The 547,500-nt window shown below is 41.6% G+C and overlaps 3 protein-coding genes across 3 annotated transcripts in view; 1 reads left to right on the top strand and 2 right to left on the bottom strand.

Annotated features, from left to right (window-relative positions):
* LOC149463864 (embryonic polyadenylate-binding protein-like) overlaps positions 1-16,313 on the bottom strand; it is a 100,979-nt gene extending 84,666 nt beyond the window's left edge. The window contains exons 1-2 of the mRNA XM_089674713.1: positions 16,121-16,313; positions 5,747-5,940 (exon numbers count right to left, since the gene is read on the bottom strand). Of these exons, the coding sequence (XP_089530839.1) occupies positions 5,747-5,940; positions 16,121-16,313 (387 nt within the window). The remainder of the gene's footprint in view (positions 1-5,746; positions 5,941-16,120) is intronic.
* A 27,946-nt stretch (positions 16,314-44,259) lies between these two features.
* Positions 44,260-88,970, bottom strand: LOC149463863 (14-3-3 protein beta/alpha). The gene is made up of 6 exons (XM_089674369.1): positions 88,815-88,970; positions 65,582-65,883; positions 58,470-58,593; positions 56,577-56,740; positions 54,552-54,647; positions 44,260-48,260 (listed from the first exon to the last, which is right to left on the bottom strand). Exons 2-6 carry the CDS (start codon positions 65,873-65,875, stop codon positions 48,204-48,206), a joined length of 735 nt encoding a protein of 244 aa, XP_089530495.1. The 5' UTR covers positions 65,876-65,883; positions 88,815-88,970; the 3' UTR covers positions 44,260-48,203.
* Positions 88,971-220,419: 131,449 nt separating this feature from the next.
* RIMS4 (regulating synaptic membrane exocytosis 4) lies at positions 220,420-486,422 on the top strand. Its single transcript, XM_089674368.1, has 6 exons — positions 220,420-220,864; positions 374,081-374,219; positions 447,206-447,318; positions 448,737-448,838; positions 465,975-466,114; positions 469,296-486,422. Exons 1-6 carry the CDS (start codon positions 220,762-220,764, stop codon positions 469,512-469,514), a joined length of 816 nt encoding a protein of 271 aa, XP_089530494.1. The 5' UTR covers positions 220,420-220,761; the 3' UTR covers positions 469,515-486,422.
* Positions 486,423-547,500: the final 61,078 nt, after the last annotated feature.

Genomic DNA, 547,500 nt, shown 5'->3' with positions numbered 1-547,500 from the left:
AAAATTATAATTTTTGGTTATAAACCAATTTGGGTTTTTGTTTTTTTTACTAAAAATATAGCTAAAATACATTTTGGCCAAAATTTATGAAGAACAATTATTTATTTGCAAAATTTTATAAGAAAAACACTTTTTTTTTCAAAATTTTAATATAAAAAAATAAAAATGTTATTTTTTTTTCCTACTAAAAGATAGATGAATACATTTTGGGCAAGATTTATGAAGAAAGGTTATTTGCAAAATTTTATAAGAAAAACACTTTTTTTTTCAAAATTTTTGGACTTTTTCATTTATATAGTAAAGTTTTATCTTTCTCAAAGAAATGCTAAAAAAATTCATTTCATATGAGTACAGTGTTGCATGACCGTGCAATTGTCATTCAAAGTGTGATAGAGCTGAAAGCTGAAAATTGGCCTGGACTGGAAGGGGGTGAAAGTGTCCGGACTGGAAGTGGTTAAAGATCACCAGTCCTTAGATGCGGCGGTTGCTTTAGTATTCACTTTACAGGCTAAGAACATTTTGAGGAACAACAGTAGGTCTGGCCAGAAATGCAATGCCCTTGTTACGGTCTGTGTAGCGGAAAACTATTAGTCCATCTAGTACCATCAGCTACCATATAAAGAAGATGGGGCAGCACAGGGGCTAAATGCTTAGCACTTCCTCCTGGCAGTACTAGGGTTGGTTCGAATCCTAACCACAGCACCACCTGCCTGGAGTTTGCATGTTCTCCCTGTGCCTACGTGGGTTTCCTCCGTGTACTCTGGTTTCCTCTCACACTCCAAAGACATACTGATAGGTGAATTGGCTCCTGTTTAAATGGGCCCTAGTATGTGTATGTATGAATGTGAATTAGGGACCTTAGATTGTACACCCCTTGAGGGTTAGGGACCAATGTGAATGTACAATATATATGTAAAGCACTGCGTAAATCAATGGCGCTATATAAGTACATATAATAAATAAAATGAACAAAAAAGGTAAGCATGTTTGATGTCCAACCTTTGTGGCTACCCCCATAGATGCAGTGGAGAACGAAGTGTAGCCATAAAGGGATAGGAAGTGTGTTATACACAGGATCACCAGGGGAAATTAAAGGGAAGGTGAATAATGCAGCCACTGCATCTAAGGACTGATAGGCACCGTCGCTGGGGGCTGTGGAAGCAATCGGAGGTGGTGGAGCCGCCTGACTGCTTCCACCTGACCGGCAATCTGCCTGTAAAATTTATACACAATCCTGGTGGAGCAGCCACTGGATTGTGTATAAAACCCCCTGCTGTCAAGTACGGACCTGGCAGCAAAATGGTTAAAGAGCGAGGGCCACAATGAAATGAAACCATTCAGAATTTTTTTCTTTTTTTGAATAGCACAAGGAACATTTTCCTCCTGCAGCCACAAAATGCAGGCAGGAGGAAGAGAAGAAGCTGGCTTTCAGTGGTTGCAGGAGGAAAATGGAGAGGATTGGTTTCTGTATATGCCGTCCCGCCTGTCCAAGTGTAACACAGAATGCGACGGGGAGGTTGCATAGGATTGGGGGGGTTCAGAATGCACAACAGACCTGCAGGATATAGCAGTACGCTTCCCTGGTTTGAGGTCAAGAGCCACATTAGAGGACTCCCAGGTCCCAACACAAGTCTCCAAAAGGCCCACCCTAGAGGGCTCCAAAAGGCCCACCCTAGAGGGCTCCAAAAGGCCCACCCTAGAGGGCTCCAAAAGGCCCACCCTAGAGGGCTCCAAGGGCCACACTAGAGGGCTCCAAGGGCCACACTAGAGGGCTCCAAGAGCCACACTAGAGGGCTCCAAGAGCCACACTAGAGGGCTCCAAGGGCCACACTAGAGGGCTCCAAGGGCCACATCAGAGGGCTCCAAGGGCCACATCAGAGGGCTCCAAGGGCCACATCAGAGGGCTCCAAGGGCCACTGGTTGAGCACTCCCAGCATAGAGATTCACTTCTAATCGCCTTAGAACAACCAAAGGCTGCCAGGTTGGGAGAGGTCATTTGCCAATTGATAAATAGGGAGAAGAAACTACAACCCATGCTGAATAATAAAGTTGAAAAGCAATGGCACAGGAGGAGTACTGACCACTAGGAACAGGAGGCTGCCATTACTGACCTCTTGCTGGAAATGCTTTCTATCAATGCCTGAATACTTGTTGGTTAGTAACTCAGAAAATTCTGAAGTCCTTGGATCAGCAAGACAGCTAGAATTTTCACAAAGGCAGCCTTCATATTTATTTCCCTTACAGTTTCCTTTAAGAAATGTTTCACCACTTGCCCTCCAGAGGATTCCCCCCCCCCCTCCTTCCTGATTAGGCCATTTTTTGTGTTACGGCACTGCGTTATTTTAACTGACAATTGCACGGTCATGCAACGCTACACCCAAATTACATTTATGTCCTTTTTTCCCCCACTAATTTAGCTTTCTTTCGGTGGTATTTGATCACCCGTGCGGTTTTGATTTTTTTTTGCACTAGAAAAAAAAAAAAAACCAACAATTTAAAATTTTTAAAACAATATTTTTTACTTTTTGTCCAGTAAAAAAAAATATGTAAAAATCAAATTTCATCATAAATTTATGCCAAAATGTTTTTTGCTAAAAAAAAATCAAAAGACATGTAAATTATTTGGTATAGATACTGGAATTGTTTTTACATTTTTTAATTTTTACTAGTAATGGTGGCGATCAGCGACTTACAGTGGGCATTCTGACACTGGGGGGGGGGGGGACTGACTTGGTGTCACTGACATCCCCAATGACACCAATACAGTGATCAGTGCTAATAAAAAGCACCGACACTGTACTAATGGCACTGGGCAGAAAGGGGTTAACATGAGGGGCGATCAAAGGGTTAACTGTGTGCTGGGAGTGTTTTACATAGGGGTGTCAATGTGCTTCACTGTAAGCACACAGCTTTTCATGGCTGTGCCGTGCAAACAAAACCCCGTTGGAGATCGTCGGAAATCACCGGGCGCTGGCGAGTAATCACTGGCCAGGACCCAGTGATTGACAGCCGCGAATGGCAGCGCGGGTAGGGCGCCCCCTACCTGGAAATGCAAATTCACGTATATATACACACGTGATTTTGCGCACCCATGCCGCCCTGTAGCAGTATTTCTGCTATAGGGCGGGGCGGAAGCGGTTAAAGGTCAACTTCACTCAAGGTTGATATTTTAATATAGAATGGTTGCTGTGAAGGTCAACCCCATGTTGGCTTCCAAGAGCTCTCAAGGACTACTGCATGAATTTCCAGCTCTATTCAATTGAAGCAGTAATCTCCTGGTCATATCCAGTAGGTATAGAAAAAAATCGCTCTCTAATATAATCACATTTTGTTGCTTTGAAGCCTGAAATGAAGACAGACACAGTGTTTGTTTTATCCAACTGTATTTACCCAGTGCAACTTATAACACAAAGCAAAAATGACCACACGGTGGTTGAAGGCAAATAAAAAGGTGAATGTCCTTGCATGGTCTAGTCAGAGGCCAGACTTAAACCCCATTGAAAATCTGTGGAATGACACTGCAGTCCACAAACGGTCACCATCAAATTGAACGGAATATGAGCAGTTCTGCAAAGAAGAGCGAGCAAATATTGCAAAGTCTAGATGGGACATATCCCAACAGACCAAAGGTTGGAATTAAAGCAAAAGGTGGTTCAACAAAATACTGACACAAGGGGGTGATCCTCTTTCCAACTTGGTGATTCAGCAATTGGATTTTTTTTTCTGACATGATGGTGTTATATCTTTCATTTGGATGTTGTAAGTTGGATAAACCAAAAACTGTGTCTGTCTTCATTTCAGGCTACAAAGTAATAAAATGTGATTATTTTAAAAGGGGGTGATTCTTTCCTATACCTACTGTATGTAGTGTCAGATTATCCCATAGGACTTCCAATAATACATACTAAACTATTGGGTCCAATAATAGAAGAGTGATATAAAAGAGCGTTTGATACTAAAGCGGTTGCAAAGACTCAAGGTGGTTTACCTTCATGCATTCTATGCATGAAGGTAAAAAAAAAAAAAAAAACAAACAACTTTTCTGTGCAGCATCCCCCCTAATACTCACCTAAGCCCTCTCTCGATTCAGCGATGTGCGCTGAAGTCTTGGCTATCCCGGGACTACCTCTTCTCATTGGCTGAGACAGAAGCAGGAGCTATTGGCTCCCAATGCTGTCAATCACAACTAGTGAGCCAATAAAAAGAGGGGGGGCGGGGGTGTTCCGCAGCTCTGTGTGTGAATGGACACACAGAGCAGAGGGAGCCCCCATAGCAAGCTGCTTGCTGTGGGGGCACCCGACAGGAGGAAGGGGACAGGAGAGCCAGCAGGGGACCCGAGAAGAGGAGGATCCGTGCTGCTTTGTGCAAAACCACTGCACACAGCAGGTAAGTATAGACATGTTTGTTATTACAAAAAAAAAAAAGGCTTTAGAATCACTTTAACAAGCTCTCAAGCGATTTAACTTGCACATAAAAAAGAATGTACAGGCGTACCTCGATTTAATGCATTCTGCGAGACTTTTCGTATTGCAAAAAATTTGTAAACTGAAACATGGTTTCCCATAGGAATGCATTGAAAACCAAATCTGTTCCGGAGGTCAGAAAAAAGTTTTAAAATAGTCTTTTATCTGTTGAAAACGCTTTATAAAGTGCACTTTAAAAAGGCATAAATACTGTACAGGGACATGATTTAAAAAAAAAATTGTAAATGTACTGAAAACCAATGAATCCATTCTGGAGGTTAGAAATTTTTTTTAAAAAGTCTTTTATCTGTTGAAAACTCTTTATAAAGTGCACTTTAAAAGGCATAAATACTATACAGGGACATGATTAAAAAACAATTCGTAAATGCATTAAAAACCAATTAGTCCATTCCGGAGGTCAGAAAAAAGCAAAAAAAAAAAAAAAAAGTCTTTTATCTGTTAAAACCCTTTATAAAATAAAAGTGCACTTTAAAAAGGCATAAATACTGTACAGGGACATGATTAAAAAACAAAATTTGTAAAATTGTAAATGCACTGAAAACCAATTAATCGGTTTGTATTGCGAAAAAAAATCGTAAAATGCACTGAAAACCAATTAATCCGTTCTGGAGGTCAGAAAACAGTAAAAGAAAAAAAAAAAAAAGTTTTATCTGTTCAAAACTCTTTGTAAAGTGCACTTTAAAGGCATAGTACTGTACAGGGACATGATTAAAAAAAAAAATTTGTAAAATGCATTGAACTCCAATTAATCTGTTCAGGTGGTCAGAAAAAAGTAAAAAAAAAAAGTCTTATCTGTTCAAAACGCTTTATAAAGTCCACTTTAAAAAGGCATAAATACTTTACAAGGACATGATTAAAAATTGTATTCGTAAATGCATTGAAAACCAATTCATCCGTTCGTATTGCGAAAAAAAATCCATAAATGCATTGAAAACCAATTAATCCATTCCGGAGGTCAAAAAAAAAAAAAAAAAAAAAAAGTCTTTTATCTGTTCAAAACTCTTTATAAAGTGCACTTTAAAAAGGCATAAATACTGTACAGGGACATGATTAAAAAAAATTTGTAAATGCATTGAAAACCAATTAATCCGTTCGTATTGCAAAAAAAAAAAAATGTGTAAACCGGGGCATTATTTTCAATAGATTTTCATTCGTAAGCCGACAAAATGACATTGACTGAGGCGTTCGTAAACCGAGGTACGCCTGTAAATTGCAGCACTATAGGAAACACTGAAACGTATGAAATGAAATAAGTCACTTACTTTACAAGACAAAATGTTTCCAAATGCTGAAAACGTGTCATACAATGCTTTGTTATCAATGGAGTCGTCGAGGTTTTTGATGAAGACATTTCCTACTCCAGATCTCCGAAGGCCAGGATCTCTCTGAGACCACATGATACGGATTGGTCTACCTTTAATCACTTCAAAGTTCATTGTATCTAAAGCCCGTTCAGCTGTGGAGGGTTTTTAAAAGAAAGGAGAAACGTTCAATGGAAGATTGTCTCTTTTAATCTGTCAGCATAATGGAACTGGGTATTTTCATAACCATGCTCGATTTGCATCACTTATTGATCAATGTTCTTACTCATTTAAATAATGAATTGATCACTCAGATATATTTATTTATTATAGGTACTTGTATAGCACCATTCATTTACGCAGTTCTTTACATATATATTGTACATTCATGTCAGTCCCTAACCCTCAAGGGGTGTACAATCTAAGGTCCCTAACTTACATTCATACATACACATACTAGGGCCAATTTTTACAGGAGCCAATTCACCTATCAGCATGTCTTTGGGGTGGCCGGAGTACCCGGAGGAAACCCACACAGGCACAGGGAGAGCATGCAAGCTCCAGGCAGGTGGTGCCATGGGTGGGAATCGAACTGCCAACCCTAGCGCTGCCAGGCAGAACTGCTAAGCATTTAGCCACTATGCTGCCCACACAGTTTACCACACACAACTTCTTTTATCCATTTTTCAAGGTATTCTGTATATGAAAATCAGTTCACCGTGCCAACTCTGGTAGCAAGGTAAGGAGTTTGTCCCATCTCAGGTCTTGGTCTAGAATAGTCGCTGTCCGAGACCTCAACTGTTAGCTAGACTCGCTTAGAGCTTCATCTGCTGATTGCAATTGGTAAATAAGATTTTGTAGATATGGTCAAATCTTTTTCTTGAGGTCCAAAAGGAGGAACCAAGGAAGATGCACCAGTAAAAAAAAAAAAAAAAAAAAGAAGGTTGATTTGGCCCCCTGTATACCCCCTGCCTCCAATTATGCTTGTGAGCAAGCAGTAGAACACTGAGGAGTGGGACCTTTAGGCCCCTTTCACATATTCAGGAGCCTAAAGGTCCCCGAGGGCACTATTTAGCAAAACGCATTGGGGCAGAGCCTAGACAGTGACGTCATCACGCACAGCCTCGGTGGCATGCAGGTTCATGTTTGATGTTTAATGCCAATTACAAGTTGTGTAAGTTCATAATCTTCTAATAAACCTCAGTAAATTGGATTAGGCACTATAGAGCTCTTTGTATGCCCATGCAGGCCTGCGTGTAACAGTTGAGGATCTGCTGGAGTATGATTAACCAGAGCAGACCTTGAGATTTCCACTCGCCTGCTCGCATTTGGTGAGTGGAAATAATGTGGGGGCGAGTGTGTGCTGACACCCACCCTGAGGAGAGCTCGGTGCGTGAATTCAGGTGAACAGCTCCCCTTCTCCCATTATCTCCCACCACCACCTCCCCTGCCCGCAGCCTGACGAGAGTCACGTGTGCCGAGTGGGCGGGGCCTGCTCTCCAAGCTTCATTCATGTATCCTGAGGCCGGTGACTGAGCCGCAGCTCGGAGTGGGAGGTGACGAATCAAGCGCAGGAAGGCCACGCCAGGCAGGAGGGCATCACAGGTAGCCGTCACAGGGTGTGCACAGGATTCGGTAGGTTCAAGGTGGCCATCCTTGTGTTGGGGATGGGGAACACTGGCTGCTAAAAGCACACACACAGTTAACCCTTTGATTGCCCCAGATGTTAACCTCTTCCTGCCCAATGCCATTAGTACAGTGTCAGTGCTTTTTAGTAGCACTGATCACTGTATTGGTGTCACTGGGGCTGTCAGTGGCAGCAAGTCCGTTCCCTCCCAGTGTCAGAATGCCCGCCGCAGTCTAGCCGTAGGTCGCTGATCGCCACCAATACTAGTAAAAATAAAATTAAAAGAAAAAAATTCCAGTATCTATACCGCCATTTGCAAACGCTATAACTTACACGTAAACCAATTACACGTATTGGGACATGTAGCAGAATACAATTTGGTGTAAATTTATTTGATTTTTTAAATTTTTTTTACTGGACAGGTTTCATAGCAAAAATTCAAAAATAGTTTTTTTTTTTACAAAATTGTCTTTTTTTGTTTTTGAATTGACATAATATAGCTATGTTTTAATTGCAGTTTTTTATATTTTGGACTCTTTATTCTAAAGAAAAATTTAATTTTATAAGCTTTAAGGGGGCGTGGTTGGGGGCAGGGCTGGGGGACAGGCCGGGGGTGGGGTTGGAGGCGGACCTGGGCAAGGTTGGGTGGGGCAACTGGTGGAGAGTAAGGTTTGTGCCTGGCTAGTAGGTCTAGACTAGAAATTTTAAGCCCTGAACTAGAAGTCTGATGGTATTCAGATTGGCTGTTAAATAGGATCGTGTGGCCAAAACTTCTGGTAAGCAGACTGAGTGCTCACATTTTGGGTGATGGTGCACGGAAGTAGCTGCCAATAGCTTGCAGAAGATTCACTCCACTCACAAATACCTTTTGATGAAATCTGCTGATGTGAAATTTAGCACACGTCAGTTTGCAGAATATAGTGCTTCTTTTGTACCATTTTTATTATCACATGAAATATGTAAACTTCAATAAATATCTTTACTATATATATATATATATATGTTTTTGTACATTTTGCACAGTTTTGGAATCACATATTTATAGTTTTGCATATTTAACCCCTTGCCCTCCAGAGGATATACCCCCTTCCTGACCAGGCCATTTTTTGCGCTACGGCGCTGCGTTACTTTAACAATTGCACGGTCACGCAACGCTGCACTCAAATGAAATTTACGTCCTTTTTCCCCCGCCAATTAACCACTTCAAGACCGGACACTTTTACCCCCTTCCTGACCAGGGCAATTTTCAGCTTTCAGCGCTATCATGCTTTGAATGACAATTATGCGGTCATGCAACGCTGTACCCAAATTAATTTTTTACCATTTTTTTGAAACAGATAAAGCTTTATTTTGGTGGTATTTATTCGCCGCTGGGATTTTTATTTTTTTTGCTATGTAAATGAAAAAGTCCAAAAATTTTGAAAAAAAAAGTGTTTTTTTAATAAAATTTTGCAAATAAATAATATTTCATCATAAATCTTTGCCAAAATTTATTCCGTTATCTTTTTAGTAAAAAAAAAAAAACCCAAATTAGTCACCCTAGCAGTACAGTGTCACCATGGTGACACTGTACTACTTGTGGGGGGTGATGAAGATTTTTTTTTTTTTTTTTTTACACATTGCTTTTACACCCATATAGGATGTAAAAGCAATCATTGCTCTTTCTCTCTGTGTGCATTCATGCACTCATTGAGAAGTACTGACTGAGCTGTGATTGGTCACAGCCTGTCACATGGTACATGCCTGTTGTGAATAGGCTTGTACCACGTGACCTCTGTGATCATTCACAGATTTCACACGTAGTAAGCAATGATGTCACAAGTGACATCTTGCTTACTACTTTGCATGTGATCACTGATTGGCCAATCAGTGATCACATGATCGGGACCTCGTACAGAGGTCCCGTCCGACGATCGGTGTTTCACTGTGTCCGGAGGACACAGCGGGCACCGGATCGCGGTGCTGCGCGCTCCCAGGGAGCGCGCACAAGCAGGGTGTGGGGAGGCCGTTTATAGACGGCCACCCGACCCTGCACTGCCACCGTCCGGCCGTTTATATGCAACGGCCGGTCGGGAAGTGGTTAAGCTTTGTTTCGGTGGTATTTGATCCCTATAAACAAAAAAAGACCAACAATTTTGTAAAAAAAAAAAAACAAAAAAAAAACAGTATTTTTGACTTTTTGCTATTAAACATGTCCAGTAAAAAACAAAAAAAAAAATCATCAAATTTCGTCATACATTTAGGCCAAATTTATTCTGCAACATGTCTTTGCTAAAAAAAAATCCCAATATGTGTAAATTAATTGGTTCACGTGAAAGTTATAGCATCTATAAATATATACGTATACTGGAATTTTCTTTTTTATACTAGTAATGGTGGCGAACAGCGACTTATAGCGGGGCTGCGTCTGGCATTCTGACACTGGGGGGGGACCGACTTGGTGTCACTGACATCCACAGTGGCAACAATACAGTGATCAGTGTTAATAAAAAGCACTGACACTGTACTAATGGCACTGGGCAGGTAGGGGTTAACATCTGGAATGATCAAAGGGTTAACTGTGTGCTGTTTTACTGTGTGCGTGTGTTTTATGGTGTCAGCACATTGCTTTGTATTGCTCTGCTATGCAGAGCAATACAAAGCAGTGTGCTGGAGCTGACAAGGGAGAGATCTGTATTGTTTACATACAGACCTCTCCTCCCTCAGTGATACTCGACAATTCCCGAGGTGCTGGCAGGGAATCACCCATAAAGGCTGTAAAGGCAATCATTTCTCCTTCTCCATTCCTGCAGCCATTGAGAAATACTGTGAGAGCTGTGATTGGTCACAGCTTGTCACATGGTACAAGGCTGTTGTGAATGGCCTTGTACCGTGTGACCTCTGTGATCATTAACAGATTTCACAAGTAGTAAGCAATGATGTCAGACGTGACATCTTGTTTACTACTGTTCATGTGATCACTGATTGGCCAATCAGTGATCACATGAATCAGGACTTCAGACAGAGGTCCCGTACAGCGATCGGTTTTCTTCAGACACAGCGGGCACCGGATCGCAGTGCCTCACGCTCCCAGGGAACGTGCACAGGCAGGGAAGCAGGAGGACTTTTATAAATGGCCATCCACTACTTTACTTCTCCCGTCCAGCCGTTTATGTACATGGGCCAGACGGGAAGTGGTTAAAAAGTGGTTTTTTTATTATTTCTTTTATCTTTTTTTGTTTTTGCACTGTCATTTTTTTTTGTGATCACTTTTATTGCTGTCACAAGGAATGTAAAACACCCCTTGGGACAGCAATAGGCAGTGGCAGGTCCTCTTTATGGAGGGATCTGGGGTCAACAAGACCCCAGATCCCGCCTCTGCCCTTAAAAGCAGTTGATCACACCAAGATCGGTGCAATGAAATGCTTTCCGTTTGAGTGATGAATGCTCACCTCTTTCTGTGTCCTATATCAGACGGACATCGTGTTTCTGGTCTTTCTCCGCCTCTATCATTAGCCAGCAGGATCGCTGGCTGGTTGCTCCGGTGTAGGGAAGTCGGCGGGAGGGTGGGGGAGTCCCCTCCCGCTTCTTGTAAAAGTGAACCAGATCTAAATTGCTTTAATTCCTCATACATACTGGACATTTTTACAGCGGCTGTTTTTGGCTGACATTTTTTTTCTACAGCCAGTAAACCCCCCCAGCATGTTATCCTATGTGTCCATGCACACAGACTGTAATCAAAGTTTTTTGGCTGGGACATTTTTTGGCTGAAAAAGAAAAAAAAAACCCCAGGACTATGGGTTTCTAGAGGTTTTTTTAGCAGTAAAAACGCTCTAACACTGAAAAACGCAGCAAACCGGTGTTTTTGGACTTTTTTTGACCCAAAAAAAAATAAAACGCTAAAAAACTGCAAAACGCAAACGTGAGTAAACGCCGTTAAACGTGGCAAAACGCCAATGCAAAAATGCTAAAAGAAAGCTGAAAAACTCACGTTTACGTGACTTTATACAGCTAACGTTACCAGCGTTATCAAAACGTCCCGTGTGCATGAGGACTTACTGTCGGATCTGAACCCTGCTACCAGGGGCGGACTATTTGGAAACTCAGGCACTGCCCAAGGGCCCGGGGTCAGTAGGGGGCCCCATGAGATGCCCCTGGTACCTTTTTCATAGGCTTTTTTGAGTTTGGGCAAGGACACAGGGGCCCCATGATCCCCTATTGCCCGGGGGCCCCATGAGTTGTCAGTCTGCCCCTGCATTCTGCTTACCTAAAGCAGGGCTAAATGAAGAAAAAAGAAAAAGGAAAAAAAAAAAAGACCTCTTGCCAGGCACCCAAAACTGCATGCCCTGGGCGTCAGGCGAAAGGAATTGCACATCCCTGTAATGGTAGCTGAGCGAAGGAGAAGAGGAACGTTCGAATACTAATCAGTACCAATGTGCAAAATGTGTGCTAGCTTTGTAATAAATCCCCTCCAATGTTCGGGATCCTACATGTGTGGATGTTGCTGCTTTATAGAAAACCATTTGTTTAGCTTTTTACACTTTAGAATGGGGTGCGGAATTTTAAAGGGTGACATGACAATCCTGACGTTTCATCTCTATTGTAGGTGAACAACCAGATGTATAAGTCTCCATGCACACGGGGTCATTTTAATAATGCTGGTAACATTAGCTGTGTAAAGTCACGTTAAAAATGTGAGTTTTTCAGCAGTTTTTAGCGTTTTTGCATATTTGTTTTTTTTTTACTAAAAAAAAAAAAAAATTTTTTTTTAACCAAAACAAATAATTTTTTTACCAAAATAAAAAAAAATATATTTTTATTTTTACCAAAAAAAAAAAAAAAAAAAGTCCAAAAACAGTCGGAAAACGCTGTTTTTTTTACTGTTAGAGCATTTTTACAGCGCTGAGCAAACCCTTTGGCGCTATATAAACTCAATGTAATAATAATAATAATTTTTACAGCTAAAAAACTCCTCTAGAAACCCATTAGTTCTGAGTTTTTTCTCCAGCCGAAAAATATGTGCAGCTGAAAAAAACATCATGAGGACAAAAGGATTTTACACCTCCTAGGCACTTGATACAAAATTTTGATCCATATTTGTTACATTGTATACATAGATCTTTGTTGAAGATAGTCATGAAGAGCCTGCCTGATCACACTTTGTTTTTTTCATTCATTTTTTTTTGCCCGTGCAGAGGGGTTGTCCTCACACTGCACAGGTTACCTGCTCATTTTGTTCTGGGGAGAGGATAGCAGAGATATTTTGTAAAACAATGCGCAAACTGTTGGCGATATATAAATCCTGAATAATATTAACCACTTGCCCTCCAGAGGATTTACCCCCCCCCCCCCCCCCCCCGTTCAAGGCCATTTTTCTTTCGGTGGTATTTGATTACCTGTGCGCTTTTTATTTTTTATAAACAAAAAAAAGACTAAAAGTGTTGAAAAATAAAAACAATATTTTGGACTTATTCCTATAAAAAACATGTCCAGTAAAAAATATTTAAGAAAAGAAAAAATCAAAATTTCGTCATAAATTTAGGCCAAAATGTATTCTGCGAAAAAAAAAGGTTTACGTGAAAGTCATAGCATATACAAATGGCGGTATATATACTGGGATTTTATTTTCCTTTATACTAGTAATGGCAGCAATCAGCAACTTCTAGTGGGACTGCGGCAGGCATTCTGACACTGGGGGGGAACTGACTAACTGCCACTGACATCCCCAGTGACACCAATACAGTGATCAGTGCTAATAAAAAGCACTGACACTGTTCTAATGGCACTGGGCAGGAAGAGGTTAACATCTGGGGCGATCAAAGGGTTAACTGTGTGCGTTTTACTGTGTAAGCACATTGCTTTGTATTGTTCTGCTATGCAGAGCAATACAAAGCAGCATGCTGGTGCTTGCATGGGAGAGATCTGTATTGTTTACATACAGACCTCTCCCCTGTCAGTGTTCCTCGGCGATCGGCAGGTGCCAGCGGAGAATCTCCAGTCGGGACCCAGTGATCAACAGCTGAAGCTGCCAATGGTGGCAAGGGGTAGGGTGGCATGCGCGCCCCCTATCCAGAAATACAAAAAATAGATCTTGCGCAGCCCTGCCACCCTGTAGCAGTAGTTCTGCTATAGGACGGTCAGGAAGCGGTTCATAATAATAAACTTGACCCGCTGATCCTCCCCACACAAGATCGGTCCCTTTGGCTCCTGGTCCCCCAGTCTTGTAAATGGGCTGTTCCTGACCTCAGCACGCTCCATAAACAGGAACAGTCCACCACTGGACCAAGGGGGGAGCGTGGTTTTCCGGCAGTTTGGTGGTTCAGTTGAGTACAAGCTTTGTGCTAGAAAAAAATGAGCAGTTGACCCATGAAGTTGGGACACAGCCTCCCTGCCTGGTGAAATTAAAATTTTGCCCAGAGTTCTTACTTAACCACTTCCAGTCCAGACACTTTTACCCCCTTCCTGCCCAGGCCAATTTTCAGCTTTCAGTGCTATCACACTTTGAATGACAATTGCGCGGTCATGCAACACTGTACCCATATGAATTTTTTAGCTTTTTTTGAGACAGATAAAGCTCTATTTTGGTGGAATTTATTCACCACTAAGATTTTTATTTTTTTTGCTATGTAAATTAAAAAAAGTCCAAAAATTTTGAAAAAAAAAGTGTTTTTCTTATAAAATGTTGCAAATAAATAGTATTTCATCATAAATCCTGGCCAAAATTTATTCCGTTATATTTTTAGTAAAAAAAATAAATAAATAACCCAAAGTAGTTTATAACCAAAAATGATAATTTTTAAACATTTTTTTATATTATTTATTTATTTTTTTACATACTGTCACCCTAGCAGTACAGTGTCACCATGACACTGTACTACTTGTGGGGGGTGATGAAGATTTTTATTTTTTTTTTACACTGATTGCTTTTACACCCATATAGGATGTAAAAGCAATAATTTCTCTTTCTCTCTAGCTGCATTCTTGCAGCCATGGAGAACTACTGAGTGAGCTGTGATTGGTCACAGCTTGTCACATGGTACAAGGCTGTTGAATAGCCTTGTACCATGTGACCTCTGTGATCATTCACAGATTTCACACGTAGTAAGCAGTGATTTGAGGTGGATTGCTTTTCAGAGAGCCACATAGCTGCAGTTAACAGATGTTCAAGCAATGATCCGGCCACCTAGTGAATGTATGTTTTTTTTTTTTTTTAATCCCAAAGGGGATTTTTTAGAAAAAAATAATAATAATAATAACACCACAACCGTGAGCCAAGTGTTTGTTGCAGTGTGCACACATTGAGCTCAATGGGTGAATCTGACAGGCAGTACCATGAAACACAGCATCTTAGCATGTCACGCTGTAATGTTTTAACATTTGGGGGCGTGGCCAGGGGCGACTCAGTCACCAGCTTTTACTGCACCCCACTAGCCTGTGTGAAAGAACCCTAAAAAAGTGGAGGAAATAAATAGAGACGCACAAATGACTTTCTCTGGACAACAGGAGAGACTTCCAATTTTTTAAAATAAAACTGAGAAAATTTAAATGAATTTCCTTTGCTCCCCCAGGAAAAATTTTTCTGATTACACCAAATACAGTGACCTTGATTTTGGCGACAAGGTGCAGCCATTCACCATCTTTGGGATAGAATGTGAAAAAACTAAAAACAAAAACACAAAATAATGGGGAATGTCCAGAGGCTATGTTTTGTAAGCCTTTTCCTTTAATAAAATAAATAAATAAATAATAATAATTAAAAATAAATACATAAAATTAAATAAAATTAAAAAAAAAAAATCATAAGATAATGAGGAATGTCCAGAGGCTATGTTTTCTAAGCCTTTTCCTTTGATAAAATAAATAGAATTTATTTAATTAGGGAAAAAAAAAACAATAATAAAAAAAATAAATTTAATTAAATGTGAAAAAAAAAAGAATCACAAGATAATGGGGAATGTCCAGAGGCTATGTTTTTTTAAGCCTTTTCCTTTAATAAAATAAATAAATAATAATAATAATTAAAAATAAATACATAAAACACAAAAAAAAATTACAAGATAATGAGGAATGTCCAGAGGCTATTTTTTGTAAGCCTTTTCCTTTTATAAAATAAATAATAATAATTAAAAATAAATAAACTAAATTAAAAAAAAAAAAATCACAAGATAATGGGGAATGTCCAGAAGCTATGTTTTCTAAGCCTTTTCCTTTTATAAAATAAATAGAATTTATTTAATTAGGAAAAAAAAAAAACAATAATAAAAAAAATAAATTTAATTAAATGTGAAAAAAAAAAGAATCACAAGATAATGGGGAATGTCCAGAGGCTATGTTTTTTTAAGCCTTTTCCTTTAATAAAATAAATAAATAATAATAATAATTAAAAATAAATACATAAAACACAAAAAAAAATTACAAGATAATGAGGAATGTCCAGAGGCTATGTTTTGTAAGCCTTTTCCTTTTATAAAATAAATAGAATTTATTTAATTAGGAAAAAAAAAATAATAATAAAAATAAATTAAATTAAATTTAAAAAAAAATATATATATATATCACAAGATAATGGGGAATGTCAGGAGGCTATGTTTTCTAAGCCTTTTCCTTTTATAAAATAAATAGAATTTATTTAAGAAAAAATAATAATAATTATTATTATTATTAAAAATACATAAATAAAAAATATAAAAAATAAAATATTGCAAAATAATAAATGCTGCAAAGCTTACCATCAGCAGGCTGCTGGAAATTGATATAAGCATAGCCAAGGGACCGGCGAGTGTTAACATCACGACAAACTCTGATGGACAATATTGGGCCTGCTGGCAAAAACTTTTCATAGAGCATTGCTTCTGTGACATCTGAATGCAGGTCCCCAATGTACAGGGAGGCTAGAGGGTATGATGGCCCGGCTGCATTCATGGCAATCTGAAAAGGGTAAGAGAGCCAACAATTTTACAAAAATTAAATTAAAATGACATCAACTTGAATTATCGAATGCAAAAACAAATGTGAATGCAAGACAGGATGATAGAAGCACTCCCCTTGACCCAGGGACAACACTGGCAATGCAACCTAATGAATACGCCCTTTGGGCCAGTTCACACCACAACGTCTATGTGCGGTTTGGATGCGTTTCAGTGCATTTTGAGATATCCGACCTCTTCAGGACACTACACGCAAACTAAAGCTGATGGCCTGCTTGTCCCACCCCAATGAGTGCGAAGGCTCCATTCACACTAGGGCGTTTCAAATCACGGGCGGAATCGCCGCAATTCTCCCCGAGATTTGAAAAGGAGCTGTGGCCGTGTGAAAACGGCGATTGCGTGTCAAGGTGCCATTCATTTCAATAGCACCTGAAAACGCGGAATGTTTTTGCCACAATTGCGGCACAGCTTCCGTATGACAAACGTGCCGCGATCTCACAAACAAAATCGTGGGATGCGCAACGCCCAAAGATGGTTCCGAAACACTGCAGAAATGGATCAAATGCAAACTGCATTTGCACTAAGAGAATGATGTGACTTTGCAATTCTGCACTGCAGTCCCGGGGACGCGATTTTCCATTGAAGTCACCGGGACGAGATTCTGCACTGCAGTCCCGGGGACGCGATTTTCCATTGAAGTCACCGGGACGAGATTCTGCACTGCAGTCCCGGGGACGCGATTTTCCATTGAAGTCACCGGGACGAGATTCTGCACTGCAGTCCCGGGGACGCGATTTTCCATTGAAGTCACCGGGAGGAGATTCTGCACTGTCGTTCCCAGGGACGCGATTTTCCATTGAAGTCACCGGGAGGAGATTCTGCACTGTCGTTCCCAGGGACGCGATTTTCCATTGAAGTCACCGGGACGAGATTCTGCACTGCAGTCCCGGGGACGCGATTTTCCATTGAAGTCACCGGGAGGAGATTCTGCACTGTCGTTCCCAGGGACGCGATTTTCCATTGAAGTCACCGGGACGAGATTCTGCACTGTAGTCCCGGGGACGCGATTTTCCATTGAAGTCACCGGGAGGAGATTCTGCACTGCAGTCCCGGGGACGCGATTTTCCATTGAAGTCACCGGGACGAGATTCTGCACTGCAGTCCCGGGGACGCGATTTTCCATTGAAGTCACCGGGACGAGATTCTGCACTGCAGTCCCGGGGACGCGATTTTCCATTGAAGTCACCGGGAGGAGATTCTGCACTGTGGTTCCCAGGGATGCGATTTTCCATTGAAGTCACCGGGAAGAGATTCTGCACTGCAGTCCCGGGGACGCGATTTTACACTGCAGTCCCCGGGGACGCGATTTTACACTGCAGTCCCCGGGGACGCGATTTTACACTGCAGTCCCCGGGGACGCGATTTTACACTGCAGTCCCCGGGGACGCGATTTTACACTGCAGTCCCCGGGGACGCGATTTTACACTGCAGTCCCCGGGGACGCGATTTACACTGCAGTCCCCGGGGACGCGATTTACACTGCAGTCCCCGGGGACGCGATTTTACACTGACGTCACCGGGACGCAATTTTCCATTGACATCACCGGGACGCAGTGGGCGGAGGGAGGCCGCCACGCTCTGCCGTTGTCTATTGATCTGGGTTTACACTGTTGTGTTCAGTTCATATGGAACTAAACCCCCTCTCCCATGGAAGCCGCCATCTTAGCCTCTGATCTGCATCTAGCATGTAATCAGCGATGACACCATGTGATCAGCAATGGCACCAGCCATGATGACACCATGGGATCAGCAATGATGACACCAGCCATGATGACACCATGTGATCAGCCATGATGACACCATGTGATCAGCCATGATGACACCATGTGATCAGCCATGATGACACCATGTGATCAGCCATGTTGACACCATGTGATCAGCAATGATGACACCATGTGATCAGCAATGATGACACCATGTGATCAGCAATGATGACACCATGTGATCAGCAATGATGACACCATGTGATCAGCAATGACGCCAGCCATGTTGACACCATGTGATCAGCAATGACACCAGCCATGTTGACACCATGTGATCAGCAATGACACCAGCCATGTTGACACCATGTGATCAGCAATGACACCAGCCATGTTGACACCATGTGATCAGCAATGACACCAGCCATGTTGACACCATGTGATCAGCAATGACACCAGCCATGTTGACACCACGTGATCAGCAATGATGACACCATGTGATCAGCAATGACACCAGCCACTTTGATAGTCCAGTTGAGAACACGAGCAACTGTGACAGTTACCATTCACATGTATCTTTTTTGGGAACCGGTTACATGAATGGGTTTATTTCCACTTCTCATTTAAACCGGCTGCAGTGATCGACCGCAAAGTGCAATTCAATCGTATAGAATGGCTGATGGAACATCGTAGCGCCACACCAGAACCATTCACAGCGCCCAACCAAGCGTCTCGCCGCATCAAACAACGGACCTCCTTCTAAAAGCTTGCCAACAAGAGGCGAATATTTTTGCTTGCAAAGTAACTTACCGCGTGTGTAAATCCTACGCTGAAGTCGCGAAAAGTACACAGCTGCTATGCCGTATGAAATGGATGGGGACCGTTTCGGCGACATTTGACACGCACATGTCGGGAAGTCGCATTGCAAGGGCGGGACTCTCATCTGTGGAGAAACTACAAATCCCAGCATGTCCTACAACCTGGCATGGACCTGTACGTCATGGACAGCTACAAAGCTGCAGCGAGCGTCCATTAAAGAGGACATGACGCTGTCGATCTCCTTCTGAAAATGCTAGTTGCCTGGCTCCCTCTGACCACACAGCCCAGGAAAGTCACCCAGGGGAAGCCAGGCAACTAGCATTTCACAGCAGCAGCTTCTGATGACAGCTTTCCTCTCCAGCTCCCCAGCAACACACCTGAAGTCAGCCGTCTCCACTACACCTGGTGCAGGGAATGACAACCCCACCCCCCTCTGCCGGCTAGGGGCCACCCAATACACATCCCTACCTAGTAGCCTCTCACTGATGGTGGAGGAAGCCGAAGACGATGGACACGTCCGATCACAGCTCACATCAAGCCGATCACACCTCTGCTGCCTACGCCACTCCTCCTTGGGTCGCTACGCAGGAGCGGGACCGTTATAAGGGGGCGGAGCTTTCCCGTAGCTAGGACTTCAGGTGGGGCGGAGCTCTCCGCTGCTAAGTCTTCAGGTGGGGCGGAGCTCTCCGCTGCTAGGTCTTCAGGTGGGGGCGGAGCTCTCCGCTGCCAGGACTTCAGGTGGGGCGGAACTTTCTGCTGCTATGTCTTCAGGTAAGGGCGGAGCTCTCCACTGCTAGGACTTCAGGTGGGGCGGAGCTTTCTGCTGCTAGGACTTCAGGTGGGGCGGAGCTTTCTGCTGCTAGGACTTCAGGTGGGGCAGGGCTTTCTGCGCCTTAGACTTCAGGTGGGGGCGGAGCTTTCTGCAGCTTGGACTCCAGGTGAGGGTGGAGCTTTCTGCGATTTAGACTCCAGGTGAGGGTGGAGCTTTCTGCGATTTAGACTCCAGGTGAGGGTGGAGCTTTCTGCGATTTAGACTCCAGGTGAGGGCGGAGCTTTCTGCGGGTAAGGCTTCAGGTAGAGGCAGAGCTTTCTGCGGCTTGAACTCCAGGTGAGGGTGGAGCTTACTGCGACTAAGGCTTCAGGTGGGGGTGGAGCTTTCTGCGATTTAGACTCCAGGTGAGGGTGGAGCTTTCTGCGATATAGACTCCAGGTGAGGGTGGAGCTTTCTGCGATATAGACTCCAGGTGAGGGTGGAGCTTTCTGCGATTTAGACTCCAGGTGAGGGCGGAGCTTTCTGCGGGTAAGGCTTCAGGTAGAGGCAGAGCTTTCTGCGGCTTGAACTCCAGGTGAGGGTGGAGCTTACTGCGACTAAGGCTTCAGGTGGGGGTGGAGCTTTCTGTGGCTAAGACTTCAGGTGGGGGGTGGAGCTTTCTGCGGCTAAGGCTTCAGGTAGGGGGTGGACGTTTTTGCTGCTTGGGCTTCATGGGGGCGGAGTTTTCCTTTACTAGGGATTCAGATGGGGTGGTGCCTTCCACTACTAGGAATCCAGGTGGGGGTGGAGCTTTAACTTAACGAGAGTTTAAGATGGGGGCGGAGCTTTTCACGCCTAGAACTTCAGGTGTGGGTGTGGCTTACTTGCATAAGGTGCACTGGCAGTTTTGTTTTACTTCCTGCCCTCACATAGGAGTCCAGTCACAAGCCTATTTGAATTTTAGATGACAGCTATATTCATACTATTCTATTCTATTGTGTTCTAACCTATTCTTTTCTATTCTATTCCTTTATACTATTTTATTTTATTCTGTTATTTTATTTTATTTTCTATCCTTTTCCATTTTATTCTGTTCTAATCTTTTCTTTTCTCTTATTTTCTAATCTATTTTATATTCTTTTCTATTCTATTCTTTGTTTTCTATTCTATTTGTGGGTGTAGGATTGTAATTTTTTTTTTCTATGGTTGAACTGGATGGACCTTTGTCTTTTTTCAGGCAAACTATGTAACTATTTCATTCTATTATTTTATTTTGTTTTTATTTGTTTTAGTCTTTTCTATTCTATTCTGTTTATTCTATTCTTTTCGAAATTCAAATTTCGGAAGATAGCTATATTCTAACATTTATACACACAGGGGTGGATTTACTAAATCTGGTGCAGCTGTGCATGGCAGCCAATCAGCTTCTAACCTCAGCTTGTTCATTTGATCTTCGACAGTAACACCTGGCAGCTGATTGGTCTCTAGGCGGAGCTGCACCAGATTTTGCACTGTGCAGTTTTAGTAAATCGATCGCTGTGTCTTTGAACGAAATCAGCAATATGTTTATATTTCAAATTTGGTTTTGAATTCGATTTGAATTTCGGATAGAATTCCGTTTCGCTTTTTCAGATCTGTTTAAATTGGTTACTGTAGTAATTCGAAAATTCGGATCCGAATCTCTTTCATAACTAAAATCGCAATCGAATTTCAATTCAGAAGGAAACGCAGCGCACATGTCCAGCAACGAGGAGGCAATACATTCCGTGTTCACTCTGTACATGCCGCACCTCCATGCTGAAGCCATGTGCTTTGCAGGTGGTTGCCGGATGGGGGGTGCAGCCTACCGAATGTGACACCGGGATCATTTGTCTGTGTGTACACCCCATATAGCTGGGATGACGTACTTCCTGCACATGCTCACATGAGGTAATCATTACTCAAAGGAGTGCCAAGAATGTTGCATCCAAGTCATATGAAAGTCACACCCATCCAAAGTCGCATCCAAGTCATATGAAAGTCACACCCATCCAAAGTCGCATCCAAGTCATATGAAAGTCACACCCATCCAAAGTCGCATCCAAGTCATATGAAAGTCGCACCCATCCAAAGTCGCATCCAAGTCATATCAAAGTCGCACTCATCCAAAGTCGCATCCAAGTCGCACCCATCCAAAGTCACATCAAATTTGCACAAATGTCTCACTCATCCACACTCACATTAAGCGCCAGTTCACACTCCATGCGTTTTAGTTGCTTTTTTTTCTGCATCAAAAAGCACAGAAAGTAGGTTATATGGTTGTCAATGTCATAGTTCACACCAGTGCTTGCAGTTCCAGTGCGTTCCGGTTGCAGAAATAAAAAGTAGAACATTCTGCATTTTTTCCTGTACTGGAACGTGGTAAAACACATCAAAATTACACCAGAATGCCCTGGAATGCACCAAAAACGCACTGGAATGCACATTCGCCTATTTAGATTGAAGAAAAAGAGAGGAGACAAAATGAACTGGAATGCATCAAAATGCACCGGAATGTGTCAAAAACGCATCAAACACACCAGAGTGCACCAAAAATGTGAACCGGCCCTTAGGTGCACACCTATGCAGTTTGCGTTTGATCCGTTTCTGCAGTGCGTTTTTGCACATGCATTTTTGCCACATTTTTCTTTTCAACTTGTTGCTGGGCAGATTAAAACGCACCGGGTGAAATTCGGAGATGTGAACCTGTCCCATAGGAAACCATGTTAAATGGGCTGCTGTGCATTTCTGCTAAACGCAACAGAAAACGCATAGGTGTGAACAGGGGCGGACTGACAACTCATGGGGCCCCTGGACAATAGGGGATCATGGGGCCTCTGTGTCCTTGCCCAAACTCAAAAAAGCCTATGAAAAAGGTACCAGGGGCATCTCATGGGGCCCCCTACTGACCCCGGGCCCTCGGGCAGTGCCAGAGTTTCCAAATGGTCAGTCCGCCCCTGGTACAATCTAAGGTCCCTAACTGACTTTCACACATACACATACTAGGGCCAATTTAGACAGGAACCAATTAACCTACCAGCATGTCTTTGGAGTGTGGGAGGAAACCCACGCTGGCACAGGGAGAACATGCAAACTCCAGGCAGGTGGTGACAGGTGGGATTCAAACCAACAACCTTAGTATTGCCAAGCAGAAGGGCTAGCCATTTAGCCATGGTGTTTGGTGGCGTTTGGTGTTTGTTTGATGGTGTTTTGTGTTTGTTTGGTGGTGTTTGATGTTTGTTTGGTGGCGTTTGATGTTTGTTTGGTGGCGTTTGGTGGTGTTTATTAGGTGTTTGTTTGGTGGTGTTTGAAGTTTGGTGGTGATTTGTGTTTGTTTGGTGTGTGTATGATGTTTGTTTGTTGGTGATTTGTGTTTGTTTGGTGTGTGATTGGTAGTGTTTGATGTTTGTTTGGTGTTTTGTGTTTGTTTGGTAGTGTTTGGTGATGATTTGTGTTTGTTTGGTGTTTCATTAGATTCAGATTGTATAAAAATAAAATAATTTTTTTAAGACAATTGTACAAATAAATGTCCTAAAGAAAACATGTATGTATCACTTCAGTAGAAAAAAAACATTGTTAAATCAGTAGTACTATCGCTGAATAAAGATACAAATTACTTTGGTTGAAGTCCTCCGGGACGTTTTTACAGTGGCTGTTTTTGTCTTTTGTCGTTTTTTTCTACAGCCAGTAAACTCCCCAGCATGTTATCCTATGTGTCCATACATACATAGACTGTAATCAGCATTTTTTGGCAGGGATGTATTTTGGCTGAAAAAAAAACAGAACCAGTGGGTTTCTAGAGGAGGTTTTTAGCTGTAAAAATGCTCTAAACGCTGAATAATGCGGTAAAACGCTGCAAACTGTAGTTTTTTTTACCCCCCCCAATTTTTTTTTCTTGCTAAAAACCGTAAACAATGAAAAACGCGGGAAAACACCACTAAACGCTAATGCAAAAATGCTAAAAAAAAGCTGAAAACCTCACATTTTTAACATGACTTTACACAGCTAACGATACCAGTGTTCTCAAAACGTCCCGTGTGCATGAGGACTAAAGCAGAACTATACTACATCTGAGCACCACAAAGCAAAACTACTATGTAATTCATTTTTAATATTCAAAGCAAACACCCCCATCCATCCCTCCATGCTTTATTATGCTGAGAATCCACTTTGAAAAACTCCCCCTAGCATTTCTGGCAGTGGCCATCTTGAGTAAGGGCAGGTAATTCATGTAGCATTGACTTCCTGGAATCCATCTGCCTTAGTTCAGGCATACAAGCAGGAGGGTGTGCTTAGCTGAGAAAACTCCTGCCCTTCAGAAGACTCCTGGGATGTGTGATTTAATTTGCCTAGGCAAGAAACCAGGAAGTAACTGAAGAAATGAAACAGAAATTGCTTAAAACAAGTAAATATGGTATACTTTCCTATCTACAGTGCTCAGCATAAATGAGTACATCTCAACAGATTTGTCAGAAAACGTTTACTTTCCTTTCAGAATCAACATTTCCTATGGGACACTCTAGTACAAAATACTCCCACAAATGCGGGCCATTGATTGCAAACAAGATTTGTTAATTTGAACACACAAAAAAAGTATTTTTCTGAACAAATTCATACAAGACCATGCCGCATAAATGATTACACCCCATTGAAAGTCTTACGCAGGCCATAGACGGGGAGAAAACCGGCCGATTTTTCTTTAAAAAAAACAAAAATCGGTCGTTCAATCAGCCGACGTTACCAGGAACGGTAAAAAAAATTGGCCGATTTTCATCCCGTCTGTAGCCGGCAAAAAGTGTCCCTGCAGAGAGCTCTGCTATTTCTTTGACAGTTCTTTGACATTTATAGCGGCTGCAACAATGTATCTATTTGTATCCATTTCGGATACAGATGTTTTTATTCGGAAACAAATAGATAGATTGTTACAGCCGCTATAAATGTCAAAGAACTGTCAAAGAAATAGGGGAGCTCTCTGCAGGGACACTTTTTGCCAGACTGGAATTCTTCTTCTTCTTCATCCTCTTCTTCTTCTTCCTCTTCATCCTCTTCTTCTTCATCTTCTTCTGCCTTTTCTTCTTCTTCTTCTTCTTCTTCTTCTTCCTCTTCTTCTTCTTCTTCATCCTCTTCTTCTTCATCCTCTTCTTCTTCTTCTTCCTTTTCTTCTACTTCATCCTCTTCTTCTTCCTCCTCCTTCTTCTTCCTCTTCTTCCTTTTCTTCCTCATCCTCTTCTTCCTCCACCTCTTCTTCTTCATCCTCTTCTTCTTCTTCATCCTCTTCTTCTTCTTTCTTCTTTTTGTCTTCCTCTTGCAGGTCACTGCTCATGCGCAGATTTTTTATCGGTAAAAAGATCGTCTGATTTGCCCATAATTGCCGCGAAAATCGGCCGATCTTTTTCCAACTTTACCGATAAAAAAAATCTGCCAAAATACCGAAAAACAGCCGACCTATTAACCCACTAACGATTCGAAAATCGGCCGATTTTATTTTCGGCCGAAAAATCGGCCGATTTTCGACCCATCTATGGCCTGCATTAGGAGCAAAGCTAAACTTTAGACAACAAAATCATAATTAACAAGAATTCAGCTCCAGGTGAGTTTAATTATTCATTAAACAGGTGTCCAGCAGACAGTTGATTATAAAAGGGTGTTACCTAACAAAGAAAACCCCTCCCATTTCATGCTGTCAGAAATGGCACCACATGGAAGAGAAATGTCACAAGGCCTGAGAAAGAAAATAATTTTTTACACAAGAAAGGTGAAAGCTGCAAGAAGATCAGCAAAGCTTTACTTATCAGTCAGAATACTGTAGCAAAAGTGATACAAAAATTTAACAAAGATGAAACTGCAACCATTTCACAGAAATGTCCAGGCCGTCCATGGAAGTTAACACTTTAAGTGTCTTCTGATGAGAAGGGTTGAGGAAAATCGCCATGCAAGTTCACTGCAGTGAGCTAAAGGACTAGGAAGCCAAACTAGGATGATTATTTCCCATGACACAATATGGCGTACACTGCAGAGGGATGGCATGCATGGGTGTCATCCACAAAGGAAGCCTCTCCTAAACCCCATGCACAAAAAAAGCCTGCCTAGAATTTGCCAGGGCCCATGCTGAAAAATAAGATGACTACTGGGACTCTGTACTCTGGAGTGATCAGACCAAGGTAAATGTTTTTGGAACCGATGGCTTCAAAACTGTATGGCGTCACAAAGGTGAGGAGTACAAAGAAGAATGCATGGTGCCTACAGTGAACCATGATGGTGGCAGGGTCTTTCTGTGGGGCTGCATGAGTGCTGCTGGTGTCGGGGAGCTGCATTTCATTGATGGGATCATGAATTCACAGATGTACTGCTCTATATTGAAAGAGAAGATGCTACCATCACTCTGTGTCCTTGGTCATCGTGCACTTTTCCAGCATGACAATGATCCAAAACACACAGCTAAGGCCACTGTTGCATTTCCAAAGAACAGGATGAAAGTGATTCAGTGGCCAAGTATGTCTCCTGATCGAACACCTCTGGGGAATTCTGAAGAGACAAGTTGAGCATCACTCTCCATCCAGTATCCAGGCTCTAAAAGAGGTCGTTTTTGAAGAATGGACATTGATCGATGTTGCAATATGTCACTAACTTGTTCATTCCATGTCTAGAAGACTTGGTGTTGTCGTTACAAATCATGGAGGTCATACAAAATAATAGATAGAGTTTTTAAAAGATTATTTCATTTATTAGGGGAAAAAAGCTGTCCAAAGCTGCCTGGCCTTGTGTGAAAAAGTATTTGCCCTCCTCCTTGCTAAATCATAAATGAACTGTGATTAACTACATTTTTTGGAAAGCTGAGTTAAATTTCACTTGCCGCACCCAGGCCTGATTACTACCAGACCTGTTTAATCAAGAAAATCACTTAAATAGAAGCTGTCTGACAAAGTGAAGCATGCTAAAAGATCTCAACATCAACATGTCATATCACTATCTATAGGAATTCAAGAACAATTAAAAGAAAATAATTGGCATGTATCAGTCTGGAAAGGATTACAAAGCCATTCCAAGGCAATGGGACGCCAGGGAACCATGTGAGAGCCATTATCCATAAATAGAGAAAACCTAGGACAGTGGCGAACCTTCCCAGGAGTGGCCAGCCTACCAAAACTACTTCAAGAGCTCAAGGACTCATCCAGGTAAAAGGATCCAGAACAACATCTAAAGAACTGCAGGCCTCACTTGCCTCAGTTATGGTCAGTGTTCATGATTCAACAATAAGAAAGAGACTGGGCAAAAATAGCATCCATGGGAGAGCTCCAAGGCCAAAGCCACTGGTGACCAAAAAGAACACAAAGGCTCGTCTTATATTTGCCAAAAACCACCTTGATTATCCCCAAGACTTTTGGGCAAATATTCTGTGGACTGAGAAGACAAAAGTTGAACTTTTTGGAAGATGTGCATCTCATTACATCTGGAGTAAAACTAGCACAGGATTTCATAAAAAGAACATCACTACCAAGATTCAAACATGGTGGTAGTGTCCTGGTATGGGGCTGCCTTGCAGCTTCGGGACCTGGAAACTTGCCATAACTGTTGGAACCATGAATTCTGCACTCTACCAGAAAATCCTGAAGGAGAATGTCCAGCAATCAGCTTGTGACCTCAAGCTCAAGCACACTTGGGTAATGCAGCAGGACAATGATCCAACACACACCAGCAAGTCCACCTCTGAATGGCTCAAAAAATCAAATTTAAGGTTTTGGAGTGACGTAAGCAAAGTCCGGAATTAAATCAGATAGAGATGCTGTGGCATGACCTTACACAGATGGTTCATGTTCAAAAATCCTCCAAGATGGCTGAATGAAAACAATTCTGCAAAGAAGAGTTGGCCAAAATTCCACAGCGATGTGAAAGACTTATTGCCATTTATCGCAAACGCTCGATTGCAGTTGTTGCCTCAAAGGGTGGCACAACTAGGTATTAGGTTTAGGGGGCAATTACTTTTTCACATAGGTCCAGGAAGGTCTGAACAGCTTTTTTCCCTTAATAAATTAAATCATTGTTTAAAAACGGCATTTTGTACTTTTACAAAGCCTTTTCTGCCAATCCTCCCATAGCCCCCCAAACTGGCATGGGGAAGTCGGTGGAATTATTTCATCACAGCATGAGAACTTTTCTTCATGAGGGTCATCTTGGTCATGTGAAAGAATTCTTCAGTTCAGATGTTGAGGATGAAGAATAATGTGCCAGGTCCATAGAGGTAGGAGACACCAGTCATGGAGCACCAAGAGGCATTGATGTTCCTGCAACTCGCTGCCAAGTAGGCTCCAACCATGTGGAGTATGTCTGTATTTGTGTAGATGAAACCAAGAGTAGGAAACTTTAAAGCTGAACTCCAGGAATGATCTTCAGTTCATATGGATGGCTTTGCATGGAGTATAAGAATCCATATAAAATACAGCCATGGCCAAAACTTTTCAGAATGCTATGAAGAGTGATCAGATGAATTGCAACTAATTGCAAAGTCCCTCTGTACCATGAAAATTAACTTAATCCCTACATTTCTACTGCATTTCAGCCCTGCCATTAAAGGACCAGCTGACATCATGTCACAGGTGTCAGTGTTGACGAGGACAAGGCTAGAGATCACTCTGTCATGCTGATTGAGTTAGAGTAACAGACTGGAAGCTTTAAAAGGGGATCATCAAGAACTTCAAGGAGAGAGGTTCAATTGTTGTGAAGAAGGGTTCAGGGTGCCCAAGAAAGCTCAGCAAGCGCCAGGATGGTCACCTAAAGTTGATTCAGCTGTGGGATCAGGGCACCACCAGTGCAGAGCTTGCTCAGGAATGGCAGCAGGCAGGGGTGAGTACATCTGCATGCACAGTGAGGTGAAGACCTTGGAGGATGGCCTGGTGTCAAGAAGGGCAGGAAAGAAGCCACTTCTGTCCAGGAAAAACATCAGGGACAGACTGATATTCTGCAAAAAGTCCAGGGATTGGACTGCTGAGGACTGGGGTCATTTTCTCTGATGAATCCCCTTTCTGATTCATCCAGAGAAAACCTCTTCCGGAGAAGAAAAGGTGAGAGCTACCATCAGTCCTGTGTCATGCCAACAGTAAAGCATCCTCAGACCATTCATGTGCAGGGTTGCTTCACAGCCACTCACAATTTTGCCTAAGAACACAGCCATGGATAAAGAATGGCATAAAAAACATCTTCCGAGAGAAACTTCTCCCAACCATCCAAGAACAGTATGGTGGCGAACAATGCCTTTTCCAGCATGATGGAGCACCTTGCCATAAGACAAAAATGGTAACTAAGTGGCTTGGGGAACAAAACATCGAAACTATGGGTCCATGGCCAGGAAACTCCCCAGACCTTAATCCCATTGAGAAATTGTGGTCAATCCTCAAGAGGCAGGTGAACAAAAAAAAAACCTCCACAAATTCTGACAAACTCCAAGCATTGATTATGCAAGCAAGGATGTGGCCCAGAAGTTGCCAGGGCGAATTGCAGAAGTTATGAAAAAGTAGGGTCAACAATGCAAATATTGACTCTTTGCATAAACTTAATGTAATTGTCAGTAAAAGCCTTTGACATTTATGAAATGCTTGTAATTATACTTCATTACACCGTAGTAACATCTGACAAAAAGATCTATAAAACACTGAGGCAGCAGACTTTGTGAAAATTAATATTTGTGTCATTCTCAAAACTTTTGGCCATGGCTGTATGGACTTTCTGGAAATATTCATCCTTAAAATTCATACTTACATTGAAGCCGATTGGACCACAGCAAGTATGCATATCTCATACCTGAGGGGCAGCTGGGGAAGCGAACTATCACTGTAACAGTCGGTGTTACTACAGTGAAAGCTGTGATCTTTCGGGTTCTGTGCTCAGCTGGTTCCCCTCTGCACACCGACCACAAGGAGACACTTACTCAACACTACTCAGGGTGTCTTGGATTACATCTGTCTAGATAAAGACTTATGACTTTTCTGACCCACATACTTGTTCCAGGTCAGTGACCTGCTGATGTTTAACTTGGAGAAGTCGTTATGTGCATCAAGCATTTCTCATTTTTCAGACTAGAAATATGAGAGCTGCCATCACTGACTCATCTTTGAAAGATGCAATTCATGAAGAATTTGGTGCCATTTTTTCTTCACCTCCTATTTTATTGAACACATCCTATTCTATTTACCCCGATGACACTGCAAAATAGGAGTTGATACATGGGTTTTGGGAGGAATTTTTTGAAATAATGGCAACTGATACAGGGCTTTATGGTTGGTGAAGGAGAAAAGATTTGTTGCCAGCTTAGGGATGATATCAGGCTGGAAATTGGTGGCATTTTGGACTTCAGGGAGGTCAGCCAACCCCTTCAGTAGCTATTGACTTTAGAAATAGTCTATGCCTGTAAACAGCCAAGGGATTTCACAAATAGTGGTTATCCCTTTATAGCCCTTTTTATGAGGTGAAGTCTACTCACCATTTATGGGGCCATTCTTACATCTAATGATATAACTGTTTCCTAAGTATTGTAGCATATCCCTAAAAACAGTGTATGTGAAATACTAGACCATTACTCTATAGGACTGTCTCTTAAGATATACACTATATTGCCAAAAGTATTGGGACACCTGCCTTTACACGCACATGAACTTTAATGGCATCCCAGTCTTAGTCTATAGAGTTCAATATTGAGTTGGCCCCGCCCTTTGCAGCTATAACAGATTCAACTCTTCTGGGAAGGCCGTCCACAAGGTTTAGGAGGGTGTCTATGGGAATGTTTGACCATTCTTCCAGAAGCACATTTGTGAGGTCAGGCACAGATGTCAGAAGAGAAGGCCTGGCTTGCAGTCTCCACTCTAATTCATCCCAAGGGTGTTCTATCTGGTTGAGGTCAGGACTCTGCAGGCCAGTCAAGTTCCTCCACCCCAAACTCACTCATCCATTTCTTTATGGACCTTGCTTTGTGCACTGGTGTGCAGTCATGTTGGAACAGGGAGGGGCCATCCCCAAACTGTTCCCACAAAGTTGGGAGCATGAAATTGTCCAAAATGTCTTGGTATGCTGATGCCTTAAGAGTTCCCTTCACTGGAACTAAGGGGCCAAGCCAACCCCTGAAAAACAGCCCCACACCGTATTCCCCACTAAAGTTTAGACTTGGCACAGTGCAGACAGGCATCGTTCAGTACCGTTCTCCTGGCAACCGCCAAACCCAGACACGCCCATCGGATTGCCATACAGAGAAGCATAATTCATCACTCCAGAGAACACATCTCCACTGCTCTAGAGTCCAGTGGTGGCATGCTTTACACCACTGCATCACTACATTGCATGTGGTGATGTAAACCTTGGATGCAGCTGCTCGGCCATGAAAACCAATTCCATGAAGCTCTCTACACACTGTTGTTGTGCTAATTTGAAGGACACACAAAGTTTGGAGGTCTTTAGCTATTGACTCTGCAGACAGTTGGTGACTTCTGCGCACTTCACCATGCGCTGACCCCGCTCTGTCCTTTTACGTGGCCTACCACTTTGTGGCTGAATTTCTGTTGTTCCCAGATGCTTCCACTTTGTTATAATACCACTAACAGTTGACCGTGGAATATTTAGTAGCAAGGAAATGTCACAAATGAACCTATTGCACAGGTATCACAGTACCACGCTTGAATTCACTGAGAGCGACCCATTCTTTCACAAATGTTTGTAGAAGCAATCTGCATGCCTAAGTGCTTGATTTTATACACCTGTGGGCATGGAGGTGATTGTAACACCTGAATCCAATGATTTGCAGAGGTGTCCCAATACTTTTGGCAATATAGTGTACATTTGACTGCTTGAACTAGCTGATCTCTTTGTTAAGACAAGATACAGCTGCGTTCATGATGTCAGCCAGATGGGGATGCCTTGTCTGTGCATTCAAGCACAGCATAGCACTAGGAAGTTTGGGTTCTTGAGAAAATATCTGCATGCCCTGCCTTCAGCCCCAGATCCCAGGCTCCCAGACACAGAAGGGGAGGCTGAAAAGGACTTAATGTTAAGGAGAAAAGGGGGTCTACAACAGGAGAGTATTCCTTCAAAGAAGGAGGCATGTTTTGCCTTACAGATTAGGAAAAGATCAATATCCCAAAGGGAATGGACTTCTTAAGCAAGGATTTAAGCTAAAAAACTCACTCAATGGTGAGCCACAGCTACCAATGCTAACTACCTGAAGAAGCCTTACCCAGTTGAAGCTTGGGTTCCGGCTGTAAGAGTCCAAAGAATTGACCCTCGTCACATAAAGCTGTTTGAGAGTTCCGCAATAGGGATACCATAAAAGGGTACAAGAATAGATATATGGTCCAGTATTTCAGGCATAAACAGAAGCCTCTGGAGAACACTACAAAATCAGATCCACATTAGGGGAGGGAACAGCAGAAAATGATCCCTGATGAATTTAAAAGAGCAAGGGATGCCTCAAGAGAGGGACAAATGTGGGGCGTACCAAATACTACAAGAGATTTAACAGAATCCAATAATGAACTCTTCCCTAAAGGAGAACTGTAATTTCATGCAGGGTATCACTCTTGAAGGCATGTTTCTGCTAGGGTAAGAACAAAGAGACCCAGGACCCCAGGGTGTGATGAACCCAGATAGACATGGAGAATACACTGCTGAAGGCAGTAACACCAGAAAAATCATGAGCGGCAGCTGAGGACCTAACTGAATATGCTCAGAACACTTGCCCCCTCCACAGGCCTGCACGGAGGCAGGAGCACACTCTGGTCACCCATTGTGTTGCCATGGATGGTGTCAAAATCATGTTGGAAGAGATTCTCCACAAGGGAACGTGATAAGATACTCCTTGGGCTCGTCAATATTCCAAGTACACAGCCAAAGTGCCCTATGCATTTGCACAGACCTTAGTTCCATGTGAAACACTAGTTAGATGCATAACAAGCCATCACCACTAAAGCACAAGGCTCCAAACATTTGCTCCAACCAACCTCCAACCGACAGAGAGCCATGCCAGTTAGATCAAACTGGTATTTTAGAAGGGAGTTTAACCTTCTGCCAGTGGTATCCTAAAGGTGATTATTCACTAGCTTGGTGGTCCGCCTGTTAAGGGGGTGCACTGGTGTATCCAAGGGGGGGGTGGAAGTTCCACAGAATTATAAATCCCCTCTCAAGGGAAACATTCCAACACACTCTCAAGTGGGACCCAGGAACCTTAAAAGGTGTTTCAAGTTCTTGTAGAGGAAAAACCCAAAGTGAATATAGTTGGAAGATCTTTGTAACCATAGGGTCTCGAAAAGGTCCAACCCCTGGAACACTAGACTGATCCTCCCAAGTTCTGGGTAACTTGCACTGCATTTATAAGGTTTGAAACAACCTGTAAATTTATGTCAGCTGCATGAAACTGTGATGACCTAAAAACAGTCCCAGAGATAGACTATTGGGATTCTGAATTCACAGTTTCAGATTCACAGAGCCAACTTGCACTAGGGTCATCAGGATGTGTAGAGCCACATACTATAGGGGATGGTGTCAAAGCATGCTTAGAACCTCTTCAGGCAGAATGCCTCCGTTTTGGAGCACAAGATAGGAAATATAAATGTCCCACAGAGGTCCCTGTGGACATAGGGTAGGTATCAGCCAGACCCCTCCAGGGCTGAATCGATCCCAATGAGGATAATCCTATGAAAATATGGGTTCCCAATTCCAGATTATGGGAATACCTGGTAAATACCACCAGAATCACTATGGGGGTATGTGCTGACATAATCCATAACAACAGCACTGTCGTTTATGTTTTAGCAAAGACGTTTGTTTTTTTTTACTAAAACTGGAGGGTGCAAAATCTTGTGCAGCTGTGAATGGTATCCGATCAGCTTCCAAGTTCAGCTTGCTCAATTAAAGGATAAGTTCACCTTTTCAAAAAAATAATAAATGCACATCTTTTTGCAGGTAAAAAAAGATGTGCAGTTACTATTTTTGACCAAAGGAGCCTGGAAAGCATTGCACCAGCGATTAGTATATCATTGATGCCATGCAGGTCTCCTGCAGACCTGTCAGAATATCTTCTAACTGTACGGGATGTATGGCCAAGCAGATATACTGACAGGAAGCTTCAATGAACTACCACGCCGCTCCACAGTGCCATGGTAATTCATTGAAAACTACAAGCCCACAGTCGCTAAGGCTGCCAACACTTGTAGGCACATTCAGGAACTCTGTAAATGAATAACGCAGCCCTGTGGGCCGAGCCCCGCTGGTTTCAAATCTGACAGATAGTATGGGGAGAAGTCTTTTGCAGCTATGGAAGCATGTTTCATGTTCCACCCTAAAACCGGGTGTAACATGTTCCAAAAGGTGGCAGCTGACTGGTTTCTATGTAGAGCTGCACCAGATTTTGCACTCTCCAGTTTTAGTAAATCTACCCCATTGTGTCCACATAGCAGGCATTACAAATAGGTACAGTGTAAGACAAGACTTCTCACTAACCTGAGCAGCTGAAAGTGACCAAGTCATTGTAGGAGGTCAGTGGAAACAGAATGAAAACCTGAGATCCATATGGTTCTTCAAGAGCAGTGGGATGATGCTTTCTAAGGTCTGAAAAGCACAATATTGCAAGTCCTCATGCCTGAAGGTCACATTTCAGGCTAGCTCTGCACATCCAGTTCAGTGGGGTCCAGTATGACCTCTAAAGCTAGTGCTTTAGATGCTGCTGATCCAGATAGCAGCCATGTAGAGACCAACTGAAACAGTGTTGTAGTAAGAGGTTTTAACTGAAGTGACTATGGAACAAGTTTTTCCATTTTTTTCATAGACTTTTATTGCCAACACAAAAGGAGCCAAGCCCCATATGCGATAGGAAAAAAAAAAAAAAAAAGGATCGATAGTTAGGCGTTGTGTGAGCAAAGCACTCATCTCCTAATTTCCTATTGTGAGCCAACACTTAGAATGTCGGGGGCTCAATGGTGTCAGCCCCTGCCCAGTTGTCTCTTGCTAATTCTTGAATCTCTTCCCCTGTCCTCAGCTCCGCAACATAGGGAACATTGTTCAGTAATATAAGGCAAGATCTGGGAGGGCTAATCAGACTCTGTGAGATAATACAGGAAGAGGGGGAGGAGGAAAAAAAAAAAAAAAAGAAGGCGCACTGCTCCCTGCACCTTTGCCAACCTACCACCACCAAGTAGCAAAGTGTCAGTGTTATCCCAATCTTGGGTTTATTATGACACGAGGAACAGGATGACCAGTGCAGGGACTGTCTGATTCATTAAGCAACCAGAACAGCCTTTCTCAACCTGGGTGCCTTCAGACTTCTTCAGGGGTGCCTTGGCAAAATGCCCAAAAATTATATACAAGGTGAATCAATCCTGCCTTTTTAGTACACAAAGTTACAGGTTTTCATGGTGCACTTATGTCTTTCTAGCTGCCTGTATCCTAACAACCAATGACATCATCAGTTGATAAGGAGGACATGGGGTGCATGGACATCATCCTTGTTTGCCCGTCAGCACTGGAGTCACATTAGAAGACTTAGGGAGAGCCACACTGGAATACTAGTCAGTACCAGTCTGCAAAGGTGTATTTGCTTCAGAGGAATAAATCACCTCTAACGTTGGGTGTACAGGATGGGTGTAGAATAGTTGTTTACATTTTAGAATGGGGTGCTTTGACTGAAAAAAGGTTGAGAAACACTGAACCAGAAGGGTATCAACAGATGGTAATAATGCAGGATCTAGGGGTCCACTAGGAGACAAACTAAGCCAGGCCTTGAAATTTCCACTCGCCTGCTTGCCAATGGCAAGTGGAAATCATGGTGGGGGCGAGTATATGCCCCAGGGCCGTCTTACTGAGCAGGTTTGGAGCTCAGGCCAGATCTGTCATTGCCACCGGGAGCCGTCAGACTGCTCAATAGCTGAGCGCAGTGAAAGCAAAGGAAGGCGTGTGTGCTGTGCTCTCTGCCTCCCCCTAGAGTGCAGTACCCAGCTCTGTGAGTGAACAACGACGTACTGCAACTTTTTATAGGGGGGGGAGGGGTGTATGTATGTCGGTACATGTGTCTGTGTATGTACATGCATCTGTGTGTATGCATGTCTGTACGTGCCTCTGTGTGTATGTGTGTACATGTTTGTTTGTTGGTGGTAACTCTTAAGGCCTGGCTAGTAGCTCAGGACTTGAAATTTTAAGCCCTGAACTAAGCAACTGTTAGATGAAGAATTTTCAGTAACAAGGTATAGATCCAGCAAAGTTGGAGAGATACATCCTACTTTCTAAGGACACAAAATTAAATTGGGCTGGTAAATTGTGTTTAGGAACTACCAGGTAGAGTTGTGCCTCTGATTTCGACTAGTGTCCAACTTCCAAGAGACAGGGCATATATCTAGAGGTCAGATGATATGTAACACCAAACTTGTAGTCCAGCTCAGAAATGTAAAGGAAACTGGTAACAGGCATATGTAAGCATTGCCACCTCAAGAAAAGTGTCTGTGGATACACTTCTTGATATAGCTAAAAGCAGCACATACAGTTGTATTCAAAATAATAGCAGTCAGACATCTCTAACCTGATCAATCACTGTTTTTCGTAGAAATGATAATTCTACATGGCAAATAATTTACTAGCAGGTGTAGTAGAGTAATAGAAATCCAACAGACCCAACAGTCATGACATGCATGCTGCTGATTCTGTGTAATTGAATCACTCATTGAAAGGGGCATGTTCAAAATAATAGCAGTGTGGAGTTCTATTAGTGAGGTCATTCATTCTTTGAAAAACAGGTGGCAATTATTGCCCTTATTTAAGGAAGGAAGGCAGCAAATGTACATGCTGGTTACAGTGCATTTCTCTCTGAAATTGAGGAAAATGGGTCCTTCCAGACATTGTTCAGAAGAACAGCATACCTTGATTAAAAAGTTGATTGGAGAGGGGAAAACATAAAGAAGTGCAGAAAATGATAGGCTGCTCAGCTAAAATGATCGCAAAAGCTTTAAAATGGCAACCAAAACCTGAAAGACGTGGAAGAAAGCGAAAAACTACCATTCAAATGGATAGAAGTATAGCCAAAATGGCAAGGACTCAGCCAACAATCAGCTCCAGGAAGATCAAAGAAGGTGTAAAGTTACCTGTGAGTACTGTTACAATTAGAAGACGCCTATGTGAAGCCAAGCTATCTGCAAGAAGCCCCCGCAAAGTCCCACTGTTGAAAAAAAGACGTGTGCTGAAGAGGTTACAATTTGCCAAAGAGCACATTGACTGGCCTAAAGAGCAATGGCGCAACATTTTGTGGACTGATGAAAGTAAGATTGTTCTTTTTGGGTCTAGTGGCCGGAGACAGTTTGTCAGACGACCCCCAAACACTGAATTCAAGCCACAGTACACTGTGAAGACAGTGAAGCATGGTTGCGCAAGCATCATGATATGGGGATGTTTCTCATACTACGGTGTTGGGCCTATTTATCGCATACCAGGGATCATGGATCAGTTTGAATACATCAGAATACTTGAAGAGGTCATGCTGCCTTATGCTGAAGAGGAAATACCCTTGAAATGGGTGTTCCAACAAGACAACGACCCCAAACACACCAGTAAACATGCAACATCTTGGTTCCAGACCAACAAGATTGACATTATGGAGTGGCCAGCCCAATCCCCGGATCTTAATCCAGTAGAAAACTTGTGGGGTGACATCAAAAATGCAGTTTCTGAGGCAAAACCAAGAAATAGAGAAGAACTGTGGAATGTAGTCCAATCATCCTGGGCTGGAATACCTGTTCACAGGTGCCAGAAGTTGGTTGTCTCCATGCAACACAGATGTACAGCAGTTCTCAGACACAGTGCTTATACAACTAAATATTCATTGTGATTCAAAGGAAAGCAAAATCTTCAAACATTTTTCAGTTTATATAGTGAATGTTTGAGTTTGTAAAGAAGAATACAAACACTGCTATTTTTTTTGAACAGTCTAATATTCACTTTTCTTCAATTTTTTTTTTAGAGGAACACAAATTTGATATATTTTTCTTCATGTTTTGATTTGGAATAGAATGTGTAGGGTTCCCAATGCATTTGTGTGGATGGAAATAAAAGCTATTAGAAGGATTTTGAGCTCCGAACATGGCGGCCGAGGAGAGCGTGAGGCACTAGCACTCTGCTAGGCTCCGCTTTCCATCCTTCCCAGGGACCCTCGGAAATAAAAAAAATGAAGGGGCAGACTCACCGGAGTTAGGTGGGCCGAGCAGGAGAGGCCGGAGAGCAGGGGAGCTGAGTGGCCCGTGAAGAAAGGCAGGAGCCGGGTCAGCCGGGAGACGAGGAGACGCGGCGGGATCATGTGACAAGCCGCGGAGGATCTCTGGGAGGAGGTGAGACCGGCCGGCATCCCGAGCAGAGAGGGAAGTGCCGGCTCACTCCTGGCCTTGTTCCCCGGCATGCAGACTGGCCCTGGACCCTGGAAAACTGTGAGAAGCAGCCTGTAACCTTGTGATGACCTCCAGGTGACCAAGAGACCAAAAGGAGACCGGAGGAATCCCCCTGGGACTGAGAAAGGCCCTCTACCCGACGACCAGAGCCTCTTACAAGTAAAGAGACGGGTGAGTGTGAGCGGCTGGGGCTTTTTACATACTGGAACATTGTGTGTGTACTATAATCTCCTGTGGCAGAGGGGAGAAAAAAAAGGTGAAAGAGAGGAGGGGGGATTCCCAAGGGTCAAGAAGAGGTGGAGAAGAGAAGAGGAAGAAGGAGACACAGAAAAGTAAAATAAAAGGAAAAATAGCAAGGCAAGGCTGGGTTAACAAGCCATAGACATTTGACTTACATTTGTATAAGGGGTCATAGAAGAAAACAAGACCCATAGAGGACATGAAGAATAAAGGAATTAAAGGAGCAGGACTCAAAGGGTCTCAAACGGGAACGATTAAGAAATATACTACTCAAGGAAATAGTACTCCAGAAAGGCCCCAAGATACTAGTGAAAAGGGTGAAATGGAAATCAGTCTGGGAAGTAACCCTAGATTATCACTGGACATGAATAGCAGCTGTAGTCAACAAACGGTGGAAAGGCTGGAGAAAAACGAACCTGAGGGTGAACTACATGTACCAAATAAAAAAAAGATGACAGAAATGTTTCAAAGTCTGGAGAAAATGATAAAGCACGAAATGACATCTATTCGGAATGATTTGGGGCACCTGTTGCTGAGAGTGGAGGAAACAGAGGAGAAAGTTAAATATCAGGCCCAAACCATTGTTAAACTAGAAAGGAAGATAATAAATATGGACTTTATTCAGAAAAAACTTCTTTATAGGATGGAGGTTCAAGAGAATAAAGAAAGAAGGAGTAATCTTAGGGTACGAGGAATCCCAGAGTCTGTAAAAGAGGAATCACTGTATGAACTAGTTAGTAAAATTCTAAACTCCATAATGGATAGAGCGGAATCAGAAGTGATTAATCTGGATGGAGTGTTCAGAACAGGAAAGTTCAAACAGATCATGGGGAAGGAGAGACCGAGGGATACAGTTGTTCAATTTCAAAAATCTGGGGACAAAGATAAGATTTGGAGGAAGAGTAAAGGAAGATCAATAATTAAATATAGAGATTTAGATATCCAAATCTATGCGGACTTAACATCAGAGACCCTATGGAGAAGAAGATCCTTGAGACCTTTATTGGAACAAATGAGAAAGCAGAAGGTGCAGTATAGATGGGGAACCCCAGAATGCCTAATTGGATGGAGAAACGGAGTCACAGCCTATCTGAGATTTCCAGAGGAACTGAGAGTCTTTTGTGAGAGATTGGACTTGCAAAGAATAGAAATAGAAGGATGGGAAGAAGAAAAAGGAGAATTAGAAGATATAAGAAAAGAGGACTGGCTGCGGGTTAGGGGAAGAAGAGGGGGCGGTTTGGGGCGGGGGAGAGAGGGAGGGGAGAAATAGAGACTCGATTTTTTTTTTTTCTCTCCCTTCCACGCTCCTCATTTCCCACCCACCCCCTTCTGAAAATAGGGTATTTCTCCTGGACCGATTTCATCTTTTTTTTTCTTTCGGAGTCAAATTTTTAGAGAGAGGTAAACTGGGGAGGATGGAGGATAGGTGAGCCGCCCATGGGCGGAGGTCAACCCCAAAGTCTTAAATCAAGGGTGGGAATGATCCCACAAATGATTAGTAGGCACTTTACAAGCCTAAAAACGGATGGGGGGGAAGGGGGGGAGGGAGGGGACGAGAGTTGGGTGGGAGGGAGGGAGGGGAGGAGGTATTGGGTCAATACTCTGCATGACAGAAGGGATAAAGAGGAAGAGGCAATCTGGAAGAGAGATGGAGTTAATTGGGAATGATGGAAGAAATACAGTTTATAACCTATAATGTGAACGGGTTGAGTTGTCCAGGGAAGAGATTTAGGTTGTTTAATGAGTTACATCATAGGGCTACGTCAGTGGTATTTTTACAGGAGACGCATTTTGAGATAGAGGCAAACGTGAAATTGAAATCCAAACACTACCCAACATGGTACTATGCAGATTCTCCAATTAAAAGAGCAAAAGGGGTTGCAATAGGTTTTGCAAAGAATATGAGATTTGAGCTGGAGGATAGAAGAACCGACCCGGAGGGGAGGTTTTTATTCTTAAAAGGTAGACTCCAGGGGATTGAGTGTACTTTAGCCAATATATACTGCCCTAATAAAAACCCGGAGATGTATATGAAGGGTCTGCTGAAAAAATTAATGGAATTTAAAAAAGGGCGCCTGATAGTAGCTGGAGACCTAAATTTCTGTATGGACCCACAAAAGGATAATACCTCTTCCGTGCAAAGAGAGGGGAGTAGGTCTCTGAGAGCTCTGAAAAAAGTGATGCATGAATATCAACTAGTGGACACTTGGAGAATAAAGCATATGAAAGACAGAGACTATACCTTCTTCTCTAATGCACATGAGATATACTCGAGATTAGATTACATCTTAATAGACCATCAACTTATAAATCATCTGGTTAAAATTGATATAGAGACAAGGACGTTCTCGGACCATGCTCCGGTTGTAATGAAAATGGGATGGGGAAGAAGGTGGACGGGAGGATTAGGGTGGAGGTTAAATGAGGGTCTTCTTCTGGATGAGGATGTAGTTCAGAAAATCAAGAAAGAGATTAAAGTATACTTTAAGGAGAATGAAACATAGGACGTATCGATAGCTACAGTCTGGGAAAGTCATAAGGTATTCATAAGAGGAATCTTGATTGCGGCGGGAGCAAAGAAGAAAAAGGAAAGAAGAGAGAGGGTCAGTGGGCTCTTAAAAGAAATATTGGACTTGGAGCAGATCCATAAGAAGAAAATAACAAAAGATACGAGACAGAGGTTATCGGATAAAAAAAGATGAGCTAGAGAGGTTGATGGATGAGGAGAAGAGAAGAGTATACAACAGGGTTTTGAACGAGAGATATAGATGGGGGGACAGACCAGGAAGATATCTAATGAGAGCTTTGAATAAAAAGAAAAATAGGAACTATATAGAAAAGATAAAAAGTTCAAAGGGGGAGTTGGTCCACTCAAATAAAGAGATTATTAAAGTGTTTACGGAGTATTACAAAAAGTTATATAATATTAGCCCCCAAGGCCCCCTAAAAGAAGCCCAAGAGGGAATTAATGAAAAAAAGATGACATACTTAAAAAATGCGGGATTACCAAAACTAAGTGAAGCACAGTTGAACTCCCTAGACGCAGAAATCTCCCAGGAAGAAATTAAAATAGCATTAAGAAGCACAGGGGGGGGGGGGGGGGAAGCCCAGGCCCAGATGGATATAAAATTAAGTACTATAAGAAATTTAGTGAAGTACTGCTACCCAAGTTGGAGAAATATATGAATGCTCTGGGAGGTGGGATGGAAGTGAGGAGAGAATCCCTACAGGCCCATGTAGTACTCATTCACAAGGAGGGAAAAGATCCATCTCAGTGCTCCAGCTATAGACCTATCTCATTATTGAACACAGACACTAAACTGTATGCAAAGGTGTTAGCAAACAGGTTGAGGGATCTGATGCCTGAATGGATTCATGGAGACCAGGTGGGCTTTGTACCGGGGAGAGAAGGTAGAGATAACGGCTTGAGAACCCTGATGCTTATTCAGAAAAGTAGAAAGGGGAAAGCCCCGGTGGTGCTCTTGTCAATTGATGCAGAAAAGGCATTTGATAGAGTGGACTGGGGCTTTATGATGGACAACTTAAAAGTGCTGGGGATAGGTGAGAGAATGCGAGAGTGGATAAGTAAATTATATAGGGAGCCTACTGCAATCATCACGGTAAATGGGGAGAGATCAGAACCCATCGGAATGTCTAATGGTACAAGACAGGGCTGTCCACTGTCCCCTCTGCTATATGTATTGTCACTTGAACCTCTGTTGTCAATAATAAGAAATAGTGGATCGGTAAAGGGAATTCAGATAGAATCCATAGAACATAGAGTAGCGGCCTTTGCGGACAACTTATTGTTCTATGTGGGGAATCCCCGAATAACTCTCCCAAATATAATGAAGATTCTGAAGGAGTATGATGAACTATCAAATTTAAAAATTAATCCAACGAAAACAGAGATCCTGAATATTAATATACCAAAGAATGAAAAAGAAAAACTACAAAAAGAATTCCCCTTTATATGGAGAGAAAAAGAGATAAAATACCTAGGAATAAAACTCACTGCCTCATCTAAGCATTTGTATAGATTAAATTATATCTCTTTAATAAATGAGATCAGGGAAGACTTAAAAAGACTAGAAGGAGGAAATCCATCCTGGATAGGACGTATAAACCTAGTCAAAATGGTAATTATGCCTAAAATACTGTATAGATTTCAAATGGTACCAATTAAAATTCCAGAAGCCTTCTTTAAGATAATGAAAAAAATGTTAACAAGATATATTTGGAAGAATAAAAAAACCTAGAATAGCATACGAAACATTGAGTAGGACTAAAGAGAAAGGGGGATTGGGCCTACCAGATGTCAAGAGATACTATAAAGCAGTGGTTTTAGCAAGAATATATGACTGGACATTTAACCATAAGGGGAAAAGCTGGGTAACAATTGAAAATGATCTTAGTGGCAATAGATTGAGTCAGATAATATGGGTTCCACCACAGTTCAGGGGAATTAAAGAAAGCACAAGTATCTACACTTTAAATGTCTTTAGGGTATGGGACAATTTACACAAAAACATGAAATGGGAATTTAACTCTATATTAATGCCTCTCACAAATACTGAGTACTTCCCCCCCGGGACAGGATAAGATATCAGGGAGATGGTTTAGAAAGGAGGATACCCAATTGAGAGATGTTTTGGTGGAGGGAGAATTGAGATCACTTAAAGAGTTAATAGAGAAGGGAGATATTTTTATTAGAATAGATGAGTGGAAATATCATCAATTGAAAAGTTTTATTGGAAACCTACCGAAACCCCTGAGAATAAAACGGGAGTGGAATATGTTTGAAAGGTTGTTAGAGACACGAAGGGATGGGAAGCACGGTATCTCAAAAGTGTATAGAATACTCACAGAATTAGACACAAACACAAAGTTAATTTTTATGACAAAATGGGAAAGGGATATGGGAGTTGGGTTTGATGAAGATAGACAGAGAAAGATGTTTAGATTGATACACGATAATGTTAGTATGAGAGAGGTTGAGGTTAATTATAAGTGTGTGACACGATGGCATATTACACCGAGTGTAGAGCACAAGATGAATGGGGAAAACTCAAATATGTGTTGGAGAGAATGTGGAGAGATAGGCACGGTGTTTCACATATGGTGGGAATGTCCGAAAATCCAGGCTTTTTGGAAGATAATAGTTAAATTAATTGAAGAAATAACTGGAATTGACATAGGGTTAGACCCAACAGCGTGCCTCCTACACAATGTGGAGACATCTGTAAATAAATATAAAGATTCAGGTATTTGGTACTTCTTGAATGCGGCGAAAGGGTTGATACCCAAGTTTTGGCGGAAAGCTGAGGTACCGAAGGAGGTAGACTGGATTAATAGAGTAAACCAGATAGGTAGAATGGAAAGATCATACCATATGCAAGAAGATAGGATGAGAGTTTATTCCAAGAGATGGGAAAAGTGGGAAAGAGCAGGATTGAAAGAGAAATATAGGAAGATATGAACTAGGATGTTAGCAAAAAAATTAATAAGCCTCAAGAGATTAGAAAGGGCTAGAGTCTGCAGAGGGGGAGGAGGGGCAGGAGGGGGGGGTAGTGGGACGGGAGGGAAAAGAGTTTTTAGTAAGGGAAAGGTAGAAAGGTTATATAATTGTCTATTTGTATGAGAATTATTTCCCTTTTTGGGTTTTTGTATTAATATGAAAAATTTAATAAATATTTAAATTAAAAAAAAAAAGAAAAAAAAAAAAAAAGAAGGATTTTGAGCTTTATTCACTTTTTTCAACACGCTGCTATTATTTTGAACACAACTGTATATTGAAAAAAAAAATTTAACGTTTTTGAATTTTTTGACATCACAACCATACACGCAAGAACATATTTGGTCTAAAAGATTCTTTTATTTAAAGCACGACTGGATCTTTTATATCTCATTGGAGCTTAGCAAGACCAAGTTGTTAAATGAAGAAGACAAAAACGCAAGCCTGATAACATGGATTATTTATTTTGCTTTTGAATTGTTACATGTTTCTGATTATCCTGTGTAGGGTGAAACTAGAACTGTTGAAAATACATACACAAATTTGAGTACATCAATAACCATTTTTTTTTTTTGTTTTTTTTTTCATTTTTGAGCTAGACTAAATTTTCACAACCACGTGTGCGCTAGGTAATCAAACCAACACAGAAGCAAACTTTTAGGCAGAATACTGGTCAGTAAAAACAAAAGCAAAAAAAAAAAAAAATATATATATATAAAGAGCTACCAGATATACAGACAGGCTCAGTTCCACATTCACTACTGCATTTATAAAGCGCAAGTATTAACGTTTTGTTCGGAGATTTCAAGATCAGTGCATGGATTTTTGCTTTCAAGCGGACAGACGAACAGACATCAAGAAAAAGATACACTCGAGTGGAATGTAAAAAGGTTGGGGAAAAAAAAAAGCTGTGAGAGCCTGAACAGTGACTAACTGAATACAGTACTATGCGCATTAATACAATTTACCAGTTAAATATTGTTTTACTGAAAAATGTATCTTGAATGTGTGTTCATAACGTAAGGAGAGGAAAAACAGCTGACAGTGCACCAACAAAGAAAGGTTTGGAAATGGTCTCAACCATGGGTAAATAATGGATAATGAACCCGACCTTGCCCCAAAAACAGTCTCAGAAAATATACTTGTGAAGTGCAGCATCTTGTGGTGCCTGGAAGTACAATGTGTTTGTCTTTAAACTGACCTCCAAGTGGAGTTTAAAGAAAACATGTCATCATGGAGATAGATATAGGAACTGCCACTGCCGACTTCCTTCTAAAATAGTTCCTGGCTGCAGCAACCAGAACTAAAAATTAGTATTTGTATCTGAAGCATGTTTTTAGGCCAAAGTCAAGTTCACTATAAATGGACTTATGCCCTTTATGGCTGAGACGAGGCTAATGATCTCCACTCGAAGCAACTGGGATCATGTCCACAAAAAAAGCACCTTTCTCCAAGTAAAACTGATCACATGCACAACCCAGGCATTGAAGAATGGTCACACCTATAGAAAATTGCCAATTCTGTCATAGACAAGTAAAGAGGGAGATTACTGAGCAAGAATGAGCTTGTTGGCTCTAGGGAAGTTTCCTAAGCTCAGACATTTTGCATGCCAGTTACATTAAATAGGTCTAGATGGATCCCTGGTGCCTTTGGGACCATTAATGTGTTTACATACGACAGAGGTGCTCAACCTTTAGAAGAGCGAGGGCCATTTAAGTGATTTAGTACCTAGTTGCGGGCCACGATAAAATGGTGTCAAATTTTTTGTTTCGAATAATGAACAATTTTCAAAAAGCGCAAACCCACAGGATATCATAGGAGTCTATGGCTAACCTGCAGGAAACCCGCAGGTGCACTGTGCAGCACCTGTGGATCAGTGTCAAAGCAGCCTAATAGCTGTTAACCTTTTTATAGGTGCTAATATGCCCAATGCAAAAGTGCCACAGTATGTGATGTTTAACACACTGACCTTTCCCTCTTCCAGCTTCTGCTGGCATCACTCTCCAGGTTTCTAAAAAGGTCCCAGGTGAAGTACACTTGGTATAACTCCCCCTGGCACAGGAGCCGGCACTACAGAGGAAGCATCAGCTTATGCGGCTCTTGCTCCCTCCACTGCCGACGCTGGCTCGATCCACTCTGGTGCTTTGGGATGGTGGGTCTGCAAGCTCAAAATCACGATCAATGGGTTGCTAGCCCCAAGCATGCGCCTCCCAGGTTTGAGGTCGAGGGCCACCTCAGAGGCCTCTGAGGGCCACAGGTTGAGCACCCCTAACATAAGTCAACACTTTAAAAGGGATCACCAGTCAGAAGGGCCTCCAACTACACTAACCCCCTCTGGATCTTGAGCTGAATAAATGTGAGGGAAGTCATCTCAATCAGTGAAACTGAACCAGGTACCTCACTGGCCCACAACTTGTAATGTTGCAAGATCAAGAGAATGGTCTCTTCTATGGCCAATTCTTTTAAGATTGAAGTCACACCCTGAAAACAAACTTTTGTCACCCATTCATACTGCAGCATGCGCAGTTTTCCGTTTAGCACTACCCCAAATAGGTATAGTGTGCAGCAGTTTTGGTGTGTTGCTCATAACAAAAAGGTTCCTTAGATAGATGATCACAAGGTGGAAACTGTCACATCGGATCTGAGGTTTACTGGCATAAAACTATAAATAAAGCCTAGCAAAATAGAGATTGGTAAAACATCCAGGTAGGGGAAGCAGAACAATATGTGATGGCTGGAAGTTAAAAAAAAACAAAACAAAAAAAATGTAAACAGTTAAAATTTTGTGGCTAAACGTAGCGGATTTCAAAGTTTACTCCACAAACAGGATACTTGCATGATTACCTTGCAGCATCGTTCTATTATAGATCATCCTATTATTGACAAGTACTTTACAGTATGTATTCGAGCCCCTGATACATGTAGTAAAACTTGTATTTTCATCTACCTTACACATATATAGACTTAGCCAATTAGAAGGCAAAAGGTAAGCGGTGTACCATAATCTAATCTAATGCAAAAAAAAAAAATTACATAGTCAGCTTCATTTACATGCCCATTCTAAGCTGCTGAAAATGGATACCAATTGGATGCTAGTGATTAGTACATACCATTGATCTCTGCATTATGACATTAAAAGGCACCCACCCTTTTCTAAAAATGAGGTCCCAGGAAGGAAAAAATTAAATTAGAAACCATGACCTCTAACCCAGGAGAGCTGCAATTTCAGGTTCGCTAGACCTGATCACAAAGTACACATAGGCCAGGTAGCCATAAATCCTTCCAGAAAGTAAGGTTGCAGCCAGGACCTCTAATGAGGGCCAATGTCTATTGAGTGCCCAGGAGCTTTTAATATGGTGCACTGTTAAGGTCTTTATTCTTCCTTTAAAAGAGGTGCTGTTATTAACAGACACTAGATCAGCAAGATCTCTGAAACCTGAGCCCTTAGATAAAAACCAACATCAATGAGAAATAGGTTAAGGAAGGTGCTGCCAGAAAAAAAATTCTCTTTAGTTCCAAGATGACCTATGGCAATGTTGTCCTGAACAAATCAGTCCGACCTAGTAAAGCCAAACTCCGATAAGGGCCTCAACCCTACATATTCCTCAGTGGAAGTTGAGCTGAGGGCTATTACTAATCCCCTATAATGGAATAAAAGTTAAACTTTCCTGGAAATGTTTTAAGAAAGCCTACATACAGGTGAGTGAATCTACTGGCAACCATTCAAAAATGACATAACATCTTTGGGTGAAGTTCCTCAAAGCTGAAGATCTAAAAAAGTGCACACAATATCAATCCAAAGATGCAACATGATGCCAAAAGACTGTATTCAGGCTTACAAAATGAGGCTTCCGGATGTAGCATTTAGATCAGACAAATGCATCATCATTACAAAGAGCAAACCCCCCAATCAGCATAGTAGAAGTCAACTCATCCCAAGGGTTACAGTATGTTAACATCTGTTACATATACAACAGAATTGTACTTCGACTTTTTTTTTGTCCTAAAACATGTCATATGAATTGAGGGAAAAAATCCGAATCTAGAGTGATTTTAGCAACAAAGTCCCATAATCACAGTGTTCAGTTTAAAAAAGAAAACTTAATCACACAAGATTACATATTGAAACCTTATATATATGATATACAGATAGAATATACCATATATACATAAAAAGTTACAATGTTTGTCTCCTGTAAAACGCCTGTTTTACTTCTTAATCCACAAAATGTTCTGCTACACGGAAGTTGTGAAAGTCGATGTACTATTCTCTTTACTGGTCGCACAAAGGGGATATACAATACAGAGTGATGGTGAACAAAAGAAAGAAAAACAAAAAAAACAAACAAAAAAAATAACAAAAATAATAATTGTTGCGTGGCAGTTGTTAGTTGTCTCCCTCTACATTTTCAGCCTCATCGTTCTGTTGTTCTGAGGTCCATAGCTGGAAAAACACACAAAAAAAAAAATGTACTTTAGTTCATGCATCACAAAAAACATGCCAATGGGCTCAAATCAATGAATTCGTTTCACAATGTTGTATTGCTTTAAATTTGTTAAACCCAACAGGTACCAGCTGGATATTACCCTCACACCCACAAGGCATGCAAGGTTTCATTCGAGGTGATAAGACTTGCATTGAGGAAAGGAAAAGTAAATTGGAACAATAGAGCAGCACTGCAAATCCAGAATCGGGTATTAAAACGAACACAAGCTGCTTCAAGTATATATATATTGCACAATCACATATTAACTTTCCTGCTGGTCCAATTCTGACATTTCTCTCCTACAATTAAAAAATACATTCTTTTGCTGGAAAAGTACTCAGGACACCAGAACACACACAAAAGAGAGAGAGAGAGAGAGAGAGAGAGAGAGTGTGTGTGTGTGTCAAATGGTGGTTATTGCAATTGTTTATATCACACAGTATTGGCGCAGCAATTTGTTTTTTAAATGCAATTTTTTGGGGGAAAACAGGATTTGAATCACAATTTATATCACTAGTGAAAAGGCTCGATTTAAATCATAATTTTAAAGAGCAGCTGTCATCTCTGTCCCGCAGTGGCTCCTCCTCTGATTCACTATTGTCACACAGACAGTCCCATTCACTTTAGTGGAACGGCTGATGAGGCAGTGACACAACAAGGTGAGTGACGTGGCGGCAGCAGGTGAGTGGATGCCCGCTAACAGGCGCTGCCATGATGGATCTAAAATTATTATTATACAGGATTTATATAGCGCCAACAGTTTGCTCAGCGCTTTACAATATAAAGGGAGACAATACAGCAACAATACAAGAGGGTTTGGAGGGCCCCGCTCCTTGGAGCTAAAATGACAGGTGCTCTTTAAATGTAAGGAATCCGACTCATTCTTGCTGGTAGTTAGAATCTTGAATAATTGCAAACCAAATGAAGGTTTCCTTTTTAGAATAATAAGCTGTCAGGTTAGTAAAACAGCGATATCAGAACCAAATTTAGATTAATAGGTTAATCACACATAGCTGGAGAACTAGTCAAATTCTTTTATTTCCTGTTTTATCTCATGGTTACTGTGAAATTGTGTGAATGCATCAATGCAGTGCATGTTATGTCAGCTTGCATAGCTTGGATTCATTGAATGAGTTTACCAAAAATGTACGTATTGCAGAATATACAGCCTCGTGCTACATAACTAAGCTCCATTTCATGCTGAATAAACTAAATTATTATTGTATCTTAACTAGAAAACTATCTTTAGATAGATTTTTACTACAAAAGCATGTTATTAAAATAAATTTGATAAAAACACAAAAAAATCCGATCTAAATAAAAATAAGCAGATTTATTTTTATTTCTTTTTAAATAATCGATTTTTATCCACCCTGGGGAAAAATACACTTTAATGAATTCTAATGCAAAAAAAAAAAAAATTTATATATCTATCTCCCAATTTTTTGGTAAAATATAAAAGATGTTACGCCAAGTAAATAGATACCAAACAAGTCAAGCTTTAAAAATGCACATGCTTGTGGAATGGCATCATACTATACTTAAAAATTCTAGTCAACGATTTCAATTCTTAAAGGTTACCAGTTTAGAATTACATAGGAGGTCCAACGCTAGAAATATTGCTCTCGCTAGAACATTCGTAGTGATAATTCACATTTGCGGTGCGAACAGCATTTACATATACTGGCACAACCTACAAACACATGTGACACTGCGCTTGAGCATGTGGGGACGGGGAGATTTATTTCTATTTTTACACTATCCCTTTAATTTTTTTATTTTTTTTTTAATCACTTTTATTCCTACCACAAGAAATGTAAACAAGAATTAAGGCATGACAGGTCCTCTTTATGGAGACATCTGGGGTCAGGAAGAGCCCAAATATTCCCTCTACCCTGGAAAGCATGTGATAAAAAAAATTAACCACTTACCCTCCTGAGGATTTCCCCCCCTTCCTAAACCAGGCCATTTTTTGCGATACGGCGCTGTTACGTTAACTGACAATTGCGCGGTCATGCAACGCTGCACCCAAATTAGATTTAAGTCCCTTTTTCCCCGCAAATAGAGCTTTCTTTTGGTGGTATTTGATCGCCTGTGCGGGTTTTTATTTTTTGTGCTATAAACAAAAAAAGACCGACAATTTTGAGGAAAAACTATTTTTGACTTTTTGCTATTAAATATGTCCAGTAAAAATTAAAAAAAATAATGGTCATAAATTTAGGCCAAAATGTATTCTGCGACATGTCTTTGCTAAAAAAAAAAAAAATCCCAATACGTGTAAATTAATTGGTTTACATGAAAGTTATAGCGTCTACAAATGGCGGTATATATACTGGAATTTTATTTATGCATTTATTTTTATACTAGTGGTACTGCGATGGGCATTCTGACACTGCGGGAAACCGACTTGGGGAAACTGTTAATAAAAAGCACTGACTGTACTAATGGCACTGGGCAGGAAGGGGTTAACATGTGAGGCAATCAAAGTATTAACTGTGTGCTGTTTCACAGTGTGCTGTGTAAGTGCTTTCCACTGTAAGCACACTGCTTTGTATGGCTGTGCTATGCAGGGCCATACAAAGCAGTGTGCAGGAGCTGACAGGGGAGAGATCTGTGCTTATACACAGGTCTCTCCCCCCGTCACAGATACTCAGTGATCACCGGGTGCCAGCGAGAAATCACTGGCTGGGGAAAAAAAAAAAAAAAAAGCGCCTGCGCCCCCTACCCGAAACTGCAAAATACACGTGATTTTGCGCACCCGTGCCGCCCTGTAGCAGTGTAGGGTGGCACAGAAGCAGTTAAACACAACACCTCTTCCCAGAAGTAAAAAAAAAATAAATAAAAATGGCAGTGTTTACATCTGCCAGAACTGGAACTCATGACGTCACTTCTGGCCTCCCAGGACTCAGCATCCCAATAGCTCGGGAGCTAATTAGCCGCTAGGTGCTATTCCCGCTGGCTGAACCGAAAGATACTGGGGTGATGCCTGTAGCTGCAGGCAGCATCCCGGTATAATCCCCGAAAGCCATGGATCTCATATGACACCCTATGGGCGGGCAAGTGGTTAAACACACACAAAAAAAAAATTTTCTTCATCAAAAACACAAGAAAACATCACTAGTAGTAGTTTATCCCATTTAGCTTCTCTTGTGCTATATTGTTGAAGATGTTTCTCAGTTTATCCAAGCTACTTTCGTTCAAATGATGTGTTTCAGACAAACGCCAGCATTTTTTTTTTTAACCTACAGTCAAATTAAGCCAATCACCATGAAATGTGTCATGACAGACATTTCAAAGTGTTGGAACCCCCCTCTTCTACTTACATGATTCCACCCTGTGATGTCACAATGTATGTTAGATGCCAAGTGTTTCATTTACATGGCTTAACATGTAGCGGAAATACATTCAACATTTCAATATTATTTAAAAAAAAAAAAAAAAAACAATACCTACAATAAATCCATACATTATGGATCAAGAATTAATGATGTAGGTACTTTTGGTTTTATAATATTGAAACGTTATGCATTTCTTCTATGGGTATTTCCTTTTATAGGTTTATTTTAGTGATTGGTACATGTGGGGAGGATAATTTATGTACTTTATTTCTATATAAACACTTTAGACCCTGTTCACATCGATGCAACTTGTCATGCGTTTTCATGGTTCAAATCTCATGACAAGTCACACTCAATGATCGGTAATGGAACCGTTCTAAATTGGTGCAACTGACTTTGTTGGAGTCGCACCAATTTGAAAAGGTAGTTCCTGCACTACTTTTGGTGATCTCAGATGCGTCTTGCAGAAAGGTCTTACAAGTTGCACTGACATCAGACTTTGAAATTATGCGATTTCACTTGTGGATGTCAGTGTGAACCCAGGCTTAGTCTGATGACCAGTTTTAGTTTCTATAGTGTCTTACTGCTTATGTGCTTCAACACCGTCCCGCCTGGCCTATAGAAGGTTGACAGCCGGGCGGGACACTCGCCGTTGTGACTGGGCGTCATATGACGTCCTGTCGAAATGAGCAGCTCTCGCGGCCGCTGCACGATCTGTCACCGGCTGTGTCCACGAGACACAGCCGATGACACATCACTACAACGGCCCGTTGCCAGTGTCATGTGATCGCTGTGACCAATCACAGCAGATCACATGTCAATTGTGTACAATGGATGGCTTCCTGTCAAGCCATCCATTGTATACAATTATGTTGTAAGCTGTGACTGGTCAAGGCAGTCACATGATACAGACAGGGCCAATCACAATTCATCTGTAGCACGTGATCAGCTTTACCCAATCACAGCTAATCCCAACAAAAGACTGAATGAATCAGTTTCATTCAGTAACAATAATTGCAAATATCAATGAAATACATTGGTATTAGCAATCATAATGTTTTAAAAAAAAAAAAAAATCCTGATCACTTGCCCAGAGTAGTTCAATGTTACTATGGTAACATTGTATTGCTTTGGTAACAGTGTGCTGAAAAATAAAATAGTAAAAAAAAACCAAAAAAAATTTGAAAAAAAAAATACGAATTTAATTATTATTTTAACCAAAGAAATGTAGCAGAATACATTCCAACCTAAATTTATGAAGAAATGTTATGGGGTGGCACAGTGGCTTAGTGGTTAGCACGTTTGCCTTGCAGTAAATGGGTCATGGGTTCAATTGCCTACCATGGCGCCTCCTGCATGGAGTTTGCATTCATCATGGGCAGCACAGTGGCTAAATGGTTAGCACTTCTGCTTGGCAGTACTAGGGTCGTCGGTTCCAAATCCCAGCTACAGGATCACCTGCCTGGAGTTTGCATGTTCTCCCTGTGCTTGTGTGGGTTTCCTCCGGGTACTCCGGTTTCCTCCCACGCTCCAAAGACATGCTGGTAGGTTACTTGGCTCCTGTCTAAATTGGCCCTAATATGTGTATGTATGAATGTAAGTTAGGGACCTTAGATTGTACGCTCCTTGAGGGTTAGGGACTGATGTGAATGTACAATATATATGTGTAAAGTGCTGTGTAAATTGACAGCACTATATAAGTACCTGAAATAAATATGCTAAATTTTATAACGAAAAAAAGCGCGTTTATTTTCAAAAGTTTCAGGCGTTTTTTGTTTTATTGAGCAAAAAAAACAAACAAACAAAAAAAAAAAAACTCAGTGGTGATTAAATACCACCAACAGAAAGCTCTGTTTTTGAAAAAAATTATAAAAATTTCATATGGGTACAGTGTTGCATGACCGCACAATTGTCAAAATGCGACAGCGCTGAAAGCTGAAAATTGGCTTGGGCAGGAAGGGGGTATAAGTGCCCGGTATTGAAGTGGTTAAAAAAAAGCTAAAGCTACAATGCTAACCTGACAAATTTATAAATTGTAATTAAATATCAGTGCAGACCTTTGAAAGCTTGTTGGTTGTTGTGAGACCGCATCTCATCTGACTGCATACAAGGCTATGTAACAGCATTTCTGCAGAAGAAAGCCTTTTGGCAACCCCAAGGTGAGCAAACCTATTATGTATGTGCTGCTGCATGTTCCTTATGCAATGAGCCAGGATTACATGTATACATTGGTATAAAACCAAAGAACAAACATTTAATAAAATTTGTTATATTTTTGCTATTGAGCAAGGCAGACTAGACACATTCCACAAGATGTGGGCCCCAGAATGAGCTAACCAATAGAAAACCTCTAAGTCCTCCTGGTATGTACCTCCTGGAACCCACAAGTAGAACAATCTGTGAATGTAAATCAAGTCATGTACTTTTGTAAAATCATTACTATTTCACACCATGCGTTGCTAGAGCACTGGGGTGATACAAACGCACATTACCACATCATGCCAGAATGCCGAGGTGTAAAGGGGGACTAATAAATAAATGTAGTTGTAAATTTTAAATCAACTAAAAATATACCATCAAGTCCAATGTGTTGTTGACTTTAGAAAAGCAGGGAAGGTGTGGGGTGATTTTAATCAAACAAGATACAAAAAGGATTCTTGTACCCATCCTAAAATCCTTTTCTCAAAGTCCATTGAGGGTCACAGCTTCATGGTAATAAACATCCAAGGGTTGGCATACAGGAGAAGACTAGGCACATAGAAAGTGAAGGGCAGCCCACTAGAGGCTCTAACCTCTTCTACCTCAAATTTCTGAGTGAAGGGAATGGAAAGTGAAAAACCATCCAGTGTCTGGGAAGGAACCAGCTCTCAGAGCTCAAGGAGTCATGTTTTATAACGACGCTGTACTTACTGTAAGATTGTCCCTTAATAGCTGCATGATAAGAGTGCTGTCTTTGTAAGACTCCTCATTCAATGTGTCCAGTTCAGCTATTGCCTCATCAAATGCCTAGAAAAGGAAAAACACGATATTGACACTGAAAACTGGGTCAACATATTGGTAAAGGAACCTGAATATACAAGCGATGATGTGTGTTCCTTGGTCAAGAAATTGGTATACAACTGAGTGTTATCATGTGACTTATGTTCCAAGTCTCCGTAAGGACTTTTCTAAAAACATTGTAGGATAGAGCCTAGAACAGGGGTCAGCAGCCAGTAGATCGCGGCCAGGTGACTGGTAGACCACGGTCTGGGCTTGTTGATCCGCCATCCAAAGAGCATCCGAGTGCAATGCAGAGGGACTACTTGTAAAGTTGGAGCTGTAGTAGAGCAAGAACCACATAGGCCGATGTCTCCTCTGTAAAGCTGGCTCTTGTTCCATGCGGAGTGACAGCAACAGCACTCCACCATTTATCCCGGCTAGCAGCCTTCAGAGTGGTGCCAGCAGCAGTAAAGAAGAGATCTTCACGTCAGTGTGAAGCAATACCTTAGATTGGACGCCCCTTGAGGGTCAGTGACAGATGTGACTGTACAGTATATATACGAAAAGCGCTACGTAAAATGACCCCTACGTCAAATAGCGCTACGTAAATCAACCCTTACTGTTCTCAGCCCCCTACGAGGCTGCTTTGATCCTGATGTGCTGCGGTTTACCTGCATCGTGGGTACAGCGCAGTGCATCAGACTCCTGGGTTTGCTGTGCTTAGCCATAGGCTTCTATTATATTCTGCAAGTTCGGTGCACCAAAACTCCTGAATACAGGAATACTTTCAGAAAGTGCTCCAAACCTGCAGGACATAATAGAAGTCTATGGCAAAGCACAGCAAACCCAGAAAAGCCGCAGGCACACTGTGCTGCATCCAGGCTGCAGTCAAACCACAGCACACCAGTGTGAATGGAGCCTTTATAGGGGGCTGAGAACAGTAAGGGTTGGTTTACAGAGCATCCGTGTGAAAGCAGCCCTATACTATTATTCCCAGTGTATTGCTTTACACGGACGTCAAGATCTCTTCTTTACTGCTGCTGGCACCACTCTGGAGACTGCTAGCCAGGATAAGAGCTAAGGATTAGCTAACATTTGCAGTCTGAGGGGTGGTAAAAGCCCATAGTTAGGACGTGCTTTGTACCAGCCCCGCCCAAACCCTCTTTAGCTACAGTGGCCAGGGGTGTACACATGTCATGATTGGTGGGTGGATTGGTGGGTAGGAATGAGGCCACTATGCAAGTGCCCTGCAACCTACTGCAGTACAGCAAACAAGAGGTTAAAGCAGGCAGCATTGTGTCACTTTCTTACCACCTGCTTTAACACCTTGGACCCTGTAGAAGCATGCACTTGCAAAGTAGCCCCATTAATTTGAATGGGTCAACATTGGAAGGCAGTAGCATCCACCAAAAGCAACAGGGGAGTTTAATGCCTGCTGCAGGGGTTGGGATTGGGGGCTGTAAAACTGTGACTCAACCTTGGGGTTTTACCACCCCCCAACTTTGTGTGTTAATGAGACCTAATGATGCCACTGCAGAATGCAATGAAGGGCTCAATCACAAGTGTAGCAGGCACTGTTGCTGCTCTGAAAAGCCATCTAAGCGTGTTTGACAGGTAGTGAGGAGGCGATGTGTTGCCTCCTCAACCACCTGACATAAACCCGTGATTGCCGTGCAATGTGCACGATTGCGACACGGCAATTAGAGGTTTAGATGAGAGGAGGCGACATGGCAACACTGTGCCCGGTGATCTTTGACGTCCTCCATGTTGTTCAGGTAGATCCCCACCTCTTTCAGAATTCCTACCCCGTGGCCTAGAAAGAGGCTTACGACACAGATGCAACCCAGAGGTGTCATATAATGTGGGCTAGATTATTTTTTTTAAAAGGAACCACTGCCATCTAATGTCTATGATCAGCACAGCAACCAAGAGGACAAGGAAACCATAAGATCCTACCGTTTTTGCTAGGCTGCAGGCTTTTTCTTGAGAGTTAAGAATTTCATAGTAAAACACGGAGAAGTTGAGAGCCAGTCCAAGTCGAATGGGGTGTGTTGGCTGCATCTCACGCTTGCTAATTTCAAACGCTTCCTGATAAGCTTTCTGAGAATTATCTACAGTAACTGTGAAAGAAAAAAAAAAAAGAAAAAGCCATTAAATTACATTGCAACCCCCCCAGAAGGCACTAGAAAGCAAAATCCTGAATAAAGGTAACCACAGTCATGAAATGACAGTAACCTTTCTGGCTGTTAGATGGATTAGGCGATCTCGTGATTACGGAAGACTTGACCCCACATTTAGCGAAGGGTTTCAGAGAGACCACCTTTAGCCTCTTCCTGACCGCCTAATAGCAGAAATACGGGTGCGCAAAATCATGTATATATACATGATTTTGCATTTCCAGGTAGGAGGTGCACACCCTATCCGCGCCGCCATTCGTGGCTGCGGCTGTCAATCACCAGGTCCCGGCCAGTAATTACTCACCTGCGCCCGGTGATCTCCGAACACCTCGGACAGGGAGAACTGTTTTCTTTACTAACAGTTCTCCTCCCTGTCAGCTCTGGTACACTGCACAGCACAGCCATCCAGGGCAGTGTGATTACACGGCCCCCTAGTAAACCACTCCCTGCACAGTTAACCGTTTGTTCGCCCCACGTTAACCCCTTCTTGCCGAGTGCCATTGCTTTTTTTTTTTTCTAACACTGATCACTGTATTGGTGTCACTGGGGATGCTCGCCTCAGTGTCAGAATGTCTCGTTATAAGTCGCTGATCGCTGCCATTACTAATAAAAAGAAAAAATCCCAGTGTATATATACTCCGCTATATGTAAACGCTATAACTTTCAGGTAAACCTCAAAAATATTTTCTCACAATTGTCGGTCTTTTTTTTTTTTGTATAGTGCAATTCTTCAATCTTGGCCAAAATGTATTCAGCAATCTTTTTAGTAAATAAACTCAAATTCGTTTATAACCAAAAATTATAATTTTCCAAAATTTTTTATTTACATTTTCATTTTTTTTTATATTAATTTTTTTTTATTTAAACATACCATCACACTAGCAGTACAGTGTCACCATAGTAACACTGTACTACTTGTGGGGGGGGGGGGGGGTGAAGATTTTTTTTTTTTTTCACACATTGCTTTTACACCCATAAAGTCTATAAAAGCAATCATTTCTCCTTCTCTCCAGCTGCATTCTTGCAGCCATTGAGAAATACTGTGAGAGCTGTGATTGGTCACAGCCTGTCATATGGTACAAGGCTGTTATGAATAACCTTGTACCATGTGATCATTTACAGATTTCACTAGTAGTAAGCAATGATGTCAGGAAGTGACATCTTGTTTACTACTGTTCCTGTGATCACTAACTGGCCAATCAGTGATCACATGAATCGGGACTTCACACAGAGGTCCCGTACAGCGATCAGTGTTCCACTGCATCCTCTGGACACAGCGGGCACTGGATCGCGGTGCTGAGCGCTCACAGGCAGTGAATGAGGAGGCCATTTATAAAGGGCCACCTGCTCCTGTCCAGCCGTTTATGTACAAGGGCCGGATGGGAAATGGTTAACAGAGGGATATGGAATTTAAAGGTAAGTTAAATTTTAAGTTTCGTTTTCCATTATATGGATAATGCCATTAGAAGGAAGGGGAACATCCAAAGCCAGGAACACTGGCAGAGGGATGTTGGGGTCCCCATATAGACAAAGAACTATAGAATAACTGCCCAGATTCTTCCTATAGCAAAAACAACACTTTGGATGGACTGACCCTCTAATCACAAAAAGATTAGAAAACCTCAAAAACGACTCAGCACTAGGTAATTATTAATATTGATAAAAACTCCACCTTGTTTCTTATCTCCAGTTGCTACTTCAGAAAGGTACCGATAATAATCTCCCTTCATTTTCAAGTAGAAGACCTTACTTTCTGGTGGTGTAGCGTTAGCGATCAAATACTTTTCCAGAAGTTCCTGCAGAAGAAAAAGTGTGTTACGTCACAAAGGTGTCAAAAGCTTTTTCGGCCAATGGGTAAAATCAGTCAATGAATTGCTAAAGCCATTTAGAAACTGTGCAATTGAAAAGCATTTTCCTCTATTCCAGCCAGCTTGATACATTGGATACATTTGCACAATGCTTTACATATAACTAATCACCTTCAACCTTCCAAGGCAAGTTGGAATGATTCTGATTGGCGGCTGTAAGAAAAACATCTTACCAATGACTATTTGATACATTAGGGTTCTGTACAGGGGCAGACTGACAATTCATGGGGCCCCTGGGCAATAGGGGATCATGGGATCCTGTGTCCTTGCCCAAACTCAAAAAAGCCTATGAAAAAGGTACCAGGGCATCTCATAGGGCCCCCTACTGACCCCGGGCCCTCGGGCAGTGCCAGAGTTTCCAAATGGTCAGTCCGCCCCTGGCTCTGTATGTAGAAGGGAGCAAGGTGCCTTCAGTGGGTGCATTTGACAACACATCTACTGCAACAGGAACCAAGAGAGGTTCTCAGGACAACAGATTAGCGAAAAGAGAGTGAAGGAGAAGCCCTGAGCATGGAAATGTGTGATCTCTACATGGATTTCAAAGTTTAAGAATTCATTTTGACAGAAGATCTCTTTGAATACCCACTGGTGGCTTAAAACAAGAGCAAAAAATACTGAACTTCATACACAGTGGAAAAAAAAAACAAAACAAACACAATTGAAAGCCCATTTGAAGTCTCGCCCATTTCCTCTAGATCACAGGTGTCAAACACAAGGCCTGCCAGCCGAATCCAGCCCTCCAGGCCATTTCATGTGGCCCTTGCACCTTGTCTCCACTGCCACCTGATCTCAGCAATCGGCAGCAGAGAGGAGAACAGAACTCCTCTGCCAAATCCGTGCAGCTGCAGCATTCCCTCATCTCTGCCTGGACTCCGGAAACTGACTCCACTCCTTGTCTGGTCCTCCTCCAGACCCTGCACTTTCTGCTTTCCAGCTCTGCCCCCAAAGGGGGTGAACGGTGATGTTATGGAGGATGTGGGATTCTTTGCATCTGATGTAATGGGGAAGGGGGGGTGGGTGGTCTAGTCTTACACATACAACCGGCCCACCATAATGCTGATACAGCTCATGATGAAATGGAGTTATACACCAGTATAGGAATATCTAGAGCAGGGGTGTCAATTAGGATCTTTAAAAAAGGGATTCTAAAGCTTGTAATAGAGGGACAAAAAAAAAAAAAACCTAAATGTCATACTTACCTGCTCTGTGTAATGGTTTTGCAGAGCAGTTCCAATCCTCTTCTTTTTTGGTCCCCTGCTGGCAGTCCTGGCTCCTCCCCCCACTGAGTGCCGGCAATAGCAAGCCTCTTGCTATGGGGGCACTCAAGCAGGCTCACTCCCGAGTTGCACTTCTGTGAATGAACATTCATACAGAGAATGTGGCTGAGCCTTGCCTCCGCTCTCTCCTCACTGGTGCACTAGTTGCAATTGACAGCAGTGGGAGCCAATGACTTTAGAACCACTTTAAGTCCTCATGCACACTGGATGATTTTACAACTGACGGTTTTTTTTCTACAGCCAGTAAACTCCCCAGCATGTTCTCCTATGTGTCCATGCACACATAGGATTTAATCAACATTTTTTGGTAGGGGAGTTTTAAGCTGGAAAAAAACAAAAAACAAAAAAAAAAACCAGGACTAGTGGGTCTTTAGAGGAGCTTTTTAGTTGTAAAAACAATCTAAAGCTGAAAACCGCGGTAAACTGCAGTTTTAAATTATTCAGAACTATTCTCGCCTCCGATGCGCTGCCCCGGAGCTCCCCACCTGGCCGCTGACATCTTCCAGGTTCTGAACACCAGCTGCTGTCATTGGAAGGGCAGAAAAGACGTCAATCCCGCGCACACATTGGAGAATTTGTACACGGAGCTGCGTCTGCGTGGCTCACTTTACAGGGGTGTCATAGGCAGGGGCGGACTGACAACTCATGGGTCCCCCGGGCAATAGGGGATCATGGGGCCCCCGTGTCCTTGCCCAAACTCAAAAAAGCCTATGAAAAAAGGTACCAGGGGCATCTCATGGGGCCCCCTACTGACCCCGGGCCCTCGGGCAATGCCCGAGTTTCCAAATGGTCAGTCCGCCCCTGGTCATAGGATTGTCATAGGATTCCAGCCTCCATCAGAGGCTCATTGGACAAATACTGAGCATCTTTCCAGAGACCCCAAAATGAAATCTTTGCAGCTTCACCATTTTCTCAATATCATTAGCAATTCTTTTGAGATCAATGTGCCTGATGCCTACAGCTGCACTCGTATGTTGCTTGTTTGTGGACAAACTACCACCCAAAATAACAAATGTCTTCGGATCCCCAGCGTGATATTACAGATTCTAAATAAAGAGCGGCTGAAGAATGGGATATATAGATTCCACACTTGTAATTTCATTGAGGAGGAGAGATTCACATCACTGAGGATTAACACTAGTTTTATCATATGTTAAGCACAACCAATAGCAGATAAAAATCTATTAAAAGATTCAGGGCACAAGTATATCCATGGCAACCACAAATATGCACAGATTAACCTCTTCCGTGCCAAACTGTATGCTGACAACTAAGAGGCATGTGTGTTTTAACCTAAATACGAACGCTTCTATACTTAAATATATGTTTTACGTCGGTCATTTCCTGGAATTCCTCCACCATCCCTCCATCCACAGACCTTTATTACCATCCGACATTTGATCTTGCTAAGCTTTCCCATCTGTTTTCAGTGGTCATTTAGCCCTTTCCTGTATGCTGCATTGCAGCTCTCCTGCAACCTAATCTCTGCTTCCCCCTCCGCTTTGCCATTTCAGTACCATCAGCACCCCAGACAGCTATCTGGGGGAAGGGGGACCTCTTTGGGATTGGATGGGGGCATGATGCTTTTGCCTCCTCAAACTGGGGACAAGGAACCCTGCAAGAGAGGGAGGCTTGACAGGTGTCATAACCAAAGGTGAACTTATCCCTTAAATACTATATGTTCCACCTGTTTTTAGGAAGAAACATTGACCCTAGGATCACATATGTATGGGTGGTGCCGCTGCGGATCAGCACGAAAATCCATGCAGCCGCACCACCCGCACAGAAGAATGTGGACCCGCGGGCGGGTGCCATTAGTTCTAATGGCACGCCGCCCGCACTGGAAAACGCAACCGTACTGGGAACCGAGGTTCTTGTGTGGGCTGCATTTTCCAAAGAAGTGCAGGGACTTCTTCCCTGTGTGTCACAGGCATGGGAGTCCATTCAAATGAATGGGCTCTCGTGCCCGCGTAAAACGCGGCCCGCACGCCCGCATATATGTGAACCGGGGGTCAAGACATTCCTGCTCCTGCAGCTCTAATGCATGCCATAGACGGGTCGAAAATCGGCCGATTTTTCTTTTAAAAAAAGAAAAATCGGTCGTTCAAACGGCCGACGTTACCAGCAACGGTAAAAAAAAAATTGTCCGATTTTCATCCCGTCTACAGCCAGCAAAAAGTGTCCCTGCAGAGAGCTACGCTATTTCTTTGACAGTTCCTTGACATTTATAGCGGTTGCAACAATGTATCTGTTTGTATCCATTTAGGATACAGATGTTTTTATTCGGATACAAATAGATACAATGTTGCAACCGATATAAATGTCAAGGAACTGTCAAAGAAATAGCGTAGCTCTCTGCAGGGACACTTTTTGCCAGACTGGAATTCCTCTTCTTCATCATCCTCCTCCTCTTCCTCTTGCAGGTCACTGCTCATGCGCAGATTTTTTTTTATCGGTAAAAGATCGGCCGATTTGCCCATCATTGCCGCGAAAATTGGCCGATCGGCAAAATCGGCCGATTTTTTTCCAACTTTACCGATAAAAAAAATCTGCCAAAATACCGAAAAACGGCCGAACATTTAGCCCACTAACGATCCGAAAATCGCCCGATTTTATTTTTGGACGAAAAATCGGCCGATTTTCAACCCATCTATGGCCTGCATAAGTCCCCTTCACCCCCGGGACAGCAGGCCGGAGAGATCTTCTCCCCCCCCCCACTGTCACAATGTGAAAAGAATGGGCTCTGCCCACAAGGCCATGTCATTCATTTACAGAGTTCTGGCAGGGAGCTGGTGAGCATTCCTTGCAGTTCACCGATTTTTCCTGGACTGAAGTCACTGCCTGTCTGTATCGGAAGTATACTGTCAATCTGTAGTAGCAGGACATTGCACTCGCAATCTGATTGCAGATGCAATGCTTTCCAGGCACATTTTTTTTACCTGCAAAGAAATGTTAATTTATTTTTTTTTTTTAAAGTGAACTTATCCCTTAATCTCTGTGTACATTCACTGTACTGACCTGTAATAAGAACTCTAAATTGAGCATTAAAAAAGTACCACATGAAAACTGTATATGTAACAACCACAAATATTTTGGTGGAAAAATGTTCGTTATAGTCAAGGTCATCAAATAATTCTGCTGCTGCTAAATTTGATCTAGACAGCACTGCATCGAAAGACTTGACCACAAAAGGGATCTGTTCACGAACCTTGCTGGACCGAACTTGATTTGGCAGACAAGCTATTATGGAGAACCCATGCAGGGCTGCAAAAAATATATTTTGGTGGAAAAATGTCAGTTATAGTCAAGAACATAAACATTGCATGGCTCACACACCCACTAAGTCTAGGTTCACACCTATGCAGGCTGCGTTTGAGCCATTTCTGCATTGCGTTTTTGATGCATTTTGCATTATTTTTTTCTTGTTGCTAGGCAGATTAAAAAAAAAAAAAAAAAAAAAAAAACACGTGTCTGTTGGGTTTGGTTCAGGCCATGGCTCTCTCTCGTGCCATGAGAACCTTGATTGGTTTCTTGCTTTTTTATGCTCGTAAAGCGATACTCTTAAAGTGGAAATCCCCTCATGCCCCCACATCCAGTTTCTGGAAACATTTGGTTAATATGGTCCTCCCTCTATATAAATATACTACTTATGAATCTAGGGGGTGTCCCACTAAATTTACTAAGGTGTGGCATTTCTGGATTGATTCTTCCGAATCAGTCCCTTCCAGCTCTGATCAGGATTGAGATCCGGTTTTTCTATCCTTTGTTGCAGGTTTTTTGCTCGGTGTGAGTCGCCAGTGATCTTCCTTCTGTGGGAATTGTTTTCTGCCATATCTAAGCCCTGTGTTATCATTAGGTGTGGTTGTCATCTGTTTGTTGTTGTTAACCTTATCTGTGTGTTAGGTTTCTCTTTTTGTTTGTTTTTTTGCTATTTGTGACTTGATCAAGCCTGGGTATGCCCAATAGGCTTTGTTTTGTATTCTCCACTTTATAAGTCAATAAAGTAAACTCTTAGATTGTAAGCTCTCAGGATCAGGGCCCTCCTATCCCTCTTGTATTGAACTGTATCATTGCTCTACTGTCTCCTGTTATATTGTAAAGCGCTAAGCAAACTGTTGGCTCTATATAATCCTGTATAATAATAATAATAATAATAATAATAATAGAGAATTAAAAAAAAAAAACCACCACAAAAATGCACTATATGCTTTTCTGCATGGTTTCCATTGAAGCCTATAAAACCATAACGCAACTTTTTGCATTCAAAAAAAGTCCCTGACCCTTTCCAAAAAACACACCGGGTGAAAATGTGGAGATGTGAACCTGCCAAATAGGAAATCTTGTTAAATGGACTGTAGTGCTTTTCTGGAAAACGCTGCAGAAAATGCTTAGGTGTCACCCTAGGGTATATGTATCATGGGCGGCACAGTGGCTAAGTGGTTAGCACTTCTGCCTGGCAGTTACTAGGGTCGCCGGTTCAAATCCCCACCACGGCACCACCTGCCTGGAGTTTGCATGTTCTCCCTGTGCCTGCGTGGGTTTCCTCCGGGTACTCCGGTTTCCTCCCACACTCCAAAGACATGCTGGTAGGTTTATTGGCCCTAGTATGTGTATGTATGAATGTGAGTTAGGGACCTTAGATTGTACACCCCTTGAGGGTTAGGGACTGATGTGAATGTAGAGTATATATATATGTAAAGTGCTGCGTAAATTGACGGCGCTATATAAGTACCTGAAATAAATAAATATGTAGAAGCACATGGAGAATGTAATAGGAAATATCTGAACTCAGCTGTCATGAGTGTAGTGGGTATGGGAAGAGCTCTCCTACCTGGGTTGAGCTCCTGAAATATCACTTTAAGGTCTCATGTACACGAGCAGCTGCTAACCTCCGGTTTAGGAGCTTTTGGCTTTTTTTTTTTGCCAAAGAGCTCCTATTATTATTATACAGTATTTATAAAGCGCCGATAGTTTGCTCAGCTCCTAAACTCAACTCCATAAAATTCTATGTGTCCATGTACACAAGACTTTCAGCAGAGTTTAGCAGCTTCCACATTTAGGTGTGGCTGAACGTTCCTCTCCTGAATGCACAAGAATCGCATTCAGGATAGGAACGTTTTGACCGCCAGAAAAACGCAATTTGCGTTTTCCCAAAGCCGGCGGTAAAGGTAGGCTTGTGTACATGGAGTTTACATTTTTAAAAATCTTAGTTTAAAGTGGAAGTAAACTTGCCTCTTTTATAACAGTCTTGGTTCCTTGCTGGTGTTGGCATCTTCTCCCCAGGTGCCGGTCTTCGGGCATCTCGATTGGCCAGTGCAGGATGATGCAACGCCTGCGCAGTCATCCTGCTGCACAGGGACCCATACTGGCAATGTAAGCTGAGCTCAACATGTGCAGCGCAGTTTAGATGCCGCTGAAGATTGGTGTATGTGATCACAGAACACACATTGCATGTCTCTTCTGTGATAGTACCCTGCCTGCTCAACATCTTTCCCAAATAAACCTTCAGCTTCGCTTTAAGGTTCTGTTCCCAACAAGCAATTACAGTCTGCTCATTATTTTCGTACATTGTCAGGACAATCCCAGACCCCCGAAAAGTAAAACATCTGAACCCGACAACCCCATGAGCTCTAACTTACAAGAACATCGGTACAGATTTCAGTGAGCTCCGCTTCGATCTTTTCCCTGTATTCTCTAGCCATCTGTTGTTTCTTCTCATTGCCTTCAGTCTTCTGTTCGATGCTGGAGATCACACGCCAGGAGGAGCGGCGGGCGCCTACAACGTTTTTGTAGGCAACAGACAGCAGGTTCCTCTCTTCGTTGGAGAGCTCACTGCCCTGCTCAGTCACGGCTTTCATGGCAGCAGCCATGTCATCGTAGCGCTCGGCCTGTTCAGCAAGCTTGGCCTTTTGTACCAGGTCACACTTGTCCATGTTGATTTCTGTCAAGAAAAACATTTTTTTTTAGATGGTTAGTGTAGATTAAGAAGGAAAGCCCTTTCCCCGTTTCATACACAATATGAAAAACTGTAAAAACATTGAAAGAAGAAAAAAAAAAAAAAAGTATCAAATTATCCATGCCCTATTGGTTCTAAGGTCAATTTTTTGGGCAGCTTTCATATCTAGTGTAACAAAAGAAAACCTCTCTAATCTTGAATAGCCAATAAATTCAAATGCTCCAAGCGGCATAGACTAAGGCTCAAAGCATGCATTTTTTGCATGGAAATATGTTTTTGTTTTTTTTTTTTATTGTAGGCCTGTAATTTTTAGGAATAACGCACTGAAATCTGTCCGAACAAGTCTAGTAAACATAAATTCAAATGCTACAAGCGGCATAGCCTAAGGCTAGGTTCACAACTGGGTGGGTGGTGCTGCTGTGAATCAGCACGAAAATCCGCGCTGCCGCATAGAGGAATGCGGACCCGCGGACAGGTACCATTAATTCTAATGGCACGCCTCCCGCACTGGAAAACGCAGCCATACTTGAAACCGAGGTTCCTGTGCGGGCTGCATTTTCAGAAGTGCAGGGAATTCTTCTCTGCGTGTCACAGGGCACGGGTGTCCATTCAAATGAATGGGCTCTCATGCCCGTGCAAAACGCGACCCGCACGGCCGCATAGATGTGAACCAGGGCTAAACGTTTGTGAGCCTTGAGTGCACTCAGTGGAAGCTGCTTGGCTGATTAAAATGGTCAGCACACTCAAAACTGCTAAATGGTCGTTTGGTGGATGCTTAATCGTTAGGCTCCATGTACACTGCAGCTGATAAACTCACGTTTAGGAGCTTTTCTGCGTTTTTTTCAGCAGCCCCTGAACTCTCCCCAATATCTTCCTGTGTCCATGTACACATCGTCGTTTACAGGCAGTTAAGTTTGCAGTCTTTGAATGCAAACGTGCGTTCAGGAGTAGATTTTAACAGCATTTCAAATGCCAAACGCTTGTAAACGTTGCTAACCGCGTTTATAAGCGTTTGCTAAATTTTTTTTTAACTCTTCCATTTCCAGATGCTGTCCAGAGCCTTTTTTCATCATGAGAAATGCTGCAAAGGGTTTTCCCAGTACTTAAATAGACCCGGTACACCATACTTTGAGGTTTCGCATGAAAGAAAAATACTGTTAGACACTGCTGCAATACTTTCTGCACAGAAATGAGCTGGAACACATCCAAACACCACAAAAAAAAAAAAAAAAAAAAAAAAAAAAAATCTCAACAAATATTGCTCTCTCTGCTTCTCTCAAAATGTCTGAAATAGTTAATTTTTTTACTGTTTTTCAGTGCATTCCGGAAGGTCTCCTGAGGTTATCTTTAAAAAAACACTTCTAAACGCAAATGCCCATAAACGCGGTATGCAAACGTGGCTAAACAGACGTTTTCTAACCTACGTTTTCCAGCAGTCAGTTTCCATCGTTCAGAAGTGTCCTGTGTACATGGGGCCTTAAGCTCCCTGACTTGTATGCATATTACATGGAGTTAACCCATTTAACCTTGGGCACTGAACACACACCCATAGATGAAGAAAGCACTAGCTTTTTTTCAACATTGCACTGCATGTGTTTTCCAACGATTGCATTGCAGGGAGGGTGAGGTGAGGTTGCTTTGTCTGTGGGCGCCTTATAGGGTGTAACTGAAAACATATGTATAAAGGAAATGGTGCTGTGCTACTTAATCATAAAAGTGAGTGGTCAGCATAAAAAAACAAACAAAAAAAAAACAAATAATGTGCAAAGAAAACAACCCATATAAAATCAATATACCAGTAAGTGTGAAAGCAACAATACGTGTAACAACAAGAATAAAATGTGACCAAAAAATGGTAAATGATGCACTAAAATCTGCAGGTGAAAAAAAGTGATCAGTGGATGTTGTTGGGGGTCACTGATGTTTCACTGTTTTGTGTTTTTTGGGACGATTTGTTCCACATTTTTTGCCATTCGACATTATAGGTTTTTCATATTTTTCATGCATTTATTCATCCACGGATCACTTTTTTCACCTGAAGATTTTAGTGCATCTTTTCATATTTACCATTTTGTGGTCACATTTTATCCTTATTGCTGCTTTCACACTTGCTGGTATATCGATTTTATATGGGTTGTTCCTTTTGCACATTATTTGTGTTTTTTATGCTGATTGTTCACTCACTTTATGATTAACCCCTTGGCGCCTACTGGCCCTTTAAGGGTTCCAGAAGCCGGGGCAGGGTTTTAGGGTCATGTGACCGCCGTGATTCACTGTCACAGCGGTCACATGATCGGGAAAGGTCCCGATCGAAAGACGAGATCAGGACCTTTCTGTGAGTACCGGACGTGTGCTGGGAGCAAGCAGGGCGCACACTCTCAGCACGTTTTTTTTTTTAAAAATAGAACGGAAATGTGCGGCCGCTCGACATCAATCCGCCACCCCTCTCTGCCAATCCCTCCACTGGCTTCCAACTGCCCAACGGATAAAATTCAAAATGCTAACATGGACGTATAAAGCTGTTCATAATACTGCCCCAAACTACATCACCGATCTGGTATCCAAATACCACCAAAAACGTACTCTCCACTCCTCACAAGACCTCCTACTCTCTAGTTCCCTGGTCTCCTCCTCCCATGCCTGTCTCCAGGACTTCTCCAGGGCTTCCCCCATCCTCTGGAACTCCCTACCCCAATCCATCAGACTCACCTTCCCTCCTCACCTTTAGGCGCACTCTGAAAACCTCTCTCTTCAGAGAAGCCTACCCCGCCCTCAGCTAATTACTGAACTCCTCCACTCTTCCTACCACTCCATCCCCCATAGCTATTTCCTCCTGTACCACTATCCCCTCCCTCCTAGATTGTAAGCTCCAAGGAGCAGGACCCTCAATCCCCTCATGTATTGAATCGTATTGTTACTGTACTGTTTCCCATTATAATGTACAGCGCTGAGCAAACTGTTGGCGCTATATAAATCCTGTATAATAATAATTAGTAGCACAGCACCATTTCCTTTATACATTTTTTTTTCAGTAATGGACTATAGTTAGGTGTTTGCAGCCACTTAGTTGGGATTTTGGTGCATTTGGCAGCGCAGGAGGCTTCTCTCTTCCCTTACTGAAAATATATGGCAAAGCAATCATAGCATGCATACACCACGCATTGGCTTACTACTTGTAAACAGGCACATGCGGCCAAAGGTTTCTTATATATAAAAGGACCAGCTTACATGGGGGGGGGGGGGGGGGGACGTATTGCTTGGGAATACACAGAATATCCATTGTTTCCCTTACTATCTCATCCATTGTTTTTGAATCTAGCATCCTTTTCCCCAGAAACAAAAATGCACCATTGGATCTTACTAGTCCTCAGATGTGGTGTCCGCATTGGGTTTCTTTTTCTCCCTTCATATTCCCATGGTAATTCTGCAAATCACACACTGTTTCGTCAAATCTTTTTTTTTTTTTTTTTCTTCACTGCATCTTTTGGGGCAGCCATGGCTGTCACTGAGGCTAGGAAGCAAACATCTGCCTTTGTTTATCTCCATTACATAATGGATTAATGGGATTAGAAGTAAACACAATAAAAAGAGAAGGTTCTTTGTGATTTCTTTTCAGCTCACACAAAGTGACATGGACACTGTATTAAGCTGGACTTATATTAATCTTTTTTTTTTGTTTAACCAGCAACAAAACAAAAAAAAAAAAAAAAAAAAGAAACGACCAGATTTCCCCGTCCACACTCACAATGTTGATGGGGGAAACACTACCGCCATGGTACTGTGTTCTGATGGTGGGGAGCCTTCCCAATGTTGCAGGCGGCACGGATCGTTTGGGAAAAACCCAAAAGGCTGATTGTACAGAAGTCGACTGGAAAGTGAACTTCTGTACGACCAGCCTGCCCATGGATAGAAATTTGGCCGGTCTGTGCAGATTTAGCAGAATTTTGATCCTTGTATGGCCTTTAGGCATATTCTGTAATTGATTAGAATGTTCTTAGCCTAAATTGGGAAACATAATGAAGCCAACTAATCTTTACTGCTGTCCAATACCCCAGTGGGAGGTCCATTGAGAGGTTTTGTTGGACAGAGCTGAGCTCATCAGCCATCCTACAATGGAGAACCCATGCAGGGCATGCAACATTGCATCAATTACACCCACTAAACACAGAAGCACATGAATCCTACTGATGGCACTGCGGCACCATGCAGTTTTGAATGCATGAAAACCATGAAGAATACAGATCTTTCTAACACAGGCTAGTCAGGGGGGTGAGCTGGGGGAAAAGGAGCATTTTTAACATTAGAGTGGCTTAGCATGGAAGTCTGGGCTAAACGAAACGTAAATCTGCTCCCAGCCCTCTTCTTTTTTCTACAGCCTAGTTCCATGTATATAGCTTTTTTTAGGGTGCTTCAGTGGCCAGCTAAAAGTGATTCTAAAGGTTGTATTGTTTTAAATAAGAAAACAACATGCTATACTTACCGGCTGTGTAATAGTTTTGCACAGAGCAGTCTCGATCCTCCTTTTAAGGCTGGAGCTCCTGGCTCCTCCCCCTGCTGAGTGCACCCAATAGCAAGACTCTTGCTTTGAGGGCACTCGATCAGGCTCACTACAGAGCTGCGCTCCTGTGAACGGATATTGTCCATTCGCACACAGAGCATGACTCAACCACACTTGACAAAGCGCAACTGTGCGAAACAGGTCATCTTGGTAATCCTACATACGTTCCCAGCTGACGCCGGACACTGCCTTCCGCCCTTCGCTTGGCGTGATAACGCCACCCGGGACGCAGGTACGCTGACACCACGTGATTCGTAGCCGACAGGAGCGTTCTCCGATCCCAGCTCCCTTCAGAGTGGACGGGCCTTCCATTGGAGTCACACTGTTCACTTCAGGCTGGTCAAATTTTATATTTGCTACTTTGTATCACTGAATAAAGATGCACCTTCATTAAGGTGCTTGACTGAGAGCATTTTCCACAGCGCCTATTCTTTTCAGTTCTCAACCACACACCTCCGCCATCTCCTCATTGGCTCACTAGCAGTGACAGACAGCAGCAAGAGGAGGGGCCAATGAGGAGATGGAGACCCGGGAGAGCTGCTGCTCTCATGCACATTGCTGGATCAAGATGGGGCTCAGGTAATTATGGGCAGGGGAGGAGGAGGGGGGGGGGTCAATGCACCCAGAAGGTATTTTACCTTAAATAGAAGTACTGGCAAAGCTCTTTAGGCTGTACTCCTCCTGTGGTCACAGGAGTGCAGTTTGTTCTGAACTCCTGTAACCCATTTTCAGCTGACAGTGGGCTGAAGCCACTCAGCCAGTCCCAACTGGGAAAAGATCCCAACTTTAAAGTCGGGATCATGGGCGGAATGACAATTCATGGGGCCCCCAGGCAATAGGGGATCATGGGGCCCGTGTCCTTGCCTAAACTCAAAAAAGCCTATGAAAAAAAAGGTACCAGGGGCATCTCATGGGGCCCCCTACTGACCCCGGGCCCTCGGGCAGTGCCCGAGTTTCCAAATGGTCAGTCCGCCCCTGGTCGGGATCCATCCCAGAGTCTGGAGCAGCAACCTGGCTCAGCAATCCGTTGAGAGCCTGAGCCAGCCGCACCCCTCCCTCTTCACAGCCCAGCGCTGTAGTGAGCGCCTGGGTGGCAGAACAGACAGCGGTGACTGACAGTCGTCGCTCTCTGCTCAGCGATCATGTGATCGAGTTCTCACCCTGAGAGTGTGTGGGGGACAGATGCTGCATCCACCTATTAGTATAACTGGGGAAAAAAAAAACCAATCTTATGCATTATCCACTTTAAGGGGAAAAGGAGAGCAGTAACATCACCCATAGATTTACTATGGGGAATCCATTCACATGACCAGACTGGAGTGCCCTGAGAAAAGGTGAATATCCACAGCTTTCCTCTACAGGACAGTTAGAATGGAGGTGGCAGCAGCAGACTTACATTTTTTAATATTATGAAAGATGTCAAGCCTTACAATAGTGTGCATCCCTGAAGAAACTAAAACTGAGTTTTTAAAAACCTTTAGGAGATAATGGAAAATAATGCCACCAGAAGTATTCCTCTGTGCAGCAATACCCAATATGTTTCTTAACCACTTGCCGTCCGCCTGCTGTTTATAAACGGCCGGAGGCACTCCAGGGGCGGGTTGCCGTTCATACACAGCACCCGCATTTTCTAGATGTGCACTCTCCCTGGGATCGCGCAGCACCGCGATCCGGTGCCTGCTGTGTCCTTCGGACACAGTGAAACACCGATCGTCGGAAGGGACCTCTGCGCGAGGTCTCGATCATGTGATCACTCGTTGGCCAATCAGTGATCACATGCAGAGTAGTAAGCAAGATGTCACTTGACATGATTGTTTACTCTGTGTGAAATCTGTGAATGATCACAGAGGTCACATGGTATAAGGCTATTCACAACAGCCTTGTACCATGTGACAAGCTGTGACCAATCACAGCTCACTCAGTTTTGTCAATGGCTGCAAGAATGCAGCCAGAGAGAAGGAGAAATGGTTGCTTTTACAGCCTTTATTGGCGTAAAAGCAATAAAAAAAAGAAAAGAAAACATATCGTCATCACCCCCCACAAGTAGTAGTGTCACTATGGTGACACTGTACTGCTAGGGTGACGGTATGTAAAAAAAAAAAAAAAAAAAAAATTATATATCTATAAAAAAACCTTTACACTTTTATGGGTGTAAAAGCAATCAGTGTAAAAAAAAAAAAAAAATCTTCACCACCTCCCACAAGTAGTATGGTGACAGTGTACTGTTAGGGTGACAGTATGTAAAAAAATATATAAAAAAAGTAACACATTTAAAAATTATAATTTTTGGTTATAAACTAATTTGGCTTTTTTTTTTTACCAAAAAGATAACTGAATAAACTTTGGCCAAGATTTATGATGAAGTACTATTTATTTGCAAAATTGTATAAGAAAAACACTTTTTCAAAATTTTTGGACTTTCATTTACATAGTAAAAAAATTAAAAATCCCAATGGTGAATAAATACCACGAAAATAAAGCTTTATCAGTCTCAAAAAAATGCTAAAAGATTCATATGGGTACAGCGTTGCATGACCGCGCAATTGTCATTCAAAGTGTGATAGCGCTGAAAGCTGAAAATTGGCCTGGACAGGAAGGGGGTGAAAGTGTCCGGACTGGAAGTGGTTAATTTATTATTTTTAATTGTGCAATAACTAATACTGTACATGAGCAGCGCAGATTGAAGATGGCAGTGCTCATCTGCAGGCATTCATTTTTGTCAAAGGAACCTCAAGCTTGCATGCAAGATCTATGTCAGCGAACAGCTTTCATCTCATTTACAATCTAATTGCTAATTTTCACTAAATGAATACAGATTTTTTTTATTTTGTATTTATTTATATATTTGTGAAAAAGGGATGGATAAAGATAGACCTTTATGGACTAAGGAAAAAAGGGTTAAATTCCACAATGTATTAAAAAGAAAAAAAAATTATGTAGTAGACTATGGCTAATAGAAGCTGCAAACTTTACCAGTTTCCTTCCCGCTATAGAAAAAAAAAAAAAAAAAAAAAATTAAAAACAGATCAAAGGCTGAAGTGAGAAAAAAAAAATCATTTTGTGAACAAGGAGCAGCAATACAAGATTTCTGTCTGCCTGCTGAGACTCCTCATAATGGATCTGCTGGAGCAAGCGCTTCACTTTCATACAATCTCCTATGAAATCACTATCCTCCCAGATGAGTAGACTAGGATCAGTTTAATAGAGGATAACACATGCGGTCATTTTTAATAATAAAATGAATTTGTCGAAATCACAAAGGATTTATCGCACACACACATTTTAACAGTGGTACGTTGCATGTAAAAGTCAATTTACAAAATGTATCCCTGACTTATTTAAAAGCCACTGTAAAGTCAAAGGGATTTTTTTTTTTTTTTACACTAAAATAAAAAAAATGAGGTTATATTGTGCCAAGCATGTAGCATCATACTCAAAACGGCTTGAGGCTGTAATTGGTACTAAAGGTGCTTCAACAAAGTATTGAGCAAAAGCTGGGAATACTTATGTACATGGGGGGGGGGGGGGGGGGCGGTTCTTTTTTCTTTTTAATAAAATTGCAAAGATTTCAAAACGCACTTCTTTCATGTTGTCATTATGGGGTATGGTTTGTAGAATGTTACGGAAAAAAATAAATTTAATTTATTTTGGAATAAGGCTGTAACAAAGAAATGTGGCAAAAGTTAACCACTTCATGTCCGGTCACTTTCACCCCCTTCCAGTCCAGGTCAATTTTCAGCGCTATCACACTTTGAAAGACAATTGCGCGGTCATGCAACGCTGTACCCATATGAATTTGTTAGCATTTTTTTTTAGACAGATAAAACTATATTTTGGTAGAATTTATTCACCACTGGGATTTTTATTTTTTTGCTATACAAATGAAAAAGTTAAAAATTTTGAAAAAAAAAAAAAAAAGTGTTTTTCTTATACAATTTTGCAAATATTTCTTCATAAATCTTGGCCAAAATGTATTCAGTTATCTTTTTAGTAAAAAAAATAACCCAAATTAGTTTATAACCAAAAATAATAATTTTTTTAAACATTTTTATATGATTTTTTTTAACATACTGTCACCCTAGCAGTACAGCAGTACAGTGTAACCATAGTGACTGTACTACTTGTGGGGGTGATGATTTTTTTTTTTTTACACTGATTGCTTTACAGCCTTTTATGTGTAAAAGCATTAATTTCTCCTCCTCTCTGGCTGCATTCTTGCAGCCATTGAGAAATACTGTGTGAGCTGTGATTGGTCACAGCTTGTCACATGGTACAAAGCTGTTGTGAATAGCCTTGTACCATGTGACCTCTGTGATCATTCACAGATTTCACACATAGTAAGCAATGATGTCAGAAGTGACATCTTGCTCAGGGGTGTAATTACCACAAGGCAAACAAGGCATTTGCCTAGGGTGGCATTTTTCAGGGGGGCAGCACTGCCCCTAAAAGAAGGAAAGGAAGAAGGGACACATGCAGCACGGGGACGAGGTGGGATATGATAGAGCCTGCGGGCTGCTTGATGGTGTACGCAGAGCCTGACTCTTATTCCCAGGGATATGCGGAGCTGTGAAGGTGAGTGTCTTATCTCTTGTCGGGGTGGGGGGGGGTTGCCACTGTATGTGGGGCGGTGGTAGTGGAAGGCTCTCTTGGCTGGGGTGTTGTTGGTCAATGGGGGGAGCCAGTTTTTGTGTTGCCTAGGGCAGTACGAAATCTAAATGCACCACTGATCTTGCTTACACCAATTCAACTGATCACTGATTGGCCAATCAGTGGTCACATGATCGGGACCTCACACAGAGGTCCCATACAGCTCCCAGGGAGCGCACACATTCCAAAATGGCGGGCACCATTTATGAACGGCAACCCGCCCCTGTACTGCCACCGTCCGGCTGTTTATATACAACAGCCAGACGGGAAGTGGTTAAGCGCTGTGAATACTTTCTGGATGCACTGAATGCTGAGCTTTCCACATGCTTCTCCAGAATAGATCCGACTTCACATGCCATAGTGACATGCTGTCTCGACTCGTCTCCACTGAAGCAATCTGTTTTACAAGCTACACTGCAAACCAAGATATAAAACAACATGCCCACTTTATTTAAATATCCAGCATGAACAAGATAATATTTGAGGAAGAGCTGGGCCTAGCACGAAACGCGTAAGGGAATTTGATGCTGCTATTTAAAGAGAAAGTTACGGAAATTGATGCCTTTATATTCTCCACACATCATACCCACCAGATACCAAAACTTCACTTTTACCATACAACCTGTCCATTCACTATACCAGGGCTTGACATCTAGGAGGCAGCTAAAAATATTAGAAGCCAGGTTTTTTCTGGGTTATCAGAGCCCGGGGCAAACGCAAATTTGGGTGACGAGCTTCATGTGATGCAATTTGCCATGGAACAATCACAGCAAAACCGCACCACCTTTTAGGTGCCAATCCCAAAATGCCCAGGAGTGAATGGAGCTGCCCTAGTTCACACGTGTGATTTTGGATGTGTTTTCAAACTCACAGATTTGCATGACAGGCCAGTTATTATGTGTTCCTATTGAGGTGGTTCACACAGATGCGATCCAAAAGCATTGTGTTGAGTGCCATTACGAAAAGGGTTCTGTGCAAGTTTGCAGCGGTGCATTCCAGACACGCAAGTGATAGAGTAGAGTGGCGTGCGGAGATCAGTGTTCACATAGGATTGCTATTGACAGGAGTTTTTGCACTAAAGTCAATGGGACGCGTTTTTTTTGCACTGAAGTCAATGGGAGGCAGTGTGTGAACCCAGGTGCCTGGATGCAATTTCTAGTTGCCATGGCGACCTGGGATTTTCCAAGCCATGCACTATACACTCCCTCTGCATTTCTCTTACTATTTACCTGTATATTTATTAACTGTCAATATCACTTGCTATTCTTTCTGTAGATTGTCTATCAATTTCCTTCTCTCCCCCAGATCAGCATATTCCTGTGACGAGTATAGCCAGGTGTTTGACTCGTTGTGACCATTCAGACTGAACAAATCAAATGAACGGCTAAGTCTTAAGCTGGCCATACACATCGATTTTCGGCCGAGAATATTCGTAAGAAAAAAGTCGCACAAAAATTCATGTTCATAGGATGAATGTCGTTCGAAAATTGTCTTCTGCTTTTAACATTCGACTTTAAAATGAATGTAATTTCTGAACGATAACCACATACACCGGCCGAAAATTCATTTGATCGAGAAAAGTTTTCCTTCCTGCCCCTTCGAATTTTCCCATCACTGCTGTCGAAAATGAACATCGATTTGACTGCACTAACAAATAGAAAATCAAACGAATATTCTTCAAACTAAAATTCTTGGTAGGAAAATGTATACGTGTATAGCCAGCTTAAGTATATACTAGCAGCAGTGCTTGCCACCCTTGTGAAAAGCAATCAAACAGCTGATCACTTTTCAGAGGAGTGCAACAGGTGGTAAGGAGGCGATATGTCAGAGACAGCAATAAAACACAGCTGAACATCCGGTGTTTAAAACAGCCAAGTACACACATTTTGTTTTAAATGCAGTTTGAGCAAGATAGGTAGGAGGAGGGGGGAGGGCACAGTTTTAAAGGACAGACTTTTGCTTTTCTTCCAGTTTAACCCAGGCTCCTTTATGGCACACAACCCCCGTTATTGGTAATGCTTGTTTTTGAGGTGGCATTTATGGGGATACAATACAGGTTTACTTTTGCATAGAATGGCTTAGACCAGGGGTGGGAAAACTTTTTGACTTGAGGGCCGCAATGGGTTCATATACTGGACCCGGGGGCCGGACCAAGAGTAGATGAATGATGTGTATGTGTCATCCATAGTAAGTATAGTAATATTCCCCCATAGTAAGCATAGTAATTCATCCCCCATATAGTAATTCATCCCCCTATAGTAATTCATCCCCCATATAGTAATTCATCCCCCCTATAGTAATTCATCCCCCATATAGTAATTCATCCCCCCTATAGTAATTCATCCCCCATATAGTAATTCATTCCCCATATTAATTCATCCCCCCTATAGTAATTCATCCCCCATAGTAATTCATCCCCCATATAGTAATTCATCCCCCATATAGTAATTCATCCCCCCTATAGTAATTCATCCCCCATAGTACTATTCCCCCCCCAAGTAGTAAGCCAAGTCCCCGTGTCAATTTACTTACCTTTGCTCCGCGCGTTCCTCTCGCTGTGTTCCCGCGCCGTTCCGGTCTTCAGGGCGGACTGTGAGAGGAGCCTAGCTCCCCTCACGTTCGTCACGCTGCCCCGCCTACACACATCCTGACAGCCAATGTATCACACTCCGCAGGCCGGATTAAAAGGTCCGCCGGGCCGTATACAGCCCGCGGGCCGTAGTTTGCCCATTGCTGGCTTAGACCAATAAAAGTATACAAATTCTATACCTGTGGGGCTGCTGCAGATACTGAGAATCACTGTAGTAGTAGCCGCTACTACACTTATTTCCACCGTCTTCCAGGTCCTGTGGTGGGCAGCTGCCAAAAGCACAATACAGGGGTGCCATTCACAGAACAATTTGTAATCTTCTCAATTCATACAAAGAATTCTCTGACTGGATGAGGAGATTGTGTCACCATTCCACCTCAACAAAATCAGAGAATGTTTTGCCTTAACCACTTTATCTCTGCCCTATAGCAGTTTTACTGCTACAGGGCAGCATTACTGTGCAAAATCACGTGTGTGTACATATATACATGATTTTGCACTTCTGCCACACGGGGGCTTGCATGCACCTCTGGGAGGATCATTGTGCGGTGACATTTCACAGCAGAAAACAGACCTACAAGTCCCGATGAGCTGTTGCCCACCAGCACCTGCAGATCGTCAGTCATTGAGGAAGAATAGAGCTGTGTATGTTTACATAGTCACAGCCCTGTTGTGATGGGGGAGTCATGGATCATGTGTCTCTGCAGAGCTGAGAACACGATCTATCACTTCCCCTACTAAAAGCGCCACCTAGTGAACACCAAGCACACAGCTAGGCACACACTTAACCCTTTGATCAACCTAGATGTTAACCCCTTCCCAACCAGTGTCATTAGTACAGTGATTAGTGTATATTTTTAGCACTGGTTCTCACAAAGTGTCAGTTTAAAAATGCCCACTGCAATATCGCAGCCCCACTATAAGTTGCTGATCGCCGCTATTACTAATCTAAAAGAAGAAAAAATTCCAGTATATGTACCATAGTTTGTAGATGCTGTAACTTTTGCAAAAACTAATATACACTTATTGGGATTTTTTTAACCAAAAATATGTAGAATACATTTTGGCCTATATTTATGAAGAAATATGATTTTAAAATTTTATTTTATTGGATATGTTTTATAGCAGAAAATAAAAAATATTGTTTTTTCTTTAAACTGTCAGTCGTTTTTTGTTTATAGCATGAAAAGTGATCAAATGCCACCAAAGGAAAGCTCTATTTGTAAGAAAAAAAAAAAAAAGACATTCCATTTGTGTACAGCATTGCATGACTGCGCAATTGTCAGTTAAAGTAACGCAGAGCCACATCGCAAAGAATGGCCTGGTCAGGAAGGGGTAAAAATCTTCCGGAGGGCAAGTGAAGAAAAATACAAAGGGGTTTGCTTTATGGCATTCATGCTGAGCGAGCAACCTCGCATTTTATTATTATTATACAGGATTTATATAGCGCCAACAGTTTGCTCAGCGCTTTACAATATAAAGGAGACAATACAGCAACAATACAGTTCAATACAAGAGGGTTAGGAGGGCCCTGATCCTGGGAGCTTACAATCTAGGAGATTGGGTCTCTTCACCTACACCACATTGGGAAGCTTATAAAATAGTGGCAAGAGGTCATCTCACTGATAGCCTCTCCATGACGTTGCCTAAGAGATCAACGCCAACTACAACTGGAACAGGAACTTGAGCGCCACTGCCTATGATCTCAATCCTACTTCTGCTGCTAAACTCCGCCAAGATAAAGCTTGCATGGAATTGAACCTTTGATTCACTGATAACTCCATAAGCAGTTGCGTTTGGCACATCAGAAATGCTATGCTCAAAGCAATACAACGGGGCACCATGTTGGTGAAATGTTTTCCCTGTCTCTCATCGCAATACAAACCCATTGCTCTTCCTACACGCCTCCACACTCTAACCAGCAACCCTCAGGATATCCTGGCAGAATTCTGTCGTCATATACATCCACCTCTGAACTGCTTTCTATCACCCGGGCTCAGGCCTTTCTTGATACACTTGCTCTCCCTTTGATTTCGACATGACGCCAGAAATTCAAGGAGGCTGATGTCACCACGTTAGAGATCACAACTGCGATTCGCAGCCTTAAGATCTGTAAATAACCAGGGACCCCACAGTTATATGGCTCTTTAATAAAAAAAAATCTGATGTTCTTACTCCCCACCTACAGGTAGTTTTCAGCCATTTATAAACTGCCTACCCTTTCCCACCAGAATCTCTTAAGGCCAATGTGTTCATGATCCTGAAACCAGACACGAACCCCCATACCTGCTCTAATTTCCTTCCTATATCGACATTTATGTGAAAAATTTAGCAAAATGTTTGGCCACCAGACTTGACACTGGGAAGCTGATCCCCAAAGATCAGGTGAGGTTCCTCACTTTGCCTGGCGCTGGGGACAATATCCTTAGAACTATACACCTCATACATCTTGCCAAATTTCGCTCCAGCCCAGTATGATGCCATCCCTTGATGTTCTTAGGGCCTTCTATACCATCTTATGGGCTTTTATGTGCTACACCCTGAGACAATAGGGTTTCAGTGATGGTTTACTCTCTTGGATATCAGCTCTTTACACTCAACACACTGCTGTACTGAAGTATACTGGTAGGAGACAGGGTTTTCCCATCCTCTTCATCCTTGCCCTGGATCCCCTGGCTGTGGCTATCAAAGCCCAACTGGATGTCCAGGGGATGGAATTGGTGGGTGAACACCATAAACTGATGCTTTTTGACAACATATTACTTGTTCATCTCCTCTCCTCATACCTCTCTACCCAACTTGTTCAAGGTCCTCTCTGAATTTAGGCAGCTATTGCACTTAAAACTCAACAAGGCCAAATCCAAGGCTCTGAAGCTTACCCCTGACCAACTATAGATTTTCTTAGCCAGCCTCTCTCCCATACCTTGGGACATGCTTCACTTCGTCCTTTGACTCCCTGTACCAAGCAAACTAACCTCCTCCCTTTAAAGATCGGAAGATACTATTTGCATCCTGGGCTTCTTTGCAGATATCTTGGTTTGGCAGGAAACATGCCCTCCATATGGCTTTTATGCCAAATCGCCTTTATTATTGCCGGGTACTAACAGTTCTTATTCTGAGACACATTCTGAGGATCGAAGAACGCAAACTTGTCCACTTTATCTGAAAAGGACGCAGACCAAGTATAGTAGCCCCAGTACTGTACTGGCTATAAGGATCATAAAACGTTGTCCCCCCCCCGTCTCTCTGCATGCCACCTCTGAGATGCCAATATGGGTTCATTTCGTGATTGCGGAATGTTCCCCTTTCCAGGTGTAAAATCTTCTTTGGACCTCCTCCCACATCACAGGCCCTTTTTTGTCGCACTACCTAAATCAATGAAATAATCCAGTAGGCTGCTTTCTCCCCATTTACCTCTTTCCAGTATTCTAGATAACCTTCAGTTCAAACCTGCATACGATAATTTGTTGGCTTTTGGGTGGTGGCGTAGGAGGGAGTTAAATATGTTTATGAGCTCCTCGCTCTGAATGGTGTTACATCTTTTCAATATCTAGAAGAACATTGGCAATTACCAGCAGTTCTTCTGGTACATCCCAGATAAAAACCATGCTTGCAGCCTGCTCTGATGCTAGGCCGTCTGCCTAAACGTTTAACCCCATTCAAAAAACGTTGCCGGAAAGACCACTATCTGAAAGGCCTAGTCTCAGACTTATACTCCTCTATAACCGACTTGATAGGCTCTGGCTGAGTGGTAGAGGCCCTGACCAACTTACATGGACTACGAATTGGCTAGCCTCTTCCAAATGTTCTCTGAACTTCTTCACATAAGAATATGTCTATAAACTACTTTCATGGTGGTACATGACCCCTGATTGAGTGTCTAATATCACCGCTTCAGCATTTCCCATGTGCTGTCCTGGCTGTAGGAAGCAAGGCTCTCCATTTCATATTTGGTGGTCCTGCCCTCAAGCAACCTAGTTGTGAACATGAGTTTACATTATGATCTGGTCAGTCCTTAATGTCTCTTTGGTCTGCAACCCCTTGGAGGCCATTCTGCATGAATTGATCTTGTCCCCAACTAAGAATCAGAAAAAGCTGGTAGGATTTGTGTTTCTGGCTGCCCGGCACTCTTTGGCGTGGAGACAACCACTTTTCAATTTTCTGAGGTACGGCACACACTCATAGGAACCAATGCCGAATCCCTCAAGTTTGGGACCCCTGAATCACATACAACGCACAGGTGAACATAGCCCAAACCTTGCTTTCTGTGTGACTGTACCTAGCCACACGCTGACAGCCCCGCCCGCCCCTCCACCTTCCAAAATCCAGGCAGGCTCTGTTTACCATTTCCCCACCTCTTGCTCACTCCACCTACTCCTTCATTCTTTTCTTCCTTTTTTCTTACTTTGGCGCTTTTACAATTGTTAACGGATTCCCCTTTCTTTTCTATAATTCATACCACCCTTAAGGATTGGTGTACTGTATTGCATCCCTTTGCTACAGCCTACATACATACTGTTTGGTGACACCTCACAACTTGCTTTTGCTTGTGTATTATGCCGTATCACAGAATTCTTTTTAGGTTATAGGTTTCCCTTTGCCGCTCTATTTGCACTGCGCCTTTATTCTCTGTTTACGTTTTCTATTGTAAAACGTGAAAAACCCAATAAAACCCTTTGGATACCAGCTGCATGGACACTGACTGCTCAGCATCCACAGAGATAAGTTCAGTGGGAAACTGGGGAGGGGGGTGTACAGTGTTACTTCTAGTAATTTTTACTGAAAAGGTGAACTAATCCTTTAAAGTGGTACTTCAATCTCTTAACCACTTGCCCTGCAGATGATTTACCCCCCTTCCTGACCAGGCCATTTTCTGCGTTAACTGACAATTGCGTGGTCATACAACGCTGCACCCAAATGAAATTTACGGCCTTTTTTCGCCACAAATAGAGCTTTCTTTCGGTGGTATTTGATCACCTGTGCGTTTATTTTTTGCACTTAAAAAAAAAAAAAAAGACTAACAGTTTTGAGAAAAACAATATTTTTGACTTTTTGCTATTACACATGTCCAGCAAAAAATTATAAAAAAAAATCAAATCCCATCATAAATTTAGGCCAAAATGTATTCTCCTGTCTTTGCTAAAAAAAAAATCCCAATATGTGTAAATTAATTGGTTTATTTGAAAGTTATAGTGTTTACAAAATGGCGGTATAGATACTGGGATTTTGTTTTGTGTTTTAATACTAGTAATGGCGGCGATCAGCAACTTATAGCGGGACTTCGGTGGACATACGTGTAAATTAATTGGTTTATGTGAAATTATAGCGTCTACAAATGGTGGTATATATACTGGGCTTTTTTTTTTCTACACTAGTAATGGCGGCGATCAGCGACTTATAGCAGGACTGCAGTGGACATTCTGACATGGGGGGGGGAACTGACTTGGTGCCACAGACATCCCCAGTGACACCAATACAATGATCAGTGCTAATAAACAGCACCGACACTGTACTAATGGCACTGGGCAGGAAGGGGTTCACATGTGGGGCGATCAAAGGGTTAACAGTGTACTGTTTTACTAGGGGCTGTGTGTGTGCTTCACAAAGCAGTGTGCAGGAGCTGACAGGGGAGAGAACTGTTTACCACCCCAGCCCCCCAGACCCAGTGATTGACAGCCACGGCTGGTGGCACACCCCCTACCAGGAAACGCAAAGTCACGTATATACATGATTTTGCACACTGCTGTCACCCTGCAGCAGTATTTCTGCTATGGGGCGGCACTAAAGCAGTTAATCAATATGGACCATTTTCAATCCTTATGCTGGTAACATTAGTAAATGGATAGGAAAGTATATCATATTTACTTGTTTTAAACCGTTTTTTTTTTTTTTTAATATTTACTTAGTTACTTCCTAGTTTTCATGCCTAGGCAAACGAGGTCATACAACCCAGGAGTCTTCAGGAGGGTTTTTTCAGCTAAGCACACCCTCCTGTCGTCATGCCTGAGCTAAGGGCAGATGGATTCCAGGAAGTCATTGCTACGTGAATCATCTGCCCTTACTTAAAATGGAAACAGCCAGAAATGCTAAGGGCTGTTTAAATGAAGCAAGGAGGCATGGAAGGATGGCTGAATTGGCTTTGAATAACAAAAATGAATGAAAACGTGTTTTTGGTGCTCAGACACAGTGCAGTTCCGCTTTAACAGTAGGATTAAGCACCGACATCACCAGGATCCTGCCCCTTTGTGTTCAGCACAGGGGACGGTGGGGGCGAACTGGCCCTGCAGTGCCCATGTAGCAGTCTGGGGAGTTGAAATTCCTGCACTTCTTCCTCTTCTCTTTGCTGTGCTTCTGGGACAGATCAGAGAGATAATCTGTGTTGGTGATGACCAATCAGAATTGCTCTGATCCGTCCTGGAAGCACTGCAGGAATTTAAAATCCTGGCCGGCTGTATAGGCACTGACAGCTCACCGTTCACGGAGATATGTAGAGCAGGGGCCATTAGGTGGGGGAGGGTGTAAGGCCCTGACACCCAATCTGTGACCCTCAGCAGTCTTTTGAGGGAACACCGATTAATGCAGGGTTTATCAACCTTTTTCCAGTCAAGGCGCCCTTTAAAATTCTGCACAAATCTTGAGTCACTCATACCAAACGTATAAAATGAAATAATAGTTTTACAGAATGCAGCACATGTGGGACACCCAATGTTAGAGATTTATTCTTCCAAAGCAAATACACATTTGCACACTGGTACTGACTAGTATTCCAATGTTTCTCTTCTCCCTCAGCTAATGTGACTCCAATGCTGACAAAAAGAGTGGCGGGGGAGGGGCAAGCAAAGATGCTATGCAGGTGACGGATGTCCTTCTGACCAACTGATGACATCATTGTTTTTTTTTTTGTTGTAAGCTAGAAGATTGTAATGGTGCAAAATGAAAGCCTGTAGCTTTTTGTAACTAAAACGCACACTTGATCCTCCTGCTGGCTTGTATACAATTTTGGGGAATTTTGAAAAGGCACCCCTAAGGAAACCAGAAGGCCCCCCAGGGTGTCTGGGCAACCTGATTGAAAAAGGCTGGATTAGGGCAAGCACCGATCTCTACTAGCCTCATGTGACATGTTCCCAGCTTCACATCTTCTGCAGCCATCCCCAGCCAAAAATGTAGCATGTCCACACTCTCTGACCCTCATTTTATTTATTAGGTCTCATGAAGGGTTCCACTGATATTTTTTTTATTGGCGAGTACTATTGATACTTCCAGTCAAGTACTCGCCGATAACTTTGTAATGCGATTTGAGCCAATACAAAATGAATGGTGCAATCTGAGCCCATAAACAACAAATGTGCTGAAATCGCACTGCAAAGAATTGCATTCAATTTGAACAGGAATGCGGTGCGATTCCTGTCCAAATCATGTGGTTTCCCTACAGTTGCAGTGCAATTTTGGCCATTTTGCATGGCTCAAATCTCACCACATCCATGGGGAAACTACATGATTCAGACAGGAATCGCACCACATTCCTGTTCAAATCGCATGCAATTCTTTGCAGGGCAATGTCAGCACATTCATTGTTTATGGGCTCAAATTGCACCAGAAAGGCAATGGTTTCAGGTATCAGAGCATTTACACGAGTACAAGTAATACTAAGTAAAGGTTTAGTAACAGCACTGATACCAATATCGGTGAAACCCTCGTCTGCAATTTCTGACAGTCCTCTCACGCATTACATGTAGTGAATATTGTGTGTGGCCCTTGGATAATGTCCGGGGCCGTATTTGAGGCCGTCTTCAGTTCAGAAGTTGATAACCACTGGTCGAAGTTGTTGGGTAGCCAGGTTCATGTCAGCGAGCTGTGGTGCGGTTTGGTGCAGCACAATTCTATCCACAGCAGTTTTAGGTGCTACTCCCCTTATGAATAGTAGTCAATTTATACAGCGCTTTACATATATATTGTACATTCACAGTCCCTAACCCTCAAGGGGCGTACAATCTAAGGGCCCTAACTCACAGTCATTCATATACCAACTGTTTGGAGTGTGGGAGGCAATTTGAGTAGCCGGAGGTAATCCACACAGATACAGGGAGAACATGCAAACTCCATGCAGGTATAAAATAACATAAAAATAGTGCAGCGCTTAATAGAAATTCTATTCCCAATGAAGGAATAAATAGTCCCAATATTCCAGACCGGTGAACGTTCTTTAGGCTAAATAGAAGTGCCCACTCACCGGAAGTGCACTTGATATAGTGCAGTATATTAATGTTCCCTGGTGTCTCCGGGTATACACATCTGGGTCAGCAGGTAGAAGGGCTTCCCTCTCAGGGTGAGATAGGTCCGGGATCACAGGTATTAACCACTTTCAGACCAGACACTTTTACCCCCTTCCTGACCAGGGCAATTTTCAGCTTTCAGTGCTATCACACTTTGAATGACAATTGCGCGGTCATGCAACACTGTACCCAAATGAATTTTTACCATTTTTTTGAGACAGATAAAGCTTTATTTTGGTGGTATTTATTCACCACTGGGATTTTTATTTTTTTTACTATGTAAATGAAAATGTCCAAAAATTTTGAAAAGTGTTTTTTTATAACATTTTGCAAATAAATAATATTTCATCATAAATATTTGCCAAAATTTATTGCATTATCTTTTTAGTAAAAAAAAAAAATCCAAATTAGTTTATAACCAAAAATTATCATTTTTAAACTTTTTTTTTACATTTTTATATTATTTTTTATTTTTACATACTGTCACCCTAGCAGTACAGTGTCACCATGGTGACACTGTACTACTTGTGGGGGGTGATGAAGATTTTTTTTTTTTCCACCGATTGCTTTTACGCCCATATAGGATGTAAAAGCAATCATTTCTCCTTCTCTCTGTCTGCATTCTTGCACTCATTGAGAAGTACTGAGTGAGCTGTGATTGGTCACAGCTTGTCACATGGTACAAGGCTGTAGTGAATAGCCTTGTACCATGTGACCTCTGTGATCATTCACAGATTTCACACGTAGTAAGCAATGATGTCAGAAGTGACATCTTGCTTACTACTTTGCATGTGATCACTGATTGGCCAATCAGTGATCACATGATCGGGACCTCGTACAGAGGTCCCGTCCGACGATCTGTGTTTCACTGTGTCCGGAGGACACAGCGGGCACCATTTCGCGGTGCTGCGCCCTCCCAGGGAGCGCACACAAGCAACGGCCACCCGACCCTGCAGTGCCACCGTCTGGCCGTTTATATGCAACGGCCGGTCGGGAAGTGGTTAAAGCTCCAACTCAGAGTTCCCCTTAAGAGATGTATGGGTGTTGCTCTTACAGTGGTAGGAACCTCCCTCTCTGGATAGATTCAGAGCAGCACAGTATCTGGAAAAAAATAATCCCCGCACGGGGTCAAAACAAAGAGGTGCCCATCGTGTAGTATGATTTAATTAAGGCAGACGTTTATTTAAAAGCATAGGATGCATCCGACATACAGTGGGAACGGTAAAGCAAAGCGAACACTAACCGTCCCAAGAGTGAAATGGCCGCCGGAGCTCCACGATGCTCCGACGGCGTGACGTCAACGGCGCGAGCAGGCTCCTCCTTACGCGTTACGTGCCACGCACATCATCAGAGGGTGAGCCGATAAGGGAATAATTTCTATTAAGCGCTGCACTATTTTTATGTTATTTTGTACTGAGGTTTTGTTGGTTACCTTGAGTGTACAGCTGCTGGACTGAATAGCGCTCACTTTTTTATTTTTTGTTTGCCAATCCATGCAGGTATAATTGTGGTTGGGAATCCAACTGACGACTGCAGTGACCCCCATAGCCACGGTGCTGCCCCAACTGCCTAATCTTAGACCGTTCATTTCACGAAAGCGCATCAAAGCCTTGCATACTGCACCTTTGATGCGTTTCCAAAAAACACAGTCTGATAAAAAAAAATGAATGGGATTGCACCCAAGGTCCCTTTCACACAAGGCGGACTCCATCCAGAAGTTCTGCCTGCTCAGCGGGGGATCTGTCTGCTGATCCCTGTGGGATCCCCTTGGGCAGAGTGGACACAGCCCACTTGCTCTCTATGTTACGGTTGGATGTAAACAGACCACCTGTCCGTTTACATCTGTCATCTGATACAATCTTTGGATGGGGATCAGATCCCTGTCCGTCTGCTTTTCGCAGATCCAAGGCAGGTGGGGTGTAAATGGACACATGTTCATTTACATCAGACTGTCATCTGATCCGCGGGCCCGGCCCCCGTCCGGATGCCTTCCCCCGGGCCCGGCCCCCGTCCGGATGCCAGCCCCCGTCCGGATGCCTTCCGCGGATTGGATGCAGGCTGGGTGTAAATGTACATGTCTGTATACATATGTCTTCCCATAGAGAACAGTGGATGGACTGATCGGGTCCACTTGAACATATGGACCCTATTGGCCTGCCTGTGTGAAAGGGCCCTAAAATGTGTATACAATCACTCTGCACTGGTGTGATCCCGGCCTTAGTTCACCTTTCATTTGTTCCTGAACAGGTGAACTAACCCTTTAAATACAAGCATGTGCACTGACACGGCCAGCATCCCGCCCCTGTGTGAGCCGTGGTCAGGTGATCACCCAGCCTGCAGCTGATTGGGCAAAAAATAAATGTGAAGCCAAAGCTTGGATAAGGAGGAGCTTGGAAAAAGCCTGAGCTCATCACCAATCCAGGGGGCGGAGCCAATCTAGACTTCTGCAGGAAAAGTCAAGATTTGCATAGAAGTCCAGCATCCCCTCCCTGTAGATGCCCGGATGTATGTGTCATGCAGATGGAATGTTGCTGTCTTGGATGCCAGCTGTATATGGAGCTGTAGAAAGCACAGGCACTGCAGAGAATACACAGAATGGGGGGTACACGGTGAGCTGGGTACAGAATGGAGCTCCCATGTGTGGGAGGTAGACGGAGGAATGGCGGATCCATGCTGATGACACAAGGACACGATGAGAGGCACGCAGAGGGCAGCCAGGCCCGGGCACAAGTGCTATCAGCATTAGGCCGTGTCATTGCAGGATGACGGAGCGATGTGTCCGGGAACACAGCAGGCCGCGCTCACCCCGGCCCGACATTCCCTCCCCTCCTCGCCCCAGCTCCCGCACCTGAGAATAGAGATCCGTTGACACGGCTTCCACACGCTCACACACGCCCGGCTGTTCAGCTTCCTCCCCGTCCCCTCTCCTGCGGATTCAATGCCGTTCTACTTCCGTTCCAGCCGCCACTTCCGCTTCACTATGGCCCCGCCTCCCCCTCAGAGCGGGACTGGCTGCCTCCCCGGGGTGTAGAGCGGGGAGTGACTTCCATGTCACCATGGCGACCGGGGTGACGTCAGTGGCTTGTGGAGAGGAGCGGCGCTAAGGGCGGGAGGGGGAGAGAGTGTGTCTGGGCTGCCTGGTTACCTCATAGGGTGACATTATGGAGGTCTGATTGGCTGGCCGACTGTAGAATATAAAACTAGAACGGCTTTGTGAGAAATTAAATTCGAATTGACTAAACAGGTGAATGTGTGCTTAAAGAGACCGTGTCGGTATCAAAAGAGTCGCACCTGAGGTCCCTCATAAGGCCTCGTGCTCACAGGGCACTTGAACAGCTCTGTGTTCTCTGCTGCTGACAAGAGTAAGGCCCTGGTCACATTGGGTGCAACTTGGCATGCGATTTGCCGATACGACTTGCAAGTCGCACCCAATTATCTGCAATTAAAGCGGTCATATCAGTGCCGGTCCCACTTGGAGCTGCACCCATTTCCAAAGTAATGCATAGACCTCTGTGTCAGATGTCTTGCAAATTGCACCTCAAATCGACGTAATCCGACTGAAATCGTGCAACTTCACTGTAAGTCGCACGATTTCAGTCAGGATCGGTGTGGCCGGGGTGTTAAACAGGATTAAAAACGCCGTGCTGAAACACTTTCAGGTGCGTCAAGTGTTTGTGAATTCACTGTCTAAAGAGCAAGTTTGGACTTTGGAGCCTCACTATCGAAGGGAAGACACTGGTACTCTGCAGCGAGATTCTCCTTGTGTTGCAATACCTCGCCCAGGCCTGGCTCCCACGGGTCAACACCTGCAGGGCCATCACCAGGACGGTGTTTTACATCATCCGGGGCTCCAAGATGGACAGAGTGAAGCGGGTAGTCATGTTCAAGGAGCCCCTCAAGGGCATGCCTGACATCGCCACTCAACTGAGGGTGTTCTTTGCTTGCAACTGCATCCACAGGACTTTGCTGAACTGGACAATGGATTCTGGCGGAAACTCCATGTCACATTTTTTTCCTCTTGCCCCTCTGGAGGTCCCTCGGATGGGACAAATGGGGACAGTTCCATCTCCTACAACTGGGACACTCCTTGGTATTACTTGGACACTTTTAACCCCTTTGGGACGGCGCCTCCCGCCCCTTTTAGGGTTTCAGAAGCCAGGGGGCAGAGTTTAGGGTCATGTGAGCGCCGCAACGTGCAGTCACATGATCAGGAAAGGTTCCGATCAAAAGAGGAGATCGGGACCCTTCCGTGAGTACCAGACATTTGCTGGGAGTGTGCAGGGCACGCGCTCTCAGCACATACGTTCTTTTTTAATAGAACGCAAATGTGCGGCTGCTTGACATCTAGGCCCAGACGCCGGGAGGCCACACATTTGCTATCAGCCGGCGTGAAGAGATTAAGTTTATCGAGGAGCAGGGGCTGCATGGAGTCAAGGCCAACTTTTGGAAGCCAAAGACTATCTACAAGCTGATCAGAGCCAAGGACATTGTGGAGTTGGTTCCAGGCCAGCTCTCAGCCACTTGTAAAGTGGTCTGAACGATAGTTTCTTGAAAGAGACTGACCAACAGGCACAAGGACCTGGCATGGATGGCGATCCAAGGGTGGTGCCACTCCGAGCATTTATGCATGCCAGGAACCTGAGCAGATACAGGCACTGCCCTTTTTGCACCATCCAGAAGGAAACTGCTCTGCCCATTCTCTGGGAGTGCCCCTTTGCTCAGGTCGTGTTGAGGGCCTTGGAAGCAGAACTCAAGGACTTTGTGCCACAGGCAGCCATCACACACTTTGGTGTGCTGAATGGACTTTTCTGTGGAACCTTTACTCAAGGAGGACATTGGTGGCTTTTGTGTTGTATCAAGGATGTTTTATGGTGCTCCAGGAAGCACCTCATCCACCAGCAGGAAAGGATGTCCATTGAGACCTGTTGCAGACTGGTATACAGTCTGCTCAGAGACTATAACTTGATGAATTTAAAGGAGGAAGAGAATGTCTGAAGATTTCCTCTGCCTTACGTATCTTTGTCCTTTCAATAAAGCTTTTGAAATCTTTTTTTCCTCCCTCAGCCCTCTTTCCTACCTCCCATCACATCCGTTGCTTATTGAATTGTTTTTGTACATTTGGTAATGTTTTTGCATGCTATGGTTTATGCTGAAGTGCCGCATAGGACGGGTCTAACCCAGGCACTGCACGTCTGATACTGCAACACAAGGAGAATCTCGCTGCAGAGTACCAGTGCTTCCCTTCGAGAGTGAGGCTCCAAAGTCCAAACTTGCTTTTTAGACAGTGAATTCAAAAAAACACTTGATGCACCTGAAAGTGTCTAAGCACGGCTTTAGGTGCGCTTTTAACCCCCCGGTCCCACCGATCCTGACTTTGAAATCGTGCGACTTACAGTGAAGGCACACAATTTCAGTCGGATGACATGTCCATTTGAGGTGCGATTCGCAAGACATCTGAAACAGATGTCTATGCAATTCGCACCAGAAGAAGTGCATGGACTTCTTTAGAAATCGGTGTGGTAAACTGGTGGAACCTTAGGGGACCACAAAATGGTTTTGGGGCAAGCGGCGTCATGCATGATGTGATGCTTCGGGGAACTTTTCCTCCGCACATCACGTTAGGCATCATACCGCTGAGTGAATGTATTTATTGTATGATTGGGACTGTATTGTTATGTGGTGTATTTATGCGCTGCATTGCTGTTCAGGGTGGAATGTACTCTGATTATCTTGCTTTTTATATACTTCTATAACAATAAAGTATATTTCTCAACAAAAAAAGTGGAAATTCATTGGCCAGAATATAAATATATTGTGGTCGTTGAAATGGACGTTCAAGCTAGTGGCTTAACTTAAACTTTCAGGACCCCAGTGCAAGAAACCATGATGGGCCCCCCTGACACTCGGATAAAATAAAAAAGGGATAACAGGCGCATGGTGTGGCAGTCCATGTATGTTTGATGAGTTCCAAATGGGCAGGGGTGAAGGTAGTCCAGTAGGCACTAAGGGCAAGCTGCGTAGGAGTGAAGCATAACTCCGCAGAAGGGAAACAAAGAAACACAGCGCCTCTAAGTGTGTACTGTGAAGGTATTTAATACGCCCCCCCCCGACTTCTCCATCAAGACCAACAACACCACCATCAGTCCCACCCCTCAAGCCAGAGTACTAGGTGTCATCCTAGACTCCAATCTGTCCTTCCAGCCCCAGGTCCAATCGCTGACAAACTCATGTAGACTTCACCTCCGCAACATCTCCAATATACGCTGCTTCCTAACCCCGGAAACCACTAAGCAACTCATTCACTCCCTTATTATATCACGACTTGACTATTGTAACTCCCTCCTCATCGGCTTACCCCACCGCAGGCTATCCCCACTTCAGTCTATCTTGAATGCTGCGGCCAGACTCATCTACCTTACTAACCGCTCCGTATCCGCCACCCCTCTCTGCCAATCCCTCCACTGGCTTCCAATTGCCCAACGGATAAAATTCAAAATGCTAACATTGACGTATAAAGCTGTTCATAATACTGCCCCAAACTAAATCACCGATCTGGTATCCAAATACCACCCAAAATGTACTCTCCGCTCCTCACAAGACCTCCTACTCTCTAGTTCCCTGGTCTCCTCCTCCCATGCTCGTCTCCAGGACTTCTCCAGGGCTTCCCCCATCCTCTGGAACTCCCTACCCCAATCCATCAGACTATCACCGACTCTGCTCACCTTTAGGCGCACTCTGAAAACCTATCTCTTCAGGGAAGCCTACCCCACCCTCAGCTAATTTGCTGAACTCTTCCACTCTTCCTACCACTCCATCCCCCACAGCTATTTCCTCCTGTACCACTATCCCCTCCCTCCTAGATTGTAAGCTCCAAGGAGCAGGGCTCTCGAACCCCTCGTGTATTGAATCGTTATTGTTACTGTATTGTTGCTGTTTTGTCTCCCATTATAATGTACAGCGCTGACCAAACTGTTGGCGCTATATAAATCCTATATAATAATAATAATAGAATGATAAGTAGTAACTCACATCTTAGAATTTAAAAACAGGCTCATGGGTAAGAGGGTGATATGTCTATAGCCAGAAGTTGTGTGTCTGATCCAGAGAGGAGATCGATTGAGTCCGTCAGCAGGTGGTGCTGTGCATGTGGAAAGACAAAACTTTCCTCATTCAGTATATTTGGATTTCCCCGGTCCATTTGAGGGCAGCAAGGTGTGCATGTTCCAGGACATTCTTAATGTGGTTGTAGCCTGCATCGAGTCCATCCCCAAGCGCAGGAGCATTTGTGTTTGCTGGTTCTTGGTGCTGTGCATGTGCAACATGGATGGTAAACCTAGTGTCAGTAGTTGTTTTTTTAATTTTTTCCAATGTTTTAGGAGCCCCATTGTAGGGCTTTAGTGAGATATCAGGGGTCTAAACAGATCTCTTATCTTCCACCTTTGAGACAGAGGAGATAGAGGACACAGCCCTCACTCTCCATGTCTGCAGCCTCAGCTGCACTGATTGAATAGACAGGAATAGCTCTGTACAGAAGTTCCCATTCATTCACAAACTGAAGCATAGTAAACACAGTTTGCTATACTTCAGTTATGAATGGACAGAGTCAGTGATTGGTACCAGGGGCAGAGTGACAACTCATGGGGCCCCCGGGCAATAGGGGATCATGGGACCCCTTTGTCCTTGCCCAAACTCACAAAAACCTATAAAAAAGGTACCAGGGGCATCTCATGGGGCCCCCTACTGACCCCCGGCCCTCGCGCAGTGCCCGAGTTTCCACATGGTCAGTCCGCCCCTGATTGGTACGGATTCTCCATTTAGAAAAGGAAGGGGCTGGTAAATTACACATTTACTGAACCCTCTCCCGCTCTCTATCCTGGCAGATCCACCGCAGCAGCCAGCAAGAGGGAGGAACCTGGCAGAGGTGTGAGGGGGGCCGGAGAGTACTGGGAGGACAGCAGAAAGAAGCTGGATAGGAGGACAGCTGTACATATAGGAATCAATCTCTCTATGTTCCTCCTACAGTCGCTGAATGCCCTCTGTTCCCTCTTGCAGGCACTCAGAGGCTGCAGAAGGAGCATGGAGAGACTGATTCCTATATATGCACCCACCCCCACGGCTTCTCCTATCCAGGCATACAGTTGGGCCGCAAGGGCCCCCAGTATCATGGGGCTGTGTCTCAATTGCGACCCCTGTAGGTACGCCCCTGGCTCAAGCTCTAAACACACTTAGCATTTAGGTGTGTTGGGCATTTTTTCTGCCCCAACGCCATTTTGCTGCGTTCAGATTTCTGCTTCTAAACGCCTGTGTGCATGGACACATCAGCTAACACAGAGGGGTGTTTAGAGGCACAAAAAACGTTAAATGTCTGTAAAATGGGTAATTTTTAGTGGCAGTGAGCAACAGTGTGACCAGGCCCTTATACTCACCTCTTCAGCACCCTGTTGTCTCCTACCTCTCCTCTGAGCTCAGACATCCAAACCCGAATCAGCCAAGCAAAATCCAGGATGGTTGGTAGGCATGGAATAAAGCCATGGCACACAGCGAGGGATATAAGCATCCAACAATGTCTTGAGGATTGAATGCCACAGATGGGCAGAGGCTGTAGAGTGAGCAGCAATGAGCACAGGCACGTTCAGACTCAAGTCCAAACCGCCTGAGCTATCCCGCTGGGGAGCTGTGAAAGCCAGCAACCAATCATAGACAGCAGAGGGATTCCCTGCTGCCACTCATATACATGTCCCTTACATATGTGCAGCTGCGGGGTCTCCACCTCCTATGATTGGCTGTAAGCTTTCACAGCGGGACAGCTCAGGTGGGTTCCGGCTCGTGTTCGAAGGCCCCTGAACAAGGCACGGAGGTAACCAGTGTAACCAGTGCTGAGTACATTAATAACACTCAGGCAGGGGCGGACTGACAACTCATGGGGCCCCCGGGCAATAGGGGATCATGGGGCCCCTGTGTCCTTGCCCAAACTCAAAAAAGCCTATGAAAAAGCTACCAGGGGCATCTCATGGGGCCCCCTACTGACCCCGGACCCTCGGGCAGTGACGAGTTTCCAAATGGTCAGTCCGTCCCTGCACTCAGGGTTACAGGGCACTAGCACCCTATAATCAGCTGCACAGAGTAACTGGTGCTGGGCAATAGCAGCACACCAGGCACTGCACCCAACAATGCAGGGTAAACATTGCTTATGTCCTTTAATTTGCCGCCCAGCCTATAGCCGTTTGACGGCCGCAAAAATGCATTACCTTTCCGGGGTGTATGCCATTTGACGTCCTCCCGCACATGCGCAGTTCGCGCGGTTGCAGAGCTGCGCATCGGCGCGATCTGTCACCGGCCGTGTACCTCGGACACTGCCGATGACAGATCTGAGTCCCGGCCCCTGTTGCAGGTACCATGTGACCTGCTGTGACTAATCACAGCAGGTCACATGACAGTAATATACAATGGATGGCTTCATTCATGCCATCCATTGTATACTAGTGTCTAGCTGTGAATGGTCACAGCTAATCACATGCACATGTCATGTGATTAGCTGTGGCCAAATCACAGCTAAGCACAAAAAAAAAAAAAAAACCTGAATGAATCGATTTCATTCAGGTAAATGCAAATTGTGTAAATAAAAAATACTGATCACTTCCCCAAAGTAGTACAATGTTACTATGGTAACATTGTACTACTTTGGTCATAGTAAAATATAAAAAAAATCTTAAGAAAATAAAAAAAAGTAATAAAAAATAATAAAAAAAAATAAAAAATAATTTTTTTTTTTTTTTCATACTGTCACCAGTGTCCCTGATCACCGCCATGCCAGTTATATGATGATGCTGTACTACACTGGTGACAGTATGTAAAAAAACAAATAGTGACAATAATTTTTTTTATTTTTTCATTTTCCGAAAAATTATAACAAAAAAATACAACTTCAAAAAACTCGCCATTCCTCTTATGAAGTACATCGGACTGTCTACTCTGCAAAAAGGGGTCATTTGGGGGATATCTGTACTATTCTGACATTCTTGGACCTCAAGAAATTAGATTGGCTGTCAGTACTTCAGGATTGATCAATATTCAGATCTATCCCATAGATTGTGAACTCTATAACTTTCCTACAAACTAAATAATACATCCTAATTTGGGTTATTTTCACCAAAGACATGTAGCAGAATACATCTTGGCCTAAATTTATGAAGAACAATTATTTATTTGTAAACTTTTATAACAGAAACAAAGAAAAACGTGTTTTTTTTCAAAATTTTTGGTCTTTTTTTGTTAATTTAGCAAAAAATAAAAACCTCAGTGGTGATTAAATACCACCAAAAGAAAGCTCTAGATGTGTGAAGAAAATGATAAAATTTAAGTTTGGGTACAATGTTGTATGACCGCGCAATTGTCATTCAAAGTGTGAGAGTGCTGAAACCTGAAAAATGACCTGGGCAGGAAGGTGTAAAACTGCCCGGTATTGAATTGGTTAAAGTGCCTTGCTATTTGTTGTCACTAGAAAACCATGCCTGTCCACACCAGAATGCAACTAAAATCACACAAAAAACAACAGTGTATTTATCTGCATTTGTGTGCATTTTATATAGTGTTCGGTTTTTGCATGCCTTGCAGTATTCCTCTGCACACTTCACATGATACCGGATGTACAGACTACAGGTCCTCGTAGCAGTCAAACTTCAAGAAAGAATCAGATTTTTAGTAAAAAGTAGCACGCATCACACACATTAACATTTGTTAGGCACACACTTAACCCCTTGATTACCCCAAGATGTTAACCCCTTCTCAGCCAGTTTCAGTAGTACAGTGACAGTGTTATTATCATCACTGATCACTGTATTAGTGTCACTGATGATATCAGTGTCAGTTGGTCAGTTCCCACCCAGTGTCAGTTAGTGTCAGATTGCCCGCCATCACAGTCCCACTATAAGTCGCTGAACACTGCCATTACTAGTATAAAAAGATAAATAAATAAAAATTCCAGTATATATACCATAGTTTGTAGATGCCATAACTTTCACTCAAATCCATTAATATACACTTGTTGGGATTTGTTTTACCAAATGTAGCAGTATACATTTTGGCCTAAATTTATGCAAAAATTAGATTTTTGAAATTTTTTGTATTGGATATATCTTATAGCAGAAATTAAATTATACTGTATTCTTCCAAAATTTTAGGTCTTTTTTCGCTTATATAAAAAAAATAAAATACCCAGTGATGATCAAATACCACCAAAAGAAGGTTCTGTGTATGTGAAAAAATGACATTAATTTTATTTGGGTATAGCGTTGCATGAGCACACAACTGTCAGTTAAAGCAGCGCAGTGCTAAATAGACAAAAAATGGCCTGGCCATGAAGGGGGTAGAACCTTTTCGGAGCTGAAGTACTTAACCACTTGAGCCCCAGAGGATTTACCCCCCTTAATGACCAGGCCTTTTTTTGCTGTTTGGCGCTGCACTAATTCAAATGATAATTGCGCGGTCATGCAATGCTGTACCCAAACAAAATTTACGTCCTTTTCTTCACACAAATGGAGCTTTCTTTTGGTGGTATTTGATCACCTGTGCGCTTTTTATTTTCTGCGCTATAAACAAAAAAAACACGAAAATTTTGAAAAAAAACCAATTTTTTCTACTTTCAGCTATAAAAAATATATCGTAAACTCAAAGTTAGTCATAAATTTAAGCCAAAATGTATTCTGCTACATGTTTTTGGTAAAAAAAATCCCAATAAGTGTATATTGATTGCTTTGTGTGAACGTTATAGCGTCTACAAACTATGGTATAGATACTGTAATTTATGCCTTTTTTTGCTATACAGCGCTGCACTAATTCAAATGATAATTGCGCGGTCATGCAATGCTGTACCCAAACAAAATGTACGTCCTTTTTTTCACACAAATAGAGCTTTCTTTTGGTGGTATTTGATCACCTGTGCGCTTTTTATTTTCGGCGCTATAAACAAAAAAACACGAAAATCTTGAAAAAAAACCAATTTTTTCTACTTTCAGCTATAAAAAATATATCGTAAACTCAAAGTTAGTCATAAATTTCAGCCAAAATGTATTCTGCTACATGTTTTTGGTAAAAAAAATCCCAATAAGTGTATATTGATTGCTTTGTGTGAACGTTATAGCGTCTACAAACTATGGTATAGATACTGTAATTTATGCCTTTTTTTGCTATACAGCGCTGCACTAATTCAAATGATAATTGCGCGGTCATGCAATGCTGTACCCAATCGAAATTTACGTCCTTTTTTTCACACAAATAGAGCTTTCTTTTGGTGGTATTTGATCACCTGTGCGCTTTTTATTTTTGGCGCTATAAACAAAAAAACACGAAAATCTTGAAAAAAAACCAATTTTTTCTACTTTCAGCTATAAAAAATATATCGTAAACGCAAAGTTAGTCATAAATTTCAGCCAAAATGTATTCTGCTACATGTTTTTGGTAAAAAAAATCCCAATAAGTGTATATTGATTGCTTTGTGTGAACGTTATAGCGTCTACAAACTATGGTATAGATACTGTAATTTATGCCTTTTTTTGCTATACAGCGCTGCACTAATTCAAATGATAATTGCGCGGTCATGCAATGCTGTACCCAATCGAAATTTACGTCCTTTTTTTCACACAAATAGAGCTTTCTTTTGGTGGTATTTGATCACCTGTGCGCTTTTTATTTTCGGCGCTATAAACAAAAAAAACACGAAAATCTTGAAAAAAAAACAATTTTTTCTACTTTCAGCTATAAAAAATATATCGTAAACTCAAAGTTAGTCATAAATTTCAGCCAAAATGTATTCTGCTACATGTTTTTGGTAAAAAAAATCCCAATAAGTGTATATTGATTGCTTTGTGTGAACGTTATAGCGTCTACAAACTATGGTATAGATACTGTAATTTATGCCTTTTTTTGCTATACAGAGCTGCACTAATTCAAATGATAATTGCGCGGTCATGCAATGCTGTACCCAATCGAAATTTACGTCCTTTTTTTCACACAAATAGAGCTTTCTTTTGGTGGTATTTGATCACCTGTGCGCTTTTTATTTTTGGCGCTATAAACAAAAAAACACGAAAATCTTGAAAAAAAACCAATTTTTTCTACTTTCAGCTATAAAAAATATATCGTAAACGCAAAGTTAGTCATAAATTTCAGCCAAAATGTATTCTGCTACATGTTTTTGGTAAAAAAAATCCCAATAAGTGTATATTGATTGCTTTGTGTGAACGTTATAGCGTCTACAAACTATGGTATAGATACTGTAATTTATGCCTTTTTTTGCTATACAGCGCTGCACTAATTCAAATGATAATTGCGCGGTCATGCAATGCTGTACCCAATGGAAATTTACGTCCTTTTTTTCACACAAATAGAGCTTTCTTTTGGTGGTATTTGATCACCTGTGCGCTTTTTATTTTTGGCGCTATAAACAAAAAAACACGAAAATCTTGAAAAAAAAACAATTTTTTCTACTTTCAGCTATAAAAAATATATCGTAAACTCAAAGTTAGTCATAAATTTCAGCCAAAATGTATTCTGCTACATGTTTTTGGTAAAAAAAATCCCAATAAGTGTATATTGATTGCTTTGTGTGAACGTTATAGCGTCTACAAACTATGGTATAGATACTGTAATTTATGCCTTTTTTTGCTATACAGCGCTGCACTAATTCAAATGATAATTGCGCGGTCATGCAATGCTGTACCCAATCGAAATTTACGTCCTTTTTTTCACACAAATAGAGCTTTCTTTTGGTGGTATTTGATCACCTGTGCGCTTTTTATTTTTGGCGCTATAAACAAAAAAACACGAAAATCTTGAAAAAAAAAAAATTTTTTCTACTTTCAGCTATAAAAAATATATCGTAAACTCAAAGTTAGTCATAAATTTCAGCCAAAATGTATTCTGCTACATGTTTTTGGTAAAAAAAATCCCAATAAGTGTATATTGATTGCTTTGTGTGAACGTTATAGCGTCTACAAACTATGGTATAGATAATTTGAAATTTACACAGCTTTTACTTTCTGACCGCCCATCACATCTCTTGAGGTGCTAAAATACCAGGATAGAACAAACACCCCCAAATGACCCCTTTTTGGAAAGCAGACACCCTAAGCTATCTGCTGAGAGACATATTGTGTCCATGGAAGATTTATTTTTTTTCCACAAGTTTCTGGAAAATGACAAAAACTTTTTTTTTTTTTTTTTTTTTACACAAAATTGTCATTTAAATGATTTATTTCTTGCACAAGCCATGGGTATATGTGGAATTATACCCCAAAATACATTCTGCTACTTCTACCGAGTATGAGGATACCACACATGTGACACTTTTTGGGAGCCTAGCCACATACAGGAGCCTGAAATCCAATGAGCACTTTGAAAGCCTGAAAGTGCGTAACTTCTTCATTTCACTTCCCCACTACCTATCACAGTTTTGGAGGCCCTGACATGCCAGGATAGCACCAAACCCCCCCAAATGACCCCTTTTTGGAAAGTAGACACTCCAAGGAATTTAAAAAGAGGCATGGTAAGTATTTTGCAGATCTAATTTTTTCTCACAAGGTTTTGAAATATAAAAAAGAAAAGAAAAAATATATTTTTATTTTCTTTCTTCATTTTCCAAAAACTTGTGGTAAAAAAATAAATTCTTCTATTGATTCAACATGCCTCTCAGCAAATAGTTTGGGGTGTCTACTTTCCAAAAAGGGGTCATTTTGAGGGGTGGGGGCATTTTATGCCCAGCATTAGAGGTTTATGCCACACATCACTCACTCTTCTAACCACCTGAAGACCAAGCCTTTTCTGACACTTTTTGTTCACATTAAAAAAATCTGTATTTTTGCTAGGAAATTAAAGTGAACCCCCAAACATTATATATTTTCTTAGAGCAGACACCCTAGTAAATAAAATGGTGGGTGGTGCAATTTTTTATCTCACATATTACTTACACAGCGATTTTTCAAACGCAATTTTTTTGAAAAATATACACTTTTTTAATTTTAATGCACAAAATTACAATATATTGGCCAATTATTTGGTATGATATAAAAGATGATGCTATGCTGAGTAAATAGATACCAAACATGACATGCTTTAAAATTACGCATGCCCTGTGCAATGGCGACAAACTGCATACATTTTTAATATCTATAGGCAACGCTTTAAAAGCCTTTACAAGCTACCATTTTAGATTTACAGAGGAGGTCTAGAGCTATAATTACTGCCCTTGTTCTGACGTTCGTGGCGATACCTCACATGCATGGTGCAATCGCTGTTTCCATACTGGGAAAGGGTCAACGCTCACGGACGCAGGTGTGCGCGTGCGCGGATGGGCGAGGGTCCTTTTTTTTTTCTTTTTTTTTTTTTTCTTTTTTTCTGATTTATTTAATTATTTTTACACTGTCCCTTTAATTTATTTATTTTTTAATCACTTTTAATGCTATCTCAGGGAGGGGGAGGGGGGGCCATTTTCTCCCGCTGCTTGTAAAGGCAATTCTGCAGCTAATTAACCACTAGGAATGCTTTTACATGAAAGCCCATTGCCGGCTGAAAAAAATAAAACCAGGATGATGCCTGCAGCTGCAGGCATCACCCTGGTATAACCATTCAAAGTCCAGTGATGTACCAATACGTCACTGGTCCTTGTTGGGTGTATATGCTATGTTCTTTTTTTCTTTATGCAGCCTGTGGGCTGAATGAAAAAAAAGAGAAGAAATCTCTGCCAGAAAAAGTGTGTGGTATGCCCACCATTAGAAACCTCCCTCAATCCACCCACTTCTAATGGTGGGCACATATGAAATGTGCCAACAAATATAAAATATATATGCCGAAGCATGGGGGCCATCCACCCACTGGCCACCCCAGGCCCCCATGCTTTGGCATACATTCTCTTTTTTTTAACTGCGGATGAAAAATCTCATCCGACAGCACTGCACACACCTACTTATGTCTATTCTGAAAGCAAGACCCTGTTGCTGTCATAATAAACAGGTCAGTGCTGCAGTTTGACGTTCCTGCAAAGAAATCAACAATGGTTAACAATAAAACATAAACTCAATAAAACAACTTTATAAGGAAAACTGTGTGGTGGTATGCCCACCATTAGAAACCTCCCTCAATCCACCCACTTCTAATGGTGGGCACACATGAAATGTGCCAACAAATATAAAATATATATGCCGAAGCATAGGGGCCATCCACCCACTGGCCACCCCAGGCCCCCATGCTTTGGCATATATTCTCTTTTTTTTAACTGCGGATGAAAAATCTCATCCAACAGCACTGCACACACCTACTTATGTCTATTCTGAAAGCAAGACCCTGTTGCTGTCAGAATAAACAGGTCAGTGCTGCAGTTTGACGTTCCTGCAAAGAAATCAACAATGGTTAACAATAAAACATAAACTCAATAAAACAACTTTATAAGGAAAAGTGTGTGGTGGTATGCCCACCATTAGAAACCTCCCTCAATCCACCCACTTCTAATGGTGGGCACATATGAAATGTGCCAACAAATATAAAATATATATGCCGAAGCATAGGGGCCATCCACCCACTGGCCACCCCAGGCCCCCATGCTTTGGCATATATTCTGTTTTTTATAACTGCGGATGAAAAATCTCATCCAACAGCGCTGCCCACGCTGACTTATGTCTATTCTGAGAGCAAGTTCCTGTTGCTGTCAGAATAAACAGGTCAACGCTGCAGCTGAAAGCATTCCTGCAAACAGAAATGGTTAACAATAAAACAACAATAAACCAGTGAAAGTCGAACAATCACAAAAATGACAACAACAAAAAAAACTATAACTATTTTTGGTTTTTATATTTTTTTATTTTTTTGGGGGGTATTTGTACTTTTATTTTTTTTTTTTTTTTTTTTAACTTTTTTTTTCCAAACTTCAAACATTTAAACAGCTGGTAGGGTCTCTCCAAATGCGATAGCCAGTTTCCTGACTACCTAACATCTTTTGAGACCCTGTGTAAATGTGCCCTGATCTGTGCCGTGCTGTACCCTATACTAATAGTTCACTAGTGTATGGTAGAGGCGGAAGCAGGGCTTGATGCAGAGGCCAGGTTGGCCAGGACAGGAGGGACAACAATAGCGGCTGTCACGCCTAATTCCACGTTTGCTGCAGACACGACATCTTTTTTGGGGTCTTCTTTGGGTTGGGGTACCAGGAATGGTATCGAGAAAATGTCTCTCATGCAGACGGCTAACTGCATCTGGGAGAGGGATTTGGGGCGCAGCACCTTCTGGATACAAAAGGGCCCTGATGTTCTCTAACTGGAAATTTAGGTATGATCCACTATGTCCAGTTGCTTTATAGAGAACAAAAGCATTATATAGAGCCAATTGAAATAAATAAACTGACACTTTTATGTACCAGCGTTTGGATTTTCGGGAAACTAAATACGGCTGCATCATCTGGTCATTGAAGTCCACCCCTCCCATGTTAAGGTTATAATCGTGGACACAGAGGGGCTTCTCAACAACACCAGCTGCCGTGGTAATTTGGACGGTCGTATCTGCGTGAATGGAAGACAGGAGGTAAACATCCCATTTGTCCTTCCACTTCACTGCGAGCAATTCTTCATTTCTCAAGCAGGCTTTTTCCCCCTTTTTAAGACGGGTATTTACAAGCCGTTGGGGGAAGCCTCGGCGATTAGATCGCACAGTGCCACATGTGCAAATTCCCAAATTGAACAAATGTCTAAATAGTGGCACGCTTGAATAAAAATTGTCCACGTATAAGTGGTACCCCATATGGAAATAGGATGACGCCAAGTCCCAAACTATCTTGCCACTGCTCCCCATGTAGTCTGGGCATCCGGGGGGCTCCAAGTAACTATCTTTTCCCTCGTAAATCCGAAACTTACATGTATAGCCTGTTGCCCTCTCACAGGTCTTATACATCTTGATCCCATATCTGGCACGCTTGCTGGGGAGATATTGTTTGATTACAAGGCGGCCAGAATATTGAATGAGGGACTCATCGATGCAGATGTTTTTCTGGGGAGTATACACATCTGCAAATTTTTGGTTAAAGTGATTTACGAGGGGCCGAATTTTGTGGAGCCGGTCAAATTCAGGGTCACCCTGAGGACGACTGAGTGAGTTGTCGTAGAAGTGCATAAAACGCCTTATCGTCTCATATCTATGCCTGGCCATGGCAGCAGAGAACACGGACATGTGAACAAGAGGGTCGGTGGACCAATACAACCGCAATTGATTTTTATCATTAATGCCCATGTTGAGGGTTAGGCCCAAAAAAACTTTAAATTCGGAAACCGTAATGGGTTTCCATGCGAATGGTCTGGCAAGGTTTGAATTTGGGTTGGCGGCGATAAATTGGCGTGCATATAAATTGCTTTGATCCACAATCAATGCATAAAGATCTTCTGTGAAAAACAGCTCAAAAAAATTAAGGGGAGTATTTAAATTTGCTGTTTCCACCTGAATTCCGGGTTGGGCAGTGAATGGGGGAAGTACGGGTGCTGCAGAATTTGTGGGCTGCCAATCGGGATTTGCAAGCACATCCGGAAGGACACTAGGGGCTCTACGGGCCTGTCTGCGAATTCTTGGTGGCCGCGGGACACTACTTGTGCTCGCCACCGCACCAGCTTGTACTGCACTTATGGGACTCGCCACGTCACCAAGTGATACTGCAGTGCTGGTATGCCTACGACCAGGACGTACTAGGCCGCTGGTGCTCGCCAGTTCACCAAAAGATACTGCGGCACTAGTACTGGCACTCTGCTGCATATGAGAGTCATCATGCATTTGTACCACCTCAGCAACCTGTGAATGGGATCGGGTACGCCTGACCTTAGCAGGGACCACTTCCTCGTCGTCTGAGCTAGCTGTCAGGGTGCCGCTGCTGTCTATAGGTTCGTATTCTGAGCCTGGTTCTGCCAGTGAGTTTTCCCCTTCGCTCTCACTTGACATGCTCAGAATCCTATAGGCCTCTTCACTAGTGTACCTTTGCTTAGACATTTTGGCCACTAAATTTACAGGTACCTAGTGCGACTCACGGGAAAAAGAGCACCTGGCTGTCAGGGACTGCTTGAACCGCTACAAAAAATTTACCGACAAGTGCTAACAGATATCAGGCCTGATTTTGTGGTTTTGTGTGTAATATGTATCAAGTGACAGTTATCTACTGACACTGCACTTGCCGGGGGAGAAGGGGGGGCGTAGGGGCTAAACGCAGGTGCTGGCAGGTGTTGGGGCTGATCCCGCTAACACTGCGTTTTTGGGGATACTAAAGTAATGTGAATGCTGGTATAGCGCTGATCTGATCAAAGATATTGATCCAATCAGACACTATACTAGCAATGAAGGTTTAGCGTGCAAGTAAGCGTGTTCCTGGCAATCAAGGGGTCAAATGTGATTATTTGTGTACTAGCGGGCAAACTGGTGCTATCTGGGAGGGGCGCTAAAACTATCGGAAGTCACCAGTACCAAGTCACCAGTACCAATACAGTGATCAGTAAAAATCTGTTCACTGTAATCAATGACACTGGTGACAGGGCAGTGAAGGGGTTAACTGGGGGGGGGGGGGCGATCAAGGGGTTAAATGGGATTACTGATGTACTGGCGGGTAAACTGGCGCTATCTGGGAGGGGCGCTAACACTATTGGAAGTCGCCAGCGACACTGATACAGTGATCAGTAAAAATTGGTTCACTGATCAGTGACACTGGTGACAGGGCAGTGAAGGGGTCAACTCAGGGGGGGGGGGGCGCGATCAAGGGGTTAGACGGGACTACTGGTGTATTAGCGGGCAATCTGGCGCTATCTGGGAGGGGCGCTAACACTAACGGAAGTCGCCTGCGACACTGATACAGTGATCAGTAAAAATTGGTTCACTGATCAGTGACACTGGTGACAGGGCAGTGAAGGGGTCAACTCAGGGAGGGGGGGGGGCGATCAAGGGGTTAGACGGGACTACTGGTGTATTAGCGGGCAATCTGGCGCTATCTGGGAGGGGCGCTAACACTAACGGAAGTCGCCAGCGACACTGATACAGTGATCAGTAAAAATTGGTTCACTGATCAGTGACACTGGTGAGAGGGCAGTGAAGGGGTCAACTCGGGGGGGGGGCGATCAAGGGGTTAGACGGGACTACTGGTGTATTAGTGGGCAATCTGGCGCTATATGGGAGGGGCGCTAACACTATCGGAAGTCGCCAGCGACACTGATACAGTGATCAGTAAAAATCGCTTCACTGATCAGTGACACTGGTGACAGGGCAGTTAAGGGGTTAACTGGGGGGGTGGGGGGGGAATTAAGGGGTTAAATGGCTTTATTGGTGTACTGGGGGGCAAACTGGCGCTATCTGGGAGGGGCGCTAGCACTATTGGAAGTCGCCAGCGACACTGATACAGTGATCAATAAAAATCGCTTCACTGATCAGTGACACTGGTGACAGGGCAGTGAAGGGTTAACTGGGGGGGGGCAATCAGGGGGTTAAATGTGTCCTAGACTGTGTTCTAACTGTCAGTGTGCTGTTTTACTCACGTTTAAATGTCTCTTCTTCTCTGTCTGGAACGGAATGTGTCCAGGCAGAGAAGAATGACATCATATCCTGCCCTGTGTAAATATCAACACAGGACAGGATAGGACAGGGACCGATCATCCGATTTCAGCCAGAAATCACTGGCTGAAATCTAATGATTGATCCCTCCTGGATCGAATCGGATCACCCGCGGGTCGGCGGGAGCGCGCGCGCGCGCCCCCTGCCGGCGAAAGTGTCGGGAGCGCGGAACCCGTTTTTAAACGTGGTTTTGCGCTCCACTGCCGCCCTGCACACGTATATACACAGTGGCAGGGCGGCAAGCGGTTAAAGTTCTGTCATTTTTCAACAGGCCAAAAATTTTTAACAGGCCAAACTGTCCAACTAAAGAGACAGAAGGCTAGGACAAACCATTTAACACTGACAGGGTGCTTACAATGGTCAGCTTTCATTCATTTAGGTAAAACTTTTATCCCAAATGGGAAAAAACTGTTTGCTGTAACTGCTTAAAAAAGTTTTAATTGGAGTCCAGCTTTAATTTCTTAGTAAATCTGCTAGTCTAACACTGCTCTCTCACCAGATGGACAATTTTCTATCCAAACGTGACTCTGTTGCTCTCCTATCCAGAGTGGAGACACCCTAAGACAGGTGAAAATAATAGAAAAAAAGAAAACTAATGCAGCCAACACATTTAAGACTAAGTAAGCTGCAATTTTTTTTGTTTTTGGGTTTAATACCGCTTTAACTTCATTTTTGAGGACTCGTGAGGAAGGGACAGTCAGATCAAACATGTATGTGGAACTAGTCTCTAATATACGTATATGGTCATCTTAGCAGCAAAGCTTGTGTCTGATAGTTGCAGAGAAGTATTGTCAGTTTTGTAAGAGATAGCCAAGCAAATGCTCTTTGTGCAGTTACTCTTATCACTGCCTTCTGTTTGCTCAGGAATACCAGGGTGTGCACAGTTGTAAATAGTAGGTTCATAATTAACATAGTAAGGGCTTGTGTACATGTGCATTGTTATCAACTGCTGCCATTTGCATTCAAGGGCAGTACTGGTGAAATTATGTTAATGCAGAACCCCTACAGTTGCTTGTGTAGGTAAGATTAGTTTGGCTGTGCTTCAAAGGCAGTGGCTCTGTTACCTACGCCTGCCTTTTGGAACTCACTGAATGTATCCAGAACATAGTGGGTGGAGGGACAAAGCTTTTAACCACTTGAGTTCCTGAGGATTTACCTCCCTTAATGACCAGGCCTCTTTTTGCTACTCAGCGCTGCAGTAATTCAACTGATAATTGCACGGTCATGCAATGCTGCACCAAAACGAAATTTACGTCCTTTTTTGCACACAAAGCTTTCTTTCGGTGGTATTTGATCACCTGTGCGCTTTTTATTTTTCACGCTATAAACAAAAAAAGGCCAAAAATTTTGAAGAAAAACAATATTTTTTACTTTCAGCTATAAAAAATATATAGTAAACTCAAAGTTGGTTATAAATTTAGGCCAAAATGTATTCTGCTACATGTTTTTGGTAAAAAAAATCCAATAAGTGTATATTGATTGCTTTGTGTGAAAGTTATAGCATCTACAAACTATGGTATAGATCAGTGGTGGGCAACCTTTTTTTTCAACTGAGCCAAATCTCGCCAAAGCCACGATTGAAATTTATTTTGAGAGCCACATTTTTAAAACTGAAAATACATCTCCCATATAGTAATTCATCCCCCATAGTAATTCATCCCCCATATAGTAATTCATCCCCCATAGAGTAATTCATCCCCCATAGAGTAATTCATCCCCCATATAGTAATTCATCCCCCATAGTAATTCATCCCCCATATAGCAATTCATCCCCCATATAGCAATTCATCCCCCATATAGCAATTCATCCCCCATATAGCAATTCATCCCCCATATAGTAATTCATCCCCCATAGTAATTCATCCCCCATAGTAATTCATCCCCCATATAGTAATTCATCCCCCATATAGTAATTCATCCCCCATATAGTAATTCATCCCCCATATTAATTCATCCCCCATAGTAATTCATCCCCCATAGTAATTCATCCCCCATATAGTAATTCATCCCCCATAGTAATTCATCCCCCATAGTAATTCATCCCCCATAGAGTAATTCATCCCCCATATAGTAATTCATCCCCCATAGTAATTCATCCCCCATAGTAATTCATCCCCCATAGTAATTCATCCCCCATACAGTAATTCATCCCCCATAGTAATTCATCCCCCATATAGTAATTCATCCCCCATATAGTAATTCATCCCCCATAGTAATTCATCCCCCATATAGTAATTCATCCCCCATATAGTAATTCATCCCCCATAGTAATTCATCCCCCATAGTAATTCATCCCCCATATAGTAATTCATCTCCCATATAGTAATTCATCCCCCATATAGTAAGTCCCCCATATAGTAAGTCCCCCATATAGTAAGTCCCCCCCATATAGTAAGTCCCCCACCATATAGTAAGTCCCCCCCATATAGTAAGTCCCCCCCCATATAGCAATTCATCCCCCATATAGTAAGTCCCCCCCATATAGTAAGTCCCCCCCATATAGTAAGTCCCCCCCATATAGTAAGTCCCCCATATAGTAATTCATCCCCCATATAGTAAGTCCCCCCTGTGTCAATTCACTTACCTTTGCTCCGCGCGTTCCTCTCGTCGTGCTTCCCGCGCCGTTCTGGTCTTCAGGGCGGACTGTGAGAGGAGAGGAGTTCGTCACGCTGCCCCGCCTACATCCTGGCTGCCCCGCCTACATCCTGACAGCTGAAGAGTCCTGACTTTTGGGGCGGCCGCCCGAGAGGAGGGAGGGGAGCGGGCGGCCGTCCGAGAGGAGGGAGGGGAGGGGAGGTGAGGGGGCGGCCGCCCGGCACACGCCCGTCCGAGAGGAGGGAGAGGAGGGAGGGGAGCGAGGGGAGCGGGCGCCCGGCACACAGAAGAGCCGCATTTAAGCTTGTAAAGAGCCGCATGTGGCTCGCGAGCCGCGGCTTGCCGACCACTGGTATAGATAATGGAATTTACGCCATTTTTTTGCTATACTGCGCTAGTTTAAGGGACAATTGCGTGGTCATGCAATACGGTACATCCTTTTTTTTTCCACAAATTGAGCTTTCTTTCGGTGGTATTTGATCGCCTGTGCGGTTTTATAAAAAAAAAGCTGACAATTTTGAGGAAAAAAAACAATATATTGCTATAAAACATGTCCAGTAAAAAAAAATTAAAAATCAAATTTAGTCATAAATTTCTGCCAAAATGCAATCTGCGACATGTATTTGCTAAAAAAAAACCCAATACGTGTAAATTAATTGGTTTACGTGAAAGTTATAGTGTTTACAAATGGCGGGAAAGATACTGGGATTTTTAGGTTTTTTTTTATACTAATAATGGCGGCGATCAGCGACTTTTGGCGGCAATCAGTGACTTATGGCGGCGATCAGCGACTTATGGCGGGACTGCGGGACTGCGGTGGACATTCTGACATTGGTGGGTACTGACTTGGGGTCACTGACATCCCCAGTGACACCAATACAGTGATCAGTGCAAAAAAAAAAACACTGACACTGTACTAATGGCACTGGGGAGGAAGGGGTTAAGTTTATTTTTTAGGGAAAGGGTTAACTGTGTGAGGGGGAGTGTTTTACTAGGGGGCGGGGGTGTGTACTGCAGGGAACACTGCTGATCGGGAGAGAGAAACTCTTCTGTCCCGATCAGCGTGTCCTGGAGCTGTCAGGGAACTGACAGAAAGCACAGCTACTGCAGCTGTGCTCTCTGTCAGTGATTGCCGCCGATCGCCGGGACATAGCTGGTAACGACTGGCTGTGACCCAGCGACTGACATCCGCGGCTGTGATCGGCGGGACAGTTAGGGCGGCGGAGCGCCTCGCGCGCACCCCCTACCTGTTTACAAAACACACATTTTAAACCGTGGTTTTGCCCAGCCATGCCGCCCTGCCGCCGTATTTATACAGTGGCTGGGCGGCATGTGGTTAACAAAGCCTGGGTGGCCAAGCCTAGAAGGTGGAGAAGCAGCCCATAAATGTTCAGAAGCCTGGCAGTCTAGTTGCAAAGTCTAGGGTCCCGCCGTCTTGAGGTGACCCCTGTGCTGGGGGCTCTGCCCCCTGGGGCAGAAGAGAAAAAGTAAGAGCAGAGAAGAGAGAGAGAGAGGAATTGAGCTCTAGTATATCACTCAGCTACAGTCTCAGCTAAGCCTATCTGCAGACTTCAAATCAAGCTAGAAGCAGCCTGTTCAGCAAAAGGCAAGTACAACGGCCTTTGGGAGTCTTGGAGCAACTTCAGGAGACTGAGTGAGTACTGGCCACCAATACACCCAAAGGAATGAGAGGACAGTAAAGTGCAATACCTCACGTGTGTGACCAGGGGAAGCTTAAGTACAGTGCAAGACAGCCAGAAGAACCCCAAGACCTCCCACTTTGGACCTAGAGCAGCCAGGTCCATTATTCCCATGTTGTGCAGCACACTTCAGTTTGAATTATAGCAGCCAGAGACTTTAGTAGGTCCTCAATCGTTTGTTTGGAGCTTGCAATATTCTACAGTTCGAGCATCCCATGTACCCCTAATTCCCAACCACATTCTGTGTTCCCAAAATAAACTCTATAGACAAAAACCTCAAGACTGTTTCTTGAGCCATCAGAAAGATTGTGGAAAATTCATTTTGCCTGGCTGTGGGTGCTGTGAGGGGTAAATAGGCCCAAAGTACAGTGGCTCCTTTGAGGGTAGCACTACATTAAGTTTGGTTAGATTAAGGAATTAGAACCACTGTCAGGTTTTTGTGTCTACCTGTGTCTCCCATAGATAAATTCACCCTGTCTATTTGTAAGCAGGTCCCTGGTGGCAACAAGCAATGGCCATGCTGGCCCATGGAACCCCGTACTTCTTCCTGGGACAGGAACAAGATGGGGTATCAATCACCTGTATTATAGAGGAACACCGCCATCTTGGCTACTCACATACCCACTTTCCATTGGTGTTCTCCCATTACACATGTGGGGGGATGAAGTGTGGTGCAGTAAACACACAGAATCCGGGTACAATAAAACTTGTACTGAGCAGAATGCCAACGGTACAAAGATCTTAAGAAGAAAGCTCCACTTATGGAAATAACTCACAGATCAATGCAGTCAAGGATGTGGCTGAGGAGAGGTGCGAACAGTGGCTGTTTCAGAGGTAGAAGAGCAGCCTGGCTGGTCCGGTCCCAAGTGGGAAGGCTCCTTTCCATGTTAGCAAGTCCCTATCCTGTCCCTTCTCGTAAGGAACCTTTTCCTAGTGCTAGTTACTTTCCCTAACAAGCAAAGTCTCTCTTCCTACACTAGCCACCAGCAAAATGTGTGCCAAAACCCAGGGGCATGGACCTATATAGATTATGCTGACCAAAGATGGCCGCCAAGGGTCACATGGTTGTTGTGTAGCCAACAGGAACACTGCTCCATTGACCCAGGAAACCATAGAGAAACTATGTTTCCCCTTGACTTCCTCTCCAGGCCATGGCCAGATCTAAGGGGTGCTGGGGTGGGCAATGCCCCCCCAGATTTTAGTATTTCCCCCAAAGCCAACCCTAACCTGCCACTATACTACCCTAACCTGCCACTTTGCTGCCCTAAATTGACACAATACCACCCTAATCTGATACTTTACTGCCCTAATTTGACATTATACTGCCCTAGCCTGACACTATACTGTCCTTGACTGACTATACTGATCTCAGTTATGTATTGTGTGGGAAGGAGGAGCTCTGCTGTCTGTGCCCAAGTTGTGTGCTGTGTAGGGATGGGAGAAGGAGCTGTGCCCCTGTCCTCTGCTTTGCGAGCAGTGATCCCTGTCTTCTGCCCTTCCAGCACTGACCCCTGTCCTCTGCCCTACTGACATCCAACCTCTGCCCCCTGACATTTTTTATTGCACCCCCACTTTGGATAGGCTAGATCCCGCGCTTCTCAAGGCTATGATACCACTCAGGTTGAGCACCACCAACAGTGGAGAAAATAGACTGCATCAGCCCACTTACATAGCCTCCTTCTTCCCATCAAATAATCATACCACTCCTATATCAACTCAGCATGAGGGTGCTCCTCCATCTTCACTCCTTTGTAAGATTCTCCCTAATATGGGCTCTCTTCCTGTTCCTACTCTGGGCTTACCCCAGAGCCGCTCTCAACAAAGTTTTGTAGCTCACTTGGCAGCTCACAGCAGATTCCAACCTCCCATCAACTTGCTTCCTACCCCACCTCCTACCAAAGTAGGTCCTAAAGCTTATATAGGAAAGAGAAAGCCCACCCCTCATTACCCACCCAGGTGTGGAGTTTTACTTAACTTTCTTTACTTACTCCCACTTACATATTTGTCCTGGTGGCCATTAACACAGAGACTGAAAGTTATGTGATATCTAATACCTTTAATGGGGACACTGTTCCAATGTCAACTATCTAAGAGGGGAACTCTCCCACTTTGTAGACAATTCATCTCTGGTGAAGGAAATGAAGAGAATTCTCCGCACTGGGACACAGAAAGAAAAAATACTGACAGGAAGTTTACCCTTCCCTATTCCATAAATAAAAAATAAAAAGATTTGGCTATACATGCACTTTAATCTAGTCACCATGGCAGATGGAAAGTAGATGTTGATTGTCCAAAAATAAGATAGGAGGTATGAAAGCTTGTGAAACCATCCTGTATTATTTCCAAAATCCAATCACAACAGTGCTTGTCTGGGACACGTGTTAATTGTTCAAGTTGTACAGCTAAAGGTGTGAATGGGTCTGAACAAACAGGTGGCCCAAATAAGGAGGACGAACTCTACAAGTCAGGGCTCAGCTATCTTTCTACATCCAAGGAACAAGGAAATTCTTTTGAGGACATTGAGGTGCACATTTTGTACAAATGGGATCTGTTTCATACTTGAACAACCATATCTAGACAGTGGTGGAGGCCTTTAACACCATCTGTTACCTGATATAATGCCATTTAAACATGCCCACCTCAGCGATTTGACAGCAATCCCTAGCTACACCACTGGAAAAATATCTTAAACATGAACAGGTGATAACCTTAAACAGACATACAGTTGCTATTCTATTTTCTGATTAGTAATCTTGCCTCTACCAGTTTTTCCTTACTTTTGATTGTGATGTTGAATTATAGAAACAAGTCAAGAATAGCATTTGTTTGGTGTATATTTGGATGAATAGATGAATTGTTTTGTTGCATCTGATAGACTACACTCTACAAAAGTGTTGAAGAAAAGAAAGTCACAGTAAGAGATATACGTAGGCTGCCATTACTCACCTTCTGCTAGCTGCCTTTGAGAATGGCTGGCCCAAAACAAACGGGTCAGAATGCCTGTTCCATCTGCTTCTTCCTGGTTAGTCTGAAAGTCAGTGTGACAGCCAAGCTACTAGCTTTTTCAGTGGACGTCAGCAATTGCAGCACTGTGTCCCCCTTAGTGCAGCCTTCCTTTCATTGAAAAGTGAAAACGTTCTGGTTGGAGTTGAAATGTAAGAATTATTTGTAACTAAACTGGCCACATTACATGACCCCAGCATAGTTTCCAAAAACTGTCCTGTGAGATGGCCTTGGTGTACCGCTCTGCCTCTTCCATTGTCTTCACCTCCTCTACAAGCCATCTCTTCTGCACAGATGTTGCCTTGTGCAACTGAAGAGCTTTTGGGGCAAGCCCAAGACCAGTTCTTTAAAGTTTAAAGTGGCTGACTATTTCCCTGAAATGAAGAGCAGACTCAGCACAGCTTTAAATGGACTCTTCTTCCTACTGTTGCCACACAAGAGCGCTTCTGTTCGAAAACCAGTATCTTTAGTTTCAGTGAGGGGCATGAATCATGACCATCCTTGCTCTGGTGCATTTGATTTCTTCCACAAGAATTTTCCATTCCCATACAGTCCCATTGGGCTTAAGCATTGTGGAAGTCCAAGCCATGGTTTCACATATGTGTTTATTAGTCTTTCCAACTTTTTCACTTGGAGGTTGATTTTGTAATCCGTGACCACATTTTAATCATTCTTCTCCCATCATTTAGAGGATCTAATAATTAACTCTACTGCCATATTGAAAGCCAATGGAAAGATGGTGCAACCTGCCATTTTGCCCTCTTCCAGTTGCTGCCAAACTGTGGTAAAGTCTGAGGTTATGAGTCCCAAAAGTAATGCTTTACCAGATAAGAAAACTACAAGCACTTGAAAGAATTCAAAGACAGTCCACAGTAGGGAATGTGGAACTGACCCATAAGCATTGACCAGGTTGAGGAACAAGATATGTAAATCTTTTTCCCCTTTCTTAGGCAGGCCATAGATGGGGTAGAAATCGGGTGTTTTTTCGGCTGACATTAAAATCGTCAGATATTCGTGGCGTGTATGGGTCATTTTGTTGTCCGTTTTTCGTGTTTTTTACTCGTTTGGATTATCGGTCATGCTGGAACATTTTTTTAAAACGACCGATTTTCATCTCATTGATGGTACAACCTAACAAATTTCCAAACAACAAATATATGCGCATGTGCGGTGACCTGGAAAAGAAATGAAATTTGTCACGAACAAAATTTATTTTCCCGAAGAGAGGTCAAACGTTCTAGCATGTAAACCAAACATCATTTCAAATAATAATTTGTTATTAACTTTGTGTGTGATGTACATAAGAATATGAAGCCTCTCCATTTGCTGCACTGTGCTGTAGTACCCCACAAATGAACAATTTTATTATTTCGTCATTTCCTGTTTGAAATTACAACTTTCAAGACTTTATCCTCCGATTTTCAGAATTAATTGGTGGTCACGTTATCTATTGACATTGATATTTCATTTATCGGACGAAAAATCTGTAGATTTTAAACCCATCTATGGCCTGCATAAATTGTCTGGATTTGATGTCCTATCATGCACCTTAGGAAGCCTGCTATGCCAGCCTTTTGAATTAACATGTCAACAAAATGATTTTGTTTCGGATATTTTGTAAGTGTTTGCACCAACCCATTGAAAAAGATCTTGCCCTCTATATTTAAAAGGTTTACTTGGTGACCATTGTTTTTTCCTTAGGGATTAGTTGCTTTTGCCACATAACCCCTATGTTTCAGAGGAATTTAGGGACATCAGGCGTGTTCTTTAACCACTTGACCTCCAGAGGATTTACCCCCTTAATGACCAGGCCTCTTTTTGCTGCTCGGCGCTGCACTAATTCAACTGATAATTGCGCGGTTATGCAATGCTGCACCCAAACGAAATTTGCGTCCTTTTTTCACACAAATAGAGCTTTCTTTCGGTGGTATTTGATCACCTGTGCGCTTTTTATTTTTCACGCTATAAACAAAAAAAGGCCAATAATTTTGAAGAAAAACAATATTTTTTACTTTCAGCTATAAAAAATATATAGTAAACTCAAAGTTGGTTATAAATTTAGGCCAAAATGTATTCTGCTACATGTTTTTGGTAAAAAATCCCAATAAGTGTATATTGATTGCTTTGTGTGAAAGTTATAGAGTCTACAAACTATGGTATAAATACTGCAATGTACGCCATTTTTTTGCTATACAGCGCTGCGCTAGTTTAACGGACAATTGCGCGGTCATGCAATACGGTACAAAAATGAAATTTACATCCTTTTTTCCCACAAATTGAGCTTTCTTTCAGTGGTATTTGATCGCCTGTGCGGTTTTTATTTTTTGCGCTATAAAAAAAAAGTCTGACAATTTTGAGGAAAAAAAACAATATTTTGGACTTTTTGCTATAAAACATGTCCAGTAAAAAAAAATTTAAAGATCAAATTTAGTCATAAATTTCTGCCAAAATGCATTCAGCGACATGTCTTTGCTAAAAAAAAACCCAATACGTGTAAATTAATTGGTTTACGTGAAAGTTATAGTGTTTACAAATGGCGGGAAAGATACTGGGATTTTTAGTTTTTTTTTATACTAATAATGGGGACGATCAGCGACTTATGGCGGCGATCAGCGAATTATTATGGCGGGACTGCTGTGGACATTCTGACATTGGGGGGTACTGACTTGGGGTCACTGACATCCCCAGTGACACCAATAGACTGATCAGTGCAAAAAAAAAAACACTGACACTGTACTAATGGCACTGGGTAGGAAGGGGTTAAGTTTATTTTTCAGGGAAAGGGTTAACTGTGTGAGGGGAGTGTTTTACTAGGGGGCAGGGGTGTGTACTGCAGGGAACAACGCTGATCTTGAGAAACTCTTCTTCCCCAATCAGCGTGTCCTGGAGCTGTCAGGGAACTGACAGAAAGCACAGCTACTGCAGCTTTGCTCTCTGTCAGCGACCGGCTGTGATCGGCGAGACAGGTAGGGCGGCGGAGCGCCTCGCGCGTGCCCCCTACCTGTTTACAAAACACACGTTTTAAAACGTGCTTTTGCCCAGCTGTGCCGCCCTGCCGCCGTATTTATACAGTGGCTGGGCGGCATGTGGTTAAGACCTGGTTCACACCTATGCAGTTTGCATTTGATCCGTTTGTGCAGTTCATTTATCAAATGGCTTCAGCTTAATCTCCACCCACAGGAGAACACCCCACTATTGCATTTCAATCCTCTATATAGGCTAAATCATAGAGCCTCTACAATTGAGCCCTTACAAGTATGAATCACATTAGAGGGGTGTTCTCCCTTGGTTGGAGATCGAGATGAAGCCATTTGACAGATTCTAATGACCATAGGGTACATTAACAGTGTGCAGACTTGTGCCATTTTGTTATGGACTTCTGAATGAGCTTGACGAGTTGTCACTAGCAACACCAGCATCTGGCAGAAGGGATCTGAACCGACGGAGGGACACATGAAGGTATCTGAGCAGTACTTTTTTAGGATTACATCATTTCAGGTCACGTGTTCCAGGCCCTTTTTCTAAGGATAATGGCAATTGAAATTATTTAAGTTTCTTCACTCTAGACAGTATATACAGTATGATGGGTTGGTGAGCTGCTGACCAATCAGATGCTGTCTTGCCCCAACTGTCATTGCAGCAAGGAGAGGAAAGAAACCAACAGGGATTTCAAATCCCTGCCGCTTTCTCTTCTATCCTACCACTGACCCTCAGCATGGGATGCCTGCAGGGAGCTTTCCCGCACTGCTCCTGTGTGAATTGGGGCTATGACAAGCTTGGGTTTACATAGGATAAATGGGGAAACCACATGCGATTTAGACAGGAATCACATTCCTGTTCAAATCGCATGCTAATCTTTGTGGTTCGATTTGCATCTATCAACGCAAATCGCACTGCAAAGTATCCTCCCTAGCGGTCTGATTATGTCCATATTTCTGTGCTCAAAGCGGTAAATTTTTTTGCATGGAAATATGTTGTTTTTTTATTGTAGGCCTGTAATTCTTAGGAATAACTCACTGAAATCTGTCCGAACAAGAGTCTAGTAAACATCCCGGATAGGATAAAATTTGAAACACAAAATAATAAATTATAATATAATAAATAATCATAAAAAAAATTAATATAATAATAAATTTAATTTGATAATATAATCAAACCAAAAACGCTGAAATTTGAAATATAGCTCCAAGTTCGCACATCACTGAGCTTAGTCGCAAAATAATTTTCAGTGTCTGATGAGGAATTTCCCCACGAATCATTATCACTCAATTCTGCAAGTGGTTCTGATTTACTATCGCTGTTCTCTAGCTGGTCTAAAACCGCTTTTGACCTAAAGGGACGCTTTTTGGCTCCATGGACATTTCTCAGTTTCCAGGCAGCAAGAACAGTAAAAATGCAGGCAGGGCACAGGACAGAGCACTCGGGACAAAATGTATGTGAAATGCATTGAAACAGTAATGTAATACTATGTGATTTTAGCATATTTAGTGAATGTCACTTTTTTAAATTTTTAAATTTTTGAAATTTCCCGCTGGTTCCGGCCCCCGTACGTCCCGTACATCCCGGAAGACGGATGCTGGCATCGGCCAGAGGAGATGGCTGGGGACGCTGAAGGGGACACATCGCGGGATCGAAGAACAAGGTAAGTGATTGAGGGAATCCCAGAGCAACACTGCAGGGTAATCCCGAGTGTAGCTCGGGGTTACCGCTTTTGGCTTTGATAATTAACCCCGAGCTACACTCGGGAATACTGCCAGGGGGGTTAAGGTACCGGGAGTATTTTCACAAGTTCTCATGAAAATATTCAGTATTGACACCAATACCAATACCAGTATTGGTGCTTCCCTATTAAATACTACACTAGATACTATTCTCTGGGCTCCATGTGGTCCGTGTTTTCCTTTAGGCTTCTGGTCGTATCTTCAGGGATCTACTGTTGAGAGAGGGCTCTATTGTCTATTGTTGCTGGCTGCTGGAGAGTCTATTGATGCTGGCTTCTGGGAGATCTGTTGTAGATTCCTCCAGCAACAATGGACCCCTAAAGCAAAATTCCACCCCAGCAACAATAGACCCCCAGTCTATTGTTGCTGGGGTGGAATTTTGCTTTAGGGGTCCATTGTTGCTGGAGGAATCTATTGTTGCTGGGGATCTAATGCTGCTGGTTGCAGGGGAAATATTTTTCTGCTTTTCTTGTTATCATTAATAAATTCCATACAAAATATTTAGCACCACAAAACGATACTTGGCTCTATATTCTTTAAAAGAAATTGTACTGGGAGGTGGGTAGGGGGTGGAACCAGGGGATGGTGCTCAGAGGTGGGTAGGGGGTGAAACCAGTAGATAATGCTCAGAGGTGGGTAGGGGGTGGAACCAGGAGACGGTGCTCAAAGGTGGGTAGGGGGTGGAACCAGGGGACGGTGCTCAGAGGTGGGCAGGGGGTGGAACCAGGGGACGGTGCTCAGAGGTGGGTAGGGGGTGGAACCAGGGGACGGTGCTCAGAGGTGGGTAGGGGGTGAAACCAGGAGACGGTGCTCAGAGGTGGGTAGGGGGTGGAACCAGGGGACGGTGCTCAGAGGTGCGTAGGGGGTGGAACCAGGGGACGGTGCTCAGAGGTTGGTAGGGGGTGGAACCAGGGGACGGTGCTCAGAGGTGGGTAGGGGGTGGAACCAGCGGACGACGCTCGGAGGTGGGTAGGGGGTGGAACCAGGGGACGGTGCTCAGAGGTGGGTAGGGGGTGGAACCAGGGGACGGTGCTCGGAGGTGGGTAGGGGGTGGAACCAGGGATTGGTGCTCAGAGGTGGGTAGGGGGTGGAACCAGGGGATGGTGCTCAGAGGTGGGTAGGGGGTGGAACCAGGGGACAGTGCTCAGAGGTGGGTAGGGGGCAGAGACAAGAAATGACTCAGAAGGGCAGAGTTTCTGCACCTATTTGTTTTTTTAGAAAAAGCCCTGCTTTAAGTACCTTCACAACCCACCTTTCCTGGTGTTGTTGCTGCTTGTCTTTTAGGTTCAGTTATGCTGAGATTGGTTGTCATGGCAACTTAGAGACAGCTGAGCCAGACCCTGGTGAAAAGAAAGGAGGACCAACTTTTCCCGGATGTAGGAACCCCCTTTCTCAAGAACCTCCTACGTCAGACTGATATACTTACTAAAGCCAGTACATGGGGGGGTTCTGCTCTCTGGGTTGGATTTTTATTTTTAATGGGTAATATTTACATTATTTCATATGAAAATGCCATAGAAGTGGGTAGCAACATCCATGACTCCAAGGTGGCCTATAAAAGGGTCCGTAACTGCTCCGGAGACAACAGAGGTTTCAAGGAGACAGAAGGTAATTCAGCCCACCTAAAACTGAAATATTATTTTGGATGACCTGACACTTTAAAGCAGTGTTAAACCCAAAAGCAAACATTTATTATATTGCAGCTTACCAATTCCTAAATGTGATGGCTGCATTAATTTTCTTTTTTTTCAGGATTTCTTTCCTTTATTTCTAACTGATGATCTAGACAGTACGTCTGTTGTTTTTCAACAGAACAAGCTGTCCTGCAGATCTAGCAGTTAGGGGGTTGGCACAAAACGTGCTTACAACAACCGGCTTTTATTTATTTATGTAAAACCTTTAGCCCAAAAAGAAAAAAAAACTGTTTGCTTTAAGTGATTAAAAAGTCTTAGCTAGAGTTTGGCTTCAATTTATTAGGGTATTTAAATCTGCTATCACCCCCTCCACCCAGATTCACAATGCTGCTGGCCAAAGGTGTCTCTGTTGCTCCTTCATCTAGAGTGAAAGCATACTAATATAAGAGGTACGTTGCTGGGAAGATCATTAGGTCAAAATAGAGAGAAACAAACTAAAAAAAAAAGAAAACTAATGCAGCCATCACATCTAATGACGGGTAAGCTGCAGTAGCTGGAGGAAAAAAGGGAAAGGGGAGATATGAATGAAACCTTATTTTTTACTATTAAACATGTCCAGTAAAAATTTTTAAAAAATCTAATTTCCTCATAAATTTAGGCCAAAATGTATTCTGCGACATGTCTTTGCTAAAAAAAAATACCAATACATGTAAATTCATTGGTTTACGTGAAAGTTATAGCATTTACAAATGGCGGTATATATACTGGGATTTTTTATTTTTAGTAGTAATGGTGGTGATCAGCCACTTATAACGGGACTACCACGGGCATTCTGACACTGAGGACAACTGACTTGGTGTCACTGACATCCCCAGTGACACCAATACAGTGATCAGTGCTAAAAAAAAAAGCACTGACACTTTACTAATGGCACTGGGCAGGAAGGGGTTAACATGCAGGGGGATCAAAGGGTTAACTGTGTGCTGTTTTACTGTGTGCTGTGTCCGTGTGCTTCACTGTAAGCACATTACTTTGGATGGCTGTGGCTGTGCACAGCCATCCAAAGCAGTGTGTACGAACTGACAGGGAGGAGAACTGTTTTGTTTACTAACAGTTCTCTTCCCCGTTGGAGATGGTTGGCAATCACCAGGTGCCGGCGAATAATCACCGGCCGGGACCCAATGACTTGACAGACGCTCCCGCAAATGGCAGCGCAGGTAGGGCGCACGCCTCGTACGCACCCCCACCCGAAAGTGCAAAATCACATATATATATGATTTTGCGCACCCGTGCCGCCCTGTAGCAGTATTTCTCCTATAGGGCAGTTGGGAAGCGGTTAAAAAATGTTTACATGTTATGTGCAATTAAACCATGGCAACATCTAATGTTTGTGTAGTATTATGTTCAGCAGACTGTGTTCTTCTATTGTTGTGACTTAGATGACAATCAGAGCACATTTTATGCCCAATTCATGCAAAACTCCACGTAATCCCAAGGGGTTCACATACTTTTTCTTGCAACTGTATATACATGTTATAAAGTGACATGCTTTATATCTAGTGCTGACACTCTGAGCCCCATATATGTATGAACCCGTCATTTGTAATATTTTAGATAGGCTGTAAACATGTCTGTTGAGTCTATTGTTACAAGCTATCAAATAAAAAGCTCTAAAATTACCTTAAAAGGAAAGATATATTCAGGCCCAAAAAATAGGTCCAGGCATTTTAGATGCATTTTGGAGCCCAGTGCGACCTTTGTGACCCAGGTAGTTCCGCCACAGGTGTCAGTTTTTTATTTTTTTTTATTTTCTTTTTATTTTTGTACTATTTTATCTATTTGTTTTCGTAAATTTTATTTTTTTTTATTATTTTTAACATTTTTCTTTTTGGAGCCCCGTTGGGGGGTTTTGGGGAGATATCAGGGGTCTAAACAGACCCCTGATATCTCACCTTGGAGACAGAAAAAGGAGATTGAGGACACAGCCTCCAATCTCCATGTCTGCAGCCTCAGCTGCACAGAATGAATGGACAGGAATACAGGTCTGTACAGATCTTCCCATTCATTCACAATTTGAAGTATACAATACAATACAGTTTATTATGCCTCAGCTATGAATGGACAAAGTCAGTGATCAGTACCGATCACTGACTGTCCATTCAGACAAGAAAGGGGTGGGTAAATGACATCCTACCTGATCCCCTGCAGCAGCTGGTGGGAAGGGAGTTGGGTCTAGGAGAGGGTACACGGGGGCCCCGGAGAGAGCACAGGGGAACCAGGAGAGAGGACAGGGACCTGGGGGCAGCAGAAAGAAGATGGATATGAGGGGCAGCAGGCAGTATATAGAGGAACCGATCCATCCATTCCTCTCCTGCAGCCACTGAATGCCTGCAGGAGGTAGAGGAGGAGAAGCAAGCATTCAGCAGTGGCAGGAGGGAAATGGACGGAAAAGCTCCTCTATATGTTGCCCCCTCAATCCCTCCTATCCAGGCAGCCCTGGCCACCGTGCAAATGCCTGGTGTGCACTATGGCCAGTCTGGGCTGGATATGTGTTTATGCCATGCTATTTAAAATGATATGAAACCCTCAGTTTTTTAAACACCTGATTTAATCACTTACTGAGTATGCAGATTTTTTAAATTTTAATCCTCGTCTATGTATAGATTTAGGTTTCCTGGTTCAGGGTGGCTCCTGTATCCTGCAGTGTCCTATGGAGCCACCCTTGCATGCAGAGACTAGAGTTGTGTCTCCTTACACTGTGTGCATCAATAGAAACACCCAACCCTATATCCAAAGATCGCAAGGCACTCCCCTGCTTCTCCCTCTAACAGACTGCTTAGAGACAAAACTGTATTTCCTGTGAAGAACAGAAATTCAGGGAAGCAGCTCCGGGAGAGCAGGAGCCAGCAGCATTAAAAGTTGTAAAGTGCTAAGGGAAAAGAATTTTAACCAACAGTTTACTTTATTGTTTTGTGTTCAATGTGTTAATAGAAAAGAAAAACACTGAAGGTTTAATACATTGTACTACTTTAATTTGGCTAGCACTGATTTCTCAGATGTAGTTGGTTGTATGCATGTGCCAAAACTTTGATAACATACAGTATGAATAAAAAGAGGAATGCAGCAGATAGGCATAATCGATTATTTATCTGCACATAAAATGTTCAGTATGTTTCATATAATAGGAGTGCAGCAATCACATACATTAGTGATAAAAGATAATATGAACTGAATATGTGGAACAAAGACAGGGAACGTGAATGGTAACAATTAGGAACACCACTAGAGGGAGACAAATACAACTACAATGCAAGCTGTAAACTGTGTACTGGCTGTCTAAATAAAAGCAACGCATATTTGATAAAAAAAAACAACTAAATCTAGACACATAAACATATAATTTGTGGTCAGTTACTAACTTTGTATGGCAAATGCATGAATTGAAAATGTATGGCCCTTATAATTTAAATATTGACTGGTATATTAACTGTTTTATAGATACAAGTTAAAGTGTTACTAAACCCAGGACCCTGCATTCACTATGTCTGGTCTCCCCGGACCCTGCATTCACTATATCTGGTCTCCCAGGACCCTGCATTCACTATATCCGGTCTCCCCGGACCCTGCAGTCACTATATCTGGTCTCCCCGGACCCCGCATTCACTATATCTGGTCTCCCCGGACCCTGCATTCACTATATCCGCTCTCCCCGGACCCTGCATTCACTATATCCAGTCTCCCCGGACCCTGCGTTCACTATATCTGGTCTCCCAGGACCCTGCATTCACTATATCCAGTCTTCCCGGACCCTGCATTCACTATATCCAGTCTCCCCGGACCCCGCATTCACTATATCTGGTCTCCCAGGACCCTGCATTCACTATATCCAGTCTTCCCGGACCCTGCATTCACTATATCCAGTCTCCCCGGACCCTGCGTTCACTATATCCGGTCTCCCCGGACCCTGCGTTCACTATATCCGGTCTCCCAGGACCCTGCGTTCACTATATCCGGTCTCCCAGGACCCTGCATTCACTATATCCGGTCTCCCCGGACCCTGCATTCACTATATCCGGTCTCCCCGGACCCTGCATTCACTATATCCGGTCCCCCCGGACCCTGCATTCACTATATCCGGTCTCCCCGGACCCTGCATTCACTATATCCGGTCTCCCCGGACCCTGCATTCACTATATCCGGTCTCCCCGGACCCCGCATTCACTATATCCGCTCTCCCCGGACCCTGCATTCACTATATCCGGTCTCCCCAGACCCCGCATTCACTATATCCGGTCTCCCCGGACCCTGCATTCACTATATCCGGTCTCCCCGGACCCTGCATTCACTATATTCGGTCTCCCCGGGCCCTGCATTCACTATATCTGGTCTCCCCGGACCCTGCATTCTCTATATCTGGTTCACCCGGACCCTGCATTCACTATATCTGATCTCCCAGCACCCCGCATTCACTATATCTGGTCTCCTCGGACCCTGCATTCACTATATGTGATCTCCCTGGACCCCGCATTCACTATATCCGGTCTCCCAGGACCCTGCATTCACTATATGTGATCTCCCCGGACCCTGCATTCACTATATCTGGTCTCCCTGCACCCTGCATTCACTATATCTGATCTCTCCGGACCCTGCATTCACTATATCTGGTCTCCCAGGACCCTGCATTCACTATATCCGCTCTCCCAGGACCCTGCATTCACTATATCCGCTCTCCCCGGACCCTGCATTCACTATATCCGGTCTCCCTGGACCCTGCATTCACTATATTCGGTCTCCCCGGGCCCTGCATTCACTATATCTGGTCTCCCCGGACCCTGCATTCTCTTTATCTGGTTCACCCGGACCCTGCATTCACTATATCTGATCTCCCAGCACCCCGCATTCACTATATCTGGTCTCCTCGGACCCTGCATTCACTATATGTGATCTCCCTGGACCCCGCATTCACTATATCCAGTCTCCCAGGACCCTGCATTCACTATATGTGATCTCCCCGGACCCTGCATTCACTATATCTGGTCTCCCTGCACCCTGCATTTACTATATCTGATCTCCCCGGACCCTGCATTCACTATATCTGATCTCCCCGGACCCTGCATTCACTATATCTGGTCTCCCTGGACCCTGCATTCACTATATCTGGTCTCCCAGGACCCTGCATTCACTATATCCGCTCTCCCCGGACCCTGCATTCACTATATCCGGTCTCCCCGGACCCTGCATTCACTATATCTGGTCTCCCAGGACCCTGCATTCACTATGTCTGGTCTCCCCAGACCCTGCATTCACTATATTTGGTCTCCCAGGACCCTGCATTCACTATATGTGATCTCCCCGGACCCTGCATTCACTATATCTGGTCTCCCTGCACCCTGCATTCACTATATCTGATCTCTCCGGACCCTGCATTCACTATATCTGGTCTCTCAGGACCCTGCATTCACTATATCCGGTCTCCCAGGACCCTGCATTCACTATATGTGATCTCCCCGGACCCTGCATTCACTATATCTGGTCTCCCTGCACCCTGCATTCACTATATCTGATCTCCCACAGTACACACATGGAAATTCAATTATTTTAGTAAATATAAACTGCTAAATCCCTTTTCTCATCAGCAGTATATAGCAGTCTTGTGACTTCTCTCAGTGTTCAGCAGAGCACTGGTTAAAGCTTGTAGGAGGAATTTTCTTTCTGTTCTAGGAGGATGCAGAACCCCTGACCTCTGTCTGGACAGTGCTGATTGGCCCTGTGCTGATCATGTGCACTTTCCCAAGAAAAAAAAAAAACTCTCTAGCAATACACACCAAACTGAGCATGTGCAGAGTGTCTCCACACGATATGTTTTATCAGGAGCCTTAGGGAGACACTGGAAGAAGGGGAGGATCAGAGAAGTCAGGATCAAACAGTATTTTTAAACAATGCAGAGGATTAACTCCTTAGGTTCCACAGTGAGTATAACAAGTATGCTTTACTGCATATACAGCCTGATTTTACTGTTGGGGGTTTAATAACACTTTAATTCTCTCAATTTTTTTATTTATTTTTTTACTTTTGGTCTGATTCACATTAGGAAAGTCTAAGTATAAATATATTTAACCTTTTTAAATGATCTCTGGATCCTTTTTTAACTATCTCCATATTGTTTTTATAAGTCGACAATTTTTATATCTTTATATACTTTTTATGTTTTTATATGATTTTTTTTAAATGAAATACTTAAGCACATGTGACTTTATACCATATTTTGTTTTGTATATTATTCACTATATATGTAATCATTAGTGAATCCGTTTACATTGTGCATCCTTTTTTTTTTTAAGATGATTTATTTATTAGTTACTTGGAGTGAAATACTATGTAGTTTCTATGTAGTAGTCATTATTGACCAAATTTTAGGTGGTGATATAGACCCTTTAATAGTAAGGCCAGCTATTAGTAAGCTTCGGGAGATAATCTCTGAAAATATGGCGGCGATATAGGACTATATTAACATGGCTGCCAGTAACCGGTAATCTTCGGGAATATGGCGGCGATATAGGTCTATATTAACATGGCTGCCTGTAACCGGTAATCTTCGGGAATATGGCGGCGATATAGGTCTATATTAACATGGCTGCCAGTAACCGGTAATCTTCGGGAATATGGCGGCGATATGGGTCTATATTAACATGGATGCCAGTAACCAGTAATCTTCGGGAATATGGCGGCGATATACAGTTGCAAGAAAAAGTATGTGAACCCCTTGGGATTACGTGGAGTTTTGCATGAATTGGGCATAAAATGTGCTCTGAACGTCATCTAAGTCACAACAATAGAAGAACACAGTCTGCTGAACATAATACTACACAAACATTAGATGTTGCCATGGTTTAATTGCACATAACATGTAAACATTCACAGTGCAGGGAGGAAAAAGTATGTGAACCCCTAGCTTAATGACTTCTCCCAGAGCTATTTAGAGCCAGGAGTGAGCCAACCTTGACTCCAATCAGTGTGATTATATTGGATGTGTTGCTGACAGCTGTCCTGCCCTTAATAAACACACACCTGCTTTGGGTTTACTGGTTTCAAGAAGTACTGTCTGATGTGAGCCATGCCTCGCAGAAAAGAGCTCTCAGAAGACCTACGATCAATAATTGTTGACTTGCATGAAGCTGGAAAGGGTTACAAAAGTATCTCCAAAAGCCTTGATGTTCATGTGTCCACAGTAAGACAGACTGTCTACAAATGGAGAAAGTTTAGCACTGTTTCTACTCTCCCTAGGTGTGGTCGTCCTGTAAAAATGACTGCAAGAGCACAGCGCAGAATGCTGCATGAGGTAAAGAAGAATCCCAGAGTGTCAGCTAAAGACCTACAGAAATCTCTGGCACATGCTAACATTTTTGTTGACACATCTACAATAAGGAAAACATTAAACAAGAATGGAGTACATGGGAGGACACCACGGAGGAAGCCATTGCTGTCCAAAAGGAATATTATAGCACGTTTTAAGTTTGCAAAAGAGCACCTGGATGTTCCACAGCACTACTGGCAAAATACACTGTGGACAGATGAAACCAAGATTGAGTTGTTTGGGAAGAACACACAACACTATGTGTGGAGAAAAAAAGGCACAGCACACCAACATCAAAACCTCATCCCCGCTGTAAAACATGGCGGAGGGAGCATCATGGTTTGGGGCTGCTTTGCTGCCTCAGGGCCTGGACAGATTGTTGTCATTGATGGGAAAATGAATTCCAGAGTTTATCAAGACATTTTGCAGGAAAACGTACGACCATCTGTCTGCCAACTGAAGCTCCGTAGAGGATGGGTGATGCAACAGGACAATGACCCAAAGCATACAAGTAATTCAACAAAACAGTGGCTGCAACAGCACAGAATACGCCTTCTGGAGTGGCCCAGTCAGAGTCCTGACCTCAACCCGATTGAAATGCTGTGGCATGACCTTAAGAGAGCGATTCACACCAGACATCCCAAGAATATTGCCACACTGAAACAGTTTTGTGAAGAGGAGTGGTCCAAAATTACTCCAGATCGTTGTGCAGGTCTGATCTGCAACTACAGGAAACGTTTGGTTGAGGTTATTGCTGCCAAAGGAGGGTCAAACTGTTATTAAGTCCAAAGGTTCACATACTTTTTCCTCCCTGCACTGTGAATGTTTACATATTATGTGCAATTAAACCATGGCAACATCTAATGTTTGTGTAGTATTATGTTCAGCAGACTGTGTTCTTCTATGGTTGTGACTTAGATGACGTTCAGAGCACATTTTATGCCCAATTCATGCAAAACTCCACGTAATCTCAAGGGGTTCACATACTTTTTCTTGCAACTGTAGGTCTATATTAACATGGCTGCCTGTAACCGGTAATCTTCGGGAATATGGCGGCGATATGGGTCTATATTAACATGGCTGCCAGTAACCGGTAATCTTCGGGAATATGGCGGCGATATAGGTCTATATTAACATGGCTGCCTGTAACCGGTAATCTTCGGGAATATGGCGGCAATATGGGTCTATATTAACATGGCTGCCAGTAACCGGTAATCTTCGGGAATATGGCGGTGATATGGGTCTATATTAACATGGCTGCCAGTAACCGGTAATCTTCGGGAATATGGCGGCGATATAGGTCTATATTAACATGGCTGCCTGTAACCGGTAAGCTTCGGGAATATGGCGGCGATATAGGACTATATTAACATGGGTGCCAGTAACCGGTAATCTTCGGGAATATGGCGGCGATATAGGTCTATATTAACATGGATGCCAGTAACCGGTAATCTTCGGGAATATGGCGGCGATATAGGTCTATATTAACATGGCTGCCAGTAACCGGTAATCTTCGGGAATATGGCGGCGATATAGGTCTATATTAACATGGCTGCCTGTAACCGGTAATCTTCGGGAATATGGCGGCGATATGGGTCTATATTAACATGGCTGCCAGTAACCAGCAATGTTCGGGAATATGGCGGCGATATGGGTGTATATTAACATGGCTGCCAGTAACCAGCAATCTTCGGGAATATGGCGGCGATATAGGTCTATATTAACATGGCTGCCAGTAACCGGTAATCTTCGGGAATATGGCGGCGATATAGGTCTATATTAACATGGCTGCCAGTAACCGGTAATCTTCGGGAATATGGCGGCGATATGGGTCTATATTAACATGGCTGCCAGTAACCGGTAATCTTCGGGAATATGGCGGCGATATGGGTCTATATTAACATGGATGCCAGTAACCGGTAATCTTCGGGAATATGGCGGCGATATAGGTCTATATTAACATGGATGCCAGTAACCGGTAATCTTCGGGAATATGGCGGCGATATAGGTCTATATTAACATGGCTGCCAGTAACCGGTAATCTTCGGGAATATGGCGGCGATATAGGTCTATATTAACATGGCTGCCAGTAACCGGTAATCTTCGGGAATATGGCGGCGATATGGGTCTATATTAACATGGCTGCCAGTAACCGGTAATCTTCGGGAATATGGCGGCGATATGGGTCTATATTAACATGGCTGCCAGTAACCAGCAATGTTCGGGAATATGGCGGCGATATGGGTGTATATTAACATGGCTGCCAGTAACCAGCAATCTTCGGGAATATGGCGGTGATATAGGTCTATATTAACATGGCTGCCAGTAACCGGTAATCTTCGGGAATATGGCGGCGATATAGGTCTATATTAACATGGCTGCCAGTAACCGGTAATCTTCGGGAATATGGCGGCGATATGGGTCTATATTAACATGGCTGCCAGTAACCGGTAATCTTCGGGAATATGGCGGCGATATGGGTCTATATTAACATGGATGCCAGTAACCGGTAATCTTCGGGAATATGGCGGCGATATGGGTCTATATTAACATGGCTGCCAGTAACCGGTAATCTTCGGGAATATGGCGGCGATATGGGTCTATATTAACATGGCTGCCAGTAACCGGTAATCTTCGGGAATATGGCGGCGATATGGGTCTATATTAACATGGCTGCCAGTAACCGGTAATCTTCGGGAATATGGCGGCGATATGGGTCTATATTAACATGGCTGCCAGTAACCAGCAATGTTCGGGAATATGGCGGCGATATGGGTGTATATTAACATGGCTGCCAGTAACCAGCAATGTTCGGGAATATGGCGGCGATATAGGTCTATATTAACATGGCCGCCAGTAACCAGCAATCTTCGGGAATATGGCGGCGATATAGGTCTATATTAACATGGCCGCCAGTAACCAGTAATCTTCGGGAATATGGCGGTGATAGAGATCTCCATTAATATGGCCACCAGTTGTTAGATGACTGTTGCTTTGTAAAGATGGTGGTCTAAACTCATAATAAACTGTGTGTACAAAAACAAAAAAACTGCGATAAATGCGTAATAAAATGTGAATCATACAAAGCTGAAATAAATGAGTAAACAAATTAGACTAAATATTGCTGCCACTTCCAATAAATCAATGTAACACATAAAAGGAACCCTCAAAGTGATTCAGTAGCAAAGGAAGGACTAATGAATGAAGGTATATATAACATCAGCAAAGTATCATTAACATCTAAAGAATTACATATCCTCAATTTAGGATTAAAATGTGCCACCATAAAAACGATAGACAAATTTAGTGTGTTTATTGACATACACAAATATATTAGACAATTGAATTAAAAAAATATATTTTCTCAACAACCCCATGACAGGTGCCAATAGGGTGACATCACTGGGAACTAGTGTCGACAGTGGCCTCCGCAGTGGATCAATCTTCAACCCCCGCAATATGGGGAATCAATGTGAGGATGTTTTTAAAAATCTAATCCTGAGAGAGTTGGAACAGATTGTCCCCAAACATCAAGTGAACCCACCCCATATTAACCACTTCAAGTCCGGACACTTTCACCCCCTTCCTGCCCAGGCCACTTTTCAGCTTTCAGCGTTATCACACTTTGAATGACAATTGCGCGGTCATGCAACAGTGTACCCATATGAATGTTTTAGCATTTCTTTGAGATAGATACAACTTTATTTTGGTGATATGTATTCACCGCTGGGATTTTTATTTTTTTTGCTATATAAATGAAAAAGTCCAAAAATTTAAAAAAAAAAGTGTTTTTCTTATAAAATTTTGCAAATAAATTTTTTTTTTCATAAATCTTGGCCAAAATGTATTCAGTTATCTTTTTAGTAAAAAAAATAAATAACCCAAATCAGTTTATAACCAAAAATTAAAATTTTTCTAATTTTTTTTTTACATTTTTATTTATTATTTATGTTTGTTTGTTTTTTACATACTGTCACCCTAGCAGTACAGTGTGACCATAGTGACACTGTACTACTTGTGGGGGGTTATGAAGATTTTTTTTTACTTACACTGATTGCTTTTATACCCATAAAGGCTGTAAAAGCAATAATTTCTCCTTCTCTCTGGCTACTTTCATGCAGCCATTGAGAAATACTGTGTGAGCTGTGATTGGTCACAGCTTGTCACATGGTACAAGGCTTTTGTAAATAGCCTTGTACCATCTGACCTCTGTGATCATTCACAGATTTCACTAGTAGTAAGCAATGTCAGAAGTGACATCTTGTTTACTACTGTTCCTGTGATCACTGATTGGCCAATCAGTGATCACATGAATTGGGACCTCACACAGAGGTCCTGTAAAACGATCGGTGTTCCACTGTGTCTAGAGGACACAGCAGGCACCGGATCGCGATGCTGTGCACTCCCAGGGAGCGTGCACAAGCAGGGAGAGGGGAGTCCGTTTATAAACGGCCACCCGCCCCTGCACTGCTCCCGTATGGCCATTTATTTACATGGGCCGGATGGGAAGTAGTTAAGGAGGGTGTTAGTAGTTTGGAGAAAAGGAAAGACATCATTGTGAGGCCAGCTGATAAGGGGGGAAGAGTTGTCATCATGAACAAAGATTTCTACATTAAACAATTAGATCTTATGTTATCTGATGACAGAACCTATTGTGAATTGAAAAAGGACCCAACCTATAAATATAAGCAGGAATTAAAGATTCTGGTTAATTTCGGACATCTAACTCATGTCCTCACCAAAAAGGAGAAAAGGTATCTTATACCAAGTGCATGTAGGATACTTGTCATTTATACACTTCCTAAAATTCACAAAGATATAGCATGCCCACCTGGCCGACCTATTGTAAATGGCATAGGATTTGTGACCGCCAGGTTGGGCGAATATTTGGATAAGTTCCTCCAGAGCAGTGTTTTACAAACTAGGGCTTCTCTGAAGGACACCAAGAACCTACTCCAATTATTGGGTGCGGTTAATTTTAAGGATCAGAAGGAAGTTTTTTACAGATGTAGCATCGCTGTACACGATAATCTATCATGATATTGCACTGCTGGCTCTGAATTGGGCCTTAAGTAGAAGAGATGACCTTCCTCATGCTCAGAAAGTTTTTATGGGGAAGGCTTTGGACTTTTGTCTTAAGCACAATTATTTTTGGTATCAGGACGAGGCTGTGTAGCGACTGGAAGTGATGTAATCGGAACCGGAAGTGACGTGGGAGCGCCATTGATGGGGATCCGGCGGTGGTGAGAGCACTGTCTTGGTTTCCATCAGTGTTTACACCTATTGCAACATCTTTGGACTTTTGACGTGCCTTGAGTTTGAATCTACCAATCTGTGAAGTGCTGTCGGCTAATCCTGGGGAATGGCGGACATGGAGATTGGAGGAGAGGAAATACATGGATACTAACTGATTCTTTTTCCCATCGGGAGATACTCATTGAGCGATTTTAGCCAACCATGAGAATGGGGGGCATGGCTATCTGGTGAGCGTATACCCGAAAGGGGGGACACTAGTTCTTTTACACGTGGTGATTTATTCTGGAGAATCGGAAGATTTATTTGGTGGATAAAGACTTTCTTGTACTTTATTTTCACCTATGTTTATTTTTCACTTTTACACTTATTCACATGTACTGAATCACTTTGAGGGTTCCTTTTATGTGTTAAACTCTTAATAACATGGCTGCTGGGAACCAGGCGATTATTCGGGATGAAGTTCAGCCTTCACCAAGATGGCGGCATGGGCTCTCCATGTGACTACAACAATAGGGCTTCAAGTCCTAGACCCTGCTTTAACCACTTAAGCTCTGGAAGGTTTTACCCCCTTCATGACTAGGCCATTTTATGCTTTAACTGGTAATTGTTCGGTCATGCAATTCTGTACATTGAAATTCATATTTTTTTTTTTCTCACAAATAGACCTTTCTTTTGATCACCACTGATATTTATTTTTTTTTTATTTATAAACAAAAAAAGACCTCAGTTTTTTAAAAAGAAAAACAATATTTTTTTATTTTCTGCTATAATACGTATCCTATAAAAAAAAGTTTAAAAAATATATAATTTCTTCATAAATTCACAGCAAAATGTATTCTGCTACATGTTTTTGGTAGAAAAAAATCCCATTAAGTGTATGTTGATTGATATCTGTGAAAGTTATAGACAAACGTCTACAAACTATGGCATACAGTCAGGTCCATAAATATTGGGACATCGACACAATTCTAACATTTTTGGCTCTATACACCACCACAATGGATTTGAAATGAAGCGAACAAGATGTGCTTTAACTGCAGACTGTCAGCTTTAATTTGACGGTATTTACATCCAAATCAGGTGAACGGTGTAGGGGTCCCTACCGCGTTGAGGTGCACACCATCGCCACAAAGGTAGCGCCACGTTTTCACCTCTAACTCTAAATGGCGAACAACCAGCCCCCCATTACGGAGGACAAACCTACCCACCTCTTTGTTCACATTAACATGGGCCTTGTTAAGCTGCGCCAGCGATCTTGCCAATCGCCAAGAAGAACGTGCGACCATGTCAGACCACACTATAACCATGTCCAGCAATTCTCTGCGCAACTGCAGAAAATCCAGCTTACCGTCCTGAACCAGCTCCCTCATAGACCTGAACTCTCACCTTAGAGCACATGGAAATGAGCTTTATAATATCAAATAGACAAAAGGATTCTTCACTTTTTTAATCCACAACCATGTGATAGTAATCAGACACATTTGAGCTTTCAATAGAATATCAAACCAGAGCCAGGGATTGGTCCCTTTAACCATTTCAATACCGGGCAATTTTACACCTTCCTGCCCTGGCCAGTTTTCAGGTTTCAGCGCTCTCACACTTTGAATGACAATTGCGCGGTCATACAACACTGTACCCAAACTAAAATTTTATCATTTTCTTCACACAACTAGAGCTTTCTTTTGGTGGTATTTAATGACCGCTGGGGTTTTTATTTTTTGCTAAATTAACAAAAAAAGACCAAAAATTTTGAAACAAAAACACGTTTTTCTTTGTTTCTGTTATAAAAGTTTGCAAATAAATAATTGTTCTTCATAAATTTAGGCCGAGATGTATTCTGCTACATGTCTTTGGTGAAAATAACCCAAATTAGGATGTATTTTTTAGTTTTTAGGAAAGTTATAGAGTTCACAAACTATGGTATAGATCTGAAAATTGATCAATCCTGAAGTACTGACGGCCAATCTAATTTCTTGAGGTCCAAGAATGTCAGAACAGTACAGATATCCCCAAATTACCCCTTTTTGTAAAGTAGACAGTCCGACGTACTTCATAAGAGGCATGGCGAGTTTTTTGAAGTTGTATTCTTTTTGTCATAATTTTTCGGAAAATGAAAAAATTAAAAAAATTATTTTCACTATTTTTTTTTTACATACTGTCACCAGTGCAGTACAGCGTCATCATATTACTGGCATGGCGGTGAACAGGGACACTGACTGGTGACAGTATAAAAAAAAAATATATATATATATTTTTATTTTGTTATTATTTTTTATTAAATTATTTTCTTTTTTTTAAGATTTTTTTTTCCTATTTCACTATGTCCAAAGTAGTACAATGTTACCATAGTAACATCGTACTACTTTGGGGAAGTGATCAGTATTTTTTTTTTTTTACACAAATTTGCTTATAGCAAAGAATTACTTTACTATAAGCAAGCATTTACCTGAATGACATCGATTCATTCAGGGTTTTTTTTTTTGTGCTTAGCTGTGATTTGGCCACAGCTAATCACATGACATGTGCATGTGATTGCTGTGACCATTCACAGCTAGACACTAGTATACAATGGATGACATGAATGAAGCCCTCCATTGTATACAACTGTCATGTGACCTGCTGTGATTGGTCACAGCAGGTCACATGGTACCGGCAACGGGGGCCGATACTCAGATCTGTCATCGGCCGTGTCCAAGGTACACAGCCAGTGACAGATTGCGCCGCTGCGCGGCTCTGCAGGAGCGCAATCTGCGCATGTGCGGGAGGACGCCATTTGGCGTCCACCCGGAACGCTGATGACATTTGCCGGCCGCCATTCGGCCATAGGGCAGGCGGCAAATGGTTGATTAGCCCATAATTAAAAGAATTTATGGCACAATTAACACCTATAACACTTTATGGATATATTTATATTATAAGGGCCAGTTTTTGTTTTTCATTTTGGGCATTTTCATAAGATAAATGAAGAAAATTCGTAGGGACGACACGTTGCTGATGTCTTGACGGCAGGTTACGAAAAGAGGGAGGGAAAAAAAGGTCACCAAATGACATCATTTCTGCCAAAAATACGACAGTATTTCCATCCAAAAAACGACATCATTTCTGCCACAAATACGACATCATTTCCGCCCAAAAACGACATCATTTCCTGCAGAGGTAACAATTACAAAGAATTTTTCCGCCGATTTTCGTTGTAATTGGTGGTCTAATTGGCTCTATGGGCAGCCGATTTTTCCTTTATCGGAAGAAATATTGCGAGATTTTTTCCAAATCTATGGCCTGCTTTAAGTAGGCCATAGACTTGGAGAAAACCAGATGTTTTTTTTTTAGAAAATCGTAAAATCGGTCGTTCAGTCGGCCAACGTTACTACCATTGGAAAAAAAAGTCGGCTGGTTTTCGTCCCGTCTGCGGCCGGCAATTAATATAATAGCGGTGTCCCTGCATAGAGCCCCACTATTATATTTGACAGAAGAAATAGATTATGCAGAAGAAGAAGAAACAACATTGTATCTATTTGTACTTGAATAAAAACATCTGTATCCGAAATGAATACAAATAGATAAAATGTTGCAACTTTTTCTTCTTCATCTTCTGCAAAATCTATTTCTTTTACTTCTGCAAAATCTATTTCTCCTTCTTCTGCAAAATCTATTTCTTCTTCTTCTGCAAAATCTTTTTCTTCTCCTTCTGCAAAATCTATTTTTTCTTCTTTTGCAAAATCTATTTCTTCATCTTCTGCAAAATCTATTTCTCCTTCTTCTGCAAAATCTATTTCTCCTTCTTCTGCAAAATCTATTTCTTCTTCTCCTGCAAAATCTGTTTCTCCTTCTTCTGCAAAATCTATTTCTTCATCTTCTGCAAAATCAATTTCTTCTTCTGCAAAATCTATTTCTCCTTCTTCTGCAAAATCTATTTCTTCTTCTCCTGCAAAATCTATTTCTCCTTCTTCTGCAAAATCTATTTCTCCTTCTTCTGCAAAATCTATTTCTTCTTCTCCTGCAAAATCTATTTCTTCATCTTCTGCAAAATCTATTTCTTCATCTTCTGCAAAATCTATTTCTCCTTCTTCTGCAAAATCTATTTCTTCTTATCCTGCAAAATCTATTTCTTCTTCTTGATATTCTATTTCTTCTTTTCTTCATATTCAATTTATTTGAAAATCTGCAAAAAGAACGTCTGATTTGACCATAATTACCGTGAAAATCGGCCGAACGACCAAATCGTCCGCTGATTTTCCAGTAGGGCCGATTTTTGAAATGTCAAGATTACGAAAAACGGCCGACCGATTTCCCCACTAACGATCCGAATATCGGCCGATTTTTTTATCGTCCGATAATTCGTCAACTTTATCAGAAGTCTATGGCCTGCTTTAGTGGGTCAATGGCACCGGCCGATTTTCGTGGTTCCTCCCCTTTTCGGTGATTGGGCATGTTGTAAAATTTGTGAAAAAAGACCGATTTTCGACTCAATGATGGTCAAATCAAAGATAATTTTTCTGAAAAGAATATGCGCATGTACCATGAACTGGAAGGAACAGAAGTTTCGCCTGTTATATGCGGTGAACTTTATGACTTGGTCGGCCGATATTTGAAATCATTGATGGCACTGTCGGATTACTGAGCGAACAACGTTTTTGATTCTCAGATGAAAAATCGTTCGGAATTCGAACCATGTATGGCCTGCATGAGACTGGGATGCCATTAAAGTTCATGTGCATGTTAAGGAAGGCGTCCCAATACTTTTGGCAATATAGCGTATGACAGAATGAAACATTCTTTTGCATGTAAATGATCTTTTTTTTTTACATACCTAGCTTACAACAAAACCTTTTTTTTGCATAGATTGCATAGAAGTAAATATATTTTTCCCAGCCATTGAGAGCATTACATCCTATGAAGTTAATGTTTTAACGCATCTCCTTTTTCAATTCTATAGCTGATTATGTAGCCGTAGTACAGATCTCTTGTGAACACCTGCATCTGGAATCATTCTGTTTCCAGACTTCATTTTATTCTAATTATATAATTTTCATGTGTGCATTGACTCAGAATGAAAAATGATTTTGCTCATCAGCAAAGTTTTCTTGCACAGTAAGCTGATGGTAAAAGTTTCAATGCAGAGATTTATTTGGAGCACAGCCTCAAGTTCCCACCTAATAAATGCATTCATAGAAAATAAAATAAAAACCGCTTTCAATTGCGGTTGCAATATTTTGCTCTTTATGTTGCTAAAAATAAGCCTGCTTTTCAAAGTTAGACTAAAAATAGTCAAAAGCCCCAAATAGTACTACAGTAACTAATTTATGAATGACAACAGTCATCTTAAAATGAATCTCCAAACATCCTAAAATCTAAAGCACTATTAAACCTAAAAGCAAATATTTATTATATTGCAGCTTTTCAATTCTTATCTGTAATGGCTACATTGGTTTTCTTTTTCTTTTTTTATCTCTGTACCTTTTTTTCACCTGGACCTTGTGATCCAGGCAGTAAGTCTGTTGTTTTTCAAAAGAACAAGCTGTCCTGTGCATGTAGCAATTACAGTCATGGCCGAAATTGTTGGCACCCTTGATATTTTTCCTGAAAATCAAGTATTTCACACAAAAAAGGTATTGCATTAACACATGTTTTGCTATACACATGTTTATTCCCTTTGTATGTATTGGAACAAATATAAAACAGAGGCAGAAAAGCAAATATGACATAATGTCACACAAAACCCCAAAAATGGGCTGGACAAAAGTATTGGCACCCTTAACTTAATATTTGGTTGCACACCCTTTGGAAAACATAACTGAAATCAGTCGCTTCCTATAACCATCAATAAGCTTCTGACACCTCTCACCCGGAATTTTGGACCACTCTTCCTTTGCAAACAGCTCCAGGTCTCTCTTATTGGAAGGACACCTTTTCCCAACAGCAATTTTAAGATCTCTCTACAGGTGTTCAATGGGATTTAGATCTGGGCTCATTGCTGGCCACTTCAGAACTCTCCAGCGCTTCTTTGCCATCCATTTCTGAGTGCTTTTTGACGTATGTTTGGGGTCATTGTCCTGCTGGAAGACCCAGGATCTTGGACGCAAACCCAGCTTTCTGACACTGGGCCCTACAGTGCGACCCAAAATCCTTTGGTAATCCTCAGATTTCATGATGCCTTGCACACAGTCAAGGCACCCAGTGCCAGAGGCAGCAAAACAACCCCAAAACATCATTGAACCTCCACCATATTTTACCGTAGGTACTGTGTTTTGTTCTTTGTAGGCCTCATTCCGTTTTCGGTAAACAGTAGAATGATGTGCTTTACCGAAAAGCTCTATCTTGGTCTCATCTGTCCACAAGACGTTTTCCCAGAAGGCTTTTGGCTTACTCAAGTACATTTTGGCAAACTGTAGTCTTGCTTTTTTATGTCTCTGTGTCAGCAGTGGGGTCCTCCTGGGTCTCCTGCCATAGCGTTTCATTTCATTTAAATGTCGACGGATAGTTCGCGCTGACACTGATGCTCCCTGAGCCTGCAGGACAGCTTGAATGTCTTTGGAACATGTTTGGGGCTGCTTATCCACCATCCGGACTATTCTGCGTTGCAATCTTTCATCAATTTTCCTCATCCGTCCACGACCAGGGAGATTAGCTACAGTGCCATGGGTTGCAAACTTCTTGATAATGTTGCGCACTGTGGACAAAGGCAAATCTAGTTCTCTGGAGATGGACTTGTAACCTTGAGATTGTTGATATTTTGCCACAATTTTGGTTCTCAGGTCCTCAGACAGTTCTCGTCTCCTCTTTCTGTTGTCCATGCTTAGTGTGGCACAGACAGACACACAATGCAAAGGTTAAGTGAACGTCTCTCCTTTTTATCTGCTTTCAGGTGTGATTTCTATATTGCCCACACCTGTTACTTGCCCCAGGTGAGTTTACAGGAGCATCACATGCTTGTAACATTCTTATTTATCCGCAGTTGTGAAAGGGTGCCAATACTTTTGTCCAGCCCATTTTTGGAGGTTTGTGTGACATTATGTCGAATTTGCTTTCTTTCCTCCCTTTTTTTGTTTTGTCCCAATACACACAAAGGGAATAAACATGTGTATAGCAAAACATGTGTTAATGCAATACGTTTCGTGAGAAATACATGATTTCCTGGAGAAATATCAAGGGTGCTAACAATTTCGGCCATGACTGTATAGCGTTGGGACAAGCCATTTACCACAGGGATGCTTACAATGGTCAGTGTCAGGGGCGGACTGACTATGCCCGAGGGCCCGGTGTCAGTAGGGGGCCCCATGAAATGCCCCTGGTACCTTTTATAGGCTTTTTTTTGGGTGTGCTTTGAGTGTGGGCAAGGACACAGAAGCCCCATGATTCCCTATTGCCCGGGGGCCCCATGAATTGTCAGTTCGCCCCTGGTCAGTGTAACAGACCCCAGACACCCATGGCTGGGTATCTCCGTCAAGAAGTTGCTTCTCAGGCTCTGGAACACGAAACCAGTGACTCTGGCTATTGTTACCCCAAGATCCAGACGACACCAGATTTGAAGTAAGCCAGAAGGTAGCCTAGTTTATTTGAACACAGATACAAGATATATACACTCAAGGGGACAATCCCCCCTCCCTGCATAATGACACAGGGCGGGGCAATCTACATTTAGTAACAGGAGAGACACACCAACAGACAGTTCCATCAGGAGGGAGGGCTGCTGGAGACACCCCCCCCCCCACCAAGCCAATACACATAAACACATACATCCAGGAGCGGGCTGACCATTTGGAAACCTGGGTACTGCCCGGGCCCGGGGTCAGTAGGGGGCCCCATGAGATGCCCCTGGTACCTTTTTCATAGGCTTTTTTGAGTTTGGGCAAGGACACAGGGGCCCCATGATCCCCTATTGCCCGGGGGCCCCATGAGTTGTCAGTCCGCCCCTGCATACATCCCATAATGGTTAGCTCCCAAGCCAAACACACAATAGAACAATGGGATGCAACCACATGGCATTAAGTAACCAACAACCCCCCACACAATATTAGGACAGATCACCCTGTACCCCTAACAGGCACAGGGTGATTTACACATAGGAGGGATATGGGGAGCTGAGACAGGGGTCTCCCCACCTCTCCAAAGTGAGCTGGGTTTCATGGGCCCCCCACCCAAAGTGACTCCCATCACAGTCAGCTTTTAATTTATGTAAAACTTTTATCACAAAAGATAAAAAAAAACTGTTTACTGTAACTGCTTATAGTGCGGGCTGAAGGTTGGCTTCATTTTGTTTAGTGTATCTAAATCTGCTAGTATATCCAACACTCTCAAAGGGGGGGGTACTCATCCCGCCTGTGCAGGATGATGTCCCTAGCACAGAGGGATTGGGCCAGCCGCTGCTCATGAGCGGCTCAGTTTTCATGCAGAGGATTGCTGTGATTAGGCAGTTAGGTGTGCGTTATTGCAGAAGAGCCATTACATGTCCGTTCTGCAATAAAGAGCCTGCCTGCCTGCTCATAGTCAGTGACAGCAGAACTTTAGTTACCCTTCAGCTCAGGTTCACATACAGTATATGCGGTGCGGGATATCATATGAGATTCAAACAGGAACAGCACCACATTCCTGTGCAAATCACATGCGATTTGTGTGCGGTGCGATTGGAGCCATACATTTTGTATGGCTCTAATTGCACCGCACCCGCACCAAAAACATGCAGGACCCTTTTTTTGGGTGCGCACTAGAATCAGATTGCATGGGTATGTCATACTCAGGAGCGGACTGACCATTTGGAAACTTGGGCACTGACCGAGGGCCCGGGGTCAGTAGGGGGCCCCATGAGATGCCCCTGGTACCTTTTTCATAGGCTTTTTTGAGTTTGGGCAAGCACACAGGGGCCTCATGATCCCCTATTGCCCGGGGGCCCCATGAGTTGTCAGTCCGCCCCTGGTCATACTTACCTGCTCTGTGCAGTAGTTTTACACAGAGCAGCCCTAATCCTCCTGTTCTCGGGTTCCCCTGCCAGTGTTCAAGGCCCTCCATCCTGTCTAGTGCCCCCATAGCAAGCAGCTTGCTATAACCCTGTTTTGCGTGAGCACGAGAGCCCATTCATTTGAATGGACTCCCGTGCCCCGTGACACTCAGGGAAGAAGTCCCTGCGCTTCTTCCGAAAACGCAGCCCACACGGGAACCTCAGTTCCCAGTACGGTTGCGTTTTCCAGTGCGGGCGGCGTGCCATTAGAACTAATGGCACCCGCCCGTGGGTCCTCATTTCTCTGTGCAGGTGGTGCGGCTGCATGGATTTTTGTGCGGGTCCACAGCGGCACCACCCGCACAGATGTGAACCTAGGGTCAGGGCTCCCGAGCCACTGCTCTGTGTTTCCAGTTACACATGGAGCACAGATCGGCTCTGCCCCTGCTCTCCCCTCATTGGCTCACTGGCTGTAATTGAGAGTTGCAGGAGCCAATGGCTGCTGCTGCTGCTGTCACAGCCAATGAGGAAGGAGAAACTCGGGAGAGCCGAGGCCCTTGAGCATATCACTGGATTTGAGAGGGATTTCAGCTGAGTATTAGCAGGGCTGGGGGGACTGTTGCACACAGTGTTTTTTACCTTCAAGTATAGAATGCATAGAATGCATGAAGGTAAAAAACCTTGAGCCTTTACAGCCACTCAGGGGCGGACTGACCATTTGGAAACTCGGGCACTGCCCGAGGGCCCGGGGTCAGTAGGGGGCCCCATGAGATGCCCCTGGTAGCTTTTTCATAGGCTTTTTTGAGTTTGGGCAAGGACACAGGGGCACCATGATCCCCTATTGCCCGGGGGCCCCATGAGTTGTCAGTCCGCCCATGCAGCCACTTTAACAATGTTGATGTTTAAATGTGCCCCCTGTGCTCCTTCATCCAGAGTGGAGGCATTCTGTTACAGGAGGTGTATTACTGATCAGATGACCAAGTGAGAAGAGGGAGTAAAAACGAATGCAGCCACCATATCTAATGATTGGTAAGAAGCAAAATATTACATTTTTGGTTGTGGGTTTAATACTGCTTTAAATGTAAATCCCATACAAATATAAACAGCTCAATTTAATACAGTAATATCTTTAAAAAAAGCACTGGATATATTTTGCATAGAACTAGCAAGTGCATTGGAATCATTGGACATACTGGAAAATCTTCGAAAATCAGCTGCAGCTACTGGTCAGTGTATTTTGTATTCCACTGTCAGAATACAATGTCCCAACATGGGAATTCCTCTATCCGCCTCGCTGGCTGAATACATGAAAAACTAAAAAAAAAGAACTTCTTGTTTATCCATAAAGCCAGACTCTGAGAAGCTTGAAGATGATCCCTTGCAGTTCCAGTATACGTCCCATACAAGGGCGGACTGACCTTTTGGAAACTTGGGCACTGCCCGAGGGCCGGGGTCAGTAGGGGGTCCCATGAGATGCCCCTGGTACCTTTTTCATAGGCTTTTCTGAGTTTGGGCAAGGACACAGGGGCCCCATTATCCCCTATTGCCCGGGGGCCCCATGAGTTGTCAGTCCGCCCCTGGTCCCATAGTTTGTAGATCATACTGATCTGATCTGCTGATCCTGCCCTATCGTGCTTGACTCGACGTGCCTAATAACCTGCCTCTGGACTCTTCATTGTCACCGTGGCCTGCCTTCTGGACTGCATACTTACTGTCTTCTGCCTTGTACTTTGTTTGCCTGACTTTTATTTACTCTGGCTTGTTTCCTGGACTGCTTTTGCATCTTGATTTGGCACTGAGCTGGTCGACTGTTCCTGACTTCAGTTTTTTCCCAACTTTGCCTCTATCTCTTGATCTGGTACCTTGCTGCCCGTCCATGTCTGCCCTTGGCACAAGCCTCAACCTTGTTCTTGTAATGTGCTCTGGTATCAATGCATTCCTGCACTTGATTATTGCTCCACGATCCTCAGTTCTCTGCAGCAACGCAGATCCAGTACAGCCTACAACTCTGACACTCATGCCACTCCTTACCTTCAAGAGTGTTGAGCAGGAGGTGCAAGAGGGGCCTCTTCATCTACTCGGTCTCTACCAGGTACGTGATAGTAGACATTTGAATGACATAAGTTCTGGACCTGTTCTGGAGTTCTGCCTAAATTCTGGATGGGGATTACAGAGAGAGTGGCAGGCACATCCAAAAGAATCCTTAAAAACTCTCTGCACATGTTCTGAATTCTGTTCCTATAAAAAGTAAAGGGTGGTGTGAAAACTAAATAGGGACTATTGATAAAAAGACATTGAGAAGAAGTGAAGACAACTGTAAAAAAGACATAAAACAGATAACACAGAAAAGGATAGGAATAATATATACCAGAAAATGTGGAAAATGTATAGAACAATGTACCAGCACTTCTGATAACAGCGGTGTACAAAATATATTATACAAAAAAATAAGGTCAACACAAATATCCCGACATTGTGAGTGGGCAGACAACAGAAGAATTTCTTGGTTCCCACAGTGCAAAAGAAGCAATATAATCATAATTTATGCTTATTCTTGTTCACCGTGGAGATCCAAATAACTATTATAACTAAAAATTCACATTTCTATTTAAGCTGAATTACCTCACTCTAAATAGAAAACTACTTAAGTCTGCATTACAACTTCAGGGTCTAAATTATCCTCAAAAAATGCTGTTGGGGTCCTTGTTTAGCTTCTCCCAGGGAGATATGTGGTGGGTGCCATTGAAGAGATAAATATGAAAGCTAGTTCTCTAAACATGGAAGTTCATATTGAGCAAACCTGCATATCTGTGTCTGTGGGGAGGGTGGGAGCACTGCAGCGCTGTTTTTTTTTTCGCAAGGAAGAATTGTAGTTGGTTGGGAAAATCCATCCCTGCTCATGAAATTTTCCCCAAGTACCTTTTCAGCCTCCTTTGTTGAACTGTATCAGCTCTCTCACAAATAATGTTTTCAATATTTACAACCTCATCACGCATTACAACAGCAATCATGATCCATACCGTTGATTTATAACCAATCCTTACAATGGTTGTGCCTCCATGTACAACCAAGAAAGGCCTGACTGGAGACCTTTACTCCACTCCCCTGGTAGCTGCAAGTTCTAAGATAAACCTGTGTTGTAGAGAGAGGTGGAAATAGAAGGGGATTTGAATGAGGACCAGTGGACGGCGACACTGGAAGTGATATTTGATGTATATTTATCTCCAGCTAACAAACTTACACAAAAATGATATGCTTAGGGCATTGTTAATTCTCCTAACTAAAAGAAAAATAAATGTGATAATATAATCGTGACAATTATCAACACCTGTTATATTGCGTTGAATGTAATCAATATGTGAAAAAGCTGCCACTATATATAAACCATAGTAAATGAATTAAAATAAACACACAACTCATATAGTGTTGTAGGGATGCTAAATAAATAATAAAATGTGAAGTGAATACCACAAAATAAATGTGACCAAAAACTAATAGACCATCCGTGATTAACGTGATAAAAAATCAATTCAAATTAAAAGTGATCCAAAGTCCATTAAAAAGTATAATAAAGTGATCCAAAGTTAATAAACTCAATTCTTCTCCTTCACCGCGTGTTATAGACTGACAACCAGAGTGCTTCACAGAAATCCCCCACATGGATGTACACTCACCGCAGATAATTGCCTTCCACTCTCGTGGTTGGCAAACAAGTTTCCAGGGATAATCTTCCCAATTATACAGTGTGGCAAAAAAGTATTTAGTCAGCCACCAATTGTGCAAGTTCTCCCACTTAAAAAGATGAGAGAGGCCTGTAATTGGCATCATAGGTAGACCTCAACTATGAGAGACAAAATGAGAAAAAAAATCCAGACAATCACATTGGCTGATTTGGAAAGAATTTATTTGCAAATTATGGTGGAAAATAAGTATTTGGTCACCTACAAACAAGCAAGATTTCTGGCTCTCACAGACCTGTACCTTCTTCTTTAAGAGGCTCCTCTGTCCTGCACTCATTACCTGTATCAATGGCACCTGTTTGAACTTGTTATCAGTATAAAAGACACCTGTCCACAACCTCAAACAGTCACACTCCAAACTCCACTATGGTGAAGACCAAAGAGCTGTCGAAGGACACCAGAAACAAAATTGTAGACCTGCACCAGGCTGGGAAGACTAAATCTGCAATAGCCAAGCGGCTTGGTGTGAACAAATCAACTGTGGGAGCAATAATTAGAAAATGGAAGACATACAAGACCACTGATAATCTCCCTCGATCTGGGGCTCCACGCAAGATCTCACCCCGTGGGGTCAAAATGATCACAAGAACGGTGAGCAAAAATTACAGGACCACATGGGGGGACCTAGTGAATGACCTGCAGAGAGCTGAGACCAACGTAACAAAGGCTACCATCAGTAACACACTACGCCGCCAGGGACTCAGATCCTGCATTGCCAGACATGTCCCCCTGGTAAAGCCAGTACATGTCCGGGCCCGTCTGAAGTTTGCTAGAGAGCATTTGGATGATCCAGAAGAGGATTGGGAGAATGTCATATGGTAAGATGAAACCAAAATAGAACTGTATGGTAGAAACACAACTCGTCGTGTTTGGAGGAGAGAGAATGCTGAGTTGCATCCAAAGAACACAATACCTACTGTGATTTTTTTATCACGTTAATCACGGATGGTCTATTAGTTTTTGGTCACATTTATTTTGTGGTATTTACTTCAAATTGTATTATTTATTTAGCTCCACTAAAACACTGTATGAGTTGTGTGTTTATTTTAATTTTCCTAACTGCCCCCTATGTTCTACACAAGCTGGTGCACTGATACAAACGTTGTGCAGATGTCCTAAGTTGTTCAGATACTGGACTTCCATTTTTCCAACTATTCAAGATATGTGCTCCATCCATCTCTCTCTGTCTTGTTCGTAAATTCAATAGACAATGCTGGTTGTCTTCAGGTACTCTACTTTACTTTCTCGCAGTAGTGTGCCTCTGTTATTGCTTCCTAGATAGAGAACAAACTTACATACCAGCATAGAGGTTGTCCAAAAAAGTTTAAAAAATTTGGTCTCCGTGGTTATCCTCTCCTACCTTAGTTTCATCCACCGCTAGTTATTTGACATAGTTTCATTGCTAAAGTCATTATGGGGTTTATTTACTAAAGCTGGAGAGTCCAAAATCAGACTCCCTTCTGCATAGAAACCAATCAGCTTCTAACCTCAGCTTGTTCAATGAAGCTTTGGCAATAAAACCTGGAAGCTGATTGGTTTCTATGCAGAAGGGAGTCTGATTTTGGACTCTCCAGCTTTAGTAAATAAACCCCTATATGTCCTGCTTTACAACCTTAGGCTCCTGCCAGATAGGGCAAATTCAGTTTGTTTGTTTTTTTTTTTTAATATTTTTATTGAAATTTTCAGTCACACAACTAATATTGTCGGGGCACTTGGTCCGCACCGGAAAAAACAACACAGTACAAGCTCACACAGACAGGAGAAATCAGCCTTAGATTGCTGCTTGCATTGGCCTACTCAAAACAGCCTAATATGATTAAGAACAAAATAAAGGTCAATAGCAAACTGGTGACAGCAAACCTGTCCGGTTCAATAAGCTAATTTCAAGGGAAACGTGGATGACAGGAATAATGCTTGACTCTAAGAAACGTGCTATTGCCTAAGTGAGGACATCAGGTAGGCAATAGTACGAAGATACCACCATCTGCTAAGTCTCCTGCAAAGAACATAGAAAAAAGAAACATAACTAAAAGGCACTCGTGGAGGGTAAGTCAGGGCTAGAAGAAAGAGATAGGGGGCTAAGTCCAGGCATTGAGTCAGATGGTGGAAGCTTAAGTTTGCTTGCCGAGTTGGTGAGATTAGCCTTTACATACCATTCAGTAAATTGAAAGGAGGACATCAGCTGAGCTATTTCTGATGTGGAGAATGAATACTCTATAAAAGATCTCCAGCATGTAAAGAAGCGTTTTGTGGGTGTATAATTTTGGACTATGGCATCCAACTTCTTGAAGTATAGTAATGATTGTAAGTCTCGTTTAACAGTGGTAATAAAGGGCACTGCTGGAGATGTCCAGGACTTAACCCTTTGAGGACCAAGGGACGTATTTGTCCCATGTTTTTAATTGCGTGTATCATCTGATTAAGAACTTAAAATTCTTTCTTTTTTTTTTCGGTTTGAGTCAAAATATTAGTTCAAATCTTACGGTCCTCAAAGGGTTAAGGAGGGTTCTTCTGGCCACCAATAAGCAAATGTGGATCCAGGAGGGTAGATAGCAGCTTCTAAAGGAGGATGACTGTTACCGATCTTATCCAAACAGGCAAAGGAGGGGTTCCTTGGGTAAGGAAATCTTAGTTACTCCATAAATGTACCGTAGTAATTGATCCCAGAAGGAGCAAATTGCTGTGCAATGGGATGGGCTTGCTTGCCCCACACCACAGACAGGTGGCTGATAGCGGATTGGAGCTGTCCATAAAGTTCAGGATAAAGGCTCTATGTACAATCCTAAAGTGAGTTTCCTGCCACTGTTCATTGATTATGATCTTACGAGTTGTTCAACATCCTGCAAGAAGTTTCGTCGTGTTCTCAGCCTCCGGAAGGGCTTTAGCCCATTTCAGGTTCACCTCATCGGACCCTTCATGTGAAAGGGGCCTTCTGGTTTCTATAAGTGCTGTACAGAAAATTGTGTAAACATGCATCTCTAGCCATCTGTACTCTGTACCTCTTGCCCTGTACACCTAGCAGTTTGATACATATATTTGTCATGTCTAGATCTGATTTATTGGGTTCCAAATGCTGTTGGTCTCTTTTTGGAACAGTCTGTACTTTATTCTTATTTTATCTTTCTATTTTATGTGCTCTGTTTTGTTTTTTATGCATACTAAAAACCCTAATAAATATTATCTGATTCAAAATAACTCCCCGGTAGGCTGAGGCAGGGAGCATCAGCCACAGTCTTGAAGGTGTGTTGCAAACTATTGAATAATTTCCAACATGACAGAATTTCTCCAATTTTGGTAAGCATCCTAATGGTTTATTTTACCTCCTTTTTCCTATTATATCTTCTGTCATCAATATTTGCATTCCTATTTCATTTGGCCTTTTTCATCTCCTTTGATATCTTCTAAGACTCTTTTTGATAATGTTCTTCAATTTTTAACTTTTGTATCTTTTATTTGTTTTGCAAACCATCAAGTGTTTCTCCTTTAAAATAGGGGTGTTTGCAGTCTAAAGCAGCCATTATCAACCTTTTTAACGCGGAGGAACCCTTGAAATAATTTTCCAGTGTCTGAGAACTCCTGCTAAAAAATGCTATTTCTACAGCTCATGGTACATTAGCATGATGGCCAGTTCGGGCCTGGATTTTAAGGGGAATCCCACGGCAAAAAAAAAAATGTTGTGGGTTCCCCCAATATCAAGCAAGAATCATACCAGGCCACATGCCCTCAACAAAAGCTGGGGTGCTTTGGGGCAGGGTGCTCCCCCCCAAAAGCACCTTTTCCCCATGTTAATGGGGGTAAGGGTCTCTTCCCCACAGCCCTTATCAGATTCTGGAAGCCTCCTTTAACAAGGGGCCCCTCCAAATAAGGGGGGCCCCCCAGATCCCACCCCCCATATAAATGAATATGGGGTACACTGTACGCCTACTCATTCAACAAAAAAAAAGTGTCAAAAATAAAGAGAGATTTTGACAGATCCTTTAGTAAAAAAAACAAAACAAAACAAAGTTCCTGAATTAAACCCAATGTCAATCATTATGACTGCCGTCACCACTGACCCAAAAAAAAAAAAACAGGTCAGCTCTTGTCTCTTGTCTCCTGGCATCTCACAACTTCACTTCCCATCAACAGTAAATAAACAAAGGGATGTGTTCACCTGATAAAGGGTGACCCTTTCCCTTTGTTTATTTTCCATCAGCACCAAGCTGTCAGCTGGTGGGTGCCTAGCAACGCTAAATTAACAAAGGGGCGGGGGCCACCTGCTGTCATCAGTGACCATGCCCCTTTCATTTACCATTGGTGGGAACCAGAGATGTCAGATGTCGGAAGGCAAGTGACAAGCGCAGACCTGTTTTTTTTTTTTTGGGTTGGCGGTGGCAGCGGTGTTCATCATGAGTGCCGTTGGATTTACTTTGGGGGAAATTTTGTTTTTGTTTTCTTTTTTTTAATATAGGACTTGTCAAAAACTCTTTGTTTTTATTTATTTTTGAGACCTTTTTGGCAAATCAGTAGAGGTACAATGTATCCTATAATCATTCACATTGGGGGGAGCGATACCATGGGGATAAGGTGCTTTTGGGGGGGAGCAGCCCTCCATGTTGAGGGCACGTTGCCTGGTATGGTTCAGGAAAGAGGGGATACTTGCTCACTCCCCCCTTTCCTGGCTCCATGCTCAGATAAGGGTCTGGTATGGGGGAGACCCCATGTCATTTTTTTTTAATTTTGACGTTGGGTTCCCCTTAAATCCATACCAGACCTAAGGGCCTGGTATGGATTTTGGGGGACCCCCATGCGTTTTTTTTTATTTTAGCATGGGGTTCCCCTCAGCATCCATACCAGACCTAAAGTCTGAAGTGCCTGGTATAGATTTGGAGGTGGGGGTCCATGCTATTTTTTTATAATTATATATTTAATACCATTCCAAACATAAAAAACAAATGCCAAAGATACGAAACAAATTGCAAAAATAGTTTTTTTATCTTCAGCATTTGTTTTGTAGATTTTTGGATTGGATTTGGAGTAGCATTAAAAAATGAAAAAAAAAACTAATGCCGAAGATACTAAACAAATTTTGGAATTTGTTTCGTGTCTTTGGCATTTGTATGTTTGTAATGGCATTACTTTTTTTTCAAAAATAGCAGAGTGGGGGTTGTTAATATTTCATTAGGATTCATTAAAATTTAGTACTGTTGTATTGGGAAATTCAGATACATCACTATTACAGCATTTAGAATTCAGCTAGAAAGCCGCTTCAGGTTTCAGCTTCAGACTAGAAGTGGCGTCACCTGGCTCCACCCGACGCGTTGCATCACATCTTAGGTGACTTCTGCCTGGCCATAGACCTAGGTCTTTAGTCTGCATTTGAGGTTTTCTCATAAGATCCAAGAACAACAGGAATATGGACCATTATGAACACAGAAATGGCTGGACACTGGAACAACTGGACACTGTAGTAGTAGCACAGTTCAGCACATGTGACCTTGCGGGTATTCTTGGCTCACTCCTCAAGCAATGAAAGCAGAAGCAGAAGCAGGAGGCCCATGTGTCTCTTTCTCTGCTCCTTTTGCAGTACTGTCCTGCTGGCTCTTCTGTCCCTAGTCCTGACCCTCTTGCTCCTCAGCACCTAATATTGCTTCTCGGGGTTCACTCTGCAAATCCCTGGGCTTCAGCTCTCCCACTTGCTATGCTAGTCCTCGCAACATACACCATTCTCCCAAACACCCATTTGCCCGTGGGTCTTGGAGCTCTGAGTTCTTCTGGACGGTGGGTGATGGTTATTCCTGTTATTGCACCAATGACAATCTTCCTGGCCCAGCTATTAATCAAATTACTCCCTGCCGTGTTGCTATTGATGGGTCCAGTTTCCTAAATGTACTGACAGCCAATCAAGGTGCAGTATCTTCTCTCTCTCTGTGTGTCCATCACAGGGGAGAGAGGAAAAAAACACAGTTTCATGGCACATCAAGGATGTTTACTGCTGCTGGGCAAATTTAAAGGGCCTAGCTGGTGCTAGACTGGCAAAACAGGAAAAATTTACTGACACAACACATTTTTTTTTACTGACAAACTAAAATATGATTAAAACTCCTATTACAAACTAAATCAATACTCCAAACGAAACCAATGCCCATACTTCAATGTACTTTCTCCACTTCTGTGTTTCGCCTTCTCCTTGGCCAATCTGGTGTCTTCAGTTTTCAGTCAAAAGTAGTGGGCTGAGGAAGGGGGCTAGGTAAAGTGCCCACTGACTGATGAGGCAGCAGAAGGTGTAGCAGTTGCAGTTCCCTTTTTTCTTCCTCTCTCTCCTACTCATTCTGGACAATATTATGGTTGATGTAAGGCTGATTCCTGCTCTTCACTGTTCATTGTCCATTCCTGCTATTCAAACTGTCCATAAATTAATGGATGATTGGAACCCCAGTTGAGGAACATTTCATTAAACAATACAAGTTCTCCTAAAACAATATGTACAGATGTTAAAGCTGAATATAAATACTAGTACTCTTTCATGTGAAAATGAAATGCACTTAGTTTGATTTTTATCTGACAGAACAATAAAGGTTTCTCTGTGATTTATGAATACAGGTGGGTGTACAGAGATATAACTAAACCAAGATCACATTGTAAAGAAAGGAAATACAGTAGTATGGATTGCCGTCGTGCTTGAAGGACTAAGGCTTTAAAAAGACTCGGTCTTAATAATAAAAAAAGAAATCTGCTGTTGGTACAAGCCTTCTATCATTCTCTCCCAGTGAAACTGACCTAGATGACAGTCTGAAGACCATCTTCTGGGATGTTTACACAGGCACATGTGAACACAAATGTTCTGGTTACTGTGAAGGACAACAGGGGAAATTGGGGTTAAAATCTGGATGCATTTCTGCAAGCAGGTCAATAAACCAGAAACAAACTCTCCTGTGCTCTGAGACCCAGGTGGGTGGCAAATAGATGGAACCAGAACTGGAAGATACGACCACCAGTGCATATAGGGTTGTGCAAGCTCTGATGAAGAAGGGATGCCCTTGGAAACGCGTCAGTTGTACTCTGAGTGTCTACCCCTATGATGGGACTCGCGCAGGCTTCCTAACTTTCAAGTTCCTTTGAGGACTTACATGCTTGAATTACTTCGCTGTTTGTGAGTATCATTTTGTATTCAATAAATTTTGGTTACTGAAGTAATGCGCAAGGTTGGTGCGCTTCTCGTTTTTGTTTCTGCAAGCAGGGCCATGGATAAGGGGGTACCACCAGTCCTCCTGTACAGGGACCAGCCAGCAGGGGTGTCCAGGCAGCTGTGTGATTCAGATGTGGGCAGGGAGGGTGGTTGGCATGATGGGGGGGGCAATTACTGGATCCAATCCCCTTCATGGCGCTCTCTGCAGAAGCTAAAACCTGGCTTCTTCTCTCCCTCATGCTGGCTTTCAGTTGCTGAAGAGAGAGCCATACAGGGGATTGGTTCTAGTAGTTGCCCCCCGACCACCCCCCCGCACCCATTACCCTCCCTGTGCACCATATTTTTCCTCCTGCTGGCTAGGCTCCCCAGTGTGCCCCCACCCCTGCAGTGCTTCCGGCTTCCCTTCTCCTTCCCTCCGGCAGCTGCAAGCACACAATATAGCCAACTACAATAAAAGTGGCAACCACCCAGGGGTGGACTGACAACTCATGGGGCCCCTGGGCAATAGGGGATCATGGGGCCCCTGTGCCCTTGCCCAAACTCAAAAAAACCTATGAAAAAGGTACCAGGGGCATCTCATGGGGCCCCCTACTGACCCCGGGCCCTCGGGCAGTGCCCGAGTTTCCAAATGGTCAGTCCACCCCTGCAACCACCCCAACCTATAACCAGCCTTAGCAGTAAGGTGCACATGGAATCGCAAAGCACATCACAAACAAATAAAAGATTTCCCAGCAACACTTACCAGCCAGCTTGCAAAACAACCAATTTGGTCGTTAAAAACAGAGGGTTTTGTTTGCACACAATTGCAAATACATGCGTAAGCCACAGTCCCACGTCAAGGGTCCTCTATAAACTGTGGACCTGACTCTAAAATTTCCAGTGGGAGCACATGTATAAATGGATAGGTTAGGGGCAGGTGTGCCTGGAGGAGCCCATCCCTCCTTAAAGGTACAGGGATGCACGTGACACAATAGGATCCTTCAGGATGGAGAGTGAGCGAAGGATCCTGTATATATGTCACATTTACCAGCCCCTTCCTTTCCTGAATGAACACAACGAGTGATTGGTACCAATCACTCACTGTGTTCATTCATAACTGAAGCATAACAAACTGGTTTTTTGGGGGAGGGCTATCAGGTTGGCTGTATGTGGCCACGTGGTTTCTAAAAGCAGCCCTGTCTGCAAGTATGGGTATGTACAACTCTGACATTGATACAAGTGGCCTATTTACCATTTTGATACCGGGCACTTTCACCCCGTTCCTGCCCTAGCCAATTTTTAGCTTTCAGGGCTGTCACACTATGAATGACAATTGCACGGGCATGCAAAACTATACTTATATGAAATTTTTATAATTTTTTTTGGAGACAGATAGAGCCTTCTTTTGGTGGTATTTATTCACTACTGGGTTTTTATTTTTTGCTAAACAAACAAAAACAGACCAAAAATGTTGAAAAAATGTTTTTTCAGAGTTTTTGTTGTAAAATGTAGCACTTAAGTAATTTTTCTTCTTCACTGATGGGCACTGATGAGGCTGCACCGGTGAGTAGTGTTAAGTTAGATGTTCGAGTGGAAGGTAAGTTCGACTCGAACATCGGCCATTCGTGTGTTCAGCGAACACACAAACGGTAAGGGCATTTGGCAGGCTATTCGCCCGCTGCGCCCCACAATGCCCTGCGACAGGTCAGGTGCAATTCTTTGCCCAATCACAGCACTTGATGACATCACAAGGGGGCGGGGTGACTATTCCCCTTGGGACATAATCATAGTATTTAGGAACTGTGTCGAGAGTGGAGCGTTTTTTTTTTCATGTCGGCAGTGGTGGTGGGCATCATGATTGATGCTGGATCTACTTTGGGCAATATTTTTTCTATTTTTGTTTTTAATAAAGGACTTGTCAAAGACTGTCTACTGTTATTTTTTACAGTTTTATTTTTTTTATTGTGAATGTACTCCATACTCATTCATATGGGGCGGGGCTGGGATCGGGGGGCCCCCTTGTTAAAAAGGGCTTCCAAATTCCGATAAGAACACCCATCTGCAGACCTCCACAACCTTGGCTGGGACAAGGTGCTTTGGGGGTAGGACCCCCCCATGCTCAGATAAGTGTCTGATATAGTTTTTTTTTTGGGGGGGGGGACCCCACACCATTTTGTTTTACATTTTGCCATGGGGATTCCCCTCAAAATCTATACCAGACCTGAAGGGCTTGGTGTGGATGGAGGAGGGGGTCCACACTTTTTTTTTTTTTTTTTCATTGCCGGGCAAAGTTGGCAGTTCATTTTGCATTCAGCTGTCAGCGGGGAACCCTGCTGACAGTTAAATAATTAAAGAATGTTTTTAGTAGCTGTGTGGTATCTTACCGCATACTCAGATGCTGTAAGATACCACTTAGTGAATTGAAGTTCGCGATCAAACTTTTGTTAGGTTTGAATGTTCGACCGCAATCCGAACAGGGGGGTGTTCGGCCCATTACTACTAATGAGGCTGCACTGATGGGCACTGGTGAGGTTGCATTGATGGGTGCTGATGAGGCAGCACTGATGTACATTGATGGGCACTAATGAGGCTGCACTGTTTGGCACTGATATGCTGTTCTTATGGGCACTGATGAGGAGGCACTGACAAGGCTGCACTGATGGGCACTGATAGACAGCACTGATAGGCAGCACTGATGAGCACTGATAAGCTGCACTAATGGGCACTAATAAGTTGCACTGATGGGTACTGATGTGGTTGCACTGATGATCAGTTCCCTGAATATCAGTGTAAATGTGTCCTGTCAGGATTGCCAGTTATCGACTCTTTTCTCTTCACACAGTGACAGCTCTTAGGAAAGGAAATGATTGGACACAGCTGATCACATGGTATAAGGCTGCTGTGATTGGCCCTTTACCTTGAACTGTGATCAGTGGTCAGAGAGCGCGCCTGATGAGTGCCCCAGGGAAGACATCAATGGATACCCTACCAGAACAAGAGAGCTGTGATGTAGCCATCTTTCAGCTATGGCACTGTAATGAGGTGGTAAAGACTCTAATTTGTTGCTTACCCAGTTTTTTTTTTTTTTTATTCTTCTGTCTTCAACCTCAGCTTGGGCATGTTACTGACTTTGGCCTGTTCTTCTCACTCTACTTGGCTCCTGTTTCTGTGTAGGATACCAGCAAATGGACCAGGAAAAGCTGTTGCCAGCAAGAAGTCACCTGCTGAGGTGGTACTGATTTACGGTCTATGGCCTAACCACTATTAATGCACTCTTGGCATGGCAATTCTCCAGTTGTACCTGCAACGTCTTACAGACACTTGTACCACGCAACTGTCCACACAGCACTTTTCTTCCTATCCATGGGTGCCTGGACTGTAAGTGAAAGAAAGGTCAGCGGTGGACTGACCATTTGGAAAATCGGGCACTGCCCAAGGGCCCGGGGTCAGTAGGGGGCCCCATGAGATGCCCCTGGTACCTTTTTCATAGGCTTTTTTGAGTTTGGGCAAGGACACAGGGGCCCCATGATCCCCTATTGCCCGGGGGCCCCATGAGTTGTCAGTCCACCTCTGAGAAAGGTCATCCTTTTCACCTCAGTCTCCAGCAAGTTCATGACACATAGATAGACTTAAGAGATATTGGGGTTGAATTACTAAAACTGGAGAGTGAAAAATCTGGTGCAGGTCTGCATAGAAACCAATCAGCTTTCAGGCTTTATTGCCAAAGCTCAATTGAACAAGCTGAAGTTAGAAGCCGATTGGCTACCATGCACAGCCACTCCAGATTTTGCACTCTCCAGTGTTAGTAAATCAACCCCATTGTCTTCTAGAATGGGTCACTATATCAAAATAAATAGGAGCTGATTTCTAGATAGAAGATAACTTTGACTACATATAAATATATAAAGTGGATCAATGGTCAGAAATTTAAATCATTATATTATTGTTCACATTTAAGTTCAATTATTTCTAGTTTACACCTATTCATCTGATTTATCTTGAAATTTAAAAACGTACTTTGTGAAGATCTCCACACATTTAGGGCTTGTTCACACTTGACTCAAAATGCTAACTCTTAACAAATGCACATACAGGGTTAATATGCGTTAATAGGTGCATTTGACTTGTGTTTAACACGTGTTATAAATGCTTCCCAAACACCCTATGTGCGTTCTTGTGAGTTTGATGCGCTTTAAAGGCGCACTAAAACAGCACCACAAATGCCTATAATAAACTGTAATGTTAATGCGCCGCAACAGCACCACAACTGCACCGTAATCACCTTGCATTAAATGCCTGCCAGTGCATTTGCAGAGCGTTACCATAGACTTGAATGGAAGGTGTTGAAAGGCTTCAAACTCCAGACTCAACATGAGGCTTCAATTTTGAAGCGAAGTGCCGCTAACGCTTCATGTTTTGATAATGTGTGATGTCCATAGTATCATTTGCATAGGTGTTTGAGGAGCATTAAAAACGCTCCTCAGACCCCTGCTTTCCATGCCAGTGTGAACTTAGCCTAACTTCCTTAAGCTTCATAGAATGGGTTTCCATGGCCGAGCAGCTGCATCCAAGCCTTACATCACCAAGTGCAATGCAAAGCGGCGGATTCAATGGTGTAAAGCACGCTGCCACTGGGCTCTAGAGCAGTGGAGACATGTTCTCTGGAGTGAGAAATCATGCTTCTCTGGCAATCCAATGGACGTGTCTGGGTTTGGCCATTGCCAGGAGAATGGTACTTTCCTGACTGCATTGTGCCAAGTGTAAAGTTTGGTGGAGGGGGATTATGTTGTGGGGTTGATTTTCAGGGGTTTGGCTTGGCCCTTCAGTTCCATTGAAGGGAACTCTTAAGGCATCAGCATACCAAGATATTTTGGACAATTTCATGCTCAAAACTTTGTGGGAACAGTTTGGGGATGGCCCCTTCCTGTTCCAACATGACTGTTCCAATCTGTGGCAGGACTTGAAAATTGCTGTTCACAGACGCTCTCCGTCCAATCTGACAGAGCTTGAGCTATTTTTGCAAAGAAGAATGGGCAAACATGTCCCTCTCTAGATGTGCAAAACTGGTAGAGACATCCCCAAAAAGACTTGCAGCTGTAATTGCAGCGAGGTGGTTCTACAAAGTATTAACTCGGGGGCTTGAATACAAATGTACGCCACACTTTTCACATATTTATTTGTAAACAATTTTGAAAACTATTTATCATTTTCCTTCCACTTTACAATTATGTGCCACTTTGTGTTGGTCTAACACATAAAATCCCAATAAAATACATTTACGTTTTTAGTTGTAACATGACAAAATGTAGAAAATTTCAAGGGGTATGAATAATTTTTCAAGGCAGTGTATATTTCAGTACCTTACAAAAATGAAAAATAAGCAAAAAAAGCACACACATCGACATTTTGAAAGAAAAACACTTTTGAAAGTGCAACACTGTAAAATTTCCAATAACATTTTATCGAATTTTGGTCTCTGGGGAACCTTATTAAACTATAGTATATTCTATTTAAACATGGCTATTGTGTATCAGGGCCTATTCCCACTATACATGGTACTGTATTCCTCTAGCGTTTTCACCTCCACTTTTACTGAAGAGCAATTCCAGGTACCTAGCGTATTGCAGCTTTCAGCCCTTGCTATCATACCACGCCGGTATTCAGGGCTATAAACACTTGTTTTTCCTCCACAGTAACTAGATAATCTGGGTCCAGCAATACATTTCTGTTTTCACCATTAAAGTGGAACTAAAGCTAAAATGTTTTTTTTTTTTCGTTTTGGATAGAGTAGACAGGGAGTAGAACACCTGTCAGTTTTTTAAATGCTGTCTGTGTCCCTTTTGGGGAATCTCACCCTCTTCATTCAAAAATTGGCCCTAAAATGATTACTGTCTCTCTGGCATGCACAGCAGTATGTAACATGTACAGCGCAATCAATTTTTTGTATGTAGGTGCCTCCGACGTGTGCATTTACATACATATGTGCATGTGTGTGGGGGTGGGGTACTTTTCTAGCGGGGTAGTTAAGTACTCGAGTGTACCTTTAATTTTTTTACACTTCTTATCTTCTACACTTAAAGTGAAACTTTATTTAAAAATGAAGTCCTGATAGATCACTTCATGCTATGTAAAGCATTAAAAATAAGTGCTGGTACTGTTTAAAATCCAGTACAGTACCCTGCTCTGCACAGCCTCAGTTGCTCTTATTCTCAGCATTGTGCCAATAATCAGTGAGCCACTAGAGACCAATTTATTGATAGCATCAAGCTTTACTGCTGCTGAGCTGGTCTAATGGTCATGCTGGAAAACCAGATTTGATCAGTACTTGCAGCCAATGGCTGTGGCACTGATCTTTGTATTCTGATGGGAGGGGCTCTGTTAGAATATAATAGAACAGCGGGAGAGATCCACATCACTTGTGTGAATGTGGGATCTGTCCGTTTTTTTTCATTCAACTTGCATAATTTTTTATCAAGTTGTTATGGGTAAAGTCAAACGTTATTGCTATCATATAGGGGACCATTAGCCCCCTATGTGATAGCATGTTTGTTTTGATAGGTTCAATTTATTGAGACATCAGGGGCCTATTAAACTCCTGATGTCTCCGCTGCAGGTTGCGCTCCATTAGCTTTTTACCTGGCCACAGCAACTAGGAAAAGTGAAAGCAGAAACTGGAAGTAATGAAACCGTCATCATTTCCAGGTTCTTACTAGTGTTTGCACGTCTCCCTCTCTTCTACCAAGTGACACTCCCCATGTAGGTGGAACAGTAGGAAACATGGCAGTGGGGTTGTGTGGGGAGGCGGGGGCATGTACTAGGGCTCCATGGAACTGATGAGGCAGCTGTACAGCCACTGGAACCTTTCCACCTGATAGTCGACACTCGGTTTGTCAAGGTTACACACACAGCCCCATTGCCACTGATGTATGACATATAGCGGTGGCAGTAAAAGGGTTAAACTTCAAGGGCATACACCTACCACACACAATAAAATGAGCATCAAAGACTGACTAGAGAATATACTTATTGCGGACAACATCCACCTGTCTCCAATCAATCAGTCTGTCTCCACCTGTCTCCAGTCAGTCAATCAGTCTCCACCTGTCTCCAGTCAGTCAATCAGTCTCCACCTGTCTCCAATCAGTCAGTCAGTCTGTCTCCAGTCAATCAGTCAGTCTCCAATCAGTATGTCTTCACCTGTCTCCAGTCAATCAGTTTGTCTCTACCTGTTTCCAATCAGTCAGTCAGTCTCCAGTCAATCAGTCAGTCAGTCAATCAGTCAGTCTCAAATCAGTATGTCTCCACCTGTCTCCAGTCAATCTGTCTGTCTCTAGTAAATCAGTCTGTCTCCAAACATTCAGTCTGTGTCCACCTGTCTCCAATCAATCAGTATGTCTCCACCTGTCTCCAATCAATCAGTATGTCTCCACCTGTCTCCAGTCAGTCTGTCTTCACTTGTCTCCAATCAGTATGTCTCCACCTGTCTCCAGTCAGTCTGTCTTCACTTGTCTCCAATCAGTATGTCTCCACCTGTCTCCAGTCAATCTGTCTGTCTCCACCTGTCTCTAGTAAATCAGTCTGTCTCCAAACAGTTAGTCTGTGTCCACCTGTCTCCAATCAATCAGTCTGTCTCCAGCTGTCACCAATCAATCAATATGTCTCTACCTGTCTCCAGTAAATCAGTCTGTCTCCAAACAGTCAGTCTGTGTCCACCTTTCTCAAGTCAATCAGTCTGTCTCCAATCAGTCAATCAGTCTGTGTCCACCTGTCTCCAATCAATCTGTCTCCAATCAATCAGTCTGTCTGCACCTCTCACCAATCAATCAGTCTGTCTCCAGCTGTCACCAATCAATCGGTCTGTCTCCAGCTGTCACCAATCAATCGGTCTGTCTCCACCTGTCTCCAATCAATCTTTCTGTCTCCACCTGTCTCCAATCAATCAGTCTGTCTCCACCTTTCTCCAATCACTCAGTCTGTATCCACCTGTCTCCAATCAGTATATCTCCACCTGTCTCCAGTTAGTCTGTCTCCACCTACTGCCAATCAATCTTTCTGTCTCCACCTGTCTCCAATCAGTCAATCGGTCTGTCTCCACCTGTCTCCAATCAGTCAATCGGTCTGTCTCCACCTGTCTCCAATCAGTCAATAGGTCTGTCTCCACCTGTCTCCAATCAGTCAATTGGTCTGTCTCCACCTGTCTCCAATCAGTCAATAGGTCTGTCTCCACCTGTCTCCAATCAGTCAATAGGTCTGTCTCCACCTGTCTCCAATCAGTCAATTGGTCTGTCTCCACCTGTCTCCAATCAGTCAATAGGTCTGTCTCCAATCAATCAGTCTGTCTCCACCTTTCTCCAATCACTCAGTCTGTGTTCACCTGTCTCCAATCAGTATATCTCCACCTGTCTCCAGTTAGTCTGTCTCCACCTATTGCCAATCAATCTTTCTGTCTCCACCTGTCTCCAATCAGTCAATCGGTCTGTCTCCACCTGTCTCCAATCAGTCAATCGGTCTGTCTCCAATCAGTCAATAGGTCTATCTCCACCTGTCTCCAATCAGTCAATTGGTCTGTCTCCACCTGTCTCCAATCAGTCAATAGGTCTGTCTCCAATCAATCAGTCTGTCTCCACCTTTCTCCAATCACTCAGTCTGTATCCACCTGTCTCCAATCAGTATATCTCCACCTGTCTCCAGTTAGTCTGTCTCCACCTATTGCCAATCAATCTTTCTGTCTCCACCTGTCTCCAATCAGTCAATCGGTCTGTCTCCACCTGTCTCCAATCAGTCAATAGGTCTGTCTCCACCTGTCTCCAATCAGTCAATTGGTCTGTCTCCACCTGTCTCCAATCAGTCAATAGGTCTGTCTCCACCTGTCTCCAATCAGTCAATAGGTCTGTCTCCACCTGTCTCCAATCAGTCAATTGGTCTGTCTCCACCTGTCTCCAATCAGTCAATAGGTCTGTCTCCAATCAATCAGTCTGTCTCCACCTTTCTCCAATCACTCAGTCTGTGTTCACCTGTCTCCAATCAGTATATCTCCACCTGTCTCCAGTCAGTCTGTCTCCACCTATAGCCAATCAATCTTTCTGTCTCCACCTGTCTCCAATCAGTCAATCGGTCTGTCTCCACCAGTCTCCAATCAGTCAATCTGTCTCCAACTGTGTCCAATCAGTCAACGTCACATCAGATGGCAGCACAGAGCCCAGGTTGTGGCACCTGAGCAGCAGCTCCTGGATTTGCTGGACAGGTGTATATATGAATTGAGGACAGCTCAGCATAACAGGAGTGGAGTGGTGTTGTCATACAAGGCCCAAAAATACTTCTCCCTTTCCCATTTCCAAAGCCTACGGGGAGATGATCTGTAGTTCATTACTTGGAATTTTACACCATTGTGGACACTAGGAGATCCCTGCATTTCTGGCAGAATCAACAGTTTTTGCACTTATCTAACAGATATAACAAAACGCTTTCATTTGTATGTAGCAAACCAAAGGGAGAATAAATCCTATGCCTACTGTATATTTAAAAAGGGGTCAAAGTCTTTACCGAATACTTACAGACAGGTTTGTTTAACATAGTTGAGAAGATACTGGGAAGTTTTATAAAAGACCATACAGAAGCGATTTTGCTATAAAACAACATTATACAGTATAGTTTATATAATTTAATATAATATAATTAATACAGTGGATATAGTATACTTGGATTGTGCAAACGTGTTTGACACAGTTTCCCACACAATGGGGAACGCATGCTAATGTGAAAGTTAATGAGCAACTCCATTTTTGTGGAAAAAATATAGCAAATAAGAAAAAAATAATATAGCATATACAATAGCTAAACAACCATGTTGTCATTTAATGTTATTAGAAATTTCCTTTCTTTTTCAATCTTCAGCTGCTGTAAATTCCTGTAAAATCCAATGCAATATGGCAACCTAGAGGCGTTCAGTACCAGTAATGTCATTTCCTGCTTGTGTGATTGGCTCACTGATTTTCCCAGAAGTCTACGCTAAGACACAAGTAAAATTGTAGGCATCCTCTATAATAGGAATTTCTGTTTTGGTGTGATACTCCCTGTTATGATTATGTGCAATAGGGACATGGAAGTTGTACGCAACAGCCATCTTGTTAAGCTCTCAGCCATTTTGTTTTCATGAGCAGTGATCTTCCTCCCCTCCCTCCTCTTGCAAATTATGGAATTTGTAACTGTAACTTTTAACAAATTGCAAAAGAGCCTCTTATCTTAACTAAAACCCATGCCAGAGTCCAGGCCTGGATGCCAGCTCTAAACAGCTAATTAGTCTTGGCAGGATGTCTGTTTCCACAACAATGGAAAACTCTTCCCTCTGCCCTATCGTAAAACCATAGTAACTCATTGAAGCCCGTCACACTTGACCTGTAAGGCCCTTAAAGCTCTAGAAATGCAGAGCATGCCATAAAACGTCTATTCCACAATTTCACAATTCCACATACAATTCATAGAATTCAACAGGAACAGAGCACATTAATATTAGGTATATATTTGAATGGGGAATATCATACCGAATAAATCAAGGTCATACATGACTACCCTAGCACATACGAAAGGAGAGAAAGCAGTCTCCTGCCTCATGGGTAACAAAGGTATGCTGTGTTTGGTATCCCTGGATATGAAATATAATTCTGAATAGTATTCTGTCAGTTTCTAGAATACCACCTGCACATATTGGAAGTTATTAATATTAGTGTAAAACTCTATTTGGGAATTGGCCATAAATGTGGTGGCCTCCCAGCACCCATTCCTTAAAACTAAAAAAATTATTGGTCAGATGGTCTCTGGGGACACCTCTTTGATATCACGGAAAAGGGGATGACAGGACATGGTAAGGAAGCTCTCATTTTAACATCAACCAAGGAACACCCAATAGTGTCACTGCATCATTTTTGCTTGGACAATTGGACTCTGCTAAAACTAAGGACTTTGCAAGTATTTTCTGTTTTTACCTCCTTTTATTTCTCTGTTGCATTGTTGTTCTCTTTATGTCTTTGTAACATCCTTTTCTGTAAATATTTTAATTGCACCATTTTGACCTTTTCATTAATAAACCCTATTTGGAAAGTGTTAAAACTGTCTCTAAGGCTTTTATTGCAAACTAAAGAATCCCTGTCTCTTGAAGAGTGCTACTGTATATAATAATCCTCTGAATATACCTGTCTGTGGTGACAGTGTGTGTTACAGACGTTTATTGTTCACATTTGTTGTTGCTGACATTGTGAAGGGTTGATAGGCCCAAAACTATCTGGTGGCAGTTTGGAGTTTAAAGAGTTAATTGCTTAATTGACCTAACTCAGTGACAATCTCTCTCAGGCTGCTGGCACCTAGATTGTGGTCCCACGAGCTGGAAAATCTCTGTGCAGGATGCAGCTGAGGGTGGCATTGTTATGCAAGTGACAGCGCGGTGTGAGATTGGCTGGTCCTTTGTCACAAGTTGGTGAGAAGGGCAGAGGTCGGGCATCGCGTGTGCCACACTCCCCAAGGGTTAACTTTTTTACAGAGATGCAGACACTGCAGCTTTTCTCATCAGAGCACAAAGGGTGCACCAGGTGATTATAATTAACAAGACCCTCCTTTTCAGAATCAGCCTGTAAAGGACATGGAAAAACAAACAGCTATTCTTTCCAGGCAACAAAGTTTGCTACAAAGTTTGTTAAAATCCTTTGATTGTACATTGATCTCCTGGAGGGGATTGTTTTTTTTCTCAGCAAAAGTGGAGTTACTCTTAAAAGTGATATTATCCCTGTCCCCCGGCCCTTAAAGAGTTTCAAACGCCGGGAGGCACGGCGTGGTTTAGGGATCATGTGACCGCCGTGACACATTGTCACAGCGGTCACATGATCGGGAAAGGTCCCGATCGAAAGAGCGGACCGGGACCTTTCCGTGAGTACCGCACATGTGTGCTGGGAGCGCTGGGAGCGCACAGGGCGCGTGCTCTCAGCACATATGTTTTTTGTTACATGAACGTAAATGTGCGGCCGCTCGGCGTCTAGGCCTCGGCGTAAAAGGGTTAAAGGGGGTTTTATTAAATAACAAATATATTATACTTACCTGCTCTGTGCAATGGTTTTGCACAGAGCAGCCCTGATCTGCTTCTTCTCGGGGTCCCCATCTGGCGCTCCTGGATCCTCCCCCTTGACCAGTGCTCCCAATAGCAAGCCGCTTGATGTTGGGACACTTGTGCGTACTTCCTCCCGAACCCCGCTCTGTGTCCATAAGACACATTGGGGTTGATTTACTAAAGGCCAATTGCTCCATAGCTTAGTAAATGAACAGAAGCTCTCCATCATCCAATCATGTGCAAGCAAAAATGCAGTTATTTTGGGGGTTTTTTTCTTTGCACATGATTGGGGATTCTCTGCAAAGTGATGCTTTACCTAATTTACTAAGCCCTGGAGCAAGTGCACATTCTTTTTGCCTTTAGTAAATCTAACCCATAAAGCGTGGCTCAGCCCTCTCTCTTCATTGGCTCACTGGCTGTGAACCACTTTAAGGTCTATAGGCTTTGAAATTCAGTTTGTAAATGGATAGAAAACTGGCTAAAAGACCATATTCAGAGAGTAGTGATTCATGATTCGAACTCTGAATGGTCTGGGGTCATCAGTGGTGTACCCCAAGGTTCAGTGTTGGGACCCTTACTTTTTAATATATTTATAAACGATATAGGGTCTGAGATTGAAAATCCCATTTCAGTCTTTGCAGATGACACCAAGCTGTGCAGTGGAATAACGTCCTTACAGGATATCTCCAACTTACAGACAGACCTTACAGTGGAATTCAAGCTCCACCATTTTTTTTATTTAACTATAATGTACTAGTAGGTATAACACATTATGGCAGACTTAGCTGGCACGCAATCCCCTCCAGTGCTGCACTGTTAGCACTACCATCAGTAATATGCACTTCCATCTTCTCCTGGACTTTCTTCCAGATTTTGACTCTTTGGCTGCTTAGTTGGCCAGGTTGAGATGACGTACCTCCCATGCATGCACAGAATGGTGCTGTAAATGTTCTCTGAGTTGTGAAAGTGGTTTAATTCTATTTTAATACATTGTTTAATTGGGCAACTATGTGGCAAATGAGGTTTAATGTTGATAAATGTAAGGTTCTGCACTTGGGGGCTAAGAATATGCATGCATCATACATACTAGGGGGGGGTACAACTGGGGGAATCAATGGTGGAGAAGGATCTAGGGGTTCTGGTAGATCACAAGCTTAATAATGGCATGCAATGCCAAGCTGCGGTTTCTAAGGTGAGCAAAATCCTCTCTTGTATTAAAAGAGGTATAGACTCCAGAGAGAGAGATATCATATTACCCCGGAACAAATCATTAGTAACGCCTCATCTGGAATATGCAGTTCAGTTTTGGGCACCAATTCACGAAAAGAACATTGGGGAACTGGAAAAAGTGCAGAGAAGGGCAACCAAACTGATAAGAGGTATGGAGGAGCTCAGCTATGAGGAAAGGTTAGAAGAACTGAATTTATTCTCTCTTGAGAAGAGGAGATTAAGGGGGGATATGATCAAAATGTATAAATACATAGGTAGTCCATATAGTGAACTCGGTGTTGAGTTATTCACTTACATGTCATTTATGTCTAGAGGAAAAGATTTAACCCCCACATATGGAAAGGTTTCTTCGCAGTAAGAGCTGTTAACATGTGGAAGACTCCCTCAGGAACTAGTTCTGGCCAGCTCAGTAAATTGTTTTAAAAAAAAAGCTAGATGTATACCCAAATGCACAAAATATAACTGGAGTTTAACATATCTGATTTCCTTCAGGGATCAGGAAGGAATTTATTTTTCCTCCACTGTAGCAAATCAGACTATGCTCTACTGGAGTTTTTTTTTTCTGCTTCCTCTAGATCAACTGTGAGTATATGGTTCTGTATATTATTTATATTTAAGATATTCTTGGTATAGCTACTGTATGTAAATGTATTGACTTCTGCTTTATACTATTAGAAACATAATTCATGCAGTAGGAAACAATGTAACAGTTTGTTACAATTTGTTCTAATAAATAAAATGTAATTATTAACTAAGACAGAAATGGAGCATGGCAATCTCCCAGAATTCCACGCTCAGACTGCTATAATGTATATCTGTGACATTAATTTATTCTGTGGCTGCAAGCTCCAGACTGTACATTAAATGTAAGTTTTGCTTCCCTTAGCTTTTAAATCTCAATAGGTTTCACTAATAAAAAAAAAAAAAAGAGATTCAAGATGCAAGATAAAGAAATGACACCCCCCCCCCTAAATAAAAATAAACTATTGTGTTTTTTTCCCCTTTTGACTTTGGGGCACATGTAGAAAAAACAATCATTTTGTGTATTTTTTAGTATAAAATTTAGATAAGGTCAAGCCTGATTGGCATGGCCACAAATTAGCATGACAATTACATTTTCACAGCGTTACTAAGATTCCAAAATAATGAACTAATTTGGGAAGGGAGTATTTCTGTATTCTTTAACATTTATTTTAAAAATTATATATATATATATTATATATATATATATATATATATATATATATATATATATATATATATATAATATATTTTTTTAAATTATTTATTTATTTAAATAAATTCAAACTGCTAACCCTGACCTACAAAGCCATTCACAACGCCGCCCCAAACTACATAACTGACCTGATACCCAAATACTACCCTACCCGTGCCCTCCGCTCCTCACAGGACCTCCTACTCTGTAGCTCCCTGGTCTCCTTCTCCCACGCCCGATTGCAGGACTTCTCTAGGACTTCCCCCATCCTCTGGAACTCCCTACCCCAATCCATCAGACTGTCACCCACCCTCCTCACCTTCAGGCACACCCTGAAAACCCTCCTCTTCAGGGAAGCCTACCCCAACCTCACCTAACACCTGACTTCACCTAACAACCTCCTCCACTCCTCCCACCACTCCATCCCCCACAGCCATCTCCTCCTGTATCACCTTCCCCTCCCTCCTAGATTGTAAGCTCGAAAGAGCAGGCCCCTCAAACCCCTCGTGTACTGTTTTGTTACCGTCTTGTCTCATGTTCTGTCCCCCCTGCTATTGTACAGCGCTGAGCATACCCTTTGGCGCTATATAAATACTGTATAATAATAATAATAATATTAAGCACTGTCATATGCAATGCTACATCACTTCCTCTGTAAACACAGTAAAGAAGTATTGTGGTTGCATTGCCCAGCAAAGCACTGCTATTTAGAACTGTGTAGCAGGATCAAAAGCCCTAGAGCTTACTAATCTTTCATCTCCTAGGTTTAGTGCTTGACTATAGTGGTCACTAACAAGTGGCATTTCCAGCACTGAACTCTGCTGGGAACCACCGAGAACCACTAAAATGGTGCAAGGGTGAATAGCTGCTGTCTCAGTGCCATTTTGAAACAATAACCGGGAGTCGACTCTAGGTAAAGAGAACCTTCTCAAAGTGGTCCTCCAATATTCTTACAGCAGACACTTCCAACATGCATTCTTAGGTCAAGAGAATGACACCTTAGATTCCCTAAACCCTAGGGAGTCAGGAACAATCGCAGCAGTAGGGACAATACTAGGGTCTTAATAGAGGTGAGACAACTTTAGGCACCTAGATTAAACTGTTGTGTGACTTGCTTTTTGTGCTCTGACCATGTGCTGACAGAACTCTCAGGATCATGGTCAGAGGTCAGGCACAGACACCTGTAGCTTTAGCAGTAGAGAGACCAGCAGGATAAGTACACTGGCCGGTCACACTTGCAGAGGTTGCGGGCTCACCCGAGGCACAAGATCTAAGCCATACAGGGGCGGACTGACAACTCATGGGGCCCCCGGGCAATAGGGGATCATGGGGTCCCTGTGTCCTTGCCCAAACTCAAAAAAGCCTATGAAAAAGGTACCAGGGGCATCTCATGGGGCCCCCTACTGACCCCGGGCCCTCGGGCAGTGCCCGAGTTTCCAAATGGTCAGTCCGCCCCTGAAACCATAATCAGTATGCAGAGCTCCTGATGGTGGAGATGGGTTTTGTTGCATGTTAGTACCAGGTTGCGGTCCTCAGGATTGCCCCACCAGGCGATGAATAAGCTGGAATTCAGTATCGGATATAACAGGTAGGGATCGTGCAGAAGCATAGTCAGAAAACAAGCCAAAGGTTGGTAACTAGTGGTTGCAGGTTGGGATCAAGTGAAAGCATAGTCAAGGAACAAGCCAAAGGTCAGTAACAAGTGGCAGCAAAGATATGGATGACAGCAGGAGAGACAAGAGCGAGATATTGGCTGGAGAGAGCACAATAATCTGGCAAACAGGAGGTGCATAGGCATGGCTTCAATCAAGAAGTTCATGGGAGGAGCAAAGAGTTCAAGGTTCACCATAAACAAGGTATAAGGCAAGATTGTCTAAATGATCAGACAGGGAGCTGTGCAGTATCTCAGGTGACTCAGCATGAAGAGTTGCTGCCAGACACAGCAGAGGTCCTAGGTTCAGATACTGGTCCTGACACCCTGTTCACAGAAGCAGGGCAGTAAAAGAGACAGATAAAAGTACTTTGCAATTACACTATTTCCACCATACCTCAGACCAGGGGTGTGCAAACTTTGAAAGGGAGAGATCTACCCGGACAACTTGGAAGAGATCAAAAATCCCCAGGGTGCGGCTCCCTTTTAAAGAAATAAAATATATCAAGCCCCTAATAAAGCGATGGCATGAAAAGCACAGTGTTTCGCAGTAGTGTCCTCTGCCCCCCTTCACATCACCCCCCAAAGTAGTGTCCTCTGTACCCCCTTCAAATCACTTTCCACAGTAGTATCCTCTGCCCCCCTTCACATCGCCCCCCAAAGTAGTGTCCTCTGTACCCCCTTTAAATCACTTTCCACAGTAGTGTCCTTTGCCCCCCTTCATATCATCCCCCCACAAATAATGTACTCTACTCCCCCCACAGTAGTGTCCTCTGCCTTCTCTCACATTACCCCACATGGTAGCATTCTGTGCCCCCCAAACCTTTGTCCTGTGCCCCCCCCAATAGTGTCCTATGCCCTCCAAAGCAGTCTCCTGTTTACTACCACTTTAACAAGCTGGTGAATGGTTGCTAAGACTGCTTTGTGTCCTAGCAACCAATCAGCTGCCAGTTAACTTGAAAAGTTAACTTGGGCAGCTCCCACTCCCGCCCTCCATCCTGAGCTGTGTTGCCTCCTGCTCTCCACTCTGACATCAGGACAACAGAGGCAGTGGAGGCTGGGGGGAGAAGGAGTGGTACCTAGTGCTGGTCAGCAAAGCAGGGACGTGGTCGTGATCTACCAGTCACCTGCCCACGATCGACAGGTTTCCGACCCCCGTCTTGGACTGTGAATCCATGATTAAGCCATATAGAAGTGAGACTAAACTTTGGAATGCCTTTCTTTGATGTTAAAAAAAGAAATTTCATAGGAGCAGACTGAGGTCTTAAAATAATATAATTTTTTTTATCTAAAAAACTTCTAATTGGTCTTAAATGGCCATAAGTATAATTTTAAATATCTCTTTACAAACCAAAGTTCAATTATATCATCTAAAAATGTGTTCTGCACTGAATGGATGAAGATACAATCTCAGAATGAAAGTTTAGCAAATATTGTATGGCTATCTACAGGATCCTATTGGGGATGATGGGAACTGAAATCCAGACTTGGGAAACTTAGAAGACAAAAAGATGTGACAGGGTTTATCAAAGCATCTGGTGAGCAGGTAACTGGTTACTGTAAGAATAAGGGGTCCTTTAGAAGGTAAGCACCCCTTATAGACTGCCTCTAGATACTACATCAGAAACAAGACACAGTTTTTGATAATGTATTGCAATAAAACAAATATTTAGTATGGTTATTATTCATATATAAAATCAGTTTATCAGAAATAGGATTTTACCTTTATGAATGGCTGCTGAAAACCCCTTTAAAGGCAATATCAAAGTCGCAAGTATACCAGTCTTGCTACTGCAGTGGCAACAATAGCCAGTTGTCAATCAGAAAGGGCCCAACACTCCTGTCTGTTCTACTGGCACAAAGGTTGAGTAGTCACTCTTATTCCTCCTATTCACAGTTCCACCTGACAAACTTTCCCTATTCTGCAGGCAATAACTCCAGCTCAGGGGCGGACTAACCATTTGGAAACTTGGGCACTGCCCGAGGGCCCAGGGTCAGTAGGGGGCCCCATGAGATGCCCTTGGTACCTTTTTCATAGGCTTTTTTGAGTTTGGGCAAGGACACAGGGACCTCATGATCCCCTATTGCCCGGGGGCCCCATGAGTTGTCAGTCCGCCCCTGCTCCAGCTCTAAGGCTAATTTTCCACTGCTCTCTTGTGGTACAGGTCACATTATTTATACAACACACCAAATATTACTAGAATGGCCACCAGCTAAGGTGATGGAGCCCAGGTTGATGAACCCTTGAGTCTGCACCTGAGCTCTAGCCAATTCCTTTTAGTGAAGCTTTCAGAGAACTATAGGAACTGGTGTAGGGATGACATTGTTAGTCAGTCTCACACCAGAGGTGATGCTGCATCATGTGACTGATGCATCCTTTGTATCCTAATAGTTCCCACCAGGAACCACTCCATATATTCGAACACGCACCACACACCATACTAGAATTTACTTTGTAGGTTCAGGGTGCTGCAGGGACTGCCATCTTGGTATCTGTATGAAACACAGAATAAATATGTTGCCAGCACACCTCAGATCTTTGTTGAAAAGTGTTCTTATATATTTGAGATCACTTCACGGTGCAAGTCAGGTTTTTAAAGCGTAACTTTACCCATAACAACTTAAAAAAATAATATTCTTTAGCAAGAAACAAACATTCCACATTAAATATTGTGCCACCAAAATGATTGTGTGCTGTAAGTTGCCTCCAGCATTGCTCGAGTTTCTTCTTGCTGGAGGCTGCCATTTTGCTGAAGCCCAGAACCCCTGAGCAGCAGTAAATCTTTAGGTTCTGCTTTTAGGCACAGTGCTGAGAATATATTACAACTGAGGCTGTGCAGAGCAGTATGAGACTGTGCATTACTGGGTTTTAACCAGTATACAAACTTGTTTTGAATTGTTTTACATAGCTATACCTGCAAAAGGGGCCAGCATGAAGTCATCTATTATGTCTTCATTTTCTGACTAAGGTTCCACTTTAAGAACCTTTCAACTATATTATTTAAACTATATAAATATGACTTTTACAACCGCTCTGGTCAGTATGTAGGTAGATACAGGTAGTCCTTCCTCCTGTAGGTGGCCTTGTGCCATCACTATATGGGAAGGGGAGTTTCATAACTGAATTGTCCCCTTATGGATTTCTCAGTTGCTTCGGGAAGAAAAGTTGCCTGAACTATTGAGAGGTGTTAGCGGCCATCATCGGGGAACCTTTTAAATAAGGGATCCTACACCATTTGGGCACACATTAAGCGAGTGGCAGGCTAAGGACAGGAACCGACCTATGAGGAACAGTGCTTCTCGCAAGGAAAGGTTCCTGGAGAGCACTTTATACACTCCGGTGTTTGGCACAGGAGAGTGGAACCAGTCCAGACTATAGAAACAACAAATCTAGCATTGTAAAAGGGACACCACTCCTGGTAACTAAAGTCGTCCTCCAGTAATGCATGTTGTCAAACATAGTGATTGCTTTATCCCTGGATCACTTTGTAATAGTAGAAAAGAGAGACAGCAGCGCCACTCTAAGTGTAGATGGTATTAAAAGCAGGCAAATTTAATACTAGGCATGTCATGAGGAATGATGGTTTGGAGGAGCAGATCATTCTTTCTGGCACTCTAGGTGTATCCCCGCCGCTCCAGTGGTGTCCAGGGCTCAGGGAGTAGCAGAGAGGTTCAGGGAGGCTCATTCAGATGGTGTCACAGCATGGACCAGGTTTCCAAGATGGCGTGCGTTCGGAGCATGAGCTCTCCTTCGTCAGGCCGATCTGGTGGCCATCTTAGTGGAGGTTAATATGGGCAATGCCGGTGGGTGGGGCAATCACACAGATCAGGCCACACTGAAGACGAGATGGGAGTGGTTCACACTAAAGGCACTCCATGTACTGCGGTGGAAAGTTTGTGACATGCGGCAGTAATAGGATATGCTGGGGATACTTACAAAGAAAGCTGAGAGCTAAGAGGCAGTGTCATAAACATGACAGACATTAAAGGTCCTGCAAGAATTAAAAAGCAATCATGGTAAGACTTAGAGAATGTGGGCAATAATATAAGTGATAAACATGGAGCTAACAAATAAAATAAATATAAAAATGAAAGAGGACGTAAAAAATGTAAAATGAAAGAAAAAATAATGATAAACAATGAAAATAATAATGAAAAATGATAATGAACAATGATGATGATAATAAGAAAAAAGAAAGAAAAAAAGAAAAAAAATTAAATTATTAAAATTAACGTAAACAATATATAATGAAAAAAATAAAAATAATGGAATATGGAGAATATGAGAATAGAGAGAAAAGAATAGAAGTAGACGTGGACTTGGGAGTGAGTTATAGCAGGTGTGGATAATGGATGGGAAGGGAATAATGACATTATTATTATGTGTATGTAGAGATGTATAATGCGTGAAAGAGTAGGTGGGTGAGTGATGGGGGGAAGACGGGGGAGAGGTATAATGATGGGTATTATAGTATTGTGGACAATTCCAGCTCTTTGTTTAAGCCTCCAGGTGCCAATATCTAATCTGGAGTAAAAAAAAAAATCAGGGCGAAAAATTTCAACACCCCCCCACAACAATTATGCTTATTGGATTGCTCCCTTACATACATTGCCCCCATTAGATTTTCCCCTTATATTAATTGTTCTCATCAGTGTCCCCTTACATCAGGGTTACCATCAGAGTGTCCCCTTACATCAGGTGTTCTTTTCACAGTGCCCCCTGTCACGATCACAGCGTCAGACCCCAGACCTTCTCACCAAACTCGTGACTGAAGGACTAGCCGATCTAAAACCGCGATGTCACGTGCATAACAATGCGACACCCAGCTGCACCCTGCACAACGATTTTCCAGCTAATTGGACCACAATCGATGTACCGGCAGCCTGAGCGATTGTTACTGGGTCAGGTTAATTACGCAATTACCCTTCACACTGCCACCACCTCCTTTTTGTACAGAGAAAGAGGAAACTCGGCGATATCAGCTAAAACGCTATAATGGTTGAGATAATCATCTGCATAATACGGTCACCACAGGCCGATTATGCAGAGGGTTAAACAAACACAGTAGCGTTCTCTTTAGAGGCAGGAATTCGTAAATTGCAATACAGAGCTATAGAAATGAATAGATATGAATTATGAAATTATACACTGAACGGTTCAGAAGATCTATTTTTCGGCTTTCCTATGTATTCGAGACAAGGCGAGTAACCTATCAAATTGTTCGTCTTCTCTTAGCCAATCTGACGATATGTCTGGTTTTTATGTAAGTCTCTCATATTCCAAGATATGAAACATAAGGGAAAAATTGATTTTTAAAAGTGTTAGTTGGTCCCGCCTTCCTTGGAATGTCTTGAACTCCAGGGAAAGCTTGCCTTATCTTATACAAGGTGTTACATTTTACAGGTTCTTCAGACAGCTAGGCCCCAGCTCACTTGGGGACTTTATAGCTCCTAGCCCCCTGCTGGGCCCTGACCTCCTGTGACCTCCTAACACACATACACACTGGCCAAATGTCCCTGTGATTCTCAGAAAGGGAGGGGGAGAATGAGGGGGAAATACGTTTGTCAGGATAGTTAACCCCTTTGCCAAGATGGAGGTTGAAGCCAAAATAGTTGAACCGCGTCCATCTCTGTGTGTACGCGGTTACACCCACCGTACATCAACTATTTTCACTAACTGTCTTCAGAGTACCCCCTTGCATCAATTGCCTCCATTCAGGTCCCCCTTTGTATAAATGGTCCCCATCAGAGCACTCCCTTACGTTAGATGTTCTTATCATAGTGCTCCCGTACATCAACTATTTTCATGAACTGTCTTCAGAGTACCCCCTTGCATCAGTTGCCTTCATCCAAGCCCCCCCATGTATAAATGGTGTCTATCCATGTCCCCCTTTACATTAATTGTCCCCATCAAAATGGCTCATGGATCAGTGGATGCACCAAAGACCTGGGGGGGGGGGCACAACTAAAATATGGGTGGAACACAGCCCACCGCAGTGCCCCCCTAGATCCGGGCTGGGTTGATGTGCACAATGCATACCACTTGGTGAGCACAGCAGAAAGACTGAAATGCATTTCAACATACTTTAAACTCAATTATATGGGAAACTTTGAAGACCATTGAAAGAGATTGAACACCTATACATGTATATCCTATAAAAAAAAAGAAAAAGTGTGGGATGTGTGAAGGAGTGCGCCACATAAGGGTAAAGAAGGACCTAGTTTCATAAATTGATGTGTACCACGCTTACCATGAGCAAGACAAAGCATGTAGGCATGGGTGAACCCTCTATGTATACAATCCTTTATTCTTCTGCCATAGTTAGTGACTCACAAGTCTCTAATCGAAATGACCTTGTATCTGTACATACGACTACAAATGAATTCATAACAGAATACAACAGATGAAAGCCCCAGTAAAATTTGGTAAATTTTTGAATAACTGATGCAATTTTGCAATTCACTTTTTCTCCAGAAATGACTTAGCGAACACAGATAATGACATTGAACTTTATTATTCATCTACTTTGATAAGTGGCAGATTTCTTTTGTTCCTGTAGCCAAGCTTGTGACTAATCTGGCCATGTACTGGCAGGAAATTCTTATAAATGAAGTACAAATGGAGAACATAACATATTGTACTATATTTCTAGGTAATGAGAATATTTTGCCTATTACATAGAATATTCTGTGTACTTTGCACAACTGAACTTTAGACATATAGAGCTATGGTTACTTTCCTTTAACCTTAATACGGACAAAATAGGTTGATAATTCATGGCACATCTGGGCTGTAAGCACAGTCTATGCCAAGCAAATAGGCTGATTCCATTTGTACTCAAATCATTACATTTGATGTAGGGGCACAGTGCCAGTTTGACGTGAGGGTTTAATTTATGTTTTTGCCGTAGAAGGTGAGTTCAAATTAAAAAGGTCCATGTTATAAGATTTTTTTTTTTATATATGAAAAGAACAAAATAATACATTTTCCTGTTGTCTTTGCAATTGGAATATAGTTATAGAATTCAGGATCGGCACAGTATGTGTGTGTACAATACGGTATATACCATGTATGGGTCACACCTTCAAGTAAATGGTGCTGATTGACTATGCAGGTTATACAAGGCAGGCAAAAAAAAGCTCCCACTGCATATTGGGAACTGTTTTGCTCTAGGGACCAATTACACTTTGTCATTAAGGTGTTATTTGGTAATGCACGAAGTAATATGAAGAGCCTGGCCAGCCATTTGTAAAAGTAACCATCTTACAAAAAACAAAACAAAAATATCTTTCTTCGGCAAAGTAATTGCAAACAGCCCATACTCCAGATAGAATTAACACAACACAGTAGCTCACCGACAGCATATCAGCCCCACACTTGGATTCAGAGTTCCCGTCTGCTTTGGGGGTCCCGAAAAGCCACAGGAGCTCAGCAAACAAATCTCTTGGTTACTAGACAGTCCACACTTGCTTCCAGCTGTGATCTGCTCCACTACACCTTGCCGGTGTACAGGTAACAATGCCTACTTGCTCTTTTCAGGCCTCCCGGGGGTCCTGCAAAAGCCACAGGAGCTTAGCAAACAAATCTCTTGGTTGCTAGACAGTCCACACTTGCTTCCAGCTGTGATCTGCTCCACTACACCTTGCCGGTGGACAGGTAACGATGCCTACTTGCTCTTTTCAGGCCTCCCGGGGGTCCTGCAAAAGCCACAGGAGCTCAGCAAACAAATCTCTTGGTTGCTAGACAGTCCACACTTGCTTCCAGCTGTGATCTGCTCAACTACACCTTGCCGTTGGACAGGTAACGATGCCTACTTGCTCTTTTCAGGCCTCCCCTGCAGTAAACCCTAAAGTTGCTGTAATCAGGGTTAGAGGCTCCTTCCCACCTAAAGACTCTCCAAGCCTCTGAATTCGAGGTCCCATATGGGGTCTTATAATCTGGAGAGCACTGTATAATTAATCTTTTCCTTTTTGACCAGACTACTCCAGAACCCCTCACCCTGAATACGTGAGAACCCCTGAGTACTCTAAACTGTATAAAAGTAATTGACCTTTAAAGGTCCATAACTCAAATAACGGAGATGTGTATCTGTTGTTTAGGACCCCACACTAGCGTCCTAGACAGGATGCCAGTGTGGTCCATAACTCAAATAACAGAGACGTGTATCTGTTGTCTAGGACCCCACACTGGCATCTTGTACAATAAAATACTAAGTGTTGGCATGTTGCAGTGCCTTTCATTCTGAATGGCTCCTCAACTCGCTAAGGCAATGCAGCTCCATTGCACATGCGTTGCAGCACACCACAATACATAGTACTGCACTACCAGGCTTTGCAGTACACCACATCAGTAAAATGCGTGAAGTCCTTTTTCTGTGCATTCGGGTTTATTCAAATAAATGAGCTCCTTTAGCACATCGCACATATACTGTATGACTCAATGTGAGTTAACACAATGCAACAGATAGGGCAAAGTGTGAATTCGCTCTTAATCAAAGGTAAAGTAGATATGGTCTAATATATGACAGTACCAGGTCTCCCAGCCCAGGCTTCCAGTAGAATCATTACAATATATTATTCTGAGCACCACTTCACAGCTTCTTTGTTGTAGAGCTAGTCCTCTGAGCACAAAGAAATATTGCCCGACATTACAATAATGTGTTGAAGTCTCAATAGTGATAAGTCCCACCTCTGTATTTCGATGTGTCATGACTAGTAATTCAAGCTTCAGCTCTGGTTCAAAGAAGTAGAGAATAGGTATGAACTGTCATTTCTTTCCAGAAGAGAGAAAAATGACAGCTCATTCAGGACCCAGAACATTTTATAGGGGATTGTGGGAGTTTGTGCTCACACAGGGCTTTTATGGTTGAACTCATGTCAGTACACATTAGAACATATTAATTACTCTAAATCCAGAATGGTAATAAATGGGATTCAGTATAAAAAATGTCATGCTTGGAGAAATAACTGACATGGCAGCCCTGTAACTGAATACTCAACCTTCTTGGTTTTCAGGTTGAACTCAAAATAAAAAAAGACATATGATGCAGACTGCCAATAGCATTAATATGATTAACATGTCAAAGATTGAGTAAAAATGAGGTGCTGGACAAGAATCTTCAGCCAGCAGAAAAAGTCATCTTTGGAGCCTGATAGCTTTGGCTCGGCAGCTCTCCACCAAAACAGAAAGTAGGGGGTCACCAACAGGGGCGGACTGACAACTCATGGGGCCCCCGGGCAATAGGGGATCATGGGGCCCCTGTGTCCTTGCCCAAACTCAAAAAAACCTATGAAAAAGGTACCAGGGGCATCTCATGGGGCCCCCTACTGACCCCAGGCTCTCAGGCAGTGCCCGAATTTCCAAATGGTCAGTCCGCCCCTGGTCACCAAATGAGCACCAAATGACTAATGCAGGCATACATTTGTCAAATTCCAAACAAAGTTTCTTTAGAAATTTGGATATTTCGTGCATTTTGTATACTGATGGTGCCACCATAGATTTCGAAATTTGACCAACCAAGCCTTAAATTTCACCTCATGTTGCTACAGAAAAGAATTTTCATGGCCAAGAATTTTCTTTTCTTTCCAGGTCACAGCTCACGCTCATTTATTTTAAGCCGGCCATACATGGGTCGAAATCAGAAAGAATTTCTTTCAAAAAACGTTTCTATGAATTTTTTTAGTGTGCCACAGAAACGCCCAGTTTTCGTGTGACCATCGAATTTGATCAGGCATGTTGGACATTTTTTGAAAACTGACCGAATTTCTAATCAATGATGGAAGAATCATGCAAGAAATATAATCAAAAAAGTAAGAGGCATGGCGAGTTTTTTGAAGTTGTAATTATTTTTACATAATTATTTTCAAAATGAAGAAATTAAATTTTTTTTTTCATATTTATTTTTACATGCATTGCAGTACAGCATCATCATGTAACTGGTGAGCAGGGGCGGACTGACAACTCATGGGACCTCCGGGCAATAAGGGATCATGGGGCCCTGTGTCCTTGCCCAAACTCAAAAAGCCTATGAAAAAGGTACCAGGAGCATCTCATCTACTGACCCCGGACCCTCGGGCAGTGCCCGAGTTTCTCAATGGTCAGTCCGCCCCTGCTGGTGAGTAATATAATGTTACCATAGTAACACTGTACTACTCTGGGAAGGTGACCAGTATTTTTATTTTATTTTTTTTACACATTATCTTTTAGCAATTAATTTCATTGCTATAAGCAAGCATTTTACTTATTTTTCACAATTTCTTTTACATACTGTTACCAGTGCAGTACAGCGTCATCATATACCTGGTGTGGTGGTGATCAGGGACATTGACTGGTGACAGTACCAAAAAAAAAATTATATCTTTAAACATTTTTTTATTTTTTAAAAGGTTTTATTACATATTTTTCCTTTTTTATTATTTTTTTTATAACACACTGTGACCAGAGTAACATAATGTTACCATAGTAACGTTATACTACTCTGGGGAAGTGATCAACAACTCTTTCTGCTATGCTCAGAAGGAAGTTTTTAGGCAGAAAGGATAACCAGATGAAGGAGAAGTGAGGGTTAAAAAAAAATGCTGATCCATCATAGATGTATAGGAATTCTTTTTATCAGTAAAGCCGTTTTAAAATTGCTTTGAAGTTGTACTATGTCACTGGGAAGTCACATAGCAAAATTGTCTGGAAGTCGCAGCAACTTTCATGCTGCTCTAGTGTGAAGCAGGGCCTAGGGATCCAAACTCTTTTATTACTTCCACAAGTAACAGCAAGTAAAGAAATGACAAACAACGCATATTAGGGGCCAAAATCCTCTTTTTGGGGGGCTTAAAATGGAATTAAACCTTCCCCCCAAAAATAAAAAATGGACCCCAGGAGCTTTTAGCTATAATGTTCTAGTAGGCACAGTGTATTAGCACATTGTGGTAGTCTTATCTGGTGAGCAATTTCCTCCAGTGTCAGCATACCTGTGGGTCATGGGCACTTCGAAGAACTATAGCTTGCTGGTGTTTTCCCTTAAGGCAAGCAAGCCTACCCATTACCCCCAGGTCTTAGAACATGATGGTATAGTTCCTTACCAGGTGGCACCAGTACTGAGTGACTGAGATAAGAAATGGTACCAGCATGCCTGAGGCTGGTCAGGCAGTAGACAGTGTCAGGTAGTAGCATCCTGGGACAGTCCGTGGTCAGGGCAGATGGCGAGCAAACAAGCATACTTCAAAAACAGTTCCAAGATCAGGGCTGGTATGGCTGGTAGCAAGCAAGCATAGAAAGGCTAAGTGCACTTATGGAGAAAAAAAATAACAAATGCATATTTTTTTTGCAGAAAAGGAGCCTGCAAAGTATTGTACTGACAATCTGTGGATCATGGGTGTAATGCCAGGCTTCTGCAGACACTTACTCCAGTTTTCTTGCCCATACCTTTGTACATGCTTTCTGTTAGACAGATGGAGGAAGTGTCCATGGACTACGAGGGTGCTCATCAGCATCCTTGTAGTTCATTGAGAGCTACAAGCTGTCTGCCATGGAGGACTTTTAGTGTCTTCATTCACTGATTGCTGGGAAGGAACCCTGGCTCGCTGTCATGAGGGGGGAAATCAGGGGGTGTGGGGCAAGGGGCTGGAGTATGTTACATGTTACTCCCCAAAAAATTTGGGTGTCAGGGGTGGACTGACCATTTGGAAACTCAGGCACTGCCCGAGGGCCCGGGGTCAGTAGGGGGCCCCATGAGATGCCCCTGGTATCTTTTTCATAGGCTTTTTTGAGTTTGGGCAAGGACACAGGGGCCCCATGATCCCCTATTGCCCGGGGGCCCCATGAGCTGTCAGTCTGCCCCTGATGGGTGTAACATGTAACATACTCCAAAAGGTGAACTTTACCTTATTTTTACTTTAACAATCCAAAGCCAAATTCAGGCAGTAATCCGAAGAGCAAACCAGGCAATAATAGCAGTAGTCAGGTGGCAGAGGCAACACCGGGATGGTACTTGGGTATGCTTTAGCACCTCTGAAAATTCCAATAGCAACCCCATCCGCAGCCACCCTGGGCACCTCAGAGAAAAGATACAGCCCGGGTCTCCTGCCTGTGATAACCACTGCAGATAAACCCAGCTTCCTGATGCGGAAAGTGCTGTGCTTCCCACTCCCACGCCTAGCCCTACAGGAGCTCACACAGTAAACAGGCACCTCATGTAGCACATGCTCAACCTACCTCTTTGCTCATCCACCAGCCTGCCCATTCATTGCCATCACTGCCAACTGCAAGTAAATTTCATTGTATCTTTGCAGCTGACTATGTGGAGGGGAAGCTAGGGTACAAGAGCATGGTGTAATGTTTGTAGTGGAGCAAACTGCCCACCAATAAAGAAGAGGGACATGCCAACTACCAATATAAGGGGGTGTAGGCACAATGACCACCTGTATAAATGAGCACACTGTGTACTCAATACCAATATAAGAGGGAGAAATGACTAGCAGGGGATGTACTAAGAAATGTTTGAACACAAGTCCTAACACACCTGAGCTTTTCAAGACTAGACTCGTTACCCTGCAGCTGATGGAAGCAGATAAGAACCTGAGAAGACTCGTCACCCCACAGCTGATGGGAGCAGCTAGGAGCCTGAGAAGACTTGTTACCCCACAGCTGATGGGAGCAGCTAGGAGCCTGAGAAGACTTGTTACCCCACAGCTGATGGGAGCAGCTAGGAGCCTGAGAAGACTTGTTACCCCACAGCTGATGGGAGCAGATAGGAGCCTGAGAAGACTCGTTACTCCGCAGATGATGGAAGCAGCTAGGAACCTGAGATGACTCGTTACCCCGCAGCTGATGGAAGCAGCTAGGAACCTGAGAAGACTCGTTACTCCGCAGATGATGGGAGCAGCTAGGAGCCTGAGAAGACTCGTTACCTTGCAGCTGATGGGAGCAGCTAGGAGCCTGAGAAGACGCGTTACCCCGCAGCTGATGGGAGCAGCTAGGAGCCTGAGAAGACTCATTACCTCGCAGCTGATGGGAGCAGCTAGGAGCCTGAGAAGAGTCGTTACCTTGCAGCTGATGGGAGCAGCTAGGAGCCTGAGAAGACTCGTTACCCCGCAACTGATGGAAGCAGCTAGGAGCCTGAGAAGACTCGTTACCCCACAGCTGATGGGAGCAGCTAGGAGCCTGAGAAGACTCGTTACCCTGCAGCTGATGGGAGCAGCTAGGAGCCTGAGAAGACTCTTTAAACCGCAGCTGATGGAAGCAGCTAGAAACTTGAGAAGACTCTTTAAACCGCAGCTGATGGAAGCAGCTAGAAACTTGAGAAGACTCCTTACCCCGCAGCAGATGGAAGCAGCTAGGAGCCTGAGAAGACTCGTTACCCCACAGCTGATTGAAGCAGCTAGGAGCCTGAGAAGACTCATTAACCCTCAGTTGATTGGAGAATCTTGAAGGCTGCCTAACAGCTTCCATTGTCCTTCTGGGTTTGGACTCTTTGGCCATTTGATTGGCATGCGCACAGGAGCAAATTAAAACACTCCCCACGCTACCACAAATGTTTTATCAAAGAAAACCAAAATAAACAAAAAAAAATTACTACTTGATTGCCGCCCATACTGACATGTGTTCCCACATCAATATAATAAATTAAACAAATAAAGTGCTGCACAATCTACAGGCCACAGTGCACAAATAAAATTACTATTACTGTATTACCTACATATCTGCACATCCACCTGTCTATAAATCTTCCATCACAGGTGCTTTCACCAAAAAAGTGTTTTTTTACTTAAATTTTCACCACCACATGCTCCATACCACCTGTTCACCTTTCAATATTGACCTATATGTATAAATAAGTCAAATTTCACCTGGTCCTTTTATTCAAGCTAACAGCACCAGAAGGTGCTCCAGATGTATCAAGCAGGACTCAAGCATGTTATTTTGAATGCTATGTATTGATATGCATAATTCTTATCTGGCATGATAATTTATCACTTGCAAGGCTCTTTAATATAGGAGGTGTGTTACTGGTCAGATCACAGATGGAAAAAAACACAGGAAACAGATGGAAAAAAGCCTACAAAAAATGAATGCATCCACTGCATCTAATGGCTGATAAGCTTCAATATATTAGATTTTTGGTTTTGGGTTTAATATCACTTTAATTGTTTCCCACTTAAAAGAGAAGTTCAGGAATAACAAAAAAAACCTCAAAAAACATATATACTAACCTAGGTGGATACATCATCGATCTGTAATTAGATTGGAATTAGATTGCAAATCTTAAGCCTCTGAAAAGGATAATTACATGTGTGTGATGTCTGTGAATGCCCTTTACCCCCTTTTTTTGCCTCTGTCGGATAGTGACCCCGAAGGCCAAGTAAATGCTACTTGTTCGATTTTTGCCAATAATTGCATTTTGAGCTAAAATCATTTTTCTATAGGTTGAACTGAATGGACTTTTTAACCTGACTATGTAACTATATACCCATGTAAAATATGTAATAAAAATGCTCTCTAATTGTCAAATGATAGTACATAGAATTTGTCATTCTCATGTGGCTGGTAATCATGTCCAGGTGATCTCTATCCTCTCACAGCCATTAGGGTTTTAAGTATTATGAAATATGCCTAAACTGAATAAATCTTGGCATTAGGTCATAATCATAATATCATAATCTACTTTGGACGGAAATCTAAACTCCACCATACCATACAGATGTAACATAATAATAGGACTAGAGTTATCCAAGATGATACTTAATCCTCTTCTGTGCCTGATTGTTCTCTAGAGCTGTTTATTTGATATGCAGTAAACACGTGTGTTGCATAATATAAAACAGAAGGATTGATGCATTAAAGTTCTTTAAATCAGAGAGTGGGTGAAAAAAAAGACTTTTTGCATTTTATGAGTAATTTAATTTTGTGCAAGCGTTTCTTTGTGAATACCAAGCTGTAAGGATGAAGAGTTGTTTTTTTAATTTCTAGCTTTTTAGGGGAAAAAATCCCCTTTTTTTTCTTTTTTTCAATGTGTACTGAGAGCACCTGGTACTAAAGTTCATCTCAATTAATGGACTTTTTTTAAACATTTAATGGTTAAGAGCATCTAATACTAATACCTCGTTGCTTTCAGTGCCATCCGGAGATGCTAGTCTTCATCAAGTCTTAACACAGATGCAGGGGTAGACTGAGAACTCATGGGGCCCCCGGGCAATAGGTGATCATGGGGCCCCTGTGTCCTTGGTCAAACTCAAAAAAGCCTATGAAAAAGGTACCAGGGGCATCTCATGGGGCCCCCTACTGACTCCGGGCCCTCGGGCAGTGCCTGAGTTTCCAAATATATAAAACGACCATGCAGCGCTAATGCATAAAGTGATGTATACACAAAACCCTTTGGTGCAGGTGATAAAGTAAAACACCACTTAATAATAGAAAGGATCTTTAAGAATTAATCTAAAAAGTCCAAAAATACTAATGATGGTGAAAATCTTATAACAAGAGTGCTCTTGCGGTGCACAACACATAAACGTTTTTAGGACAAAAGGTGACACAATATGTGACTTCTGTGACCATATTCCTCCCGCAGAAAATGAGTGTAGATTGCACTAACCAGAGAGCGCAATTTTTATGCGCCTTTGAGTGTTAACCAACTCCTGGTCATCCGGCTACTGCAAACTGGAACTGGATCACAGAGTGGTCATCAGGCCTGCAACAGCTGGGCAAACATCACAACCTCAGGGACACCAGATATCAGAAGGCGTGTAGTCGTCTCACCACCGGGGGGAGTCTAACCAATCCTGATGTGGCCACCAGATCATCCCAATAAGCCTTGAAGGAGGGGGGGGGGCTCGGAAGTAACGAGCCAAGACAATAGGAGATTCTGATAGTGTAGTACTTTATTATCCACATTAGAGCAATAAGCAAAATAGTTAAAAAGTCTTACTCACATGTGTAGTGAGCAGCTGGTAGCAGGGGATTTCCAAAATGGCCGCCGGCCGTCCACAGGGGCCATGCAGAGTGACGTCACAGGGTATGCAGCACTTTCCTAACACGTTTCGTGCGATGGCACGTTATCAAAGGGATGCATGGCCCCTGTGGACGGCCGGCGGCCATTTTGGAAATCCCCTGCTACCAGCTGCTCACTACACATGTGAGTAAGACTTTTTAACTATTTTGCTTATTGCTCTAATGTGGATAATAAAGTACTACACTATCAGAATCTCCTATTGTCTTGGCTCGTTACTTCCGAGCCCCCCCCCTCCTTCAAGGCTTATTGGGATGATCTGGTGGCCACATCAGGATTGGTTAGACTCCCCCCGGTGGTGAGACGACTACACGCCTTCTGATATCTGGTGTCCCTGAGGTTGTGATGTTTGCCCAGCTGTTGCAGGCCTGATGACCACTCTGTGATCCAGTTCCAGTTTGCAGTAGCCGGATGACCAGGAGTTGGTTAACACTCAAAGGCGCATAAAAATTGCGCTCTCTGGTTAGTGCAATCTACACTCATTTTCTGCGGGAGGAATATGGTCACAGAAGTCACATATTGTGTCACCTTTTGTCCTAAAAACGTTTATGTGTTGTGCACCGCAAGAGCACTCTTGTTATAAGATTTTCACCATCATTAGTATTTTTGGACTTTTTAGATTAATTCTTAAAGATCCTTTCTATTATTAAGTGGTGTTTTACTTTATCACCTGCACCAAAGGGTTTTGTGTATACATCACTTTATGCATTAGCGCTGCATGGTCGTTTTATATATTACTTTTGAGGCTCCTGGTATTTGCCTTTCATGCTAGCCGCTCTCTGATTGATTATCCAGCGCTCGTATTGTTTCTATTTTTATTTTGTATACATTACCTGAGTTTCCAAATGGTCAGTCCACCCCTGCACAGATGCCTTATTTGTCATTATTTTATCAACATTTACTGCTCAAGCCCTGAAAAAGGGGGAAGGATTTTTTCCCCAAAATGCGTTGGCTGTATTTGATGCTCTTAACCACCAAATGTTTAAAAAAGTCTTTCAAATGAGATGAACTTTTGTACCAGGCGCTCCTCCATACACATCCAAGAATGACTGGCGTGCTCTTCCTTAGCTGCTACCAGAGATTTAGTAGCCTAGGACCTAAGCAGGGTCCACTTACACCATATTTTAATCATGAATCTTCTTTGAAGGAAAGTGTACTTTACAGTATATTCATCAGAACCAATTTTCACTTCTATGGATCCATGGGTCCACACACATCAGGACCTGTCTTTCTCTGAGATACCAGTCTGGTACATTAGGTATATAGAATTGGGAGTCCATCAGGATTCCAAAGCCTGATGGGTGGGTATAGACTACTTGCTGTGCTACCAGACCATAAACCCTTCAGCATTGGAGCTGCTTTGTGGGAGGTTCCTAAAAAAACAGCACCCTTCTTGAAGCACTGACAACCCTTTCAAACCTTCATAAAGTGGTGTCAGTATGAGATTTATTGTGTAAAATTACTTACCCAATTAATGTTAAAGTGTTGCAATATGGTAATCTGGCATAGGAACTCTTGCCTGACCACCTATGCTGTAAGATTAGTAGGCAGACAGGCAGACTCACATATAACATTATTATAAAAAAAACTATATTCAACTCATTTGCTAATTTCTTTGTAAAATGAAAAAATAAAATAGATTCATAGCGATTGCCTTTTCTTCTAAGAGCCTTGGTAGGTTAGCCTTTTTCCATGAAACAATGTCAGAGATAAAATTTTGATGAGCAGCAGGCACTGATCTACACACTTTGACCTTTGGTATCAGAGTGACTGGATCTATACAAAATTCAAGTTATACTGTATGTGGAATAAATCAGAGATTTCAGGGCTGTCATTCCTATCCTTCCTTCATGGCTTAATGAATAAATGCAGCAAGCATATAAAGTATGCACATAAAGGACACTTGACATGGATATGCTTGTTTCAGGTCAGAGACTCAATGTAAGAATCACAAATGACTGTTAAATTTGAACAGGCTAACATCAACAAGAACCCTCAGAGCCACAAGCAGGATGGAAATAGGCTTTCTTCAAGTTGTAGACTCTGGAAATACTTAATCTTCATGAGGAGGCTGGAACATGTGTGGCGAGTACTTAAAGATCATAGGTGGGGCCTTAGGTGTCTATGCTGGTTGCAACATGCAGCTAGGCAAGTGTACATGATGTACCAGTCATTAGGAAAGTATGTGGTCTGGGTCTGGACCAGGGTTTCAAAACCAGCGTTCCTTAGAGGTTGGTAGGGGTTCCTTGAGCAATAGTCAATTTCATGCCTCACACATAAGTTCCCACTGACACCATTGATCGTTTTAGCTGTCTGTAAGGAACATTCTTCCCACTGACCATCACACTAATGTATCATTAGTAATTGTTAGCAGGGGTTCCCTGAGACTGGAAAGTTACTTTGAAAAGGTTGAGAAAGGCTGGTCTAGACAAAGGTCTTATCCATTTGGACATAGTTGATGGCAAAGAGCAAGACAGGATCTTGGTTGGAATCTGCAGACAGAGGTCCTTGCCAGGGGTAACATTAAGACCATTGTGAGGGGTAACATTATGTAAGGACAGTAGGGATTGGGGCTGGTGGCACTTAAACAAAGCATTCAATTAACCATGGATCTGAAATGCATTAAGCTCTGCATTCATGAGCTATGTAACAAGCTTTATTGTGATCAACATGAGAGTGTTGGTGTTATTAGAATGCTTGCTGCATTATGGTGACTTAAACATTTATACACCACACCAACAACCACACCCCTAAAAGTAAATGGGGCTCCTGGGTTTATTGAGAGAACACTGATTTAGAGGTGTAGATGCAGAAGAAGAAATTTAGGTGTTGAAGGACCCAGCAAGGAGGGCTAGGGAGCAGCAGGTCCCAGTGGGATCACCAGAGAAACCAAGGGCAGAGAAGTGACTGATCCACAGCAAGCTGATTGATGCCAACTGTGTCCTAGATGGCCATTGCCGACCGTTATGTGGGTGACTGTAACATGAAAATTCTAGACACTAATTAAGCCATAAAGTAAAGATAAGAATGCTAAAACCAGAGCATATACTTTGAAAAATACTGCAATAGCAGCGCCCATGAGTCCCAGATGCTATTTTAAAGCTGAACTCCAGGATAAGCAAATACTGTCTAAATTCAAGAGGCATGTGCATTTTACTTAAATCTTGGCGCTGTAATGGCAACTTTGGGAATACCAGATAAAACTCTGGACACAAACTTCAAAACAAACTTTTTATTCACCAGCTGGTTTGACCTAGCCAGACTCATGTCTGCAAAGCTAAGTACCGTGAAAAGCATCTCACAGGGTATACATATCAGCAATTAAAAAAAAAACAAAAAACTGATCACCTGCCCAGGTCTATAACTGGCTTTTTAAACAGTGAACATGGAGGGCGTCACTATGTGAAAGATTCAAAAAATAGAACTGTCCAGTTCAACTTGCCAGCCTACCCCAGTCTAATCACGGCTATTGTCGGCAAGGAACATGGATATGTATAACTTATCAACAGAGGGGGATAAGAAAAGCCAGTTCAATCTGCCAGCCAGTTGGACAACTATCAAAGACCAAATTAACCTATCTAGAAACATGCGTTTAAAAACAGGGGTTTAGTTAGCACACATTTGCAAATACATACGTAAGCCACAGAGCCACGTCACGGCACCCTGAGTATCTGTGGTCCTAACTCTATAAATCTAGAGAGTCCTCACAGTGGAGGCACATGCATTTACAGTCAGGTCCATAAATATTGGGACATCGACACAATTCTAACATTTTTGGCTCTATACACCACCACAATGGATTTGAAATGAAACGAACAAGATGTGCTTTAAGTGCAGACTGACAGCTTTAATTTGAGGGTATTTACATCCAAATCAGGTGAACGGTGTAGGAATTACAACAGTTTGCATATGTGCCTTCCACTTGTTAAGGGACCAAAAGTAATGGGACAATTGGCTTCTCAGCTGTTCCATGGCCAGGTGGGTGTTATTCCCTCATTATCCCAATTACAATGAGCAGATAAAAGGTCAGGAGTTCATTTCAAGTGTGCTATTTGCATTTGGAATCTGTTGCTGTCAACTCTCAAGATGAGATCCAAAGAGCTATCACTAGCAGTGAAGCAAGCCATCATTAGGCTGAAAAAACACAACAAACCCATCAGAGAGATAGAAAAAACATTAGGCGTGGCCAAAACAACTGTTTGGAACATTCTTAAAAAGAAGGAATGCACCGGTGAGCTCAGCAACACCAAAAGACCTGGAAGACCACGGAAAACAACTGCGGTGGATGACCGAAGAATTCTTTCCCTGGTGAAGAAAACACCCTTCACAACAGTTGGCCAGTTCAAGAACACTCTCCAGGAGGTAGGTATATGTGTGTCAAAGTCAACAATCAAGAGAAGACTTCACCAGAGTGAATACAGAGGGTTCACCACAAGATGGAAACCATTGGTGAGCCTCAAAAACAGGAAGGCCAGATTAGAGTTTGCCAAACAACATCTAAAAAAGCCTTCACAGTTCTGGAACAACATCCTATGGACAGATGAGACCAAGATCAACTTGTACCAGAGTGATGAGAAGAGTATGGAGAAGGAAAGGAACTGCTCATGATCCTAAGCATACCACCTCATCAGTGAAGCATGGTGGTGGTAGTGTCATGGCGTGGGCATGTATGGCTGCCAATGGAACTGGTTCTCTTGTATTTATTGATGATGTGACTGCTGACAAAAGCAGCAGGATGAATTCTGAAGTGTTTCGGGCAATATTATCTGCTCATATTCAGCCAAATGCTTCAGAACTCATTGGACGCCGCTTCACAGTGCAGATGGACAATGACCCAAAGCAGACTGCAAAAGCAACCAAAGAGTTTTTTAAGGGAAAGAAGTGGAATGTTCTGCAATGGCCAAGTCAATCACCTGACCTGAATCCGATTGAGTATGCATTTCACTTGCTGAAGACAAAACTAAAGGGAAAATGCCCCAAGAACAAGCAGGAACTGAAGACAGTTGCAGTAGAGGCCTGGCAGAGCATCAGCAGGGATGAAACCCAGTGTCTGGTGATGTCTACGTGTTCCAGACTTCAGGCTGTAATTGACTGCAAAGGATTTGCAACCAAGTATCAAAAAGTGAAAGTTTGATTTATGATTATTATTATGTCCCATTACTTTTGGTCCCTTAACAAGTGGGAGGCACATATGCAAACTGTTGTAATTCCTACACCGTTCACTTGATTTGGATGTAAATATCCTCAAATTAAATCTGACAGTCTGCAGTTAAAGCACATATTGTTAGTTTCATTTCAAATCCATTGTGATGGTGTATAGAGCCAAAAATGTTAGAATTGTGTCGATGTCCCAATATTTATGGACCTGACTGTAAATGGATCGAAACTAGGGCAGATAAACGTGAGGGTGCCCCACCCCTCATTAAAGGTTATGGGAGCGCACCTGACACCTGACAAACTTTTTATTCACCAGCCGGTTTAACCTAGCCAGACTCATGTCTGCAAAGCTAAGTACCTTGAAAAGCATCTCACAGGGTATACATATCAGCAATTACATCACAATGCATATATTTCCTCTTTCATTTTCTGTACATTCAAAAGACTTTCTAAACAGTGCAGAATATGACCTTGTGGTTTCACAGATAGATACACTCTCTTCAGCTGAAAATAATAGTACCAGGTGCAGACTGGAACACATTATTACACAGGAAATAAGGGAGGGGGAAGTGAGCTGATAACTTTGCTTTTCAAACAGATGGTGTTAGAAATGTTAAAACTTAAGTGGAACACTACAGTATTTGGGTGCTGCCACAGCGCCTTTTGTGTATTCATTCCTGATCTTTCCTGAATGGATGTGAAACTTTGCATCTATGCTGGAGCTTCCTGTAATAAAGACTGGACACTGCTGCTCTCTCTCCTTGGGCAGGATCACTGGTCTTGTCTCCGCCCCCTCCTGTAGTTTTTTGCAGAGAACCTCTAGTGGGTTATCCTGTTGGGTCCTCTGTACAGCTCTGCACTCTACAATGTATAGCACATTGATAAACGCACTACTTTTACAAGATAAAAAATAGATTTTCAAAAGAGTTTGGGGCGCACAGGATAGTTTGTATACTTTGTGGCTATTGAGGTATAGTTTTTGTGCCTGAAGTTCAGTATAAAATGACAGTAATTTAGAACTGTACCTGGACTCCATGGGGTTTATTTACTAAAGCTGGAGAGTCCAAAATCAGACTCCCTTCTGCATAGAAACCAATCAGCTTCTAACCTCAGCTTGTTCAATGAAGCTTTGGCAATGAAACCTGGAAGCTGATTGGTTTCTATGAAGAAGGGAGTCTGATTTTGGACTCTCCAGCTTTAGTAAATAAACCCCCATGTGTCCTGGGCAGTTTTAGTGTAAAAATTATTTTGCTTTCATAAGGTTGGTGCTAAGTTTAGGTATGTTCTTTTATCCATTTCTCTGTCCATCCATTATTTGGTCTGTATGTCTGCCTATTTAAAGCAAAATACGTTGCTATTTTTTTTCTTTGTAAAGTCATCCTGTACAGCAAGAACAGGAAAATGTGCCAGGCTGGCAGATGGTGGGTCCCACCTTCATTCTCCTGAAGAACTATGATGCTCAAGTGATCTTCTGCTTCTGGTACTATACCAGCAGTGTCAGATGCCTGGTCCCCCTCTTCACACCATAGTTGAATCTGCTGACTGCCATGTTGCTAACGTGCCATGCCAGATTTGTGGGCCTCACATTCAGCATGGACCTCACTAAAGCTTAAAAATGATTCATATTGGTCTGTTAACCCCATCTACAAAAAATTGAGTCATGCTGGTCTACTAAGCCCATTTACAAAATGGCCATCTAGAGGTTTACATCTCAGCTAGTGCAGTGTTTGACGCATCAATGACTCATTTTACTGGCAGGCTATTCCTTCATATATCTAACCCCCTTCCAAGTTTCTCTCTCCTAAATTATACATCAAGCCAAAAATCTTCTTTTCCTTATCCATCATATTTTCAATACATTGATTTTATTTTATAAATTCAAGGAGTGTAGGTACCCAAATTTAACTTGGTATCAGCCTATTGCAGTCTCAGATTTGATTTTTGAGCGATATCAAAATTTATAGGGCACACAATGAAAGCCTACATATACTTGAATTTCAAATTCTTATTATGTTGTAGACCAATGGTTCTCAGCCTGTGGAACCTCAGGACCTAGATTTGTCCTTGGTCATTAGGTCGCAACCCAAACATAATTTGATTTCTGAAACATTCTAATCTATTCCACAGAACAATTTGTGCAGTATTTTACAATGTATGTGCACTTTTTAAACAGCAAACAAATGGTTTCATTCCAAAATGGTGCTGTTGAGGTAAAAACCCAATAAAATAAATGGTAATTGAAACATATGAGATTAATTAAAAGTAATGGGAAAACTGGGGATGCTTCTTGCTCTTGATAAGTGTCTCAACGTCTGGGGTGATAGTAGGGGGATTAGAGAAGCCTGGGGGCACTTGCGCCATGGCCCAGTCTGCCTCTGATCACGACCCACTACTTGAGAAACATTGATCATGTGAAATAACCCCTACATGGTGTATTCATCAAACTGTCTGCAAAAAGAAGACTTCCTGATGTGTATAGCCTTTCATATTGGGAAATATATGCTAAATTAAATATATGCGGCTACAGTTGCTGTTTCATTGATATCTGGATGGAGGCTATATTCCATATTTGCCATGGACCCTCAGCTCTACTCATGTCATGTACCTGGATGAGGAGCCTGATGTGATGAGAACAGCCTCACACGATTGCCTGTAGATCTGGCGTCAGCAGACCCGAGCAGGGTGTTCGAGTTGGAGCCAAAGGAACCTTACAGTGGACTGACTGGGTGACAGCAGGTAAGTAGCAGTCTAGAACAGTAAGGTACTGGCTAACAGCAGACGGGTGACCTGGTACTGGCTGGTAGCAGGTAAGTGCTTGGAGTGGATTGCTAGGCAGCAGGTAGAGGAATAGCAGAGTCAGATATGCCAGGTCAGAGACTGGTAATATGATCAGGTACATAGATAAGAGTGTGGTCAGGGCGCAGGCTGAAGTCTGCATCAGATCAGCAGTATAGTGGCAACAGAAAAATGCAGAAGCAGAGGCCAGGGCAGGAAGAGTTCAAGGGATGGTCAGGACAGGCCAGGTTGGTAACTGATGAGAGTAAATGGGTCATAGATCACATGGGAAATGCTGTAGATGAGACAGCACTGAGAGTGAGCAATAGCTGTTTAAATAGTCTGTCTGGCCCGAACATTAGTGACAGATGAGCATGTGCCAGCATGTGAGTAAGCATGAGCACATGCACCTTTTCTAAGTGGATGTGTAAGACTGTATGCTGGCCTGCGACTGCGCACAGAAATCCACCTAGAGGAGACATCTTTCTTACTGGCAAGCCCTTTCTGACAACCCAGCAGTACATCACACCAGGGGCGGAGTGACAACTCATGGGGCCCCCGGGCAATAGGGGATCATGGAGCCCCTGTGTTCTTGCCCAAACTCAAAAAAAGCCTATGAAAAAGGTACCAGGGGCATCTCATGGGGCCCCCTACTGACCTCGGGCAGTGCCCGAGTTTCCAAATGGTCAGTCCACCCCTGCATCACACATAAAGCTGAAATGACTACTGTGTAAAATATGACACTATGAGAAGCAATTACAACTGTTGCACACAGTTGGTAAAATCTTGCAAAAGTAGGACCTGGGTGACATGCACAGTATACAGTATATCCAAAGCTACATGGAAAGTGTTGCTGCTGTGTGATCTCACTTGCTTTCTGACTGCCATTTAGATCTTGATTACATTCTACATTAAAAACAGATCCTCTGCTTTAAGTTTAGTACACACAATTAGAAAATTGTACAAAAATGACCACTTTCAAACCGATCAAAAGACAATCTGAATGTTAGTACACAGCTTTCATCTGAAATTATTAGAAGGGACAAGCATGAAAATGTTTCTCGTATTACATAGTTACATAGTTAATCTGGCTGAAAAAAGACAAAAGTCCATCCAGTTCATAAAAAAAAAAAAAATTATAATCTCATACCCACAGTTGATCCAGATCATAAATTTTTTGTTTAATCAGTAGTTTTCCAAAAATACAATACAATCAGGGGCGGACTGACAACTCATGGGGTCCCCGGGCAATAGGGGATCATGGGGCCCCTGTGTCCTTGCCCAAACTCAAAAAAGCCTATGAAAAAGGTACCAGGGGCATCTCATGGGGCCCCCTACTGACCCCAAATGGTTTCCAAATGGTCGGTCCACCCCTGAATACAATACATTACATCACTTCCAAATTTTTATTCTGTCCTATGAGAACTTTTTGTAACTTTGGTAACCTATTCATTTTCGATATTGAGATTAGTATCCAAACAAAAATGGAAGATCGTCGTACAATATTCTCATCGTGTGTACAGAGCTTTACCCATTGTCTTTTCACTGTAGGATAGAATGACTGTCATGTACAGTCTGATATGACCAAAGGCAACCACAACTGTTCTAAACACGTAGCAGACTCCTGATGGAGAACAAGTGACTGCTAAGTAGTTGATGTCAAAACTATTAATCATTATATCTCCCCATTTATGGAGAATTGAAGAAACCAGCTTGTTACATATGTACTGTATATTTTATCTCCATGCTCCATATAAGGTGGATGGATGGGTCAGACCATTGGTCCTCTTTTCTTAAACGAACGTTCTGCATCATAAACATTATAAAGAAATAATAGGAAGAGATATAAGCTAATGTTAGAATTTCTTTGTATTACATTTGGATTTATTGGTAGAAAACTAAAGGTGATATCCCTGCCCTCTGAATCCTCCTGTATTAAATTGTATTGTAATTGTACTGTCTGCCCTTATATTGTAAAGCGCTGCGTAAACTGTTGGCGCTATATAAATCCTGTATATTATTATTATATTCATGTATTATATGTATTTACCACAGTTCTACATCCTCTGTGTTTTTAACAGTCTTGGAAAATCCATCAGAATTTATCTGAATTGCTGAAGTTAAATAAAAAGCAACAGAGATGTAAGGCTGTGAATACACAATTCAGTGTATAGCTAGGAACGGCAAAAAAAAAAGAAGAAAAGAAATGGAAAGAAACAAGAAATCTTTTAGGAGTAGTTAAAAACCAACTAATTTGTAGCCTGCGAAAGAAAACTAAGAGGCAAAGATGAGAAAAAGCTGTTGGTCAGAGGCGAAGTCAGACAGATGGAAGAAATACACTAAGGATCTTTATACTACTAAAGAGATTCTCCAAACTTTTGAAAATCGGCATTTAGCAAGACGATGAGATTGATTTATTAATGGCAAATAGGCTATTCACTTTGCAAGGGAGTTTCAGTTTGAAAGGGAATTTTCCCTTAGGTTAGTGAATATGCTGAAAATTCACTTTACAGATTATACCCACTCACAAAATAAAGAGAATATAATATATCGTAGCTTAACCTAAAAGTCAAGGTGGTAAATGGAAAAGCTGGCCTGTAGCTAAAAATCAAGAAGAGTAAAACTATCACAACACCCTGAAGCAGGAACATTAGGATACAAATCAGCAATGAATAAATTGGATTGGTGCAGAATTTTGTTATAAAATAGACCAAACAGAAAACTCTGGACCCAAAATTAAAAAAAAAAAAGAATGTTTCTTTGGCACACCGCATTGACTAGCAGAATCATCGGTGCTGTCAATTGAAAACTGGAATACAAGGAAAGTGATTACAAAAATTGGAGTGTTTCATATTGCAGTGTTGCAGATGGCTGATTATACCATTAATAGCAAAAATAATTTCCAGAGATCTTTTTGGAGCATGTTAAGCCAGAAACATGACTGGTAGCTAAGATTACCATAGAAAACTGGTTTATTTTGTTTATGTAATTTGTTCAAACTCACAGGTCTCTCAGGTTTTCACCAGTGCAAGCAGTAAAGCCTTTCAAGAACTTAAATCAGAACCCAACTTTATATTTTTCCATTATCTCCAGCTCCAACATGCGTTGCATGCCCAATTCAGTGACTCTACTCCACGGGTGTCAAACTGGTGGCCCTCCAGCTGTTGCCAAACTACAAGTCCCATGAAGCATTGCAAGATTGACAGTTACAAGCATGGCTCCCAAAGGCAGAGGCATGAAGGGACTTGTAGTTTTGCAATAGCTGGAGGGCCTCCAGTTTGACACCCCTTCATCTACTCTGCATCTGGACTCTTTATACCTTACGGATGTGATTCTAGGTACAGAATGTAAAAAACTAACGTCCACATTCTACAATGCTCTTCTTTTATCTCCTGCATCGACCTTGGTGTATCAACTTAAATCCCGATAGGAGCCGGACGTGGGGTAGCTGGATGATGAGACGTGGGAAGAGGTGTTAAACCAAAGTAAACTGGTTTCCCCAAAACTGTCAGACTGCCTTACCCACCTGTATATACTTCACAGAACCTATTTAACGCCCATCCATTTATCCACATACCAACCACAATATAGTCCGCTTTGTCCTAGATGCTGGGTTGCCAATGGTACCTTTTATCATCTCATTTGGTCTTACTCAGTTGTTCAGGGGTACTGGGTTCAAGGGGTCCGATTCCGAGTTCACCCCTTACTTTATGCCCTAAGCAATGTTTACTGGCTTTATTCCTCAACTCGGAAACCAATACATTTCAAACTATTTTCTTACAGGAAACTGTCTTTATGGGCAGATTATTAAATGCCCAGACTTGGCTCTGAGCACTGTCACCTACCATGTCACACTGGGTACTGCGATAAATAGTATATTACCATATAAGAAGGTTATTTACATGCATAGAGGATCCCCCGCCAAATATTACAAAATATGAGATAAATGGCTTGACTCTGCTTCTACCTGTGTTGCAGAAGATGACATGTAATCATAGTTCGCTTATATCATGTCCCCTTTTTGTCATTTGTATCTATCCATATGGTATTTGTATCTAGCCAGATGGACTTTGTCATTCTTACTTTGTCTGCCCATGGCAAATATACAGTTGTGACCAAAATTATTCAACCCCCACTGAAATTGAGTGTTTTGGCCAGTTTGACATTGCTTTTGATCATTCAGTCATCTTGCTTACATTTACATTAAAGAGGCACTTGTAGGTCAGACAAATATAACATAACAGTTATAATGAAATAACCACAAATGTCTTTTCTGTGCTCACAGCATTATCAGTTTTATTCAACCCCCAAGTGACATTCAATCTTAGTACTTAGTACAGCATCCTTTTACAGTTATAACAGCTTTTAAACGTGAAGCATAGCTTGACACAAGTGTCTTGCAGCGATCTACGGGTATCTTCGCCCATTCTTCATGGGCAAAGGCCTCCAGTTCAGTCACATTCTTAGGCTTGCGCACTGCAACTGCTTTCTTTAAGTCCCACCAGAGGTTCTCAATCGGATTTAAGTCTGGTGACTGCGATGGCCACTCCAAAATGTTCCAGCCTTTCCTCTGCAACCATGCTCTAGTGGACTTGGAGGTATGCTTGGGATCATTGTCCTGTTGAAAGGTCCAACGTCTCCCAAGCCTCAGGTGTGTGACGGACTGCATCACGTTTCCATCCAATATCTCCTGGTACTGAAGAGAATTCATGGTACCTTGCACACGCTGAAGCTTCCCTGTACCTGCAGAAGCAAAACAGCCCCAAAGCATGATTGACCCTCCACCATGCTTCACAGTAGGCAAGGTGTTCTTTTCATCATAGGCCTTGTTCTTCCTCCTCCAAACATAGCGTTGATCCATGGGCCCAAACAGTTCTAATTTTGTTTCATCAGTCCACAGAACACTATCCCACAACTTTTGTGGTTTGTCCACATGGCTTTTGGCATACTGCAGTCGACTCTTCTTATTCTTTGGAGACAGCAAGGGGGTACGCCTGGGAGTTCTGGCACGGAGGCCTTCATTACGCAGTGTGCGTCTTATTGTCTGGGCTGAAACTTCTGTACCCACATCTGACAAATCTTTTCTCAGTTCCTCAGCAGTCACACGGGGACTTCTCTCCACTCTACGCTTCAGGTAGCGCACAGCAGTCGAAGTCAGCATCTTCTTTCTGCCACGACCAGGTAGCGTTTCAACAGTGCCCTTTGCCTTGAATTTGCGAATGATGCTTCCTAAGGTGTCTCTTGGTATGTTTAACATCTTTGCAATCTTCTTATAGCCATTGCCCTTCCTGTGAAGAGAAATCACCTCTTCTCTTGTCTTCCTGGACCATTCTCTTGCCTTCACCATGTTTGTAACCACACCAGTAAATGTCTAGAAGGAGCTGAGTATCACAGTCATTTTAAAGCTGCCTAATTGGTGCTTATTATGCTTGATTGCTGCTCGGTGACATCCACAGGTGTTTTCAATACCTGATGGAAAGCACCTGTATGAACCTCTGTTCTTCAGAGTGGTAGTCTTTAAGGGGTTGAATAATTGTGGCAATGAAGAAACCACATAAGAACCATTTACTACTGTATTACATAAACAATTGATGTCATTTTAGTTGCATTTGGGTAGTTACAACGTCCTTGTAGGATTTGATTCTGAATACAATTCCAAATGTACACTATAGTCCCTAAACCCCTTTACAGCATTGGGGGTTGAATAATTTTGGTCACAACTGTATTTCTTTTGATTGTGTAAATGCACTACCTGTAATTATACTGGTCTCATTTTTATTTGCTGTATAATGTGGTTTCATACCATCTTCTCTCAATAAAGTGTTGCTTGTTAAAAAAGATTATTTATTTGCAAAATTTTATAAGAAAAATTGACAGAGCCATTTTGTTACTGACACAACCCAAAATATTTACTGTCAGAGCACATTGTTTTACTGACAGTTGAAAAAGTTATCCAAAATTACTGTTTTCAGTTCAAATATCAATATTTAAGCTACAAACATATAGGCAAAAAAACATCATTCTTCTTTTACATGAAGGTTAGGTTAGTATAACCCAGCACAGAGTTTCACCTTAGATAAGAGTCTGCAGGGGGGAATTCTGCGGACTCTTATGTAAAAGGGAACACTGTGGATTCTGATGTAAAAGGAGTACTCTGAAGACTCTGATCTAAGGGGCAACGCTGCAGACTTTAGAGTCCACAGGGTTCCCCTTACATCAGACTCCAGAGTTTCCCTTTATATCATATTCCACAAAGTTCTCCCATACAATAGATTCCACAGAGTTCCCCTTTACATCAGACCCTAATTGTGGATCCTGACATAAAGGGGAATGCTGCAGACCGTGATGTAAAGGAGAACTCTGATGTAAGGAGGTCTTTGGTCACCAGAGCCCACCACACACAAATGTCCACAGAGTTCCCCTTTATATCAGAGTCTGCAGGATTCCCCCTTACAGTGCAAGGGTGATCCTGATGTAAAGGGGGACTCTGAGGACTCCTCAGACCACCTTCTGAATACACTAAGTTAAAGGGGGTTACTGGTATAAGGATGAATCTTTATATCAGTGTCCCCCCTTACCGTTGTGTATTATTAAATCTCCCCTTACAGCAGAGACCCCCCTTTCTGCAGACTATGAGTTGTGACCTGACTGGGAACTATCACTGATCTGCCTTCCTTCGCAATGTTCATCCAAGCAGCAGCTCCTCATCACCACCTTTGTCCCCTTTTCCTCCGGAGTCCACCAATTACACGGTCCTGGTGGCTGGGAGCCCCAGCTGGCTTCCCCTCCAGTCCTGCTGTAATTCATAAATGGTGCCAAGCAGTGCCATTATGTCACCTGCCCCCATCCAAGCTTGGCCGGCATAGGAGCTGCGCATGCACTGTTTCAAACCCGGCATGCGGCCATATTTTTTACCGGCAACCATTGTCTGTAATGGACATTATGGACAGTTTGTAAAATTGACCAATTTTTACAAACTGTCCGTAAATTTACAGACAGTTGACAACCCGGTCTGTGATGTCAATGCTGATATGCAGACTTAGCCTAAATATGGGAAATTACGTCACTTAAGGAACAATGTGAATATTATACAAGGTGAAAAATGGGTAAATGTTGGACAAATTTAGGACAAATCCACATTTAATAGAAATAGGATGAGCAGTACAGTAAAGCACTTTCCCACTGAAGAGAAGACGTTGGGTAAACCCTGTTTGATGACATTTTCATTGGTGTGAATCTTACTTAAAGCAAAGTTCCCTGGGCAAGCCTTGTTTGCCTGGTGAGTTTCTTATGGAATCAATGATAAATACATCTGATTACACTTATAGAAAAAACATTTATATTTCTATACACCATATGATCACATACTGATTTAATCAGATTTTAACAGAAAATTATAATATAAAATGCTCCATAATTTTTGAAACACAACTCTTTAATTGTATTTTCCTATTTCTTGTATTTAACAAACACAACTTTGTACTAATATACAGGCAGAAAATCTATCACAAATTGGACAAAAAGAAATTAAGCATAGGTTGGATACAAATGAAAATGTTCAATTTTCAATGAAAATTAATAATGTTCTGTCTGATCAACTGGGCTTGCTTGAAAACAATTACAATAAGTCTAAGCATCCATTTGTTGCATATAGCTTATGTACAATAAATGGCTTTAAAATGAATCAATGTACCATATTTGCAACACGTATGACCAACAAATGAGTTTATAAAATCTTGCGTATAATATTGGTCAACAAAATCAATGAAATGCAGTTTTATGCATCTGATAAATGTATCTAAAGGTGGCATATGTTTGAAAGCCACATTTGCCGATTGATTAATAAAGTATGGGTTAGAAGAGGTGGATTTACAGTTCATTTAAGAAAAGGACTGAGCAGCTTGAAACACAGCGGGATATTTCATTAAAAATGCCTGCATTCATAAACATTGTTGGATTTTGAACAGCTTTTGATAACAAATTGAAGCTGGGAGGCATTTCACGCAGGGTAACATTAATAGCTCGATTTAAAAATAGGGAATAGATGGAACAATAAGGAGTAGTGTACTGTGCGGCAAAAGGGATTATCATTATGACAACAACCAGAATGATACATTCTCACCTGACAAATGAATATTATTCTGTATAACAAGTATCAGTTCACAGGAACTATTTTATCATTTCAGTATAATTTAGAGGGATCATCACTTCTGGTGCATGGATAAAACAGCTTGTTGAGCATCAGTAGTGATTATTGGACCACTTCTACTGTGCTAGAGGGCTATGATGAGTGCCTTGGGCAAATAGAGTTATTATTGCACAAGGATATTTTCCAATTTTCTGTGAGTTCAGTCCAAAGTATCATTTTCTACATTGCAGTACTGCCAGTGTTGGGGACGTATCTTGGCAGGTCCTGCTGCTTGTCGGAATCTAGTGAAGTAGATACTATCTTGTTTGTCATTCTTCTAGAGCAGGGGCCTCCAAACTTTCTGAACAAAGGGCCAGTTCATGGTCCTTTAGACTTTAAAGGGGCTGGACTGTGGCCATTGGGAGTAGAAAAAGTGGGAAAACCACTGACACCAGTAAAGGGCCACTTCTGGCCCCCAGGCACCAGTTTGGAGACCACTGTTCTAGAATAATCTGCTTCTCTACGGCCAGCCTTAAGCCCCTTTCACATGGGGTGGACTCCAGTTGTTAATCAGTAGGAGTTATTTCCGCTGACCTCTGCTGATCAGAGCAGAGTGGGTGGATGATAGGTCTGTGTCCACTCAGAGTCTGTGTTTCTGCAGAGTGGACATGGACCAAGCCCGTTCTGTTCTTTAGGTGGCTGCTGTCTCTTTACACCCGAGTGCCCTCTGATCCAATCTGCCTTGATAAAAGAGGACGGATCCCCCCCCCTTTTTTTTTTTTTTTAACGGACTGGATCGGACTGGCAGTAGGCAAGTGTAAACGAACACAAGTCCGTTTACACCTGCAGGTCCATAGAGGTGAATGGACCTTCTGATCAGGTCCGCCTAAAAAACTGGCAGGTGTTCCTGATCGGACCCGCCATGTGAAAGGGGCCTAACTCTATAGAACTGTTTCTCAATCCACTCTGCATTGCCATTTGGGTTCCCCTGGAGTGCCGCAAGCACAAGATCCAGTTTGCCCTGGATCAGAGATGGATGAGAGGACTCTGTGATCCAAGAGGGTTCTCATGTTTGACTCTTAAGCCTTATCGGCTAGGAGTCCATTTAATTTGGTCAGTGTGGACCATGCTGGACGTCACGGATGGTGTGGGCACATTGGATTTCCTTTGGCATTGTTGCTTTGATCGGAGCACTTTTTCTTCACCATTGATTTGGGAAATCAATACATTTTTCACTGATGGTTTAACATTTTTATTCATTTTTTTATGGATACTATTTATTATTTATATTAATTTTTGCACTGTGTTAATATTGGTTTTAAGGTTTGATGTTTATCATCTATGAACAGCAGCACTAATTAATTATCTGGTTGGGTTCAGGCGCAGGTTTATTTCACAACAAGATCCATCAGAGATGGATGAGAGGACTTGATCCAAGAGGGTCCTCATGTGTAGAGGAGACTCTGATGTGAGGGAAGAAATTTAATATGATAGAGGGACCTCTGACATGATGGGGGCCTCTGATGTTAAGGGGGGCTCTGATTATGTGATGGAGAACTATAGGAGTGTCCATAATGTAATGGGGGGACTTCTGACATGATGGGCTCATCTGAAGTGGTTACTCTAATGGGATGTGAAGGGTGGACTTTTTCATAGGAGTACTCTGATGTGACGGGGCTCTCATATACAGGAGGGGCTCTGATGCAATAATGTATATGGGGGAAATCCTAATGTGAAGGGGGGATCTGATGTGAGAGGGGGACCACTGATGCGAGGGGGAGGGCTTCTCATGTGAAATTAATTTCATAAAGGTGGTTAAGGGCATCATCAGGTTTCCCATTGATATTTAAATTTTTTGCATTGTAGCCTGGGATGCCTTAAGCTTCTGCATATTAAAAAGGGTCCTTTAGCACTGCTGCAATGTTTGCTAGATTATAATAGCAGCTTCCTGATTTTGCTGATTGCCTGCAATTACACTGTAGTACCCACCTTAGTGCATCACAGCATTTCCAGTGTTATGATAGCCAGTTGGTGCCTTAAGCGCCCATCATTATTTATAATTTATATAAACAACTTGTAGATTGTCAAGGTCCTACCTTTTTCCTGTGGTTATGTTACTTCATGTGCTGGTGTCCATCTTGGATTCTGCTGTGCATGATGGGAGCCCTTTTATGCCTTCAGGTTTCTGTGGTCCATCCTCCAGAGGGGTGTGGCTGATGACATATAAGCCTGTGGCCCGCACATGCTCTTTGCACTTGTGTCTTGTGTCTTTGTGTTGCTGTTACTCTGTTCTGACTCTCGTGACTCTCCTGGTATCTGATTCGGCTTGTCTTGACTATTCTTTGTGTTCTCCTTTGATCTGACCCTCTGTTGCTGAACCCGGCTCGTGACCTGTGATTCTCGTCTGCTGTCCTGTACTGTTCTGTCCTGTTGTTGTTGACCCCGGCTTGTCTGACTACTCTTTTGTCTCTTCCACCAGCTACACGCCATTGGCGGCGGCCATTACCGCAGCTGAGGTGTCTCGGGGGCCGCGACCTGGTTCCTGGCTGCGTCAAGTCCATCCCCACCATCAGGGGCCCTGGTGAAGGGCAGCCTGGGACTTAGACTCCGCGCCCTGAGGGACTTTGGTCTGTGGGTGGTGGTTGTCGTCAGCCAGTGCGTTACATTGTTAGGCCTGCCTGTCCGTTCCTCAGCTCCTGCCCTGACATTACACAAGTGCCATGAACCCTGATGGTGCAGGCACGCCTTCGCTCCCAATGCTAGTCGCCAGACTCGATCAACAGGATCACCTGTTGGATCAGTTCGCTCAGGCGTTGCAAACTCTGCTTGCACGCACCGCGCACCTTACTCCTGGTGTTATTAGGCCGGTTGTCGCTCCGGTGGTCGCTTCCGATGCCGTTCCGCTTGCTGTGCCTACCGCCGTGGCTGATGCGGCACCCGCGGTGTCCAGAGGTATGACCGGTTCAGCCCCTCTTCCACAGCGCTTTGGGGGTGAGCCGAGTCAGTGTCGTGGGTTCCTCAACCAGGTGGGTATTTATTTTGAATTAATACCCCACGCCTTTCCGTTTGAGAGGTCAAAGGTGGGGTTCCTCATCTCACTACTCTCTGACAAGGCCTTGGCCTGGGCAAATCCCTTATGGGAGAGGAACGACCCGGTGATTCAAGATTTTTCTGGTTTTGTCGATGCCTTCCGTAGGGTATTCGACGTACCGGCTCGTTCCGCCTCGGCGGCCAAGCTGCTCATGACCATGCATCAGGGTTCACGGACCGTGGCCGAGTATGCTATAGAGTTTCGTACCCTGGCGGCAGAGGTCGGTTGGAACAATGAGGCTCTGGTGGCTGCGTTTTCCCATGGTCTTTCTGACTCATTGAAGGATGAGATTGCAGCTAAGGAACTGCCTGTGGTGTTGGAGGAGCTCATCTCTTTCCTGATCCTGATTGACACCAGGCTCAGGGAGAGGCCTTCACTCAAGGAACGCCTGCGGAGGCCTTCCAATCGACTGGCACCTGCGTTTTCTGTCCCACCCGTTCCTCCCTCTCCTCCCACGCCTCCTGGGGATGGCTTGTCTGGTGGGGAACCCATGCAGCTGGGGTTTGCTCGCCTTTCCGAGGGGGAGCGGGCCGCTCGGCGTCGGGAGGGTCGCTGCCTGTACTGTGGCCTCGGTGGGCACTTTCGGCAGTCTTGTCCGGTCCGTCCGGGAAACGATCGCACCTGAGATCATGTCGGGGACAGATCTTGGGTGGAGTTTCCTCGTCCCCGGCGTCCCGCAAGGATAAGCCACTGATCACCGTGGTCCTTTCTTGGACAGGGGGCTCGGTGACGGCCCAGGCGTTGGTAGACTCTGGGGCCGGTGGGTTGTTCTTGGACAGCTCGTTTGCTGCGCAGCACTCCATTCCCCTGCAGGCTCGTGCTGCCCCATTGGTTCTCGAAGCAATAGATGGCAGGCCCCTGCAGCCGCCGCAGGTTACCCACGAGACCCTGCCAATAGAGGTAGCCATTGGGGCTGTTCACAGGGAGTTGGCCTGTTTTCAGGTGATTTCTTCCCCACACTATTCGGTGGTTTTGGGGTATCCCTGGCTCCAGAGGCACAATCCAACCTTCAATTGGCAAACAGCCGAGATTCTCTCATGGTCTCCACAGTGTGGGGCCGGGTGCATCCGGGGGCCGGTTAAGGTATTGTGTGCCTCCTCGGACTCTGCGTTGCCCACCGACTATGGGGAATACCGGGACGTGTTCGATAAGGTACGCGCTGGTACCTTACCACCGCATCGTCCTTACGACTGCGCCATATCCCTGCAACCCGGGGCCACTCCTCCACGTGGCAGGGTGTACCCTCTCTCGGTTGCGGAGAATAAGGCCATGGAGGAGTACGTGGTGGATGCGCTTTCCCGGGGGCACATTCGTAAGTCTACTTCCCCAGCAGGAGCGGGGTTTTTTTTTGTAAAGAAGAAAGGTGGGGAATTGAGGCCCTGCATCGATTATAGGGGTCTCAATCGGATTACCATTAAAAATGCATATCCTATTCCTTTGATTTCTGAGTTATTCGACCGCCTTAAGGGAGCAACGGTCTTTACCAAACTCGACCTTAGGGCGGCGTACAACCTCGTACGGATCAGACAGGGGGATGAGTGGAAGACCGCGTTTAACACTAGAACTGGGCACTACGAATACCTGGTGATGCCCTTCGGATTGTGTAACGCGCCCGCGGTCTTTCAGGAATTCATAAACGATGTCCTTCGTGATTTGTTGCAGCAATGCGTAGTGGTTTACCTGGATGACATCTTGGTTTACTCTACCTCCATGGAGTCCCATGTCCAGGATGTTAAGCAGGTGCTGCAACGATTGCGTGAGAACGGACTCTTTTGTAAACTCGAGAAGTGCGAGTTCCATCGATCCCAGGTTGCCTTTTTGGGCTACATAATTTCCGCGGAGGGATTTTCCATGGACCCTCAGAAGGTTGCGGCAGTTCTGCAGTGGCCTCGTCCCAATGGTCTTCGGCCCATTCAGCGCTTTCTGGGTTTTGCCAACTACTATCGGAAGTTCGTCAGGAACTTCTCCACATTGGCAAAGCCTCTCTCTGACCTAACCAAGAAGGGGAGTAACCCTCACGAGTGGCCATCCGAGGCCATCAGAGCTTTCGAGGCTCTGAAAGCTGCCTTTGCTTCGGCTCCGATTCTTTCGCATCCCAATCCTGGGTTGCCCTTCGTCCTCGAAGTTGATGCTTCCGAGACGGGAGTAGGGGCTCTCCTGTCTCAGCGTCGGTCGCCCGATGGACCCCTACTTCCCTGCGGGTTCTACTCCAGGAAGCTTTCCTCGGCTGAGTGCAACTACCAGATTGGAGATCGGGAGTTGTTGGTCATCATTCTGGCTCTCAAGGAATGGAGGCACCTGCTCGAGGGTTCCGCGGTTCCGGTCCTCATTCTTACCGATCACAAGAACCTGACTTATCTTTCGGAGGCCAAGAGATTGACACCCCGCCAGGCCAGATGGGCTCTGTTCTTGTCACGCTTCAACTATGTGGTTTCATATTTGCCTGGTTCCAAGAATGTCAGGGCTGATGCGTTATCACGGCAATACTCTGAGTTGTCCAGGGAGGACTCTGAGCCAATCTCACTTATACCTCCAGATCAGATCCTGGCTGCCATTCGCACCAGTCTGACCTCTCCCCTTGGGGAGCAGATTTTGGCGGCTCAAACTGATGCTCCTCCCGGGAGGCCGGAGGGTAGATGTTTCGTACCCGAGGGATTGCGCACCCGCCTGCTGCGTACCTACCATAACGCCAAAACTGCCGGGCATCCAGGGAAGAACCAGCTGTGTTGGGTCGTCTCTCGCTTATTCTGGTGGCCAACCCTCCGTGCCGACATTGCCTCTTATGTAGCGGCATGTTCGATCTGTGCCCAGAATAAGTCTCCACGGCATCTCCCTTTGGGTCTTCTGCAACCCATTCCCAATGGGGAGCGTCCTTGGTCACATCTAGGGATGGACTTTATTGTAGACCTCCCGGTGTCTCGGGGTCATACGGTCATTCTCATGATCGTCGATCGGTTTTCCAAGATGTGCCATTGCATTCCACTCAGGAAATTACCCACAGCGCAGGAACTGGCCACGGTCTTTTCCAGGGAGATTTTTCGCCTACATGGGTTACCTAAGGTGATTGTCTCAGACCGCGGGAGTCAGTTCGTGTCCAGATTCTGGCGTGCCTTCTGCTCCCAGTTGGGTATTAGTCTCTCCTTTTCATCAGCCTACCACCCGCAGTCCAATGGGGCTGCGGAGCGTTCCAATCAGGCCTTAGAACAATTCCTTCGGTGTTATATTTCAGACCATCAGGATGATTGGGCCGATCTCCTGCCGTGGGCAGAGTTTGCCAGGAACTCGGCGGTCAACTCCTCCACCGGGATGTCTCCCTTCATGGCCAACTATGGGTTTCAACCCGCGGTATTACCTGAGAGGTTCTCACCACAGGACATTCCGGTTGTGGAGAACCATCTTGCTGCCCTGCGTTCTTCTTGGGGGCAGATCCAGAGGGCCTTGAGGGACTCAGCTCAGCGCCAGAAGTTCCAGGCTGATCGCAGACGGTTGCCCGCTCCTTCATACCAGGTCGGCGATCGGGTGTGGTTGTCTACTCGCAACCTCAATCTTCGGGTGCCCACACCCAAACTGGCTCCCCGTTTTGTCGGTCCTTTCCGCATTCTCCGCAAAGTGAATCCGGTGGCCTATGCACTTGCCCTTCCGTCTGGGATGCGGATCTCCAATATCTTTCATGTTTCCCTGTTGAAACCTCTGATCTGCAATCGCTTCACTACCTCTCTTCCTCGGCCCCGTCCTGTCCGGGTTGACGGTCATGAGGAGTATGAGGTGAGCCGGATCCTGGACTCTCGATTGGTGCGCGGTCAATTACAGTTCCTGGTTCATTGGCGCGGTTATGGTCCCGAGGAGCGTTCCTGGGTTCCTTCCGCGGATGTCCATGCTCCTGCCCTCCTCCGCGCTTTTCATACCCGCTTTCCTCAGAAACCTTTTGTTGAGCCGCGGAGGGGGAGGGGCCCTTGAGGGGGAGGTACTGTCAAGGTCCTACCTTTTTCCTGTGGTTATGTTACTTCATGTGCTGGTGTCCATCTTGGATTCTGCTGTGCATGATGGGAGCCCTTTTATGCCTTCAGGTTTCTGTGGTCCATCCTCCAGAGGGGTGTGGCTGATGACATATAAGCCTGTGGCCCGCACATGCTCTTTGCACTTGTGTCTTGTGTCTTTGTGTTGCTGTTACTCTGTTCTGACTCTCGTGACTCTCCTGGTATCTGATTCGGCTTGTCTTGACTATTCTTTGTGTTCTCCTTTGATCTGACCCTCTGTTGCTGAACCCGGCTCGTGACCTGTGATTCTCGTCTGCTGTCCTGTACTGTTCTGTCCTGTTGTTGTTGACCCCGGCTTGTCTGACTACTCTTTTGTCTCTTCCACCAGCTACACGCCATTGGCGGCGGCCATTACCGCAGCTGAGGTGTCTCGGGGGCCGCGACCTGGTTCCTGGCTGCGTCAAGTCCATCCCCACCATCAGGGGCCCTGGTGAAGGGCAGCCTGGGACTTAGACTCCGCGCCCTGAGGGACTTTGGTCTGTGGGTGGTGGTTGTCGTCAGCCAGTGCGTTACATTGTTAGGCCTGCCTGTCCGTTCCTCAGCTCCTGCCCTGACATAGATATAACCGATGCGTTTCGTCAGCCAAACTATCATTAAAACAGAAATAATTGATATAAATGCACAAAATATCAAAGAATACTTGTAGAGCATGTAAATCAAATATTTATGTTAATAGAATGGATTTCTATTTTATTTTTAAGGATCATGTCCTTGATCCATTTTTCCATATTTAATATGATTCTTGATGTGTCTTGTTTTAGCCATGTTGAAGGTGGATTATTTGGCCCCTGAAATGAATTGGATACCTTATATCTTCCTGTTGAACAAAAAATGATGGACTCTTAAAATCTTAAGATGACCAACTGGTGCTCTTTTTCTCTATTTCTCTTGGATTATTCATTGGAGGCCACTCCCTATTTTTTTTTTTCTCTTGGGAGGGAGGAAATTTGTGGTAGAGCTGCTGAGGTTCAGTCATCAACCATTGCTATCTGACTGAGATTTCTGATAAGAAGGAATCGAGTTCAGCACCTCCCATCCAACATTTTTAGGAGCATGGTCAGGGGCGGACTGACAACTCATGAGGCCCCCGGGCAATAGGGGATCATGGGGCCCCTGTGTCCTTGCCGAAACTCAAAAAAGCCTATGAAAAAGGTACCAGGGGCATCTCATGGGGCCCCCTACTGACCCTTTGCCCTCGGTCAGTGCCCAAGTTTCCAAATGGTCAGTCCGTCCCTGAGCATGGTGACACCCCATATTTCTGTTTGGACCATGTGACGGAAGGCAGCACTGGGCCGGAGCATACTGTAATATGTGCAAATATTCTAGAAAAAACATACAGTAGGGAATGTGCAGTGACTGTATATCTTCAGGAACTGAACTACATGGTATTGACGACAAATCTTCGGTCACTTACTCCTTTTGCTGTTTACACCGTCTGTGCAACAAAATTAACAAGATGGAAAAAATACATCAGTAAACAGCAGTCATTTCCTATATATAACAATATTGATCCTATTGTACCCTGTAATGTCTGGCAGGAATAAATCACTGTTCATAAATCCAGGAATAAACATCAGGACTTTGTTTCCTTTATCCTATTGTTACATGCCCCTAAAGTACCTTTTGTCAGAATTTGAATTATTCATCTTAGAAATTGGAGTTGTCTTTTATTGGAAACATATAGGTTACTGGTGGTGTATTTCATAAGGTTGATAAATCCTCCAAAGATGTTCGATCAATTCAAATGTTAATGCATTTAACCATGACTCAGCTTTTTTTGGGTGCATTTTGCTAACAAAAACGGATTCTTCACTGTTTTTAACATGTGTCTCTTGTACACAAAGTATGACACAGTAAGATTTCTGGATGTTTCTCCAATACGGCTGTAAGAGGAGCTTGTGATCGACTGTGTGTTGGCGCCAAGAATTCAAAACCCTGCCCCGTTTCTTTCCTGCTAGGACAGTGACCCTCCTGCTGATGCTATAACCCTCTACCGTCTTGTGCCCACTCCATGCCAAAGGCCTCTTCCCAACATTCCTGGCCCTTAACCTTTATATTCCCAAAGGAAGGAATGTCCACACATAGAGTTGCTGCTCATTACTGGTGGTACTTGGAAAATGGCAGTCACATCATGTCAACATACTATCTGGGGTCACTTCACAGTACATTGTAAATCAGATTTGGTGGACAGTCCGCTGTAGTCACATGTGAAAGCATCATGCAGCCCTCTAAATAAGCCATCTTCCCTCAAACAGTCTCTCTCCACCCAGGGTCAATAAATTCACTGGGATAGGATCTCTGCAGTCACCCTCTCAATAGATACTGCTCTCCCAGGATTCTCCAGGGGGACAGCTTCACCCAGGGAACTCTTGACCTGGCCTAATAGGCCTTTTCCAACCTGCCCTAGCCCTCACCTTCATAAGGGGCAGGAAGTACACTGCCGGCTCTTCTGGGTACAGGTCTACCTCTGCTCAGAGAGGAGCCTCCACTTGCTGGCTGCATCTTCCTAGATGTGGGGTGTTTGGCTCCCATGCCCCAAATGCACTAGGGTTCCTCCCTACCTAGCTTATAATTGAGCCCTGACTCACCCATGACATCACTACAGGAGGGCTCTAACTAAAAGGGGCCCAAACCCTGATGACACTGCTTTCTATAACCAGACACTATTCTTCAACAAGCCACCTAATGCCAGGCTAACATTGGGCTATTCAGTCCTGCCACTAACAAGGCATGTGCTATACAACTCAGTGACTCCTAAGGGGGTAATGCTACAATATTTTCTAATGTAGGTTGAACAGATGATGGGAAGACTTCTATAGGGGTTTGAGGTATATTCTGCAGAGCTTTCATCTCAGCAGTTTCAGCAGCCATCTGGTCCCTCTTGCGTTTTGATCTGGCTAGGCTTTTGGCCAAAGGTTCATTACCGAAGGTTCATTACCTCCAGGAGATCTCTGTTACTTCTTGGATAGCATTCTGCTTCTTCTCCTTCATGGAGGTTCTGGATAGGAGATTGCCGATGTTCCCTGGATCAGTGTCATGAGTTGCCAAAGTGCAGGTCATCCAGTTGCCAGCATAATAACAACCAATAAGGTTCTAAGGTCTGGACGCACAGCGTCATTTACTGCTATGGTAATGGCAGCCAGTTCATCTGCAACATAGCCATTCATGACTGGAATCCAAGGGAGGAGATATGCAGGGCCATCCCCAGCATTCAAGAGAAGATAGAACTCTGCCTCCTCCAGACCTCCTCCATCTCCCACCCAGCCCCACTGCTAGAATCAAAAGTTCGGACTCGGATGTAAAGAGGAGACCATGTGATTGGATGGCTATGTGATGGGGAGACTGCACTATCGGGGGACTTGGGGCAGTATTGAATTTTAAATAACTAGCAAAATTTTGGGTCAAAAGGTTAAAATAAACCTGTCCTCTAAACTGAACTCCGGGAAAGGCAAATATTGTTTAAATACAAGAGCTGTGTGGTCTTACTTGAATCTAGGTGTGATTTGTGTATTTCTTCTAGATTTGTGCAGCAGTCCAATGTTCATCTTTACCTCTGAGCAGGCGCTTCCTGTAATTAAGACCGTTCACTGCTGCTTTCTCTGTGTGCAGTGTGACTGGTCTTGTTTCCGCCCTCTCCTGTAGTTTTCTATTGACAGCCTGTATTGTGTGGAGCTCTCCACTCAGGTTAAATGCAGCACAGTGATGAGATCACTGCCACTTTTACAAGGTAACATCTGGGTTTGGAAAGGCATCTGGTGCACACAAAGTGGATTTATTCCATTTGCCGTTATTGAGGAAATTATATATATATGAAAGTATTTGTGCCTGGAGTTCAGCTTTAATGCAATGTCTGGGACCCTGATGTAAGGGAGAATTCTAATGGGGATCCTGATGTAAGGGAGAATTCTAATGGGGACCCTGATGTAAGAGAGAATTCTAATGGGGACCCTGATGTAAGAGAGAATTCTAATGGGGACCCTGATGTAAGAGAGAATTCTAATGGGGACCTTGATGTAAGAGAGAATTCTAATGGGGACCCTGATGTAAGGGAGAATTCTAATGGGGACCCTGATGTAAGGGAGAATTCTGATGGGGAACCTGATGTAAGGGAGAATTCTGATGGGGAACCTGATGTAAGGGAGAATTCTGATGGGGAACCTGATGTAAGGGAGAATTCTGATGGGGAACCTGATGTAAGGGAGAATTCTAATGGGGACCCTGATGTAAGGGAGAATTCTAATGGGGACCCTGATGTAAGGGAGAATTCTAATGGGACCCTGATGTAAGGGAGAATGCTGATGGAGACCCTGATGTAAGGGAGAATTCTAATGGGGAATCTGATGTAAGGGAGAATTCTAATGGGACCCTGATGTAAGGGAGAATTCTAATGGGGACCCTGATGTAAGGGAGAATTCTAATGGGGACCCTGATGTAAGGGAGAATGCTGATGGGGACCCTGATGTAAGGGAGAATTCTAATGGGAATCCTGATGTAAGGGAGAATTCTAATGGGGACCCTGATGTAAAGGAGAATTCTAATGGGGACCCTGATGTAAGGGAGAATTCTAATGGGGACCCTGATGTAAGAGAGAATTCTAATGGGGATCCTGATGTAAAGGAGAATGCTGATGGGGACCCTGATGTAAGAGAGAATTCTGATGGGGAACCTGATGTAAGGGAGAATTCTAATGGGGACCCTGATGTAAGGGAGAATTCTGATGGGGAACCTGATGTAAGTGAGAATTCTGATGGGACCCTGAAGTAAGGGAGAATTCTAATGGGGAACCTGATGTAAGGGAGAATTCTGATGGGGAACCTGATGTAAGGGAGAATTCCGATGGGGACCCTGAAGTAAGGAAGAATTCTAATGGGGAACCTGATGTAAGGGAGAATTCTGATGGGGACCCTGAAGTAATGAAGAATTCTAATGGGGAACCTGATGTAAGGGAGAATTCTGATGGGGAACCTGATGTAAGGGAGAATTCTGATGGGGAACCTGATGTAAGGGAGAATTCTAATGGGGACCCTGATGTAAGGGAGAATGCTGATGGGGACCCTGATGTAAGGGAGAATTCTAATGGGGACCCTGATGTAAGGGAGAATGCTAATGGGGAATCTGATGTAAGGGAGAATTCTAATGGGACCCTGATGTAAGGGAGAATTCTAATGGGGACCCTGATGTAAGGGAGAATGCTGATGGGGAACCTGATGTAAGGGAGAATTCTAATGGGACCCTGATGTAAAGGAGAATTCTAATGGGGACCCTGATGTAAGGGAGAATTCTAATGGGGACCCTGATGTAAAGGAGAATTCTAATGGAACCCTGATGTAAGGGAGAATTCTAATGGGGACCCTGATGTAAAGGAGAATTCTAATGGGGACCCTGATGTAAAGGAGAATTCTAATGGGGACCCTGATGTAAAGGAGAATTCTAATGGGGACCCTGATGTAAAGGAGAATTCTAATAGGGAACCTGATGTAAGGGAGAATTCTGATGGGAAACCTGATGTAAGGGAGAATTCTGATGGGGAACCTGATGTAAGGGAGAATTCTGATGGGGACCCTGAAGTAAGGAAGAATTCTAATGGGGACCCTGATGTAAGGGAGAATTCTGATGGGAAACCTGATGTAAGGGAGAATTCTGATGGGGAACCTGATGTAAGGGAGAATTCTGATGGGAAAGCTGATGTAAGGGAGAATTCTGATGGGGAACCTGATGTAAGGGAGAATTCTGATGGGGACCCTGATGTAAGGGAGAATTCTGATGGGGAACCTGATGTAAGGGAGAATTCTAATAGAGACCCTGATGTAAGGGAGAATACTAATGGAGACCCTGATGTAAGGGAGAATTCAAATGGGGTCCCTTATGTAAGGGATAATTCTGATGGGGACCTAATGTAAGGGAGAATTTCAATGGGTTCCCTTATGTAAGGGATAATTCTGAAGGGCACCCTGATGTAAGGGAAAATTCTAATGGGGTCCCTGATGTAAGGGAGAATTCTAATGGGGACCCTGATGTAAGGGAGAATTCCAATGGGGAATCTGATGTAAGGGAGAATTCTAATGGGGAACCTGATGTAAGGGAGAATTCTGATGGGGACCCTGAAGTAAGGAAGAATTCTAATGGGGAACCTGATGTAAGGGAGAATTCTAATGGGGAACCTGATGTAAGGGAGAATTCTAATAGAGACCCTGATGTAAGGGAGAATACTAATGGAGACCCTGATGTAAGGGAGAATTCTAATGGGGAACCTGATGTAAGGGAGAATTCAAATGGGGTCCCTTATGTAAGGGATAATTCTGATGGGGACCTAATGTAAGGGAGAATTTCAATGGGTTCCCTTATGTAAGGGATAATTCTGATGGGGACCCTGATGTAAGGGAAAATTCTAATGGGGTCCCTGATGTAAGGGAGAATTCTAATGGGGACCCTGATGTAAGGGAGAATTCTAATGGGGAATCTGATGTAAGGGAGAATTCTAATGGGGACCCTGATGTAAGGGAGAATTCTAATGGGGTCCCTGATGTAAGGGAGAATTCTAATGGGGTCCCTGATGTAAGGGAGAATTCTAATGGGGACCCTGATGTAAGGGAGAATTCTAATGGGGAATCTGATGTAAGGGAGAATTCTGATGGGGACCCTGACGTAAGGGAGATTTCTGATGGGGACCCCGATGTAAGGGATAATTCTAATGGGGCCCCCGATGTAAGGGATAATTCTAATGGGGCCCCATACAATATGCAATTCTATTTGCCCCATAGACCTCAATGGGTGCACTCATAAATGAGCAACACATGCGTTTTCATGAGGTTTTATACCTGAAAACTCCTCTGCTCCTCTAGAACTTCTGTTCCTGTTGCCAAGCCCAGTAAACAAAAGCCTGAAGCTGGACACACTTGCAAATACACTTACTGTACATAAATACATGACAAAATGTTTCAAAATCACCAGATGTACGTTCTGCTTACTGTTTGATCCAGTGTGAATGACCACTTAATCCTGGGGGGGGGGGGGTCATTTTTTTTGTACCTGGAGTTGGGCTTTGAATTTTAACCAGACAACCCAATAGTCAGAATTAGCCACCTGCATGGCTTGTAGGTCCTCCTGATGTTACTCTAGATGTCCTACATTCCAAAAGGACATTAGAATATAAGCTCCTTTGACAGAATAGACTAGTGAGAATCAATCAATGATCCCTATAAACTATAATAAAAAGGAATACTCATTTGATAGTAGACAACCCATTCTATCGTTATGAGAAAGTGGAATTCGATATTTGGAAGACACAGCGGTAAGTTATCGTACTTCTGTTTCCACCATAAAATCCCATAATTAGATTGATGGCAATACAATCGAAGTTGTGATCGAATCAGCTGCTGACAGATGCAAAACAATCAGGTTGGAAGATGCTATTGTGAGTTATCGATCACATCTCTGTCTTCCCCTTGCAATCTCATAATCTCATTGATTGAAATACAATTGAATTTTATCATGATTCAAAAGGGCCAAAACCACAATTGATTGACTCTGTATGATCTTTTTTTTTTTTTCTTGCTACTTAGGTCAATCAAAACTGTCTTAATCTTTTGCTCATCCAAACCATTTTGTCCCATTTGATCAATGTCCAATTCTACCATGTTTGTTGAATTGGACATTGATCGTTTAGTTTTAACGCACCCTATAGATCCATCATAAGCCTATCCAATTGATCAGAAGGAAAGCAATGCCTATTTGATGCTTCGCAGATTTGATCGTTTTGAAAATAAAATTGAAGCATGTACAGGTACCATAACAATGGCCAGACATGCTTTAATAAATGATCAATATCTTTTTCTGATTGATCTCTCTCAATAGGAATATCGATCTATAGCTGTTTGATCAATATGACAGATACGGAGAACTGGATTTTGATCAATATGACAGATACGGTGAACTGGATTTTGATCAATATGACACATACGGTGAACTGGATTTTGATCAATATGACACATACGGTGAACTGGATTTTGATTGGTAAATAGAAGATAAGCTTGCAAGTTATCGATCACATATCTGTTTTCCCCATGCAATCTCCGATTGCTTGAAATACAATCAAACAAAGCATCTTAGATGAAATATGGTGGATATTTATTTTCCCTGGCTGATCAACTCATTTGGATTGAATCCAATCCAAATCTAATGCTAGCTATACATTAATAAATGATTGATTTATTTTCTGATTGATCTCTTCTACTAGGAATAACCAATCTATAGTGTACCCATTTAACCACTGTAAGACCGCCCCATAGCAGATGTACTGCTACAGGGCGGCTGCGCTGTGCAAAATCATGTAAATATATGTGATTTTGCATTTCTAGGTAGGGAGCACGAGCGCGAGCCTTTGGCTCCTGAGGATGTCAATCACCGGGTCTGCGATTCCTGCCCAGGATTCGATGATCGACGGGGAAGCTGAGAGGGGAGAGATCTGATTTTTTTTGCAAATAAATAATCTTTCTTCATAAATCTTGGCCAAAATGTATTCATCTATCTTTTTAGTAATCTGAAGAATGTATTTAAAAATAATATATTTTTAAAAATATATTTTTTTAAATATATTCTTCAGATTTTTTTGAACATATAAAATAGTAATTTTAACATATATTTTTACATATATTTGTAACTGCATTCCAAAAATGTAGATTTGTATTTTTAAAGGCATACAGTATATTTAAAATGTATTTTTAAAAATATTTTTTCATATATTTTGTAATAAAAATGCATTTCAACATGCAGTATATATATATATATATATATATATACTGTATATATAAATTTATTTTGAAATATATTGAATATGGCCAAAATTTTAGCATTTCAAATATATCTCAATGTATTTGGGAGGAATATTTTTAAAATATATTTCAAATATATTTTTTTTCCATATGGGCCGTCAGTCAGTTTTTCCAGATGGATCCAGAATGAGCCACAATGTATGTCTATGGGAGTAGTGCGAAAAGAAGCATTCCATTTTTTTTTTTTTGGACCTGGATGGACTTGGAGCAGGGGCGGACTGACAACTCATGGGGCCCCCAGGCAATAGGGGATCATGGGGCCCCTGTGTCCTTGCCCACACTCAAAAAAAGCCTATAAAAAGGTACCAGGGGCATTTCAAGGGGTGCCTACTGACCCCGGGCCCTTGGGCAATGCCCGAGTTCCCGAATGGTCAGTCTGCCCCTGACTTGGAGGTAAGTGGATGTAAACAGAGTGAAAAACTAACATATGGACCTGATCGGAAGGTCCATGGGAAAGGAATACCTCACTGTGGGACATTTTTCTTTGACAACTAGAATTAAACATCCATTGAAACAAAAATGGTATTGGCGAATGATGAGCAACAGATAATTATGATGATGATGATTATAATTCCTAGATTGTAAGCTCGAAAGAGCAGGGCCCTCAATCCCCTCATGTTCTGCATTGTATTGGTATTGTTCTGTCACATGTTCTGTCCCCCTTTGTAATGTACAGCGCTGAGCGAACTATTGGCGCTTTATAAATACTGTATAATAATAATACAGGATTTATATGGCGCCAACAGTTTGCACAGCACTTTACAAAATGAAGGTAGATATTACACTTACAATACAATTTGGTAGAAAAGGAATCAGGGGGCTCTGCTCCTCAGAGCTTACAATCTAAGAGGGAGGGTCGAGAGATACAAAAGTTGATAACTGTGGGGGATGGGCTGATGGACAAAATACACGTACAGTTGTTAGGTGGGGGCAGGATAGGCCTCCCTGAAGAGATGAGTTTTCAGGGATCGTGGACAGAGTTGAAGATAGTCGGGGAAGAGAGTTCCAGAGGATGGGAGCTGCTCTGGAGAAATCCTAGAGGCGAGTATGGGAGAAGGTGACAAGGGAACTAGAGAGCAGGAGGTCTTGGGAGGAACGAAGAGAACGATTTGGTTGGAATTTTGAGACTGGGTTAGCGATGTAGCTGGGGGCCGTGCTGTGGATGGCTTTATAAGTTGTTGTAAGTATCTTGAATATAGATTGTAAGCTCTTGTGGCCAGATTTGATCAGATGCTTTTGATGGCAAAACAGAAATATGGGATATGAAAGACCCCAGATCTCTCCACAAAGGAGACCTGTTACTGCCCACGCTATTAAGGGTTAGTGGTTAATTTTTATTTATTTATTACTACATATTATGTATTTATGATTATTTTTATTTATTTGTGTATTTATTTTACATTCATTTACTAATTTATTATTATGATGATGATTATTATTATTAATAATAATAGTAACAACACTAATAATAGTAATAATAATAACCATCATCATCATCACCATAATAATAATTTATTATCATTTTATTACTTTTTTTAAGGGTTAGGGGCAGGGGCAGGAGCGGACTGACCATTTGTAAACTCGGGCACTGCCCAAGGGCCTGGGGTCAGTAGGGGGCCCCATGAGATACCCCTGGTACCTTTTTCATAGGCTTTTTTGAATTTGGGCAAGGACACAGGGGTCCCATGATCCTCTATTGCCCAGGGGCCCCATGAGTTGTCAGTCCTCCCCTGGTTAGGGGTTAATTGTTATTTATTTATTATTACAGAATATATATTTGTTTGTTTGTGTATTTATTTTACATTTATTTATTCATTCATTTTTTATTATTATTCTAATAAATAAATAAGAAGATAATAAATAAAATATTAACCCTAACCCCTAATCCTACCCCTAACCTAACCTTAACCCTAATCCCTCACCCTAGCAAAAACAAAATAATATTAAATGAATAATAATAAAAAGAAATTAAAGCTGATGGAAAAGCTAAAAAAGCAAAAAAAAAACCCTAGCAATAAATGACGCAACAGATGATATTTTTCTCTATTGACTAATAAAAAACGCCAAAGCCTAAAAATACCTAAAAAAGTATAAAAAAGCACAAAAATGCAATGAAGTGTGTGAAACACTGTGCGCAAATTTACTACGCTTAGGTGTGTATAGGGCATAAATGGCATAGTAAGAGCGACATGTGTTTTTTTTTTTTTTTGCATGTTCGTAGCACGCTCAGATCATGTGAATGGAGCCATACAGCAACAAGAAATATAAGTGAGAGAAGTAATTGTCCTGTGCAGAGACCGGTCATTGTCCTGTGCAGAGACCGGTCATTGTCCTGTGCAGAGACCGGTCATTGTCCTGTGCAGAGACCGGTCATTGTCCTGTGCAGAGATCGGTTATCGTGCTGTGCAGAGACCGGTTATCGTGCTGTGCAGAGACCGGTCATCGTGGTGTGCAGAGACCGGTCATCGTGGTGTGCAGAGACCGGTCATCGTGCTGTGCAGAGACCGGTCATTGTCCTGTGCAGAGACCGGTCACTATGCTGTGCAGAGACCGGTTATTGTCCTATGCAGAGACCGGTCATTGTCCTGTGCAGAGACCGGTCATTGTCCTATACAGAGACCGGTCACTATGCTGTGCAGAGACCGGTTATTGTCCTATGCAGAGACCGGTCATTGTCCTGTGCAGAGACCAGTCACTATGCTGTGCAGAGACCGGTCATTGTCCTATGCAGAGACCGGTCATTGTCCTATACAGAGACCGGTCATTGTCCTATGCAGAGACCGGTCATTGTCCTATACAGAGACCGGTCATTGTCCTATGCAGAGACCGGTCATTGTCCTATACAGAGACCGGTCATTGTCCTATGCAGAGACCGGTCATTGTCCTATGCAGAGACTGGTCATTGTGGTGTGCAGAGACCGGTCACTATGCTGTGCAGAGACCGGTCATTTTCCTATGCAGAGACCGGTCATTGTCCTGTGCAGAGACCGGTCACTATGCTGTGCAGAGACCGGCCATTGTCCTGTGCAGAGACCGGTCATTGTCCTGTGCAGAGACCGGTCATTGTCCTGTGCAGAGACTGGTCATTGTCCTGTGCAGAGACCGGTCACTATGCTGTGCAGAGACCGGTCATTGTCCTGTGCAGAGACCGGTCACTATGCTGTGCAGAGACCGGTCATTGTCCTGTGCAGAGACCGGTCACTATGCTGTGCAGAGACCGGTCATTGTCCTGTGCAGAGACCGGTCATTGTCCTGTGCAGAGACTGGTCATTGTCCTGTGCAGAGACCGGTCACTATGCTGTGCAGAGACCGGCCATTGTCCTGTGCAGAGACCGGTCATTGTCCTGTGCAGAGACCGGTCACTATGCTGAGACCGGTCAGGGCCGCTTGTATTCCCCAGTCCAGTCCTCATAGCAGACATGACTCAGATGGTACCAGCGAGCCTAGAGATGCTGTGACACTGGCCACGCCTCCCCATCCCTTCCGCCAGCTCTGATTGGCCAGGACGCATCCTAATAATGACTTCATTCAGCCCCCTCCTGTCACCTCTCTGTGAATGAAGCTCCAGCCAGCGATTTGTGTGCATGCAGCCAGCCGGAGAAAGGAGCTCCAATTGCCGGGATCGGTGACCAGGACCCCCCTCCGCCCCCCACCTTCCCCGATCAGGACCATGGACCTCGTCAGCCTCTGAATGCACCATCTACAAGGGGCGGCCAGGGGAGCGCTGTGCTGAGGGGCCACTTGTTGGGGTGCAGCAGGTGATCGGGGCTTTGTTTTCTCCTACCGGGGACCCACTACAGCAGCCAAGACGCCTCGTGCCGTGCTCCGAGTGAAAAATGGGGCGTCCAAGCTCCCCAAGCCCCCCTCCGACCCCGGGGGAGCCCCGGGCATGTTCATGGAGAGGTCACAGAGCCGGATTAGCCTGTCTGCATCGTTCGAGGCTCTGGCTATCTATTTTCCCTGCATGAACTCTTTCGATGAAGAAGATGGGGGTAAGGACTCGCATGCCATTTTGATTTTCTGTGCTTTTTGTAAAGAATGCGCTCCTAGAGGTGATGGTATGGTCCAGGCATGCGGGAGGCTGGACCATACCATTGCAGCAGCAGGTGGGATGGCCAGCTGGACTTCAATATGGCTGATCCCCTCAAACTGTGGTCCAAAAAATAAACTGACAGGATGGCATTTTATTCTATCCACCAAAGGTTTCTTAATACCAAAATAGGGTTGGTTAAGAGGTTGAGAAGATGAATACATTGGTTTCTCCACTTACAGGGGTGCTGATGGGTCTTGGCTGCTATGGACAAGATGTGTGAGCCAATTAATGGTGCATTTAATTACTCACCAAGCATGTCATTGAGACTACCCAGCCATGGTCAGATTAATATCAGGAACTTGAAGGTGTGATCATCTCTTAATAACAGATTCTTTTACCTGATAGATTAATAGACAGTTGAGTAGTACCTCAACCCTGAATATCAAAAACGTGAAGATGATATCATCTCTTAATACCAGATTTTTTAATGTAATAGATTAGTAGATAATTGACTAGGAGCTCAGACCTGAATGTCAGAAACTTGAAGGTGTGATCGTCTCTTAATACTAGATTTTTTGTCTAATAAATTAATAGAACATTGACTAGGATCTCAGCCCTGAATATCAGAAACTTGAAGGTGTGATCATCTCTTAATACCAGATTTTTGTATCTAATAGATTTGGAGATAATTGACTAGGAGCTCAGCCCTGAATATCAGAAAGTTGAAGGTGTGATCATCTCTTAATACCAGATTTTTTAATGTAATAGATTAGTAGATAATTGACTAGGATCTCAGCCCTAAATATCAGAAACTTGAAGGTGTGATCATCTCTTAATACCAGATTTTTGTATCTAATAGATTTGGAGATAATTGACTAGGATCTCAGCCCTGAATATCAGAAACTTGAAGGTGTGATCATCTCTTAATACAGATTTTTGTATCTAATAGATTTGGAGATAATTGACTAGGATCTCAGCCCTGAATATCAGAAACTTGAAGGTGTGATCATCTCTTAATACAGATTTTTGTATCTAATAGATTTGGAGATAATTGAGTAGGATCTCAGCCCTGAATATCAGAAACTTGAAGGTGTGATCATCTCTTAATTCCAGATTTTTGTATCTAATAGATTTGGAGATAATTGAGTAGGATCTCAACCCTGAATATCAGAAACTTGAAGGCGTGATCAATTCTTAATACAAGATGTTTTATCTAATAGATTAGCAGATAATTGAGAAGTACCTCAACCTGGAATATCAGAAACATTAAGGTGTGATCATCTCTTAATACCAGATTCTTTTATCTAATAGATTAGTAGACAATTGACTAGGACCTCAATCCTGAATTTTAGAAACGTTAAGGTGTGATCATCTCACAATACCAGATTTTTTAAAACCTAATAAATTAGTAGATAATTGAGTAGTACCTCAATCCTGAATATCAGAAATGTTAAAGTGTGATAATCTCTTAATACCGGATTTTTTTTAAATCTGATAGATTAGTAGATAATTGACTAGTACCTCAACCCTAAATATCAGAAACTTGGTGTGATCATCTCTTATTATCAGATTTTTTTATCTAATAGATTAGCAGATAATTGACTAGGACCTCAACCCTGATTATCAGGAACGTTAAGGTGTGATCATCTCTTAATATCAGATTTTTAAATCTAATAAATTAGTAGATAATTGACTAGGATCTCAGCCCTGAATATCAGGAACATTAAGGTGTGATCATCTCTTAATATCAGATTTTTAAATCTAATAGATTAGTAGGTAATTGACTAGGATCTCAGCCCTGCATTTTAGAAACATTAATGCGTGGTCATTTCGTAACTCCAGATTTCCAGATACCTCATGGATAGAAGACAAAATACGAATCTGATAAAGGTTATGAAAATCAATGCATTGTTTTCTCCAATTAAAGCAATGCTGTGGACAAGATATGCAAGTCATTAGCTGGTGCAATTAATTACTCACCAAGCATGGCACTGAGACTACCCAATCATGGTCAGATTAGTAGACAAGTGATTAGGACCTCAGTCCTGAATATCAAAAATGATTTTGTGATTTCCTCACGTCAGATTTTTTATTTATCTTTCTTCTATTTAATGCATTGAAGACCAAAAAACATATCTTCATAAAGGTTAGGAAGATCAATGCATTGGTTTCTTCAATTAGAGGGATTCTGTGGACAAGATATGTGAGCCCTTAACTGGTGCTATTAATTACTCACCGAGCATGTCATCTAGACTACCCAATCATGGTTAGGTTAGTTGATGATTGACTAGGAACCTCAAACCTGAATAGCAAAAAACTTTAATGTGTGAACATCCCCTAAAAACAGATTTTCCTGTCTAATTTCTTTCATCTATTTAATGCATAACAATGCATCTTCATAAATGTTAGGAAGATCGATGCTTTGGTTTGTCCAATTCTAGAAATGCTGTAGACAAAATATGAGTACTGAACTGGTACAATGAATTACTCCTTAAGCATGTGACCTGGACTACCAAATTATGGTCAAATTAGTAGATGATTGGCTACGAACCTCAATCCTGAGTTTTAATGTGTCAACATTGGCTACTGCTAGATTTTTTACACATGGTTTACCTTCATATATTTCCTCTTTCTGCTATTTACTGTATAGAAAACATATTCATCTTTATAAAGGTTAAGAACATCAAGGCATTGCTTTCTCAGTTTAGAGGGATGATGAGTCTTGGGTGCACTGGACAAGATATGTGAGCCCCCAACTGATGCAACTGATTACTCGTCAAGCCTGTCATCGAGACCACCCAATCATGGTCAGATTAGTAGATGATTGACTAGGACCTCAGTCCTGAATATCAGAAACTTTAATGCATGATCATTTCTTAACATCAGATTTCTGTATTTCTATATTTTACCTTTCCTCTATTTAATGCATAGAAGACATAAAAGGGCCTCTTGTGAAGAATGCCATATACACAAACAGCAGTAGGTAGTTGTAACAAAGAACACATTTTATGGGCTGTACTATTTGATATACAGTAGCTAGGTCTTAAGTTCCTAATAATACAATTTTTCTTCCTATCACTAGCTTTAATTTTTCCATCTATATGCAGGATAATGAGATTTGCTTTCAGAATTTCAGTAGAACAATAGATGTATAGATGGGTGTTTCAATAAACCTGGTGACTAGCAGAGGTATTAGCGACAGAAACAGCAATGGACCTTTTGTGCAAACAGGTTATGTGGCTGTCAGGTTCTGATTTTGGGCTGTGGTTATCAGACTGATAATAAAAGGAATTATTTGTCTCTCCGGCTGTTGTAGCACATGGTCATGGTTTAAAATGAATATTTATTGGGAGTATTTTTGTGTTCTATTTTAGATGATGGTCATTCAACCTCACAATAGCTACTTTCTGCTGGTGCTGGCTTATCAATCACAGCTTGTTGATACCTAATATGCAGAGGCCTTTGCTGTGCTCAGTACTGTATATATTCACATGGATAATATTGGGTGTAGAATAATTATCCTCCTACAATAATTTTCTTTTCCTGCTGTATAACCTGGTTGAAAAAAATGTATGTAAGCATTATATCTATCTATCTATCTATCTATCTATCTATCTATCTATCTATCTATCCATCCATCCATGCATCCATCCATCTATCTATCTATCTATTATCTATCCATCCATCTGTCTGTCTGTCTGTCTGTCTGTCTATCTATCTATCTATCTATCTATCTATCTATCTATCTATCTATCTATCTATCTATCTATCTATCTATCTATCTATCTATCTATCTGTCTGTCTATCTATCTACCTATATCTATCTATCTATCTATCTATCTATCTATCTATCTATCTATATCTATCTATCTATCTATCTATCTATCTATCTATCTATCTATCTATCTATCCATCCATCCATCCATCCATCCATCCATCCATCCATCCATCCATCTATCTATCTATCTATCTATCTATCTATCTATCTATCTATCTATCTATCTATCTATCTATCTATCTATCTATTATATATGTACAATAGATAGATGGACAGATATATGTGCATAGATATTATATTAATAGTATCTACTATATTACAATTTATATATATAATTTTGGGTATAGAACAACTATCCTCCCACAATAATTTTCTTTCCCTGCTGTATTACCTGGTTGAATAAATGGATGTAAGCATACTATCTATCTATTATTATTATTATTATACAGTATTTATAAAGCGCCAATAGTTTGCTCAGCGCTGTACATTACAAAGGGGGACAGAACATGTGACAGAACAATACCAATACAATGCAAAACATGAGGGGATCGAGGGCCCTGCTCTTTCGAGCTTACAATCTAGGAGGGAGGGGGTGGTGGCACAGGAGGAGATAGCTGTGGGGGATGGAGTGGTAGGAAGAGTGGAGGAGGTCGGCAAGTTAGCAGGGGGTGGGGTAGGCTTCCATGAAGAGATGGGTTTTCAGGGTGCGCCTAAAGGAGAGGAGAGTAGGTGATAATCTGATGGGTTGGGGCAGGGAGTTCCAGAGGATGGGTGACACCCTGGAGAAGTCCTGGAGGCGGGCATGGGAGGAGGAGACCAGGGAACTAGAGAGAAGGAGGTCTTGTGAGGAGCGGAGTGTGCGTGCTGGGCGGTACTTGGATATTAGGTCAGTGATGTAGTTCGGGGCAGTATGGTGGACAGCTTTGTACGTCAGCGTTAGGATTTTGAATTTGATCCATTGCGCAATCGGAAGCCAGTGGAGGGATTGGCAGAGGGGGGTGGCGGAGACAGAGCGGTTGGAAAGGTGAATGAGTCTGGCAGCCATATTCAGGATCGACTGAAGCAGGGATAGCCAGCGGCGAGGCAGGCCAGTGAGGAGGGAGTTGCAGTAGTCGAGTCGTGATATGATGAGGGAGTGGATGAGCTGTTTAGTCGTTTCTGGGGTTAGGAACGTGCGGATTTTGGCGATGTTGCGGAGGTGGAGTCTGCACGAGTTTGTTAAAGATTGGACTTGGGGCTGGAAGGATCTATCTATCTATCTATCTATCTATCTAGATATCAATCGATGGACAGATATATGTGTACATATATTATATTTATAGTATAGATACTTTATTAGGTTATATGTGATTGAGATATATATATACACACATTCTTTTCTTTGGGGACACATTTTCTTTTTGTTACTTTCAAGCTGCATTTTAGGAAAAAATCACTGATACTGATATGCCTACAGTAGTAATAATTAGTACTGTTTTAAAACCCATATGCAGGCCATCATTCTTATAATATGTTGCTAGCTTACAAAAAAAATATTTCCAGGGCTCTGTTCCGGGTTGTAGCTATTTTTTTAAGTTAATATAACCTAAACTAGCAAGTGTGCATGATATAGTCTTATTGGGGGTTATTTACTAAACCTGAAGAGTGCACAACCTGGTGCAGCTCTGCATAGAAACCAATCAGCTTCCAGGTTGTATAGCCAAAGTTTAACTGAACAAGCTGACGTTAGAAGCTGATTGGCTACCATGCGTAACTGTACCAGATTCTGAGTGCTCCAGTTTTTGTAAATCTCCCCTGGTGTGTTTCTGTTATGTTTCATGGAAGATAGTGATAATTAGTAAATACCAATAATAGAGAGAAAAAAAATGATACATTATATATTGTGTGTTTGGCCCAGAAATGTGCTACTTAGGAACACACTTTGCCAAGTGGAGCCTAGTTTTATACCACACCCTGGAATAACATATTTAAATCCATGATACTCCATAATTCATAGCAACCAGCCAATTTGCATATTATAGTTAGACTAATAAATAATCATTTGTTGTGGAAAGTACAGATTTTCCTTGTGTACAATAATCAGTGCAAAGAATTATAAATATTAAGCTGTTTACTGTGAACTTTTCAAAAAAAGGCTTATTGGCACACATTAGGCTAGAAAAAATAAATAAAAACATTTAGAAACATATTTTTTAAAGTAATCATCAAAAATTAAAAATGTATTAAAAATATATATTTTTTACATTATTATTATACAGGATTTATATAGCGCCAACAGTTTGCTCAGAGCTTTACAATATAAAAGGAGACAATACAACAACAATACAGTTCAATAAAAGGGTTAGGAGGCCCTGCTCCTTGGAGCTTACAATCTAAGAGATATATCCATTATGCTAAAAAAATATATATATGTCCGGAATGACCTTTATCCATTAAGCGTTTTTTCTAGTTCACATAATCGTTTCTAATTGGCTCCCATTAGCTTTTCCAGAGCTTTTTTTGCAGATATTTGACAAAATTTGACAAAATTGGCCTCCTTTTAATGGCCATAACTGTTCTAATGGGAAAACTCAAATGTGGCTATTCCTTTCACTACTGGCAAATTTTCAGGACCTTTATGACAACATTTTTTGGAAGAAGTTGAAAGCCAAATTTAAAGTGCAATTTAACCCATAACAACTTATAATAAAATAATAAAACAAATAAAAATAATAAAACAAAAATAATATTATTTAGCAAAAAACATAGGAGGCTACCATTTTGCTGAAGCCCAGAGCAGCAATAAATTTTTGGGCTGTGAGTAGATCATCTTATACAAATTCGGCACAGTGCCTAAAATTAGTGAGCAAATGAGCATGTGCAGAGCAGAGAGTGAGTGTATTACTGTATAGGCAGTTATTTTTAATGTTTTACATAGCTATACCCAGGGGCGTATTCACCACAAGGCAAACAAGGCATTTGCCTAGGGTGGCATTTTTTGGGGGGTGGCAAAAATAGGGACAGAAGAAGGGACACATGTGGCATGGGGAGCAGATGGGATTCGTGAGAGGCTGCGGGCTGCTTGGCTGTGTATGCAGAGCCCGCCTTGCGTTCCTGGGAATGTCCAGAGCTGTGAAGGTAAGTATCTTTCTCTCTCACGTGGGGGGGAGGTGTAATGGTGGTGGGTGTATGGGGGGCAGTGGAAGGCTTTCTTGGCTGAGGGGTTGGGGTGGCTGATTTTTGTGTTGCCTAGGGCAGCACAAAACCTAAATACACCGCTGGCTATACCTGCAAAAGGGGGCTAGTGATCTATAGCAGAACTAAAGTTCCACTTGAACAAACTTTTACAGAGGAGGAAAACTTTTTCTGGAGGAAAAGAAATGTAATCTCCAAACACAGAAAGGTTTCTTCACAGTAAGAGCTGTTAAAATGTGGAATAAACTCCCTTAAGAGTTGGTTCTGGTCAGCTCAGTGGATTGCTTCAAAAAAGGCCTGGATTATTTCTTAGATACACAGAATATAACTGGATACTAACATTTATAGGTAAAGTTGATCCAGGGAATATCCAATTGCCTCTTGGGGGATCAGGAAGGAATCGTGCTTTGCTGGGTTTTTTTTTTTTGCCTTCCTCTGGATCAACTGTGGGTGTAAAATTATACCTTTTTTTTTTAATGGTTGAACTGGATAGACTTTTGTCTTTTCTCAGCCAAACTAACTATGTAACTTCCATTATCCTGATTTTTTTGTAGCAAATCTACCTTTGTAAAGCTTGCAATGTATGTTTTTTTTGCCTTCCTCTGGATCAACTGTGGGTATAGGATTATAACTTTTTTTCAGCCAGACTAACTATGTTTACTAAATTTTTACAGAATTTTACAACCTATCTATGTTACTATATAATAATTAGGCCAGTGGGGGAATCCAGGCAGTGCAAAAGTGATGAAATTGCGACCGAACTACAGTTCAAAGTAAGATCAGTGAAAGTTCAGCTGTGGGTTACAGTTTTACATGAGTGTTTCTATGTGTTCCAACGGATACTTTGATTTCGTATTAGCAATATCTATAGAACTATGTTGGAAAAAAATAATTGGATGAAACGTTGGATAAACATTTACAGCAAGATGTCATGTATTTTACTCAAAAAGAAGCAGATACATTTTAAGTCTTCGGTGTGCAGCTGTATGTTTCCTAAATGTTATTTCTTGTCTGATTGAAATAATTATGGGTTGAAAATGAATGCAATTTTACAGATGCTCCAGAAGATGTGTAGATTTGTTGATTGATGAATCGTTTGATCACATTCAAAAATGCAAACAAATTCTAGAATATTTTTAGCAGACTTATTTTATTTGAAGTAGAAATGAAAAAAAAAATTATCTTGTAATATGAATTTGTGAAAAAGGCGCAAATTTCTGTAAGGCTTATGGGCATTGTCTAGACAAGGGAAGATAAAAAAAACTTTGAGGTTAGCTGATTGAACAGTAGCAAGGTATGAAAAGAAACCTGTATTAAACAATGTAGAGGGTGCTATTACCATCTCATCTAGTAAAACTGTTGGTTGCCTGATTGGCATGCTAAGCCAAAGACTTGGTACCAGGGGTGGACTGACAACACATGGGGCCCCTGGGCAATAGGGGATCATGGGGCCCCTGTGTCCTTGCCCAAACTCAAAAAAGCCTATGAAAAAGGTACCAAGGGCATCTCATGGGGCCCCCTACTGACCCCAGGCCCTCGGGCAGTGCCCGAGTTTCCAAATGGTCAGTCCACCCCTGCCTGGTACAAGTATGCAGACCTGACTTTGTTCTGCTGCATGCTTGTTCTTGGATGGTGATTCGGAAAGTATTGAGGTGAGTAAGAAGATGGTCAGAAATGGCTGTAATTACCCCCCTCCCCATATTTCCTATATTTTTCTTTAACCACTTGCCCTCCAGAGTATTTACCCCCCTTCCTGACCAGGCCATTTTTTGCACTGCGTTGCTTTAACTGACAATTGCACAATCATGCAATGCTACACCCAAATTAAATTTACGTCCTTTTTTTCCCCAATAATAGAGCTTTCTTTCGGTAGTATTTGATCGCCTGTGCGTTTTTTTTTTTTTGCGCTATAAAAAAAAAAGACCAACAATTTTGAGAAAAAAACAATATTTTTGACTTTTTGCTATTAAACATGTCCAGTAAAAAAATTTTAAAAATCTAATTTCATCATAAGTTTAAGCCAAAATGTATTCTGCGACATGTCTTTACTAAAATAAAATCCCAATACGTGTACATTAATTGGTTTACATGAAAGTTATAGCATTTACAAAATTGTGGTATTTATAATGGGATTTTTTTTACCAGTAATGGCGGCGATCAGTGACTTATAGCGGGACTGCGGCAGGCATTCTGACACTGGGTGGGAACTGACTTGGTGTCACTGACATCCCCAGTGACACCAATACAGTAATCAGTGCTAATAAAAAGCACTGACACTGTACTAATGACACTGGGCAGGAAGGGGTTAACATGTGGGGCATTCAAAGGGTTACCTGTGTTCTGTGTGCTATTTTATTGTGTGCTGTGTGTGTGCTTCACTGTAAGCACTCTGCTTTGCATGGCTTAGTTATGCAAAGCCATGCATAGCAGTGTTCAGGAGCTGACAGGGGAGAGAACTGTATTGTTTACTCACAGTTCTCTCCCTCTGTTGGTAATGCTCCTCAATCACCGGGTGCCATTGAGTAATCACTGTCCGGAACCCGGTGATTGACAGCCAAGGCCGCAAATAATGGCACGGGTAGGGGACGTGCCCCCTACCCAGAAATGCAAAGTCACGTATATATACGTGATTTTGCGCACCCCTGCGCCCTGTAGCAGTATATCTGGAAAGCGGTTAATCAAAGCAATTTAGTAATATGGGACCCCAGACAGGGTAAAGAAAGAACAACACATTGTGCGATACTCACCTTTAATACAGGACAATGATTGAATGATGCCCAGCTTTAATTAAATCTATTGCTCTGCCTAAACAACATAGCTTGGGTGGATTGGGTAGACTGCACCAATCGGAATGGGCAGATGCCACCTATCAGAATTTTCTTTTTAGCATTGTTGATTGGCGCACACATGTGTCTGTGCAGTGGGCATGTCAGTACTCTTGGACTGCAGATCACTGATTTCAAGCAGAGCAGAATGGTCTTCCAAATCTTCAGCGTGCTGCTGGGGATATAAAGGTTGGGAAGGCACTAGAGTGCTGGTTAAATAACACACACGAGAAAACTTTCAAATCTTTCTTTATTTGGCACCCTGACTTAAAATAATAATTAAAACATACAATTTGACTTTAACTTAATGGGCTAGTCAAGGACTCATAGTTCATAACTTGAGGATAGGAAACAGGTTATCTTATGAACCATGCCTTCGCATCCTACTCAAGAAGCTCTAATGTACTGATTGTAGATTATAGGTTGCGTTTAGTGGATAAATCGTTGTTCGAGTTTTTGTAGGCCAACCAGTATGAACAAGAGTTGTAAAATGTAGGAAGGGTAGGGCATCCATTCTTCCAACATGCTATATTAGCAGGGGCGGACTGACAACTTATGGGGCCCCCGGGCAATAGGGGATCATGGGGCCCCTGTGTCCTTGCCCAAACTCAAAAAAGCCTATGAAAAAGGTACCAGGGGCATCTCATGGGGCCCCCTACTGACCCCGGGCCCTCGGGCAGTGCCAGAGTTTCCAAATGGTCAGTCCGCCCCTGTATATTAGTGTGCTGCTGCCAGTATTTAGAAATTAGGCTTTTTACCACCTTTAATAAAAGGGCATGAGAGTCTTCTCTTAGTGGCTAATTGAGGACTGAGTGTATTGGAAAAAAAATATTCCAACAATCCAGCCAATCCACAGTGGTGGCCATGATGGTGTCAATAAAATTGTATTATTGTTTTCTAGTATCTTTGAATTAGAAGACATAACCCCAAATGAAACTAATTGAACTTGTTTGGCTGCAGCTTCTCTAGCAGTGATTTGATATTTGGGTCCATATTTGATGCAGGCATATTTGGGCTGCCAGCCATCTGGCTAACAAATCTTATATTAATGTGCTGAATGAGAAAATGTGTTAGAGCTATCAACCTGTATTTTTGTTGAGTAGATAAATGAGAGAACAATTCCCTTTTCTATCCCAGTCTTGAAAGAACTTTGGTAGAGAGAAAATGTTTAGTGATAATTTTTTAAAATGCACCAAGATACATCTTTTAGGTGCTTCTTCTTTTTATAGAGGTTCTCAATGGAGTTTAAATCCTGTCTGGAATATGAGGGTTTAGGAAAGGCATACCTCCAATAATCAAGTGACAAGGAAAATATTTCCACTAAAGAGAGGAGATGGTGAAGAAAATAGTGAAGCATCAGGCACCCTTTCGTGATCCATCCTCAGAAAGCTTAGAATCTAAACATAGTGGTGGGTGGGCATGGCAAATGAGATATCAAAGGGTAGTTATTGGCCCAGTTTTGTAAAATGCATCCTAGGCCCATAATGCCTGCCTCAACAGGAATGGTTTGGTCTTGCTTAAGTGGCAGGCCAAGCTTGGTAACCACAAGACTAAGTTGACTAAGTGACTTTTAATAAGGGTATATTCTTCAGGATCTGTCTTTTCTGAGTGGTGTGAAATTGACAATCTAATGCCTTCAAAAGGACTACAGCTTTGTAATTTTTCTCTTACTTTAGGACCAGGGGCGGACTGACAACTCATGGGGCCCCCGGGCAATAGGGGATCATGGGGCCCCTGTGTCCTCACCCACACTCAAACCACACCCAAAAAAGCCTATGAAAGGTTCTAGGGGCATCTCATGGGGCCCTTTATTGACCCCGAGCCCTCGGGCAGTGCCCGAGTTTCCGAATGGTCAGTCCGCCACTGTTTAAGACAGCGTAGTAGCGTAGAAGCTGCAAGAGTATGCCCATATAAGTGCAATATATTAACTCACCCTAACCAGGTAAAATCATAAAATGGTATTGTTCTATTTCATCTAGTAGTGGCTCACTGTGCATTGCCTTCTGTTCGGGGGATGGCTGTCTCCTCCTCTGGATACAGTCAGTTGGGTTCAGGGGCGGACTGACCATCTGGAAACTCAGGCACTGCCCGAGGGCCCGGGGTCAGTAGGGGGCCCCATGAGATGCCCCTGGTACCTTTTTCATAAGGGTTTTTTCAGTTTGGGCAAGGACACAGGGGTCCCATGATCCCCTATTGCCCAGGGGCCCCATGAGTTGTCAGTCCACCCCTGGTTGGGTTGCTTCCATGTTTGGGCTAGTGTCAGGACTTGGAGGATGCAGTTGTGGGGGTAAGGAACCCCCGAACAAGTTCCTAACACTTGTGTCATATCTAGCTTTGACTAGCTCTTCTTCTGTGCACCCAGACATACCCCCGTTGTACCTTGAATGGCTAGCTCTAAGATGACCCATTCCTGGTCTTTTCCACTGTGCTCTTGATGGCTCCTCCAGAACTCAATTCCAGCTCAGAAGATACATTGAGTGAGGAGAGATAGTTTTTATTCATTTGTAGCTGTCTAAGGAATCATTAAAATGCGGAGCTCAGCTGCTGAATGTCTACTTTCCATGCCAGTTCACCAAGCTCAGCCATGCTCCCATGTAAAGATTTTACGTAAAGTCATAAAATACATTATAGTTTCCTTTTAAACAGCATTTTTGTACCCTTATGGGCTCTGTAGCATAACAAATTATATATAGTAACTAGTTATAGATTATTGGCTCTACAAAAAAAAAAATACATATCACCAGTGGGAGCTGGAAACCCTCAGGGGTCCTGGCCTTGATTATTATAACCTCGCTGTCTTGATTATTATAACCTCGGCAGACCTAACCCTGTCACTAATTATTGGACTGCTACTGCAGATTTTAATTAGTAATAATATACGATGGCTATACAGAGGGTGTGCAGAAGTAAATAGCTAGCATGTATAAAACATTAAGGTGCTGCAAATGGCTTCGATTAAAACATTGCATTCTGGGTATTAAAGTAATATAATAAAACATCAATGTGTTCTAGGTAATGAGAGAAAATAATGAGTTTGCAGGCTTTTTAATTAAACACATACGCCAGCAAAGACTTAAGACTGCAAGCTGGTCATATCACTAGGTGAATAAGTGGAAAATACATGTCAGAATCTAACATGCAGAAATGTATGTCAATATAAAGCAAACTTTATTTAGTGCAAAGTAACAGGTTCCCTTTAAAGCAGAGATGGTACCATCTATACTTGTGTTGAAGTCATGAACTTCACTTAGTATTCTTTTATCTTTGTTTTATTACATTTATTTATCAGGCTTCTCGTGTGCATTTTTGATATGATTGTAGATACCCGTCACATGTGCCTGTGTTGTGCAACCTCTCTTCCAAATGTATGAGCAAGGCTGCCATGGTTTCAGAGAGGTGCCAGTGCTGAAGTCTGGAAACACACTGGTATACATTGTACAGACTCCAGGAATCTATCTTTATATAAAAATAAAAGCCATGCAACTATTTAGCGACTGTATCCAATGGTTCAGTTAAAAGCAGAACTATGTCCTCTTTTTAAAAAAAAATATGTGCTGCAAAACGTAGTTATAAGAGCATCTGTCAGGACCTGTATCACCTGCTGGTGGCACTGTGGTTCCTAGAGGGGAATGTTGTAGTTCCAGTGTCCACCAGTGAGTGTCTCCTAGCAGCCAGCACTTTCCAGTAATCATAAAACAAACAGAAATTGTGCGCTGCCAATGTGCTGATTAAAGTGCTAGATAATGAGCTGCTGCAGACACGTGTTATGTGTGCTGGCATTAAAAACAAAATAAATGAAATATAAGTGTTGCGCTGCTATCAACAAACAATAAATATCAAGCAGTATCCAGATAGCAGAGCAAAACACTGAAGCAAAAGGCACTAGTAGAGGAGGGAATAAATACCCGCCCAGCAGCCAGCATCAGGTGCAGACTGATTACTGGAAAGAAACAATAAATCTATAGACAAACTCAAACGTGACTAAAGTCCACAAAAAATGATGAAAAATAAATTCTTCAAAATGTCAAAAAAAGTGGAACATCTTCCTACTGGTGACTGCACCCAGATTCCCAGTGCTGTAAATCTTCAATGTACGTGAATCACCACAGTGAACATAAAAGTCCAGGTGGACCCTCACCTTCTCACATGGACCTGTATGTGAACACAGGTCAGAAAAGCATCTCCCCTATCAGTGGGGGTAACACATAACTGGCTCATCTGTGGGCAATCTTCCCCTTATGAATCACTGCTGAACCTTCCAATGGCACGTGATTTCAGTACAGTCGGCCCTGTGGGTAAAGCTCGACAACCACAAAGTAGATCATAGTGCAGTACGCGTCTTTAAAATGGCATGTAATTTATTAAGACATATACACTCACATGGTAACCAACAAAAAAACACATTAAAATAACGACTGAAGCAATCAGTGAAGAGTAAAATCCTGCCTGTCAGATTGGTGTTGGAGAGCTGACGTCACTCAACTCCTCCCCACGCGTATCGTCACGCATCACTGATGAAGTCACGTGGTGCAGCACTGGGAATCTGGGTGCAGTCACTAGTAGGAAGATGTTCCACTTTTTTTTTTTACATTTTGAAGAATTTATTTTTCATAATTTTTTGTGGACTTTAGTCACGTTTGAGTTTGTCTATAGATTTATTGTTTCTTTCCAGTAATCAGTCTGTACCTGTAGTTTCAAACATTTTTTTTCCCTCTATGCCAGGAGTTAGAGAGATACAATGTATCTCTCTCCTCCATTCATAAAGAGAGAAAAAAACAAGGGGGCCGGGCTGTACAGTGACTGATCACTGTGATAGCCAATCAGAGGCTATCACAGCGATCATGTGACCCAGAATCGGGAGTCCCAGGTCCTGATTGTTAGAACGGGACCCGGTGCTCCCAGTGACACTACAGGCTTTGTGTTGGGAGCGCGCCATGAGGCACTCTCCCAGCAGAAAGATAGGTACGCAAACAGGGGCGGACTGACTATTCATGGGGCCCCTGGGCAATAGGGGATCATGGGGCCCCTGTGTCTTTGCCCAAACTCAAAAAAGCCTATGAAAAAGGTACCAGGGGCATCTCATGGGGCCCCCTACTGACCCCAGGCCCGAGTTTCCAAATGGTCAGTCCGCACCTGTACGCAAATATGCGGTCTCATGGAAAAAAGCCAAGTTCTGTGAGGCCGCATATTTGTGTTACGTCGGCGTCAAGTAGTTAAATACATCCAATAATCTTTCAGCCCGCTGGATGTGCGGTAATACTGTATGTACGGTAGCTTCTGCTACATACAGTATATCTCGCTGAGCCAATCACGGCGAGTGATGTATTCTATTAATGAATACAAAGCCTGCTCGGATTGGCTGAGTCAGAGAGGCGGGCTGATGTCACAACCTCTGCCAATCCGAGCAGGCTTTGTATTCATTAATAGAATACATCGTTCGCTGTGATTGGCTCACCGCAGTACACTGTATGTAGCCGAAGCTACCGTACACACATTATTACCGCACATCCAGCAGGCTGACAAATTAGGGATGTTCGTTTTGAGCCAGCTGGGCCCAAACAAACTAAAGGTTCACATTGTATACCCCGCGTATAAGATTACCCCTGATTTTTGGGGTATGTTTTTAACCTCCCTAGCGGTATTCCCGAGTGTAGCTCGGGGTAAAGTTTCAGTACCAAAAGCGGTAACCCCGAGCTACACTCGGGCTTACCATGCAGCATTGCACAGGGAGTCCCTGCAGCACTTACCTTGTCCTTCGCTCCCGCGATGTGTCCCCTGCAGCGTCCCCGGCCATCTCCTCCGGCCGATGCCGGAATCCGGCTTCCGTGTTCCGGTCCCTGTGACGTTGGGAGGTACAGGTGCCGGAACCGGCGGCAAATTTGACATTTTTTTAAAAATGGCATTTTTTAAAAAATGATTATTACATAGTAAAACATTGCTGTATCAAACCATTTCACATACATTTTGTCCCTACTGCTTTGTCCTGTCCCCTGCCTGCATTTTGACTGTTCTTTCTGCCTGGAAACTGAGAAAAGTCCATGGCGTCCAAAAAGCGTCCCTTTATGTCAAAAGCGGTTTTAGACCGGCTAGAGAACAGCGATAGTAAATCAGAACCACTTGAAGAATTGAGTGATAATGATTCGTGGGGAAATTCGTCACTGAAAACAATTCTGCGACTTTGCTCAGTGATGTGCGAACTTGGCGCTATATTTCAAATTTCAGTGTTTTTGGTTTGATTATATTATTGAATTAAACGTATTATTATTGTATTATTATTTTTTATGATTATTTATTAAATTATAATTTATGATTTTGTGTTTCAAGTTTTATCATATCCGGGATGTTTACTAGACTCTTGTTCGGACAGATTTCAGTGAGTTATTCCTAAATTACAGCCCTACAATAAAAAAAACTACATACAGTCATGGCCGAAATTGTTGGCACCCTTGATATTTCTCCAGGAAATCATGTATTTCTCACGAAACGTATTGCATTAACACATGTTTTGCTATACACATGTTTATTCCCTTTGTGTGTATTGGGACAAAACAAAAAAAGGGAGGAAAGAAAGCAAATTCGACATAATGTCACACAAACCTCCAAAAATGGGCTGGACAAAAGTATTGGCACCCTTTCACAACTGCGGATAAATAAGAATGTTACAAGCATGTGATGCTCCTGTAAACTCACCTGGGGCAAGTAACAGGTGTGGGCAATATAGAAATCACACCTGAAAGCAGATAAAAAGGAGAGACGTTCACTTAACCTTTGCATTGTGTGTCTGTCTGTGCCACACTAAGCATGGACAACAGAAAGAGGAGACGAGAACTGTCTGAGGACCTGAGAACCAAAATTGTGGCAAAATATCAACAATCTCAAGGTTACAAGTCCATCTCCAGAGAACTAGATTTGCCTTTGTCCACAGTGCGCAACATTATCAAGAAGTTTGCAACCCATGGCACTGTAGCTAATCTCCCTGGTCGTGGACGGATGAGGAAAATTGATGAAAGATTGCAACGCAGAATAGTCCGGATGGTGGATAAGCAGCCCCAAACATGTTCCAAAGACATTCAAGCTGTCCTGCAGGCTCAGGGAGCATCAGTGTCAGCGCGAACTATCCGTCGACATTTAAATGAAATGAAACGCTATGGCAGGAGACCCAGGAGGACCCCACTGCTGACACAGAGACATAAAAAAGCAAGACTACAGTTTGCCAAAATGTACTTGAGTAAGCCAAAAGCCTTCTGGGAAAACGTCTTGTGGACAGATGAGACCAAGATAGAGCTTTTCGGTAAAGCACATCATTCTACTGTTTACCGAAAACGGAATGAGGCCTACAAAGAACAAAACACAGTACCTACGGTAAAATATGGTGGAGGTTCAATGATGTTTTGGGGTTGTTTTGCTGCCTCTGGCACTGGGTGCCTTGACTGTGTGCAAGGCATCATGAAATCTGAGGATTACCAAAGGATTTTGGGTCGCACTGTAGGGCCCAGTGTCAGAAAGCTGGGTTTGCGTCCAAGATCCTGGGTCTTCCAGCAGGACAATGACCCCAAACATACGTCAAAAAGCACTCAGAAATGGATGGCAAAGAAGCGCTGGAGAGTTCTGAAGTGGCCAGCAATGAGCCCAGATCTAAATCCCATTGAACACCTGTGGAGAGATCTTAAAATTGCTGTTGGGAAAAGGTGTCCTTCCAATAAGAGAGACCTGGAGCTGTTTGCAAAGGAAGAGTGGTCCAAAATTCCGGGTGAGAGGTGTCAGAAGCTTATTGATGGTTATAGGAAGCGACTGATTTCAGTTATGTTTTCCAAAGGGTGTGCAACCAAATATTAAGTTAGGGGGGCCAATACTTTTGTCCAGCCCATTTTTGGGGTTTTGTGTGACATTATGTCATATTTGCTTTTCTGCCTCTGTTTTATATTTGTTCCAATACATACAAAGGGAATAAACATGTGTATAGCAAAACATGTGTTAATGCAATACCTTTTTTGTGTGAAATACTTGATTTTCAGGAAAAATATCAAGGGTGCCAACAATTTCGGCCATGACTGTATTTCCATGCAAAAAAATGGTACCGCTTTCAGCACCAAAAATCTGAAATAATCATACCGCTAGGGAGGTTAAGTATAAGTTGTCTTTTACGCCAACAAATACGGTACACAAAGCACACCAAGATTTAAGTAAGAATACATGGGACAAATGCACTTAGACAATACTTGCTGATCCTGGAGTTCAGCTTTATTCTTTTTCTACTATCAGTACCAAACGAAATATACTTTATCTGATGTGTATGGGCAGGGCTTTTTTTCTCAGAGGAAAGGTGGTGGAACTCCCCCACCCAAACCTGGCCACGCCCCCATCAAACCCTAGGACCACCCCTTTAGAGAACAGGAATGCAAGTAAAATTTGGGAGGGGCTATAAAAGTAAATGTATGGAATTAACACCGCCCCCCCCCCCACATTAGTAAGAATAGCGAGTAACACTGCCCCCCCCCACATTAGCAAGAAAAGCGAGAAAAATTGTATCGCCGCTCCTTACCTGATGCTGACGATCCGCGCTATGGTAGGATCGACGAGCAGAGGGCGTGATGACGTCAGCGCGCACCGCCGGGTGTACTAAGATACACCTTTCCTATGGGGGTGGCCGCGCGCCCCCGATGTTTACACGCTGGCGGTAGAGGGGGGGGGGTGAAGCGTGCATGTCCCCGCTCACCGGCTGTGAGCAGCGGCAGTGACAGGTGCCGGGCACGCGCAAGCATGACATAAACAAGCCGCGTCCGGCACCTGTCACTTTCGCTGCTCTGCATAGCTTGTCAGCTCTGCAGAGGCAGTCGGTGAGCGGGGACAAGAAGAAAAAGGTGGCGGAACGCAGTACCGCCGCGTTCCGGCAGAAAGAAAGCCCTGTGTATGGGTAACACTTTCCTCTTCCATTTTATATCTCTGGCCCAGTGTTCTATGATGGCTGCAAAAATGTTTCTAAATAAGTCATGGGATTCTCAAGCATTTTGTTTAGTGCAAATAATTTTTTGTTAAATGTCAGGATATTGTGGCATACACAGGATGAGATGCCCCATACTGTCTGTGCAGTAGAATGGCTATTGGCTGCTAAATTGCAGCATCTGTAGGGTGAACATATGTCATTTACAAAGAAAGCGCTCCCCTATTGAGTACATGTAGTCTATGGAGCTGTATGGTTGGGAAATGGCAGCAAGTCGCTATTGTGTAAACCTTGTAGGCTAGCAGGCATGCCCTTTATGTTAGACTATTCAAAAGAAAATACAGAGATGTGCACAAAATGTGACAATACTCTTCAACGTTCCACATTGCTCAAGGTTTATGTTTAAAGTGAAAATAGATGTTCATGAAAAATACCATCTTGTCTTAAAGTTGATGTAATGTCTAAAAAGAAAAATTAGTTCTTACCATAATTTGCAAGTGTGCACAGCATAATTGTATATTATGGCAAACGTACATGGTGAGTGTGACCTCTTCCAGCTGTTAATGGCTTCTCCGCTCCTTGCCACTACTATCTCCTCTGCTGCTACCTCTGGGTCCCCTGCTGTCCTCTTCCATCATTTTGTTTTTAAACAGATAAGAAAAAGTGCATATTTAGCACTTACAACATACAGGTAATTAAATTACAATGTCTAATAAAATCAGTACAGATGTACACATGGGAAGGGAATGAGTCTATGAAGAATCAGTGTATAAAACAGAGAAAGCTAGTGTAGTTCTACCCCTGCAGGAGACGCTTGCTGATTTGGGTTCTCTTTTCTGTGCCTCAACTCTAAGAACAATCTCAGCCTCTCTGACACACCTGGTTGGATGAAGTACTCAGCTGTGAATTAGCAGCAGGAAATAGGTACAGGACCATTTGGTGGTAAATTAACTCAATGGGATTGACTTATTAAAACTAGAGATTAGAAAATTTGGTGCAGTTTCTATCAGCTCCTAACTTCAGCTTGTTCAAATAAGCTTTGGCAAAAAAAAAAATGGAAACTGGTTGGTTCCTGCGCTAGATTTTGCACTCCAGTTTTATTAAATCAACCCCAGTGTATTGGTGCAGATTAAAATAAACGTTGGTTTGAGCATAAATGAACACACAGAAGGTAGGTTCAGACACAGTCCGCTAGATCATATAATCTCTATGCCAAGATAACGTACAATAGAGTTCTGTATCACTAGACTGGAATCAACACATAAATCAGCAAAGTCAGCAATAAATGGCGTTAGGATAACTCAATTTCGTGCCGGTACCCTCTGTCCAATCATGACAGATACAAAGTACTTTGGGAATAATGCAATTGAGACACTGAGATGTGAAACGCAGAATTCAAAGTCTTCATTATTGTACTTGAGTCTAAATACCGAGATAACACTGAACACTTTGGGCGGTATCCATAAAGCACCAATCAAAAAACATTATAGATGTCACAATAACTCACCATTTGGTGCATATAAGGAATATAGCAAACAAAATAATAAGTTCTGCAAAACCTTAAAGGCTGGAGACACTTATAGGTAACAACATTCCAGTCCCCAGAGAACATTCTTTTTATGAAAATAAACGTTGGTTAGTAAACACAAAGCAAAGGTTAGCTAACTGGTACATATAAGCATTAACTGCAATATGTATGATTATACTATACCTAATTTAGAGTAAACTCTAGGAGAATGGCTGGGATATGGTGCAATGCTCCCTGAGATGTACCTCTTAGCATAAGCAATAGGCTATGGTCTCTGAGCAGCAGCTGTAAAGGGATAGTGTTTAGTACTAACTTTTCAGCTGGCGTTGGGACCACATTGTACCATTGGTGCGTATAAGAATAGTCCAAGTAAAGCCTTTGGGGCAGCTAGATGGCTGTATGGTCAGTTCCTAAAGGGCTCATTCTCTCTAGCAGCAGATAGTAAATCCCCACAGCAGCAGTCCACTACATATCCCAGCGATATTGCAGATCACCATCTGGTCACACACAGCAATTAATCCACTCTCAGCTCTGCACCAGGGTGACTCTGGCTGTTGGCACACCTGGACTCAGCACTCCGGATTCTGCTGTTATGCAGAAGTTATGGTGCACACTGGACAGCAGTGTGCATTCTCCGGGCTCCCTCGTGGCAAGAGGAAGCTTTGTCCTGTACAGTCGGAGAAAATGCAGCTCTTTCCCCTCCTCCTGGAAAATACAGTTCAAAAGCTCTTGGTTAAAGTAGAGTCTCTGATGTGGACTACAATTCCCACAGGGTAGTACTTCCTGACTCAGTCTATTGCATTCTTGTGGTCATCATTTTTGAAAAAAAAAAATCTGAATGAACATTGCTATACACCCTATTTACAAACTTTGCACAAAAACAGGGATTTTTAGTTAGCATACATTGCAATACATGTTTAAGTTGGCTAGTTGTGTCAAAGTAATCCCTCTCTGGCCAGTCCCCACTCTGCTCTGCAAAATGCCAATTTTCCAGTGTATATAGTGTCAATATGGAGCAGATAGACATAGATATTGTTTTGTATCATTTGTAAACAAGGTGTAAGCTGCGTTGGGATAAGATATATACTGGGATATCTCTATATTTGCAGAAATAGTGAAGGAGAGGGGGGAGAAAGGAGAGGAGGAATAGCAATGGAAGGAAGAAGAGCAGGGAAGGAAGAAAGAACAGGAATAAGAGGGTAAGGGGTGGGATAGGAGGGTTCTGGCAAAAAATAATATCCAAATTAAAATGGGACTCTACCATTCTATGCAACGTACAACTATCATGGTGCCAAAACGTTATTGGTCACACATTGTTATATTTTTGAGGGAGATCGCATGACCAGACTGGAGCGGCCCAAAAATAAGTAAATATATACATCTTTCTTACACAGGTTAGTGAGCATAGGTGATAGGAGTTTGGAGGGACAGTTTTATAGCTAGTTAGATGTTAGCTGGAAGATATCACAATCTCCCCTTCAAGCCACGCTTGATAAATAATCACTGTCCTGCATGCTACTGCAGTAGTTTCACAATAGAACTCTGGTCCTAGGTGTCTCTGGATCTCTTTTACCTGTTGGGACCACTCAATATGCAAAAAAAAAAAAACAGTATGAAGCCAAGCTCATGTGTTAAAATTTATTAAAGAGGGTAAAATTTCAACAGATTAAAATAGCGTCATTACAGCATACTCAACAAATTTAATCCAACAAGGCTGTATCGAGAATCTGGCAGGCTTGAGTTGACTAGGCTGCAATGATGCTATTTTAATGTTTTAAACATTTTCATAACTTTTAATATAAATGGAAGGCTTTGTACTGCTTTGTCTTTATTCACATGTTGAGTGGTTTAGGACAGCTGGGACTCAAGAACTATTGTGACATTACTGTGATGGAGTGCAGGAAGAAGGTTTTCTGTAGAGTCGAGTGTGGCCAGAGGAGGAGATTGCTGTAACTCCATAAAGTGATCTTAGAACAACTGCAAAGCAGTTGGTCAGGTAACTGGATTATGTTGGGGATGGAGGAAGCTGAAGTGGTCAGGGGGAGGTGCAGCTGGATGTTGACATTAAAAAAAAATTCCTACTGTTTTTTTTTTCAGTTCAGTGCAGTAATTTGAGATTACATGGCTGTTGTATTAATTCTTGTAGTGCAAGGCCCGCTTTAACAACAGTGCAATGAGCAAGAGTGTGAAGCCACTTATGGCAACCAGTCAGAAATTATCTTAGAGTTGGAAAACAAGTTGAAAAAATTTGAAATCATGAAAGAAACATGCCTGATATGTGTATGATAGCACCGAACCGATAGAAGTGGTGGCTGGCTGCCTTTAGCAGGAGACACTAGTCTTCATCAAGCCTTCTCACAGATCCCTTAGTGCATTCTGTTAAGATACTATTAACAGCGACTGCTCAAGCCCTGAAGAGGGGGAAGGCTTTTTACTCCAAAATGCGTTGGCTGTATTTGATGCTCATAACCAATAAATGTTTCAAAAAGTCTTTTCAGTTACCTGAGCTTTTGTACCAGGTGCTGCTCCATATACTGTGGAGAAAATAACTATTTGTTCCCTTGCAGATGTTGTAAGTTTGCCCACTTACAAAGAAATGGAGGGTCTATAATTTTTATCATAGGTACATTTTAAATGCTAAAGACAGAATATCAACCAAAAATCCAGAAAATAACACATGATACAAATGTTATAAATTGAGTGGCAGTTCAGTGAGTAAAATAAGTATTTGATCCCCTACCAACCAACAATAATTCTGGCTCCCACAGACTGGCTATGTGCTCATGTGGTACACAGATGAGTCCTGCCAATTTAAGAAGTTGCTCCTAAGGACAACTCATTATGTGTATAAAAGACATCTGTCCACAGAACCTCTTTCTCCTATTTATACCTCACCACGGTGGGCAAGACCAAAGAGCTGTCAAAGGAAATCAGGGACAAGATTGTAGACCTTCACAAGGCTGGAATGGGCTACAAGACCATCAGCATGAAACTTGGTTAGAAAGAGACAGCTGTTGGAGCGATTATTCGCAAATGGAAGAAATACAAAATAACCATCAACTGCCCTCGGTCTGGAGCTCAATGTAAGATTTCGCCTCATGGGATAAGGGTGATCATGAGAAAAGTGAGGGATCAGCCCAGAACTACACTGGTGAATTATCTCAAGGCAGTTGGGACCACAGTCACTAAACAAACCATTGGTAACACAATACGCCATCATGGATTGAAATCATGCAGCGCCTGCAAGGTCCCCCTCCTCAAGAAGGCACATGTACAGGCCCATCTGAAGTTTGCCATTGAACATCTAAATGATTCAGAGAAGGACTGGGAGAAAGTGCTGTGGTCAGATGAGACTGAAATTGAGTTCTTTGGCATTAACTCAACTCTGTGCTAAGAGGAAGAAAAATGCTGACTATGACACTAAGAACACCATCCCTACAGTCAAGCACGGAGGTGGAAACATTATGCTTTGGGGCTGTTTCTCTACTAAAGATACAGGCTGACTTTGCCGCATTGAGGGGCCAATGGATGGGGCCATGTATTGTAAAATCTTGGATGAGAACCTTCTTCCTTCAGCCAAAACACTAGAGAAGAGTTGTGGATGGGTCTTCCAGCATGACAATGGCCCAAAACATACCACCAAGGCAACAGAGGAGTTGTTCAGAAAGAAGCAAATTAAGGTCATGGAATGGCCTATCCAGACTCCAGACCTTAATCCTATAGATTAGTGAATTTATGGAGAGCTGAAATTTCAAATTGCCAAGCAACAACCAAGAAACCTTAAGAATTTAGAGAAGATCTGTAAAGAAGAGTGGACCAAAATCCCTCCTGAGATGTGTGCAAATCTTGTAACCAACTACAAGAAACGTCTTACCTCAAAACCAACAAGGGTTTCTCCACCAAGTAGTAAGTCATGTTTTGCTTGGGGATCAAATACTTATTTTACTCACTGAACTGCAACTCAATCTATAATATTTGTATCGTGTTTTTTTTTGGATTTTTGATATTCTTTCTCTATCATTTAAAATATACCTATGATAAAAATTATAGACCCTTCATTTGTTTGTAAGTGGGCAAACGTACAAAATTTGCAAGGGATCAAATAATAATTTTCCCCACTGTACATCCAAGAGAAGGCAAATTTAAGGACTGCCACTGAGGACCACCTTGGTGGCTGGCAGTTCCAGTGATCTACTGGCTTGGATGCAATTGTTTACTCTGCGCCTCATCTGCTTTTATCACGTTATTAAATACATCTGAATGAGTTAGGAAAAATATGAACCAAATTTGCTGTTCGGTCAGCAACAAAGCCACATTCCTTCAAGTTGTCTTCCTCTGACATCCTGCTTATGGCATATGATCAGAGAAAATTATACACCATTTAAATATATGAACAGACAATAAAATCTCATTTGAATATCATGTAATGAGATGCATGTAAAACATAAATGAATATGCAATGCCTCATTAGTAAGCATTTGCATACTTGCTGGAAAATTTTCTGATAAGTATTCATATTGTATACGAAGATGCTAAACTGTCAGGCAGAATTCTGATTTATGGTACCATACCATGGTACATATTATTGCATTCTATAGTCTTAAGCCCTATACACACGATGAGAATATCAAACAAATGATTGTCTGTTTTTTTGTATGATAGTTTCTAAATCAAAAATGTGATATATTGAAAGTTACGACGAAAAATGTAATGTAATGTATTGTATTTGTATTGTATTTTTGGACAAAAACTCTACTAATTACACGAAAATCATATGATTTGGTATCATACAAGAAACATGTTTGTGCTTGTCCTTGTCCCTTCAAAAAATTTTGGACGAAAGTTGCATACTAACAACCAGATTATCATACAAACACTTCGAAAGCATTATTTTTTTTATAATTTTCTGATCATGTGTACTAGGCTTTAACCTCCCTAGCGGTCTGATTATGTCCATATTTCTGTGCTCAAAGCGGTTTTTTGCATGGATATATGTTTTTTTTTTTTATTGTAGGCCTGTAATTTTTAGGAATAACTCACTGAAATCTGTCCGAACAAGAGTCTAGTAAACATCTGTATGTTAAAATTTGAAACACAAAATCATAAATTATAATTTAATAAATAATCATAAAAAATAATAATATAATAATAATAAATTTAATTCAATAATATAATCAAACCAAAAACACTGAAATTTGAAATATAGCTCCAAGTTCGCACATCATTGAGCAAAGTCGCAAAATCATTTTCAGTGTCTGATGACGAATTTCCCCACAAATCATTATCACTCAATTCTGCAAGTAGTTCTAATTTACTATCGCTGTTCTCTAGCTGGTCTAAAACCACTTTTGACCTAAAGGGACGCTTTTTGGACGCCATGGACTTTTCTCAGTTTCAAGGCAGAAAGAACAGTAAAAATGCAGGCAGGGCACAGGACAAAGCACTCAGGACAAAATGTATGTGAATTGGTTTGATACAGTAATGTTTTACTATGTGATTTAAGTGAATTTAGTGAATGTCACTTTTTGTTATTTTCAAATTTCCCGTCGCTCCGTCCCCCGTACGTCCCGACGTCGCAGGGAACGGAACCCAGAAGACAGATGCCGGCATCCGCCGGAGGACATTACAGGGGACACTGCAGGGGAGACATCGCGGGCGCGTAGGACAAGGTAAGAGAAGAACAGATCCCGGAGCAGCACGGAGTTACCGCTTCTGGTACTGAAACTTTACCCCGAGCTACACTCGGAAATACCACCAAGGATGCTCAGGGGCGGACTGACAACTCATGGGGCCCCCGGGCAATAGGGGATCATGGGGCCCCTGTGTCCTTGCCCAAACTCAAAAAAGCCTATGAAAAAGGTACCAGGGGCATCTCATGGGGCCCCCTACTGACCCCGGGCTTTCGGGAAGTGCGTGAGTTTCCAAATGGTAAGTCCGCCCCTGGGGATGCTACAGGGACAGCTTTTTTATTGTTTTCTTTCCATATTTATGTGTGCTTCCCAGCAAAAAAAAATTCCATTGTCCTAAAATCTCATACAAATGGGTCTTGATGGAGAGGAACCCAGTAGAAAATGTAGAATAATATTCTAAGGGCTTTTACACAGAAACCAGTAACCAAATGTGCTGCGCTGGCTGAAATTTGACAGATAAGGCTTGCGTTTGTCAGAAAACTTGTCTTGAAGTGTTAGATAACAGGCATAAAAGCTGGTCATACACTAGGAGATTTTCAACTTTTGTATAAAAATTCTCAGTACATCTAACGACTTGATGGATGATGTTGAAAACTGTTCAAATTCTATTTGCTTTAAAATTCGATTTTGCAATGAGTGGACTTTCCTGTAAAAAAAACACATACATTGTTAGGAATTTGTTAATTCATGAAGAATTTTCCATCCTGCTCCTTCAAATGTATTCATCACTGCTGTCAAAAATGAGCAACGACTTGAAATCATTAACCATTAGAAAATTAGAAACAAATGTTCTTTAAATGAAAAGTATCGAACAAAACCCTACCAGTATTATTTCTTGTAGGTTGCTCAGCTCTATTAGCATTGTCCAGTTTTTGTCCATCATATCCTTTTTAGAGTCAACAAAGGTATGGACAGGTAAACATTTTTCTTGAATTGGGCTTCACAAACACAAATATTGTAAATGTACTTTATATAATGGGGTTATTTTAATCCCAGTTCCCCACTGGTAGTGTGTAAATGCACCCACTGGAGAAACAAGTGTTATCACTAATGGATTGCAATACTCAGTGACACATTGGTGACCACTAGACCTACACCAGAGAATGCAGCATTTGTCAAGTGGTCAACATAGTGCCACTGAATCATGGCAATGTTTGTCTATATGGTGGACACATCTACAGAATATAGTTGTGAGGAACAAATGCAAGGGCATTCAAAAAAGAAGTAGGGATGGTCATGCCGTAAGGTAGATTTTGAAACCATGCAATGATTTGGGCATCACACTTGATGTCAGAATATTAAATTTCCCACATGACTGGCATGCACTGGAAATATTGTAAATTTTTCAACATAGCAAAATATGTGATTGATTGTGGATTGGCCTGTTTTCCCCATAGAAGGAAATAATCTCACCACCATGTGCACTGATTGGTTAGGTTGGTTGAGTCAAGATCTGAATAATCTCACGGGTTCCCAATGTCAAGGGGGGGAGGCAAAAGAGCATGATTCGGTCCCACTACCAATATTTCTAGTGAGAGAACTTCCTGATCACAGTGACTCTAAAGCCCCGTACACAGGATGAGAATATTGGATGAATGAGCATCCATTTTATTTTGCATGCTAGTCTCCATATCAAAAATGAAGAGGTTACTGAAGTTACGAAAATTCTCGTATGACAGAATAAAAATTCGGAAGTGATGTAATGTATTGTTATGTATTTACGGATGAAAACTGTGCAGATTGAATGAAAATCATACAATCCTGGTAACGTACGAGAAAAATTGATGTGCTTGTCCCTTTGAATAATTTTGCATGACTTGTCCTGATTGGCTCTCAAAAGCTGCGTACTAATGCTCAGATTATTGTACGATCGGTTCGGAAGCGGTATTGTTTGTACGATTTTCTTATCATGTGTACTAGGTTTAACAGAGGCCTCTGGCGATAATGATTTAGAGAAATTAAAGTTCCTGAATGCAGTTCTTTTTTCAACTTTCTTGTTCCAATTACTAATGTTCCAATGAGCAAACGCACATGTTTAGTCTTATGGATAGGAGCGGGAATGCCCTGTTGACACCTCAAGAGCTGGTTTGTCTTGGGGGAAAAACAGTAGTAATCAGCTGGGATTGATCTCAGCCAGTGGACCCCCCCCAAGAAAGCCAAAATGGATCAACTGTGACTCAGGCTTTAGACCTTAATTTCCAGTGTATTGAAGATATACCCACGGACAGTATTTGATCGCAGTGCAAGTTATTGGGTCCAGTACCAAAGTATGGATTATGGACATAAGAAATAATTAGCGGACCACTTTTACCATTTCTTTCCCACCTATCTTTGGTGCTAAAAGCCAAAGCCCCAGGAAGGACTGTCAAATGCTAGGATCTCATCTCCTAAAGCCAACAAAGTTGCTTTGACACTGGCATTTTCTTAAGGGAACAGTTGTGATAGCTTGGAAAAATTCATTTTGGATGACTGATTTTTCTTCCCACTTCTGAGGGCAGTTGCCCTGAAGGTTTCTACAGAGGTCTTCATCTGGCTTTAGGCAGTTTTTTACCTTTGCATAAAGACCATTGTTTCTGCAACTTCCCCCCACAATCAGCATATTTAAACCAGTTGCCACTATATCTGCTGTGTGATGGGTCTCAGCATCTTTGGGAATGTGGTTTAGTGAGAATATGGCATTGTTTTGCACTAATCGTACACTGATAAGGCATTCAACTGTTAAAATATATAGAAGAACTAAGTAAGAAGAGCCAGGCAAATCGCTGAATGTTAGTATAAACTGTACTAAGGGGTTGATATAAAAGTGCATGCGGTTTATTTATGAGGGGGCATTCTTCCAGGTTAAATATCTACATAGAGTATATCTGTGAATATGAGCAGACAGTGATGTGAATGTCCTATTGACACTACTATTATATACAATAATTGAAAGGGAAAGCACAAGTCGTATTTGTATTAATGGCATCTGCTTCCTGCCCATAAGGGATGCTGTTAGTTGATGATAATGAATATTGATATATAGTAAAATGTGCGTACGTGTGAACGACTTTTCACAGATCATGAGATCCATTTGTTTTTATGTATAGTATATGTAACTAATAAATGCTGTGTGGTGGGATTGACATATTTAATTAAAGCATCTAAAGAAGGTTTCTAGCGAAAACACAAAGTGCATGTATAAGTATGTAGTATATAAAGTGACTATATTGGATGCATTGGAAGGAATTATGTTCTATAAATTATGGTTCTTCAGCACTTCAGATCCAAAGGGTGTGTTGCAGCAAACTAGCCATCTAATATCTTCTAAACAGCAGAGGATACTACTGTTTCCTCTAAAGAATGGTTCCACCCTGGTTGTCACCATGGGAGTGTGGTTGTTGCCCAGCATTTCTAGATAGGACATATATAAGAAGGGTGGGAGAAGCCAGAAGGGTGTTGTGCAGCGAAGGATCATGCTAAGTAGTAACTCTTCTTGTAGAAAAGAGAGAGATGACACCACTTTTAAATGTGAGTTTTCAGGAACTTGGGCTCCTCTTTGGGTTTCCCCTAACTGGTGCAGAAGGACAAAAGCCAGCACTGTTGAAATGTTCAGACAAACACCCTTGTTATGTTGAAGAGAAGATTACAAAGCAAAGCTTTCAAATTCATAAAATGAGTTTGACTGAGTGGGGGCTGAAGATGAGATCAACACATGTGTCTTGCTGTTGTAGGTGGAACTTGCCTTCTAAGGTTTGGGTCAGGTAGAGACTCAAATGGTGACATTTCCCAGTGTCTGGTACAGCTTGCGGATTCTGGTTTACACTCTCTCTGGAAGGCTCTGGTGGTTAAGGACAATTGGTCTCTGCTTCTTAAACAAGATCCTGGAAAAAACCCTCTGTGAGACTCTTGGAGTTGGGGTTGGGTATAGGAAGGAGCCCTCTGTGCCAGTGGAGCAGTAAGTAGCAGAGATTGACCTGGGAAGACTTAGAGTCATAGTATTGGTAAAATCTGCTGGGCCCTGTGAGCTGAGAAAATTTCAGGCTGCTTTGTACTGGAAGAAGGGAAGACATGAAGTGTACAGCAGGACATTCAGTGCACATATTCAAGTCAGAAAATGGCAGCTGCTCAATGAAGTTGGGTTACAGATACTGGCATTGTATAGTGTTTATTAGATATAGATACTTGAGTGAAGTTTCTTCCATTTCAAGCCAGTGACTCTGGGTGACATCCAGGGTGACATTTCATACAAATGCCATAGTCCCACCTGCCAAGTAAGGGAGGAACATATTTGTATGAGTCAATATGTATCTAATCCATTAGAAAGGCCTTTGTCTCTCCTCCTTATTACTTTTACTTAATTACTGTGACCTTCTTTGTAACATTCCATGGAGGTACTTGTACAATTTGCTACTGTACCATGAAACACCAGGTACAGCCAATCCAATATTATAAACTGATATCTTTAAGGAATGGTATGGCCAAAGCATTTTTAGTCATACTTCTCTTCTGGATCACAGGAGTGCACTTATTTCTGCAGGTTAATCATCACAAAGCCCGCTGTCAGCTGACGTCACTCAGCCAGTGCAGGCTGGGGGAAGATCCCAACTTTAAAGTCAGGATCCACCCCAGAGTGTGGAGTGGCACCTGGCTCAGCCTGTCAATGATGAGACAGCCCCTTCCTCCCCATCCATGGCCCAGCACTCCAGTTCGCATGGGGGAGGGGGAGGCAGAGCAGACAGCAGTGACTGACAGTCACCACTCTCTGCTCACAGTGCTGATCAGAACTCAGCAATCAGCGGTCATGTGATCGCTGAATTCTCACATTTAGAACCGGCGGGGAACAGATGCAGCATTCACCTAGGTAAGTATAATTTGGGGAAAAAAAGCCTAGCCTTTTAAGTCAGAGAGGTCAGCAATGGTAGCCTTCATGTTCTTTTCTAGTTTTCCTTTAACCTTTTTTATGTTAACCCATTCCCATTCCAAATCATCATCCATTTATTCTAGCTGCATTAGTTGAGTCAAGTCAGCGATAGGATAGGCTTTCATAAAAAGCATGGCAACACCCATCAGACAGTTTTGGAATAGTGCACATTACTTTTATTTTTCTGGCATGTAAGGAGAGATGAAGATCACAGCATACTTTAATCTCCAAACACGGAAAGGTTTCTTCACAGTGAGAGCTGTGAAAATGTGGAATAGACTCCCTCAAGAGTTGGTTCTGGCCAGCTCAGTGGATTGCTTTAAGAAAGGCCTGGATTATTTCCTAGATACACAGAATATATCTGGATACTAACATTTATAGGTAACGTTATTCAGAGAATATCCAATTGCGTCTCGGGGAATCAGGAAGGAATTTTTTTCCCTGCAGGAGCAAATTGGATCGTGCTTTGCTGGGTTTTTTTTTGCCTTCCTCTGGATCAACTGTGGGTATAGGATTATAGCTTTTTTTTAATGGTTGAACTGGATGGACTTTTGTCTTTTTTTCAGCCAGACTAACTATGTAACTTCCATTATCCAGATTTTTTGTAGGAAATCTACCTTTGTAAAGCTTGCAATGTATGGAAAACTGTTTCGGCTCTGGTAGGTCTTATCTGCAGTAGATGTGCCATAGATGTTGATGGCCAACTCTTGCATGGATACCTAGCATCACCAAATACCTATATAGTGTTGAACCAATAGACAAGAAACACAACTATGTAATCTCAGCTACTTCTGCTTTTACCATCCTAGCCGTTCACTATATCAATGGATATCTGCTGGCCTCTGAATTTAAGGACAGTCATCAAAGGGGTCAGTTATTGCCAGAAATGATTTAGCTTGTTTTCTCTGCTTTGTAACTGACGTGTTTGAATACTTTTAGGAAAGACACATAGTTACTTGAAATAAGATTGGTAATCCCCTCGACAGCCAGACATTTACTTTCATTGGTTACACCATGATGAATGACTATATTATAAAATGGCTCCTTATTTCCTAATCAGAATTTAAATATTATTAGTTATTTATTTATTTCAGGTACTTATATAGCACCGTCAATTTATACATATATATTGTACATTCACATCAGTCCCTAACCCTCAAGGAGCGTACAATCTAAGGTCCCTAACTCACATTCACATACTAGGGCCAAATTAGACAGGAACCAATTCACCTACCAGCATGTCTTTGGAGTGTGGGAGGAAACCGGAGTACCTGAAGGAAACCCACACCGGCACAGGGAGAACATGCAAACTCCAGGCAGGTGGTGCCGTGGGTGGGATTTGAACCAACAACCCTAGTTCCAGGTGGAAGTGCTAACCATTTAGCCACTGCTAGCAGAGTTTTTAAAAGGAGTGACCACTCTGAAGAGCAAAAGAGGATTTCTAATGCTTACATTCCAATTTAGCAAAGGGACCCCTAAACTCACAACTTCTGCTTACAAGTTTTGGGTGACCAAATGTATCAGATTGGCAGTATCAGCATGGTAGCAGGTGTACACCAGTATAATCTTGCTATCCTGTTAATACTTAGGTGTGCACAGACTTGCGTATATGTGTAACTGAAAGCATTGGCGCTATATAAATACTGTATAATAATAAAATAATAATTGACAAATGGAGTTGGCATTGGAGGTGTTTGTGTTTGTCTTCGGGGTGGGGGTTTAATGCATGACCATTGTGTAATGTTCATAGCCAGCTTTAGACCCCAAGACAAAATTAACTAGAGATGCCTGTTGATTTACAAAGTAGCTGAAGTAGCAGCAGCATTGAAAATTAGCAGCCCATTATTTCTAAGGCTTAGTCACCTGGTGCAGTCTCAGTGTTATAATGAGAAAAACTACAGGGTCTACATCCCTTTAGAAATAGGCAACCCTTGGGGGTGCCTCACCAAAACTAGAATTTCTATTGCAGGGGGTGCCTAAAACTTGACTATTAGTGCAGACTTCTGGGAAAATCAGTGAGCCAATCACACAAGCAGGAAATGACACCAACAGTGTACAGTGTGCCTCTAGGTTGTCATACTGCATTGCCTTTAACAGAAAGCAATTACATCAGCTGTAGCAATGTTTCTCAACCTTCTTTCAGTCAAGGCACCCTTTAAAATTATGGACTGACCCAAGGCACCCTTTAAAATTATGGACTGTCCCAAGGCACCCTTTAAAATTATGGACAGTCCCAAGGCACCCTTTAAAATTATGGACAATCTTGACGCACCCAATTCTAAAATGTGAAAAACGATTCTAATAGTTTTATATACCTCAGCAACATCCATACATGTAGGACACCCAACATTAGCTTTGATTTATTCTTCTGAAGCAAATACACTTTTGCACACTGGTACTGACTAGTATTCCAATGTTTCTCTTCTCCCTCACTGAGCTAATGTGACCCCCAGGGGCAGACTGACAACTCATGGGGCCCCCGGGCAATAGGGCATCATGGGGCCCCTGTGTCCTTGCCCAAACTCAAAAAAGCCTGTGAAAAAGGTACCAGGGGCACCTCATGGGGCCCCCTACTGACCCCAGGCCCTCCGGCAGTGCCCGAGTTTCCACATGGTCAGTCCGCCCCTGGTGACCCCAACACTAATAGATAGGGGCGGGGGAGGGTCAAACTAGGATGCTGTGCAGGCAACTGACCTCCTCCTTATCAACTGATGATGTCATTGGTTGTCAGGACGCTGGCGGCTAGAAGGTCCTAATGGTGCACAATGAAAACCTGTGGCTTTGTGTAACTAAGAGGCAGGCTTGTTCCACTTGCTCTCTTGTATACAAGTTTTGGGCAATTTTTAGACATTTTGCCAAGGTACCCCTGAAGAAACCTCAAGGCACCCCAGGGTGCCTGGGCACCCTGGTTGAGAAAGGCTGAGCTGTAGGTTGAAAAGGAAAGGTCACTTTTAATAACATTAAATTACAGCATGGCTTATGTAGCAATTGCATATTCTATATTATTTGATTTTATTTGCTATATGTTTTCCATGAAAATGGAATTACCCTATACGTGTCTCTTGTTAGCTTTTTTTTAAATGGAAAGGAATATTATGGCTTCAATATCCCTTTATTTTATTGTTTGTTGTTGACCTATATGTTGAAGAGCCTTCTTCTTAAATTTACAGAATTGATCATGTCCGCGTTGCTACATTGCTTGACTACGTCAACTTGCTATTCCAGGAACTGAGGTTGTCGTGTGCTGTAGTATTATAAGCATGTGTCATGCAGTGTTTCAGAAGCCTGTCAGTTTTACCATTCATGATTTGTTGCCATGGTAACTGCAAGCACATACAATTACTTGACATAGCAACTCGCTGCATATAGTTAGAAAAAGACAGTTATAAAGGACAATGCAAGGGACCCATGGAAAAAAACACAGGTTCACTTTAATGGACATAAACACCCTAAATGAATGATATTCAATTTGCTAAAGCGTTGTCATAAACTATTTTTTTTAAATGATTTTTTTTTTAAATAAAATACTTGATTTCACCTTTTTTATTTAACTTTTATTTGATTTTCCAGTATAAAAAAGAAAACATGTTTATAAAAATAATTCAGGTATACACATTCCATAATACCCCATTATACCCCCCCCCCCCTACACCCTTCCCCCCATCCCCTTTTTTCCCCATCCACATCCTCTTCCTAACCTATATCTTCTCTCATGTTTATCTATTTATCTGCAGCACTGCTATCCATCAAAATCACAATTAAAACTCTCTCCTGGCTTCTAGATTTCTCCCCCAATTCCCACCAGTTCCATATATCTTTCAGAGGATTTAAATTTCAACCAACTACACCACGTTTCCTGAATTTTTCCATTCTATCTTTCTCCATATGACATAGCTCCTCCATCCTATAAATATTTTCAACTCTATTTATCCATTCTATTTATCAATTTTTGGTGCTTCAGGAACCTTCCAGAACTTGGGAATCAGACCCTTAGCCGCACTAATTAGATGATAAAGTACCCTGTTTTTATATGGTTTCTTTGAGGGCTCAAAGTTATAGAATAAACCAGGGGAGGACTGATAACTCATGAGGCCCCTGGGCAATAGGGGATCATGGGGCCCCTGTGTTCTTGCTCAAACTCAAAAAAGCCTATGAAAAAGGTACCAGGGGCATCTCATGGGGCCCCCTACTGACCCCGGGCCCTCCGGCAGTGCCCGAGTTTCCAATGGTCAGTCTGCCCCTGGAATAAATAACTCCAGGGATCTTTCTGTACAGTTATTCCGCATATCTCCTGAATATATTGAATTATTTCTCTCCAGTAATCCTGTATTTTTGGGCAACCCCACCATATATGTGCCATTGTACCCCTTTCTCCACATCCTCTCCAGCACAAAGGTGATGTATCTAGATTTCATCTTTTTTTACCCTTTGTTGTTGTTTAATAAGGGTCCTTTCTCATGGGTGGCATCTATTCCAATCAACAGAACAGATCCCCTGCTGAATCAGAGAAAATCAGAACCAATGTCAATTTTATGACATCCATGTCCCTTCATGTCCCTTCACAAGCCAATGTCAGGTCTATGGGCAAGCAGATGTAAATAGATGTACATCCGTTTACTTCCTTTTACCTATCATCGGTCACGTTTAGGTCTGAAAAAATTAAAAGGACACAAACCTGTTCTTTTTTTTTTTGGACCTGAATGAATGAGAGGTACATCTACCTGCCCATAGAGCTTACGTTCAGGAAAAAAATTACTGGTGGATCTGATTGGATTGCTCATCTGAAAAGGGGTCTAAGAAGTGCACCAGAGCTGATAAATACTGTGTCAGCCTTAGGCAGGTTGAGCATTCAGTTTGGCTGTTCCTTTTAAGTGGAAGTACTTATTGGTGCAGATACCTGTGGAATGTGATTCATTTTTGTTTTTTTAATTTAACCACTTGCCGACCGCGCATAGCCGAAAGACGGCTTCACCGCGGCCGGCCAGTTCTGAGTGGACGTCATATGACGTCCTCCCAGAACGCGCTCTCCTGCGCGCCCCAGGGGGCGCGCACCCGGCGATCTCCGTGATCGCTGTGTCCTACGGACACAGCTGATCACGTGATGTGGTGAAAGGCCGATCCCACCGGCCTTTTACCACGTGATCAGCGGTGTCCAATGACACGCTGATCACAGGAAAATGCAAGTGCCGGTTCTCGGCTGCACTTTCCTCACGCTGTCAGATCGTGAGGAAAGTACTGCCGAGAACCGGCAGTTGTCAGAGCGGGGATCGGCACCGATCATCAGGGCACTGATGATCAGTGCCCTGATGATCGGTGCCCAGCAGTGACCCCCGCAAGTTCCGATCAGCAGTGCGCCCACTAGCCCCGCCCACCCATTCCCAGCAGTGCCCCCACCTGTGCCCAGCAGTGCCCCCACCTGTGCCCAGCAGTGCCCCCACCTGTGCCACTCTGCAGTGCCACCTACCTGTGCCCAGAAGTGCCACCTACATGTGCCCAGCAGTGCCACCCACCTGTGCCCACCCACCTGTGCCCACCAGTGCCACCCACCTGTGCCCACCAGTGCCACCCACCTGTGCCCACCCACCAGTGCTGTCCACCAGTGCCACCCACCAGTGCCACCCACCAGTGCTGCCAGTCAGTGCCACCAGTCAGTGCCCAGGGGTTGTGCCAGTCAGTGCCGCCAGTCAGTGCCCAGAAGTGATGCCAGTCAGTGCCGTCTATCAGTACCCATCATCAGTGTCACCTATCAGTGCCGCCTATCAGTGCTGCATATCAGTGCCGCCTATCCGTGACCCCTAATTAGTGCTGTCTATCAGTGCCGCCTATCCGTGCCACCTCATTAGTACTGCCTATCAGTGCCCTTTAGTGCTGCCTATCAGTGCCCATCAGTGCCGCCTCATCAACGCAAATCAGTGAAGGAGAAAAAATACCTGTTTGAAAAATTTTATAAAAGAAACAAATAAACTTTTTTTTTTTTCAAATTTTTTGCACTTTTTTTAATTTATAGCGCAAAAAGTAAAGCGCCCAGTGGCAATTAAATACCACCAAAAGAAAGCTCTATTTGTGAGAAAAAAATGATCAAAATTTCATATGGGTACAATGTTGCATGACCGCGCAATTGTCAATCAAAGTGCGGCAGCGCTGAAAGCTGAAAATTGGCCTGGTAAGGAAGGGGGTATAAGTGCCCGGTAGGCAAGTGGTTAAAGGGTGAGAGCACTTTAGTGAACATTTAGTGGTAAAAACATATGCAGATTTGTTCAGATCTCTGATATTTCCAAGATATATTGCTTTTGGTCTTCATTTTTATTTTCTTTTTAATTTACACTAAAGTACACCTCTCTAGAAAATAATCTATGCAGTCAAGGGACCCAGGTAGATGGGAATTTTTTGGCTAGGCTTCCAAGGAGGCCCAAAAGGCCTACAGATATGACATTAAAATTAATGAACATTGTACAAAGTTGTACAGTTGTACAACTTTGTAAAATGTTAATTAATTTTCATGTCATATCTGTAGGCCTTTTGGGCCTCCTTGGAAGCCTGGCCAAAAAATTCCCAGTTAGCTATTCCCACATCCTGCCTTGTTGCTAGGACATGAAAAACGTTGGACGCTCACTTCCACCTTTTACAGAAGTTAAAATAAATGGTTTTCATGTCCCAGCAGCAATGCAGGGTGTGGGGACTGCTACATGGGAGTTTTTCAACTAGGCTTCCAGAGGGGCCCAAAGGATCTACCGTACATGTATACCTAAAAAAAATTAAGGAATGTCTACTGGGACCCCTTGGCTGCATAGGCTTTTTTCTGTAAAGGTGAACTTAGCCCTTAACTGTCCATTCTCTTTAACAGCAAATGATGAACTCTAAAGAAAAGTCCACCTGCGCTGTTTATGTATATCTAAACGTATAAGCAGCTACCATCCGAAACATCCCCTTAAGATGAACTCAGGCAATAACAAGTAATTATGATGCAGCGCTAGAACATAAGATTAATATTATAAAATACTGATGAATGATGAATACTGATCCTGATGAAGCCATGTGGGCGTGACGTAACGCGTAGAGGCGGTGTAGTGACGTATTTCCAGTTGGCGCCATCTTCGAATTCCAGGGTGTATACAGCACACGTTTTGGTGATGAAAAGCCTGTATGTTTCTGCTTTGATGTAAGTGAGCACTTGGCGTTTTTATCTATACCTATTAAACTTATGGTTTTACGCTATGGAGGCATTCTGTTTTGTGGTTCTGTATTATACATTGGCCTGAACGTATATACTATCTACTGCGGATGGAGGCATAAGAGTGAGAGAAGGAGGTGCTTATATGGAGTGCGTTACCTGACCTACCCAGTGATTACTAGCAGGATCCAGGGGATCCATAAGGCGTTGTGGCCCCCCTGGGGTCGCAGTGTGGAGATGAGCGCGCATGCCTGCCATTGTTGGATATCACTTCACCTATCACCAAACGCATGATCACGTTTGAAAATGCATGATTGATGCTATTATACAGCAATTGAATTTCTGATGGACACCAGAATGATTTGTTTGATTTATGTTTGACTTACACATATATAACTATAATTTCCCCTATTTAGGGAAACACTATGGTATAATTCCCTGAAGGGAATATAGTTCTATCATAAAAAGTGTTTAATAAAAAATAAAGTAGGTGTTGTACTCACAAACGACAATATAGTCAAGGCACATCATAAAGAACAGCTGGGTCAACACCGCGCTGAGTAACAGTCTGCAATAGGGAGTTTAGACATCCAAAAGGCTGACGCGTTTCGAGGACTTGCCTCTTCCTCAGAGCCATGGCCTCGAAACGCGTCAGCCTTTTCGATGTCTAAACTCCCTATTGCAGACTGTTACTCAACGCGGTGTTGACCCAGCTGTTCTTTATGATGTGCCTTGACTATATTGTCGTTTGTGAGTACAACACCTACTTTATTTTTTATTAAACATTTTTTATGGTAATGCACTAGGCCTGTGCGCCCTCTGTTTTGTCTTTCCTCATTCAGTATATTTGGATTTCCCCGGTCTATTTGAGGGCAGCAAGGTGTGCATGTTCCAGGACATTCTTAATGTGGTTGTAGCCTGCATCGAGTCCATCCCCAAGCGCAGGAGCATTTGTGTTTGCTAATATAGTTCTATCACCTGGTTAGGATCCATTGAGCCTTTTTGTGGTTAGTGCACGAATTGCACTAAGAGATTCACTATAACCAATTGTGTTCATTTGCTATTTCTTGACTGTATTTTATAATATTAATCTTATGTTCTAGCGCTGCATCATAAATGATAAACTCTGGTGTGGGTGTTGAGGGACACCTAGTACTAGTACCTATTTAACATCATTTAATATCAGTTTTGAAAAATGTATTGGTTAAGGGCATCAAATACAGCCACCATGTACAGCCAACTGCTGGTAGTTCATAGTGCCTTTAAGATTTGGCACGCACTAAGAAATGGCTTGATTTATCTCATATATCTCATCGTGATTCTAATAAAATCCACTGCTCTTGCCCTTAGGAGGGGGAAGGGCCTTTCTCCTGAAATGCATTTGCTGTATTTGATACTCTTAATCAATATATGTTCGAAAAAGACCTCTGAGTAATATAAATAATGTACTAGGTGCTTCTCAATATCTACCCCAGAGATAATTATCTGCTAGGCAGCAAACTAGGACCAGAACAAGTTTAACCCACATTGTACCTTTATTACGGATCAGCTCCTTTGAAGGAAAATGCTGTCTATTGTATGTCCATAACAACCAAGCCTCACTTCTATCGGTCCACCACTATCACACATATATCAGACCTCTAACAGCAAAGAGACAGTGCCCAACTGCAACAATGAATCCGCACAATGTTAGTTGAATGCCTATAATCTGTGAAAGCACAAAAGGCTATCAAACCATCCAACTCTCAGGTATAAAAGTAAAAAAGAACAAAACAAAGTGTTCAAGTGCTTTGAGCACATTTTACCATCTCTTATGTGTTTTCACCAAGATTCAAGGTTATTGGGTATAGATTGTCAAATTCCTATATCAGATAATAGGCTCTCCAGTCTCCTTAAAATGGTTGTAAACCTCTGACATGAAATATGAACAAAGCACATCTTCTATACTGTGCACTTACCTTTATACAAAGCACTGAGTGTGATTTCTCCCTTCTCTCTGCTGTCTCCTTCCTCTGTTATCTGGATGAGTCACTTCTGACAGCTTTTCCGAGCTCTGAGAAATAAAAAGGTGATGGAGGAAAGCTCCAGCACACAACCTGTGATTGACAGCCAAAGCTGTGCATGATCCTGTGTACTGTGAGGAGGGGGGGTGGTCCCTTCCTGTCAGGGAGCGAGGAGCCAGACACACAAGGAGGTGCAATTAAAGGTAGGTTTATTATACAAAAACAACACAGTCTATGCAAGTCCAACAGCAACAGCGAAATGACTTGGTAGAACAGTAGCCAGGAAGGATGGTCGCCAGATCCGGGGTCAGAAGCCAGGAAGGAGTCTTGCCAAAGCCGAGTCGGTATCCAGAAGAGCAATGAGAAACTAAACAGGAGCTTGCTGCTGTGCAACAGACAGGACACGAATGCAGTGGACAGCTACAAACAGCAGACCTATATGTGATAAGCCGCCACCTCCTGGGGGAGGAGCCGCAGAGGGCTGCAAGCATAAAGGATCCCACAATGCTTTGCAGACACCTAAGATGGATGCCAGTACATGGAGCAGCACAAGGTGTGAGGAAAGGTAGGACCTTGACACTTCCCTCCACTTAGCTTTTCAGAACTCTCCCCACTTTAAATCCCCACCCCACTGCTTTTCAGAGTGAGAAATGTTGTGAAAAATCTGTGTTTTTGAAGGCTCTACAGATAAACCAGTAGAACGGATGTCGGAGGATTTGTTTAATCTCAGTGTATCACCTGAGGCTAGTCACTTCATTTCGTATATGTAAGGGTTTACAACCACTTTAACTCCTGCAAGAAACCCTATTTATGGGTTGTAAAATGATTGCCAGCACCTGGATCCAAGCTCCTCCAACTTTGGACTCATGGTTATCCCAGGTTAATGATAATCTTCCACTCAAGAAACTCTTATACGAACATAGGGACTGTCCCACTAAGTTCCAAACAATTCAGGATGTCTAGATAACACTTTCAAGAACCTGTTCTCCATCTCCTTTATTGCCCTAATACTTTACCTATGTGAAACCTTTCACCCTTGATCTGAGTAATTTAATAACTGGAGACATTATATATATATATATATATATATATATATATATATATATACAGTATATATATGTTTTACTTAAAGAGGAAAAAAATTAAAAGCTACAGATATTATAGCTGCTGACTTTTAATAAAATTACACTTGTCCAAGGTTCCTGTGCCTTCCTCACTCAGGCTGGTTCTTCGCCAGTCTTCAGATGCCTGGATATTTAGTGTGGGAAGCCGGCTGTGATTCCTTTTTCCCATTGCACATGCACGAGCTGTGTGTGAGCCACGCTGTGCTTTGTGAATGGTTCTGCAGCCTTCTGGGACATGTGATGTTTCCCAGAAGGCTGCGGGCAAAGGGGGGAGGGACTTCTGCTCAGATCGCCTAGGCCAGGGGTCTCTAAATTATGGCCCTCCAGGTGTTGAGGAACTGCAAGTCCGATGAGGCCTTGCAAGACTCTGATAGCCACAGGCAAGACTCCCAAAGGCAGAGGCATGATGGGACTTGTGATACTTCAGCAGCTGGAGGGCCATAGTTTGGAGACCCCTCTCCTAGGTGGTCTGGGTGGAAGTGGGTACCTGTGAAAAACAGGTACCTGTTTCCCTCCTCCCCCAAAAAATTAGGTGCCAAAAGTTGAACAGGAGAGGGGAAGGAGGCAGAAAAGCGGTACTTCCCCATTTGGGTGAAGTTCCGCTTTAAGCCATTCATTTTTTGGATTCTGCAGTCTTTGGCACCAAACTTAAACGCATTTTTTTTGAAAACCATCTTGTTCCTTAAGTATGTTATCTGATGGAGCTAGAACAAATGATGATGATGATTATTGTACAAGAGCACTTTGTATCTTACAAAATTGCTATAATTCTCCATTTGTTGATAACTCAATAAACCATTGTCTTAACGTGAAAAAAAAACCAAATGGCCCTCCAGGTGTTGAGGAACTGCAAGTCCCATGAGACCTTGCAAGACTCTGACAGCCACAGACAAGACTTCCAGAGGCAGAGGCGTGATGGGACTTGTGGTACTTCAACAGCTGGAGGGCCATAGTTTGGAGACCCCTGGCCTAGGCAATCTGGGTGGAAGTGAGTACCTGTGAAAACCTAATACCTGTTTCTCCCCCTACCCAAAAAAAAAATTAAGTGCCAAAAGTTGAAGAGGAGAGGAGGCAGAAAAGCAGTACTTCCCCACTTGGGTGAAGTTCCACTTTAAGCCATTCATGTTTTGGATTCTGCAGTCTTTGGCACCAAACTTAAATGCATTTTTTTTGCAAACCATCTTGTTCATTAAACTAACAGCTTCATTGTCTAAATCTTTATGGTATATTTTTTATATCTTTTCCACCCACATCGAATTGTGAAGATTAGGGATTATATGAAGCTTTAATTGTGAAATGGTAAATGGAGGATGGTTAATGGTAAACATAGGGTGCTTTTACGAAGCAGGTAAAATTCCGATACTTGGAAATATAGGTCAGTGTGTCTTACTCATGGGATGGTGCCTGCCAGAGCTAACAGCAAGATGACTTTTTAGTCATCTGAATGGGTAGAATGTTTTCATAACCAAATCATGGTTCTATAGGATCTGTTCTGCCTACACTCTGCTTGTTCAGATAATTACTGCAATACATGAGTTTTGCAGTCCAATCCTGTTTCAGCGGAGAGATTATCTGCAGCCCACGTGTATTGTCAGAAGAAATGTCACTATCCAGAAACCCATTTTGTGATGCCGTTTGCCAGTGGCTAGAAAAGAACTTTCATAGTATTTATTGCCTGGAGCTGAGAAAAATCCATGTTAAGCTCTCCTGTTAATTTCATGGCACTTTTTGTAATTGTCCTGATTTTGCTGAGAGGTTGGTGATTGCAGTGTGCTATAAAGAGCTATTTTGGTGGCCGTTTTGGTGACGCAGTTGCTGTGATTTTGGAATAACACACTGAAAAATAATAATTGTTTATGGTGCATATATTCCCAATAATGCAAGTTTCCGGATTTCTTTTTTCTTAGTAGGTCATCATTTAATCACATAATAGAGTAAATAGAAAGTACATAGCGGCCCTGGCAGAAGCAGAAAATTGTTTTTATTGCCAAAGCAGATAATATATTCGATGAAGTTCTGAGAAGTCGCAATGGACACTAGTAGCATGTAATTTGGGGCTAGAATCCGCTCACTGCTGTCCCTATTATCTCACAGTAGGAGATGGAGATGAACTATCAGGATTTCAAGTGAACCTGTCATTTTCTTCATTTAGTGCAACATAATGTCCTGTCTTGATAGCCCACCACCCCTTTAGCTTTTACCTTCTCCTCTTTCTCCAGTTACCCTGTTTTCCTATATGAGCCCTGTTTTTCTTGTATCTTTTAGGTTACTTTTTGGTAAAGCAAGGAAACAGAAACCACTGTACTATAAGTGCTTTTACTAAACAAGAATTTTGTACATTCAAACTACTTATAATTGTAGGAAAACAATATACAACATACAGAGTATTACAAGTATGCATGCAATGCACACATACACATGCTATCTATCTTTCCTAGCAAAGAAGCATTGACAATGATCTGTATGCCTTAGGAATGCACTAAAAAGTTATTTAGCAAGGCTTAGAGTTCATGATTTCAATACAAAAGGGGACTTCATGACTGTGCTACTGTAGTGTATATTTAGGTTCATGCCCACGTGAAGTTCCTTCTTTGGCCTTATGAAGTCCCCTTTGGCACATACCTTCCTTTGTGTTGTGGAGTCCCTTCTGGCACAGACCATCTTTATTGGTATCTAGCCCTCCTCTTTCTTCCCAGGTCTTCTTCTTATGGAGTCTGTCATGTACTTGTTTTCAGTGCTTTAAATGATGGGGGTGGCCTCTTGCATAGTTTCCATCCGAGCACCCCTGGATCCTGGATATTGAGACAGGGACTACTGGGGCAAAGGAAAAGCACAAGTGCCAAGGTTTTCTGTGAGCAGGAACATGGGAGCGCTGGTATCTGATAAGCACGGGTACAGCTAGTGATGCACTGTGGAAACATTAAGTCCAGTTGATGGCAGAGTCAGGTCCAACACCTGTTAAAGCAGTAGTAAACTGCCAGAAGAAAAAAAACAATTGCCCCCTGTAGGTTTAGGTCATAATGTACTAGTATGCACTGCTTACTAGTACATTATGACATACTTACCTTTACACAGAGCTCTCCAGTGCAGAGCTGTCACGGATACCCTAATATTCTTGTATTAAAAGAGGTATAGACTCCAGAGAGAGAGATATCAAATCATCAGTAAGACCTCATCTGGAATATGCAGTTCAGTTTTGGGCACCAATTCACAAAAAGAACATTGGGGAACTGCAGAAAGTACAGAGAAGGGCAACCAAACTGATAAGAGGCATGGAGGAGATCAGCTATGAGGAAAGATTAGAGGAACTGAATTTATTCTCTCATGAGAAGAGGAGATTAAGGAGGGATATGATCAACATGTATAAATACATCAGTGGTTCATATAGTGAACTCGATGTAGAGCTATTCACCCTGAGGTCATCACAGAGGACAAGGGGACACTCTTTACGTCTGGAGGAGAAGAGATTTAATCTCCAAACACGGAAAGGTTTCTTCACAGTGAGAGCTGTGAAAATGTGGAATAGACTCCCTCAAGAGTTGGTTCTGGCAAGCTCAGTGGATTGCTTTATTAAAAGCCTGGATTCTTTCTTAGATACACAGAATATAACTGGATACTAACATTTATAGGTAAAGTTGATCAAGGGAATATCCGATTGCCTCTCGGGGGATCAGAAAGGAATTTTTTCCTCTGCAGGAGCAAATTGGATCATGCTTTACTGTTTTTTTTTTGCCTTCCTCTGGATCAACTGTGGATGTAGGATTATAACTTTTTTTTTTAATGGTTGCACTGGATGGACTTTTGCCTTTTTTCAGCCAGACTAACTATGTGACTATGTACTAATATTTTGCAACCAATAAAAAAATTGGATTTAGAAGCAACTTGAGAAAGTACAGAGAAGTGCAACCAAACTGATTAGAGGCACGGAGGAGCTCAGCTATGAGGAAAGATTAGAGGAACTGAATTTATTCTCTCTTGAGAAGAGGAGATTAAGGGGGGATATGATCAACATGTATAAATACATCAGTGGTTCATATAGTGAACTCGTTGTGGAGCTATTCACCCTGAGGTCATCACAGAGGACAAGGGGACACTCTTTACGTCTGGAGGAAAAGAAATTTAATCTCCAAACACAGAAAGGTTTCTTCACAGTAAGAGGTGTAAAAATGTGAAATAGACTCCCTCAAGAGTTGGTTCTGGCCAGCTCAGTGGATTACTTTAAAAAGGCCTGGATTCTTTCTTGGATACACAGAATATAACTGGATACTAACATTTATAGGTAAAGTTTATCCAGGGAATATTTGATCGCCTCTCGGGGGATCAGGAAGGGATTTTTTCCCCTGCAGGAGCAAATTGGATCATACTTTGCTGGGTTTTTTGCCTTCATCTGGATCAACTGTGAATATAGGATTATAACTATATTTTTTTTTTTTAATGGTTGAACTGGATGGACTTTTGTCTTTTTTCAGCCAGACTAACTATGTAACTTTGTAACCCGGCACTGCCATCTTCACTCAGTTTTCCTTCTGGGTTCATGGGCTCTGACCCTATGAATGGCCAGAGCCATGATGATGTCACTCCCACGCATGTACTCAGGAGCCCTCGGCTGCAGCACGGGCTCTGCAGGTCCATTCCTTCAGAGCACATGCGCCGGTGACATCATCGGCTGCATGCTGTGTGAATATCTCCTAAACCGTGTAAGTTTAGGAGACAATCATGGTACCTACAGGTATGCCTTATTATAGGCTGACCTGTAGGTACAACTTAAAAAAAAGACTTTACTACCACTTAAAGTGACCTTCCGAATGGAAGGACACTAAGATGTAAGCAGAATCAGAGTCAGGGGCAGGCAGAAGTTGGCAACAGTCGGGCAGTGAGGTACAGAGCCACTAGGCGGAAGTGTGGTCAATAGTCTAGACTGGGGTCGGTAGCGAAGTTTGACAGCAAACATGAAAAGTCAAGGATGATCCAAGAGATGAAGCCAGGTCAGTAACAGGATCAAGTATACACATCAAGACTGGATCACAGGAGCAAGACTGAAGACCAAACAGCAAAGAACTAGTGCAGAATTCAGGTTTAAGTAGGCCACTTGGCATCAGTGGATGTGCATGCACAAGCGCACATGCTCATACTTGTGGGCAATGTCTTCTATGCTCATAGAAATGTGCACACCTATGCCAGACAGCACGTCTTAGCCTGACAGCTGGCACCATGTTCCTAACAGAGACTTTTTCCAGTCTTTATGAACTATTTAAAACTACAGTGTAAGCTCTGTGTAAGTATGTGTTGGGACTTATACAGGGCTAATGTCTTTCCTCCTACCACTGTGTGACATCACCCAGGCCAGATGACTGCAGTTTGGGCACCAAGCACTGCAGTATGCAGGGAAGCCAAGAACGTCTTATACCAAGAGGTACTGGCTATTTCCAAGGTCTATCAGGTAAACAGAGCTCCTGAGGAACATCAGCAAAGGTAAGTATTCATGGAAGGGGGAAAGGGTAGTTTTGGAAACCTAAAAGTGCAGCGCTTAAAAAGTTACAAATACTCATAAGAAAACAGTGAAAAATGTGTAAAAAAAATAGTCCATCCAAAAATAAAAGAAAAGAAAAGTCCCAGAGGCTGTGATGAAACAGAAGAAATCTAAGGACAGTTGTCATTTCACCAACCACTAGTACCAGAAAGGCATGACCCCCTGTTAAGAGTGGTCAATTGGGCTTTGTTAAACAATCCGGAAAACCGGTTAATCGAACCCTCCTCCAGATGAGCAGATAAGGATCTTCCAAACAATGGACCTTCATTTCTTTTCCAGGAGTCTTTCAGGACTACACCTTCGAGACCTAGACTCCCCCACTCTTAACACCACCTTCATACAATTTAAAAGTAAGCTTCCCACTATTTCCTCAGTTCTCGAAGAGTACCTCTGACCATCTGGAATCCCGATAAATGTGAATGTCTCAGAGCCTTTGAACTTCCTCTATACTTGCAATGGTGTTCAACCATTAAAGATGTTCAACCTGCATGTCATTCAATAATGTTTTTTACTGTAACCATTTGCTCTGCTCTTCTGGAGTTTTTTGACACTGTACACCATTTCTTGTAGTTCCTGCTGCAGGAGTGTACATCTAATCTTTAATAGTGTGATGCAATTTAAAAAAGGGTGCCTGAAATTCTATTGTGGAATTATCGCATGTCACACATGAAGACGTGCACTGTCATATCTGCATTGATTTGAACTGAGCTAACAGCTCAGAAACACCTGCTGTTTGTTTACATTAGAAGACTTTTCATAGAAAGTAACAGTGATTTCATAGCCTCTGTTGTGAACTTTGAAGATACATTTGTCCACAATACCTATAGCTACAGAGATAAGTGCAGGTTTATTGTAAAGTGCTTTGAATTCATATTATGTGAATACTTTAATGTGGGTAGTCAGGTTGTTGTCGCTAACTTCACCTGCTGTATCTTACTGTCCTTCTGCTGCTTACACTACTTGGTGGACTGAAGTGAAATCCAATTGTTCTCATAAAGATCCATTATCCATTTTAAATTAAATAATCAATACCCATTCCGTCCATGATTTTGAAGTAGACAGCTGGTAGGGAACTATAATATTCATAGTTTAGCAGCGTCAGGTTGCAGATCTAAACAGTTGGAGTCACTTGTTATGTATTTCTTAATTTTTGAAGTATAGCTCACTGGATTGTGTTATTGCATGTTAGCACCCCCCCTTACTATTTTATAATAAATTGATTTCTGTCTGTCCCACTTTCCCACCTCTCATTTATTTCTTCTCCTTGTCCCTGGTACCTGGGCTATAGAGCAGCTCTTGAATCATCCTGCTGTTTTTTCATTAGCGCACAGTTTCCTAAGCACAGAGCTGTCTGCTGTTATAAATGTACATTGGCTGCTTCCTAGAGAAGGCAGCGCTGGCAGAGACCCACTCTTTATTCAGTGCACATGCTTTGGATTAGATTGGTGCTCTGTTTAACTTTCAGGTGACAAGAGGCTTTGTCAACCAGATGTACTAGCTAAATACCTGCTGATTTATCAATGTGCATGTAATAACAGAAAGGCTTTAAATCTGACTGAGGTAGAAGCTCAAAGTGTAATTTTTTTATTCAAGTAGGGCGTTAGCTATTACTTCAGTGGTACAAAACAAGCGGCTCACACAACTGCCATTGATATGGATCATGGATCTGAGCAAGTACTGGTGACGATAATGAGGTCACAGTATGCCACCTTCATTTGCAAGAATATAACAAAATGGGCAGATTTACCAGTTGCGGGCAGCAGTAACAGGCTAAGTGACGTTCCTATACGTCGCTTAATACATGTGTACACACGCGCCCCCATACGTCGCTTAATACATGTGTACACGCGCGCCCCCCGCGACCGCTGTGTCCCAGTTGCAGTTGCTGCTACCCGGCCACTTTGATTGATCAGGAGATCATCACATGATCACAATGTCAACAAAGCTGTTATGAATGAGTTTCATTTATAACAGCTGCGTTTCTTATAGTGAGTTGTAAATGCTCCACAGCTATCACATGGCACCTGAGCCAATCGCAGCCCCTTGTACCATGTGATAGCTGTGTGCCAATCACATTGCTATTTCAGTGACTTCACTGTAACAGAAATCAAAGTGTAAGAAAAAAAATCATTGCTCCCCCCAATAAGTACAATGTTAGTATGGTGACCTCGAACTACTTTGGTGAAAGTATGCAAACAAAGTAGTAAAAAAATGTTTAAAAAAAAGAGAAAAATGTTTAAAAATGAAATAAAAACAATATTTAACATTTTTTTTACATAGGTAAATGAGTTTCATTCATAACAGCTGTGTTTCCTATAGTGAGTTGTAATTGTTCCACAGCTATCACATGGCACCTGAGCCAATCGCAGTCCCTTGTACCATGTGATAGCTGTGTGCCAATCACAGCCGTTATGAATGTAAACATTGCTATTTCAGTGACTTCACTGTAACAGAAATCAAAGTGTAAGAAAAAAATCATTGCTCCCCCCCAATAAGTACAATGTTAGTATGGTGACCTCAAACTACTTTGGTGAAAGTATGCGAACAAAGTAGTAAAAAAATGTTTTAAAAAAGAGAAAAATGTTTAAAAATAAAATAAAAACAATATTTAACATTTTTTTGAGTTTTTTTTTTTTTTACATAGGTAAATGAGTTTCATTCATAACAGCTGTGTTTCTTATAGTGAGTTGTAATTGGTCCACAGCTATCACATGGCACCTGAGCCAATCGCAGCCCCTTGTACCATGTGATAGCTGTGTGCCAATCACATTGCTATTTCAGTGACTTCACTGTAACAGAAATCAAAGTGTAAGAAAAAAATCATTGCTCCCCCCCAATAAGTACAATGTTAGTATGGTGACCTCAAACTACTTTGGTGAAAGTATGCGAACGAAGTAGTAAAAAAATGTTTAAAAAAAGAGAAAAATGTTTAAAAATGAAATAAAAACATGTAACTTTTTTTTTTTTTTTTTTTTTTTTACATAGGTAAATGAGTTTCATTCATAACAGCTGTGTTTCCTATAGTGAGTTGTAATTGGTCCACAGCTATCACATGGCACCTGAGCCAATCGCAGCCCCTTGTACCATGTGATAGCTGTGTGCCAATCACAGCTGTTATGAATGTAAACATTGCTATTTTAGTGACTTCACTGTAACAGAAATCAAAGTGTAAGAAAAAAATCATTGCTCCCCCCCAATAAGTACAATGTTAGTATGGTGACTTCTAACTACTTTGATGAAAGTATGCGAACGAAGTAGTAAAAAAATTAAAAAAAAAAAGAAAAATGTTTAAAAATGAAATAAAAACAATATTTAACATTTTTTTTAGTTTTTTTCTTTTTTTACATAGGTTTCTGTGGTTACAAGGGTTCCTATTCCCAACTGCTATTTTGAGATTTCGCCACAGGTGCTCTATGGGATTGAGATCTGGCCAATTCAGTACTCTCCAGTGCTTTGACTGAAACCATTTCTGGGTGCTTTTTGACGTGTGCTTTGGGTCATTGTCCTGCTGACCTCTGACAGTGAACCTCCACCATGTTTGACTGTAGGGACTGTATTCTTTTCTTTAAAGGCCTCATTGCTTCTTCTGAAAACAGTAGGATGATGGGCTTTACCAAAAAGCTCTAAATTTGTTTCGTCTGTCCACAGTGCATTCTCCCAAAAGGATTTTGGTTTCCTCAGATAAGTCCCTTTTCATTCAGGCAGTGTATAGTGCGAGCTGACACAGTTGTACCTGCGCCTGAAGGTCAGCTTGAATATGTCTGGAAGTTGCTCGAGGTTCTTTATCCACCATTCGAACAATCCTTCACTGGAATCTTTGGTCAATTTTTCTCTTTTGTCCACTTCCAGGGAGATTAGCTACAATGCCATGGGCTATAAACGTCTTGACAATGTTGCGCACAGTGGACACAGGAACATTAAGATCTCTAGAGAAGGACTTGTAATTTTGAAAATGTCCATACTTTTCCACAATTTTTGTTCTCAAATCCTCAGACAATTCTTTGCTGTGGCACACAGAGACACACAACAGAAAGGTTCACCATTTTAACTGGTTGCTGGTATGATTTCTATAATGTCAACACCTGTTAAATGATATGGGTGAGGTTAATTACAAATTACAGGAGCATCACAAACTTGGAATGCAATTATGTCCTACAATTTTGAGAAGGTACCAATAATTTTGTCCAGTTCATTTTTGGGGTTTTGCATGGAATGTTGCAGATTTGGCTATTTGTTTCTCCACTTTTTTATGTCATACCAACACAAACAAAAGAAATAAACATTAAATTGCCTAAACATTTGTAACTGCAATAGGCGGCCGCCTAGGGTGCACTGCCACCTAGGGGTGCCTGGGTGCAGCACAGGCCGGCACTCTCTCTGTGTGGGATGCCGCCACGTCATGAATGATCCCTCAGCTGAGAAGAGGGGCAGCAGAGGGGAGGAAGATAGGACAGAGCAAGATGACAGGGTAGCAGCTGAGGGGCCAGGGTAGCAGCTGAGCTTCTGCTCCTTCAGGTGTTCCTCTCAGACTCAGTCCCATACTGCAAGCCAGCTGGCAGCTGCTGATCACTGTGGAGTTCCAGCCATTCTCTTTCCTTTCAACAGCGGAGGTAGAGCTGCACCTGTGGAGGAAGGTAATGTCTGACTCTGATCTCTTGTGTCTATGTGAGTGTGCCCCGGCCAGCCATTCCTCATATGTGCAATGTGTCAGTGATTGATCCCTCAGCCTGCTCTTCTAGTGCCTGCTGGGCCTGCTGATCTGTGTCATTGTTGGTGGTGGTGTGTTGTGTCGGATCTGTCACTGTGTGGGATCACTCAGTACAGGTGTTCTCTCTGTATGTGTGAGATGGGCGGCCTGCTGTCACAGTGTTTTATCTCCCCCATTGCCTGGGGAATTCCAGCCTGGGATCTGTCAGAGTGTGGATCCGTCATCCTCCACTCACTGCAACTGTCACACTGCCTCTGCCAGCCACAGATACAGTCCGTCCGTGACACTGATTTTGTCTTTAACCTCCCTAGCGGTATTCCCGAGTGTAGCTCGGGGTAAAATTTCAGTACCAAAAGCGGTAACCCCGAGCTACACTCGGGCTTACCATGCGGCGTTGCACAGGGATTCCCTGCAGCGCTTACCTTGTCCTTCGCTCCCGCGATGCGTCCCCTGCAGTGTACCCGGCCATCTCCTCCGGCCGATGCCAGCATCCGTCTTCCGGGTTCCGGTCCCTGCAAGCGTCGGGACGTACGGGGGCCGGAACCGGCGGCAAATTAAAATTTTTTAGAAACTGTCATTTTCTAATAAACGAATTTGACATAGTAAAACATTACTGTATCAAACCATTTCACATACATTTTGTCCCTACTGCTTTGTCCTGGGCCCTGCCTGCATTTTGACTGTTCTTTCTGCCTGGAAACTTAGAAAAGTCCATGGCGTCCAAAAAGCGTCCCTTTAGGTCAAAAGCGGTTTTAGACCAGCTAGAGAACAGCGATAGTAAATCAGAACCACTTGCAAAATTGAGTGATAATGATTCGTGGGGGAAATTCATCATCAAACACTGAAAACGATTCTGCAACTTTGCTCAGCGATGTGCGAACTTGGCGCTATATTTCAAATTTCAGTGTTTTTGGTTTGATTATATTATTGAATTAAATTTATTATTATTATATTATTATTCTTTATGATTATTTACTAAATTATAATTTATGATTTCGTGTTTCAAGTTTTATCATACCCGGGATGTTTACTAGACTCTTGTTCAGACTTCAGATTTCAGTGAGTTATTCCTAAAAATTACAGGCCTACAATAAAAAAAATACATATTTCCATGCAAAAAAAAGTACCGCTTTCAGCACAGAAATATGGACATAATCAGACCGCTAGGGAGGTTAATATTGGCTCTGGTGGCATCTCGTGGCATTTATTTTTGCAAATTAGAATTGTACTAGTTTCATATTTTGTTGATTTAATATTTTCTGCTGTTTTTAAAAATGTTCTTTTTTTGGGGGGGGTGGGGGTGTAAGTAGCTGCTCTTGACTAGGGTGCAAAATAATCTAGCACCAGCTCTGCCTATATGTATTCCATCTGTGTATATAGCTTGAACTCCAGCTTTAATGTTTAGTCCAGCCAGTTTTTTTTCCTCTCCTTTGCTGTAATAATCCCATTCAGTAAAAATTAGTAGGTGGCATCCTTTCAGATTGGCCATTTATGTATATTGTACACGTTTTGCATGTTAGCAAATGAGTCCTAATGACAATAGCATTTACAAGAACTATCCAAGCCACTTAACGAAGATAGGTACCTGGTCTGTGTATTGAGAGCACTTTCTGCTCAGTGACTCCGAAATCCTGCGCTCAAACACTGTAACAGCTGCCGAGGAGATAATGAAATGAAAATTACCAATGCTTGTCTGAACTTGTTGGATTCAGATGAAAACTGGGGAAGATTTAAATAGATTACTGACAAGCATAGAGTATAAATTGGGCAAATAAATGATGGATGATTAAAAATGTACCATGATACACAGGAACTAAGCCAGCTTTAGAAGTGATCTTCATCGTAATAATGTATTCCAAGTCAGGTTTATTAACCTGCTATCATGCAGATTGGGAGGAGTGGATTATGTAAGAAGATTATTTTCGCTGCAGATCACTGGAGTATAATTTACCTTTAAGCGCAATAACCATGTGAAATTAAAGTTACTTTAGTGTGCTATTGGATTAATAACTTCAGAGAACAAGTTCCGATGCCAACAGACGCTAGATGGTTACGCATGCATTATTCCGTCACTGAACAATTGCCATTATGAATGAACAAAAATCAGGTGAACTTCCATGTTGAATGTTAACCCCTTAGTGAGGGTAAATCCAATGTTAATGCCTGGACCAGGGGCGGACTGACAACTCATGGGGCCCCCGGGCAATAGAGGATCATGGGGCCCCAGTGTCCTTGCCCAAACTCAAAAAAGCCTATGAAAAAGGTACCAGGGGCATCTCATGGGGCCCCCTACTGGCCCCAGGGGATCATGGGGCTCCTGTGTCCTTGCCCAAACTCAAAAAAGCCTATGAAAAAGGTACCAGGGACATCTCATGGGCCCCCTACTGACCCTGGGCCCTCGGGCAGTGCCCGAGTTTCCAAATGGTCAGTCCGCCCCTGGCCTGGACACAATTTTGCAAATTTGACGTGTTAGTAGAACCGTACATATCATCACAACTACTTCGTGCATCCAGGTGTATTATACCGCGTTTTTTTTTCAGTACAAATTGGACTATCTGGAATGTTAACCCCTTAGTGAGAGTAAATCCAATGTTAATGCCTGGACCAGGGGCGGACTGACAACTCATGGGGCCCCCGGGCAATAGAGGATCATGGGGCCCCTGTGTCCTTGCCCAAACTCAAAAAAGCCTATGAAAAAGGTACCAGGAGCATCTCATGGGGCCCCCTACTGGCCCCAGGGGATCATGGGGCTCCTGTGTCCTTGGGCTCTTGCCCAAACTCAAACAATAGAGGATCATGGGGCCCCTGTGTCCTTGCCCAAACTCAAAAAAGCCTATGAAAAAGGTACCAGCGGCATCTCATGGGGCCCCCTACTGGCCCCAGGGGATCATGGGGCTCCTGTGTCCTTGCCCAAACTCAAAAAAGCCTATGAAAAAGGTACCAGGGGCATCTCATGGGGCCCCCTACTGACCCCCTAGTGCCCGAGTTTCCAAATGGTCATTTCGCCCCTGGCCTGGACACAATTTTGCAAATTTGACGTGTTAGTAGAACCGTACATATCATCACAACTACATCGTGCTTCCAGGTTTATTATACCTTGTTTTTTTTTCAGTACAAATTGGACTATCTTTTGGTATGTAGAGTATGTAAGGCACAAGATTTAAATTTTAATATAAATTACAAATACATACTTTATAGGTATATAATCCCTTACGGGGCGCGACACCCTATTTTAAATTGAGATATCATACCACACGTATATAGGAGAATGTAAAAGGGAGCCTGCGAACTAGCTTTTATTTAGTTTTATAATATATAGTGTATACTCCAGTGGCTCACAGGTAATTTTATATTATTTTGTATCTTTTGGTGATAAATGATAATGGATATCTTCTGATTTTTTGTTATTATCAAAGGAAAACTGGCCCAAAATAGAAACTTTTTTTTTTTTGTAAATTTAGTTGTATATTTTGTGCTACTACCCTAACCTATAAAACAAAAAAATGCAGCGCTACACATTGTAAAGTACAACTAAACACAAACAAATAATACATAAAAAAAATGATAGTGTCCAATAATGTGCAAAAATATATTTAAATTAAACATAAAGTCTTTAGTGACAAATAAATGTTCAAATATTTCAGAAAAAATAAATACTTCCCCAAAAAAATGAAAAACAATTCAAAAAAACTTCTTGGGGAACCACCATCACCAGCACCTCCAAAAATACTGCCTCTTACCAGACTTATGTGACCCCACAATTAAGTGGCGGTCAAGAAAAGCATAGTGCAGATACCAAATTAGGATGAAGAACTCTGTTATTGCTGACTTTGGGGGGATACGGTGCACTCCATACACTGGATGTAGATAGACGCCAATAGGATCCCTCTCATTAGATTCCCAAATCAAGGCATGAGCTCCCAAACTGATACTTCAGATAAATTGCCAAATACAGACCTAAAACAATGAATTATCCTCAAAGAGGACAAAATCATCCAAAAAGCAAAAGAATCCTCATGGTGTAGTATGATTAGCAGGAATTCTTGCCTTACAACGTAGTATTATACGTACATCAAAAGACACTTAAAACAGCTTGTCACCATATAACCAAATGGTAAGTTTCTAACCAACAAGATGGCTGCCGCGTTCTGATGTCATGCGTTCTGACTCCGCCCAACGCGTTTCATCTATGACATCTCCAGGGGTGTCTTCACCCTAACCTACCACCAAAGAGCAACCCAAAGTAAATTCTGCTCCTGATGATCACAGCGATACCACATATGTGTATATTATTTGTTGTTTGTACCCAAAATACAGGCATACCTCGGTTTACCAGTTTAATGTGTTCTGCGGGACTTTTCATATTGCGAAAAATTGGTAAACCGAAACGCGGTTTCCCATAGGAATGCATTGAAAACCAATTAATCCGTTCTGCAGGTCAGGAAAAAGTTAAAAAAAAGTCTTATATCTGTTCAAAACTCTTTAGAAAGTGCACTTTAAAGGATTAAATACCTTATAAATATCCGCAGTCTCTGGTCATCCCCCGTACTGTCCGCAGTCTCTGGTCATCCCCTGTACTGTGTCTGCAGTCTCTGGTCATCCCCTGTACTGTGTCCGCAGTCTCTGGTCATCCCCTGTACTGTCTGCAGTCTCCGGTCATCTCCTGTACTGTGTCTGCAGTCTCTGGTCATCCCCTGTACTGTCCGCAGTGTCTGGTCATCCCCTGTACTGTGTCTGCAGTCTCTGGTCATCCCCTGTACTGTATCCGCAGTCTCTGGTCATCCCCTGTACTGTGTCCGCAGTCTCTGGTCATCCCCTGTACTGTGTCCGCAGTCTCTGGTCATCCACTGTACTATGTCTGCAGTCTCTGGTCATCTCCTGTACTATGTCCGCAGTCTCTGGTCATCTCCTGTACTATGTCTGCAGTCTCTGGTCATCTCCTGTACTATATCTGCAGTCTCTGGTCAACCCCTGTACTATGTCCACAGTCTCTGGTTATCTCCTGTACTATGTCTGCAGTCTCTAGTCATCTCCTGTACTATGTCCGCAGTCTCTGGTCATCTCCTGTACTATGTCCGCAGTCTCTGCTCATCCCCTGTACTATGTCCGCAGTCTCTGGTCATCCCCTGTACTATGTCCGCAGTCTCTGGTCATCTCCTGTACTATGTCCGCAGTCTCTGGTCATCTCCTGCACTATGTCTACAGTCTCTGGTCATTTCCTGTACTGTTGGCAGTCTCTGGTCATTTCCTGTACTGTTGGCAGTCTCTGGTCATCTCCTGTACTGTGTCCGCAGTCTCTGGTCATCTCCTGTACTGTCCGCAGTCTCTGGTCATCTCCTGTACTGTTGGCAGTCTCTGGTCATCTCCTGTACTGTGTCCGCAGTCTCTGGTCATCTCCTGTACTATGTCCGCAGTCTCTAGTCATTTCCTGTACTATGTCTGCAGTCCATTGGTTCAGAATATTTTTTTCTTGTTTTCCTCCTCTAAAATCTAGGTGCGTCTTATGGTCAGGTGCGTCTTATGGAGTGAAAAATATGGTAATTAAGGATCTATCTGACCCCACCCTAGAGTCTATCTTTGTGCCTAACTTTCACCAATTTTAGCTATCATTAGACAAGGCTTACTGTGTTGGGACACCACATGGTTCTCCTGGTTTGGATATAACAGCATCTTAAAAATTTATGTACTTGCTCCAGACCTTGCCAATTGCGTTGCTTCCTTTGTTGGTCCGATTAGGCTATGCCGAGTTTACAAATTTTTCTGGGCAATAAATCCTATAGACTGCACTATATTTGCTTTCTAAGCCCAAATCTGTAGGAGGCGAAGGGTTTCTATTTCCCCCTTCCCCCCGTACCATCAGGTAATTCATTTGTTTAGAGCATTAGATTGGTGCAGAAATTATGAAACCAAACAATAGATCCAGCGTTGCTCTATAGAACCCCTATGTAACCTTCCCAAGTTAGGAGATGATATCTTTTATTAGAAGATTAGGTCCCCATGATTTCAACCTTTTCTATGTATATTCAAAAATCTAAATAAAGGATTTGTTAAAAAAGTCATTGTGAAATTAAAAACAACCTTTATTTTGCAAATTAGCACTCAGATACATTCAGTCAATCAATTTAAAGGTTCTAATGATCTGATGAACTATATTTCAGCCACTGAGTGTTCAGACTTTTGCAAAACTAGTTTGGTTTCTGGTCTGGTTAATGATAATGACACTGCTTATTGGAAGAAGGAGAGAGCAAGCTGAGATTATATGGAATTTGTATAATCAAAGAGTGGGTTCAAAAATATGTGTTCTTTTTAAAATAATGTATACAGTATGTATGATAAACAGTTATATGTTGTTACCTGTTTTGGGAGCTAACGAACAAAATCGTGTTTTTTAATCACTTGGAAATTTCCTTCCTTCCCAGTTTTTCCAGTATCCTCCAAAGTATCAATTTAAATGATACTGTTGCTGTGATCAGCTGCTAGTGTTTGCTGACTTTAAAATGATCGGACTGGCAAAGAATCATAAATCAGCCATACGTAATGACCCAAATTAACCTTCATGTTACAAATCAGAATACGTTAATTAGAATTTTAATTTTATGTATTAATTTTCCCAGTCACTTCAACTGTTTCATTTACTAGGTCCAAAGATTATCAGTAGAGATCAAAATAGAGCTGGCTGGCAATTCACCCAGGCGGCTTCCACAGTCGCATCCACCAGCGTTGCATGTTCCAGTATTTAATACTAACAATTTTATAACTAGATTGCAAGTCCTCATGAGCAGGGCCCTCCTAACCCTCTTGTTTTGAATTGTATTGTAACTATACTGTCTCCATTTATTATGTAAAGAGCTGTGAAAATTGTTGGCTCAATTAAATCCTGTATTATAATTATAATTAAAACCATGTGAACACTAGACATAGAGAATTTCCCATGGCACTGTAAGTGGTGCTTGCTTCTCTAAGCACTATTTCCTGGGTTGACCATTATTTGGTGTTTACTCTCTAGTTGTACCTCCAAGAAGTGTGATAAGGAATGGGGGTTGATTTGATCCTTAGTGTACAGTGGTAACCAATGCAACAGGGGATCCTACAGTGACCACCAATGTAATAGGTGCACTGCATGGGCCAGATTCAGTTCAAGCCACCAGGACACCACCTACAAGGAAAGATAAAAAAGGGAGTGTGAACTTGTCAGGAGGAATAGCATCATATAATCCTCTTGCCAGCTGTGTAATGCATATATGCAGCATCAAGAAATGTGGGCTTTAACACACAGCCTCCGCACATACACTATATTGCCAAATGTATTGGGACGCCTGCCTTTACACGCACATGAACTTTAATGGCATCCCAGTCTTTGACCGTAGGGTACAATATGGAGTTGGCCCACCCTTTGCAGCTATAACAGCTTCAACTCTTCTGGGAAGGCCGCCCACAAGGTTTAGGAGTGTGTCTATGGGAATGTTTAACCATTCTTCCAGAAGCACACCCAAAGCTCGCTCATCCATGTCTTTATGGACCTTGCTTTGTGCACTGGTGCGCAGTCATGTTGGAATAGGAAGGGGCCATCCCCAAACTGTTCCCACAAAGTTGGGAGCATGAAAGTGTCCAAAATATCTTAGTATGCTGACTCCTTAAGAGTTCCTCTCACTGGAGCTAAGGGACAAAGCCCAATCCCTGAAAAACACCCCCACACCATAATCCCCCCTCCACCAAACTTTATACTTGGCACAAGGCAGTCAGGTAAGTACCGTTCTCCTGGCAACCGCCAAACCCAGACACTTTCATTGGATTGTGATTCATCACTCCAGAGAACACGTCTCCACTGCTCTAGAGTCTAGTGGCAGTATGCTTTACACCACTGCATTCGACAATTTGCATTGTACTTGGTGATGTAAGGCTTGGATGCAGCTGCTCGGCCATGGAAACCCATTCCATGAAGCTCTCTATGCACTGTTGTTGGGCTAATCTGAAGGCCACATGAAGTTTGGAGGTCTTTAGCTATTGATTCTGCAGAAAGTTTGTGACTTCTGCGCACTGTGCGCTTCAGCATGTGCTGACCCCGCTCTGTCATTTTATGTGGCCTATCACTTCATGGCTGAGTTGATGTTTTTCCCAGTTGCTTCCACTTTGTTATAGTACCACTAACAGTTGACCGTGGAATATTTAGTAGCCAGGAAATTTAATGGATAGACTTGCACAGGTGGCAACCTATCATGGTACCACACTTGGAGTCACTGAGCTCCTGAGAGTTACCCATTCTTTCACAAATGTTTGTAGAAGCAGTCTGCATGCCTAGGTGCTTGATTTTATACACCTGTGGTCATGGAGGTGATTGGATAACCTGAATCTAATGATTTGGAGGAGTGTCCCAATATTTACACTTTTGCACCATTCACAGCTTACCTCTGCACCCCTGTCCACAGCTCAACTGTGTACTCCTGGTAGGTTAATTGGCTCCTGTCTAAATTGGCCCTAGTATATGAATGTAAGTTAGGGACTTTAGATTGTACACCCCTTGAGGGTTAGGGACTGATGTGAATGTACAATATATATGTAAAGCGCTGCGTAAATTGACGGCGCTATATAAGTACTTAAAATATATAAAATAAAATAAATACTCCTGCCCTTTTCAGCAGTGGTGTGTGGCATTAGGGTTCTCCACTTGTGCACATGCCGCTGCCTCCTGCCTGCACAGCGCAAAGAGTTGCTCAGCAGATCCGCCAGCAGTAAAATAAACATGGCCCATTGGTAAGATGGATATGGCTGCTAATTGAAATGTTTTTGGCTTCTATCTACTATGTGCTCATCACATCTTCTGTAACTTGTATGGCCGCAAATAAATGTAGAATAACAAAACAAAACAAAAAATAAGCATGGCAAGTGGCAACTGCCTGGGCATCAGGAAGAGATGCTGTTCAGATGCTCTTGGTGGGGTTTGGACCCCCTTATTTCTCTCGTATCTATGTCCCAGCTAACATGTAACTGTCTGACAAAAGACAGGCCACATACAGTCATGGCCGAAATTGTTGGCACCCTTGATATTTCTCCAGGAAATCATGTATTTCTCACGAAACGTATTGCATTAACACATGTTTTGCTATACACATGTTTATTCCCTTTGTGTGTATTGGGACAAAACAAAAAAAGGGAGGAAAGAAAGCAAATTCGACATAATGTCACACAAACCTCCAAAAATGGGCTGGACAAAAGTATTGGCACCCTTTCACAACTGCGGATAAATAAGAATGTTACAAGCATGTGATGCTCCTGTAAACTCACCTGGGGCAAGTAACAGGTGTGGGCAATATAGAAATCACACCTGAAAGCAGATAAAAAGGAGAGACGTTCACTTAACCTTTGCATTGTGTGTCTGTCTGTGCCACACTAAGCATGGACAACAGAAAGAGGAGACGAGAACTGTCTGAGGACCTGAGAACCAAAATTGTGGCAAAATATCAACAATCTCAAGGTTACAAGTCCATCTCCAGAGAACTAGATTTGCCTTTGTCCACAGTGCGCAACATTATCAAGAAGTTTGCAACCCATGGCACTGTAGCTAATCTCCCTGGTCGTGGACGGATGAGGAAAATTGATGAAAGATTGCAACGCAGAATAGTCCGGATGGTGGATAAGCAGCCCCAAACATGTTCCAAAGACATTCAAGCTGTCCTGCAGGCTCAGGGAGCATCAGTGTCAGCGCGAACTATCCGTCGACATTTAAATGAAATGAAACGCTATGGCAGGAGACCCAGGAGGACCCCACTGCTGACACAGAGACATAAAAAAGCAAGACTACAGTTTGCCAAAATGTACTTGAGTAAGCCAAAAGCCTTCTGGGAAAACGTCTTGTGGACAGATGAGACCAAGATAGAGCTTTTCGGTAAAGCACATCATTCTACTGTTTACCGAAAATGGAATGAGGCCTACAAAGAACAAAACACAGTACCTACGGTAAAATATGGTGGAGGTTCAATGATGTTTTGGGGTTGTTTTGCTGCCTCTGGCACTGGGTGCCTTGACTGTGTGCAAGGCATCATGAAATCTGAGGATTACCAAAGGATTTTGGGTCGCACTGTAGGGCCCAGTGTCAGAAAGCTGGGTTTGCGTCCAAGATCCTGGGTCTTCCAGCAGGACAATGACCCCAAACATACGTCAAAAAGCACTCAGAAATGGATGGCAAAGAAGCGCTGGAGAGTTCTGAAGTGGCCAGCAATGAGCCCAGATCTAAATCCCATTGAACACCTGTGGAGAGATCTTAAAATTGCTGTTGGGAAAAGGTGTCCTTCCAATAAGAGAGACCTGGAGCTGTTTGCAAAGGAAGAGTGGTCCAAAATTCCGGGTGAGAGGTGTCAGAAGCTTATTGATGGTTATAGGAAGCGACTGATTTCAGTTATGTTTTCCAAAGGGTGTGCAACCAAATATTAAGTTAAGGGTGCCAATACTTTTGTCCAGCCCATTTTTGGGGTTTTGTGTGACATTATGTCATATTTGCTTTTCTGCCTCTGTTTTATATTTGTTCCAATACATACAAAGGGAATAAACATGTGTATAGCAAAACATGTGTTAATGCAATACCTTTTTTGTGTGAAATACTTGATTTTCAGGAAAAATATCAAGGGTGCCAACAATTTCGGCCATGACTGTATGTGATTCATACCTCCTGGATGCATTATATGCAGTTTATATACACAGTATAATATACACTTTAAAATCTTGTCATTATCCTGTTTGAGGCCCATTTCACCCTCAATAATAGTTAACGGTAGCTGCAAGTAATGATAACTTACAGCACAAAAATGCTTTTCAATAATAAAATTAGCAGCATCATTCTGATGTCACTCAAATTGCATTCGGACCTTGCATGATGTTTTCTCCCATGGTCCTGCCCTCATGGACATTTTAATAAGTGAATAACATTTTTAATAAACAGATTGCAAAAGCTCAAACTGAAATGTTTTCCAGTAACCAATTTATACCTGTATTTGTAGTTTTTGTTGTTGCTTGAAAAATCTGCCAAGAGTGAATGGGAAGAAAATGTCAAGATGGCAGGAGTAGGCATGGAAGCTTGTTCAGTACTAAACTATGTAGTGATTGTCTACTTCATGCAAAATGCATCTTACAACTTTGTTTAATATTGTGTATAACACTGGAACCTTTGAAAGCAAATTGAAGCAACTGCTTCATTTAGTAGGCAGCTGACCTCTGAAATGTTAGAACTAAGCTTCTACCTTATTCTATAACGCTAGAGAATCAGGTAAGCCTTTACCCTATGTCACTGTATTACTATAATAAATTATACTACAGATATTTGGATTATATATGGGGCTGTGTTTTACATTTAAAGACTGTATGCATACTACCTGTTATGGTATGTACTCTAGATCATTTTGGGAAGTGAAGGGAAATCTCCCCAATGGTACACAGATGGCAAAAAAAAAACTGAGAAGGGTTATAAACCTCCCTTACTCTTTCCAGAAGGACAAAAAAATGGAAAAAAACTTTATCTTTACCTCTACTTTAAATATCATGGTAAGAATGTTCAATCATGACCATACACACTTTGATTTTATCATCTGATTGATGTACAAGTTGATTAAAACAATTGAATCAGTAAAATTGAAAAGTCATAATTTCCCTTTGAATTGATGTAGACTCAATTTAGATCAGATCAGAGTCTGAAATGGATACTATTGAGTTGTTGATCAAACTGAGCAGCTATCACCTACTTGGCGATTACAGGTTATTGTAGTGACTAGTGAACAATAAACAAAATAAGCAATTAATGCTTCATAGGTATCAGCTATGAGTCCTAACCCTGCACTGGTGCTTTCACTGATTTCTTGTGCTTGGTGGGATTGGACGGACAAGGTTTCATCCAGGGGTAGAAAGATGATGGACAGTTATGTGTGTTATTACATGGGAACAGTGACATTAACAGTGGGTTTTCTAGATTGATATCCTATCCTTTTTTTAAATTGTTTTAAATTATTATTACGTCTTCTGTTGTGTGGGAATGAGATACAGCTTAATATTACAAGGCATGTGTTCCCCTGCCAATGGGGACATCTGTTGTTTTCACAAATTGTTACAGATATGTTTCTAACCTCCTCATCCTACACCCCAATTTATGTCACTCAACTCAACTCAACTGCCCCAGCCATAGTATTAACAAAAGCTAGTGGTGAGCCAGGGACTTCTTTTTGATGTAGCAACTGTAGTCTGTGAAGGACTTCTCTTATGTGGGAAAGGTTTGCCCTCTAATTTGGCAGATTTGAAAGTTGGCCATGGTAGTTTACTTAGGGTGCTGCAATATCAGTGGCCTAAGCTGGGTGCAACTGGATTCTTCTGTACCAGTCGCAGAACTTCTCCATAAGTAGTTTGTAGGAATGTGATGCTTTAGAGTGATATGCCATGTAATTTAAAGGACTGCTGTTTTCCATATTATTGTTCTCCACAGTTTAATGGTTGTAACACCTGGATTAAGTAAGTCATTCGTTAAAAGCCTTTAGTGCCTGAGAGCTGTGCTCTTGTGATCTTTTTCTGTGATTTTCCCAGAGCAAGGGTTGTGTACCAGTAAAGATCTGCAATGTTATACCTGAGTGCCACAGCCACCACCTTCCAAGAATGGCAAGCTCTTTGTACAAGGGGGGTGCCATTCATGGAAGGTGGGGTTCAAACCTTGTTGATGGTACCAGGGATCCTGGTTATTGTGGAACACCTATCATTGTCCCCATGTAATTACTTAACTATAGCCTCTTTGATGACCAAACTTGCAATGACTCTAAACGTATAAACAGTCTCTGTAATCCCCCTCATTTTCTGGGCTGATACTCATCTTAGTAGACTCTAATCAGCACCAGCATGCGCACACATTGATATCCACCAAAGATATCTCTTTGTGCCCCCATGGACTAAAAAATATTTGCCCTGAGTTGAAACCACACAAGGATCACATGATCAAACAGCACACCCCAAGCACCCTGTTAAGTCAGGAAGGAATGACTGTACTTGTGGCAAACACAGTTTGAATAAATGTGTTCCTTTGGAGGACGGAGAAAAGCATTTTTGTAAGGACATGTTCTGACAAAGTGTCAACTGATGTGTTCCGACATAACGCAGCAAAAACAACTACTACTTGTATTGTCCGTATTATTTGCACCAATAGTTACATGTTCAGGACAAGCTTTTGAGGTGTTTCCTTCTTCTTGGTCCAAGCAATACCGATACACAAAGTTTTAGCAAATTGTTAAGTAGGAAAATTGATTTAGAAAAACACATACACACATCAATTAAAATGGAATAGTTGGTAAGATAAGGAAATGAGTAGGCTATTGCCTGGGAGGGTCATATACTGTAGGTGAGAATGGTGAAAGAACTGTTGGATAGCGATTTAGAAAACAGAGGTCCACATGTAGTCCAATGTCTGTTGTGTCAAATAGAATTATCGTGTGTAGTTCAAAGGTTTTCCTTTCCTGAGTATTTTTATGAACTATGAATGATAATTCCATTTGACACAAGAGATAATGGACTGCTTGTTGCATTTTAGGGTGCCCTTCAGCTTTCTATCATTGTTGCACTAAATAGGTGATTACCATCTATTGTGTATATATACTCTATAAATAACTAGTAATCATTCATTCATAACTTCATATAAAAGAGGCACTCTGATTGCTAAACTTTTCATCTTTAAATAAATGGTAATGCTGTGACTAACATTTCACATTGTCAACTATTTACAAGCTTGGTTCATCTCAATCATCTGTCAAGAGGGGATGAGACATAGTCATCATTTTGAATGAGTGAAGCAAAGACTTGATTAGATTGCTAAGCAATGATGAGAAAGGCTCATTGATTTTGTTCAACTAATTAGTTTATTTTACAATCAGCGATGTACAACCCAGGACTTATATGACATGCAGGCTTTTCATATTTCTACAATGTAATGTACACATCATTCAACAGGCAAATTGATGGGAATGATTTATTTATGATTCATTAGAAAGCAATGTTTAAAGTCACCTAGTAACGAGACACTCTAATTTATTATAGTTCAGGTCACACAAAAGCGAGACACCCTACCTATGCATGCCACACTAATAAGACATTGGCACACCATGGACAGAAATGTTTTTATTATTATGTTTTGCATATTATATTATGTCTTTTATGTTAAAACTTCCAGCCAAGTCCAGACTTGTGCAAAGGTAACACACACTATGTCATGGCTGGTAAACCAGTTGTTTTTTTAAAGGGTATGTAACAAACGAAATACCTTTTTTATTTTTTAATTTGTCTTCACCAAACAAATCCATCCGTCAATTTAAACTTTCAAAAGTAAAAAGCACACCAAAATGCTTTAGACAGAATAGTTTCTTCTATGTGGTTTTATTTTAATAATGGCCAGGTTTCCTCTACTTCAGGACTGCAAAGTCCATTGGTCAGTGGCTAATTGGTAGTTCACGGAAGTGGCAGTAAGCTTACCACTTACACATTTTGTGTTATTATTTTTAAACCACTTTATGTTATTTTGAAGCGTTTGCTTTTTGACTTGTCCCAAATGTCTTTTTTTTTTAATTTAAATTGTATTAACTAATGCTTTCCACTTGATCAGTTACAGTTTATGCCATCACAGTGTCTACTATGGCACTTTGACATCACAGTAACTTCTGAGGTCACAAAACTGATTATAATATTGACTGTGATATCAGAAAAATTACCATTTACACTGTTTCGTATGCTGTGCTTACCAAAATCATATTGGTAACCCCCCCCCACATGCATTGTGGGATATTTTGAGTCATCCATCTTGGACCCATATTCAGTACTACATTAGCAGTGACAAGATTGCTGTTTGCAGCCCACAGAATGGTGGGTCTTCAATGTAACTCCAAAACAAGGGGATGGGTTTATGAAGTAACAAAGCTACTTGCGTATGAGAAACACATAGGAACAGAGAGGTGTACTTCAAGAATACTTTAATACTTGGGAAAGGTGGCTTGCATGTGCTTCTCGTGTTATGGACCAAGAGGGTTACTTTTAATAGGTACATTTCTGAGTCTGTAATCCTTGTGTAGGGATTTACTAATTGGGATTTGGATGGGGAGTCAGTATTAATAATAATACGTAGATGCTTACTACTGCCTGAGAACTAGACCTTGCGATGGCTGCTTTTTCATCTTCGATGGCCTGTGTCATCCTGCTTTCAACCACTGTCTGGTGTAACTTCTTTTTGTTTTGTGTTTGTAACAACTATTTGTGTGGTTTGTTATGGCTAAATGACAGCGTCTTTGCAAATGGACCTCCTGACCTATTCCTTTACCTGTTTCCTCACCACTCCCTCCATTGCCATCATCCGTTGACATTAAAATCCCCAGTGTCCAATGGTGTTGGATGCAAGGGGGAAAAAGTGAAATCACTTCCTCTGTCAAGTGACAGCGCTCACACCTAGCAATTGGCGGCTTAACTTCAGCACTGTCACATGAGAGGAAGCCACAAGCTACACCATACATGGAAGCCCTGGCTATTATCACTGTGACAGTGGAAGGAGAAGTAGAAGAGATGTGTCAAGGTATCAATGGATTGTGAGGGGCTCCCATTAAAGTGGAAGTTCAGCCTACTGTATATTTATCTATTCAGAAGCCACTCCAGTCTGGTTACATGACCTCCAGCGACTATCTCTGTGCAGAGGAGAGATCACCGACAACATCTGCAAATGACTGGAAGGTGACATCACCCATATTCTTACTGTGGGGAATCCGTTGTCCACTGTCCTTCCTCTACATTTAAGCTGCCGTTGACAACTGATCATGGAAACACACTGGGCCGGCTTCAGAATAAGTGGGTATACAGATCTTTTCTTTGCAAGATTAGATAGAATAGGCTAATGCTGGCCATAGATGGTTCAAATCTTGGCCAGTTCAGCAGAAACCAGCCTGAGAACCATGTACAGTGGGGTAAAAAAGTATTTAGTCAGCCACCAATTGTGCAAGTTCTCCCACTTAAAAAGATGAGAGAGGCCTGTAATTGGCATCATAGGTAGACCTCAACTATGAGAGACAAAATGAGAAAAAAAATCCAGACAATCACATTGGCTGATTTGGAAAGAATTTATTTGCAAATTATGGTGGAAAATAAGTATTTGGTCAATATTAAAAGTTCATCTCAATACTTTGTTATATATCCTTTGCTGGCAATGACAGAGGTCAAAAGTTTCCTGTAAGTCTTCACAAGGTTGGCACACACTGTTGCTGGTATGTTGGCCCATTCCTCCATGCAGATCTCCTCTAGAGCAGTGATGTTTTGGAGCTGTCGCTGGGCAACACGGACTTTCAACTCCCTCCAAAGGTTTTCTATGGGGTTGGGAGCTGGAGACTGGCTAGGCCACTCCAGGACCTTGAAATGCTTCTTACGAAGCCACTTCTTCATTGCGGTATGTTTGGGATCATTGTCATGTTGGAAGACCCAGCTACGTTTCATCTTCAATGCCCTTGCTGATGGAAGGAGGTTTGCACTCAAAATGTCACGATACATGGCCCCATTCATTCTGTCCTGTACATGGATCAGTCGTCCTGGTCCCTTTGCGGAGAAACAGCCCCAAAGCATGATGTTGCCACTCCCATGCTTCACAGTAGGTATGGTGTTCTTTGGATGTAACTCAACATTCTCTCTCCTCCAAACACGACGAGTTGTGTTTCTACCAAACAGTTCTATTTTGGCTTCATCTGACCATATGACATTCTCCCAATCCTCTTCTGGATCATCCAAATGCTCTCTTGCAAACTTCAGACAGGCCAGGACATGTACTGGCTTAAGCAGGGGGACATGTCTGGCACTGCAGGATCTGAGTCCCTGGCGGCGTAGTGTGTTACTGATGGTAGCCTTTGTTACGTTGGTCCCAGCTCTCTGCAGGTCATTCACTAGGTCCCCCCGTGTGGTCCTGGGATTTTTGCTCACCGTTCTTGTGATCATTTTGACCCCACGGGGTGAGATCTTGCGCAGAGCCCCAGATCGAGGGAGATTATCAGTGGTCTTGTATGTCTTCCATTTTCTAAATATTGCTCCCACAGTTGATTTGTTCACACCAAGCTGCTTGCCTATTGCAGATTCAGTCTTCCCAGCCTGGTGCAGGTCTACAATTTTGTTTCTGGTGTCCTTTGACAGCTCTTTGGTCTTCACCATAGTGGAGTTTGGAGTGTGACTGTTTGAGGTTGTGGACAGGTGTCTTTTATACTGATAACAAGTTCAAACAGGTGCCATTGATACAGGTAATGAGTGCAGGACAGAGGAGCCTCTTAAAGAAGAAGGTACAGGTCTGTGAGAGCCAGAAATCTTGCTTGTTTGTAGGTGACCAATTACTTATTTTCCACTATAATTTGCAAATAAATTCTTTCCAAATCAGCCAATGTGATTGTCTGGAGTTTTTTTCTCATTTTGTCTCTCATAGTTGAGGTCTACCTATAATGCCAATTACAGGCCTCTCTCATCTTTTTAAGTGGGAGAACTTGCACAATTGGTGGCTGAATAAATACTTTTTTGCCCCACTGTATGAGCAGGCTGAATGTACCCAAGTTGAACAATCGATTAACTTGGGTACAGCCAACTATACAAACGGGTAATCCTGCAATTCTGACTCAGAGCTCATATTATGGAATATCAACCAAACAGCTTACCCATAACCAGGTCCACCGGTGAGAGACCTGGAACATCCTACCAGCTACCCCATACTCTATTAAACTTAGTGAAACATCTCCAGTGTTGAAAAATAACCCTTTTATATCTAAGAGTGATGCCCATATGCCCCAATAGTGGGAGGGGAAGTACTTTTCCAGTGTAACAGTATCACTTTACGGGCCTGAAACAGTGCTCTGAAGATGGCCTTCCCTGTAAACTGATCTGTCACCACGTCATCAGTAAAGCCCAGGAGACAACCTTTAGGGCAGCTTTTCTCAACCTTTTCAACACTGAGGAACCCCTGAAATAACCTTCTTGTCTCAGGGAACCCCTGCAAAAAATGACTATCCCTAAAACTCATGATACATTAGTGCAGGAGTGGCCACTGTGGCCCTCCAGCCGTTGGTGAACTGCAAGTCCCATCATGTCTCTGCCTTTGGGAGTCATGCTTGTAACTGTCAGTTTTGCAATGCCTCGTGGGACTTGTAGTTCTACAACAGCTGGAGGTCCACAGTTGCCCACCCCTGCATTAGTGTGATGGTCAGTGGGAAGAATGCTCCTTACACCGGTGTCATTGGGAAAAATTACCCCTCTTACAGATAGCTAAAAAGGTAATTGGTATCAGCAGAAATGTATATGAGAGTCAGAAATTTCTCATTACTCAAGAAACCCCTAACATCCTCTAGAGGAACCCTAGGGTTCCATGGAACCCTGGTTTAGGGTCTAGAGTAAGATTGGTTAATAGTATTAAGTACTTCCTCCCAGTACCTGTGCAGTTTAGGGCATCACCACAGCATGTGAATTAATGTGCCATGATCCTTGCTGCATTTAGGGCAAACCGGAGTGGTGAAAAAGCCCATTTTAGACCAGATTTAATCTTTAGGGCCAAGTCTGATGCTGATTTGTGGCTGAGAACTAATACGAAATCATAATAAGAACTCATTGACACACAAGGTCTACAATACATACAGCTAGACTCTCATAATGCTGCTTTCTAGCTTAGTCAGATTGGATTATTGTGACGAATAGCTCATTTCTTTTAGGTGTGTGTATAATAAGCGGCCTTGAGAGCAGCAGTCGAAAACATCCATAGCGCATTTATTCAAGTAAAATCTTTCCCTTTGTGGAAAAAAAAATTCTTTAGAACACTTTTGCCTTCAGCAGCTGTGTGTAGGAACTGTTCAATAAGCTCTTTAATGTAAATGGCTGAGATCCGTCTTTCTTCACACAAAACCAAAATGATATGGCATTAAAAGTGATTTATATTCTTCATGTACTCTCATACTCTGCCTTGCTCTCAATGGATTTTTTTATTCCGTTCTCTGCATGGAAAAAGCAAGGCACATCCTGTTCTTTATTATCATTTTTTTTTTTTTTTTTTAAATAGCCTAAAATGTTCTATAGTCCTTGGTGTGCAAATAAAGAGAATTCAACGTATTTTCTTTTATTGCATCATGTTTTATATATGGTTAGCACAAGATCGCTGAAAAAAAAAATAATAGACTTTATACTTAACCACTTGCCCTCCAGAGGATTTACCCCCCTTCCTGACCAGGCTTTTTTTTGCGATATGGCACTGCGTTACTTTAACTGACAATTGCGTGGTCATGCGACGCTATACATACAGTGAGGAACAGAAGTATTTGAACACCCTGCGATTTTGCAAGTTCTCCCACTTAGAAATCATGGAGGGGTCTGAAATTCACATTGTAGGTGCATTCCCACTCTGAGAGACAGAATTTAAAAACAAATTCAGGAAATCACATTGTATGATTTTTAAAGAATTTGTTTGTCTGCACTGCTGAACATAAGTATTTGAACACCAGAAAAAAATCAGTGTTAATATTTGGTACAGAAGCCTTTGTTTGCAATTACAGAGGTCAAACGTTTCCTGTAGTTCTTGACCAGGTTTGCACTGCAACAGGGATTTTGGCCCACTCCTCCACACAGATCTCCTCTAGATCTGTCAGGTTTCGGGGCTGTCACTGAGCAACACGGAGTTTCAGCTCCCTCCAAAGATGTTCTATTGGATTTAGGTCTGGAGACTGGCTAGGCCACTTCAGAACCTTGATATGCTTCTTACGGAGCCACTCCTTGGTTGGGACAGGTACGTGCTCCCACTTCTGGCTGTGTTTGCCACGGTAAACTGAGCCAGACGTTTGGCACCCCCTGCAGCCCTCTGGGACACTTCCAAGGTCCCAGAGGACTGCAGCCCACTCACAAAGCGGAGCACGCTTCGAGCATGCGCAATAGGAAACACTGCCTGTTTCCATTAGTCAAGATGGCGGCGCCAGCACCCGACAGCCGATTGAAGAATTGGCTTGGGGTTGGAACACCACTGGATGCATGGACAGGTAAGTGCCCTAAAATTAAAAGTCAGCCACAGTATTTTTAGCTGATGACTTTTAATTTATTTTTTTTTTGGAGGTGGCAGGGGCCAGAACTTCGCTTTAAGAGCTGTGTGCCATAAAAGTTACTCCGCTCATGGGCGCGGGGGTGAAATCATCACGACTTGGCCATTCAAGCTGCCGGAGGCTGCGAACCCGAAAGAAGTACCAAGCTTTAAAGCAGTTATAAACTCAGTATTTTTTTTAAATGGGCCCCTAGGTGGGTTATGCCATATTGTGTTGGTATGCACTCTGCTATCTGAAGGAATCACTTCTGACAGTCTTACTTGACACCAATCACTCCTGGTAGACCGTCACCGACCCTCCTCCAGCACATAGGAAGTGATTGACAACCTCAGCTGTGCATATTTTCCTGTGAGACTGTGCAAGGGGGGGTGTACCCATTCCCACCACTCAGGTCTCAGATTACACTGAGCTCTCTTCTGATGCAGTGCAGTGTGTGACTTTAGATCCCCACCCTTGTCTTCAAGAGCTAAGAAAAATCCTTTGATCTGTGTGTTTTAGAAGGCTTTAGAGAAGAGAGGGCTGTGGATAGACAGGTACAACCTATGTAGGAAGATTTGTTTATTTTTGTGTATCATCTGAGGCTAGTCACTTCACTTGGTATATGTAACAGTTTACAAGCACTTTAAGTAGTGGATGAATATGAAATGGAAGTAATCATGACGTGCTTTCTCAAATGTAATAAAATGTAAGTGCTTATAGCTGATATATCACGTTTATTTCCCTTTTTAACCACTTCAAACCCACATCAAACCCACTTTAATCAATCCTACAGGACATTTATAATATATATCTATCTATATATATTTGTATATACTGTATATATGCCACAAGTTATACTTCTGTTAACGTAAAATTGATTTGTGACACCCTGGAGAAATACATCTTCCCTGTGCTCGCTCTTCAGCTCCGATTCATCAGGTAAATATATTGGATTACAATGTTGGCTGCTGCAAAATTGCTAGAGCGGAGATAGCAAAAGACTGTAAATGATCAGGATAGACATATTAAGCCAGGACTTCGAAGAATGTTACATTATAGTAGATAATTAAGTTAGGCTGGGTTTTACTTCCTTGGGGGAGGGGGGGTGAAATGACAAATCAAAATGGATTGTGCTATAAAGCAGTTTTTTTCAGCACTGTGACCATTCTATTATTGCGAAAGGCATTGTCATTTCCAGAAAAGTGTAGATTTGTTGATGACAAGTGTGTCCTCTTCAGGGAAAAAAAAACAAGACAACTTCCCATGAAAGATGGGATCATTTTCTCTCCACTTTAGAGACCACACCAGCACATTTTTCACACTTACCACTAGGATGAACAGGTTTATCTAGTTGTTATAGTGTATAGTTTTATTGTCAAATAAATAATGTTACCAGTGAAGGAAAAAAAAAAAGGTTTACAGGGCCACAACAAATCTTTATAAATGCTCTTGACAATATCAAACAAGAAAGACAGAAATTATTCACATGTTCTTTTTTTTTTTTTTTTAATTAAATCTTTTATTACATTTTTTCCTTGCAAAAACACAGCAAAATAACATTTATATCCAAAATATAACCATTCCCCTAAAATTTTGCAATCCCCTCTCCCCACACCCAAAACCCCTAATAATTTACCCTGGTCCATGTAGCTCTTGCCTTCTCTTTCCAACTTTCCATTCTATAGCTATGATCTTTCTCCTCGATCCTCACTTCCAGCTCTTCCTTTTCCTTATTATTCTTCCTTTCCCTCCAGCTTTTCTTTTCCCTTCTCTATTCATGTTATTGCCTTACAGATCTTTCCCTTTATTCTCCTACTTCCAATCAGATTCCTGGACCTCCCATTACTTCGATATATTTTCCAGATATAAGAAGTGCAGCGCTCTGTAATAAAAACAAATATATATATATATTGGAATGGAGGTTGAGCACACAGGGGGACCCCTAGTGGAAGTGGACTACCAGCCTCATACCAAATAGAAGGAGGACCATCCATCCACCATCAGATAACATCTGGGTTTTTTATATACAAAAGCACATTAAATATGCGCGTCCGGTGAGTGCGCATTACTTTATCACTATCACACGGATACTGGACTCTCATGTCACCTGAGCACTTTACTTTTCATACTAATTTCCTGGACTATTTCTTTGCTTTTTATACATTTGTATGAGATCAACCTCCGTTCAAATATATATATATATATTTGTTTTTATTACCGAGTGCTGCACTTCTTATATACATTGTTGGTTTTAGGGTGATATTGGTACCTTTTTGTGCATAGCAGCTTGTTACTTATATATATACTTAGGCGCTTGTACTACTTTCCGCATACATATTTTCCAGATACCCTGAAGTCATACCATCTTCCCCAATCCTTTCTAAATTTGGTCATATTTCCTTCTATATTGTATAGTTCCTCCAGCCTATTTATATATTCCACCCTGTCCAACCAGTCCCTCATTGTTGGAGGCTCCTGTGACCACCAAATTTTTGGAATAAGCCCTTTAGCCGTGCTGATTAGGTGGTACACATTGTTCTTCTATTGTCTATGGAAAGGATCAGCAAAAGTAAATATATTTATTTTTTTATTTAAATGTGTTGCATGTGACTATAACCCCATATTGTCTCAGGGCAGGGAGTGGCCCTTTCCGCTAATTTTCGGCTTATAGGTGTAACTAAATATGATTGCATACTGATATCAGGGAATATTCCATACAACACAAGTATTTTTAAAAGGGAAGAAAAAAATGTTGTACTCCATAAACAACATTTTTTTTCGTCCCTTTTAAAAATACTTGAGTTGTATGGTATACTCCCTGATATCAGTATGTAATCATGACTTCAGCATTATCGAATATCAGGTAAAGCAACCTCAAGAGTAATAACCTTGAGAGTCAACAAGTAATAAAGAGCTTTTTTTAAAATAAAAATGATTCATTTTAATCCCCCTCATTATTTATTTCAGGTACTTATATAGTGCTGTCAATTTACGCAGCGCTTAACATATATATTGTAAATTCACATCAGTCCCTAGCCCTCAAGGGGTGTACAATCTAAAGTCCCTAACTTATATTCATACATAAATGTTTATACAAGAAAACGTATTCCTGCGCCAAAACTTTCCAAATAACACTCTAAAAATGCTGCTGTGCCAATCGTGAAAACACAAACAATATAAATATAAATAAACAGCGCAAATTTAGATAATTAATCAATATAATAAATCATATAAAATAGGTGCATAAATTATTCGTGTTTGCCCTTAATCTTAAACAAAAACACCCAAAAGTCCATGTGCTGAAAACATAATTAAATAGTTGAAATAAAAGTGCAAACTTCTTTTCTTCAAAAAATACTTTCACCTTCCACCCGTGCACAAACCAACATCGAATACACTCACCAGAACTTGGTGAGTAAAAGACCTTTAAGGAATTTTTAGGGATCCTAAACCCTCTTTGGTGCCACGCTAGGGAAAATCTTCACCCTCCGAATAGACTCCACCATCCAACCAAAAGAAAAAAACTCACATAGCATAATATTGTCACACAATAGTAACTTTTTCCAAATGGAGATTAAGGCCACTCACATGTTAAACACTTGCTAAAGGCATGTTTATTATGTATAAAAGGCTTCAGTTCCAGCAGATATACAAACTTTTTCCTTCCAGGACTCTCACATCCACAGTGGAACAAAGACATGACTCCTCTTAGACCAAACAGTGAACCAAGATGGCCGCTGGAACGCACCGCTCAGCGTGCGTTCCACTCACCGGAAATGAGGTCAGGCGCATGGAGTGTGGACCGGAAATGCGTCAACGCGTTTCGCCCCTCCCATAGGGCGTTATCAAGACCTATGGGTCTATTAAACATCCCGGGTATGATAAAATTTGAAACACAAAATCATAAATTATAATATAATAAATAATCATAAAAAATTATAATATAATAATAATACATTTAATTTGATAATATAATCAAACCAAAAACAATGAAATTTGAAATATAGCGCCAAGTTTGCACATCACTGAGTAAAGTCGCAGAATCATTTTCAGTGTCTGATGACGAATTTCCCCACGAATCATTATCACTCAATTCTGCAAGTGGTTCTAATTTACTATCGCTGTTCTCTAGCTGGTCTAAAACCACTTTTGACCTAAAGGGACGCTTTTTGGACGCCATGGACTTTTCTAAGTTTCCAGGCAGAAAGAACAGTCAAAATGCAGGCAGGGCACAGGACAAAGCAGTAGGGACAAAATGTATGTGAAATGGTTTGAAATAGCAATGTTTTACTATGTAAAATTTGTTTTGAAAAAAATGAAATTTTTAAAAAATTTTCAAATTTTCCGCCGGCGCCCGTACGTCCCGACGTCACAGGGACCGGAACACAGAAGCCGGATGCCGGCATCAGCCAGAGGAGATGGCCGGGGACGCTGCAGGGGACACATCGCGGGAGCGAAGGACAAGGTAAGCCCTGCAAGGACTCCCTATGCAGCGCCGCATGGTAAGCCCGAGTGTAGTTTGGGGTTACCGGTTTTGGTACTGAAACTTTACCCCGAGCTACACTCGGGAATACCGCCAGGGGGGTTAACAGTATGACTGATGTATTAGGCAGGTGGTGGAACCCAACACTTTTCGCTTGGTAGGCTTCTTTAGGCTGCATTCACACTTGAGTGTTTTGTAGCTCCAAGCTCCAAAAAAGCTCAAGCTTAAAAAATCAATTGTTCTCTATGGTGCCATATAGGTCAATGTGTATTCACCGTAGGATACCACAAATCACGCATAGCGCTGCACACTATGTGTGGTGCAATATCATAATGGAATGGGGTGAATGGAGGTCCCAGTACAGCTATAGATGGCCAGAGATGACTGAATCAAACAAACACTTATGTCTGCAGGTTTAGATGTCTATAGACAAAATGCTTTTGGTTCCTTCTCTGTATAAGGCTGCAGTCACACTTGAGCGTTTTGTAGCTCGAAGCTCCAAAAGAAAACTCAAACTTAAAAAATCAATTGTTCTCTATGGTGTCGGATCACACCTTGTCATGAACAGGCACCATAGAGAACAATTGATTTTTTAACCACTTCCAGTCCGGACACTTTCACCCCCTTCCTGTCCAGGGCAATTTTCAGCTTTCAGCGCTATCACACTTTGAATGACAATTGCGCGGTCATGCAATACTATACCCGTATGAATTTTTTACCATTTTTTTGAGACAGACAAAGCTTTATTTTGGTGGTATTTATTCACCGCTGGGATTTTTATTTTTTTTGCTATGTAAATGAAAATGTCCAAAAATTTTGAAAAAAAGTGTTTTTCTTATAAAATTTTGCAAATAATCGTTCATCATAAATCTTGGCCAAAATGTATTCCGTCATATTTTTAGTAAAAAAAAAATTAGCCAAATTAGTTTATAACCAAAAATTATAATTTTTAAACATTTTTTTTTACATTTTTATTTTATTTTTTTATATTATTATTTATGTTTTTTGTTTGTTTTTTTTTTTACATACTGTCACCCTAGCAGTACAGTGTCACCATGGTGACACTGTACTACGTATGGGGGGTGATGAAGATTTTTTTTTTTTTTTTTACAGTAATTGCTTTTACACCCATATAGGATGTAAAAGCAATCATTTCTCTTTCTCTCTGTCTGCGTTCTTGCAGCCATTGAGAAATACTGAGTGAGCTGTGATTGGTCACAGCTTGTCACATGGTACAAGGCTGTTGTGAATAGCCTTGTACCATGTGACCTCTGTGATCATTCACACGTAGTAAGCAATGATGTTAGAAGTGACATCTTGCTTACTACTTTGCATGTGATCACTGATTGGCCAATCAGTGATCACATGATCGGGACCTCATACAGAGGTCCCATCCAACGATCAGTGTTTCACTGTGTCCGGAGGACACAGCGGGCACTAGATCGCGGTGCTGCACGCTCCCAGGGAGCACGCACAGCTAGAAATGGTGGGTGCCTTTTATGAACGGCAACCTGCCCCTGGAGTGCCACCGTCCTGCCATTTATAAACAGCAGGCGGACAGCAAGTGGTTAAGTTTGAGCTTTTTTTGGAGCTTCAAGCTTTGAGCTTCAGGCTAGAATACATTCAAGTGTGAATGCCTTAGGGCACGGGTGTCAAACTGGCGGCCCTCCAGCTGTTGTGAAACTAGTCCCATCATGCCTCTGCCTTTGGGAGTCATGCTTGTAACTGTCAATCTTGCAATGCCCCATGGGATTGTAGTTATGGGAGAGCTGGAGGGCCACCAGCTTGACACTCGTGCCTTAAGGGTTCAAATCCGGGGAAAGAAAGAGCACTATGCTGGTAGCTGTCCACCTAGTATAGGTAACCCACAGGGAAAGGAAAAAGGAGAAACAAAAAAGGAGCACTGGACATTTAGTTCAGGCTACACCAGGAAGCCGAGAGATGACACAAATGGGGGGGGGGGGGGGGGCGGGTAATTCAAGCATCTGAAAATGTTTTCCTGGAAAGGGAAATAGCACTACTGAGATAGATGTGCATTAAAAAAAAAGGCCCACCCAGATGTAAGAATCAGGAGAATTCAGTCTAATTGAATGAAATTTTCAGACAACAGTATAATGATAAGCCCAAACAAGATTCACATATGGCCGCTGAAGAGGTTTAGGTGTCATTCGTCCAGGAGCCCTCCATTTGCTCCAAGTATGGCATTTTTTATTGTATTGATTTTTTTATTTTTGCTTTGATGCTCGCATGATAATGTCAAGATACATTTTTTTTTTCCCAAAAGCTTGCAAATTGGCCTTGAAAAAAAAATAGCGAGATACGGCTACCATTGACTTAGGTGGTATGTTTGGACTTCAAGCTGGGTTCGGCAAATATCCTCTGTATTGAACCCAGGCTGATTCACTCATAAACACTTCCAAAATATCTAGGTAGCTTCTTGGTCAATCGCCACAGACGATCCTGTTATTTATTCCCTTGCTATTGATTGGTTAACATAACTAACGGTGAGCCAATAAATACATTCTCAGCAACAACCTGCTGTCAAAGCCCCTAAAAAATGGCCAGTATTCATTAACAAGACAGCAATCAGAACTCTGCATACTTTGCATTTTATTAAGCTGGGGATACTAAGAAAACGTGACACTTTCTGTTTGTTAGTCAATATGTGCAGCATAGGGCTTTCTAGGCTGGATTTTTCCTTTAATTACTGTGGAAATTCCTAATTAATTTTAGCTCAATACTTTTATTCTTGTGGCTCTTATTATATATATATATATTTTTTTTTTTCCACAGCACACTGTACCATGCCGAGGACAAACTGTACAACATATTGCTCTATTATACTGCATCAGCATCCTCCTTTAACAATGGCAGAGCCGCAGTATGGGTCTCTGGCACCCACACATTGATTGGCCCAGTGCATTCTGGGAGAACTGGCTTGAGCCAAAAGTAGAACAGTATTCTTAAGCAATTTACATTTCCCAAGTACAGTTGAGATATCACAGTCCTATTTATATCATTATTTATGATGTGTCAGACCTTCAGGTGTGCAGAATATTGAGCTGGAAAAGAATGTAGGACACTTCAGGTTTATATTTAACACTGCTCCTCGTTCGCCTTCCACATTCATTTTAATTCTCTGTACTCCCATGTGAGCATCACAGGGAAAGAGAGCTGACTTTAGAAATGCAAAGGCAGCAATATATATATATATATATATATATATATATATATATATATATATAAATATATATATAAAGAGAGAGCGCAAAAAGAAGCAATAAAAAATGATAGTGGGGGCACCTGTATTATACTTATAATTTCTCCACTGGCAAATTGTGCAGAATTCAACCATGAAATAATTGCCGAACTCACACCAACTCCTGTTTTGTACCATTTTCTAGATTTGTCTTCCTTTAACATTTTTGGTTCATTTTTAATTTTAAATTCAATTTTAAGTAAATGTAAGGTTCTGCACTTGAGGGCTAAGAATATGCATGCATCACACATACTAGGGGGGGTTCAACTGGGGGAATCAATGGTGGAGAAGGATCTGGGGGTTCTGGTAGATCACAAGCTTAATAATGGCATGCAATGCCAAGCTGCGGTTTCTAAAGCGAGCAAAATCCTCTCTTGTATTAAAAGAGTATTGAGAGAGAGATATCATATTACCCCGGTACAAATCATTAGTAAGACCTCATCTGGAATATGAAGTTCAGTTTTGGGCACCAATTCACAAAAAGAACATTGGGGAACTGGAGAAAGTACAGAGAAGGGCAACCAAACTGATACGAGGCATGGAGGAGATCAGCTATGAGGAAAGATTAGAGGAACTGAATTTATTCTCTCTTGAGAAGAGATTAAGGAGGGATATTATCAACATGTATAAATACATCAGTGGTTCATATAGTGAACTCGGTGTAGAGCTATTCACCCTGAGGTCATCACAGAGGACAAGGGAACACTCTTCACGTCTGGAGGAAAAGAGATTTAATCTCCAAACACGGAAAGGTTTCGTCACAGTAAGAGCTGTGAGAATGTGGAATAGACTCCCTCAAGAGTTGGTTCTGGCCAGCTCAGTGGATTGCTTTAAAAAAAGCCTGGATTCTTTCTTAGATACACAGAATATACCTGGTTGCACTGGATGGACTTTTGTCTTTTTTCAGCCTGACTAACTACCGTGTTTCCCCGAAAATAAGACATCCTCCGAAAATAAGACCTACTTACAGGTTTCCTACTGAGTGAAATATAAGGCATCCCCCCGAAAATAAGGCCCCCCTAGGCTCTGTCTCGGAATGAAAATTAATTTACCGTAAACTGGTTGCTAGGGCCGCCCCGACTGGCGTCTAGCAACCAGTGACGTCACTGCTGTGTGGAGGCGGAGCGGAGGTCCGGGTGAGCGGGAGAGAGATGCGTGTAGAAGAACAGGAGGATCAGAGCGGACGGGACGCGGCGAAGGTGGTGAGTGCTGGTCTGTCTCTGGTGACACCGCCCTCATGATGACTGAAGGTTCTCAGTCAGTGGCAGACCCTGCTCCAGCCCAGGTCCAGGCCCCAGCCAGCCCAGTGACAGTCCCCAGGCAGGCCCCAGGAGGGAAATGTCTGATAAAGGGGTGGGGGGGATGTCTGGTGGAGGTGTTCAGTGACACATGGGTGGGGGGAGGGGGATCACTTAAAATGACACAGGAGGATCAGAGGGGGCAATCAAAATGACACAGGAGGATCAGAGGGGACAATCAAAATGACACAGGAGGATCAGAGGGGGCAATCAAAATGACACAGGAGGATCAGAGGGGGCAATCAAAATGACACAGGAGGATCAAAAGGGGTTTCATGGAAAAATAAGACATCCCCTGAAAATAAGACCTAGCGCATCTTTGGGAGCAAAAATTAATATAAGGCACTGTCTTATTTTCGGGTAAACAGGATATGTAACTATGTACTAATATTTTGCAACCAATAAAAAAATTGGATTTAGAAGCAATCGAGTTTCCGGCTAATATTTTGGAAGATATCTTGGTACAAGTGGATGTTTTTAGCCTGAGCACTGGCCTTCAGCTGTGATCAGGGGCGGACTGACCATTCAAGCACTCAGGCACTGCCCGAGGGCCCGGGGTCAGTAGGGGGCCCCATGATATGCCCCTGGTACCTTTCATTGGCTTTTTCATAGGCTGTTTTGGGTGTGGGTGAGGACACGGGGGCCCCATGATCCCCTATTGCCCGGGGGCCCCATGAGTTGTCAGTCCAGCCCTGGCTGTGATCGATTATGGAATGGTTGAGCTTGGGTGAATTTGCAATGCCCTGTATTAGAGCTTGTTCACACTAGCCCGCACAGTAAAATGCAGTTCTTTACCATGCAGGCTAGTTTTATGAGTGTGAGGACCAACGGGGTGAAGCAATGCACATTTCAGTGAGTTGCACTATATACTTTTTTTTTTTTTTTTAACCTTTACTTGAAAGCTGACATGCCAACACAACATCAATATCTCTGCAGAGCGGCATGGTGCCACACACCCTAATGTGACTTGGATTGCTTTTATGTACTTTTTGAAAGTGAACTTGTCAGAATAGAATAATGGCCTTAACTTATAAATACAATGAATAACCAGTCGCACTATTTAGAATGCCAACACTGAATTGCAGGAACACAACCTGCAAAACTATCAAAAAGGCACAAGACAAATATATCTTAGACAAAGAAGACAGAATGCATAGTAAAGCAGCAACTGAGGCCAACAGGCTACAGAAGTACATCAGAAGGACATGACTATGCTGTACAGATCCAGAAGCACACCCCTGGCTGCTAATATACCACTTACATTTAGAAGAAGATCAAATACCCGCACTACTGTGACAAATCATATACTCAGAATAGAAAATGTGAAAAATGCTGCTGCTCCTAAAGCGAAAAACACCTTAGCATGTAAATAATCAATAACAGTGCAAACAAAACTTTACATTGAAAGAAAAAATATGAAAAATATATTATAAGGGAAAAAAATGATTCCAAAAGGCGATAAAAGTCCAAACAAAATGGTGCTTGAGTGCTCCAAACTGGAAATCATGTCCAAACAAGATGTGTACTGACATTTATAGCCTCAAGTGACAAAATACTGATGATAGAAGCAGGCAGCAGAGTGGAGACAGGTGAAGACAAAGTGCTCACACTCCCCATCCCCATATATTAGCAGTGACAGCGATGGTCTCAAATTAGTTATCCGTCCCCTACAGAGAGCAGTGTGCTCAGCCAGCAGTGAAGGGGGGAAGGTGTGCTGAAAACCATGCTAGCTTTGGATTCACAGCACCTATCAAAAAGGGACAACACGTAATTTGTATCCTGGGGGACAGAATGGAGACATATGATCATAGTGAGACTTATTTAAAGTGGTTGTAAACCTCAGACATGAAATCTGAACAAAGCAGATCCCTCTATGATGTGTACTTGTCTCAATCCAGAGCACTTCTGTTTGCTGCATCCTTCCTCTGCTATCAGCATAAATCACTTCTGACAAGTTTTACTGACACCAAGAACAAAATGGTGACAGGGGAGGGACTTCCAGCTGATTGACAGCCTCAGCTCTGTTTCTGTGTGCTGTGTGCAGGGGGGTGTGTCTCTTCCCTCCAATCAGCTCTCAGAGCTCTCCTCACTGAGCTCTGCAGATTGTAATTTCAGTTCCCCGTCCTCTTTTTTTCTGAACTCCTAGACAAGCTTTATAAATTCAGCACTTTAAACATCTGTAGAGAAGATAAGACTGCTCATAAACAAGTACAACTTATGTAGGAAGATTTTTTTCATCTTTGTGTATCACCTGAGGCCAGTCACTTCACTGGGTATATGTAGGAGTTTACAACTACTTTAACCCCTTGGCACCAACAGTACACAAATATGTGGCCCCACTGGACTGGGCTTTTTTCCATGGGGCCGTATATTTGCATACTTCTCTTTGTGCTGGACACAGCCCAGCAAAAGGACTGGAGTCTCACTGGGAGCACCAGGTCCCATAGTAACGATTGACCCGATTCCGAGTCACCTGATCGCTGTGATAGCCTTTGATTTTCTCTCTCTGAATGGATGAGAGAGATACATTGTATCTCTCTCTGTCCTTGCAGAGAAAAAAAAGCAAAAACAAGTGTGTGTAAAAAAAATAAATAAATAAAAGTAACAATAATAAAATAAAAACATACCTAAATCAAGGTTTGATCTAGGTCAGTGCCAGGGTTAGTGTTTGGGTCAAGGACAGGGTCAATAGTCAAGGTTAGGGTCAGTATTTTTTTTTACAATTTTAAGAGTATCAGTGTCAATTAGTGTCAGTTAGTGTCGGTGTCTTTTAGGTAGGATACAAAAATGCAAAATGCAGACTATCGTTTCTGGGCTGTACTACAGGTACAAACAATAACTGACGTTAACATATGTGGTATCACTGCAATCGTCAGGAGCGGGAGAATTTATTTTGGGTTGTTCTTTGGTGGTAGGTTATGGTAGTAGCAAAAAATATACAGGTACGTTAAAAAAAAAGATTTTTTTACTATTTTGAGTCAGTTTTTCTTTGATAATAACAAAAATCAGGAGATATCCATTACCATTCAGAAACAAATGAAAGCCCAATTTGTCCTGAAAAAAATCAAGGTATAATCCATCTGCAAGCACAAAGTGGTTGCAGTGATATGTACGGTCAACACATGTCAAAGTTGCAAAATTGTGCTTAGGCATTAACATTTGTTTTACCTTTAGGCGCGAAGGGGTGAAGGTGATTGTTGGACTACCAGTTTGACATCCAGTTCTATTCCATTTGATCATTTGTTCATTTTATCTTTGTTATCCTCTGTGTATGAAACTTTTTTTGCTTTAGCAACTATCAAACACAGATGTTATTTGTTGTCTTTGTAATTAGGAAAGACAAAGAATTAAAAATCTAATGAGCCTTCCCAGATAATAAAGTGATAAAGAATGTGTAGACAAGTTCAGTGATTAGTTTTCATGATGGAAATAAGTATCGCAATGATAATAAGATAGCTTAGTGCTGTGAGTAAATACATTAAGTGATACATTTATTCAACTTGCTTTACAATTAAACACTAGAGCAGTGATCTCCAAATTGTGGCCTGGGGGCCATATGTGGCGCTTTGCTTGCCGTTAGCTGGCCCTTCGGGGCACTTTTCCTCCCACTAATACAAGACACTATTCCTTTCCTCCCACCAACATAATTACTGCTACTGACATCAACAATAAGGCACTGTTTCTCCCATTGACACCAACTGTGGGGCACTATTCCTCCCACTGACACCAACGATGGGGCACTATTCCTCCCACTGACACCAACTGTGGGGCACTATTCCTCCCACTGACACCAACTGTGGGGCACTATTCCTCCCACTGACACCAACGATGGGGCACTATTTCTCCCACTAATACCAATGATGGTGCACTATGCCTCCTACTGACACCAATGATGGGGCACTACTCCCCCTACTGACACCAACAATAGGACACTATTCCTGCCAATGACACCAATGATGGGACACTATTCCTGCCATCGACACCAACGATGGGGCACTATATCCCTCAATGACACCAACAATAGGACACTATTCCTCAAACTGACACCAATGATGGGGCAGTATTCCTCCCACTGATACCAACAATTGGGCACTATTCCTCCCACTGACACCAACAATTGGGCACTATTCCTCCCACTTACACCAATGATGGGGCACTATTTCTCCCCCTAATACCAAAGATGCGTTGTTTACTCCCACTGATCCCAGGACATTTTCTACTCCCAACGGCCCCCCCCGAAAGTCTGATGAACAGTAAACTGGCCCTATGTTTAGTAAGTCTGGAGACCCCTGCACTAGAGAAAACGTCATACTGCATTAAAAGTACACTCTGATCTACATTGAAGGTGCATCAGTTAGAGGCACAACTATAATTTGCAGAGTCCCGTACCAACATTTGGATGAAGCTTCTCCACTGCATGGCATCCTATTTCCTAAAATATGTTGATGGCACTTGGCATTTTTTTTTTTTACTTTTAATAAGCCACTTTATTCCTGGTGGCCAGTAGTCTATATTACACACATTTGCACATCTTACTGGTGGTGTACTTTCACTTCTTTTGACTTCTTTTGCATACCGTTCTTATGACACCCATCCTCTAAAAGCTCTATGCACCGCCAATTGGTGGTCAGTTAAAAGGACAGGATCTCCCAATATACAAGCCTGTTTACATTAGTAGTGCATTTAAATTAAATTGGTGCTCAACATAGAATCCCATGGAATGGTTGCCAGTGTAGAATCCAACTATACATTGGTGGTCAGCGTGAATACCAATTTTACATTGTTGGTCAGCGAAGAAGTACATTCTTGGTGGATAAATGACCTGTCATATTAGTGATTAGTGGAGGCAAACATTGGTAGTCAATGAATTGTATTTATTGGTGGTCAGTGGGAAAAAATGACCAGAATTCAGCATTAAGGTTTGCCGTAGGTAGGCCAACATAGACAGGCAGGTAGACTTCTTTTGGACCTTGCAACTTTTTCTCAAGCAACTTACCCAAGAGGCAGAAAAAGTAGGAAAACTTCTGTGTGTAACGAACTCTAGTTATCAATCCCTAGAGTGACCCAGTCCTTGTCCAAGCCCATTCTAAGGTACAAAATGAGCATAAACAAAGAAAGTGATGAGAACTTCAAGAACAGATCCTGTGGAATCCATCAGTGAATTACAACTGCTACCTAGGAAATAGGAAGAGAGATAAAATACCACTTTGTTTTCCTTAACTACATGCTGACCCTCCACAGTACTTTTATTGTGGCTGGGAGGCAGCTATAGGCACAGTGATGTACTGATACGTCTCTGCTTGTTTCCAGGGTTTGGGGTGCCCCTGCCTTCTCCCCTGTGATTTGACACAGCTGGAGTTCATGAACAGACCCTGGTCAATGATTCATGGCAGGGACCTGCTGATTGGCTGTGTCAGAACACAGCCTACATGCTCTGTGTTGGTAAACAACACAGAGCTCTATACAGAGGGAGAGATCATTTTGTTTCTTTTCCCTGCTAAGCAGGTAAAAGAATTAAATTGATCTATAGTACAAAGAAGCACACAGTAAACACGTTAACACTTGCTAGGCACACAACTAACCCCTTGATGTTAACCCCTTCCCAGCCAGTGTCATTAGCACAGTGACAGTGTATATTTTTAGCACTGATCACTGTATTAGTCAGTGCCCACAAAGTGTCAGTGTCAGATTGCCCGCCACACTATCACAATCCCGCTATAAGTCGCTGATAGCCACCATTACCAGAATAAAAAAAAAGAAAATCATAAAAATTCCAGTATATATCCCATAGTTTGTAGTCGCTATAATTTTCACACAAAACCATTAATACACACTTATTGGGGTTTTGCCAAAAATATGTAGCAGGATACATTTTGGCCTAAATTTATGAAGAAATTTGACTTTTTTATTGAATATGTTTTATAGCAGAAAGTAAAAAAATTGTTTTATTTAGTTCACAAGTTACAGTCTTTTTTCATTTATATAATAAAACATAAACAAAACCAAGTGGAGATCAAACACCACCGAAAGCAAGTTCTATTTGTGGGGAAAAAATTATGTAAATTTAATTTGGGTACAGCATTGCATGCCTGAGTAATTGGCAAGTAGTTCAGTGCTGAATAGCAAAACATGCCCTGGTCATGAATGGGGTAAAATCTTTCAGAGCTTAAAGTGGCAGTAAACCGCATCTAAAAAAAAAAAAAAAATCCCCTGAAAGGTAATGTCATAATGTGCCAGTATGCATCACATACTATCATATTATGAAGGACTTACCTTAAAACAAAGCCCTCCAGCGGCACGCTAACAGGGCTACCATCTTCACCTGGTCTTCCCTCTAGGTTCGCGAGCTCCAGCCGTCTGACTGGCTGAGCTGTGATGATGTCACTCCCACACATGCATGCAGGAGTCCCAGGCCATAGCTCAGTGCTCTGAAGGAACGGCACAGGTATGCCAATCCTTCAGAGCACATGCGCCAGCTCTCAAAAAGAGCGAATATCCCCTAAATGTGCAACACAGCTTTCTTATAAGCATACCTGTAGGTAAGAGCATGAAAAAGTTTACTACCACTTTAAGTGGTTAAGGGATAATGTAACAAATGTTCAGGTGAGCAAATTAGCCAGAGGTATAGTAACAGTAGTTCACGTAAATTTGACCAGGACATATAGGCATGAAGGACTTCTGGTCATGTAAGGGTTAAATCAACATATAAAATAAGTAACAGATTCTGTAACTGGATCTCTAACTATTGTTAACTCATTAAAAACCAATATGTTCAATAAGCCATTTATAGAAAGTTACTAAAATCTATTTTTTTTATTATGAGGGCCCTTTCATACTGTAGGTCTTTTATATAAATTTTCACCCCCTTATAACCTTTACTTATGTAAGAATCATATACAACCAAAAGTCCAGAATTAAAATAACATGGATCATCCAATGCAATCGGTAAACCACTTTTTCAAACAATTCTTTTACACAATCCACTTGGATACCCCTACTCAACCGACAAAAAACCCCCATAATCGTCCCCTATATTTGCCTAGATTTCTTGCCACTTGGACATCTTACCTTGTAGATGAGGTGACATCAGTCCATGAAGATTGAGACCTTCTATATTATGCGATTTTCTGACAGGCTGCCAAAAGCACGACACGATCCTTTGGAAAAACACTTGCTGGCATCCAAAGACTTGAGCTGCCAATGTTAGTGTTTTTCCCTACAACTGTACTCACTGGCAGACCATATCGTCCAGAGCTGTCCAAAGTCTTGTTTCTTTTTTGCATTTGCAAATATTGGCATGCCATTGCTGCTTAGGGCTGCCAAATGGTTTATTTGTTCCAAATGGTAGACCCCTTATTTGTAACGAACTTCTAACATGTGGAGAAATATTATTCAATGTCAGTATCCGCCATCTTTACACATATAATAATCCATTATCTCTAAATGTTAGGCAGGTCCATCACGCTGGTCCATCATGCATACAAAGAATAAACCTAGATTTCTTGCAACTTGCACATCTTACCTTGTACATGAGGTGACATCAGTCCATGAAGATTGAGACCTTCTATATTATGCGATTTTCTGACAGGCTGCCAAAAGCACGACACGATCCTTTGGGAAAACGCTTGCATCCAAAGACTTGAGCTGCCAATGTTAGTGTTTGCCCCTACAACTGTACTCACTGGCAGACCACATTGTCCAGAGCTGTCCAAAGTCCTGTTTCTTTTTTGCATTTGCAAATATTGGCATGCCATTGCTGCTTAGGGCTGCCAAATGGTTTACTTGTTCCAAATGGCAGACCCCTTATTTGTAACGAGCTTCTAACATGTGGAGAAATATTATTCAATGTCAGTATCCGCCATCTTTACAGATAAAATAATCCATTATCTCTAAATGTTTGGCAGGTCCATCATGCTGGTCCATCATGCATACGAAGAATAAACATAGATTTCTTGCCACTTGGACATTTTACCTTGTAGATGAGGTGGCATCAGTCCATGAAGATTGAGACCTTCTATTTTATGTGATTTTCTGACAGGCTGCTAAAAGCATGACACGATCCTTTGGAAAAACACTTGCTGGCATCCAAAGACGTGAGCTGCCAATGTTAGTGTTTGCCCCTACAACTGTACTCACTGGCAGACCACATTGTCCAGAGCTGTCCAAAGTCCTGTTTCTTTTTTGCATTTGCAAATATTGGCATGCCATTGCTGCTTAGGGCTGCCAAATAGTTTACTTGTTCCAAATGGCAGACCCCTTATTTGTAAAGAGCTTCCTAACGTGTGGAGAAATATTATTCAATGTCAGTATCCGCCATCTTTACAGATAAAATAATCCATTATCTCTAAATGTTAGGCAAGTCCATCATGCTGGTCCATCATGCATACAAAGAATAAACTAAAAGTGTCTTACCAAGTAGATGTCCTTTGTGGTTCCATAACTATATAGAGATTATACATTTAGGATTTACTCTACATGGATATACTGAGCTATCAGATGATGCATTTCACCATATTATAGGACTTTTTTTTAGAGGATTTTACAAGTAAAGGTTTACTTGTTGGTTTTCTTTTTACACAAAAAGAAAACTTTTACTTTGTGTAAAAAGAAAAGCTTTCTTTGGTATATTTTGATTAACTTTCAAGGGTGGAAGTATTTTACTTTTCTATATAAATTGGAAGGGTTTGAGTAAGTGTGGTGCTGTTCAATTAATATATGTTACTTGTTGGTTTGCATCTACACAAAACTAGACAATGTATATTTTCTAATGGTATAGTAAAGTTGCAAGATAGGTTTCTTTCTCTCGTGAATCTATGCCTTTTTTATTAGAAATAATATCCTGCCCTCTCTACAAGCTGAGATTGGCATTCAATACTGTTATTAAATGATCTACCAGAACATCCAGAGCCTTCTCCAACATTGACTCACCCAGTTTTACTCCCTCTAGAATGTATGATGCATGTATGTCTTTTGCCATCAATTGCATAACTTTACATTTATCAATATTAAACCTTATTCGCTAGGTAGTTGTCCAATTAGACAATGCATCCAGGTCAGCTTGTCATGGTGTAGGAATCCCATTATACTATTGGGTCGTCTGCAAGCACAAAAATTATGCCTTCCATCCAAAACTCTATATACAGTGGGGATCGAAAGTTTGGGCACCCCAGCTAAAAATTTGTATTAATGTGCATAAAGAAGCCAAGGAAAGATGGAAAAATCTCCAAAAGGCATCAAATTACAGATTAGACATTCTTATAATATGTCAACAAAAGTTAGATTTTATTTCCATCATTTACACTTTCAAAATAACAGAAAACAAAAAAATGGCGTCTGCAGACGTTTGGGCACCCTGCAGAATTTATAGCATGCACTGCCCCCTTTGCAAAGCTGAGACCTGCCAGTGTCATGGATTGTTCTCAATCATCGTCTGGAAAGACCAGGTGATGTCAATCTCAAAGGTTTTAAATGCCCAGACTCATCTGACCTTGCCCCAACAATCAGCACCATGGGTTCTTCTAAGCAGTTGTCTAGAAAACTGAAACTGAAAATAGTTGACGCTCACAAAACTGGAGAAGGCTATAAGAAGATAGCAAAGCGTTTTCAGATGTCAATATCCTCTGTTCGGAATGTAATTAAGAAATGGCAGTCATCAGGAACAGTGGAAGTTAAAGCAACATCTGGAAGACCAAGAAAAATATCAGACAGAACAGCTCGCAGGATTGTGAGAAAAACAATTCAAAACCCACGTTTGACTGCACGATCCCTCCAGAAAGATCTGGCAGACACTGGAGTTGTGGTACACTATTCCACTATAAAGAGATACTTGTACAAATATGGTCTTCATGGAAGAGTCATCAGAAGAAAACCTCTTCTACGTCCTCACCACAAAAATCATTGTTTGAACTTTGCAAATGAACATATAGACAAGCCCGGTGCATTTTGGAAACAAGTTCTGTGGACTGATGAGGTTAAAATTGAACTTTTTGGCTGGAATGAGCAAAGGTACGTTTGGACAAGAAGGGGCACAGAATTTAATGAAAAGAACCTCTGTCCAACTGTTAAGCATGGGGTTGGATCAATCATGCTTTGGGGTTGTGTTGCAGCCAGTGGCACAGGGAACATCTCACGAGTAGGAGGAAAAATGGATTCAATAACATTTCAGCAAATTTTGAATGGTAACTTGATGCCATCTGTGAAAAAGCTGAAGTTAAAGAGAGGATGGCTTCTACAAATGGATAATGATCCTAAACACACCTCGAAATCCACGGGGGATTACATCAAGAGGCGTAAACTGAAGGTTTTGCCATGGCCTTCACAATCTCCTGACCTCAACATAATTGAAAATCTATGGATAGACCTTAAAAGAGCAGTGCGTGACAGACAGCCCAGAAATCTCAAAGAACTGGAAGACTTTTGTAAGGAAGAATGGGCAAAGATACCTCAAACAAGAATTGAAAGACTCTTAGCTGGCTACAAAAAGCGTTTACAAGCTGTGATACTTGCCAAAGGGGGCAGTACAAGATATTAACTCTGCAGGGTGCCCAAACTTTTGCAGGCGCCATTTTATTGTTTTCTGTTATTTTGAAAGTGTAAATGATGGAAATAAAATCTAACTTTTGTTGACATATTATAAGAATGTCTAATCTGTAATTTGATGCCTTTTGGAGATTTTTCCATCTTTCCTTGGCTTCTTTATGCACATTACTCCAAATTTTTAGCTGGGGTGCCCAAACTTTCGATCCCCACTGTATGTACAGGTAAAAGTGACAATCCCAAAACCTTGGGGTACACCACTAACAGATTTTCCAAGTTTGAATTATTGATCACCACTCTCTAAATGCATTCTTTAAGACATTTTTCTACCCCTTGACAGCATTTTTAACCCTTCCATACTCCATTTGTGAAGTTGTGTCAATGCTTTGTGTGTATACTTCATCGGTAACAGGACAGGCTGGTTCAGCATCCAGGGCAAGGATGAGGAACTTCTGCCCCCCTCTGCCGCTCCTAATGCATGTCATAGAATGGGGTTTACCACCCTGCACCAATTCTGCCCCCATGCTCCATCTGGCATGGAGTGTGCACTGGCCAATTACTTGCTTTCTAGCAGTAGAAACTAATTGCAAATGTTCGTTGTGGGCGGTGAGTGGGCACGTTGGAGCACAATGTGGCAGCAGTAGCTGTCTGAGCAGCCTGGCGGTTACTAGCCACTGATCTGGAGCTTGTGTGTGGTGAGGGTTCACCCCCCACCACCACTCCACCCTGGGTGGCTGCCCCTCCTGCCCACCCCTTGGCGCATCTATGTACTTCATAAAGTCGATTTACTAAAACTTGGAGAGTGAAAAATCTGGTGCGGCTGTACATGGTAGTCAATCAGCTTCTAACTTCAGCTTGCTCAATTACGCTTTAAAAAAAAAAAAACAGGAAGGTGATTGGTTTCTATGCAGAGCTGCAGCAGATTTTGCACTCTCCGGTTTTAGTAAATCAACCCCAAAGTATTGGTTGAAATTAGAATAATTGGTGGTTTGAGCATAAAAGAACACACAGAAGGCAGGTTCAGACACAGTCCACTAGACCAGAGGTCGCCAAACTATGGTTCTCCAAGTGGCCCTCCCAGAGGCAGAGGCATGATGGGACTTGTAGTACTTCAACAGCTGGAGAGCCATAGTTTGGAGACCCCTGCACTAGACCACAAAATCTTTATGCCAAGGAAACTTAGAATAGAGTTCTGTACCACTAGACTAGAATCAATACATAAATCAGAAATACAATAAAAATATCTCCTCCCTTCACCTTATGTAGGCCTGTGATGTGGCAATGAAGTGACTGGCTCTTGCCGTCATTTCATTCCAGCTGCCTCTGGGTCTACTCACACAACTAATAAAAAGTGTGCATTGAGCACAGGTAAACACACGTGTGTTGGCATGCTGTTTTGTGGAACATGCAAGGGGTTGAGGTACGTTGCACTGATAAGTGTTGCCATGCATTGCATTGAACTAGAAAAAGGCTTGCTCTACTTTTTCTATTGTAATCAAACACATATCAGGGCAATGCACCATTGTGAACTGTTTCCATATGCATACTTTTTTTTTTTTTTACAGGTCCTTGCGTTGGCATGTGTTGAGAAAAAATTGTGCCAATGCACCTGGTGTGAATGGACTCTCACTGTTCCACCCAAAATTACTTTTCTAAAAAAAGATTCCTGCCATGGGGCTTATATAGATGTTTCCTATTCTCTGCAGCACTTTCTGTCCTTGCTTGGCCTTCCTCTGGACCAACTGTGGGTCGAGGATTATAACTTTTTTTTTAATGGTTGAACTGGATGGACTTTTCTCTTTTTTCAGCCAGACTAACTATGTAAATATGTAATGCCTTCCTCTTTTGGTGGTACATTCAATCTGACAAGTGGCATTAATTGTGTGGATCAGATGCAGCATGGTTTGTGATTGGTGAGGTCTGTACACCTGACATTACTGGTACCTGACAATTCTCAGAGCAGACAGATCATCAAGCATTGTGCCCACTGGGCAGGCGTAGCAGTTCCATATTGTATGCAACGCGTTTAGGAAAGCCCTCCAGCACGTCTCTTTTATTGCAGAAGACTGACCCTGTCCGACTAGGAAATGTCCACTAAAATTAAACTTTTCTTTTAAATTATTTTTGCATATTACAGCTTTTCAGATCTGAAGAAACAATAATGATAATTACAGCTTGTTCTGATCACCATTATGTAAGCCTGGAAAAGGTTCCCTTTTTGTATATTTTCAGCCCACTGGTTAGTAAATCTGATGCATCCTGTGGCTCACATTGGAAAAGTAGCATGATGCCAATTTATTTCAAGTAGCTTTGTTAATGTCACGTTGTGGGCATTCACAAGTGTCAATGTGAGCACCTAAAAATAGTCTCTAGTGGAATAAAACATGTTGGACCATTTCAATTTTTTTCCTTTCTTGTGTTTCCCAGCGATTGATCAATATGTATTTTTAGTTGTTTTAAAGTCTTGATATTGATGGTGTTCTATAGCTAAAGAAAGAGTAAAATGTAGAATTCCAGACAAAAATGATAATCTAGGGAACTCGACTATATGCCCTACCCTACTGTTACAGCTTCAAGTGTTCTTCTAGTGCACATTTCAGCATAGCAGTTTTTATGCCATCTGATTGTGACATTGGGAATAAATGCCTGCAGAAAGTCTTCTTTCCTGGTTGCCTCTTTTCTTCTTCAATTTTCTGATTGGACAGAGAAGAAGCACTGAACGCTGATAAGGTAACTCTATACCTCTTCCTTTCTGCAAACATGTCTACAGTGTTAACGTGGTTGTAAAAGCTCAAAGTGTTTTACCTTCATGCATTCTAACCACACAAAAAAACCTGTGTGCAGTAGCCCCCTCCAGCCCACCCCAATACCTACCTGAGCTCCATCTTGATCCAGCAATGTGCATGAGAGCCTCTGCTGTCCTGGGTCTCTCCCTAGAGAGCCATTGGCTACCCACTACTGTCAGTCACAACCAGCGAGCCAATGAAGAAAGAGCAGGGGGTAGGGCCTATCAGCGACTTTGTGAGAATGAACACACAAAGCAGTGACTCGGGAGCAAGTCTGCTCGGGTGCCCCCATAGCAAGATGCTTGCTGTGGAGGCACTTAGCAGGAGAGAGAGGCCAGGAGCACTTGTGGGGGATCTGAGAAAAGGAGGATCAAGGCAGCTCTGTGCAATACCACTGCACAGAGCAGGAAAGTATGACATGTTTGTTATTTTTAAACAAATCTGCCTTTACAGTCACTTTAGGCTGGCCATACACTAATCAAATTTCCTGCTAAATCCACCAAAATTAATTCCATGGGTGGCCATGTCACCTCCACCCATCTCAACGCAGCTCAGGTGAAAAAGACAAAAGATAAGTAGGAAAGATGGCAAGGAGGAAAAGGGAAGAGGAGGGAGTGGGGGTAAGCATAATGCAAATTCATGGATACCCATAAGGTACTTAGTATAAGTTTCATCAAGATAGTGATGTTTCAGGACCCAATTTTGCAAAGTTGTCTGAACGCAGTTCTGCTGTGTCTGGCAGTAGCTCTTCTTGCTGAGCCACCTGAGATGTTGGACAGTATCCTGTCTGTTTCCCTGGATAATCTTGCCTTCTACCTTGTTTCTGGTGGACCTTGAACTCCTTGCTCCTCTCATGAACTTCCTATTTAAGCCATGCCTTTTGCATTTGCTTTTTGCCATCTTTGCCAGATAATTGTGCTCTTTCTAGCTAATACCTTGCCCCTTTGCACACCTGCAGCTGTCGTTATCTCAGCTACCGCTTGTCACCAACCTTTGGCTTGTTCCTCAACTATACTTACACTTGATCCCAAACTGCAACCAATTGTTTTTTTATTTTTGGGTTGTTCCTTGACTATGCTTCTACTTGATCCCTAACTGCAACCACTTGTTACCGAACTTTGGCTGGTTCCTTGACTACGCTTCTGCTTGATCCCAACTGGCAGCGGCTTGTTACCGACCTTTGGCTTGCTCCCCAACTACGCTTCTGCTTGATCCCAAACCTGCCGCCACTTGTTACCGACCTTTGGTTTGTTCCCCAACTACATTTCTGTTCTGTTTGATCCCTAGTTTTGAAATATATTTAAAAATATTATTTCCAAATATATTGACTTATATTTGAAGTAATACAATTTTGTCCATATTCAATATATTTCAAAATATATTTCAATAAATAAATATATATATATATATATATATATATATATATATATATACTGTATGTTGAAATGCATTTTTATTACAATATATACGGAAAATATTTTTAAAAATACATTTCAAATATACTGTATGTCTTTAAAAATACAAATCTACATTTTTGGAATGCATTTACAAATATATGTAAATATATATGTTAAAATGACTTTTTTATTTGTTAAAAAAAATCTGAAGAATATATTTAAAAAATATGTTTTTTTTAAATAGAATATTTTTTAAAATAGAAGAATATTTTTAAAATATATTTCAAATATATTTTTCTTCCATGTGGGCAGGGTCAGGTTTACATCTGTCTCACGATGCATCTCCCTGCTCCTGTTTAGCATTGCTTTGCTTTACAACAGGATTGATAAATATCCACCAATGCATCGTTCAGAGTAAAGAGAGTACAGAGCTGAGTTTTACTGATTGGTCACTGTAATAGGTAGTAAAAGACTGTCATGGCAATCATGATTAGGAGCTGGTCCTCCCTGATTGTTTGTATGGGACCAGGAGCTGTTGGTGTTTGGTCACTGAGCTGGTAGCACTCTATGGAGCGCGCTTCCAGCAGAAACACAGGAGTGCATATACGAAGATGAAGGTCCACCTCCGTTATGCTGCATATAGTGTATGTGTGAGCTTGGTGTCAATGGAACATTATTTGGACCATAATGACTTGTAGAAGAACCACCCTCATAGATATGTGCTGTGGTAAGTTGCGATATTTAAACTAACTTGCATAGAAAATTTATAGAAATTTTTGAGACATGAATGCTGTCAAGAAGTCGGCTGCTTTGTATCCTCCTGTTTTGCTGTGTATACCTTCCAACTTTCTGAGATGGAAAGTTAGGAAAGTGGGACCGAGGGATTTGGTTTCAAAAGAGACACAGTCCTTCCAAATGAGGAACAGTTGAGAGGTATGGATATGGTTGCCAGTTTCTCTGAGCCACCAACTCTACCCTACAGAAACCCTACATATCTCTTTCGGTACAGATTTCCTTTAATTAAAAATTGAAGAGTTTACAGTCTGGTTTGGAATATTTGGTGCTAAACTTTTAGTGAAGTTTTTTGTTTGTTTTTTTTTGCTTTTTTTAGCATTTTGTCTTTCAGTGCACAAAGAGGCATTATCAACATGAAGTTATTAATTTTGATTTCCTATTATTGTCATGATAATAGTAGGACTAGAATTAGATTTAGGGTTGTTTTTTTCAATTAAGGTTTAGAAGTTAGGTTAATTGTTTGTTTTAGGGTAGGGATCAAGTAAGGGATCAGTAAGGGATCAAGTAAGTATATCCTCAGAAAAAAAGCCGATTGCAGTGTCATAGCACATCATTTCTTAGTTTCTCGATGACTGGTATATTTTAAAAATAATTGTTGAATGCATCTGGATTTCAAACTACGTTGCTGAAAAATGTGGCTAGTTTTGTTCCCAATTTAATTAAGATAATGTGAATTATTAAAAAAAACAAAACAGTTGATGCTGGCAGTCTTCTGGACCCATTATGGACATTGAACAGGTCAAGGAATGACAGCGCTTGGCTCAACCTATCTGACTACCACCATTCAAAAGTCCAGCAAAGTATTTGATATTTTAAGCTGATAATATACAGTGTGTAACAGTTTGGACTGTATGCTGGACAGAAAGGTACAAATATGATGAACCGGTATTGAAAAGAGGGTTTTGAAAAGAAGGTATCCAAACAGACGGAGGAATACCAGAAACCAGAATACCAGAAACAATTCTTACATAAGCCCACTGGATTGCTATAAAGCCACAAGGGAATAAGTCACTGGCAAACAAGCAAACTAATAATTTAGGCAAATACTTGTAGCACCCTGAAAGGGAAAGGAGTCTCTAAATTCATCACAGAGGACAATGGGGCACTCTTTATGTCTGGAGGAAAAGAATTTTAATCTCCAAACACGGAAAGGTTTCTTCACAGTGAGAGCTGTGACAATGTGGAATAGACTCCCTCAAGAGTTGGTTCTGGCTAGCTCCGTGGATTGCTTTAAAAAAGGCCTGGATTGTTTCTTGGAAACACAGAATATAACTGGTTACTAACATTTATAGGTAAAGTTGATGCAGAGAATATCCAATTGCCTCTCGGGGGATCAGGAAGGATTTTTTTCCCCTGCAGGAGCAAATTGGATCATGCTTTGCTGGGTTTTTTTTTGCCTTCCTCTAGATCAGTGGTTCTCAACCTTTCTAATGCCGCGACCCCTTAATACAGTTCCTCATGTTGTGGTGACCCCCAACCATAAAATTATTTTCGTTGCTACTTCATAACTGTAATTCTGCAGTGGGAGGAATAGTGCCTCATCATTGGTGTCAGTGGGAGGAATAGTGCCCCATCATTGGTATCAGTGGGAGGAATAGTGCCTCATCATTGGTGTCAGTGGGAGGAATAGTGCCCCGTCATTGGTATCAGTAGGAGGAATAGTGCCCCCTTCATTGGCGTCAGTGGCAGGAATAGTGCCCCATCGTTGGTGTCAGTGGGAGGAATAGTGCCCCATCATTGGTGTCAGTGGGAGGAATAGTGCCCCATCGTTGGCGTCAGTGGGAGGAATAGTGCCCCATCGTTGGCGTCAGTGGGAGGAATAGTGCCCCATCGTTGGCGTCAGTGGGAGGAATAGTGCCCCATCGTTGGCGTCAGTGGGAGGAATAGTGCCCCATCGTTGGTGTCAGTGGGAGGAATAGTGCCCCATCGTTGGTGTCAGTGGGAGGAATAGTGCCCCATCGTTGGTGTCAGTGGGAGGAATAGTGCCCCATCGTTGGTGTCAGTGGGAGGAATAGTGCCCCATCGTTGGTGTCAGTGGGAGGAATAGTGCCCCATCGTTGGTGTCAGTGGGAGGAATAGTGCCCCATCGTTGGTGTCAGTGGGAGGAATAGTGCCCCATCATTGGTGTCAGTGGGGGGAGGAATAGTGCCCCATCGTTGGTGTCAGTGGGGGGAGGAATAGTGCCCCATCGTTGGTGTCAGTGGGGGGAGGAATAGTGCCCCATCGTTGGTGTCAGTGGGGGGAGGAATAGTGCCCCATCGTTGGTGTCAGTGGGGTTAGGAATAGTGCCCCATCGTTGGTGTCAGTGGGGGGAGGAATAGTGCCCCATCGTTGGTGTCAGTGGGGGGAGGAATAGTGCCCCATCGTTGGTGTCAGTGGGAGGAATAGTGCCCCATCATAGGTGTCAGTGGGGGGAATAGTGCCCCATCATTGGTGTCAGTGGGGGGAATAGTGCCCCATCATTGGTGTCAGTGGGGGGAATAGTGCCCCATCACTGGTGTCAGTGGGAGGAATAGTGTCCCATCACTGGTGTCAGTGGGAGGAATAGTGCCCCATCATTGGTGTCAGTGGGGGGAATACGGCCCCATTATTGGTGTCAGTGGGAGGAATAGTGCCCCATCATTGGTGTCAGTGGGAGGAATAGTGCCCCATCATTGGTATCAGTGGGAGGAATAGTGCCCCCATCATTGGTGTCAGTGGGAGGAATAGTGCCCCATCGTTGGCATCAGGGGGAGCAATAGTGCCCCAACATTGACGTCAGTGGGAGGAATAGTGCCCCATCGTTGGCATCAGGGGGAGAAATAGTGCCCCAACATTGGTGTCAGTGGGAGGAATAGTGCCCCATCGTTGGTATCAGAGGGAAGTATAGTGCCCCATCGTTGGTGTCAGTGGGAGGAATAGTGCCCCATCGTTGGTGTCAGTGGGGGGGAGGAATAGTGCCCCATCGTTGGTGTCAGTGGGGGAAGGAATAGTGCCCCATCGTTGGCGATAGTGACACCAATGATTGGGCACTATTCCTCCCACTGACACCAATGATACTTACCTTGCTGACCCCTGCTCCAGCCTGGGCTCGCTCGCTCCCTCCCTCTCCCATGGTACAAACACTTACCGGTCAGATGGCTTCCTTCTCCGGCCTCTTTCCTCCTCTTCACTCGCTCGTGCTTCGCGGTGCCGCTCGGCTCCTCCTTTCCAAGCTCCACCTCCTCGCCGGTGATTGGCCGCCTGTGTGCCTCTCTTGAGCTACAGTTCCGGCGGCCAATCACCGACGAGGAAGGATTGATCCCGGGGGTGTGTCCAGATGACAGGGACGGCATGTCATCCCGCCCACACCTGCAGACGGATCAAGGAGCGGTGTCTCGGTTCCTAAGGCCATCGGAAATATGTGTTTTCCGATGGTCTTAGGCGACCCCTGGGAAAGTGTCGTTCGACCCCCAAAGGGGTCGCGACCCCCAGGTTGAGAACCGCTGCTCTAGATCAACTGTGGGTATAGGATTATAACTTTTTTTTTAATGGTTGAACTGGATGGACTTTTGTCTTTTTTCAGCCAGACTAGCTATGTAACATATTAGGGGACTGACCGCAGTGGATAGCCCAGGTGGTTATGGACAGGAAACTTACACGAGTCTCCAAACAGGTATGGTTGAAAAAGTCTCTGGTGGTCCAGGCACCTTTGAACAATGCCATCCTACTTGAATGACTATACTGGGGAATTTGGCTGGATAATATCCACCTATATGACTGGGACTTAGCTTAATGATGAATGCTCTTATGCCGTTCATAGCCTGTATGCTGATTCTGACATAGGGAGGCCCTGTACCTGATTGAAGCTAGCCCAGTCACAGGTGCTCCATCAAGCATTGACCCACTGAGCAAAGAAAGATGAGAGGGGCTTTACTTTATATCCTCTGGGCAGGAGAAGATGGGAACCCTCTAAGGAAGCTAATAGGGGAAATGTGCTATATTTTACAGTCTAATTTAGACACTGGCATTGGTTTCTTATGTTTGATTTGTTTTTCAAATGCACCTAAAACACAGGTTAGCAGATTCCCATTGCATTCTTTTGATTAGTATAGATTTCAGTTCAGGGGCTGTGATTGTGAAATGCTGCATTTTGCATTGAAATGTGTGCTGTACTGCAATCCAGTGGAGAGGGCTTCATTTGATATGAATGTCCATCTACATGAACCGTTAGATAGAGTCATGCCAGGGTGGTGGTTGCTGCCGGTTCAACCATTTTTGTCATCCCCTGTTCTCCACCCAAGGCAAAGATGGCCACCTTGGGTGGCAATAGCACACAGGCAGTCAGCTTAATGACACAGACTGTTAAAAATGCAGGCTGAGCATTACTGAGTAAAAGTCTGACAGGCCACCGCACAGGCAGATGCAGTGGCTGGTAGTGCTGTGCTGAGTGATGATGAACCTACCCTGTTAATAGAGTCCGTATCACTGAAGAGGCTTGGCTACTGTGCCTGTTTGCATCAAAGGCTCAGAGTTATTGAGCTGTACAAAGGACGACGTGTTCAATATAGTCACGCCGGCCACAGTGCCACCACTTCTGTGCCTCCATGGTGGCCCTGTCCTTAGGGCTTGTAAGCGCTTTGTGCACTTTGTAGAGCCCTCCTAGTTAGGCTGTTGTGTAAATTTAGTTTTGGCTTAACTGTAATCTAAGGAGTGGGGGTTGATTGTTTTGATCTGATCGAGATATCTAGGCTGAGCATTTCCCCTGCCTTTGAAAGAAAGCTTCCAGAATATAGGGAGGAAGAGTCAAATGATCAGCTGATTATTTATCATACCCTGACGAATCCCTAGAAAGGAACATCCAAAAGGTGATTGGGGAGGTGATAAATGTGCAGGAGTCCTAAGCAGACTGTTCTTTCCTCAACAGGGAGGGTTCCAGTACTCCTTGGGCTGCTGCTCTTAGAAAAGGCAACACTAAGACAAGAAACCACTCTATGGGCCTCAGCATTTGCTGCACTAAGGGTCTAAGGAGGAAAGCTAGAAAAGGGATATCTGATGAAGGACACTCTTTCAGAGTCCAGGTCTGGGGGCAGACTTTGTCCTTTCCCTCATCTACCCATGGAGACTGGGTAGCAGATGGGGTTACTGTGAATAAAGATCTTACTGGGGACTGACAGTTGCAAAAAGTGGAAGGTAAGCAGTTGCTAATGATTGCCCTATGGTCTACAGCTGTGGGACCTTAGATATACAGACATACCTAGCTACCTCCAGAAAACTGCCATTGAGAGACTAGAGAGAAGCTCTTTCTTTTGCTGTTGTTGCTGATCATTTGGAGTATCCCATGACCCTAAACACCTCTCCTTCTAAAGCCCTATGGTCTACAGCTGTGGGGCCTTAGATATACAGACATAACTAGCTACCTCCAGAAAACTGCCATTGAGAGACTAGAGAGAAGCTCTTTCTTTTGCTGTTGTTGCTGATCATTTGGAGTATCCCAGGACCCTAAACACCTCTCCTTCTAAAGTTCTTGAGCAATAAATCCTAAAAAGATATCCTCTGGACTGAGCTTTAATTGTTGGGGTGCATGGGTGACTGGTGGCCTGGTGGAGAAACCAGCCTGTTTCCAGAAACCCATTTTGGGGTGAGCACTACAACTGTAAAATGTCATATTTTGCCATAAATGGAGTGTCCATTCTGGTTGGTGCTTTTGCCGATGGTGCCTTGGCCTTATAAAGTGTAGAGAACTGTTTACCTTTTTTTTTTACTCTATTTATTGAAGTCTCAGTGTGACATTTCATTTATTTTCTAGGCACTGCAGCTCGGGCTTGTAAAATCGTATTGTTCATGTACAACCAGCGTGTTCACCTTCCCCTATATGTTAATGAGAGAGTACTCAAAGAGAACATGACGGGATGGCTACTGCCAACTTAGCCAGAGGCTTTTATCTAGCACTGAAGCTTTCCATCCTCGGAATGCTGTCAGGCAGGCACGTTGCTGTGCTTGTTGATGCACAGGTCCCCTCTGCGCTGGAGCCAGCAGGTCCTCTTTAACTTATGCCACATGACTGATGACCAGATGGCTTGTTATTTAGACAGTAAACAAATATTCAGTAAGTAGTTCCAGATTTTCATAATAAGATCTGCGAATCTTGACTAGGTGCCCAGAATGTATGCATTTATTAGTGTCTGATCTAAACTGACGTGTTGACACAAACAAATCTTCACGTAGAGTGTCCTGAACGGCGTTCTATTAATGATGAATGGCAAGTCAGGCAAAGTTGGAAAAGTGCTGCTGTATTCGTAGCTGGTATGACTGGAAAACACAATGTAGGTCCTTAGCAAATATATTAAAGTAGTGCCATAGGGCACTGCTCTTACAACAGAATCCACAAGTGAGATTATTAATAAGACTAACCATTAGCAACCCAATTACAGTCATACATCACTGGGCTGGCTGAGCTAAATGTTTAATAGGTTAGTCAGATGTGTACAATATCATTGCTTCTTGGGATTTCTGTTAACCCCTTAACATGTCATTCCATCCAAAATGACTTGATAATGAGTTAATAGAGAAGCCCAAGGAGCAGTTTTTGTAGATGTTGGAGAGTTAAGGCACCTGACAATCCCGTGAGACTCTATTTGTGAGATTTCTGTACTTGATGTCCTTGGTCTGTGCACACCTTCTGTGACCATTATGAGGGGTCCCATCCTCCCTGATGAATTTTTGGGGAACTAGAGAAAGTACAGAGAAGAACAACCAAACTGATAAGAGGCATGGAGGAGCTCAGCTATGAGGAAAGATTAGAGGAACTGAATTTATTCTCTCTTGAAAAGAGGAGATTAAGGGGGGATATGATCAACATGTATAAATACATCAGTGGTTCATATAGTGAACTTGGTGTAGAGTTATTCACCCTGAGGTCATCACAGAGGACAAGGGGGCACTCTTTACGTCTGGAGGAAAAGAGATTTAATCTCCAAACACGGAAAGGTTTCTTCACAGTAAGAGCTGTGAAAATGTGGAATAGACTCCCTCAAGAGTTGGTTCTGGTTAGCTCGGTGGATTGCTTTAAAAAAGGCCTGGATTCTTTCTTAGACACACAGAATATAACTGGATACTAACATTTACAGGTAAAGTTGATCAAGGGAATATCCGATTGCCTCTTGGGGGATCAGGAAAGAATTTTTTCCCTGCAGGAGCAAATTGGTTCATGCTTTGCAGGGGTTTTTTTTTTGCCTTCCTCTGGATCAACTGTGGGTATAGGATTATAACTTTTTTTTTTTATGGTTGAACTGGATGGACTTTTGTCTTTTTTTCAGCCAGACTAACTATGTAACTATATATAACTATGTAATTATCATTTAGAGGGAATTCAACAGCAAATTGAACAGTCGCGTTGTGAACAATATTTGTTTGGGTAAAGGAGCGGTAAACTTGGATTCCACCTTTCAGTCCAGTACAGTATCCCTCACCCTATGGTTATTGTTTTACAGGGTACAATGACAAACTGACCTGAATACGCACATAGACATGCAAGTATGTACATAAAGTCATGTGACCTTGACACTCACTAACTGTCCATAACAAGATACATTGGGGTTGATTTATTAAAGGCAAATAGACTGTGCACCATGGAAAGTGCAGTTGCATTTTGCAAGAGCCGTTGCTCCAGGGATTAGTAAATGAGCTAAAGGTTCACTTTGCAAAGAATACCCAATCACGTGCAAGGAATGATTAGATGATGAAAGTCAGCAGAGCTTCTGATCATTTATTAAGCTCTGCAGCAACTGCTCTTGCAGATTGTAACTTACGTTTGCAAAGTGCATAGCCTTTAGTAAATCAACCCCATTATTTTATGTCATACCTATGACATATTTAATACCTTACTCCAGCTATAAACATCGTTTTTATCAAGATGTATGCCATTTATTGCCTTGTGTTACACAGTTCCTTGAATAATTATTTGTACCCCTTGAAATTTTCAACCAAAAACGTAAATGTAATTAATTGAGATTTTATGTGATAGACCAACACAAAGTGGCACATATTTGTAAAGTCGAAGGAAAATGATAAATGGTTTTCAAAATTGTTTACAAATAAATATCTGAAAAGTGTGGTGGTCATTTGTATTCAGCCCCCCGGAGTCAATACTTTGTAGAACCACCTTTCTCTGCAATTCCAGCTGCAAGTCTTTTTGGGGATGTCTCTACCAGCTTTGCACATCTAGAGAGTGAAAGTTTTGCCCATTCTTCTTTGCAAAATAGCTCAAGCTCTGTCAGATTAGATGGAGAGTGTCTGTGAACAGCCATTTTCAAGTCTTGTCACAGATTATCAATTGGATTTAGGTCTGGACTTTGATTGGGCCATTCTAACACATGAATATGCTTTGATCTAAACCATTCAAGTGTAGCTCTGGCTGTATGTTTAGGGTCGTTGTCCTGATGGAAGGTGAACCTCTACCCCTGTCTCTGCTGAAGAAAAGCATCATCATAACATGATGCTGCCTCCACCATGTTTCATGATGGGGATGGTGTGTTCAGGGTGATGTGCAGTGTTAGTTTTCCGCCACACAGAGCATTTTGCTTTTAGGCCAAAAAGTTCGATTTTGCTCTCCTCAGACCAGAGCACCTTCTTCCAAATGTTTACTGTGTCCCCCACATGGCACCTCTCAAACTGCAAATGGGACTTCTTATGGCTTTCTTTCAACAATGGCTTTTTTCTTGCCACTCTCCCTTAAAGGCCAGATTTGTGGAGTGCACGACTAATAGTTGTCCTGTGGACAGATTCTCCCACCTGAGCTGTAGATCTCTGCAGCTCCTCCAGAGTTCCCATGGGCCTCTTGGCTGCTTCTCTGATTAACACTCTCCTTGCCCGGCCTGTCAGTTTAGGTGGATGGCCATGTCTTGGTAGGTTTGCAGTTGTGCCATAATCTTTCCATTTTCGGATGATGGATTGAGCAGTGCTCCATGAGATGTTCAAAGCTTGGGATATTTTTTATACACTTCTTTAAATGTTTCCACAACTTTATCTCTAACCTGTCTAGTGTGTTCCTTGGCCTTCATGATGCTGTTTGTTCACAAATGTTCTCAAACCTCTGAGGGATTTACAAAACAGTTGTATTTATACTGAGATTAAATTACACACAAGTGGACTACTAATTAGGCGACTTCTGAAGGCAATTGATTCCACTAGATTTTAGATAGGGGTATCAGAGTAAAAGGGGCTGAATACAAATGCACACCACAGTTTTCAGATATTTATTTGTGAAGAATTTTGAAAACCAACATTTCCTTCAACTTCACAATTATGTGCCACTTTGTTTTGGTCTATCACATAAGATCCCAGTAAAATACATTTACATTTTTAGTTGTAACATGACAAAAAGTGGAAAATTTCAAGGGGTATGTATACTTTTTCAAGGCGTTGTGTTGTACAGAAATTAAATCTGACAATAAGAATCTGTTCTGGTCATATACCATTTTCATTATCCCCTTTGGTTGTTTATTCCACATCTTGTAATCTTACCAGCAATTTGAAAGCTGTTTCTCTTGAAATCTGTGTAAGAATAATAGATTGTACGCTCACTTTCTCAGGTACACCTGTTCAATTGCTTGGTAAACAAATTGCTAATCAGCCAATAGCATGGCAGCAATTCAATGCAATTAGGCATGTAGATGTGGTGAAGACAACTTGCTGAAGTTCAAATTGAGCATCAGAATGGGGAAGAAAGGGGATTTAAGTGACTTTGCATGTGGCATGGTTGTTGGTGCCAGACAGGCTGGTCTGAGTATTTCAAAAACTGCTGATCTACTGTGGTTTTCATGCACAACCATGTCTAGGGTTTACAGAGAATGGTCCAAAAAAGAGAAAATATCCAGTGAATGGCTGTTGTGTGGACGAAATGCCTTGTTGATGTCTGAGGTCAGAGGAGATTGGACAGACTGGTTGCTGCAACATGGTAGGGGCAGAATTTGTCATAAACAATGTGAAAGCATGGATCCATCCTGCCTTTTATCAATGGTTCAGGCTGGTGGTGTAATGGTGTGGGACAGTGGTCTCCAAACTACGGCCCACATGCCAGATGTGGCCCTTTGCTTGCCTTTATCTGGCCCTTGAAGCACCCTTCCATCCACTGACACCAATAATGGGAGACCATTCCTCCCACAGACACCAAAGATGGGGCACCATTTCTCCCACAGGCACCAGCCATGGAACACTATTTCCCCAAGAGACACCTGTGATGGGGCACTATTCCTCCCTTGAAAGCCAACAATGGGGCATTATTCCTCCAACTAAAACCAAGAATGGGGCATTATTCCTCCCACTAAAAGCAAAGATGGGGCATTATTCCTCCCACTAAAGGCAAGGATGGGGCATTATTCCTCCCGCTAAAACCAAGGATGGAGCATTGTTTACTTCAGCTGATGCTGGGGCTTTTTTACTCCCACTAGGCACAGTCCGGCCCCCCAAAGCCTAAAGAACAGTCAACTGGCCCTTTGTTTAAAATTTTTGGAGACCCCTGGTGTGGGGGGTATTTTCTTAGCAGTAGCAAGATGTACCCATTAAAGTGCCTGGTGAGTGTATATGAACTGTATTTTATACTCCTTAATTGAGTTTTTTAATTTCAGTAAGAGTGGGATAATTATACCTTTATATACATATACTTTTATATTTATATACTTTTGCAACATTTTTTGTACGTTTTTATACTCTTTTCTTTGTTGTCCCGCCGGTGGAGAGGCAGAAAGTCCTAGGAATGTCAGGGAAGCAAAGAGATGGTAATAATGGGTCAACATTAGTTCTGAACTCAAGTCTTTCACATTTTAGAAGCTATTCTAGGCTTGATGGGTCTCAAAACCCCAGATGTTGGTCTGATGCTTCTGGTAGATGTCTTCAAATCTTTTAATAGCCAAAAAGGTTCTGTTCTTCACTAGGAAAATTCTCTTTCTGAACTGGAAAAACAGAGCGCTTCTAAACGTACTCAGCTAATGGAGATTGTTGATAGTTTTTTTATCCAAATTCAAACTAATCTATATCAACAGATCCTGTCCCCAAAATGTTTACCGAATTTGGCAAACATGGATTGATGCACTTGATGACCCGATCTGGCAAATCTATAATGGGCATGGATCATCTTTTAATTTGAGACCTACTATATAGGTGTTTATGCATTTTGTAATATAATGTAACAGTAACCCCCCAAAAAAATAAATGTGCACACACACACTGTCATGCACCCATTATGAGCCAAGAGTGAGTGGGAAACAGGAAAATGCATTCATCAACTATTAAAAAAAAATGGGCTTATAATAAAGTAAACCTGTTGCTTCTCCTTGTATAGGCAAAGCACAGGTTTAATTTAAGGTATTAGAGGTGTGGCTTGGAGCAATTTCCATGCTGTTAAGTGAATATTTTTGCTTTTTTTGAGTATAAAGGGAGTTTGGTCATAAGCATATAATTTTAAATGTAATATGTTATTAAGGAAGAACACCGTCAAAGGTCAGCAAATATTCAGATGCATATTACATTTATACAGTATAATAGCTTACATTTACTGCTGTTGTTCACGTAGGCTGTACAGAATACACAGCTCAGGTCAGAATCAAAGAACATTGTGACAGCAAGCTTGCACTGAGATGCATTAGCAACTTTCTTCACAATGTAGGTGGCTGTGGGCTGGAAAGCACAAGGCACTGCATATCTAAACAGCCTCTGTGAATGAGGTCCAGTTGACACTCGAGCAGTTTAAAGCATGCTTCCCAATGAAATTTAACGTTCAATGTCAAGATGCCCATTCACACTTGGCCCTGATAGACTTCAATGGGAGTGCCTGAAATTTTGGGCAAACTGAGGTTTTCTTGCCTCTTCTTCTAGTAACTATCTTTCACTAACTAAAACACTCAAGCCTGCATATGCATGTACAAATGAAACATGTCCCATAAATGACTGAAATGACTCAAGTTTGAACCTAGCTTAAAATAAGTACAGAACCCATTGTTGAATAACATTCTCCGAGACTTACAGTCTTGGACTAAGATTGTCTTCTCCTGTCTAGGGCATACTAAATTAATTAAGATGAATGTCCTTCCTAGGATACTCTTTTTCCTGCAGATGGTACACGTAACCCTTGCCTAGATATTTCTTTACACAGCTTACAAGTATGTTTACTGAATGTATCTGGAGTGCACGCCAGCCATGAATAGCCATGAGGGTACTGAAAACATTTTAAGCGGTCGAGTGACTTGGGAATACCTGATATTAGGCAATACTACAGAGCTATTGTCCTATAGAGAATCCTGAACTTGCGGTATCGTGCCCAAACAAAACTATGGGTTCCATTGGAGAAATTTATGGCAGAACGCAATTTATCCTATGCACCGTGGCTCTCTCGGGTTTGCAGAGGCCTGTTGAAGAAGGTATCTCTGACATTTTACACTTTGCTGGTTTGGGATCGCATTGACTGTATGTTTTCTCTGGCACCCTCTGTATCCCCTATGATGCCACTAGGGGGCTATCTTTGGTTTCCCCCAGGGGAACATTGACTTTTTTGGGCCATCGGCAATGGATTTCAAATCCCTCCAGAGACCCTTAGAGAACGCCATGGTAGAAATCCCATAGACTTTTGTCGATACAAGCAGATTTATCACTTTTTATCTGTCCAAGGCTCCATACAGGTTATGTCGGCCCTTACTCAGTATGGTCTGAGAGTTGTATAAATTGCTGAATTCAGTCTCACTTTCTGTTAAGCCTGCCTATATCCTTGAATAGCAAAGGTGATCTTGGGTTTTTTTTCTCTGAGGATTGATTGACCTATTTTTACCAGTTGATTCTAAAACCCCCCAAAAAAACTATAAACTGTTGACACTCTAGTATTCTATGCCTACTGCTTTGGTGCAAGTCTATCCCTCTGCCTCTGACCCCTGTTGGCACAGTTGTGGCCAACGCGGCACACTTCTGCACTTTAGGTACAAGCTTTTTGGGTGAATATTAAAATCCATTAAAAACCATCGATAAAATTTTAAACATGGATATTCTTGTATCTCTGGTTCACATTTGTCTCTATTTGCCCTCTCCCACTTAATCATTACACACACTGTGCTTTGGTGAATGTTTAAAATGTGGCTAAACGTTTAATACCAATATATTGGAAGCAGGCACCATTAGCTATCTGCGAGGAGTGGATCAGAAAGGTTACTGAGATCAAAGAGGCAGAGGACTGGATAACTCCATGCAGGGGTACATCATTTCCATAATATTTTGGCGGCTTAGAGGGAATATACTACTGACTCTGTTCTATCAAGTCTAGATAATGCCTTATTGGTGTTAGCAGACCGCTCGATTAAGTTACTCTGACAGAGGCCACTATGCTATTAATGTATTCATCTTTTGTCCAGCAGTGCATGCAGGCATGAGTGGTATTGGTCTTGGATATGGTATGGAATGCAGCCAATCTTGCAGGAAATTACTTAGTTGTTTACTTCTTTTTTCCTTTTGCAATTTATTGTGTTTGGGATTCTGTACTGGTTGATAGTATTTTGTAATTGCTATGATGCTGGTTTCTAGCATTAATTGGGTTGTGCAGTGGACCTTAAGTTGTGCTTTTCTCCTGTATTCATGGCCCTCAAGAAGCCAGTTACCCTGCTGACTGATATGGTTTCTTGGGCTAGACATTAGCCGCCATGTCTGCCAACAACATTTTGGATCTCTTGTCTACATTTACACCAATTTTTCTTGTTATGTATTTGTTTTTTCTTTTTGTAAAATATATTGGTGACATGAAGTTGCTTGTTTCAGCTGTTTGCCGTGTTCTACACAAATTGCTAATTGTATATTGTATAATTGTATATGGTCATTTTGGCCCTGTATGCTATTTACATGTATAAATAAAGATTATATTAAAAAAAAAATAAGTACAGAAACCCTCTATAGTACTCCCAGGAAAGATATGAATCAGTCAATTCTGGTGCCGGAAACTTTACACTGGTATCTTTTGAGGCACAAAGGATTTGTTTATGACACAGGGGCCAAGTGTATAGGTGAAGATCCAAGGCCTTTTTTCATGGGGGAACGCAGTTCCGGCACCTCCAGCACTGAATGTATGTAAAGACAAGAATGTGCTGGGGTGTGTTGGAGGATCTATTGATGCTGGCTGCTGGGGGATCTATAGTTGCTTTGGGGACTATTGTTGCTGGTGGGGGATCTATTGTTGCTATGGGTAACTTATGGTTCTGGGGAATCAGTTGTTGCTGGGAGGGATCTACTGTTGAGGGAGAGGTATATTGATGCTGTTTCTTGTGGCTGCTGGGGGGTCTATTGTTGCTGGAGTGGCATTTTGTTGTTGGGGGGTCCATTTTTTCTTGGGGCTGTAGGGGGATCTATTGTTGTGGGGGAGCGGGGTTATTTATGCTGGTGGTGGTCTATTGTTGCTGGCTGCAGGGGATCTATTTTACTGGTTTTCTTACTATCATTAACAAATTCCATACACATTACTTAGCACTACAAAATGTTACTTGGTTCTGGATTATCTAAAAGGGGTGATACTGGGAGGTGGGTAGGGGGTAGAACCAAGGGATGTTGCTCAGAGGTGGGTTGGGGGCAGAGACAAGGGTGTGACTCATAATAGGGAAGTTCGTGCACCTATTATCTGAGAAAAAAAGACCATAGCAGTTTCGGCAACAATCTGCTACAAGAAAAACACACCTACTAAATGTTTACTACAGCTAAAAGAAACACTGTCCTGTTGTAGCTTTACAATAATTGTTTGACAATTGCGCTCGTGTTAGCAGATTTTTGTCGCATGTACAGGCCTGAATTATTATTTGTATGTTGGCGGGTGGTGCTGTGTGTAGCTGCCACTGTCCCAATGAACATAACTACCACGCGAATTTGCAGCACAGCAAGGAGTGAGGTGGTTGTCCTCATATTGTTTGATTACTTCTGCAATAGTGGCCAGAAGTAATCACAGCATTCACATGATAACTGCTTAGCTCTGGCTCTAGTGGGGAACCCTGCAGAGCACTGACTTGTGATCTACACTGGGTTTCTGGTGGCCATTTTGGGAGAGTAAAGGTCTCATTGGACACCAAGCTCTCCTGAGATTTGGGCAGCCATACTGAACCCTTTGAGGATATAAAAATAGCCCCTGCTCGGTCAGTCTGGTTTCCACACAGTGTGGGGAGTAATTAGAACTTGCTCACTGACTAGGGAAAGTTGCAACAAATGCAAGGAAATATTCCTGACATGTAGAGACAGTGGAGGGATGGATCCAGAAAACTCCTAGAGAATTCTATAGGTTTGGGGGTATCCTGTTTCAGCCTGCATCTGCTTTGGTATTTACATGTGTTGTCTTTCACCAACAAAGCACCCAACAATGAGGTCCATATGTCAGCCAAACGGACCAGTTTTAGAAATATGCCTCATGCACACTGATGCCTGTAAGTTCTGCATATTTGTACTGCTTTTTTACGAACTGTAAAAGTCCCTTACTATGTGTACTCTAAGATTAACCAACCGTATTGTTGTACTGTTTTACTATTTGTTACATTACAAGAATTCCTAAAGTATCCACCTATAGGTCCTCCCCCGAGGACGTTTTGTGAGGTTTTGACAAGACTTGGCACCACCCAGAGATTAGCAACCTGCAATCCTTACTTGATGTTAAAATTATTACTATATGTTTGATTATCTCTTCACTCTTGAAGCGACTCTTGGTGGTAAAACCAAATTCAACAATTATAAAAAGCAATTTCTTTGAAGTATTTAGCAAAGCCAAACACAGTGTAATTGAAAAATAGAACCAAGCAAGCAGCAATTAGTAAGCACATCTGCTGTGTGGGAATGTTCTGTAAGAGGAAACAGGATACAATTGAGGTTAATGTCCTCAGAATCTCTTGTAGGTGGCAAGCCATCTGCAGCCTGACACAGCAGGCCCGTGCCATCAGAGTTAAGTCTATTCATGTAGAATCAGGTTTATTGATAATTTGGTTCAGCTGCGTAGGATATTTGTAAACGTTTGTGGTTTATCACACTGCTTCTAATGGTTTGTTCATGTGGACATGGGGTATCTGAGAGGTTGCCAAACGCTCAATGTCTTTATAAAGCCATAACACGTGCAAAGCAAACATTTGACAGACTTTTTTACATGTCGACCAGCGGCTAGCTATGTTGAAAAGTGCATCCAGAATCATAAAAACTAACATCAGAATCTTTTCAAACATTATCTCGGCTTTGAGAAGAGTTTGAGAATCCCACTGACTTTTATTGTAGGCATCAGCAAACTTCCATAAAGGTCAAACTTGCTTGCAAAGTCCAAAATCGAAGCACAATTATGAAAAACATTTAAATACTTTCCAAAACTTACCAAATGCCCTTGTTAAAGGGTCCTATATTTATTTACTTTGCAGAAAGTTTGCAGAGCCTCTCAAGTCTGTCCATTAAAGCCAATCTTTGGGCAAAATCTAATCTCCCTCCCTCCTCTAACCTAGTTATGTGATGTGTTATAATTACCTAAGTCTACTGTTCAGGACCCTTTGCCAGTTTCTGGGTACGGTGGACCTGTAACCCAGCACTGCAGATGTGCCCATTCCAACCAGTCTGTGAAGTTCCCTTGTACTGATGTCATCACCTCCAGACTCTCTTCTGGGTCCTGAGAGGACCTGGGTCACACCGGTCAAACTTGCTTGCAAAGTCCAAAATCGAAGCACAATTATGAAAAGCATTTAAATGCTTTCCAAACCTTACCAAATGCCCTTGTTAAAGGGTCCTATATTTATTTACTTTGCAGAAAGTTTGCAGAGCCTCTCAAGTCTGTCCATTAAAGCCAATCTTTGGGCAAAACCTAATCCCCCTCCCTCCTCTAACCCAGATTTGTGAAGTGTTATAATTACCTAAGTCTACTGTTCAGGACCCTTTGCCAGTTTCTGGGTACAGTGGACCTGTAATCCAGCACTGCAGATGTGCCCATTCCAATCAGTCTGTGAAGTTCCCTTGTACTGATGTCATCACCTCCAGACTCTCTTCTGGGTCCTGAGAGGACCTGGGTGCTGGGCAGCCAATAGGAGGTCTACATCTGCAGAAATTGCGCTGGAAGAATTCAAAACAAAGCAGCTGGCAAAACAATTATATAAATTGTATTCAGGATAGTGCAAATATATTGCCATACTAAAGAAAATCTTAATATAATGACCAAAATACAATGTGTAAAATCATCCACTAAAAAAAAAATTTAAACATGGAAGTATAAACATAGAGAAAAGACAGAAAAAGTCCCAGTGTTGCTGTGCAATATGATGTGAAGATATTTGTGTCTACACGTCTTCTGAAAACCAAAGTGCACCATCACCATAAATATAATGGACTCTTACCAGAGCTCATGAACTCTTTATAAACAAAAAAAAGAGTTGAAAAGACATGTATTTTAGTCAACTAAACTAGATCTCGCCATTCCTTCATATCTCCATATACATCATCAACAATAATGATTCAGTTTTACATTGCCTCCACAGTTATCCTCCACATTAGTATAAGACCACCTCCGATAGTATTAGATGTCATTCACATTATAAAAGAGAGGTAGGAACAATCACATATCATAAAACCATAATTGTAATTTTATTTAAAATCAACAAAATTTACTGACATGTCAAACGATACAATAGCGCTTGTAAACATATAAACCAGTCTCGGGAGCTGATCAAACTGAAAACAGTGAACGAAGCTGACATCACAAGCATAAGCTCCCTCCTACGCGTTTCATCACAAATTATATTGTCGGGAGCATGGAGATTACGCCGATCAACCATGCTGTTAAATGAATCTATTCAAGAGGAGAGGATCCTCAGATGGTAAAAAGCTATCCTATTGGAAGTCAAGATGGCTGCAAAGGTTTTTACTGTCAAAACGAGTCTTCGAAAAAAACAGACTTCGCTTCCAAAACTATCTAACCGAGAAGGAAATTCCCTAATCTTAAAGCGAGGGCTGGAAATATTCACCAGAGATTAATCTGGAAGAATAATGCTCAAGCCTCGCCACAGAATACAATCAGATCACACATCAGCCATCAAAACTGTGATCTGATCTATTAATGTATGTTGCTAAAGAGGTAATCAGATCATATATACAAAATAAAAAAAGTTTTTGTGAAAAATAACAATAATTAATCCCTTCTTTTTATATTCTTCAACATGTTTTATAACCTGTTTCATATCTATGATTTTATAAAAGTGAATATATTATATGAAAATGCTTCCCCTATTGGATAGATGCCATTGATATGTAAATATATATTACAATACCCAGAATAAAAATTACTAAATTCAATCTCTACTTCTGTCTCTAGCCTCAAACATCTGTCTGAAGTGTCCCTGCATCTTAAACGGATGTGATTGCATTTTGGACTTCATGTTGGTTTTGTAAATTTGTTGTTATATATAGTGTTGTATGGGAGGTTTTTTTTTTTTCTGCTGATCTTTGTCCTCCTGCTTATTTTTGTTGGGGTCAGGGTATATATATACAGGTCACCCTACTAAAAATGAATGCCTATGTATAAATGTATGTTATATACAGTGGGGATCGAAAGTTTGGGCACCCCAGCTAAAAATTTGTATTAATGTGCATAAAGAAGCCAAGGAAAGATGGAAAAATCTCCAAAAGGCATCAAATTACAGATTAGACATTCTTATAATATGTCAACAAAAGTTAGATTTTATTTCCATCATTTACACTTTCAAAATAACAGAAAACAAAAAAATGGCGTCTGCAAAAGTTTGGGCACCCTGCAGAATTTATAGCAAGCACTGCCCCCTTTGCAAAGCTGAGACCTGCCAGTGTCATGGATTGTTCTCAATCATCGTCTGGGAAGACCAGGTTATGTCAATTTCAAAGGTTTTAAATGCCCAGACTCATCTGACCTTGCCCCAACAATCAGCGCCATGGATTCTTCTAAGCAGTTGTCTAGAAAACTGAAACTGAAAATAGTTGATGCTCACAAAGCTGGAGAAGGCTATAAGAAGATAGCAAAGCGTTTTCAGATGTCAATATCCTCTGTTCGGAATGTAATTAAGAAATGGCAGTCATCAGGAACAGTGGAAGTTAAAGCAACATCTGGAACACCAAGAAAAATATCAGACAGAACAGCTCGCAGGATTGTGAGAAAAACAATTCAAAACCCACGTTTGACTGCACGATCCCTCCAGAAAGATCTGGCAGACACTGGAGTTGTGGTACACTATTCCACTATAAAGAGATACTTGTACAAATATGGTCTTCATGGAAGAGTCATCAGAAGAAAACCTCTTCTACGTCCTCACCACAAAAATCATCGTTTGAACTTTGCAAATGAACATATAGACAAGCCTGATGCATTTTGGAAACAAGTTCTGTGGACCGATGAGGTTAAAATTGAACTTTTTGGCCGGAATGAGCAAAGGTACGTTTGGAGAAGAAGGGGCACAGAATTTAATGAAAAGAACCTCTGTCCAACTGTTAAGCATGGGGTTGGATCAATCATGCTTTGGGGTTGTGTTGCAGCCAGTGGCACAGGGAACATCTCATGAGTAGAAGGAAAAATGGATTCAATAAAATTTTAGCAAATTTTGGATGGTAACTTGATGCCATCTGTGAAAAAGCTGCAGTTAAAGAGAGGATGGCTTCTACAAATGGATAATGATCCTAAACACACCTCGAAATCCACGGGGGATTACATCAAGAGGCGTAAACTGAAGGTTTTGCCATGGCCTTCACAATCTTCTGACCTCAACATAATTGAAAATCTATGGATAGACCTTAAAAGAGCAGTGCGTGACAGACAGCCCAGAAATCTCAAAGAACTGGAAGACTTTTTTAAGGAAGAATGGGCAAAGATACCTCAAAAAAGAATTGAAAGACTCTTGGCTGGCTATAAAAAGCATTTACAAGCTGTGATACTTGCCAAAGGGGGCAGTACAAGATATTAACTCTGCAGGGTGCCCAAACGTTTGCAGACGCCATTTTTTTGTTTTCTGTTATTTTGAAAGTGTAAATGATGGAAATAAAATCTAACTTTTGTTGACATATTATAAGAATGTCTAATCTGTAATTTGATGCCTTTTGGAGATTTTTCCATCTTTCCTTGGCTTCTTTATGCACATTAATAAAATTTTTTAGCTGGGGTGCCCAAACTTTCGATCCCCACTGTATATATATATATTTTATTTTTTTTTCTAATTACAGACAAGTAATGGATACCTGTTACATAAGAACATTGTGTTCTGAAGAAGTGGTTTTGACCGCGAAACGTGTCTTAAACTAATGCTTTATTTTACATTATGTACAGTATATCCTGCAGACAGGGCTTTTTTTTCAGCAAAGAGGTACAGGACATCCTCAGTTCAGATTCACCATTTGTCTTTGCCCCCTACTCACATCTGAGGACTGTTCCTTGGTTCCACCGCCTACCCAGCTCCCAGTACCACCCATTTTAGAGAACCAAGTATCATTTTGTGGTGCTAAGTAATTTGTATTGATTTTGTTAATGATAACAAGAAAAGCTGTAAGTAAAATTCCCTGCACCTAGGGACAATATACCCCACAGTAACAATAGATCCACCTTAGCAACAATAGACCCCTTAGCAACAATGGACCACCAGCAACAAAATACCCCCTAGCAACAATAGACCCCCCGGAAGCAACAATAGATCTCCCTGCAGCCATAATCAATAGACCCTCCAGTGGTCAGCAACAATAGCCCCCCCCCCTTCAACAGTAGATCTCTCTCAGCAACACCCCCAGCAACATAAGACCCACTCCCAACTACAATAGACAGTAGATCCCCACCAGCAACAGTAGACCTCCACAGCAGCAATAGACCCCCCCCTCCTGCTAAAATAGATGTCTTCCAGTGACAATGTATCCCCATCAGCCGGCATCAATAGACCCTGCAGCACACCTCAGTACCCCTTGCCATTCCGTACATCATTCAGTGCTGGAGGTGCATTCCTCCACGTTCCCGCTGCAAAAAAGCCCTGTCTATAGATGAGGTGTTCACAGTGAGATCTGTACTTTTAGGATTTTTACAATAAAATATTATATGTAATTTTTCATATTTGAGAGTTCTTTATTGCTACATGGATATATCGGTGGGTCACCTTTAAAAACCATTTTTCTTTTTTTGAATTTGGTTTGCATTCTTGTAACAGGTTGATGCCCCACGATCAGGGTTGCCAACAGTCAGTAAATTTATGGACAGTTTGTAAAAATCTGTGATTTTTACAACTGTCTGTAAATATCATTGTTATGTCAATGTCATGCTGTGTTGCTTTTTTAAATGTAAACCAGGCAAATTACTTGTTATGGGTATTGTCAATGTTTTCATATTGTGTTTATAATGTTTAAATATCGAATGTATTCGTTTTTAATATGAGTTGTCAGTAAAAAATGTGCTCTGTCAGTAAATTTCCCATGTTTTGTCAGTAAAAAATGTTGTGGGAGGTTGGCAACACTGCCCCAACCCCCCCCCCCCGATATAATCTATTGATACCCCACGGCTGCTTTGTCAGCCTCACCTTTACACTTCCAATGTATTTCTGGGGTCATTATGTAACCTACCTGTCTCCTCAGGGAAAATAGGTTGCTGGTGAATTGATAAAGGAGTCTTCCAAACCTTGTATTTTCCAGGGTGTGCAAGTATGAGAAGAGTTCATAGCAAAAAGGACATTGAAGCTACATTTTCATTGTATAAATTAGACAAACATGTCTCCAGTCACATGCTCTACGCTCAGGACCTGGTCTCCTTTTTAGCCATGCTGGTCAGTATGCCTGAAGGGAAGACACAGGTTTTTCGTTCCAAACTTTTCAATCAAAGAATTTTTTTTATTATTATTATGTTGGGAACTTAGGGTGTGTGTGGGCGAAGGGGGGGTAGGTGTGTTGTGCTGAATATGTCCCATGTTAGCATCCCCTCCTTGGCATTAGGGGTGCTTAATAGTGTGTTTTTATCAGTTTTGGGCATCAGTGTTTTGGAAAGAGTACCCCTTTTTTGTGAACTTTTCTGAAAACTTCCCGAAGCTTGGAAGGGCATACAAGCTAATGTGATTATGGCAGCTGCTGCAAACCCAATGCCCTTCTTAATGTGAAACCACCTTGGTAGAGATGGGTACATCCCACTCTTTTTTTCTTTATTTGCTTGTTTACTTATTTTTAGGTTTTAACTAAAGGAGGCATGCAAGTAAAACTCTCACCTTGCATCTTTTTGTTTGAGACAAAAGGCCATATTCTGATGTGCAACCATAGTTGTTGTCATTATATAATGTGTAATGCCAGGTTAAATTTACAGGTGGCTTGGATGATTGTCCTTCTGTCAGTTATACCAGGCTAGGGCCAGCATTTGAGATTTGAGAGGCACTAGTACAAAGTGAAAAGAATATTAAAATACATTCTAAACATTATCTGAAATATTAAATGGCATAAAAAATGCTCAATGCTGCATGAAGTGGAAGTCAAGCACCTTCCCAGACCCCAGCTCAGGCAGCCCACCTCAATTCCTTGCCAGAGCTGCTGTCTCATTTGGGAAGCTTAGGTTTCTATAAAGGCAATAAGTTAGGTTGTTAGATGCATTTTGGTCACAATCAAGGGAAATGCAGCTAGCAGTGCATTGCAAACCCAAAGCCCACAAATTGGGTGCATGGATACTGTTATATTGAAATAATGGTACACCATGCCAAAGAATAGACATGGAAATGGGATCTAGTGGTGTTTGTAAAGGTTCTCATTTCTCTAGATCTCTAGATGAGCCTTTCTCAAACTTTTTAATACTGAAGAACTCTTGAATAATTGTTCTGGTCCCAGGGAACCCCTGATAAAAATGACTGCATCTACAGCTCACTGTAGATTTGTGTAAGAACAGTGCTCCCTACATTTGGAGTCAGTGGGAATGATTCTCCTCTTAGAGATAGCTAAATGGATTATTGGTTTCAGTGGTAACTTATCTGAGAAAAATGTCCCCTTGCTCAAAGAACCCCTAGCAACCTCTGGAGCAGGGGTGTCAAACTGACGGCCCTACAGATGTTGCGAAACTACAAGTCCCATCATGACTCTGCCTTTGGGAGTCATGCTTGTAACTGCCAGTCTTGCAATTCCTCATGGGATAGTTTGGCAACATCTGGAGGGCCACCAGTTTGACACCCGTGCTCTGGAGGAACCCTGAAAGACTCCTCTAGATCATGGTACAGCTTGAAGTAATTAGTCTCATTCAACTGGACTTGTTCTGGTATGTTGAAGACATTTCACAGCTCATCCAAGCAGCATTTTAAACATGTCATCGTTATGATAGCAAAAGTCCAGTTTTGTATTTTGCACCGTAGCAAAGTGCTCGTGCCTAGCTCAGTGTGCAGTTGATAATAATATCGCATGGCATAGGATGTCAAGGACTATGACTCAGTTATCCTATTTTACCCTTTGTAGTGCTGCAAACATGCACTTGGTAAGATCTGATTTCATCAATTGGGTACCCTGTTTTCAGTATCCTTTAACCCAATGGTCAAGGTGGGACCCTGATGGAAGCGGCATTTCCTTTTTATTCACATCACGTTTGCAAAGACATCTTAGCTGGATGTATGTGATAGAAGATAAAAATATTTTCCAGTGACATAATCGCTGTACTTTTTCTAAATGAGTTGCCTCCTTTCATATACATACCAATTAAAATTTTACAAGCACTGATCCTAAATCAGTAGCTCTACCGTGGAGTGATTCCAAGTATGATGGATAAATTAGGCGTATTTTCCTACAGCCCATCTGTTAGTGCTTTACATGTTCACTGGAGCCAGGAGTTCATGTGCTGAGTGACTCAGTGTCATGCACAGGACCGCTGAGAATGTGGCAGACTTGATGCTTTCTCGCTCCAAGTGGTATTTCATTAATCACCTCAGTACTGTTCATATCAGCATTTGCTGTCTGTCAGGTATGTTCCTGGAGTCAGGACTAGAGTGATCGATATACTTTATGGTACATTTGTACATATTTTGATAGGCTAAAATGGATTTTTTACAGTTGTATGTATATAATGAAGTTAGAAATATTCTTGGAGGCATCAGTCGACCCAAAAGTAATATTTTAAACAAACGTTGAGCCTGTTGGGTTGAGGACCTTTTTTTATATGTATTAGATACTCCAACAGCAAGATCCACGTTGACTCTGTTCCTGTCCACCTGGGAATTTTGGGTTCTCCTCCAATAAGGTATGCTTAATCTTCCACCCACCTTTAGCTAATTACCCAATTACATTTGTTAAAGAGAACTGAACTGAGAGCCCCCAAATACTTACCATGTGAATTGCTGGGAACCAAGTCTTCTCTCTTCTTGACTGCAGAATGGAAAATCTTTTTTTTCTGGTGCCTTTGCAGCTGCCTGGTGACATTGATACTTCTCATTCCCTGTCTATGGGTGGGGAACTCCCAGGTTCTGATGACTCCAACTGATGATGGGAGCAGCAACAAGACTGGTTGGCAGTGGGCCCAGATTGGTTATGATCACTGGGCATCACTTCCAGAAGAGGTGCTGCAGTGGATCACTCAGTAGCAGGTGAATAAAAAACTGCCTTGGAGGTGTTTTGCAAAAAAAGAAAAACTTGGAAAATGGTGGGTGCAGCAACATATTTTTCCCAGAGACAGGCTTCATCTCTCCAACATTTAACAACAGTTAGGGGTGAACTGGCCTGTGCAGAAAAGCAAAATTAAAATTTTTGTAAGGGGTCAGCCATGTCCTGATTAGGGATTAGCTGAACCGTGACCCTGTGAATATAGAAATATAGATGTTGTCACTGCTAATTTGTTTTGAAAGGTGCATGTCCTCCTCAATTTGGCCACAGGTTTACAGCAAGGGATGGAAATAATGAAAATGAAGGCAGGATGAGAATGTCATCCACAGAGCCTGCAGCTTTAAAGCATATCAGAAACAAAATTTTTATATATTCAAAATTACCAGTTATTTGATGTGGTGGCTGGATTTGTCTTTTTCTGTTTGTTTTCACCTGGTAATGCTGAGAATAACACACTCCCTGCCCCTTTGTGTCTACCCTCACATCTCTACTGTATCTCGTGGGGCAGCCATGGTTGCCACATAATGTCAAAAACCATAAAGTAAATAGTGCTTAACGAGAAGTGTGGAGTTTGGTCAAATAAACCTACATACTCACCTAGGTGGATGCAGAATTGATTTGATGCAGCGTCTATCCCTCATTGCTTCCAAGACTGAGAAACGAGCAATCACATGATCTTTGATTGCTCGGTTCTCGGTCTCATGAGCAAAGAGCATTGACTGTCAGTCACTGGAGTGCTGACCTGTGGAGGGTTTGGGAGAGCACGCTGAGAGACTGAGCCAGCTGCTGGTCAGGCATCTGGGTGGATCCTGACATTAAAGTCAAGATCCCGCCAAAGTCTGGACTGGCTGTGTGATGTCAAACGACAGTAGACTTTAGCCCACTGTGAGCTGAATCAGGCTCACAGAAGTGCAGAACAAAGTGCACTCCTGTGACCTACAGAAGAAGTAGGTCCAAAAAGGCTTCACCTCTACTTTTCCTTTAAACAAGCCCCTATGCACGAAGAAATGCAAAAAAAAAATAGAACTGTGAATATTGTATACTGCATTACGAAGTCTCAATATAATACAGTCACTGTCGTGTTACATTTTTTACTGTAAGTCTTTTAATCTTTGTGAAGTCGCTTCACCAGCTTCTAAATGTGTCCTTAGTGTCTCCATATCAGTGACAGTCTTACATTTTGGTGCTCCCGCAGTGCTTTTTTTCATCCACCTTCAGAAAAACACAACTCCCCAGATATGATTGACTTCAAATGATAAAGTTCATAATGCACATAAAGGTTTTTTTTTATGACAGTCCCAAATGTCATAAGCAGGGCTTCTGCCTCTTTATAACGCCAATACCCAAGATGATCATTGGATGTTTAAGCGCATGAAACATAAGGAAGAAAGTTCATTTGTGTAGCGCTACCCCCATGGGAGCCGCTAGAAAGATGTCTCATGGCCAGTTGAAGGCAGCAAGGCCATTTAGGTCCTGGGTGATATCCCCCTGCCAGTTGAAGGCAGCAAGGGCATTCAGGTCCCTCAGGAGATATCCCTCCGCCAGTTGAAGGCAGCAAGGCCATTCAGGTCCCTTGGGAGATATCCCCCAGCCAGTTGAAGGCTGCAAGGCCATTCAAGTCCCTCGAGAGATATCCCCCAGCCAGCTGAAGGCAGCAAGGCCATTCAGGTCCTTCGGGTTGATTTGTCTGATTTTATTCATTTGACATAAACTCTCTTGGGATAATGCACTAGGCCAGTGCGCCTTCTTTTCTTGTTTTGTCTAGAAAGATGCCTAGGGTTCTTTTCCCAGCAGTTACCGTACAGCCAGGCATATGGTCATAGTCACTCTTTGGTTCAATGAACATTTCAGCGGTATTCTTTTTGGTGTTTTTATTTTTGGGTAACTTGAATGGGGATAGAGAATTGAGTGGGATACTCCAAAACCTTGTACAAATAGGAGGACACTTTCTCATCTGTAGAACTATAAGCCAAGTTCTTGCACAAGTAAAGAAATGGACTAAGTCAGGGGTCTGCAACCTTTAAGACATAAAGAGCCACTTGGACCCGTTTCCGAGAGGGAAAAAAAGACTGGGAGCCGCAAAACCATTGCAACATTTAAAACAAATCCGACACTGCATATATTGCAAAAAGCGCTCTGGTCATGAAGGGTGTTTAAGGGCCCAGTAAGCAAAGGGTTAATCAGGGCCACAGTGTATCATCATAATCACAATCATAGCCTTAGGACCTAAGTGGTGGGCAACCTTTTTTTTCAACTGAGCCAAATCTCGCCAAAACCACGATTAAAATTTATTTTGAGAGCCACATTTTTAAAACTGAAAATACATCCCCCATAGTAATTCATCCCCCCTATAGTAATTCATCCCCCCTATAGTAATTCATCCCCCCTATAGTAATTCATCCCCCATATAGTAATTCATCCCCCCTATAGTAATTCATCCCCCCTATTATTATTATTATTATTATTATTATTATTATACAGTATTTATAAAGCGCCAATAGTTCGCTCAGCGCTGTACATTATAAAGGGGGACAGAACATGTGACAGAACAATACCAATACAATGCAAAACATGAGGGGATCGAGGGCCCTGCTCTTTCAAGCTTACAATCTAGGAGGGAGGGGATGGTGGCACAGGAGGAGATAGCTGTGGGGGATGGAGTGGTAGGAAGAGTGGAGGAGGTCGGCAAGTTAGCAGGGGGCGGGGTAGGCTTCCCTGAAGAGATGGGTTTTCAGGGTGTGCCTAAAGGAGAGGAGAGTAGGTGATAATCTGATGGGTTGGGGCAGGGAGTTCCAGAGGATGGGTGACACCCTGGAGAAGTCCTGGAGGCGGGCATGGGAGGAGGAGACCAGGGAACTAGAGAGAAGGAGGTCTTGTGAGGAGCGGAGTGTGCGTGCTGGGCGGTACTTGGATATTAGGTCAGTGATGTAGTTCGGGGCAGTATGGTGGACAGCTTTGTACGTCAGCGTTAGGATTTTGAATTTGATCCGTTGCGCAATCGGAAGCCAGTGGAGGGATTGGCAGAGGGGGGTGGCGGAAACGGAGCGGTTGGAAAGGTGAATGAGTCTGGCAGCCATATTCAGGATGGACTGAAGCGGGGATAGCCAGCGGCGAGGCAGGCCAGTGATGAGGGAGTTGCAGTAGTCGAGTCGTGATATGATGAGGGAGTGGATGAGCTGTTTAGTGGTTTCTGGAGTTAGGAACGTGCGGATTTTGGCGATGTTGCGGAGGTGGAGTCTGCACGAGTTTGTTAAAGAGTGGACTTGGGGCTGGAAGGATAGGTTGGAGTCCAAAATGACACCAAGTACTCTGGCCTGCGGGGCGGGTTTGATGGTGGTGTTGTTGGACATGATGGAGAAGTCAATGGGGGGTGGTGTCCGGGCTGGAGGGAAGACAAGAAACTCGGTTTTGGAGAGGTTCAGTTTAAGGAAGTGGAGCGACATCCAGTCTGATATGTCGCTCAACAGGTGTGTGATTCGGGCGGAGAGCAAGGGGGTGAGGTGGGGGGTTGAGAGATAGATTTGTGTGTCGTCGGCATAGAGGTGGTAGTTGAAGCCGTGAGAGTGTATGAGTTGGCCAAGGGAGGAGGTGTAGATGGAGAAGAGAAGGGGCCCGAGGACAGAGCCTTGAGGGACCCCAACAGAGAGGGGGAGTGAGAGGGAGGTGGTGGCATTATAGGTAACGCTGAAAGAGCGTTGTGACAGGTAGGATGAGAGCCAGGAGAGAGCAGAATCTCTGAGGCCGAGGGAGTGTAGTTTTTTGAGGAGGAGGGGGTGGTCGACTGTGTCAAAGGCCGCAGAGAGGTCAAGGAGTAGGAGCACTGAATAGTGGCCATTAGCTTTGGGGGTTAGCAGGTCTATAGTAATTCATTCCCATATTGTGTCAATTCACTTACCTGTACTCCGCGCGTTCCTCTCGCCGTGTTCCCGCGCAGTTCTGGTCTTCAGGGCGGACTGTGAGAGGAGAGGAGTTCGTCACGCTGCCCCGCCTACATCCTGACAGCCAATGTTTGCCACGCTCCGTGGGCCGGATTATAAGGTCCGCCGGGCCGTAGTTTGCCCATTGCTAGGCTAGCTGCAGAGTCCTGACTTTTGGGGCGGCCGCCCGAGAGGAGGGAGGGGAGCGGGCGCCCGGCACACAGAAGAGCTGCATTAACCTCCCTGGCGGTATGATTCCTTCCGATTTTTTTGTGCTGAAAGCGGTACCATTTTTTCGCATGGAAATAGTTTTTTATTGTAGGCTGTAATTTTTAGGAAAATTTCCCCACAAATCATTATCACTCAATTCTGCAAGTGGTTCTGATTTACTATCGCTGTTCTCTAGCCGGTCTAAAACCGCTTTTGACCTAAAGGGACGCTTTTTGGACGCCATGGACTTTTCTAAGTTTCCAGGCAGAAAGAACAGACAAAATGCAGGCAGGGCACAGGACAAAGCACTCGGGACAATATGTATGTGAAATGGGATGAAACAGCAATGTTTTACTATTGAAAATTGAAAAAAAAAAAAAGACATTTTTTAAATTTTTTAAATTTCCCTCCGCCGGCGGCGCCCGTACGTCCCGACGTCACGGGGACTGGAACACAGAAGCCGGATGCCGGCATCGGCCGGAGGAGATGGCCGGGGACGCTGCAGGGGACACATCGCGGGAACGAAGGACAAGGTAAGTGCTGCAGGGACCCCCAGAGCAGCGCCGCATGGTAAGCCTGAGTGTAGCTCGTGGTATAGAAATTCTACCACGAGCTACACTCGGGAAAACCGCCAGGGAGGTTAAAAGAGCCGCGGCTTGCCGACCACAGAGCTACGGCAACCCTATTGCCTGTCACCTGGTGGGCAGTGTGCTCCGGAGCCGCAGCAAAGGTGAAAAAGAGCCGCATGCGGCTCTGGAGCCGCGGGTTGCCGACACCCGGACTAAGTGTTCTACAAGCAACTTGAGGAGGTTAATCTTCCTCTCTGGACAGTCCAAGGAAAGTCACTAGGAATTAAATAGACTGAGCTCTTCAGGACACTGGGCACGTTGTCCCCTTTCAAAACATGGCTGACTTTCTAACACCAAGGGGTGTAGCAACGACTTTGTACTTTTCTTTTTTTTTTATCTCTGTTTGTTCTTGACCCTGTCTGTGGTCAGATATTTCTGGTTGTATGTTTCTACTATCTGTTGTGTACGAGCCTGATGAGTCGATGCCTCATACCCAATTGTACTGATCACAATTGATCTGAAATGTGGTGTATTTGTATTATTTTTGAGTAACAGTTTTAATATAGAAAAAAAAAACAGAAAAAGAAAACTAATGCAGCCACCACTTCTAAGGTATGGTGAGCTGCAATGTTACATTTTTTTTGTTTTGTTTCGGATATACCTTAAAAGCTAATTAGCAATGATAGCTCCCATCTCTGTCCTCATAATTCCCAATTCTAATGACTGAGAGATGCGGCTCTGACCATTTCTGATAACTGTCTGGCTGTTTGCTTGTAAAGCAGATCAGATGAGGACAGGTATTATGATGTTCACTGACAAAATCTAATCATGCATTGATATGCACATTTGTAACTTTACAAAGTGAGAAATTAGAAAATAAATCATGCAGTGAGCAGTCTGTAATTGGGGCTGCTTGCCTCTACTACTGCAGTACCGTTGTGGCACCTACCCAAGCAGACAGGCTACTACTTTGGATTACAATGATTACAAGGATCATCTGTTGAACCTTACCTATACACCTGTAGAATTTCATTAGAAATTGTCATTTTCAGAATGTTTGTCTGATTGTGTAAATGTTAAAGGCAATGATTTGACAATCAGTTTTGTCCAGAGAAATCAAAAAAATCTAGAGACAAGGATGGAAAACTTTGTTGAGTCTATAGGGAATACATTTCATATGGCTAAATATGCTCCTGAGAAAAATCATAACTAATCTTATGTCCATGCACTTGTCAAAATTAATCTGGAAGTAGAATTTTTATTCTGTGAAAATCTAGACATTGATATAGTACTCGAATTAAAAGTTGTTAAAAATGAGTCAAGTCAAGGGGCAGACTGACCATTTGGAAACTCGGGCACTGCCCGAGGGCCTTGGGTCAGTAGGGGGCCCCATGAGATGCCCCTGGTACCTTTTTCATAGGCTTTTTTGAGTTTGGTCAAGGACACAGGGGCCCATGAGTTGTCAGTCTGCCCCTGGTCAAGTCCATGATGGCAACAATGAATGGTGGATGAATGTTTTTTATGCTTTCTCGTTCAAACGTTTGAACAAAATTCTACACATGTAAGGCCAGCACTGGTTTAAAGAAATAACTACAAGATACAGTCTTCTTCTAGCAATTTCTTTTAGCCGCAGTCAATGTATACTGCTTGCCCAATCCCAGCATCTGTAAGATGCACAGAATGGAGTCGGTGTCTAAAAGAATGGCCTAATCATTTACCATCCAATGGTAAAGAGGAGCAATGGGACAGGAATCCTGAAGATGACCAAAAGAAGTTGGTGGCAGGGAGTGATAAGGAACAATGGAAAATGGCCACATGAATTCGCCATTATTTGTAAATATGCCTTTCATATTTGTACATTATGGCAAGACCAGTAGATTTAAAGTGCCTCCTTAAAATTGAATTAATATTTGTTCTCTTTTTTTATGCCTCAATGTAGGAATCCATTTATGAGTTTGATTTATATTTTTATTTTATGTGTTTTATTGGTGCCAGCACCAATTGCATTTCTTATACAACTTATATTTATCGTATAAACACAATATATAACTTTTGTGTTCTTAATATTGCCAGATATCCCTTTCTAGTATATGCACTGATTGCTAAAAAGAAAAGCCGTATCACATCTAACTGGAATTATTTCCTGTTATATATGGATACATTAGGTCAGCCAACCATATGTCAAGTCTTGCTACCACGGTGCAACTAGAAATCGGTACCAGTAGATAATTGCATAGTATGGATTTCACAAACAATCAATAAGGTATACGGGCGAGACAAATGGCTACAGCTTTATTTGCAGTGATTTTCCATCACACCTCTGGGTACTTCTGGACTCCAAGATTGGACTGCATTGTTCAAATTACATTTTATTTAGATAAATATATTGTAAATTATATATTAAAATAATTTATAAAGTAAAAAAAAAAAACATTATAAATATGTTATATATTCATGTGATAGATGAACAGGTAGGGGGAAGCCACTGCTAGCCCTTTCTGAAGAAGCGGCAGTTTCTACATCACACCTAGAGCAGTCTGCAGCAGTCCATCTTTTATCATTTAGCATTATCCGCCACCTAGGGATTGCACCACTCTGCACAGGTCGACTTTTAGGCCCCATGCACGCAGGGCTTTTGAATTTCTCCTCTGAACACCTTTTACTCTTGGCAAGGAAAAAACTGCTAAAAATGTGCCTAAAGTTTCGTATTGCATATGCATTTATCTGGATTTTGGAATGAGCACTTTAGTGCCAAGCGTCTAGCATTTAAGTGTGTTAGGCACGTCTACATGCGTCAAGCATTTTTTTTGCTCTTCTGAACATGTTGGTGGCCCATTTATTAATACAGTGGGCTTCCAGATTCTGATAAGGCCATAGCCACAGACTCCCACAACCACTGGCCAGGCATGTGGGGAAGAGGCGCTTGTTGTCATCAACAGGCATAGAGTCCCCATTAAAATATATATCAGACTCTAAGGGGTTTATTTACTAAAGCTGGAGAGTCCAAAATCAGACTCCCTTCTGCATAGAAACCAATCAGCTTCTAACCTCAGCTTCTTCAATGAAGCTTTGGCAATGAAACCTGGAAGCTGATTGGTTTCTATGCAGAAGGGAGTCTGATTTTGCACTCTCCAGCTTTAGTAAATAAACCCCTAAGGGTCTGACATGGATTTCCTTCCTCACACACTTTCTTTCATTTTTTTAACATGAGGTACCCCCTTAAAATCCATACCAGACTAAAAGGGTCTACTATGCATTTTTGGGAGGACTGTAAGCAATTACTTTTTTAATCTTGCTGTAGGATGTGCTACAGCAAGATTACAAAATAATACAATTTAAAGTAGAATTCCTGGATAACTCTATCTACCCCTAAAAATAATAACTCCCCCAACTAACACCTATTCTGACCAATCTGTATACTTACCTATTTTCAGACCGCTCTGGTCTGGTCGCCTGATCTCCTCTGTGTCAGCCAGTGCCGGCTGCAGGGGAGATGTGGGAGCATCAGCAATGGCTAGTAATGTCTGGAACCGGTGACATCACCCATAGGCTCCTATGGCCAATCCATTGTCTCTTCTCCCTTGCAGCAGTGCTGGCTGACAGAGAGGAGCCAAATCATATGACTGAACCGGAGTGACCTAAAAAACAGGTAAGCATACAGATCTTTTCTACATAGGTTAGTCAGATCATTTTTAAGAGTAGTTTTGTCTTTGACATTTAATTGCTGGCTTCTTAGAAAAAAAAAAAAAAAAAAAAACAGCAAAGATCCCTCCATAGGTCTCCCAAAATACATAACATACCCTTAGGATCTCCTATGCATTTTGTGGGACCTTAGGGATTTTTATGCTGTTTTTTCTTTTGAAAAAAAAAGAAAACAGGAGGGAGATCAGATTTGCCTGCAATATAAAACTCTTTTTTTTCCATTTTAAATGTCAGTGCTCCCAACCAAATAGATTATTTGTACATGTACCCTAGGCCAATGTCCAGTCTCCATGCTATTTTTTGCACCCCCTTCTGTTGTTTATCTGTCCAGAAAATGGGCATCTTTAATTTGACAGGTTCAGCGCTCATTGATTTGAGTGGGGTTTGGGTTCATTTAAGCCTCTTTGAAGTTTGCTGAACCCTGCTCACACTGTTTGACTCATCACTAGTCTTATTTATTTATTTATTACAGGTGCTTATACAGCGCCATCAATTTACGCAGCGCTTTACATACATATATTGTACATTCACATCTTGAAATATTACCTCCTTTTCTAAAAAAAAAAAAAATGCTGTCTAAAAAAAAAAAATGCTGTCTAAAAAAAAAAAATGCTGTGTGCATCATAGAAAGACCTTAGTGCTTAAATATCTGTAAACTCCTCTAAATGTGGTTGTTAAAAAAAAAAGCACTTAGAATATGCACCAGAGAGGTATTACTCATTAGTACCATGTGACTGGTAAAATATTACTGCTTGCTAAGCAGCCCATGTAATGAGTGCACTGTGCTCCTGTTGTCCCTGCTATGTCAGCACTTAGGACGCAACATTCCATCTGTCCCCTGCAATACCTGCCAATTACCAGACACATGGCAACACGATGCCATCTCTTCCCCATACAGCACTGCTGATCACATTCCGCAGAAAAACTGTATAATAAGCTTTGTTCAAACTCCACTTTCTTTCCCTTTGCCTTGATTCATGCATATTTTAACTTCCAGTTTCAACAAAAGGATATCTTTTCTCTCCAATTTGGATATAAATTGTTGAAGGTGACATAACTAGGCCATTGTTCAGCCATTCCCAGACACAGCCATCCGTAGTGCTTTCCTCTGTATGTTCACTTTCGACCCGTGTCAGCTCATTTTAACAAAACTGTTTCATTCCTACCTCTCTTTATTGATGTTAGCACATCTGTTTGCTCTAAATTTCTAATTATGTCCACACTTTAATTAAAAACTAGTATTAATGGGGTCAAATGTTGACGGTGTTAGTAAAGGCAACGGTCTTAACTGATTTGTAGAAATTGTGAGAATGTATGTTCTCTGGCTAATGAAGATGAGCCTGCATCACTTTTTGCTTTCTATTTAGACATATTAAGATTGCCTAGATAGAAAGATTAATATCCATGAAAAATTTAATTTTCTGTTTATGTACAAGTGAACTACAGTAGAGATGTAACCAGTTGCTATTTAATTTTTAAAAATTACTAAAAGATTCAAAAGAAGAGATGAGCACAGATATAGCACAGACTAGCCATGATCGTAAAAGTACACAAAGCTACGGCAATTGGCCAGCCTGAATATTTATCATGTTCTAGACCAGTGGTTCTCAACCTGTGGGTCGCGACCCCTTTGGGGGTCAAACGACCCTTTCACAGGGGTCGCCTAAGACCATTGGAAAACACATATTTCCGATGTGTACAGAGCAGCTACTATGTAGAAAGCAGCTATTGTGTTGAAAGCAGCTACTGTGTTGAAAGCAGCTACTGTGTTGAAAGCAGCCGTATTGAAGGTAAAACGACACATGAATTATAATTACTGGGTAAAGATTTTTATGGTTGGGGGGTCACCATAACATGAGGAACTGTATTAAAGGGTTGCGGCGTTAGGAAGGTTGAGAACCACTGCTCTAGACAATCCCTGGAGGGGAGTGTCCAGAATGTGGCTGAGGAGGCGAAAAAATGAGGCCTGGATAAATTGTTCTTTCCCCAGAAGGGAGGGTTCCAAAACCTATGGGGCTGTTGCCCCCTGAGACAGTCTGTGGACTGTGTATCTGTTCTCTTAGGTCCTGGCTGTGGCAGATTTGAGGGCCTGGAGTGATCCTTTGAGGAGCTGGCTGTGGGACTTTACTATACAGAAACGGATCTAGAGAAGGTTTGCCTCCCTCACTGGACCGTGTCTGGAGGAAGATGGAAGGTGTGCAGATGTGCTGGGAACTTGTGAGAACTGACCATGAATTGTGATTCATGGTGACTGTGTGCTTTTGAGATGGATCCTCAAGTATCCTGGAGCAGGAGCCTAATGAAGAGTGTACTCTTGTTATTGTACATCATTTTAGAGTATCCCATAGCCTTCTCCTGTTTTAAGTTTTTCAGGCAATACATTTCAAAAAGACGTCCCCTAGACTGGAGTGTATGGACTGATGCTCATCTAGACAATTGTATAGACATATTATTGTCTGGACATATTAAGATTGTCTAGATAGAAAGAGTAATATCCATGAAAAATGGAATTCTCTGTTTATGTACAAGTGAACTACAGTAGAGATGTAACCAGTTGCTATTTAATTTTTAAAAATTACTGAAAGATTCTCAAGAAGAGATGAGCACAGATATAGCGCAGACTAGCCATGATCGTAAAAGTATACAAAGCTACGACAATTGGCCAGCCTGAATATTTATCATGCTCTAGTCAATCCCTGGAGGGGAGTGTTCCGAATGTGGCTGAGGAGGTGAAAAAATGGTCTGGAGCCCTGGAGAGATTGTTTTTTCCCCAGCAGGGAGGGTTCCAAAACCTCTGGGGCTGCTGCCCCCTGAGACAACCTGTGGACTGTGTATCTCTTCTCTTAGGTCTTGGCTGTGGCAGATTTGAGGGCCTGGAGTAATCCTTTGAGGAGCTGGCTGTGGGACTTTACTATAAGGCAACAGGTCTGGAGAAGGTTTGTCTCCCTCACTGGACAGTGTCTGGAGGAAGCTGGAAGGTGTGCAGCTGTCCTGGGGACTTGTGAGAACTGACCATGAATTGTGATTTCTGGTGGCTGTGTGCTTTTGAGATGGATCCTGGAGTATCCTGGAGTAAAAGCCTAGAGAAGAGTGTCCTCTTGTTATTGTACATCATTTTAGAGTATCCCATAGCCTTCTCCTGTTTAATGTTTTTCAGGCAATACATTTCAAAAAGATGTCCCCTAGACTGGAGTGTATGGACTGATGCTCATGGGCAACCTCTGTACTATTTGGAAATAATCAGTTATCACCAGTGGTCCCTACAGAGGTAGTGCTACAAGTTAATTTTATACCAGATAATCCTGCAAGTAATACACTTCCTCTATCTGGGTGGCTATATTCACTCCTCCACTGTATCAATGGAGAGAGTCATGGTTGTCACCTTCAAGCGTGTCTGCCTTTGTTTATCTCCACTACATGGGGAATGAAAACATTTCTAGTTGTACAGAAAGTCCTGTGTCCTGGTGGGAGCTATGTGTCCCTATTATTTGGGTTATGGTCCCTTTAGGAGAGCAACATAGAGCAGTTGGAGTACTCACCTGTGAGGGGTGATCTGTCACAAAGAGGGAAAATGTTTTGTTTGTTTTCATGCTGAGAGGAAGCTGATTTCTTTAACCTTTTTGAAAAGTAACTGTTTGCTTTTAATAAGGTGGCTGGCTGGTGATCTGGACTTTCCAAACATCACATAGTTTGCAGAAGGTAGTTTATTTCATTCTTTCAGTTCAGCGCACCTGACATTACAAGGGCATTGCAGTTCTAGCAAGATCAACATATATTTTCTGTATTTGCCGAAAATGTTCTTAGCCAGAAAATAAAATGAATATAGTCAGTACACTGGTAGGCTGGATTGTACACCATATTGCCAAAAGTATTGGACCAGCCCTCCAAATCTTTGGATTCTTGTGTTCCAATCACCTCCATGGCTACAGGTGTATAAAATCAAGCACCTAGACATGCAGACTGCTTCTACAAACATTTGTGAAAGAATGGGTCGCTCTCAGGAGCTCAGTGAATTCAAGCGTGGTACCATGATAGGTTGCCACCTGTGCAATAAGTCCATCCTTGAAATTTACTTGCTACTAAATATTCCACGGTCAGCTGTTAGTGGTATTATAAGAGGAAAGTGCAAAGTGGAAGCAACTGGGAACAACAGCAGTTCAGCCACCAAGTGGTAGGCAACATAAAATGACAGAGTGGGGTCAGCGCATGCTGAAGCGCAGTGTGCAGAAGTCACCAACTGTCTGCAGAGTCAATAGCTAAAGACCTCCAAACTTTGTGTGGCCTTCAGATTAGCACAACAACAGTGCATAGACAGCTTCATGGAATGGGTTTTCATGGCCGAGCAGCTGCATCCAAGCCTTACATCACCAAGTGCAATGCAAAGCGTCGAATGCAGTGGTGTAAAGCATGCCACCACTGGACTATAGAGCAGTGAGACGTGTTCTCTGGAGTGATGAATCATGCTTCTCTGTCTAGCAATCTGATGGACGTGTCTGGGTTTGGCGGTTACCAGGAGAACGGTACTTGCCTGACTGCATTGTGCCAAGTGTAAAGTTTGGTGGAGGGGGGCTTATGATGTGGAGTTGTTTTTCAGGGGTTGGGCTTGGCCCCTTAGTTCCAGTGAAGGGAAATCTTAAGGCGTCAGCATACCAAGACATTTTGGACAATTGCATGCTCCCAACTTTGTGGGAACAGTTTGGGGATGGCCCCCTCTTGTTCCAACATGACTGTGCACCAGTGCACAAATCAAGGTCCATAAAGACATGGATGAGCAAGTTTGGGGTGGAGAAACTTGACTGACCTGCACAGAGTCCTGACCTCAACCCGATAGAACACCTTTGGGTGTTGAATTAGAGTGGAGACTGCGAGCCAGGCCATCTCGGCCGATATCAGTGCCTGACCTCACAAATGCGCTTCTGGAAGAATGGTCAAACATTCCCATAGACAACCTCCTAAACCTTGTGGACGGCCTTCCCAGAAGAGTTGAAGCTGTTATAGCTGCAAAAGATGGGCCAAACCAATATTGAACCCTACGGACTAAGACTGGGATGCCATTAAAGTTCATGTGCGTGTAAAGGCAGGCGGCCCAATACTTTGGGCAATATGGTGTATTTTTGGGTTTAGTTTTCCATTATTTATTTGCAGGTGTCTTTTCTAATTTCCTGGTGCTTTCTTTTAGTGATTTTACTACAGGTCACCAATACCTTTGGGCAGCATAGTGGCTGAGCGGTTATAATGCTCATCTTGCAGAATTGTGGTTCTGGGCTTGAATTAAACCTCCAGGGAGTTCAACAATCTCCCTATATTTGTTTGGGATTCATCATGGGCTCTGGTTACGTCCTACAATCCAAAAACCTGCTAGGAGTTTAGACCTGGTATTCTTGTGAATGTGTAATGGAACAATAGACTGAGCTCCTTTAGGGAGCAAAACTGATTTATGTATTCTGTAAATTTATATTCTTTTCATTTGGATCAATCCACTACATCAAAATATTGTTCTATTAGCATTTAGTAATTATAGCTTTGAAAATTCATTGCAAGGCAATCAGCACTGTACAGCTATGGGGAATAAGTCATGAAGAGATCTTTTTTATCTGTGCTCTTGGAGAAATTTAGCTTGTTCAAACAGAGTAGAGAGTTGGAAGAAGAGAATAGTTATGGTGGGCATCCTCTCTCCTCTAGATATCTAAACATGTCAAATAAAACCACAATATACTAATACTTTGTGACACAGCTGTCTAATCAGATGGTATAGATGCAAGTCATGGGAGTCATTTTTGTCAAATATTATGAGAGAGACTGATCTATGTAAGTTCTTGTTTTTTAAAATTCACTTTATGTCTGATTATATATACATATAGACCAAAGAAATACAGTATAATTATATGGGTTTCACAAGGGGCTTAACTGCACAGTACCTGTCCATTACACCATTATTATAATATTATTATACAGTATTTATAAAGCGCCAATAGTTTGCTCAGCACTGTACATTACAATGGGAGACAGTACATGCGACAGTACAAAAACAATAAAATGCGATACACGAGGGGTTCGAGGGCCCTGCTCCTTGGAGCTTACAATCTAGGAGGGAGGGGATAGTGGTACAGGAGGAAATAGCTTTGGGTGATGGAGTGGTAGGAGGAGTGGAGGAGGTCGGCAATTAGCAGGGGTGGGGTAGGCTTCCCTAAAGGAGAGGAGAGTAGGTGATAGTCTGATAAGTTGGGGCAGGGAGTTCCAGAGGATGGGTGACACCCTGGAGAAGTCCTGGAGGCGGGCTTGGGAGGTGGAGACCAGGGAACTAGAGAGAAGGAGGTCTTGTGAGGAGCAGAGAGTGCGTGTTGGGTGGTACTTGTACCATAACTCAGCAGTGCCATAATTTACTAAGTTTAAAGTATTTACAAGACCTATGTTGAAGTTACGTTCATAGCAGAGCAACCCCAGTCTGCCTCCCCTTTTTATACTCATTCCTCTCCGATCCAGCAAGATACCTTTGAGTAGATTGTCCAGTTGCTTGCAGAATATGTTTTCGTCTGAGCCCACGCAAGCACTTGCATCACTATGACCTTCTGAGTATGTTCTCTGATATAAGTGTACTGCACCAAAGGTGTAATCACACTTTAATGGTACACTCCAGAGAAAATGGAAAAATAATCATGGAAGAATAAACATTTATTTACTTATTTCAGGTACTTATATAGCACTGTCAATTTACGCAGCACTTTACATATATATTGTACGTTCACCTCAAGGGGCGTACAATCTAAGGTCCCTAACTTACATTCATACATACACATACTAGGGCCAATTTAGACAGGAGCCAATTAACCTACCAGCATGTCTTTGGAGTGTGGGAGGAAACCAGAGTACCCAGAGGAAACCCACGCAGGCACAGGGAGAACATGCAAACTCCAGGCAGGTGGTGCCGTGGTTGGGATTTGAACCAGCGACCCTAGTACTGCCAGGCGGAAGGGCTAACCACTTAGCCACTGTGCTGCCATTTGACCCACTTTCTGTAAGTCAAGGGTGTCAAGGCATCTTCTTAGGGTCAGATTTAGACCTTATACACAGGGTTGGTTTATATTCCCAGTGACAATCAGTCATTTTTAAAACGTCATTCTAAGGTCACGCATTCACACACACAGTCATAGGCTACCTTCCTTAAGAGCATAAGCGCTCTCTGGGGTTGATTTACCAAAAGCAAATAGACTGTGCACTCTGCAAGTACAGTTGCACTCATTTTTCCCAGAGCTTAGTAAATGTGGTAAAGCTCTGCTTTTTTCAATCATCCAATCATATGCAAGCAAAAATATTTTTTTTATATTTAAATTTTCCTTGCACCTGTTGGGTGTTTTTTACAAAGTGAAGCTTTACCATATTATATATACTGAAAAAATGAGTGCAACTGCACTAGCATGGTGGACAGTCTATTTGCTTTTGGTAAATCAACTCTATAAGGAAGGTAGCCTATGAATGTGTGTGTGAATGTGTGACCTTAGAATGATGTATTAAAAATTACGGATTGTCACTGGGACCGGGGCGGACTGACAACTCATGGGGCCCCCGGGCAATAGGGGATCATGGGGCCCCTGTGTCCTTGCCCAAACTCCAAAAAGCCTATGAAAAAGGTACCAAGGGCATCTCATGGGGCCCCCTACTGAGCCTGGGCCCTCAGGTAGTGCCCGAGTTTCCAAATGGTCAGTCCGCCCCTGCACTGGGAATATAAACCAACCTAAAGCGACCTATATGTGTTGCTTGAGCTACCAAAATTAATTTTAAAAAATGATAAAACATAACAGTAAAAACCTTTACAGATGATGGCCAGCAAAATGTTACTTCCCAAAATTCATTTAATGAAAGAAAGTAATTTTTTAACATTTTATATTATTTTATCGTTAATTATTTTGTTATTATTTTGTATGTTTTTTTATCATTTTTGCATTGAGAGGGGCCTTTTCTATAAGGGGGGCCCAGGGCTGTTGCCCCTTTTGCGATCGTATAAATCCAGCACTACATCTCGCCCCTCCCTGGACTCAGGAGAATGCAGAGATCAGGGTTGCTCCAAGCACCCTAGTCAGAAAACACAATATAGTCCTGGAACAGTGCAGTAAAGCAATGCAGCTTTGTCCAGCAGCCTCCTCAAACTGTGATGAGACAATGAACGAACCCCAGAATTCTAAGATCGTCTCTCTGATTTTCCCTTCAGTAAGTATGTTCACTCACTGATCACTGGCTGTTGGACTGACAGCAGTGTGCAAAGCAATAGAGCCCTGACTGGCTGAGAGTCTTCAATCGCTTAGCCTGGATGCTCTGCCGGGGACTATTAAATGCTAATATCAGAAGAGATTCAGGTACTAGGTATAGGTTTCAAAATATATAGAATTTCAGGGAACAGTTTCTATTCCCATTCCAATTCCTATTCTTATTATGGGGAATATGATTAACCAATGGTTTCTACTGGGCTGAAACCTGTCATCCTTTGTACTGAGATCCTTGTACTCCTGATGGATTAAATGAGATTAGATTTAAGAGCACATCACATGGAGTTACCAGCCTCTTTCTTTGAAATAAGAGCACAATAACCTTTGCTAAGAGGAAGAGTGGGATTGATAATAAAGTTGGCAGTGCCTCCACCCAGGGCATGGCCTCTGAACAGAGGGTTCCTTCCCTGGGAAATTACCAGTAATCTAACCAAAGCAGGGGCAGACTGACCATTTGGAAACTCGGGCACTGCCCGAGGGCCCGTGGTCAGTAGGGGGCCCCATGAGATGCCCCTGGTACCTTTTTCATAGGCTTTTTTGAGTTTGGGCAAGGACACAGGGGCTCCATGATCCCCTATTGCCCGGGGGCCCCATGAGTTGTCAGTCCGCCCCTGAACCAAAGTATTTTGGAGCAGAAGATCTACTGCACCCAATATGTACATTAACTATAGGTATATGGCTGCACACCTGTATAGAAATAATACAAGCTTTATATAAAAATAGATGAATAACAGTGCAAACATCTAATATACAAACAGGTAATATCAGCAAAGGGCCCAAACAAAGTCCTGGTGGAATTGTGCACATATGCCTGTGTATATATAAATATTAATAGAGATACCTCCAGATGAATGCTGCAGAAGAGTCTGTTGTAGGAGCCTCTGAGGATGATGCAGGATCTGTCTGTGTTGAAGTCCTGAAGATAAGCTCTGTGGTGATGAGGAGATCCTCCAAATGTTACCCAACCAGCCTGGAATGCAGTCCTAGTTACTGTATCTGGCATCCCATAATTGTCTCTTCTGATCTGGTGGCATGGACAGGACATGTCCCTGAGACCTCCTCTCTCTCCATATCTCTCCATTTCCTCCTTTCAGAATGTTTTCCCAACAATCCCAGAGTCAGAAAGCGACATACATAATCATACATTACAGTGTGATACTAGCAGCTGACAGTAGAGGGCAGTGGATCTCTACACAAGCCATAAACAAAGTTGCTTGCAATAATATTCTAATATATTCTTCTTGTCTAGGGTACCAAATAAACAAGCATCAGGTGTACAGCTGTATGAAACATGCCTTGAGTTCATTATATTGTGTACAGTTGAGGGTAGCCATTCTTTCCATTTTGTGCAGTTAGACAGGAGATAGGTATGTTTGTTGTTTAATATAAAATTGAACTAAGCTACTATTAAAAGCTGGCGAGACCAACATGTCCAACATGAGAAGAACACATATCATCCCATCCCAAGTAGGGTTTCCATTAAGTCTTAATTGCCAGTGTGGTTTTCCCCCAAGTGGTAATACAGAGTGGATGTCAATCATTTTGGGCCTTGCAACTTTAACACTTCTATTAGTAGGTATTCAGAGATGGTCCCTCCATTGTTCCTCCAAAGCCATGGAGCAGTCATAAGTATCTATAGAAGAAACTACAGGGGAAATGTGTGTGATAGCATGAGTGACTATGTTGTTCTGTTCTGGTAAAGGTCTTCAAGACTTACAATACCATGGGATTCCCATAATGCAGTATCTGGATCACACTAAGTTGTACTAATAAAGAGGCGTCCCATAAGAATAAATTATCTGGGAGGTCCTGAAATAAAGTGAAGCATTTAACCTCAATCCATACCATTTTGGCCAGTTTCAGGATAGGTAGGTGGTGTTTGTGGGGGAATAATATATGGGCCTCGAGGAATTTCAATAACTGTTTGGTCCCAAGATGTGCCAAGTGTGCTTCTGAGTTATGGAGGACTACAAGGAGGATTCATGTGACTGGGTTTCATTGCCAAGTGCTTTAAAAATATACAGCAGGGCTATATCACCTTCCCCTTTGCAATGACACATTCTGATGTAGTCACAGTAAAACTGCTGTACAGCCCGGGGCACATGTGCACTGGAAGTACATAACAATAGTCTACAGAATGTGCACAGCACAGTGAGAGAAAACCGAGACAAAGTAGGGGAAATTATTTTTAATTTAAAAAAGAATGCAACCATATCTTATTTACAGTATTTTTTTTTACAAAGCAAAGTTCTGCTTGAACATAGTTCAATTCCTTATCTCTTAATGTTTTCCTTGGTGTTTATTCCTTTATCTAGACCCCAGTGTTTTAGTCAGACTCCTTGGATTGACATTTTTCATTGGAATAATAATAATAGTCACAAAAGGACCACAAAGTGATTGCTTCCAACGGTTTAACGACATAACGTTGTATTGAATGGTTTATGGAAAATCACTGAGAGAATGCATGGACAAAGTAAAAGGAAAAATGATTTTTTAATAAAAAAAAATGCAATCATGTTTTACTTACAGTTCCCTACAAAACTAAGAATTCTTTGGTAAAAATTTAGTTCCACTTTAACATAATTTATTTCAATATTTTTTTTTTGCTTACAAAGTATTTTTATTGAACAGTATAAAAGTAATACAAATGGCCCAAAGGGTGAACATCAGTAACTTACAAAATAACATAAGTAATATGAAGCAGGGGCGGACTGACCATTTGGAAACTCGGGCACTGCCCGAGGGCCCAGGATCAGTAGGGGGCCCCATGAGATGCCCCTGGTACCTTTTTCATAGGCTTTTTTGAGTTTGGGCAAGGATACAGGGGCCCCAGGATCCCCTATTGCCCGGGGGCCCCATGAGTTGTCAGTCCACCCCTGATATGAAACTTCCATCAAAAAAAGTGAGTCAAAATACAAAATGATAGCCAGTTAGCTATAAATTCATTACAAAATTTGGGTGTACAGATAGGGATTAATTGAGAAGAAAACGATTATAAATACAAATAATACCTGTGAGTAAGCCTTCGAACCTATAAATATAATAGCAAGATATCCACTATATTAGAAAATAGAAACACGTCCACATGGAAGAAAAATAGATTTTAAATAGATTTAAAAAATATTCTTCCCAAACATATTGACATATATTTGAAATACTACAATTTTGGTCATATTCAATATTTATATATATATATATATATATATATATATATATATACATACACACATACATACACACATACACACATATACATACACACACACACTGTATGTTCAAATGCGTTCTTTATATATTACAAAATATATGAAAAATATTATATGTGTATATATATATATATATATATATATATATATATATATATATATATATATAGTATGTTGAAAAACGTTTTTTATATATTACAAAATATATGAAAAATATTTTCTATATGTATATATATATATATATATATATCTCCTTTAGATTGTAAGCTCCACGAGCAGGGCCCTCCTATTCCTTCTGTACTGAAATGTATGTACTGTCTCCCTTATATTGTAAAGCGCTGCGCAAACTGTTGGCGCTATATAAATCCTGTATAATAATAATAATAATATATATATATATAATGTGTTTTTTATACACATTATATATATATATATATATATACACACACTGGATGTTGAAATGCGTTCTTTATATATTACAAAATATATGAAAAATATTATATATATATATATATATATATATATATATATATAGATAGAGTATGTTGAAATACGTTTTTTATATATTACAAAATATTTTATATATATATATGTATATATATATATATTGGATGTTGCAAAGCGTTCTTTATATATTACAAAATATACGAAAAATATTTTTAAAAATACATTTTCAAATATACTGTATGTCTTTAAAAATACATTTAATCTACATTTTAATCTACATTTTTAGAATGCATTTACAAATATATGTAAAAATATATGTTAAAATGACTTTTTTATATGTTAAAAAAAATTGAAGAATATATTTAAAAAATATATATTTTTCAAAATACCTTTGATATATTTTGTAATATATAAAAACGCATTTCAACATACAGTATATATATATATATAAATAAAATTATATTGAATACGGCCAAAATTGTATTTCAAATATATGTCAATATATTTGGGAACAATATTTTTAAAATACGTTTAAAATATATTTTTCTTCCATGTGAGCATATTTATTGGCTTTTATGCCTATTTTTGACCGCAGTGTTTTAGGCAGACTTTTTGGATTGACATTGTCCATGGGAAAAATGATGATCACAAACATGACCATGAAATGATTGCTTCCAAAGATTTACTGACTTGACAGGTTACATTAAATGGTTTGTGGAACATCAGTGAGAAAAAAATAGGACAAAGTAAGGAGAAAAATAGTTTTTAATTAAAAATAATGCAATCATGTATCACTTACAATGTTCTACAAACTAAGTCTTCTTTTGTGAAAGTTTAGTTCTACTTTAACATCAAGTAGATCAGGTTGGGAGATATAGAAGGTAACTATGCTAAAGAACTAAACTTCCACAAAAAAGCACTTAGTTTTGTAGAACATTATAGGTAGTACATGATTGCATTATTTTTAATGACAAAAAAAGGTTCTCTTTACATTTTCCATGCCATTTCTCACTGATGTTCTGTAGAGATAAGAACTTTACCATGGTTACATTCTGTGTCTCTTCACCTGATGCATTTGATGTGAAAGTCCTTATCTCTTAGATTGTAAGCTCCAAGGAGCAGGGCCCTCCTAACCCCTTTGTATTGAACTGTATTGTTGCTGTATTGTCTCCTGTTATATTGTAAAGTGCTGAGCAAACTGTTGGCGCTATATAAATCCTATATAATAATAATATATTATTATTATTATTATTAATAATAATAATATTTATTCACTAATCTTGACTCCAGTGTTTTAGGCAGACTCTTTGCATTGACATTGTCCATAGGAATAATAATGGTCACAAACATGACCATGAAATGATTTGTTCCAAAGATTTACTGACATGACAGGTTATAGTAAATGGTTTACGGAACAACAATGAGAAAAAAACATGGACAAAGTAAGGAAAAAAACTAATTTTGTAATTTAAAATAATGCAATTGTGTTTTATTTACAGTGGTCTACAAAGCTAATTTTTCTTTTGTGAAAGTTTAGTTATAATTTAACATAGTTAGTGTATCTCCTGATCTGACGTATTTGATGTGAAAGTCCTTATCTGTTATTCCTTTATCTTGACCCCAGTGTTTGAAGACAGTCATAGATGGATTGAATCTCCCCGCTGGCAAAGCACTGATGGAGGGATTCCCCCATCAACAGTGACTGTGTTGATAGGGGAATCAAGCGATTTTCTTTCCTTCCACCACAATATAATGAATGAATGAAAGTTTAGTTCTGCTGTAACATGGTTATATTCTATATCTCCTAGCCTGACATATTTGATGGGAAAGTCCTCTCTTATTCCTTCATCTTGACCCCGGTGTTTTAGGAAGACTCTTAGGAATGAATTTGTCCATGGGAATAAAAATGGTCACAAACATGACTAGGAAATGATTGTTTCCAGTAGTTGGTAATGACATGACAGTTATAAATGGTTTATGGAAGATCCTTGCTGACAACATTTGTTCATTAACTTTTACAGTAGACGCTCATCAGTCACTTGTTTGTTCCTTAGGGTGTTGCTTGACCACAAAATGAGGAAGCTTCAAGAATAAGTCTGCAGGGTATAGAGGCAAACATTCCCATATGGAAGAAAAATATATTTGAAATATATTTTAAAAATATTCTTCCCAAATTTATTGCCATATATTTGAAATGCTACAATTTTGGCCGTATTCAATATATTTCAAATTTATTTCAATAAATATATATATATACTGCATGTTGAAATGCGTTTTTATTACAAAATATATGAAAAATATTTTTAGAAATACATTTCAAATATACTGTATGTCAAAAAAATACAAATCTACATTTTTGGAATGCATTTTACAAATATATCTACTTTTTTTATTCTTTTCTTAAAAATAAAAATTTCCATTTCTCCTAATCTGCCAGCATACTTTTGTATTTTTGTTTCCCTGAAAAAAAGGTGCCTTGACCTCTTGCTGATACAGTGCTATCTTGAAATCAGAGTGAGCAGCCCCAGTAGATTTAGGGCTCATGTACACGGGGCGTTTGGAAAACTCTTCTGAACGATGGAAACCAGGGGCGGACTGACCATTTGGAAACTCGGGCACTGCCCGAGGGCCCGGGGTCAGTAGGGGGCCCCGTGAGATGCCCCTGGTACCTTTTTTCATAGGCTTTTTTGAGTTTGGGCAAGGACACAGGGGCCCCATGATCCCTTATTGCCCGGGGACCCCATGAGTTGTCAGTTCGCCCCTGATGGAAACTGATTGCTGGAAAACGTAGGTTAAAAAATGTCAGTTTAGCCATGTTTGTATACCGCGTTTATGCTCGTTTATATGCATTTGCGTTTAGAAGCATTTTTAAAATATAACCTCAGGAGATCTTCCCAAATACCCAGAATGCACTGATAAATAGTAACAAATTAACTATTTCAGACATTTTGAGAGGAATAGAGAGAGCAGAAGCAGAGAGAGCAGTATGTGTTGAGATGACCTGTCTTTTCTGGTTGTATTCACTATGGATCCCATCATGAGCATAATGCGGCACGTTCTACCATTTTTTCCTTCACGCGAAACCTTGAACTGACTGCACTGGTGTACCGGGTCCATTTGAATACATGGAGAACGCTTTGCATGCATTTCTGATGATGAAAAAAGCTCTGGACAGCATCTGGATATGGAACAGTTAAAAAATGCTTCTAAACACAAACGCTTATAAACACGGTTAACCGCGTTTACAAGCATTTGAACCGCAGGTAAAATCTACTACTGAATTCAAGTTTGGTGCGTTCAAATAAACAACTGTAAACTCAGCTACCTGTAAACGACGATGTGTACATGGACACATAGGAAAACATTAGGGAGAGTTCAGGGGCTGCTGAAAAAAACGCTGAACAGCTCCTGAATGTCAGTTTATCAGCTGCAGTGTACATGGAGCCTTAGAGCTGCCTTTCCTTCTTAAGGTTTTATTGGAATCCCTTGCATGTTCCTTGCAGACTGAGTGCGCATTTCCGGCACTCTCGGAGGCTTAGCCTGCAAAAGCCTGCTCTATGTACATCACTTCATCACACAGTCTGACCATAGCTGGAGGAATTGACTATGTTAAAATCTAGGGACAGTCCCATGAAATCCAGGATGGTCTGGTGGAATCCATTACATTTGGGGGATAAAATTAAAAACATTAACAATAACATGTAAAGCCATTTATAACTCTGCCCCAAATTACATCACCAATCTTGTCTCCAAATATCACCCAAACCGTTCTCTTCGCATCACCTACTCTCTAGTTCCCTTGTCTCCTCCTCCCATGCTTATCTCCAGGACTTCTCCAGAGCCTCCCCCATCCTCTGGAATTCTCTACCCCAATTTATCAGACTATAGCCTATTCTGCTCACTTTTAGGCGATCTCTGAAAACCTGTCTCTTCAGGGAAGCCTATCCCCCCTTCAGCTAAAAACGGAATCTTCTATTCCTCCTACCAGTCCATTCCCCACAGTTATTACCTTTTGTACCACTAGCCCCTCCCTCTTAGATTGTAAGCTCCCAGGATCAGGGCCCTCCTATCCCTCTTGTATTGAACTGTATTGCTGTATTGTCTCCCGTTATATTGTAAAGTGCTGAGCAAACTGTTGGCACTATATAAATCCTGTATAATAATTATACGATTATTATGGTATCTAGGGGTCCAGTGGGAGTTCTACTTGTACGTAATAGAATTGTTTTATGAGCATATATCATTTTATGAACATATGTAGTGATCATGTCACATGTGTAGGTGTCATGTCCTATGCCAGCGGACTCTAATAGAATCGTATTATGACTGTATCGATCTTTTGTCTAGTAGTTTATGTGTGGTGCTCTCTATCTGTGCTGGAATTCTAGCTACAACTGTAATGACAGATCTTAATGCGTGTTCACTGACAATGTCCTGACCATCACTGTCATCATTGTCTCATGATAGGAAATTCTAGCATGCTGAAATATTTCTGTATTATGACATTGGTCCTTACCCAAAGAATGCCGTGTGATGACTACTAAGATATCACTAAATTCCTTTATTTTTATCCAAGGCTTTTTTTTCCCAGAGAATTGACCCAGGTATTCCCCCTCCCCTAAGTCACTCTTTGTTTCCGCTCCTCCCTACCCACCTCCAAGCAATGTCCCTCATCTCCACCACCTACCCACCTCCCAGTACTGTGCCTTTTAGAGAATACAGACTCAAGCATCAGTCTGTGTTGCTAGATACGGTCTATGGAATTTGTTAATGATAACAAGAAAAGCAGTAAAATAGATCCCCTGCAGCCAGCAACAATAGACCCACAACAACAATGGATCTCCCCAGAATCAAAAGACCCAAAACAAAAGGATACTAACATTTATAGTTAACATTGATCCAGGGAATATCCGATTGCTTATTCACCCTGAGGTCATCACAGAGGACAAGGGGGCACTCTTTATGTCTGGAGGAAAAGAAATGTAATTTCCAAAAACGGAAAGGTTTCTTCACAGTGAGAGCTGTGAAAATGTGGAATAGACTCCCTCAAGAGTTGGTTCTGACCAGCTCAGTGGATTGCTTTAAGAAAGTCCTGGATTCTTTCTTGGATACACAGAAGATAACTGGATACTAACATTTATAGGTAAAGTTGATCCAGGGAATATCTGATTGCCTCTCGGGGGATCAGGAAGTTTTTTTTTTCTCTGCAGGAGCAAATTGGATCATGTTTTGCTGGGTTTTTTTGCCTTCCTCTGGATCAACTGTTGGCAGGGGCGGACTGACAACTCATGGGGCCCCTGGGCAATAGGGGATCATGGGGCCCCTGTGTCCTTGCCCAAACTCAAAAAAGCCTATGAAAAAGGTACCAGGGGCATCTCATGGGGCCCCCTACTGACCCCAGGCCCTCGGGCAGTACCTGAGTTTCCAAATGGTCAGTCCGCCCCTGACTGTTGGTGTAGGATTATAACTTTTTTTTAATGGTTGAACTGGATGGACTTTTATCAGCCAGACTAACTATGGAACTATGTAACCCCCACAGCAACAATATACTCCACCAGCAACAATAAATACTTAGCAGTCAGCAATAGACCCCCCTCAACAACATAAGACCACTTCAGAAACAATAGACCCCCAGCAGCAATAATAAACCCCCTTCAGCATAATAGACTTCATTCACCCGCAACAGAGACCCACCCATACAAATGTCCACTGCCCCAGTCTATAACTGGCTTTTACAGCAAGGAACACATGGACGGGCATCTCATGTCAAAAAAAGAAAGGTCCAAGCTCAACTTGACAGCCAGATTGCCAACAATTGAATTAACCTGTCTAACAGTATATGTTAAAAACAGGGGTTTGATTAGCACACATTTGCAAATACATACGTAAGCCACAGAGCCACATCACAGTACCCCAATATTCTGTGGTCCTAACAAATTTTGAGAGCCCCCATAGTAGAGGCGCATGTATTTAATGGATAGATCAAGGGCAGGTGAACCTGAGGGAGCCTACCCCTCCTTAAAGGCACAGGAGTGCACTGGACACCCAACATGTAGCACAATGGCAGCCACTCACCACCAACAATTCAACAGTACAAAAAATGCCCACTGCCCCAGATTATTACTGGCTTTTACAGAAAGGAACACATGGCCGGGCAACACCATGAAAGTTCCCAGCTCAACTTGCCGACAACCGAATTAACCTGTCTAACAGTATGCAGTAAACCCCCCAGCAACACTACAATCCCAGCAACAATAGATCCCCCAACAGTCAGAATCAACAGATTCTCCAGCACACCCCATCATCCCTGGGTTGTACATACAGCCAGTACATACATTCAGCACCTGAGGTGCTGAAACTGCATGCCACCACATTCCCACTAACCCTAGATTCATACCTAAGCGTTTTTTGCAGCGTTTTGCATTTTGCAGAAACATAGTACAGTCCATTTAACATGATTTCCTATGGGACATGTTCACACCTGCGCGTTTTATCCCGGTGCATTTTTTGGAAAGGGTCAGGGACTTTTCTGAACGCAAAAAGTTGTGTTTTTGTTTCTATAAACTTCAATGGAAACGCTGCAGAAAAGCAAGTGTTGCCTTTTTGCCATGTTTTTGATGTGTTTAAAATCTGCCTAGCATCAAGAAAAATAATAAAAAAAAAAACCCAGCAAAACACAAAATGCATCAAAATGCAAGTGCAAAAACATAAAACGCGACACTAAATTAAATGCAGAAACGGCTCAAACGCAACCTGCATAGGTGTGAACCTAGACAATAAGCCCTGTTTTTTTATCAGTGTAGCGGTGTAGTTGCGTGACAATATTTTTTGTTCTAATTCTTTATTTATAGGTTCTCGCCAGCACTTAGCATAGTGACAGAAATGACATAGCACTTAACATCCAGAATGGGCACAATCAGTTATGAACATGTTAACATACATGTATTGGTACATAACATATTGTAAAGGTCACCCTCCACCACAACCCATGGAAGGGGAAATAAGAGGGCAGAAGGGCAGTCCTAGAGAAAATTAAATTGTTAAATATTGCAAATGTTCAGGTGACAGTTAAAATTTGCCAAATTGATTTTTTAAGTTTTTCTCATTGGTTGTTAACCACGTGCCATCCTCCTGCTGTTTCTAAACGGCAGGACGGTGGCACTCCAGAGGCGGGTTGCCGTTCATAAACGGCATCCGCCATTTCTAGCTGTGCGCGCTCCTTGGGAGCGCACAGCACTGCGATCCGGTGCCCGCTGTGTCCTCCGGACACAGTGAAACACTGATCGTCTGTGCGAGGTCCCAGTCATGTGATCACTGATTGGCCAATCAGTGATCACATGCAAAGTAGTAAGCAAGATGTCATTTGTGACATCTTTGCTTACTACGTGTGAAATCTGTGAATGATCACAGAGGTCACATGGTACAAGGCTATTCACAACACAACCATGTGACAAGCTGTGACCAATCACAGCTCACTCAGTAGTTCTCAATGGCTGCAAGAATGCAGACAGAGAGAAAGAGAAATGATTGCTTTTACATCCTATATATCACTGTAGAAAAAAAAAAAATCTTCATCACCCCCCACAAGTAGTACAGTGTCACCATGGTGACACTGTACTGCTAGGGTGACAGTATGTAAAAAAAAAATATATATATATAAATAATAATATAAAAAAAAATAAAAATGTAAAAAAAATGTTTCAAAATTATAATTTTTGGTTATAAACAAATTTGGCTGATTTTTTTTTTTTTTACTAAAAAGATAACGGAATACATGTCGGCCAAGATTTATGATGAAAGATTATTTATTTGCAAAATTTTATAAGAAAAACACTTTTTTTCAAAATTTTCGGACTTTTTCATTTACATAGCAAAAAAAAATTAAAATCCCAGCGGTGAATAAATACCACCAAAATAAAGCTTTATCTGTCTCAAAAAAATAGTAAACAATTCATATGGGTACAGTGTTGCATGACTGCGCAATTGTCATTCAAAGTGGGATAGCGCTGAAAGCTGAAAATTGCCCTGGACAGGAAGGGGGTGAAAGTGTCCGGACTGGAAGTGGTTAAACAAATAAAAAGCACTTCCAATATGCACCAGAGAGGTATTACCCATTAGTACCATGTGACTGGTAAAATATTACTGCTTGCTAAGCAGCCCATGTAATGAGTGCACTGTGCTCCTGTTGTCCCTGCTATGTCAGCACTTCGGACGCAACATTCCATCTGTCCCCTGCAATACCTGCCAATTACCAGACACATGGCAACACAATGCCATCTCTTCCCCATACAGCATTGCTGATCACATTCCGCAGGAAGACTGTATAATAAGCTTTGTTCAAATTTTTTCCTTCCCTTTGCCTTGATTCATGCATTTTTTAACCTGCAGTTATAACAAAAGGCTCTCTTTTCTCTCCAACTTGGTTATAAATTGTTGAAGGTGACATAACTAGGCCATTGTGCAGCCATCCCCAAGACACTGCCAGTCTTAGTGCTTTCCTCTGTATGTTCACTTTCGACCCGTGTCAGCTCATTTTAACAAAACTATCATGTTTATACCTCTGTTTATTGATTTTAGCTCTTCTCTTTGCTGTAAATTCCCATGTAGCGTTCACACTTTATATTAAAAACTAGTATCATCATGGCCATCTGTTGGCGGTGTCAGTAAAGGCAATGAAAGTCGAAACAGCTCTATTTGTACAAATTGTGAGAATTTATGTTCCCTGGCTGGTGAAGATGAGTCCGCATCACTTTTTGCTTTTCAAGCTAGACATCTTAAGATGGATGAAAAATGGAAAGCTCAGTTCATGTGGAGGTGAAACTAAAGAAGAGATGTAACTCATTTCTATAAGGTGCATGAACTCTGCAATCCTATTCATCACTAGGGACTTCCGAGTTTGAGCTCTGTTATAAGTATAACTGCACCAAAGGTGTAATTACATATTAAAGGTACACTTCAGTCAAAATGGAAAAGACAACCTTGAAATTTATTTTTTCTGCAGGTTATGCTATAGTTTACCAATCAACCCCTGTGCTTATTGTTGGTAATCATTCAAACCTGTAAACCAAACACCCTGGACTCCCAGGAGAATGTTGTAGAGGTCATTGGTGATCCAAGACCCCTGTAAAAAGCACTGTAGGTTCCTGGGCCAATGCAGTAAAGCAACTGAACCTTGTCCAAGACCCTCCCAAGCCAAGGATTGGATACTCAATGAGAACCCTGGACTCCTAGGAGAATGCTTTAAAAATCAGGAATGATTAAAGTCCCCCTGTTGAAAAGCACTGTAGGGTCCTGGACCAATGCAGTAAAGCAATACAACCTTGTCCAAGACCCCCCACTTCAGGATTGGGAACTCAATGAGAACCTTGGACTCCTAGGAGAATGCTGTAAAGATCAGGGATGGTTCAAGTCCCCTTGCTGAAAAGCACTGTAGGGTCCTGGACCAATGCAGTAAAGCAATACAACCTTGTCCAAGACCCCCCACTTCAGGATTGGAAACTCAATGAGAACCTTGGACTCCTAGGAGAATGCTGTAAAGATCAGGGATGATTCAAGTCCCTGTGTCAAAGGCACTGTAGGATCCTGGATCAATGCAGTAAAACAATACAGCCCTGTCCTGCACCCTCCCCAGCCTACAATTGAGCACCCAATAAGAAACCTGGACTCCTAGCAGAATGCTTTTAAGATCAGGGATGATTCAAGTCCCCCTGTTGAAAAGCACTGTAGGGTCCTGGACCAATGCACTAAAGCAATACAACCTTGCCCAGGACCCCCCCCCCTCAAGCCCAAGCCCAGGATTGGACACTCAATGAGAACCCTGGACTCCTAGGAGAATGCTATAAAGATCAGGAATGATTCAAGTCCCCCTGTCGAAAAGCACTGTAGGGTCCTGGACAAATGCAGTAAAGCAATACAACCTTGTCCAAGACCCCCCCAGTCCAGGATTGAACACTCAATGAGAACCCTGGACACAATTTGAACGTTTGTATATAGGGGACTTGTTGTATTTCCTACCTCCCATTCCTCTCCCACTGCCATTGCTCCCCTCACCCATATTACCGACTGTCAAAATGACTGCAGGAGCAGCTGTCCAAATGCAGTTGCTGCTGTATAAAATGACACTTGCAGATAATCTGCCAGTGTCATTGAGTAATACAGTATAATAATGTATTGTTACACTGAATTTACTATTTTATTTATATATAGCTCAAACTTGTGACTCCAGTTAAGGAAAGCCTACAAATAAAGAAAAAAAATGAAACAAAATGTATTTCTTAGTTAACACTACTCAGTCCTAATTAACTCCTTCCTTTGCTTTGCTATTTTTCTGCAGATTTTTGACCTATAATTTTAACAGTTTTTTTACTTTTTCATACTTATTTTTCCTATGTTGCACTCAAAAGTGCACATTTTAAAAAGTGCCTTTTTCCCTTACAAATAAGCTTGCCATGCTATGTACTAGAAACATAATTTTAGTGTCATTTTAGACAATTCAAATTACAGACAAAAACAGTTTTACTTTTCATATATATGGTAAAAGGTTTTTTTTTTTCTTTCAATTAATAGAAAAAAGTCTACTATAGTGTTCCGGGTCCTCTGAATGAGGGTCCAATGAATACAAGGCATTCTCTGAATGAGGTGGAAAGCTTCTCTGTTCCCCCTTGCTCTCCTACTGTTTTCCTCCTCACCTTTTTCCTCCCCCCAGCCTTATTGCCTCCCCCTTGCCCTCACTCTCCCCCCCTTTTATTTTCCTCTGCATTACCCTGCCTCCCTCCTCCACCTAGGGTTGGAAAAACCCACCCTTCCAAGCTACCACACCCTGGGTCTCCATACCCAGAAACATGTTGCCTTCTCCAGCGCTGGCTGCTGGATGCTATTTTTTCTCTGTTGTATTGAATTTTTTAATATCACGATTTGTTTCTAATTAAATGTCTCTTTTGACCCTTAGTCCCTTGCATGGGACTCAGCCGTCTATTTTTGCTTTATAAACATTTCTTAATAAAAATGATTGTACCAGAATGAGGTGAAAATCATGATGTCTACCTCGTTGAGAGACTAACTTTGGTTGCTTCATATGCAAGTCACTTAAGCAGGGAAATGTACATTCATTTTTATCACTGTATGTGCAAAATTCAAGCCTTTTCCATTGCACAGGACACAATTACTGGTGCTACGACTATGGATTTAAGCGCTGACACTTATGTCACCCCCCTCCACCCCTTCAGTTGCAGGAGCATGCTTTAAACAGAGCTCAACAGCGGTATGCATGCTCTCACAAGACCTTGCTTGTCTGATGTTAGTGGAGAAGGTTAGAGACAAAAAAAACAGCAGCAGGAAAACAAAGAAAGAGAATTGACACTTCTGGAAGTGTCGGATTGGGATTAAACTGACAGCGCTAATAACTGACAAAACGTTATAGTTTGATTTATTTTTTTTAATTTAAATATTTATTAATTTTTCAAAATAATTACAAACACTTTCATCATATTCACAATAAATATACATAACTATCTTTTACTACCTTTCTTTTTCCCTCTAAAACATTTCCCTCTTCCCCCCCTACCCACCCCTCCTCTAACCCCCCCCCCAACCGCCCACTCTGCAATCTTTCCCAACCTTTCTTCTAAAGCAAGGATATCCTACCCTTCCACCCTCTCTATGTTCTTCTACATTTCACTTTTTCGTGTTTACTCCAGATTTTTCCCATCTTTCCCATTTCGCGTGGTATATCTCCATCTTATCTTCCTGCAAATAATAGAGCTTCTCCATTTTACTAATCCAGTTTATTCTTTCTATCCAATCCTCTTCTTTTGGTACTTCTGTTTTTCTCCAAAACGTTATACTTTGATTAAGCAGAGCATTTAATTGCATGATATTTACCTTTTACCACAGCGGTGGTGAAACTTAAACTTGAGAAGTCAGGACAGTGTCAAGAATAAAGGAAAACAAGGAAATAATTGGTTGCAGGGGATGGCTGCACATTCTTTGTTGTAATATAAAAACATAATTGAGTTTCTTAAAAATCTATTATCACAATATACAGTACATAATTAGGACCTAGAATCTTAAAGAGATTGTCCAGAAATGTGACTAATTGTGAAAGAATTATTGTGAATGTTAATAATTCAATTTAATCCGCTTGCAATGGAAAATATACATTCCTCCACTGCATGCATGCCAGCATTTGTCGCACTGCAGCTGAGGAGGCTGCAAGAATGATAGTATTTTTGGCAATCCAGGAATTTAACACAAGCTTGGATTTTTAAACAAACTATTATGAATATGTTTCCTGTGTTTAACATAATTTTTTTTATAAAATTTGTAAATTTTTTGTGTTTTTCAGAAGATGGACGGAAGCTTAAAGGTGCTATTCAGCGAAGTACAGAGACTGGGCTTGCTGTTGAGATGCCAAGTCGGACTGTACGTCAAGCAAGCCATGAGTCTATAGAAGATAGTATGAACAGCTATGGATCTGAAGGAAAGTAAGTTATTCTTTCAGCTATGCTTATGTTCTACCAGTTAAGTATTAATTTATGCCATTCTTGCTGCAGACCAGTGTTGTAGTACATTTTAACATATGAGATCATTTTGTAAAACGGCCTTATTTGTAATATTACTTTTTTGAAAATTCGTGTTTACTTTTACCTGTAACCTCTTGTAATATAGAGACCAACATAGATATTTAAAGTGACTCTGTCTTGGCCATTGCTGGCCTCCTTCTAAAAATGCTGTTGCTTGGCCTGGTAAAGCCCAACTCCAAGAAATGTAAAAATCATCCCTCGCAATGGAGCTGTGCCCGCACTGCAAGGGTTAGCTGCTTTTTAAGTCTAAAGGAGAGGGTTTTTTTTTTCTTAAATTCTCTTTATTAAGATTTTCACAAATATGTAAATAAAATATAATATAAAATATTATGTAATAATATAATATAAAAATAAAGACCAAAACAAAAATAAAAAAAAGGTATCTGAATACCTGAGAGAAACACAATTAAGGTATTAAACCGGGCCACAAGGACCTCTCTCTCTATTTAAACTGGTTAACGTGCACTTGTGTTCTGACTTTGGACAATTAATTTTTTACATACACTTAGCAATCAGCAAGAACGTTTTCAAACAAGCTCTTACTTACCGCTGTAGCTGCAGGTACTGTTGAGTATCATAATTTTTAAAGCTATCAACTCTTACTGTCAAACCAGCAGCCTATTGTACAACCACATTGGTGGAGTGTATGGATGAACCCAATGGCAGCCTTTAGTCTCACATAACCCTCACTGCAACTATATATATATATATATATATATATATATATATATATATATAAAACATAAAGAGAGAAGCCATATAGTGCAGTAAATTCTCTATATGTGTCTATATGTCTGTATATGCAACCATATATATCTAAAGCATACAGGGAGAAGCCTAATAGTGCAGGGCAACCATATATATATATAACATAAAGAGAGAAGCCATATAGTGCAGTAAATTCTCTATGTTTCTATATGTCTGTATATGCAGCCATATACAGTCAGGTCCATAAATATTGGGACATCGACACAATTCTAACATTTTTGGCTCTATACACCACCACAATGGATTTGAAATGAACCGAACAAGATGTGCTTTAACTGCAGACTTTCAGCTTTAATTTGAGGGTATTTACATCCAAATCAGGTGAACGGTGTAGGAATTACAACAGTTGCATATGTGCCTCCCACTTGTTAAGGGACCAAAAGTAATGGGACAATTGGCTTCTCAGCTGTTCCAAGGCCAGGTGTGTGTTATTCCCTCATTATCCCCTCATTATCCCATTTACAATGAGCAGATAAAAGGTCCAGAGTTCATTTCAAGTGTGCTATTTGCATTTGGAATCTGTTGCTGTCAACTCTAAAGATGAGATCCAAAGAGCTGTAATTATCTGTGAAGCAAGCCATCATTAGGCTGAAAAACAAAACAAACCCATCAGAGAGATAGCAAAAACATTAGGCGTGGCCAAAACAACTGTTTGGAACATTCTTAAAAAGAAGGAATGCACCGGTGAGCTCAGCAACACCAAAAGACCCGGAAGACCACGGAAAACAACTGTGGTGGATGACCGAAGAATTCTTTGCATGGTGAAGAAAACACCCTTCACAACAGTTGGCCAGATCAAGAACACTCTCCAGGAGGTAGGTGTATGTGTGTCAAAGTCACCAATCAAGAGAAGACTTCACCAGAGTGAATACACAGGGTTCACCACAAGATGTACACCATTGGTGAGCCTCAAAAACAGGAAGGCCAGATTAGAGTTTGCCAAACGACATCTAAAAAAGCCTTCACAGTTCTGGAACAACATCCTATGGACTGATGAGACCAAGATCAACTTGTACCAGAGTGATGGGAAGAGAAGAGTATGGAGAAGGAAAGGAACTGCTCATGATCCTAAGCATACCACCTCATCAGTGAAGCATGGTGGTGGTAGTGTCATGGCGTGGGCATGTATGGCTGCCAATGGAACTGGTTCTCTTGTATTTATTGATGATGTGACTGCTGACAAAAGCAGCAGGATGAATTCTGAAGTGTTTCGGGCAATATTATCTGCTCATATTCAGCCAAATGCTTCAGAACCCATTGGACGCCACTTCACAGTGCAGATGGACAATGACCCAAAGCATACTGCAAAAGCAACCAAAGAGTTTTTTAAGGGAAAGAAGTGGAATGTTATGCAATGGCCAAGTCAATCACCTGACCTGACTCCGATTGAGCATGCATTTCACTTGCTGAAGACAAAACTGAAGGGAAAATGCCCCAAGAACAAGCAGGAACTGAAGACAGTTGCAGTAGAGGCCTGACAGAGCATCACCAGGGATGAAACCCAGCGTCTGGTGATGTCTATGCGTTCCAGACTTCAGGCTGTAATTGACTGCAAAGGATTTGCAACCAAATATTAAAAAGTAAAAGTTTGATTTATGATTATTATTCTGTCCCATTACTTTTGGTCCCTTAACAAGTGGGAGGCACATATGCAAACTGTTGTAATTCCTACACCGTTCACCCGATTTGGATGTAAATACCCTCAAATTAAAGCTGACAGTCTGCAGTTAAAGCACATCTTGTTTGTTTCATTTCAAATCCATTGTGGTGGTATATAGAGCCAAAAATGTTAGAATTGTGTCGATGTCCCAATATTTATGGACCTGACTGTATATATATAAAACATAAAGAGAGAAGCCATATAGTGCAGTAAATTCTCTATATGTAACCAAATATACCGTATATATATAAAGCATAAAGGGAGAAGCCTCATAGTGCAGTAAATTCTCTATATGTCTCTATATGCAACCATATATATATATATATATATATATATATATATATATATATAAGTAAAGCATAAAGGGAGAAGCCTCAGAGAGCAGTAAAATCAAGTCTTGATTTATTAATAAAAGTATTGCAGTTTTGCACTTACATCAGGTAGGTAGACATGAGTAGTAAAGCAGAAGAACGCCTGGCTGCGGTGTCAGTCGACACACCAGTACCTGATGACGTAACACTCAGCACTCAGACTCTGCCCGATGCGTTTTCCCAAAACTGACATCCTCTCGGATTGGAGATCGATTCAAATGAATGGGCTGCCATGCCCACACTAGTATGAACCTAGCCTAAAAGTGGAACTCTACTCTTGTGCTAAGTGGCATTAGGAATGGAAGTGAAGGTAAATTCCAAATGACTACCTGAACATCAATACCAAAAAAACTGAAAGAGATTCTATCCCTACCCTATTATATACAAAAATGTAAGAAAAGTTCAGGCTGGAGTTACATGTTGAATTTTCTTCTAAACAAAAAAAGATATAGGTCCAGGAATCAAGATCATGGCCCTGGAATCACTTATGTCTTCTGCATATATATTGTAAACTCATTCAATAAAAAATTGTGTTTTCCACAAAAAGACATACAGTATCTGTTCATTAGATTAACTCCAGTTCTGCAGAATCTAGCATGAAATAGTCTTGGAGCAGAAGTAAGTCATAGCATTGTTCATTTTATATGCTCAGTGAACCGATCCTGGAACATCTTTGGGTGTTACACAGCGTAAAACTAAGATTTTCTGATTAAAGAGTATACTATGCAGCAGAGTCGTCCATTCATCCATAAGCGGCTAGTAAGACATATTTTATGGTTCATGTATTGCATTGCATATGTAACCTGCCTTATCCTACAAATCAGCAGTTTTTACTTCTATTTGTTAACGTTTTCATAGTGCTCCTTAAATACATATGGACATTTTATTGGGTTAATGTAAATGATTTGCAATTATACTTGATGATAATATCCCAGAAAATGCAGAGAAAATAAACTTTCCATGTGCTCATGCATTTATTTAAGCTCCCTAGTGACCAGCCTATGGCCCCATGGCATTTTTCTTTGTTTCCATAAATCAACATCCTGTACTTTCAACTGTATTGTTAAAAAATGAGTATTACAATACAAATCGTGGTGATAGCAAGTGTAGTTTCTCTTAAGGCTGGACCAAAACTTTCTTTCTTCATCTCAGTTCCGCAGAGGACTTTTCCTAACCCATGCTGATATGCTCTCTCTTGAGGACAAGGGCCCCTTCCCCCATATCCCAGTGAAAAAGAGGTATATTAGGGGGAGGAATTTACAGAATCTGGAAGCACCCTTTAAACTAGGGGGGGTTCCCAGTTATCTGCCACCGTCCCCTGCACATTTGACAAAGTGCTTTTGTAACCCCCTCTAAAAAAAAAACAAAAAAAAAAACTTGTTTTAAGGTGTAAATCCCTAGTGCTCAGCTTGTGGCTCCATGGCCATGGCTAGGTATTTACACCTTAGGACTTGTTTGGGTTTTTTTTTTTGGGGGGGGGGAGGGGGGTTGTTTTCAAAAATCAGAATCATGTTCTTTCAACTTTATGGTTCAAACACAAGTATTATAATACAAACAATGTTGATAGAAAGGGAGGCTGTACCTCACACAGACCAAAAATTTCCTTCTGCACCTTTCCTCAGAGGAGGCACACTCTCAAACCCTTGGGGTAAGCATAGCCGAAGGTTTCAAACTCCCCTGGGATTGGGGAATACCGACTGGCTTCTTTTCACCTTTACCAGATTCCCTGAGGAGATCAAAAGGATGACCTCCCACTCCTGAGGCACTCAGTAAACCCTAACCCATACTGGTGTACTCTCTCGAGGACAAGGGCCCCATACACATATCCCAGTGGCTATAGGGGTCTGCGAGGGGGAGGAATTTACAGAATCTGGAAACACCATTTAAAATAAGGGGATTTTCAGATATCTGCCTCCAAACATTTGACAAAGTCCTTTATTAACACCCCAAGTTGTAAATCCCTAGTCCCAAGCCTGTGGCCCCAAAGGAGGTTTTTTTTTGTTTTTGAATTAACATCATGTTCTTTCAACTTTATGGTTCAAACATTAGTATTATACCAAAACAGTGGTGATAGCAAGTGTATTTACTCTTAAGGCTGTACACAGAAGACCAAAACTTTCCTTCTAAACCTCAGTTCGCCAATGGAGGCACACTCGACAGTGCCATACTCCCCTGGGATTGGGGAACACTGACTGGCATCTTTTCATTTTTATCAGACTCCCTAGAGAGATCAAAAGGATGACCTCCCACTCCTTAGGTGCTTGCTGAACTATATTGAACTTTCCTAACCCATGCTGGTGAGTTCTCTCTTGAGGACCCCTTCTCCATATCCCAGTGGATATGGGGGTCTGCGAGGGGGAGGACTTTACAGAATCTAGAAGCACCCTTTAAAATAAGGGGGCTCCCAGATATCTGCCCCCATACTTTTGACAAAGTCCCTTATTAACACCATACCCCCCCAAAAAAACATGTCCCAAGGTGCAAATCGACCATCGATCACATTCCATCACAATGAATGTTGTCCACCAGCTTGCTGGAAAAATAAAGCAGACACTCTCCAATCCCAACAGACTTTTCACCACTAATTACATTTCCTAGCTCAACAGCTGAATGTAAACAAAGGGGTTGGATAGATGTGTCAGTATCACTTTGTGGAAGGCAGATGTGTCACTAAGCAAAGCTTCTCCAGCTCAGTTCACGAACACAGTTTTCGACTCGTATCTTCTAGGGTTATTATGTATATACACACAAGCCATAGGTCCCTGGCAGACATTCTGATTTAGAAGATCAGGTCAAATAAGTCATTGTACATTGCAAACTACACTTTTTTCCCCTTTGCCTCAAATTTTTGCTGGATGGAAAATTGGAAATTTGCAAGTGACCTTTAATATTTGTCTACAATCACAAACATTTCCTGAGTTTCCCTTTTTTGCTTCGTTGTGTGTATTTTTCCGGGTTCTATCTCTTGGTTCCTTGTGATGATAACTTTAATGTTACAACATTATAATGTCTGCTATTTTTCTGATAGGTTATTGTCCTTTCAGTGTGTTTGCTGGATAAGAGCCATTAATGCCACAAAGCAGATCCCTCTCCCTAAACACTAATTTTCAAAAGATAAGCATTTTTCTGGCCTGTCAGACATCAAGTAAAGCAATAATTTTAAGAACTACCGCAATTTACTGCTGATGGCTTAATGCCATCAGTTTTCCTGTCAAAGCTAAAGGGAAGTCATTTTTAAGCAGTACGAACAAATGTGATATTGAAGAGAAACTGCAGTGAACAGAAGAAAATTGTTCCTCTGTTTTTTCTTTTCGGCTTAAAGAGAATCTACAACTTTTTCCATTCAAGTTCCCTTAAAAGTTCAGTACCCCTTTAATACTCACCTTCCCATTGTTCCCCCTTATTTCTGTTCATTTATCGTAATCTCTGGGTAACTGTCATATTGGTCTTGGCATACACAGGATTTATTAACTGCTTCCCTCCACAATGTGACAATGTGGGCTTGGTGAGTGAACATCTCACTCTGGATCTTTGGTTTATTGTAGGGTAAAATCAAACAGTTAAGTGCCAGTCATTTTAGTCTTTTCAATCATTTAATAATTCCATAAATTCATGGAGAGAGGGTTAGAGGCATAGAATACCCCAAAATAGTAGTGAGATAATAACTCTTTAAGCCTATAGCCTTTTAATAGCACTTTTCCCTTTGATATCAGCCAAGTGAGTGGCAATGACTCTGAGAGACAGACATCACTGTCTGTATCAGCCTTTTAATAGTGACTGGCTCCTTTAAGAGCAGCCTATTTAGATTGCAGTGACCCTATATTTGAGAGCAGTAAATGTACCGTATAGGGGTTGTGAAATGAGGTCTCAATACAATTTCCATCCTATAGCAGCTTCCCCTAAACTCTCCTGGTCACTCTTCCACATAATAGATGCCTCTGAAGATGTTCCTTTCTTGTTTTTTTGGAGATGCTGCCTCTGACTAGCCATCTTCCATAGTAGACTCCTTGAGCCTTTTTTTTCTTTTAGAGATGCTGTTTATGAATAGCTATCTTCCTTTGTAGATTCCCTAGGCATCAGCACAGGCCAGCTTAGAGTCCTTGGGCCAGGTCTTAAAAGAAAATAAGAAGAAACTTACAGTGGCATCCTAACCAAACAAAAGAGATGGAAGGATAAAAACCCACCTAGAAGGTTGCCCCAAATAATTATTTCACTCCAGTTCACATGATTGGAACAAACCCCTTATTTGGGTTGTGTCACATACCTAGTTTGAGGTCGACTTGACGAGGGGGCTTCCCTTGTGGCTGAGCGCCGAGCACCCCTGGAGGTGGGAGCAGGGAGTGAAAGGCTTAAAGAAGCATGGGTGCCTTTTATGTAGCTCTTCTGGAGGTTGCTTGCAGTGGAGTCTACCAGATGGCTGGTCTTTCAGGACCGCTGTTGTCCGTGGATATACAGCAGAACCAAGGCAGCATCCACAAGGAAGATGGCATCATAAGTACAAGCCCGGTCAGACTGAAAGGGCCAGGTTGAAGCAGCATAGCCAGGATAGAAGCAGAAGTCATACATGGAAAGCCAAGCCAAAGAGAGGGCTAGAGCGTGGTCAGGAACAGTAGCCAAGTCATACCCAGGAATCAGGTGGAGCAAGCAAAAAAGTAGTCAGGAAACAGACCAGAGTCGGTAACAGGAGGTTCAAGAACAGGATACACAGGAGCAAGGAGTGCTGGTAGCTGAAGATCATCCAGCAAACTATAAATGCATTCAGTGTACTTTTATAGGGCGTTTGGTTGCAGTTCTTGCAGCGGGTGTGCGTGAATGTGTGCCCACACGCATTTCTGTGCAAACAAGCATGGCCATGTATAGTATTGGCACCTATGCCAGGTCTTTTCTGTAGCACACACACATTTTTGTCCTGCTGTCTTCTTCTCAGAAAATCCTGTTGGTTCTGAATAGCGCCCTGACAGGTTGGGTTGGGCAGACACATATTTATCCCTTGAAACAACTCAACAGCAGCAGGCAGAAATAATCAATGTTTTTAGGAGAAACCTAGGAAGCACAAACAAAAATCTAAACCAGAGGTCTCCAAACTTTTCAAACAATGGGCCAGTATATGGTCCTTCAGACTTTAGGAGGGCGGATTAGGGCCAGTGAGGTTAGAAAATGTCCTGACCCCACCATCAGTGAGAATAAACATGGCCTCAGGGTTAATGGTCAGTAGGAGGAGTAGTGCCCCATCATTGGTTTATGGCAAATTCTATCCCTACCATCTGTATGTTGCAGCAACCAGTCTGCCCATTGTCCTCTGACCTCTGACATCAACAAAGCATTTTTGCCCACACAACTTCCTCTCACTGGATATTTTCTCCTTTTTTGGATTTTGTTGCAGACTAAAATCTGTAATGGACTGTACCAGGGGCAGACTGACCATTTAGGCACTCGGGCATTGCCCAGGGTCAGTAGGGGGCCCCATGAGATGCCCCTGGTACCTCTCATAGGCTTTTTTGGGCAAGGACACGCAGGCCCCATGATTTCCTATTGCCTGGGGGCCCCATGAGTTGTCAGTCCGCCCCTGGACTATACAAATTAGTGTTGTACTCCAATCTCTTAAATTTTTTAGCAATTTCTTCTGAAGGTCCAGTAGGACACCATGGTTGTTGAAGAGCAGCCCCAGGACTGCATATTACATATACAGTCAAAACCAGGTGCGGACTGACCATTTGGAAACTCGGGCACTGCCCGAGGGCCCGGGGTCAGTAGTGGGCCCCATGAGATGCCCCTGGTACCTTTTTCATAGGCTTTATTGAGTTTGAGCAAGGACACAGGGGCCCCATGATCCCCTATTGCCCAGGGGCCCCATGAGTTGTCAGTCCACCCCTGGTCACAACAAAACATCACAAGGTTCAATGTTCTACCATAACAGAACGCAAACAGACTGGTAATGGCTTTAAATCACCCCCTTACCCAATTATTTCATGCTTGTGAGCTGCTTTGGGATCCAGCAGATTGCAGTTTTGGATTTACTGGATTGTAAGTTAAATAAATACTCTGAGACTCGATACATGTATGCAGTATTATATTTAAAACTAAAAATATTTTATAATGCATTTTTACAGGGGTCTCAAACTGATGGCCCTTCAGCCGTTGCGAAACTACAAGTCTCATCATGCCTCAGCCTTTGGGAGTCAAATTGTAACTCTCAGCCTTGCAATGCCTCATGGAACTTGTAGTTTGGCAACAGCTGGAGGGCCGCCAGTTTGACACCCTGTTAAACCCTTTTAGTTTACACTTTTTGAGATTCTTATAGATAAGCACAATCACCATTCCTATTCTTATCTATGTCAATGCAGTTTTTCTGTTTTCGTGTAATCTCGTCGCCCAGGTTAAGAAAGGACGCCAAATGTCCATAAACTGTTACAGACAATTTTATGTGTGTGTAGGATCACAACATGATAACAGTAGTTAAAAACACTAATCGATAAAAGTAGACTTTATTACAGCGCACCAAAAATCACTTGAAGGGTAGACAGTAAGTCATTTTTCACTAATAAATGTCAAAATCTGCGATGCTCCATGTAAATCCATTAGCGGCGTCTGCCCTGGGGGGGGGGGGGGGTCAGGAGATCTGAATGTAATCATAAATTTGTGTCACCATCAAATCTCATTTGTCATTTATGGGCAGCTTCTCTTGTCTGCAAGATCCATGTCCTTTTATCAACATCTGAAATCATCAAAATGGCTCTGCCTAGCCCTAAGCTATTATGTGAAAATACCAGGTCCTGAGCCTGTACTCCATTATTAACATGGTGCAAGAAGCAACAATGGTAAACTAAAGATGGCAGAAATGTTTTCATGTGAACATATTCCTCATTAGCCACAAAGGATATCATTTCACTGTGTTCACCAAATGCCTTTGCAAACACAGATGTTGCCTTGACATCATCACTGGGCAGCCTGTGCAGAGAGCAAGTGGAGGGACCCAGGAGGTCCTCCCACTACAGGCAGCCTGTAGAATATTACAGGTGGGAGAATTCAAGACCAGTCACTGTGCACAAGGCAGGGAACAGCAGAGGCTGGTCTTTAATACAGGAAGTTCCTCCACCATGGTAAAAGGAGTGCAAGGAGCAGGTGGCTGTAGACTGGACAAGTCAACGTGTGGGGGCACACACGCGTGCCCTGAACTCGGAAACAGACAATGATGTACAGGTACAAGCAGGGGCGGACTGACAACTCATGGGGCCCCCAAGCAATAGGGGATCATGGGGCCCCTGTGTCCTTGCCCAAACTCAAAAAAGCCTATGAAAAAGGTACCAGGGGCATCTCATGGGGCCCCCTACTGACCCCGGGCCCTCGGTCAGTCCGCCCCTGGGTACAAGAGGTGTAAAGAGGTTAAAAAAGACACTATCAATATGAAATGAAAATGAGAAAAAAGCCCACGAAAGAAAGGAAATCTAAAAAATATCACCGTGAAATAAAAGGCATTTTTTAAAAAAGGGAAACGTTTCAAAAACTGTTTTCTATAGGTGGGACAGCAGCAAAAAATTATCACCGACCTCAAATAAACCACAAAATAAAATGAAAGACATAAAAGCCCCCAATAATAATAATAAAAGAAAAGGCACAGAGGGATTGATTGCCTAAAAAACAAGCAATCAGAAATACTGTAAAGCACACATAGCTTCACTGAGACCACTTTAGTCACTTCTGGGTTCAAATGTCATTCCCTGGCTACTGTAGCTTGGTGAGCAGCTAATAAAGCACAATATCTGATGGTCACTCTAAATTCATAACCTGTAAACTTCCACATTGTGGCACCATCCTAGATAGAGTTTCACTCTAAAAAAAACAAAGAAAACGGGAACTCCATCGGTGAATAGACATGAGTGTCCCACTTGTATAAAGGACTCTAATTGTGCCTAACAATGAGCAACATATACACAGATCAATAAAAGTTATATATCTTTATTTAGATTATCGAAGTATAAAAATGAGAAACATATCTCATAAAAACACATAGCAGTATTCAGTTGTGTCAAGATATCAAAGACATATATAACAAGTGTGAAGGATCAACATGTTTCGCTGTAATTGCTTCCTCAGGATCCACACTTGAAAAAGATGCTTCCAATAAAAGATAACCTAAGCCCAAACTCCCCCCAAAAATTGTACTACAGCAAAGGAGTCCCCCAACATGTGATTGTCAACCCATGGGGGGACAAAATATATGGGCCACAGAATGGACCCATTAGCAGATAACCACAACAGGGTGCCAACTTACCCAGTCTCAACAAATCGACCATATACAATAATTGGCTAAGGCTTGCCAGTGTATACTCGTCAACAACATAAGTAGTCTCCTTCCACATAGGATCATCAATATATACTAAGTAATCAAGGACCCTGCAACAAGGAAACCACAGACATGAATATCAATTAAAATGAACTATTTTCACATGGACCCCATTCCAATTGTAAATACATGCCACTTCCTACCTTGTTGGACCGGCTGGAATAAAGGATAGTAAGCCCAAAAATATGGATACCTCCAAAAAGATCTCACATGACATATGTACAATCAGATTTACTGTTTGTTAGCACGCTACGTTTGGCTCCACCTTATATTGATCTCTTGCGCTGTCACCCATTGACATATGAACTGAACGTATCTCATAATTAGAAAATATATATTGTCCACCACGCATAAAACACAGTGGTAAAACAAACATAACATCAACAAAGCCCCCCAAGCTTCCATTCCCAGAAGGGAGCATTCACCAGGCCAATGTTAGTACACAGCATGGACGCCTTAACTCACCTGATGGGGGCTGGGGCGGTCCAATGTGCAGGCTGGTATATATATATATATATATATATATATATATATATATATATATATATGGAAAGATGTGTTTTTGTTACATCCAGTGGCTTAAGGTGTGTACTAACATTGGCCTGATGAGTGCTGGAAGCGTGGGGGGGCTTTGTTGATGTTATGTTTACTTTGCCTCCCTGCTTTATGTGTTTAATTTTTTTTTTTTTTTTTAAAGTTGTCTGAGGGGGTTTAAAGTAATTTTATTGCAATAAATGCAGATTTTAAAAAACTATTTGGTAGCAAAGTGGTTAAACAAAAAAAAACATAAATGTAATATATTACAGTTTACAAATTCTAAGATATGGAGGCTACATTAGTTTCCTTTTTAGTTTCTTTTTCCCTGTTATTTTTCTATGGTGGTTCAGCCATTAAGTCTGCTATTTTGCAGCACACCATTTACCACAATCTTACATTTGTCAGGTTGCGCTTGAACGTACACTACATGTTCCCAGCCACTTACCTGTACTGAATGTCCCAATGCAGTCGCATGATTCCCAGGGTCCTCTCTGGTCTGCCCATGGCAGTGGGTAGACCTTGATAACACAGTAAATGCAGGATGACATGGTGATGCTCCTCAGGAACTAAGCCCACGATGTTCTGCACTCACAGTAGGCTTTCAAGGTTGAATGATGATAGTGGTGGATTGAGGTATTGCAGGAGACAACATTCTAGAAGAGGTAAGTACTAAAACTAATGATGCTTTTCTTTTTAACCTCCACAGTTACGTAGGCTTTTTTTGCCCTCATCTTGACCAAAACTGATGAGGCATTTGGATTTCAGCACTTACTAGATGAAAGAGTTTATTGATGCAGAATGTTTTGGGGCAGATGTTTTTGATTCCGATACTTTATGATTTTAAGTGAGATTTTATTTTTGGGGTTTATTGCTTCATTGCATCAATATTTTATCACTGAGACTGTAAATGCCCGGAAGTACAAAGCCATTGTATCTGTATTGCAAATCAAAGCATTCCATTGTTCCTAATTTATTATACATTGTATATTTTTCTCTTAATTTATTATTTTTATATTCCATCTTTTGTTCTCCTTATAATCTATTCTATAAATAGTAGACCGAGACACGGATATTCTTTTACAAATCAAGTTAATATCTTTGCATTTCGTTGCTTGGGCTGAATAAATTAGACACATGAATTATTTATTAGTTGGCGCTTATCATTCAGAGTTTTGGGGCTTCTTCACATTTTGTTCATACGTTTCTGACAATTTCATTACATTTGGGAAAATTATGCCCTTTTCTTTTTTGCTAATGTGATTATTAATATTTGAATTTGCACAAAGAAGCAGCCTTTGTTTCAAACAGAGATCACAAGTGTGATTCATAGTGATGTTCTGTCATAGATTGTTGAAGACTTAAAGCCAAAGAATTTTGAGTTTTGACTGTTTAAAGCAGCCAACACAAAGAGCATGTTAACATGAGAAGAGAGAATAGAGTGGACCAGATTGCTAGATTGGAGAAACTATATTATATACAGGAAGATAGGATGGTGGCATATTATATGAAATGGGAGAAATGGGAGGAGTTTAAGATAAAGGTGAAAGAAGTTACTTTGTAATTAAGTATAAAAAAAGAAAATATATTGTAATTTGTCTTTCTTCCTTTTAAATCTTTGTATCCAGAGGATGTGAGATATAAGTCGATTAGGCAGATGTCAGGGTTTTTTTTTGAAGAGGGGTGGGGCAGAGGGTGGGTTGAAGGAAGGGGGTTATGGGGAGAAAAATGATATGAAATAAGTGGTTTTATGAGAATTTTGTTATGTTGTATTTCCATTTTGGAATTTTGTATTGTTCTACTTGAAAATGAATAAATATCTAAATAAAAAAAAAAAAACATGTGAAGAGAATACAGTGTTCATCTCATTAGTGTGGTGATGGTTTTTTATTGTCCATCCAGTAGCTAGGAATCAAGTCAGTGAACAGACTGTATTGCTTAACTGCACTGGAGAAAAGTGAGGTCATGATCTTGGGTGCGTAATTTGATAGGAATGACTGGATCACAACAGAATCAGAAAAGTTCTAAGTTTTGTCTGGCAAAAAAGTGATTCCTCAACTAGGTCTCCTCCAGGGGTTGCTAGGGGTTCTGTGAGCAATGAGAGATTCCTGCCTCCCAGATAAGTTCCCACTGACACCACTGATATCTAGAGCCATCTGTAAGGAAGGAATTCTTCCCAATGACCACAAGTGTGAGAAGCATTCTTCCCACTGACCATCACACTAATGCAGTGTTTCTCAACTCCAGTCCTCATGGACCCCCAACAGGTCATGTTTTCAGGATTTCCCTCAGATGAAACAGCTGTGGTAAATACTAAGGCAGTGAAACTGATCAAATCACCTGTGCAAAATAATGGAAATCCTGAAAACATGACCTGTTGGGGGTCCATGAGGACTGGAGTTGAGAAACACTGCACTAATGTATCATGAGTTGTAGATAGTCATTTTTAACAGGGGTTCCCTGACATCAGAAAGTTATTTCAAGGGTTCCTCTGTGTTGAAAAGGTTGAGAAAGGCTGGCTTAGCTCTTTGCCTGGTGGTTTTCTTTAGAAAAAAAAAAATTGCTAGTAAATTTGAATATTATCAGGATTACCTTTTGCCCTGGCTTCTGCCCACAGTGCCTAGATAACAGGGTGACATCATTGGGCCTTTTGACGTAATTCTGGAAAAGCTTCAGGATCCTCAGCCTTCTAAGATCTGTCCAGAAGGGCCAGTATTATCAACTTTTCCTAGTTGCCTATTGTAATGTAAGGTATATTTTCTCCTCTTAATATTTGATGATTTTTTATAGTATATTTAACCCTACATGGGGGGTCTAAATAATATACTAACCTTGCATTTTAATGCATGAACTGATTTATTTATTATTCATAGCAGAAGCACAGTCATCCCAAGTGTTTCTAAAGGTGGATGGTTCTAACTCTGTTGGACCTCAAATTTGAAATGATTGTCTCTCTGGTAGTTTTGTAACTACTGAAATCTGGTGGTTTGTGAGGACAACCCTTACGTATTTCTTTCCACCAGGTAGGTTAATCGTAATGCAGATTTGGGGAGTGTACACAATAAAAAACATGCTTTTTATTTGATAGCTTGTGATTTTGAAATTACAGATTGCTGAAATTTGTGAACATGCTATCGGCCCATACAAAGACCAAGGTTGACAATTCTGATTGTTACCAGCTGCCGTTGTTGGATACATCTAAGCATACACTGTTCCTTGTATGTTTATTTAAAAGATGAAGGAATGTTGCCTGCTGTGTACTCGTCTATGTTCTGGATAACACTTACCAATTTATAGCTGGAGTGCCTTCTCTGTTCTGTATATTTATTTTCATTTATTGCCTCTGTTGTAATTTGTGGACAGCTTGATCAATAGTGATGAAGCTGAATCTATTGCAAAGTGGGTAATAAACATTAAGTCTCATTATAACAGACAATAAAGAAAGGCTCATTTAGCACGCGGATATCCTTTACTTAGCCTGCTAGCTATACAAAGAGTTGTGCAATATTTTCTCCCCTGGATTACATTTCCAGGGTTATTTGTGTTTGAATCATATGATTATTAAAATTGCACCTGATATTCTAAATTCTAACATTTATCTTGAAGCAAAACTAAAAAAAAAAAAATGATTACTCATTGAAAAATAATGCAGTACTCACCTTCAATTCAGAGTTGTCCCCTGCCGCAAGATGTCCTAGGCCTTCAGGATTGAGATGGCTAATATCACTCAACCCACTTCCCTATGACCCCAGGCTGTCATGGACCCCAGCCTGTGACTGGACAGTAAATCAGAATCAGCACAGTGATTAGGTCATCTCTTAGGCAGGCTATAGATTATGCGTTTTTTTTTAGTTCAACCAAGGAAAAAAAAATATTTTATCCACCCATCAAAACACTCTGTGTTGTTGGGGGAATCCCTCCTGCAGAGCTATTGTATTCTGACAGTGGGAAGAGTTCCTCACTGTCAAAATACTACGATCAGTGTGGCCGGCTATAGATGGAAGCACTGAACGAGCAAAAAAAAAAACCTGTCAGGCTGGTTGTACAGAAGTCAATCGAGAGATCAACGTCTGTACAACCAGCATGCCCGTGGAACCAGCTAAATTTCAATTAATTTATGGCCGGCTATAGTCACTTTCTTTTCTTCTCTTATCATTGTGCTTCCTATCAGCACATGAACCATGTTGGCTTCTTTTGCTGCTTCTTGCTCTCTCAGACTGAGCTCTGCTGCACAGGGACAGCAAGAGGCCAGTGCTATGTCAAATTCAACTATTTACACTGCTGGCATTAAAAAAAACATGTAGCACTATATAGTGGGTATAGAAAAGAATCACCCCCTTTAAAATAATCACATTTTGTTGCTTGTAGCCTGAAATGAAGACAGACCCAGTTTTTGTTTTAACCAGCTGTGTGTGCAACTTATGACAAACCAAGTGAAAGATATAACACCCACATGTCAGAAAAATGTTTTATAAATTCAAAAACTGAATCACTGAGTTGGAAAAAGGATCACCCCCCCCCCCCCCTCCTAAAAATGACTTGTAAACTCAATCAGGTGTGGCTGATCACCTTCTCAGTGGCACACAAAACCATTTGACTTTCAACTGTGATCAGCTGTGGTCATTTTGATTAGCTCAGCATGAAAAGAGCTTTCCTGGAGCATTTCAGTTCTTGGTAGTGCAACTGAAGCAAACAATTAACTATGGGTGGCAAGGTGCTGTCAAAAGATCTTTGGGATAAAGTTGTGGACAGGCACATGTCAGGAGATGGATACAAAAAATGTCAAATGCTTTATCAATGCCTAGAAGCACAGTGAAGTCTATTATTAAGAAGTGGAAGGTATGTGGTACAACACAGACCCTCCCTGGATCAGGATGTCGCTCCAAACTGGATGAAAGAGCCTAGAGGAAACTGGTCAGAGAGGCTGCCAAGCGGCCTACAGCAACTCTGAATCCGTGTCAGAAATTGATGACAAAGAGTGGTCATTGTGTGCATGTGACAACAACATCAGAAATGTTCCACAAATGTGGCTTGTATGGGAGGATTGCAAGACAAAAAGCCGCTCCCCAAGAAAGGCCACATGCAGTCCTGACTGAGCTTTGCCAAAACGCACCTTGAAGATTCTAAGGCCACATGGAAAAAGGTGTTATGTTCAGATTATTTGGCCTCAACACTAAATTATATTTCTGGCATCCAAGACAGTTTAGCATCCAAATAACACCATTCCTACAGTAAAGCATTGAGGGGGCAATATCCTGGTATGGGGGGTTTCTCTGCAGCAGGGACTGAAGAACTTGTCAGGATAGAAAGAAACATGGATGGGGCAAAATACTGGCACATTCTGGAGGAAAATCTGCTGCCCTCTGCTAGAAAGTTGTCAATGGGAAGAAGGTTTACCTTCCAACATAACAATGACTCAAAGCACAAGGCAAGAATGAGCAGACAGTGGTTGAAGGAGAAAAAGGTGAATGTCCTTGCATGGCCTAGTGAGAGCCCCATTGAAAATCTGTGGAATGGCTTGAAGACTGCAGTCCACAAATGGTCACCATCAAATTTAACTGAACTTGAGCAGTTCTGCAAAGAAAAGTGAGCAAATATTGCAAAGTTCAGATATGCAAAATTAGTAAAGACATATCCCAACTGACTAAAGGCTGTAATTAAAAGAGAAATACAGCCAAAGCTTGTTTGTTCTGCACTCCTGTGTCCCGTTTTCAGCTAACAGCTGGCCAGAGTACGCTGTTGGCTGATGTAACTCAGAGGGTCCAGGCTGTGGAAAGATCCTGACTTTAAAGTCAGTATCCACCCAGATCCCTTGACCAGTAGCTGGCGCAGCCTGTCAGCAATCTGCTGGGAGCCAGAAATAGCCCCTCTCACCCCCTCTACAGCCCAGCACTCCAGTGAGTGCTGAGGGGGCAGAGCAGAGAGCCAGAGACTGACAGTCCCGGCTCTCTGCTCAGAGCGGAGGGAGAGAACTGAGGTATCAGCGGTGTCTGATCCCTCAGTTCTCATACTTAGAGCCGGCAGGGGACAGATGCAGCATCAGAACGATGGTGCATCCAACTACTGTAGGTAAGTACAATTTAAAAAAACATGGTTCAACAAAACACTGACATGAGGGGGTGATCATTTTTCCAACTCAGTGATTCTGTTTTTTTATTTTTTTGACATGTTGGGTTTACTTGGATGTTATACTTTATTAGACAAAACTGTTGTTCCAAAAAAGCCCAAAAATTAGCACTAAATTTTAAAAACATTAAAAAAACCCTTGACTATGGTGTATTTTGGGCAAAGGTTACTTACATCTGTACACATACGCCACTTTACGCAAGGAGCGACACATACTGGAATACAGCCGCCTATACCCATTCATGTCTATGGACAGCTATACAAAACACTAGGGGCTCCTAGACACCAAAATACGTGACCATGAATAAGCTGTAAGGAGGAATTTTGTCCCATTTCTTTCCCTGCCCAGTGTGGTGCAACTAGAACATAAATACTGTGTCCACTTACAGTAAATATCACCCAAAGGCAATAGTCAAACTGGAGGTCAGCAAGAAAGGGAAAAAAGAACATTACTTTACAATGTCCAAGCCCATCAAAAGGGACAAAATTCACATAATCTGAAATGATCCCAGACAAAGACTTCATAAGATAAATCCCACATCAAAAATCACTTGCAAACAGTCATTGGATTGAAACATACGATGTTCCTATGTATAAATCCTCAGCTGCATAAACTGTAGGGGATAAATCCTCAGTTGCACAGAGCTACAGAGTATAATAGTCGATTGCATATAGATCCCAAGGAAATGACAACTAAATCCTTCAATATCCTGGTAAGTATAAAGAATATCACATAAGCTTAAGGCATTCATGCTCTGCTTATATCTGAAATCTGGACAAATCCCGGGGAATACGTTCTTCCAAACAGGAGAATTGTCTCTTCCTCCAGGATATGAATTAGAGTCCTATATGCCACCACGATCAATTTAGTTGTACGAACCCGTCAGCATAAAGGTAGAAGAGTTCAAAGCAGAGCACTATACCACCAACATATTAAATCATTTCAGTAAAATGTGAAATTCATCACCATTTCTAGGTATGTGCATTCAGGATGTACCATTTCCACACTTCCACCACATCTATATCTGGAGATAAGAAATCTGCACATAAAAATGGACTGCCCCTATTGAAGAAGCCCTGAATGATGTGTTCCAACACTGTCAAGCTACTTTCTCAAAGCTGGCATAGAGCACTAATATTTGCTTAGAGCAGGGGTCTCGAAACTTTCTAAACAAAGGACCAGTTTACTGTATTTCAGGCGTTAGGGGGGCTTGACTGGGCCAGTGGGGGTAAACAATGTCTCAGACTTGGTGGTCCATGGCTGCAGGTAATTGGGATGGTGCTCTGCTATCAAGTCTCAGTTTCTTATGGAAACCTTAGCTCATCCCTACTAGCAATTTGTTGGCAAGGTCCTATGCAGTAGCAACTAGTCTCTAGGGTCACTACTGTGCATACACGGGATCTAGCCACCATATTGCTGGCATTATATACCAGAACTGTAGTAGATGGCCTTCACATGTGCACTTCTGAAATATCAATAGTAATACGGTATTGGTTTACTCCACATATATAGTGGCAACAGCAATCAACATCTAACTGAGCATGCTTGAGAATTCATCCCATATTGACGGCTCCACAAATAATAATGTGCTTGAGGGGGTGCAGAAGGATTCCTGAACGATGGCACCAAAAAACTGCATATGCACAGGAACATTAGAAACCTGGCAGCATATTGCTGAGAAGTTACAAATGCATGATAGCGATTGGCTACCAAAAGAGCACTGGAAGGCAAATAATGGCGTGGCAGTGGGGGTAAAGGACACTAACAGCCATGACTGCTTTCCCCCAGTAAAATACTCCCTCATTATTACTAGCACACCTGCATTCCCTTACTCCACACCATCCGCTCACTCTTACCATTCAGCCTGCACACCTACTAACCCCTTCATGGTACCCGACCCATATCAACCCCCTTCCCATTCTTACTACCACACCTGCATCACTACCATACATGTATATACCCCAAATCCAATCCCACTCATTTTTCCCCACTTTCAACATTACCCCATACACCCTTCTCTCACCTCCATGCTTCTGCCCTCCTCCCAACTCTGTAACCACACCATGGCACCTGATCTCCAGCCTCCTCCCTTGCACTCACCACAGCACTTGTGCATACCAACCCCTTTCTTTTAGTATTATGTCTGATCTCCTCTCTGCAGACCCCTCTCTAACCATCATATATTACCCTCAATACCCTCTGTGCTTGTATGCTGACTTCCTTTGTCATCACCATGCCTGATCCCCATTACCCTTTACTCTCACTATTGTACCTGCCACCGCCCTAACCCTCCTGGATGTGCCACCATTCCAAATCCCTATTTCCAACTTTTCCCATTCTAAAAAGGACACACTTTTACTAGTATATGTAAGTAAGAAAGAGCTATTTCCAACTTCCTTCTGAAAATGTTTTTGTTTCCTGAGTTGCATAATTCCGTACTTTCTGTCGCTAGAAAGTATGAAATGGCAGCCTGGGAGCTAACATTTTCAGAAGGGGATATGAGCAATGGCACCCTCCATACTTCTGCAGTACATTCTCCCTTTAAGGTGCTTGTCAGAATTTAAAGTGGTACTTCAAAGTATGGCTGCCAATACCGAACCATAAACTCATTTGTCTACAGTTCTCCCTTGAGTTTTTCTTTAAAATCTTTTGTATTTGACCACTTCAGCAAAACCTGCTAGCTAAACAGATTAAACATCTTTGTCAGCGATACACATTATGCTGATTTAGAGCTTACACCAGCATACAAAACGTTCTTCTAAAATATCATTTAAGTGTCGTTTTGTCACTCCTGACTTCCAGCGACGAGTAAATCTCAATGATCTCATCACCAACAAATGGAGGTGCTTTTCCCAGAAGTGCAAAACTGAAAAGAACGTGAAAATCTATAGCACTAGATAGATACGTGTCTATTTTAACCCATCATGATATATATATACGTTAATTGTGTCGTTCCTTTGGGATCAACACAGGCGTGTGAATTATACAAGAGTTGTGAGCTCAGCATCAGTGACAGGAGTGATATATTAGCTACTAAGTTTACTGCCTCCTACATAAACACAAAATAAATTAGTAAGTATTTGGGGACTCAACTGACAGGTCATTTATCACATTTAGTATAAGGGTTCAACATGAACTTAAAAATGGCCTAAAAACTAGGTTACGGGATATAAATCATATACAGGCTATATACTGAGGCTTCCATATTAATGCCTACATACGTACCTGCAGATACTGAAATCCTATCCTTGCAGTATTTACTATGCACCTGTGATGCACAGACATACAGGCCACAGAATACAAGGTGGTATCAAAAAGTTTCGAGACTAGTTTTGTAACAAGCCAACAAACCTTCATATGTCTGTGTGCCAAAAGACATCATCCTCTGTACATTTGGAGCTTTGCAGCTGGTCATGTGCATTACCACATCTGCTATTTCATTATGGACAGCAAGTTAGAACAAAGAGCAAACATGAAATTCTACGTGAAATTGGGCAAATCATCCACAGAGTTGTTTTACATGATTCGGCAAGTTTACAGCAATGCTGCAGTGAGTCGTTCAAGGTGTTTTGAGTGGCATGCACACTTCAAAAGTGGAAGATTAACACTGGAAGACCATCGAGAGATCAGGAAGACCTTCAACAAGCTCAGCCCCCGAAATGCCTTCTTCCCGAAGATGAAGATCCAACTTCAAAAGTTGATGTTTTGACAACATTGGGGAGATCCAGAGATGTTTTTCTTTATTTTTACACTGTACCTTTAAATTTTTGTATTACTTTTATTTGAACAACATCCCTTGTGATAGCATGGGCCATGACAAGTCCTCTTTATGGAGAGATTCGGGGTCTCCTCTGGCCTCCAAAGCAGCAGAAAAAACTGAAATCAGTTTGATCTGCTGCTACATATGCCGGCAATGGCTTGCAAACCAAGGAACCAAACTTGGAAGTGACAAAATCTTCGTCACTTCCCTTTTCTGACTTCACACAGTGGGAGGAACAAGATCAGTTACTTTCACTGTTTTTGGAGAAGCCGATGCCGCCGGTGGAATCCTTACTGGGCTCCCTGACTGCTCAGGAGAGCCTGGTAAAGGCGGTGGTGGGAGATGAGCGGTTACCCCCTTTTGCCTTCTGTAAACGTAAACCAGCAGTATCTTAGCAGCTAGGATTACTTTTCAATGGAAGGGAAAGGCCATATGAAAAAATTATATCTTGGAGATATCACCCTTCCAAATCAGCGACGTCAATGTTTATCAAGTGGTTAATGACAATTGTAAAAATCCAAATGAATGCAAACAAAATCTGCTGTACTGGGGTTTTTTTCTCTTTCCTATTTTGCACAGTATGAATTGTAGGGCTAAAATTATTTTGATTTTGAAAAAAATTTGCCTGTTTTTTTTTCATACTTTCATTATATGTTGTATTTATCAAAAAAAGAGTAATTGGTAGCTTCACAGTGCACATGTACACAATTTCTCTATAGTAGCTGCTATGAAGGCTGCTTGGAGGTTCCAATACTTTTTTTAGACTTTTTTTATTGTCAGGTACAATGTTGACTTGTGTGGGCTGTGTGGGCACATCTGTTCAGTCTGGTGCCAAAACTGTTACCATCATAATTTCTTTTTTTTTTTTAAGATAAACATTTTTATTGCGTTTCATAACAACACACAATATACTCACATCATTCAGCATACACTTAGTGCTTTCCATATGCAGTAGAATTGTAATTACATTACATTGTTCAATAAGACAGTCTTGCTTTCATACAGTGGCTGCTATGAAGGCTGCTTGGAGGTTCCAATAATTTTTTTTAGACTTTTTTTATTGTCAGGTAAAATGTTGACTTGCTTGTTTCTTGGTGTGAAGAGATAGTCTAAGAGCTAGAGTTTAGTCATAAGAGGAAGCAGAACATTTTTTAGAAACTATAGGCATAAAGGAAGGTAAGTCTGCACTGTACAAACGGAACATCAGAGTGCATAAAACAAAAAAGTAGATTGAAGATCCATAGAAAGGCCCGAGGTCTCCACTGGAAAGAAGAGAGAGGAGAAATGGGAGAGCCCAAGAAGTGTAGTTTCTGACCATCTCTTGTAATATGGCCTGTCTCTGACCATCTCTTGTAATATGGCCAGTCTCTGACCATCTCTTGTAATATGGCCAGTTTTTGACCATCATTTGTAATATGGCCAGTTTTTGACCATCTCTTGTAATATGGCTAGTCTCTGACCATTTCTTGTAATATGTCCAGTTTCTGACCAATCTCTGAATGAATGTTCAGTAAATTTAATGTGCGACCCTTTGGTGAAGTTGGGAGTTTTACTTGAGGCCCCCATATCAAGAAAGTTGAGCACCACTGTCCTAGAGGATCAAGAATTATCATCATCATTCAGCATACCCTTAGTGCTTTCCATATGCAGTAGAATTGCAATTACATTACATTGTCCGATCAGACAGTCTTGCTTTCATACAGTGGCTGCTATGAAGGCTGCTTGGAGGTTCCAATAATTTTTTTTAGACTTTTTTTACTGTCAGGTAAAATGTTGACTTGCTTGTTTCTTGGTGTGAAGAGATAGTCTAAGAGCTAGAGTTTAGTCATAAGAGGAAGCAGAACATTTTTTAGAAACTATAGGCATAAAGGAAGGTAAGGCTGCACTGTACAATTGGAACATCAGTGTGCTATTTACCAGTTAGGTTCCAGGACCATGTTTTGCTATTCTTCCGCAAATCCACAGGCTGTTTTGAGTCTGCAGTACAGGCATACCATTATTATTATTATTATACAGGATTTATATAGCGCCAATAGTTTGCTCAGCGCTTTACAATATAAAGGGAGACAATACAGCAACAATACAGTTCAATACAAGAGGGATAGGAGGGCCCTGCTCCTTGGAGCTTACAATCTAGGAGATAACAATTCATCCCTACTCTTGGGTCCAGGTGGTAGTGGTCCTCAAAATAAAACAAAAAAGTAGATTGAAGATCCATAGAAAGGCCCGAGGTTTCCACTGGAAAGAAGAGAGAGGAGAAATGGGAGAGCCCAAGAAGTGTAGTTTCTGAACATCTCTTGTAATATGGCCAGTCTCTGACCATCTCTTGTAATATGGCCAGTCTCTGACCATCTCTTGTAATATGGCCAGTCTCTGACCATCTCTTGTAATATGGCCAGTTTTTGACCATCTCTTGTAATATGGCCAGTCTCTGACCATCTCTTGTAATATGGCCAGTTTTTGACCATCTCTTGTAATATGGCCAGTCTCTGACCATCTCTTGTAATATGGCCAGTTTTTGACCATCTCTTGTAATATGGCCAGTCTCTGACCATTTCTTGTAATATGTCCAGTTTCTGACCAATCTCTGAATGAATGTTCAGTAAATTTAATGTGCGACCCTTTGGTGAAGTTGGGAGTTGTACTTGAGGCCCCCATATCAAGAAAGTTGAGCACCACTGTCGTAGAGGATCAAGAATTATGATGGCTGTGTGGGCACATCTGTTCAGTCTGGTGCCAAAACTGTTACCATCATAATTTCTTTTTTTTTTAAGATAAACATTTTTATTGCGTTTCATAACAGCACACAATATACTCACATCATTCAGCATACCCTTAGTGCTTTCCATATTCAGTAGAATTACAATTACATTACATTGTTCGATCAGACAGTCTTGCTTTCATAGCAGCCACTACTCTTGTTCTTTCTCTTAGACATATTGGGGTTTATTTGTAAAAGCTGGAGGGTACAAAATCAGGTGCACTTCTCTATAGAAACCACTCAGCTTCCAGGTTTTATTGTCAAAACCTAACTGAACAAACTGAGATTAGATGCTGATTGGCTACCATGCACAGCTGCATCAGATTCTGAGTGAACCCGTTTTAGTAAATCTCCCCCATTGTGTGTACATTTAGTTAGACATGTAGTTTTTCTTTAAATATTGCATCAATCACTTCTGGTACATTTGCTTTTTGTAATGTAGGACATTCTGTACTGTGTATATAACAATTTGTAAAATTTCCTTTAGATTTGCTAAAACTATGTGAAGTGAGAGACTACCCTAAATATATCCCTTGAATTTGTATTGAAGGAAAGTGGTAGGGAAGAGAGAGAGTCCAGTATGGATTTTTTGTAATCTCATAATGAAAGGTCAACAGGTAAAAAGCCATTGTGTTTTGGGGTCTCGTAATTCCCCCTTCTCCGGGGCAGGGGCGGACTGACCATTCGAGCACTTGGGCACTGCCCGAGGGCCCGGGGTCAGTAGGGGGCCCCATGAAATGCCCCTGGTACCTTTTTATAGGCTTTTTTGGGTGCGCTTTGAGTGTGGGCAAGGACACAAGGGCCCCATGATCCCCTATTGCCTGGGGGCCCCATGAGTTGTCAGTCCGCCCCTGCTCCAGGGATTATGCTAGTGGTGAAAGAAGGAATACTAGACATGATATTCTAGACACCAGGAGTCAAACGCACCCCCCCCCGACACTATTTGTGCAGCCCTTGGGGCCCCTGCAGACATTAATCTCTGTTTTCCTATTGACCTGCTACAGCAGTGATTTCTAGCAGTCTCATGTATTTTGTCTCCAGTCTATGACTGTTTCCTGAACCATGTCTCCAGCAACTTCTGTAGCATGTCGGCAGTCTCTGACCATCTCTTTTATCATGTCTGCAGTCTCCTTGTGTTATGTCCACAGTCTCCAATCATCTCATGTAACATGACTGCAGTCTCGGACCATTCCTTATACCATGTCCACAATCTGACCATCTCTTTTAATATGGCCAGTCTCTGACCATCTCTTGTAATATGGCTAACCTTTGATCATCTCTTGTAATATGGCCAGTCTCTGATCATCTCTTGTAATATGGCCAGTCTCTGATCATCTTTTGTAATATGGCCAGTCTCTGATCATCTCTTGTAATATGGCCAGTCTCTGATCATCTCTTGTAATATAGCCAGTTTCTGACCATCTCTTGTAATATGGCGAGTCTCTGACCATCTCTTGTAATGTGTCCAGTTTCTGAACATCTCTTGTAATATGGCGAGTCTCTGATCATCTCTTTTAATGTGTCCAGTTTCTGACCATCTCTTGTAATATGGCCAGTCTCTGATCATCTCTTGTAATGTGTCCAGTTTCTGACCATCTCTTGTAATATGGCCAGTCTCTGATCATCTCTTGTAATATGGCCAGTTTCTGACCATCTCTTTTAATATGGCCAGTCTCTGACCATCTCTTGTAATATGGCCAGTCTCTGACCATCTCTTGTCATATGGCCAGTTTCTGACCATCTCTTGTCATATGGCCAGTTTCTGATCATCTCTTGTAATATGGCCAGTTTCTGATCATCTCTTGTAATATGGCCAGTCTCTGATCATCTCTTGTAATATGGCCAGTTTCTGACCATCTCTTGTAATATGGCCAGTTTCTGATCATCTCTTGTAATATGGCCAGTCTCTGAACATCTCTTGTAATATGGCCAGTTTCTGACCAGTCTCTGAATGAATGTTCAGTAAATTTAATGTGCGACCCTTTGGTGAAGCTGGGGGTCGTATTTGAGGCCCCCATATCAAGTTAGCTGAGCACCACTGTCCTAGAGGATCAAGAACTATGATGGCAGTGTGGGCACATCTGTTCAGTCTGGTGCCAAAACTGTTACCATCATAATTTTTTTTTGTAAGATAAACATTTTTATTGCGTTTCATAACAGCACACAATATACTCACATCATTCAGCATACACTTAGTGCTTTCCATATTCAGTAGAATTGCAATTACATTACATTGTTCGATCAGACAGTCTTGCTTTCAAAGACAAGAACATACATATCTTAATAAGTGTCAAGGAAAATAGCCTTTTCTTTTCCATCACAGCTACCATATGCACAGCCCACGCAGATGAACTTTCATGTTCTTTAAGTTTCTAAAGGTTTTTCCTCTATATAGGCCTAATCAAAGAAAATACATGGGGAGAATGAAGCACAGGGCAGGGAGGGATACAAGCAAAACAAACATGAGGAATAGGGGGTAATGAGGGGGCCCACAAGCCTCAAAATACTTGTAAGAGGGCCTGTTATATATTTCGATAAGAGAAAAAGAGGGAAGAGAAAAATTTGTTTTTTAATTTACCTAAGCTTGTAAGCAGGTGCAGTCTGTGTACTCCACTGCAGGGGGCACTCAAGTGTTACCACAGCCTGGAGAGGAAGTCAGAGGAAACCTGGTTTCTCTGTGGTTCCCTGGGTCATGGAGCAGCTTGCTGTTGGCTACACTGCATCCATGTGACCCCATGTGGTCTTTTTAAGTCCCTGCCTCTGGGTTTTGACACGGTTTTGCAAAGTCGTTAAAGTAAGGAGAGAGACCCTGTCTGAAAGAGAAAGCAACTAGCAGCAAGGAAAGGTTCCTCATGGGTAGGGGCAGGCTAGGAATTTTCAATCTTCAAGGAAGCTTTCCCTCTTTGGGACTGGATCAACCAGGCTAAACTTCTCCATCTGAAACAGACACTGTTGGTGCATCTCTGCCTGCTGCATCTCTGCATTTGAACTAACTGTGAGTACTTTCCCTAGTGATGTTCTCCCACCTATGGTGTTTGTAGTTTCGCATTCTCTTCAATACTAGTTCCAGTTTTAGTACAACTGGACTCTGTGTCTTGCACATTCACACACAATTTTGCATTCACAGGAGAACTGTGTTCTCCGAGAATGCCGGAGAACTGAACAGCGATCTATTACTGCTTGTTCATAAATGGACACCTAAGACTGTATTTCTATTGTTGCCATTTTTTTCAATTATTTAAAATAGGAGAGGTATAATAATAATGATGATAAAAACAACAATAATAATAATAATAATAATAATAATAATAAAACACCATATTATTATAATTATTATACAGGATTTATATAGCGCCAGCAGTGTGCTCAGCACTTTACAATATAACGGGAGACAATACAGCAACAATACAGTTCAATACAAGAGGGATAAGAGGGCCCTGATCCTTGGAGCTTACAATCTAGGAGATACTACACCATGTTTGTAACAAGAGCATCATGCTAAATTAGATACACCAACCTAAACCCAAAAGATTATGCAACTTTTCAGTCTCCCAATTCATAAGAACACAAATGTAGTCAGAAGTTAATTAATCTGCTAGCGTGTCTCTGAAACGTGACAGGAAAGCCAAATACAAGAACATGGAGAAAAGTACAAGCAATACAAATATACAGGAGAGTTTTTAGGTTTGCTGCTATCTGGGACAGCACTTACAACACTTTCCCCCAAAATGATTGATCATGTCCTATACTCTCATGATAGCCCCATCACTTCCTATCAATTCCAGAATTTAACATTAACGTTGTCAGTCTGTCCCATGGACTTGGAGACTTTATTAAGGGAGCTGAAAATCTTCGCTCGCAAAATCATGAATATATACTTTTTTTTTACTGGTACTTATATAGCACCGGCAAGTTACGCAGCGCTTTACATATATATTGTACATTCACATCAGTCCCTGACCCTCAAGGGGCGTACAATCTAAGGTCCCTAACTTACATTCATACATACACATACTAGGGACAATTTAGACAGGAGCCAATTAACCTACCAGCATGTCTTTGGAGTGTGGGAGGAAACCGGAGTACCCGGAGGAAACCCACGCAGGCACAGGGAGAACATGCAAACTCCAGGCAGGTGGTGCAGTGGTTGAGATTCAAACCAATGACCATAGTACTGTCAGGTGGAAGTGCTAACTATTTAGCCACTGTGCTTCTCATTTAATTGCAATATCTAATCAAAAACCTTCTGGGTGTTTAAACAGAACAGATCAGAACTTTTCTTTTCACACAATTAGACAACTGAAGGTAATATTGTACAATTGTTGATAGAAAATTCTTAACTCCCATAGCACCTGCCAGTGCCACATAGACCTCAGCATTCCACCTTGCTCTCCTCCAGGTCATTCACAAAACACACAGACACAGGCTTCATTTTTTTTGATTGGCCATGAAGGGAGGGAGGAGGAGACATGATCTCAGAGCTGCAGTCCATAAGACATTCTCTATTTGGTATCTTCCTCTGTTCTCCCCACCTGTTTAGTACTTGTTAGTTCAGTTCTAGCTAGACCACCCTTGCTTTTTCAATATTCAGTCAATGTTAATTATCGCAGGGATAGGATGCAGAATATGATTGTCTTTTTTATACTGTACTTTGAGAAGCAAAATTGTGTTGGATGTGTTGGTGTTTGTAGTTTTGCATTCTCTTCAATACTAGTTCCAAGTTTTAGTACAACTGGACTCTGTGTCTTTACTGCCACTGCACCATGTTGCACCTCCCCACAAGCTCTGTAGCAATCAAATATTTACAGCTAGTTACCTTGTACATTAATCCAGGTAGCTCAAATTTTGGCAAATTTTTATTTGAATTGTCCAAGAAAGTTAAAATTTTAATTTTAATTTTCTTGGACACTTCTTTGCCATCATAATTCTTTATCCTCTATACTCAATCTCCAGCAATTCTTCTATCCTAACCAACATAAGCCTTGATGAAGGGGGAGTTACAAGCCCCCTGAAACTCATTAGATTTTACCAGTTGACCATTCGATTTGAGATTGAAAAAAGCCTGGTTACAGTATGCCAGACAGCACCTTACCTAAGTTTAATCGGCCTTTTTTGTGGCATTGGCACAGTAAATGTTTTTTTTGGCAACTTGACCAGCAGCTGCATTTTTGTTCAGGTATTGTCGTATTGTGCTCCTTGAAACATCCACTCTGTCTTTTTCCAGAGCAATCTGTATCCTGAGATTACCTGTTGTTTTTTTTTATATACCGAACAATTCTTCTGACATTTGTGGCTGCACTCTTTCTTGGTCTACCTGACTTTGGCTTGGTATCAAGAGATCCCTTAATTTTCCACTTCTTAGTAAATGATTGAACAGTACCGACTGGCATATTTAAGGCTTTGTATATCTTTCTATATCCTTTTCCATCTTTATAAAGTTCCATTACCTTTTTACTCAGGTCTTTTGACAGTTCTTTTCTGCTGTATATAAGAAACAGAGAGCGCGCACGGATTTCCCTGGTACATTGAGGGCAGCAAGGACTGCATTCCTTTCTTACTCATGTGGAGATTTTGACATTGTGGAGTCCACTGTCCAGCGCAGGAGTACATGCATTCGGTTGCTTTATTCTTCTTTCTAGTTCTTTTCTGCTCCCCATGGCTCAGTATCTAGCCTGTTCAATGCATCCACATGAGAGCTAACAAACTCATTGATTATTAATACGCAGACACTAATTGCAATTTAAAATGCCACAAATGTGGGAAATGAACTTTTGATTGCCATTTTAACCTGTATGTGTCACCTTGTGTGTCTGTGCCAAGACCAAACATTCCAGGGTATGGAAACTTTTGATTTGGGTGTTTTCTGTTATCATTATGATTTTAAAAAGGAGCTAAACTCCTATATGATAATACATGGCTTCATATGATCACTATCCTTAACCTCTTCATGCCGGCCACACGCAAATGTGCGGCCTCCCGGCGTCTGGGCCTTGACGCCAAGCGGCCGCACATTTGCGTGCAATTAAGAAAAACATATGTGTTGAGAGCGCGTGCCCTGCGTGCTCCCAGCACACATGTCCGATACTCACGGAAAGGTCCCGATCTCCACTTTTGATCAGGACCTTTCCCGATCATGTAACCACCGTGACGGCGAATCACGGTGGTCACATGATCTTAAAACCCCGCCCCGCCACCCGGCTTCTGAAACCCTTAAAGGGCCGAGAGGTGCCGGTGCCAAGGAGTTAAATAATATACAGTTTTTTTGGCATGACCAGTTATATTTTCAATATCAATGCCAAAATGTCACCATTTCACCAGGGCGTGCAAACGTTTGAGCACAACTGTATCTATAGGTACCTTTAAATGTATTCACCATGGGCTGTTCCTGCTGTTAGAAATTTCCATGGCTGACATGTGATGAGGTTGTCACCTGTCTTGGTAGATGGTAACAAACTACTTCCTCGCACGACCATGCAGAATCTACTATGCGTATAATTTGCCTGTGTCCATATGTTAAATTCTGGAATTGATAGGAAAGGATGGGGCTATCATGAGAGTATAGGACATGATCAATCATTTTGGGGGAAAGTGTTGTAAGTGCTGTCCCAGATAGCAGCAAACCTAAAAACTCTCCTGTATATTTGTATTGCTTGTACTTTTCTCCATGTTCTTGTATTTGGCTTTCCTGTCACGTTTCAGAGACACGCTACATTTGTGTTCTTATGAATTGGGAGACTGAAAAGTTGCATAATCTTTTGGGTTTAGGTTGGTGTATCTAATTTAGCATGATGCTCTTGTTACAAACATGGTGTAGTATCTCCTAGATTGTAAGCTCCAAGGATCAGGGCCCTCTTATCCCTCTTGTATTGAACTGTATTGTTGCTATATTGTCTCCCGTTATATTGTAAAGTGCTGAGCAAACTGTTGGCGCTATATAAATCCTGTATAATAATTATAATAATATGGTGTTTTTTTATTATTATTATTATTATTATTGTTGTTTTTATCATCATTATTATTATACCTCTCCTATTTTAAATAATTGAAAAAAATGGCAACAATAGAAATACAGTCTTAGGTGTCCATTTATGAACCAGCGGTAATAGATCGCTGTTCAGTTCTCCGGCATTCTCGGAGAACACAGTTCTCCTGTGAATGCAGTTTATGAAGCAGTTCTCCGAACGAAGGGAGAACGGTCTCCAAACGCTGGAGAACGGTCTACAAACTCTGGAAAACGGCTGATTTTACTATAATCTCGTGAGATTACAGTAAAAGATCAGTTTACTAAGCAGAGGTAAATTATCTCTGCTTAGTTTGCGGTCCCTCTGATTCTCCAGCTCTGGGCTGGAGAATCTGGAGGGAGAACACAGATCTCCAGTGAAGGGCTGACATGATCTCCTGAATGTCATAAACTGTGAATGACCAGAGAATAGCTGAGATCCGTTGAATCGCAGCTATTCTCTGTGTCATAAAAGGACACCTTAGTTCTAATTCATTCAATTAACAAAGTTCTGTTTTAAATGCTATTAATTGTCTTGTCATATCTTCTGAGACCCAGTTTGTGCAAACAGTATGACCACTTGCTGACTTGACCCACAGGCAGCCTAACTCTTCAACAGCAACGTTGAATCCAACACAATTTTGCTTCTCAAAGTACAGTATAAAAAAGACAATCATATTCTGCATCCTATTCCTGCGATAATTAACATTGACTGAATATTGAAAAAGCAAGGGTGGTCTAGCTAGAACTGAACTAACAAGTACTAAACAGGTGGGGAGAACAGAGGAAGATACCAAATAGAGAATGTCTTATGGACTGCAGCTCTGAGATCATGTCTCCTCCTCCCTCCCTTCATGGCCAATCAAAAAAAATGAAGCCTGTGTCTGTGTGTTTTGTGAATGACCTGGAGGAGAGCAAGGTGGAATGCTGAGGTCTATGTGGCACTGGCAGGTGCTATGGGAGTTAAGAATTTTCTATCAACAATTGTACAATATTACCTTCAGTTGTCTAATTGTGTGAAAAGAAAAGTTCTGATCTGTTCTGTTTAAACACCCAGAAGGTTTTTGATTAGATATTACAATTAAATGAGAAGCACAGTGGCTAAATAGTTAGCACTTCCACCTGACAGTACTATGGTCATTGGTTTGAATCTCAACCACTGCACCACCTGCCTGGAGTTTGCATGTTCTCCCTGTGCCTGCGTGGGTTTCCTCTGGGTACTCATATTCATGATTTTGTGAGCGAAGATTTTCAGCTCCGTTAATAAAGTCTCCAAGTCCATGGGACAGACTGACAACGTAGGAGAGCAGTTGGAAGCCAGGGAGAGAGCTTTGTCACCCTGTAATGGGAAGCTGCAAATGTAAGAAGAATAACCCCTTTCCCCAGGTGGATGTCATATGACGTCCTGCAGGCATCATCCGGTATCAAAATTGACAGCAACCGATTCCCTATAAAGCAGAAGTAATTGGATTGGCTGAACAGCCACTCAATCAACCTCTGCAGATGGCAGAAGGGGGCCCCTCCCTCCTGCCATCACCTTTCCCAGGCTCTCCCATCCAATCAGGGAGCCAAGGACCAATCTGACCTGCGGCACCTGCAGCAGTAAAGAGAGAGAGAGTAACTGACATTTTTCCTCCCTCTCTGTGACCCCAGTTCTTTGTTTTCCCGGTCGTTAGCGGCCAGCAGAGCAGCCAATCAACCTAATCTGTGCCTGATTGGATTCATTGGAGGCCAGAGGAGAGATCTGGGGTCTTGTAGGAGGAGTTTTATTTCTGCTCTATGAGGATGCAGAACGCCTGACCTCTGTCTGGACAGTGCTGATTGGCCCAGTGCTGATCGCATGCTCTCTCCCAAGAAAAAAAAAAAAACCTTTCTAGCAATACACACCAAACTGAGCATGTGCAGAGTGACTCCACAGAATATGTCTTATCAGGAGATAAGAAGGGGGCACTGGAAGAAGGGGAAGATCAGAGAAGACAGGATCAAACAGCCTTTTTACACAATGCAAAGGATTAACCCCTTAGGTTCCACAGTGAATATAACAAGCATGCTTTACTGCATATACAGACTGATTTTACCATTGTGGGTTTAGTAAAACTTTAATCACTGGGTAATGTTACAAAGAAAAATAGGCAGAATAATGAATGACCGTTGTTTAGTTTTCAAGTAAATTTCTAATCTGGAAGCCGCTGTCTACAATCCAGGGATCTCAGTGTCTGTGTAAGTGGCCACAAGCTGTAGGACAAATTAACAGAGAGTAATGAACAGAGGAATTAATGCAGCTGGATTATTCTGAGCCGAAATCTCTCTGAAAGATCAAATTAAACCCTTGTGTGGGAAAGTGGTTGTACACAGCTTGTGGAGCAGTGATCAAAGCTGTATACATATCCCCGAGCCAGGGTGTCACTGAGCATCCATATAACTTCCACACAGCCTAGAGCTGAGCTGTCAGTGGCTATATGCTCAAGTCATGTTCTTTATACACAGTCTAGACAGACTCATTTTTGGGTGTCACTAGTTTTTTTTTAGTTTTTCTTAAAGTGGTTGTAAACCCTTATATATACCCAATGAAGTGACTGGCCTTAGGTGATACACAGAGATGAAACAAATCCTCCTACATAAGTTGTACCTGATTATTTGCAGCCATCTTTCCTCTACATCCATTCAAAGCTCAGAATTTACACACGATTTCTCAGCTCTGAAAAGCTGGTGAGCTGAAGGTACATCAGTGAGGAGAGCTCTGAGAGCTGATTGGAGGGAAGAGACACACCCTCCTCCCTTTACACAGCACACAAGAACAGAGCTGAGGCTGTCAATCTGATGAAGATCCCTCCTCTGTCACCATTTTTCTCTTGGTGTCAAGAAAACTTGACAGAAGTGATTCATGCTTACAGCAGAGGAACAAACAGAAATGACACTTAGCGCTCTTAATTGAGACAAGTACACACTGATAAAGCAAGGGTATTGAATTAAACCAAGGTCAGTAAAATTTTGCATGCAGCAGAGGTCCGAATCTCATGTAGGCCCTTGTGGTGCATTGTTGTGCCCCAAATCACGTGTTGCTGCGATGCAATTTTGAAAAAAAGGGTTGGCGACTTCTTCAGGTTTCTAGCAGGTAGTGCTGACCTACCTACAACGTGTGCACCAAATGTACATGTACAGATCTGAACCTGTTCTCACATCAGTGTCCTCAATCCCCACTGCACATCACAGTCCACTCCTCATTCACAGCAAGATCCCTCTTGATGAGTGTCCTCAGCTCCCCCTTAACATCACCCCCCTCCACCCCTTTCATAGTAGTGTTCCCACACTTCCTTGACATCAACTCCCCCCCCCCAACATTACTGTCCTCTGCCCCCCTCACTGAAGAGTACTCTGCCCCTTTTTACATAATCCCCCCACATTACTGCCCCCAGTCCCCCCTCATGTTACTGTCCTCAGCCCCCACATTACTGTCCTCAGCCCCCCACGTTACTGTCCTCAGCCCCCACATTACTGTTCTCAGCCCCCTCCATGTTACTTTCCTCAGCTCCCCCAAGTTAGTGTCCTCAGCCCCCATATTACTGTCCACAGCCCCCCTCCATGTTACTGTCCTCAGCCCCCACATTACTGTCCTCAGCCCCCATATTACTGTCCTCATCCCCCCTCCATGTTACTTTCCTCAGCCCCTCCATGTTACTGTCCTCAGCCCCCCTCCATGTTACTGTCCTCAGACCCCACATTACTGTCCTCAGCCCCCCATGTTACTGTTCTCAGCCCCCATATTACTGTCCTCAGCCCCCACATTACTGTCCTCAGCCCCCCCCACATTACTGTCCTCAACCCCCCTCCATGTTACTGTCCTCAGCCCCCACATTACTGTCCACAGCCCCCCTCCATGTTACTGTCCTCAGCCCCCACATTACTGTCCTCAGCCCCCATATTACTGTCCTCAGCCCCCCTCCATATTACTTTCCTCAGCCCCTCCATGTTACTGTCCTCAGCCCCCATATTACTGTCCACAGCCCCCCTCCATGTTACTGTCCTCAGCCCCCACATTACTGTCCTCAGCCCCCATATTACTGTCCTCAGCCCCCCTCCATGTTACTTTCCTCAGCCCCTCCATGTTACTGTCCTCAGCCCCCATATTACTGTCCTCAGCCCCCCTCCATGTTACTGTCCTCAGACCCCACATTACTGTCCTCAGCGCCCCCTACGTTACTGTCCTCAGCCCCCCTTCATGTTACTGTCCTCAGCCCCCACATTACTGTCCTCAGCCCCCCCACGTTACTGTCCTCAGCCCCCACATTACAGTTCTCAGCCCTTACCACTTTAATGTCCTCAGCCCACACACAGCACAGTCCTTAGCCCCCCACATTACTGTCCTCAGCCCCCCCTTCACACTAATGTCCTTCTCCCCTTTAACTTCACCCCCCACTGCCCTTCATCTTAGCAACCAATCACCTTCTTGTTAACCTCGGGCAGCTCCCACCCTCCATCCAGTGGTGTCCTGACTCCGCTGTCAGCTCTGTGAGGATGACCGTGAGGCAGCTGAGGTAAAAAAAGGCTCTTAAATGGCAGGACTGCATGGGTCTGGATGGGACAGTGACTCTATCCGCATCCGGACCCCAGTCCGCCATTTACTGATGCCTGCTATAGAGGGATATGCTTTGTTCATATTTCATGTCTGAGGTTTACAACCACTTTAAGTCTGAACTCCAGGTAAGGACTATTTTGCAAAGTTACGTTAGTCCAGCTTGGGCCATAGACATCTATATGTGCCATAGCTGTGGGATCCCTGTGGAAGCTGGAAATCACTGTAGTGGGCACTGCTGGGTCCCATGCTGATCAGCTAACGTGCTACTTAGTGAATACCTCCCTTGGCACAGGCTCCATTCACAGAACATGCTGCATTTTCTCAATGAAAGCAAAGAATTCTGTGATTGGGCAAGCCAGAGATCATGACATCAGCGTCTGGCCTCCTCACTTCATCCAACCAGAGAACGCCTTGCATTCATTTTGAAAGCACCATCTGCAGCTACCTTAGCTTCCCTGAACCTCCTGTTACTGTGTAACATGGTAAGGGACAGTGAAGTCTCCTGTATCTGTCCATTAAGTAGGTTTAAGGAGGACGGAGGTGCAGGGGAGTGGCTTGGTGTGGAGCTGTGGGTTTGAGTTGCTGCAGGTACAGACAGGGATATCTCCATAGGACCCTGCAAAGGGAAAGGAGCCACTCTGTACCTGGAAAGTGATGCTATCACTCAGGGGACCAGCTACAGGAGGAAAGAAGATATTTTACTCATTAAGGGCCAACGTACACTATATTGCCAAAAGTATAGGGACACCCATCCAAATAATTGAATTCAGGTGTTCCAATCACCTCCATGGCCACAGGTGGGGTTGGTATCCCCTCTGATGATGTGCTTTGGCACGAAAGGCCTTAGGAGGAACCGACAGAGCATGACGTCATTTCCCGCGCGGAGCCACGAGATAGCCCGGTGGCCATTTTAACTTAGGGCCAGTATCATCGCTGCATACTCTGCTGTATATCATATAGTTTACACAGCTATATACTACCCTGTATTCATCACAATTTTTGGCTAATAAACTTGTTTAAATACTACACTATGGGCACCTGTCTTTTTGGTTCCCATTTGGAGCTAAATCAACTTGCAGGATTTCTGTAGTTTCACCTACCACCACCAGAGGGACGGAGCTTTGGATTCTGGCTGAGCACCATACCATCCTTAAGGGGACCTCCGGACTTCCTACATATTTTCCCAGGCTGATTGACCTACAGATTGAAGTTTACCCTCTTCATCTACTATAAAGATTCCAGTGAATATTAATTATATGCGCATTTAACATGCGCGTCCGGTGAGTGCGCATTCTTTCCATTGTTTCCTGGTTCCATCAGCTATCTTTTTGGGACTTACTCATATGAATCAATTTATTAACCACGGACCATTTTTTTGCACTTTATATTTTTTAGCGCTGCACTCTGTTTTACTTGTCATTTTATGGGTACACTGTGATTACCTTTAGTGCTTTAGCTGCTTGCTCAGGAGCGCTCACTTTATACCATTTTATCTGTATAAAATCAAGCACCTAGGCATGCAGACTGCTTCTACAAACATTTGTGAAAGAATGGATCACTCTCAGGAGCTCAGTGACTCCAAGCGTGGTACTGTGATAGGTTGCCACCTGTGCAATAAGTCCATCCGTGAAATTTCCTTGCTACTAAATATTCCACGGTCAACTGTTAGTGGTATTACAACTAAGTGGAAGAAACTGGGAACAACAGCAACTCAGCCACGAAGTGGTAGGCCACGTAAAATGACAGAGTGGGGTCAGTGCATGCTGAAGTGCACAGTTCGCAGAAGTCGCCAACTGTCTGCAGAGTCAATAGCTAAAGACCTCCAAACTTCATGTGGCCTTCAACTTAACACAACAGTAGTGCGTAGAGAGCTTCATGCCAGATGTTTCATCCCACTGGCTATGTCAAATGACAGGCACCATCAAATAGGAGGTCAATTAGCCACAGTTCAAGGAACCCCTATCAATCAATGGAGAAACCCTAAGGTTCCATTGAACCCTGCATAAGAATGGCTGGTCTAAACTAATGAAGCTGTGAATGAATGGGGGAATGGTTTTTACTTTCTATATAGTTTTCTTTAGATATTAAAGTATTTACATTGCATGTTCTATGGAAAAAAAAACTCCAAAGGACCTCTCGTGTAATATAGAAACAGGTAGTAAATAAACCCCCTGCCTTACGGCTTCTCTTTGCCTCTGAGCCTGACTTTTTATTAAATTCTAAAAGACCTGTGTGGCCAGCCAATGTCATCAGCCAGTATGGAGTTGATGGATGTATTTACATTTTTTTTTTTTTTAATTAACAAAATAGCTAGAAAATAAAATCTAAAACATTCTAGATCTGAAGATATTTGGAACAGTTCTATTTGGCTCAAATCTGAACTTGAGTGTATTGATTCTCTCATTAACATGCAGCTCACGTTCCTTACACATAGCTTTGTTCTGAGGTGTCAGTGACTGTATATGAAACTCCTGTTCCTTACACATCCATTTTATGTAGAAAGGCTATGTAAGAAGCCATAATGTAAAACTAAAGAAACCGCACACTAGTGTTCTAAAAATAAACACTCTAATAATAGCTGCAAACATAAACTAGAAAATACCCAACCTAGTGCATACAAATAATAATAAACTGTGTTGTGCTCAAAATTACTAATAAATACAATATAAAAAAATTACTAGAAAACAAAAGAAAAAAAGTCCAAAAGTAATCCCATCCAGAGAGTGCAGGATAATGAAACCCCAATTCTTCTCCAATTCTTGTATCAAAAGTGCAAACACCAATGGAACACCCAAGATGATATAACAATGGTCTCTTACTGATTTCCCATGACCCTTAGACTAAAGAGTGGTCTTAGAGCACTTATATGATCTCTCAGGGTGTCACGTACAGTAACCGTCTCAATGGACCCCAGGAACACTGTCACTCAACCAATTGTCACCATATCCATTCTGAAAAGTAAAAAAGAGAAAAGCTTTATTGGTATCCAAAAATTGCACTCACTTGATACAAAAATACATGTGCATGTAAATAAATGTACCGGACCGGCATACACAAACACTTCTTGGAACGTGGTGAAGTGCGAGGATGTCAGCAAAAAGCTCATCCAAACGCGTTTCGTCATCAAAAGACGTCTTCTGTGTCAAGGTCCTACCTTTCCTCAGACCTTGTGCTGCTCCATGTGCTGGCATCCATCTTAGGTGTCTGCATAGCATTGTGGGATCCTTTATGCTTTCATCCCTCTGTGGCTCCTCCCCCAGGAGGTGGCGGCTTATCACATATAAGTCTGCTGTTTGTGGCTGTCCATTGCATTCGTGTCATGTCTGTTGCAGAACAGCAAGCTCCTGTTTAGCTACTCATTGCTTTCCTGGATACCGACTCGGCTTTGGCTAAGACTCCTCCTGGCTTCTGACCCCAACTCTGGTGACCATTCTTCCTGGCTCCTGATCCCAGCTCTGGCGACCATTCTTCCTGGTTCCTGATCCCGGCTCTGGCGACGATTCTTCCTGGCTCCTGATCCCGGCTCTGGTGACGATTCTTCCTGGCTCCTGATCCCGCCTCTGGCGACGATTCTTCCTGGCTCCTGATCCCGGCTCTGGCGACGATTCTTCCTGGCTCTTGACCCCGGCTTTGGCTACGATTTCCGCTGTTGGACTTGCATAGACTCTTGTCTTATTTTTATATTAATAAACCTACCTTTAATTGCACCTCCTTGTGTGTCTGGCTCCTCACTCCCTGACATTGTGGGGCAAATCTTGAAAGAAACACAGTTTATTTCTTTATGTAGGAAGCCATGAATGGTAATACACAAATGCAACAGCTAATAGATTGAATATATCCATATTCACACTAAAAACATTAGTATATAGGTTGCTCTGTGTTATAGCATTTTGGCCTATGTCTAATTAAATAATTAGAACAGATGTTTTCCATAATATAATATGTCTGAACACTTAAAACATAAACATCAGGAGACATAAAGCCAGATGAACACCATCCCTGATTGATCATACTGTATGTGGACAAGGAGATTTTGTCAATTATGCTCCTTTAAATCCTGAATTTCTGAACAAACCCACTAAAATGGCTGTTGAGCGTTTTATCTTAAAGACCCATTGGATAGTATATATCTTTTATTATAAAAAAAAGTATTTGCTTTCAGCACATACCAATGCAAATATTGTCATAATTATTGATTTAGATACCAAAAAGTACTGTTGAAACTCAATTGGTATTCTGATTTGAAGACCCTACCCTTAGACTGTATGTACCTGGAAGGCTAAAGCTGCTTTGGAAGGATGTATGTTTTGATCAATATCCAATTGAATTAATTCTACTTGTCTAACTCCTATGTTTAACCACTTGCCTACCGGGCACTTATACCCCCTTATTTACCAGGCCAATTTTCAGCTTTCAGCGCTGCCGCACTTTGATTGACAATTGCGCGGTCATGCAACATTGTACCCATATGAAATGTTGATCATTTTTTTCTCACAAATAGAGCTTTCTTTTGGTGGTATTTAATCGCCACTGGGCGCTTTACTTTTTGCGCTATAAATAAAACAAGTGCAAAAAATTTGAAAAAAAAAAAAGTTTCTTTGTTTCTATTATAAAATTTTTCAAACAGGTATTTTTTCTCCTTCACTGATGTGCGTTGATGAGGCAGCACTGATGGGCACTGATAGGCACTGATAGGCAGCACTAAAGGGCACTGATAGGCAGTACTAATGAGGTGGCACGGATAGGCGGCACTGATAGACAGCACTAATGAGGTGTCACGGATAGGCGGCACTAATATGCAGCACTGATAGGCGGCACTGATAGGTGACACTGATGATGGGTACTGATAGACGGCACTGACTGGCATCACTGCTGGGCACTGACTGGCGGCACTGACTGGCACAACCGCTGGGCACTGACTGGTGGCACTGACTGGCAGCACTGCTGGGCTGCACTGGTGTGTGGCACTGGCGGGCAGCACTGGTGGGTGGGCACAGGTGGGTGGGCACAGGTGGGTGGCACTGGTGGGCACAGGTGGGTGGGCACAGGTGGGTGGCACTGCTGGGCACAGGTAGGTGGCACTTCTGGGCACAGGTGTGTGACACTGCAGAGTGGCACAGGTGGGTGCACTGCTGGGCACAGGTGGGTGATCTGCTGGGCACAGGTGGGCAGAGCTAGTGGGCGCACTGCTGGGCACAGGTGGGCGGAACTTGCGGGTGGCACTGCTGGGCACCGATCATCAGGGCACTGATCATCAGTGACCCTGATGATCGGTGCCGATCCCCGCTCTGACAACTGCCGGTTCTCGGCAGTACTTTCCTCACGATCTGACAGCGTGAGGAAAGTGCAGCCGAGAACCGGCACTTGCATTTCCCTGTGATCAGCGTGTCATTGGACACCGCTGATCACGTGGTAAAAGGCCGCTGTGATTGGCCTTTTACCACATCACGTGATCAGCTGTGTCCGTAGGACACAGCGATCACGGAGATTGCCGGGTGCGCGCCCCCTGGGGCGCGCAGGAGAGCGTGTTCTGGGAGGACGTCATATGACGTCCACTCAGAACTGGCCGGCCGCAGTGCAGCCGTCATTCGGCTACTGCGGTCGGCTACTAGTTAAAAAAAAAAAAAAGACTTAGAACTACTTACATGACCATTTACCATTCACCCAGCAGCCAGATAGACAGGGTTACCAGCTTCTCTTTAAAACTTGTAACTAAGTCTATGAAAAGAATATACATTTCAAACATCCATGGTGCAAAGGATAATAGTTCAAATATCAACTCGGAACTCCGAGACCTTGCCTATTCATTCATTACTCATAAGGTCCATTATGAATACAGGTGAAAGTCGAAAAATTTGAATATCGTGCAAAAGTTCATTTATTTCAGTAATGCAACTTAAAAGGTAAAACTAATATATGAGATAGACTCATTACATGCAAAGCAAGATAGTTCAAGCCGTTATTTGTCATAATTGTGATGATTATGGCTTACAGCTCATGAAAACCCCAAATCCACAATCTCAGAAAATTAGAATATTACATGCAATCAATAAAACAAGGATTGTACATAGAACAATATCAGACCTCTGAAAAGTATAAGCATGCATATGTACTAAGTACTTGGTCTGGGCCCCTTTTGCAGCAATTACTGCCTCAATGCGGCGTGGCATGGAAGCTATCAGCCTGTGGCACTGCTGATGTGTTATGGAAGACCAGGATGCTTCAATAGCGGCCTTCAGCTCTTCTGCATTGTTCGATCTCATGTCTCTCATCTTTTTCTTGGCAATGCCCCATAGATTCTCTATGGGGTTCAGGTCAGGTGGGTTTGCTGGCCAATCAAGCACAGTAATCCCACGGTCATTGAACCAGGTTTTGGTGCTTTTGGTAGTGTGGGCAGCTGCCAAGTCCTGCTGGAAAATGAAGTCAGCATCCCCATAAAGCTTGTCTACGGAAGGAAGCATGAAGTGCTCCAAAATCTCCTGGTAGACGGCTGCGTTCACCCTGGACTTAATGAAGCACAGTGGACCAACACCAGCAGATGACATGGCTCCCCAAATCAACACAGACTGTGGAAACTTCACACTGGACTTCAAGCATCTTGCAGTGTGTGCCTCTCCATTCTTCCTCCATACTCGGGGTCCTTTGTTTTTAAATGAGATGCAAAAGTTGCTCTCATCAGAAAAGAGGACTTTGGACCACTGAGCAACAGACCAGGTCTGTTTTTCTTTAGCCCAGGTAAGATGCTTCTGACGTTGTTTGTTGTTCGGGAGCGGCTTGACAAGAGGAATACGACATTTGAAGCCCATGTCTAGGATCTGTCTGTGTGTGGTGACTCTTGATGCACTGACTCCAGCCTCAGTCCACTCCTTGTGAAAGTCCCCAACACTTTTGAATGGCCTTTTCTTGACAATCCTCTCCAGGCTGCGGTCATCCCTGCTGCTTGTGCACCTTTTTCTTCCACGCTTTTCCCTTCCACATACCTTTCTATTAATGTGCTTTGATACAGCACTTTGGGAACATCCAACTTCTTTTGCAATTACCTTTTGAGGCTTTCCCTCCTTATGGAGGGTGTCAATGATGGTTTTCTGCACAACAGTAAGGTCAGCAGTCTTTCCCATGATTGTGATTCCTACTGAACCAGACTGAGAGACCATTTAAAGGCTCAGGAACCCTTTGCAGGTGTTATGGCTGAATTAGCTGATTATAGTGGGACACTTTGAGCCGAGAATATTGCACCTTTTCACAATTTTCTAATTTTCTGAGATTGTGGATTTGGGGTTTGCATGAGCTGTAAGCCATAATCATCACAATTATGACAAATCACGGCTTGAACTATCTTGCTTTGCATGTAATGAGTCTATCTCATATATTAGTTTCACCTTTTAAGTTGCATTACTGAAATATATGAACTTTTGCATGATATTCTAATTTTTTAAGTTTCACCTGTATGAGTATGAGTTTACCTACCTATAGTAAAACTTCTAGTTTAAAATGCGTGAAGACTTTCCTTGTGAATGTGTGGCTGTTACGTAGCTGCTTTCCTTTGTCAACTGTAATGCCTGGTACACACACCGAGAAAATTGTTCGGGTTTTTTTGCATGCTACTCCCATATCGAACACGAGAGTGATACTAAGTATACTAAAATTCTCATATGATCCAATACAACTTTCCATGTGCAATGTATCAGCATGTAATTGGAAGTGATGTCATCTACGCGTGAACCCTCTGCTTGTCATGCCTTCGGCTATACCCGTTCAGAGTGCCATGTAGATTTGTTCTCTTTACATAGATTTATTTGTAATCAATGGTGGCATCTTCCAAATGGAGTACTTTGCAGAAGAGATGCAAGAGTCATCACTTCCATTTATAAGAAGATCTTCAGATAATAAGCAACAATATAGCTATAAGGTTACAACTCCCTTATTGCTATTTAACCTATTTTGCTGCTGAAAACTATGGGGGGGGGGGAGGTTTTGTGTTTAGGTAGATATTTGCTGTATATGAAGATTGTTTTTGCTGCCATTTTTCCTTCTTGATTGTTCTCTTGTTTCCGATCATGCTCAGTCTTATTTTACTGAATTTATCCTCTCTTGAGAAGAGAAGATTAAGGGGGGATATGATCAACATGTATAAATACATCAGTGGTTCATATAGTGAACTCGGTGTAGAGCTATTCACCCTGAAATCAACACAGAGGACAAGGGGGCACTCTTCACGTCTGGAGGAAAATAAATTTATTCTCCAAACACGGAAAGGTTTCTTCACAGTGAGAGCTGTGAAAATGTGAAATAGACTCCCTCAAGAGTTGGTTCTGGCCAGCTCAGTGGATTGCTTTAAAAAAGGCCTGGATTCTTTCTTAGATACACAGAATATAACTGGATACTAACATTTATAGGTAAAGTTGATCCAGGGAATATCTGATTGCCTCTCGGGGGATCAGGAAGGAATTTTTTCCCCTGCAGGAGCAAATTGGATCATGCTTTGCTGGGTTTTTTTTTGCCTTCCTCTGGATCAACTGTGTGTATAGGATTATAACTTTTTTTTTTTTTAATGGTTGAACTGGATGGACTTTTGTCTTTTTTCAGCCAGACTAACTATGTAACTCTGTAACTTTCTCCTTGTGTTATAGCTTTGTAAATGAAGCCTATTGCATGCTGCACTTGTTTCCCAATTCCTGGTGGACTAACAGGTAAAGACAAGCTTCTGTTTGCCTACAACTGGTTCAAACTCTCCACACGTATAAAGCGTGTACAATCGTATCAACGCACTACAGGCTTCATCATTGGCTTTTTTATCAAGTGGAGATAATACATCACCACAGATTAACCATCACTCCAATTCTTGGCTTAAACTGGCAATGGTGGCACTGCCAGATGTATACTGCAGACTGGATGTACATTTAAAAAAGAAACACATTAGAGGTTTTGATCATTTATTGTATTCAAGAGTTGGTCATTTATTATTCCGCAAATGGCCATCATAAACCACTTCATAGGGCATTTAGACAAAATGTCCATTTTTAATACTATTATTCATCCTCCATCCTTTTCCAAAACAACTTTTTTTTTTGCAGAAGTCTGAACTATGTTTAGAGTTTTCAAGCAAAGTCAGTTTTTCAGTTTGAGTTTTAAGAAGTTAGAGAACTGCCATAGTTTAGTTGAGTTTGTGGTGGTTTATCAACTGTTATACTCCTTTTGTGTTTCTCCAGCAGTTATCAAACTGTTAGCTACTAATGAAACTTAGTTGCACTAAGGTGTGTGTTGCCATTTAGGTGAATTCTGGTTATCCACTTGTGCAATGGGCATTCTTTTATTCCCTGGCTTGGGGGCTGGGGTTCTCTCTTTGGGAGAACCCTTCACCTAGTCCTTGTTGGTCAGTTGTGGCTGATCATAGGGAGAGGGATCAGCTGGGCCTTTTGGTATGATGGACATGAGTGTGCCTTGCCCCTGTCAGGACTCAGGAGTCTTGTACCCAGGGGAGTTCAGGGATGGGTCCTTCCTCTTGGGAGTGGATCATTTGACACATCCTAACTGCACGTTTTTGGTTCACTTATGGTGCTCTGTTTTTTCACACTGCAGTGCAGGCTTGGAAAAGTGAAAAAAAAACTTGTTTGTTAGTAAATCTTGAAATGACATACTGTAGCAATAAACATCCATGCTTTCATACCAGGAGCTTGAGGGGGTTATTTACTAAAACTGTGCAAAATCCGGTGCAACTCTGCATAGAAACCAATAAACTTCTAGGATTTATTGCCATAGCTTAAATTGAACAAGCTGAAGATAGAAGCTGATTGGCTACCATGCACAGTTCCACCAGATTCTGAGGGCACCAGTTTCAGTAAATCCAACCCTATGTGTTAGTTTTATGCAAGTACCAACCATACTTCCAAGTTAAAGGCCACAAGATTGGTCTAAGTTACCCAGACTTCCAGGGACTTTGCGTAATGGGCATATATAATCATGGCCAAAAATATTGGCACCCCTGCTTTTCTGCCAGATAATGCACCACTTTGCCCAGAAAATTGTTACAGTTACAAATGTTTAGTCATTCTCATGTTTCTTTTGTTTGTATTGGTATGACACAAATAAGTGGAGAAACAAAAAGCCAAATCTGACACATTCCAAGCAAAACCTCAAAAAAGGACTGGACAAAACTATTGGTACCTTCACAAAATTGTAAGAAATAATTGTATTCCAAGTTTGTGATGCTCCTATAATTTTAATGAAACTCCCAGGTATCAATTAACAAATCGTAATGTTCCTGTGTCCACTGTGCACAACATTGTCAAGAAGTTTACAGTCCATGGCACTGTAGCTAATCTCCCTGGATGAGGACAAAAGAGAAAAACATGATAAAAGATTAATACAAAGGATTGTTTGAATGGTGGATAAAGAACCTAGAACAAATTCAAGCTGACCTTCAGGTGCAGGTACAATTGTGTCAGCTCGCACTACATGTCACCATCTGAATGAAAAGGGGTGCTATGATAGGATACCCAGGAGGACCCCACTACTGACACAGAAACTTAAAAAAGCCAGATTGGAGTTTGCCAAAACTTACTTGAGGAAGCCAAAATCCTTATGGGAGAATGATCTGTGGACAGACAAAACAAAATTACACCTTTTTGGTAAAGCCCATCATTCTACTGTTTTCAGAAAAAGCAATGAGGCCTTTAAAGAAAAGAATACATTCCCTACAGTCAAACATGGTGGAGGTTCACTGGTGTGTTGAGGTTGCTTTGCTGCTTCAGACACTGGATGCCTTGACCGTGTGCATGGCAATATGAAATCTGAAGACTGCCAAAGAATTCTGCGGTGCAGTGTAGGGCCCAGTGTCAGAAAGGTGGGTGTTCGTTAGAGGTCATAAGTCTTACAGTAGGACAATGACCCAAAGCACAGATCAAAAAGCACCTAGAAATGATTTCAAACAAAGTGCTGAAGAGTACTGAACTGGCCAGCAATGACTCCAGATCTCAATCCCATAGAGCACCTGTGGAGAGACCTCAAAACAGCATTTGGGAAACGGAACCCTTCCAATCTGAGAGACCTGAAGCAGTTGGTGAAAGAAGAGTGCTCCAAAATTCCAGTAGAGAGGTGTAAGAAACTCATTGATGGTTACAGGAAGCCAACGATGTACGTTTTTTTCCCCTAAAAGTGTGCTACCAAATATTAATTTGAGGGTGCAAATTAATATTTCCAGTCTGTTATTGGGGTTTTACGTGGAACATATCATATTTGGCTTTTTGTTTATCCACTTATTTGTGTCATATCAATGCAAAAAAAATTAATAAACATGAGAATGCCAAAACATTTGTAATTGCAACAATTTTTGGGGCGAAGTGGTGCAATATCTGAAATGCAGTGGTGCCAATATTTTTGGCCATGACTGTAAGTGAGTTTTCTTTGAAAAGTGTATTGCTACCGCCAAGCCATGTGGGCTTATACACCCAAAGAGCTGTCTGCTAGTGTGAGTAAGCTTGCTATTGAGCAATAATTTCTGTGCGCATGGAAAATGTTTAATCCTCTTGTAATTTGGGAGATTGAGGGGTTTAAAGCATTAAGTCATTAGACATCAAGGGCTTTAAGCGTTTTAATACCAAAACACAGTAGTCATGTTTCAGAACTACGAGGGCATGAAGGACTGCTTGAGCAGCAATGGAGAATCTACAGGAACTTGTGTTCCAAAACTACAGAAATATGGAGGTGCATAAGTGGACACTCCCTAAAAAGGGGACAATGATAGCACCACCTGCTGTCCAACCCCATTGAAACTCCCCTTCACTGTGTTCCCCCACTTCTCCGTCCATATTGGTGTTTCCAGGTATGAGGGAGCATATGACCTCCTCAAAGGATGCAGTGCTCAGTCCTCAGCAGTAAATGACTCGGACAGAACACTGTCACATGAGGGAGGAGAGTAAGTCTTTAACCCTATGTTAGCTCCAACATATTTTAACATGGAGCTTACACAGAGTTTATTCCCCTGTTTGTGGAAGGTGAGCATCTGCAGTGGTTATGAAGTTGTTTTTACAAATCAACCTGTCACTTTGATCTGAGTGGGCAAAATGATAGGGGCTCTTTAAACCTCAGAGTTTAAATGCTAACATTTGTTTTATTTTGAGTGCACGCCAAAGAAGTGTGAAGATTATTCATTTCTCTTTGGGAATTTAAACAGTTCTTTGGATACTTCAGTATGCTGGAAAATCTCTTTGATTTTTGTGAGTGACTTTCATCTCATTGAAGTAGTCCTTGTATCACAACAGGGGGGTAGGGTTTAAGAAGCAGCACTCATTTCTTATGTCCTTCTCCCTTGATTAATAAAAGTGATGCTTGGACTGAACATCATTAGCCTAAATCCAGCAGTCCTTGAACCACATGCCAAGATGTCAAGCAAAAGTGTCAGTTAAAGGGGTTTTGAGAAACCATATAATACCACCAATGATGCTTATGGTCAGCTTTTTTTATAAGGTTTAAACCTTTTCTCCAAAACAAAAATACTGTTAATGTACCTTAACTGCCTACATTTGTCAGCTTAGGCTTTAGCTTGTTTGGTGCTTATTTAAAGTGACACTAAACCCATAATGCAAAAATAAATACATGAATAAATAAATACATAAATATATATATATACATATATACAGGTGTACCTCGGTCTACGAATGCCTCAGTTAACGTAGTTTTCGATTTACGAATGAAAATCCATTGAAAATAATGCCTCGGTTTACAAATTTTTTTCACAACACAAAGCAAGTTTCCCCAGGATGTATTTCGCCTGGGAGATTAAAAGCGCCAGCCCCGTGCCTTTAAAGTGCACTTTATAAAGAGTTTTGAACAGATTTTTGTGACTTTTTTTTAACTTTTTTCTGACCTTTTCTGAACGGATTAATTGGTTTTCAATGCATTTACAAATTTTTCTTTTTAATCATGTCCCTGTACAGTATTTATGCCTTTAAAGTGCACTTTATAAAGAGTTCTGAACAGATAAAATACTTTTTTTTTTAAACTTTTTTCTGACCTCCAGAACGGATTAATCGGTTTTCAATGCATTTACAAATTAATTTTTAATCGTGTCCCTGTACAGTATTTATGCCGTTAAAGTGCACTTTATAAAGAGTTCTGAACAGATAAAAGACTTTTTTTTTATTTTCTTCTGTCCCCCGGAATGGATTAATTGGTTTTCAATGCACTTACAAATGCATTTTTAATCATGTCCCTGTACAGTATTTATGCCTTTAAAGTGCACTTTATAAAGAGTTTTGAACAGATTTTTGTGACTTTGTTTTTCCTTTTTCTGACCTTTTCTGAACGGATTAATTGGTTTTCAATGCATTTACAAATTTTTTTTTTAATCATGTCCCTGTACAGTATTTATGCCTTTAAAGTGCACTGTATAAAGAGTTCTGAACAGATAAAATACTTTTTTTTTTTCTTCTTTCTGACCTCCGGAACGGATTAATTGGTTTTCAATGCATTTACAGATTCATTATTAATTGTGTCCCTGTACAGTATTTATGCCTTTAAAGTGCACTTTATAAAGAGTTCTGAACAGATAAGACTTTTTTTTTTTTACTGTCTTTTTACCTTTGGAATGGATTCATTGGTTTTCAGTGCATTCCTATGGGAAACCGTGTTTCGGTTTACAAATTTTTTGCATCCCGTTCAGCCAAAACTGAACTGCATTTTCATCCAGATGAGGTCTTACGAATGATTTGTAGAGGAGCAAAATGATGTCTCCAGCTTTTCTCCTCCTAGTGTGTAAGAGGCATGCATGTTTTTAGCCCCCAAGTGCATAACTTTTTAACCCCTTCTCACCAACTGCCTCCTGGTCCTTTAAGAGTTCTAAAAGTCAGTATGCGGAGGTGGGCATTCGGATCATGTGACTTGCACATGATTGGAAAGCTCCTGATCGCAAGAATGTATCAAGAGCTTACCGATTCACCGTCAGCTACCGTTCACGATAAGTTGGTTACACAGGGCCACATATATGTGACCACCCCATGTTAAGACCCACCCACCAAGAGGCCACATATATGTGTATGGCCGGTGGGAAGTGGTTGTGAAACTGCGGTGGTATAGTAGGTGCCAGGTTGGGTGATTTAGTGATACTTTAAGGTTCATGCACACTGGGCTGAAAAAACGAGGCATCTACAGGAATTTAGCTTTTTGCCTATAGCAGCAGCTCAATGTTACATAGTTACATAGTTAGTCTGGCTGAAAAAAGACAACAGTCCATCCAGTTCAACAATGTTGTCCATGCACATCAGGATAACAATACTGTGTATATATATATATATTTGTATGTATGCACTGTATGTATTATGATTGTCAATTCTACTCATTTTGGCTGGATTGTATGATACAGAATGTCACAGGGAGGGTCACACTATGATCTTAGCAGACATTTACCGATCCTTCTTGAATAAATAGGCGGTAAGTTGGACTTTCCTGGCTAATAATTCAGAGTGTAACTATCAATGTTGAACTGAGAAGGTGTACAGATATTCCTGAAATGATTCTTCACCTATGCACCCTTTTATGCAGAAAAAGCACTTGTAAGTCATTGAAGAGTAAAATGTTTGAACTGTAGTATGAGGTGGTATCGAAAAGTTTAGAGACTAGTTTTGTAACACGCCAATAGATGGCAGCACAATGCTGAACACACAGTCACAGGGAGCACCGGCCTTTCATAAGTCAGTGTGCCAAAAGACATTGCCCTGTGTACATAGGGAGTTGTGCAACTGGTGCTATTCTGACCGCATGCGTTACCACATCTGCTATTTCATCATGAACAGCAAGTTAGAATGTGAAAGTCTGCACGGAACTGGACGACGCTGGATCTCCGCAATGTTGTCAAAATGACGACCTTTAAGCTGGCTCTTCATCTCTAGGAAGAGGGCATTTTTGGGTGTTGAGCTAGTTGAAGGTCTTCCTGATCTCTCGTCGTGTTCCAGGGATGTTCTTCTGCTCTTGAAGCATGCGTGCCACTCAAAACACCTCAAATGACTCGCTGCAGCATCGTTGTAAACTTGCTGAATCATGTCAAATGTCTCTCTGACAGATTTGCCCAGTTTCACTCAGAATTTCCTGTTTGCTCATTGATCTAACTTGCTGTCCATGAGCAGATGTGGTAAAGCACGTGGTCAGAATAGCAAGCCCCCGATGTACACAGAACAATGTCTTTTGGCACACTGACTTATGAAGGCCAGTGCTTCCTGTGCCTGCAGCCTTGTGCTGCCATCTGTTACACGTGCCACTGGGCGGGGAATGACCTGGTTCACAGTTTATTGGATTACAAGAAGCTGAAATATGAATATAAGCGATTTTAGAAGATGCCCTAGCTAGTCTCTATTTCTCACTAACTTCAGAATTATCAGTCACATCAATCATGTCAACAGGCATTGTTTTCCTGCGTTTGATGTGCATTTGGAATGCACCTCAAATGCAGGTCAGCAAATCCTAGGAACGTTGGAAAAGGCTTTCCCCTATAATGTCACAGCCGCCATAGACAGTTAGGTCACAGGCCAAGTGTGATTCATAATATACTACATTGATGTTAGTGGGCTTTATACTAAATACAAGTCAGGACAATAGTTGGTGGTGTCTAGTGGAAAGAGGTCTACCCTACTGAGGGTTTCCAAAATGGAGCAAACGTCAGGTTGCATGGGCCCCAGGTGCATGGTGAGGTCTGTGGAACCATAACCTGTTGTCATGGAAGAAATGCAAAGCCTTACAAGTGAGTAACTCCAAATCGACAGAGGAAGCGGTGCTTTGGACCAGAGACAGGGTTGTGGGGTTTCAGACCCACCACCTATACATGCAGTGAGCAGACAAGATGGGTGTTCTGTCTCTCCAATCTAAGCATTGATAGTGTGATCTCTGTAACTTACAGTTGTGATGAGATAGCGATAACTTCAACCTCAGTTGGATACCACAGACAGTGACTCAGTGAGAATGACATCTTGTAGATCATGTGAAGTTTATTGCATAAACTGAGAGAATCTTACAACAATGAAATTCCATAGGTCAAAATATCATACTGTTTCTTGCTCCATGCCATGAGGCTTGCTGCAATGCATTTCTGGGAAAGGAGGAGGGCTATCTATGCAACATTAACTAAACCAAAGGAAAGGGAGCAGCAGAGACAAAATATAGAAAACATTTAAAGGCATATGACAGTCAATATGACAGTCATGTGAAACATGACAATGGGTTTGCATGGGCTTGGGAATGATAAAGCACAGATTAGATGGTTCTGTATCTCTGTAGGCCCCAAGTGAAGCAATGACTGAGAGACAGCTAAGGAACACCTACAGTGTCCTGTTGAGGTTCATTTGAACTGCAGGCAACTCAGATCAAATGCAGCTAGTTCTTGTCAAACAACCGAACCAACGGTTTGGTTGTTTTCTTTTGGGGTCTCCGGCTGCCTAGTTCTTGTCAAATGCTATATTTTCCATTCAAATACAGCTGCATGCATTTGAGTGGAAAATGCAGTGTTTGAATGTTGACACAAAACTATGGCCTGGTCTTTAGAGCCTATATCTATGGGTGAGCCAAACCCGCTTTAAGGAGGTAGAATGCATGTCAGAATGAGGACAATGCATCTGTGAATAAATTCTGAATGATCTCAGAAATGTCAATCTGATGCCAGTTGACACAAGACTTTATACAGTAGGTTTTTTTCAGGGGACAAAATTTCAAACATTTGTGGTGATATCTAATATTATACTGTATCTACAGAATACAATTTCAAGGTTACATATATTGATTTTTCTGTGTCCTGATATGAATAGTAAATTAATTGCTGCAGATTCAAATTCAAATGTGTGATAAAAATGTACATCCAGCATGTTCATCCTCAATTGATTATTATTGTTATGCATGTTTATTTTCAACTCTCTCGTACATCTCATATGTATTGTTCTTAATCCGCTGTAGTTCATTTCTGATAACTTTACCCCATCCTGCGTTTCTTTTGTGTATGGCACGCATTTGTATTTCCAGCCGTCATAGACAAGTGGCCATTTAGCGTTGTCATGGCAACGATGTGCTTACAGCTTTTTCTGCAATCGAGCAGGAGGTGGGAATTGGCTTTGTAGGTATTCGATCAGTTTAGCTGCAGCATGCTGTGGTCTTACATGATGTTTAGTGTATGTCATTAATAATTAGTAGACTTCCATTTCACTCGTAACGGTTATTACTTCGCCTGACAGGAAACCCAGGATTCAAATGTTTAAAGATAACTGAAATATTAATCGAATTTTCCCAACCCACCTAATATTTACCATTTGGAACAAATTAATGTTTTTTAAAATGCCAATATTCTGTATAGATAACATTATATACACTATCTTGCTAAAAGTATTGGTCGGCCTGCCTTTACATGCACATGAACTTTAATGGCATCCCAGTCTTAGTCCATAGGGTTCAATATTGAGTTGGCCCCGCCCTTTGCAGCTATAACAGCTTCAACTCTTCTGGGAAGGCCGTCCACAAGGTTTAGGAGTGTGTCTATGGGAATGTCTGACCATTCTTCCAGAAGTACATTTGTGAGGTCAGGCAGTGATGTTGGATGAGAAGGCCTGGCTTGCAGTCTCTGCTCTAATTCATCCCAAAGGTGTTCTGCACAATGCAGTCAAGCAAGTACTGTTCTCCTGGCAACCACCAAACCCAGACACGGACATTGGATTGCCAGACAGAGAAGCGTGATTAGTCACTCCAGAGAACGCGTCTCTAGAATCCAGTGGCAGCGTGCTTTACACCACTGCATCCGACGCTTTGCATTGCACTTGGTGATGTAAGGCTTGGATGCAGCTGCTCGATCATGATAACCCATTCCATGAAGCTCTCTATGCACTGTTGTTGTGCTAATCTGAAGGCCACACAAAGTTTGGAGGTCTTTAGCTATGGACTCAGCAGACAGTTGATGACTTCTGCGCACTCTGTGCTTCAGCTGACCCCGCTCTGTCATTTTACGTGGCCTACCACTTCATAGGAAGGCTGTCCACAAGGTTTAGGAGTGTGTCTATGGGAAAGTTTGACCATTTTTGAAGTCAGGCATTTATTAGGGAGGGAAACAAGGAATGGGCTATGGAATTTGAGTAAAGATTTGTTATTTGCCATTCTTGGTATTCTTTTGTCTTAGTGATATAATCTTTTTACCTGCCACTTTATTTGGTACACCTGTTCAATTGCTTGGTAACACAAATTGTTAATCAGCCAATCACATGACAGCAACTCAATGTATTTAGGCATGTAGATGTGATAAAGACAACTTGCTGAAGTTCAAACCGAGCATCAGACTGGGGATGAAAGGGGATTTAAGTGACTTTTAACGTGGCATGGTTGTTGATGCCAGATGGACTGGTCTGAGTATTTAAAAAACTGCTGATCTACTGGGATTTTCACACACAACCATCTTTAGGGTTTACAGAGAATGGTCCGAAAAAGAGAAATATGCAGTGAGTGGCAGTTGTGTGGACAAAAATACCTCATTGATGTCAGAGGTCAGAGGAGAATGGGCAGACTGGTTATTGCAACATTCAGATGGTAGGGTCAGAATTTGGTATGAACAACATAAAAAGAATGGATCCATCCTGCCTTGTATCAACGGTTTAGGCTGGTGGTGATGTAATGGTGTGGGAGATATTTTCTTGGCACTAGCGAGGCGTACCTAATAAAGTGACCAGTGAGTGTATATAAATTTGGCCTCCTTCCTTTTCTCCTCTGTTTGTTCGTAGCTACTTTGATACATTACGTTAAAAGACCAGTCCATTCAGATTTTTTTTTTATCCACTCCGTCTTCCCTCTTTAATCCCTCATTATGGAGTCTCACTGTTTTTGCTGCGTTCCCTGTCAAGAAAAAAGAGAAAAAATTGCCCATTTGTTCAGTACAAGAGACAGGCACATCTAAGATCTTATAAAACTAGAACTAGAATATCAGTTTGAGTGGACTGACTGTGTAATTACTGGTGTCCATGGTTTTATGGATTTACTGAAGGTGTAGATAGTGATGGACAGCAAAGGCAAGGAAGTTGTTGGGTCATGATTTTGAATAATGGTCATGTCTGTTCGTCATTTTGAATGTGCAGTGGCCTATGTATTATAAGGCACTGGCCAGCAGGATTGTGAACAGTTTATGTGTCACCTAGGTTACACATACAATTAGTGATGAGGCTCTGGGGTTGATATCAAGAAAACAAACATCTTGTTTTCTCAGAATCCTAATAAATCCTGTCCTGTTCTGAATCCTGGAGAACCGGAGATTTTGAAGAACTTTGAATTGGAATTTGTCAGCTAGGTCCATGTCTTACCTGGTAGTCGGATGTCATTGTTAGTCTCAGCTGTGCTAATTAGTCTCTTTTGCTCTCTTTGACGTGGGAGTCTGCTGTTGTGTGAAAAGGCCGAATATTGACAGAACACTAAAAAAATACATGTACTTATGTTTGTGTTGGGAAACCCCTTAGGTCATCATATTAGTCTGGAACCTACCTAAGTTTAGTTGTGTTGCCTCCTGGTCCTAAACTGGGGATACTAAGTAAATTTAGTATTTGGCTGGGCTGTAGGCAGCTCAAACTGATTGAAAAGTTCATATCTGGCCTTTCCCTAAGCTCAGTTGGGTTGTGCATTTCTCACTGTTGCCAGTAGATGTCACTGATACCACAGGTCATAGAATGAGATTGTACAACTAGCCTGAGTTATGAATATTTATATTTCTTCCAGAGGAGGTTCATGGCCAATGGTGTATGCTGGAAGATGATATAAATACTTGGGACGGGCCACGTGTACCTGGGGCCTATCTATTCTGAAGTGGTCCTGAGGGCTTCGTGCCCGGCGTGGAGGAAGCCAAGCCAAGGAGAGAAGATCCAGGGGAGGACCCTTGCTGCAGAGAGCTAGGACAAAGGCTGGTCTATCAGATGGGCCTGGTGACTTGCTTGGAGGATGCACCAGAATCTGAAAATGTGCTTGCAGTTTTGCCGAGTTGGCTTAAAGGTTCTGACACTGTGAAGTTGTTCTATATTCTGAATCTGAAAACGTGCTTGCAGTGTTACTGGGTTGGCTTAAAGGTTCTGACACTGTAAAGCTGTCCTTTGTTAAGGTTCAGAGGAGTCTGTAGGTAATCTACTGCCGGCATCTGGAACCCCTAACCCTCTCTCCTACTACCTTATCTTCAGTTCAACATTAAAACTTTGAAAAGACCAAAAGTGACTGACACCCAATTTTTGTTCTAATCTCGCCTCTGTAGCCATGGACACAGCCCTGGGGTAAATGATAGCTTGCTTCCTGCTTCTGGAGATATTATCTTACCTAAAAGGGGTCGGGGGGGCACTATGGTTGGTTTCTCAGATGAGCAGTTGTTCTGTTCGTTCAAGCTATGGACTTGCTGTACAAAGCCTGCATTGAAATCGTGTTTGCTGCAGGACACTACGTTTGCTACCTTATAATGAATAAAAGTGCAGGACAAACCTGCCTGGACTGTTATGGGGTGTCCTTCTCTCATGCATGGTTTGAGTTCTATGAGTTATGCTTATGCCTTGGGGCACAGTTGAATTGCACAGTAGAATTTATTTGTATAGTCATCACAATGTCTTATATCTATGATAAAAGTGTGATGAAATGTAATTGAATTGTCCAGTAGCCATGTCATGTTGGCAAGTCTAATCTGCATACTGCATAATAGAATTTTTATCATAGCATTCCCAATATTCTTGTCATGTTGGGAGGTATAATGTCGTATCTAAACAATTATATTTTTTTATACTTTTATTAACACAGAACAATGGCAGGGATGGCGTCACAACAAGGGCAAGCCAAGGTAATGCCCTGGCATTTTTTTTTCCCAAGCAATATACTGCAAGCTGCTTGCAAAAGAGGCCCTGTTCTTTCCAATGTGTCTCTGCGAAGTTGTACACAGCATTAGGTCAAGTGGCTGTTGTAGTCTGAGAGTTGGTGCTGAAAATAGCCTTAAATATTAGCCTTCACTGAATGGTGTGCTAATCACAGGGCAGCACAGTGGCTAAATGGTTAGCACTTCCGCCTGGCAGTACTAGGGTCGTTGGTTCAAATCCCAGCCACGGCACCACCTGCCTGGAGTTTGCATGTGCTCCCTGTGCCTGCGTGGGTTTCCTCCCACACTCCAAAGACATGTTGGTAGGTGAATTAGCTCCTGTCTAAATTGGCCCTAGTATGTGTATGTATGAATGTGAGTTAGGGACCTTAGATTGTACGCCCCTTGAGGGTTAGGGACTGATGTGAATGTACAATATATATGTAAAAGTGCTGCACAAATTGACAACGCTATATAAGTACCTGAAATTAATAAAAAAAATAATTAAGTCAAAGATGGGATGCTAGTGCGAGTGATACCACAGGCATTTTACTATCTGTATGTTGCCCTCTAACCCCTCACACCAATAAAAAAAAAAGTTTCTTTATGCCACATCCTTGCCAAAATACTCTGCTAGATTGTGCAATCTTTTGCATCACATCCCTCAATCTGTAAAAATATATATAGATTTGAATATGAACTGAAGAACCACTAGCTGCCAAAAAATGGATGCAAATGTACTAAATGCCAGGATTAATAAGAGCATAAAAAGCAACAGACATCAGACATAATAGGAGCACACAAAACACAACTAGGAGGTATGCCACATCTCAACCACAAGTCAAAGCTGGGAGGCCCTTTTTCCAGTCAATGGAAGCGTTAAAGCATAAAACATCTCTGAAGTGTCAGGGCAGTGGAGAATGCCACCACGGCCAACATTTAAATCAACACAAAATGTTGAACATATCAAATATCTAAATGTTGCAGAAATATCATGATCGTGTTACACTAAGCGGTGGTAAATTGTTCTGTTTTGAATTTTATCGTTCACGTCAAGCAGTTAGGGGCATATATGACAATTTGGTTCGGCAATTGCTGAACTGCAAATTTAATACAATTTTTTTGAAAACTATACTTAGCATTTAGATTTTCTCTAAAGTGGGGTGTTAAACCCTGTATACTAATTATGATTTTATTAAAACTAATAAAAGTTATAGTAAGCATAAAAATGCTTACTAGCTGATCTCTGACTTGTGAAGGCATGCTCTTCCGTCGGGCAAAATGATAGCATTCTCCATGTGACAGAAGGATTTTTCTGTGACATTTCCCATAATGCTGAAAATTTAAATGTTTGAACCTTTTCTGCACAGTGTTCATACTGCCGGTACATTGTGACATATCCAGTAAAATTAAAAATGGTTTGCGTAAATTCTTAAAATAACATTAAGATAAGAACAGGTCAGGTTAGTAAGATGCCAATTAGCGAAAATGTTCCATTATGTAAGCATTTGACACTCGTACAAAAAATGCAGATGTCATTTAGATCATCCAATGTCTTTTTTGGGATCTAGAGATTAATCTGGGGAAGAGAATATTTTCTTTTTATTCATTTATGTATTTTTGATATGTGTATATATACAGTATACCGTATGTGACATTAAGCCTGTCCACTTATTATTCGTGCCGTTCCCTGCTTCTCTGAGATCTTACCTTCTTTCTAAAAGTCTTCTGGCCTGCTATGCTACTTCTGCGCTTGAACGCCTCCATTCTTTTGGAAATCCCAACTATCATTCATGCCAATAGTGTATGGCCTTTTTAAAGGGATGTGTGGAGAGCGCAGCTGAGAGGCTTTTAGAGAAGGGACATCGGAGGCCTGGGGCAGGTAAATAAAAGACTAGTGGGGGTTGCTGGCAGTGGTAGAGAGGGATTTTTAAAGGATAGTTGTTCCAAAAGTCATATAAACTGATCTCTCAGTGTAAATCTGGCCATAGTTGGACCGATATTCGGCTGGTTCAGAAGTGGCTGCAACCACCGATCAGGGTATTTTGACAGCGGAGAATCCCAGATGGCAAAATACATTTGTTTTTTCATTCAGCCTGTAGGGTAGGCAGTTGGTATTTTCTCCATGTTACCCTCCTCGTTGGGTGTCAAGTGTGGGTCACATAGGAGGCCTACCTCGGGGTGGGTTCTCTTGGGCTACGCTAGGCACCTGTAACCGGATCACCCTACTACATATATGGGGTACCTTTACTCTTTTGCTGTTTTCACCATGCCCTGGATCAAGGCTGAGACCGCCATGGGGGAGTACTCAATCTTAAGACAGGCCTCTGCTTTTATAGATGAACATACACCATGTACACTTGCACACTAACTGTTCTCCAGTTAACTTTCGGGTGTCAGTGTAAATGTACATCTTTCTACTACAGCTTGCAGTTAGGAGGCCCATGCTGAACACTGACCACAATCACCTGTCCCGATTTTTCCAAGACTGTCCCCAGTAGCAGAGTGGGCCTTGCCGTGCACCTAGTGCAGGCTCCAACATGCACTTGACTTTAACTCTTGACCTTCCATACCTCTGTACAGGATGGGGACCTTGGTAGTGCTGATCTACTCCCATTGCTATGAGAGACAGAAAGCTGCAGAAGGAGTGCTGGAAACATCTCCCTCACTGGTAGAGGCCGCACCACCTGTAACAGGTACACGCTACCAACAGGCTGCTTTCACTGGTTGTAAACTTCTATTACCCATGGCAACCACATGTAGAACTGCAGTAGCATGACTCTTTGGGGTTGGGGTTTCGGATCTAAAGCAACTGCACTTGCAGTACACAGCCTATTTAAGTTTAGTAAATCAACCCCTTTAAGTGCTGTTGTCATACCTCGATGTGTTGTTGACCCAGAACTGTAGCAAGGTGCTGGTTGCTTGCATTACACTCTTTTAAATGACTTCAGAACAGGCAGACGGCAAGGTTGAACAATTTACTGAATCAATGTGAAAACATAAAAGAGTCCAACAGGTGAAAGCAGCCTCTTCCTAGATCCATAATCCCTACTCCTATTCAGGCTATGTGCTGCCCCGGCATACCTGCAAAGGTAAAGTCCATGTGCTAAAAGGTCCATCAGTTTTATCCTCTAGCAGCTGGTGTTTTAGGGGCGAACCCCAAGTTGTTGGGTTTCATATCTCTTGCTCTTCAGTGTCTGTACTCCTCTCAGAGTAGATGGACCAACAGCAAAGCTCTCAAACTCTCTCCAGGGAACCCTCTGGCCTCAGACCACTGTCTTTTCACAGGAGCAGAGGTTTGGACTAGAAGATCCCGCCAATAAGAGAAACCTGGCAACTAAGTTAAACCTCGTCTCTGTCTGGGGATGCACTTAACTAGCTAGTTTTAACTTGCCTACAAGCCCGTTGGCTTAACAAAAAAATGAATAATCTGTGGCCAGTTTAAGAATGTACAGATTTAATGTCCAGCTCTCTTGGCACTGATCATTTAGTACCTGACAGTTGTGACTCACAATCAAAACGTATACGGCCCAAGACAGTTAAAGTGATTGTCATCATGTAAACAAACCCATTATAAAATAGAAATGAATGGCAAAATATAATGTATGTGTATAGATATAAAAAAAACATTATAAATACCTTTTTTTCACCTTTTTAATAAGTGATCACATTCCCTCTGTTCTTAGCTGCATAAGAGCTGGGGGAGGAGAAAGCCCCAGCAGCACACTGATCTTTCCAGTGAATGGTGGGGGGACGCGTCAGCACAAGTCTGATCATTGGAGGAGAGCAGGCTCAGTTCTCAGCATATCTAGATACTAGACCACAGTGTGTTCTCCTGCTTGGGGTGGTCAGTTTCTAATAGGAAAGCAGAGGAACTGGAAGGAAAACCAGGGATTTCACACAAAGAAAGCAATACAAAGAGAACAGGATACTTTTTAATACAAATACATAATGCAGCAGGCACATATCAGGGAAATGAAATGTTGGGTTTATATATTCTTTAAAATTGTTGAAATAAATTAGAAAGCATTTCAGAAGTTTATTGTCAGTTATTTAAAGAACAAAACTTATATAACAGTGCCTTGAAAAAGTATTGACACCTCTTGAAATTTTCAGCATTTTGACATGTTACAACCAAAAATGTAAATATATTTTATTGGTATTTCATGTGATAGACCAACACAAAAAGGCACATAATTGTGAAGTGGAAGGAAAATGATAAATGGTTTTCAACATTTTTTAAAAATAAATATCTGAAAAGTGTGGCGGGTATTTTTATTCAGCTCCTTTTACTCTAATAACCCTAACTAAAATCTAGTGGAACCAATTGCCTTCAGAAGTCACTTAATTAGTAAATAGAGTCCACCTGTGTGTAATTTAATCTCAGTATAAATACAGATGTTATGTGAAGCTCTCAGAGGTTTGTTAGAGAACATTAGTGAACAAACAGCATCATGAAGGCCAAGGAACACACCAGACAGGTCTGGGATAAAGTTGTGGAGAAGTTTAAAGCAGGGTTAGATTATAAAAAAAATCCCAAGTTTTGAACATCTCACAGAGCACTGTTCAATCCCTCATCCGGAAATGAAAAGAGTATGGCACAACTGTAATCCTACCAAGGCATGGCTGTCCACCTAAACTGACAGCAGAGATCCACAGCTCAGGTGGGAGAATCTGTCCACAGGACAACTATTAGTCGTGCACTCCACAAATCTGGCCTTTATGGAGAAGTAGCAAGAAGAAAGCCATTATTGAAAGAAAATTATAAGAAGTCTTGCTTACAGTTTGTGAAAAGCCATGTGGGGCACACAGCAAACATGTGGAAGAAGGTGCTCTGGTCAGATGAGACCAAAAATTGAACTTTTTGGCCTAAGAGCAAAACGCTTTGTGTGGTGGAAAACTAATACTGCACATCACCCTGAACAATCCATCCCCACCGTGAAACGTGGTGGCAGCATCATGTTGTGGGGATGCTTTTCTTCAGCAGGGACAGGGAAGCTGGTCAGAGTCGATGGGAAGATGGATGGAGCGAAATACAGGGCAATCTTAGAAGAAAACCTGTTAGAGTCTGCAAAAGACTTGAGACTGGAGCGGAGGTTCACCTTCCAGCAGGACAACGCCCCTAAACATACAGCCAGAGCTACAATGGAATGGTTTAGATCAAAGCATATTCATGTGTTAGAATGGCCCAGTCAAAGTTCAGACCTAAATCCAACTGAAAATCTCTGGCAAGACTTGAAAATTGCTGTTCATGAGGCTCTCCATCCAATCTGACAGAGCTTGAGCTATTTTGCAAAGAAGAATGGGCAAACATGTCCCTCTCTAGATGTGCAAAGCTGGTAGAGACATCCCCAACAAGACTTGCAGCTGGAGTTGCAGCAAACGGTGGTTCTACAAAGTATTGACTCTGGGGGGGCTGAATACAAATGCACACCACACTTTTCAGATATTTATCTGTAAAAAATGTTGAAAACGATTTATCATTTTCTTTCCACTTCACAATCATGCTACTTTGTGTTGGTCTATCACATAAAATCCCAATAAAATACATTTACATTTTTGGTTGTAAGATGGCAAAATGTGGAAAATTTCAAGGGGTATGAATACTTTTTCTAGACAATGTATTTATTGCTGATAGTTACGTCTGCAGATATAATCTGATTCTCCATGAGTCTTATTGCTGATACTGATGACGAGCAGGCCTGCCTGATTTAGTCTCATTTTAACACTTGACACTTGTACACTCTTTTGGGATTGCTAAGTGTTTTGCTAAGTGTGCTGCCAATTCAACTTCCTAATTAATAGTTGCCAGTCAAGTGCCGAGTGTGTAGTTTTATTGCACTCCTTTGAAATAGCACTTACGTAAATAGGTTTTATTGATGATACTGATCTTAAGATAAATTAAAATCACGCTTAGGAGGAGAAGTGAAATCCAAGAGAGTAGACAGCACAGAAACATCTGAATGGAAGCATCCAGTACACTGGTCATTTTCTGGAGATCTCATTTAAAGCCTTGGATTCTTTTCTGTAATGTAACTGGAGATGTGACTTCTGTTTTTTCTATAAGGTTCCATGATCCTTGAGTTCTGGACACTTTTGCATGACAGTAAGATGGAAAAACAGGGTGGCTGTTAAACCCCAACAAGCTGGACACATTTTGGATCCTCCACTGAGTGCATTGAGGCTTTAATTGCATTTCCATCTGGTAAAGGTAGTCCCTCCTGGATAGGTACTAGGTTAGGTAGATTTAGTTTGGTGGTCAAGGTGGTCAGCTGAGCTGCATGTGTTCTGTGTTTTACTGGCTTTAGGGTTGACTGCTTCCTCCTGTCTGTCTGGAAAGGTTCTGCAGGATTGAGGACTGGGAGAGTCTAATCGACAGCTGCATATTTATACAGCCCTGGCCAATCCCTGTGGAGAGTGTGCCCAGATGATGGCTAGAAATGTGTATAAATACGCTGAGATCTGTAACAGAGGGGTTCATTTTTGTCCCGGGGAGGAGACTGTAGCCTGGAGATGTCAGGGCAGGGGCCGAGGAACGGACAGGCAGGCCTAACAATGTAACGCACTGGCTGACGACAACCACTACCCACAGACCGAAGTCCCTCAAGGCGCGGAGTCTAAGTCCCAGGCTGCCCTTCACCAGGGCCCCTGATGGTGGGGATGGACTTGACGCAGCCAGGAACCAGGTCGCGGCCCCCGAGACACCTCAGCTGCGGTAATGGCCGCCGCCAATGGCGTGTAGCTGGTGGAAGAGACAAAAGAGTAGTCAGACAAGCCGGGTCAACAACAACAGGACAAAACAGTACAGGACAGCAGACGAGAATCACAGGTCATGAGCCGGGTTCAGCAACAGAGGGTCAGATCAAGGGAGAATACAAGAATAGTCAAGTCACAAGCCGAATCAGATACCAGGAGAGCCACGAGAGTCAGAACAGAGTAACAGCAACACAAAGACACAAGACACAAGTGCAAAGAGCATGTGCGGGCCACAGGCTTATATGTCATCAGCCACACCCCTCTGGGGGATGGAGCACAGAGACCTGAAGGCATAAAAGGATTCCCATCATGCACAGCAGAATCCAAGATGGACGCCAGCACATGGAGTAACATAACCTCAGGGAAAAGGTAGGACCTTGACAGAAGAGCTGCTGCCCTCCTAGGTAGATTCACTATGTGACAACATAAACAACACCTCCTGCTCCCAGGGACCCAGATCAGAAGTGGGCAGATGGATCAATTACTATGAAAGTTCATCCATCAACGGATCAAAGGTTGTGCAGCTCTTACACAAGGCTGGGGAAGCCTGACATAAACTGCAATAAAGAACAAAAACAAAAAGCGCACCAAGCTTGCGCATTACCTCAAAGAGTGATGTTATTGAATTAAGATGTGTACTCACAAAAGTGGCAGTATATAAGGGATATGAAATCCAAAATCGGAACACTGGAGTAGGAGACACATGCGAATCCCATCAAGAGGGGAGACTCTCCGGGTGAAGCTGACAGGTTTCGAAGGGAGATCCCTTCTTCCTTAGACTCACTATGTGTTTGCTATTCAATGAGGACCCAGCTAGGATAGCTGGGGAAGGAGGAGAGGGGGATTTTCTGTTGAAAGTTGCTGGAGCTGACTGAGGGACTTTTTTCTCTGGGGATCTGGTCTGGTATTACTGGTGAGGTGTCTGGAAGATATTGGAAGTCAACCAACTATCCAAGGCCATTAGTGAGCACAGACTGGTGTGAGAGATCCCATGGGATTGTGAACTATGGCCTTTTCTCTTGTGCTGGAGTTAGCAATGCTCAGCGGGGACATTTTATCTGGTTTCCTTAAAAGCTCAGTCCATTCTCCCATGAACTAAACACTTTGGTCACAGGATGCCCTTTTCTGGTAAAAAATGGAAATATCAGTAATCTTATATTCTTTCTGTTACCTTCGGTTCACATCTGTGCAGGTGGTGCCACTGCAGGATCCGCACACATACCTCCACCCACTTAGAGGAATGCGGGACCCCCAGGTTGGTGCCGTTAATTCTAATGGCACGCCTCCAGCACTGGAAATTGCAAACATACTCTGAACTTCAGTTCCCATGTGGGCTGCGATATCCCAAGTAATGCAGGGGCTTTTTCCCTGTGTGTCCCGGGGCATGGGAGTCCATTCAAATGCAAATCTTGGCCCGTATGACCCCACAGATGTGAACCAGGGGTTAGGCTGGACTTCCACGTTTAAAAGTTTAAAATGGCTGACAGGTTTTATTTAAACCAGTTACTAGTTCCTTGAAGATTTTCAGCCATAGCAAATGCTTGCTGTGACATATTATATAACTCTTCATGTAAAACTCATGATGGATTTTTACAACGTTCCAGCTCTACAAGCATAATCATGTATCATTGCCATCCAAATTCCTAGCAGTGGATTTTACAAGATAAAACAAATGTGCACCTTACACAATCCATCCTCATCTTACAGGCCTTCTGCAGTCATTTATCAATTTCGAGGATCCATGTGCAGGACGATCGGTGTAATCATTACAGTACTGAATTACATAGCAGCATAGAGGAACCGTGCTCAGAATTATTTGAATCCATGACTAGGGCCTTGGTAGTAAAAGACAAGCCTCAATAATAAATTCTTTTACTTTCGTCCATTAAACATGTTCAAAAAAAAAATTAAAAATCTAATTTCTTCATAAATTTAGGCCAAAATGTATTCTGCTACATATATTTTGTTAAAAACAAATCCTAATAAGTGTATGAATTGGTTTGTCTGAAAGTTATGACATCTACAAACTATGAGATATATACTGGAATTTTTGTTTACTTATTTTGTATACTACTAATGGTGACCAGTGACTTATAGCAGCACCGTGAGTGCGGCGGACAATCTGATACTAACTGACACTTTGTGGGCACTGACTAACGAATACTGACGTCACCAGTGACACTGGTGATATACAGTGATACAATACAATACAATACAGTGATCAGTGCTAAAAATATACAGTGTCACTGCACTAATGACATTGGCTGAGAAGGGGTTAACATCTAGGGGCAATCAAGGGGTTAATTGTGTACCTAGCCAGTTTTAATGTGTTTACTGTGTGCTGCTTTGTACTACAGATCAATTTATTTGTTCAACAGCCTTATGGTGAACATTCCATAAAAAAATCAAGTGTTTTTGAATGGCATAGGTGGTTAACCACTTCCCGACCACCCTATAGCAGAAATACTGCTACAGGGCGTCACGGGTGCACAAAATCACATATATATGCGTGATTTTAAATTTCCGGGTAGGGGGCGTGCGCATGTCCTGCCCGCGCCGCCATTTGTGGCTGTCAATCACCAAGTCCTGGCTCTTGATTACTCGCCGGTGCCCAGTGATTTCCGAGGATCTCCGATGGGGAGGAGAACTGTTTTGTTTATAACAGCTTTCCTCCCTGTCAGCTCAGGCACACTGCCTTGGATGGCTGTACACAGCACAGCCATCTAAAGCAGTGTGATTACAGTAAAGCACACTGACACCGCCCGCTAGTAAAACACTCCCAGCACAAAGTTAACCCTTTGATCACCCTTCATGTTAACCCCTTCCTGCCCAGTGCCATTAGTACAGTGTCAGTGCTTTTTTTTAGCACTGATCACTGTATTGGTGTCATTGGGGATGTCAGTGACACCAAGTCAGTTCCCCCCAGTGTCAGAATGTCCTCCGCAGTCCCGCTATAAGTAACTGATCGCCACCATTACTGGTAAAAATAAAATTAAAAAACCCAGTATATATACCACCATTTGCAGACGTTAAAACTTTCACGTAAACCAATTAATTTACACGTATTGGGAATTTTTTTAGCAAAGACGTAGCAGAGTATATTTTAGCATAAATTTATGACGAAATTAGATTTTTACATTTTTTTTTACTGGACATGTTTAATAGCAAAAAGTAAAAAATATTGTTATTTTATCAAAATCTCCATTTGTGGAAAAAAAAGTATGTAAAGTTCAATTGGGTGCAGCGTTGCATGGCCGCACAGTTGTCTGTTACAGTAACGCAGCACCGCAACGTAAAAAATGGCCTGGTCAGGAAGGGGGGTAAATCCTCTGGAGGGCAAGTGGTTAAAGGAGGGGTGGGAGGATGTTCACGGTGATGGAAACGGATAAGCAGTATTCTGACCCTCAGCTGAGAGTCAGATGAAGAACCTCTCCTGAGCTGCTCTGCTTCTCCCACGTCATCTCCCTAACAAGGACTTGGTGCTTGCTGCAAGACAGACAGCAGGATTTTTCATTCTTGCTCTACTGTCTGCCCCAGTTGTCACTGGTGGCTCTTGCAAGGTTAGACGATTCCTTTTCTCTTGACTGCTGTCTGTGTTCTCAATCCCCAAAGCGATTGGGAACAGCTTTTAACTTCAGCTTGTTAAATTAAGCTTTGACAATAAAACCTGGAAGCTGATTGGTTTCTACGCAGAGTTGCACCAGATTTTGCACTCTCCAGTTTTAGTAAATAAACCCTTATTTGTTAGATACAAGATAGATGGCTGACCACATCAGTTTGGCAACTGTGGTATTTCAGAGGGTCCTTTGACTTAAATGTCGGTCTGTGGAGCAAAGCTCCAACACATTCTTGAGGGGCAAAAAACACTTATCTCCCTTAGAACTGTAAAGGTCCTCTTTCTCAAGGGGCACGACTACCTTTTATCCCTACAACTGCTCATATGAGAAAAATTCTAAATCCTACGACTTATTCCAAGGCCAAGCCTCTGTCCAGACAGTGGCCAGCCAGCTCACAATTCTCAAAATCCTCCAACAAACCTTCTTCCACTGCTCTCCTTTGTACTTCTGCTCCTTAAATTCTCAGTTCTGCATCCATTGTTCACTGTTCACCTCTCTACCCCCCCCATTCCTTTTCCACCACTCAATTTTGCATCCTCGCCACTCACCTGTGCACCATTTGTCCACAGCTCATCTATTGACCCTCTTCAACTGGGCACTTCTACACCCCTTGTTCATTGCTTACTGTACCTGTGCACCCCCTGCACCCTTTTTTCACCACTCACTTCTGTACTACCTGCACACATCTCCCACCATTCACCTTTGCTCCTCTCATCTATCCCCCTCCCCCCCCCGCATCCCCTGGAGTCCTCGTCGAGTGCTCACCCCTACACCACTTGTTCACTGCTCATCTTTTCACCCTTAAATCCCATTTTTCACCTCTCGAGGGCATGCTGCAGAACTACTACACTCCATACACTGTGCTGTCTGTTTTATACTCCATACCACCCCACTTTTGCATTGTGTGCCATATCACCACACTTTGTGCAATTTCTTTTTTTCCTTTTTATATTTGATAAAAAGTAAGAAAGTATAACATTTTACAATTTTTCATTGAAACGCAATGCATGGATAGTAATTTGTAATATACATTTCTTATGTAATGTTTTATGTTTTATCTGGTGACATGAAGAAGCAAACAAATTATAGATATTATCAATTAATTACAGTATGTACAGTTCTATAAAACGTCAAGCGGTAATGGATCATAGGGATGCCATTGTGGGCAAAAGAGGGAGATCCTGAGCTACCAATAAGATATTGGGCATATCTAGTAAGCAAATGTTCTTTTTTGTGTATGATTTCTATGTTTGTTGCCACCTTCTTCAAGGTTGTTCTTTAGTTCTGATCATTTTTCTCTATACAGTTACGATTACTGTACACATTGACCAAAAATCGTATGTTTGTTCACATACGAGAAAAATTATGGAGTTTTTCTCTTCAGAAATTTGAGGACTTTGTGGCTATTTACACACTATAAGAAAACCTCTGTACGAGGAACAATTGTTCGATTTTCATATAATGTATACAAAACTTTTGACATCAGATTCAGACTTTCCAAACTAAAATTTCCAAAGGGACAAACTCCAAAGTGTTTCTTGTATGTGAAGAAAACGTCCAATTTTTGCTCACTGTAATCATACAGAAATAATCGAATAAAAAGAGAAAACGCACATTATCAGAAGCAAAGCATGACCCAGAAGAAGGTGGCATCAGACATAGAAATCATACACAAGAAAAACCATTTGCCTTTGTCATTCAAGAATTTCCATACAAGTTAATACCATTGTCGGTAACATTGTGATACGTATCTTCATGGAAAATCAAGCAACTGGTCACCTGGTTTTCTTATAGTGTGCACCCAGCTTACCAAAGCTGTGGAAACTTTGAATTGTACATTTTATTATTATTTTGTCTTATCAATAGCAAGGACTTGCTTTATGAATATGAATCAATTTATTTGGGAGTTTTTAATTATATTTTTATTCATGTATGCAATTGCCTTTATATTTTTGTACATAAACACAGTTCTGTGTATTTTATAGTCTGAGCACCCATATTTTCTAACTCTGTATTTCTAGTAAGGTCCGAATTAGTGAACTTTTTAAGGCGATGGGAGTACGTTTTTATTACATATAAATTATTCCACAAAGACGGGTCCAAAAAAAACCAGCCTTGTTGGTGGAGTCATGACATCATGCTGCCTTATTTTTCCAAATTGAGCAATCCATTCTGCCCAAGGTTGCAATATTAATGAATAATAGCTCCGTCTTTCAGAAAATCCAACATTAACAACAGAATCAGAGAGCGGTAGATTAAAGGAGGTGTCAACCACATGGGAAATCTTGTAGCGATGCCAATTTCTCTGCTGCTGATGGCTAGTGGATGGCTTTCCATCCTGGAGCATGTTACAGATCTCATTAATATTCTGCTGGTAGATGCAGGCAGTACAGTGATTGCTGCCCAAGCAGACCACAAGGATGCATTTGGTAAAGAAGGCAAGAAAGGTGGATTTTGCCCAAGGCCAGTGGGATATTCCTTTAAAACAGAGATTTCAAATTCACTAAATAAATAAGTTAAACTACAATAAGACAGTATGTTTGTGCAGAAAAGCTGCCACAGCAAATTATTGTGCTGACGTTTCTCCAAATTGAATCAGCCGGTTTTATTTCTGCCGTCTCTCTGTTACGAATGATGCACTTTCTTGCTCTGTATTTCTATACAAATTTAATTGCAGGCCACAGGGAAGCACGATCTTGCTTCTAACCTTCATTTTAATGATGCAAGGATCTTTTTTAATTAAAGGCATTAAGCCTTTCTTCATTTTAAAGGCTTTAAAAGCTTGGATCTCTGAACCATTAAGCCTTCATATAAGCATAGATGCTTCTCAGGACATTTATTGAATGAAACATAGCTACCTAGAAACCTTTTTAATAATTCCATGTTAATCTTTTTCTGCAACAAAAAAATGTTTCCATTAACATTTTAGCCAAGTATATTGTATCCTCTAAAATAGGAATTTTTCTTCTTCCATATTACATTAATTTTATGTAGCTGAATAGAAGGTTCCAGGTAGTTTCTATTTATTTCAGAGTTGTTTTCTTTCATATACTGCAGTAGTAATAAATTGTGTAATCTTGGGTAATGGTTCTAGAAGAGCAGTGGTTTTCTTTTTAAATATGGTATTTAAAAATATTTGTATTGAAGCTTTGATTGCTTCTTGCTCATACTAGTGTACGGCCTTGATTATCTGTGCTTCTATGGAAGTAACAGCAATTAAAGCTGAACTCCAGGCAGATAAAAAAAGACACAGAATAATGCAGCTCTGTATTTATTTATACATCATTAAATGTATTTGAAAATGCAATCAGTATAAATGCTGAATTTGAGTTGGTAGCAGCCTCTTCTTTTGCCTGTACAGCAGAGCTCAGAATGGGGGAGGGAGAAGAAGCACAAGGAGGCAATCAATTTTTCTGCAGTGGAAGCAGAATGACTGAGATAAATTGAGCACTGCACTTAACAGCTGAATTAAAACAGGAGGTGTGGAGCCAACAAAATGCTATCGAAGTCCTGTAAAAAGCTGCCCACCTCATCGCTCTTTAGAGGGAAAAGCATGTATAAATGAACCCTTAGTTTGCTTGACTTTATGGGTTGCAGTGACCCACAACAACCATCAGTTATTTGCAGCGCTGTAAAATGATCAAATCATGCAAATCAACACAATAATAGTCCTGAAAAGGTGCTCATTAATTCCCAGTGTCAATGGAAAGAATGCAAACTAACCAGAAGCGCATTTAAAGTACGCATGTGTGTAAGAAATGCTGGAGATTCCCCTCTCTCCCTCTGGTCAGAAAATGGACCCTTGGTCCTTGCTCTACCTCAGAAGAAGTGCGTGCGCACAAAACGCATCAGAAGGAGCCTGTGGACGCCGTTGACACTACGCCGCCGGTGTCATGTGGAGGCCCGGCGGCCACCTTTAATTTTAAGAGGGTCAGTGGGTCACTTTCACTTGCCACCTGATTACATGCTTTTTACTTGGTTTTTTTAAATAAATTGAAGTAATATACTACACTATGAGTATCTCTCTGTGTTCTCTGTGAGGGGTCTCTCTCCCAATTTCACAGCCACAGAGTGATTTCAATCCCAGCCCTGGTTCCATTGAAGAGGAATATCCTATCCTGGGAGCTTCCTGGCCTGCAGGATTTCGCTTTTCCACAAGAGGGCGTTATCATCATCCATTTCAGCACATATCCATTTTCTGACCAGAGGGAGAGAGGGGAATCTCCAGGATTTCTTACACACATGCGTACTTTAAATGCGCTTCTGGTTAGTTTGCATTCTTTTCCATTGACACTGGGAATTAATGAGCACCTTTTCAGGACTATTATTGTGTTGATTTGCATGATTTGATCATTTTACAGCGCTGCATTTTATATGTATATGTTTTATTGAGGATTTTTATATGCGTTTATCCTGGATGTTCAGCTGCTGTTTCTTTGAGAGCGCTCACTGTGTGTCTTTTACCTATACAACCATCAGTTATTGCTCACAGATGCCCATGTTAGAAAATGCCAAGGGTCTCTAAAGAAGTTAAGCAGATAAACTGCTGTTGGAGTTTTGAAAAACATGTGATCATCAAATGACAGGGGGAATTCTCGGTACCAGAATCAGGAATGAATTGTTCTACATAGCCTTATTCTTGTAATAATGCTCCCCCATTATATTCCCAAGCTGAATATGGGTCACATAGTCCATCTATTAGAGTGCTTGAATCATACCTTGGTAGATGCTTGTATTTTTTGGGAGTTGAGGATGGTTTGACCCAAAAATATATTGTGACCGACCTCTCACAATGAAGACCTGGTGAAATATAATTTTTAAAAAAGTTCAGTTTTTAAGTACTTTATTATACTAAAATACAAGTAAAAAGAAGTGTGTACACTCACCGGCCACTTTATTAGGTACACCTTGCTATTGCCAGGAAAATATCACCCACAATATTACACCACCACCTCCAGCCTGAAATGTTGATACAAGGCAGGATGGATCCATGCTTTCATGTTGTTTACACCAAATTCTGACCCTACCATATGAATGTCACACCAACCAGTCTGCCCAATGTCTTTTTGACATCAACAAGGCATTTTCCTCCATACAACTGTTGTGCACTGGATATTTTCTCTTTTTCAGACCATTCTCTCTAAACCCTAGAGATTGTTGTGCATGAAAATCCCAGTAGATCAGCAGTGTTTGAAATACTCAGACCAGCCCATCTGGCACCAACAACCATGCCAAGTTCAAAGTCACTTAAATCCCCTTTCTTCCTCATTCATATGCTCAGTTTGAACTTCCACAAAATGCAATGAGTTGCTGCTATGTGATTGGCAATTTGTGTTACCAAGCAATTGAACAGTTGTACCTAATAAAGTGGCCGGTGAGTGTATATAGTTAACAGTATATGAGTTGTGTATAGTTTGTTCAACAAGATGTGAGCTATCTATAAAGCTATCTCGCAGCCTTAAAGTTACCTATCCTGGGAGTAATATGGAAGCTGCTTTTGCCGACTTCCATCTAAAAATTCTGGTTGCATATCTACCTTTGCTATCAATACTTACTAGGATACTGACCCTGAATAGGAATGCAAATCAAGAGGGTGAAGTCAGAACTTCTACTCTGCATGGTCAGTGTTGTAGAGACTACTAAAGCCTCTGGATTAGAATAATTTACAGGTAACCCATTTTTTTTCAGAAGGGTGGTCAACGATGACAGACTTTCACAGTACAGGTTTCCTTAAAGTGTTTTATGTAGGAAGATTGTACTGTAAAATACTTAACATATTCTCTGATCTACAGCTTGAACTACAGTGGAATGTGCCTGGCATCTGATGGTCAGTTTGGGGATTTCCTTTCTGGCATGGGCCCAGCTCAATTTGTTGGCCGGCAGACACTAGCAACCACCTCAATGGGTAAGTGACACTGAATGAAGGAATCCATGTTTAATGTATAGTGCTCTGTATGATCTCTATACGTGATGGGCAGGGAAATGATCCTTGCATGGGGGTACTAGCAGAAACCCTCACCAGTAAGTTTCTCATAGGGGAATAGTCAATCAGCTAAGTTAGATTTCTTGGCTATTAGCTTCTTGTGATCTTATGACTGAGTTGTAGGCAAAGGGTGATTATGCAGTTCACATATACATATACAGTATGTGAACTGTTCTACCTGCCAAAGTCATTTTGTTCAGCCAGTCTTGTGATTCACACACTTCTGCCAAACTACACTCCCAGGAAAATTACACCAGTGTGTTGTATATTAGCTTTGCAGATTTCTATGTGACTTGCCTATTCCTTGACTAAGGAACCTGATGTGTGTATGACCAATAGAAGTGAAAATTGGTTCTGATGGAAAGAAGCAGATCCACAAAGAAAATATACTGTGGATTCACCCTGTTCTGGTTCTAGGCTGCCACCTCTCTGATAGTGAAGGGAACACCAGACGGTGTTGGATGTGTACAGAGGAGCACCTAATACAAAAGTTCATCTCACTTAAAGGACTTTTTGAAATCTTTAATGGGTAAAAGCATCAAATAAAGCCCTATGTATTTTAGGGGAACAAGCCTACCCATGCCTTGCTGAGGACTTGCTGAGCAGTTGAAGTTATTAGAATCACAACAGAATGCACTAAGGGACCTGTGTTAAGACTTGATGAAGACTGGTGTTTCTTGATGGCTCTACAGCCAGCCACTTTTAGTGCTCTAAGGAGACTCTAGTCTTCATCAAGCCTTAACACAGGTCCCTTAGTGCATCCTGTCATGATTCTAATAAAATCGACTGGTCAAGCCCTGAAAATCAAGGAAACCTTTAAGTGACATGAAGTTTCGCATCAGGAACTCCTCAGTACACATTCAAAACCTGACCAAGGAACAGAATCCATACACTGGTGAATTATGGATTGGTGAAGATGCAGGTGACACAGGTGTCACGAGTCTAGCTGAACAGAATTTACATATGTGTATTTCAACAGTGTATTTACAGTAGCTGTATGACTGGGAACACTGAAAGTTAAACTTGCTATTTGTCCTTACCAGTTAAATGTACAGTATATTATTGATTACAAAAGTAGTAACAGTTACTGTAAGAGAAATCAGCTGCCCCTATAAATATTACTCAATCGTTTGGACCACATAAAGGCACCCACACCTTTTTCGGGAAATCGAAGATACAGTAGAATCAGTTGATTAAACCAAGCTGGGATCGATTTACAAAACTTGATAAAAAAATAGCATGATGTCTTGGGTTGAAAGAAACGGAGATTCAAAGCACCATAGTTTTATTACTGAACAGAATATATAACATTTAATGCAATTAATTATTTTTTCTCTAAGGGGATGTTGAAGTTGGGCTATTGGAAAGAAATGGACAACTTGAAGTGGAAGTTATTCAAGCTAGAGGTCTAACAGCGAAGGCTGGTTCTAAAACACCGCCAGGTATGTTGACAGATATAAATTATACTTGTGAGGAAACTTGTGAAGATAAGTAACAGAGTGACCAGCCAGGGGTTCAGGTTGGGGCATCCACCTTTGTCTCCACACTGACATTCATGGGAAGGTGACCGGATGTCAACTTCCTACCCAACGTGACCACCACCATGCCACTGTAGGGGAACTTTGTTACAGTCTTGTCAATAGGTCATTGCTCACCCTTCATTAGAGTAGATGACCGCCCTACAGAATGCAGACAGAACTATTAGCTGGCATAAACCTATATTATTATATTTTATTATTATACAGGATTTATATAGCGCCAACAATGTGAGGGCAAACAGTACAGTTACAATTCAATTGAATGCAGGAGGAAGCAGAGGGCCCTGCTCATTAGAGCTTACAATCTAAAAGGGGAAGGTCAAGTGATACAAAATGGAGAAAATACATTTACAGTTGTTAGGTGGAGGCAGGATAGGCTTCTCTGAAGAAAAAAGTTTTCAGGGATTGCCTAAAAGTGGACAGAGTAGGAGACAGTCTGACAGATTGGAGTAGGGAATTCCATACGATGGGAGAAGTCCTGCAGGCGAGCTTGAGAGGTGACAACTAAACTGGAGAGCAGGAGGTCTTGGGAGGAACGAAGAGTGCAATTTGGTTGTTATTATAAATACTGTATAATAATAATATTTTAGATTAGGTTAGTGATGTAGCTGGGGGCCGAGTTATGGATGGGTTTGTAAGTTGTTGTTAGCATTTTGAATTTAATTTGTAGGGTGAGTGGCAGTCAATGGAGAGAATGGCAGAGAGGGGTAGCAGACACTGAACGGTTGGTAAGCTGGATAAGTCTGGCAGCAGTATTCATGACAAACTGGAGGGGGGATAGCCTATGTAAAGGTAAACTAATGAAGAGGGAGTTACAGTAGTCAAGGCAAGAGATAACCTGGTAGTGAATTAGGTGAATTAGCTTTGTGGTGTCATTGGTTAGGAAAGGGTGTATTTTGGAGATGTTGCGGAGGTTGAGATGGCAAGCTTTGGAAAGTGATTGGATGTGGGGCTGAAATTAGAGTTCAGAGTCTAGGATTACACCTAGTACCCTGGCATGTGGTGACAGGTTGATGGTTGTGCCATTGGTCTTGACAGAGAAGTCAGGGGGGAAGGGGCACATGGGGGAGGAAATAGTAGGAGCTCAGTTTTGGATAGATTGAGTTTGAGGAAGTGGTGTGACATAAAGGCTGATGTGTTGGTCAGTAAGTTAGTGATACGTGAGAAGGAGCTGAGGGGTAGAGAGATAGATTTGGGTGTTGTCAGCGTAGAAATGATGTTGAAAGCCATAGATGGCTATCAGATGACCCAGGGAGGAGGTGTAGATTGAGAATAGGAGAGGTCCAAAAACAGAACCTTTGGGACCCCTATGGACAAAGGAAGAAGAGAGGAGGAAGTAGAATTTGTAAGTGAAACTGAATGTACGGTGGGATAGGTAGGATGAGAACCAATGAAGAGCACAGTCACAGGTGCCGAGGGAATAAAGTGTTTTTTTGAGGAGGGGGTGGTCAATCGTATCAAAGGCAGCTGAGAGGTCCAGAAGTAGGAGTAAAGAATAGTGTCCATTGGTTTTTTCTGTTAGTAAATTGTTTGTGAGTTTTCGGAGAGCAGTTTCTGTGGAGTGTTGAGGGCGAAATCCAGACTGAAGGGGATCAAGAAGGTTATTCTTGATGAGGTGATCGCTCAATTGGCTATAGACCAGACATTCAAGGAGTTTGGAGGAAAAGGGGAGAAAGTAGATGGGGCATAGGTTGTTAAGATTGCTATATCTTCTAGTTTATTTTCACTGGGTCTTCTTGTCAGTCTTTCACGAGTCCTATTATGAAAACAGGCACATAAACTTAAACTTTTCTTATTCCGCCCTGTAAGTTTCTGTCATATGCATGGTGCAAAAACAGCAAAACGCTGATATTTTCTTAAAGTAAAACTATACTTTGCTGGGGAAAAAAACAGTCTTCTGTGGGATTTTAGCAAACCTCAATATGGATTTGTTACTTGCTTCTTTTCTTTATATAAGTAGTGGCATGCCTTTCTACTGACGTCTTCAGACTGAGTGTTTAGTAATAAGGACCTTCTGCCATGAGCACAGATTCAATCCCAATGTTGTAATTAAAGATTCAGTGCTATCACAGCACCTTCATAGATGAATTCCCAAAATATCACCAAATATCAAAGGTTCGGTGCCATACTAAGGGCAATGCTGGTAATGCTGAAAATGTAATCTCAAGCTCTATGCTGGTATCTGACAGTAGCAAGTAAGCCAATTATTATAAGTGTGCAAGGGAATTTCTAGTGCACTCTATAAGATTCAGTGCTATCAAAACACCTTCGTAGATGAATTCCCAAAATATCACCAAAGATCCAAGGCAAGCTGCCATACTAAGGGCAATGCTGGAAAGCTGAAAATGTCATCTCAAGCTCTATGCTGGCATCTAACAGTAGCAAGTAAGCCAATTATTATAAGTGGGTAAGGGCATTTCTAGTGCACTTTATAAGGGTTCATTCACAGGTGGCCAGGGAGCTGTAAAAGCAGGCAATTGAGCTGTGGTTTTACTATACCCCAACTGCCAACCTAAACCCATGAATGCAGCTGTTCAAGGCTGTACTTATGCCCCAGCTGTGATGCTTTGCTTCATGGTCAAGGCAGAAGTTAAAAGGCATGTTACATTTGACAAGTGGGACTACCAACAAATGCAAGCTATTCAAGTGAGGCCATGCCGCAGCTATGTGGAATGCATGCAGTGGCAGCGCAGTGTTTAGCATTTCGAAGGTTAAAGCAGGTGGTGAGGAGGCAACATATCGCCTCCTCACTGCCTGTCAAAAAATATTTTTTGGGTATTCAGAAAAAAAAAAATCACAGTTGAGTGCAATGCATCACTGCAGCCTGAAATGTAATGTTTAATAACATTTTACAAAAGGGCAACTATAAGCCAAACTAATCTTAAAACAAATTTTGTGTGTAGCTCCACACAGACCAAACTATTCCGTTTGCAGTTTTATCACGCTTTATTTTAAAGGTCTCTTGGACACTTGCTTGGAGATCTTTTCCCTTCTGTGATTCTTAATATCCACTTGCAGCCAAATCGCACATCATCTGCTGAATATTGAGCAATAGGGTGACCCAGCCATTGCAGCAATCTTTATTTATCCTTGTGTAGATTCCAAACAGGATATATAACAAAGGCTGGCATACTGCTTGGCAAAAAACCATTAATATATATATGTGATGTGGACTAAAAGATATCCAGCGTGGCCCATTTTGCCAGGATGACAGCAAACAACTAAAGGGCAGCTCACATGTGGCAAGACATTCAGCCCGTATCTTTTGTGAGCTCAAGGTCCCTGAAGCATAAACTTAAATGGAAAATAAATTATTCATTAAAATTCTATTTTTTTGGGGAAATAATTGCAACACAAGAGATTATTAGACTTTCAGCGCTGAATTATTATTGGAAATTGAACACGCGTGGAAGCTGTTTTCAGGCCGCTTTTTCAAATAACAGGTTATAATTCAGCTAAAGGAAATTACGAAACAGTGTTGGCATTTTCATTAAAATAGTTACTGTTTTATAAAGCCTGAATGCGATGCCTGGCACACTATACAGAATATAATTTTACAAAATCCTGTTTACAGAGTAGTTACAAAAAAATCTGACCACTACATTTCCTTTCCTTTACGTTTTATTTAATTTAAATATAATACTGGGTGCACCAATGGTAACAGTTTCATGTAGAATGTGAGGTTTTGTAAAGAGATAAAGAGAGAAAGCACAACTTTAAGTGAACCCTGTGTGAAACTAAAATAAGCAAAAGGTCTATGTGCAAAAGAAAATAGTAGATCCTCTTTTCCCACTTTCCACATTACCTAATGCTGCTCCGTTGAAGAGAAATCTTCCTCTGAAGCCTGCTAAGAAAGCTACACTACTGGCAGTGTAGATCTCCTGGCTCCCAGCTTCCATCAATCTCCATGCCACCTCTGTGCCCTGTAGAGATGTTGACGTCATCAAGGGGAACTACAGAGTGCAAAGGGGACCAAGAGATCAAGAAAGTAGTGCAGGAAGTGGGATGAGTGACTCTTCCAACTGTGTATAATCTGAGCTTTAGCTATTTAGCTTTGTAAACAGGTTTTTTTTTTTGTAGCTAAATGGGTGAGGTTACCCTTGTAAATATATGAAAAGAAGAACAGGGCTGTACCTAATGCCTAGAAAAAAATTATATGTAACTTATTTATAAATACAGTATTGTTATAGTAAAGTATATGCAGTTTTTTTGTGCAGTGCCATTTTTTTCTGTAGTAAAGGAAGCTTTCTAGTGTCAGTTGTTTGGAAATTGTTTGAACTTCATGACTAGCAAAGTGTTACATTCACTTTTTGAGACTATAAAATGATTGCAGACGTCTAGAGCCACTTTAATAGCTCCCCTGGCATGCACCCAAGAGAGCAGTGAATGTATAGTGAGAGGTTCATGTTAGGTGCTCAAGAATACTATTGCTACTTAGTTAAACATTTATGGCAGGGTCTTATCAGTGCTATCAAGAACGATTGTTCTCCAGAGAGCGATTGACACTTAACCAAGCTGATCTCAAGTCAGTCAAGTCAAAGCCTTTTTTTGCATAGGCAGCAGTGAAGATATCATTTAGCCACATTAGTCACTAACATTTGCAACAAAATCTCCATTCCTCAATGCTACAGTGAATATGTCCTCAGATGTAACTATAAATGCTCTACATCAAGCACTTCCCATGGTGCTATAGCGATTATGCATCTCATTATGCCATTGTGGATGCCTAGTAGGGCTGAGCTTCAGGTTTGGGTCAAGCACAGGTTCAAGTCAAACCCAGCTTGTTTGCAGTTCTGGAAAACAGCAAACAAATGCAGCTGTTTGCGTTCTGTAGCCACTAATTACCAATAATGCACTTCCTGGCTTTTGAACTGTGGTCAGGTGGATGAGAAGGACCTATAATTGAGGTTTTCTTATGTGCATGTTCCCCCACTATAAAAAGCAGGGTTCCCAGCCTTAAGGCAGATCAAGCGGAGAACAGGGTCAGCATATGGCCACAATGAGTATGGTCAAGCATAGACTGAAACCATACAGTAAGTGTCCTAAGCCCACCCAGCCATATTCAGCATAATCCTTGACCAGGTAGATGTTTGTTCTGCAGCTGCTTAAGTGGAATAAAAAAAGTAATCCTCCCCCCATGCCCAGCATCTCAATGCCAGTTTAAAAAAAAAACTGCTAGTTTTTATAGTTGCTCCCATTCTGGCTTTTTGAGTTGTCTTCTTTTGGGGAGCCTATGACCAGTACTGCTGCACCACTGCTGAGAAGGCCTTTCCTCCCCCCAGCTAGCATGTAGAACGTAATGTTTGGGTATCACTGGATCATGCAGTCAACAGTAAAGACATGGGTTTCAGCAAGCATGGGGGATTTTACATCTTCTTGACAGCCCGCTGAGTACATTTGCTTGCAGCTAGGAAGGATGGTGCTAATGATGCTACTTCATGTCCTCTGTCTTGGTAATGGTGACAGTGCAGTCACTGCTCCCTCCTCCATGGACATATTTGGTGACTCCTCAGAACTGCCAAAGATTATGCAATGGCCCAGGCATACTGTTTTGCAAATGGTAAGCCTGGGGGACAGAATTCATACTGGATCAGAGATTCTGGAAGCACTTCAGGGTTAAGCTAAAAAGTGGCTGGCCCCATGCCATCATGTTTGACAATGACCTTGCCTGCTGGCAGGGAAAGTTTACACATGTACCTTGCCTGGCACATGTCCTGAACCTGGTGGTGTAGCAGTTCCTAGTTAGGTACCCTGTCTAACAGGGTGTTCCGTGGTAGGCCAGAAGATGCAGAGTGTACAGCCAGATGATGCAGTCATAGCCAGCAAGTTTTTACCTAGCTCAAATGCAGGGGCCACACAAACCACCTGAAAGCTGCCTGATATGCAATTCACCCATGCCCTAGAACTCAACTTTGGCTATACAGCAGGGCATCAATGAGTATGGGATAAGGACAGGCTTTGCGAAGCTAGCAGCTCCTGATTCAGAGCATGTGCAAAATCTTACATTCACCACCATTCAAAGAGGTGACCAGAACAGCGAGCTGTGATGAGGTGGGGATTAGTGACATGATTCCTCTGGTGTTCCTGCTACATTGGTATAGTAAACCAAGTACAGCACTAGGAGGAAGGTGAGAACTACTGTGTCCAACCTTCTGAGGTAGAGCCAAGGGATTGAGTTCTGGCTGTGAATTTGAAATGAGGCAGGCTTCCAGAGGGACATTTTAACCTTCCCAAACCCAACCAGAGGGGGCGCACAATAATTACAGCAAGTACCTAAACCATATTATTGTATACTACTTGGGGTACAGGGCTGATGTGGACACTCTTCAAAGTGAGGACCCTATAGAGTATTGGGTGTTCAGGCTAGACTACTGTCTGGAGCTTGAACAGTACATGCTGGGACTCTGGCTTCCCCTGGCTCCTGTGCACTGTCTCAGATAGACTTCAATGCAGCAAGCATTTTGAGACAAAGAGAGAGACAAACCATTTGTCCCCTGATACCATGGACCAACTATTTTCATAAATATGAACTAGTCCTGGATAAGCAATGATTACAAAATTCCCTTCAGCTGTTGCTTTCAAATAAACTTTTACTTGTAATTCTGCCTGCTAATTTACACTATTATGAGCTCTTGCTACTATTATCAGCACTTACCACCTCTGCTGGAATACCATCATTACAAGCTCCTGCCACCTCTCTTCGATTTCCATGATTACCAGATGCTGCCTCCTCTGCTGACCTTTCACCATTACCAGCTACTGTGGCCTCTTTTGCCCTCTACTGTACTGTACAGCTGCCATACATAATGTTTTCACAGCTGCAAAATTTCTAATGTTTGCTGCAGGGTAGATCATGTCAGCACCTGTGGTAGTGAGCTCTTGTTGATACTCAACTTGGGGTTCCCCAGGGCGCAGAGTCTAAGCCCCAGTCTGCTTCTTCACCACAGCCCCTGATGGTGGAGATGGACTTGCAGCAAGCTGGGACCAGGTCGCGGCCCCCAGTTACGCCCAGCTGAGGTTGAGGAGACCGCTCGCGGGAGCAGAGTATAATGGGAGGAGACAAACGGAATCCGATAGGCTAGCCGAGGTCAGGACAGGTGGAAAACAAGCAAGGTCAGAGAAAGAAGCCAGGGTCTTTACACAAGTAGTCAATATAGGATTCAGGCAGTAGCAACACACAGGAGCTCAGACAACAAGGAAGTTGCTCAGGCAAAGTGGGCTAGACTGAGCATGTCTTATATAGACAAGCAAACTAGGAGGCGGGCCAGGAAGTGATGGAAGGGAAGGAAATAAAACCCAGAGGATAGCAGATGACACCCAAAGGTGAGCACAGACAAACACACATGTGAAAGGAATCAGGAGCAGCAAGGAGGTAAGAATAAACAAACAAGAGGCTAACTTGTGACAGATCATGCTCTGTTTTTCCTAGTTTTTGGCCTATTCCAGTGATCCCTTATTTATTGGTGGCTATTGCCTTTCTTAAATAATACACTAATAATTATTTGTCTCCCCCTCTTACATTGCAGCCTAAGCAAACTTCTTACATCGTGTCCAGTAAATGTGAAAATGTTGTGGCTATTGTCTTTGCACCCTAATCTAACTGCTAATGTACTGTGCAGTGACTGTAAATATTATGTGGCTATTGTCTTTGAAATAATACATTCTAATTTTTATTCAGGATAGAAAGTGCCCTGTCTCTCCCTCTTACACAGTGGCTTAATCAAGCTGCTTACATATCCTAAATGACTGCTTACATGTAGTAAATAATTTGTGGCTATTGTCTCAGGAATAATAGACTCTAAATTTTATTTTAGGATAAAAACATACCCTTCTCCAGAATAAAAGATGTGTTTTTTTAAGCATTTTTGTGCACTCTGTTTTGACATTTGTATTGCACATTTGAAGCAAAAGTGTACATTTTCCTATTGCTGCTTCCTGTTATTCAAGATCTGTTGTGGCTTGCTATTTCCTCAAGTCAATTCAGTATTATGTATGGTTAAAAAAAAATCAGGTTGTATCAGCAAAACTACCTAAAAAAGTATATTTTTCAAGCTGTATTTAATCATATTGGGGGATGCTGCTGTATGCAACAAAAGTAAGAATCTATTACACATGCAAAATATGTGATGCTAGAATATGATGTCGTTGACACTGTGAGAATCACACTGTTTCATAATACCACATACAGCTTAAAGGTATCTCCTAAGCAAATAAGGACCCTCTCCCAGCTGTACAATATTTTTTTTCATTAGTACATATCCCCATGGCAGTAGGGACATGGCAAGTCTTTGCCATAGACTGCAGTAGAGTTCAGATTTAAGTTTGCTGTTTTTGGAACTCACAGTGGGTTAGACATCTGTCCTAAAAACAAAAACCCAGATACATTCCAAATCCATAATGTCCAGCTCCCACTTCAACTCCATCTATGTACACTGTAATTAAAACCTTCAGCACCACAATGATATGTTCACTATGAATTATAAATAATGTTCTTTGCCACAGTAGGAATGTATGTGAGGCCCAGTGACTACCCACATTAGTTCGTCAGAATTGCCCATGAAACTGTTACAGATTTGTCCATGAAAGGCTTGGCACATCTACAACATACACTTGTCATGACACAGCAATACTGAATTTTAATAAAGAGGAAGTTTGACCATATTTTACCGCAAATCCAATCAATGTCATACCTACAGAACAAAATTGAAAACATATTGATGAATATAGATCAACTTTATACTCAAATTTACATTAGTAATTATCTCTTCTATCTAGAAACAACATAGAAGTCTTTGCGAGGTCATGTTCTTGATACTGCTACCCCTAATATATATGTCAGTAAAGATTAAGTGACATTGATTAACCACCTGTTAGCAAGTAGAATATAATTATTATCTTGCTTGTGAAGAAACTCTAGGGAATGAACACTGCTATGACCTTAGTAGAAAATCAATCAATAAATGAATAGAACTGTTAGACCTGAGATCCAGAGCCATGCATTCCAGTTAAACGATTTCCCTAAGGTAGAAGATTGGCCTTGTTCCTATTGTCTGCAAACTCACTAAACATTGTTTGCTTAGGTAAATTCTGAGTTTTTAACTCCAGCTTTCCAGAGGAGTAGGTAACTGAGTTTTGGCAGAACATCTAAATAAAAGGAAAATGAAAGGTATTTGAAGCGTATGAATTATTAGGTAAAAAATATTGGATATGTATAAAATCCTATTAATGCCAAATTCGCTCTTTATTCATTGTAAAATGATGATTACATTATCATTAACATTAAAGTAGGATATACAGTGGGGCAAAAAAGTATTTAGTCAGCCACCAATTGTGCAAGTTCTCCCACTTAAAAAGATGAGAGAGGCCTGTAATTGGCATCATAGGTAGACCTCAACTATGAGAGACAAAATGAGAAAAAAAATCCAGACAATCACATTGGCTGATTTGGAAAGAATTTATTTGCAAATTATGGTGGAAAATAAGTATTTGGTCACCTACAAACAAGCAAGATTTCTGGCTCTCAGACCTGTACCTTCTTCTTTAAGAGGCTCCTCTGTCCTGCACTCATTACCTGTATCAATGGCACCTGTTTGAACTTGTTATCAGTATAAAAGACACCTGTCCACAACCTCAAACAGTCACACTCCAAACTCCACTATGGTGAAGACCAAAGAGCTGTCGAAGGACACCAGAAACAAAATTGTAGACCTGCACCAGGCTGGGAAGACTGAATCTGCAATAGGCAAGCAGCTTGGTGTGAACAAATCAACTGTGGGAGCAATAATTAGAAAATGGAAGACATACAAGACCACTGATAATCTCCCTCGATCTGGGGCTCCACGCAAGATCTCACCTCGTGGGGTCAAAATGATCACAAGAACGGTGAGCAAAAATCCCAGGACCACACGGGGGGACCTAGTGAATGACCTGCAGAGAGCTGGGACCAACGTAACAAAGGCTACCATCAGTAACACACTACGCCGCCAGGGACTCAGATCCTGCAGTGCCAGACGTGTCCCCCTGCTTAAGCCAGTACATGTCCGGGCCCATCTGAAGTTTGTTAGAGAGCATTTGGATGATCCAGAAGAGGATTGGGAGAATGTCATATGGTCAGATGAAACCAAAATAGAACTGTTTGGTAGAAACACAACTTATCGTGTTTGGAGGAGAGAGAATGCTGAGTTGCATCCAAAGAACACCATACCTACTCTGAAGCATGGGGGTGGCAACATCATGCTTTGGGGCTGTTTCTCCGCAAAGGGACCAGGACGACTGATCCATGTACAGGACAGAATGAATTGGGCCATGTATCGTGAGATTTTGAGTGCAAACCTCCTTCCATCAGCAAGGGCATTGAAGATGAAACGTGGCTGGGTCTTCCAACATGACAATGATCCCAAACATACCGCCCGGGCAACGAAGGAGTGGCTTCGTAAGAAGCATTTCAAGGTCCTGGAGTGGCCTAGCCAGTCTCCAGATCTCAGCCCCTTAGAAAACCTTTGGAGGGAGTTGAAAGTCCGTGTTGCTCAGTGACAGCCCCAAAACATCACTGCTCTAGAGGAGATCTGCATGGAGGAATTGGCCAACATACCAGCAACAGTGTGTGCCAACCTTGTGAAGACTTACAGGAAATGTTTGACCTCTGTCATTGCCAACAAAGGATATACAGTCATGGCCGAAATTGTTGGCACCCTTGATATTTCTCCAGGAAATCATGTATTTCTCACGAAACGTATTGCATTAACACATGTTTTGCTATACACATGTTTATTCCCTTTGTGTGTATTGGGACAAAACAAAAAAAGGGAGGAAAGAAAGCAAATTCGACATAATGTCACACAAACCTCCAAAAATGGGCTGGACAAAAGTATTGGCACCCTTTCACAACTGCGGATAAATAAGAATGTTACAAGCATGTGATGCTCCTGTAAACTCACCTGGGGCAAGTAACAGGTGTGGGCAATATAGAAATCACACCTGAAAGCAGATAAAAAGGAGAGACGTTCACTTAACCTTTGCATTGTGTGTCTGTCTGTGCCACACTAAGCATGGACAACAGAAAGAGGAGACGAGAACTGTCTGAGGACCTGAGAACCAAAATTGTGGCAAAATATCAACAATCTCAAGGTTACAAGTCCATCTCCAGAGAACTAGATTTGCCTTTGTCCACAGTGCGCAACATTATCAAGAAGTTTGCAACCCATGGCACTGTAGCTAATCTCCCTGGTCGTGGACGGATGAGGAAAATTGATGAAAGATTGCAACGCAGAATAGTCCGGATGGTGGATAAGCAGCCCCAAACATGTTCCAAAGACATTCAAGCTGTCCTGCAGGCTCAGGGAGCATCAGTGTCAGCGCGAACTATCCGTCGACATTTAAATTAAATGAAACGCTATGGCAGGAGACCCAGGAGGACCCCACTGCTGACACAGAGACATAAAAAAGCAAGACTACAGTTTGCCAAAATGTACTTGAGTAAGCCAAAAGCCTTCTGGGAAAACGTCTTGTGGACAGATGAGACCAAGATAGAGCTTTTCGGTAAAGCACATCATTCTACTGTTTACCGAAAACGGAATGAGGCCTACAAAGAACAAAACACAGTACCTACGGTAAAATATGGTGGAGGTTCAATGATGTTTTGGGGTTGTTTTGCTGCCTCTGGCACTGGGTGCCTTGACTGTGTGCAAGGCATCATGAAATCTGAGGATTACCAAAGGATTTTGGGTCGCACTGTAGGGCCCAGTGTCAGAAAGCTGGGTTTGCGTCCAAGATCCTGGGTCTTCCAGCAGGACAATGACCCCAAACATACGTCAAAAAGCACTCAGAAATGGATGGCAAAGAAGCGCTGGAGAGTTCTGAAGTGGCCAGCAATGAGCCCAGATCTAAATCCCATTGAACACCTGTGGAGAGATCTTAAAATTGCTGTTGGGAAAAGGTGTCCTTCCAATAAGAGAGACCTGGAGCTGTTTGCAAAGGAAGAGTGGTCCAAAATTCCGGGTGAGAGGTGTCAGAAGCTTATTGATGGTTATAGGAAGCGACTGATTTCAGTTATGTTTTCCAAAGGGTGTGCAACCAAATATTAAGTTAAGGGTGCCAATACTTTTGTCCAGCCCATTTTTGGGGTTTTGTGTGACATTATGTCATATTTGCTTTTCTGCCTCTGTTTTATATTTGTTCCAATACATACAAAGGGAATAAACATGTGTATAGCAAAACATGTGTTAATGCAATACCTTTTTTGTGTGAAATACTTGATTTTCAGGAAAAATATCAAGGGTGCCAACAATTTCGGCCATGACTGTATAACAAAGTATTGAGATGAACTTTTGATATTGACCAAATACTTATTTTCCACTATAATTTGCAAATAAATTATTTCCAAATCAGCCAATGTAATTGTCTGGATTTTTTTTCTCATTTTGTCTCTCATAGTTGAGGTCTACCTATGATGCCAATTACAGGACTCTCTCATCTTTTTAAGTGGGAGAACTTGCACAATTGGTGGCTGACTAAAGACTTTTTTGCCCCACTGTAACTCTCACACATTATAATGGGTCCAATACATATAGTTGTAGGCATGTGCATCAACTGCAATATAGTTGGTGAATTACTGTATCTACTTGGATACCACATACAGTTTAACATATTTTAACAGTGGCAGTTCATTTTTTTTATAAAGATCACATGTTGATGATTCTCTAAAATGTATAACAAATGGGGGAGACTACCCTGGATGTGATGCAGTAAACCATATTAATTTCAGTTATCTTAAAAAATCTCTGGCCAAAAGGAGAGGTAATACTCACATACACTTTTCCTCCACTGGAGCTAATTGGACAAAGCTCTGTTGGGTTTTTTTGCCTTCCATTGGATCAACTGTTGGTAAAGGTTTTTGTATATGGAGATCCTCTGTTTATTTATTGTAATTTTTTTTTCTATTGGTTGAACTAGAAGGATCTAGGGGAGGTAAGAGTGAATAGTGATGGAGATTGTCCTGGTGACAGGGCAGCGGAGAATAGCAGACTTCCAAGGTTGTAGGCAATTTCTCTTCTAATTGGAGCTAGAAGCATGGGCATCACATGGGACGTGTGACAAAGTCTAGTTGAAATTATTATTATTATTATACAGTGTTTATAAAGCGCCAATGGTTCACTCAGCGCTGTACATTACAAAGGGGGACAGAACATGTAACAGAACAATACCAATACAATGCAAAACATGAGGGGATCGAGGGCCCTGCTCTTTGGAGCTTACAATCTAGGAAATGACAATAGCATGAGAGATAGTGTGCTGAGGAAAAGACTGTAAGGATACAGAAGTCAATCAAGATCATCTTTTACGTATATATAACATAAGATCAAGAGCATTTTAGGGTCATGAAGTTGGTACTAATCCTTGATTATTACCATATTTTACCCCATTCCACATGTTCCTTTACTCCTCCAAAAAACCTCAGGCCCATATAATTTTAACGTTCCTAAGTATTTGATATTGTAAACTGCAAAGACCAACAGCTCTGCCTATAAACTTAGCCCCCTTTCAGCTACATATTTTTTCAGTATAACAATCATTTAACATAGCTTATCACAAGAATGGAGTCCCTATAAAAAAATGTAATTCACACTTGCCTGGTGGTGCTTGATCTCTAAATGCGTTCCTTGTTTGTTGCATCCAACCTAATTTTATTGCATTTTCAAATATTTTTTTAAAGCAAATAACATTGTAACTCATGATGTATGACTAAGTAAAACAACATATCCAAAAATCATATCTCTAAAATGTGGACAGCCCCATCTCACTTACTTATTACAATCCTATCCTTAGATTCACATACACAGCCAGTCTTTTCCACACAGCTATGACCTTTCCAAAAATGTAATTAATCTTTAATCCCATTATTTAAGAGTACAATAAACTTCTGTTAAGTGGAATTCCAGTCAAAATTGAAAATTTGCCCATGACTACTATGTTAATTATCTTTAATTTTGCTATTATTCATTTTCAGGCTTGTTGATTGTCTAGCTTAGAAAGACTAATGTGAGCTAGACAATGACTTGCCTGCTCAGCTGAATTTAACAGCTCTCAGGAACTTTCTGAAACCGTCGCCGGTCTGTGTGTGAGAAATCCAACAAAGGATTGAGTAAACCTTCCCTTGTCCTTCCAAATCCCATCCAGCACCCCCCTATTCCTCCCAGCCATCAGCAGGATAAGCAGTTTAGCAGGGAAGCTGGTGGTGAGAGGAGAGCTACTGCAAAGCTAGTACAGTGGCTCACCTCTCACCACCAGCTTCCCTGCTAAACTCTGCTATTGCAGCTGCTCACGTTCGGAACTCTGCAGCCTTCCATGGTCCCAGTGGATCCTTCTCTGAACATGATGACAAGCCTTATGTTCCCCTACACAGAGTGAGAACATTTCGTTATTAACGTTTTACATCCCATTAAACAACTACACTTAGATGGCTGTTCTTTTCTGGTTTGTTTTTGTTTGTGCATTAGGTAGCTCAAGCCCATTTTATGTGGAGCTGCAACCACTAATATAGTGACTTTTTATTATCCACCCACTCATGTTTTTTTTTTTTTAGCATTAAAGGGCACCTGTCAGCACAGTTGGCTTTTTACCCTTTTATGTAAAGCACATTGCACCTGTATACACCACACACAAAAATACACACTCTACATGGTGGAATCCAGGAGATTTTACTGCACATTTTGAGTTACACTCACACTACAAGGTGTGATGTTAAGGTATAGTGTTCATTGTAGACTGTGAGCTGAACTGAGACCCCAGCACACTTCCACCTACACTGACAGTCCCTACTGAATTGAGCTTTGGATTGCTTTAAAAAAGGCCTGGATTATTTCTTGGATACACAGAATATAACTGGATACTAACATTTATAGGTAAAATTGTTCCAGGGAATATCCGATTGCCTCTCGGGAGATCAGGAAGGAATTTTTTTTCCCCTGCAGGAGCAAATTGGATAATGCTTTGTTGGGTTTTTATGCCTTCCTCTGGATCAACTGTGGGTGTAGGATTATAACTTTTTTTTTTAATGGTTGAACTGGATGGATTTTTGTCTTTTTTCAGCCAGACTAACTAGGTAACTATGTAACTATGTAACAAATCTTGTATACATGGCAGCAATTCCCAGTGTCAATGGCTACACTATGTTAAAGTTAATAATAAAATATAAAGTTGAAAAAGAATTTAAAAAAAAGAGGGAAAATAATCTGGATGACGACAGTTTTTCAGTTTTCAGCCTGTGATACTTTGACTGACAAATGCTTAGTTGTGCAACACTAACCCCAAATGGTTTTATATCATTCTTTTGACAGAGGGGTTTTTTTTTTGGTGGTTTCTATTATCCACATTTTTTTTTTAATTTTTACTATATCAATAAAAACAAAAACATTACTTTCTGTTTCAAAACACGGCAAATAAAAATGCCAGGACAGTACGAAAACTCCCAAAATGACTCCTTTATGGAAAGTAAACACCCCAAGGTGATTCTTTTCTTGACACACTCTTTTGCAACTGAAACATGCACTTATTGAGGATATACATGGAGTTTGGTAATGGTGCATGAGATACGTTAAGTGCACAGGTCATACAGAGAGGGATCAGGAGGTAAAGAGGTTCATTTACAGTTGTGTGGGATAAGGGAGGTCGGGGGTAAATATACAGGTCAGATCAGAGACAGAATGGCACTGACACATACAATAGAGTGGTGAAAAAACCGTAGAGGAGTGGATTTTATAACGGTTATTGGATTACACTGGTCCTGGCTGGTGGTCAGGAGGTTTTCTTTCCTCTCATACCGATGGGCATGTGAGGGCGTCTTAATCACCTGCCAGTAAGTGAGACACAACTGCTAACAGCATACTTTGTTTACATTCAGCAGTCAAGTGGTACAGAACCACTCTCATGGGCTCTGTACCTTTTGCCTGTGACCCATTGTTACTAAATCACAATCAGATCACAGGAATGTGCACACTGTGCACAGGAGCACAGGTCCCAAAAAATGCACCAATACATTCTCCCCGAACAATAGGGGAGTGGAATAAGGCTCCATGTACACGGGACATTTGGAAAACACTTCTGAACGCTGGAAACTGACTGCTGAAAAATGTAGGTTAAAAAACGTCTGTTTAGCCGCATTTGTATACTGCGATTATGCACGTTTATGTGAGTTTGTTTTAGAAGCGTTTTTTAAAGATTACATCAGGAGACCTTCCAAAATGCCCAGAATGCACCTAAAAACAGTAAAAAAATTAACTATTTCAGACATTTTGAGATTAATAGAGAGAGCAGAAGCAGAGAGAGTAGTATGTATTGAGATGACCTGTCTTTTCTGGTTGTATTCACTATGGATCCCATCATGAGCATAATGCGGCACGTTCTACCATTTTTTCCTTCACGCAAAACCTGGAACTGACTGCGCTGGTGTGCTAGGTCATTTTGAATACATGCATTTCTGATGATGACAAAAGGCTCTGGACAGAATTTGGACATGGAACAGTTAAAAAACGCTTCTAAACGAAAACGCTTATAAACCTGGTTAGCCGCGTTTACAAGCATTTGGCATTTGAAACGCTGATAAAATCTACTCCTGAACGCAAGTTTGGTGCGTTCAGAAAAACGACTGTAAATTCAACTGCCTGTAAACAACTGTAAACAACTGTAAACAACATAGTGTACATGTACACATAGGAAAACATTAAGGAGAGTTCAGGGGCTGCTGAAAAATGCAGAAAAGCTCCTAAACGTGAGTTTATCAGCTGCAGTGTACATGGAGCCTAACTGTTTATGTACATTGGTCGGTCCATAAGAGGTTGAATAAAAGAAAAGTTTGTGAGGTTTTATGATATTAAATTGAACTAAATGTTTTTGAAAAAGAATATTTTTTAAAAACTACGAAAATCTCAAATGTATTTTCAGCATTTTACTGTGAACATTGCCCATATGCTGCTTAGTGTGCAAACTGTTAATCCAAATGTATGGTTACCAGTTTTCATATTGTCGGGCTTTCATATTTTCCAGCTGCCTACATAAAAGTTTATCTGCTAGAGAACGGTCTCTGCATCGCTAAGAAGAAAACAAAAATTGCTCGGAAATCATTAGATCCATTGTACAATCAAGTGCTTGTATTTTCCGAAAGTCCACAAGGGAAAGTAGTACAGGTGAGTAAAAAAACTAAAATTCTGATATTTATTTTAAAGGTGAACTCTAGGTAGATATAAATGTCACAAATCAATGCAGCTCTGTAATAATGAATATATCATTGGATGTATCAGTATTTATTAAAATGGAGTATACATTAAAAGCAATATATATCCAATTTTTAAGGGATTCAATAGGAATAAAATTTCAAGGTATGATTTGCTGTTTCAAAGAATCTTCAGTTGCTTATTAAATTATAGAATATTGAAGATTCACCCAATTACCAAATAATGGCAAATGCAAATTGGCGCTAATTCAGAGATCAATTCTGCTGACCCAGGTATGAAATTCATAGAGTGTTGGAGGCCACTTATGGACACTTAAGGGAGTATTTAAATCCAAGTGATGTTTTAGTCCTGAGGGGTTGCTAGTAAGTTTAATCATACTTGCATTTTATATCTCTTGGGGATTTATTTGACAAGCTATCTGCAGAGATTTTAGAGTTGTACCCAACTGCCACAGAAATACAAGTCACATTCCCCAAACAGGGGCAGACTGGCCATTTGGAAACTCAGGCACTGCCCGAGGGCCCGGGGTCAGTAGGGGCCCCATGAGATGCCCCTGGTACCTTTTTCATAGGCTTTTTTGAGTTTGAGCAAGGACACAGGGGCCCCATGATCCCCTATTGCCCGGAGGCCCCATGAGTTGTCAGTCCGCCCCTGTCCCCAAATTAATTCTTTAAGTACAAGGTGATTTGTAGCCATATGTTGGACTGCAACAGTGTAGTCCACTGTTGGACTGCAACAGTGCAGTTGAGTAGCATCCATGATACTTTCTTTATTTGCACCAACATTTTTTCAGGACAAACTTTGAAGGGGGGGGGGTCTATCCCTTACTTCAAGGTCCAATCAGAAATGATGTTTAGCAATATTTTAAGAAGTTATCTTAATTATAGATTTGTTTTAACATTTCGCTACACCTCTGGCTTTCAGTAAATCGGTACTGATATCCCATAAGTTATAGTGGCCATTGTGGCATTTGTTTTGAAATAAAAGCTAAGTGACTGGCACATCCTTTAGAGTAGGTCAATAACTGAATAATGAAACACATTCTGTCCTGGGAAATGTCTAAAAGGTTAACACATTCTCTATGTGATAAAAAAAAATGCACTATGCAAAATGCTTAATAGTTTGGCTGATAACAATTCTATGCAAACAACGTTTGTGTCTGCATGTCTCTTAGCAGAACTGGCTGGAACCCAGATCTGTTCAATTTAAAGCCTAACTCCAGGAATTACAAAAATGTTTCCTTGCGTGGAATACTTGCCTTACGTCTTATCCCAGCAGACTCCTGCTATCCATGCAACTAGTCAATGCAAATGGTCAAAGTAAAGTGCAGGACCAATATCCCAGAATTGCACGTGAGGATGGCAAGGAGCCACCCATAAGCCAGAGCCAAGGAGAGCCCTGGAGCCCACCTTATTCCTCATCCCCTAAAGTTAACAAGCATTTATCCCCTGCAGTGTGGGGGCCTTACAGCAAAGGTAGTTTTTTTTTTAATTCCTGGAGTTGGAAATAAAAGCATAACTGCACTTTTAGTCCATATTCATGTGCGCTAATTTATTTATTTCAGGTACTTACATAGCGCTGTCAATTTACACAAAGATTTACATATATATTGTACATTCACATCAGTCCCTAACCCTCAAGCGGTGTACAATCTAAGGTCCCTAACTCACATTCATACATACACATACTAGGGCCAATTTAGACAGGAGCCAATTATCCTACCAGCATGTCTTTGGAGTGTGGGAAGAACCCGGAGTACCTGGAGGAAACCCATGCAGTCACAGGGAGAACATGCAAACTCCAGGCAGGTGGTGCCGTGGTTGGGATTCGAACCAATGACTCTAATGCTACCAGGTGGAAGTGCTAACCATTTAGCCATTGTGATGCCCCTAATCAACTGATCTGGCTGGAGTTGCACTTAACAAATGTCCCAGCAGTGCCACAGGGGGCTGGTACAGCAATACTTCCTCTAGAGCAGTGTTTCTCAACTCCAGTCCTCATGGACCCCCAACAGGTCATGTTTTCAGGATTTCCATTATTTTGCAAAGGTGATTTGATCAGTTTCACTGCCTTAGTAAATACCACAGCTGTTTCATCTGAGGGAAATCCTGAAAACATGACCTGTTGGGGGTCCATGAGGACTGGAGTTGAGAAACACTGCTCTAGAGTGATGCTGAGCTTACACAGGGTTTGTTTCCTAACTCCCTGCTGTTGAACAGATGGGTGTGGGAGTGAAGCATAGGGGAGTATGTGCTGGACAGGAACAACAAAACACACATGGTGATTTGCCTTGCATGGGCAAAGCACAAGTTTGCTTGAAGTCAGTAACCATCAAGTGTCCACATCCTCTGCTGTTTATTAAACTAACAATGGAGAATGTGTTACCTGCAAAAGAGGACAAATGGGGAAAACCATTAGAAACATAAGAAAAAGGACAAATTAAAGTGTTACTAAACCCAGAACCCTGCATTCACTATATCTGGTCTCCTACAGTACACAAAACATGGAAATGCAATTATTTTAGTAACTATAAACTGCTAAATACCTTTTCTCATCAGCACTTAGAGCAGTCTTGTGACTTCTATCAGTTTCCAGCAGAGCACAGGTTGAAGCTTGTAGGAGGAGATTTCTTTCTGCTGTAGAAGGATGCAGAACCCCTGACCTCTGTCTGGACAGTGCTGATTGGCCCTGTGCTGATCACATGCACTCTACCAAGAAAGTTCATTTAGAAGTTCATTTACATACCCTCTCGGCTTTGTGTGTATGTCAGACAATGCATTCAGTACAAGATAAGTCCATAGAGAAAGTATAACCTGGCAGGTTACGGTGAGTAAGGCTTAAAGGAACCAAAAAAACCTTCCAGTTAACCAGTGCAAAGCACAGTGAGCCTTCCTAAAACAGAATGTATCTTCTTGTCTCATTTCCATCAAAAATACAAAAAATTATGAATAGGAGAGTGGGCAGAGCCAATCAAACATTCCTTTATGACTCCAGCCACATCTGACATATTTAATACATATTTATAATATTCCTTGTATCAAACTGAAAAGGGAATGAAAAGGGTATAGTTAAATATTGAGTGTTATACTTATTTAATATTCAAGGTTTAATAACTCTTACGTGTGTTTTGAAGGTAATGGTTTGGGGAAATTATGGAAGGATGGAGCGAAAGCATTTCATGGGAGTGGCAAGAATACTTCTGGAAGAGTTGGATTTATCAAGCATGGTTATCGGCTGGTACAAGTTATTCCCGACCTCTTCAATGGTTGATCCATCAACAGGTCCACTTCTCCGTCAAGCTTCACAGCTTTCATTGGAAAGCACTGTGGGACCATGCTGTGAGAGATCTTAATTATTACAAAATAAGACCTTTTGACTTTTTTTTGTAACCGATGCTAAGGCTTTGTTTGGATATCTGACCTCAAACATCTTGCATGTTTGACCAGTTTTCTGGAACCTGAGCTCAACCAAACAACCTTCAAAAAGGAGAAAGGGTGGTTTCTTTCGGTGTATGAAAGTAACCTTGGGTGACTATCCTGGGTCTACAATCGTACAAATACCTCTATTCTCACTTTGTTTGATGTCTCGTTTATTCCTAAACGGAGAGTGAAAATTGTTCAAAGTTGCAGTATCTTTTAATCTACAAAAAAAGGTATTTTCATAACTTTGGATTGAGAACTTTTTAACATTCCTAGAACAACATATATGGACATAGTAAAAATGACTATACATTAAAAAGGACTGCAACGTATCTTGGGAATAATATTTTATTTATGTATAACACTATATCTTTGTGCTTTTAAAACTGTGCCAATCTACCAGGAAGTGTCTTTTACTACTTGGCCAATGCAGTTGATAATTCATTTGGGAATGAAATATATAAATGAATTAGAGTAGGTAATGAAATAGATAGTATTAATTTGATCAGGGAAGCACTTTATTTTTAAAGTGCTGTTGACCAATATAAATTTAAGCCATTGTATACCAGCATCTAGGTTCATTACATAGTTCATCGCATACAAACTATGTACATTTTTGTGCATGTGTTTAGTACTATGAGACAAATTCTAGTGGAATATACATATGCTTTAAATTGTCCGTTACCATAATAGAAAAAAAATGCTTGAAATAATAAAGTTGACTTAAACAGTAATTTTACTTAGGAGGACAGTGATGCCAGTGTTAGGATAGCTGAATTAGGTTAAAAAAATAATGAAAGTATTCGAAAAATTTAATTTGTCAAAATGTGAATTCAATAATATGGTAGCAAATTTATTTTTAAAAAAACTGCATAATTTCCCAAAATATTTATGTTATAGTATATATGTTAAGTAACCCTGATTTAAAGCCTCATGTCATGGAGGTAATTAGCGCACAGTATGGTAAGAATGCTTTATATACCATAGTTTTGAAAAAAAAAGCAAAAAAAACTTTGCTTATGGAGCAAAAAATTATGTAGAGCATAGAAACTATTCTGAGATATTGCTGCTGTTTTTAAATGATCCCAAAACCAAAATAGTGATGGTTTATGAGAAAATGTTTATATTATATAAGTGTACATAGATTTCAGAACATATGTCATTAGACATATTGTCAGTCTGAGCATTTTGTCATGCATTCGAACACTTTAGCAACCATATGCGTAAAATCCGGTTAGTTTAGCATGTTTTATTGTATATGTGGTGGAGGATTACGCCTTTTAATTCCACTCACGTTTACTTGTATATATGTTATGTTCGCAAATATTTTAAATGTAGCCTTGCATACAAAAATGATTTGTTGTTGAAATAAGAGGAACTGTGAGCTATAGATATCACTAAATCATCAATGAGTTCTTTCAATTGCTAATATAGCCATATTTTAACTATTTTTTATATTAGATATTTTTTAAATATAATTGCATTTTGAACATAAATGTACTTCCAGTCGACTCATCTTGTGCTAGCAAACCTGTTTTGACCCTTCAATTTAGAATAGGGGGTTCTAGTTCATATATGGAAGAAAGAGAGAGACCTATTTATATATATATATATATATATATATATATAAATAAATGGCCTTCAGTCTAATTAATTCACGTTTCCAGACATGTGGGTGCAAATCATAATACTTGTGTTTTTTTGTTGTGTGTCTAAAGTTTTACTGTTTGGAAGGATGACTAGCCTACCTAAAGGAGCTATCAAGTCTAGTCATTTTTTATAACTTAAATTTTTTGCCAAATTGCCAAAGTTGCCAAGTTGCTACTGAATAATAATTCATCAGCAGCAACATAATTGTCACTGCAAACAGACTGAATGATGTTGATTGGTTGTAATTTCCCATGTTGCCACATTTCTTTATTTTACTGTTGTCATCCTCTATAACAGTCGTTCTCAACTTTCCTAATGCCGCGACCCTTTAATACAGTTCCTCATGTTGTGGTGACCCCCAACCATAAAATTATTTACCCAGTAATTATAATTCATGAAGTGTCGTTTTACCTCCAATACTGCTGCTTTCAACACAGTAGCTGCTTTCAACAGAGTAGCTGCTTTCAACACCGTAGCTGCTTTCAACACAGTAGCTGCTTTCAACACAGTAGCTGCTCTTTACACATTGGAAATATGTGTTTTCCGATGGTCTTAGGCAACCCCTGTGAAAGGGTCGTTCGACCTCCAAAGGGGTCGCGACCCACAGGTTGAGAACCACTGCTCTATAAACACTAATGTCTTTGTCATTTAATAAGACAAAAAAAAGGATGAATTATTGGCAAGACTCTTTTATTCATCACTTTTGGTAATACGATATGGAGCTTTTGCATTCCTAAATGACTAAAAGTACCAAATTTAGTATTTCATTTTTTAATGCCAGTCAACCATTTTGCATTTTGGTAATTTTTAAATTTATTTTCATGCTAACATACTTATTAATCGCTATCTAAAACAATAATGATTTTACTATAAATCCCTATTCATCATGTATTGATGTTAAACTACTTATAGAATAGTGAACGTTTACTTAGCCAAGTGAATATTCACTAATTGTATTGGTCAATTCAATCCTTGAAGTTATTTGCCATAGAAAATCCTGCTTTTTATTTTAACTTGTACATGATTTGAATATTTAAAGTGAACACAGCTACTCTGTGTCCACTAAGTAAACATTAACTTTGCTAAGTAAACAATCTCTACTCCTTCAGTAAAGAAACCCTGATTATTCTCTGTAGTAAAGCTACAGTAAATGGAAATTATTTTATAGAAAATAAACTAATTCAGTAAAACTTTTGGACTTCTGTAACTCTCAAATTCCAATCAAATTGCTGCAATTTAAAGAATGAAAGCCTTCATCTGATTAGTTTTGGTTTATACAGTTTATGTTTTTTTTCATATACACTCAACATGGCTGACTTTTTTTTTAATTATGACATTTAGTAAATTAATTTTACATTATTATTTATCAAATTATGAAATTATTTATTTAATCAATTTTTACATTATTATTTATTGAATTATGAAACTATTTATTAAATTAAATGCACTGTACACTTTGCAAGCAACTTTTCACTTAATGAATGTGGTTAAAATTCTCCTTATACAGAATACCCAATCATGTGCATGGAAAACAAAAAAAAAGCATGTTTTTTCTTGCATATGATTAGATGATGGAAGTCAGCAGAGCTTCAGTCACCAAGCTCTGGGAAAATTCCCTTGCAAAGTGAACAGGCTACTTTCCCTTAATAACTTAACCCCAATCCTTCCATGTAAAAAACTAAGCAAGAACTAGCAATGATTTGCAGCTAAATGGAATACAATGATACAGGCCAAAGGCATACAATAGTACCTTAAATAAAACTTCTTACGTTATTTAAATTTAACTTAACATTCTAGTTTAATATTTTAATTTAACCTTTATTAGTTATTTAATCACACACAACTTTTTTTTATATTTTGATTCTGTGATTTACACAAATAGAAGGCTTTATATAAGAAACAATGCATTTCATGGTTAATTTATGGTTTGCTCTAAAGGTGATTTCCAAAATTAAACAAATATTTTTGCCTCACATTTCCTCTTAATCGCCTTGTTTCTGATACCATTGCATGTTATATTATGATAGCACTAATTTTGTGCTAAAGCTTGCTTCATAAGTCCACATAGTACTATTAAGAAACTGAAAGGTAATTCTCACACTTTCCGTTCCAATCTTCCTCAAGGTACTTTTCAAAGCAATAATAACACTTTTTTTAAATAACCCATTACACAAAATGTATATTATATATCCCTATTCTTTCCAGTCTGGCCTGTCCGAGCCTTCAAAAGGACCCATGTGTTTAAGGACATATCCACTCAATAGGTAAAATGTATGCATTCTATTTTAGATAAAGTGTTGGGTTGAATCACCAGCTGACTTCCTTTACCTCTGACACCCTCAGAACAATATCAACTAGCTATAGTTTCTGTTTCTTCCATCTTGCCATGCCCATTACAAAGACCGACATGCCCGCTTTAAAGTATTTTCCAGCCTTAATAAAGTTACAGCAGAAGACGTGTGACAAACTCATTGGGCTTTGCAACAGCCATGGAAGAAGATAGAGCAGGAACTTTAGCAGAATTAAAGTGAATCCTCTGGTCAGAGACCCCCAAGAGCTATGAAAACCCCTAGTGGATGGTTTAGCCCAACAATTTCCATTAGAGATGGAATATTGGTTGTATAAATACTTGCATATTTAATATACAGAGAACTATAAGCTGGGGAGTTTTAGACAACTTCTTGCAAGCTTTTGCTTTTTTATTCTATAATAGGAAGCACTCACCAGCTACAGTAGGCTTAGGCAAAACATGGTGCCTCCATTTCTAAAGAACTACAAGTTACAGCTTGCTGCTTTAGAGCCATAGTTTGCCTCTGCCAACTCTACAGCCTTAATGGGTCATATTTTGTGAGCAGGCCAAATCTAACAAATAGTTACAATTATTTATGCATGCACAGTTTACTGCCTTTTGAACATCAATTTTAGTGTACGTTACCGTTAGCTTATTAATAATTAGTAGGTGAAATATTTTTTGCGTTCATTTAAATATACCATAATACAGAACCTACATGAGGGCCTTAAAACAGTTGTTATTCAGATGGAAAGGTTAGCAACAAATTTATTTGTACAGTATAAATATATTGACTTTGCTTAGAGTACATTCTACTACTTGTAAATGACATTAAGCAATTATTTTAATTTTTAAAAAGTTTAATTAGCAGGGACATAAATGAAAAGCTAGAGTTGCCACTAAAGTGGTAGTTATATAAACATATATATTTAGATATAGAAATGTAGATGTAGAAATGGATGTATTCTGGTAATTCTAGGAAAGTCGGTGCAAAGGCAAAATGTAGGTGTTGGTCACAATGACCAGTCAAATTCCAACGATTGGTGCAGGTTTAAAAATATAAACAGGCATAAACAGCCACCAGCAACACATGGTAATTGTTTGTCTGTTTTTTTATATAAATGGTCTTAAGTGCTCAGTTAACATCATACATTCATTAAACCTTATTAATTATTAATTGGAAGGTCTTAAAATGATTTAAATGATTGATAAAAACAATAGAGGCTACAAATTTCACATAAATAATACCTTAATGAAAGAAAATGTTGCAGTGTTGCCATGGCCAACTAATCCAATGCTTGTTTTAATTCTTCAACCTGTACCAAAATAAAATATAAAAACCATATTTGAGGGTTTTGCTTTATCAAGATCTTCACATCCCCTAGTTTTAATGCACAAGGCCAGTAGGTATGAGTATCTATTCAAAAATGTACTGCCAGTACAGAAAGTTAAATAAAATCTAAATTAAAAGCAAAATGTTACTACCAAAACTGAAAAGTGGGCATTTTCCTATGGAATAGCATCTATATTTTGTATAGGTAATGAAATCTGTGGTAATGGGAATCTGTTAGTAGTTGATATACCCTTTGGGAGGTTGTAGAAAAAGCTACTTGTTTCCAACTCCCCTTAGCAGATACAAATTTTTGCGTTGGTTAAGAAACAATTCAGTAATGTCTGTGATACTTTTTAAATTTGCACTAAGATACAGTTTTTCTAGGACAAGCTTTTGGGGTGTTGTCCTCTTCATCAGTACTGCTTAGACCTTGATGAAGGGGACACACCCCGAACGTTTTACTGAAAAATGAGTTGGTTATGGTGATTCAGCTGTACTATGAGTAAAGTCACTGTGTCTGATTTACTAAACTGTAACGGGCAATGATGTGAAGTGATCCTGGACAGTAGTAGAACTTCTTGAGAAGACTAGATGTTTGAAGTGACCACCGTTTTACTTTACACTTCGAGATATATATACACATACATACACACACACATATATATAAATTTTAATTAAAAAAAATATTTTTAATTAAAAAAATTAGGCCAGACTCGACGGACCTCTTCTTTGTTTCTGATTCATTCAAGTGAACTTCACCTCACTCCTCTGTATTGCATAATTAGTAAATCAGAACGCACATTTGTTCAGAATTAGTGGTTTGATTCGGACGCTTGACTGCATTGTTTCTTGCCAAGGGGGCTGGATAATAGCCATTGACACAGTGAGGCTGATTTACTAAAGAAGTTGAGGGTCTTCATTCGAAAACAGTATAAATATTAACTTTGGATGTCCAAGTATGTGAAAAGTAAATTCCTGTTTACTTTAAATCATATGTAGATGAAATAATCAGGAATTTGCCTTTCAGACGATTGGATTGAAGTGAATATTTCCACAATGCATTGAGGGAAAATGTTCAACCAACTTAGTAAATGAGCCCAAGAGAGAGAAGTATTTTTGCTTTTGATGGATCCTATACTCTGTTCATTACTGTTTGGCTGGCTTGTGCTTTTCTAAATGTACACTGTAAAAATCTGTCATTTTTATATATTGTATTACTGAAAGAAAAAAAAAAAAAAGGTAAGATGGCTTCCAGACATTGCTACCTATGAGATACAGTAAATCCAGCATCTGCTTTGTTAATGTATGAATGAAAAAGCTAGATGCAATTTATATAGAGCTGAAGTACATATATTTTCATATCATTTTATTTTATCACAAATTGAAGGTGATAGAAGTATAAGAAGGTATATAATTATTATAATTGTTATGTGAACATGTCCAAGTGAAATGTAAACCACAGTCGAGTTAAAACCTGTTTTGAGACTGGAAATGTGAATGAACTGGAGACATTTTATGAAAGCATTTTGTAAAAAGTGCAACTTTGCTTTAATTATATTTTAGAGTATAAAGATTGCAAAATAATATTTCAAATTGCGCTTGTGTCACTTTCAGTTTCCCGTTTTCTACTTTGTTTATACTGTTTATTGTTTTGCACTCATTTGTATTTTAATATTGTTATCCAGATGAGATAAGAACATTTATTGGTGCGGTTCCCTGTAATGTGAAAGTTTGATATTTAATGATTACATTCGATGCTCTTTAATTAGACCTATCTGCTGAAAACAGTGGTGGTGCTTTTTACTCCAGTTAATCAATGTCAAGGGACACAACGGGACTCTCTGACGTGAATGTTGATCCAATCTGAAAAATGTTCATCTTCAGTGTGTGCGCAAAAAAAGTCCAACCTTAAAAGGATAAGTTCACCTTTAAGTAAAAAAAAAGAACAGTTACCCCCCCCCCCTCCCCCCCCAAAGTTCCTCAAACTATCCTAAGCTGAATCCCTCCACCCAAGTGCTTAAATCACCTCCTCCAATGGGAGCATATTGTTAGAGCAACGTCCCAGTTAAATCAAACATGGGATAATTTTAGGTTAGGATAGTTTAGTAAGAGCTGGGGGTGTTTTACGTAGGGGTAAGCTTGCCTTTTAAGTGTTTTCCATGCATATCAGTTTATAATAGATTTAAGAAAACAAAGTGATTAAAAGAAACAGTGCAACTGGCATAAAAAGAACTCTTCCTTAAAGTGACACTTAACTCAATTTTTGCACATCAATATTTCTAAAAAAAAACAGGGCCTTTTTAAAAAAAAAAAAAAAAGTCTCATGCCATTGTTTTCAGGCTTCTTTTGTGCTCTTTGCACACTCCCTATCCACCACTGATGTACTTCGCTTCTACTAGTGTAGAGTAAGCAGTGCTGTTATTTAGTCACATGCTCTGCTCTATATATACTACAATTCCCATAGAGCTGAATGTGTCTCCGGATAGATGTGAAGTCTATCTTGGGGGGGTGAGCAAGACAGGGTGGCTACATTCAATGTAGCCACCCTGAGAACAGCAGAAAAATAACTCACATTTGAGAAATTAAGCAAAGGAAAAGAGAAGGTACGGTATATTCTATGTATATTTAAACATATTATATTTTTTATTTTTAAAAATGTGCATTTAGTGTCACTTTAAATTTGTACTGACTTTAGCTGCCAGAGTTATACGGCGTCTCCTTTAACATCAATGAAAACTCTTAATGACCAACCACATCAATGAGAGCAATGAAGGGTTTTCACAGTGCTTGATCTTCTTGTTACGAGCCTGTATAAAAAGTATAAATTTGCACGCCAAGTGCTCTAATTAAGCTCCAGCTGAAAAATTATTAGTTTGGATTTTTATTACTTTATCATTTATTGGTCATATAACCTATTGTCAATATACACTTCCCGGCCACTTTATTAGGTACACCTATTCAATTGCTTGGTAACACAAATGGCTAATCAGCCAATCACATGGCAGCAGCTCAATGCATTTAGGCATCTAGATGTGGTGAACATGACTTGCTGAAGTTCAAACTGACCATCAGAATGGGGAAAAAACTTTGAAATCCATGGATTTTTTGATTAGTGATCATATATTTAAATATATGAGCTCTGTTTAGGAGTAGTAAGACACCATGCTAGAAAGGTATTTTAATTCCTTCATTTAAAAAGGATTTTTTATTATTATTATACAGGATTTATATACTGCCAACAGTTTGCTCAGCGCTTTACAATATAACGGGAGGCAATACAGCAACAATACAGTTCAATACAAGAGGGAAAGGAGGGCCCTGCTCCTGGGAGCTTACAATCTAAGTTTGAATGTGGCATGGTTGCTGGTGCCAGAAGGGCTGGTCTGAGTATTTCAAAAACTGCTGATCTACTGGGATTTTCACGTACAACCATCTCTAGAGTTTACAGAGAATGGTCCGAAAAAGAGAAAATATCCAGTTAGTGCCGGTTGTGTGGATGAAAATGCCTTGTTGATGTCAGAGGTCAGATGGGCAGACTGGTTCGAGATGATAGAAAGGCAACAGTAATTCATGTCAATATGGACAAAAATCTCTGAGGAATGTTTCCAACACCTTGTTGAATCTATGCCATGAAGAATTAAGGAAGTTCTGAAGGCAAAAAGAAGGTCCAACCTGGTACTAGCAAGGTGTACCTAATAAAGTGGCCGGTGAGTGTAGCTTGACATCAGATTGAGTAAATATAATAATTATTTTTGAAAGGTCCACCTAAACACTATGGTATGAGTAATTCTTTCAAATAGAGATAGACCAAAGCAATGAGATTATCATAATGCTCATGTGCTATAATATTTAATGTGATGAGCGCACTAATCATAATATAGGGTGTAAAAAGAAACAAAAAATGTTTTATTCTCAGGAAGTCTCATGGTGTATGTTTTAAAACAAATTACAAAACTTTTAAATCTATGGATTTTGTGATTAGTGATCATATTTTTCAATATATGAGCTCTGTTTAGGAGTAGCAAGACACCATGCCAGAGAGTTATTTTAATTCCTTCATTTAAAAAGGATCTTTTTTTCATAAGCCATTTTTTTTCAAACTGAGCCTGTCCCCATGGCTGATCTCTGTGTAAAATGTGCATCCCATCCTCTTATGGCTGGGTCTGATAATAATGGAATTGTCCTAGAGGTAGTAGGTAGAGACTAGCTACTGTGGTCAGAAGATTTGTTTTAAAACCAGGTCTTGCAAGGAGTAAGAGATTTCCTTTTAAATATGTGAATGGGAGCCTTTAAAGTTTCAACAAGTGCTTTCTGTATGCTTGTTTTTTTTTTTTTTATTTGCACCAAGTTCTCTTCATTATTGGGTGACGGCATAAATTAGTAGTTGCACTTGTAGAGTTTTTGGAAACTTGTGAACAGCAGTGGCCGAGTTTTGGTCATCCAGTTGGAAATGCAATTTATGGCATGTGTACAGCAAGCACCCTTGTACTCTAACCCTGGGGGCCTATTGACACTTGCCTATTTTCCAGCAGTAAAACAAATACATTTTTCTGCATGAAAAAGCATTTCAAATAGAAATCCTAAGCAGCTGGTTCACATTTCTGTGTTGCAGTTTAGTGTGTTTTTAGAGGGAAACTATAAGGGCTCATTCACACCTATTTTTGTGCGCTACTACATGCGCATAGGTGTGACATGGCCCTTAGAAAGCTATTATGTATGTAGGTTAATGTATTATACTAGAATATTATTATTAATTCTAATGTAGTTGTTAGGCTAACCTGCATTTTATGAAACTTAATGTACATGTAGGAAAGCAATAATACATAGTAATGTTGCATACATATATTGAGCTCATCTTTGCTTGAATAACATTTATATTTTTCAAAAAGTCTTAGTACATTATCATACAGTTTTATTTTTCTATATAGTGTCTGTCAATGACAGGTAATCTTTTACTATTGAAATAAGATTTTAAAGTTGACTCGCAATCACTTAATCACTTTCGAACCTCCTTTCTTGTTGCATTTGATGTAATCTTTGTTGTTGACTTGGAGTGTTTCAGAGTGTCCTGAGATAATTAAGGTTTTAGAGACCAGCTATGCTTTTTATTGACTTTAAATGTCCCATTAATGCAAGACACACTAGTTGTCCAGGCCTATGGTAATAAATAGTGACTCCGTTTTTCAAGATAGGCTTGCAGCCAAATTAAATCTAACTTCACCAAAGGTCATAAGCTATGAGTTATAACCAAAAAAGCAAGAATATGTATGTGGGAGTAGAGATACCAGCTTGCCAGTTCTTAACCTGTATGGCTGAAAAAAATGGAAATGAGGCCAGTGTAACCCATAGTAAAAAAAAAAACAAATTTCGTTTTAGGTTTGCAGAGTTCATTTTGCCTGCGAGTCTGTAGGCTTTCGAGATTGTGTTGCTTGTTCTTATTGGAGCAAACTGAGCTTTTTTATAGAAATTATTAATATTTTGGACTTCCTCTAGAGGCTCAAAGGCAGATACCGAGTATATTACAAGGAGTATATCTTCCAGAAAAACTGAGAATAAAATAGCATTACCTATTAAGAGTTTGAACCAGTTGTAGGCAAACAGAAGCTTGTGTCTACCTGTTAGTCCACCAGGAATTGGGAAACAAATGCAGCATGCAATAGGCTTCATTTACAAAGCTATAATACAAGGATAAAGTTATATAGTTAGTCTGTCTTAAAAAAAGACAAAAGTCCATCCATTTCAACCATTAAAGAAAAAAAGTTATAATCCTACACCCACAGTTGATCCAGAGGTAGGCAAAAAAACCCAGCAAAGCATGATCCAATTTTCTCCTGCAGGGGGAAAAAAAATTCCTCCCTGATCCCCCGAGAGGCAATCGGATATTCCCTGGATCAACTTTACCAATAAATGTTAGTATCCAGTTATATTCTGTGTATCTAAGAAAAAATCCAGTTCTTTTTTAAAGCAATCCACTGAGCTGGCCAAAACAACTCTTGAGGGAGTCTATTCCACATTTTCACAACTCTCACGGTGAAGAAACCTTTCCGTGTTTGGAGATGAAATTTCTTTTCCTCCAGATGTAAAGAGTTCCCCCTTGTCCTCTGTGATAACCTCAGGGTGAATAACTCTACACCGAGTTCACTATATGAACCACTGATGTATTTATACATGTTGATCATATCCCCCCTTAATCTCCTCTTCTCAAGAGAGAATAAATTCAGTTCCTCTAATTTTTCCTCATAGCTGAGCTCCTCCATGCCTCTTATCAGTTTGGTTGCCCTTCTCTGCACTCTCTAGTTCCCCAATGTTCTTTTTGTGAAAGTGCTTTATTTTTGACCAAATGACTATTAAATATCACACAGGCTAACAATAACTATCACTTTTTGTAAAATAAGAGCCCACAATGATGTTTTAAATCCAGTAGTGTTGCTAGACCGGCTACACAAAAAAGCTGCGTTATGTTCTAGCTATTACCCCAAAGAAATCCACTTTTGGCCGAGTTTTTTAAGAAAATATTTCTGTCATTACAAGCCTTGATGAAGGGGGGCTGGTAAGTCCCTGAAACGCTTTTGGGGAGATTTACTAAAACTGCAGAGTGCAAAATCTGGTGCAGCTGTGCATATAAGCCAATTAGCTTCCAGAAACATAGAAAAGTGACAGCAGAAAAAGACCGAGTGGTCCATTAAGTCTTGCCGTTTGTTTTTTCCTTTTTGATTTATTTTTTTTTTGGGGAGGAGGGTTGTTTTTTGTTTTTCTTGTTAACAGAGTATAGATCTATGTTTGTCCCAACCATGTTTGAAGCTATTTGCTATTGACTTTCATTCTCAAAGCTTAACTGAACAAGCTGATGCTAGAAACGGATTGGCTGCCATGCACAGATGCACCAGATTGAGTGATCCAGTTTTAGTAAATCTCACCCATTGCGTATTTATGTGATATTTTCTGCAATCAATAAAAACTACCAGAATTGAAATACTATTGTGTAGCTGTCTTGTTTTTATTCTACCTACAGCCGATATTCTGGGAACCTTTCAGGGCCCATCAGTTTCCACATTTTGCATGTGTCCTAAAAACCAAGAACACCTTCTCAATATGATGACAGAGTGCCCCACAAAAATTATTTTTTTTTTTAAATAGGGATCCTTATCCTGGTGTGATAGCTTTTTGAATTGAGCCTTTAATCAGAGTAGATTGGAAGATTTTCTGTGTCTACTTGGAGATAAGAAGAGCACTATTGGTCCTTCAACATTGTGCTGAGAACAAACCTAAATCGAAGCTTTCACCTAAATTACCATGGCATCAGAGAGATTTATGTTCTATTGTACCACAAGGTACACAAGCCTTGAGGTTTTATGTTAAAGCTGCAGTGAATCATTATGCACGGTCATCTGCATTCAAAATATAGAATGTACATTTTAAGTAGATTTAAACCTTTTACAATACATTTTTTTACTCTACTGCAGGTTCCTATTGCAAATGCGCACCATATTCATGTCCAATGTATGATATTGCAAAATTCCAGCTTGCTGGCTAGAAATAAATACAATAGACTACTTTAGGACACCAATGATTACACTGCAAGGCAGCTTGAAAATTTCTGGCTAATGCCATTTTGGTGCGGAAGTCAATACTAGGAAAAGCATTGAACAGTGGTTTGTTGTCTCATATATTCAATATATACAAATATTTATTTTTGTTTCTGTATGAGAAAATTTTAATTTTAATTTTGCAGCTGGATTGTTTACCCGCTGCTACCGCAAGTTAGAAGTAACTATCTTTTTTAAAGCAAAATAAACTAATATTAAAAATATCATAAATCATTATTTTCAAAGAAAACAAGAATATATTCAAATAACTTTAGTTTGAGAACTATGGGCCTATCAATCAAATGCCCTTGAATTCTGAAAAATTATAATCTTTACATTGTAGTAGTAGTTGGACAATAATAATAAATCTTTATGAAGCAGATTGTATAAAACAGGGGTCTTCAAGCTTTCTAAACAAAGGGCCTTCAGATTTTTAGGAAGGCCAGACTGTGGCCAGTTGGGGTAAAAAAGGTCCCGATATCAGTGGGAAAAAATAATGCCCTATTGTTTGGAGTCAGAGGAATTGTGCCCCATCATTGATGCCATTGGACCCCATCATTGGAGTCATTGAGAGAAATTATGCTCCATCGCTGGTGTCAATGGAAGCATTGTGCTCCCTTCATTGGTGTAAATGGGAATTATACCCGATTGTTGGTATCAGGGGATGAAATAGTGCCCCCAGAGCCCGATAAAGGCAAGCAAAGGGATGAACCTAGCCCCTGGGCCGCTGTTTGGAGTCCACTGGCATAAAACAATTGATCTGGGCTCTAAAGCTGTCCCAAGATATATCTATAAAAACATAGAATGGGTACTGTGCTTTGGAATGTATAATAAAGAAGACCCTGGTTGAAACAAAAACCTTTTTGTGGTTTCTAAAGGCAGAGCTGGAAGGATCTCTAAGTATAGCCTACTGATAATTCTGTCTCCCCCCTCTGGAGCGGAGAATGTTAATATGAAAATGAGTTGATCTCCGAAGACAAACATCTGGAGGTTGCCCTTGCCTGCCCTACTTTAAGACCATTCGAACAAAATTACTAAATTTCCTTTATAAGCATAGGTGCTAATTTTTTGATGCTAGGGGACACTTTTTAAATACTTTTAATAAGAAGGAGACTTTCATAGTCTCCTAAAAGGACAGAATATGATTGGCTGTAAACTGGATGCATTCAACCATGTGACAAGCATTTTCACAACTAGTTGGTACCATTGAAGCTCAGATGAATGCATCTCTTGTCAACTGGTCCAATTTACTAAATTACATCATTTTCAGGTAGTCATTGTTAGAATAAAATATTTTGTTTTTAAAAATGATCCTGAACCTGTTCTGATATTCAGTGTGAGAACAGGCTTCTGTTAAAATTGATGAGATGGTCTTTCTAATTATATGGTTCTAATCTGGCTCATGGAAACAATTTCAACCAAAGCTGGTCAATAGTTATTACAATGCTCAGTTAATGCATTATGTTTGAGGAAACGTAGTTCAAAAAATGCGTTGCACTTTAAAACTAAGGGCTAGTTTCACGCTTAATAGCACGACTTTCCACAAAAGTTAAAATGAACAGATATTTTCATATTATGTATATAGTATGGAGAAAAATTATTATGGAAATATATATTCATTTCTAACATCCTGAGAAAAGGAATCAATCATCTCATGTATGATGACTGAACCAAAACACACATAGTCACACATAACATTTGACAAACTTAAGTCAAGAAGACAACATCCCCTTAAATTCATGTAAAGAAAACGCCTTTGAGAGAGTGTTTTTTTTTGTACTTTTTTGAATATGTACCATTTTTGTGGTTGAGAGGGCCAACCTTATAAATAGTGCATGCCCCACAACTCAAAATGGTTATTGCAAACTTGTCAGCCTCTTTAAAAAACGCAGATCAACCGCCTGTTTTTACCACACCATTGCCACCCATGTGAACTCGGCTAACTCAGAAAGTATTGATCTCTAAGAATTGGTATGATAACCAGGTAACTAGCATTTGAGGAAGCCGGGATGAGCAGAAGCCTGCATATATTTCTTCATCACAGGTTCTTTAAAGTGGAGTTCCACCCAAAAGGGGAAGTTCTGCTTAAAGATTGGTCCCCCGCTCCCCATTTAGGACTGGCACCTTTGGGGAGCAGGGGGGACGGGTACCCAAATTTGACAGGTACCCGTTCCCACTTCCACTGCAATCGCCTAGGCAATCAGAAGTTGTCCTCCTACCCTCCCTCCCCAAGGTCTTGTGGGACACGTGACAGATCCCAGAAGACTATGGGGCCACTCAGGAAGTGCAGCGCTACTCGCACATGAGCAGTGGGCACCCGGCTGTGAAGCCGCAAGCTGTCACAGCCGGGTGCCCACACTGAAGATGTCGGCACCAGGAATACAGGACGGCCGGTGTAACGGGCTGCGGCGGGGGCAATGCTAGATTGTGGGACAGATGAGTGGCTTTTTGAAAGTCAACAGCTACAGTTTTTGTAGCTGCTGTCTTATTTTTTTTTTTTACAGAGTGAGTGGAACTCCGCTTTAAACACTATTCAAAGGACTACAACAAAATGATCTGCCTTTTTGTAAGGAAAAAAAAAAAAAAGTTGTTCATTACAAATGAAATCTAAATAATCACAAAATCTGTTTTAAAATGCACTAGAATTTGCATTAAATTTGAAACATGTTGATTTAGCCAAGTTTCAAAATATTTAGCTTATCTCAATCTTTTGAATAAAAAAAAAAATTCCAAAAAATGTAGCCCAACTAATGATGGAGCTGTATAAATGAAATATAACAATAATAAAAACAGTCATGATTACCCGTAAACCATTTTAAACAGATTTTAGCTTTCCTTACGTTTGAAGCAGTCAGAAGAATACAAGATTTCTGTGGGTCACTGCATGCTGTTCTTTGTTTTATTATAACGATGTAAGGCCAAAACTTTGTTGTTTTAGATAGAGTAGGGGAGTGTTAGTTTGATCAAGTTTTTTTTGTACTGTCTGTGTCCTATTGGGGAGATTTCCCTTGACTTTCTTCCCTGGAGATGAAAAAAGAAATAAGAGGAAATCTCTCCCAAATTACCATCATAGAGAGCTGTCAAGGGAACAAACATCCCCGGTAGAGGAATTTGTTTCACCTGTTGCTCTGACCGCAACTCGGAATTCTAACTATTCCCCCCAATAGTCACCAGGACGATTAAATTTCCCCAACACGGATACAGACAGCAATAAAAACTTGATGCTTGGGTCTAAAACTGGCCATACACTGTGCAAGTTTTGGCCGTTCCTGAGGAACCAGCTAAATACCACCCAGTAGGTGACCCTGCTGGTTCACATTTTTTTCAGCAGGCCCCTTTGATTATAGTTGATCAAACAATTAACATTTGTTGTACAGAGGTACAACAAATGTTAATTGTTTGATCAACTATAATCAAAGGGGCCTGCTGAAAAAATGTGACCAAAGAGTGGTTGGATACACTTGATTGCAGTTGCTGTAATGTGACAGTTGTCATTTCTCTGTAGGACATAATATTGTGAATGGCTGCAGTAGGTAATACAGGACCATCTGATTTGCAGGTTTGGTTCCAGGTTGCTCACTAGCCAGCTGAAGGCTTTATTTTGATAATTGCCGGTTATTATTTAGAGCCTTTAGTTATGGATTTTTCTACTTTTGAGTCCACCACAAGACCGAAGGTACAGTGAGCAGTACTCTTCTGGCCAACTAACTTTACGTAGATGTCCTGCAGCCATGGGAATCTTGTTTAAAGATAAAAACTATTTTGGAAAGCATCATTTACCTATGTAATGTATTGTGAGAACAACTATGAACATATTTGTAAGTTCTAATGTGTTGAACATTTATGCTTCTATAGATACCTTTTTTTTTTTCAAATACAAGTACTAGGAAACAATGTAATGTGACTCATGCTTACGAGTTGTGAAGGTCATGAAAGCAAACTGGAGCCGAACTACACAATAAAATTGTATCTTATAGCGAAATGTTTCATCTCTTACTTGCTAGATTTAAAGTCAAGTTGTTCATGGGAAACATGTTTTATTGAAAACCTGACACTTAGTAATGGCCAAAATTTTCCACAAAAAAAAAACACAGTAAAAAAAGTCACGGTAAGAATGATCAAATATGCTAATGTATTTTTGGGGTGGTTACACAGGCAATAGGCGCAAAAAAAATAAATAATGCAATAAAAACAAATCTTTTCTATTTGCAGGAAATATATTCTTGCGCTGTGTGTTGCCGGCTGTTTAAAGCTAGACTCCAGGCAGCAATAAAAAGCCAGTATTTATTCTAACTATGGATTAATTACAAATCATCAAAATATATTTTAACACACAGTTGGCAAAAGTAACAGAATATTTATTGAATTCAACCTCCAGTACAGCTGAGCTCTAAAAGATGGGGGGGGGGGGGAGCATCATAAGCCACTTAGGTACCCTACTGCATTGCACATGGCTCTTTGTCTATCTCTGAGAGCTTCCTAACAGAAGAGGGCACATTGGGGGATATTTACTAAAATTGGAGCACTCAGAATCTGGTCCTGCTGTGCATGGTAGCCAATCAGCTTCTAACTTCTGCTTCTTCAATTAAGCTTTGACAATAAAACCTAGAAGCTGATTGGTTTCTATGCAGAACTGCACCAGACCTTCAGCCATGCAATTTTAGAAAATAACCCCCCAGTGTGTTGCTGCTTCTCCATTATCCATTCACAGGCTGGGACAGATCATAGACCAGGCTGTATTTATCAAATGCAGTGACGTATGCAGGGAGATCAAAAAGGCTGCAGAAGTTTGCTGTGCTATCTGGTTGGGGTAACTAGATCACTGAATTACAAATCTTTAATATAAAGGCATGGAAACAACATTTTACAGCCTCTTTCAAATGCACTTTCCTCATTTCTATCTATTTATCCCACATGGTAGAAAAATATATTTTAAAAATATTCTTCCCAAATATATTAATATATATTTGAAATACTACAATTTTGGCAATATATATATATATATATATATATATATACACCGTATATAGATAGAGAGAGGGAGAGAATACAGCCAAAATTGTGGTAGTTCAAATATATGTCCATATATTTGGGAAGTATATTTTTAAAATGTATTTAAAATATATTTTTCTTCCATGTGGGATATTACCCAAGTAAGGCTGTTTGTTCTTCCAGATATTTCATGATCTTTAAAAAAAAAAAATATATTATTAAAATCAATTACACTAATGCACTTTATGAAGTGGCTGAATTAAATATAGCCACATTTTTTTTCACAAATAACATTGAGGCTTAACATATCATAAATCATATAGGCAGGACAGACAGCAGTGGGTTCAAAATGCTAAAAAAATTTTAGTAACATGCCAGTGATTGTAATACAGTACCACTACCTGCATATGTACAGCCAGAATAGAACATAGAAAAACAAAAAAATACTAAGCAAACTGAGATACAGTGAACATCAAATAAAATAGAAAAACTAGACTTCCCCCCCAATGATAGGGAAGGGAACCATGCGGTCCACCTCGGTGTCTCATCTTAAACAATTGAGGCAGTTGAGCGACTGGAGTAGGATGGCACGTAAAGCCTTGGAGGACATAAAGGTAGTGTCCAGGGTTCCCACTGGTGCAATTCACCTTTGAATCGTCCTTGACTCAAGGGGAAACTGCAAATATAGAAAAAAAGGATACATTTGCATGGCATACCCCTAGACAATAAGCCCCTAGCCAGCATGTGTGCCGGAAGAAAGGCAATAGGAAGAAAAAAAAAAAGGGGGGGGGGAGAGGAGAAAGGAAAGAAGAGAAAAGGGTAAGAAGGATTAAGGGAATGGGCCTATGGGAGAGGGGCATATAAAAGAGGTCCTAAGAGATCACCTTCAAGGACCCTCCCCCCCGCTATCCCAGGCCTCGACAGGAAACAAGAAGGGGGGTAGACACAGATCAAAGTGGTAGTTTCAGTTCAGACACTGAAGGGGCATCAGGAAGGACCAGTACGGAGCTCCTAATAAGAGGGAGTTTCCACAAACTGTTGCCAACAAGACCACAACCAAGGGAATATGGCGTCTTTTTCCTGAGCAACGTGGACCTGCTAAATATAGCCACATTTCTATTCACTCTACTTAACCAATGTTATTTTTCCTGGAGGAAAGCTGGATAAAGATTTCCATAAGTTATTTTACATTTTTTGCCATTTTTTTCCAGTTACAACAATCTCCTCCACTTCAAAAAAAAAAAAAAGCCATGGCCACCTTTACACTGTCTTCTTAGCACTTTCCACTGCTTGACACAACAATTGATTTTCCCTTATTGCCATCACATAAAAAAACATTGACCAAACCTAAAAAAAGGTAGATAAAATTGGTGCTACGAAATGCCATATTTTCTGGCTGCTTTGTAGTTGACTCCAAAGGATTGGTTTACACCAAAAATGCATGTGTTGTACACCGCTAACATGTCTTACTGAAAGAATTGATTTTATCATAATATGCTGAATTGTAAAATCCAGTAAAATGCAATGCAATGCTTCCAGTATGAACAAACCCCCGAGACTGCAATAATTCAGACTTTTATTACATATGAAAAAAAAAAAAGAGAAATCTGTCATGACATCTGTTATTTTATTCCTCCATAGTTTCTGCTAATGGCTTTTCTGCCAAATTAGAAAAAGTGTAAAATTGCAAGTAGAGAAAATAAAATTTTGTGGATAAAAGTAGTGCAAAGTGGCAAAAACCTGAAAAAAAAAAAATAAAAAGGAGATATTTTGAGATTAATGTTTAGAACCTTTAGAATAGAGCTTACAGCTTAGTTTCCATATACTGTCATGGCCAAAAATATTGGCGCCCCTGCATTTCTGTCAGATAATTGTTGCAGTTACACATATTTAGGCATTCTCATGTTTATTTCTCTTGTTTGTATTGGTATGACACAAAAAAGTGGAGAGACAAAAAGCCAAAATCTGACACATTATCTAATAGAAATGCAGGGGTGCCAATATTTTTGGCTATGACTGTATATAAAGCATCGAGTAAAAAAAAAACTAAAGGGATGAAACACCTCTTCAGTCCTCATGCATACAACATTTTTACAGCGGTTGTTTTTGGCTTTTGATGTTTTTTTTGACAGCCAGTAAACCCCCCAGCATGTTATCCTATGTGTCCATGCACACAGACTGTAATCAACGTTTTTTTGGCTGGGATGTTTGTTGGCTGGAAAAAACCCCAGGAACAGTGGGATTCTAGAGGAGTTTTTTTAGCTGTAAAAATGCTGTAACGCTGAAAATAGTGGCAAAACGCCTCGAACTGTCATTTGTGGACTTTTTTTGACCCAAAAAAAAAAAATGGTAAAATATGCAAACGCCAAAAAATGCGGCTAAACGCCAATGCAAAAAAACTCACGTTTTTAACGTGAGTTTACACAGCTCTCGTTATCAAAAAGATACGAGTGTGCATGAGAACTAATCAGTGACAACTCAAAATAAGTGGACTGGCAAGAAGTTGGCCATATTGGAAACATATGCTGCTACAACAAAATAGATTTTATATAAATATATATTTACACACACTAATATATATATATATATATATATATATATATATATATATATATACACACACATACACACACACATATTACATATACATATATACAGTATTTCATAGGTTACATAATTTATAAGTGAATTTTTTTTCACTTTTCTTTCTGCTACAATAAAAATTATTTTATATAAATAAATATATATACACACACACACATATACATATCTATATATATATATATATATATATATATATATATATATATATATATATATATATATATATATATATATATATACATACACATACATACATATACACATATACACACATACACACACTATATTTATATAAAATCTATTTTATTGTAGCAGAAAAAAAACAAGCATTCACTTATTCAACCCCATTGAAGCTTTTCACTCTACTATAATATTCACCCTTTACATGAATATTCTATCTTCTAAATAAAACAAATATGTATATAATTTTCCCCAATGCTATTTGGTATGTTTGATGACCTTCACAATTGTACTGTAGTTACATTGGTTGATTCTTACAAAGGTTTGACAATTTGAAAACCATCCAAAACATTATTACATTAAAAAAAAAAAAAGATTTAATTTGAAGCTCCAGGTTTTACTCCACATAATAAAAAAAACAGTGATAAAGTTAGTATTAAGGTATACTGTAAGTTAAACATGTTTCAACACTTGAGACTTTAACCACCCTCATCTAAAATCCCATCAGCAAAAAGCACTCAGGGGTTAAAAACAAGAACAAAAACTTGAACAATATCTACATAACATATTCATTAAAAAAAAAAAAAGTAATCAAAAAAAGTTTTTTTTTTTTCATGAAGTGACTTTAATCCAAAGAAAATGAAATAATTAAATCATGTGAACTCAATAAACATAAAGCAAAATAATAACATCTCAGAAATACAAGCTTCGTTTATTTTATCACATTCTTTAGCCTTTAGCCTTAATACAAAAGTCATATTCACTTTTTATTTTCACATTTTGTTGACCATCAAGACTTAAAAAAAAATACAAAAAATGCATACAACCCTGATGGAAAACTACTACAAAAATTAAAAGCATGAGCTGTCATGTAAAAGTTTTTTTCCAAAACTGACAGTGAGATAAAAAAATTCTTTTTTTTTTTTTTTTTTTTTTTTTTTTTTAGAACAAACCTTTATTGTTGTTGGGTGCATGTAGCTCTAGGTTTGGCCTACAAAGTAGATTGTACTGTGCATATCAAATTGTAGTACTGTATGTTTAATGTAATGTTTGGCTTGCAGTATTCTGGACATTTAGCGAAGTACTGCAATTTGTATACATGGAGAAAATATACATAATGTGCCATTTTACTGTTTGTAGATTTAATTCAAAAGTTGTGCAATGGTTGATTACCTAATTTATTGTTGCTCTTGAAGTAAACTGTTCATACTAGTCACAAGAAAAAAAAATAAAGACTTTTTCTTAAGATGCTCTCTCTTTCTTTCTTTTCTGTTTGTTTATTGAAATAGGCTACACAAAAATGGACACCCTATTAATAGGAAGACACCTTATCACAATAGACAGTTGTTGGCCGTAACCACTCGCCCTCCAGAGGATTTACCCCCCTTCCTGACCAGACCATTTTTTGCAATATGGCGCTGCGTTACTTTAACTGACAATTGCACGGTCATGCAACGCTGTACCCAAATGAAATTTTTATCCTTTTTCCCCACAAATTGAGCTTTCTTTCGGTGGTATTTGATCGCCTGTGTGTTTTTAATTTTTTGCACTATAAACAAAAAAATAGACAATTTTGAAAAAAAATATATATATATTTTTGACCTTTTGCTATTAAACATGGCCAGTAAACATCTCGGGTAATCAAGAGATTACAAGTATTACCAACAAGTGTTAATTTAGTAATAAGCAGCAAACATTACACAAATTATCTCCTTGTTTCTTCTCCCTGCTTTGCAGGGAGTGAATGGCCCTACAGAAGTAGTAGAAGCACTGCTCTAGGAAATATTGAGGTCCACTTGGACAGAAACATGACAGACATGCCTAATAATTTTACTCCCTGCTTTGCAGGGAGTGAATGGCCCTACAGAAGTAGTAGAAGCACTGCTCTAGGCAATATTGAGGTCCACTTGGACAGAAACATGACAGACATGCCTAATAATTTTACTCCCTGCTTTGCAGGGAGTGAATGGCCCTACAGAAGTAGTAGAAGCACTGCTGTAGGCAATATTGAGGTCCACTTGGACAGAAACATGACAGACATGTCTAATAATTTTACTGTTCCCAATATAGATACTTTTTCTCACTGAGACAGACAGCAGTAAAATAATGATGACAAATCTTCTAACGTTTCACTTCCTCAAAACCTCATTTGACCACTAGGAGTGGAAAATAAATTCACCATTTCCCACAATGACCTAATGATCAACATGGTACTATCTTTTGCAGTGAAGCCTGAAAAGTATTGTACGCCATCACAGGTGCACTGCCCAGACTCTGATTGTTTTTCCCCAGCCTCAGGTTTGTATGGATGTAGTTATTCACTGTGTGTGATCAAAGATCTGGATGACCTGCAGGAAGAAGCACCCCATAATTCAGGTAAGGGATTTGGGTTTTGGGGATGGTGTATGCGACCATGCTCTATGTTACACCATAAATATTAAAAAAACTATAAAAACTATCATAACCGAACTAGGCTCCAAGCTCCAGCCAGTGGGCGCAGCCATGTCCAACGCGCTTCATCAAAAATGGCGTTGTTGGGGAACTGGCTAGTGTCATCACACACACCTGCCTGCTGTCAGGAGCTTGGAGCCCAGTGCAGTTAATTCAACCTGCCACACTGGAAGTGTGTAATGGGATATATCTGAGTGCTGTCTGACCATTTATAATTTAATGATCTACACCAGGGGTGGGCAACTGTGGCCCTCCAGCTGTTGGTGAACTACAAGTTCCATCATGCCTCTGCCTTTGGGAGTCATGCTTGTAACTGTCAGTTTTGCAATGCCTCATGGGACTTGTAATTCTACAACAGCTGGAGGGCCACAGTTGCCCACCCCTGGTCTACACTGTCCATTGAAAGGCTCCCGAAAACAATGTCACCTGGTGGTGGATACATACTTTTTGCAACAGAAAGTAGGAATCTGGTGACACTTCCAGCAATATGGTGATTGTTGATTGACTTTTTCTTTTCACTTCACGTAATCTTGCACTTCTTTCACTTGTGATTTATTATTATTATTATGCATCATGGACTATTAGTAATCAGATTGTCTTTGTGTATGGATAGTATGGTGTATTTTATTTATTCTTTAAATGTGTATTCATCAATTTACAGTATTTTATTTGGATTTATTTATTACAGGCACTTGTATAGCACCGACAATTTGTGCAGCATCTTTTTGGTGAAAGGTCTGGGGGATACATTGGTGAAAAGGTCTGGGGGATACATTGGTGAAAAGGTCTGGGGGATAAAACATATCAAGAGGGACTTCAGGAACTTCACATGTACAGTCTGGAGGAAAGAAGGGAAAGGGGAGACATGACTGAAACCTTTAAATACATCAAGAGGGTGAATAAGGTTCAGGAGGGCAGTATTTTCAACATGAAACCAAAATCAAGAACACGGGGACATGACCTTAAACTGGAGGAAAGTTCAAAATTAACCTCAGAAAGTATTATTTTACTGAAAGGACCCTTTCACACGGGCGTTCCATTTTTTCTTGGAAAAAACGTGACTCAACTGATGAAAAAAATGGATCAGTTCACATCAGTTTTTCATCAGTTTACACCCGGTTTTCGTCCATTTTTCTTTTGTGTGATTCCATCCATTTTTCATCCGTTTACATCCATTTTTCATCTGTTTACATACAGCTTTTCATCCATTTTTCATCTGTTTACATCCGCTTTTGTCTGTTTCCATCCTTTTTTTTAACAAAAGAAAAATGGTGTTCTCTTCCGTTCAAAAAAACTGGATGTTAACGGATGCGGACATTAACGGATGTAAAGAGGTGATCATCCGTTTACATCCGCTAGTCCATAGAAATACATGGGGGTCTGTTTTTTATCTGTAAACGGACAGATGAAAAACGTACATACGGAACGCCCGTGTGAAAGGGGCCAAAGAGTAGTTGATGCTTGGAATAAACTCCTAGCAGAGGTAGTGAGCCAGTCAACAGTAAATAGCTTCAAACATGCATGGGACAAGCATAGATCTATACTCAGACAAAAACGTTAACAAAAAAACAAAAAAAAACACCCCCCCGTAAAAAACCCCAAGACAAACAAAAAAACCCCATCCCCCCCCCCCAAAAAAAAGGGCAGATTTGATGGACCACTTGGTCTTTTACTGCTGCCGCTTTTCTATGTTTACATATATATATGTTGTATGTTCACAACAGTTCCTGCCATCAAGGAGCTTACAATCTAAAGTCCCTAACTCCCATACTAGGGCCAATTTGGACAGGATCCAATTAACCTGCAAGTATGTCTCTTTTGGGAGGAAACCCACGCAGGCACAGGGAGAACATGCACACTCTGGGCAGGCGGTGTCGTAGTTGGGATTCGGACCAACGACTCTAGTACTGCACGGCAGAAGTGCTAACCATTTAGCCACTAGTGCTGCTTTATGATTTTTATTTTTTGCTATTGAGTGCTTGAGGAGGTTTTTTTTATTTTTAGCTACCAGTATCACATTTGCATGGTGGCTGCTTTTTCTTGTTATATTTAAACCCTTCAGTGCAGCTTTCATATTTTTATACCATAAATATGGCTGAATCAGGTTCTAAAATGTGAACCATTAAAGTATTGTTGCATTGCTTCCTGCCTAGCATTAGCAATGCACTGAATGATTTATCCAATTGCTAAGATTTTCTCTTTAAAGTGTAAAATGTTGCATAAAAAAAAATACAGCATATAAGTTATTAATATCCCATATAATTAAATTCGAAAGGAATAATAGCGGTCATTTTGATCGATTCTACAAGAAGTGAAGAAAGTCATTTTCATTTTGATCACAGTTACCAGTTAAAAATAGCAGCTATGGAAGAGGAAAATGGGGATCCATTCTACTTAAAACCAATCTCAGAACCAAACTGGTGCTATAAAATAAATTATATCTTAAAATATATTAATGTGCCACTGAATATCATTCCAGTGCTATGGGGCGCTGAGGAGAGAGGAGCATGTCCTATTGCAATTACTTTCCCCTATAACATATTTACAATTACACAGAAGGTTTAGCAGCTCTGGTCTCGCTATTGATTTGGAGAGAGAAGAGATTTGAAATAACTGAGCATTCAGTCTCAAATAACCACTGAACTGAATCTGGTCTGGTCTTAAAGTGTACGTTTGTCTTTAATAAAAAGCACACTATGCTGTTCTATATGGGCACGTGTGCAACGTTTGCTGAACCTACCTTCCAGCCAGGGCTCACTTTCAGTTCAAAGAACGTACAGTAGGCTAATAACATGATAAAAAGCACACTATGCTGTCCCATATGGGCAGGTGAGCAAAGTGTGCTGAACCTACCTTCCAGCCAGGGCTCACTTTCAGTTCAAAGAACATACAGTAGGCTAAAACTACAATAAAAAGCACACTATGCTGTCCCATATGGGCATGTGAGCAAAGGAGTGCTGAACCTACTTTCCAGCCAGGGCTCCCTTTCAGTTCAAAGAACGTACAGTAGGCTAAAACCACAATAAAAAGCACACTATGCTGTCCCATATGGGCACGTGTGCAAAGGGTGATGAACCTATCTTCCAGCCAGGGCTCCCTTTCAGTTCAAAGAATGTACAGTAGGCTAAAACTTCAATAAAAAGCTCACTATGCTGTCCCATATGGGCACATGTGCAAAGGGTGATGAACCTACCTTCCAGCCAGGGTTCCCTTGCAGTTCAAAGAACGTACAGTAAGCTAAAACCACAATAAAAAGCATACTATGCTGTCCCATATGGGCACGTGTGCTGAACCTACCTTCCAGTCAGGGCTCCCTTTCAGTTCAAAGAACGTACAGTAGGCTAAAACCACAATAAAAAAAAACGCACTGTGCTGTCCCACATGGGCACGTGTGTAAGAGTGCTGAACATACCTTCCAGGCAGGGCTCCTTTCAGTTCAAAGAACATACAGTAGGCTAAAACCACAATTAAAATCTGCTACAGACTGTGCTGGAGGACAGAGAAGAAGTTGGGACCAGCTCCCCTCCTAGTACCATGGGAGGGAGTAGTAGATTTTAGGAAGGCCAATTTATTTTAAAGGGTGCTGCTGGTTCAGGTTTGTTATTCTAGCGACAGGATCACGTTAAATATAATTTATCCAGAACTACATATCAACTAATAACATGGACTGCAAAGATAATGCTAATTGCAAACAAAAAAAATATTATATAAAATACCTTACATACACTGAAGATGGTCCATGATGGTCATCAAGTACATACCAAGCAACAGTTACAAGTCACAAGCATATCTATATATTAAAAAAAAACAAATCAGCGTTCACACAGCCCTCATGAATAATCCCCATAATGTATTAATATGCTTATTTCCAATGATCGGCAGCTCCATCTAGTGGCCATAATGCCATTTTTTCCTGAATTAGGTATTTCAGAAAAATTAAAGAGGAGCTACAGTCAGTTCTACAAAAATTAAAATTCAGCACCTACAAAAACTGTAGCTGCTGACTTTTAATAAACAGACACTCACCTCTCCAAGGATCCAGCTCCGTCCTCACCTGAGCTGGTGCTTCCCCGTTCTTCAGGTCCCAGTGTTGACATGTTAACTGTGGGCAGCTGGCTATGACTCGTTACTTTGTGAATGGTCCTGCGTCTTCCTGAGACCATATTAGACACATTATGGGGATTATTCACAAAGGCTGTGAGAATGCTGAAGCACTTATCAAGTGGATGTCTTATAAAAGAGACCCTGAAGTTATTAGGATATGCTGGTGGCTTGAGCATGTTTCCCTTCTTGGCAAAGCTGTTCAAACAACTGATTCTGGGACATGGGAAACTGTATTACCAGCAATAAAGTAAACAAATTCCAATTGTCAGGATCTGATTGGGGGCTAAACAGATGACCTTAAAAGTGCTGGTCACATGTTCAAAAAAATACCAGTCTTTAGGATATGGAGTAAAAATAAATAATGAATATCAATAAACTGTTTTAAATTGGCATACAAATATATATTTGAAATTATTTTTATTTTTTTTTGTGGAAATACCATGGTGTGTAAATGGTGTGAAATACCACGGCTATGTCAAGCCCCTCCAACCTGTGTCTTAGAATAAGAGGGAGATGAAGCCTCCATCAATCAAGATGTAATATCCCACCCTCATTGTATTTAGCTTGTTAGTGGGCATGGAGCAGTAGGGAGGGAGTGGGCTGTCATTTATCACTGTGTATACGTCCACATGTGTAACTTTATAGTCACATGGGCTGCTCAGATATGATAGGAAGGAGAAATGCTCAGTATACAAACTCGCTGAAAACTAAGCATGTGCAGAGTTGCCACTACAGCTGCAAAATTCCTAGCTAAATTGGGGACATGAACAAAAAATGTAGATAGAGAGCAGCATGATCAACCAGGTTTTTTGCAGAACACAGAAAATGAATCCCATAGTGACTGAGTGAGTATGAACAGCATGTAATACAGCATTTGATAGTTTTTTTTCTGTTGTGGGTTTGACACATTAATTTTTCTTGAGGCTAGGTTCACACCGCTGCATTTTCAATGCTATTATGTAGTGCAACTTGGATGTGGTTTTCTTATTCTATAGGGTCAAAATCATGCTGGAATCACAACAAAACAGTACAGGAACCTTTTCCAAAACTGCACAGTGCTGAATTGCATTGATGTGAATAGGCACCATTGAAAACAAAATCTGATTGCCATTGCCATGTGATTCTGTATGACTCATGTTGCATATAAAATCACACTAGACTGAAAGTTCATATGCTTACAAACTCCCATACTTCTTTCATAATTACAGTCCAGTCCAAAAAAGGGGATGTGGTCTGGCTCTGGATGTACTGTAGATGGACGCTAATCGCCTTGGTTTTCATCACTTTGTGACCTCCCCTTGTACTCTGACACTGCACCTGTCTTGTGCTCCTGTACCTCGCTGCCCGACTTTACCGATCGTGGCTTGTATCGGGACTATGCCTTCTGGCTGATGTTCCTGCACCTCACTGCCCAGTTGTTGATGACCTTCAGGCTTGTGTTCTGGTTACACTCATGTCTGCCAATAAAGTGTCACCATTTTCCAGTTACTGGATCCTGCCCGGTGATCTATGGTCACCTGCTTCCTGCAAACATCAGCTGGCGCTACCTGTTACACCGGCCCTTGTGTCCTCAAACCTCCTGTCATCATTACTAGGGATGTTGGACAAGCCGTCTCTCCAGCTCAATCTCCACCAGGTACGTGACACCCTATTTCTCTTTGCCAAAAGGCAATTACCGCCCTGAAATCCAAAAAGTGCTGAAGCTCTTTTGGAAGACAACTCCCTTGCTTTATGTCCCAACATTCGGCCAAATTCTCACTGCTTTGTGAATTCACATTTAGGCCTGTATATAATCTTGAAAATGTGGTGCCAAAAGAACAATTTCTTCAAGACCTAAGGTGTTGAGTCTAAGGCGATGTCTGATATTCACCAGTGCGTTCTACTTAGAGTAATAGACTTTGCTGCAAAACAGCTCCCAAGTTACAGCCCAGCATCTTTTTTTGGCACTTAAAAAAAAAAATTTTGTGGGCAAGTGTTAGTTCAGCCACAGGTAATCTCAGGAGTGGCACTTCTTCCCAGCTTAGCATGGCTAGAAGGTGATGCAGTGATTGGAGAATTGTTAAATCACTTCCTACTCCTGTGTTAAGCAAAGAGTCTAGCATGGGAGCAATATGTCCTCTGCCATGGACTCCAGGCACCAGCTTGGGAAAGCTCATGTCTCATTGGAAACAGAGCTCTCCCAAGATTTGGGTGGCCATCTTGAACTCAAGAGTGGAGCTCACAGTGTGAGAAATTGCAGACAGATCCACCTCTGTGTCCCCCCCCCCCCCAGGTGGCCTTCTGATACTCCAACATTTCCTCTTCTCAAAATCTGAAATACATTACAAACAAGCAAAGGCCATCATAAAATTTTGCCTGATGTACAACTATTTTGTTTTTGGAGGAAGTCTATTATCTACAAACAAAACTGGGTGCTAGTTTGGCCCCCAGTTATGCACACTTAGCAATGGGTCTGTGGGAGCATCACCACATACTAAATAACAATCCTTTCACCCAACGAATCATCAATTTTTGCAGATATATAGAAAACATTATAGTCATTTGAGATTGGCCACCCACATCCAGTACCCCATTTGTAGAAAATTGATAAAGCTTTTAGTTTTTCCTTCATGCATATCACTGATAAAAACGCTCTAGTATTTCTGGACTTGGTTCTAAGCTCATGTGAGGGAAAGATTATCTCTACCAACATCTGGTAACTCTGACGTCCATGCCATTTGTTTTCACCATCCATTGTGGAAGAAAAACATACCTAAGAGCCAGTTTTACAGATTGCTGAAAAACTACCAAAAAAAGATTATATAAGACAAAGTGACATTCTAAAACTATTTAAAAAAAGGGTATCCCAAGAAAGCGATAGCAGAGATTTACCATATATATGCTAAAAGAGGTGGTTCTGAAAAAATAAAAAGGAACACCAAACAGGGATTAAGTTAGATTTATCACTCAAATCCATTTCTGTTTTGAATCTATAGAAGGGATCATTTCTGTGCACTGGTCCATCTTGAAACTACACCCCTCTACTAGGCTTACTTTCTCCATCCAAACCCAAAGTTGCATACCATAGGGTAGGGAAAAAAATTGCATCCAGCAAAATTGCCAAAAAACAGTGGTAAAGGGGATATAATTGTTTGGTAATGTCATTAGAATTAAGCAGTGTAAGTAAAAACCTGGCTTGACCTGTGCGTTTGTAATGCATGGCCCAAACGTTTTCACTGGTAGCAGTGGCAAAACTGTTACCATCAAGGAATGTTAAACTTGTCCTACAACAAGTGGTATAGTGCTTGATTTTCTCCTCCAGTTTGAGATATGTTGCCAGAACTATTCAACTTTTGCAAGCCAGATTTGGTGAGCATAGGAGTTGCGTCAAGCAATGGGACATTGAACACAGTGTACCTTGAAATTTTAAAGAGAAACATTCCCAAAATGCAGGACGACTTAAAAGGATATGCCATAGAGGCCATCCCCAATAATCCATCAAAGGCAAAATGTTTCAAGAAGCTTTCTGAAAAAGAGTCCTTTTGGATTTACACATTGAATATTTAATTTCCCATGGGTCTGAATGAGGAACTTGAAATCAATACTGTAATCTAGTTTACCCCAATCCATAGTTCTCCACTTGGTCTCTTTATTGTTTGCTTTTGATTCTATATAATGTTCTTGGTCCCTTCTTATATCACTCGATCTCTCTATGTTCTTCTGGTATTTTGCATCTCCTTTTCTTGCATTCCTTTTTAAATGACTTTTAGTTATTGGACAAGCCTTTACATAATTATATAACTTTATATTATATAACTATTATATAATATATAATAATTATATATTTAGAACTTGCTTTAATGGATGAGCCATTTTTCCACGGCCCTGTTGTGATGCGTTGCATTTAATATAGTCTGATTGCACAGCAGCCATATTTCCATAGTCCTGTGGTAAGCTGTGCCAGTCTACCTTCTGCCTTTATAAACAGACTCCTTTCCTGGATGATCAGGCTTGAGAAAGGAGTTTCCCACCCTGCAAAATGGGCTGACATGCCCTGCCCATTTATATCATGTATGAAGATATCACCACCACTAGGTCGGCCTGTAACACTTCTTTGCTGTCCACAGTGGTTATCATCCATGATATACACATACAGTACTGCATGCTGGTTCCTCTTGCTGGTTCTTCCTAGTGTTCCCTTGACCGACTTCATGGCTCCAAGTACTTTACTTCACATCTACCTAGAAGGACTTGCTGCCCCACCATCGACTACCCAGAAGGCTGTCATCTACTAGAGACTGGATGGATATGCTTTGTTATACATTTTGCACATTATTTGTTTTTTATTGAATGTTGACTAAATGCTACCATTAGTTTGTGGTGCTTTTCTCTCTCTTTTTCTGTTGCTATTACAAGGACAGAGACCTCTATGTGAGAGAAGGGTGGGCTCAGCATTAGGGACAGGTACCTATCAGGTAGAGGTAGGATGAAAGTGATCATGGATGCCTCTGGAGTCAACTCTGCAGCCAAGGCACATCAACTTAAGCCTTTCCAGCTTCCTTAAATGGTGCAGCTCTATGCACCGCACTGGCTAGGATTATCCCCTTTCTGGGAAGCCTCCAAGCTACACACAGAAGAAAGTGCTCACTGAGCATCCTCCTGTATGTTCAGTAAGTCTTGCATTCCTGAACCGTCATGTACCAGTTTATATATAAATAGCACTGGTATAACTGCTGATTACTCACTATGTAGAAGAAACATTTAAAAGTAGAAGTTGCACCATGTGTCCCCTTTAAATCTCTGCCACCTGGTTTACCTCCCCCACATATTTGCATAGTCAGCAGGATGACAAAACCATCACCCACAGTGGCTGGCGTGGCTAAAGGGACAGCTAAATTTCCCCAATGGAGCAGCTCTAACATTAATTCCAAAGTTCAATGGCACGATGAAATCAGTAACTCCCCTACTGAGTACAGAGGTTAAGGACTCTTACTAGTTGCAAGGGTAACCAAAAACTTAGGGTTTATAAGAGGTGTTCCCAGTAACAGAAGCATCCTTGGATTGGTATCTACCTCCTCTTTCCCTGGTGGAAACCTTGGCCTTAGTGGTAGAGACATTGATAAACCAACCTAAAGAAGCATCAAGCCAAGAAGGTCCTGATCCTCCTATTGGGGATGAAAAGCGCCAGGATTCTTCACTTGAAGACGGGCAGTCCTTGGACACTGAGTCTTGCCTTCCCAAGTAAGCCACAAGAGGAATGATGCCTACTAAATATTCCGATTATGTCAATTGAACTATTCTATTTTTGGTTGACGACGCTGTTTCTACAGGGGAGGAGATTTTCTAAAACTGGTGCACACAAATTCTGGTGCAGCTGTGTATAGTAACCCATCAGCTTGTTCAATAAAACTTTGACAATAAAACCCGAAAGCTGATCGGTTTCTACGCACAGCCGCACCAGTCCCCGCGCGCACCAATTTTAGTAAATCTCCCCCTTTGTGTGCAGAAATACTGCTACACAGTGGCACAGGTGCGCAAAATCACACACACACACACATATATATATATATATATATATATATATATATATCACATGTAAGTTTGCGTTTCTGGGTAGGGGAAGCACGCGAAGCTCGTTTGCCCTACCACAGCCATCCAAAGCAGTGTGATTACAGTGAAGGCCACGGACACAGTACATAGTCAAACAACACACAGTTAACCCTTTGATTGCCCCTCATGTTAACCCTTTCTTGCCCAGTGCCATTAGTACAGTGTCAGTGCTTTTTTTTAGCACTGATCACTGTATTGATCACCCACCATTACTAGTAGAAATATATTTTTTAAAAAATCCCAGTATATAGACTGCCATTTGTAAACGCTATAACTTTCACGTAAACCAATTCATTTACTCAAATGTTTTTTAGCAAAGACATGTAGAAGAATACCTTTTGGCTTAAATTTATGATGAAATTTGATTAAAAATTTTTTTACTGGTCAATTTTAATAGAAAAAAACAATATTTTTTACTTTTTACTAACAAAAAATTGGTCTTTTTTTTCATAGCGCAAAAAATAAAAAAATGCACAGGTGATCAAATACCACTGAAAGAAAGCTCAATTCATGGGTGAAAAAAGTACTTAAATTTCACTTGGGTGCAGCGTTGCATGACCACGCAATTGCCAGTTAAAGTAACGCAGTGCCGTAACTCGAAAAATGGCCTGCTCAGGAAGAAGGGGGGAATCCTCAGGAGGGCAAGTGGTTAATAATATGATTTAACGACAAGGACTGCATTCTTCTGGGCATAGGGGGGGGGTGTAGTCAAGTGTTAGTGTTGCTGCGGGCAATCTGAGGAGGAGCACTGCTGCTCTGCCAGATTTGCAGGAATATCAGGTGATGCAGCAATTGCCGGATCACAAAATCACTTCCCATTTCAGTATTAAAAATGCATTCACATTAGCACTGTTGTTCACTACTGGGCTCTAGAGGAGAGCTTGGCATAAGACTAGCTGTCATAACATATGTTCACCAATTTTCTATATATACTCCTTGACTATTATTTATTTATTTTTATTCTAGATTATGTTCATGCGTTTATAATAGATTTTACTGTGTTTTATTATAATTGTTAATAGCTGAGCACCCAATATTGAGAAATTATTTTATTAATAATCCTAATCAATATTTTTTATATGATTTTAATCTTGGGTTTCCAGTGAGTGAGTAACATATTATACGGTTATTGATATTTTCTCTAAATAGAAAGGTTCTAGGTCTTGTTTGTTCCATCTAGTCTTTTTATCTTTTTTTATTTCCGTGTTTGCCAATCATTTTCGGCTGCTACTTGTAGTTCCTCAGGGTTCTATGACAAAATGGCGGCTGTTTATTTCTTGTTGCCTTATGAGGACTATGATAAAATGGCGGCCGTATTTTTCTACGAGCCGTTCTTTGTTAAATCCTTACAGTTATACCTGGAGATTTCTCAATTCACCATTGCCCCCTAATATTGGCTATTAGCACAATATATTGTGAGTTTATCACTTTTGCAATAGTGAGGTGTGTTGAGGTGTGTGCTGGTCCTCTTCATTATGGCGAGCAGTTCGCTAATATGGCGCCTGTTCGCGCATGCGCAAGGGACTATATAAGGTGCAGACGTCAGATCCCTTTGAAAACAGAAGCCTTGCCGCATTGACATCACGCCGCAGAGGCCGCATGGAAGGCCAGCGGCCATTTTGATTACTCCCAGAGTGAGTGTTGACAGCTATTCTTTTGCTCTGTTCTATACTCTGTTCCTGTTTATTCAATAAAATACTACACTATTAGCAAATCCAACACAACAAACACTTTACTCCTGCGCTAGGAAAGGCCTCAGTAGACCCAATAGGAATGTTCTGGAATTTTCTGGAATATGCACTGCTTGCTGCCCTCAACAGACCGGGATGGTCCAAATACATTGGATACAAATGGAGAAACAGAAAAAGGGCGCACCGACCTAGTGCATTATCGTTTAATATAATTTATTGAAGAAAAAAAATAGGTATCATACTCACAATGGACATAATAACACAGGCATGTCAAACTGAACAAGATGTATGATCCACACAACCTCAGGTTGGCTCTGAGGAAGAGGTTGTGTCCTCGAAACGCGTTAGCCAGTTGGTCATCCAGGGTTCCATCGTATGGACTCAGATGTTGTTTGGATCATACATCTTGTTCAGTTTGACATGCCTGTGTTATTATGTCCATTGTGAGTATGATACCTATTTTGTTTCTTCAATAAATTATTTTAAACGATAATGCACTAGGTCGGTGCGCCCTTTTTCTGTTTCTCCATTTGTATCCACTACACTATTAGCACCTTATTGTTTCTGGCTTGTTACTAACGAGCCTCCAAAGTGGAGAGATTCCTGTTTTTCTGAGCTGTTTTATCCGGTGGTGTGAGAGTACCATGGAGCTGTCCCTGGATGCTGAAAGGGACCTGTGAGAGAGGTCTGGAGTTCCCTTGTATGCTGACTGTATGCCAGATGATTCCACCATCCTTACCTGTACCCAGATGACCACAAGGGATAACATATATACATGCGCTTTGTTTTTGCGCTTCTGGTGAGTGCAATCATATTACCAGTTCCAATCACGGATTTCACCAACACGGATCACAAGAATTTTGGACTTTAATTTATATTGCTGATTTTATGTCATTGTTTACCAAACACCAAAGTCACTCTTTATTTATTGATTCACTTATCCATATGTCAGTATATGACGGTACACTATATACTTTTCTATCACTTCTAGCCCATCAAGCGCTCACACCGGTGTACTAAGCTGTTTGACTAAAGTTTTACTTAGAAGAATGCTTACTTGCTGTTGAAGGTGAATTCTCAATAGCCCAAATATCTTGGGACAGTCATATTTCTTGCAAGGGGTCTGCAACATCTGAGTGTATACACAACATTCCAAACTAATACTGAGCCCCAATGTAATACTGACAACCAAGACTTTTTTGTCTGTTATTGACTGCCTATCTAGTCACATGATCATGGTAAGTAGGACCAACTACTGCCCACCTTAAAACTGTATTGTAGGCATAGCAAACCTGTTTTTTCCCCTCCCCCTTCCTTTCATTATTTCCTTGGGACATAAACAAGGGTTATTAAATACCTTTACAAAAGCACAAATCGTATTTTGTAACAAAAAGGTATAATTAGTACTGTATTCTATATTAAAATTTTGACCACACATTTATATGAAAACCTAACAAGTTTCTGTTTCATGATGGTGTGATGACTGCTTGTTGGTTCCTCCATTCGTGGGATAACGTCTGCAGAGTTTGGTGATATGACCAGAACACAAACAAGACTTTTGAAAGATGAAAATATAGCAGATGTTCATCAGGTGGTACTTTGTGCCGTAATATACAACCCATGTTATGATTAAAACTCTTGAGGACCTTTTGTCAGAATTGTATGCTTTAAAAGAATAGGTCCTCCAGAGTCACTTCTTCAGCAAGAAGTTGTTCCAGAATGGTTCCTCCATTCGTGGGATAACGTCTGCAGTGTTTGGTGATATGAGCAGAACACAAACAAGACTTTTGAAAGATGAAAATATAGCAGATGTTCATCAGGTGGTACTTTGTGCCGTAATATACAACCCATGTTATGATTAAAACTCTTGAGGACCTTTTGCCAGAATTGTATGCTTTAAAAGAATAGGTCCTCCAGAGTCACTTCTTCAGCAAGAAGTTGTTCCAGAATATCTCCAGCGGACCCTGTTTGTTGGAGAGCATGATGGGTTCCCGAGGGCTCAGCTCCTGATCCTTCATCCGATTCCCCCTCAAAACCTTCAGCTGCTGTAGCTTCTTATCTGCAGGGTTTACGGCCATATCTATGTTTCCTCAACTGGGGTCGACTCCCATGGAACACTGGCCTCCCCACAAGCAACAACTATGTATAGAAGTGGAAAACCCAGATACTCCTGTGCTTGGGGATGGACTCAATGTTATTGGGACCACATAACGAAATTCTTGGGATATGCATGCCTTGCTGCCCTCAAAGGACCGGGGAGTCCAAATATACTGAATAGAGAAAAACAAACAGAGGGCGCACCAGCCTAGTGCGTTGCCTTAAAAAGTATGTTTACTGAATGTAAAAAAATAGGTATTCTACTCACAAAACAGTCAATAAATAAAAGGCACATCATGAAGGAACAGCTCTGTCAGTGGCTCTGAGGAAGAGGCTATCCCTCGAAACGCGTCAGCCTTTTGGTTGTCCAGAATTCTCATCACAGACAGATACACAGTGCGAATTGGACAGAGCTGTTCCTTCATGATGCGCTTTTTATTTATTGGCTATTTGTGAGTAGAATACCTATTAAACCTCCCTGGCAGTATTCCTGAGTGTAGCTCGTGGTTAAATTTCAGTACCAAAAGCGGTAACCCCAAACTACACTCGGGATTACCCTGCAGCGTTGCTCCGGGATCCCTGTTTCACTTACCTTGTCTTGCGCTCCCGCAATGTCCCCCCTGCAGCATCCCCGGCCATCTCCTCCGGCCGATGCCGGCATCCGTCTTCTGGTCCCTGCGAGCGTCGGGACGTACGGGGGATGGAACCGGCGGAAATTTAATGTTAAAAAGTGACATTCACTAAAATCACATAGTAAAACATTACTGTATCAAACCATTTCACATACATTTTGTCCCGAGTGCTTTGTCCTGTGCCCTGCCTGCACTTTTACTGTTCTTTCTGCCTGGAAACTGAGAAATGTCCATGGCTTCTAAAAAGCGTACCTTTGGGTCAAAAGCGGTTTTAGACCGGCTAAAAAAATAGCGATAGTAAATCAGAACCACTTGCAGAACTGAGTGATAATGATTTGTGGGGAAATTCGTCAGACACTGAAACCGATTCTGCGACTAAGCTCAGTGATGTGTGAACTTGGTGCTATATTTCAAATTTCAGTGTTTTTGGTTTGATTATATTATTGAATTAAATGTATTATTATATTATTTTTTATGATATAATTTATGATTTCATGTTTCACATTTTATCATACCCGAGATGTTTACTAGACTCTTGTTCGGACAGATGAGTTATTTCTAAAAATTACAGGCCTACAATCAAAAACGACATATTTCCATGCAAAAAAAATTTGTGTTTTTGGTTTGATTATATTATTGAACTAAGTGTATTATTATTATATTATTTTTTATGATATTATAATTTATGCTTTCGTGTTTCACATTTTATCATAACCAGGATGTTTACTAGACTCTTGTTCGGACAGATGAGTTATTCCTAAAAATTACAGGCCTACAATCAAAAACGACATATTTCCATGCAAAAAAAAAAATGTGTTTTTGGTTTGATTATGTTATTGGATGAAATGTATTATTATTATTATTATATTATTATAATTTATGATTTCGTGTTTCAAATTTTATCATACCCGGGATGTTTACTAGACTCATGTTCGGACAGATGAGTTATTCCTAAAAATTACAGGCCTACAATCAAAAACAACATATTTCCATGCAAAAAAAATGTGTGTTTTTGGTTTGATTATATTATTGAATTAAATGTATTATTATTATATTATTTTTTATGATATTATAATTTATGATTTCGTGTTTCACATTTTATCATACCTGGGATGTTCACTAGACTCTTGTTCGGACAGATGAGTTATTTCTAAAAATTACAGGCCTACAATCAAAAACGACATATTTCCACGCAAAAAAAAAAAAAAAAATGTACCGCTTTGAGCACAGAAATACCGACATAATCATACCGCTAGGGAGGTTAACATTCAATCAACATACTTTTAAGGTAATGCACTAGGCCGGTGCGCCTCTGTTTGTTTCTCTCTGTTAACCTCCTTAGCGGTTTTCCCGAGTGTAGCTCGGGGTAAAATTTCAATACCAAGAGCGTTAACCCCGAGCTACACTCGGGCTTACCATGCGGCGTTGCTCAGGGAGTCCCTGCAGCACTTACCTTGTCCTTCGCTCCCGCGATGTGTCCCCTGCAGCGTCCCCGGCCATCTCCTCCGGCCAATGCCGGCATCCGGCTTCCGTGTTCCGGTCCCTGTGACGTCGGGACGTACGGGCGCCGGAAATTTGAAATTTTTAAAAAATGTCATTTTTTGCTGTCATTGCTGTTTCAATGCATTTCACATACATTTTGTCCCTACTGCTTTGTCCTGTCCCCTGCCTGCATTTTGACTGTTCTTTCTGCCTGGAAACTTAGAAAAGTCCATGGCGTCCAAAAAGCATCCCTTTACGTCAAAAGCAGTTTTAGAACAGCGATAGTAAATCAGAACCACTTGCAGAATTGAGTGATAATGATTTGTGGGGAAATTCATCATCAGACACTGAAAACAATTTTGCGACTTTGCTCAGGGATGTGCGAATTTGACTCTGTATTTCAAATTTCAGTGTTTTTGGTTTGATTATATTATTGAATTAAATTTATTATATTATTTTTTATGATTATTTATTAAATTATAATTTATGATTTCGTGTTTCAAGTTTTATCATACCCGGGATGTTTACTAGACTCTTCTTCGTACAGATTTCAGTGAGTTATTCCTAAAAATTACAGCCTAAAATAAAAAACTACATATTTCCATGCATAAAAATGGTACCGCTTTCAGCACAAAAAATCGGAAAGAATCATACCGCCGAGGAGGTTAAGCGACAACTATGTTCCTTCAACACAGAGGGCAACAAACAAATCAAATACAGCATGTTTTATTGGCCTGATGGTAGTCACCTTTCTGCAAGGAAAAACTATGTCTGCCTCAACCTCAAATTTGTCTGTTGGGTCTTTTTGGGTCATTACTCTTTCCTCGGATTGTAACCTTTGCATGACCAACGACTTCACAAGGGTTTTACCTTCTGTTATTTATCTATATTAAACCTTTGGGTCACATAAAGTGCAGGTCATTTTTGATATAGTCATCTTGAATAGAATTGTTAAAAATAGACGTCATCATATTCAGAAATTGATACAAAATTCAAAACAATATTGTGGTTGGCTAAACCTATATTCTTGTTATTATTAGCGCAGTAAATCACAGCTAGGACCTAGGTTATCAGTTGCTTAGCAACTCCCGACGACTGAGAATATAACAGCATGGACAGCTATCATGTGACTTTGCTAATACAGATGCAAACGTGTCATCCTTGAGCTGGTTTTGTTTTATCGTTAGCATCAGCTCTACTGTGATTGCAAGAATTATTGTGGACTATAAAAGGTTCATCTATAAATAAAGAATGGGATTCTTAATTATCTTGCCTGTTACATAGATTCATAAGATTTATTGGTATATTATATGGGGGACCAAAAATGGAAAGGCAATATACATAGCTAAAATGGAATCCAAAAACAAAACAAACTAAAAAAAAAAGGAATACATAATATCAAATAATCAAACTACATTTTAGAAACAAAGAGTTTAATATTTTAAATATCAATGATATAATAATCTCTTCAATACCAAAATCTTGTATATATAAAGTGCAGCGCTCGATAATGAAATCAAATGAAAAAAAAATTTCAAGGAGGAGCCACACCACGTCGTGACGTCACGCCGCCGGAGCAACGTGGAGCTCCGGCGGCCATCTTACTACACCAGTCAGTCAGTCCCTAACAGACTACTGTCTGCAACGATTCATATATTTTTTATACCCTGATGCATCCTAATAAAATCTTTTAAATATACTACACTATGGGAGTATCCTTTTCATCCCCTGGGGGAGCACTCTAGCCCACAGACCCACTCCCAGGACGGATTACTACTACCCAGGCCAACCAGAGGGATAATACCATCAGGAATACATAGGGGAACCCCTAGTGGAAGAGGATCATCTACCTCAGACCAAGCAGAGGGAGGACCACCCACTATCAGACGACATCTGGATGATTCATATACAAAGCGCATTTATTATGCGCGTCCGGTGAGTGCGCATTGCTTTATCACTATCACACGGATACCAGACATCCAAGTCACCTTGAGCACTTATATCCTTATATAGATTTGCTAAACTTTCCTTTGTTTTTTGAACTTTTATGCATATATTTATTACTAATTCATTAAGGATCTATTTTCTTTTCATTTGATTTTATTATCGAGCGCTGCACTTTATATATACATTGTCTTCTCCTAGGGTTATTGGTACCTTTTCTGTGCATAGCAGCTTGTTGCTTTTTTACTTAGGCGCTTGTACTACTCTCTGTATATAATACCAAAATCTTATAGCACTGGATAAAACAGAAACTAAAATCTGACCAAATTTCAGAATGGCATTTTAATTTTATTTTAATTAAACATTATGAGACATTTACATCTCTGGGTTTCTCCTCTGGTGCATTGCATATGTTTTCTATGCCTTTTATATGCAATACCATGTGTTCCTGTTTATTCTAACTTTTTTTTTTTTGTTGGAAACTGCAAAAAAATTGGAAGCAGGAGTCATTTAACACTAAAATGCATAGGTTTGTTAGTGGTATAGTAGCCTGGACCTAACAATATAAGTTGGGCACCCATGTCACAATCTAAACAAAATGAGCAGCTCAGTGGCTAGCACTTCTGCCTGGCAGTAATAGGGTTGTTGGTTCAAATCGCAACTACAGCACCACCTGCCTGGAGTTTGCATGTTCTCCCTGTGCCTGCGTGGGTTTCCTTCGGGTACTCCCACACTCCAAAGACATGCTGGTAGATTAATTGGCTCCTGTCTAAATTGGCCCCAGTATGTGTATGTATGCATGTGAGTTTGGGACCTTAGACTGTATGCCCCTTGAGGGTTAGGGACTGATGTGAATGTACAATATATATGTAAAGCACTGCATAAATTGACGGCGCTATACAAGTATTTGAAGTAAATAAATAAGATGCCATTATTTTACAATCCTGGATTTGATGGCAATCCTTCTATAGAGATGCATGCTGTTACAAGAAAACACCTCCTGGGGGATCAGGAAGGAATTTTCACCCATTGGAACAAACTTGGTCGTGCTTTTTTTGTCTTCCTCTGGATCAACTGTAGGTAAAGAATTGTGCATGTGGAAGTTTTCTATTTGTTAGTGTTTTTTCTGTTAGTTGAGATTATTATTATTATACAGTATTTATAAAGCGCCGAAGGGTGTGCTCAGCACTGTACATTAGGGAGGGGGACAGAACATGAGACAATACAGTACAATACACGAGGGGTTCGAGGGCACTGCTCTTTCGAGCTTACAATCTAGGAGATGGACTTGTATCTTTTTTCAACCCAACTGTGTAACACCATAGCATTAATGGTTTTTAGACAATTTTAGGGTTTTTTTTTTAATAATTAATAGAGCCTCTTTTCTCTCCTAGATTGTGATTGATGTTTTAATTTTGGATCCAGTATACCCTTATGCAACCCTAACAAAAAAGGAGTGTCCATGGAATTTCCTTATGGTTTAAGTCCATACCTTTTTCCAGGATAACTTGCCAGGCATATACCTAAAAGTCTGTGGTTAGGCTATTTTTTTTGAGAGTATACCAGGTATGTATGGATGCTTTAAGGCAGGGCTGTCAAACTGGCAGCCCTCCAGCTGTTGTGAAACTACAAGTCCCATCATGCCTCTGCCTTTGGGGGTCATGCTTGTAACTGTCAATCTTGCAATGCCTCATGGGACTTGTAGTTTGGCAACAGCTGGAGGGCTGCCAGCTTGACACCCATGCTTTAAGGGTTCTGTTGCCTTTTTAGATATGGAATTTTCTTTGTGTTTCTGGGTTAATTGGACTATGTAATATCCTGTACCACTCCTCATTTTCTTTAGGTTTATACAAGGGCTGTACTGAACATAATTAACTTACATTGGTTGCTCAGATTTCATATGTTGGTAAAGTATTTTTTCGTCTAAAGTAACCCATCATCTTCTTCCCCACTGTAGATAAATAATGGATTCCAAGCAGAAGCAAAGTTCCATTATTGAGTTCTTGACGAAGGTGGGGTGCAGGCTGTCCGATATCCACAGAAGGCTACAGAATGTTTACAATGACACCATTGACAAGAACAATGTCTTCTCATTGGTGACTCTTGTCAATGGCGTCATCTCCGTGTTAGAGTTCCTGGTTCCTGCGTGGTGATCTACAGTCACCTGTTTCCTGCAAACCCCAGCTAATGCTACCTGCTACACCGGCCCTCGTGCCACTGTGTCCTCACACTTCCTGTCAGTCACCGCTACCAGGGGTGTTGGACAAGAGAAGCCCCTTCTCCAGTTCAATCTCCACCAGGTACATGACAGTAGCCTTCTGTAGATGTTGGACAGTCTATATCACTCCATCAAAAACTCCGCTTGAAATCCATTTTTTGCCAGCAATGAATGAAGAAGAGATACTATGGAGGAAGAGTCACTCTACCAACATGTTGAAATTGAACAACCGATGTAAGAAAAACAAAAAAAAAAAAAAAAAAAACTTTTAAATTACTTTTGGTACAGTCCTCACATTTTGGAGAAATGTTTTATGTATCTAGTTTTTTTTACCATTTTTCTGTATCTGTGTTTTTATTAAATTTATCTTTACATTTTGTTGCTATATTGTTAATTATGGCTTTTTGGCTTAGCTGTGCTGCACAGGGAAGCTTCCTTTACTGGAACTGGGAAAGTCATAGCTGAGATGCTGATTGCCTGTGCTGGCTGTGTTTAAAGGGAAGAGAAGTTCACAAGTTAGCTATGAGTATGTGTTTGGCTGAAAGGATGCTCAAGATAGTTTGCAATTTTATGGATAAAGTATTATTTTGGATTATACGTGAGCCCCAGCTTTTCCATTGTCCTTGCACGTGATTAAGTATTCTCTGCGAAGTGTCTAACCACATTCACTAAGCTCTGGGGAAAATTCCCCTGCAAAGTAAATGGCCTATTTGCCTTTAGTAAATTAACCCCTTTCTCTACCTACTGTTGTGAAGCTTTTTTACATGTTGGTGGTCAAATATCCAAAGAAAAATCAGGACTTCTGCCATCATTTCTGTGAGTTTACCAGTAGGAACATCTCATTTCTTAATATGTTACTTCTGACACATCAGCAATATTGATAAGCCACTTATAAGTTGTAATTCCTATTTTATATACTGAAATGGCAGCAGAAGAGTGTTGTATCACGTTAGCCGTCAACAAAAGTAGATTGGTTTAGCACCCAGTGTCATTCATGTGTCAGGATGATAACATCTGCATCTCTTTGTTGCTTCATTTATAAAATGCATGTTTCTTAGTATCAGTTCATATTTGCCTGAAGATGCCAGCGTTTCTTAAATGCTTGCACTACAATTTTATTTGCCAATAGATAGAAGTATCACTATAAATTCAAATGTCTATATACTGTACTTATATGCAAAATCTTCATGCTGCTAAACACTGTTTCACAGTGAAGGCTGAGGACCATATTTATAAAGCTGTTTATTAATAAGTTACCAATCTATGTTGGGATTTGTTTGCAAACTGCAGACCTTTAGAGTCTTTATCTAGCCCCAAAGTTGTACATATGAAGGCAAAACCCTGCAGTATTTCACATAAAACTAAAAATGATTAGTGTCAAGTGAAGTAGGGCAATGCAGGATGGGAAATGAGCCAAAAGAAAGTTAGTCCTTGAAAGTAGAATTGTAGCCATGCTATGGACATTAAAATAGTTACACATTCTTTATCAGTAAATAAGTTTTAAAACAAGCTGTCACTGGCCTATGTAGCTGCAGGCATTATGCAAAAATGAAATCCTAAACTTTTCAGTTGGTCTGTGGTTTTGCACAGAGCAGCACCAATCCTCTTCTTCTTGGGTCCCTCGGAGGCACTCCTGGCTCCTCCGCCTTGATCAGTGCCCCCAATAGCAAGGTGCTTGCTATAGGGGCATTGGCAAGTGCTCCCTCCCGACCCTGCTTTATGCATCCATAGGATACATAGAACTTCGACTCACCCCCGCCCTCTCCTCATTGGTTCACTGACAGCAGTGATAGCAAATGACTACTGCTGCTGTCTCACCCAATGAGGAGAGAGAGACCCAGGACAGCTGAGACTGTCGTGCACAGTGGTGGATCAAGAGATGGCTCAGGTGAGTATTAAGGAGAGAAGAGCACTCAGAAGGTTTTTACCTTCATGCATAAAGGTAAAAAGACCTTCAGCCTTTACAACCACTTTGAGAATATATAAAATATTTGAACATCCAAAGCCTGGACACATTTCTACTCTAGGATAATACTTGCATCCTAACAGCGCACCAACTAATGAGAACATTGTTATGTGACTTTGTATGGGTACCTCAGTAGACAAAAATGTGCACTGTAACCCAAGCATGATTCTAGAATTTGCAGCACAGATTTCAGAGATATTATCTCCTAATGTACTTTGAAAATGAACACTTATTTTTACCACCACTTCCCAAGTAGAATCAAGGAGAGGAAACAGAAATAAGTCTGGCATCACTAGGATCATCAGTTCAAATACCAGCCAGAGCATACCTGCCTGGAGTTTACATGTTCTCCCTGTGCCTGCATGGGTTTCCCCAGGTACTCAGATTTCTTCCCACACTCCAAAGACATGCTGGTAGGTTAATTGGCTCCTGTCTAAATTGGCCCTTGTATGTGTAAGAATGTGAGTTAGAGACCCTAGATTGTACACTCCTTGAGGGCAGGGACTTGAATGTACATTATACTTGTAAAGCACTTCATAAATGGTCTCCAATATATAAGTACCTGTAATAAGTAATAAATACATAAATAAATAAATAGGGATGTTTTGGCTTAAAAACTAACCTGAAACAAATCTAGACATAAGAAATTCAAATTTTTTGTTCAACTTTCATTTGCTGCATTCTTCGCACAGGTAGGTGACTTGCAATACCGGTAATGTAGATTTGGTGCAAACCACAAACTTCTTCTGTTTATAAATTGAAGTTAACAAGAGGGTTTAAAAACTGGTAAAACTGATATTTGGAAAAATGTGGTCTTTAAACATTTATAAGCAGGAGGTGGGGCCAGACCAGGCATGTAAGCAGCAGTGCTTCACGGAGATCCCTGCATAGATCCTGTTACCAATCCTCTCACAGGCTGGCATTTGCTTTTAGACCAACATCATTCCCTGCCTGAGCATATTCTCTACACGTTGCTACTTGAACCGACTCGATATCCCTCACGATAATCCGAAAATCCAAGGAGGAAGCGGCAGCCCAGGAGCCTCATAATGGCGCTGCCCCAGGACTCCCCGTGGAACCGACAAACTGAAAGATCCAGACAAGGCAGTCAAACAACACTGCCACCCTGGTAAGGAGACACTCTTTACTATGCCCACAAGTTGCCAGGTCCATAAACACAGGGGCTGGAGGACTGAAAGGCCAGTGTACATCACACGCAGCCAGGGGCGGACTGACCATTTGGAAACTTGGGCCCAGGGTCAGTAGGGGGCCCCATGAGATGCCCCTGGTACCTTTTTCATAATCTTTTTTGAGTTTGGGCAAGAACACAGGGGCCCCATGATCCCCTATTGCCCGGGGGCCCCATGAGTTGTCAGTCCGCCCCTGCACGCAGCCTTTACCCACCTCCACTCTACAGAGTCCTGATCCGAGGATGAGTAGCTAGATGACCCAGATGATATGGAGAAGGGAGAAGAACAAACTACATTGGGGGATATATTGAAGGCTGTTAACACTTGCACTGCCACTGTTAAATCTGTTAAGACACAGTTTGGGGGCCTGCAGGAAGAGGTGGCATTACTGTGGCAAGACTTCCAAAAAATATGTGAACGCACGACAGCAGCAGAGAGCAGAATTAGTGATCTGGAAGATAAGCTCCCGCCTCTAACTGCAGAAACACGTTCTACAACATGCAAGATTCAAGATGTTAAATGAATGTGCGGATGATATAAAAAATAGATTACGGCACAACAATGTGCTTATTGTTGGTCATTCTGAGTGCACAGAGGGAAACAACCCTACAGATTTTGTGGAAAAATGGTTTCAGGAAGTTGGGATGCTTTTACATTATTCGCGGTGCAGCGAGCACACCGCACCCTTACTAGGTCACTACCAGGGAACATGCCCAGACCTATTTTGGCTTGCCTGTTTCATTGCAAAGACCGGGAAAATGTCCTCTGCCTGGGTAGAGACCGCGTGACATCAAATATAATGTCCCGATATTCTTTTACTCAGATTTTTCAGCTGTTGTGCAGCAGAAGCGTGCACAGTTTTTGGAGGTTAAGAAATAACTACAGAGACTCTTACATATGCTATGCTGGGTCATGGCCGTGCCCACTTTTTCAATGCTGCAGAAAAAGCTATGGAGGGGCTGGATGTCAATGACGCATCCCTTCATGGCTGCAGGCAGGATGAAGATATTGGCTGATTTGTACTACCTACTTTCTCTTTACCGGACTCAGTCAACCTTAGCAGGATGCAGTCCCATTCAGCCAGTGAGGCTGGCTTCCTGAAAATGAATGGTTTCAGCTTCCATAAGCAGTTTATTGCAGCACTTGACTCTACTTGTTAAAGTTGTTCCCATTGGAATATTGTCCAACCATAGGATTACACAGCGTACAGCTGTTGGGAAGTTTGTTAGTGCCAAGATGGCATTGTGCAGGCTTATTTTCAAACTGTTTTTACTGTTTTGCCACCCTGTTGGCAGCATCCTGAAAGCAATGGCACTGTTGTGCCCAGTTCTACTGTATACTCAGCTGTTACTTTTGGTTCCAGAACTATTACTACAGTCTTGCTTCTGCTCCAGCTATGGTCTTTCACTGTGGCAGCCCTATGTGGGTTGCCTCTGCCCACTGTGTAATGCTCTGTCTACATACCTATGGGTCTGAGATCTCTACGACACCATGGCGGGAAGTTTCCTGCTTACTTACATCAGCTAACCATACCATTGCTCTGCAGTTATGGCGAATATTGCTTTAATATCATGGAATTTTAGGGGTCTCCATAATCCAGTCAAGAGAGCTATGATAAATGTCTCTCTTCAAAAATACCAACCTGCTGTATGTGGATTACAGGAGACTCATCTCACCAAAGAAAACCTATCTTGTGTTGGTTACTCATGGGTTGGACGTGGGCATCACTTCACTCACATCTCGTTTTCCAGGGGGGTGAGTATGCTGATACACAGGGACCTAGATTATCAGGAATTGATAACCCGAACTGATGAGGACAGATATGTATTTCTATATTGTAGGTTGTATACTTTTACCTGTGTTATTGCCACAATATATGTTCCTCCTCCCTTCTCTACTACAGTGTTGAGACATTTGGTATCCTTCCTTTTAGACAAATCTGAGACTTCTATATTCCTACTAGAAGACTTTCATAGCTGTACCAATCCCCAGCTGGATAGACACCCCTTTCCCGTGGGGATGCTGTCTGGCAGAACTCCTTTGCTGGCCCACTTTATGGAAGAATTTGAGTGGGTGGATATTCGGAGGGCGAGACGTCCAATGAACTTGACCTTTTTGTGCTTTTCCAAGTCTCAATCGTCCCTGTCCAGGATTGACTTTTGCCTGGGTAATGTGGCTACTCATACTTGGGTTGCAGGCTACTCATACTTATGCCAGGTAAATAAATGGCCATCAATATTCGCCAGGTGTTTTTGAATATGCGGACTCCTTTGGATAATGTTGGCTTCAGAAGCCTGTTATCCTTAGACACCAATAGAGCATTTGTCAGCGTGGAATGGAGATACGGTACTTATGGGAAATTACTAAATGTTTTGGTTTTGGTGCAGGGTTCATCTCCTTTACTCTGCACCACAGGCAATCATAAGAATGGGGGGTATTGTATCCTCCTTTTTCTCGATGGGTAGGGGAATGACAGGGCTGCCCTCTTTCCCCTCTCCTATTTGCCCTGGCTATTGAGCTTCTGGTCCATGGGGGGGACATCAAGGGTTTTTGTTATGGTACTATGCATGAAAAACAAATTTTATATGCAGATGATGTGCTTTTGATGCTAGCTGACACGGGAGCCTTGGTGAAAGTGTTCAAGTCAGCATTAATGCCTTTAGAGGGTACAGCCCTCCTTCTGCCCCATTTTGGTAGTTAGTTCCTTTAAATATTTGGGTGTATTTATATACTTGGTTATCACAGAATATTCCCACCTCAATATTGCTCTGCTTCTTGCCAGATTTCAGGACAAAAATTAAGCTGTGGAATAAACTGAGCCTCTCTATGGCAAATCAGGTCAAAATTATTATGATGCCCAGTTACTTTATTTCCTTCATAATGCCCTGGTAATGCTACCTCTCTCATTATTGAACTCTATGTTCCATCAGCTGCTGTGGAGATTCGGCCCACCTAGAATTAGGTTGGAACAGTTGCAGCACCCTAAAGATGCCGGGGGTGTTGCATTTCCAAATGCCTGGCTGTATTTTCTGGCTGCACAGATGCAGCATATATGGCTGGCTCTTTCATGAGGAAGAGCCCGGGCCGATGGTTAATGATTCCTCTCTTTCCATAGTACTGCTACATACCAATTCACTTACCCTCAGGGCCTAGAAGCTCAGCATTTCATGAAGTCTAATCACCAGTTCCCTACTTATTGCCTAATGCATACGGTTTGGAATAAAATTAAACAAATGCAAGGAGTGACGGACCTCACCCATTATAGCCCACTTTGGGGTAACCACTCCTATCCAGAGCTTGCTAAACTCTCCTATGATGCCAAGTGGCGCAAATATGGTATTACCCACCTGAAAACATGTATTTAGAGACAGGAAACTCCTTTTATTCTCTGCCCTGCAGGCCCTTTATCATCTGCCGCAATCTATGCATTTCTATTACCTACAGTTGCATCATGCTGTCATGGCCCAAAATATCCAAAATAATTTTCTCTTTCCTTTATCTCCCACTCCAGTTTTTATTTTGCAAAGCAGTACAGTACAGAGGTACGATATCCTATTGCTATGCTACCCTGCTTTCCATTTATCTGGAAGCATATCCTTGAAAAGCGAAGGAGCTTTGACAAATACAGTTGCAAGAAAAAGTATGTGAACCCCTTGGTACAAGTAATTCAACAAAACAATGGCTGCAACAGCACAGAATACGCCTTCTGGAGTGGCCCAGTCAGAGTCCTGACCTCAACCCGATTGAAATGCTGTGGCATGACCTTAAGAGAGCGATTCACACCAGACATCCCAAGAATATTGCTACACTGGAACAGTTTTGTGAAGCGGAGTGGTCCAAAATTACTCCAGATCGTTGTGCAGGTCTGATCTGCAACTACAGGAAACGTTTGGTTGAGGTTATTGCTGCCAAAGGAGGTCAACCAGTTATTAAGTCCAAAGGTTCACATACTTTTTCCTCCCTGCACTGTGAATGTTTACATGTTATGTGCAATTAAACCATGGTAACATCTAATTTTTGTGTAGTATTATGTTCAGCAGACTGTGTTCTTCTATTGTTGTGACTTAGATGACGTTCAGAGCACATTTTATGCCCAATTCATGCAAAGCTCCACATAATCCCAAGGGGTTCACATACTTTTTCTTGCAACTGTAGATGTGGGAGAAAAAACGAGGGGCCAGTGGGAACTGGCGCTGGAGGTGGTGCAAACTAGTTCAATGAACTTATATAAACAAAACGCAGCGCTTAAAGAACATTAGAAATAATGGTGAAACACAGTCCAATAAAGGTGCTCCTTGATTCCCAGTGCAAATGGATTCCCAGTGCAAATGGCAGAAATACACACTAACCAGAAGGCGTATGAAAATACGCATGTGAGTATATATCCTGAAGGTCCCCCTCTCCTTTCTGGTCTGGTCAAGGAAATGGCTGGGAAAGATGGAGATCCTACGCCCTCATGTGGTGAAAGAATGGTCCAGCAGGTCAGAGAAGAATCAATCAAGATAAGCCTCCCCCTTCTCAGGCACTGACACAAGGATCACTTAGGGCTGTAAGGGTTGAAAAGCTGTATATGGGACAGAGGAGCTGATAATATCCCCACCTGCAGAAAGAACAGAGAACCCTTTATTGTCCCCACGTGTTGAAGGGGCAGAAGAGCCTACATGACCTCTGTCTCACTGAGGAACAGAATACACTCTATTACTGCCACCTCATGGAAGGACAGAATAGCCTCTATGAACACCTCCCAATACCTCTCCCAACTACACATTTTGTTGAGGGTACATTATACACCGTCCAAATTGTTTAGAATGGGGCTCTTTCCAGACACAGCCTGTCCGAAATGTTGTAGAGACCACAGTGATCTTATTCATATGCTATGGCGCTGTCCTAAACTACATACTGGGAACTGATACTTCCTACCATAAACTTAGTGTTTCAATGTATAATACCTTCTGATCCAAGGTGCTGCCTCCTAGGCATATTGGATCATGATGTGGTTCCTGATGCCTTTCTTAAAGAAATAGTCTCTAGAGCAGGGGTCTCCAAACTACGGCCCTCCAGGTGTTGAGGAACTGCAAGTCCCATGAGGCCTTGCAAGACTCTGACAGCCATAGGCAAGACTCCCAGAGGCATGATGGGACTTTTAGTACTTCAACAGCTGAAGGGCCACAGTTAATGCTCTAGAGCACGGGTGTCAAATTGGCAGCCCTCGAGATGTTGCCAAACTACAAGTCCCATGAAGCATTGCAAGACTGACAGTTACAAGCATGACTCCCAAAAGCAGAGGCATGATGGGACTTGTAGTTTCACAACAGCTGGAGGGTCGCCAGTTTGACACCCCTGCTCTAGAGCATTATTTCAGGCACGTAGTGCAATTTTACTACACTGGAAAAATCCCTCCCACACAGAGAATGGATAGCATCTATGGGAACCATTCTTAGATATGAACGGATTCTTTATCAACAGAGGCTGTCCTAAATTGGAAAACGTATGGGGTGGATGGTTAGATATCCCCGCGTTGGCTCCAACGGAACTAGTTATGGGTGGATTGCTACGGTAGCATATTGTCATTTTGTAACATATGCTGTTAATAATGTGAGGTCTGTGATATTGAGAACATTATGGGCTGCTTAATGTAACGTGCAGGATCTTGTCACATGCCAGTGGAGGAGGTGCAAGGTATAAGGAGCAAAATGTCTTTTACTGGTTTCATATTGTCATACTTGTGACTGTGAAGCCTTGGTAAAGGTTGTTTATGATCGTTTGACTTGAGGATCTTGTCACATGCCAATGGAGGAGGTGCAGGGTATAAGGAGCAGAATGTCTTTTACTGTATTCATATTGTCATACTTGTGACTGAAGCTTTGGTAAGGGTTGTTTATGATCGTTTGACTTGAGGTTCTAGAACCTATGCCATGTACGTTTGTGTAAACCCAATGAAGTTTTCTTTTGACAAAAAAAAAAAACAAACAAAAAAAAAAACACATTTATAAGTAGGCAAAGCTGCCATTGCTGCCTTTACTGCCATCTTGATTCTGGCCTCATTGCCTAATAAGTCAGTGACCAGGCACAAGCATGCAGCTAGTAAAGCCAAAAAAAGTCTGAACACCTATCCTGGGAGCATATTCCAGAGAACTGATCAGGATGATAGCCTTGAAATAAGCATTTTTAAAAATTCATGTGGAATCCTCCATATTTCTCATATTACTTTTCTGAAAGCATATGCAAAGCCACAAAAAACCTAAAATGTAATATATTGGAAACCCAGAAGACTGATGGCAGAAAAAAAATACCAAGTGGTTCAGACAGTCAGTACAATGTTATGTTCTAATTGAATCCTGGAAGACAAAGGTTCATTTATTCATTCCGGTTTTATAAATAGGTCCCTACTTTTTCTCCAAAGGATCATTTAACTGAGATATTAGTTAACTGTGGCTCGCTTAGACATACATAGGGCGAAGCGGTCATGGTCTTTGAAATATGCTCACGTTAGAATCTTCACTTGAACAAGTATAGAGACAATAAGAGATAGAGACAGGTTTTACTTGAGCACTGCACATTTGCCCAACGGACAAACTCTTTCCTGTATTTCTTTGGTGAAATCGTATTCTGTTTAGAGTATGGTCCAGACAGAAGAAAAAAAAAAATTCCTGTAAATCTCTTTACCTGATTTATACAACACAGATTAAATAGATCATAATAGAACATTTTAATAAAATAAAACCCACCTGTTACATAGTCAGACATGAACTATGCTCTCCACTTTTTTTTCTTTTTTTTTTAATATATTTATGGATTTTTCTTAAAATTTGTGAATCCCCGAAACATGCTGCATTGAACATACAGGGAGTGTTCTGTCCGTGAAAACTAGTTGAGTGGAAAATTTCAAAGAATAAGTCAGGTTTAAAGAATACCAGTCATGACTGGGCTTGTGCAACAATTTAATCATTCTGTCTTAAATAATCACAATTATGCAGGCCTACGTATGAAATGTTTCCATGAAATATTTATATGACAAATACGGGTAGGAATATTACTGTGCATTTCTCATTTTCAATAGAGAAGGGAAGGTTAAAGCCTCAAGTTGGTAACAGCTCAAGATTTTAGAGTTTCTTTTACTTTGAGTGCCAGCGATGATGGTTAGTGACCAATAAATGGTTCTAATCCCTCACCACAAAAAAACTTAAAAAAAAAAAAAAAGTTTGGCTTTAGATATGGTTTCATTAGTTGTATTTCACAAAAATGTTTGCACATAATTGAATACAATATTCTAGTTTAAATTAAATAAAAATATTCATATGTAAGTATTTAGTACACAAGAGCTAACTGGTGCAAAGTTATACAGGACAAAGTGACTCGCCCTTGTAAATGCACCTTCAAAACTGAAATTTACAAACCTTGGCTTCCAATTCTCCTCCAGATAGAGAAACATACAGTAGTAGAAACGTATTAACTAGCAGGGCTTTTTATTCAGAGAATAGTTATAGGAACTCCCCCATTCTGAGTCACCTTTATCTGCTCCCGCTACACACCTCCGAGCACCATCCCTTGGTTTCACTCCCTACCTACCAGTACCATCCCTTTTAGAGAATACAATGCCAATTATAATTTTATGGTGCCAAGTAATTTGTATGCAATTTGAAGATGATAAACAAGAAAAACACTAAAACAGATCCCCTGCAGCCAGCAACAATGGATCCCCCCCACACCAATAGACCTCTCCTCCCAGCATCAATGGATCTCCCGCAACAAAATACCACTCCAGCAACAATAGACCCCCAGCATGAACAACAGATCCCCCAGAAGCCAGAACCAATAGACCCTCCAGTAGCCAGCTTCAATAGATCTCTTCCTCAACAGTAGATCCCTTCCAGCAACAATTGATCCCCTCCAGGACCAGTTGACCCTCTCCAGCAACATTTGACCCCACTGCAACAATAAATTCCCCACCAGTAACAACTGACTCTCTCCAGCAATATTTGACCCCGAGCAGCAAAAGATCCCCCACCAGCAACAACAGACCTCCCCAGAAACAATGGATCCCCATGCAAAAATAGATTCCCTCCAGCGAAAATAGATCCCCCAGCAGCCAGCATCAATAGACCCTCCAGTACACCCCAGCACTCCTTGCCATTACATACATTCAGTACTGGAGGTGCTGGAACTTCGTTCCTGCTGACAAAAAAGTCCTGATAACTAGAAACTGCTATGAAGTTATGACTGTCTCTGGTCATAACAGACATTTGTGGCAGTCCAATAGACAAGTGGCCATTGTTATAGCTTCAAAGAAGGAAGGCTTCCTAAACTATCTGCTTTGGAGGAGCAGTTTTAAGATTGTCTACCCAAATGTGGAAATGAGCTTGGGTGAACATGGGCACCCCCAAAAAATATTGGATTCATCTGGCAAAGTTAATGCAATTTGATTGTAAGTTGTTGGAAAATAGATCTAGAGGTGGCAGAAGAAAACTCAAGTGGATAGGGGTACAATATTTAACCACTTGCCTACCGGGCATTTTCACCCCCTTCCTGCCCAGGCCAATTTTCAGCTTTCAGTGCTGTCGCACTTTGAATGACAATTGCGCGGACATGCAACACTATACCCATATGAAATATTTATCATCTTTTTTCACACAAATAGTTTTCTTTTGGTGGTATTGAATCACCACTGGGCGTTTTATTTTTTGCTAAACAAACAGAAAAAGACCAACATTTAAAAAAAAAAAAAAGTTTTCCTAAGTTTCTATTATAAAATTTTGCAGACAGGAATTTTTTTCTCCTTCACTCATATGTTGAGGAGGCTGTACTAATGGGTGCTGATGAGGCGGCACTGGTGGGCATTGATGAAGAGGCACTGATATGCACTAATAAGTGGCACTGATAGGCAGCACTGACTGCTGGCACTCACTGGCAGCACCGACGGGCACAGATTGTCAGCACTGATGGGCACTTTTGGGGCTGCTCTGATAATCAGGGCACTGATAATGGAGACATAAACACTGATAATCAGGGCACGAATTCACGCTTGCTGGTTATCGGAGTACTTTCCTCATGCCGTGACAGTGTGGAAAAGTACTGCTGATAACCAACAAGTGTGTTTACATGGTGATTGGACACAGCTGATCAGAGCATCCCCAAAAGTGCCCACCAGTGCTGCCAATCTGTGCCCATCAGTGGTGATTGGACACAGCTGATCAGAGCAGCCCCAAAAGGGCCCACCAGTGCTGCCAATCTGTGCCCATCAGTGCTGCCAATCTGTAAAAGGCCGCTGTGATTGGCTCTTTACTATGTCATGGGATCAGTTGTGTCCAAAGGACACAGCAATCACAGAGAGTGCACGTGTGTGCTGCTGAGGATGCGTGGGGAGCACAGTTCTGGAAGGACATCATAGGATAATCTCCCAGAACTGGGCAACCACGCTGTAGCTATCATTCAGCTATAGCGCGGTCAGGAAGTGGTTAAAAGCCCTTTTTCCCGTTTATTATAAACTGTATTAATCAAATTTTCTGATACAGAACATAAGATGCTAGCACAAGGTGTCAGTATGTATCCTAACTTTACCACTCTCAGCAACAAAACCTTGATGTTAGGGTTCAGGTGCAACCATGCAATCCCAATTTCAAGTGGGGTGCAATTTTCCTGAGTCTGAAGTGCCCTTTTGGGCAATGGTATAGTGAAAGCTGTGACTAAGTTCTCAAATTAAAGAGAACCTAAGTTCTTGAGTGTAGCCAACACTGGGGGAAGGGAAGAGAATATGAGCACAATTAAAGGTATATGTAGGTGCTTGCTCTCCTAAACTTTCATATTAAACAAAATCATTGTCTTAAAACCTATTAAAATGTTAATCTGCTACATTTAACTCTTTATTAATATGACCTATAAGTCTATTTATAAAGACAGTACCCTTTTTTTAATTTACTGTATTTCAGTGATCTTTTCTGTAGGCCACACCTTCACAAAAAAGTATTTTGTTCCATTTCTGAACAGAAAAGCAGTTTTGTTTGTTTATTTTTGTGATGTCTTTATTGATTAGCCTGCTGTCACGGCCAGGGGTCAGGCTCAGAAACCACCAGCAATAGCAGTAGAGAGGCCCCCACCGACCACTTGGATAAGTATAGCAGTGGGTCACCCTGGCAGATGACATGGGCTCACTTTGGGTGCCGAGTTTAAGCATTAACTGGTGTCCACCAGAGTTCTTGATGGTGGAGATGGGTTTTGCTATGTGTGTTCATACCAGGTTGCTGTCCTCAGGATCGCCCCACTAGGAGGTGAGCAAGCTAGGGGTCCAGTAGGAAATATAGCAGGAAGGGATGAGCAGAAGCCTAATCAGTAAACAAGCCAAAGGTTGGTAACAAGTAGCTGAAAGTTGGGATCAAGCAGAACTGTAGTTGAGGAACAAGCCAATGGTCGGTAATGAGTGGTAGCGAAGATACGGATGGCAGGAGCAGGAGTGACAAGAGATATTCAGGGTACCTGCAATGATACAGAGATATGTGTGTTCGTACCAGGTCGCGGTTCTCAGGATCGCCCCCACTAAGAGGTGAGCAAGCTGGGGTCCAATAGCAGATATAGCAGGAAGGGATGAGCAGAAGCTTAATCAGTAAACAAGCCAAAGGTCAGTAACAAGTAGCTGAAAGTTGGGATCAAGCAGAAGCGTAGTTGAGGAACAAGCCAATGGTCGGTAACGAGTGGTAGGGAAGATACGGATGGTGGAGAGAGAGTTTTTATGGTGTAGCAGTTTGACAGATAATTGGATGAAATAAACGATAAGAAGGTAAATTGCAATGGTGTACTCACATCTCTCAGGTTGCTGAGCTCCCTAATGGGGGATTAGACAACCTGGAGTGAAAGCCTTCAGGAAATAGGTCTGTCCCTGTGCAGAGTAAGGGCACTCTCAATGCTCTGTGGGGTGATCCGAATGATCCTACGCTCTGCGCTCTCAGCATTCCGGGATGTTCACTACAAGAGGTTTATGAGCCCCAAAAAGGTGAGAAACTGGTGTCAGCAGAGGCGCCCAAATATGAAGGAGAAGCTGAGAAATGGATTCTTCATTGATTCAATATTTATTGCTCACAGAATATAAAACACTGAGCAATAAATATTGAATCAATGAAGAATCCATTCCTCAGCTTCTCCTTCATATTTGGGCGCCTCTGCTGACACCAGTTTCTCACCTTTTGGGGCTCGTAAACCTCTTATCAAGAGTGAGATATTGGCTGGAGAGAGCATAATATTCTAGCAAACAAGAAGTGCAAAGGCATAGCTAAAATAGGAAGTTCATGGGAGGAATAAAGAGTTCAACATTCAAGAGAAACAAGGTTCAAGGTAACATCATTGGATGCAGTCCAGTATCCCAGGTGGCTCAGCAAGAACAGACATCACCAGACACAGCAGAGGTCACAGGTTCAGACCCAGGTCCTGACAGCTGATTTTAATCATGCCACAATATTTTATTGGGATGGATGTTGGGACTTAGCCTTTATGAAGCAGAGAATATATTCACTTTTTCCTTTAATTACTGATATCTTTCATGACTCCACTTCAGCAATTTTCTCATTCAGCTTACAGTGACAGATGTTCTGTATTTCTTCTTTTTTTTTTTAGACTTACTGAACCTGATTAGTCACAAGCTACAGTGAAAAAGACACTCACTTATAGCAATTAGTTTCACATTTTTAACTTTAGGAGACAATTCAGTTTCTCTCGCTATCCTGGTAGCATTGTTTTTTTCTCCCTCTGTTTGCACATGAAGTCTGAATCACTGCTATTTTGAACAAATTTAATTGAAGTATAAAATGCTGGTCAGCTCCTTAGGGAAGACTCCTGAAAGGTGTCACCTGTCCACACTATAGAACCTACGCTCATAGGTGGTGCACGTGTACAGTAAATGAGACCAGGCTAGAGATGACTGATGGTTCATTATTACCCACGTGCCTTTTGCCTCATAATCTTAGTTACCTTGGTGATATGTAATGCAAAGAATGAGGTTTGAAAAGACATATAACGTTCCCATGATCTAGGAGATTAATGTCTTCTCCAGGAGATAAGTCTTTTTTTCTTTTTGATGACCTTGTGAAAACCATATGGTAACGGACTTAAATTAATTAGTTGAGGAACTGGTAAGGATGGATGGGTCACTTTAACAAGCAAACACCTACATGATATGAGACAAACAACAGTGCGCTTTTCAAAGGCTTGGTCTTACAGCTAATTTCTCTTTTTAAGCGAATGATCATCGGTTGGGTTGTTTGTTTTTACTTGCTTCCATGGTTAGTAGATATGAGCTTTGCACTCCGGTTGAACATGATATCAACCTGATCTCAGCCTGTTTGCAGTTCGGCAAATGGCCAAACTGACCGTATTTGGACAGGCCCCCTGCCCAAAGCCTTGGCTGAGACTTGTAAAAAAAAAAACATCATCCGGATGTCCGTCATTTCTTGCCAAATGGCAGGTTCCACAGCTGGCTGATGTATGTAATTTTGTTACCCAGCATCCCTGGACAGTTTTTCGACAGAGCATTTCAATATTGTATATACCCCAAAAGGAGAGTATCTAGTTTTGCATTTCTTTTATGTCACACGGTATTTGAGTAGCGGTTTTTCAAATGCAATTTTTTTGGGAAAAAAAAAAACACTTTTTGGAATTTTAACCACTTGGCCTCCTGAGGATTTACCCCCCCCCCCCCTCCTTCCTGACCAGGCCATTTTTTGCGTTACAGAGCTGTGTTATTTTAAGTGACAATTGCGCGGTCATGCAACGCTGCACCCAAATAAAATTTCCATCCTTTTTTTACCCACGAATTGAGCTTTCTTTTGGGGGTATTTGATCGCCTGTATGTTTTTTTATTTTTTACGCTATAAAAAAAAAAAAAACAATTTTGAGAAAAAAAAACAATATTTTTGACTTTTTGCTATTAAACATGTCCAGTAAAAAAAAAAAAAAAAAAGTAAAAAAATCAAATTTCACCATAAATTTAGGCCACAATGTATTCTGCTATATGTCTTTGCAAAAAAAAAATCAATACGTGTAAATTCATTGGTTTATGTGAAAGTTATAGCGTTTACAAATGGCGGTATATATACTGGGATTTTTAATTTTATTTTTACTAGTAATGGTGGCGATTAGGGACTTATGGCAGGACTGCGGGCATTCTGACACTGGGAGGGAACTGAATTGGTATCACTGACATCCCCAATGACACCAATACAGTGATCAGTGCTGAAAAAAAACCCACACTGACAATGTACTAATGGCACTGGGCAGGAAGGGGAGAGGCGATCAAAGGGTTAACTGTGTGCTGGGAGTGTTTTACATAGGGTTGCCAGGAAGGACAACTGTTAGTTTCTTCAGAAATCACCGGGTGCTGGCGAGTAATCACGGTGATTGACAGCCGTGGCTGGTAGCGGGTAGGGCACGCGCGCGCGCCTCCTACCCAGAAATGCAAAATCACGCATATTTTTTTTTTAGAAAAAATACACTTTAGAATTTGAATGCACAAAAACACAATATATTGCCCAATTGTTTGATAAGCTATGTTACACCAAAGAAATAGATACCAAACATGACATGCTTTAAAATTGCGCATGCAACGGCGTCAAACTACATACATTTTTAATATCCATAAACAACATTTTAAAAGCCTTTACAGGTCATCACTTTAGATTTACATAGGTCTAGTGCTAGGATTACTGCCCTTGATCGGACATTCGTGGCGACACCTCACATGAATTATGCAATCTCTATTTACAGGTAATCAGTGGCTAGGATTTGTTTTACATGAAAGCAGACCGACAGCTGAAAAAAAACTATATAAGGATGATGCCTGTAGCTGCACTAACCGCTGATGTACCAGTACGTTGCTGGTCCTTGTTGGGCATATATGCAACAGCAGAGAACATGGACATATGATGAATCGGGTCTCTGAACCAATATGGCCGCAATTAGTTATTTTTTGCAATGCTCATGTTGAGGGTTAGGCCCAAAAAAGGTTTTAAATTGGGAAACCGTGACAGGTTTCCATGCAAATTGGATGGCAAGAGCTGAATTTGGGTGGGTGGCCATGTATTGTGGTGCGTATAAATTGCTTTGGCCTACAATCAATTGATACAAATCTTCCGTGAAAAACAGCAGAGTGGCTAAACGCTAGTGCTGGCAGTGACTGGGGCTGATCCTGCTAACACTGCATTTCTGGGAACGTGATCAATATATTGATCCGTACAAACACTATACTAGTATACTATACTAGCGGTGATCAGTGAGCTATAGCGTGAGTGCGATAGTGTGCGGGCAATCTAACGCTAGCTTACCCTGGCTGGGAGGGGAGACCCTGACGCTATCTGATGTCGCTAGTGGCAGGACTACAGTGATCAGTGAAAAATTCTATATATGGACACTGTACTGGCTGGGTAACAGGGGTGATCAAAGGGTTAAAAAAAAAAGGCAATCAAAGGGTTAAATCTATCTATCTATCTATATCTACACACATACATACACATACACACACAATGTAGTGCTTCTACTCAGTGCTGCGTTCTCTTCTCTCCCTGGATCGGCAAAGGGGGTAGTGGGTGGCACACACACCCAGAAAGAGAAGAGCTGGAGCTGCTGATCGCCCACACATTGTAATTAAAAAAAAAATCTCAATATTATTATTTCTTTAAACATTTTTATTTTATTTATTTTAAAAATACTATAATCAGAGTAGTATAATGTTAGCATAGTAACACTGTACTACTCTGGGGGGTGATCAGGGATTTTTTTTTTTACACTTCATTGCAGGAGCAATAAAGATTATTGTTCCTGCAATGCAATGTTTGCTTTGAACTGTCATGAATGGGTTAAGTTCATGACAGTTCAAAATACAGTGATCTGTGATTGGCTCCAGCTGGTCACATGGTACAGGGTGCTGTGATTGGCCCCATGTACCATGTGAGAGCTACGGGCCATAGAGCGATCACTTGATCACCGGATCCCGATTACTGGGATCTGCATTCCATTGTATCCGGTGAACACAGCGGACGTGGGGGGCTGCGCACCCTCCTGTGTTGGTACAGCACCAGCGACATACGGGTACATAGCTGGTCCAGTAACTGCCACCCATTTGCAGTACATTGCAGGTGGGTGGAGGAAAGTGGTTATAAATGGTGCCAAACAAAGCTGATCCGGTCTTTCTTGGCTATGTGATCAACTGGCAGAAGCACCGCTTGGTCGAATGGGATTCCTGAATGGGAGGGAGATCCCGTTAAAGCCGTGGAAGGCGCAGGAGGAGGTGTCTTCTTCCGCTGCTTAGAATTGCAATCAAGCAGCTAGTTAGCTGCTCCAATTGCTATTACAAGAGAGCCGACCGTCAGCTCTAAAGCAGAGACCTGAAGCTGCAGGCATCATCCCAAAATAACGGCTCAAACTCCAGCAACTTACAGGTATGTCGCTGGAGCTGAAGTGGTTATAGCATAAAATATATACTTTTTATTTACAGTAACACTTTTTTAAAACTAATAAAAAGTAGAAAACTTAACTTGTGTTAAGCTTTTTATCTATGGAGTGCATACAAAAAAAAAAAAAAAAAAAAAAAAAAAAAAAAAAAAAAAAACACACACCACACAATTTTTTCAAGACAATATCACGAAAAGAAAGCCTTGATCAGAAAAAAAAAAATTATATATATATATATATATATACATAAATTATTTTGTTATCTTATAGTGTGTGTATAGCCAATGTATAGGATGGGGTTAAATATACCCATCCGGTTGTTGTTTTTTTGCTGTCTATGTCCTGCTTTGAAGATTCCATTTAATATGCGGTTTTTGAGATGCAAAAGGAAGTGAGAGGAAATCTCCCCAAGGAAATCCTATCTTACACAGTTATCAGAACATTTTTCCCTACTGGAAGATTTTCACTTACCACTTGTTCTCATGACAGCTCTAAAAATACAGTGGTATTACGAATGCCACGGTTAACGTTATTTTAAGTTTAAAAATGAAAATCCATTGAAAATAATTCCTTGGTTTACAATTTTTTTTCGCAATATGAAGCAAGTTTCCCCAGGATGCATTGCGTCTGGGAGGTTTATATCGCCGTCCCCCGTGCATGCTGGAATCTGTGGGTAACACGTGGCGTCAAGTGTGAAGGTGTTTTTCAATGCATTCCTATGGGAAACCGCGTTTTGGTTTACAAATTTTTCGCAATACAAAACGTCCCGGAGAATGCATTAAATTCATAAACCGAAGTACCACTGTATAGGATTTCTTTAGACCAGGGGCGGACTGACCATTTGGGCACTCGGGCACTGCCCGAGGGCCCAGGGTCAGTAGGGGGCCCCATGAGATGCCCCTGGTACCTTTCATATGCTTTTTTGGGTGCGGTTTGAGTGTGGGCGAGAACACAGGGGCCCCATGATCCCCTATTGCCCGGGGGCCCCATAAGTTGTCAGTCCGCCCCTGCTTTAGACTTTCTATTTTGGCAACAAGGGCTGCCTGGACAAAGAGCGGGGTGAATATCCTCAGTGGGGACACAGACAGCAAGAAACAAAAAACTTGAAGGGCTGAATCCTACCCTACTTACCCAAAACAAAAAAAGTTTTTTTTTCTACATACACTTTAAGTAATGAAAAAATGGTTGCCGAATAAGAAGACCCATAAATAGAGACTGTTCTTAGCTGCAAACCAGATAATATCTTGTAGTAGGCTTGGGGTAGTTTGGAGACCCCTAATCTAAAGTGTAGTTGTATGTTTACCATGGCACTGGTCCTCAAGCACAAAAAAAAAAAAAAAAAAAGTATAAAATATCAAAGTTTTAAAAAATGTTCTACTGCATTGAGCACTACCATTAATGTTAGAATTGTAATATTCTGGTGTGGTTTGTATGGTTATATTTAACATGAACACTAAATCTATGCTGGAGAAATATAAACAGAGCCTTAAGGTTTTGACCTCTTCCATTTACTGACTTCCTAGCCTGCAACCCATCATAAACTTGCATTGATTACTAAGAAGCTGATGACTAATCAATATTGTGTGTCTGTTTGCAGTAAACATAATGCAGGTTAGATGATAATCAATTTGCCCTTTTATCAAGGCAAATGCTGTACTCAGACGTCTAGAGCTTCAGATGACATCAAAGCCAACATAAAGTAATTTGTTTAAGTGCTCGATTAGTAGTCCATGGCATATAAGGCACTTGACCTACATATTCTGCCAGGTGCCTCATTATAAGAACAGCAAACATTGCTTTAAAGGAGAACTTGGGCCTAATGGAAAGACATGATCTAGTTCCAAAACAAAGACCTGTTGATAGCAGTAATCACAAATGACATTATATGCCACCGCTGGTCCTGCACTATATGTCATGATGTTGGGGGCCCCAGAGCATTCCAACATATTATTCTCATTGCATCACAACAAAGTCATCACAACATGCCCACCATAGCCTGCTCTATTAGTAAGAAAGTCCCCAATATTATTTATCATGAATAAAATGGTGACGGATATAGACATTATGAAGGTACAGCCACTGGCTGAGGCTCTGTTAGCCACCTTGTGATGATTACTTTGCTACCCCCCCCCCCCCAGGAACGTATTAATTTCATAAGAGTCTTATCAGGGCTGCCAGGCTAGCAGGTAAACCATCTACCAAGAGACTGGATAAGGGTTGTCAAGAGAGTAGTCAGAAAGCTAGAACTAGTCAAAGCAGACATGAGTAGATGGTGCAAAATGTGAGAGAAGTTGTAGTTGGGAGAATTCCCGGGATTAACTAGAGTAAATACTAGCTTGAGTAGAAAAGTCAGAAAACATCACAAAATTATGGAAAGTGGAGTTTAGGCATGTTCAGAAAAGGCCAGAAAACCAATTCTACAGTGAATAACTTGAGGGTGGAAAAAGTTGCCATTATAAAGGAGAACGATTACCCACTGATCGGAGGGGATACTTGCCCTTACCCTTCCAGGTGGACAATACACCCAAGGGCATAAAGGGAGCACTGATGTACTCATATAAACAAAGGAGGATAATCTAGACTGTGGAAGGACCAATCACTGGGAAAAAAAAAAAAAAAAGAACATGGAAGACCCAAGAAGAGATCCAGAAAGTACACTAGAAGAAACTAGAGTCAAGAAAGAAGAAGAACTTCCAGAAGGAAAAAAGATAAAATTCCAACGTGCACTTGACCAGTGCCCTGACATTCATGAAGGGGTGGTAAAGAGAGTGTTGATGTAATCATGGATTGGTCTTGGCACATGCTCTATTTTGTTTTGGCAAACCAAAGGTTTACTTGAAATGATTGCCAAAACACCTTTCTATTCTCTGCCATGTGTACTAGTCTCTGTACCAGAAGGAACAGAGTAAGTGATTGGTAAATGAGGATTTAATCACATTCCGGGTTCCGGTTCTGTGTTTACTGGCTGGTTACTGACCAGTGAAGCAGCCAGATGATTGGTTGCTAATCGCCTGCATTGGAGGCCAAAGGAGAGATCTGGGGTCTATTAGCATGGGCCGCGATAGGTCCTCTATCTCAAGGGTTGTCGTTAATGCTTGTGATAACAATAAAGGTGATTAAAAAAAATAAAGCGACAATGTTAAAAAAAGTTTTTAATAAAAGAAATGAAAAAAAAACAAAACAAAAAATCAAAGCACTCCCGTGCTCATGCTCAAACGCCAACACATGCGTAAGCACACGCATATGTGAGTGGTGATCACACCGCACATGTGAGATATCATTGCGAATATCAGAGTGGGAGCCATATTTCTAGCTCCAGTTCTCATGTGTAACTCTAACTGGTAATCTGTAAAACCTGTTACAGTATTGCCTATGGAGATTTTTAGATACCGTAATTTGGTGCTGTTCCACGGACGTACACAATTTTAACCAACTCCGGACACTTTCACCCCTTTCCAGTCCAGGCCAATTTTCAGCTTTCAGTGCTATCACACTTTTTTTTTTTTTTTTTTTTTTTTAACAGTTGTGTTTATTGAAATCGTACAAAAGTATGACAGGGCAAGGTACATAAGAACAGGCATACTTAAGGCAGTCAGTATAAATACAATTCACATAGAATTCCAACACTAAATATCATACGGAGTCAACTGAACATCCTTGACTAAAAAAAAGGGGGGGGGGGAGAAAGGGGAAAAGGTAAGAATAGAGAAACCCCCGAGGGGGGGGGGGGGGAAGAAAAAGAGGCAAAGAAGAAAAGCAAATCATAAACATAAGCAATAATTAAGTAACTGGACATACCCACAAGAGAATAAGCCAGTTATACCATAAGGCCCTGAGCCTTCACCCACCCAGTCCATATTTTATCAAATTTAGCTGGACAATTATGGCTCATATACGTAAGTTTGTACAACAGAAGCGCCCCGTTGACTGCCGATTTCCATCCCGAGACTGTCGGCGGAGTCGACTGATTCCATTTCAACAAAATCTCTCTCCTAGCATAGTAAAACGCATAGAAGACAAACTGTCTATTATGCTTAGACGTCTCCCCCAGGTCCAAAAGGCCTAGCAACATAATCAGGGGATCCATGGGATCAGTAGTGTATTTAGGCTGTGTGCTGCCCTAGGCAACACAAATATCGCCTGCCCCCATGGATACCGACCAACACCACCCACTCTTCCGTTCCCCTGACATTGCTGACATTGACCAACAACATTGGCCTTCAACTACCCCCCCGGCGATAGAGAAAAAGACACTCATCTTCACAGCTTTGGACATCCCCGGGAACGAGAGTCAGGCTCTACATACACCATCAAGCAGCCCGCAGCCTCTCTCGGATCCCACCTGGTTCCCATGGTGTACATGTTCCTTCTTTCATCCCTTCTTCTGGGGGGGGAGGTGCTGCCCCCCTGAAAACTACCTCCCTAGGCGAGTGCCTTGTGGTAAATACGCCCCTGCATGGGATAAACCGTTTACTAACAGCGTTAACTAACGGCCCAGAAGGGGAGAAGCTTGGAACATTCCCAGAACATATGGAGAAACGTGACCACCTCCATATCACAGCGAGGACATGTGGCTGATCTATCAGGATATATCACAGTCAAACGCTGCGGGGTGTAATATACTCTATGGATAAATTTAGGCTGTATGAAGCGGTCCCTGGCTGAGATCATGGTAGGGAGACACTGTAGAAGACAATCCTTCCAGTCATCCTCTGATAACAAAGGGAGTTCTGTGTGCCATTTATTAAAGAGTACCTGCATTCTAGGGGTAGCGAGTGGCATCAACAGAGTGCTATCACACTTTGAATAACAATTGCGCGGTCATGCAACACTGTATCCATATGAATTTGTTTGCATTTATTTGAGACAGATAAAACTTTATGTTGGTGGTATCTATTCACCACTGGGATTTTTTTTTTTTTTTGCTATATAAATGAAAAAGTCCAAAAATTTTGAAAAAAAAGTGTTTTTCTTATACAATTTTGCAAATAAATAATCTTTCTTCATAAATATTGGCCAAAATGTTCTCATCTATCTTTTAAGTAAAAAATAAAAACACCCAAATTAGTTCATAACCAAAAATTATAATTTTTAAAAATTTTTATTAAACTTTTATATTTATGTTTTGTTTTTTTTTACATGTAGTATGTGAGAAGTGTCAGAATTGGCTTGATAGGCAAGCAGTTAAAAGGGAGCTTAAAAGTTTTATGTGTTTGTATATTGGTTGGTGGAAGGGGTGGAAATGGGGGGTTAATTTACTCAGAGATGAACTTTAAAGTAACTTTGCTTTTTTTTTTCTTAACTAACCACAGCCTCCTACTCCAAGTTTCTTTTTTTATTCACCAGCATGATTGGTGTTGTAGGACTGACTCATAATAATAGCACTCTAAGTCATTGCATGATTGACCTTAATTCAGTTGCCAAGCATTAGAAGCATGCTTGTTAAATGTTTGCCTTCTTTTTGGCACACGGTTTTGTATTCTGTAGAAGGTCTGTCTGATAAGACAAGATGGAATGAATTAAACGTTTACTCCCAGTAGGGGCTGGATTTTGGATGGTACTTGTAAACTGTCATCGAATGCAGCACCCTGACATCTGCTGCTCAGGAGAATTGAAAACCCTACTTGTCAGTCCCTCTGTAGACTAACACACCAAGTATCTTGACCTGGATTCATAAATGCTAAGGCAAGAAGTGATATATATGTGAAATACTTAGATTTTAGGTAGTAATTCCCATAGGAAACAAGCTGCCTGAAAAACACAAAGTTGAATAAAGGAATTGTGAAATATATGACAGCCAAGCTTGACAGTGATTTGCAGATAAAACCTCTGCCGTTCTGCGAACTACACAGAAATATTCAGTATCTAATATACGCATGTGTATATGTAGGTTAGGGTGGTGTGCCTCCACTTCCCATCTTTAGAACCTGAGAAAAAGGGACATTGTGACACAGGGGTGGCATGATTATGATGGAAAAAGGAGGCATGAGTAGATGGACTCTTTGTAGTATCCATTGCACACATGTACCTCAGTTACTGTACCCAAAAAATCCATCTTACCAGGCCACAGGCAGTAATGTCACAAACACACATAAACCTCAACACCAGGGCTCCCCACACTTTCTAAACAAAAGGCCTTGAGAATTTAGGGGGGCCAGACTAGGGTCAATGCAAGCAATTCTGCCCCATCGTTGGTGTCAGTGGGCGGAATAGTGCCTCATCGTTGGTGTCAGTGGGAGAAATTGTGCCCTTTCTTTGAGTCAGTGGGAGGAATATTGGCCCATCATTGGTATCACTGGAAGGAGTTATGCCCCATTGTTGTCAGTAGGATCGAATTGTGCCCTTTCTTTGGTGTCGGTGGGAGGAATAGTGCCTCATTGTTGGTCTCAGTGGGAGGAATATTGCCCCATCATTGGTATCACTGGAAGGAGTTATGCCCCATTGTTGATGTCAGTGGGATCAAATTGTGCCCTTTCTTTGGTGTCAGTGGGATGAATAGTGCCTCATTGTTGGTCTCAGTGGGAGGAATATTGCCCCATCATTGGTATCACTGGAAGGAGTTATGCCCCATTGTTGATGTCAGTGGGATCAAATTGTGCCCTTTCTTTGGTGTCAGTGGGATGAATAGTGCCTCATTGTTGGTCTCAGTGGGAGGAATATTGCCCCATTGTTGGTATCACTGGAAGGAGGTATGCCCCATTGTTGATGTCAGTGGGATCAAATTGTGCCCTTTCTTTGGTGTCAGTGGGATGAATAGTGCCTCATTATTGGTCTCAGTGGGAGGAATATTGGCCCATCGTTGGTATCACTGGAAGGAGGTATGCCCCATTGTTGATGTTAGTGGGAGGAATTGTGCCCTTTCAATGGTGTCAGTGGAAGGAATACTGACCCACTGTTTGTGTCAGCAACAGAAATTATGCCCCATTGTTGGTGTCAGTGGATAGAATAGTACCCCAAGTGCTGGATAAAGACAAGCAAAGGGCCACATTTGGCCCCCAGGCTTCAGTTTGGAGACAGCTGCTCAAGACAATGGATCATTTTTTGAAATGAAACTCTTCCATTACATATGGTTTGTCTGCACCTAGACTATAACACTGAACTAACAAACACATAGATTACTTCATTAATACAACTCGGCATTACTTAGCAACCAGTACCGGTTTGGACAATAAACATGCTGGCCAGGAGTATGTAATGCACAGCACAACTTACTGCAGTCATGTGAAAAAATAAGTACACCCCATGGAAATCCTTGACTTTAACATGTTTGAATCGGAAACTATTATTTCATTGTTCTTACACACACACCCTGGCTGCTACAGCATCCACGCTCCCACCAGGTGCTGCTGGAAAGAGGGGAGGAATGCCAGTAAATGTCCATTTGCTGATCTCCCCTACCTAGTAAGAACTCATCCAAACGGACATCTTCATACGGTCTTACAAAGATCTTCGTAAGCCCCTATGAAGATGTCCTTTCGGACGAAACACATAGGGAGGAGCTAACACAGTGATGGCATCACGCCCGCCAGGGTGTTTGGTGCATGCTTTGTGATATGCTGTAAATTATTACCCATTTGTGATTATATGCCTGATTTAAATAGTGTTTTTAAATACTGCACTTTGGTGATTCCCCTTCCTCTCTCTTGTGTGAATGCCTGATATTTGGACTGGTGATCTGAGTGGACCGAAGCAGGGTGAGCGCATGAGGGGCTGCTCTCAAAGATCATTCATCTACCCTCCATTGAGGTGTTTTCTTATAAAGCGCTGTTAGATCTTTGTGCCTGAGGTCTTCCTTTCAGTTAAGCAGCACTGTGAATAATTGGTGGCTCGTGCACAGTCACTGGACTGAAGGAATACTGTATCTATCTTTTTGGCTTGGTGGACTCTTCATTTCATTGGGTGGATATTTGCTTTAAGAAATTGATTGAGGGACTTTAGAAATCCTTATTTTCTGACAATTTATTTCTTAAACACTTGCAGATTTTTATTTATATTTAATTACTTATATGCATTGGTGGATTCTTATATTTATTTATTGGTACATGAATTTTCACATATTAAATTATATATTTTTTAAAGAGATTTATTTGAAACGACATCACTAAACGTTGATGTAATATTCTACAAGAATATTTTAAATCCTGGCCACAGGGTCTAATTAGAAGTCTTTTACAGACCCTAACCAGTGGGGATTTATGATACCTCAGCTTAAATGTATCTCTTGAGCTTTATCAAATATGTCATCTTTCCTGAAGGCTCATATGATACTTAAATTTGACTGTGTGTTTCCAACTCATGACTTTTCAGGAAACTGAGAGTGGCATTGAGTTCAGTATGAACCCTCCCACCATTCATTCCAAACAGTCTAGGTGTGTGCTATTTGGTTAGGTATGTTATTGTAACACAAGAGCGTGAATCCATCATAAGGGTTATACATGGCTCCCAAATTTAGAATTGGAAAGAAAGGACCACAGATATACATATACAGTATATATATATATTGTAATATGGGGTATCTCTGGAATGACCGCCAGCCAGTATGGTGAAAGCAAAACAGTTCATTTATTTGCATCACGGCCAAACAAAAAGACAACTTATTTCAGCCAAAGTCTATAAACAGTCCAACATTTGGTATCAGAAGCTAAACCACAAGCTCACCGTTAATTTTCGGTCCCATACAGGGGATAGGTTCCTCCATAGTAAGGGTGCCAGACAGGCCACATTGGAGGGTCAGCAGCCCGTGTTTCAGCTTGTCTGAAGGCTTCCACTTGCCACACAGCTTGTGAGTCTCTCTCCCATTCACTTCCCTGACACACCTGGTGATTTCCCTCTGCTGCCATTTAAGCCTCCCTCACCTGGGACTTAACCCCTTTGGGACCAAAGTCCTGGTAGTCTCTGCAATTGTCTCCCTTAATGAGACCACACCACAAATATCAGGGAAATGTATCTGCTATCCAGGACAAATTCCCGGTGTCCTGTACACACACACATATATATATACATGGGTTGGACTAAATTATGGAAACACCAGGTAAAAGAGCGAAATTGTTACATAATATGGTGTTGGACCGCCTTTGGCATCCAACCAAGACAGCCTGTTTTCTCTTTGGAATTGACAAATATAAGTCTTGGATGGTGGGTAATGGAATCTGATACCACTCTTCATACAAAAATTGTTCCAGTTCTCTCAGAGATGCAGGAAGTGAAAAATGAGCTTGATCCTTGTTCTCCCAAATTGACCATAGTGGTTCTATGATATTGAGGTCCAGCGACTGCAGCACCCAGGGAAGATGCAATACTTCATCTGCATGCTCGTCAAACCACAATTTGAAAACACCAGCTATGTGAATCGAAGCATTATCGACTCTGCAAATGTCTCTGGGAAGCAATGTCTGCACCATGGGGTTCACATGGTCAGCCAAAATTTGTACATAGTCGCTGACATTAACTCTACCTTTCAAGGTGATGATGGGGCCTGCAGAATACCAAGATATGGCTGCCCAAACCATGATTATGCTGCCACCATGCTTTACCGTTTGCTCAAGACAGTCCTGGTGGTAAACCTGGGATGGTGTTTGCCACATGTAAACGCATCCGGTGGTTGGGTGTGAAGCTTGAGTCATCGGATCATATTACAGTCTTCCATTGATCAACAGTCCACGATTTATGGGTGTTGCACTCTCTCCTCTTGTGAGCATTAATATTGGTCACTAGTGGTTTGGCAACTGCAGCTATGTTTTCAGGGGTGCACAATTTATATCACCCGACGCCCGGGACATGAAGTTCCAGGCGCCGGGCAGGTGCTTTTTATTTCTGTCTAGCCCCTCCGTGGGCAAGCAGCAAGTTTCTTTTTTGTTCCTGTGTGTGCACATCATGCCACCCCCCCCCCCACTATGTTTCCCGGGCTCCGCTTGCCCATCTACGGGCCCGGAATCTGTAGAGCAAGTGCCGGCAGTAAGGGGAAAGGGGTTGAGTGGACCCACATCCACTCTCCTCCCCTTCTTGTGACTGTAAACGGGTCTCCATCTCCAGTTTCCTGAATGGAGTGTTGAGGTCTACTAAGAGCATTCAAAATCAGATCGCTCGTGGTGAGAGCCAGGAAATAAATGCAACGGCGTACATACCAAGCAGTCAATATGTATAGTACAAAAGGAATGTGATAAAGCACTGAATTGTGCGAAATGCGTTGTCATAGTAACCAGGACTTGTTGTGATTGGTTTCCTGCCTGCTGAGGGCTCACTCTTGTTTTACCCGGCGTTGGTTGTGGGATTTAGTGCCTAGTGGTCTGTCTGTTTTGCTTTTTTAGGTCTACTAAGAGTAGAATCCAGTTTGCCTAGGAAGACAGGTTTCATGGCAGTTTTTGTAGCATCATGTCATATCAAAGTCTCCTTAATTTTGGCTTCAAGAAAATGGCCAAACAAGATGCGGCCAATGTGTCTCTGAGCCATAGCCCCCATGATAATAGAAGCCCAAATCCTACTTCTGTATCAAAAGACAAAAAGTATGATACAGAGAATAGAGAGGATTTCAACCTCACTGGAAGGATTCCTAGCCTTGGCTTTGAAGGAGAGTGAAGGAAAAGAAAAGATGTACTGTGAAATTTGCTTCAAATACCCTACCGTAGCAATAAGTCACCCTGGATCTGGTAGGAAAGCCTTTGGAAGTGGCTTTGATAAATTTCGCATTGAACCAATTAAAGCTCATGAAACAAGCAAAGCTCACATGGCATGCTGCTCGTGGTTCAAGCTCATTGAGGCATCAACAAGTACAGGAAGGGGTAGTGCCAGTTCTGCATTCAGTCAGCGCAGCCCATTATTGTTAACCTCTTCCCATCCGGCCCATCGCCGATAAACAGAAGGGAGCACTGCCGATAGAGGTGGATGTTTCTAAACGTCTCCCCGCATCCATTGCCTGTGTGCGCTCTCTGGAAGCACGCAGCACCGCGATTGGTGCCCAGCGGAACACAGATCGCTGTATGGGACCTCTGTGTGAGGTCCCGATTCATGTGATCACTGATTGGCCAATTGGTGATCACATGAACAGTAGTACACAAGATGTCACTTCTGACATCATTGTTAACTACTTGTGAAATCTGTGAATGATCACCGAGGTCACATGGTGCAAGGCTATTCACAACAGCCTTGTACCATGTGACAAGCTGTGACCAATCACAGCTCGCACAGTATTTCCCAATGGCTGCAGGAATGCAGCCAGAGAGGAGAAATGATTGCTTTTGCCGCCTTCATGGGTGTAAAGCAATCAGTGTAAAAAAAGAAAGAAAAAATCTTCATCACCCCCGACAAGTAGTACTGTGTCACTATGGTTACACTGTACTGCTAGGGTGACAGTATGTTAAAAAATAAATAAATAAAAATATAAAAAAAAAAATAAAAATGTAAAAAAAAAATCTAGAATATGTATGTTTGGTTATAAACTAATTTGGGTTATTTTTTTTAACTAAAAAGATAGATGAATACATTTTGGCCAAGATTTCTGAAGAAAAAATATTTATTTGCAAAATGTTATAAGAGAAACACTTTTTTTTCAAACTTTTTGGTCTCTCATTTATATAGGAAAAAAATGTAAAATCCCAGTGGTGAATAAATACCACCAAAAGAAAGCTCTGTCTCAAAAAAAATGCTAAAAATTTCATATGGGTACAGTGTTGCATGACTGCACAATTGTCATTCAAAGTGTGATAGCGCTGAAAGCTGAAAATTGGCCTGGACAGCAAGGGGGTGAAAGTGTCCGGACTGGAAGTGGTTAAAGCACTACAAAAGCTGAAGGAGGGAGAAAGGAAGAGACTAACCATTTTATTTAACATGCATAATTGCCAAACAAGGGAAGCCTCTTTCAGACATGGATATGTTGTGACGAGCAATGATAAAGGCGAGTGTGGATTTAGGGAAAAACTGCACTAATCGTGGAAAAGCTTCTGAATTCATCAAATGTGAAGCAGAAATAATTTGACAGGACATCAAAGAGAATATCCGAAATTCAAGGTTTATCTGTATTATTGCAGATGGCAGCACAGATAGGGCCATAATTGAACAGGAAAGTGTGCTGGTTAGGGTTGTCAATGAAGGGAAACCTAATACGGCATTTGTAGACCTTGTCCCAGTGGAGTACGCACATGCTGCAGGTGTGCTGGATGCGATTGTTAAAGGTCTAAAAAATCAGTCTTTGGATATGCAACATCTGAGGTCTCCAGAACAGCCCGGTCCAACACATATGATTTGATGGTTCTGCTGTAATGATGGGATCAAAAGGTGGTGTAGCAGTCTGCAGCTAAAGCAAGAAAATATCTAAAAACCATCACAAGTGTGAATTTTCTCTCTACCTTGTACAGTTTGAGAGATATTCTTGAGCCTGTATCTCAGCTGTCAGAATTGTTTCACTCAAATGAGTTACTGATACTAGATGTGAAGCCTGCTCTTGAGAAATGTGCATTAAGGCTGACTGGCTTGAAGATTGATCTCGGTGAACACATGAAGCAGTTTATTAAACTGTACCACCCAGAGGAGAGGAAATTTGGAGATCAATCTGCTGAGGGTTGGGAAATTCAGTTGTCAGGCTGGTGCATATGTAATATACAGATCATTGAAAAAATAATATATTACATTGATGAAAGATTCTCCATTTTTGATTCAATGCCATCCCGTGGATTCCAAGTCTTTGACTACACGACATGGCTAGAGGGCAGAGAAGAACTATATACAGTTAGGTCCATATACAGGATGGACACAGGCACAATTTTAAATTTTTTCAGATATTTACCAAAACATATCCAAGCTATAGTTATATAATTGATATGAGCTGAAAGTGCACACTCTCGAGTTTAATTTGAGGGTATGTACATGCAAATTGGAGGAAGGGTTTAGGGATTACAGCTCTTAAGAATAGCCATCCCCCCCCCCCTTTTCAGAGGACCAGAAGTAATTGGACAATTGAATCAAAAGGTGTTTCATGGCCAGGTGTGGGCTACTCCTTTGTTATTTCTTCATCAATTAAGCAGGTAAAGGGTCTGGAGTTGATTCTAAGTGTGGCATTTGCATTTGGAATCTATTGCTGTGAACCTACATTATGCGTTCAAAGGAGCTGCCCATGCAAGTGAAACAGGCAATTGTCCATCAGAGAGATAGCAACAACATTAGGAGTGGCCAGATCAACAGTTTGGTACATTCTGAGGAAAGAAGAATGCACTGGTGAGCTCAGCAACATAAAAAGGCAAGTCCACGGAAGACAATAGTGGTGGATGATCGCAGGATCTCCTCTATGGTAAAGAAAAACCTATTTACAACATCCAGACAAGTGAAGGACACTCTCCAGGAGGTGGGCGTATCATTGTCAAAGTCTACAATCATGAGAAGACTTCACGAGATCAAATACAGAGGGTTCACCACAAGGTGCAAACCATTCATAAGCCTGAAGACTAGAAAAGCCAGATTAGACTTTGCCAAAAAACATCCAAAAAAGTCAGACCAGTTCTGGAAAAGCATTCTTTGGACGGATGAAACTAAGATTAATCTGTACCAGAATGAGGGGAAGTAAAAAGTGTGGAGAAGGCTTGGAACAGCTCATGATCCAAAGCACACAACGTCATCTGTAAAACATGGTGCAGGCAGTGTGATGGCATGGGCATGCATGGCTTCCAGTGGCACTTGGTCATTGGTGTTTATTGATGATGTGACAGAAGACAGAAGCAGCCGGATGAATTCTGCAGTGTTTAGACATATACTGTCAGCCCAGATTCAGCCAATTGCAGCAAAGTTGATTGGAATGCGCTTCACAGTACACATGGACAATGATCCAAAACACACTGCAAAAGCAACCAGGAGCTTTTGAAGGAAAAGAAGTGGAATATTCTGCAATGGCCAAGTCAATCACCTGATCTCAACCCAATTGAGCATGCATTTCACTTGCTGAAGGCAAAACTAAAGGCAGAAAGACCCACAAAGAAAGAACAACTGAAGACAGCTGCAGTTAGAGCCTGGCAAAGCATCAGAAAGGCGGAAACCCAGTCTTTGGTAATGTCCATGGGTTCCAGACTTCAGGCAGTCATTGTCAGTACAGGATTCTCAACAAAATATTACAAATGAACATTTTATTTATGATTATATTAATTTGTCCAATTACTTTTGGTCCTTTGCAAAAGGGGGGATGACTACTCTTAAGAGCTGAAATTCCTTAACGCTTCTTCCAATTTGGATGTACATACCCTCAAATTAAACCTGAGAGTGTGCACTTTCAGTCCATGTCCATTATATAACTAAAGCTTGAATACGTTTTGGTAAATACCTGAAAAAATCTAAAATTATGTGTTTGTCCAAATATATATGGACCTAACTGTACATATGGCAGAGCTGACCTTGAGGAATTGTTGGATTATTTTGACATTCTTTTCTCGGCTGAAGAAAAGTTAGCTATCTTTGAAGTGTTTTGTGGACTTAAGGAGCAAATGAAAAATGTCCAAGATAAAAACATAAAAGCTTTTCCTGCATATTCTACAATGTTGTCATCAAAACCATCTACTCTGTGTAATATATTGAAGGTTGTGGAGATGATGTTCACAGTTAGTGTTTCAATAGCACAGGCAGAACGGGTCTTTTCTACCATGAACGTTGTTAAAAATCCACTTAGAACAAGACTTCAGCAGGGTATGCTACAGGCCTTAATGCTCATTAAAATGGAGGGTCCTGAATATGAGGAATATGACCACAGCAGAGCTATTCAGTACTGGCTTACATCTGGTGGAATCAAACATGTGGACATAAAAGGCCTCATGAGGTTTACTCTGCTTAAAGTGTACTTGTCATGGCAATGCCACCATATCCTCCATATCTTCAGCTTCATGGGTCTTACTCTTCTATAACTTGTTTTTCTTCTTGCTATGCTCTCATTTGCCCGTATGGATGCTTCCCCAGCCAAAGAAAACCTCCTTTGTTATTGCCAGTGTCTGAATGCTGGTTCATGCTATGGAGTTCACGTAGATCCACAGTGCTCGTGCTGTGGTTGGTGTGCTTGGAGAACAGAGAAACAGCCTAGCACAATGTGTAGACAAAACTTTCTGCTCTTCCAAAGGGGAAGTTACTATCAGTTATTTATTTTGTCTTTGCGTGTTTTATATTCAGTTTGAGCTCATCTAATGTCCATGGATATAGATGGCCTCATGAAGTTGCCTCTGTCAATTTTTTTATTTTTTTTTAGAAAGTAAGCTGCAGGTTTGAAAATTTGTTCTGTTTAGATCACTATCTGCTGCTGTTTTTGATTGCCTCAAAATATTTTTAGGTGTTTCCCAAGTTGCTATCAATAAAGACCTTATTTAAATATGGTTTTGGTTAAAATAATTTTTTTTTATAGGACAAGTAGATTGTCAGGAGGGACAAATAGATTGGGACCCCAACAAAATTTTCAACACCCCTAGTTTTGCTTAAGGAGTTCCCCGCACAGTTTTTGTGGACTCAGGCTTTGGAAGACTGGGATTGAGAAATATTTGCAGCAGTTGTTTTCTTTTCCTGCGTGACATTATTTAGTCTCTTTTGAGCAGTTGACCATGTTGATCATGCTTATGCTTATCATATGATGTTTTCTTGGAAACTGTATATGCCGTCATAACCTTTGATACTGTACCTCGCGACATGGCAAATAAATTGGCAACTTCAGTCACAGCTAAGCGACAGGCACCAGCTAAGTGACACCAACAATTTGCCCTCTTTGAATCTCAGTAAGCTCGAACATGACTCCAATCACACGCAGTGATTGATGAAAGTGAGGCTTCCCATCTGTTAGCTAGGTGTCTCATCACACAGCGGAAGCAAAAGAAAGTTACATCACTTCTACTTTCAATGCGAAACATGTCGTCACTATCACACCTTTCAGACAAAAGAATGCTTTTAAAAAAATAATCTTTTTCATGTAATATGCTTTTCCTCATACATAAATAGAGAACCAACATTTTACCTGAGCCTACCGTCAAGAAGATCATTAAAATAGTTATGAACTATTTAGTAACTATCATCTGTTGAGACAATGATACTGTATGGCTTAGGTATGTAGCAGTAATGTATAACATAGTGTTTAGAGTGCAGAGGTCAGATTTATGTAATGAATAACAGCTTATAGAGTGCCAGGATCTAGTCAGGGGTGGACTGGGCCACTCTGATGTCTCACAAAAAAGCCACACAACATCCGCTGCAGACATGTCTAAAGGCTTCCTGGTGAAGAGGAGTAAAAAGTCCACACCAGTGTCCTACCGAGTGCGGGATGAGGATAGAAAGCAGGTCACCACTCTTCACTTCGGTATGGATGGTGTACTCTGTGTCTGACAATAAATAGATATTTGGTGCTGGAGAGGTAAAACGATTTGCTTAAAGTCCAAATGCTTTATTAAAGTCCAAAAACTGTGTGTGGAAGAGGAAGGGGGAGGAAATGGGAAACGGGCTGTACAAAGTTCAAATAGGCAATGGACAACGAACCGGAGCTTCAGTGGC

The sequence above is a fragment of the Staurois parvus genome, unplaced genomic scaffold (assembly GCF_062004578.1).
Source record: "Staurois parvus isolate SC_StPar_1 unplaced genomic scaffold, SC_StPar_1.0 ptg000151l, whole genome shotgun sequence".
NCBI classification, from domain to species: Eukaryota; Metazoa; Chordata; class Amphibia; order Anura; family Ranidae; genus Staurois; species Staurois parvus.
This window is presented reverse-complemented; position numbering and strand designations above follow the sequence as displayed.

What these genes read in the sequence shown, in the direction of transcription:
- RIMS4 (XM_089674368.1), top strand. Translation starts at nt 220,762, where the DNA reads ATGTTCATGGAGAGGTCACAGAGCCGGATTAGCCTGTCTGCATCGTTC. An exon ending in TTTCGATGAAGAAGATGGGG is followed by an intron (nt 220,865 to 374,080) that starts GTAAGGACTCGC and finishes TGTGTTTTTCAG; the next exon opens with AAGATGGACGGAAGCTTAAA. An exon ending in ACTAGCAACCACCTCAATGG is followed by an intron (nt 447,319 to 448,736) that starts GTAAGTGACACT and finishes TTTTTCTCTAAG; the next exon opens with GGGATGTTGAAGTTGGGCTA.
- LOC149463863 (XM_089674369.1), bottom strand. Translation starts at nt 65,875, where the DNA reads ATGGACAAGTGTGACCTGGTACAAAAGGCCAAGCTTGCTGAACAGGCC. An exon ending in AACTGGAGATAAGAAACAAG is followed by an intron (nt 56,741 to 58,469) that starts GTGGAGTTTTTA and finishes TTTCTTTCACAG; the next exon opens with TTACTGTAGATAATTCTCAG. An exon ending in TATTAAGGGACAATCTTACA is followed by an intron (nt 48,261 to 54,551) that starts GTAAGTACAGCG and finishes GTGTTTTTCCAG; the next exon opens with CTATGGACCTCAGAACAACA.